At 43.6% G+C, this 529,451-nt stretch overlaps 1 protein-coding gene across 1 annotated transcript; it reads left to right on the forward strand.

The window, feature by feature from the left end:
- Window positions 1–23,149: 23,149 nt before the first annotated feature.
- KCNH8 (potassium voltage-gated channel subfamily H member 8) lies at window positions 23,150–485,778 on the forward strand. The gene is made up of 16 exons (XM_069582447.1): window positions 23,150–23,243; window positions 185,458–185,691; window positions 224,845–224,976; window positions 270,275–270,402; window positions 275,982–276,222; window positions 319,940–320,097; window positions 324,009–324,216; window positions 363,521–363,718; window positions 381,820–382,019; window positions 382,873–383,122; window positions 390,701–390,915; window positions 430,741–430,779; window positions 438,981–439,330; window positions 441,723–441,829; window positions 444,255–444,331; window positions 483,525–485,778. The coding sequence occupies exons 1-16, from the start codon at window positions 23,168–23,170 to the stop codon at window positions 484,221–484,223; spliced, it is 3,312 nt and encodes a 1,103-aa protein (XP_069438548.1). The 5' UTR covers window positions 23,150–23,167; the 3' UTR covers window positions 484,224–485,778.
- Window positions 485,779–529,451: the final 43,673 nt, after the last annotated feature.

Consider the following 529,451-nt stretch of genomic DNA (forward strand, 5'->3'; position numbering starts at 1 on the left):
ACTTTAATATGAAAATACTTCCTGAAAGATGTGCCTTGTTTATCCTATGGCTTTAGAAATAACTTTACCACACACCATGAATCATCAGAGGCACATGTACTCCAGCTTGAGAAGCTTTAAAGGTGATCTGCCAAAGAAGGACTGCCATGAATATTTTATCAGAAGGGTTAGAACTCAAAAGAGAAGGAGGACGTTAATCTTCCATCGCTACATTATCACTGGAGCATCAGGGGTGCCACCTTAACAGTTAGGGGGAAAAATATATATATATATATATATAGATCCAGGAAAGAGCAGAGGTACAAAGGAAAAGTCACAAGGCCATTCTGCTGGGACCATTTAGAGTAAGTGCCCTCTTCCGAGCCGACTATCCGACCTTGGGAAAGTCTCTGCCTTTCTGAGTGTACCGTTCCCCCTCTGCTAGAGTTACTGTGCCATCTCTACCATCTTCTCTAGTTTTCCCATCCTATGATTTTAAAAATGCCCTGAATTTCTTGTCACTTTATAGCACTCCACTTTGAATTAATGAACACAGTAGAGGGGCAAAGATCCCTAAGTGCCAAGCTCACCACCAAAAATAGCTTCAGTAATGTGATTCTAAAATGTCTGACTGTCTGCAACTTTGAGGCTGCTACAAAAGGGATAAACGAACCTTTATTGAGCTACTACATGTGCGAGCTATCGGATGCTCCGTAATAGGGAGGAAGCGGCTGAACTTTGCTCCTTGCAATCTATTTAGAACCAAAGTGGAATCACAGAAGAAACATTCCAAAACTGGGTAACAGCAATGGAAAAAAACAAATCTTGAAATTTAAAGTGACAGCAAACATAAGAAAAAATAAAGGAAGTCTTTTGGAGAAGGCCAATTTTTCACCTGAATTTTGGGGAAAATGATGACTAAGTAATAAAATGGAGAAAGGGAAAGTAGATGTTGGAAAAGTAACAAGAATGCACTTGAATTTGCAGCATAAGAATTTTTAATTAAGTAGTAGAATGAAGAACTTGGCAACCTGGAGGCCATAGTTTAGCTCCTTAAGTGAGTCCACATGGAGTAAATAACACTCTCTAGTCAGAGGACATAAAATCTGTATTGAAAATCTACATTAAAAAAACATAAGTTCAAGCCAAGGACCGCAAAAGACACAAAGCGTCCAAAGCACAACACTAGCTCCTAAGATATCTCTGACTTAGTAGAAGACTCAAAGCACCCAGACCTTGAAAGGTAATACAACTAAACTTTATAAGAAATCAAGACATCAAAAGAAGACCTGTCTTGATATTTTACGAGACATTTCCAAATAAAGAATTTGAGTAATAACAGTACAACTCAGAAAAGAGAGAGACCAGTAAGCCAGCACCCTGAGATTAAAAAAGAAGCGAACAGCGTGATGTCCGACCACCAGGGACTTATAAGTTTCAAGCGTCGACTTCACCAACACTTAGAAACGCTCCACCCCTCCCTCCCCCTCAATACCCTTTTATTCCTGTTTTCTGTCAACTGAGTGATGACGGCATTGCCATTTGCATCAGCAGCGAGCCTCTATTCTCATCTTCTGCTAAAACACTGGGTTTAAAAGCATACAAAGGAGCAGCAGGAGACTCGAAAAAGACCAGCTTTATATATATGTATAAATTTATGTTTCTTTTTTCCTCTGTGAAAGTCTAAAAACGGAAATCAGGGTAGAATCTAGGGAAGAGAAGGAGGGTGTAAGAGTCACTCTCACATCTTTAAGGCACTAGGCAAGACTGAATTGTCTTTATCTGTATATAAGCAAAGGGATACGGTTCTTCTTTCAAGTTCTCAGGGGCAGCAAGGATCGTTGCCAGGGTTGGATTTTCAAGTGGAGAAAGATGATTCCTCAGCTTATTTTGAAGCTGTCTACCTGAACAGGAACCGTGTTATTTAAGCAGGAAGGAAACTTGGAGATCCAAAGCTATTCTTTCTTCTTTTTCTCTATGTGAATCCCAAAGGTAGGAAATGTTGTGTTCAAAATCACAAACTAGATGAAGATAAGCTTCAGGTGACTCTTGAATTTTCAATGCTTAATACTTCTATTTCAATAAAATCAAGTGACAGATTTTTTCCTTGAAATTTAATTCTAGGCAAGATTTTGATCTCCCCCAAATGACGGATGTTTACGATCAATGGGCCTTGGTTTGGCCTTGACTTAAGACAGAGTATAATGCTCAGATGAATATACTGTACTTATTGCCTGCCAAACTGTCCCTTCCTTTACATGACTTCTGATTTTTTATGTTGATTTTCAGTGTAATTTGTACTTTATCATAAAATAGTGGATATAGAAAATCTGGAAAATATTTCAGACTGGAAAGAAAAAAGTTTATATCTCATCACTCCTGTTAACTTTATTTGAACAACATTTCAGTACATGTTTTTTAACTATTAGTATAAATGGCCTTGAAATAGTTTAAGAAGTAGGAACAGCTTCCTTTATGAATACATTTCAGTTCAGCTCAGTCACCTAGTCATGTCAGACTCTCTGCAGTCCCGTGGACTGCAGCATGCCATCACTAACTCCTGGAGCTTGCTCAAAGTCACTTCCATGGAGTCGGTGATGCCATCCAACCATCTCATCCTCTGTCACCCCCTCCTCCTCCCACCTTCAATCTTTCCCAGCATCAGGGGCTTTTCCAGTGAGTCAGTTCTTCCCATCAGGTGGCCAAAGTATTGGTGTTTCAGCTTCAGCATCAGTCCTTCCAATGAGTGTTCAGGACTGATTTCCTTCAGGATGGACTGGTTGGGTCTCCTTGCAGTTCAAGGGACTCTCAAGAGACTTCTCCAACACCACAGTTCAAAAGCACCTATTTGAGAGAGAGAACAAGATGGTGGAGGAGTCGGTGGACATGGAGTGCATCTCTCTCCGTGGATACATCAGGAACACACCCTCAGACACAGAAGCGCATGCAGAACACCAGCTGAGAGTGGACAGGAGGACCTGACCAGTGGAAAAGAAAATAAGGAACCATGCAAAACTCTGTGGGACGAAGGAGCTGGGGGAAAACGGGGGTATTGGTAGGACTGGACCTGCCCTCGGCAGGTGGGGGAACTAAAGCAGGGGTCTGATCCTCACATGGGGGCAATTGTCTGAGTCAGAGGAGAAACACTCAAGGCTGAGAGTGAAACAGCTGAGCTGTGGCAGCCTAAATGGAAGGAGAATCAGACAGTCCTTGCTGCAGCCATACTTACCCTGCACAAGGACACAGGTCCCCTAGAAGGGGCAGTAGCTAGGAGCTGGAGTTTAGGGGTCGTGGAGCAGTTCCAGGGTGAAGGCTATGGAGAGAGACTGGCCAAAGAGGCTATCTGATCACCAGGTACAAGAGGCTCAAAAAAAGACTCTGATAGGGACATAACTCCTGCGGCAGAGGCAGTCCATGTCCCCGCAAGCCAAGCAGCTGTGCCACCTTCACGCTCAACCCTCACAGGGACAGAGCTGCCACAGGCAAAAGAAGTCTTGCGTCTGGGCATGCAGGGTCCCTTTGGTCGTGTCCAGCTCTTTGCGACCCTGTGGCCTGTGGCCTGCCAGGCTTCTCTGTCAGGGAGGGGGCTCTCCAGGCAGGAACACTGGGGCATGCTGGCCAATACTGTTGCCATGCCCTTCTAGAGCACTGTGTCTCCTGCTGCCCTCACCACCAACTCCCCTGAGTACCTGGTGCTGCCAGAACCCCTGCGACCCAAGCAGCTGCACCACCTCCACACCTGGCTTTCACTGGGGCAGACCCAAGCCCTCCAGGGCAGACACAGGAGCAAACCCCAGTGGACAACCCAGATGCAGAGGTGGAAATGAAACCACCGTTGAAACCCAGGGGCAGTGTGACTCAAGGAAGAGGCAGAGAAATACGACACAAATGAAGGAACCAACTGGAAACACAGAGTCCAAATAAATGAAGGGGAAGCAGGCAAACCCCCTGAAAAAGAATTCAGAATAATGATAGTAAAGATGATCAAAACCCTTGAAAACAGAATGGAGGAAATGCAAGAATCAGTTCATAAAGACCTAGAAGAATGAAAGAATAAACGTATAGAGACAAACAACACAATCACTGAAATTAAAAATACTCTAGAAGTAATCAATAGCAGATTTTCTGAAGCAGAAGAACGAATCAGTGAGCTGGAAGATCAACTGGAGGAAGGAACTTCTGAAGAGCAGAATAAAGTGAAAAGAATGAAAAGAAATGAGGACAGTCTCAGAGACCCTGGGACAATATAAAACACACCAACATTCAAATTATAGAGAGTCCCAGAAGAAGAAGAGAAAAAGAAATGGTAGGAGAACATTTTTGAAGAGATTATAGTTGAAATTTTCCCTAACATAGAAAAGGAAATAGTCAATCAAGTTCAGGAGGCCCAAAGAGTCCCATACAGGATAAACCCAAGGAGACACATACTAATCAAACTAACAAAGACTAAGCACAAAGAAAGAATATTAAAAGCAGCAAGGGAGAAGCAACAAGTGACATACAAGGGAAAACCCATATGCTTAACAGCTGATCTTCCAGCAGAAACTCTACAGGCCAGAAGGGAATGGCAGAATATATTTAAAGTATTGAAAGGGAAAAACCTACAGCCAAGATTACTGTACCCAGCAAGGATCTCATTCAAATTTATGGAGAAATCAAAAGCTTTTCAGACAAGCTAAAGTTGAGAGAATTCAGTACCACAAAACCAGCTTTATAACAAATGTTAAAGGACTTATATAGTCAAGAAATACAAGAGAAGAAAAAAGATCTACAAAATCAACCCCAAATAATTAAGAAAATGGCAATAGGAACACATATGTTAATAATTACTTTAAATGTAAATGGATTAAATGCTCCAACCAAAAGACACAGCCTGGCTGAATGGATACAAAAACAAGACCCACATATATGCTGTCTACAAGAAACTAAATAAGGGCCTAAAGACACATATAGACTGAAAGTGAGAGGATGGAAAGATCTATTCCATGCAAATGGGAAGCAAAGGAAAGCTGGAGTAGCAATCCTCAAAGCAGGCAAAACAGACCTTAGATAATATTGCAAGAGAGAAGGAAGGACACTACACAATGGTCAAGGGATCAATCCCAGAGGAAGACATAACAATTGTAAGTATCTGTGCACCCAACACAGGAGCACCTCAATGCATAAGACAAACACTAACAGACATAAAAGGAGAAACTGACAGTAACACAGTAATAGCAGGAGACTTTAACGCCAACTCACGCCAACGGACAGACCATCCAAACAGAAAATTAATAAGGAAACACAGTCTTAAATGACACAGTAGCTGAGATGGGTCTCACTGATATCTTCAGGATATTCCATCCAAATGCAGAAGAATACACCTTCTTCTCAAGTGCACATGGAACATTCTCCAGGATAGGCCACATCTTGGGTCACAAATCAAACCTCAGTAAATTTAAGAAAATTGAAATCAAATCAAGCATCTTCTCCAACCACAATGCTATGAGAGTAGATATCAGTTACAAGAAAAAATCTGTAAGAAACACAAACACATGCTGATTAAACAACACGTTTCTAAATAACCAACAGGTTACTGAGGAAATCAAAAGGGAAATCAAAAAATTTCTAGAAACAAATGACAATAAAAACAGGACGACTCGAAACCTGGGGGATGCAGCGAAAGCAGTTCTAAGAGAGAAGTTTACAGCAGCACAATCCCAGCTCAGAAACAAGAAAAACGTCAAACTGACCACCTAACTTTACACCTAAAACAACTGTAAAAAGAAGAGCAACAGAAAACTAAAATTGGTGGAAGGAAAGATATCATAAAAATGTGAGCAAAAATGAATGAAAAAGAAATGAAAGAAACAATGCTGCTGCTAAGTCACTTCAATCGTGTCTGACTCTGTGCAACCCCATAGACGGCAGCCCACCAGGCTCCACCATCCCTGGGATTCTCCAGGCAAGAACACTGGAGTGGGTTGCCATTTCCTTCTCCAATGCATGAAAGTGAAATCGCTCAGTAGCGTCCGACTCCTAGCCACCCCATGGACTGCAGCCTACCAGGATCCTCCGTCCATGGGATTTGCCAGGCAAGAGTACTGGAGTGTAGTAAGGATTAATAAAACCAAAAGCTGGACCTTTGAGAAGATAAACAAAATTGACAAACGTTTAGACAGACACATCAAGAAAAAAGAGAGAAGAATCAAATCAACAAAATTAGAAACGAAAAAAGGAGAGGTTACAGCAGACAGAGCAGAAAGGCAAAGGATGATGAGAGACTGTTGTGAACAACCATGTGGCAATAAAGTGGACAGCCTGGAAGAGATGGACAGGTTCTTAGGAAAGTTCAGTCTTCCAAGACTGAGCCAGGAAGAAACAGAAATTATGAACAGCCCAATTACAAGCACTGAAATGGAAGCTGTGATCAAAAATCTCCCAAAAAACAAAAGCCCAGGACTAGTTGGCTTCACGGCAGAATTCTATCAAACATCTAGAGAAGAGCTAATGCTTATCCTTCTAAAACTCTTTCAAAAAATTGCAGAGGAAGAAACTCATTCTATGAGGCCATCGTCACCCTGATACCAAAACCAGACAAAGACAACACAAAAAAAGAAAACTACAGGCCAATATCACTGATGAACATAGATGCAAAAGTCCTCAATAAAATTTTAGCAAACAGAATTCAGCAACATATCAAAAAGCTCACATACCATGATCAAGCTCGGTTTATTCCAGGGACGCAAGGATTCTTCAATATATGCAGATCAATCATGTGCTACACCATATTAACAAACTGAAAGATTAAAAACCATTTGACAATCTAAATAGATGCAGAAAAAGCCTTTGACAAAATTAAGCACCCATTTATGATTAAAACTCTTCAAAAAATGGGCATAGAAGGAACCTACCTCAACATAGTAAAGGCCATATATGACAAGCCTACAGCAAGCATTATTCTCAATGGTGAAAAACTGAAAGCATTCCCCCTAAGACCAGGAACAAGACAAGGGTGTCCACTTTCTCCACTATTATTCAACACAGTTCTGGAAGTCCTAGCTACAGCAATCAGAGAAGACAAAAAAATAAAATGAATCCAGATTGGAAAAGAAGAAGTAAAGCATTCCCTATTTGCAGATGACATGATACTGTACAGAGAAAACCCTAAAGATAGTATCAGAAAATTAATAGAGCTAATCAGTGAATTTAAGAAAGTTGCAAGATACAAAATCAATACACAGAAATCACTTGCATTTCTAATACTAACAATGAAAAATCAGAAAGAGTAATTAAGGAATCAACCCCATTCACCATTGCAGGAAAAATATCTAGGAATAAACTTACCTAAGGAGACAAAATAACTATACACAGAAAATAAGACACTAATGAAAGAAATCAAAGATGACATAAACAGATGGAGAGATATTCCATGTTCCAGGGTAGGAAGAATCAATATTGTGAAAATGACTATACTACCAAATGCAATCTACAGATTCAGTGTGATCCCTATCAAATCACCAATGGCATTTTTCACAGAATCAAAACAAAAAGTTTCACAACTCATATGGAAACACAAAAGACTCTGAATAGCCAAAGCAGTCCTAAGAAAGAAGACTGGAGCTGGAGGAATCACCCTTCCTGATGTCAGGTTATACTACAAAGCTACGGTCATCAAGACAGTACAGTACTGCCACAAAGACAGAAACGTAGACCAATGAACAAGATAGAAAGCCCAGAGATAAACCCACTCACCTATGGGTAACTTATTTTTGACAAAGGAGGCAAGAATATACAATGGGGCAAAGATGGCCTCTTCAATAAATGGTGCTGGGAAAACTGGAGAGCTACATGTAAAAGAATGAAATTAGAACAGTTCTTAACAAAGATACAAAAAAGATAAAGCCAGAATGGATTAAACACCTAAATGTAAGACCAGAAATGATAAAACTCTTGGAAGAAAACATAGGCAGAACACTAGATAACATAAATCACAGCAAGATCCTCTATGATCCACCTCCTAGAGTAATGGAAATAAAAACAAAAGTAAATAAGTGGGACCTGAGTAAACTTAAAAGCTTTTGCACAGCAAAGGAAACCATAAGCAAGTTGAAAAGACAACCCTCTGAATGGTGGAAAATAATAGCAAATGAAACAACTGGCAAAGGATTAATTTCCAAAATATACAAGCAACTCATACAACTCAACACCAGAAAAACAAACAACCCAATCAAAAAGGGGGAAAAGACCTAAACTGACATTTCTTCAAAGAACACACAGAGATGACTAACAAAGTTATGACAAGATGCTCAACACTGTTCATTAGAGAACATTGAAATGAGAAATGAAAATCAAATGAAATGTTCATTATTAGAGAAATGAAAATCAAAATTACAATGAGATATCGCCTCACACTGGTCAGAATGTCCATCATCAAAAAGTCTACAAACAATAAATCCTGGAGAGGGTGTGGAGAAAAGGGAATGCTCTTGCACTGTTGGTGGGAATGTAAGGTGTTACAGCCCCTGTGGAAGACGGTATGGCGATTCCTTAAAAAACTAGGAATAAAACCACCATATGACCCAGCAATCCCACTCTTAGGCATATGCCCTGAGGAAATCAAAATTGAAAAAGACACATGTATCCCATTGTTCACTGTAGCACTGTTTACACTAGCTAGAGCATTGAAACAACCTAGATGTCCATCAATAGATGGTTGGATAAAGAAGGTATGGTATATATACACAATGGAATATTACTCAGTCATAAAAAGGAATGCATTTGAGTCAGTTCTAATGAGGTGGATGAACCTAGAGCCTAGTGAAGTAAATCAGAAAGAGAAAGATAAATATCATATTCTAACACATATATGTGGAATCTAGAAAAAATGGTACAGAAGAATTTACTTACAGGGCAGCAGTTGAGAAATAGACATAGAGAACAGACTTATGGACATGGGGAGAGGGGAGGGGAGGGTGAGATGTATGCAGAGAGTGACATGGAAACTCACATTACTGTTATAAAGTAGATACCCAACGGGAACTTGTTGTATGGCTCAAGAAACTCAAACAGGGGCTGTGTATCAACCTAGAGGAGTGGGATGGGGAGGGAGGTTCAAAAGGGAGGGGAATATATATACCTGTGGCTGATTCTTGTTGAGGTTTGACAGAAAACAGCAAAGTTCTGCAAAGCAGTTATCCTTCAACAAAAAATAATTTTTTAAAAAATGCATCAATACTTCGGCACTCAGCTTTCTTTATAGTCCAACTCTCACATCCATACATGACTGCTGGAAAAAACACCTACCAACCTGAGGAATTCTTCTTCCAGTGTCCTATCTTTTTGCCTTTTCATACTGTTCATGGGGTTCTCAAGGCATGAATACTGAAGTGGTTTGCCATTTTGTCAGAACTCTCCAGCATGACCCGTCTGTCTTGGGGGACCCTCCCCAGCATGGCTCATAGTTTCATTGATTTGGACAAGGCTGTGGTCCATGTGGTCAGTTTGGTTAGTTTTCTGTGATTGTGGTGTTTAGTCTGTCTGTCCTCTGATGGAGAAGGATAAGAGGCTTATGGAAGCTTCCTGATGGGAGGGACTGACTGTGGGAGAAACAGGGTCTGTTCTGACAGGCAGGGCCATGCTCAGTAAATCTTTAATCCAGTTTTTCTGTTGATGAGTGGAGCTCTGTTCCCTCCCAGTCGCTTGACCTGAGACCAAACTATGGTGGAGGTAATGAAGATAATGGCGACCTCCTTCAAAAGGGGGAGTGCCCCTGACCCTGCAGCAAGCCAGGGCTTATTTTATTAAATAAACAAGCTTATTAAACGATAGGCTTATTTGATTGAATAAGAATAGTACCGCCTTACACTTCATGAATATCCACCCATCTGTTAATATGGATAATTCCTTTAGTTTAATAGGCATCCAACAAATGGAACCCTCCTTTTTAAAAATCCACATGTCATAGAGAGATGGGGATCCTAATGCAAGACAGCAGCACCACCTTGAACTCTTAATGAATGGTTATAGATTTGAGGAATATTCTATAAGTTTAAATTTCTGTGTCTTAAGGAATATACATTTTATTAAGTACCTGTTCCATAATTTGAACAGAGAAGTTTCTATCACCTACCAAGCCCTCTCTTCATTTCTTGCACGTAAATGAACAACCCAACAAAATAATGGAAAGCACTCAGAATATTCTTTGAAGTTCAAATTTCTGTGATTTGTAGATCAATAAATCAAAAGTGAACGCCCACATCCAGATCCTGCTTTCAGGATATCAATCAACAGGGGAAAGTACAAGAGACAGTACAAAAGAAATTGTAATGAAAGTCCTGCAGGTAATGCTGACTCTTGCTTCAGGAGAGGGCCTGCTTCAGAAAAATCTCACTCATCCATTCATTTATTCCTCATTAATTAAACATTTAGAAGTACATCATCTGTGCCAAATAGCCTTAAATAAAAGATTGCATAAGCTAATCTCCTTAAGATAATGTTAAAGAGCTTAGTGTCAGGTATAAGAGACAGAGGGATACACTGACAGATATCAAACCATGTAGTAGTGAAATGATTAAGATAATAATTAGGATCACTAACTTGCATCTTTTCAACAGATATTTCTGTGTCTATGATGTGCCGGAGCCCATGTTAGCCACTGGGAATACAATGGTGGACAGCAGTGGATCCTAATCACCTTTTTAGGTTGCCTCATTTACCCCTCACAATTGCCCTGTGAAATGTACATTATTACCATTACCGTGATACTCAGAAAATATAAATAAGTCACCCAGAAATACACAGGTAATACTAGGTCAGATCATATTCAGCAACTGATGTATAGCTGTTGTGACATCTAACAGCTCTCTTTTAAGTGGCATCCAAATTCGGCTGGAGTAGAAAGTAGGTTTATATATGGTGGTCACGCCCAGGAAGTTTGGGAAGCACTTTCCGGTAACTGAGGATAACATGATCAAAGTCACAGCCTCTAGAAGGCCACTCTACATTTTGGAAGCTTCTAGGAATTTGGGACTCTCTGAACATAACATGTGAAGATGATAATAACTGTGTTTTGAGACCTGAGCTGAGCTCAGACAAAGACCTTTGACTTTATCCCATAGGTAGCAAGAGAGGCAACATGATCGCATTTACCTTTCGGTGGGTCATGTCAGCTTGGAGTGCAGAGAAAGGATTCAGGAAGAGAAAACTTCCGGTCAGGAGAGCACTGCAGGGGTTTCCACAAGGGGTGCTGTGCCGTGCTCAGCCACTCAGTCATGTCTGACGCTTGAGACCCCGTGGACTGCAGCCCGCCAGGCTCCTCTGTCCATGGGGATTCTCCAGGCAAGAGTACTGGAGTGGATTGCCATGCCCTCCTCCAGGGGAGCTTCCTGACCCAGGGATTGAACCCAGGTCTCCAGCACTGCAGGAAGATTCTTTACCATCTGAGCCACCAGGGAAGCCCCCCAGCAAGGGATGGCAGAGCCCTAAAGCAGGGCACTGATTGGATGGAAAAGTTAGAGATTCTTCAGAATGTAGTTGGGAGACCAAGTAAGGGGTTAAGGATCTGAAGGACACTGGGAATAAGGCATAGGGATGCCTTTCTAGAGCCTTACATAGATTAGCTGACAGGAAGAATAAGCGTTCACGTGGGAGGAATATTCAAGGGGTGAAATAAAGCCCGCAGTTTAACACTGTTCGTCAGAAGCTGAGAGGAGTGTCCTGAGCTTCAGATAAAGATATGGAACATATCCTCCTAGAACACATACTTAAAATATGACAAGAATTGAGATTTAGAAGTTTAGTGGTCCAGTTCATGGAATCCTGACTAACACCAGAAATAGGTGAAGGAAGAGAGCCTTTTGAAGAATACTGAGCGTATAGCAGGGAAGCATCTTTTTGTCCCAGAAAAGAATGTTTGCTGTCTTAGAAACTTATGAAGTAGGGAGTTTTAAGAAGGAATTTTTTGACAGAATCAAATGCAGCAAAAAAATTCAGGGATATAAGGATGGAAAATGGGCATTAGTTTAAACAAGCAGGTCATTGATGACTTCGAAAGAGAGCAGAATGGTTGACCATGCATCCAGATTATAGAGGGTTGATGAGGGAATAAGGAAGTGAGAGAACAGTCCTGCTGCTTATAGACTGCTTTTCAGGAAACCTGCCTAAGAAGGAAACACAAAGATTGACGAGGTCAAGGAAGGTTATTTCTTAGAATCAGAGAGTCTGCATTAGGTTATCAGAAGGAGCCAGTAGGGAGGGAAAACAAAGATATAAGAAAGTCTTGAGAAAGAGCAAGATTCTAGACTATGAAAAAAGTACAGGTGGCTGTGTTATGCTATGGACAAGAAGACATGGGAGCAAAGGAAAGATGGTAGAAAGGATGCGGGTGTCAATTCACTGGCAGACGAGAGAGCAGGAAACAGAGGGTGCTCATCGTGAAGGTCTGAGGAGGCGGGGTGGCAGCCTGGGCTGCAGGAGGCCTGCGCAGAGTGCTGGAGAGTCAGAACAGACACCGGGGCACAACGTCTCCTATGACAGAACATCCTCAAGGCAAGGGAGAGACGGGCTGTCTAATACACAAATAAAGCCAGTGTTAGCTCCAGGTCCACTTCCTGCCCTCCCAAAGAGGCTCACATTCATTGAATGGCAAAAAGATATGGGTTGTATTCTTGGCCACGTGACTCGGCAACTGTGAAGATTTACTCTAGTTGAGGATGCTATTGCTGTGCTAAGTCACTTCAGTCGTGTCCAGATCTTTGTGACAATTTGGACTGTAGTCCACCAGGCTCCTCTGTCCATGGGATTCTCCAGGCAAGAATACTGGAGTGGATGGCCATGCTCTCCTCCAGGGGATTGTCCTGACCCAGGGGTCGATCCTGTCCCTTGTATTGCAAGCAGAACTTTTTTTTTACTGTTTGAGCCACTAGGGAAGCCTCTACATAAGCATCATACAGTATTTCCTCAGCTTTGTCTGGCTTCAACTTTGTTTTGGTTATTCCACGTTTATGGCAGGCTCATGCCTATACCTGGAGAAGGAGATGGCACCCCACTCCAGTACTCTTGCCTGGAAAACCCCATGGACACAGGAGCCTGGTGGGCTGCAGTCCATGGGGTCGCGAAGAGTCAACATGACTGAGCGACTTCATTTTCACTTTTCACTTTCATGCATTGGAGAAGGAAATGGCAACCCACTCCAGTGTTCTTCCCTGGAGAATCCCAGGGACGGGGAACACTGGTGGGCTGCCGTCTATGGGGTCACAGAGTCAGACACGACTGAAGCGACTTAGCAGCATGCCTATACCTACAGGGCAAGTGTTAAAGGTTTCAGTGAAAGCGACATTGAAGGTGACTTTTGGGTTGAGTTCAGTTGGTGAGGAAATTTGTAAGGTGGTCATCTGAGATACAGGTAACACACTGTTAAAAGGGATGGAGGCTTGAAGGAGAGCAGTTCATTCTGGAAACTGAACACAGTTCAGCATGGATCAAGGGCAGGATGTGTGCTGGCAGACGAGGCTGCAGGTCTATGCAGAGGTCAGCGGCAGATAATTGCCCCCTTGATAGAACAGGGGATGAAATCTTGCTTGACTTTTAAAATATAGGGGTTTTAAGGAGGGGACCATATGATCAATTCATATTATAGAAAAACATTACGCTAGCTGCAGAACAAAGGATCACATAAAGAAGAGTAGTTTTGATGCAGGATGACCAGCTGGGAAATCATCCCAGTGAAAATCACTGACTATGTCAACCAGGAGGGCGACAGGAGAAAATGCAGAAACGATTCCGCAGACGCGGTGGCTCACAGGCACACAGATGAGCGGTGGGCGACTGGGCTGTAAGGAGAGGACGCTTGACATTTGTTTCCAGATTGCAGTGGGGCTGATGGTGAACCAGACCTCAAAAGGGGAAAGACGAAGGAAAAGTAGACGCTGCAGGAAGGCAGTGGGAAATAAATGAAGCTTTTTCCTTTTTCTGTTTAAGATTCATTGTCAGCAGCAGAATCTAGCAAATACGCTCATGGGTCTCTCTTCTCAGGAAACCTCCCACCCCGATGTGTCCAAGTCAGTTCAGATCCTTTGAGAAGCAGACACTAAGATGGGGTTAGATGCGCAAGGCAGGGAGGGTCTTCAGACTGTGATGGAAGGTGGATACCCCCGAAAGAACAGGAAGGCAGGATGATGGGTTGGAAGGAGGCTACATAATTGAGTGTCCACCAAGATATGAGGGATCCCGGAGCAAAGATTCCCTGTTAGGAGAGTCCCACACTGGGCACCGTTGGCCAAGCTATAATTCTCGAATACTGCTGGCCATCGGCAGGTAGTAGTCCAGAGTGAGCCTGGCTCAGCGTGGAGAGAGGCAGATCCTAGTGTGAGAGCTAGACGCTGTCACCAGCGACACTCCTCCCAGCAGACGCTCTAAAGACGGCACTCGACTGGCACACTTCCTGGCACCAAATATCTGCCCAGAGCTCCTTTTCTTCCAACACCATGCTTGGATTGCTTTCTCTGTTTTCTTAGAGTCTGTATTTGTCTATTTGGCAGCCACTCATCACAGGGCCAATGATATTGACCATATTTTCTTACTTTCTGTATTCTTGATGCTCTGATACTCGGGGGCCTTACAAGCTGTAGGGACTGCCCTTCCCAGGGCTCAGTTCAGTTCAGTTCAATCGCTCAGTCACGTCCGACTCTTTGCGATCCCGTAGACTGCAGCACGCCTGGCCTCCCTGTCCACCACCAACTCCTGGAGCTTGCTCAAACTCATGTCCATCGAGTGGGTGATGCCATCCAACCATCTCATCCTCTGTCGTCCCCTTCTCCTCCACCTTTGATCTTTCCCAGCATCAGGGTCTTTTCAAATGAGTCAGTTCTTCACATCAGGAGGCCAATGTATTGGAGTTTCAGCTTCAGCACCAGTCCTTCCAATGAATATTCAGGACTGATTTCCTTTAGGATGGACTGGTTGGATCTCCTTGCAGTCCAAGGGACTCTCAAGAGTCTTCTGCAACACCACAGTACAAAGCATCAATTCTTCAGCCCTCAGCTTTCTTTATGGTCCAACTCTCACATCCATACCTGACTGCTGGAAAAACCATAGCTTAGACTAGACAGACCTTTGTTGGCCAAGTAATGTCTCTGCTTTTTAATATGCTGTCTAGGTTGGTCATAGCTTTTCTTCCAAGTAGCAAGTGTCTTTTAATTTCATGGCCGCAGTCACAATCTGCAGTGGTTTTGGAGCCCGCCAAAATAAAATCAGCCACTGTTTCTACTGTTTACCCATCCATTTTCCATGAAGTAATGGGACATGGAACAACAGACTGGTTCCAAATAGGAAAAGGAGTACGTCAAGGCTGTATATTGTCACCCTGCTTATTTAACTTCTATGCAAGGTACATCATGAGAAACGCTGGACTGGAAGAAACACAAGCTGGAATCAAGATTGCTGGGAGAAATATCAATAACCTCAGATATGCAGATGACACTACCCTTATGGCAGAAAGTGAAGAGGAACTAAAGAGCCTCTTGATGAAAGTGAAAGAGGAGAGCGGAAAAGTTGGCTTAAAGCTCAACATTCAGAAAACGAAGATCATGGCATCTGGTCCTATCACTTCATGAGAAATAGATGGGGAAACAGTGGAAACAGTGTCAGACTTTATTTTTGGGCTCCAAAATCACTGCAGATGGTGATTGCAGCCATGAAATTAAAAGACACTTACTCCTTGGAAGAAAAGTTATGACCAACCTAGACAGTATATTCAAAAGCAGAGACGTTACTTTGCTGACTAAGGTCCATCTAGTCAAGGCTATGGTTTTTCCAGTGGTCATGTGTGGGTGTGAGAGTTGGACTGTGGAGAAGGCTGAGCGCCAAAGAATCTATGCTTTTGAACTGTGGCATTGGAGAAGACTCTTGAGAGTCCCTTGGACTGCAAGGAGATCCAACCAGTCCACCCTAAAGGAGATCAGTCCCGGGATTTCTTTGGAAGGAATGATGCTAAAGCTGAAACTCCAGTACTTTGGCCACCTCATGCGAAGAGTTGACTCATTGGAAAAGACTCCAATGCTGGGAGGGATTGGGGGCAGGAGGAGAAGGGGACGACCGAGGATGAGATGGCTGGATGGCGTCACGGACTCGATGGACATGAGTCTGAGTGAACTCCGGGAGTTGGTGATGGACAGGGAGGCCTGGCGTGCTGCGATTCATGGGGTCGCAAAGAGGGGATACGACTGAGCGACTGAACTGAACCGAACTGAATGGGACCAGATGCCATGAGCTTAGGTTTCTGAACAATGAGTTTTGAGCCAACTTTTTCACTCTCGTCTTTCACTTTCATCAAGAGGCTTTTTAGTTCCTCTTCACTTTCTGCCAGAAGGGTGGTGTCATCTGCATATCTGAGGTTATTGATATTTCTCCCAGCAATCTTAATTCCAGCTTGTGCTTCATCCAACCCAGCGTTTCTCATGATGTACTCTGCATATAAGATAAATAAGCATGGTGACAATATACAACCTTGATGTACTCCTTTTCCTATTTGGAACCAGTCTGTTGTTCCATGTCCAGTTCCATCTGTTGCTTCCTGATCTGCATACATTTTTCTCAGGAGGCAAGTCAGGTGGTTTGGTATTCCCATCTCTTTCAGAATTTTCCACATTTTGTTTTGATCCAGACAGTCAAAGGCTTTGGTATAGTCAGTAAAGCAGAGACAGGTGTTTTTCTGGAACTCTCTTGCTTTTTGGATGATCCAATGGATGTTGGCGATTTGATATCTGGATCCTCTGTCTTTTTTAAAACCAGGTTGAACATCAGGATGTTCACTGTTCACGTATTGCTGAAGCCTGGCTTGGAGAATTTTGAGCATTACTTTACTAGCATGTGAGATAGTGCAATTGTGTGGTAGTTAGAACATTTTTTGGCATTGCCTTCCTTGGGGATTGGAACGAAAACTGACCTTTTCCAGTCCTGTGGCCACTGCTGAGTCTTCCAAATTTGCTGGCATACTGAGTTCAGCACTTTCACAGCATCATGTTTTAGGAGGTGACGTAGCTCCACTGGAATTCCATCACCTCTGCTAGCTTTGTTCGCAGTGATGCTTTCTAAGGCCCACTTGACTTCACATTCCAGGGTGTCTGGCTCTAGGTGAGTGATCACACCATTGTGGTTATCTGGGTCATGAAGATCTTTTTTGTACAGTTCTTCTCTGTATTCTTGCCACCTCTTCTTAATATCTTCTGCTTCTGTTTCCCAAGGCTGACTAATCCCTAAAGATAATGATAACTTAACTATGAGTGTGCTTTTTATAGGAAAACCAACCAGTCTCAGGTTTATATCACCAACCACCTCCTTATCTAAGTCTCACGCTCTAAGCTAATATTTCCCCTGATCTCAATCATCTGGGGGGCAGGTACTGTGAACTTAAAGGCAAAGCAAAAGCCCCTCAGAATTTCCTGAACTAGCCAGTCCCGAATTGCTCAGCCTGTCCTGCCTTGTCTTCGTCAAAGAGACTCCAGGAGCGGCTGTGGCCTGAGTCTGCTCTCCACGTCTGACTGCGCGAGCCGCTGATCCTCCTGTGAACCGTCAGTCACCTCCCAGGTCCTGTGCCGCGGCACTGACCTCTGCCTGTTGTCTCTCAGTCTAGAGCACGGTAACTAGAGAATAGCCTCTGCTCACTGCAGCTAAAGAAAACCCTCGCAGCAAGGAAGACCCAGCACAGTCTAAAACACAATAAGTAAAAAAAAAAAAAGTGTTTTTTTGTTGTTGGTTTTTTTTTTTTTTGGTAAAAAAAAGCCACTGATTTTCCTTCTGAGCTCTGGAACCATTCATATTTAGAAGGAAAAGCTCAGAAGCCGACATGTTATTCTATATGAATGTGTTCTTAGTTATTTGCTCCTCCAGGGGATGTTCCCAACCCAGGGATCGAATGAGGTCTCCCACATTGCTGGCAGATTCTTTACCAGCTAAGCCACAAGGGAAGCCTGTTCTTAGTTAATAAGACCACACATTATAACAGTCAGTCCACAATATTTATTGTCAGAAAAGGACTGAATTAGGTGTGCTAGAATACCAAAAATGGGGCTTCCCAGGTGGTTCTGTGGTAAAGCATCCGCCTGCAACGCCAGAGACTCAGGAGGCTTGGGTTGAAGCTCTGGGTCGCGAAGATCTCCTGGAGGAGGAAATGGCAAACCACCCCCGTATTCTTGCCTGGAGAAGCCCATGGACAGAGGAGCCTGGAGGCTGACTGGGGTCACAAAGATTCGGACACGACTCAGCAACAGCACACCCACACAGAGACACAGAATACCAAGAAAGGAGAAATGCTCGATCGATGACACTAATAATCCTTTACAACATATGCCACTTGTTATGGGTTTCAAAGATTTGCACAAATAGTTTTTACTACCCAGTGAAGTAGGCAGGGAAAGCATTGTCCTCACTTTACAGGTGAGGAAACGGAAATGCATAAAGAGTAAGTGCGCTGCCCAAGGTCGCAGGAATACCACAAAGGGCAGCGGTGGAGCCGCGTGCAGCACAGGCACCTCTGGGCGATGCTCTTTCATGCCAGCCTCTCAATTCAAGCACTCACTTCTCTTGAGGGCTGAAACTCTTGTTGCCAGAAAAAGCTTTAAGAATATTTTCAAAGCCTATAGTCAAACACATGAACATACAAGAAGCATTTGTTTGTATCATGGCACTGGATGAGTGCTGTAGTCTAGAAAATGGACCTGAAGACCTAAAATCTTCAGACAGGTGCGGGGGTTTCTAAAGCCCCTTGCAGTCTCATCCAGACCGAAAAGACAGCCTGGAGCGCAGGGGAGATGCTGGGTCCAAACCTCAGGAGCTCCCAGAATGAAACCTGAAACTCGCCCCAAGGCAGGCGTAGGCAGAGACCAAAGGCAGCGCAGATCCCTCCAGCTGGGTGGACGAGAGGCGTAATAAGCGAGAGAACGTACACACGAGGCTCCTTTAGAGTGGCCGCAGGACCGCAGACCCTCAAGGTCGCCCACCAGAACCTGGAGCATTTATACAGAGACCCTAATGGGGCTCAGACTTCCCTGGTGGCTCAGACGGAAAAGCGCCTGCCTGCAGTGTGGGAGACCTGCGTTCAATCCCTGGGTCGGGGAGATCCCCTGGAGAAGGAAATGGCAACCCACTCTAGTATTCTCGCCTGGAAAATCCCAAGGACAGAGGAGCCTGGTGGGCTACAGTCCTTGGGGCTGCAAAGAGTCAGATATGACTGAGCAACTTCACTCACTCACTCACACTCAATGGGGTTCAGTCCCAGTGGTTTCAATACCAGGTCCCTCTCTCAAGCCTCTGTCTTTGTAAACAGCTCTATCCGCGTGCTGGTGGGAAGGGCGGACTGAGATTGCCCAGGTCTAGAGTGCAGGTGAAGCAGGGCTCAAGCCCTCTCCTTGACTTCTCTGCAACAGGAAAGAATTAACATTAAAGGAAACAGCGGCACTTACAATTTGGCTTTCCTTCTCAAGTGATTTTCCTGTAAGTTTTTCACTTGCGTCTTACATTTTCCCTACAAAATTCATCGACTGGAGCCCAGATCTTGTATCCGAAACTCTTATGAAAACACATAGAATAAGTGAAAACAGATTCTTAAATTTTGCAATACTACTATAAGGCAACCTCCTTTGAAAGTGGAAGTATTAACAAGTTTATGTGGAGATTCTAACACGTAGACCTGTGTTCCCTCCCATTGAATCTGGGCTCTGTGCCTGCTTTGTTCTCAGTTTCTAGACAAGCCTTAAGAAACGGGTCGCTCCTAACTCCTGTCTCTTGGGATTATGCACTTCTGAAGCCCAATCACCGTGCTCCAGGGACGCCTGGAGAGATTCATATGAAGGAGAACTCAGGCCCCCAAGCCCCAGCCCTGGTTCAGTCCCCAGCTGACAGTCAGCACTGGATTCCATCCAAGTCAGGGAGACATATCAGAAGATACTCAGAAATGCGCTGTCCCAATGAGCCTTGCCCAAATGGCAGCTCTAGGAGCAAAACAAAATATTATTATTGTGGGTTTTAGGGTGATTTGTGACATGGAAAATCAGTGAAATTTGTTTGGGTTGGTTTGACCTAGAGAGGCCTTCTATAGAATATAACGCAGAGTACCCTAGTCTGAGTTGAGGGATTTTGTGTCTTCTCTCACATATGATCTCTTCTGTGAACATGGGTCTTTTCATGTGGGCCTTGAGTTTAGTGGGTTGTGTGGTCAGCCTGTGTTCTCGTGGTGTGGACTTACTCAGGTCACAGGGAAATGTCACGGTTTCCACAGGATGGAAAGGTGTTCAATGAGACGAGCTGGGTTCCTTTCTGTCAACCAGTCTTGAAGATCCCTTGGAGGAGGGCACGGCAACCCACTCCAGTACTGCCTGGAGAATCCCACAGACAGAAGAGTCTGAGATGCTACGGTCCATAGGGTGGCAAAGGGGCGGACAGGACTGAAGTGACTCGGCACACACAGGACAGTGGGAGCATTTCCTTTAAGGAAAGGAAGGGAGATTTGTGACAGATGGTGCTGGAATTCCAAGTTTCCAATGTGTTTCCTTCATTCTTGAGCCTCTTTGATTTCAAGGTGCCAAAGTATGTCTAAGGGAGCTGGGATATGCTTCAACTCTCAACAAGGTCATGGTTTAAAGTCGCAGTTTGGCTTCATCCGCCTCACAAGCACTTAGGATTAGGTCCTTGACTAGGCCAAAGCTTAGAGATGGCCTGGACCCAATGACTTGAGTGCTGATGCCCTCCTAAGAAAGATTTCATCTTGGTAGGGAAAAACATGGGGCTTTCCATGTGGTAAAGAACAGGCCGGTCAACACAGATGACATGAGAGGAGGGTTTCGACCCTGGGCTGGGAAGATGCCCTGGAGGAGGGCATGGCAGCCCACTCCAGTGTCCTTGCCCGGAGAATCCCATGGGCAGAGAAGCCTGGTGGGCTGCAGTTCACAGTGTCTCAAAGAATCAGACAGGACTGAAGGAACTTAGCAGGCACGCAGGGGAAATATCTAAGAGGCGGTGAGATTCACTTGCTACAGACCAGCAGGACCCCGATCTTGCATAAGCATTTCGGGCATTTTGGACGGGAGTCTTGTCAGGTCTCAGAGCAGGTGCCGCAGGAAGGGCTAAAGCAGCCAGCGACACGCCGCTTCCATTCGCCATAAAACCGGCGCTTTCTCGGGGTGCGGGGGGTGGGGTGCCCTTCCGAAGTCCTTCGTGTTGCTTGTTTCTTGCAAGGGATTTCATGCATTCGGCAATACAGATAAAGCCCACGACACAACAGCTTTTACACACACACACACACACACACACACACGCACACACACACACACGGCCCAAAAGTACACATTTTCTGAAGCCGAGTCGTGGTTTACACTTCGTGTCTTTTATATTTCACTTCAGCCTCAGGGCGCCTCAGAGGAGGAGCTCCCCGGCTTGCGCCCTGACGGCAGCAGGCTGGTTTTTCTAGAATCCCCTGCACCGCCCAGGCAGCAGGGCGCCCCTCGTCTGTGCGTCTCCCGCTCTGCCCAAGAGGGGACCCCCAGCCACTGGCAGGTGGCGGGCGCGCCGCTGGAGGGCTCCGCCCGCGCAGTCGGTGTCCGCCGAGCTCAGCTGGCTCGGGCCGGGCGGGCCGGGCACGGGGGCGCGGACGCTGCGCCCCCCGCCCGCCGCTGTCGCCCCGGCCACCCACTCACCAGTCCCCGCAAGCCCACCCCGTGCCAGGCGCGCCGCCGCCGCTCCCGCAGCTCGCGGAGGCCGGATCTCCTCGAATTTCAACACAAAGGGAATCCTCGGCCGCAGGAAGTGCATCACCAGGAAGGGGGGTCGGGGCGGGGAGAGGGGGCGTGCCTCCGCCCCGACTGCCCGCCCCCCGGGGGCCTGGACGAGCCGTGACGACAGCCTCGGGGTCCCCCCGACGCCCCCGCCCCCGGAGACCCCGGAGGCCCGGGGCGCGCTCTCGCCCGGCGGCGCGGACCCGGCCGCCCCCGCCTCTGCTCGCGGGCGCCCGCTCCTGGGCTGCCCCGGTGCCCCGGCCCCGGCGCCCTCCCCGACGCGCCTCCCGCACGCGCTTCCCTTGCGGGCTTTTCCCGGATGCCGCGCTGCGGGGCGCCCCGCTCGCGGCGGCGCTGCGCCCCCGGCCGGGGCCAGGCTTCCCCGGGGCAGGACGCAGGGCGGGAGGGCGTCCCCGGGCCGGCGGGGCGGCGGGGCCCGGAGGCCCGCTTCCGTCTCCCGGACGCCGGCCGGGGGCGCGGCCGGGCCTGCCGCCCGGGGCCGCGCGCCTGCGAGCGGGAAGGCGGGCGAGGCCCCGGCGCGGCTGGCCTTCCGTGCTCTCACTAGGCAGCCTCCCGCGTGTTTACTTCCGTGGCGGTTTTCAAATCAATAGCAACAGCAAACTTTTCTGGCAAGGTTTTGTTCCCCTTTCCCCGCAGAGCGGGACCCCGTTCACCGTCCAAATAAAAAGCTATTTTATCATTTCGTTCTCCTCGCTCAGCATGGCCTGCGGGGACCGGTGGCCACCGGGGGCGAGGGGCTGAAGGCTCCGATTCGGGGCCGGGGATGGGAAGGTGCGGAGACCCGGGCGGCGCCCGAGTCCCGGGCGAGAGACCGCGGGCCTGGGGAGGCGGCCGCCCCCGGGGGCGCGGGCGCCGGGCTCGGCGGGGGCGCCGGGAGGGGCCGGCCCCGGGGCGCGGGCGGCCGGGTACCTGCCCGACCTGTCTCCTCCCCTTCGCCGACACCACACCCACGGGACTCCGGGCTCCCCGGGAGAGGGCCGGCGCGGAACAAAGGGGTCTTTGTTCCCCGGCTCCCGGGGCCGGGAGCGGCGCTCGCTCGCGTCTCCCCGCGCCCCGAGCCTCGCGCAGCCCCGAGCGCCGCCCTCGCGACCCCCGCGCCGGCGGTCAGGGCGCGGCGCCCGGCGCGGAGGGGGCGCGCGGCGGGGGCACGGGCGCTCCCGCGGCCGCGGGGCGTGGAGCGCGGGCCGGCGGCCTCGCCGGGCGGGCCGGGCGCTGCTGGCCGGGCCGGGCGGGCGCCCCGGGGCTGCCCCCGCCGGAGCCGCGCCCCCGCCCTCGCGTCCTCCCGCCGCTCGCGGCGGCCCCTCGCCGGCGCCGGCCCCTCCCGGCCGGCCCTGCGCTCCCCGCTCCGCTTCTTGGCACTTTCCTCCCGAGCCATCCTCCTGCACAAACTTTGATGGAGAATCTCACACCGCGCTGGAAAGATGCCGGTTATGAAAGGATTGCTGGCGCCCCAGAACACCTTCCTGGACACCATCGCCACCCGCTTTGACGGAACACGTAAGTCTCGCGCTTGGATGAGTTGCATATATATATATATATATATATTTTTAAACGATCTTTTCTCATGTAAATTGCTTTCGTTCCCACTGTCCATTTTGCACCAGGGGAATGTTTCCTTCGCTTCCTGCCGAGGTGTCTTTTGTGGGGAGGATTTTTTTTTTTTCAGTGTAGTGTCAACACTTCGATGTATTTGGCCCCCTTGATTCTTGGGTTTGTAAAGGCTGGAAAAGAATCTGAAGAAAGACCTACATCTGTGTTCACTGTGGGTCCCGTAATGCCTCTTTAAAGAATCGGTTTTTATTAGTTTTATGAGGTGAAGATGAAAATTGTCCATATTGGTGAATTGCCAATCTACCTAGAGTTTCAAGGCTCCGTGGACAGAGGAGCCTGGCGGGCTACAGCCCATGGGCTCGCAAAGAGTCGGATAGACTCAGCGCGACTAACACAACAAATTAGAGGGAGAGTTTGGAGTGTTCTTTTTCAGTGGAGCTTCATTCTGAAACGTCTTTTGGATAGGCATGATCCCATCTGAGTTTAAGAAATGCAACTAGAATCAAGATCGCCAAGTGTAAGCTTCCTGTAGAATTCTAAGCGTTGTGAGTTGGTCAGAATATCGAGTCCTGCTTCTCAGGTAGAATAAAATACCTTTCGATCTGGAATTACCCTAGCACTCCAGAAGAGACTGTTGTGGAAAGAGATGCTGGGCATGCTAAAGGCTGATCTATCATAAGAGAAAGTTTCAACATATACATATGTATTTTGAGGGCGAAAATCACTGGACGTTTAGCCTGTTTAAGCTTCAGTTTAAAAGCAAAGATATGCCCTGTGGATTCTAGGAGACGTGATCACATCTGCGAGTGGTTCTCTTTCAGTACCACGGTCAGGTCCCCGTTACTTCCGGGCTTCTCAAGCCCTCCTTCTCCAGGGGCTGTTGGTTTTCCTTGCAATGAGCAGTCTGTGCTTCGCCCGCAGCAAAAGCTATCACTTGGTTTCACTATGAATGCTCACACCGTCCTCCTAGCTTGTGTTGCTTCTGCGTGTTGTCTTTCCTTTTCTGCCTATACACAAAACTCGTAGAAACTCATCAGCTCCAAAGGCTTGTAGTGATTTCGATATCACTTTTTAGGATGATGGCATATTTCTCGGAGTTGCTGGGGGAGCACACATGTAACAATTTTAACTCCAGGAGTCTGGATACAAGGTCTTACTACGGTGGGAAGTAAATCCTGGACTTAGGCGCTTCAGGGATAGTTAGGAAAGTTTATGAGAGGGAGAAATGAAATATTTACTGGATTTTTTTTCAGTTTTTATTTTTGACATCCAGCCTACTCGGGGTGGTTGTTGTGAACATTCTTTCCGGTGGTTTTATCTTTATCTTTAGCTTTTCCCTCCCCTGTTATGTTCTAGATGTATGAGTGAAGAGCAATGCTATTGTCTTAGTCAAATGATAAGAAGAGAAAATACCATCATTAGGCTTTCAAACCCTTGCCAATGCCATCATGCCCACCGCCCAACCTCTACACGTCACCACTTCTGTCTTCATGCATGATTGCAGTCACTACTATTTATTACATTAGGAACTGATTAGTTTCTAGTGGATGTTATTCTCGAAGTTGAAAATTTAAACCCCAAAGACTTTTGATATTGATTACAAATACATCTATTGAAAATGAACTAATTGGTAAACGGTGGTTGCTTATTTCATTGTCATTTAAAGTTGAATGGAATGCGGTGTGTTCTCAGCATAGCGCTGGGAATTTCAGCAGGACTATATTTAGGTATCAGTCGCTAATGAGAGGAGGCTTCCGATCATCTGTAAGAACACCTTTGCCTCTTTCACTATAACATTTGATGAACAGAGGGCATGTAAGAGAAAGAATGGTGTGCTACTGAATAGCTCTGTTTCTCTGTTGACTACACAGTCAGGTGAACGAAATAGAAGGTTAGAAGTTTTAAAGCCTTGTTTGGGAAGACCATCGTCACATCACACCACCAGCGTTTAGAATAACAGCAGAACTCGAACTGTACAAGGAGAGCATGCTTGTCCTGTGCTCCAAGGGCCTGTGGAAGTCCTGGGGGGGCCACTTTGTGTCAAGTCAGTCTGAAAATCAGCGGAGCACAGCATATAATGATACCCCCCATCCCAACAAACCCCACTCGAGGAATGAGGAATCTATCTTCTCATTTGCACTTCCTTAGAATTGCAAGAAGACCTGAATAATCTGAAACTTAAAAAAATACGTTCAGCAAAATTTAGCCACACATTTTGCTGTATCTAGCATTGTGGCAGCCCATTTTGCCAGCTAAATATTTAGTTTATCTTCTTCTATTTTTTATGTATTGACACAATTTTATTAAGTATAATTACTGTCCCTGAAACTCTTTTCCTATGATCATCCTTCTCTCTCTTGACTATTTTAGAGCAGTCGTTTATTTCCTTGGGAAAGATAAAACTACTTGCAAGTTTTAAATTTGCAAAATTACCACTTGTCCAAATATAAATTATACTGGAGAAAGAGTAATGAGACTGAACTCAAAACATGGTGTGTTTACTTGGTACATTTCTGCCTTATTTGTTGGGTATATTTTATAGTCATGTTAACTTCTTACTCTGTTTTATTTTGGGCAATATCATTGAAAAAATAAGAGACCAAACAATAACCCTAGCAGCCCCCTTAGTTAACCACCATGCAGTATTATTATTATCTTTATTGACTTAATACTGTAGTGGAAAATAATAAATCTTGAAACATCATCTAAAATTTCTCCCAGGAAAAATTAAATATATGACAATAAAAGCCTATAACATAATCTATAATTTATCACTTGCTGTATTATCACAGAACAGCATCAAAGCAGCTGACAATGCTTTTTATCACCTAGTGATGCTTTCCCTGGGTTTCCCTGGCGGCTCAGTCAATAAAGAATCCACCTGCAATGCAAGGGACTGACTGCAATGCAGGAGACCTGAGTTTGATCCCTGGATCCAGAAGATCCTGGATCGAGAAGATCCCCTGGAGATAGAAATGGCAACCCACTCCAGCACTCTTGCCTGGAAAATTCCAAGGACAGTGGAGCCTTGTGGGCTACACTCCAGGGGTCACAAAGTGTCGGACAAGACTGAGCGACTACACCACCACCAGAGACACTTTATTGTTTGGCATGATAGGATATTTTTTCTTTTTAATATTTAAGAAGTGACCTCTTTGTCAGGATTGAAAGACAGTAGTGGGCCGTTAACTGAAAGTTTTTCCTCATATACAGTATAATTTTTAACAACTACTGGAAAATACAAATCATTTCATATAAAACTTCCCTAGCATATATTTACTCTTGAAATATGTTCTCCTGGTAAATTGAACGTAAATGAGACTTAGAAAAACCTAGAACTTTGCAAGTATTGAATATGTGTGCCCCATTTAGCTTAAAGCTCAACATTCAGAAAACAAAGATCATGGCATCTGGTCCCATCACTTCATGGGAAATAGATGGCGAAACAGTGGAAACAGTGTCAGACTTTATTTTGGGGGGCTCCAAAATCACTGCAGATGGTGACTGCAGCCATGAAATTAAAAGATGGTTACTCCTTGGAAGAAAAGTTATGACCAACCTAGACAGCATATTCAAAAGCAGAGACATTACTTTGCCAATGAAGGTCCGTCTAGTCAAGGCTATGGTTTTTCCAATGGTCATGCATGGATGTGAGAGTTGGACTATAAAGAAAGCTGAGTGCTGAAGAATCAATGCTTTTGAACTGTGGTGTTGGAGAAGACTCTTGAGAGTCCCTTGGACTGCAAGGAGATCCAACCAGTCCATTCTGAAGGAGATTAGTCCTGGGTGTTCTTTGGAAGGAATGATGCTAAAGCTGAAACTCCAGTACTTTGGCCACCTCATGTGAAGAGCTGACTCATTGGAAGACTCTGATGCTGGGAGGGATTGGGGGCAGGAGGAGAAGGGGATGACAGAAGATGAGCTGGCTGGATGGCATCACCAACTCGATGGACATGAGTCTGAGTGAACTCCGGGAGTTGGTGATGGACAGGGAGGCCTGGCGTGCTGCGATTCATGGGGTTGCAAAGAGTCCGACAGGACTGAGTGATTGAACTGAACTGAACCGAACCCCATTTAGGGGTAAAAGTAACTCCAATGAATTTCTTTGACTCAGCATATAGCCATACTTCTCACTTAAAACAGTTGAACACACACACACACACATACACACACACACACACACAATCTTAACATTATGACTGCATAATGTCTTATTTTTACACCATTAATGTACATAAAAAATTACTTTCAGAGTAGACAGTTGTTTTAAATACATGAATATTAACCTGGACAAAGGGAAGGTATAATAACAGAGCACATAATTGCATATTTTAAAAAGAGTTTTTCAGTGTGACGAATGTTTGCCACAGGGTACCATCTGAGGGAAACACTTTTTTTCTTTTAAGTATATAAAACTTTCAAAGAAAAGTGTCCATTTCCAAACAAAGTGGTGCATTAGCCTACATTTTCCAGTCACATCAAAATTTGGCCAGAACATTTTTTTCCCTTTGGGGTTAGTGAAACAAGGTCGAAGCTCTAAAGGAAGTTTGTAGCCCACTGGACTCTGTCGAGGAGATTCCAGTCAAAGTTTCCAGAAATCATGGTGGTGTAGACACTCATTCCTATTTGCATATACTTTATGTATTCCTGCTCAAAGTGGTCCAATGACATTTGTTAAATTGGAATGCTTCCTGTTCAAAGGCAGTTCTTAATGGCTTTTCGTCTTCACAGTTTCTTCAAAGTATGTAGATCTCATAATACCAGGACAGAGAGAAGGTAAGGTAGCGAGCGCTGCGGGAAGGGAGCACAGTGAAAAAGGGGGCACCCGGGACTTCCTGAGTCTTTTCTGGGCTATAGTGTGGGAAATATCCTAAGGCATGTAGCCGACGAAAAGAAAGAGCTCCGTCACGTGTGGGTCTGTGTAACAAGCTGTTCCGTGGAAATGTTGGCAGAAACACACAGCGCTGCATAGATGTCTCCCGCGAGCGGCTGTCTGTACAGACTCGCCTGTGTTTTTGCACGCCACGGGAAGCCGCTGGCACTCCAGTTCTTTCGGAGGGATGGTTCCCGTGCTGGCTTTCTGCCTCTGTGCAGTGAACCACGGCCCCCTCGGTGACCTGCTTTCTCACCGTCCTCTAGGTCAGACATCAGGCAGGGACTAGCTGGGCCCTGTGCTCAGGGCTTCGAAAGGCCACAAGGTGGCAACCAAGTCATCAGCTGAGGCTTGAGGCCCTCCTTCAAGCTCACACGGTTGCTGGAGGAATTTAGTTCCTTGGGGTTTTAGGACTGAGGCCTCTGCTTTTGTGCAGGTCTTCAGCTGGGGACTTTTTTCAGCAACTGGTTTCCTTTGGCCTCCTGATGCAAAATCCCTCCCCAGGCCCTCTCACCGCAGAGGGGCTAACTTCTTCACAATGGAATATAAGTCAGCCATAAAAAGAACTAAGTAACGCCATTAGCACAACGTGAGTGGGCCTGGAGACTGTCATACCGAGTGAAGTCAGGCGGAGAAGGACAACATATTTGTCTAAAATGTGGGATCTAAATGAGAATATAAATGAATTTATTTACAAAACAGCAATAGACTCACTGATATAGAAAATAAAATTATGATAACCAAGTGGGAAGGGTGAAAAATGAGAGTGAAAGTCACTCCGTCCTGTCTGACTCTTCGTGACCCTGTGGACTCTAGCCCGCCAGGCTCCCCCGTCCATGGAATTCTCCAGGCAGAATACTGGAGTGGGTTGCCGTTCTCTTCTCCAGGGGAATCATCTTCCCAGCCGGGGGATCTTCCCAGCCCAGGGACTGAACCCAGGCCTTCCACATTGCAGGCAGATTCTTGACCGTCTGAGCCACCAGGGAATATTCCCAAGGATACTGGAGTGGGTAGCCTATCCCTTCTCCCAGAGATCTTCCTGACCCGGGAATCGAACCAGGGTCTCCTGATTGCAGGTGGATTCTTCACCGGCTGAGCTACCAGGGAAGCCCAGCGGGGAAGGGGGAGAGGGATAAACTGGAGGTTGGGGCTGACGTGTACACACTACTATATAAAAAATAGTGAATGCTGCGATTCATGGGGTGGCAAAGAGTCGGACACGACTGAGCAACTAAGCTGAACTAACCTGAAGGGTTTCCTGTTCAGCGCAGGGAACTCCCTACTCTGTAATGGCCAGTAGGGAAAAGAACCTACAAAAGAGTGGACATATGCATCTATGTAACTGAGTCACTTTGCTGCAGAAGCCAACACATTGTAAGTCAACTATACTAAAACAAAAATTAAATTAAAAAAAAAGCAAGGATGCCTTTCTCTTAGGAGCTCACCTCCATCAGGTCCACCCAGAATAATCTCCCTTTTGATGTACTCAAAGTTGACTGATGAGGGATCTTAATTACATCTGTAAAATCCCTTCTAAAATCACATGACCTGTCCATATGCAAGAGAAAGGGATTAGATGAGGTGTCACACGAGGGGTTGGAAATCTTCTGAGCTGCTGCTGTCCCATCGCTGTCCCAGCACACAAAGCCTAGCATTTTCACATCTGTCTTTCTGTCAGGCAGGTTTACTGAGCACAGTCTCTGTAATTCTGTATGCACATAAACCCGCATCTGAATCCTTGGTGAATATATGGCCCAACTCACTGGGCTGAGGGTGTTTCTCTATATTTGGTGATGATGTGTGAGTCAGCCCAGCCTAGGACGCGTTTAGTCAGTGGTGTTATCAGACTCTTCATTCTCCGATCTAGGAAAAAGGTGGGAGACATAAAGATACTTTCAGAATAGTAATCCCGGTCTTTGGACAGTGCGCACTCTTTCCGGATAAGGAAGAGCCCATGAGGTCTGTTGGTCTGTGTCCTGGAGGGTGAGCCAGTCCACAGCTGTGGCATCCGTCTCGGATCCAAGACGAGTCCTTGTACCCTAAGCGGACCGAGCTGTTTCCACTGTACTTGCCTTCAGAACCACTTCTGTAACTGGGCCTGTATGTGGGCTGTTTTGAAAAAGTATGTTTTCCATCTCTTTATTATGCCTCTAACCATGTTTCAAATTTTAAGAAACTCCACATTATGCACTGTTGTGTTGAAGTTAACTATGTTAAATTAAACACTTTTCTTCATATAAGCTTTATCCCAAGTTTACTAAAACATAGAAAAGGAGAAAAAAAAGAGGGAGAGGGAAGAACAAATTGAGAAGAGGGATGAGGAAGGAGGGAACTATTTATTTTCACTCTTTTGACTTGAGAGATGAATTCTTTATCCTGCAAAAGACTTACCGTATAGGTTCTCATAACTTTCCTGCAATGAACAAAGTGTTTGATTTATAGGAATTTGGATTTAAACTGACTTCCCTGGTGGCTCAATGGTAAAGAATCAGCCTGCAAATACAGAAGATGTAGGTTCGATCCCTGGCTTAGCAAGATCCCCTGGAAGAGGGCATAGCAACCCACTCTAGTGTTCTTGCTTGGAAAATCCCATGGACAGTGAAGCCTGGTGGGCTACATCCATAGGGTTGCAAATGAGTCAGACATGACTTAGCTAACCAGAGTGCATTTCTTTGAATGAGTGAGATATAATAACAAACATTTTTCTACATGACCTTTAGAAGTACCAGATAATTTTGTTTCGACATCATCGTACAGAAGAGCATGGATAGGTAAACAGGTTAAGAATAGAAGTTATACCCCTGCGTATTTTCTTAGGCTCTGGTATTTGATGTTGCCTGTAGACCAGACACGATGCTCGTCTGGGAGGGTGCGTTCTCTCTTAGGACGTCTTTACTTTATTCAGTGAGTCAAACATTTCCTCGAGGGTGTTTAATCCATGCTGACTCTATACAAAGCCATTATGTTAGCATCTTTGGGGTAAAGCAGGCTTGCCCTTCTCTAAAAGAGGACAGGAAATGTAGGCACAGATTACCATTGTCGGGCTGGAAAGGGACACGAGTGTTCACCAAGTTTAGGCAAAGGGCTGTGCACATTTGGCTGAGGGAGGAATAGCTTCTCCAGGGGGCATCACACAGTAAATGACTTCTGGGTGGGAATGCTCAGCTCATATATGAAAAGGGCAAAAAATAATCTTCCATTTACTTTGCCAACTTGTGTAGCACTTGTCACTGAGCCTAGGAAACTGAAGGTACTCCTTTTTTTTTTCTTTTTAAAATTGAAGTATAGGTGATATACAATATTATATGTTACAGGTGCACAATATAGTGATTCACAAATTGCAAAGGTCATATTCCACTTATAGTTATTATAAAACATTGGCTGTATTTTCCATGTTGTACAACATATCCTTGCAGGTTGTTTTTTACCTGAAGATTTGTACCGTCTTAATCCCCTTGCCTATACTGCCCTTCCTCCCTTCCCTCCAAAAGTGTTTGTTCTTCCCAGCTAGAGATTACTCGCAGCTTCCATGAGAGTTCTGCAATATTTTTCAGCTTCTACCCATTAAGAGTTACAATACTTGGTGTCTGAATTTTCGCCTGGGCTCTCTGAACAAAGCTGAGAGACTCAAGCTCATGGGCTTCAGTGGGAGAGAGCTATATTGGCTTGGTCTTGCCTTTGAAAAAGCAAGATATTATTTTTGTGTGTGTGTGTGTGTGTGTGTGTGTGTGTTTATCTGGCCCTTATGTCTAGATATTGTAATTAATTCTTATAGGCTGTCCAAGTGTGTAAACCAAATCGCTAAGATCCTTCTTCTTACTGTGTCTTAATAAAGCCTTTACACTTGAGCAAGGGTCCCCTATTACACAGTGAAATTGTGTGTGATTCAATTGTTCATGAATGCCTGCTTTGCCCATGAAGCCAGCTTTCCTTAGGAAAGGGAAAGACTGATTTCTGACTGCATAGCTGAGTGCCTTTCTCCCCCAGGGCTGCTCACCACTGTGTTGCTCTGTAGGACTACGCCTGTGAAGAAGAAAAGTAATTGAGGGTGTGCTGGAAAAGTAATTGAGGGTGTGCTAGTCCCCGTGAAGCGACTGGAGAAACGCCAACCCTCAAAGGTACTTCTTCAGAGACAGTAGGCTCACCCAGGCAGTGCCTATTTGCTGATCCTGTCTAAACACTATTTTTAAATCCTTTTCGGTTTAGCAGCGCCTGCAAACAAAAACGATGAGGTTTCAACTTCATCTGTGGCATAGTTCATACTTAACAACTGCAGCTACTGAAGAGTTTTCTCAGTAATTTAAACAGTCACATGTGGTTCTTGGCTTATAAATTCCCTGGAAAATTAATTTTGCTTTCCTTTTTAGCTGTTAATACAACTAACATCTCCCTTAAGCCCTTCAAAATTCACATGGCCCCAAGTGAACTAATACTCTTTTCTAGCCCGTGAACTCTCTTTGTTCTCTGGCACTGCAATTGGCGCCCCCACCCACCCGTGTCTTCAGGAGGGAGCTCTGGGCCAGCCTGAGCGGCCCGTCCATCTCACGGGTCATCAGGCTTTGATGTTTCACGTGGAAGTGCCCTGATTGGGCGCCTCGTCTCCCTCTCCTGCTCCCGCTCCAGTTTGGACCCGTTTCTCCTGGGCACGACGGCAGCCTTACTCTCCTAGACTCTCGTAGGCAGAAGCTTCTGTCTGACCCGCTTGTGCCCCCTTTCAGCCTGCATGTCCCCAGAGTGATTTTCTGTAAAAGCAGTGTCTTCGTTTAACCCTGCAGTGGACAGGTCCCCGCCGCTTCTTCCTCAGTGTCACCTCACCCTAAGGCCACTCTGCAGAATCCTGTCCAGCCACTGCCTCCTAAGGCTGCACTGTCACCCGGAACCCTCTGGGCCTCTGCCTGGCCCCCGCCCTGAGGCTCCAGAGAGTCAGGCCACCTTCCCCCGAGCGGCCACAGTGCCTTGCTCAGGCGGGGCCTTACTCAGCTCTTCTGCGTGCTCTGATGACCTGCCTTCAGGTGTCAACACTCAGCCTTCAGCCTCTTCCAGCTCTGACTGTCCCATTCATTTGGCGCTTCCTCGCTTGGGCTTATGCTGGGAAGAAAGTCTGTGCTCAGTAAATGTTTCTTTGGGTAAAAATATTCACATTTCTTAAAGACCAGGTTTGTATATTGACTGCCTTTATTGCCTTTCAGTGATAACTGGTGCTCTATTTATGCAGTACTATGTGCTTAAATGTAGTTTTGAAACATAATTCCAGACTGACTTCTAGCCCTTCATTTCCACATGGGGAAGTACTAATTTCTTTTATGGGACTCTGATGATAACAGTGACTACCGTTTGGGGCCTGTCTGCATTCATGCTGTGTGGCTGGCTGCTGCATTATCTGTTCCTACACAGCCCGGCTCAGCAAGGAGGCAGGCACTTCAGTGCCCTTTCTGTAGCAGATGACAGGACTCAGGCTCGGAATTTTCCCAGCGTTATCACAGTAGCTTGTGATTTTTCTACTATAGCCTGTGATTTTTCTACTATATCACACTGCCTCTAAAATGTGGTTTTTTAATAGTAAGTATAAACAGGCTGGGGCAATCTGTGACAGCATTTCTAGTTTCCAACTCTCGCAAAAAGGGATTTCTGCTTTAAAGATTTTAGCCTTTTCTGGTTCATATACTGTTTTGCCTTTTGATATATTATGCTGTAAGTACTTGTCATTTAAGGACTGTTTTTCGATTGGTACTTAAGACTCGTATCTGGAACTAAGTGCACTCACTTGCAAAGCAGTTTTGCTCGTCAAAGAATATCTACTGTCCATTTTTTTTTTAAAGAAAAAGTAAACCCATCTTCTTTGAGATTTTGGTCCTTAGCATTTACTGACTTTAGAACTTTCTGCGATGTTCTTGTTGTCAGTCTAATCTTTCTGTAGAAGATGTTCTAACTCTTATGGCTGTTATAGTGGCATCTTTTTGTGTTTTTACACTGTCTTACACAGAACATTCTTCTACTTATTTTGAGTCCACTTTTACGGGAGAAATATATTCTCCAGTGTTATGCACTTTCCAGTTCAGTTCAGTTCAGTCGCTCAGTCGTGTCTGAATCTATGACCCCATGGACCACAGAACACCAGGCCTCCCTGTCCATCTCCAGCTCCCAGTTCACCCAAACTCATGTCCGTTGAATCGGTGGTGCCATCCAACCATCTCATCCTCTGTCGGCTCCTTCTCCTCCCGCCTTCAGTCTTTCCCAGCATCAGAGTCCTTTCCAGTGAGTCAACTCTTCGCATGAGGTGGCCAAAGTATGGGAATTTCAGCTTCAACATCAGTCCTTCCAGTGAACACCCAGGACTGATCTCCTTTAGAACGAACTGGTTGGATCTCCTTGCAGTTCAAAGGACTCTCAAGAGTCTTCAACAACACCACAGTTCAAAAGCATCAGTTCTTCAGTCCTCAGCTTTCTTCACAGTCCAACTCTCACATCCATACATGACCACTGGGAAAACCATAGCCTTGACTAGATGGACCTTTGTTGGCAAGGTAATGTCTCTTTTTTGAATATGCTGTCTAGGTTGGTCATAACTTTCCTTCCAAGGTGTGATCGTCTTTTAATTTCATGGCTGCAGTCACCATCTGCAGTGATTTTGGAGCCCCCAAAAATAAAGTCTGACACTGTTTCCACTGTTTCCCCATCCATTTCCCATGAAGTGATGGGACCAGATGCCATGATCTTCGTTTTCTGAATGTTGAGCTTTAAGCCAACTTTTTTACTCTCCTCTTTCACTTTCATCAAGAGGCTTTTTAGCTCCTTTTCACTTTCTGCCATAAGGGTGGTGTCATCTGCATATCTGAGGTGATTGATATTTCTCCCGGCAATCTTGATTCCAGCTTGTGCTTCTTCCAGCCCAGCGTTTCTCATGATGTACCTTGCATAGAAGTTAAATAAGCAGGGTGACAATATACAGCCTTGACGTATCCTTTTCCTATTTGGAACCAGTCTGTTGTTCCATGTCCAGTTCTAACTGTTGCTTCCTGACCTGCATGCAGATTTCTCGAGAGGCAGGTTGGCAGCAATCATTTACCTTTTCTTTATAATGAACTTACAGGAAGAGGGCTTACCTGTAGCTCAGATGGTAAAGAATCTGCCTGGCATGCAGGAGACCCAGCTTTGATCCCTGGGTCGGGAAGAGCCCATGGAGAAAGGAATGGCTGCCCACTCCAGTACTCTTGCATGGAGAACCCCGTGGACAGAGGACCTGGCTGGCTACAGTCCACGGAACCGCAAAGAGTTGGACAGGACTGTGCGACTCGCTCTCCTTTACAGGGAGAAGTAAGGGCGCCTGCTCTCTCACTCGCAGATCTAATCTAAAGCACTCTCTTTTGTTTGTTTGTTTTTTGTTCTAATAAGTCTTTTGGACAGAGTTTCTTACTGTTTTTACTGTCTTAGTTGTTAAACTAGAGGGAACTGAGGCCAGAACACTTATCCAACGTTCAGCATTTTATCTGACTGTTTAGAAGAAATGATCTTTGTGAGAAGGTCGGATGTTACTGAAATGTCAGATCCTCACTTTGACAGGAAGTAGCTTGTCCTTAAGTGTAGTGTTCTGGCCATTGCTTCAGTGGAAAGAATGATGTCGAAGATTAAGTGGAGCCTATTTGAACCTCAACCCAGAAAGCTGTTTCTACTGTGATTCCATGAACTGTTGAGAAGAGTGAATGTCTTGGGATTGCAGCCTTTGTATTGCATTGTAACTTTGGGTTTGAATAAAAGTTATACGGTTAATTAAAAGATAATAATAGTAGCTATTTGCCTAGCATTCCAGCATATCCGTTCTTTCATCCCATTGCTTGAATTGCTTTTGAACTAATCGATAAAAAGTGGCTTTCTGTTGTCATTTTTAATGTACATGTATTTACTGTAAGGGAAGCTGAGCATTATTTAATATATTTAAGTTGTATTTAAATTTACTTTCCTGAGCATATTTGGTTATTCATATTCATTACCCTTTATTAATTAAATTGTTTCATTCCTTTTTTGACGTTTGTGAGCTCTTTACATAGTAACACACTGAACACTTTATTAGTGATGTGAATTCTATGTGTTTCCTCCAGTTTTGGTGGATTTTAGCATTTTTATGTAAACGAATTAATCGATTTTCCTTTTATGATTTCTGTGTTCTGTGCAGTACTTAAAGAGATGTTTTCTACTCTGAACTTGTTAACAAGATATATATACGTGTTCTATGTGCTCGACCATAGTTTCATTTTGTGTATTCGTTTTCTTTACTCAACACATTGTATAATTCGATCTACTGAGTAGAGTGTGGGGATCAGGATCTCCCTTTCTAGATCTGTATCCATTTTTCTGACAATATTCTTCCGTAATGTGTCTTTTCCATGCTGGTTAGAAATGTCGGGACTATCATGTTCTACATCCGTCCGTGTGATTCTATTTTTGACTTAGTATATCCGCCTATCTTCTTAGTGTGCAGTTTCAGTTTTAATTGTAGAAGTTTTATGATGTGCGTTAAAAGCCTCATTCTATTCTGCCTCCCCTCCAGAATTTTACTTGGCTAATCGTACTTATTTGGAAGTCCACAGGAACTTAAGAATCAGATTATCTAGTGGGAAAAACCCCTCATGGTATTTTTAATGGAATCTCCTGTAGGAAAATGACATCTTTATAATGTTGAAAATTCATATCCAAAAATTTGCTGCTTATTTTTATCTTTCACATCTCTTTTGGGGACTCTCAATAAAGGCTTGCTTTTTTCTGGTCTGTTTGATGCCTAGTGACTTTATCTTTGTAACCACTGGATAAAGTCGACCGTTTCCTTCCAGTGCTTAATGTTTCTAATGCAGTCGTGTTTATTTATTCGAAGGCTATTGATTCTTACATTTTTTATTTTTCTAACCAGTCAGCTTGCTGAGTTTCTATTATTCTTTGTAATGATTTTGCACTTGGGTTTTTGAGGCTTTCAGATAAGAAATAATCTTGCTGTCAAATAATGGAAAGTTTGCTTTATTTCCGGTTTTCACAGCTCTTCCTTTCGTCCCTTTCGTTTTTCTCGTCTAGTTGCTTTGGCTACTATTATAAATACTAAAAAAATGGTGATAATAAAGAACATCTTTCTTGTTTTTCACTTTAATGGGAATCATTTCAGTGTTTTTCTAATCAGAATTTTTCTGGTTTTTAGTTTGAGAAATATTTTATTATTAAGAGATTTTGTTATGTGTTCTTATTTTATCAAGCAGTTTAATCAGTTCTTTTCATCACCTATTCAGGTAATTCTGTGGTTCTTCTTGAATCAATTAAGAGATTCTTTTGATAAATTTTATAATTTCAACTCTCCTGGCGTTCTTTCAATAAAAATTTCTTGGATGTGTTGCTGGTTTTCACTTGGTAATGTTTTATTTAGCACTTCACTTAGAATTTTACCTGTTACTGTTTTATTTAGAATTTCAGAGTGTGCGTGTGATATTCATTTTTTGTATGTCTATGTTATTGGTGGGGGGATCCACACATCCGTATTTGTGCCAGTTACAATGTAATCTCATTGGGCTTAATATTGGTGCCAGATTTTTCTTAATCTAATACACACTGTTACGTTAGAACAAGCCAGGACGGGCTGCCAGGCCTCCAGTTAGCTCTGCAGCTTCAGCTCGCGGCGGTTTTCTAGTGGTGTCTCAGATGTCTGTGTACTGAACGCAGTCCTTACTTTAATGTGTTCTTAAATCTGAAAGATGCCCAGCAGCAGCACATATCTTGTATCCTGGCATTTTCCAAGTGAAGAACATGCATGCATGTCCTTTCCTGGAAAAACACGCACACTGCACAGCACCCTCCTGTGACACCGTGCCTTGCAACACGTGCGACGCCTCAGGGCCACAAGCCAGTGCGCTCAGTGGGAGACGTAAGTTAATCGCACACGAACGTGCCGACGTAGGTTAAGCGCGCACGAACGTGCTGACGTTTGCATCTGCCGTGGGTGCCTATACTGGGGCAGTGTTACTGACCCCAGTAACATCAAAAGCCACAAATCTGCTGAATAAGTATCAGCATGTTTTTATTTTTTATATTAGTGTCTGACGTCAGGAAGTTATGCCTGCAAACGACGATTCATCCCACAGAAAGTACCTTGGTCATAATTGCTATGTATCATTGCTGCTGCTGCTGCTGCTGCTGCTAAGTCCCTTCAGTCGTGTCCGACTCTGTGCGACCCCATAGACGGCAGCCCACCAGGCTCCCCAGTCCCCGGGATTCTCCAGGCAAGAACACTGTAGTGGGTTGCCATTTCCTTCTCCAATGCGTGAAAGTGAAAAGTGAAAGGGAAGTCGCTCAGTCGTGTCCGACCCTCAGCGACCCCATGGACTGCAGCATTGTTACTGAGTTCAAGTTCATACTACCTGCTGCACAACAGGCCAGTAAGTCAAGAGACGAGCTGTTGCGGCAAGAAGTATTGATTTTATTTGAAAAGCCAGCAGACCAAGATGGTGGACCAGTGTCCCAAAGAACCTCTTACCTGAGTTAGAATCATTCAGGCTTCTTTCATCCTTAAAGGGCAGGAGGCTGTTGCAAACTTCTTGGTGCAAAGGTCCTTTGTTCTTGCAGCTGCCCTCGTAAGTCTGGTACAATGTTCCTTAAAAACTCCAAGACAATTGTTCTTTTCTGGTCTGCAATTTGTTAATCTCTATGTGAATGGAAAAGTGTTATACCTTTAAACTTCAGAGCCTCAACAATGGGTTATTCTGTGTATTTCAGGCTCCAGGCAATGTTCTTTTGCAAACGTCCGGAGTCAGCTTGACTAAGCTGGGGCCACAGAGATTAGAGGTAAAGGGACAGACCCAATATGGTTTGCTCTTCTCTACTGGAGCGTGATTTTCCATTTAGATCAAAGAATTGATCTTCTAAATGAATTTCATTCATTCATTCTTTTTTATTTTGGGGGAAGTTTATAATGGTATAATTTATATGCCATATATATGGAATTTAGAAAGATGGTGACGACGACCCTATATACAAGACAGCAAAACAGACGCAGATATAAATAACAGTCTTTTGGACTCTACAGGAGAAGGTGACAGGTGGGATGATTTGAGACGGTAGAGTCGAAATGTGTACATTATCATATGTGAAGTGGATCACGGGTCCAGGTTTGATGCATGAGACAGGGTGCTCAGGGCTGGTGCACTGGATGACCCTGAGGGATGGGAAGGTGGGGGGGAGGTGGGAGGGGGTTCAGGATGGGGAACACATGTACACCCGTGGCTGATTCATGTCGATGTTTGGAAAAACCACCACAATATTGTAAAATAGTTAGCCTCAATAAATTTTTAAAAATTACATGCCATAAAATCATCCCTTGTAAGTATAATTCAATGAAGTTTTCAAAAAACCTGTAGTCATAAAACTGCCACCACATTCAAGATACGCAACAGTATCTTCCCCTTCCCACCAAAGGTATTACCCTCCTCCCACTTCCAGTCTCTAGGGACAACTAAATTGTCCCCCTCCTTACAGTGCTACCTTTTCTAGGATGTATGGTTAATGTGAAACCACGTGGTGTGCCGCGTGCTGGTGTGGGCGGGGTGCTTCTGGCTTCCTCACTTAGCAGAAAGCTTTTGCAGTTAATTCTTTTCCACATGTCAGTAGTTCTATAGTATTGTTGAAAACTTTATTTGGTTTTAAATTTGAGTTTTCTGGTACGCAGAAAAAAATGAAGCAACAGAGGGTTAATGTATTGATTCAACAATAGAAGAACTTAGTATTCATACCATCAAAGTTTTATACGAAAAATCAGTTAATTTTAATAATACTTGAGTTTTTGCATCAAATTCATGGATGTAAGTAACTCTTTCCCAAGCTTATCGTATAGAAGATAAATCATATATTATTTTAAGTGTTACTGTAAATTCAGTTAAATGAATCCTTAAAAATAAAATTACTTGTTTTGTGGTGACAAGAAAAATGTAAATTCTGATGGAGTATAGCGTCATAGTGAAGATAATACATGTCCAATTAAAAAATATATGCAGGAGGAAGAAGTGTGCTTGAACTTGGTTGTACATTTTTGTGTCGAAAAGTGGTATATTCTAGCAATCATCATAGAGGCTATAATGTTCATAATTACCAAATACGTTTACATGTGAAGAATTCGTTGCAGGTAAATGCAGGAAAGCAGGTGGCGTGCAGAACTTGGCTTTCCTTTTTACTGCCATCATCAGCCAGAATTTTAAACTGTCTGAGCCTTTGAATGAATGCTTTGTAAACAGCCTCAATGCCTGACAATTATTATTCTTTTCTGAATGAGCCTTTTGTATTTTCTTTTCATTTTGTTTGAAATCACTTGAAAATATTTAGTCAAAGTATTTAATCAGCAGAGTATAGAAAAACTTCATTTTAGTGGATGGCAAGTATTGTAAACCAAGCTTAAAGACAGGAGTACTTTGAAATGTATCACTAGATAAGAAACGGGGAAAGTGAAACAGTAAGAGCTCAAACTATGTACTAGATTTAGGAGTTCTCCTTTGGAATGCTTGGAATATTTTAGCTTGGGAGACTTTGCTTCTGTCTTTAATTGGGCACATTGATCAGTACTGAAATGAACACAGTTGAAAAGGTCTGTCATTTCGCAGCACCTACATTGGACAAAACACTAAAAAGAATTGTAGAGATCCTTTTTATGACAATTTCTTGTATTACAAAATTTGTATTGTATTGTACCTTTTTTGAAGGTAATTTCTCTGAGTAATGAAAGGACCAATGAGGGATTTGGACTGAAATACTTCGATGCTCAACATAAAAAGTAGAGTTGAGATTTTCTCAATGTAGCAAAATGCTGGGGACAAATAGAATTGAAAATATTCTCTGTGTAGCAGAATTTATCCTGTGTCTTTAAGGTAGTTCAGCAAGTACAGAATATTTTTTCAGTTAAAACTTTTCATGGTCTATAGCAAAGAGTTAACTGAAGATGCCCACAGTTTCAAATTTATTAAGCATAAAATGCACCACTGAGGAAAATTACAGGAAATTTTACAAAAAACATTAAAATAATAATATAATATAGATGCAAGAGAGATATTATTTACATTAATACCAGCAACTTAGTGTAAAAGACAAATATGGCTAAGTATACAACAAATGTGTGAAAATATAATGAAAAATCATTGTGTTTAGGTTATTTTATTTCTGGTAATATATAGATGCCATCTCATAGAAATAATTTTACGTTTCAAAATAATTTTGGGAAAATGGAAGGCTATAGGTTCACTGATATTGTAACACCAGTCAATAATAAAAAATAGATACTATAATAATTATATAATTATATTCTTTGATACTTTTTTTCACTTTCAAAGATGTCCCCAAGTCATCATATGTTATGCCCACCTCATAACAAAATCTTCAGAACTTTCCGGGGTCCAGCCCCAGTGGATCCAGGGTGATTCGAAGCAGAGACGGAGTAGGCGAGGAAAAAACTTATTTATTTAGAAATATAAGATTAGGAAATAATAGTATAGTAGGAAAATTTAGTGGAGAAAAGATGCTGAATAACTTGGTTTATGTGGAAAGCCAATAAAGTTCCAGACAAGGAGCTTGCACCGTCTATGTTAGGCCACCAGCGTCCGTTTGAATATCGGAGAGTGCCCCGCCTTGGGCTCCCTCTCTCATGGACCTTAGAAGCTGGGGCAAGTAAGTAGACATGGCGAGCCGCCCCGCTCCAGATGGGAATTCAGCCAGAAAATAGAGTAAAGAGGAGGCACGGGGGAAACCAGTCCTTCCAGCGACTGGCCCGGCCTCTATTGTCTAGAGAGGCCTTTTATACCTTTTTGATTGTACATAGAAATCAATGGGTAATATAAAGTTATGCAGCGTCAGCAGCCCTGACTCTTATCAAAACCAGGCTTTTCTCTCTGCATACCTAGTTGTATACACAAGTTTTAGGTGATTTACATCATCTTCTAGCCAGAGGGCCAATGAACATTTTACAGCCTTTTTTCTGATAACAGTTTGTCAACCAGAAGACTTGTTTGTGTTGATCTTCCCAAAGTCTGGTGCCACTCTCAGCACTAAATAAAATCACATTCTTACATAGCAAGGACACAAGAGGAGTGCAGTGATATATAACAAAGAAAAGTAATTAACTCAAAAGTCTAGTGTTCCTAGCATCAAAACTACTACATTCCTATTTCTATATCCCTATTACATTGATTAATATCCTTCAGGTGCCTAAATGATAAAGAATATGGAGGTCTGGCAGCAATCATTGAGTCAACAGTGAAACCCGTCACCAATATGATTTTTAGCTCTTTAGAAAAGGCTCTGTATCTTTAAGATGCTTTAAGCTTTGTGCCTCTCGCAGTTAGGGGGCTGTAAGCAATTCACAAGCTGTAAAAAGTCCGGGAACCTGTTAGGCAAGTTAGAGAGTTATCAGAGGGGGTTTGAACTGAAACATCCCTTTCAAATACAGAAGACTAAAGCCCTGAGTTAACTTTTTCCAGAGTGTGTCAGAAGAGTGGAAAAGCACAGTACAATAAGGCAGGCAGATTCTGGTTTTTGGGGTACATGCTCAGGAAATTCCAGGGGGAAACCCTGAGACCTGGCTCGCCTTGCCCATCAGGCCTCTCTGCATGACCTTGTCATGGGTGGGATTCCTCATGCTGACTCCCGGCAAGAACTCTTTGAAATAGCCACTTTTTGCCCTGCCTTAGGTCTCCAAGTACAAATGTCTTTACATTGGACTTTTATGTACACCCATGGTGGATTCATGTCAATGTATGGCAAAACCAATACAGTATTGTAAAGTAAAATAAAGTAAAAATAAAAATTATAAGAAAATAAATAAATTACCTTCGAGATTATCTGCTGTGATAGATTGATGAAGTTGAGGAAAAATTTATCTCCCAACTTTAATTGTTAATATAAATAAAATAAAAAATAAAAATAAATATTCAAGGGTTTATATAACCCTGTCAGCTGTCTCTTTAATTTTGATGCACCAGATACCTTGAATGGAAGTGACTTGGGTTTCTCTTGGCCTGTGATTGTTCCTAAAGATTTTTATTGTCTCCATTTTAGAGAAAAGGAGGCAGAGGACCCTAGAGAGCCTCGGGATTTTGCCTCAAACTATCACATGGGAGGCTGGGCTCTCCCAGCCTTTAATTGGAAACCCATATTCTTCTTTCAACTTTACTCTGATTACATAGAAAGAAGAAAAGGGGAGGCGAATTGACAGTTAATGAAGCACAAGCTGGAATCAAGATTGCCAGGAGAAGTGTTAGTAACCTCAGAAATGCAGATGACACCACCCTAATGGCAAAAAGTGAAGAAGAACTAAAAAACCTTTTGATGAAAGTGAAAGAGGAGAGTGAAAAAGTTGGCTTAAAACTCAACATTCAGAAAACTAACATCATGGCATCCGGTCCCATCACTTCCTGGCAAATAGATAGGGAAACAGTGGAAACAGTGAGAGACTTTAATGTGGGTTCTCCAAAATCACTGCAGATGATGACTGCAGCCATGAAATAAAAAGACGCTTGCTCCTTGGAAGAAAAGTTATGACCAACCTAGATAGCATATTCAAAAGCAGAGACATTACTTTGCCAACAAAGGTCCGTCTAGTCAAGGCTATGGTTTTTCCAGTGGTCATGTACGGATGTGAGAGTTGGACTATAAAGAAAGTTGAGCACAGAATTAATGCTTTTGAACTATGGTGTTGGAGAAGACTCTCAAGAGTCCCTTGGACTGCAAGGAGATCCAACCAGTCCATCCTAAAGAAGATCAGTCCTGGGTGTTCACTGGAAGGACTGATGTTGAAGCTGAAATTCCAATGCTTTGGCCACCTGATGCGAAGAGCTGACTCATTGAAAAAGACTCTGATGCTGGGAAGGATTGGGGGCAGGAGGAGAAGGGGCTGACAGAGGATGAGATGGTTGGATGGCATCACTGACTCAATGGATGTGAGTTTGAGCAAACTCCAGGAGACAGAGATGGACAGGGAGGCCTGGTGTGCTGCGGTCCATGGGGTCGTAGAGTTGGACACGACTGAGTGACTGAACTGAACTGAACTGAGTAACCATGAATCAATGCTATTTCTGACACTTCATTTATACTAGTTTATTTAATCACTACAATTCTGCAAAGTAGATATTTTTATTCCTACTTTGTGGATAGGAAATTAAAACCCAGGAAGGCTGAATAAATTGTCAAAATCATACACTTTATAAGTAGTGAAGCTGGAATGGATACATATTGTCTTGACTATAGCACTTTGTGGTTAATAAGACGACAAAAACTTGGAGCTAAATTGTAAGACATGCCATTTATTAGGGTTAAGACCTTAGTGGTTAGGGTTGACTTCACTTGGAGACACAAACCTTTTTTGTGCTTTTTAAGAACATGTCCTTTGGGAAACTCAATTGAGAAAGTTACAAGTAGCATGTTCTCCAAGTGGCATTTAGTGGATGACTTCAACAACGGCTCTTTTTAGGAGAGGGGTCATGACTGCTGGTGTTGGTCACTTGGGCGACACACATCCAGGGCTGACTGTAGAACCATGTCACATTTTAAAAATGATTCTGGCCAGTTAGTGGTTGCTTAGGAGAAGGAGGAGAGGTGGAGAAGGGTGGAATTATAAAGAAGTGTAAGGAAGCTTTTGGGCTTCCCTGGTGACTCAAAAAGTAAAGAATCTGCCTATAATTAGGAGACACGGTTCTACTCCTGGGTCAGGAAGATCCCCTGGAGAAGGAAATGGCAAATAGATGGGGAAACAGTGGAAACAGTGTCAGACTTTATTTTTCTGGGCTCCAAATTCACTACAAATGGTGATTGCAGCCATGAAGTTAAAAGATGCTTGCTCCTTGGAAGGAAAGTTAGGACCAACCTAGACAGCATATTAAAAAGCAGAGACATTACTTTGTCAACAAAGGACCGTCTAGCCAAGGCTATGGTTTTTCCAGTAGTCACGTATGGATGTGAGTTAGACTATAAAGAAAGCTGAGCACCGAAGAACTGATGCTTTTGAACCGTGGTGTTGAAGACCCTTGAGAGTCCCTTGAACTGCAAGGAGATCCAACCAGTCCATCCTAAAGGAGATCAGTCTTGGATGTTCATTGGAAGGACTGATGTTGAACTTGAAACTCCAATACTTTGGCCACCTGATGTGAAGAGCTGACTCATTGGAAAAGACCCTGATGCTGGGAGGGATTGGGGGCAGGAGGAGAAGGGGATGACAGAGGATGAGATGGCTGGATGGCATCACTGACTCAATGGACATAGTTTTGTGTGGACTCTGGGAGTTGTTGATGGACAGGGAAGCCTGTCATGCTGCAGTCCACGGGGTCGCAAAGAGTTGGACATGACTGAGCGGCTGAAGTGAGCTGAACTGAAAGCTGCTGAAATGCTTTCTTGGGCATAAGCTGTTACAATGCTTCCCTGGGGAAGGGTGGAATTATAGCTATACTCCTGGCAATGACACCCACTTATTCGATATTCTGTGTCTCACGACTTCTTGATGAGCAGCCTTTCTGGCGTATTATTAGTTGTACTGATCCAAATTATTGAACAGAAGCGCCTTGAGAAACAAGTGAAATTGACAATGAAGCTATTGAAATTAACAATACAGAGTAATTGTTTGGCAGTAAAATCGTATCAATGTTCTTTTTATCAGTAGTACAGACTTGCCTGCTCTATTAGTGGTCTATTGTTTCACATAGCTGACAAGTTATGGGCTGGCTGGGAGGTCAGCTAATCCACAGTCCAGCCTGGGCTTAGCTGTGCTGAGCTGGGCCCTTGACCAGGCTCGCTGGCTTCTGCATCTTCAGGCTCTGCCCCATCTGGTCTGTTCACGGGAAGCTGACCCGGAGGCGTTTCTGCTCCATACGCCTCTCGGTATATGCTGATCTGAGTCGGATTCTGTGATCATGGCAAAGGCACCGCAAAGCCAGCCGAGTAATAGACTTCTTAAAGACTTTTCTTATCACGTTTGCTAACATCTCAATGGGCTTCCCTCATAGTTCAGTTGGTAAGGAATCCACCTGTAACGCAGGAGACCTGGTTCGATCCCTGGGTCGGGAAGACCCCCTGGAGGAGGGACAGGCTACCCACTCCAGTATTCTTGGGCTTTCCTGGTGTCTCAGCTGGTGAAGAATCTGCCTGCGGTGTGGGAGACCTGGGTTCGATCCCTGGGTTGGGAAGATCCCTTGGAGGAGGGACAGGCTACCCACTCCAGTATTTTTGGGCTTCCCTGGTGGCTCAGCTGGTGATGAATCTGCCTGCGGTGTGGGAGACCTGGGTTCGATCCCTGGGTTGGGAAGAACCCCCTGGAGGAGGGAGACGCAAACTGAGTCATTTGGGAAATACAGCTGTGGGGATAATGCTCCTCCCACGACGAGCAGGCACAGAGAGCAGCGCACCAGGGTCAGTGACGGTGCTCGCTGTGTTAAGATTATCTGTGTGTGTGTGTGTAGGGGTGCGTCTTTCAAAGATGAAAAGTTAGTTCTTAAAGAAAGGTTGGCCGTGTTTATTTTCTTCATAAATTTGACAGTCTGGTATCTTTAAATGGCTTTATTTTCTCACATGCTGTCAAAATTTAAACAGAATGCCATAGAGTATAACATGTGTGATGCCACTTGTTTGATTTATGAAGACGTTACAAAAAGAGAGGGTCTGAATATTGGGTTGGCCAAAAAGGTCGTTCGGATTTCTCTGTAAGCTGCTGTGGATAAACCTGAACGAACTTTTTGGCCAGCCCCGAATTTCTCGGTAATGAGAAACTGCACACTGTGGAAAATACACGTGTGTGTGGTGTTTTGCGCAGGTCACCTACGCCGACAGGAACGGAAGTCACAGGACCGTGGCACTCTTCCCTGTCTTGGTGACGGCATACTTCTTGCTCCTAAGCGGCAGGTCCTTGGACGTAGTTAGAACACCAAGTGCATCTTGAATGAGTGAACCTTCAAAATACAGAGAATTCCCTTCTCATTATTTAAAGGCTTTTTTTAAGGGATTAATTTATTTACTTGACTGCTACTTGGTTGTAGCATACAGGATCTGTTTCCCTGACCAGGGACGGAACCCGGGCCCCTGCACTGGGAACTCAGAGGCTTAGCCTCTGGACCACCAGGGAAGTCCCTTGCCCTCTCATTTAAAGATTTCATGAAGTCAAGGACTTTCCTAGGTACATGGAACCAAATTTGGTTAAATTACCCATGCTGGAATGCCATCTGGAAAAGGAAATGGCATTCCATTCCAGTATTCTTGCCTGGAAAATTCCGTGGACAGAGGAGCCTAGCAGGCTAATCAGACAGCAGACACAGTGGCACCAGCCTACCGCAGGAGGGTGGGGATAACAAGAAAACCAATAGCTTTCTTTGAAAGTCAAGTTGAAGATGGTGGTGGTATATAATTTAAAATTCTACACTGAACTGGAAGATAACAAGAGATACCTAGAATCCTCAAGCAAAGTTTAGGCCCTTAACAGTTCTCCCAGCATTTCTGTAACAAAGCCACTGGTGTGTGCTGTTTGACACAGGTGACCAGACCACTTGTGGTTAGTATGATAGGGATGAGACTCCTCTAGCAGTCCAGCTGTGCTGCTGGACGTCAGCTGGGAGTGACCAGAAAGATTATAGCCAAACGCCTCTGCTTATTAGATACCTTGGTATATCTATATAATACTTCCTAATTTTCCTTGTTACAAGTGCCTCTTATTTATTCTTCACATACAATGAAGTAGGCATGGCAGAAATTTTATCCTCACGCTACAAATGAAGAAATTGAGTATTAATTATATCACGGCAATTCATTCACCTGATTCCGATTTCCCCAATGTTACATGTACTCATTTGTGTGTGGGTGTTCAGTTCTATGCAATTTTATCGCACGTGTAGATTTGTGGAACAACCACACAGTCAAGCAGTCAAGATACAGAACCATTTTATCATAAGAATCCCTCGTACAATATTTTTATCATCACAGCTACCTCTCTCCATACCCCCAGCAACCTTTAATCTGCTCTGTATTTCTATAATTTTGTCATTTCAAGAACACAGTATCAGTATTAGAATTCAATAAGTATTTTTTGAGATTGACTTTTTTTTTCACTTAGCGTATTTCCTTGAGGATCCGTCCATGCTGATAAAGTTGATACACACGTTTATCAGTAGTTGATTACTTTTTATTACTGAGCAGTGTTCCAGCTATTGGTTTTCTAGCTCCAGCTTTTCCATCTGTAACTGGTGTCGAACGGGTTCTTAAGTTGCAACTCTAAACATGATTTATCTGAACAAATGCTTTGAAAAAAGGCTGAAACAGTCCCAAGGAGTCAACAGGCTGTAAGGTGTAAACCTGAGAACACTGGTCTGCTCTGCCTCTCCGGTGTGCAAGTGTAACCCCAGTCATCTAAGTTATTTTCAGATATGAATGATGAAGTGTAACAGCTTTCATTGACATGTTTAGAGAAGGTGCCTCATTAACAAGTTTCCTCAGAAAAACTTGTGGAGAGGCTGAATTCTCATCTCAAATAAAACTAGAAAAGAATTAAAAATATAATTATGAGATCAAAGCCTTATCTGCCTTTTAACCTGAGCTTCAGCATCTTTAGGGGACCGGTACTCACCTGTCCTCCCTTGTCCCCCTCCCCACCCCTCTCCCAACTAGAGACACTCTGTGATCATCTGTTTTGCATGCTGAGCTTTGCATCAACTTTCTTTTGAGAATGAGTTTTGTGGCGGAAATTTTGAAGACATCAGAACTGTTACCTGAACATCTGTAACTGCGACTGTTTCACTGAAATACCTCCCCACCCAGCTTCACGCCCTGTTCCAGCCCGTTGTTACCGGGTCAGTCCTCTCCTTCTGCTTGGGGAAAATCTAGGTCAAGTTCTGTGACACTTTCGGTCAGCGTCAGGTAATGGAAAGGCCTTTCCATTACTGTAGCTTAGGTTAACAAAGACGCAGTGCGATGTAATAGCCGCAGTTTCCACCTTCCTCTGAAACGACACCTGCTTCATTCCTGCAGCAGTGGTCCAGTCTGGCCTCTGTCGTGGGACAGTCTCCTCCTCACCATCCATTAGACTGGCTCTTCCAGGGCTGAACCTGGAGGAGAGAGGAGAGATACCGGGTGGAGAAGTTCTCAGCTGACAAGTATTATTGTAAGCTGTCGGCGTTTGGGAGCAAAGCTGAAGTGGGTTTGCTACGTGCTGTTCCAGCCAAGTGGTAGAAGCCTTTCTGGTTGGCCACTGCCCTCTTCTGATTGGCTGACGGCTGGGCCATCTGAGTATTAAATCTTCAGAATATGCCGTGTGCTTTGGGGTCATGGTGAAGTTTTTCTCTTTGGGGGCACTTTTTGAGTTCTCTAAGACCTCTTCCTGTGCACACACAGCACACAGCACACGTCCCAGGAGCTTAATCGCCTGTTGTTTTCTTGATCTGGGGGACCATGTTCATCTTTAGCTTGTGACTCTTTCTTCATCCCTGAGACATCTTCTGCTTCTTCTCAGGGGGTCGCTTCAGCCCTGCAGGGATCCCTCTTGCACAGGATGTGGGACTGGTTCCCGTGTGGGCCTGGATTTTGTGGAGTCCGCGGGGAACACCTCCAGACTCTTTGCTGGCTGTGGCCAACACCAAAGCCTCTGTTAACTGCACCAGCAAAGCTACTGGTCAGGCCCCGGTGCTCACTGTTGAGACTGGTTTCCCTAACTTTCCAGCGGACACTCTGTTAGTAAAGGCTGGTTTCCTGGGCTTGATGAGAAAGCCAAGACCTTTTTGTTCTCTTGAAACCACCACCCTTAACCTCCCAACCCCACCCTTTTATAACCTCAGTGTGGATGAAGGGTTCAGAGTGTGCAAAACCAGTTTTGTTGACCTCATTTAGAAATCTTGTGTATAGCCTCTCACTTCTTTTGGTAATGTGGGGACACTACCACCTAATATTTTAGGATGTCAACATAAGTGGAAAATAAAATAGATATATCTTATTATCCTGTGGTATAACAGGTACTGGGCACATGCTTGTCGTCCAGTAAATGGGTAGCTCCAGCTAAAACTGATCTTCTGGAGCCTATCAGGGATCAATAGATTTTCTCCTGATGACCGTCAGTTTATATAAACATATCTTTTGTTTTTTTATCGTAGAACTTCAATATCCATTTTTTGTTTAATATTATGTTGTTGAAAAGCATACAGAAATGCTTTATTACAAAAACACGCATATTACTTCATTTATCTTTCACAAGTACCTGGCTAGTTTGGGAAGTAGTTAGCTATCTTTCCATTTAAGAGGCACGGAGGAGATTCATATCCATGTGTTACAACATCATGGTCGATGTCCTTTCCTTGTATCGGTTTATGTTAATATTTTGTTCAGTTTTTCCGTGAGGCCCTTAAAATGGCATCACTTTAATCCTGCCTCGCAGATGCGTCTTTTGAAGGACAGGCACCCGGGTTCCGGGTAAACTGCGTCTGCTGTGCCCCTAACCTCCTATGTCTTTGCTTCCTTCCTTTAACAGGTTCCCAAACTGTCCAAACAATGTACACTCACTCACACACACCGCTATTTATAATTTAGTATTGCTTCAGCTAATTGTTAATTGCTGCAAAGGTATAATATCTTATGCTGTGTAATAGTTTCTCAAAGCTTAAAGAATTCACAACAGCTTTCAATACCAGAGAATTAGATGGGGAAGAGATTTTGGAAATATTGTGAAACGGATTGTGTTTTTTCCATAAACTGGCTTCAGAATTCTCAAAGTTGAATGTTCAGCCTCTTTTGGCAAATATATGAGTCCTTGTGGCATTTATTTTAAGGACAGATACTATTCCTAGCCCCAGAGACTCTTACTTGTTCTAATCTCATTTATTTGTTTTTATAAATTGTATGTATTTTTGTGAATCATATGAATAACCTCTGTTTCAGTTCATCTTCCAAATAAACATAAGTTTTAAGAAAACCTGGGTTGTCTTTCTTGCTGAGAGACTTTTTCACTGGCTTAGAGTTTTCTAGGTTAAATTAGGTCCTTTCGGGGATGCATCTCACGTATTTCGCTCTTGCTCATTCATTTCTGTATGGCTGCTTATGACTAGAAGGGCAAAAGTAAGACTCAGAGAAAAATTGATGATCCCTCCCTGCTATGTATTTTTCAAGTTGTCATGTTAAGGGTTGATGCAAATAGTAAAGATACATAGCTTCCCTTCATTTCTGCTTCAGTTTTCACATAGATATTTGGTAACTTGAATCTATAAATAAATAAGCCAACCAGGATTAAGTTGCTGTGAATGACAGATCGCCTCTGATCACTAAATCCACTTGAATGATTGCATGTATATTTTTAAATTAGTGCCTGTGATGCTTTTTGAAGTGAGCAGGGAAGCGTGCTGATTGCTTCCATTGCCAACTTTACAGAGACAAGTGAGAAATATCTCATTAACCCAGAGTGAGACATGCTTTGGGTAGCCTCTGTAAAGTGAGGAGCTGAGATGGGTTTTGAAATCTAGAAGAGCTCACAGGTGACTTTTGCCGTGATGGTATGTGATTAGCCTTGAAGTTTTCTCTGCTCACTCAGTTGTGAAGGATCATCGTTTTCAGTGCTCTCAGGAGCTTGACAGCGTTTCCACTGAAAGTGTGGCACTGGGGTCATCTCATCTGAGCAGGCACTCCCCTGTCTCGGTCACGCAGGCGCCGGCAGGAAAGGCTTGGGACTTCTACAGAACTGCTGCCTGTCAGTGGGGTCTCTCCCTAAAGCAGTCTTTCCTTTTGTCCTGACGTTTGTTACTAGGCAGTAGTGGGAATACTTTGACTTCCTTCCTGGACTGGGAAGGAAAAAGCAGTACTATGGTAAATCTTTCCTTCTCTTAGTACCCAGATTATCTTAACAAACATGTTATTTGGAACTATAGCTTAGAGAAAGAGATAGCCCTTAAGCTGCTATTATTTTATTAGTAGTACTTTTTACTTATATATTTATCTGCCATGCAAGAATGCATACTCCTTGGAGATGGTCTTGTCTTTTTTGATTTTCTCTTATCTTTGCAGAATGTCAAAAACATGATAGATATACAAAAAATATTTGCTGAACTTTTAAGCTGATCAGCATGAAATTAGAATTTTAGTGTTTTTCTGCTCAACCACCAAAGTATTTATTTTATTTATTTTAGGTGAAAGTGCTAGTCGTTCAGTTCAGTTCAGTTCAGTTCAGTTCAGTCACTCAGTCATGTCCAACTCTTTGTGACCCCATGAATCGCAGCATGCCAGGCCTCCCTGTCCATCACCATCTCCCGGAGCTCACTCAGACTCACGTCCATCGAGTCCGTGATGCCATCCAGCCATCTCATCCTCTGTCGTCCCCTTCTCCTCCTGCCCCCAATCCCTCCCAGCATCAGAGTCTTTTCCAATGAGTCAACTCTTCGCATGAGGTGGTCAAAGTACTGGAGTTTCAGCTTCAGCATCATTCCTTCCAAAGAAATCCCAGGGCTGACCTCCTTCAGAATGGACTGGTTGGATCTCCTTGCAGTCCAAGGGACCCTCAAGAGTCTTCAACAACACCACAGGTCAAAAGCATCAATTCTTCAGTGCTCAACCTTCTTCACAGTCCAACTCTCACATCCATACATGACCACTGGAAAAACCATAGCCTTGACTAGACAGACCTTAGTCGGCAAAGTAATGTCTCTGCTTTTTAATATGCTATCTAGGTTGGTCATAACTTTTCTTCCAAGGAGTAAGCGTCTTTTAATTTCATGGCTACAAGTCACCATCTGCAGTGATTTTGGAGCCCCCCAAAATAAAGTTTGACACTGTTTCCACTGTTTCCCCATCTATTTCCCATGAAGTGATGGGACCAGATGCCATGATCTTCATTTTCTGAATGTTGAGCTTTAAGCCAACTTTTTCACTCACCTCTTTCACTTTCATCAAGAGGCTTTTTAGTTCCTCTTCACTTTCTGCCATAAGGGTGGTGTCATCTGCATATCTGAGGTTATTGATATTTCTCCTGGCAATCTTGATTCCAGCTTGTGTTTCTTCCAGTCCAGCGTTTCTCATGATGTGCTCTGCATAGAAGTTAAATAAGCAGGGTGGTTCAGTCGTGTCCAACTCTTTGCAAACCCATGGACGGTCCATGGAATTCGCAGGCTCCTCTGTCTATGGATTCTCCAGGCAAGAATACTGGAGTGGGCTGCTATTTCCTTCTCCAGGAGTTCTTCCTGATCCAGGGAATGCACCTGAGTTTCATGCATTGTAGCAGATTCTTTACTGTGAGTCACCAGGGAAACCCACTATTTTTTAAAGACCTGATTTTACTTATTTATTTATTTACAGAACTTTTTGGCTACAGGGCTTGTGGGATCTTAGTTCCTCAACCAGGGATTGAACCTGTGCACCCTGAATTGGAAGTGCAGAGTCTTAACCCCTGGACTGCCCGGGGAGTCGCTCCAAGGGGACTTTTTTTTTTTTAATTCCTGAGTCACTTGTATTCAGGAACCATTACCGTCAGCATTGGCATTGCCATCATTACACCTCCCACTTCTTGGTCTGTTATTAAGTCCCAGTCAGTCTACTAAGCAAGCTTTATACATAAGCTCCTTTATTTCACAGCAACCTTATAATGTTAGCCACATTTCCATTTTACGAACGAAGACACCAAAGTTCAGAAGCATCAAGCAATCTGCCCAGTGTCAGAGCTCATAAAGTAGCAGAGTCCAGACTGAAACTCAGGCCTGTCTTATTTTAAGCGCGAGCCACCAGATGGTCATGGAAGAAAGTGTCCGCACCCCACCCACACAAGTCTTCCTAATTTACATATGTATTGATTATCTACTATGTACCAGACAATGTGTGAAAGCTTGTACTTGCCCAGGTGCAGAAAGCAAGACATCATCCCATCAGTCGAACCGCTTTATTTTTAATTAAAACTGTGAGGCAGATCTGTGTGTCTACGGCACACTTAACTTCTCATTTTTCAGTTCTTTGCTCAGTTTGTAAACGTCGCATAGAGATAAAGGATTTAGAGAAGAGGGGCCGGGGAGAAAGGCAGAGCTCTGTGTGGACATATACACCGCGACAGGAGCGCACACCGCGTCCCGGAGGTGCGCTGTGCGCAATGTATGATCCGTGAGAAAAGGACAGCGCGTTTAGACCCGTATCTAAATGAATTCCCCTAAGAACGAGGGAGTTATTCATGCGCCTGCGATTCTCTTGATCACTGCGTAGGCCATATCTTGCAATCCATTCTCAAAGAAAGCAGTTCTCTTCGCTTCCCCAAGACTGACCTGCGCGCGAGCCCCGGGCGCTGGCAGGCTTGGCACCCGGGACCCCAGGCAGCGCCGCGGAGCTCTGGGCTGCGCTGGTTCCCGGCACCCGAGTCAGAGCCGCGCTCCTCGTCTTCCCTGTCGCCACTCTCACGGCGCCACATCCCCTTCCTTCTCTCGTCTGTGCCTGAAACACAGAAAGGAGGTGAGGAGGGCCAGACACCCTGAGACGGACGAGCCCCTCTCCCCGGCCCTGGCGCCCCTCGAGCCGCCTCTCCACTCGGCCTCTCCGCTCAGCCCAGCGTGTCTGACAGCTTCACCCCTGACCTTGGTACTAGCCCTTACAAGGCAACTCTATTTTAAGGATTGTTTTCTGTAGATTTTCAAATATATTTGGATAGAATACATTTTTAGACAATAAACATGGTGATTTCCTCTAAAATTGTGTTAAAAATGCCTCCAAAGTATTTTATAAACATAATTAAGTTTTTACATTTCTCCTGGCAAGTTCGTAAATCTCAGTGCCCCCTGTACTTTTAGGGCTTGCTTGGGTGAAGTCAAGCAAGCCAACCAATAGTTAAGCGTTTACTTTAAAAGCTCTCATTTGTAGGTTTTGATTTGCATTTCTCTAATAATTAATGTTATTGGGTATCTTTCCATGTGCCTCTTAGCCATCTGTATGTCTTTTTGTAAAAATGTCCATTTATGTCTTCCATCCATTTTTTTGATTCGGTTGGTTTTTTTTTTTTTTTTTTAATATTGAGGTGCATGAGACGTTTGCTTATTTTAGAGGTTAAATCTTTGTTGCTTCATTCACAAATATCTTCTCCTATTCTGAGGGTTGTCTTCTTGTTTTGTTTATAGATACTTCAATTAAAAAAAACTAACTAGGACCTTCTTTACGTTTTTAAGAAATATTGATTTTTTTTAATGTTCTCAATCTTCAGAACTAAATTAACACTGAATTTTCATGTTTTCATAAGTTTATTTTCCCATTGTGTCTTAAAGCATGTTCCTTATTCTGTTTGCCTGATATCTGCTTTTGTTCTAATTTCATTAGAATATTTATAAAATATTTATAAAAATATTCACTATCCTTAAGGAGGTGATGTCCAGCCTATACAATGGATATGCTTGTTATTTCCAATAATAAAACCTGAAAACTATTATAGTGGAGAAATGTATAACATTTAAATCATTTTGACTTCTATCTAGTAAAAAATGTTATTCGTGTTTTCTTTAACAAAAGGAATTTTTGAGTCTATCTAGAGTTGTTTTTGTTTCTGTTAGTGAAAAGTGTTGCAAAAGAAAGCAATGTGCCAACTTACTGTGTTGAGTTAGACACCAGCCATTTCATGTTTTATTTTATGAAAGTCTTTGCCCAGCTCTTTGGAATATGGTTTCCTCTTCTGTTTTGTTGTAATCTTCTTTCTCTTCTTCCCCTCCTTCTCCTCTACCCACCACCACCTCCTTTTCCTTCTTTTTTTAAAAATGGTGACTCTGGCCTCCTTACCCCAGAGGAAGTACCATGAGTTTTAAAGGACATCATCACACTGGGACAAGTACTTTGAGTCCACACCTTTGATAATGAATTAGCAGGTTCTAAATATAGTAATTTAGAAATACTGTCTTCACTTTTAGATAAAAAATATAAAAACTCTAGTAATTTCATGATTGGAAACACATGCAGAGTAACTTTTTTATCAGTCACAGTTTATTCTGTACTCTTTATTTTTTATTGGTCCATAGAGTGGTGATAGATATTTCATGTGACTCTAAATAGTTGAGATCCCACTTTATGTAATATTTTCTATAAAATCCATGAGAACATAAAGACTAGTTTTGCTACACATTCTAGCATGTTTCTTCTGGAAATACTGCATTATCAGCTTTAATCACTTCTAATATTAAATTTGGGGCTTCTCTGGTGGCTTGGCAAAGAATTTGCCTGCAATGTGGGAGACTTGGGTTTAATCCCTGGGTTAGGAAGATCCCCTGAAGAAGGAAATGGAAACTCATTCCAGTATTCTTGCCTGGGAAATCCTATGGACAGAGGAGCCTTGTGGGCTATAGTCCATGGGGTCACAAAGACTCAGACATGACTTAGCTCCTAAATCACCAAACTTTGGTTTACTCTCTTGATTTTTCTGTGCATTATATATTTATCCAATTAAATGTAAAGGCTGGTTGTAAATTGGTCTCCTAATAATCTCTCTGACATTTCTTCAGAGGGAGAAAAAAATCCCTGTGAGCTATTTCTATTTACATTTGAATTCAAGCCCAAGTTCCCATACAGTACAGACTTCACCTTAGACAATTTCCTCAGCTAATACATTTTTAGCAGCTGTGTGGGAGTTTAGGCTCAATTTAGCTACATTAGCTTGTTTAGAAATAATGCTACCTAAAATGATAGAAATTCAAATCATAATGTCAGTACTTCCTCTGGGCTTGTTTCCTGTTATTAGGGTTTTCTCAGAAAATGTGTGCTGCTGAGTTAGAGGTAGAATATTTGTCCACCTCCTGCCCTTTAATATTTCTCTCCGATTTTCCTCTCTGATAATTAGATCCAGAGGTCCTCCTCTGGGAAAGCACTAAAGAAGCCTGAAAAATTGTCTTCTTTAAGCTTCTTACTTGCTGATAAGGAGGATGAGCCCTGTACATGCAACTTGACCTCCCCAGGGTCATATAGCTGGTTAGGACCCGTGATTTTTATCCGGTGTCACATTCATCCTAAAGCTGAATGAGTGGAATTGAGAGAATATTCACCTCTGAGACATGAAAGGTTCTTTTCGACGTAGACTTTTGTTCCATGAGAACTCCGTGGGAAACGTCTTTTCTACATAGACTCTTATTCCATGGAAATTGGTGCTTCCATTTAAAATAATAAATATCTGAGCCGTTATGAGATTTTTCCTGGACAACAGTGATTAAAATGATACATTTTAGGTATTTTCTTCATAACGACCTTTTTGTAGACGTTGGTATAATTGAGGTTAGGCAACCGTAGGAAAGTGAGACCACAATAAAGACAGTAAAAACAGAAGACCTAGTGAGGTTAAAACATGATTCTGAGCCTCTCAGGCTTCTCATAATACGCAGTGTCTACCTTGGTAGAAATGGCTCTCTAAGAACATGCCATGACTTCTTTTTCAGTTAGATGCTAGCGTCTTTGATTACTGGCGGCGTTCTAAGCCCTATGTTGAGTGTTATGCATGTTCCATTGAACACCGCTCTTCTCTTGGGTTAGAATCTTCTGTTTTTGCTCTATGAAGCGGAAGTGACCTTTAGTAGCCATCCTTGAAGGTGGACACAAGTCAGGAAAGGAAGAATCCTTTTTTTAATTTTCATTTTGGCAAGTTAAAAGTACCTTACCAAATCAGTGTTTTGGGATTTGGGTTAAGGCTCTAATATCCAAAGCTAGTAACTAATTGGCAGTAAGGTAAACACTTGTGTTCCACATGGCATGAATCTGCTGTTGTCTCTGTGGGTAATCATATCCCGGCCACGAGTGGCTTTTCCTCCTGGATTACAGAACTTCAATTCATCCAGCAACATTCCAGCGCCTTCCTTTTGGGGCGGGCATTGAATGTGGACAGAGGACTGTTATCGAACGCTACCTTCCCTGACTACTTTAGCCAAACAGCACCTCATTCTGCATCATTCTGTGTTACTTTAATATATATAACTTGTCTTTTCTTGGTGAGATACTAGGAGCTCTTTTTTAGAGCAGTGTTTTTATTTTTGTTATGTTCGGGTGTTTATTAGCCTGTCGTCAAGTCAGAGCAATGATTCATTCAATAATATTTATTTAGTGCTTACTATACGTCAGGCGCAGTTCTAGGTACTAGGGAAGAAGATGTGGATTGTTGAGAAAATGTCCCTTCCCTCGTGACACTTCTATTCTAATAGTGAGTGTGGGAGGAAATCCTAAAGACACAAAGTGAGTTAAGAGAGAGATACATGATGTTAAGAAAGTGGAAGGGAAACAGAAGAGAGTAGATAAGGGGAAAAGAAGTTATTTCTTTAGATGAGATAATCATAAAAAGCCTCTCTAAAAGTGACCTGATACTTAAATAATGAAAACAGTGGAATGAAACCAGCGATGGAAACATTAGAGGTAATGAGGGAACATCCAAGGCAGATCATTCCTAGAGGGAAAGTGATACGAAGCAAGTTCTGAGTAACAAGAAGAGGCTGAATCCCGTAGGGCCATATCAGGGCCACGGCGGAAAGGAGCTGTATTGGGTTTAGGTGGAAATAGGAAGCCAGGGTAAGGTGTTAGGCAACACAGTGGTGTTATCACTTTGGCTATATTGGGAGAAGACATTGCAGATAGACATGAACGGAAGCCAGCTCTTCATGTGTTGAGTTATCCTCTACAGATGGATAGAGAGGAGTCTCCTGGGTGGGGCCTTTTGGAACATGTGGTTTGTGTGTGTGTGTATGAGTGTGTCTTGGGGCAGACCAGGATTTGGTTTATTCTTCTAGATGTTAGATAGGTAGGTATATTAGCTGTTAGGTAGTAATAGATGTTAGGTGCTTAGAGAGATGGGAGGCACTGATTGAATCAAAAAGGATCTTGATGCCTGAGGGAACACTGGGACAGGAAGGGAAAGACAGATTGTGTTTGAAAAAGGAAATCAAACAGCTATGGGGCAGGCAGGAAGTCAGGAAAAGGAAGAGAAACAGGCCTGGGCCTGGGCGGGCAGGGGACTCACCACAGTATGGATGGGTTGGAGCCCAACGTGAGAGCCTCAACAAACACAATGAATTTCCATGGTTTCTTTCATCCTCTTTTTGGGTTGGAGCCCAACGTGAGAGCCTCAGCAAACACAATGAATTTCCATGGTTTCTTTCATCCTCTTTTTGGGTTGGAGCCCAACGTGAGAGCCTCAGCAAACACAATGAATTTCCATGGTTTCTTTCATCCTCTTTTCGTTGGGTCAAGGCAGTGTAGACTAGGGTGATGTGACCTGATGCGTCATCATTGCACATACAGTACACACGTGTGCTTCTCATGTGTTGCCATGTGTTCTTCCCAGCAGTTTCAAGCTGAGCACCCCTCCTCCACACCCCCTTATCCGAAGCCCTGGAGGAGAGGTGCATTTTGGAGTGAGGGATTTTTCAGATGTTAGTTAAGATAATACGATGAGTGAACCAGATGTTGCATAACACTCTACTGGAGTCTGGGGTGGCACTCTGTAATGAAGTATAGTAATGTTTTTCTAACCTGGGAAAAGATTGACCATGTTTTTGTTTCAAGTATGCAGCAAAGTGATTCAGTTATACAATTCTTTTCAGATTCTTTTCCATTTTTGGAGGTTACAAGGTTCTGAGTAGAGCTCCGTGTATTATACAGTAGGTCCTTGTCTATTTTATATGGTAGTGTGCATATATTAACCCTAACTCCTAATTTATCTCTACCAAATGTATTAATATTTCTGCATAATAACAAACATTGTTATTCTCACAAATGGGAAACATTGAGAATATAAATAGCCTCACATCAGTTTAGGTAAAGTTTATATACAATAGAATTTATGCTGAGCTTTCAAAAAGTTTCCCATTTTCAGAGCTTTAAAAAAGGTTTGAAATCAAGAGATTTTTACTAAGGAAATAAAAATTTAGAGAATTAAAATGACTTGTTAAATAGTTGGGCTGTAATTTAAACACTGCATTGGCTGACCACAAACTCTGTGATCTTAACTACATTATAACACTTGTACAGAAATGATGAACCTTGCCTATAAATACTTGTCCTGTATACAAAAGCACATACATGTATATTGAGAAATAGATGCTATAAAGGAACTATTTAGAATCTAACCATTTTCTGCAGTGAGTATATGCCTGTAAATTGTTTTAAGTATACTCTTTCTAACATGATACCAGCCATAATATTAATAATGACAATTATCTTGTAGTGCTTTGAAGATTTAATTATGATAAATCTAATTAATAGCAATTAAATGACTATTTTTGATAAATTATCTAAATTATCATAAATTTTAAGGGCCACATTTTTCCATTATCCTGCTGATTAGCAGAGAAAATTTTGCATAAATTATAGATGAAAGCAATCTTGTTTATTTTAACAGAACTTTGGAACATAAATTCAAGGAGTTGTTTATGCTTGAGGCCATTGTTTTTATTAAGTATCCACTGGAAATCTCCAACTAAACAGCATGAGGGGATGAGGACTTTCTAGGTTAACTAAGAACATCTGTTGTTCAGTAGCTCAGCTGTGTCCAGCTCTTTGCAACCTCATGGACGGCAGCATGCCAGGCTTCTCGGTCCTTCCCCATGTCACAGAGTGTGCTTAAACTCACGTTCATTGCGTCAGGGATGCCGTCCAACCATCTGTCATCCCCTTCTCCTCCCGCCTTCAATCTTTCCCAGCATCAGGGTCTTTTCCAATGAGTCAGCTCTTCCCATCAGGTGCCCAAAGTACTGGAGCTTCAGCTTCAGCATCAGTCCTTCCAATGAATATTCAGGACTGATTTCTTTTAGGATTGGCTGGTTTGATCTCCTTGCTGTCCAAGGGACTCTCAAGGGTCTTCTCCAGCACGACAGTTTGAAAGTGGCAGTTCTTCGGCACTCAGCTTTCTCTACTGTCCAACTCTCACATTTGTACATGACTACTGGAAAAACCGTAGCTTTGACTGTAGGGACCTTTGTCAGCAAAGTGACTTCTCTGCTTCTCAATATGCTGTCTAGGCTTGTCCTAGCTTTTCTTCCAGGGAGCAAGTGTCTTATTTCATGGCTGCAGTCACCGTCTACAGTGATTTTGGAGCCCAAGGGGGAAAAAAAGAAATCTGTCACTGTTTCCATTTTTTCTCCGTCTATTTGCCATGAAGTGAGGGACCAGATGCCATGATCTTAGATATCAGTTCTGGAAAGATCTGAAAATGCCAAGAATGTGGTTAGTAGAGCATTTAACTTGTATTTAATGTGGCGGCCAGATGACTGTTTCCTTTCCTAAGAGTCTTTTAAGACTGTTCTCTATCTTAAAAGTTACCAGAGAAATTAATTAAAAAATGTTCTTCCTATTACTGAAAGCTAATATGTATTTTTCATGCTGCTTATGGGGTTCTGAAGGCAAGAATACTGAAGTGGTTTGCCATTCTCTTCTCCAGTAGACCACATTTTGTCAGAACTCACCACCATGACTGTTGTCTTGGTGGCCCTACATGGCATGGCTCATAGTTTCATTGAGTTAGACAAGGCTGTTTTAACTTATTTAACTTATGTGCAGAGTACATCATGCAAAATGCTGGGCTGGATGAAGCACGAACTGGAATCAAAATTGCCGGGAGAAATATCAATAACCTCAGATATGGAGATGACAGTACCCTTTTGGCAGAAAGCGAAGAACTAAAGAGCCTCCTGATGAAAGTGAAAGAAGAGAGTGAAAAAGTTGGCTTAAAACTCAACATGCAGAAAACTAAGATCATGGCATCCGGTCCCATCACTTCATGGCAAATAAGTGGGGAAACAGTGGAAAGAGTGACTGACTATTTTTGGGCTCCCAAATCACTGCAGATGGTGACTGCAGCCATGAAATTAAAAGATGCTTGCTCCTTGGAAGAAAAGCTATGACCAACCTAGACAGCATATTAAAAAGCAGAGACTTTACTTTGCCAACAAAGGTCCATCTAGTCAAAGCTATGGTTTTTCCAGTAGTCATGTATGAATGTGAGAGTTAGACTATAAAGAAAGCTGAGCACTGAAGACCTGATGCTTTTGAACTGTGGCATTGGAGAAGACTCTTGAGAGTCCCTTGGACTGCAAGGAGATCAAACCAGGCCATCCTAAGTGAAATCAGTCCTGCATATTCATTGGAAGGACTGATGCTGAAGCCTAAACTCCAGTACTTTGGCCACCTGATGTGAAGAACTGACTCTTTGGAAAATAACCTGATGCTGAGAAATATTAAAGGCAGGAGGAGAAGAGGACAACAGAGGATGAGATGGTTGGATGGCATCACCGACTCGATAGACATGTGTTTGAGCAAGCTCCAGTAGTTGGTGATAGACAGGGAGGCCTGGAGTGCTGGAGTCCATGGGGTCACAAAGAGTCAGACATGACTGAGCGGCTGAACTGAATGTTCAGCTTGACTGAAATATACTGATTTTGAGCAGGCAGAGTTATCAAACTCAAAAAAGTAATTTAAAAACATTACCTATCTTTCGGCTATTTAACTTCATAACTTTGAGACCATGTGCGAGTCTGCGATTGTTTGCGTGTGCATGGTATATTCTCGTTATAGGTGGTAGTTATGCTCTGTGAAGTTGTCATGAGCATTGAATTTGCAGACACCAACGAGTGTTCCTAAGGGAAATTCAGGATCAGGTTTTACTGAGCCTCCAGTCACCACATTTCTGTCAGCAGGTCAATACATAATTTTGTTTTTCAAAACCTTATTTAATGTTTATTGTTGATTCATTTGCATTGAACTCATGACGCACAGCCCTTTAACTCACAGCTGAACACATGTGTGTAATGCATGCATTTTCTCCACAAGGCGCCTCCCAGCCCTCTTGGGCTTAGGGGCCCTGGGCAGTACTTCAGCAGTGCATGTGTGTGGGGGTGTCACACTGAACAGCAAAGACACCAATAGAAAGTGCACACGTGAGAAAAACATGGCAATAGACCATGAGGAGGACAGTTGTTTTATCAGACACTAAACAAGGAGGCAGAGAATTGCCCTGTCTCCTTCAGGTGGGAACGGGGCAGGTGACTCTGTGCAGGTCTGTGAATGACCGTGAAAGCACAGGCATTGACTTGGTGGAAACAGACGCATCTTGGTGAATAAGAAACTGAAAAATCAGAGACCCACAAGTCCAGAGGTTAGGAATCCACCCGCCAGTGCGGGGAGCATAGCTTCAGTCCTTGCTCTGGAAAGATCCCACGTGCCACAGAGCAATCAGCTCGCACAGCAAAACTACTGAGCCTGCACGCCTGGAGCCTCTGTTACTTGTGGCAGACTTCTCGGTGTTGGAATCCTTTCTTCTTGCAGCTGTCCGCCTAGGTCAGGTCATGCTGTCCCTGTAAACCTCTGATGAGGTGAATGTTAATGTTCTCTGTTCTGCAGCTTGCTGCCTTTTTATGAATGGAGCCTTTAAGGTCAGAGCCTTGAGATTAGGACACCCTATATGTTCCAATAGGCAGCTTCCTTTTACAAAAGGTCCAGAGCCAGCATGACTAAGCACAGGGGAAGGAACAGACCGAATATGGAGTCAGATTTTTCCTTCCCTGTTACAACACCTGGTGGGCAGCCAGGCTCAGTCTGTGCCTCCCTTTGTTGTTAGTCAAAGGCAGGTATCTCTGAGGTCAATATTCATCATCTGTATACCTGTGTGTGATATACTCGAGTGTGTAGGAACACGTATTTTATTGTATGTCCATTCCGAGCCAGAGCCGGGGAGAGAGGGAGAGAGAAAGAGGAGAGCCCTGATAAGTGGGTGATGGAAGAAAGTGATTTCTTATAAGGTGATGAATGTCCTAATTATTCACGCGTTAGTGTAGCAGCCTACTTAAAAATTCTTCGAAGTCCATAAAATTGACTTACCCTCTCTTGTTTATAGACAATTAAAATGAAAAGCTTTCATAATTAATATAATCTTAACATTATTTTAAAAGGCAGCTAATGGGAAGCCATCCGTCTTCTGACTTCGTTAATTCAGTTTTTGCCACACTTGTAGTTACTGAATTGGAACAGGTCATTATACATTAGAAGGTGGTGCTTTGTTTTGCTTTTTTCTTTCTCCTTCTTAATATGAAAGTCAGCGGAACATTTGCTTAGTGTGTTGCTAACTCGATTCTTTGTTCATTTATCAGAATTACTTTATGCCTTCTGTCACGCTGAATAGCACAGGAAAGTAAACAGTGATCGGGTGGCCTTTTCCAGGAAATTCTGCATTCGATCGTTAGTAAGACATAGAATTGAAGCCCCTTGCAAAGAAGTAAATATCCTGCTTTGAATTATATTTTGGACGTAAATATTTTTCACTGCCATATTGTGGGGTCACAGAAATACTTATTCATTTCATTTTATATTTAACTTTTGACTTTTTTTTTTAATTCTTTTTCAGATTCTTTCTCCAATAAGGTTATTACATAATATTGAGCAGAGTTCCCTGTACTATACAGTAGGTCTTTGCTGGTTATCCATTTTAAATGGATAACCATGTCAGTCCCAAACTCCCTAACTATCCCTTCCCCTCATTCTCCCCGACTGGTGACCATAAGATCATTCTCTAATGTACGTGTTCATGTTAACGTTTGTCCATTTAAAAAGCTAGCTGGGAATAGGGAATAAAAATGAGTGCTCTGTCCATCCCTTAATCTGTAGGCGCCAACTCAGTGCCTCAGACATGAGCTCAGGACACACTGCTGCAGGACACTGTGTTGTATATGATTGGGAGAGTGGCTGAAGTCTAGGGTGAATCTCCCCTGTCTCCAGACACACTGTAGGCACGGAGGTCAGACTGGCGAGACCACCACAGTTCAGAATGGAAAGGTCATCTGAGAACTGGCAACCGGGACTAGGAACTGATAAATGAGGCAGGGAGCTTGTAGACTGGGGTTTGTGTCCTGAGTGGCATCTGCTAGGTAGGAGGAGAGCGCATGGTTTGTCAGCAGATTTTGCTGGAGCAGGACATTCTTGAAGGTGAATTGTAGGGTGGCAAATTCTTGCAAGGCTTCAGTGATGTTTGGGATATAGTAGTTCAGGTCTTGGAAGCCAGGTAATGTGCTGGACTTAGATAAATAGACCAAAAAGAGATATTACAAAGTGTTGCGCTGTTAAAGTCTGTGTGCAGGTCAAGAAGCAACAGTTAGAACTGGACATGGAACAACAGACTGGTTCCAAATTGGGAAAGGAGTACGTCAAGGCTGTATATTGTCACCCTGCTTATTTAACTTATATGCAGAGTACATCATGCAAAATGCCAGACTGGATGAAGCACAAGCTGGAATCAAGATTGCAGGGAGAAGTATCAATAACCTCAGATATTCAGATGACACCAACCTATGGCAGAAAGTGAAGAGAAACTAGAGAGACTCTTGATGAAAGTGAAAGAGGAGAGTGAAAAAGCTGTGTGACTGCCGTGATGAAATTAAAAGATGTCTGCTCCTTGGAAGAAAAGCTATGACCAACCTAGACAGCTCATTAAAAAGCAGAGCCATTACTTTGCCAACAAAGGTCTTGAAAGGTTGTTGCTGAAAGAAAAGACACTGGGATTCTTGGCCTCCAGAGGAGAAGAATTCAATCTGGGGCCAGAGACAAGGCTTGATCGCTCAGAGCTTTTGTGTAATAAAGTTTTATTAAAGCATAAAGGAGATAGAGCGAGCTTCTGACATAGGCATCAGAAGGAGGCAGAAAGAGTACCCCCCTGCTAGTCTTCAGCTGGATGTTATATAGCCACTAGCAGTCTGTTAATGAAAGAAAGGAGTGTCTTAAAACTCAGAATGGCACCAGGCCCCCCATCCATAAGATGCATTTTGGGATAATCTTGGCACCAGATGATTCATCCTGGGCCATAAAACGATTGACTTGAATCTTGTAGAAGGGCAGATTACCATACAAATAGTTTCATTTACATAGATTGCTTCTAAGTCCCTTCAGTCGTGTCTGACTCTGTGTGACCCCACAGATGGCAGCCCACCAGGCTCCCCTGTCCCTGGGATTCTCCAGGCAAGAACACTAGAGTGGGCTGCCATTTCCTTCTCCAGTGCATGACAGTGAAAAGTGAAAGTGAAGTCGCTCAGTCGTGTCCAACTCCTAGTGACCCCATGGACTGCAGCCCACCAGGCCCCTCTGTCCATGGGATTTTCCAGGCGAGAGTGCTGAAGTGGGGTGCCATTGCCTGATAAGGGGAACAATATCTGAGTATAACATACTGGTTTGTCAAGTAGGTTCTGAGCCATTAGGTGGAACTGACTTGAAGACAGTTTGGGGTAAATTCATAGAACATTAGCATAGCTTAAGACAAACATTTCCATAAGAAAAATGCATTGGTTAACTCAAGGTTTGAGAATAGTTAATTTCAGGTGAAACCAGGTGTCATTATGGTGACACAGTATTTTAAGAGAAACCTCCTTTTAAATTATACAGAGAAGGAAAAAATATCCCTAGTTTGTTTCCTCCTGCCACTTAAGAGAGATAAAAATGTCTGACACTTGCAGCCTATTTCCTCCATTTGGAGACCCCTGGCCTTCGTGCCTGTTACCCTCTCAGTCTGTGTAGTCAAAGCTGTGATTTTTCCAGTAGTCACGTGTGGATGTGAGAGTTGGACTATAAAGAAAGCTGAGCACCGAAGAATTGATGCTTTTGAACTGTGGGGTTGGAGAAGACTCTTGAGAGTTCCTTGGACTGCAAGGAGATCAAGCCAGCCCATCCTCAAGGAAATCAGTCCTGAATACTCATTGGAAGGACTGATGCTGAAGCTGAAACTCCAATACTTTGGCCACCTGATGCGAAGAACTAACTCGTTGGAAAAGACCCTCATGTTGGGAAAGATTGAGAGCAGGAGGAGAAGGGGACAACAGAGGATGAAATGGTTGGATGGCATCACTGACTCAATGGACATGAGTTTGAGGAAACTCTGGGAGTTGGTGATGGACAGGGAGGCCTGGTGTGCTGTGGTCCATGGGGTCACAAAGAGTCAGACATGGCTGAATGACTGAACTGAACTGAAAGTCACAGGCTTACATCCCTCTAGCAATGGCATTTAGAAGGATTAGAAAAAAATGAGATATTCAGTTCAGTAATTAGAAATAAGAGACAAAAAAGTTAGGATTTGTGTAAGTGGTATCAAGAGATCTGAACCAGAGAAGGAAATTTGGACTAGGAAAATGGAGACGATTGTGAGTGATATTGCTGTGAAAGAATATGTTTTTTAATGTACTAAGTACTGTTCATTTGGCTGAGAAATTCTTTGCCCCAAACACTGAGCTTCTGTAGAGAATTTACTGCTAGATATTGTTGTTTAGATTTTATATTAAAGTGGGGAAAAAAAGCTATGGAAGAAAAGCTTGGACTGCAGAGAAACAATTTATATTTATATTATTTCTCTGCAGTTTTTCAAGATGTATTTATCCATGATGTTAGTCAGATATTGTATATTAATGACCTCTTTTTGAGTAACAGGTACAAAATAAACTTGTGTTTAATATATTTAGTAGAAATAGCCCTGTTAAGGGCTTCCTGATTAGCTCAAATGGTAAACAATCTGCCTGCAAGATGGGAGACCTGGATTCACTCCCTGGGTTGGGAAGATCCCCTGTAGAGGGGAATGGCAACCCACTTCACTATTCTTGCCTGGAGAATTCCATGGACAGAGGAGCCTGTGGGCTACAGTCCACGGGACTGAGAAGAGTCAGGCACAACTGAGCAGGCATGCATATACCTACAGAGTACAGAACCATGAAACAGATCTAGACATGCTTAAAACCTGACATAGGGAACTATACTCAGCATTTTGTAATAACCTAAAAGGGAAAAGAATCTGATTATAGAAAGAGAAGCATTTAAGAATACACAAAGAATGGGAACTATTATAAAGTTTGGCAGATGCAATTAAAGCAAAATTTAAAATTATTTAACAGCAACAATCACACACAGACACACACATGTGTATATATATATATAGCTTTTCTGTACACCTGAAACTAATGTAACATTGTGAATCACCTATACATCAATAAATATTGACAAATCCTAAAAAAGAAAGCAAAGAGGAACTAAAGAGCCTCTTGCTGAAAGTGAAAGAGGAGAGTGAAAAAGCTGGCTTAAGACCCAACATTCAAAAAACTAAGATCATGGCATCCGGTCCCATAACTTCATGGCAAATAGACGGCGAAACAACGGAAACAGTGAGAGACTATTTTCTTGGGCTCCAAAATTATTGTAAATTGTGACTGCAGCCATGAAATTAAAAGATGCTTGCTTCTTGGAAAAAAAAGCTATGACCAACCTAGACAGCATATTAAAAATCAGAGACATCCCTTTGTTGACAATGGTTCCTATAGTCAAAGCTGTGGTTTTTCCAGCAGTCATGTACAGATGTGAGTGTTGAATCATAAAGAAGGCTGATTGCCAAAGAATTGATGCTTTCCAACTCTGGTGCTGGAGAAGAATCTTGGGAGTCCCTTGGACAACAAGGAGATCAAGTCACTTAATCCTAAAGGAAATCAATCCTAAATTACCATTGGAAGGACTGATGCTAAAGCTGAAGCTCCAATACTTTTGCCACCTGATGTGAAGAGTCCACTGGAAAAGACTCTGGTGCAGGGAATGATGAGGACAGAAGGAGAAGGGGGCAACAGAGGATGAGATGGTTGAATGGCATCACTGACTCAACGGACATGAGTTAAACTCATGTGAAGGACAGGCAAGTCAGGCATGCTGCAGTCGATGGGGTAACAAAGAGTCAGACATGATTTAAGGACAGAACTGTTACAACAAAAAGCAAAGAAAACCTAAGATAGGGCAGAGTTAACATTAAAAATGGTCTGGCAAAGGGTGAGGTGATTATTAAATTCTCAGTGGATTAAAGACTTAGATAAATCAATAAGTCACATTCTACTGTTTACAAGATAGGTAACTACTAAAAACCTGTTTACGGTACTCAGAACTCTACTCAGTACTCTGTAATGACTTATATGGGAAAAGAATCTACGGAAAAGAGTTGATATATGTATATGTATAACTGATTCACTTTATTGTACACCTGAAACTAACGCAACGTTGTAAATCAACTACTCTCCAATAAAAAATTAAAAATAAATTAATCGCACAGCATGAAATGTAGAACAAGGGTCTCCAACCCCCAGGAAACTGGGTCACGAAACAGGAGGTGAGCAGCAGGCGGGCCAGCCAAGTTCCATCTGCTTCTCCCCATCACTTGCTTTACCGCCTGAACTGCCCCCCGAGTCCCCGTCCCATGGGAAACTTGTCTTCCAAGAGACCAGTTCCTGGTGCCAAAAGGTTGAGGACCTCTGATAAAGAATGTCTTTGTTATTATAGGAAGGGTAGCATTTGAAAATACACAAAAAAAGTGAACTATTATAAAGTTTGACAGATGCAATTAAAGCAAATTTTTAAACTATTTAACAACAATGATCACAACATTTCCCACAAACATGGCTAAAATTCAGGCCGCAGACTAGAAGCAGATATCTGCCACATATGTGACTGACCAAAGACCACATAGAGAATTGAGAAGAGCTCCTTATATCCGTCTGAAAAAGGAATGTGTCAAGGCAAATTAGAGAGGAGGAAGCGTTAATGGTAAGTCAACAGAAGAAAGAAAAAGGAAAAGATGCCCAACCTCACTACTAACCAAGAAAACGCAAATTAAGACACTTTGCATCCACTTGGTTAGTCCAGATTTTGGAAATCTGAGTTTAACATGTATTGGCAAGAATTCGGGAAAATAGGCTTTAAATATGTTTATGTTACTATGACTTGAAATAGCCTCTCTGAAAGAGCAATTTGACAAGCTGTAATAAACTTGAACGTAAGCACAGTTTTTAGCAGAGCTATGCCAATTTTCAAAATAAGTTCTAGAAAATAATCTGCTACTAGTACATAAAGAGGTATGTCTAGAATGCTTGTTGGCATCATTTTCTATCAGAGTAAAATGTACTATAGATTTGATACGGAAGTTGTGAGTGTGATCATGTAAAGAACTACTCAACACTCATGAAGACGAACATCTTCATTTCAGGAAACATCTAAAAGCACTGTCTTGAGAGAAAAAAAGGCTAGTGCGTCATTGTTCATATAAGGTTTAAAAATATGCAAAAATACCTTATATTATTAACAGGCATATATCTATATAGTAATAGTATATAATAGGCATGGGCATGATAAACACCTGCTTAGTGTAGAGAATACAACTAGATAAGGCAAGATGGAATTTGGATACAAAAATGCTTCAATGTTGATATTTTTATCCAATAACATCAAAAGCAAAAATGGAAAATTTTGAAATTTAATAAAACTGGTTCAGAGATACAAAGACATGTCATTCTCTATAATAGTATAGACAGTGATGATATTTCACTGAAAATGGTGTTAAAACTCACCTGTATTGTTGCTGGATGTGCTAAGACTCTCTACGAGGCAAATGTAGTGTCCAGCTCTCCTCAGACACATTTGAGCAGGGGATGAACATTGAAGGCATATACTGTGACCCGAGATTATTGCAGGAGGAATGGGCAGAAGGGAGGTCTAGAGAGGGACAATAGTGTGGAATTCTTTCTCAGTGCGAGTCTCTGGGAGCTGGGTGGGCATCTGCCTTGCGGTCAGAATATTTAACCAAAATGGGTGAAGCTTTGTTAAATATGGTTTAGTTTGGCGGGGTTAATAGAAAAGCTATTCTACCTTGTGCCATAAAATATCTGTAGAATTTAAAAGATTTCAATAGATAGTTTGTAGTTTTATTGAGTCTAATTTATATTCCATGAACTTTTTTATGAGTGTATGATGACATGATTTTCAATTTAATGTACAAAGTTGTGCCGCCATAACCATGACGTAGTTTTATATCATTTCTACCACCTGCAAAATTCCCAACATCCGGTTTGTAGCTAACCTTGGTTGCCACCCCTAGACAACAACTGATTTGCTTGCTGTCTCCCTAAATTTGCCTTTTCTGGATATTTCGTACAAATGAAATCGTATAGTACAGCCTTTTGAATCTGCCTTCTTTCACTTAGTCGTGTTTTTGAGGTTCATCCCTGCTGCAGTGCGTGTCAGTGATTTGTTCCTTTGTAGAACCGAATGGACTGCCGTCAACTGCCTGGATACCCTGTGCTCGATTCATCTGTTCTGCAGTTGATGGCCATTTGAATTGTCTCTAATTCTTGCCTATGAGTAATCCTGCTATGAAATTCGTGTACAAGTCTTTCGTAGACATGTTTTTATTTCTCTTGAGTAGATTCCTAAAAGTGTAGTTGTGTCATTGAATATTTATGTTTAGCTTATTAAAATACTGCTAACCTATTTTTAGTGTGTTTGCATCACTGTACATTTCTACCAGTAACAGATAAGCATTCTTACTTCTGCACATCTTTGCCAAAACTTATTACTGTCTGTGATTTGATTACAGCCATGCAGGTGGCTATGTTATGCTGCCTCAGTATAGTTCTCAATGTTCACTTTCCTAATGAAAAATGATACTGAATGTCTTATCATGTACTTATTGGCTGTTTGATGTCTTCCTTGGTGAAATGTCAAGTTTTTTGCTGTATTTTACATTGGATTATTATTATTATTTATTGAGTTGCAAGAGGTTTAGTCTAGGTACAAGTCCTTTACTAGATATAAGATCTGCAAACTTTTTTCTGTATGAAAGAATTTAAAGTGGGGCTTCATTTTCCTGTGCATCATATCTCTCCTATGATCTGAATATAGATAAAAGTACTGCTCGGAAGACAATTTAAAAGAGGATCATTATCACTGTAGCTAATACTTTAGGTAGTTAGCGTTTTTTGCTCCTATGATTTATTTGCCCTTTTTCTTTTCAAAGGCAATTTAAATCTGATGAAAAACATTGACTCTAACTTATTAGAACTCATGCGTTCCAATTACCAGTGATTCTGTCAAAGTAATTGTATTTACTCTCCACATGTATCCAAAAATATAGCCATTATTCAAAACATCCTTTGAGGTTTGCTCATGGTTTGCGTTCCAAGCAAGTGTGAACCACCTGCACACAAGGCGGACGCACACACTGGCTTTCTCTGCCTCAGGGTCCAAGCTCATCCTCGGCCAGTTGCAGGCTGTAGCTGTGCTACGGGACAGGCCTTCCCGGCCAGAGAGCGGGCTCTCCTCTAAGCTCAGAAATGAGTTACGCGAGGAGACACGTGCTGACAAAGCAGGAGACGTCGCTGGGCAGGGGCCCCGGGCGAGAGCAGCGGGGTGAGGGCCCCGGGAGGACGGCTCTGCACGCGGCTCGCGGTCCCGGGTTTATGGTGAGAGGGTGCGTTTCGGGTCCTCTGTGGCCGATCGTTCTGACCCAGGGCCCCTCCCGGGGGCGCCCTCACCGCTCAGGCAACACGGATTCCAGCAAGGAGCGTTCTGGGGCGACACGGGGACTGGCGAGTCCTCTCTTTTACCCCTTCCCGATTCTTCCGGTTGGTAGTGACTTGTGAGTGCCGTGTTCCTTACCAGGACCTCCTGTTGTAAAGTGACTCATGCAGATGGTCACGGTGGTGCCTGGCCAGGGTGGGAGGTTTCAGTCACTGTTTTCCCTAACAGTTGGGCAAACTCCAGTTGGCAAGATGAGTGTTTCATGGAAAATGGGATCTAGTGAGACAAGAATAAAAAATACTCCTAAAAACGCTTTAAGAAACAACAGTAAGTAACAATTCTAGACTTACCTGCTTCTGAAGGAACTAGGTTCATCAGCATTAAAATTTGCTGGGACAGATAGCTCTCCTCCTGCGTCACCTTTGCAGGTTGTCTGGGAGACATTGCTGCATTGACACAACCCAGTTGGGTGTATCTCTCCCGGTGTTATTTTTTGCAGACTGCTCCTCTTAAAAAAAAAAAAAATTGCAATTCACCCTTCCTGGCTTGAAATGAATGTCCTTTACACTTGAATATGCCTTTTGTTTCATTTTCAAAAGTCTTTCTAGAAGAAAACCTTGTATAAACACCTGGCATTTCACAAATTATTGTGTTGCTTAAGGGCACTTTTCCTGAGCCTTGTCTTTTATTCATCCGTTGAAAGGGCAGAGCATAAACAGATCACTTTTGTGTGCTGCCCCTCACATGATGTAAGAGGTGGGGCAGGGAGAATAATACATAATCTTTGATGTGTTCTTTTTGTTCTGTTGAAGGATCCATTTGAAAAAGGAGAATTCATAACTTTCGTGCAGATATAAAACAAAACATGTTAAAAGATTTCATTTAACCCGTTTTCAAAAAGGGCAGTATGCTAATGTTGCAGTGTTCAAAGAAGTCAAAGAATCTCAAATTGATATGGAACAAAGACATGTTGAAATGAATTTTCAAGAAGAGGTGAAACTAGCTTCTTGGAGAGGAGGCAGGGTCGATGCATGGTATTTCATTGGAGACATCCAATAAATTTTTCATAGTCTAAACTTCTGTATAGTCTTAAGCAAGGGTTGTCAAATGTTTTCTGTAATGAGCGAGATAGTAAATATCTTACGTTTGTGGATCCACGGTCTCCCTCTCCAATCTGCTGTTGTTCTGTGAAAGCTTCCACAGACAATAAGTGAACAAGTGGATGTGATGGTATTTCAGTGGAACTTCATCTGTGATCACTGAATTTCATATTATTTTCCTGCCATGAAATATGCTTTCTTTAGAATTTTGTCCCCAGTCAGATTGGGATTATGAACTGAGTTTGGCGAACCTCTAATCTACAGGAGTAACCTGAAAAGCTCGTAACATTAGCACAGCTTTTACGAAGTATGTATCTTATGGTAATAAATGGCCATACACAGTAGCCTAAATCAGTCTTCCTATCAATCTATCTTACCTAGCAATAAGAGAGCAACAATAAAACGGTATGCTAACGCAGTCAGAAAGAAAAAATAGACCGAGTAAAGACTACTAGACTTTGTTGACTCAAGTTTTATCACTCTTATCGTTCACTTTGGTTATAAGACTCAAAATTGCCTGAATCCTGAAATGATTCTCTTCCAGATAATCCGTACGAAATTGACTTGGAGTTCCAGACATACAGGGGAACTATAGATACGAGTATCTTCATTTTATTAAATAATATTTTTTAATTGTACATGTAAAACAATCGAAAATCCTTGCAAATAAACTTTACCAACTCTCATCCACTGATGATTCCATAAATCAGGAAAAGTTATAAAATTATATAAAACTATAATTATAAAATTATAGTTTTATATAATTATATAAAATTATATTTTTATGTATTTATGCTTCTGTTATCTATTAGTGTGATTTACAGCTGCTAGGACCATCCTATATATTCTTGGGGGTCCATGATTGCATAATAGGTATTTTTGTGTTTATGAATGATCTAATAAGGTTATAAGCATATTTTCTATTATCTGGATTCCCATTTTATGACCAAGTACTGCCATACAGTTTTTATTTCTATACCTGCATTTATTTTTTTAGTGTGCTTTAGTCATTGTTTTAAAATGTAACCTTTACCATAACATTGGTCCAACTATGAGCTTTGGCTCCTTGTAATGGGGTATACAAATATATTCAAGAACAAGGGTCAAGGAAGTTTCTATAAACGGCTAGAAAGTAAGTAGTTTAGGCTTAACATCTCCATCACAGCTGTGAAACTTGACAATTATAGGGTGAAAGCAGCGAGACAACATGGAAATTAATGTGTCCCAATAAAACTTTATTTACAAAAACAGGTAAACAGGCAAGAAGTAAAATTTAGCAAAGGGCCTCAGTTTGCTATCTCCTATTCTAGAAGCCCTGATGATTCTCAAAAGTCTAAGAAAGCTCTATCTATAGTTATCTATTAATACTTTAACAAAATTATTCTATAAATTAGGAATAATAAATTTAGGAAGCTATTATTTGCTTTATAAAATGATCCTTCCTTTATAGAAGTACAGTTTAAAATTAGAGCATTACTGATGCTTTATGTTAAAATAAAGAATTCTAGGGTTTTTTAAAAATTTATTTATTTTAATTGGAGGCTAATTACTTAACAATATTATAGTGGTTTTTGCCATACATTGACATGAATCAGCTATGGGTTTACATGTGTTCCCCATCCTGAGCCCTCTTCCCAGAATTCTAGGTTTTTAAAATTTGTTTTCAATTAAAAGCTCATTTTTGAAGAAAATTGACATGCATTCTACAAGTTTTTTTTTTTTAACATAGACAATGGGTAGCTTTTCTTTTTGACTCAGCCATAAGCTGTACACAGAATTGAGTAACCAAATGAATTGCTACCCATATCCTAGATATAAGACATTCCTTTTCGTGCTCGTCTTGCAAGTGAAGGAGTTTTAGATGTCAGCCAAATCAGAGCTGTTTGTAAGAAGAAATTTCAATAGTTAAAGTGCATCAGTGGGTCACACTTTGACAGACCAGAAAGAAAGTTTAAAAACTTATCAGTTCCCCAAAAATCTATTTGCTGGATAGCTGATTTGCACAATTTATCAAAATTACCATTTCTTTTTGGATATATCTAATCAGTTCTCAGTCGCTGAGTTGATGAATTTTTATGAATGCATTTATAAGTACATTGTTTTATTTACTATTTTTGATGAATCTACCAAATGTTTCATATCTCTTTTTAATTCTTTCTAAAGTCATTTTTGCTTTTATGTCTTTTAAGGGACCCTTTAAATTCTCAAGTACCATTAATTTAGCTTACTTAATAATTTATAAATTTTATAACAATTCCTACTATAGGACTATGTTAATAGTTTCTAAGTATTTCTGTGAAATGTAGCTTATTGGATTTTTGTCTTCATAGCAGCATTTTTAGGAATTATTAGGTTGAAAGATAATTTTTTAAAGGTCATAGAATGACTTAGTTTTCTTATGATTATACTTAGACTACACATATTTAAAAATAAAGTAAAGTGAAGTGACGTTGCTCAGTCATGTCCGACTCTTTGCAACCCCATAGACTATAGCCTACCAGGCTCCTCTGTTCATGGGATTTTCCAGGCAATAGTACTGGAGTGGATTGCCATTTCCTTCTCCAGGGGATCTTCCCAACCCAGGGCTCGAACCCAGGTCTCCCGCATTGTAGACAGACGTTTTACCATCTGAGCCATTAAAAATATGTAATCCATATTCAGAGGCAACCAAATTTAGATTATGATTTTAATTATAAGGGCCATAAACATGACTTTGCCAATAAATGCTCCAAAGCAAATAAATTGATTCAAAATTTTATCTATTATGCTAGTAATTAAAAATGGATCGTTATTGATACTTTATGTTAAAGAATTCTAGGTTTCTAAAACTTGTTTCCAATTAAAAGCTCATTCTTGAAGAAAACTGATGTGCCTTGCACAAGTTATATCAAAACAACCATATCAAAATTATGGTTGATACAGCATTTGATGAAATAATGGTGAAATAAACTTACTTTAAGTCTGAAAGAATAAAAAAATGAAATTGCAAAGAATGGGAAAGAACTAAAAGAATTAAGGAAAACCAATTTTCACATGTGAAATGCTGAAGTTTTATATTTTAGTTGATAGAAATAAAAAATTAAGGCTCATATATTTATAACAGCTTCAAAAAAGTATAGTTATTGACTGTAATTTTTAAATTTATTAATATTCCTTGAATATTAATAACAGTTGATACATTTGATGAATATTGGTGATAATTGGTTGACTTTTGTCAAAATTGATGTTGAGCCAGCAGAGATGGCCAAGTTAAGTGAAAAAAAAAATACCTTTCCTTGCCTTGAGAGGAAAACTTGATTGAGGACATTGGAATCAATATTTCTGTTAAGTGAAATGAACATTTTAAACCTGGTGTTCACACGTTTTCCTCTGATACAAGAAACTAGTAAATGCTTTATTTTTCACCTATATAAGTTCTAAGAAAAACTGAGTCACTTTCCTTGTTGTGTCAATAGCTGTTTGTCCTGGTGACAAATATGCTTCCAGTTGGAGGAAATCCTCGGACCCTTGTCCTGTGTGTTCCTGGCACTGGAGTGGATGCAGATGCTCTTTGTATTACAGAGTTCAAGGTCATTCTGCTCAGTGCACAAACAGACCAATAAATCAAGAGAAGAGGTGCTTGTGTTTTCCAGCTTTATTTGGAAGGTCAGAAGACTGAGAAGATGGTGAACTAGGGTCCCAAAGAACCATCGAGCCCAGGCTAGAATTCAGTCTTCTTTTATACCAAAAGAGAATGGGGTGTGGTTAGTTGTTGCAAACTTCTTGGTGTAAGAATTCTTTGTTCTTGAACCTATCCAGTTAGATCAGGTCATGATGTTTTTTGACTGTGTGGATCACAATAAACTGTGGAAAATTCTGAAAGAGATGGGAATACCAGACCACCTGACCTGCCTCTTGAGAAATCTGTATGCAGGTCAGGAAGCAACAGTTAGAACAGGACATGGAACAACAGACTGGTTCCAAATAGGAAAAGGAGTACGTCAAGGCTGTATATTGTCACTCTGCTTATTTAACTTCTATGCAGAGTACATCATGAGAAACGCTGGACTGGAAGAAGCACAAGCTGGAATCAAGATTGCCAGGAGAAATATCAATAACCTCAGATATGCAGATGACACCACCCTTATGGCAGAAAGTGAATAAGAACCAAAGAGCCTCTTGATGAAAGTGAAAGAGGAAAGTGAAAAAGTCGGCTTAAAGCTCAACATTCAGAAAACGAAGATCATGGCACCCAGTCCCATCACTTCATGGCAAATAGATAGAGAAACAGTGGAAACAGTGAGAGATTTTATTTTCTGGGCCCCAAAATCACTGCAGATGGTGATTGCAGCAGATGAAATAAAAAGATGCTTACTCCTTGGAAGAAAAGTTATGACCAACCTAGACAGCATATTAAAAACCAGAGACATTACTTTGCCAACAAAGGTCCATCTAGTCAAGGGTATGGTTTTTCCAGTGGTCATGTATGGATGTGAGAGTTGGACTATAAAGAAAGCTCAGGGCCAAAGAATTGATGCTTTTGAACTGTGGTGTTGGAGAATGCTCTTGAGAGTCCCTTGGACTGCAAGGAGATCCAACCAGTCCATCCTAAAAGAAATCAGTCCTGAATGTTCACTGGAAGGATCAATGTTGAAGGTGAAACTCTAATTATTTGGCCAACTGATGTGAAGATCTGACTTATTTGAAAAGACCCTGATGCTGGGAAATATTGAAGGTGAGAGGAGAAAGGGGCAAGAGAGGATAAGATGGTTGGATGGCATCACCAACTCAATGGACATGAGTTTGAGTAAACTCTGGGAGTTGGTGATGGACACGGAGGCCTGGTGTGCTGCAGTCCATGGGGTCACAAAGAGTTGGACATGACTGAGTGACTGAACTGATGATTTTCTTGTAAAATTCCAACAACAAAATGTTATTGTCTCTTCTGTAGTTTTTTTTATCTCTATCTGAATTGAAAAGTGTTATATTAATATCTTTAAAGATTACAGGCTTGAGAATGGTGAAAGGGAAGATATACCCATTTGAATGAAGAGTTCCAAAGAATAGCAAGGAGAGATAAGAAAGCCTTCCTGAGTGACCAATGCAAAGAAATAGAGGAAAAAAAAAATAGAATGGGAAAGACTAGAGATCTCTTCCAGAAAATTGGAGATACCATGGGAACATTTCATGCAAAGATGGGCACAATAAAGGACAAAAATGTTATGGACCTAACAGAAGCAGAAGATATTAAGAAGAGGTGGCAAAAAAACACTGAAGAACTATACAAAAAAAGATATTCACGACCAAGATAATCACAATGATGTGATCACTTACCTAGAGCCAGACATCCTGGAATGTGAAGTCAAGTGGGCCTTAAGAAGCATCACTACAAAGAAAGCTAGTGGAGGTGGTGGAATTCTAGTTGAGCTGTTTCAAATCCTAAAAGATGATGCTATGAAAATGCTGAACTCCATATGTCAGCAAATTTGGAAAACTCAGCATTGGCCACAGGACTGGAAAAGGTCAGTTTTCATTCCACTCCCAAGGAAAGACAATGCCAAAGAATATTCAAACTACCACACAACTGCACGCATCTCACACAGCAGCAAAGTAATGCTCAAAATTCTCCAAGCCAGGCTTTAATAGTATGTGAACCGAGAACTTGCAGATGTTCAAGCTGGTTTTAGAAAAGTCAGAGAAACCAGATATCAAATTGCCAACATCCACTGGATCATTGAAAAAGCAAGAGAGTTTCAGAAAAACATTTACTTCTGCTTTATTGATTACACCAAAGCCTTTGACTGTGTGGATCAGAAAAAATTGTGGAAAATTCTGAAAGAGATGGGGATACCAGACCATCTGACCTGCCTCCTGAGAAATCTGTGTGCAGGTCAGGAAGCAACAGTTAGAACTGGACATGGAACAGTGGATTGGTTCCAAATTGGGAAAGGAGTACGTCAAGGCTGAATATTGTCACTCTGCTTATTTAACTTATATGCAGAGTACATCATGTGAAATACCAGTCTGGATGAATCACAAGCTGGAATCAAGATTGCCGGGAGAAATATCAATAAGTTCAGATATGCAGATGACACCACCCATATGGCAAAAAAGAACTAAGAAGCCTCTAGATGAAGGTTAAAGAGGAGAGTGAAACAGTTGGCTTAAAACTCAACATTCAGAGAACGAAGATCATGGCATCTGGTTCCATCACTTTGTGGCAAATAGATGGGGAAACAATGGAAACAGTGTCAGAGTCTATTTTTTGTGGGCTCCAAAATCACTGCAGATGGTAACTGCCACCATGAAATTAAAAGACACTTGTTTCTTGGACGAAAAACTATGACCAACCTAGAGAGCATATTAAAAAGTAGAGACATTACTTTACCAATAAAGGTCTGTCTAGTGAAGCCTATGGTTTTTCCAGTAGTCATGTATGGATGTGAGAGTTGAACCATGAAGAAAGCTGAGCACTGAAGAATTGATGCTTTTGAACTGTGGTGTTGGAGAAGACTCTTGAGAGTCCCTTGGACTGCAAGGAGATCCAACCAGTCCATTCTAAAGGAGATCAGTCCTGAGTGTTCATTGGAAGGACTGATGCTGAAGCTGAAAATTCCACACTTTGGCCTCTTGATGGGAAGAACTGATTTATTTGAAAAGATCCTGATGCTGGGAAAGATTGAAGGCGGAAGGAGAAGGGGACAACAGAGGATGAGGTGGTTGGATGGCATCACCAACTGGATGGACATGAGTTTGAGTAAACTCCGGGAGTTGGTGATGGACAGGGAGGCCTAGCTTGCTGCAGTCCATGAGGTCGCAAAGAGTCGGACACAACTGAGCGACTGAACAGACTGACAGATCCTGTATATTTTAGGCAACAATCCTTCAGAAGTACCCAAAGTAATAGAGTAAAAATACCAAAGGAAAAGAAGCAAACCCAATATGGAGTCAAATTTGTCCCTCCGTGCTACGACTGGCTTTCCTCTCGCTGGACTCTGAGCCGGTTCAGGGTCTGGCGCTCCGGCCCACTTCGGAGTTCGTGGCTCCGCCCTGAAGTTGCGAATTTACTCTCGTTTGCATGTGCTCTCTGCTCGGCGGCTCTTTCTGGGGCTCTCTCCCTCTCATCTTGCCCAGAGCCAAAGTGGAATGGGTGCTTCGCTCGGTACCTTGGCTCCTCCAGGCTGCTTGTTTTCAGTAGATCAAAGATATTTTTTTTAATCCCAGCAGAAGTGTTTTTAAAAGTGTGAACAACCCAGGTGATATTAACTTGACCTCTGATGAGGTGAAAGGAATATAATGTATACAACTGGCTTCTCTGAAGGGATTCTTTTTTCCTGGATAACTCTGTGGGGAATAAGATGTCTCCAATCTATTTATAGCCAAAAGAATATTATCAGCATGGAGAAGCAGGCTGATGCTGTAAGGGGGAGGGAAAAAGGATGCTGTTGGAGATCAGCTATTTTCTTCAAGTAACGCGTGGAAATAACAGTGTGGCCATAGTTTGGCTTTCCCAATACGAAATGACTGTAGAGTTTAGGACAGGGCACTCAAATGCTTCCTGAAAACCTTACTTCCATGCCCCTACTTAAAATCTCTCAAACTCAGCCTTATAAACGTAGGGTGGCTTCTACAAATGTGCATTGCTTTATTTCAAATATGTTATTTGAGTCTTGTTTTTGTGAAAAAGTAAATATATACCATATATAGAGAGATATATATAATGTTTTTCTATTTATTAATAAGTGGCTATCAGTACTTTGTCCATAGTTTTATAGAATTACTTTCATTAACCCTGTGGACTCCTTTGAAGAATTTCTGTGATCATATCTTAAAACATTCAAAGAAACTGTCATAATAGTAACAAGCTGTCATGTGTTAAAGTTACAAAGTTAAAACGTGACTACACAATTCAAAAAATAGAGTCCTCCTTGACTCCTGACTGCTGCACACACGTGCACCCACACACACGCTTGTCTGGTAACCCTGTTCCCCGTCTGCAAAGTCTTTAGTGTGCAGCCTTACGTGTCTTTGCTTTGTAATTGCATTTATGCATATAATGTAAATGGGCTCATTGTTTAACATCCTCTCCAATTTTCTTGCTCAGCCTACTGTGTTCCCACTGAAACTGTGTGGGGATGTCCATTTTCCCATAAGCTTGACGTGTGTATTTTACCACCGTTCTGAACATTATGAACAAAAAGTGATACATCATTATGATTTTGATGTCTGACTAGTAATTGAATCTCTTTCACACGTATGGTTCAATAGCATAGCATTTTCTTATCATTTTATAGCTTTAATTATTGGGCAAATTCAGTCTGTTTGTTCTTCCAGTTTTATTCCGGTGTCCTTGACATCAGTTCAGTTCAGTTCAGTCGCTCAGTCGTGTCCGACTCTTTGCAACCCCAGGAATCGCAGCACGCCAGGCCTCCCCGTACAGCGCTCTATAAGTTTAAGGTGTACAGCACAATTATTTGATTTACAGATATCATGAAATGATGACCACAATAAGTTATGGAGTATTTATCATCTCATACAGATATAGATACAGAGCTTCCCTGGTGCTCAGATGGTAAAGAATCTACTTGCATTGCGGGAGACCCAGGTTCAATCCCTGGGCCGGAAAGAGCCCCTGGAAAAGGGAATGGCAACCCACTTCAGTATTCTTTCCCAGAGAATTCTATGGACTGAAGAGCCTGGTGGGCTACAGTCCATGGGAACACAAAGAGTCTAACATAACTGAGTAACCAACATTTATATATACATCAGTTCAATTCAGTCACTCATTCGTGTCCAACTCTTTGCGACCCTATGGACTGAAGCACACCAGGCCTCCCTGTCCATCACCAACTCCTGGAGTCCACCCAAACTCATGTCCATTGAGTCGGTGATGCCATCCAACCATCTCATCCTCTGTCACCCCCTTCTTCTCCCACCTTCGATCTTTCCCAGCATCAGGGTCTTTTCCAAGGAGTTAGTTGTTCACATCAGGTGGCCAAAGTATTGGAGTTTCAGCTTCAGCATCAGTCCTTCCAATGAATATTCAGGACTAATCTCCTTTAAGATGGACTGGTTGGATCTCCTTGCAGTCCAAGGTACTCTCAAGAATCTTCTCCAGCACCACAGTTCAAAAGCATCAATTCTTCGGCCCTCAGCTTTGTTTATAGTCCAACTCTCACATCCATACATGACTACTGGGAAAACCATAGCTTTGACTAGACAGACCTTTGTTGTCAAAGTAATGTCTCTGCTTTTTAATATGCTGTCTAGGTAGGTCATAACATTTCTTCCAAGGAGCAAGCATCTTTTAATTTCATGGCTGCATTCACCATCTGCAGTGATTTTGGAGATATATGTATTTATCATATATATATATGCAGATCAAAATTAAAGAAATAGAAAACATTTTTCTTTTTCGTGAGGGGAACTCAGGATTTTGTAACAACATTCATGTATAATATACAGCAATGTTAATTATATTCATCATGGAGTCTGGTACATCCCTGGTGCTTCCTTATTTGTAACTTTTTACCTCCTTCACCCAATTCCTTCTTCCACCACCCCCTGCCTCTGGTAACCACAAGGCTGCTCTCTTTTTCCTATGAATTTGTTTGTTTCTGAAGTATAATCAACGTGCAACGCTATGTTAGTTCCTGTTATACAGCATAGTGACTTGATATTTCTGTTCATGTAAAAATGATCCCCACAATGAGACTAGTTACCATATGTCACTGTACAAAGATTTACGTAATTATTTACTGTGGTCCCCACACTGCACAGAGCAACCTCTCTCCATATGTGTGGTTGTTATAAGTTACTGATCTCTTAAGTTCAAGCAGATTTTAACAATCTTGCATTTTTATTCCCCATCCCTCATTTACTGTTTTTGACATCGTATTTTACATCTTTTTGTCTTGTGTATCCCTTATCTCTTCATTGTGAATATAGACGATTGTACCACCTTTATCTTTTAACCTTCCTGCTAACTTTATACCTGGTTGGTTTACTTATTTAACTGCATATTTGCCTTTACTGATGAGATTTTTCCTTTATGTTTCTAGTTGCAGCCTTTTCTTTTTCACTTGGAGAAGTCTAAAACATTTCTTTTAAAGCTGGCTGGTGGTGCTGAGCTCTTTCAGCTTTTCTTCTCCTGTAAAGCTCTGGTCTCCCCATCAAACCTGTATGAAAGCTTTGTTGAGTAGCATGTTCTTGGTTGCAGGGTCTCCCTTTCATTGCTTTAATAGATTGTGTCACCGCTTTCTGGCCTCCAGTTTCTGTTGAAAAGCCAGGTGACAGCTTTATGGGAATTTCCTTCCCTGCGGCTTTTTCCTTGCACCTTTATTTTAAGAATTTCCCATTTTAATTACAGTCTGTCTTGGTGTAGAGATATTTGAGTTGATTGCGTTTGGGACTTTCTGTGTTTCCTCTGTTTCCTATAGGTCTTCAAATATGTTCTCTGCCCCTTTCTCTCTTTCTTTTCCATCTGGGACACCTTTCACACTTCATGTGAATGTCTGTACACTTGATGTTGTCACAAAGTGACTTAACTGTCCACTTATTTTTTTTTCTCTTCTTTTCGTTTTTCTTTTCAGCTTCCGTGATTTCCACCATTCCGTCTTCAGGTTTGTAAAGCTGCTCCTCGGCATCATTTAGCCTACTGCTGGTCCCTTCTGGTGTATTTTTCATTTTAGTTAGTATGTTCTTCTCTGTTTTTTCTTTATATTTTCTCACTGTGTTAAAAATGTCCGACTTCTCCCTCAGTGCATCTAATCATTCCCTAAATTCTTTGAGCGTGCTTGTGACCATTACCTTGGATTCTTCTCTGTTTGTTCTTTATACTTTCTCACTGTGTTAAAAATGTCCGACTTCTCCCTCGGTGCATCTAATCACTCCCTAAATTCATTGAGCGTGCTTGTGACCATTACCTTGGATTCTTTATTGGTGGATTCCTTACCTCTCCTTCACTTAGTTCTTCCTCTGGGAGTTTATCTTATGTTTTCCTTTGGAACACATTCCTCTGTCACCTCGTTTTGCCCAGCTTGCTGTTCCTATTTCTGTGTATCTCAGCCCTGGAGGAGTGGCCGTATGCAGGAGACAGCCTCTGCATTCCAGCGGTGCACACCCCTCTTTTCTTCAGAGGAGTGTGATCCAGGATTGCTCTACGTGTGGGCTGCATGGGGCCTTCTGCTGTAGCCGCTGGACGAGTGTCAGTGGTCTGGTGGGCATGACTGGTCCCGTCCAGCTGGTTGCCTGGCCCTCCTTGTGCAGAGGCTGCTGGCCACTGTTTGTGGGACTGGTCTCAAGGCTGCTGGCTGCATGACCCTGGGGTGCTTGGGGGGTGGTGCTGGCCCTTGGGGTGGAGGTGGCTTGTGGAGTGGGTGGTTGTGGGTTAGAGGTCCCAGATGTATTGCTGGCCTACTGGTGGGTGAGGCCAGCTACTGACATGGCTGGAGGCTCTGACTGGGATTCCCCAGAGTGGTGTTCGCCTGCTGGTGAGTTGGGCTTGATCCCAGGGCCGTGGATGAGGAATCCAGAATGTCTTGGAGCTGGTGCTGGATTACTGGTGGGTGGGCATGGGGACCAGGAATTGGTAGGCATGCTGGATCCTGGAATGAGAGGCTGCAGTTATGTGGTAGTCTTTGGTCTGGTGTCTGCCTACCAGTGGGCAGGGTCAGGCGCCAGAGTCTGAGGCTGCAGGGCTCTGGAGGTCCTTACGTTGGTGTGCTGGCCTGCAGGGCTAGGTCCTGGGCCCTCTGGTCAACAGGACAGGGTCCTGGGACAACTGTGAGCACAGGAGTTCTTAAGGCAGCTGACTAGTGGGTCAGGCTGTGTCCCCATCCATTTAGTTGTGTGGTCTGAGCTCGCAGCATTTGTGCCAGATGGCTGGTGGGCTGCTCTGGGTCCAGGTGTCCATAAGCTGAAGGGAGGACTCCAGAATGGCCCTTGTCAGCACCAGGGTCCGTGTGGTAGTGCAAGCCCCCCAAATGGCTTCCTGGAGAGTCTCTTCCTCAGAGTGAGCTCTAGTTACCCCCTGCCTCTCCAGGATCGACAGGTGGCTATGACCCAGGCTCCTTTCAATCTGCTGCTTCTGCCCTAGATCTCAGAGGGTGTGAGATTTTGTGTGCTTTTAATGAATGGAGCCCCTTTTCCTTAGCCCCCTGGGTTTTCTGAGAGTGTGCTGGCCTTCAACACCAAATAATCTGGGGGTTTATATTCCCGGAGCAAGACCCCCAGGCTAGGAGCCCACTCAGAGGCTCAGACCCCTCACTCCGCAGGGAGAGCCTCTGCAGCTGGAGCCTCCTCCCTGTCTGTGGGTCCCCCACCCACCCAGGTGTGCGTCCTGCCTGCACCCAGCCCTGCCCTCATGTCTGTCTGATTGAGGTCTCTCCCTCATATCTTTAGCCTTGGGAGAACCTTTCTGCTAGAATCTGGCTTTTACCATCAGTAGGTGCTCTGCAAATAGTTGTGATTTTGGTGTGCCTGTGGGAGAAGGTGAGCTCAGGGTCTTCCTACTCTGCACTCTTGGACATAAGGTAGAACCTTTTTTTTAGGATACTTACATTTGGCTGCTCTGGGCTTTAGTTATGGCACGTGGGATTTTCATTGCTCCATGCAGGGTCTTAGTTTTGGCAGCTGAACTCTTAGTTGCAACATATGGGACCTAGTTCCCTGACCAGGGACTGAACCCAGGCCCCTGTATTGGCAGTGTGGAATCTTAGCCACAGGACCACAGGGGATTCCAAAGTTGTCTCTTTGCTTTTGTTTTTATTCTTTAATTGGAGGAAATTGCTTTACAATGTTGTGTTGGTTTCCGCCATACAATGAAACCCAGCATAATTATACATATATCACCTCCCTCTTGAGGCTGCCTCCCCTCCCCCTGTCTTACCCCTCTAGGTCCATCACAGACTGCCAGGCTGGGATCCCTGTGTTATAACAACTGCTCGCCAGACATCTGTTTTACACATGGTGGCGTATATATGTTGGTGCTACTTTCTCCATTCATCCCACTTTCTCCTTTCCCCACTGTGTCTGAGTCCATTTTCTATATCTGCATCTCCATTCCTTTCCTGCAGATAGGTTTGTCAATATCATTTTTTTTAGATTCCACATATATGCATTAATATCTGGTATTTATTTTTCTCTTTCTGACTTACTTCACTGTGTATAACAGGTTCTAGGTTCATGCACCTCACTAGAACTGACTCAAATTCATTCTGTTTATGGCTGAATAATATTTCATTGTATATACGTACCACAACTTCTTTATCCTTCATCTGATGTTAGGCATCTGGATTGCTTCCATGTCCTAGCCATTGTAGATGGAGCTGCAGTGAGCAATGGGGTATATGTGTCTTTCTGAATTATGGTGTTCTTAGGATATATGCCCAGTAGTAGGAGAAGGCAATGGCACCCCACTCCAGTACTCTTGCCTGGCAAATCCCATGGACGGAGGAGCCTGGTAGGCTGCAGTCCATGGGGTCGCTAGGAGTCGGACACGACTGAGTGACTTCACTGTCACTTTTCACTTTCATTCTTTGGAGAAGGAAATGGCAACCCACTCCAGTGTTCTTGCCTGGAGAATCCAGGGACGGGGGAGCCTGGTGGGCTGGCGTCTACGGGGTCGCACAGAGTCGGACACGACTGAAGCGACTCAGCAGCAAAAGTAGCAGGATTGCTGGGTCATATGGTAGTTTTGGAGAAGGAAATGGCAATCTTTAGTTTCTTAAGGAATCTCCATACTGTTCCACATAGCGGCTATATCCCACCAACAGTGCCAGAGGATTCCCTTTTCTCCGCATTCTCTCTATCATTTATTTTTGGAGATTTTTGATGATGGCCATTCTGACTGGTATGAGGAGATACCTCACTGTAGTTTTGATGTGCAGTTATCTAATAATGAGTGATGCTGAGCATCTTTTCATGTGTTTATTGGTTGTCTGTATGTCTTCTTTGGGGAAATGTCTGTTCAGGTTGGGCTGTTTGTTTTTCTGATATTGAGCCATATGAGCTATTTATATATTTTGGAGATTAATTCATTGTCAGTTGTTCCATTTGGAATTATTTTCTCCCATTTTGAGAGTGGTCTTTTAATCTTGTTTATTGTTTCCTTTGCTGTGCAAAAGTGTCTAAATTTAATTAGGTCCCACTTGTTTATTTTTGTTTTTATTTCCATTACTCTAGGAGGTGGGTCAAAGAGTTGTGATTTATGTCAGAGAGTGTACTGCCTATGTTTTCCTCTATGAGCTTTATAGTTTCTGGTCTTACATTTAAGTCTTTAATCCATTTTGATTTTATTTTTGTGTATGGTGTTAGGAAGTGTTCTAGTTTCATTCTTTTACATGTAGCTGTCCTGTTTTCCCAACACTACTTATCGAAGAGGCTAGCTTGTTTCCATTTTCTCCTATATTCTTGCCTCCTTTGTCCAATATAACGTGGCCATAAGTGTGTGGGTTTATCTCTGAGCTTTCAATCTTGTTCCATTGGTCTATATTTCTATTTTTGTGCCAGTGCCATACTGTCTTGATGACTGTAGCTTTGTAGTATAGTCTGAAGTCAGGAAGGGTGATTCCTCCAGTTCTGCTTTTCTTTCTCAAGATTGCTTTGGCTTTCAGAGTCTTTTCTGTTTCCTTACAAATTGTGAAATTTTGGGGGGGAGGTTCTAGTTCTGTAAAAAATACCACTGGCAGTTTATAAGGATTGCACTGAATACGTAGATTGCTTTGGGTAATATAGTCATTTTCACAATATTGAGTCTTCCAATCCAAGAACATGGAATATCTCTCTATCTGTTTGTATCATTTTTTTTTTATTTCTTTCATCAGCAACATATAACTTTCTCCATAAGGATCTTTTGTCTCTTTAGGTAGGTTTACTCCTAGTATTGTGTTCTTTTTGTTGCAATGGTGACTGTGATTGTTTCCTTAATTTCTCATTCTGATTTTCATTGTTAGTGTATAGAAATGAAAAGAATTTCTGTGTTGTTACTTTTATATTCTGCAACTTTACTATATTCATTGATTATCTCTAATAATTTTCTGGTGGCCTCTTTAATGTTTCCTATGTATAGTATTATGTCATCTGCAAACAGTAAGAGTTTTACTTCTTTTTTTCCACTCTAGATTCCTTTCATTTCTTTTTCTTCTCTGGTTGCTGCGGCTATTTGGTTATTCGACATAATCAAAATTATGTTGAATAATAGTGCTGAGAGTGAGCACCCTTGTCTTGCCCTTCATCCTAGAGGAAAAGCTTTCAGTTTTTCACCATTGATAATAATTTTACTGTGGGCTTGTCATTTATGGCCTTTGTTATGTTGCATATGTGTGGCTCACACTGTAAAGAATCTGCCTCCAATGCAGGAGACATGGGTTTGATCCCTGGTTTGGGAAGAACCCCTGGAGAAGGGAATGGCTACCACTCCACTATTCTTGCTGGAGAATTCCATGGACAGAGAAGAACAACAGTCCATATGGTCATAAAGAGCCAGACACAACTGAACAACTAACACGTGCTCCTATGCCTACTTTCTGGAGAGTTTTTAATCACAAGTGGGTGTTGAATTTTGTCAGAAGCTTTCTCTGCATCCATTAAGATGATCATATTGTTTTTATCTTTCCATTTGTTTATATGGCATATCACATTGATTGATTCGTGTGTGTTGAAGAGTTCTTGCATCCCTGGGATAAAGCCTGCTTGATCACTATGTATGATCTTTTCATGTGTTGTTGGATTCTGTTTTCTAGAATTTTGTTGAAGATTTTTACATCTATGTTCATCAGTGATATTGGCCTGCAGTTTTCTTTCTTTTTTTAAATTTTTTGTGGTATCTTTGTCTAGTAACAGGGTGATGGTGGCATTGTGGAATGAGTTTGGGAGTTTTCCTCTCTCTGCATTTTCCTGGAGGAGCTTGAGCAGGATAGGTGTTGGATTTTCTCTAAACTTTTGGTAGAATTTTCTGGTGAAGCCATCTGGCCCTGGTCTGTGTTTTTTGAAAGATTTTGGATCACAGTTTTGATTTCTGATTGATCTGTTCGTATTTTCTATTTCTTCCTGGTTCAGTTTTGGACAGCTATACATTTCTAACAATTTGTCTGTTTCTTCCAGGTTGTCCATTTTATCGGTATATAGTTGCTCGGAGTAGTCACGTATGATCCTTTCTGTTTCTTTATTAATTTTCTATCAGGATGATCCGTTCATTGGTGTGAGTGGAGTGGAGTGTTAACGTCCCCCACTATTACTGTGTCACTGGCAATTTCCCCTTTAGTAGGTGTGAGCATTTGCCTAACGTGTTGAGGTACTCGTATGCTGGGTGCATATATGTTATATCTTCTTATCCCTTGACCATTACATAGTATCCTTCCTTGTCTCTTGTAATGGTCTTTATTTTAAAATCTATTTTATCTTGAGATGAGTATTGTTACTCCTGCTTTTTTATTTCAGTTTGCTTGGAATTTATTATTTCTAGCTCCTCACTTTCAATTTGTATGTGTCCCTAGGTTTGAAGTGGGAATCTTGTGGATAGCATATATAGGGGGTCTTGTTTTTGTATCCATTCAACCAATCTATGTCTTTTGATTGGAGCATTTATTCTATTTACATTTAAGGTAATTATTGATATGTATAATTCTATTACCATTTACTTTCTTTCTTGGGGTTTGTTTCTGTAAGCCTTTTCTTTCTCTTGTGTTTCCTGTCTGGTGAAGAGCTGGTATGGTAGTGCTTACTTCTCTTAACTTTTGCTTATCTGTAAAGCTTCTGATTTCTCCTTCAAACACGAATGAGATCCTTTCTGGAGAGAGTAATCTCGGTTGCAATTTTTTTTATCACTTTAAATACATCCTGTCACTGCCTTTTGGTCTGCTGCTTTGCTGTTGAAAGGTCAGCTGTTGAAAGATCAGCTTGAAAGATCATGCTTATGGGGATCCCCTTGTGTGTTGTTACTGTTTTCTTGGTGCTTTAAATTTCTTTGTATTTAATTTTTTGCTAGTTTGATGTATATGTGTCTTTGTATTTAGTTTTTGCTAGTTTGATGTATATGTGTCTTGACATGTTTCTCTTTGGGTTTATCCTGTTTGGAACTCTTTGATCTTCCTGGACTTAGGTGGCTATTTCCATTGCCACGTTAGGGAAGTTTTCGAGTATAATCTCCTCGAATATTTTCTTACACCCTTTCTTTTTCTCTTTTTCTTCTGGGATCCCTATAATTCAGATGTGGATGTGTTTAATGTTGTCCCACAGGTCTCTGAGACTGTTCTCCTTTCTTTTCATTTTTTTCTTTCTTCTTCTTTGCTTCAGTTATTTCCAGCATTCTGTCTTCCGGCTCACTTATCCATTCTTCTGCCTCAGGTATTCTGCTATTGGTCGCCTATAGTGTATTTTTAATCTCAATTATTACGTTGTGTCCATTGCTTATTTTCTATTCTGTATTTTTTCTAGCCCCTTATTAGATATTTTTTGTATCTTGATCTGCATATCTGTTCTGTATATCTGTGCCTCCATTTTATTTCCCAGATTTTGGATCGTCTTCATTATTGTTACTCTGAATTCTTTTTCAGGTACATTGCCTATTTCTTCTTCATTTGTTTGGTCTTGTGAGGTTTTGCCATATTCCTTCATCTGCTGCGTGTTTCACTGTCTTTCCATTTTGTTTGATTTACTATGTTTGAAGTCTCCTTTATGTAGGCTAGAAAGTCATAGTTCCTCTCAATTGTGGAGTCTGTCCCCAGTGGGTGACACTGGACCAGTGCCTAGTGGTTTTCTGGTTTTGGGGGGACTTGTGCCTGTATTCTGGTGGATGGATCTGGGTCTTGTCTCTCTGAAGGGCAGTGTCACGTCCAATACTGTGTTTTGGGGTACCTATAGGTTTGGTATGGCTTTGGTCAGTTTGTCTATTTTGGGGCAGTTTCGTGTTCCTATTTTGCTGAATGTTTGGCATGAGGCATCCAGCACTGGAGCTTGCTGGCCTTTGGGGGTGGGGGTGGGGCTTGGTCTCAGGGTTGAAATGGAGGCCACTGGGAGAGGTCTGGTTGATTAATGTTTCCTGGGGTCAGAACTTCTCTAGTAGCCCAAAGTCCTGGACCCGGATCTCCCACTTTGGAGGTTCAGGCCCTACCTCTTACCATAGCACCAAGTTTCCACAGGCCACACAGCACAGAAGGAAAAACCCCAAGACTAATGGTAAAAGGAAAGTCGAACAGCCAAGAACACTCAAGTGACTCCCACACAAAGAGAAGAGAAGAGAGGGAAAGAAGGGTAACAAGAGTCAATAAAGAGAACTGTCGAGCCGAAAACAAACCCGTCAGTGAGCGTGAATGCTAAATGCTAGACTAGCGAAAATGCAAACCAGAACATGGGAAAGTTGCATTATAACTAAAAGGTACAGTAAAAATAGGAAAAAATTTAAAAAATGAGTTTGTTTAAAAATCAGATGTTCTTAAATGGGGAAAAGTATGTTATAAAAATTAAAGGGACAATAAAGAAAGAACAGTAGAATAATGTGAAAACGAAAAAGAAAAAAACCTGTGACAAACCTAGACAGCATATTTAAAAGCAGAGACATTACTTTGCTAACAAAGGTCCAGATAGCCAAAGCTATGGTTTTTCCAGTAGTCTCGTATGGATGTGAGAGTTGGACCATAAAGATGGCTGAGCGCCGAAGAATTGATGCTTTTGAACTGTGCTGTTGGAGAAGACTCTTGAGAATCCCTTGGACTGCAAGGAGATCCAACCAATCAATCTCTGACACTGCCCTTCATAGAGACAAGACCCAGATCCATCCAACAGAACATAGGCACTGGTTCTGTGCCTGGAAACCAGGAAATCTTCACAAGGTTCTGGTCCAATCCCACCCACTGGGGAAAGACTCCACAATTAATCAGAACTATGACTTTCTAATAGGTCTTGTAGGTCTTCATAAAACCGTTCAACTTCAGCTTTTTCAGCACTACTGGTTGGGGCATAGACTTGGATAACTGTGATATTGAATGGTTTGCCTTGGAGACGAACAGAGATCATTCTGTCATTTTTGAGATTGCATCCAAGTACTGCATTTTGGACTCTTTTATTGACCATGATGGCTATTCCATTTCTTCTGAGGGATTCCTGCCTGCAGTACTAGATATAATGGTCATCTGAGTTAAATTCACCCATTCCAGTCCATTGTAGTTCGCTGATTCCTAGAATGTTGACATTCACCCTTGCCATCTCTTATTTGACCACTTCCAATTTGCCTTGATTCATGGACCTGACATTCCAGGTTCCTATGAAATATTGCTCTTTACAGCACCGGATCTTGCTTCTGTCACCAGTCACATCCACAACTGGGTATTGTTTTTGCTTTGGCTCCATCCCTTTATTCTTTCTGGAGTTATTTCTCCACTTATCTCCAGTAGCATATTGGACACCTAATGACCTGGGGAGTTCCTCTTTTGGTATCCCATCATATTGCCTTTTCATACTGTTTATGGGGTTCTCAAGGCAAGAATACTGGAGTGGCTTGCCATTCCCTTCTCCAGTGGACCACAGTCTTTCAGGCCTCTCCACCATGACCCGCCCGTCTTGGGTTGCCCCGAAGGCATGGCTTGGTTTCATCGAGTTAGACAAGGCTGTGGTCCTAGTGTGATTAGATTGACTAGTTTTCTGTGAGTATGGTTTCAGTGTGTCTGCCCTCTGATGCCCTCTTGCAACACCTACCATCTTACTTGGGTTTCTCTTACCTTGGAGGTGGGGGTATCTCTTCACGGCTGCTCCAGCAAAGCACAGGCGCTGCTCCTTACCTTGGATGAGGGGTATCTCCTTACCGCCACTGTTCCTGACCTTCAAAGTGGGATAGCTCCTCTAGGCCCTCCTGTGCCTGCGCAGCTCCTTGGGTTGCTCCTCCTGGCTGCGGGCCCTGGCCTCATGGGTGGGTGGCTCCTCCCAGCTGCCGTCCCTAGCCTTGGGCTCGGGGTGGCTCCTGAGGGTCACCGCCCCTGGCCTCGGGCGCTAGGTGGCTCCTCCCAGCTGCTGCCCCTGGCCTTGGTGCAAGGTGACTTCTCCCGACCGCCCCTGACCTCGGACGCGGGACGTCTCCTCCCAGCCGCCACTAGCCTCAGACATGGGGTATCTCCTCTCAGCCATCACCCCGACATTGGACGTGGGATGTCTCCTCCAGGCCGCTGCCACTGACCTCGGAGGCAGGGTAGCTCCTCTCTGCTGCTACCGCTGACCTTGGACACAGGGTAGCTCCTCTCGGCCGTTCCTGCTGCGTCGCAGCCTGTCACTCTGGCCGCTGCCCCTGACCTCAGATATGGGTAGCTCCTCTCGGCCACGCTTAGTGAGCCGGCTCTGCCAGCCGCCTGCGCTTGGAATGCAGAATGAAGCCTTGGAATGAGGCCTTGGAATGTGGAATGAAGCAGGGCAAAGACTAATAGAGTTTTGCCAAGAAAATGCACTAGTCATAGCATACACCCTCTTCCAACAACACAAGAGAAGACTCTACACATGGACATCACCTGATGGTCAACACCGAAATCAGATTGATTATATTCTTTGCAGCCAAAGATGGAGAAGCTCTATACAGTCAACAAAAAACAGACCAGGAGCTGACTGTGGCTCAGATCATGAACTTATTACCAAATTCAGGCTCAAATTGAAGAAAATAGGGAAAACCGCTAGACCATTCAGGTATGACCTAAATCAAATCCCTTATGATTATACAGTGGAAGTGAGAAATAGATTTAAGGGCATAGATCTGATAGAGTGCCTGATGAACTATGGAATGAGGTTCGTGACATTGTACAGGAGACAGGGATCAAGACCATCCCCATGGAAAAGAAATGCAAAAAAGCAAAATGGCTATCTGGGGAGGCCTTACAAATAGCTGTGAAAAGAAGAGAGGTGAAAAGCAAAGGAGAAAAGGAAAGATATAGGCATCTAAATGCAGAGTTCCAAAGAATAGCAAGAAGAGATAAGAAAGCCTTCTTCACTGATCAATGCAAAGAAATAGAGGAAAAGAACAGAATGGGAAAGACTAGAGATCTCTTCAAGAAAATTAGAGATACCAAGGGAATATTTCATGCAAAGATGGGCTCGATAAAGGACAGAAATGGTCTGGACCTAACAGAAGCAGAAGATATTAAGAAGAGGTGGCAAGAATACACAGAACTGTACAAAAAAGATCTTCATGACCCTGATAGTCATGATGATGTGATCACTAATATAGAGCCAGACATCTTGGAAAGTGAAGTCAAGTGGGCCTTAGAAAGCATCACTACGAACAAAGCTAGTGGAGGAGATGGAATTCCAGTTGAGCTGTTTCAAATCCTGAAAGACGATGCTGTGAAAGTGCTGCACTCAATATGCCAGCAAATTTGGAAAACTCAGCAGTGGCCACAGGACTGGAAAAGGTCAGTTTTCATTCCAATTCCAATGAAAGGCAATGCCAAAGAATGCTCAAACTACCACATAATTGCACTCATCTCACATGCTAGTAAAGTAATGCTCAAAATTCTCCAAGCCAGACTTCAGCAATACGTGAACCATGAACTCCCTGACGTTCAAGCTGGTTTTAGAAAAGGCAGAGGAACCAGAGATCCAATTGCCAACATTCACTGGATCATGGAAAAAGCAAGAGAGTTCCAGAAAAACATCTCTTTCTGCTTTATTGACTATGCCAAAGCCTTTGACTGTGTGGAACACAATAAACTGTGGAAAATTCTTCTAGAGATGGGAATACCAGACCACCTGACCTGCCTCTTGAGAAATCTGTATGCAGGTCAGGAAGCAACAGTTAGAACTGGACATGGAACAACAGACTGGTTCCAAATAGGAAAAGGAGTACATCAAGGCTGTGTATTGTCACCCTGCTTATTTAACATATATGCAGAGTACATCATGAGAAACACTGGACTGGAAGAAACACAAGCTGGAATCAGGATTGCTGGGAGAAATGTCAATAACCTCAGACATGCACATGACACCACCCTGATGGCAGAAAGTGAAGAGGAGCTAAAAAGCCTCTTGATGAAAGTGAAAGAGGAGAGCGAAAAAGTTGGCTTAAAGCTCAACATTCAGAAAACGAAGATCATGGGATCCAGTCCCATCACTTCATGGGAAATAGATGGGGAAACCGTGGAAACAGTGTCAGACTTTATTTTTCGGGGCTCCAGAATCACTGCAGATGGTGAATGCAGCCATGAAATTAAAAGACACTTACTCCTTGGAAGAAAAGTTATGACCAACCTAGATAGTATATTCAAATGCAGAGACATTACTTTGCCAACAAAGGTCCATCTAGTCAAGGCTATGGTTTTTCCTGTGGTCATGTATGGATATGAGATTTGGATTGTGAAGAAGGCTGAGGGCCGAAGAATTGATGCTTTTGAATTGTGGTGTTGGAGAAGACTCTTGCAAGTACCTTGGGCTGCAAGGAGATCCAACCTGTCTTGCTTTCTAAGGCCCACATGACTTCACATTCCAAGATGTCTCGCTCTATATTAGTGATCACATCATCATGACTATCTGGGTTGTGAAGATCTTTTTTGTACAGTTTTTGCATGTATTCTTGCCATCTCTTCTTAATATCTTCTGTTTCTGTTAGGTCCAGACCATTTCTGTCCTTTATCAAGCCCATCTTTGCATGAAATGTTCCCTTGGTATCTCTAATTTTCTTGAAGAGATCTCTAGTCTTTCCCATTCTGTTGTTTTCCTCTATTTCTTTGCATTGATCACTCAGGAAGGCTTTCTTGTCTCTCCTTGCTATTCTTTGGAACTCTGCATTCAGATGCTTACATCTTTCCTTTTCTCCTTTGCTTTTCACCTCTCTTCTTTTCACAGCTGTTTGTAAGGCCTCCCCAGACAGCCATTTTGCTTTTTGCATTTCTTTTCCATGGGGATGGTCTTGATCCCTGTCTCCTGTACAATGTCACGAACCTCATTCCATAGTTCATCAGGCACTCTATCAGATCTATGCCCTTAAATCTATTTCTCACTTCCACTGTATAATCATAAGGGATTTGATTTAGGTCATACCTGAATGGTCTAGCGGTTTTCCCTATTTTCTTCAATTTGAGCCTGAATTTGGTAATAAGGAGTTCATGATCTGAGCCACAGTCAGCTCCTGGTCTTGTTTTTGTTGACTGTATAGAGCTTCTCCATCTTTGGCTGCAAAGAATATAATCAATCTGATTTCGGTGTTGACCATCTGGTGATGTCCATGTGTAGAGTCTTCTCTTGTGTTGTTGGAAGAGGGTGTATGCTATGACTAGTGCATTTTCTTGGCAAAACTCTATTAGTCTTTGCCCTGCTTCATTCTGCCTTCCAAGGCCAAATTTGCCTGTTAGGCCCGGTGTTTCTTGACTTCCTACTTTTGCATTCCAGCCCCCTATAATGAAAAGGACATCTCTTTTGGGTGTGAGTTCTAAAAGATCTTGTAGGTGTTTATAAAACCATTCACCTTCAATTTCTTCAGAGTTTCTGGTTGGGGCATAGACTTGGATAACTGTGATATTGAGTGGTTTGCCTTGGAGACGAACAGAGATCATTCTGTCATTTTTGAGATTGCATCCAAGTACTGCATTTCGGACTCTTTTGCTGACCATGATGGCTACTCCATTTCTTCTGAGGGATTCCTGCCCATGGTAGTAGATGTAATGGTCATCTGAGTTAAATTCACCCATTCCAGTCCATTGTAGTTCGCTGATTCCTAGAATGTCGACGTTCACCCTTTCCATCTCTTGTTTGATCACTTCCAATTTGCCTTGATTCATGGACCTGACATTCCAGGTTCCTATGCAATATTGCTCTTTACAGCATCGGATCTTGCTTCTATCACCAGTCACATCCACAACTGGGTATTGTTTTTGCTTTGGCTCCATCCCTTCATTCTTTCTGGAGTTATTTCTCCACTGATCTCCAGTAGCTAATTGGGCACCTAATGACATGGGGAGTTCCTCTTTCAGTATCCTATCATTTTGCCTTTTTATACTGTTCATGGGGTTCTCAAGGCAAGAATACTGGAGTGTCTTGCCATTCCCTTCTCCAGTGGACCACATTCTGTCAGACCTCTCCACTATTACCTGCCAGTCTTGGGTTGCCCCGTATGCGTGGCTTGGTTTCATTGAGTTAGACAAGGTCCTAGTGTGATTAGATTGACTAGTTTTCTGTGAGTATGGTTTCAGTCTGTCTGCCCTCTGATGCCCTCTTGCAACACTTACTTGGGTTTCTCTTACCTTGCCATGGGGTATCTTTATGGCTGCTCCAGCAAAGCACAGCCACTGCTCCTTACCTTGGACCAGGGATATCTCCTTACCGCCACCGTTTCTGACCTTCAACGTGGGATAGCTCCTCTAGGCCCTCCTGCGCCTGTGCAGCCTCTGCTCCTCGGGTTGCTCCTCCCAGCTGCCCCCCCTGGCCTCGGGTTCTGGGCGGCTCCTCAAGGTCACTGCCCCTGGCCGCGGGCGCGAGGTGTCTCTCCCTGCCGCCCCTGATCTTGGTCGCGGGGTGTCTCCTCCCGGCCCCCACTGGGCTTGGACGTGGGATGTCTCCTCCCGGCCCCCACTGGGCTTGGACGCGGGATGTCTCCTCCCGGCCCCCAGTGGCCTCGGTCACGCGGTAGCTCCTCTCGCCCGTTCCTGCGCCGTCGCAGCCTGGCCCTCTAAACAATCCAGGGCAAAACCACTGTCTGCTCTCCTCAATCTCTGCAGTGACCCGTTGAAAAAGGTAACATTTCAAGTTTTCCCTTCCTTTCCAAAGCCTCAGTCCTTGACTGGGGACCCTTCTTCGCCCAGTAACAGCCGGTGGCTCCTTGTTTGTTTCGTCTGTGTCCTGTCAACATCGCGTGGGCTCGCTGCTTGCCGAGGAATGCAAGTTGTCAGTTCTTTCGTGTGCAGGCAGCTTATTGTCAGGTTCCACTCTGCTATTTAGACTTTGTTTTTTTTTGAATTTTCATCTTAGTATTTACCCTTTTTTATAACAAGTTATTTATGTATGTTTTATGATTTGAATATTTTGTTCTCACTATCCTTTGGGATAGTTTTTAATTCTGAGAACATTAGCTCTACTCATTTTTCATCTTTGTCCTGTCTTATGCTTGAGCAGTTTTTTCAGATTTGTAAAAAGTTTGAAAATGTGAAAATTTTTTAAATTTGAAAATTTTTTTCAAATTTTTTCAGAATTTTTTTTCCAGAAAATTCAAAAAATTTTTCAGTTTTTTTCAACAAATTTTTTCTTCTTTGGGAGAGTAGGTTATTGCCTGTTTTTCAAGTTACTGGATTTCCTCTACACATCTCAGATTGTACAGTCTAAGTAGCTTCAGTGTATTTCCACAGACTGGATGAGTTTTGTTTGTGTACCAGTAAATATACACCTTAAAAATGAGAGGTTTCCTCTAGCTGTTGTTCAGAGAAGAATATGGGTAGAATATTGAACTTCAGCCGGCTTGTGCTTTCCTGAATGTCTCATGATGTGCTTTACTTAGGATTTTGTCTCCTATTTCCGGTACCTGAGCCCACTGTTGGAATCGCCCGTGTCAGAGTTCCTGCTGTGATAGAGTGTGTTCGTGTTCAATTTTAGTTTCATCCAGGCAAAAAAAAAATAATAATAATTATTCACCTAAATAGTCAGCCACTGTCATAGGTCTTACAACACACTATGATTTTCTGTTAACTTCCTGTGATCCAGTTCTCCAAAGAACACCATTATCCCAGGATTTTTAAAGGTATTTTTCTGGTGAAGATAATCACAGTCTGGTTGGATTTTCACATGAGTATATTTCCATCTGCTTTATATCTTCCAGGAAGTCCATAATTGTCCCAGATTTCAGGTGCTCTTTTACTTTTATTTTTTCATTTGTCCTTTTCAAAGGCATTTGAGATATGTTTATTTCACTCTCTTCTGTCTGGATTTGTGGCAGCCACATTTCCTTTATTATTGACATTCAGTTCAGTTCAGTTGCTCAGTTGTGTCCAACTCTTTGCGACCCCATGAACTGCAGCATGCCAGGCCTCCCTATCCATCACCAACTCCCGGAGTTTACCCAAATCCATGTCCATCGAGTCGGTGATGCCATCCAACCATTTCACCCTCTGTTGTCCCCTTCTCCTCCTGCCCTCAATCTTTCCCAACATCAGGGTCTTTTCAGATGAGTCAGCACTTCACATCAGGTGGCCAAAGTACTGGAGTTTCAGCTTCAACCTCAGTCCTTCGAACGAACACCAGGAATGATCTCCTTTAGGATGGACTGGTTGGATCTCCTTGCAGTCCAAGGGACTCTCAAGAGTCTTCTCCAACACCACAGTTCCAAAAGCATCCTCTAATCACATGATGCATTCATTTTGAGTAACTGATTATGTTTTTCCAAGTTACTATTTTTCAGCTTTCTACGAAGTTGACTTGGCTGTGTGGTTGAATTTGTTACTATTATATTTATTTTCACTCAGCCTGATTCCCATAAAAGAGATAACTTCTTATTTTGTTTTCAGTTCAAAATACTTACAGTAGGCATATTTAGAAATGGTCTTCAAACTTGCTGGCATTTTCATCCAGTCAAATATTATTACAAAAGACTTATTCCTTGCCTTTTTTTTTTTTACTGTTTTAAATACAGAATTGCAACCAGTTGTCATAAAAGATTTAAGATTTCCATGTCACCTTTTAGAAAAATTCATTAATAGAGGCACTCAAACTCTGTCATTTTAAAGCATCAGTAACCAACTCAAAGGACATGAGTTTGAGCAAGATCTGGGAGATGGTAAAGGACTGGGAAGTCTGGTGTGCTGCAGTCCATGGGTCGCAAAGAGTGGGACACAACTGTGTGACTTAACAACAACAAATGAGAAAAAGAGTTTTAATTTGAAAGCTGAGGCTGATTCCCTGCAAGGATGATTTTCATACCCTATTCGACTGAAAGTTTAGATTCTCAGACATATGCCATTTTTAAAAATAGTAAAGAAGACGCCTCCTAATTCCAATATTTAATAAGTTCCTCCTTACCAAACCTGTAATTTAGTACTCAACACAAAGTATACATGTGAGAAGTGAATATTAACGTAATTTAGTGGAGTTTCTGCAACAGAGAAAAATAAGAACCTATCTTCTGTATTTCTATGGACACTAATGTTCCCTTATTTTTTATTTTGTATTTCAATTTTTTTTGCATCTTTATTTTTTTAATAGAAGGATTCCTTGCTTTTGAGTTATATCATTCTCTTCCTTTCCTCCTTGTTTTTCTTTATCCCCCACCTGCATATTTAATCTAACAAATATTTATTCAGTATCTCTTTGGACCAGGTGCTTTGCATCCCAAGAGACACAAAGGTGAATGCGTAGGCCCTGATTTTGGCCTTGCCTTTGTGTCTGCAAATTTAAGTGAGACTGCAGGGATGACAAGCGCTATCAGCTGTTAAGTGCTATAGAAGGTGCCATTCAAGTATAGGCAGATGCAGAAGTGATTCAATTTAAATTTGGGATACAGATTTAACGTTTTAAAATTAGCTCTAAAAGCTTTCTGATTGTTGCCTTCAGTACTGAGTATTAAAGCGGAGATAATTTTGCTATTGCAAAAGAGGTCTCTTCAAAGAAAGAACTGTTTTACTAATGAAATTTTGGTTTAACTTTAAAGCTTCAAACATTTCGGGGAATTTATTAAGTATTAGCACTCTTTTTTTGTAGTTTGTGTGTATGCATCTGTGTATGCAAAGATCCAATGAGATAGTATATGTGAACGTGTTTTAAACACTGTGAAGTGCTATATAAATGTAAGGTGCTGTTACTGTGAAGGGAGATGATGTCAAGAGTGGAGTTTGCATGGCGAGGGCGCAGAGCCAGGCTTCTGTGGCCATAAGGGACAGGAAAAGACAGTACAGTGTGTTTAAGAAAAAGTACGACTTCCTATACGGTATATTTGGAAGCACACTAGAATGGACCCCATTTCCAAAAATATCTTTTTGTCTATAAGCTCCTATGGCATTTGAAATTCATCTAGGGACATTGTTTTTGCTTGTTGCTAATAGTAGTTAATAGCATACATTCAAAAGTAGTCTTTTTATAATGCAGGGGTTTAACATTTGAAAGCAGTTTGCTATATTTTTATTAGTTCATGATAACACATTGAGCTAGGTCTTGGTGGTGGTATTTTTATCCTCATCATCTTTGCCCCTTTTTTATTAATGAGGGAGTAAGGATAGGCAGTTGAATAAAGCATTTATCCCATAACCAACGTGTGACAGACTTAACCCAGACCAGTTTGCAGGTTAAACCCTTGTTTGTTAAGCAACTATTTTAGACATGGAGATTCCAAAATCTGACAGTCCAGTCTCTACAGGGCTCCCACGCATTGGTTGAAGAGGCCAATCTTATGGGTTGGAAACAGTTAGGGAAGGTCATAGACAGTGTTTGATTTAAAGTATTAAATTGCCTGGTAACAGCTTTACTAATTTGGATAAGGAAGAAAGCAGTATGGGTTGGTTTAGGTCAGGGGATGCTTTGTTAAGAGGTGGGATTGTCCGGTTACTTTAAAAAGTTAGGTAAAAAAAGAATAGAAGGCCATTTCAGGGTAGTGAAGCGTTGTGAGGAAAGCCGTCCTAACTGAGAGTGATGGTAAAATTAATGACATGATGTGTTTTCAGGGACAATACCGGTGATTTCTACAGTCCAATGTTTTCCCTGAGCCTCCCCAGCTGTGGGAACACTTGAATCCTCTCTTGCCAGCTGGAGTCTCCCCGGGGAGGTACCCCCATGCCTTCTCTCTGCTTTCATCACCTACCCTGGCACCCACTTACGAGCTGCTGCCTGACCTCCTGAAGTCCCAAGGCTCAGTGTGCTCCATCCTCCTCTGGTTGTGAGGGGAAGCCTTTCCCACTGTATTCCGCCTTTTCAGAAGGAATCCTGTGGCAGAACTTCCTGGCTCTGGCCGCATAGGCTTTCCCCACCTTGACTCCCATAGGGCTCTTCTTCAAGGCACATTGGAGCTGACAAAGCAGATGCATCAGAGACGGGTTCATAGCTCATCTAGTCTCCATCCCCATCAGAGACCCTCTCTTTGAGCGTTTTCTCTGCTGTTTGACAGTGAAGCATCTGTTGCCCCCTTTGTATTAGTACAGTTCATCATATGAGTACGATGCAATGCTTTACCTTGCACTACAAAAGTGAAAGGGAGAGATATTCCATCTGCCTGATAATTCCCCAGGAGCCAGAGCATAGCATGTAACCCAGGCTCAGCCAGTCAGATACTGGAGTCTGAGACCCTGATTGTGGAGCAAGACGTCCAGGAGAGAAGAGTAAGTTAGCAACCACGATGAATATGGAAGTGTTGGTCGCTCAGTCACGTCCAATCCTCTGTGACCCTGTGGACTGTAGCCCCTTAGGTGTCTCTGTCCGTGGAATTCTCCAGGGAAAGATACCGGACTGGGCAGCCTTTCCCTTCTACAGAGGATCTTCCTGACCCAGGGATCGAACCCAAGTCTCCTGCACTGCAGGCAGATTCTCTGCCATCTGAGCCACCAGGGAAGCCCATGATTACTATAACAAGGTTTACATGATTACTATAACAGTCTTGGTGCCAGTGGCTTATACCAGTGGTGATTCCTTTGCAGAGGCACCAGGCTTATAATTGCCTCCTTGGTCCTCCAGCTCCCATATTCCCTGAGTCCTGCTCTTTTTTCAGTTTGTGTCTTTCTCTTGCTTTCTTGCAGATTCTGCCACACCTGATATTGTTCTAGCAAATGTTAGAAAGATAGAAAGAGAATGTTCATTTGCTTTAAAAAACTATTTAGCTCAAGTTAGTTTATTTATTTACTTTTTGCAACAATGCCCTCTGACTCAAAGCAAAAGACGCTCTTGCAGATTTGGCTTATCGGACCATGCTGACTTTTCTTTCCTTGTGCCAGATTCTCCCTAGGAGACCCCGCGTCGGCCCTTTGTTTGGCTTTCATCTTCCTCTGCCTGCAAAAGTGATATACTTGCAAATGCCTAAACCTCATGAATACAAGCTCTATTTCTTTTCTGAATTTTCCAGCTCACATGTATATTGAGAAAATAATTAGGTACTATTTAAGTCATGAGGAGAGGGAAAGGACTACCTAATTCCATGTGTTAGGAATTTTGGATCCCTGTGCTGGTCCAGTTATCACCGATATTCTCAGTTAATGCTCATACCAGTGCCATCAAGTGGACACAGTGGAAGACTTTGAAATAAATTTTAAAAAAATACTGAATTTCTTCAGTGGAAAACTAGGGAAACTTAAGGAATACATCCCTCTTGGTTATCTGATAATTTTCAGATAATTGTCTTTGAGCCATCTACAACTCTGTAAGCTGTAGGTCACTAATAGCAATGCAAATGATTCTTGTCTATAGATGTACAGATACATTATTTCCTGGTGAGGTAAAATTTGCTTCCTTTGCCCACTGTTGAAGAAGCCAGGTTTTTATTCTATTTCTAAGTTTATTTTAACATTTTTTGCTGCTTTTGTCTGTGGTTCTTTGAGCGAGTTTCAACATCTGACTGTTTGTCTCATCAATTAATAAATTAAATATTGTCTTGGACACCTGCATACTGTAAATTCACATGGCAGATTTTATCTTGTTCAATAGAGATCCTTTAACAATCTCGGTTTATGAACTAGGAAATATTACACTTTTAGCCCCTAGTGCTAATGAATGGCGGGGGTAAAATTTAAGACCAGATTTTCCAACTTCAAATTCAACAATCCGTTCACAAGAAAGAAGGGCGAAGCAAAACAAGCATCTCATCACCTCTGTCCCTGTGAATTTAGTGTTTTCACCCACTTCCTGCTTCCTGTGTCTTTGTCCTTTATTTTGCTTTACAAACTACTGCCGACTACTATTCTGAAATGCTGCTTTGTTCCTTTCTCTTTGGCCGTTTCTCTCAATGGCTTCTAGGGTCAGTTAGAATATTTTGAGCTATGGACTTTGGAATTTAATCCTCCCCATTCTAAGAACTGACCCATTGGAAAAAAAACCCTGATGATGGGAAACACTGAAAGCCAAAGGAGAAGGGGCCACATGGGATGATGGGATGGTTAGGTAGTATCACCGCCTCAGTGGACTTGAATTTGAGCAAACTCTGGGAGACAGTGAAGGACAGGGGAGCCTGGCCGTGCTGCCATCCACGGGATTGCAGAGTCAGACACAAGTCGCTAAGTTAGCTTAGCGACTAACAGCATCAGCTTGCCCACGCATCCTCCAATGGTATCTTACAGGCAGCACGCCTTGTATTTACTCATCTTTGTTTCCTCTTTGTGAGACCTTCCCCGAAATCCAGTAAATCCTAAAAAGTCCCTTCCAATCAAAGTTCACTTCTCCCGTGAAGTCTTCCTAGATCTGTCTGTCATGGAGTCGTTGTCCTCTCCCCCAAAGTTCTATTAAGAGCATGTGTCTGTCCAGCCATTTGACAGCCAGTCTTGTGGTTGTTTAGGGGCATGTGGACATTGATGAATCATGATTTTAGAGGCAAAATGGAGCAGTAGGTAAGAATATAGGCTTTAGAGTGCGGCGGCCTGACTCCACATTTGAGCTCCGCCGCTTCCTCCTTCTGCAGCCTTAGGGAAGCCAAATGACTTCTCAGCAGTTTGGTTTCTTCACTTCTGAGAGGATAATGAGATGTCCTAATTAGATCATTGTCACGATTACCTGTGCTAGTATATGCTGAGTGCTTATATGAATACTTTTGGTCCAAAATAAGTGTTGTATAAAACTTTAAGATTATTATTGACATTATTACTGCTTTACTCATTCTTGACCTGTTTTCTGGGTGGAATTTAAAATTATTTGAGGGAAAAAAATGCTTTTCAGAAACTTTTTAATAGTGCTTGTCACAAATTTGATGCTTGGTATAGGGGAAATTGTGGAAGGTTTGTGAATAAGGTTTTGTGTGTCAAAGGCAGCATTTAGACACCATGCAGCAAGGTACTGGAAAAGTTATTGAATCAGCGGTTAACTCAGTAATTACAAACAGGCCGTAGCTTTTTATTCATTTCTAATTAATAAATGTTTTCTCAGTATTCACAATGTGCCAGACATAGAGATCAATCATAGAGATTCAGAGTGAACAAGTAACCCTTCCAGTCTTCAAGGCACTTAGCATCCAGTATAGGAAAATTAGTAAGTGCATGGGCATGAAGTCTTATTTCCACACTGTAAAAGGGTTACTGACCAGGGTTCTTGGCCTTTCCCAATCATCAGAATGTTGTAAGAGGCCAGACGAGAAATTCAGGCAAGGCTTTATTGGGGCCCTTTCTGCCTTAAAGTTTCCCTTTCTTGCTTCCTGAGGGGGAGGTGAGCTAGTCCCTTACAAGGGATGAGCGTAGGGGTGTGTCCAGGGGTTGGGCTCAGGTGATCTGCCTGCCCGTCAGGTGGTGCTGAGTGCAGGAGGCAGGCACAGGACCCTGCTCTTGTTCCCGACACCCTGCTTTTGCTCCTGCACTTGGTGAAAATCATGAAGTGTCGGTTGAGTTTTTTCAATCTTTTTGTATCTTGTCCATGACGTGTCCCAACTGCACATGTAACAGTTATTTTTAGTCCCTTACCGTTTGTTTGCATTCTGTTGCTCTGGGAAATGTTCATCCACACACAAGCGCTGCAGCAAAGGGCTGCAGTTTGTGCTGCAGCAAAGGGCCCGGGCCCCAGCCCGTCTCAGCAGGGTATGTGTGAGCACAGGAGACAGTGGGGAACAAAGGCAGGGACAGAACTGGTTTCTTCAGGGAGGTGATTCTTGAGCCAACCTGAAGCGGAAGGCTGTGGAAGGTAAAGGTGTGGGAGTGTTCTAGCAACGAGGCAGATCTGCAGCGGCCAGACCAACATGGTGGCCTGCAGAACTGCGAGAGGATAAGTCTTGACTATGGCGCAGATAAAGCTGGATAAGTAATAGGGCTCCATCGCCTTGGGTCGGGGAGATCCCCTGGAGAAGAAAATGGCAACCCAGTACTCCTGCCTGGAAAATTCCATGGATGGAGGAGCCTGGTGGGCCACGGTCCATGGGACTGTAGAGTCAGACACAACTGAGCGACTTCGCTCACTCACTGTTGCCATAAAAATAGCTTAGACCTTTTCTTGTGGCTAGTAGAGAAAGTGTGGAGATCTGAATCTCTATAGTGAATGATCAGGAAGATTTATAAACTATTGTGGTTCTAAATATGCTTAATTTTAATATTACAGAAGTAAAGAAACATTGTATGAACACAGCCAGTGTGCTAGTGATCCCACAACACCGCATCCCGAACAATAACAACAACTAGTGTTAATCCCCACAGTTTCCACTGTATTCTTAACAGGGTAAGAATGTTTGTTTTGTAGGGTGGCTCCTGAAATGTAGAATCCCAAATACTTTGTAGAATCCCAAGTAGTTTTTAAGATAAATTAGCTGTATCATTAAGAACGAGGGGTCTGTAGAAATGAGGCTTGTTTCAGAAAATATAGAACAGGGAGAGAGAGGATGAGTGGGGTCCCCAGCAAGGCCACCACTCGGAAGAGCCCAAAGTTGTTACCAAGCCCGTAACTGCTCGCCCCACCACAGGCCGGTGAACCCAGGGATGTATTGGGGCAAGGAACAGTGACTTTATTTGGAAAGCCAGCAGACCAAGAAAGTAGCATCCTGAAGAACCATCTTGCCTGAGTTAAAATTTAGGCTTCCTTTATACTCCAAGGGCAGGAGTTGTTGCAAACAGAAGTTCTTACAGCTATCCGCGTAGGTCTGTTCGTGATGTTCCTGTAAAACTCCAACAAGACAATGGTTATTTTCTGTTACACAACTTTTTATCTCTATATGAATGGAAATGTGCTATTTATATCTTTGAGAATAGCCCTTGATAATGGGCTATTCTGTGTATTTCGGGCTATAGGCAACATTCTCTACTTGTAGCCAATGCAATAGAATACAGAGCTTAAAGTAAGGAAAACGGATCCAATATGGAATCGGATCTGTTCTTCACTATTGCAAAGTCGCCAGAACCTCAAAGCAGTGGCTGGGGGCAGATGGTCTGTAATGAAGACTCACTGGCTGATCAATGTTTGCCTGCTATTGATTTCCTATTCCTATTACTGATATTCTTATTATTGGCCTTGTGTTTATGGCAGAAAATCATAAGATAGGAAATGCTGTGGGGAGGGAAAGCTTGGCATTTTGAAAGCTGTTTCCATTCTTCTCTCAATGTCTAACTTCTACCATGCTGCGTGTCCTCCTTGCATTGTCCCACTAACATGTTAAGTCTGATACTTGTTCATCACTAATCAGGTTGAAATAAATCATGTTATGTGTTGAACTTAGCTGAATTCTGCCCTCTCTTGATTCATCTGACAGGGCAGTTCTAGAACAGTAAGTTCTACAAATGTCAGTGCACCAACAAACCCTCATCATAGAGGCGATTCACTAATGCTGCATAAATCACGAGAAGAAACAAAGGACACTGCACCCTAGGAGGCAAACTTTTCAACCATCTAACAAAAGAATATTCCCTCAAATTTGTAAATATGTATTCTCAGCTTGCAGTGTTTAAAGTTCTTGTAGCTGCTGGATAAAAATTGTTATTTATACGATTCATGCAGAAGTGTGCCTAAGTCATTAGTTTCTGGAAACAGTTCAAGTGTATATTATGTATTTATAAACGTACATACAATTTAAAAATTATGTTCATAAATATTCATATGTCTTTGAAACTCTCAATAGTGAATGCTGTAAGTTCCTAACTGTCAGGAACTGTCTCTTACCCTCATAAGAAAGGCTGTATTCAGTGAATTATGCAGGTCAGTGACAGTCTTATTGACAAACAGCAGATGTGCTGATAAGGCAAAGTACTGTGTCATGTAGTAGTACTGTTTCTATTTAAAAAGTGCGTAGTCAGGCCTCCCTGGTGGCTGCCAGTGCAGGATACTTAAGTTCGAGCCCTGATCTGGGAGGACCCACATGCTGCAGAGCAGCTGAGCCCGCGCCCCACAAGTATCAGGCCTGCACTCTAGCGCCCAGGGACCACTGCTGCTGAGTCCATGGGCCACAGCTAGGGAGCCCGCCGGCCACGCTTCACAGTGAGAGAAGTCGCTGCCGTGAGAAGCCGGAGCACAGCTAGGGAGGAGCCGCTGCTCACGGCAACCGGAGAGCCTGTGCAGCAACAAAGACCCAGCACAGCCAAAATTCAACCAGTCAATCAATCGATACATTACTAATTTTTTAAAAATTAGCAGTCCTTTCTATTCTGACGAACTTGGCTTCATTCAGCTAATTTCATGAGTGTTGCGGTTCATTTGCTCTTCATGTCCAGCTCTCTGTGACCTCATGGACTGCAGCATGCCAGGCCTCCCTGTCCCTCACCATCTCCCGGAATCTGCGCAAGTTACTGACCGTTGGATCCGTGGTGCCATCCGGCAGTCTCATCCTCGGTCACTGTCTTCTCCTCTGCCTTCACTCCTTCTCAGCATCAAGCTTTTTTCCAGTGAATTGGCTGTGCGCATCAGGTGGCCAAAGTGTTGGAGCTTCAGCTTCAGCATCAGTCAGTCCCTCCAGTGAACATTCAGGGCTGATCTCATGATCTAGAGCCACAGTTAACAATGAAGGCGTTCAGAGTCGGACCTCTTAAAAAACTATTTCACTTAAACTCTCATGTGATGTGAATACTTTAGTATTTATTTTTATTGTGGAACTGAGGAATATAATATCTTGTTCAATGCATTACTAAGGCTTCTTATTTTTTTAACAGCTAGTTAATCAAATTATTCCTTACATTTTTCCAGAAACTAATTTGAAACCTCTTTCAGAGATACAAGTAACTGATAAAAATAAAATCAGTTCCCCAGACTCATTCATGGTTGCCTAGGGGGATCGGAGGAGGGGAGGGATGGACTCAGAATTTGGGGTTACTAGATACAGACTATTACGTATAGAATGGGTAGGCAACAGAGTCATAGCATAGCACAGGGAACTATCTGATCTCCTGTGATAAATGATAGTAAAAAAGAGTGTCTATTAAAAATGTATATATATGTAAAACTGAGTCACTTTGCTCTTCAGCAGAAATTAGCACATTATAAATCAACTATACTTCAATAAAATAATATAAAATCAGTTTCCATATTAAAATAAAAACTAAACAAAAAATGGGTGAAATAAAAATAGAAAATAAGATTAAGCCCCAAGGATCAGCTTGACAAAAAAGATTATCTTGAGAATTTGGTAAATGTGGTTCAAAATTATATCCAGATCATATATTAAGCACAAATAACTTATAAGCTTTTATTTTTTAGATATTTATTTCTAAAGATGATTTAGGAATAATTACTAATAATCTATTTAATGTATAAACTTTACTAAAATCTTATATTCTGAAAAAAAATTGTGTCTGCCTTAAAATCTACTGAAAATGTAAACAATATGGCACCCAAGTAAAGTTACAAATTTTTGTTACACAGACAGTTGAGTTTCCCACTTCATTTCCTTTCTGGAAGAATGAGTAAATGGCGAGGTGTAATCAGTGTTATATTTAGCTATACTTAGCTAGTGATCCTTGTCTTGGTGGCTCAGAGGTTAAAGCATCTGCCTGCAATGTGGGAGACCTGGATTCGATCTCTGGGTTGGGAAGATCCGGTGGAGAAGGAAATGGCAACTCACTCCAGTATTCTTGCCTGGTGAATCCCATGGAGGGAGGAGCCTGGTGGGCTACAGTCCACGGGGTCGCAAAGAGTCGGACACGACTGAGCGACTTCACTTCGTTTCAGTGATCCTTTTCAGTTTTACTTAGGGTTTTTAGGCTTTTAAAGTAATATCAGTGTGGATTCTCTGCTGGAAAGCCTAGAAAAACTGAAAAGGAACAGAGCAAACAAGGAGCAGAGATGAAGGATGAAGCATCCGAAGGGGAGCAGAGCGGCAGAAGAGAGACGAGGCTCACGTGAAGATGGAGTCTGAAGATGACTGCGGAGGAGGGGGGCCACTGGGCGATGCTGATGACGGCTGAGCGGTGACCTCGGGAGGTGACCTCGGATGATGGGGAGGAGGCTGGAATGGGGGGAATGACCACAGAGAGGGGGTTAGTGGCCAGAGTCTCGGGTACGTGGTGGGGTTTGGAAACCTTGTCCCATTTTTCTTCACTGGGCGCCTGTCTAGGACCAACATTTTCACCAGATCCTCTCCCGAGCGCTTTCAGAACACGCTCACTGTTCTCCCCATCCTATCCTTCCGTGACCATCAGTGCATGCTGCCCTGCGCCTGGGCCCATTTCCATTTCCTTCGGTGTTCCTAGGAGTTACATTAAGTCTTAACTGGTGATTTTTGCTTCGGATTTTGATGCCTCTTTATGTAACAGTAAAGAGGATATATGGTTTTTATCAAAATAACCTCCTGTTATGCAGGGAGTGCAGTTCCTCCCGTTCATGCAGTAGTTGAGCAGCTGCTTCCCTGACTGCAGAGATGAGCTCCTTGGCTGATTAGCACCTCAGAGTGGCTTTGAGTTAGAGGTGTGTGTGTCAACCTCTCCTAACAGTGCTACGTGGCCTTGCTCCGCACGGACAGAACAAGGTGTTTTTTTCAGATGCAGCCTCTAGAAAAATAAGTGTGACGGACTTAAGATTTGTTTTCGAAAGTTGATACTGTGCGTTATTTTTGTGAACAGACTCATGTTTGGGACATGGTTTATATATATATATATTTTCCCCCTCAAAATACCTGAGTTCTTAATTGGGAGAAAACAAAACAAAAGACAAACAGTAGTTTGCCCTGTAAGTTAAATACAATAAACAAACAACTTTGAAAAGCTACTTTCCCAAACCATTAACTTGCACATTGAAATTTCATTGTGGAAATTCTTTCCCTTAAATTGTGCTGTTTAATCAACTTTTTTACCCTTAGGTTACACACAATAGGACTTCCCTATGCAGGAGACCAGGGTTTGATCCCTGGGTCAGGAAGATCCCCTGGAGGAGGGAATGGCAACCCACTCTAGTATTCTTACCTGGAGAGTTCCTTGAACAGAGAAGCCTGGCGGGCTACAGTCCATGGGGTTGCAAAGAGTAGGACAGGACTGAGTGAATAACACACATACAGACAATAGGTGTCTAGAATAGCTTCAAGAATGGAAGCAAAAATATAATTAGCAATTATTCTCTTAAAAATGTATATTACATACCCACATGCTGCTAACAATATTTTTATTACAATGCAGTTCTTTGTTTCCATCTAATTAGTTTTCAAATTTTTAAATTCCACAAATATTGTTTAAGGGCCAATTATGCTCCATTGTGTTACTTAATCTTAAATTCCCTCCCCTGAGGATATTAGCATGCTGGTTTTGCAGATAAGAAAATTGGCAATGTTAAAGGATTGTAGTAAGTGACCTGGAGATAAAGGTAACTGAATGTGAAGCTTTTCACACTTGGTTGGTAAAGAATCTGTCTGCAGTGCAGGAGACCAGGTTAGATCCCTGGGCCAGGAAGACCCATTGGAGAAGGAAATGGCAACCTACTCCAGTATCCTTGCCTGGAAAATCTCATGAACAGAGGAGCCTGGTGGGTTGCAGTCCGTGGGGTCGCAGAGGCAGGCAGGACAGCATCTAACACTTTACTTCACACTTCAATATAGCATCCCACCAGCTGCTACAATTAGCACAATTCCTCACAGTTTGTCCTTAGTGGATACCCTGTTCAAACCTCAGTTTTTATGTCAACACTCCTAGGCCACATACCTTAATTCAATCTGTTGGGGCCTTGAAGAGCTATGCCCCCTAATACCATCTATTTAGTTCTCCGTGCAAGACAGAATAAGTCCAGGATATCTGAACTCTCCCAAATCAAAACACAAGTTTTCTCCTCACTAGGTTCCATTCTTTTAATTTCATGGCTGCAGTCACCATCTGCAGTGATTCTGGAGCCCAAAAAAATAAAGTCTGACACTGTTTCTACTGTTTCCCCATCTATTTCCTATGAAGTGACGGGACCAGATGCCATGATCTTCGTTTTCTGAATGTTGAGCTTTAAGCCAACTTTTTCACTCTCTTCTTTCACTTCCATCAAGAGGCTTTTTAGCTCCTCTTCACTTTCTGCCAAAAGGGTGGTGTCATCTGCATATCTGAGGTTATTGATATTTCTCCCAGCAATCTTGATTCCAACTTGTGTTTCTTCCAGTCCAGCATTTCTGATGATGTACTCTGCATGTGACTGCAGCCATGAAATTAAAAGACGCTTACTCCTTGGAAGAAAAGTTATGACCAACCTAGACAGCATATTCAAAAGCAGAGACATTACTTTGCCGACTAAGGTCCGTCTAGTCAAGGCTATGGATTTTCCAGTGGTCATGTATGGATGTGAGAGTTAGACTGTGAAGAAGGCTGAGTGCCGAAGAATTGATGCTTTTGAACTGTGGTGTTGTTGAAGACTCTTGAGAGTCCCTTGGACTGCAAGGAGATCCAACCAGTCCATTCTAAAGGAGATCAGCCCTGGGATTTCTTTGGAAGGAATGATGCTAAAGCTGAAACTCCAGTACTTTGGCCACCTCATGCGAAGAGTTGACTCATTGGAAAAGACTCTGATGCTTGGAGGAATTGGGGGCAGGAGGAGAAGGGGACGACAGAGGATGAGATGGCTGGATGGCATCACTGACTCGATGGATGTGAGTCTGAGTGAACTCCGGGAGTTGGTGATGGACAGGGAGGCCTGGCCTGCTGCAATTCATGGGGTCACAAAGAGTCGGACACAACTGAGCGACTGAACGGAACTGAACTGAACTGAGGAGAGTCATACACAACTGTCAATGGGGAATTGGAAGAGATCTTCACTTCAGTTATTATAAATGAAATCAAGTTGTTTTAATGTACGTCAAAAATAATGAAATATTCATTGAAATGCTCCAAATTCTTTGCACCTGGTTTTCTTAAGGCTTGTCAAAACGGAGGACAAATATACGATATGTATACAAATAGAACAAGAAATGGGGAACTGTAAGTGTTCCCTCCTCTGTGAATAAGTAGATGGCCTAAAGAGATCAAAAGAGAGATCAAGAGAAGACAGCATTTAATCTGTCCACCCACTCTTCTCTCTGCCCATCCCCCCGCCCACCAGTCAGTTTTTCATACGTTCAGCTAATAGCTCATGAGTGCATACTTTTGACATATTTCCTTGGCAAAGAATTTAAAAAACCTGACCCTGATCTTAAGCTTTCAGTCTAATGCAGGGATTCAAATCAAGTAGATATATTTCAGTGTGGCTAGGAGATTTCTGCTTATATGCTAATACCTTGGAGCAAGATGAGTTATTTTCTGAGAACTTGCTGCTAAGTCACTTCAGTCATGTCCAACTCTGTGTGACCCCATAGACGCCAGCCCACCAGGCTCCCCTGTCCCTGGGATTCTCCAGGCAAGAACACTGGAGTGGGTTGCCATTTCCTTCTCCAATGCATGAAAGTGAAAAGTGAAAGGGAAGTCGCTCAGTCTTGTCCGACTCTTCACGACCCCATGGACCACAGCCTACCAGGCTCTGCTGTCCATGGGATTTTCCAGGCAAGAGTACTGGAGTGGGGTGCCATGAGAACTTAGATATCTATTATCTTAATAGTTATACTTTATGGTAGTAAAATGCTCATCCTTCGGTAAATATAATCTGCACTTAACTCTTCTACTTCATTTAAACAAATTTTTAAAGTATCTAGCAGTTGTTTGGAGAAGGCAATGGCACCCCACTGCAGTACTCTTGCCTGGAAAATCCCATGGACAGAGGCGCCTGGTAGGCTGCAGTCCATGGGGTCGCTAAGAGCTTTCACTTTCTCTTTTCATTTTCATGCATTGGAGAATGAGATGGGAGCCCACTCCAGTGTTCTTGCCTGGAGAATCCCAGGGATAGGGGAGCCTGGTGGGCTGCCATCTCTAGGGTCTCAAAGAGTCGGACACGACTGGAGTGACTTAGCAGCAGCAGCAATTGTTTTATGTATTTATTCATTGGCCATGTGTCAGGCAGCATTTAACGAGGATTCCTGTGTGCTGTTTTTGCTCTGTCACGCATCCTCTGTTCCTTATTAATTCCTGAATATTCAAAAGTTACAAAGAGCGGCAAACTGCTCCCGGGGCTGAGAAATGCATGCATTTCCGTCCTTAGTTTTCCATACGGTGATAAGTAACTATTTATGACCCTCTTTCTTTTTATGAACCGTCCAGTAAAAGTGATTATTTACAACCCTCTCTCTTTGATATGGATTGCCTTATGTTTCCTTGATAATTTGTAAGTCTGGACTTTTGATCTTTATCTTTGCTGAACAAAGCTACCTTGTACGACAGTATATAGACCCACACTATGTTAAATAAAACACCCTTGTTCCATCAGAGCTTGGGCCTCGGTGTCTTTCTTTTTCTCTCTCTTTCTTTCTCTCTCTCAGACTAATTCTTTGGAGCTCAGAAGCCCACTGAGCTTACTTTCTTACCCGGGCTTGCAAGACCCTCACAAGAGGGTGCCCTGTGCCTTCGTGGAACAGTGCAAGCCCCACATCAAAGACTTTATTGGTTTTCCACATGAACCAAAAAATATCAGCCTCTTTCTCTCTTTTACTTTCTTATTGTTGACTCTGGACCACCATGTTCCAATCCATTAAAAGATTTAAACAGCCATGCATATGAGATCTTAGTTAGCAAGTCAGGGATTGAACCTAAGTCCATTGTGTTGGAAGCACAGAGCCTTAACCACTGGACCTCCAGGGAAATCCTCATTTAAACAAATTTTTATTGATTACTTGTGACATGGGCACAGGAGTACAGAGAAACCTGGTAAAGCAACATCCTTGAACATGAACAAAGAAGGCGTAATAATAGTAATAGCAGTTATAATCTGGAAAGAGCCCTGCTCCTGCTCTGGGAAGACAGAGAAGGGGCATCTCGTATGGCCCTGGCCTGAGAGCGGGGGAGGGTGTGGCAGTGTCGGAAAGACTTCCGGGGAGGGTCTTTAAGAATGCACGAAAATTAACCATGTAAGAGCAGGAATCAAACAGCCAGCATCCGCTGGATCACTGAAAATGCAAGAGAGTTCCAGAAAAACATCTACTTTTCCTTTATTGACCACACCAAAGCCTTTGGCTGTGTGGATGACAAGAAACCGTGGAAAATTCTTCAAGAGACGGGAATCCCAGACCACCTGACCTGCCTCCTGAGAAACCTGTATGCAGGTCAGGAAGCAACAGTTAGAACTGGACGTGGAACAACAGCCTGGTTCCAAATCGGGAAAGGAGTGCGTCAAGGCTGTGTATTGTCACCCTGCTCACTTAGCCCATACGCAGAGTGCATCTTGGGAAAGGCGGGCGGAGGGAGCACTGAGGAGGGCGCCTGTGCTGTGCAGTCGGTTCTCGTCACTTATCTGCTCTGTGCAGAGCAGCGCATATAGATCAGTCCCAGCTCGTCCACTTCCCCTCCCCCCTTGGCGACCATACGTTTAGCGGCGCGTATGGATCAGTCCCAGCTCGTCCACTTCCCCTCCCCCTTTTGGTGACCATACGTTTAGCGGCGCGTATGGATCAGTCCCAGCTCGTCCACTTCCCCTCCCCCTTTTGGTGACCATACGTTTAGCGGCGCGTATGGATCAGTCCCAGCTCGTCCACTTCCCCTCCCCCTTTTGGTGACCATACGTTTAGCGGCGCGTATGGATCAGTCCCAGCTCGTCCACTTCCCCTTCCCCTTTTGGTGACCATACGTTTGTTCTCCGTGTCCGTTTCTCCATCTCTGCTTTGCAAATAGGTTCATCTGTTCTTTTAGATTCCACGTATTTGCACTAATACACCTTGTTTGCTCCTCTCTTTCTGGCTTACGCTTCGCTCTGTATGACCGTAGGTCCATTCATGTTGCTGCAAATGGCACGATTTGGTTCCTTTTTATGGCTGAGTAATAGTCCATTGTTATCACAGCACATCTTTATCCATTCCTCTGTGGACATTTAGATTGCTTCCCGTGTCTTCGCTGTCATAAATAGTGGTGTTATGAACACTGGGGTGCATACACCTTTGGGAATTGTTGTTGTTGTTTTTTTTCCTGCATATATGCCCAGGAGGTTGGTTTTTTGAGGTGGGAATTCAAGATGCCTGAATTACCTCCAGGCTGATTGGTCTGGCAGACAAACGAATGTGCAAACCTGAAACTCGGTGAAGAAGTTGGTCTTCAGGGGAGCATTTGAGGTTAGCTCCACCTCATGCAAAGAGACGACTCGTTGGAAAAGACTCTGATGCTGGGAGGGATTGGGGGCAGGAGGAGAAGGGGACGACCGAGGATGAGATGGCTGGATGGCTTCACCGACTCAATGGGCATGAGTCTGAGTGAACTCCGGGAGTTGGTGATGGACAGGGAGGCCTGGCGTGCTGCGATTCATGGGGTCGCAAAGAGTCAGACACGACTGAGCGACTGAACTGAACTGAACTGAACTGAACTGAACGCGAGGATGGAGTTGTACAGACCCATAGCAAGGCAGTTGACAACTGAACCTTTGAGAACGTACAGAAATGGAGGGGTAGAAATCAGGAGAGAAATGATCAAAGATGGGGAATGGTCAGGGGCGGGAGATGAGCTCGTGAAGTGTGATAGCACATCTGCCAAAGAAACTTTTCAGGAAGGAAGCTGTCTTAGTAACAGTGCTGCACAAAGGCATCCTCAAGTATGAAGTGAGAAGTTTGCCTGGGCATCGTGGTTGGTGGGAGAGAAACACATAAGACTTAGTGGAGGCACTGCTATTCTTCTCTGCAAACTTGATGGCTGGCTGCTCAAAAAATGTTTGTGAGATTAATGAAAGAATAAGCAAGTAACTTACACTGATTTATACTGAATAAAGAACCTTTATTGAGAATATGTTAATATAAGCAGCTCTCCGTGCCTAGACTTTTACAAGGATCATTGGCCTGAGTATTATATCAAATATCATGTCTAAGAAAATAGAGATTATTAGTGCTCCTCCCTTAATTACTTCAAAGTGCTATAAATTAATCTGTTGATGTCTATGAAGTATTTTTGATACTTTCAGACGTAGGCATTGCAGGGATGTATTTTTTGTTCCTTTTCATGCTAATATGCAGAAATAGCTGAATTAGGCCAGTGGCAAAACAAGTCTAATGTGTAAACCAACTCATTTAATTTATAAATGATCATTTGTATGTTCTGAAATATGCCAAGTTGTGCCTACAATACTGTGAATAGCTGTCTCCAAAAATGTAAAACGTAGATATAACGCTCATCACCACCTTAATGCATTCTGGATGCCAAAGAGGAGGGAAAGTTGTTTTGCACGATATTTAAATGTAATTGATATAGATTTCAAAATTATTTTCTTTTACAGGTAGTTCAGGATATTCAACATATTTAATATCAACTGGCAATTCTACTAAGACTTTTTTAAGAGAATAGTTAGAGATGAATTTAATAAAACTCTAGCCTATATAGCCTGTGCCTGTTTATCTTTTTTATTCCACAAGTTAAGAGTTAAATGCTAAATGCTACAGAAATTAATTTCTCTAAATTCAATCACAGTTTAAGAAAATTAGTCATTTATCCCTCTTGTTAATGTAGTGCGAAAGGAATGGTGCAAAAATTGCCCAGCTTGAAAAGCTCTACGTTACATTTTTACTCATAAGGGAATACTTTATTCTTTGAATTTACTCTCAAAAGCATTCACAGTTAGTGATTCACGTGTCATTATTTTTATTCCCATTGTGCACTTGCAGTATAAAGCAAAATATTGTTAATTATTGGGTCAAAAATTGTTGGATGCTACCAAAGAATAAATTCATTGTCTCTTTGTAGTTAAATTAACACCCTAACTCTATTTGGATGTATGTTTTCAACTTGAAAGGCTGAAAAAAGTGATGTGTGATTGTCAGTCAAGCCAGTCTGACCTGCATGCTTGTCTGCACTAATGCTGCTACAGAGTACCACAAACTACACATAAGTAGAAACTGTAATCTTTATTTTCAGAAGTTTTCAAGAACCATATGCAGATCAATAAGAGAATCACTCAGTGCTGAACCCTCCAGAGACTCATACACACAGAGAAGGTGTCTAAGGTGGGAGAGCTCCGTGGGGTACAGTGAATTCAGAGGCGTCTTCATAGGGAAGGTGGTCTTCTTCCCATTTTGCTTGTGTGGGTCATAGTCCCAGAGAGAAATCTCTTTTCCCAGTTGGTGCTAGAATCCTGTTTTTGATGACTGGGAGGTGAGAAAAGGGGAAGCACATTTGTCGCTCGGAGGAACTCATGGTTAAAGCAAGGGACCAAGAAAGAGCAGATTTTAACATGTTTGGACTGCAGGAGTACTTTTTCCATCCTTTCCTCATTCAGGAAACTCAACCATGGGTCTGCTTTGGGCAAAGTCATGTTTTCACTCAGTCTTTTGGGACTTGCAGTGGCAGAAAAATACTTCCTTCACGGACTCGTGGACACAATGGAGGCAGGAGAGTGGGCTGAACGGAGAAAGCAGCATCGATACATATACATGATGTAGACACACATATATATGCACTGTTGTGTGTGAAATAGATGGCTGCTGAGAAGTTGCTTATAACCCAGGGAGCCCAGTCTGGTGCTGTGTGATGACCTAGAGCGCTGGGACGGAAGGAGGTTCAAAAGGGAGGGGATGTTTGTGTAATTACAGCTGGTTCACATTGGTGTATAGCAGAAACCAGCATAACATTGTAAAACAATTATCCTGCAATAAAAATTAAGCATATATATATGTATATAGATACACACTAATTTTTCCAGTAGTCACGTATGGACGTGAGGGTTGGACTATAAAGAAAGCTGAGTGCCGAAGAGTTGATGCTTTTGAACTGTGGTGTTGGAGAAGACTCTTGAGAGTCCCTTGGACTGCAAGGGGATCCAACCAGTCCATCCTAAAGGAGACCAGTCCTGGGTGTTCATTGGAAGGACTGATGTTGAAGCTGAAACTCCAATACTTTGGCCACCTGATGCGAAGAGCTGACTCATTTGAAAAGACCCTGATGCTGGGAAAGATTGAGGGCAGGAGGAGAAGGGGACAACAGAGGATGAGATGGTTGGATGGCATCACCAACTCAATGGACATGGGTTTGGGTGGAGTCCGGGAGTTGGTGATGGACAGGGAGGCCTGGTGTGCTGTGATTCATGGGGTTGCAAAGAGTTGGACACGGCTGAGTGACTGAACTGATACTGATACACATTTACTTTAAAAGAAAGCGCGTTTTCCTCACATATACATCTGTATTCCTTCCTGTAGGTATCTGGGCAATAGCAACTTTCTCTTTAGTCTAGCATTTAAAGGAGCTCACTGTGATTGCAGCATAGGCAAGCTAATGATCTCTCCTGTGCTTCAAAGTTCATTTACTAATGAAAATAAATCATTAAAACGAGTTTTTGTTCCATTTAGGAGAATAATTTGTATTTCTTTGGCACAATGTCGTTGTATTTCCTGAGGTCAGGGAAGTAGATTCATTTAGAAAGCAATGCTCATATATTCAAGAAAATACATCAACCATTCGAAAACAGAGCAGGTTCCTGTAAGCAAAGCTAGTTTAACCTTTGGGAGTTTAAAAGGTCATTAACACTTACCCAGAGATTCACTATTCCACTGAAACACATTCAAACCAGTCATGTGGACTCTCTCAAATACTCCAAGAGGTTGAAATTCTCTTGGAGAAGTAAGCAAACGAATGTGTGTTCACGTCTGCTCACAATACAAAGCACGGATCTGTCTGCTGTATTCCAAGCAAAACGCACCTTTGCTTAGGGAGATGCATCGTCGATGGTTGTAGGAGACGCGAGAGAAGGGAGGGCTGCCTGTTCGTTCCAGGTGTCGAGGACAGAAGTCGCAGAGGGCAGCTATGTGCTTGCTACGGACCCGCGCAGACCGTCAGTGGGAGAGCTTTCCTGCTGCGCTGCTGCTTCTCACTATCACTGCGGCCTGGGCTGAAAGGGAGCAGAGCCCAGGCTCTGAGACCCAGGGAGAGAGCCCCGGTGAGACCCAGGGAGAGAGGCTTCGCTCGGAAGATCTGCCTGCGAGGCCTCCCTTTGCCAAAAGTAACAGGCGGGAGACACTTCACCTTCCTTTCTGGTCTCTTGTGTGTACAGTACAGAGTTTGAACTAGGCGGTTTCTCAGATCTCTCTCTGTTCTAACAAAAGTCTAGTTTAGAATTTCCCATTTCTTCTGAAAGCATTCTAAACTTGCCATCGTCTTTTAAAAACATTTGCTTTTAGTTGGAGGATACTTGATTTATTGATTTGCAGTGTTGTGCTGGTTTCTGCCATCCAGCCGTGTGAATCAGCCGTAATATGCACATATCGTTTCCCCCTTGAGCCTCCCCTCGCTGTGCCCCACCCCGCCCCACCCCCAGGTCATTACAGAGCGCCAGCTGAGCCCCTGGGTTACACGGCAGCCTCCCGCTAGCTGTCCATTTCTCACGTGGTCGTGCATACACGTCACTGCTGCCCTCTCAGTTCGCTTCACCCTCTCCTTCCCCTGCTGTATCCTCAAATCCTTTCTCTGTGTCTGCATCCCTCTTGTTGTCCTGCAAACAGGTTCAGCAGTACCATTTGCCGGACTCCGCATGTATGTGTTCGGATATGACGTCTGTTTTTCTCTTTCTGACCGACTTCGCTCTGGATGACGGCTCCGGGTTCGTCCACCTCCCCGCCTTTTACAGTGGAGGGAAGGCGGCGGGGAGTTGCTCGGGCTCTCGTTTATGACTCCTTTCCCCTTCTACTTGCTTTCTTTTCCCATGATCTTATTTTCTCTAAAGTGACACTACCCAAATGCACGAAATGAAATTATGTCTTTGCAGAACATACGCCCAGCTCTGTGATGACTCACGTCTTGGTTATTACCCAGGGCTTCGCTGACAGTAATGCAGGAAGCCTACCACTGGCTGCATAACACCTTCTATTTGTCCTCCCAGTCTTAGGTGAAGTCTAAGAGACGATTCATTTGAATCCTTTACTTTTGTGAAATCCAGTGCTTTTCACATTGCTTTCTTCAAGCTGGTTCTCCTGCTCCTGAAGCTCCCCCGGGGTGGGTTCTGCTGTGTTGAGAAATAGCGCCTCTAGTATTGCAGCAGGCTGGGTTTCATGTACCTATCAGTTAAAAAAAGTGATTTTAAAAAAACCCCACATATCCAAAGAGGAGTGATTTGGGTTTTCCAGGGAGTCAGACAAGAGCTACAAAGGCAAGACTGTGGTAGATTCCTTGGACAGCAGTGCCTGGATGGAGCCCTGTTACTGCCGGACCCTGGAAACGCTGAGACTTCTGTTTTTAGTACTGATGGCTTCCTCTCTCACAGCCACGTGCATCCAGAATCACCTCAGGAAAACATTCCCCTGCTACCCAGTAGGCAAATACTGAATTTGCCAAAGAGTTCGCTCAGGTGATGGAAAACCTCAAGTGAACTCTTTGGCCAACCCAGTATTTTTATTTCAAAAATGCCTCGTTAATGTCAGTATTCTCGGTCTTCATGAAGATTCCCTCCACCCTCCAGTATGGCCGTAGTGCTCGACGCTCTCTGACCACACTTTTAAATCACTTATTCTACGCACTTTGCCCCGTTGGGTACCAGTCTCAAGGTACACAGGAGTGAGATGCCATGGGCGGAAAGGACACTCACAGCGATGTACTGGGGAGAGGGGTGAAAAATCACGCGAAGACCTCTGGTATAGCAGCCATCGCCTGACGGCATGAGGGAAGTGCGTGATGTATTTCCAAATGGGTCTTCTAAATGCCAAGTACTTTGATGCAAAGACTGAGAGCTTAGCTCTGGCACTCAGGGGAGACTCTGGAGAGGAGCTGGGGCTCCAGGAAGCATGAAAAGTCACTAAGGAGTGTGGCAAGTAGGGCACGCTGGTGTGAATGAAGGCAGTGTTTCTCAGGGGCTCTGCACCCATGCTGAGAGGCAGAATATACAGATGTAACATCAAGTATAGTGAGTTCTATACATACGAACCTCCAAAGATGCGAGCGTGTGTCCGCGTGTCCATTGACGTTGGTTCACACGGCTGGCATACCTCCCCACAGGCATGCATCCTTGCCAGGTGGCTGTGCTTTGGGGCACTTTACTCTCCAGTACTGCATAGACTAGCCCACTCCAGGATTCTTGCCTGGAGAATCCCCGTGAACAGAAGAGCGTGGTGTGCCACAGTCCATGGGGGGTCGCAAAGAGTCGGATTCCACTGAGCAGCTAAGCGTGCAGGGTGGACTGTGTGGAGTGCTAGCGCAGTATCTGTTTCAAGGCCCGCGTGTCCAGAAGCAAGCGTGAAACAGTGCTGATGAAGCTGATACTACTGTGCTTTTCAAGGTACTGTGCTGCAGGATTGAAAGTGTTTCCTGTGCTCTGTGTTTGTTTTCTGCGTGCTGTTTGTGTGGAAAGTTCTATAAGCCTAGCACAGTGCTGTGTGGACGATTGTTTTAGTCGGGTACCTGGGCTGACTTTATCGGACTTATGAACAAATGGGACTGGTGAACGCAATCTCGGAACAGAACTCGCTGGTATGTAGGGGGCTTACTGCCCTACTGAGCCACACTGAGAAAGTTTTCAATCGTCTTTCAATACACTATTTAGGAAATGAAGGCCCGAGTCTGACGTGAACACACCTTTAACCACGGACTAAGCCTGCTGGTTAGCCAGTCCCCCTTCCCTGCCCCATCCTATAGCCTCTACCTAGCAGGGCCCCAGTCTCAAAGAGGATGCCGGAGAGGACTTCCCGGCATTGCAGTTCAGTGGCTTTCAGCTTGCATCTGTTTTCAGTTCTCCTTTTACGGAAAGCTATGTTGGATTTCCATTTCAAATTGTGGTATAAAATATCTTAATCAAAGAAATGTATCTAAGGGAGAACTTGGATAAGTTAAGGAAAAGCAGAGAAAACGTTAGGTTAGCAGAATTTGTTTGGGTGATATGTGAATGCATTTGGGAGAATGTGACTTTCAATAGGTTATTCTTGACTTAGTAAACACCTCTATGTGAGTAACAAGGACATCGTGATGGAAAGCAGCCAAAACAAAGATGAGAAGTGGAGGTTGTGAGCGGGTCAGGGTCAGAGGATATGAGACTCATGAACTTTATGGATGCTGTGTCTTCCATAAGATTCCAAACCGCTTCCTTTATCCAGATCTAAAAACTAGGGTTCATTGATTCCTTAAGATGCCAGATATGACATTATCTTCCATATAATTGTCAATTTTCTCATCATAACTATGCTAAGAGGATGTGTTGGTCTTACTAAAGGCACACAGCTAACAGGTTTGGAACCCAGATGTACAGACTTCTTTCTTTCCTGGTTCCCAGAAACCGTATTCACCTCCTATCCCCAAAGAACACTGACTTTTTCTGTCAAAGTCCACCTTTTGAGCACAGTGTGAATTTCCTCTTTATGTTTCCTGCATCCGTCACTGTACATTTCTGGGTAGTAATTTATGTGCTTTGCTAGCCATCTGTGAATGAGATTGTAAGAGACACGGCCTATTCCCATGTCCCAAGGTGCCCAGCACTGTACTTTGGTCAAGGGTCACAGTTCAGTGCAGTAGCCCAGTCGTGTCTGACACTTCACGACCCCGTGGACTGCAGCACACCAGGCCTCCCTGTCCATCACTGACTCCAGGAGCTTGCTCAAACTCGTGTCCATCATGTCGGTAATGCCATCCAGCCATCTCATCCTCTGTCTCCCCTTCTCCTCCTGCCCTCAATCTTTCCCAGCATCAGGGTCTTTCCCAGTGAGTCAGTTCTTCACATCAGGTGGCCAAAGTACTGGAGTTTCAGCTTCAGCGTCAGTCCTTCCAATGAATACTCAGGACTGGTATCCTTTAGGATGGACTGGTTGGATCTCCTAGTAGTCCAAGGGACTCCCAAAAGTCTTCTCCAACACTACATTTCAAAAGCATCGATTCTTTGGCACTCAGCTTTCTTTATGGTCCAATACTCACATCCACACATGACTACTGGAAAAACCATAGGTTTGACTATATGGACCTTTGTTGGTAAAGTAATGTCTCTACTTTTTAATATGCTTCCTAGGTTGGTTATAGCTTTACTTCCAAGGAGCCAGCATCTTTTAATTTCATGGCTGCACTCACCATCTGCAGTGATTTTGGAGCCCAAAAAATAAAGTCTGTCACTGTTTCCATTGTTTCCCCATCTATTTGCCATGAAGTGATGGGACCAGATGCCATGATCTTACTTTTTTGAACGTTGAGTTTTAAGCCAGCATTTTTACTCTCCTCTTTCACTTTCATCAGGAGGCTCTTTAGCTCCTCTTCACTTTCTGCCATAAGGGCGGTGTCATCTGCATATTTGAGATTATTGATATTTCTCCGAGCAATCTTGATTCCAGCTTGTGCTTTATCTGGCCCAGCATTTCACATGATGTACTTTGCATATAAGTAAGCATAAGCAGGGTGGCAATATACAGCATTGATGTTCTGCTTTCCCAATTTGAAACCAGTCTGTTGGTCCATGTCTGATTCTAACTGTTGTTTCCTGACCTGCATACAGATTTCTCAGGAGGCAGGTAAGGTGGTCTAGTATTCTCATCTCTTTAAGAATTTTCCACGGTTTGTTGTGATCCACAGAGTCAAAGGCTTTAACATAGTCAATGAAGCAGTTCAGTTCAGTTCAGTCGCTCAGAAGTAGAAGTTTTTCTGGAATTCTCTTGCTTTTTCTATGATCCAATGAATCTTGGCAATTTGATCTCTGGTTCCTCTGCCTTTTCTAAATTCAGCTTGAACATCTGGAAGTTCTTGGTTCACATGCTGTTAAACCCTTGATTGGAAAATTTTAAGCATTTACTTTGCTAGCATGTGAGATGAGTGCAAGTGTGAGGTAGTTTGAACATTCCCTGATAGCTCAGTTGGTAAAGAATCTGCCTGCAATGCAGAAGAGCCCAGTTTGATCCCTGGGTTGGGAAGATGCCCTGGAGAAGGGAATGGCTACCCGCTCCAGGATTCTGGACTATGTCCATGGGGTCGCAGAGTTGGACTTGTCTGAGCAACTTTCACTTTCACTTGAACCTTCCTTGGCGTTGCCTTTCTTTGGGATTGAAATGAAAACTGACCTTTTCCAGTCCTGTGGCCACTGCTGAGTTTTCCAAATTTGCTGGACATTTTCTTGCTCTGCTGTTGCTTATCACAGAAGTACAGCTGTGTCACCTCCAGAAGGAAGTGTGAACAGGAGCTCTGGCAAAGATAACTCAAGACCTACTGGAAAGGCTTTGCATTGTCCGATCCCAAGAAGCTAGTTAATTAATTTTCAGCAAATCAGCAACTCTTTTGATTTGTTAAATCATTTTGGAATTTTTTTTTATTGCTGGATTTTGTAACAAGTGAGTTCAATAGTACAAAAAAGGATACCTGGTAATTATATACTTTTAGCTCTCAGGAGAGAATTTTAAAGAGTATCTCATTCAGCTTATTCATTTTGTCAGTGGGGAAGCTCATGACTTAAGGGAGTTTCAGGAGTTTGCTAGAGGCCACGGAGAATGCTAAGGGTAGGCCTTTAACTGAAGACCTCTCTTGATTCCTGGTCGATTATCTTCTGTGTTGAGGACTTTGCGCTTGAAGGTCACGCGCTCCTCCTTCCCATCAATAGACAGTTCTCTATAGCGTCCCTCACTGCCGTCACCTGGGGCTCCTGGCGAGCGTGGAACAGGACCTGGTTATCTTTGGAAACAATCCATTCCCTTTAAAATTGAAGAGCATCTTTTCCTGCCTCACCCACTGGAGCCTTGCCTCCTCTCTGCTGCCTCCCTAGTTTTCTAAGGGTCCCTTTAAAACAGCCCTCATTTCCATCCAACACGCTCCTTCTGTGCGGCTATCAGGTTTAGAATTTTAAATCTATAAACTGAGAATTTCACTTTATAAACTGTATCTCTAGACCAGCCCTCTCCTTTGAACGCTAGGCTCATGTACAACTACTTATTGAATGCCTTCTTTTAGGTGTCTAGTCGGCGTACCAGATTCAATACCCAGAAGCAAAATCTTGATTGTACCTTCCCACCAGAAAGCTCTCCCCGTCCCCTAAACTTAATGCCATGGAATGGTACTTTTTCCCATTGCCTTGGCCAATGAGTTGAAATCATCCTTATGTTTCCTTTTTGATTTTGTTGTCTGTCTGAACCATCAACTGTCCTATTGGCTATATTTTAAAATAACACAACATTCTTATCAACTATGCTCCAGTACAAAATAAAAAGTATAAAAGAATCAGAAAAAGTATATGTATATATAGATATATATGTACAGACACCCACACAGACATATTTCTCAATCACTTTGCTATACACCAAAAACAAACCCAACATTATAAATCAACTATACTTCAATTTTTAAAAATTGTCTTTTGATGAATAGAAGTTTTTTTTTGTCCTTAGCACTGTTAAATACATCAAACTTTTTCTTTAAAATAATAAAATTACTTCCAGAATTCCACCCCAGTGCTCCCATCGTAGTTTAGGCTCCATACTTCTTGCACAGACAGCTAGCCTTGCCCCTCATGGCCCAACAGTCTCTTCTCCCAGCAGTGACTGGAACATAACCCAGATTCCTCTGGGTGGGCAGCAAGTTCCTCACCAGGATCTGAAAGCCCCTGCTTTTCTAGTGACTTTTTCTCCTACGCATCTCCTTCCCACTCAGTCTTCTCTAGATACCTTCCAACATGCCCCAGAACCATCACCCTGGGACTCACTATTGTCTCTAGTTAAAACAATCTTCCCTCAAGAAAGTATACCAATTACTAAAAGTTTCACCGTCAATATTAAATTGGTTACCTTGTTAGCCTTTGTTCTTGGCTGAGGTAGCTTTTAATTGAGGATCAAGGTTTTGATCATTAAAAAATGGTGGTGATTTTAAGGTTATAATGATGATCTGTGACTTATTTCTAAAGTTTTCTGTTTTTAAGAACATATTGGAAGTGTTTCTCCATTCAAAAGTATCTGAGCTTTGTTTTTGTTCAGTTGCTTAGTCATATATGACTCTTGGTGACCCCACAGACTGCAGCACACTAGGGTTCCCTGTTCTTCACCGTCTCCTGGAGTCTGCTCTAACTCATGTCCACTGAGTCAATGGTGCCATCCAACCGTCTCGTCCTCTGTCATCCCCTTCTCCTCCTGCCCCCAATCTTTCCCAGCATCAGGGTCTTTTCAAATGAGTCAGCTCTTTGCACTAGGTGGCTTCAGCTTCAGCATTAGTCCTTCCAATGAATGTTCAGGGTCGATTTCCCTTAGGATTGACTGGTTGATCTCCTTACAGTCCAAGGGACTCTTGAGAGTCTTCTCCAGGACCACAGTCCGAAAACATCAATTCTTTGGCACTCAGCCTTCTTTATGGTACAGCTCTCACATCCATACATGACCACTGGAAAACCATAACTTTGACTATGTGGACCTTCGTCGGCAAAGTGATGTCTCTGCCTTTTAATATGCTGTCTAGGTTGGTCATACTTTTTCTTCCAAGGAGTAAGTGTCTTTCAATTTCATGGCTGCAGTCACCATCTGCAGTGATTTTGGAGCCCAAGAAAATAAAATCTGTCACTGTTTCCACTTTTTCCCCATCTATTTGCCATGAAGTGATGGGACCGGATGCCATGATGTTAGTTTTTTGAATATTGAGTTTTAAGCCAGCTTTTTCATCTCCTCTTTCACCCTCATCAACAGGCTCTTTAGTTCCTCTTCGCTTTCTGCCATAAGGGTGGTGTCATCTGCATATCTGAGATGACTGATATTTCTCCCAGCAATCTTGATTCCAGCGTGTGATTCATCCAGTCCAGCATTTCTCATGATGTACTCTGCATATAAGTTAAATAAGCAGGGTGACAACATACAGCCTTGATGTACTCTTTTCCCAATTTTGAACCAGTCCCTGCTTCATGTCTGATTCTGTTGCTTCTTGACCTGCATACAGGTTTCTCAGGAGGCAGGTAAGGTGAGCTGGTATTCCCATCTCTTTAAGAATTTTCCACAGTTGTGATCCACACAGTCAAAGGCTTCATTTCGGTCAATGAAGCAGAATAGATGTTTTTTTTCTTGAATTCTCTTGCTTTTTCTATGATCCAGGAAATGTTGGCAATCTGATCTCTGGTTCCTCTGCCTTTTCTAAATTCAGCTTGTACATCTGGAAGTTCTCAGTTCACATACTGTTGAAGCCTAGCTTGAAGGATTTTGATCTATGCTTATGGGAGTCTAATAATGAATTGATATCTGAATTCCATAGTACATCAGAAAATTACCTCAAGGCAAAATTATATCTTTGCCAATGCTGTGAAAATGTAGAATGCAATAACTGTCCTGTCACTTTTTATTCTGGGGATACAAATGAGAATTAAATTATAAGAAGGCAGATGGCAATAAGTGTGAGGGATAATTTAGATAAGGAAAAATCAACTCAGTCATTTTAGAAACAAGATATGCATTTTCTAGATGATTGTATAAACTTTTCTGACTATTCAGTATTAAAATATAATTATTCAACTGATTATAAAATAAGCCAAACTTCTACACTCTTCCTTCTGACATGCCCACACTCACGTCTCCTCCTCTTATTAGAGAAACTTTCACTGGTCACTCCTCTCACAGATATTATCCCCATACTTTGATTAATTTGTCTTCATACCATTTACCACTATATGACAAACTATGCATTTATCTGTTATTTCATCCTCTGCATATCCCACAAAGATGTGAGCTCAACGAGAGCTTTATTTTATTTTTGTGGTCTCCTGCAGTTTCCTCAGCCTCTCTCACAGTATCTGCAAACTGAAGGTGCAATCAGTAAGCATTTGTTAAATGAGTTTCTGCTTTACTTTGCCATCAAGCCAGGTCTTACACTTGCATCACGTTGTTGCTGGAAGCCTTGTGTGAGCATTTGCCTTTGGTCCTAGAAATATCATAATGTTTGTTTGGGACCATGAGGTAAAGTTGGCAAAGTCTTTGGGAATCTGGGTTTTTGCTGTCCTGTGTTAGTTGATGATGATTATCAACATTAACTACAGTTGCTATTTACTGAATGCATATGCGGCTATCATCCTGCCAAATATCTTAGTGTAGTATTTCCCTTAACCCTTACGATGACCCTGTGGGAAATGCTACCGTTGTCCTCATTTTACACACAGGAGTTGAAGCCTGCAGAGTTAAGCAACTTGATCATACAGCCAGGGAATGGCAGAGGAGGGCCTCCGCAAAGCCACGTGCCTGGATTCAAACACAGTGTTGTGATACAGAGTGTGGCCTCCACAAGTGCATGGATCCGAACTGGCACTCACCCACACAGCTGTGTGACACTGAGTGGGTTGTTTCTCTCCCGTGACCTTCCCTATCCCATAAATGAAGACTCCATAAGGCTGTTATGATGATTAGATGACTCTGGTACCATGCTTCGTACAGTTCTGGCACAGAGTTAAAATTCAGTAAGTGTTGTCGTGATGACAATATAATAGGACTAAAAAAGATTAATGAATTTTGCTCCTACTAGGCAATGCATGTCCTCTTAATGTTTTTTCATCCCACATCTGTCTATACAGTAAGGATGTACCTATGCATGCAGATGAGTTCTATTCCAAGAGCATGCTCAGAAGTCTAATATGTTCGTTAAGTCCAACAAACTTCGCCTCGGTACCCAGCTAATATAATTGACTGTCGAGTATTGTACTGTAATATGCTTATAACACTTTCCACACAAATAATATATAAAAAACAAAAACAAAAGATAAAGCATTCTGATTTCACAATACAGGCCCTTGGGAAGCACAGTGAGTGGGGCACTGCAGCAGGTGGATACGGTGGCGAAGTTGCGTCTTCGCAAGTTCCGCCTTGAAGGTTCGTATGCACGGGACTTCCTCTGTTACTTCTCCCTCCAGTCTGTTTATCTACCAAACTTGATAATCTCATCTTACAGTAAACTATTGATAAAAAGTGTTGAGGGAGGTACGGTTCAGTTCAGTCGCTCAGTTGTGTCCGACTCTTTCCAACCCCATGAATTGCAACACTGCAGGCCTCTCTGTCCATCACCAACTCCCGGAGTTTACCCAAACTCCTGTCCATTGAGTTGGTAATGCCATCCAGCCATCTCATCCTCTGTCGTCCCCTTCTTCTCCTGCCCCAAACCTCTCCCAGCATCAGGGTCATTTCCAGTGAGTCAACTCTTCGCAAGAGGTGGCCAGAGTATTGGAGTTTCAGCTTTAGCATCAGTCCTTCCAATGAACACCCAGGACTGATCTTTAGAATGGACTGGTTGGATCTCCTTGCAGTCTAAGGGACTCTCAAGAGTCTTCTCCAACACCACAGTTCAAAAGCATTAATTCTTTCACCCTCAGCTTTCTTCACAGGCCAACTCTCACATCCATACATGACCACTGGAAACACCATAGCCTTGACTAGACGGACCTTTGTAAGGACAAAACTTCAGGCAGTCAGAGATGTCCTTTTGAAACTACCTGAGCTTTGTTTAACTGCAAGAGGGTCCTGGTTCGTATGGCACCTTCCAGGAACACGATTTCCTTTCACCAGTCTGTTCTGCCCATCTTCTAAAAGGCTAGCACCGATTTACTTTCTCTCCCAAGGGATTCTACTTGGGCTAAATGACTTGTTAGGAAATCCAAGAAGAAACTCTGACATCTACAGCCTTGGGCAGGCTGGTCTCTAATTAGCCCTCTTCTGAGCAGTGCTGGAGGTAACCCGGGTGCTTGGCACTTTTAGAAGAAATGAACAGCACCAAGGTGAGGTTCCTGAGCTTTATAGAAGCTTCCCAGTAGCTGTCGGTTTTACACACGTACAGTCTGTACGGCAACCCTAATCTCCCAATTCGCCCCTCTCTCTCTTTTCCCCCATGTCTGCATGTCCATTCTCTGCATCTGCCATGCACTGGAAAAAAAAAAATCTCCTTTTATCTGCACAATAAATATATACGGGATGCCACTCCTGTTTTCTAGAGGAGAGAATAGTGCGGAATGGGTTTCGGTCGGTGCCCCTTCCAGATCCCCTCCTTAGGTCAGCCATCATTAGTTGCGACCTCGCAGCTCCCAGTGCAATTCCGCAGGCGCTCGGTGATAACGAACTTCCGGTAGAGGGTACCAGGAGCGGGTATGCAGCGGGTGCTGCGGGAGGAGGAAGCTCTGTGTCAGCGAAGGGTGGTCCTGGAGAAGGCAAGCTGAAGCTAGGACTGCTGCTGAAGCTGCCCACCCCGCTCCGGCCCCAGACAGGCCCCTGCGCAGCCCGCAGCCTTGGCCTGGCCGTGCCGCCGCGCCGAGCCGCACCCCCTACCCCGCCCTGCCCACGTGGCCCCCACCGGCAGCCCCCAGAGCCACGGCGCTCACACAGCATCAGCTGCCAACCTGGCTCGCTTGCACCTTCACCCCCGAGAGTGGAGGCCAGCTGCTCACAGTCCAGGGCGGACCCTGTCCCAGCGGCCAGATCGGCGTCCGCCTCTGACTGCTGGGCCCCGAGTCCCGCAGAAGCGAATCTTCCTTGGATCCTCTGCCCTCGCCCCAGCGCGCTCCAGGCGCTCCTCTCTCACGGTCTGTGCTTACTTATGCTGAGCCGGACACGACTGAAGCGACTTAGCGTGCGTGCATGCTGAGCCTTCCCGTGTCACTTCCCGCAGGGTTTCCCCACGCAGGTTGGGTCCAGGCCCATCCCGTGGCTGCTCCAGCGCTGGCCGCTGAACCCATATAATTGCTCCCCGCCCGATGGGAGGTGCCTTGCCCAGGAGGTGAGCGCCCTCCCAAACCTCCCCTCTGCCTCTGGGCCGGGATCAGTGACTCACCCACAGAAGCCAGGCCCTGTGACCCCAGACGGGACACCTCTGGTTATGGCTGAACCCTCCAGAGCCCCCAGAGACGACCCAGGAGAGCCACGGGGTTGAAGCGAAGCCTCCGCAGAAACGAGGTCCTTCCTGCGCTTTCTCTCCTTTCTCAACCCTGCCCTTCCTCCTCCCCGCGTTCTCTATAGGTTTTCCCTGATGATCTGCGCTCGATAAATTGGGTGTGTCCTAATGCTTGTCTCAGGCTGTGCATCGAGCAACCTGTCTTCAGAAATGTTTCCAGGGCACAGAGCTAGGAGATAAGCTGGTGATTGTACTGGATCTGAAGTGTGACAGTGAAGTGAAGTCAAAGTCACTCAGTCGTGTCCAACTCTTTGGGACCCCATGGATTTAGTCCATGGAATTCTCCAGGCCAGATAGCCTTTCCCTTCTCCAGGGGATCTTCTCAACCCAGGGATCGAACCCAGGTCTCCCGAATTGCAGACAGATTCTTTACTAGCTGAGCCACCAGGGAAGCCCAGGAATACTGGAGTGGGCAGCCTTTCCGTTCTCCAGCAGATCTTCCCAACCCAGGGATCAAATCCGGGTCTCCTGCATTTCAGGTGAATTCTTTACCAACTGAGCTACCAGGGAATCTGACCCCAAATCCTTTTTTTTCTTTTTTTCTTTTTTATTGAAGCATAGTTGATTCATAATGTTGCATTAGTTTAAGGTATAGAATAAAATGATTCAGTTATTTCAGATTTCTTTCCGCTGTAGATTGTTACCCATATTGAATATAGTTCCCTGTGCTATACAATAGGTCCTTGTTTTTCTCTATTTTGTGTACAGCAGTGTGTGTATGTTAATCCCAGACTCCTAATTTATCCCTCACCACCTCGCTTCTTGTCCATTTGGTAACCCTAAGTTTCTTTTCTATGTCTATGAGTCCTTTTCTGTTTTATAAATAAGTTCATTTGCATCGTTTTAAAAGATTCCACCTATAAGTGGTTGCACGTGGCGTCTGCCTTTCCCTGTCTGGCTTCACTTAGCGTGAGCATCTAGGTCAGCGAGTCCTGTCCTCTTCACCACCACTGTCTTCCTGTTGAGGCAGTCTCCCACCTTCCACAAGTCCCCTCTAAGGTAGTGTGCCGTCTGTGCTGAGAACACTGGTGTTGACGAGGGTCTGGCATTGGTCCAGGGTGAAGTTTGTGATTATTGGTTTGACAGTGTCTGAGGCCTGTGCCCGCTGTTAGCAGAGGCTCATATGCCCGCTGTCTGTCCTGTGGAGGCTCACACACCCTTTGCTTTACTGCCTGGAGCTGTATCTCTTCCTCCTGTCCCCCCAGAGAGCGTGGACCAGCATCCTGGTTGCAACTCTGCCATGCCAGTGAGTCTGCTGTTCAGCTGGATCGCGCGGTTCCTCTCCAGGCATGTTTATTTAGGGGAGGTTCATTCTCCACACCCTGGGAAGTATGCACTGGTGTTCACCGAGATTCAGAAACTAAGCCGACAGCTCGACACTTGCGTGCCTGTTAGGTAAATCGCAGTTATTACTGGGGACCGTAGCGGCAGGCCTATTTGTAACTCTCAGCACTGCATGCCGGCATGAGATGGGATTCTCTGTGTCGGGGGACAGGGGTGATTGGAACGCTGAGACGACCCAGGAGGGCTGGGAGGACCTGCATTTACAGGTTGTACGTGTCAATCCTGAAAGGTAATTGGGCCAACACTGTGTGAAAGCAGCTTGTTTCAGCCCATTCTGTTTGCAGGGGCTCAACACAGAGTGAGCGATTCAGCAGATGAGTCAACGTGTCTTGCAGTTAATCGGCTCTTTTCTGTGATCTGAACATGCATGTGGTTTTGCAGTGGGTCCTCTGACCATCACACACCGATCCCGTTGGGGGGTTTCTCAGCCTAGCCAATGCTCCCTGGTTGCCCTAAGTGACTCCTGTTTTCCTATTTGATAGCAATTACCTGGCAGTTACACAACTTTTCTCTCTGCCTCAAAAAACAAACGAAAAACAAAGGGATTAGTGTTGTGGTTAGTTCCTTTTAGTGCCTTTCTTCAGAGAGGGGGCATGGGCCCTTCAGGAGGCGATTCCATGCCAGTTTCTCACCTCTCCTTTGTGGCTGATAGAATAGAGCTGTCGCTCATTCAGTCACATTCTTAGCTGTCCCACCATTAGGTGAGTTTATGAGCCATCCCTACCAAGTGTCAGCAACTGCAAAGAGCAATACGCCTTTGAAGGCAGCAGAAACCAACTGGGAATTGAGAAATTAACAGGAATTTAGAATAATGGACATGCTTGCAATTAACCATTTATGGGTTTGGAAACAGCTCCTCTGGTAATCTGAAAGAGCAGTTTTGCTGATAAAACGTGTCCATGTTGGGCGAGTCTCTTGGATCTGCCTGTCATTCATAAAACAACTTGAGTGACCACTTTCCCATCAAATCTTGCTCTTTCCTTTAGCTTGCTGGCTCTTAGAGCCAATTTTCTCCATTGAAGGCAGGGAATGGAGGAGAAAAACCAAAAAAAGATTGTAACGCCAGCAAAGGCAGGCTGGTCTCTGTCTACACTGGGGATGAAGCTTGCTTCCTTATTACGCAGGTAACTCTGGGTGAACTTCAGGTGGTGCCACGCTGAGTTGAAAGGGCAGACATTCATAACAGAAATTCCCAATGGTGGTCAATATTCACCAACAGCTCCTGATGAACTTGCAGATCTGTGATCCCCACGCCTCTGACCAAAGTGGGTTTTAGCTTCAGGAAAACGAACAATTGTCACCGAAGCCTCCAAATTTTGAATGATCATTGTAATTTCCCAGACAGTAAAGTCTGTTCAATTGCCTTCCACCTTCACGGCCGTGCTCTTGGCCCCTCTTGGAGAACCTCTTCTGCCGCGTGGAAAAGAAATGCTTGTCCTCAAGGATTCAAAGCCTCAGATACATCAGGAGCCCCTTTGTGTGCCCCCTGCACTTTCCCCAGCAGTCAGAGTGCTGTTCTCAAGGAAACTGTTATCAGCGGGATTGATCTTTCCACTGGGCCTGGGCATGGCTGCAGTGAGCGGCGGGCCAGACGGGAGCAGGAGCCTGGGAGTGAAACAGGAGGCAGAGCTGCAGGGCCGGCTGGCGGAGCCTACGGCGAGGCTCGGGCTAGCGAGGCGGTGTGACGAGGAGCTGAGACGCTGCTTCGCCACCACGCGCGGCTGTGTGAGCGGAGAAGGAAGACAGTCATCCCTGGGGTTGCTTCTTCAGGGTGGTGGTTGCTGTTGCTAAGGTGGGTGGAACTCTTTTCGACCCCGTGGACTGCAGCCACCAGGCCCCAGGTGTGGCCATCAGCCACGCCTCCTGAGTTAGCCCTGAGGACTGAGTGGGAGACTCCTGTGGCCCCGCGCCGCTGCTCGCCCGAGAAGCCTAATAGTGCTGCCTGCCGACACTTACCCTCACTGCCAGTTCTCATTGTGAAGTGAAGTGAAGTCAGTCATGTCTGACTCTGCGACCCCATGCAATATACAGCCCATGGAATTCTCCAGCCAGAATACTGGAGTGGATAGCCTACCCCTTCTCCAGCGGATCTCCCCAACCCAGGAATCTAACCAGAGTCTCCTGCATTGCAGGCAGATTCTTTACCAACTGAGCTACCAGGGAATCCCCAGTTCCCACTGAGGGGACATCACTTGCTTTTGTTGAGAAGTGGTCTGGTTTAGCTTATTTAGCTATTATGTCTTGAGAAAGTTCACCTTACATTTCTGCAGTCTTTACAAATCTGTCAAACCCAAAGTTTTAAGGTAGGTGAGGATTCTGTGAGCAAGTGCGTGCACAGGTGGAGTCGTGACTAGTACACACATTGTTTTGTAGAGGCAACTATTTTTAAAAGCCTGAAGAGTTTCTCTTTACTATGTGAAGTCTTCTTTAGCCCTTTTTATTTTTATTTGGTTTATCAAAATCTTTTTCAATAAAGATACATACTTGCTTTGTATGGATTTAACAAATTTCTATATAACTTTTACTGAGTGCTAGGCATGTTCTCGGAGAAGGCAATGGCAACCCACTCCAGTACTCTTTCCTGGAAAATCCCATGGATGGAGGAGCCTGGTAGGCTGCAGTCCATGGGGTCGCTACAAGTTGGACATGACTGAGCAACTTCGCTTTCACTTTTCACTTTCATGCACTGGAGAAGGAAATGGAACCCACTCCAGTGTTCTTGCCTGGAGAATCCCAGGGACAGAGGAGCCTGGTGGGCTGCCGTCTGTGGGGTCGCACAGAGTCGGACACGACTGAAGTGATTTAGCAGCAGCAGCAGGCATGTTCTAGGTTCATGACAAAGATTAACTCACCAGTTCTGTTATCATTCCCGTTTTGTGTCCAGATTTCTCCTTTTTTCTAAGGACCGGGGTGGGGGGCCCGGCTATTCCCGTATGATCTCATCCTAATTAGCTACTTTCCAGGCCGCATCTGAGAGGCCCTGGCAGGGCTTCCCGGTATGAGTTTAGCTGAGACAAGCTCAAGCCAGAGCGCTGCTGTGTTCTCACGCTGGGAGGCGTCTTACCCGCCTTGTTGTTGGGACTGCTCGAGGCCTTTGCGCTGTCTGTTCCCTGTGCCTGGAACGTCCCCGCACCCCAGCTGCCCATGGGGCTCACACATGCCCCCTTCTCAAGTCCATCTTCAAACATACCTTTTTCAGTAATTTCTTCTTCCCCCGATCGTCCTAGTTAAAATCACGCCTCCCGTTCCCCCCAACCCCCCGGTCTCCCTGGCTCATTGCTTTTCCTTTTTCCATAGTTCTTTCCGTCTTCTAACATACTTGGCAGTTTGCTTATTTACGGGCTTTGCTGTGTGTCCGTCCCCTGCGCTGACACTGGACTGTAAGCCCAGGGAGAGACTGTTCATTTCCCTCTCTGACTTATTCAGCTCGGAGAATGTGTACAGCTTTCTCATTTTCTTAATCTGTTGGTTTAGGGGTGGAGATGTATGCCTCTCATACATTGGTGTAAGGTGTGTGGGAGGATGGCAAAACAGATCTTAAACTGTTTTCTTGAGCACTGTGACACAGCTCTCCTCTACTTCCCTACACCTGGGACCTTTAGGCAAATGTCATGCTCGTGACGGTCGCAGATCCTGGGAGGGTACGCGATGGAACCAGAGCCCTTCTGCTGAAACACTGAGAGGCCTCGTTTGACTTGTTCCCACCGTCATTTGGCTGTTGGAGGAGTGATCCCCGAGGCCCCTGCAAGAAGGCGATGGTCAGGCTGAGAACTCAGGCGTCCTGACCTGCTGTGATTTTCCCCTTAGCATCAAACGGCATAAAGCTCTGAAAGTGACCACAGAGTGCTCTGGGAGACGTTTCCCTGGCTTCTGTAGAGTGAACGAGGTTTCAGTGGCCCACAGATATCATGTCTGATTTCGTGAATAACCACATCAAGGCCCCTCTCTCATGGGCCTCTGGTAGCGAATATCAGCAGTGATTCACAGCAGAACCACTGAACTAGGCAACTCTCCATGCATTTCTTGGTCTTAAAATCTATCAATTTTTATTAAAATTTTTACATTTGTTGTCATCCTTTGCCCTCATAAGTATTGAGTATTTTTACGAGCCTCTGTCCTCAGCTCAGCTGGTAAAGAATCTGCCTGCAGGGTAGGAGACCTGGGTTCAATCCTGGGTTGGGAAGATCCCCTAAAGAAGGGCATGGCAACCCACTCCAGCCTTCTTGCCTGGAGAACCCCATGGACGGAGGAGCCTGGCGGGCTATAGGGTCGCATAGCTGGACGTGAGTGAGCACCTAAGCAACAGCACAGCATCCTCACAGAAGGTGGAGATTCGTGAGGGGAGGGGTGTTGCACACATTCCTGGTTTCCACTGTGGTGCCAGCATGGCTGGCACTTACAGGGTGCCTGAGAGCTGTTCCTTAAGCTTCCAGCTGAAGTCCAGCCTCTGAGCTGCATCACTACCCAGCTTCCTGGCTTAGACAGCACGGTTGGCAGGGGCCATGCCTGGGCCGTTTTGCATTAGTTTATTCCTAGAACTCATGAAGGGCTTTCAGAAGTAAAGTCTGAAACCCCACATTAAGCAGTGCTTCAGCTGGGCGAAGACTATAGGTTTGTAGGAAAGTGTCGTCGGACATCAGGAGGTCTAGGAGGTGAGGTGTCTCAACATGGTGCCTGAAACAGTGAGACTTCAAAGAGAAGGCACGGCTACAGAGAGGCCATTGGTTTCTTTTCAGCCACACTCATTCCTGGCTGGCAACATGTCCATGGCCAGCCATAAAAGAGCAGGGGTGTCAGGAAGTTGATGCTGGTTGAGGCCGCTCTGCAGGCCCTTGGTCCGCAGCTAAGAAACCGTCATCCATCATGTTTCCTGCACGGTGTTGGCTCTTCCCTCGGCCCTGCTGTGTTGCCCCCGTGAATCTTCCTGAAAGAAAACACTGGGCATGTTCCACTCCATCCGTTTGCTGGGATGCGTTCTTTCTGCAGATGAGGGCTTATCAGGAACTAAGCAAGCTGAAGCTTCAGGGCCTTTCACTTGCCTTGGTGGGGGCCCCACCCTGTTCCATTAATCTTTTCTGTTGCAAAATTTTCAAAAGTCATATTCTTTAACCACAGTGGATTCATTGTGCTGTCTCTGTTTTAATTTCTCCTCTGCTACACTTCCCTTCTCATGCCTGCAGGCAGTGTTGGGATCCAGCTGAAATGGGAGTTGACTTGAAAACACATCAGTTTGGTTCAGGTTGAACGGAATGTGTTTATGTCCTTTGCAGTAATTTCCAAGTGTGATTATTGCTCGCCGGCCTGGTGCAGGGGTGGCTAGCTTGCGGGAATACTCGGGCTACCCACTCTGTGACTCACCAGGTGTCCAGACACAGAAGCGCAGGATCTGAGATCCAGATGCAGAATGACCCGCTCCTGGGATGCCCTGGAATTCTGTGAACCCCAGAAGGAAAAAGGAGGATTCCAACAGACAGAGCCAAAAATGTTTCTGTGAAAAGTGTCATTAAGAGGATGTCAGGCAGGGGATGGGCATGCCTTTGCTGCTATGCTGGGTTTTACGTTTGTGTTTGTCAGCTTTTTACAATTTGTCATTCTTGTGATGATTGTCATCCTGAATGAGTCTTCAAATTTACTCCTAATGAATTTATATTTTCTTCTTACAAAACTCCCTTTATTTTTTAACAAGCTTTCAGTTCAGTTCAGTTCAGTCACTCAGTTGTGTCTGACTCTTTGCGACCCCATGAATCGCAGCACGCCAGGCCTCCCTGTCCATCACCAACTCCCGGAGTTCACTCAGACTCATGTCCATCGAGTCTGTGATGCCATCCTGCCGTCTCATCCTCTGTCGTCCCCTCTCCTCCTGCCCACAATCCCTCCCAGCATCAGAGTCTTTTCCAATGAGTCAACTCTTCACATGAGGTGGCCAAAGTACTGGAGTTTCAGCTTTAGCATCTTTCCTTCCAAAGAAATCCCAGGGCCTATCTCCTTCAGAATGGACTGGTTGGATCTCCTTGCAGTCCAAGGGACCCTCAAGAGTCTTCTCCAACACCACAGTTCAAAAGCATCAATTCTTCAGTGCTCAGCCTTCTTCACAGTCCAACTCTCACATCCATACATGATCACAGGAAAAACCATGGCCTTGACTAGACTATGGTAAAAAGCTTTACGCTGTGAGAGTTAGACTGTGAAGAAGGCTGAGAGCTGAAGAATTGATGCTTTTGAGCTGTGGTGTTGGAGAAGACTCTTGAGAGTCCCTTGGACTGCAAGGAGATCCAACCAGTCCATTCTGAAGGAGATCAGCCCTGGGATTTCTTTGGAAGGAATGATGCTAAAGCTGAAGCTCCAGTACTTCGGCCACCTCATGTGAAGAGTTGACTCATTGGAAAAGACTCTGATGCTGGGAGGGATTGGGGGCAGAAGGAGAAGGGGACGACAGAGGATGAGATGGCTGGATGGCATCACTGACTCGATGGATGCGAGTCTGAGTGAACTGTGGGAGTTGGTGATGGACAGGGAGGCCTGGCGTGCTGTGATTCATGGGGTCGCAAAGAGTCAGTCACGACTGAGAGACTGCACTGAACTGAAACCTGAATTATCCTTGCCTCCATCTTCTCAATTCCCTTTGTTACATCTTAACAAGTCTTCTGGGGTCTAATGCATAAAAGTCTCAACATTTAATGTCATTTTTAAGTTAATATTGATAATGACTGCAGCTTCTAAAAATATGTAGATATTAAATAATTAGCACTTATCACATCTCTAAGTATAAGAAAAATAAGATTAGCTTCCATTTTTATAAGACAGGGGTAGTCAGGCAACTTGAGTAGATTTTCATAGCCTCAATGTTTCTATGAATTCCTCACAGTTCTTATCTACCAGCCTTCCAAATAGGAATATGTTCACATATGAACATATTTCTATGTTCATTTACATAGAAAATTACATTTCTACATTAGAAAATATTCTTTCTAATTATTTTCAGATATGAGAGAATTGCCAAATGCCTTTTGCCAAATGCCTTTATTCTATAAAAATAGATACTGAAATAAAAACAGCTGTTTCATTTAGCCAAAGTATCCTCTAGTTTGGTGCAACGTTTCATCACTTCCACTTGGACTGGAATTGATGAATCCAAGTAAGTGCTTGTGCGTTTGTGTACAGAGGGTAGATTGGTTTGGCATTTCCAATCCTCAACGTAACTGCAGCAAAGCCTTCAGAGAACATCAGTAATGCCTTGTAAAGGTGCCTTGGTGTGACAAATAACACCAGATAACATTTTAGATACACTGCATTCCGAGAAAAAGAAATACATAAACCCTTTCATTTGTTTTAATTTTTATTTTACACTGGAACACGGTTCATTAACAATGTCATCTTAGTCTCAACCCAGAGGGATGGGACGGGGAGGGAGCAAGGAGGGGGGTTCAGGATGGGGAACACGTGTATACCTGTGGCGGATTCATGTTGATGTATGGCAAAACCAGTACAATATTGTAAAGTAATTAACCTCCAATTAAAATAAATAAATTTATATAAAAAGCTGTGCTGTCTTAGTCCTAGGTGTGCTGTAAGTGGTCCAGTTATACATACACAGCCATTCATTCTTTTTCAAGTTCTTTTCTCAGATTATTACAGAATATTAAGCAGCATTTCCTATGCTATACAGTAGGCCCTTGTCGGTTACCTGTTTTAAATGTAGCACCGTGTACATGTCCATCCCAAACTTTCAATCTATCCCTCACCCCTACACTTCTCCAGAGGTAACCATAAGTTCTTCTCTGAGTCTGTGGGTCTGTTTCTGTTTTGTAAATAAGCTCATTTGCAATATCATTTTTAGATTCCACATATCATATGCTATTTGTCTTCCTCTGTCTGACACTTCACTCAGTATGATGCTCTCCAGGTCTATCCACATTGCTGCAAACGGCATTATTTATTCCTTCTTCTTCTTCTTCTTCTTTTTTTTGGCTGAGAAATATTCAGTGAATATAGACACCATATCTTCTTTATCCATTCGTCTGTCGATGGACACTAGCTTGCTTCCGTGTCTCGGCTATCATTAACAGAACTTCACTAAGCATCAGGGTGCGTGTGCCCTTTTGGACCATACTTTTCTCCAGACATACGCCCAGGAATGGAATTGCTGGATCATATGGTAGCTCTGTTTTTAGTTTCTTGCGTGTGTGCTAGTCACATCTGACTCTTTGCAATGCCATGAACTGTAGCCTGCCAGCCTCCTCTGTCCAAGGAATTTTCCAGGCAAGGATACTGGAGTGGGTTGTCATTTCCAGGATTCTTCTTGACCCAGGGATCGTACCCACATCTCTTGTACCTCGTACATCGGCAAGCAGATTCCTTACCACTGTGTCACCTGGGAAGCCTTTAGTTTCTTAAGTCTTACATTTAGATTTGTAATCCGTTTTGAGTTTATTTTTGTGTATGGCACAAAAGAATGGTGTCGTTTCACTTTTTACAAGTAACTGACTGTCCAGTTTCCCAGCCCATTTATTGAAGAGAGTGTCTCTCCTCCGTCGTATAGTTTGCCTTCCTTTGTTACAGGTTAACTGACCATGGGTGCGTGCGTTTTTCCTGGGCTTTCTGTCCCATTCTGCCGATCTATATTTCTGTTTTCCGCCAGCACCATATTGTTTTGGTTACTGTAGCTTTGTAGTATAGTCGGAAGCCAGGGATCCTGATTCCTCTAGCTCTGCTTTTCTTTCTCAAGATTGCTTTCACTCTTTGGGGTCTTCTGTGTCTCCATACAAATTTTAAGGTTTTTTTATTCTAATTCTGTGAAGAATGCCATTGCTAATTTGATATGGATTGCATTGATTCTGTCGATTGCCTTGAGAAGTATAGTCTTTTGACAGTGTTCATTCTTCCAAGCCAAGAACATGGTATATCTTTCCATCTGTTTGTGTCATCTTTGACTTCTTTCTTTCTTTCAAATATATATTAAGCTTTGATAACAGCAAGTGGGTCAGAAGAACTTTCCAACTCAAGTATAAGATAGTTGTAGAGACTTTGAAACCTGTAAAACTTCTGCTTTGACCATAGGTAAATCTCAGCAAGGCCACAGGCATCCAGTTTTATTCCAGCTCACTTTTTAGCATGAAGCCCATTTGGGAAATGAAAGGCTCCATCCACATTATGCTTTTCTAATGGAGAAGCACCTGCACTTTCAGGCCTAAGGTTTCCCAAGTCACTGCGCACGCAAGTGTAGGCTTGTTCCAATTCCCGGAGCTTCTCTGCATCTCAGTTTTCCCATTTTATAATACAGCGACTTGGGGCCACCTCTCCAGCTCTGTTCCTGGTTCTGGCTCAGATATCCCATGGTCTTTATGTCTACCCACATCTTCAATGGGTCAGATCCATGGGAAGAGGAAGAGTTACTGGCACTCTATGTTTCAAAGATGCTGGGGGAGATGAAGACACCTCTGGACCTTTAAGATTCCACTGAATAATTGCTTGACACTTGGCTCAGAGTTACCGAAAGGGAAATTCCAGACATAGGACACCAAATACAGTCACACATTGTTCAGCAGTTCTGTGCTAAGATTAAATTTACATGTGGTCAAAATTACCCCCTGCTGTCCCCTGCAAAGTAAATCTCATGCAGACACAGGTTTTCCCTCGCATTGAACAGGTCACTGACTCTTAACTTGTGCCTCTGATGAAATAGTTGCCTTATGTGTGCAGCCACAATACTTTTTTAAAAAGTAGCTTATCTTGAAACCATCCCAGTTGAATGGTTAAGTTACCTTTCTCCTCTATTTCAAGTTGTTCACTAATTTGTTTACTTTCTCTATGTTCATGCTGACTTTCTTTATTAAGTTTGTATAAGTTAAATGAGCTTCTTTGGGTCTGGGTGCCCCTTTATTACTTTGCATTTGAAGTCTCACAGTTGACTGCTAAGAGCGGGTGTTTGAGTCACCCATACAGTACTAACTCACATCGCTCTAGTGAACCACTTTATAACTGGTCGTCTGTGCCTCGTACCTTTACTTGACCATTTAGGACTGTGAAACCTCAAACTTCTTGCCCAGTTTTTCAAGAGTTCACAATTTACTTGTCATTTTCTTCTATTTTGGGGGGAAATTAAAAAAAAATAATGTCTTCCTTTTTAAAGGTTGTACTGCTATGTCACTCTCTAATTTGATCTCAATTATTTTAACCTTTAATGTCTTTCTGAGTTAAAAAGGTGTGCAGAGCTAGGATGGAGAAGATGTAAGGGAAGTTCCTTGAAATCATATAAGTCATGCTTGGTGATGCACAGAGCACTTCCTAAAGGCAGATTAAGACCCGCAGTGATGCATCTCCTGTTGATTGGTGCTCCTCTGTTGGAGAATGTGTACACGTCTTAAAAAGCAGAGCCAAGATTTCTGTTAAGACTGACTGGCATGGAGTGGTTATTCTCTTGGTGATCTCAAAGTAAAGCCCTTTTAAAAAATGGGAAATAAAGTCACTAAACAGGAGACCAATTTTTCTGGACCATTGAATAAAAGCAAATTCTGACATAGTTCAATGGAGAGTATATTATATGTTCCACCTTAGAAACTATTTTTTATTCCGGTCATTAGAATTTTTAAGTCACTTGACAATGTAATTCATTAAAAGCTGCTGTGCAGTCTGTGAATAATTAGTCTGGTAACATTTATTTTATTTACCTGAGACATGTTTGCTTTGAAAATGATGAATCCCGGCTAATCTATGTTTAAAGATAAACCATTAATAATGATCTGAAATGTCATTTAATTCTCATTCCTTTTCAGAGCCATTCATTTTGACAAGGGTGAGAGGAATCGAGTTTCCCCAGGCTCACTCACATTTTGATTTTTAACAAAATATATCAGTCATTAAAGTTAAACCAGACCTTTTGTTGTTTTGCCAAGATTAGGATCACGAGTCATTCTCAAGAATCTACTTTGGGGGAAAGTGGTGGCTGGCTACTGCACAGCCCCTGTGTAAGGCCCAGCCTCTGACCTCAAGGGGCTTACAGCTTATAATGAGGACAGATACACAGAATGCTAACCCAGAGGTGGCTTTGGAACATGATAGAATGGAGTAAAGCGCAGCTGAAGTTGAGGGAAGAAAACCAGAAGAGGGAGAGAAAAAGAGGATCTGAAGGGGGTATTGATGTGATTTCAGGGATAGAATATGGAGAATTTAATGCCAACCTGAGGTTGACCTTTATTCTCAGTTCCTGAAATCAAGTACTAATAAGAAGGAAGATTTGAGGAGAGAGATGAGAGATATGGAATGTAAGAGCAGAAAGGGTCCATGAAAATCTAATCCATCGCTCTATAGACAGGGAAACTGAGGCACAGAAGTTTAGGTGACCCACCAGAGGTCGCATGGCATATCAGTGTTAATAGCACACTCAGGCCAAAAGCTTGCCCGCTGACTCCTGGCCTGAAAGTCTTTTTATCCCATCACGTCAGACTATTCAAGGTCAAAGTCTTCAGCAGGTGCTGCTTCTTGAGTATGTGGCAGACTGGCCTAGTCGTCATTTTTTGATGTCTGTTTTTCTGCTTAAAGAATGATAGCTTTCTTCCTGATTCCTGAACGTGGTGTGTGTATTCACCATACGTAAGAACTTACTCCTCATGTGTAAAATTCTTCTTATAAATTCATTACCTTACTCTGTGGCTTTTGGAAGGGAGTATGTTTTACTGATGCAGACTTGGAATTCCTTGTCATCCTTACCCTCCAGAACAGGCATTGCCATCTATTCTAGAAGTCTTTTTGTTTCTTGTGCTCCCACACGCATAGACGATCAATTTGGACAATGTTTCTGTCCATGACATGAAACTAAAGTCAGTGCAAAAGTATGTGTTTAAGATACATATTATATTTTCTCCCATAAAATATTTGTGCTGTTGTGGTAGTTCGGGCAGAGGTACAGGCCAGTGATTTCAAGTGAGGCTTAGTGTTTATTTACTCACAGGTGTTTAGTATGAATTCAGTGCCTATGAAAAGTGATACTTTGAGTAAACCACATTGTCAGGAATGGCATATATGTACCTTGGAGTAACCCTTTTGATTTGAAATTCTTCTTGACCACATGACTCCCTGCAGTCTCAGATGTTCCAGTAGTATAAATATTAAAGACTTATCTTGTAAGGCGTAACTTGAAAAATGCTCACAGCCTTCATGTTGCGCATACAGATTAGACTGAGCAGGGCGTCAACATCAGCATGTTGGCCGGGTGACTCGGAGAAAGGCAGTGCCTACTGTGTTTATTTTATAAAATGCCTGTGTGTGTTTGATATTATTATATAGCTCTCTGTGTGTATAAACGTGTGTGTGTGTTGATCAGTCATAGCTGTAATACCCAGAGACCTTTCGCCTCTGCTGTTACAGTGGTGTGCTTGGTATTTTGTGGAGACAAAGTGTGGGGAGTATCACTGACCCCCTCCAGAGCCAATATGACTCTTCGGGTGCCTCGACCTGGTTTTCCCACTCATCTGAAAACCAGACGAAGCATCTTCCCTCTGTGTTTCTGCCTTAGACTCTCCTGTACTTGATTCTTCCTTCTACTCCTTTCTTCCCAACCCAGGCAAAGCTTGTGTTCCCTGTAGCATTAGCAATCTGCACCCACGCTGACGCCATGAGAGGAAGCGGTCCATTGTCCAGATGAGGACCCACATGCGCGTGTGAACGCAGGAGTCCCCAGTGTGGATGAGGAGCCACATGCGCGTGTGAACGCAGGAGTTCCCAGTGTAGATTAGGAGCCGCATGTGGGTGTGAACTCAGGAGTTCCCAGCCTAGATGAGGACCCACATGCGCGTGTGAACGCAGGAGTCCCCAGTGTGGATGAGGAGCCACATGCGCGTGTGAAGGCAGCAGTTCCCAGCAGTCCCCCGGGTTCTGTGTGGACGTGCGTGCTTTGCTGTCAGCACAGAGCTTGGCAGGAGGTGCACACAGAGGCACACGCAGGCTATAAGTGATACAGGCACAGAAAGTATATCCACTCCTATCCCCGATGGAGATTAGGAAAAAGACTTTAGCCTAAAATAGCAACAACCAAAACTTTTTAAACCTCTTGTTTATGCCAGAGACTCAGTGGAACATTCAGTGCCGAGTCCTGAAGTGCAGGTAACTTGCAGGCTCCCTGTGAGCTGAAACACAGTTAAAAGTCTGCAGCCGAGACTTGGGTGCATCTGATCGGATTCAAGGAGCCTGTGTCTCCGCAGCACCTGATGCCTATGAAAATGAAAATGCTGACGGGGAGGGAGCGGCTGTGTGGAGCAGCCCCCACGCCGATGCTGCGTGTGTCCGTGTGCTCCACGTGCAGACCCCCTGAAAGTCACACGGAGCTGGCAGAGGTCACCCTTCCAACTCAGACTCCTGAGTGGAGAGAGGAGACTCGTTTGCTCAGGTTAGCAGAAAGGAAAAGCCAGAATTTGAGTTCAAACAGTATGACTCTGGATCAGGGGTCTGGAAACTTCCCCTGCGGGCTCTGTCTGGCTCATCTTCTGTCTTTAAACAGCTGGTGACTAAGAACAGTGGTTACACTGTTGGATGGCCCAGAAGAATGAAAACAATACTGTATGACAATACTTGTCTATATATTTTCTATGACTTCTTTTGTACTGTCTTAGAGTTGAGGGTTAGTGAGACTAGATGATGCTCAAAGCCTAAAACACTTAAACTCAAGTTTTTACAGATCTCTACTCTGAAATCTGTCTTCTAACCTTTAGGCTATACTTTATTCAATTGTGTTAGGCTCGTATGGTCTACGATTAGAATTTCTAGATTATTTTCCACTATGTGAGAGTTGAAAATAAAAGTGATCGTCATCTGGAACACTTTTATGAGAAAGGCACAGATGTGAAATTTTCAGAGTGTCTTGATGAAATCACAAAATAGATTCTCTATTGTATTGTAGGAAAACAAGATAAATATTTTCCTCAAATCATTGTTAGCTCTGTGACTCATTAGAAAAAACTCATCCCCATTGACAAATAAAACTGAAGTTTAACAATGTTCCACAACACCAATATATTTAGCTAATTTGTATTCATTTATTTTCATTACATTATTTTCCAAAATAGATGAAAAGTAGAATGTTGGCTGGAAAGTTGTGAATAAAGCCCCACATGAACTGATTTGGCTAATAAGGCCTATGAGAAAGGATACAAGAATGAGCTAACCAATGAAAAAGACCGACATTCAAAACACCACCTGTGTGTTATGCACCTTTATGGGCAATGACTGATTTTATTCCTACATCATTTCATGGTTCAGGGCACCAAGGCTTAGAGGTAAAATAGCACTTCTAAGTCATGCAGTTAGTAAGCAACAAAGCCAAACCAGATCATTCGACTCTAAACTTGGTCTCTTCTTATAAAGCAAATTCCAAGGCCTTTATCACTTCAAGTTGTAAACCACTCTAGAACCACCTTATGCAGTAGGACAACGGATTATTTCTCAATGTTGCTCCCCTTGTTTGATTCTATTTCTTGTGTCTGTTATTAGCTGTTGGAAAGTAGTTGAGGCAGTAAATAATAGTGCCATCAATTTGTATCCTACATGTATAAAAAATAGTTGAAAATATTGCTTCAAAAGAATGCGTTTTAATAGTTTGAGAGCTTCAGTGAATTTTATTCCCAGTTTTCTGTAGAATTTGGAGAGTGAACTTGGTTTCTGTATATATGACTAATTTTTACTTGTGATTGGTGGTTTTCACAGTGTTATGGTTGCAAAGGGTAAAAACAGAAGATTAATGAAGTCTTTATAAGCAGTGCTCTATTTCATGTCTCTAAACCAAGTAGCAAAGATACCAGACTCGACGATGAGGGCAGACAGGTCAGCTCCGTGGTTTTAGATGATCGTGATAAAAGGTGACAGCAAGATGCATAAAATGTCGTCGGTTATATGACACCAGAAATCATACCTTCTTTTGCTTTAAAAAAAAAGTTTTAAGTTTGAGATAGCAAAACAAATAAAACCAATAATCATCTCAGGGTCTTTATGTAATATAAACATATATTCACTTTTGCCCAGGAATGAGGAGAGTGTTTGCGTGTGAAAAAACTTCAAACTTTGATGAAATCAAGGTCAGAATGAAAATCTACGAGTGTGTACTTGTGTATGTATCTTTTAAGAGGCTCACCTCTCATGGGCATGTAATTTGGCACAATGCTTCTGTTCTTTGGAAAGCAATTTTGCAAAATGTGCCAGGAGTTTTAGAAATGTCCTTAACCTTTGAACCAAAACTTTTGACTTATAGGAATTTGCCTTAGGACAAATGTGAAAGATGTCTATTACTATATTAGGTATGGAGTGAAAATTTTTAAATAACCTGAACATACAAGTATAAAAAAATGTTTAGGAAAACTGAAGTATATCCAAAGGATGAACTAGCTTGCAAGCAGCACATGATGTTTAAAACATATATCTTCTATCATGGGGATTAGTACATGATGTTTATAACATATATCTTCTATCACAGGGATGTATCTACTATCATATTGCCTAAAGATGAGGGGTCTAAATTTTTTTTTTAGTTGATTATGTCTCAATAGAAGGTATGCATATTTACTTTTATGATGATACTGATGAAAATGTATTTTCTTTTCTACTGATATATGTTCCTCATTAGATGAGGACAGGGATCATGTTTTATTGAGCATAGTTCTCTTATACATAATGCTTGGGATATTGTGCTAAGTTGCTTTAGTCGTGTCCCACTCTTTGCGATCCCATGGACTGTAGCCCACCAAGCTCCTCTGCCCATTGGATTTTCCAGGCAAGAATACTGGAGTGGGTTTCCATTTCCCTCTCCAGGAGGTCTTCCCGACCCAGGGACCAAAACCCCCTCCCCGGTGCCTCCTGCATTGGCAGGCAGATGCTTTACCACTGAGCCACCTGGGAATATAACTTCTGTGGAGTGAATGAGCGGAAGAACACCATCTTGTTGTCTTTATGCGAATCATAATTTTTACATATCATGTTTTATTTGGTTATTTTGTTGCTTGTATGGTCAGAACAGACCATTTTAAAAGTAACAGTAAATTTATATATTAGAAAGGAGAGATGGCATTTCTTTCTCCAGAACTTCTGGAAGCTAGGATATTGCGAAATGGTTCTTTGTAATTTGGCTCTAATTTAAATAACCCTCTCTTAAAGGGCCAACAGATCTACTGCTTGGCTTCCTTTCTACCCCAGGGTATTCTTTTACAGAATGGAAGTACCCAACAATACAATGCTGAATCACTGTTAGCTCTAATTTGGGAGACTGAGCCTTGAGATAATAGGTGTTTGGGGTCTGAGTCTGTGAATGCCACTTATTCTAGGCTCCTGTTTCATCAAAGGGTCTCCTCTTTATCCGCAAACATTCCTTTTCTCCTGGTATCATCTTCCACAGTGCCCTTGTCAGGCAAACACATCTCTGCCCAAGATATTAACTCAGTTCATCAAACTAACTGCGGTGAGTTGAGACTTGACCACCAAAGTAAATACCTAGCCCAAGTCCAAGGTCAAGGTCACTCTGCTGAACTGCTTTTAAAGTCTCAGAGTTCTACGTTTGAGATATTTGCTGCTATATCTCAGGTGGAATTTGTTTTTCTCAAGAGAATCATTGAGAAGAATCAGTGCTATGAAATTTTTTGTTTTTTGAAGAAAAATACAAGGATAAACGGGAGCCTCTTGCATGATCAGCAAGCAAAACACACCCCACAGGTTTATTATTCAATCAATAGATTGCAAATCTCCTAATGTAACTGGAATACGTCATTTCTGTTTGGTTGCCAAGAAGATAATCTGACTCCTGGTTTTATTTCCTCAACTGTATTCTCTATTTAGACTCTAGAGCTGAAAATCAACAATTTCAGTGAGGGATTTTTGATATGGAAAGGTTTGAGCTACGAGGAAACCAAATGTCCCATCTAAGAGAGCAGCGCCACCATCTGCTTGTGCTGCCCAGCTCGCCGTCGACCTCCAATTACGCTTCTAGGACCTCTAATTACCTCTAGGTTACGCTTCACTCTGCAGGCTTGCATGAGTGTAGAGATGACCTCCAGTAGCTTCTGTAAAGCTCTTTTGTGATAATTTGAAAAAGGCACGCCTGCTGGGCGTGTGCAGTCAGTTTGAATAAGGAGCTTCCTGGGGGCGACTCCGTAGCCTCTGGGGGCCCAGGAGGCTGGTCACCGGCCCTTTCTCCTCTCCAGTTGGTATCCCCTGTGGAGGATGTGAGCACAGCTCTGGATGGAGTCTTCATCCATGAGTGTGAGGACTGTATAAAGCATTTGAGAGATGCGGTGTGACGAAGGAACACATCCAAATCTCAGTTGCCACAGGTCACAGGTGTTTACGAATCTGTAGGTCTTTTAGAAACAGTTTCTAAAATATTTCAGAAAACATCAGTCCTACTCTTTTCAAATCCGGAAAGCATGAGAAACAGCCTATTTTGGTGTAGTGCCAGTATTTCAACTGCAAAATGGCAGTTTTCTGTGGTCCAGCCTAAATAGTTCATCGTATCAGTAGCATCTGGCTATTTTCTGATATTCTGGTTGCAAGTGCTATTTGTCTCTTTTCCATACCTTAGGGCTTGGTCTTCTTTCTCCAAATATAAACCAAGTTGCTGTCTTTAGTGGCTGCCATGCCCATCTGGCTCTGTTAACTCTTGATAGTGCCAAAAAGAGTTTTGATTTTATATTATCATTACTGTCAGCCTGAGTGGGTGCCAATCAGGACACCATAGTAAGTGAATGGTTTTCTGTAAGCAGACAGGAGAGTTCCAGCTGTATTTGCTAATTATACCTAGAAAATAAAAATTATGTAATTAATTACTGGGTAAATATTTTGCAAAATGTATATAGTGCTTTTGTAGGTCCTAATGTCCATTTATAATCTAGCTGTCATATAAAATAAATGAAATCTTGCCTCCTAATGGGAAAAATTTTCCAAAGACTTGTGGATGGCCTACTAACATTAAAAGATGCTCAGTATCGCTAATTAGTAGAGAAATGCAAAAGAAAACTACAGTGAGGTATCATCTCACATCAGTCAGAATGGCCATCATTAAAAAGTCTACAAATAATAAATGCCGGAGAGTGTGTGGAGAAAGGGAGCCATTCTACACTGTCGGTGGGATTGTAAATTGGTGCAGCCGCTGTAGAGAACAGCATGGGGGTTCCTTAAAAAACTAAAAATAGAACTACCACGTGACCCAGAAATCCCACTCTTGGGCGTATATCTGAAGGAAATTCTTATTTCAGAAGGACAGATACACCCCAGTGCTCATTGAGCGCTAATAAGCAGGGCATGGAAGCAGCAAGTGTCTATCGACAGAGACTGGAAGAAGAAGATGCCGTAACACAACGGAATTTTTTCATTCATAGAAAAGAGTGAAATAAAGCCGTCTGCAGCGACATGGGTGGAGCTGGTGGCTATCAAATCAATATTAAGTGAAGTCAGACAGAGCACAAGATGCGCTTGTATAAGGGTTCTATGAAAAAGAGATAAAAATAAACATTTTTTTGCAAAATAGACTTCAGACATAGCAAACAGACTTATGGTTACTGAAGGGGATAGTGGTGGGGGTAGGATAAATTAGGAGTTTGGGATTAACAGATACACAGTACTATATATAAAATGATAAACAACAGAACCCGCTGTCTAGCATAGGGAACTAGAGTCAATATCTTGTAATAAGCTATAATGGAAAAAAAAATCCAAAAATATATATATATATGGAGAAGGCAATGGCAACCCACTCCAGTCCTCTTGCCTAGAAAGTCCCATGGATGGAGGAGCCTGGTGAGCTGCAGTCCATGGGGTTGAGAAGAGGCTGACACGACTAAGCGACTTCCCTTTCACTTTTCGCTTTCATGCACTGGAGAAGGAAATGGCAACCCACTCCAGTGTTCTTGCCTGGAGAATCCCAGGGACGGGGGAGCCTGGTGGGCTGCCATCTATGGGGTCACACAGAGTCGGACACAACTGAAGCGACTTAGCAGCAGCAGCATATATATATATCCATATATCCGAATCAACTTGTTGTACACCTAAAACTAACACAACATTGTAAACAAACTATACTTCAATTTATAAAGATTTTTTTACGTTTAAAAGCCCAGAGATAAATCCACACACATATGGACACCTTATCTTTGACAAAGGAGGCAAGAATATACAATGGAGTAAAGACAATCTCTTTAACAAGTGGTGCTGGGAAAACTGGTCAACCACTTGTAAAAGAATGAAACTAGATCACTTTCTAACACCGTACACAAAAATAAACTCAAAATGGATTAAAGATCTAAATGTAAGATCAGAAACTATAAAACTCCTAGAGGAGAATATAGGCAAAACACTCTCAGACATAAATCACAGCAGGATCCGCTATGATCCACCTCCCAGAATTCTGGAAATAAAAGCAAAAATAAACAAATGGGATCTAATTAAAATTAAAAATGTAAAATAATAGGGGAAGACTCAAGCCGGCAGGAGAGGAAGATCCTGACACATCTCCTCCCAAGGATAAGTGTGACTCAATCATGTCCGACTCTTTGTGACCCCTTGGACTGCAGCCCACTAGGCTCCTCCATCCATGGGATTCTCCAGGCAAGAACATTGGAGTGGGCTGCCATTTCCTTCTCCAGTGCATGAAAGTGAAAAGTGAAAGGGAAGTCACTCAGTCGTGTCCGACTCTTCTCAACCCCATGGACTGCAGCCCACCAGGCTCCTCCATCCATGGGACTTTCTAGGCAAGAGGACTGGAGTGGGTGCCATTTCCTCCTCCAGGGGATCTTTTCCCAACCCAAGGACTGAGCCTGGGTCTCCTGCATTGTGGGCAGATGCTCTACTGTCTTAGCCACCAGAGAAGCCCCAAGGGTAAAAGAAATCTATAGCCACATAGGGAATAACTCCTTTGAAAAGGGACCTGAAAACAACCTCCACAATAAAAGGCAAGAGGACAGCACGGGGGCAGGTAGGAGAGGCAAAGAGAAGATCTCACCGGCGGTGGGGGGGGGGGGGGGGGGTCTCACCCCAGCTGCCAGGATCCACAGTGAGAGGGACCTCAAAGGACCTCAGACCTTTGCCCTGAGGCATGACGAATGCAGGTTCCAAACCTGGCACCGAAACTCTTGGATCCTTGCAGAGGAGAAACGAGCCCCCAAAACAACTGGCTTTGAGAACCAACGAGACCACATCCAGGAAAAGTGTAAAACTGCAAGGAACGGAACACCTATTCTTACCAAGCTTGTGCACAGACATTGTTGTTGCTGAATCACCAAGTCATATCCTACTCTTTGTGACCCCATGGATGGAGGCCCGCCTGGTGCCCAGACATGCTTGGTCCAAAAACCAGGGCAAAAACACCAGGCTGAAAAACACAAGAATAAAAGTGAAGGGAAAGGAAGTGAAGGATAAAATTTTGAAGCATTTGACGGAGAGGCAGGAACCAGATGGGAACTTCTCCGGGAACTGAGACACTGCTGGAAACCAGTTTTGCAACCTCAGGTGCCCTGCTAGTGCCAGCAGCGGTGGGCATCATTTGGAACCTCCCTCTAATCTGTTAGTGCCAATGGGTGTGCCCTGCGAAGGGCCCTGCATAGCCTGGTGCCCTTGCCAGGCCCCACAGTAGGTCTGGGGGCCAACCCTGCCCAGCCTTATGCTGTAGCCCTGGCCCCACCTCTACGGGACGACACGCAGCACACCTTAGGGGACTGCCCCAGAGGGCCTGGTTCTGGTGGCCGGGTGGGATTGCATTCTGAAGCCCTACTTATCTCCTAAATAGGCCAAATCCTTCAAGAATGGGTGGTTCTGAGTAGCTGATTTACCTAATAAGTAGAAACAAACACAGAGGATTAGGCAAAAAAAAAGGAGATTGCGGAATCTATTTTAATCAAAAGAATAAGACACAACTTCAGAAAAAGAACTAAATGAAACAGAGATAAACCATCAACCTGATACTCAAAATAATGGTGATAAAATGCTCAGTGAGCCTGGGAGAAGACTGTATGGACACAGTAGAAAGTTCAAAACGGAGAACATATGAGAAAGTAGAAGTTATAATTGTCCTGAAAAATGCACTCAAGGGGTTCAAAACTGACTGGGTGAGGAACATTGGAACTCACCTGGATGGCAGGAAAATGAAAAAAGAAATAAAGGTAAAAACACTTTATGGGAACTTTTGGACAACATCAAGGAGAATAACATTCACGTTATAGGTGTCTCATTAGACGGAGAGAGAGAAAGGACCAGAAATGATTTTTATAAAAAATGGCTGTAAAATTTCCTAATGTGGTGAGCAAAATAGACAACCAGGTCCAGGAAGCCCATATGTTCCAAATAAGATGAATCCAAAGTCACACACACCAAGACACATTATAATTAAAACAATAAAAGTTAGAGAATTCTAAAGGCAGCAAGAGAAAAATGACTTGTTACATACAAGGAAAATCTTATGAAGCTATAACAGATATTTCAGCAGAAACTTTACAAGGCAGAAGAGAGTGGCAAGCCATATTCAATGTGCTGAAGCAAAAGCTGAGTAGAACTCTCTACTTAGCAAGATTATCATTCAGAATTGAAGGAGAGATAAAGGGTTTTCCAGACAAGCAAAGCTAGAGAAATTTATTACCACTAAAATAACTTTATGAGAAATGCTAAAGGGACTTCTAAGGGTACTAATTAGTAAAAAACAAAAAAAGAAAGAAAGAAGAAAACCCCTGAAAGTAAAAATCTCATTGGTAAACGTACATGTATAGCAAAGGTAAAGATTTCTCACTCACAGAGCTGGTGTGTGAAGTTTAAAAGGCGAAAGTAGTAAGAGTAGCTACGACTACAATAGTTAAGTTACTTAAGTTCAGCAGCTCAGTTTTGTCCGACTCTGCGACCCTATGGGCTGCAGCATGCCAGGCCTCCCTGTTCATCACCAGCTCCCGGAGTTTATTCAAACTCACATTCATTGCGTCGGTGATGGCATCCAACCATCTCATCCTCTGTCAACCCCTTCTCCTCCCACCTTCAATCTTTCCCAGCATCAGGGTCTTTTCAAATGAGTCAGCTCTTCACATCAGGTGGCCAAAGTATTGTAGTTTCAGCTTCAGCATCAGTCCTTCCAATGCATATTCAGGACTGATCTCCTTTAGGATGGACTGGTTGGATCTCCTTGCAGTCCAAGGGACTCTCAAGAATCTTCTCCAACACCACAGTTCAAAAGCATCAATTCTTTGGTGCTCAGATTTCTTTATAGTCCAACTCTCATAGCCATACGTGACTACTGAGCAAACTATAGGTTTGACTAGATGGAACTTTGTTGGCAAAGTAATGTCTCTGCTTTTGAATATACTATCTAGGTTGATCATAACTTTTCTTCCAAGGAGCAAGCGTCTTTCAATTTCATGGGTGCAGTCACCATCTGCAGTGATTTTGGAGCCCCAAAAAATAAAGTCTGACACTGTTTCCACTGTTTCCCCATCTATTTGCCATGAAGTGATGGGACCGGATGCCATGATCTTCGTTTTCTGAATGTTGAGCTTTAAGCCAACTTTTTCACTCTCCTCTTTCACTTTCACCAAGAGGCTCTTTAGTTCTTCTTTTCTTTCTACCATAAGGCTGGTGTCATCTGCATGTCTGAGATTATTGATATCTCTCCCAGCAATATTGATTCATATATGGATGGGAGAGTTGGAGTATAAGGAAAGCTGAGTACCAAAGAATTGATGTTTTTGAACTATGGTGTTGGAGAAGACTCTTGAGAGTCCCTTGGACTGCAAGGAAATCCAACCAGTCCATTCTAAAGGAAATCAGTCCTGAATATTCATTGGAAGAATTGATGCTGAAGCTGAAGCTTCCATTCTTTGATCATCTAATGTGAAGAACTGGAAAAGTTCTTTATGGTGGGAAAGATTGAAGGCGGGAGGAGAAGGGGACAACAGAGGATGAGATGGTTGGATGGCATTACCAACTCTCTGAACATGAGTTTGAGTAACCTCTTGGAGTTGGTGTTGGACAGGGAGGCCTGGCGTGCTGCAGTCCATGGGGTTGCAAAGAGTCAGACATGACTGAGTGAATGGAACTGAACTGACATCTGCATGAATGTTAAATAAGCAGGGTGACAATATCCAGCCCTGACGGACTCCTTTACTGATTTGGAAACAGTCTGTTGTTCCATGTCCAGTTCTAACTGTTGCTTCCTGACCTGCATACAGATTTCTCAGGAGGCAGGTCAGGTGGTCTGGTATTCCCATCTCTTGAAGACTTTTCCACAGTTTGTTGTGATCCACACAGTCAAAGGCTTTGGCGTAGTCAGTAAAGCAGAAGTAGATGTTTTTCTAGAACTCTCTTACTTTTCAATGATCTAGTGGATGTTGGCAATTTGATCTCTGGTTCCTCTGTCTTTTCTACATCCAGCTTGAACATCTGGAAGTTCTCAGTTGAAGCCTGGCTTGGAGAATTTTGAACATTACTTTGCTAGCATGTGAGATGAATGCTATTGTGCCATAGTTTGAACATTCTTTGTCATTGCCTTTCTTTAGGATTAGAATGAAAACAGACCTTTTCCAGTCCTGTGGCCACTGCTGAATTTTCTAAATTTGTTGGGATATTGAGTGCAGCACTTCAAGCATGTCATCTTTTAGGATCTGAAATAGCTCAATAATTAGTTAACCAATTCACAAAATACAAAGATGCACACTGTGACATCAAAACATAGACCATTGTAGGCAGGAGGTAATAAAATTTTTGAGTTTTGAATGCTCTCAACTTGAAATAGACTGTTAAATATGCAGTCTGTTCTATGTGAAAATGATGGTAACCACAAAGCAAAAAAATACCCTGTACACGAAAAATAACAAGAATGGCACACAACTATAAACCTAAAGGAAACCAGCAAAACTCAAGGGAAGAGAACCAGAGAAGAAGAAAGGAGCAGAGAGGAGCTATATATAAACAGCTAAGAAGCAGTTGACACAATGGCATAGAGCACATATCTATCAATAACTGTTCAAAATGCAAGTGGGCTAAATTCACTAAAGGAAAGACATACAGAGGCTGAATGGATTTTCCTTCAAAAGGCACATACATATGCTGCGTAACAGAGATTTACTTAAAAAAAAGAAAGACTGAAAGTGAAGGGATGGAAAAACATACTCCATTAAAATAGAAACGAAAAGGAAGATAGAGTAGCCATTCTCACAGCAGACAAAATGCACTATGAAATACACAGGGCCAGCACGAAAACAGCATTTATCGTCTCAGTAATTACTGTTGCTGTCCAGTCGCTATGTCGTGCCCGACTCTCTGTGACCCCACGGACTGCAGCACGCCAGGCCTCCCTGCCCATCGCCAACTCCTGGAGTTTCCTCAAGCTCATATGCATTCAGTCGGTGATGCCATCCAGCCATCTCATCCTCTGTCGTCCCCTTCTCCTCCCGCCTTCAATCTTTCCCAGCATCAGGGTCTTTTCCAGGGAGTCAGCTCTTCGCATCAGGTGGCCAAAGTATTGGAGTTTCAGCTTCAACATCAGTCCTTCCAATGAATATTCAGGACTAGTTTCCTTTAGAATGGACTGGTTGGATCCCCTTGCAGTCCAAGGGACTCTCAAGAGTCTTCTCCAACACCACAGTTCAAAAGCATCAATTCTTCAGTGCTCAGCTTTCTTTATAGTCCAACTCTCACATCCATATGTGACTACTGGAAAAACCATAGGTTTGATTAGATGGACCTTTTCTGGCAAAGTAATGTCTCTGCTTTTTAACATGCTATCTAGGTTTGTCATAGCTTTTCTTCTAAGTAGCAGGCATATTTTAATTTCATGGCTGTAGTCACCATCTGCAGTGATTTTGGAGCCCCAAAAAATAAAGTCTGACACTGTTTCCACTGTTTTCCCATCTATTTGCCATAAATGATGGGACCGGATGCCATGATCTTCGTTTTCTGAATGTCGAGCTTTAAGCCAACTTTTTCACTCTCCTCTTTCGCTTTCATCAAGAGGCTCTTTAGTCCTCTTCGCTTTCTGCCATAAGGGTGGTGTCATCTGCATATCTGAGGTTATTGACATTTCTCCCAGCAATCTTGATTCCAGCTCGTGCTTCATCCAGCCCAACATTTTGCATGATGTACTCTGCATAGAAGTTAAATAGGCAGGATGACAGTATGCAGCCTTGTTGTTCATGATACTGAAGATAGCACGCTGTGTGAAATAAACTATGCGCAGCGAGACATACACTGCATGGTTTCATTCCTACGTGGACTTCAAAAACCAAAAGAAATGATCAAAAAATAAACTAAGCAAGCCACAGATACAGAGTTTAGATTCGTGACTACCAGAAGATAAGGGGATTGAGGAAAACAGGTGAAGGGGGTCAGCTCTGTGGTGATGAATCGTAACTAGACTTGTGGTAGAGATCAGCTTTTAGAGTGTGTAGATGTTGAATTACGGTGCTGTGTACCTGAAACATACGTAAGATAACGATGGGCTTTGAGAGACTGGCACACAGGCTTACGTGCTTTCCTTCTTTGTTTATTGTAAGAAAAGACAGGAAGGAAGGAAGGAAACTAGTTAAATATCCATCCTTAGAGCAATGGATAAATAAACTGTGATGTATGCCTACAGTAAAAATGAGGCAATTAGATACACTTTTCTCAATGTGGATAGATCTCAAAAACAAAATTTACTGGGTGTTATGGAACAGACTTCAAAATGATCCACATTAAGAATGATACAATCTTTTGTAAATTTTAGAAACGTGTAAAACTTTTCTACACACTGTGCTCTTTAAGCACACACAAAAATATGATGGAAAGCTGAGTTGGAGACATGTCCACTCCAGAATTAGGTGCGCTTCTGGGGAAGGATGAGAGGGACCAGCATCGAGGAAGGCAGACCACTTGCATCTCTAATGTTGTTAAACAAAAAATCAGTATATGGAAAGATTTAACCATTCATCAGCTGTGGAGAATATGTATTTTGGTGTTATTCAGATTACTGTCTTTAGTTTTTATGTTTGAATACTTAACAATAAAAGCCATATTACAAAGATCATCTGTGTAAGTCTGTTATGACACAGGCTCACACTTTGCACTATAACAAACATGAGAATCTCTTAATAGTGTGATAATGGCTGCACAGATTCTTTAGAGAGACTTTTACTTCCTTTGCTCTCCAGCATGGAACACCAAGGCTGCAGAGGCTTCACAGAAACTGCTGGTCTCTCTCTCTGAATCACTGGAGAAGTCTTCCTCTGTGTGAGGTTGGGTGTGTCCAGCTCTGTGGCTAACAACAAGAGAGGTGTGGATGGACAGAGCTCGGTAAACCACACGCTGCCTGTGCTTCCCTCTCAGCCTCTAGCCACTCGCCCCTGCAGCACATTTAATGCACGTGTGATGAGCTGCTCTGGTGCCTGTTTTGCTGAGGAGTCAGGAGAACAGGGAAACACTGCTGGGTGCTGCATGTTTGCATCTGTTGAAGGTGGAGTGGGGGACCTGGGTAAAGTCTGGTGTGTGAGAGATGGAAAACCTGAACCTGGAGAACGCGGTCTGATTTGTGAGTCTCCCAGTGTTTTGGAGAAACAGTCTTGCGATTTCTCCTTTCCTCTTAGACACCTCACTGTGATACCAGAGGTGTGGGATTTTCTACACATCAAGTGATTCTGCCGCTCCCGCTGGGCACCCTGTGGTCTAACATCAGATCCCAGAGGCTGAGGGCACAGTCCACAAGGCTGCGCCTGCTTCCCCGCTCCAGATGCCACCCCAAGGCTGTCGCCTGTTTCTCTGACTCGCTCGCCTCGTACAGGAAGTGCCTGTCTGAACCCGCCCTGGTGGCGGTGCTTTAGTCTCGAGTCGTGGCCGGCTCTGCCACTCCTTGGGCTGTGATCCGCCAGGCTCCTCTGCCCGTGGGCTGTCCCAAACAAGAATCCTGGAGTGGATCGCCATTTCCTTCTCCAGGGGGTCTTCCCGCCCCTGGTCTCCTGCACTGCAGGTGGACTCTTCAGCACCTGAGCCTCCAGGAAAGTTCAAGGCTTCAAGTAACTCGCTAGAGCTAGTGACAGAGCTCAGGAGAACTTTTGGCATCCTAGATTATCCATCTAGTAGATGGTACAACTCAGGAACTGCCTGATGGAAGAGGCGCGGAGGGCACGGAGCCTCCAAAGCTTGCTGGGGAGCTCTCCCAGCTCCTCCAAGGCCCACCAAACCCAAACTGCTTCCAGTCCAGTCTTTCAGGTTTTATGGAGGCATCAATATGTAGGCAGGGTTGCTACTCAATCGTTAGCAATGGGTGAGCGCCGAAGAATTGATGCGTTTGAACTGTGGTGTTGGAGAAGACTCTTGAGAGTCCCTTGGACTGCAAGGAGATCCAACCAGTCCATTCTGAAGGAGATCAGCCCTGGGATTTCTTTGGAAGGAATGATGCTGAAGCTGAAGCTCCAGGACTTTGGCCACCTCATGCAAAGAGCTGACTTATTGGAAAAGACTCTGATGCTGGGAGGGATTGGGGGCAGGAGGAGAAGGGGACGACCGAGGATGAGAGGGCTGGATGGCATCACGGACTCGATGGACGTGAGTCTGAGTGAACTCCGGGAGTTGGTGATGGACAGGGAGGCCTGGTGTGCTGCGATTCATGGGGTCGCAAAGAGTCGGACAGGACTGAGCGACTGAACTGAACTGAACTGAACGGGTGGTTGGCTCAATCTCCAGCTCCTCTTCTCTCAGTGGCGGTGGGGGTGAGGCTGAATGCGCCAGCCTCCTAACCACACGGTTGGCTCTACCAGCAGCCCGCCCGCATCCTCGGGGCTTTCTGAAAGTCACCTCATGAACAAACGCAGTGTGTTGGAAAGGGGCTTGTTGAGAATAACGAGGCACTCCTCCCACTCCATCACTCCGTTTACCCTATCACTCTGGAGCTATTTCCCTTTGGCGCTATAAGACCAAATGGGGACTTCCCTGGTGGCACTAGTGATAACTCACCAGTTGATGCAGGAGACATAAGGGGCGTGGGTTCCACCCCTGGGTCGAGACGATTCCCCTGGAGGAGGGCATCGCAACCCACCCCAGTATTCTTGCCTAGAGCATCCCATGGGCCGAGTGTCTGGCAGGCCACAATCCACAGGTTTGCAAAGAGCTGGATACAGCTGAAGCAACTAGCAGGCATGCATGGACAGCAAATAGTAGAAGAAAAGATTATCCCATTGCTTTGGAAATTACAAGAATTTTAGGAGCTCTGTGCCAGGAAGACCTAATATATATTTGTTATTATAAATCACAATATCGCATATGGAGTTAGGTTAAACTATTACACTTCAGCCATTGCATAGGCCATTTCTTAGAATCCACAAATGAAAATTATGGAACAACTTTGAGATGAGAAAATTCATAAAATTATTCACCCAAACTGCATAGTCTCCATTAACAGATTTTCACACAGAACATGACTAAGTGGAGATATGCAAGACAAGATGAGAAAAAAAGGTAAAGTGCTAAACAGAAATTATTTGCATTCTTTTGTAACGTAATAAACCTTAATGTCCTGTGTGCTATACATATATCATGCAAAAAATATTTTAGTAATATTGATTAAAAGAGTCTGTTGGACTTAAAGCTCAGTTGAAGTTTATCATTCCCCTGGTACTAACTGTAATTCCTTTGGAAGTCAGTATATTTCAGTATTTTTATCTGTCCTATAGAATGGTATGAGGCAATAGAATATAGATGTATCACGGTCAAGTTCAAATAATACATGTTGATGGAGCAAGGAGCTGTTTAGGTTTTTTCATTTGTTTCGGTAATTATTATTCGTGAATCTTCTGGAAACTCATTTGTTGGGAGGTCAGACTACAGTGCTCATAGCCCAGCACCAGGGCTCGTGGCTTGCTGAGCTGAGGGCAAGCTGGACTTTGGTCCACAGACAGCCCACAGTCAGACAAACTTATTCAGGACCTGACCTGCCCAGTGGCTTGTGTCAACCTTGGCTCTTCTCCCCAAAAGTCACGATAGCTCATAAAACCCTGACCTTGGCATTAGCACAGAGCCCACACTTGAACATTGGAGCGTGGCTACAGCAGACACGTGCATTATATAGCTGTGCAGTCCCTGATTTCGGTGATTTGCATGAATTTATGCAGAAGCAAATAACAGCAAATGATTAAGGATATATAAATGCAGGCAATGAAGATCCTGTACTTCACAGACCGAGCTTAGTGGAAATGCAAGCAGCAACACGGAGAAATCTGCACAGTGAACACGTCAGCTCTGCTAGATTGAAATGCATGGACCAGCGTGGAGTGCAGAACAGGATCAAGATATAATGTACATCCAGGGTGTGTGTTTGTGTGTGTGTGTTGTGTGTTTCTCTTTTGCTTCAAACAATTTAAACCCAAATAATATCTCTATTACTTAAGAAAAATGTGATTAGAGTCTGTTTTCAGATTACTGGTTAAGGGATAATTACGTAGTTATATTTACAATAATTTATATATATATATATGAAAATTTTATAATGAGAAGTTTAGCATATATTTAAATATTTTATTTTCATGTTTTGAAATAAAGATCTCCAGAATTTAGGCCTTGGTTGGAGAAATCCCTTCAACAAAACATGTCACGATTATTTCTTAGATTTTTGTTAATGGGTCTTATAAGTCATCTGGGCCAAGCTTTTGCTGCTCACTGTGGTACCCTTTCTGTAGCGTTTGTGTCCATCACCCATCTCAGTGTAAGTATTCCTGGTAACAGGAAACACACTGTATTTGAGGTAGCTTGTTATCTTTGAGGCAGCCTTAGCTATTAGATACAATCATATTCATGCTGAGATGAAATCTTTTGTCTTACAATGTTGATCCACGAACCTTGCTCCTGCTCCTTGGACAGACCTAGAGCAAGGCTGCTCTCCCATCTGTGTGGCAGTGCTGCGAGTGTGCGAACTGGTGTCATTTTCCTCACCGTTAGGCTGAGAAAGCAATGACTGGAAAACCAGAAAGCGAACTGAAGACGGAAAGGAATAAGCAGGAAGCAGAGATTATCCTGGTCTATGTTTCTGCAGACACGTACACCCTTCTCCGAGGATTTCTTATTTGTAAAGAACAAACCTTTTTGTGATCATATAATCACATGCTGAGCAAATGTCTTTTGTTTTCCAATTGCCAATGAATAACACAGATGAAGAAGAGCCTTTACAAGGGGAGAGGAACCAATTACCTGGCCTCCCTGCCTCTAAAATTGTAGTTAATACTAAAACAGCAAAAATAAAGAGTGTTTGGGGTGATACTTTATAGCATACTTTATAGCATACATTTATAGCATGAAATAAACATCTTAGTTTTTTCCTTCAGTGGATTTTTGTTGGAAATTATAGAATTTGGTAAAGTATTTTAGGTCATTTGGTATCAGCAAGTGTCTAAGCAGTTGATGGGAAAATGGTATCATAGTCTTTTTCATTCCAGGAGATGTATTCCAAAATACTAACTTTAGTTTTTACTCATGACAAAAGCTTGTAAGGAGCTGACCTAGAAAGTTTTTCCCCAAATAATATTATTCTCAGAATGGAGGATTAGCTAAGTAAGTTTTGATACAATGATTATTGCATCTCCATTAAGTTATGGCAATAAAAACAGGAACAAATGGGGACATATTAATGATAGTGTATGTTGGCCAAACTCCAGGAGATAATGAAGGGCAGGGAAGCCTGGCATGTTGCAGTTTATGGGGTCTCAAATAGTCAGATACGACTTAGCAACTAAACAACAACATTTCAGGAATGTTGTAAATATTTTAGGAATACTTTTAACTTCAAATACCAGAAAATCCAAATATCACGGTTTGAACACACTGGAGTTTATTTTTCTTTCTTGGTAAAAGGTCTTGATAGGCTTTTTCTGGACTAAATTTTCCAATCAAAAGACTGAGAGTGGTGGGATGAATTTTAAAAGAGAGAGACCTGTCTGCATACTGCTGACAAGAGAGTCCCTTTAGATGTAAAGACACACACAGACGGAAAGTGAAAAGGCGGAGAAGATGCTCCACACACATGGAGTCCAAAAGGAAGCCAGAGTAGCTATGCTTATATCTCAGAAAATCGACTTTAAAACAAAGACTCTAATAAAAGACAGAGACAGGCATTACATAACGATAAAGGTGTCACTCCAACCACAGCATATAACATCTGTAAATATTCATGCACCCAACGTAAAGAGCATAAAGTATAGCAAATAGGCATATATATGTGCATGTGTGATAAGTTACTTCAGTCGTGTCTGACTCTTTACAATCCAATGGACTGTAGCCCACCAGACTCCTCTGTCTGTGGGATGCTCTATGCAGGAATACTGGAGTGGGTTGGAGTTGGAAGATCCTCCTCCAGGGGATCTTCCCAGCCTAGTGATCAGACCAGTGTCTCTTAATCTCCTGCACTGGCAGGTAGGATCTTTACCACTACCGCCACCTGGGAAAGCTATATGTATATATATTGGCTGTTGTTTAGTTTCTAAGTCCTGTCTGACTCTGTGACCTCATGGACTGGAGTACAGCTGGCTCCCCTGTCCTCCACTCTCTCCTGGAGTTTGCTCAACTTCATGTCCATTGAGTCAGTGATGCCATCCAACCATCTCATCCTCTGCTGCCCTCTTCTCCTTTTGCCTTCAATCTTTCCCAGCATCGAGGTCTTTGCCAATGAGTAGGCTCTTCTCATAAAGTGACCTGAGTATTGGAGATTCAGCTTCAGCATCAGTCCTTCCAATGAATAGTAAGGACTGATTCCCTTTAAGGTTGGCTGGATTGATCTCCTCACAAGCCAACAGACTCTCAAGAGTCTTCCCAACACTACAGTTCAAAAACATCAATTCTTCAGTGCTTAGCCTTATTTATCATCCAGCTCTCACATCTGCACATGACTGCTGGAAAAACCATAGCTTTGACTGTATGGACCTTTGTCAGGAAAACAATGTCTTTGCTTTTTAATATGCTGTCTAGGTTTATCATAGCTTTCCTTCTAAAGAACATATGTCTTTTAATTTCGTATATGTGTGTGTGTATATCTATATGTGTGCTAGGCCACTTCAGTTGTGGCTGACTCTTTGCAACCTATGGACTGTAGCCCAACAACCTCCTCTGTCCATGAAAGTCCCAGGCACGAATACTGGAGTAGGTTGCCATGCTCTCCTCCAGGGGATCTTCCTGATGCAGGACTGAACCTGCATCTCTTACATTTCCTGCATCAGCAGGAAGGAATTTTTACCACTACGGCTACATGGGAAGCCTACACATATATGTGCGTGTGTACACGTCTGTATGTACATGTATATGTGTATATATATATATAATATTAACAGATCCAACGGATAAATAGATAGCAATACAACAGGGGGTTTTAATATCCTTCTTATATTTTATGCATGGATCACCCAGCATAAAATCAATAAGCAAACGGCCTTAAATGACATGTTAGATCAAGTGGATACACACACACACACGTATATCCACACACATAGAGAGAGGAACACTCTTTCCAAAAGCGGCAGAATACATACTCTTCTAAGTGCACGTAGAACATATTCTAGGGTCGATTATATGTTAGGCCACAAAATAGACCTCAAAACAAGTTTAAGAGGTTGAAATCATATCAAGCACTGTTTCTGATTGTGTACTAGGAAACTAGTAATTAACTACAGGAAGGAAACTGGAAAACTCACAAACACTTAGAGATTAATCACTATGCTTGCAAATAACTTGTGGGTCAAAGAAGAAATCAAGACAAATTTAAAAAACACTTTTAGACAAATGAAAATGGAAAAATATGAATATTTGTAGGATACAACAGGAGCCGTTCAAAGGGAAGGTCATAGCAAATAAATGCCTTAACCTGGAATGTCAGGTCCATGAATCAAGGCAAATTGGAAGTGGTCAAAGAAGAGATGGCAAGAGTGAACATCGACATTCTAGAAATCAGCAAACTAAAATGGACTAGAAAGGGTGAATTTAACTCAGACGACCATTATATCTACTACTGCGGGCAGGAATCCCTCAGAAGAAATGGAGTAGCCATCATGGTCAACAAAAGAGTCTGAAATGCAGTACTTGGATGCAATCTCAAAAACGACAGAATGATCTCTGTTCGTTTCCAAGGCAAGCCATTCAATATCACAGTAATCCAAGTCTATGCCCCGACCAGTAACGCTGAAGAAACCAAACTTGAACGGTTCTATGAAGACCTACAAAACCTTTTAGAACTAACACCCAAAAAAGATGTCCTTTTCATTATAGGGGATTGGGATGCAAAAGTAGGAAGTCAAGAATCACCCGGAGTAACAGGCAAATTTGGCCTTGGAATGCGGAATGAAGCAGGGCAAAGACTAATAGAGTTTTGCCAAGAAAATGCACTGGTCATAGCAAACACCCTCTTCCAACAACACAGGAGAAGACTCTACACATGGACATCACCAGATGGCCAACACCGAAATCAGATTGATTATATTCTTTGCAGCCAAAGATGGAGAAGCTCTATACAGTCAACAAAAACAAGACCAGGAGCTGACTGTGGCTCAGATCATGAACTCCTTATTGCCAAATTCAGACTTAAATTTAAGAAAGTAGGCAAAACAGCTAGACCATTCAGGTATGACCTAAATCAAACTCCTTATGATTATACAGTGGAAGTGAGAAATAGGTCTAAGGGCCTAGATCTGATAGATAGAGTGCCTGATGAACTATGGAATGAGGTTCGTGACATTGTATAGGAGACAGGGATCAAGACCATCCCCATGGAAAAGAAATGCAAAAAAGCAAAATGGCTGTCTGGGGAGGCCTTACAAATAGCTGTGAAAAGAAGAGGGGTGAAAAACAAAGGAGTAAAGGAAAGATATAAGCACCTGAATGCAGAATTCCAAAGAACAGCAAGAAGAGATAAGAAAGCCTTCTTCAGTGATCAACGCAGAGAAATAGAGGAAAACAACAGAATGGGAAAGACTAGAAATCTCTTCAAGAAAATTAGAGATACCAAGGGAACATTTCATGCAAAGATGGGCTCGATAAAGGACAGAAATGGTCTGGACCTAACAGAAGCGGAAGATACTAAGAAGAGGTGGCAAGAATACATGGAAGAACTGTACAAAAAATATCTTCATGACCCAGATAATCACGATGGTGTGATCACTCATCTAGAGCCAGACATCTTGGATTGTGAAGTCAAGTGGGCCTTAGAAAGCATCACTACGAACAAAGCTAGTGGAGGTGATGGAATTCCAGTTGAGCTGTTTCAGATCCTGAAAGACGATGCTGTGAAAGTGCTGCACTCAATATGCCAGCAAATTTGGAAAACTCAGCAGCGGCCACAGGATTGGAAAAGGTCAGTTTTCATTCCAGTCCCAAAGAAAGGTGATGCCAAAGAATGCTCAAACTACCACACAATTGCACTCATCTCACATGCTAGTAAAGTAATGCTCAAAATTCTCCAAGCCAGGCTTCAGCATGATGTTCAAGCTGGTTTTAGAAAAGGCAGAGGAACCAGAGATCAAATTCCCGACATCCACTGGATCATGGGAAAAGCAGGAGAATTCCAGGAAAACATCTATTTCTGCTTTATTGACTATGCCAAAGCCTTTGAATGTGTGGATCACAATAAACTGTGGAAAATTCTGAGAGAGATAGAAATACCAGACCACCTGACCTGCCTCTTGAGAAATGTGTATTCAGGTCAGGAAACAACAGTTAGAACTGGACATGGAACAATGGACTGGTTCCAAATAGGAAAAGGAGTACGTCAAGGCTGCATATTGTCACCCTGCTAATTTAACATATATGCAGAGTACATCATGAGAAACGCTGGACTGGAAGAAACACAAGCTGGAATCAAGATTGCCAGGAGAAATATCAAACACCTCAGATATGCAGATGACACTACCCTTATGGCAGAAAGTAAAGAGGAACCAAAAGGCCTCTTGATGAAAGTGAAAGAGGAGAGTGAAAAAGTTGGCCTAAAGCTCAACATTCAGAAAACTAAGACCTTGGCATCTGGTCCCATCACTTCTTGGGAAATAGATGGGGAAACAGTGTCAGACTTCATTTTTTTTTTTGGGAGGGGGGCTCCAAAATCACTGCAGATGGTGACTGCAGCCATGAAATTAAAAGATGCTTACTCCTTGGAAGGAAAGTTATGACCAACCTAGACAGCATATTCAAAAGCAGAGACGTTACTTTGCCAACAAAGGTCTGTCTAGTCAAGGCTATGGTTTTTCCTGTGGTCATGTGTGGATGTGAGAGTTGGGCTGTGAGGAAGGCTGAGCGCTGAAGAATTAATGCTTTTGAACTTGGTGTTGGAGAAGACTCTTGAGAGTCCCTTGGACTGCAAGGAGGTCCAACCAGTCCATTCTGAAGGAGATCAACCCTGGGATTTCTTTGGAAGGAATGATGCTAAAGCTGAAACTCCAGTACTTTGGCCATCTCATGCGAAGAGTTGACTCATTGGAAAAGACTGTGATGCTGGGAGGGATTGGGGGCAGGAGGTGAAGGGGATGACCGAGGATGAGATGGCTGGATGGCATCACGGACTCGATGGACATGGGTTTGGGTGGACTTTGAGAGATGCTGATGGACAGGGAGGCCTGGCGTGCTGCGGTTCATGGGGTCACAAAGAGTCAGACACGACTGAGTGACTGAACTGAACTAAAGCTGAGAAATGGGGAATGTGTTTATTTCTTCTCTGGTTTCCTAATGCTTTGTAAACAATATAGCTACATTAGTTTGATAATGAAAGCACACACTCCTAACGAAAGTTCATTTGAACGCCAAGTAATTCGACTTGCCTGAAAGACTCGTTGATTTATCTGTAGTTTCCCAAAGCAGGGAAAAGGGCAGACAAGCCCTGCTGGGGCCTTTACAGTCCTTCTTAACTCCAGGGTCTGCAGCGTCACAGCCAACATCTTGTTCAGTGTCTTCTGACTCAGAACATGATTTTATCGATTTATTTAAAGATCCATCTTACAAATCATATTTAAAACATAAAACATATCTGTTAGTGACCTGGAAACGTGTTTCATGTTGTCTGGTTTCATGATCTCATTCTTGGGGTCCCTCCTACCTTATCGGTCTGTCCCAGCCTCATTTGATGGTTTTTCTTGCTTTTCCAGCCTATAAATGTGAAAGTCTCCTGACTCAGTGTTCAGACTCCACCTTTGCTTCCATCATACTCATTCCTTAAATGATCTAAGTCCTGCAAGTCCACATTTATATCTTCATCACCGGTGTTGTATTTCAGCTTCAGAGTCACTGACCCACCCACCCCCTTGACACCTCTTCTTGAATGCTTAATAAACCTTGTGTAAATACCAAATGCTTGAAATCCCTCAGAATTGCAGGGTTCTTTGCTTTTTCATCTTATAAAATGTCCCTCTACCTGTCTGATTTCTAACATAAAAGGGTTGGCATCATTCTCTGATCCCTTTTTCCTCTCTGCTGCAGCTGAATCCATTGGCAAACCTTTTCAGCCTTTCCTTCTAAAGACGCCTCCAATCTGACCATTCGCCGCCACCTCCGTTACTGCCACCAGAGAAGGCAAGTGACGTGGATTCAGTCATCCAGCTTATTTCCAAGGGAGTCAAAGCCCCATTCTGAGATATCTCATATGCAGCTGGTGTTCATCCTAAGTATACAATGTCCACCAGATATGTTTCATTTCATCCTGATACCTCCTCATGACTTCAGTCTGGAAGAAACGTGAGAATGAAGGTCACTCTGTCGTGTCCGAGTCTTTGCGATCCCAGACTCTACAGTCCATGGGATTCTCCAGGCCTGAAAGATGTTCAACCTGAAATCTCATCTTTTCATCAAACAGAAATGAGCTTTCTCATGAAAGACAGGTTGTTTATGTTGCAGATTAGGTGACTACCACGGTGTCTGGTCAACATAACTCAGACGTACCAAGAGCTTTCACTCAGGAAAATGTGTGTTTCTGTGTGTGAGTGTGTGTGAGAGTGTGTGAGAGATACCATTTAATTAGAAAAAATACCCCCATAATGCGCTTGATGGTGGAATATCCAGGGACAGACCATTTCCTTATAGAGTTTAGCATTTATTTATAGTTTTGTGTCTTCACAAAACTATAGGCTTGGGCTTGAGTGGCTAAGAAATAATAAATGAATAAACATGTTGAAATTGCATTAAAAGTTGTAATGCTCATACTTAAGGGAAAAACAGGCTATTATGATAGAAAATAATAGGATATGATCTATTTAGAGAACACAGTCAGGAAATGACTCTCTGAAAAGTGGGCATTTGGTCTGAGACCTGAAACAGAGGGAGACGATGAAATCCAGGAGCAAAAGCCTTGTGGGTGGAGAGAGCCAGGAAGAGCCTTCTTAAATGTCAGAAACCAGTGAAGGAGCAAGTGAAACCTTAGACGAGGTTTCACAGGTCATGGCAGAGACATTTAGTTCCGTTCCAGTTTGCATGGAAAGTCTTTAAACAATTTGAAACACGAGAGTGATCTTTTTCTTTGCAAAGATTATTTTAGGTGATAAGATGAAGGGGCTAAATGTATGCGGGGAATGTTGACGCTCTTCACCTTCACAACACTGGGGTCACCGTGAAAGAAGGGGTCCCCTGTGACTACATACTTGTGTAACCACAAGATGAATATTGCCAAGGGGGCCTGTGGGATTATAGGCTGGGCATGAGGTTGTATATCGACCCTTATTATCATCCCCAAACTTTGAGCTTCTGGGTGCAGCAAGTTCCCTGCATATGAACAAGTTCTGTTCGTAGAGTGCGTTCATTAAGCTCAACTTATTCATAAGCCCAGCAAAGTTACCCTAGGTACCCAGCTAACACAATCGGCTACATAGCACTGTACTGTAATAGGTTTATAATACTTTTCACACAAATAATACATTAAAAACGAACACAGAAATAAAGCAGGCACTCTTAATCTGACAGTGCGGCACCTTGAAGGCACAGTGGGATGGTACAGCAGCTGGCACACAGGCTGGCATCGAGTGGACAGGCACGGAGAGCTGCTGGCTGCAGGGGAGGGGATCGGAGGCAGCAGAGCTGAAGGGCCCTCAGCACCAGGCGACAGAGAGCGCACAGCATGGTCTCCCGCACTGCCGGCACAGGCTCTGGGCCCTTGCTGGGACAGACGCACGTTTGCGTCTCTGAAAATCAGCAACGTGAACGGGCGACGTAGGGGACTTACCGTACTATTAACCGAGCTGGGTGTTAAAAGTCTCTTTAGGAGTGATAGAAAATCATAAAGGGGTTACTTTTAGAACAGACTTCTCCCTTCTCCAGGGGATGGCAATCAACTCCAGTGTTCTTGCTTGGAGAATTCCATGAACAGAGGGGCCTGGCGGGCTGTAGCCCATGGGGTCGCAAAGGGTTGCTCATACTGAATATATACTCAGCTACAAAGTGGGCATCCCCTGCCCAGCCTGGGGCATATAAGCTGAACCTCTTTCTGTTAGGCTGGTGGTTTAGTCTCCAAGTCGTGTCTCACTCTTGCAACCCCATGGACTATAGCCCACCAGGCTCCTGTGTCCACAGGATTCTCCAGGCAAGAATACTGGAGTGGGTTGCCATTTCCTTCTCCAGGGGATCTTTCTGACTCAGGAATCAAACTTGGGTCTCCTGCATTGCAGGCAGATTCTTTACTGACTGAGCTATGAGGGAAGCTCTCTATTAGGCTGCTGCTAAGTCACTTCAGTCGTGTCCGACTCTGTGCGACCCCATAGACGGCAGCCCACCAGGCTCCCCCATCCCTGGGATTCTCCAGGCAAGAACACTGGAGTGGTTGCCATTGCCTTCTCCAATGCATGAAAGTGAAAAGTGAAAAGTGAAAATGAAGTCGCTCAGTCGTGTCCGACTCTTAGTGACCCCATGGACTGCAGCCCACCAGGCTCCCCCATTCCTGGGATTCTCCAGGCAAGAACACTGGAGTGGTTGCCATTTCCCTCTCCAATGCATGAAAGTGAAAAGTGAAAGTGAAGTCACTCAGTCGTGTCCGACTCTTAGTGACCCTATGGACCGCAGCCCACCAGGCTCCTCCGTCCATGAGATTTTCCAGGCAAGAGTACTGGAGTGGGGTGCCATTGCCTTCTCTGTCTATTAGGCTAGACAGTTGCAACTGTTTTGGAAATACATATCTAATGACTTTGCTTAAAATGAAAATCCAGGGTTCCCACCCCTTGGAGATTCTAATCTGATAGACTTGAGTTGAGGCCTGAGAAACTGCGCCTTTAATAAGCCCCCGAGGAGATTGCAGTGGGTGCTCAGGGCAGCAGGGAGACGGCGACGCCCCCGTGCGGGTCCCAGCCCTCCTTCACCTCCTGTCGCCCACCATGATCGGGCTGCTGCAGCTCTCAGGGGATCTGAGCTTGCCCTGCCACGCTATTGGGCCTTCCTGAATCCTTCATCTACACTCACGGCGTAAGACGCTGTTGTGAGGAAGGGAAATGCGAGAAGCTGACCTGAGCGCCTGGCCTATCATAGCTGCTTAGCAAACAGCATCCACTCTTGGCCTTTTTCCTGCTTTTCTTTGACTGACTTGGCTGCCTCCTCGCTAGTCACCTTGGTTTCCTACTGCGGAGTCAGCACTGACCCCTGTTGATTTGTGTCTTTTTTACTGTCTTCTTCCTCTTGCGTCCACCTTTCCCACAGATTCCCAGAGACCTGCAGATATCACCTTCAGTAAAGTTTTGTCCTCTCTCTGCATCGTTATAAAGACACCAGAATAGAAATGCTAATACCACCTTGTGCAGCCGTGGAATACCTGTAACTCCAACATGCTTACTCCTGTTTCCTGTTCCTTGCTCACAGTTTTCTCTTGTAAAACCCCTCATCTTTCCTGTTTAATCCAAGCACTGTGAAGCAGAGAAGACTGAGCAGTGGCTAAGTGAGATTCCACAAAATGCTAAAAAAATTATGAAAAATATTTGAATTGCATTAGCTTCCAAAGAATATAAACAATGCTTGAACAGAGAGAGATAAGTCGGTCCCTTCTGGGGCCCTGGGCACACTAATTTGTATACGTTGTCTTCAAAAATTCTAATCTGGAAGGCTCTTAAGTGTACAGAGAATAATAAGGTGACTAAAGTATGGTTGAATTCATCCCTTTTTGGGATTCCCTGGTGGCTAAGATGGTAAAGAGTCTGCCCTCAATGCGGGAGACCCGGGTTCGATCCCTGGATCAGGAAGATCCCCTGAAGAAGGAAATGGCAACCCACTCCAGATTCTTGCCTGGAAAATTCCATGGACGAAGGAGCCTGGCAGGCTATAGTCCATGGGGTCTTAAAGAGTCAGACATGACTGAACAACTTCACTTTCACCTTCAATCCCTTTTTCTTGAATCTTCATGTATGTTTGAAGTAAAGAATGTTTTAATTTGAAATTAAAAGAAAATATTCTTAGAATTAAATGTGATTGCATGCAAACTCTAGTTGTACTGGAGGAGAAGCAGGGGGAAACTAAATGATGTATTTTGGAAATCTGGAGAGACAAATTTGCTAGATTACATTTAATCTACCTTTCAGCAGGTCCAATAACATGTCGAAGAAATAAGTATGTCTTTCAGACCAAAAATACTCTCATGTGGTTTTGCTCAGTCACTAATTTGTGTCCAGCTCTTTGCGACCCCATGGACTTCCGCACCGCAGGCCTCCCTGCCCTTCACCATCTCCCAGAGCTTGCTCAAACGCATGTCCATTGAGTCGGTGATGCCACCCAACCATCTCATCCTCTGTCTTCCCTCTCTCCTCCCGCCTTCAATCTTTCCCAGCATCAGGTCTTTCGTAATGAATCGGCTCTTCGCATCAGGTGGCCAAAGGATTGGAGCTTCAGCATCAGTCCTTTCAGTGAATATTCAGGGTTGATCTCCTTTAGGATGGACTGGTTAGATCTCCTTGCAGTCCAAGGGACTCTCAAGAGTGTTCTCCAGCCGCACAGTTCACAGAACCTTTTGCATAGCTCTTCGTGTTCTTCCCTCCGCTACTTAATCTCTTCTGCCTCTGTTAGGTCCTTACTCTTTCTGTCCTTTATCATGCCCATCCTTGCGTAAGATGCCCTTGATCTCGCTAATTTTCTTAAGGGGATCTCGGGTCTTTCATAGTCTATTGTTTTCCTCTTTTTCTTTCATTGTTCCCTTAAGCACAGACATGCGTATATATGCACACACACACCAGATCTTCTTCCTTCTCCTTGCTGGTCTGTGTACCTCTGCCTTCAGTTGGGTGAATCGCTCCCTTTGTCTTCTCCCGTACACTTCTCTTCTTTCCTCAGCTGTGTGTAAGGCCTCTTCAGACAGCCACCTTGCCTCCTTGCATTTCTTTTTCTCTGGGAAGATTTTGGTCACTGCCTCCTGTATGATGTTACAAACTTCCATCCGTAGTTCTTCTGGCAGTCTCTACCAGATCTAATCCCTTAAATCTACTCATCACCTCCACTGTATAAGCATAAAGGATTTGATTTAGGTCGTACCTGGATGGCCTAGCGATTTTCTCTACTGTCTTCAATTAAAGCTTGAATTTTGCAATAAAGAGCTGATGATCTGAGCCACAGTCAGCTCCAAGTCTTGTTTTTGCTGACTCTATAGAGTTTCTTCATCTTTGGCTACAAATAATATAATCAGTCTGATTTTGGTGTTGGCCATCTGGTGATGTCCATGTATAGAGTCATTCATGTGGTGTTACTTTGCCTTTAAATAAATTAAGAAAAGTTTTACAAAGGTATGAAATTTAAACCACAGTTAGCTACCTATTTGTTTATTTAAGAGAATAAAATGGCTTGCTCCTCCCCTATTGTTTGCAAAGGCAGGAAAAAAAGCTTGACCTTCCCAAGCAGCTCACTTATAGCTCATATTTAATTTGAAGGAAGATAGGTTGGGTGGGCCAGGAATCACGAATGTGAAAATGTAGGAATAATAGAGATGCAAATACAGGGATATTTGCATCGTTGCTACTCTTTTTCTGTAAGCCCTGCTGGGAGCAAGTCAGCCTCTCCTCACTAGGGTGGTGGCTGAACTAGCCTCCTGGGCTAGGAAATTACACAGTGGCCAGAGAGTCCTTAGTGATTCCCAAATGCCGGACCCATGTGCACAGGTTTCTTTACTGAGTGAAGGAGCCTAATGACTTCATTTTATATTTTGGAGAAAGGGCTTTGTTTAGCATTACTTGACTTTTTTTTTTTTTTTGGTTTAATTGGTTTCCTAGTGGAAAATAAAAACTTGTGTTTCTGCTTTACTAAACGGATCACGTCAGGATGAAAACTATGGGCATGAGATAGATTTTCAGGGCAATTCTGACTTCATTTTTTATTTTTCATTTATTTGGCTGCGTTGGGCTTCACTTGCGCCATGCGGGGTCTTCGTTCCTGCACGAAGGCTCTCGGTTCCTGCACGAAGGCTCTCAGTGATGGCCTATGAGGCTCACTTCCCCGACCAGGGACGGAGCTTGTGGCCCCCGCATTGGGAGCACAGGGTCTCAGCCACTAGACCACCAGGGAAGTCCCTGATTTTAGTTTCAAAATAAAGGTGCTGGTTGTTCAGTGATCCCCGCTGAGCAATGAAACAGTGGATCTAGCTAAAATCAGTTTCTCCCATTTGGTGTGCTTTAATAAAGAGTGATGGAGAGGGACATGGCGGCCCGCTCCGGTATTCTTGCCTGGAAAACCCCATGGACCGTGGAGCCCGGTAGGCTACCGTCCATGGGGCCGCAAAGAGGTGGATGAAGACTAATAGGTTTCAAGTTTACTTCACTTATTTAACAAATATTTGTTGAACACCTGTTTTGTACCGAATACTATTCCAGAGGTTGTGGCTACATCAATCAAAAAGACAAACCAACCTCCGTCATATCCCCGGGAGTGTACACTCCAATGTCAGAGCGAGATAATAATCCTAATTTTCAAGAAAGGAAGCAGATTGCATGAGAGACCATTTTGTCCAAAAGTCACTTCTCTTCCGCAAGAACCGCAGAGAACCGGGGCCTATTTCAGTGTTGTTTCAGATGTACTTGTAGAGAATCAGTTGTGGGTAAAATGCCACACACATTTTTACTATTGCCTTTGAGATTTTCTAATCTCTCATTCCCTCCTTCATTTTACTTTTGATGAGTTCTGTCCTCCTGTCTTAATTAAAAATCACCCTTTTCCAAAATTGAACTTACTTACTAAATTTTGAGAGACAGTACAGTTGAAAAACATTACCACTCGTCGCTGAAGTTCACACAGCTGAACGATGGAATTTGCGCTATTTAACAGTAGCTGGGAGCTGGAAGCAACGGGACGCCCATTGACAGATGGATGGATAAAGGTGTGGTATGTGTGAACACAGTGGAATATTACTCAGCCGTTAGAAGGAACACGTCTGACTCAGTTCTAATAGGTGGATGAACCCAGAGCCTACTATGCAGTGATGTGTGTCGGGCAGATCCAGAAAAATGCAGCATATCAGCACGTACATGGGGATTCTGGAAAGGGGGCACTGATGACCCTCCTGCAGGGCGGCTGTGGGCACGCAGACTCAGAGAGCAGACTGTGGATGCAGGGTGGGGTGAGGAGAGGGTGGGAGAGCTGAGGGGGTCGTGGAGAGACACACGCAGCCCCATGTGCAAAATTAGACAACCAGCAGAAACCTGCTGTATGACGCAGGGAGCTCAGACCCAGTGGAAATCTGCTGTATGACGCAGGGAGCTCAGACCTGGTGCACTGGGACAACCTAGAGGGGTGGGGTGGGGTGGGAGGTGGGAGCGAGGTTCAAGACGGAGGGGATGTATGTATTCAGGCACCCACGGCTTATTCATGTTGATATATGGCAGAAACCAACACAATATTATAAACAATTATCCTCCAATTAAAAATAAATAAAATTTTAAAAGAATTATAAAATGTTTGCAAAGCTTACTGATGATTTTTCTAATACCAGATTATGATAGTTTACCAAATTTGCTTAGAATTTATTTATCTTTATTAGCTTTTATCTTTGCTTATTAGAAAATTTAAAATTTCTTGATCTTGGTTATTTTACATCATCAGGATAACCATTTTTTATCAAGTTGTTTTTATTTAGTCATTCGCATGAATGGTTAAATATATTTTCAGATGTTTCTAAACAGGTATTCCCGCATATAGTACAAAATTCAAACAATAGAAAGGGACTATGGGACTTCTCTGACAGTCCAGTTGTTAAGACTTTGCTCACCCAATGCCGGAGGAGGCGGTGGCACCCCACTCCAGTACTCTTGCCTGGAAAATCCCATGGACGGAGGAGCCTGGTGGGGGTTCCCAAGTGCAGGCCCTGGTTGGGGAATTAACATCCTGCATGTCGTGGCCAAAAAGGAAAAGAAAAGGTGGGGAGAGCGTATGATGCACTCACCCTCCTTTCCAACGTTCAGTCCTCAGTCACTCAGCTGCCGTCCTCCAGCCATTTACTGCCGCTAGGTTCTCCTGGATCATTGAGTGATTTTCTAAAGCAGCTTCTCAAGCTCTAAAATGTGCATATGAATCTTGTTAAAATATAGATTCTTATCCGGGGGTTTGCACTGAGGCGTGAGATTCTCCATTTCTCAGAAGCTCCCAAGGGAGGCTGCTAGCTTCAGTGGCAGCAAGTTTCTCTCTGTCTGCCTCTGTGTTTATTTGTTTATTGGTCTTAAGAGAGCAAGATGTCCTCACACACAAACAGAACTCTCTGCTTCCTACCAGCACTTCAGCCCTAGGGGTCCAGCTTTGAGCTTTGCATTGTTACAGAGTTCTTTCCTAATGTTTGTCTGAAGCAATCATTTACACAGTATTTTAAAAATCCAATTGCAAATTGGAGGATGGAAGGTAGCAATATAACCATTTGAAGCACGCTACTACGTGATGTGAACATGGTAATGACTATGAGAATCCCTCTTTGCAAATCTTTCATCTGTTTTTTTTTAAAATAAGGTTAGAAGTTCTCAGTTCCAAGCAACCTTCTACATTTTGGCAGAGGACTCACTGAGAACTTTAGCTTGCAGCCAGTACCATTCATCTAATGAGGATGTCATCATGCTTGGAAATGATACAGTTAAGCTCCCTGAAAGCAATATGAAGTGCTAAGATCATTTAAATATTTTAAAGTCATAGTCGCTCATATTCTCTGTGCCTGGATTGTCTCTAGCGACATCCTGATCAATATCACAAGGGATAAAGATGTTGTTTTGGTTGGGTCTGTATGTAAATGCAATTCGGAAAGCTTGGGGGGAACTCATAAAAGAAAATTGAAATTTCATGCGATTTTCTTCCCTTCTGCAAGAAAATGAAGGCCTATAGGATTGACATTTGCCTGTCTATGTTGTCTGCAGAGTATGTTCATATGATACTTGTTAACATAACACAAGATTTGTTTTTAAGAGAGAACCGATATCAGAGGTACTTTTCAGAAATAAAGATTTGGACCGTCAAAGTCTCAATTTCTGTGTTTTCGGCAGGAACAGCCACTGGGGACGAATTTCTCTTTGATCAGACAGTATCTATCCGTGTTTCCTGTGGTGTGACTGGCTCCAGGGTCTGCGTGTGGAGTGTTCTTAGACTTGGTGCTGAGCTGCTTGTCTTGAAGGACCTAGGGCTGTGAGGGGAGACTGATTTGGATTCTCTTGAGCATGTACCATTCTACCTCCAGTTGTGATTCCAGACCTAGGCCATGTAGAGGTGTACTAAATGGTACACACAGAGTTAGAGAAAAAAAAGCAGCATCTCCTCCTGAAGTTTCCATTGAATTAAAGATTTGGCAGGTCAAATTATTAAAAGTTTTATTATGTTAAAACATAAAAACACTCAAACAAGCATAAATACACAACACAGCAGAATGCAAAATTCTGATGGATTTTAAGTTAAACATGAGATTTCAGTAGATAAAGGTCCTTCTAGGCAAGGCTGTGGTTTTCCCTGTGGTCATGTATGGATGTTAGAGTTGGACTAGAAAGAAAGCTGAGCGCCGAAGAATTGATGCTTTTGAACTGTGGTGTTGGAGAAGACTCTTGAGAGTCCCTTGGACTGCAAGGAGATCCAGTCGGTCCATCCTAAAGGAAATCAGTCCTGAGTATTCATTGGAAGGACTGATATTGAAGCTGAAGCTCCAAAACTTTGGCCACTTGATGCGAAGAGTTGACTCACTGGGAAAGACCCTGATGCTGGGAAAGATTGAAGGAGGGAGGAGAAGGGGATGACAGAGGATGAGATGGTTGCATGGCATCACCGACTCAATGGACATGAGTTTGGGAGAACTCCGGGAGTTGGTGATGGACAGGGAGGCCTGGTGTGTTGCAGTCCATGGGGTCACAAAGAGTCGGACATGACTGAGCAACTGAGCTGAACTGAGATTTCAAAACAATATCAAGATTAGGTCAGTGACTCCAGGCCCCTGGGAATACATGCTTAGTGGCTTTGGCCAGTAGAAGCCTATTTCAATGGGAAAATTTTAGAAGTACTGTGATGTACGCGAAGAGGTGAGAAACCAGATCATTTGAATGGTGACGACATTCCTTGTCTCCTAAGGGCTCTGGAGTGAGCCTGCGCAGAATGCTTGGGAGCCAAGAAAGTTGTTGCCCTGTTTTTGAAGTGCTGGCCTTCTGAAGGAGACGAGGAAGTGACATAAGGTTGCTGAGAGATCCAGACTGGTTTAGGAGATGTCACCAATGAACTTTTAATAAATGATCTCTGTAGAGAAAAATCTGTGACTCTGAGCTCTTTGCAGACTAGAGAGGCAAAAATGTTTTTCTAGAATTAATCCATCTCTACTGGGAGTAGAGAATAAGTCACTTCTTTATAGAAGGTATCCTTGGTAGTAAATATCACAGAGACTGGGCTTTAGTCCCCGCCTCAAACCTTGGAATGGACACCAAAGTTATCTAGGTCTCCGTGTTCTCATCTAGAAAATGGGCCAAGTATGAGGATGAAAGGCGTTAGCAGTGGATTAATGTTGGCCTTCTGCTCTCCCATTTCCTTCTATAGTCTTCCTTTCCAACCCCGTTCCCTGTGGACCTGGGAGTCTACAATGAATAGCATGCCTCCATTTAAATGGGAAGCTGGTGCCTTACACTAGGGACTCGGGGAATGACCTGGGTCTCCACCAGCCCTGAGAGCCCCTCTGATGATACATGAAAGCTTTTGGCTAAGGAGGCATTCAGGGAAATAGTCAGCTACCTACAACGTAAACACTTAGATCCTACTGTGTACTGGCACTCTACTGAATTTACACAGAAGGATGACCTAGAAAAAAACCCAGGAAAGCTGTGTGCCATTTAGATGCCTATCACACGTGCACAATTGATTCTTCAAAAGGTTAAACACCCTTGGCATATGTATGCTTAGTGATATGCCCGTGATAGGTTGATAATCATCCTGGCAGCGGCTTTGTTTTACGTAATTCTAAGGTAAATGTCACACTTCTTCTTTGGAGATTCCAGGACTGGTATTCAGAAGAGCATCTGTTTCTCAGCAGATCACTGGGTAGGAGCTACTCTTTCCCAAACAGGACTACTCATGCCGTGAGTACACTGGGCTGTATGAGGCGCCGACTGCCACTGAATTCTCTTAGGAGTTGAAATGCAATTACATATTGAGAACAAGCGCTAAATATAACAGAAAAGGCCAAATACTTTTTTTTTTTTTTTGCTTTGTATTTGAGGGGTATTTGCAAAGAGAATTAACTATCCTGAACACACCATAATCCTTCATTGAAATGCACAGATCAGGCAATTGGTTGAATCTTTAGTGGCTTTTTTCAGACGCTTATTGTAGCTCTGAAACATGGATTTTTTTCTTGTGTTCATAAGCAATTGTAAAGATGCTAAGGAGATTAATAAAAGAAGCAAGTCACTAAAATTATACAGAATGAAATACCGTCATACATGCCCTAAGAGTGCAGAATGAAACACCGTAATACATGCCCTAAGAACGGGAAACAACAGGCCATGTGCTGCGTGAGGCAATCATGTAGCTGGGAGTGCTGCAGTTCATGGGGTCGCAGAGAGTCAGACACAACTGACCGACTGAACTGACCTGGGAATGATTATTACCAAGTTCAAGTTGTAGTCTTCTTCAGGAAGGATGGAAATACAGCTTGATTGGTGCTCACCAGGGTTTTCACTAGAGGAATGATCCACGGGTGTTAGTGTTGTTTCAATCTTTTTTTAGATGTGTTTTATTATTTCCCAACTTTTAAAAATGGAAAAGACAAAACAACAAAAAGCAGTGAAGCGAAAGCAAAAATGAAGTCTTTTTAGACGAGCGATATAACACAGTGATCACAGTAAAAGCCGGTGGGTCTCAGGTTGGCGGACGTATCTTCTTACTGTGCCTCTACAAAATTTAAATACATGCTGTCTGCAAGACACAACTATAAAGTACAAGTCCCTACAACGATCAAAAGTAGAAAGAAGAGAAAAGGTTTACCTGATAAACACCAACAAAAGCAAGCTGTTGTGGCTGTTTAGATCACGAGAGGGGCTTCCCAGAGGGTTCAGTGCAAAGAATCCGCCTGCCACACAGGAGACGCTGGTTTGATCCAAAAAGCCTGGCGGGCTGCAGTCCATGGGGTCGCGAAGAGTCAGACACGACTTACTGAGTAAACAGCAACTGCAACAGCAACCGTGGGCGCCCGGTGCTCAGGGCAGGAGGGGACGTTGGTTATCTGCCTCCAGCTCCTTTCGCCGTTGCTCCTTTGAGCTGCTCGTCCAGGCATCTGAGCTGACCTCCCAGGACTTCTGATAATTATCCCCACCTACTTTTGTCTTATTCCTAGCTAATCATTTTTAAAGCCCAGGATCTTCGCTTTCTCAACCCTCATAGTGCTTGTCTGTGCACCACTGATGTGGTGCTTATCATAGTGTTAATGTTATTGATACTCATGCATTTCTTAAAATTAAGCCGTAACATCCTGAAGCTAGAGACTATAACTTGAAGTAAAGTCGCTCAGTCGTGTCCAGCTCTTTGAGACCCCGTGGACTGTATAGCCTACTACACTCCTCTGTCCATGGGATTTTCCAGGCAAGAGTACTGGAGTGGGTTGCCATTTCCTTCTCCAGAGGCTCTTCCTGACCCAGGGATCGAACCCAGGTCTCCCGCACTGTAGGCAGATGCTTTGCCATCTGAGCCACAGGGGAAGTCCATAAAGGCTGTAACTTATCCATCTTCTAACCTCCGTCAGCTCACCCTAGGACCTGCCATGTGGTAGAAGCTTGTCACCTGGTGTGTAGTAGAAAGTCAATACTTTCTTAGAGTAGAAAGTCAGCATGTCACTGGTCCACTGAAAAATGACTTCTGAAAAGCACATTAAAAGCTCTTTCAGGACGTTTGAGTACTTTGCCAATGCAATGAATTTGCATTTTCTAAGCAAGTTCTCAGCCAGAGTTCTAGAATGGAAGGAAAAGAGATGCCAATGCTTAGAGTTACCGAGAACTGTGCAGAGTTGCTGAGACCAAGGCCGTCGCCTCAGCAAGAGGGCACCCCCGGGACCCAACTGGGAGCTCCCGTGGGCGCATGGCTGATCTTCAAGGGCAGGGATGGCATCTGTCAGTAAAATAGCTTTTTGCCTCTGCACCTCGAACAAAGTCCAGCACGTAGGACACCATCAACAGATGCTTCTGCAAAGTGCGAGAGACTTAAATAGTAGTCTTGGATAATTTAATTCACTGCTCTGGGCTCAAAGCACGTAGCCCTGAAGGGTTCCCAGTGTGATGTAAGCTCCCGTCCTCTGCACAGAGAGGGAGGTGGAGGGGTCAGCCTGGCCCGGCGGGATGAAGGCGTCAGCCCAGATTTGCACTCTGGGCTGCGGGCTGATTGGAGGACGGCTGAGGAGCATGGGTTCGGTACTGCCGGCTATCGGGGGTCTATGTAAGCATGCAACAGGTGTTTTAACAAGATGGGAAAGCCCGTGGAGCAGATCTTCAGTGCTTGCGCCGCTGGCCACCCAGAAGTAGCTGGAATTCCTCTTTTCTCACGGCATACAACATGTGCTGTCTGCTGCAAACCTCTTTCAAACATCCTAGTATTTGAATAAGCAGTACATAAAACATACGGTATAAAATTCAAAGGAATATGACAAAAATCAGTGTTCTTATCACCTTTGCCCATGGTTACCCTCCCTAAAGACACCTACAATTACCGTTTATCCCGCTCAGTTTTAGATAAACACAAACACTTCCTATTTGGGGATACAGGTAAACATTTATGGGCTTCCCAGGTGGCTCAGTGGTAAAGAATCCAGCTGCCAGTGCAGGAGACACTGGAGACATGGGTTTAATTGCTGGGTCGGAAAGATCCCTTGGAGCAGGAAATGCAGCCTTCTCCATTATTCATGCCTGGGAAAATCCCATGGACAGAGGAGCCTGGTGGACCGCAGTCCATGGGGTTGCAAAGAGTCAGACACGACTAATCACACATGCATGCATAGATATGCATGATTCTATGGGCTTATACATTTTCTGTCAAATAACGCATTATACCAGATCATGATTTTTTCATTTAACAGCATATGCTGTAGTTCTTTCCATTTTTCTTTTTCTTATCTTTGAAATCCCAGCCTCTAATATTGTCTGAGACACCGACAATGTTCGACTATAGTTTCATGAACCAAAGAATGAGTGATTTCATAATAGTCTCTAATTCATTCTGAACCTGAAATTCACCCACCAACACATTTTCTGCATGCCTTATCTTAAACATCATCTCCAATATGCATCTTTTTGTCTGTAAACATCCCTCTGATTTAATCTCAAAAAATGTGTACCTTCCCTGCATATTGCCTTCTAGGCTCTCCTTCCGGAGTCATCTCTAAGTACTGAACGACTGTGTCCTGCATCTTATTGCTTGACTGTTCTTATTGGTTAATATAGCAGCTATAAGCCGTGAACGATACCCTTTAAATTAATTTCTGGTGGAGTATAGTTGCTTTACAGTGCTGTGTTGGTTTCTGCTGTTCAGTGAAACCGGTCAGATATACGTACCCATCCGTCCCCTCTTTTCCGGATTCCCTTCCTGATGAGGCCACCACAGCCCCTGGGGAGGGCTCCCTGCGCTGCACAGTAGGGTCTTGTCAGCCATCTATGTTATCCACAGCAGTGTGTATATGTAGAGAGTGAATGATCCTCTTAACAATGGTTTTTATTGAGTACTCTTTTGTGCCAGACATTATACTAATATTTCTCACAAATCCCTAGAACACACCTGTAAAGTAAGCAACAGTATCACTCTCACAGCCCACCAGTCAGTGTCCCCCACCCGCCCGCCCAGTCCACAGATCAGTGCCCCCCACCCTCCCGCCCAGTCCACAGATCAGTGCCCCCCACCCTCCCGCCCAATCCCCTGATCAGTGCCCAGTTGCTCATAGCTGTAAACCTCTTTCTGCCTCACCCTTTATTGCCTCCCTTATTTCTTAGTGCCCTGCCCACTTCCTTACTTCCTGTATTCACCAACAACGTAAAATACTGACACTCCTCATCCTTGTCCCAGAGTCTGCTTTTAGGGAAATCAAACCTAAGGACACTGAGGTTTAGAATGTGAATAATCTGTTTATCGATTGGCAAACTCAAGCTGTCAACCAGAATGCATGCTCAGAAACACCAGCCCTTCCTGCTCCCTGGATGGTAAATGCCTCAAAGCAGGCTAAGAAATACTCTGTTCTTAACATGGTGGGTTTCAAACGCAAGCAAAAGTTAACAGTAGCGTGTACTTCTGCAGGTCAATGCCGGTTTATGTTCTGGGGTGTCTCCTTTCTACCCCAGGACATCAGGACACGCACTTTAGGCACCGGTCGCTAAATGTCTGCGTCACCCTCCCTTGCTGTGGTGCTCTCATGCATGCCTCCCTGCTGACTGCGCTCTCCTTGGTGTCTGCAGATAGCAACTTCATCCTCGCCAACGCCCAGGTGGCCAAGGGCTTCCCTATCGTCTACTGCTCGGACGGCTTCTGTGAGCTCGCTGGATTTGCCCGAACAGAAGTCATGCAGAAGAGCTGCAGCTGCAAGTTCTTATTCGGAGTCGAGACCAATGAACAGCTGATGCTTCAGATAGAGAAGTCCTTGGAGGAGAAAACAGAATTCAAAGGAGAAATTATATTCTACAAGAAGAATGGTGAGTCGACCTCCTTTGCTGGGGTCTCCTTGGACAGTGGTGAAACGTCACCTTCTTTCAACTGCTATTGGCGTGAATGCTCCATAACTCCCATTAAGGCTTAATGATCTTAGCAGCATAAACTACTTGAAAATTTAGAAAGTTTATAGTTATACAAAATCAACATATTAACTGAGTTAATATGTATTAAAATAGGGTGTATTACTATTATGTTGTGGTCATGCTTAAGATATATATCAGATGTGATGATTGTTAATATAGTAACAGGTGATCTTCTATCGAGAGCTAGTTTGCCATCTTAAAGAACACTTGAAGAATAGAGTCACTAGGGACGGAGATTCAAATGTCTGCTGGCATAAAAATTAGTTTAAAGGACATGAGTGTAGGTATTTTCTTTTCCAGTTTCGTGACCACAAAGCCTTTCTCACCATTCTTATATTCTGGAGACAAGGTAAGAAACACACAGGGTCTCAGGGTGGGAGTAAACCTGCCTGGATTCAAAACTGCCGCTGGGGAAATGCTAAGTATTTTTCGTGAGTGTGGCTTTGTGACTGACTCCTAAATGGAAAAGTATCCAGGGATGGGTATGGCTTTTACTCCCTTCTGCGTGGGACTAGCTATCACCATCCTGTGGTAGGGGAGTGAATCCAGGAGGCGTCATATTGGAGAAAAGCCAAATCAAAACTGAGAGCAAACCATGAACCATGCCTTTCCAGTTTCTGAAATCCTCTTTCTTTAATAGTCTTCCTTTGAGTAACATAGCCCCCTGAGTTTTATTTAGCTGGGCACACGACCTTCAAGCTAAAGAATATGTTCCCCAGCTTTCTCTGCAGTTAGCTTGGCATGTGACAGGGTTCCCGCCAATGATAGGAAAGAAGAATGACCTCCGCGCTATCTGAGCAAACTCCCTGAAAAATGAAATTGTTTGCCCTCTAGTTTCTCTTCTCCTTTCCTATGGTGTTGTTGGCTGAATTATGTCTCTTTAACTTTCATATATCAAAGCCCTAATCCTGTAAAGCAATCATCAATCAATTAAAAAGAAATATAAGTTTTGAAAAAGCCCTAATCCCTAATGGGCTGTAGAGGTAGGGCCCTTAAAGGTATAATTAAGGTTAGGTGAGGTCGTAAGGATGGGGTCTTAGTCCAGCATGACTGGTGTCCTTCTTCGAGGAGGAAGAGACGTCACAAATGTGTGTATGTAGAGGAAAAGTTGTGTGGAAACCCAGCTGTAAGGCAGCTGTCTACAAGCTAAGGAGAGAGGCCTCACCTTGATCTGAGAAGTCCAGCCTCTGTCTGGAACTATGAGAAAATAAAGTTTCGTTGTTAAGTCACCCCGTTCCTTTGTGGTATTTTGTTATGACAACCCCAGTAGGCTCCTACGTAGGGGTCGGGATGCTCAGGCAAGGCTGGAAAGCCAGGTTTGCTTGTCTGTCAAGGATGGCACCGTAGACAAACGCAGAGCAGCAGCAGGTAAGGCGGCTGCGTGTGGCCACAGGCCCACATTTCCCGTCCTGGACAAAGACAGATCGTTCCATCTGGTTTGAATCACTCTCTTAGGTCGTTTTTTACAACATTTAAATTGTACTCTAATTCAAGGTTTCTCAGCCTTGGCACTGTCAACATTTGGGGCCAGTAATTCTTTGTCGTGGGGTTTGTCCTGGGCATTGTGGACAATTAGCCTCAGCTCAGGCCTCTTTATCACTTAGTGTTGGGGTCATTTTTAGGAGGAGATACTGGAACCTGAACATGGAACTTCATCCCCTTTTCAAGGTCATCCTTGGAGGACGTTCCTCGAGGGTGTGAATTTTGGATGCACAGTGGTTGTGAAGCATTGGCGAGCTCTCCTCTGGGAGGAGTGGGACAGCCGATTCTCTGGCACCAGGAGGAAGGTTGAGGCCACTGTGTGCGTCTCAGTGTCAGCATATAAGGCCTGCATTGCGAATATGATAAAGCAGAAGCCTGCTAGCTCCCTCTAACTATACCACAATCCTTGGAGAGAGGGTCTGAGATAAAAGAAAGCAGAGGCCATCCCTGAGAATGCAGACTCGTAGAAAGTGATAAAAACTGCCATCCGGTGAACGCACGGAAAAGGAAAAGCTTCTTCTGAAATATCTGCTGACTGCAGACTTGTCTTTCTTAAGATAGGTGCCTTGTACTGGTGTCTGCAAATCCATTTATGTTTCTTCCTTTTTATGCCTTCTCACAATATCCAAATGGGGCACCTCTGAGAAAGGTTTAGGCTGAGGAGGAGAAGGTGGCAAGGCCAAAAGATGGAGACCTTTGAGGCCAGATGGGTGGGAACATGGAGGTCAGGTGGGAGTGAGCCCCCAGCAGGGTTTCCTGAACCTGCTTTGTTATAAAAATGCCCACTGCTCTTGGACCTCTTTGGATGCAACAGTTTAAAAGACGAAGAAAGAATAAAGGTTTTACAAATTAAGGAATAATTAAGAAGGATAGCTAGTTTCACAGATAAACGTAATACACAAAATTTTCTTTGGCTAACATAGAGCCATATTTTACATGTTTATGTGCAGGAGTTAACGTTGCTCATTACTTGTCCTCCCTCGAAATTTCCTAGGTTCTACTTATGTACCAGAAATAGTGACACCAAGACATCTTCTCATAAAGCTGTCCCCTTTGGTTCTGCTGATATGCAAAAGGCGTCCGCCATGGCTGATCACACGTGTGGGTGTGCTAACCCGGAGAGATCATTTTGTCGATTTGATGCTTATCCTCTCCTTGTTTCTTTAATATCAGAGATACTCATACCTGTGTGGTTCCCTCCTTTTCATACACACAGCATACTTTGCGCCCTGTTCTATTACTTGCAGAAGAGTATCTTTTACAACAGTGGGTGCCTTGCAGAACAACGCATGCTGAGTGGCAGTCACCTGTCCTTCTCTACAGCATCACATCCTGTGGATCCGTCACAGGACCGTGGAGTATTTCAGAGCAGGACATCGTACACATCCGTCCTGGTCAGCTACAGCATCACATCCTATGGATCCACCATAGGACTGCGTAGTATTACATAGCAGGACATCATACGCATCCAGCCTGGTCAGTCACAGCATCACATCCTGTGGATCCGTCACAGGACTGTGGAGTATTTCAGAGCAGGACATCATACGCATCCGTCCTGGTCAGTCACAGCATCACATCATTTGGGTCCATCATCATAGTATTACGTGGCGTGACGGCATACACATCCGTCCTGGTCAGCTACAGCATTACATCCTGTGGATCCGTCACAGGACTGTGGAGTATTTCAGAGCAGGACATCGTACGCATCCGTCCTGGTCAGTCACAGCATCACATCATTTGGGTCCATCATCATAGTATTACGTGGCGTGACGGCATACACATCCGTCCTGGTCAGCTACAGCATCACATCCTGTGGATCCATCACAGAACTGTGGAGTGTTTCAGAGCAGGACATCGTATGCATCGGTCCTGGTCAGTCACAGCATCACATCCTGTGGACCCACCACAGGACTGCGCAGTATTACGTGGTGTGACGGCATACGCATCCGTCCCCCTCTCACAGTTGTCCATCACGTGGATCCATGACAGGGTCACTTGGTCAATTCAGTAAATCCCCTACCGGATATTTGTGTTCACTCTAGAATGTGATCTCTTTTCTTTCCTCTTTCTCTCTCTCTGAAGTACTGCTGTTGTCATTTGGAAAGTTTTGGGTTTTTTTCCAAGTTATTTTTATATAAGATGTTTGTATTATACAGTCCCGCTTTCTAAAGTGTTTTCCTCATTTCCTGTCATAAGAACGGTCATATCAGCATCTCCAGGAGCCGCTTCTCCCTGCCCTTCTCCCGCTGGCTAACTGAAAGGGATGCACCATCAGGTCCACTTGATGCTAAGCGTGCAGGGCACGCAGCACTCACGGCCTGCTTATCTTGCTGTCTGCGAGCCCCCCCGCCCCCGTCTCCTCTCTCCTGCACTTATGTTCACATTGTCAGAGCGCTCAGCGCACCTGCACGCGCTTCGTCACGCGCATCTTTCTTCATCCAGCCTTAGTGCTGCAGTGAAATGTGCCCACTGATCACCGTAGCTTCTGTCCCAGTTTCTCTGAGCATGTCTTGGTTATCAGAAGCTTATTCTCTGAGCCGTCTCAGGAAGAGCTCGTGGAAACTGTTTCCCTGAACTCTTGCACGTTAACAGTATGGCTGCGGTCGTCAGGACTTGTAGACCAGTTTGCTGAAAATTAAGTCGCTTCGCCATCTCAATTGCGTTTGTTCTCACGGACTTGCACAGAGTGTCATTTTACTCTAAAACGGCTGCTTATTAAGTGAGTTGGGGTTTTGTCCTGGATGTTCGAGGAAGCGTTTCATTATTTCATTTCATGTCCTGCCATTTCATTTTGTTTCTTCATTTCATTTTAATCTAATAATTGTGCTAGAATGTATCTTGGCATAGGCTAGGGCCAGCCTATGTGAAGAATCAGCGAGTAGGTATTCCGCATATTCTTGGCATAGGCTAGGGCCAGCCTATGTGAAGAATCAGCGAGTAGGTATTATGCATATTCTTGGCATAGGCTAGGGTCAGCCTACTTCTTCTGTGAAGAATCAGGGAGTAGGTATTATGCATATTATGAATTTTATGGTCCATACAGCCTGTGTTGCAAGTACCCATCTATGTCATCATAGTCTGAAAACAACCCCAGAAAATACGTAAATAAATACGTGTTACTGTCTTCCAATAAAGATTTTATTTACAAAAATATGAAGTGCGCTGGGTTTAGCCTGCATCCAGGTTACTGATACCTGGTATAGAATTTCGGGGTCAGATTCTTCCCTCTTGACGTGTGATGTGCCCTTAGTGTTTAAGTCCCTTTTACTTGGGAAACTTTTCTGGGACTTTAGTCACGACTGATCTGTCTTCTTGCTTTGATTTTCCTCTCTGTGATCTGTGCTGGGTCCTTGGCTGCCCTCTGTACATGTTATTTTCTTTCTCTTTTTAATTTATTTTTCCTCCTCCATTGTTTTCACTTGTCCAGTACATTTTCTTTCCTTTCCTTTTGTGGTATGTCTATTCTCACTGCATTTCCTCTCTTTAAGTCTTCAGTTATTTTCCTTTCATTTATATCCTCTCCTGAGCTCAGTTAGCTCATACAGTTTCTATAATTTTTTTGCCCACTATCTTAGTTAGGGCTTCCATCACAAACCACAAACTGGGTTTCTTAAACAGCAGACATTTTCTTACAATTCTAGAGGCTAGAAGCCACGAATCAAGGTTTTGGATGGGTTGGTTTCTTCTGAAGCCTCCTTCCTTGGCTTAGAGATGGCCGTTTCCCCCTCTCTCTGTCTTCCCGCGGTCTTCCCTCTGTGTGTCTTTGTTCCGATCTCCTCTTCTTATAAGGACACCAGTCAGATTGGAGCCACCGTATGACTTCAGTTCAAGTTAGCTGTGACTTTACAGACCTCATCTCCAAATACAGTCATGTTTTGCGATAATGGGGATCAGGGCTTCAGCATATGGATTTTGAAGGCATAGAATTCATCCTCTAGTAATTTTTTCCTGAGCTTTTCTAAGTCAGTGTATGCTGTTCATGCTGTTGTTTCATGCATAGCATACGCTGATTCAGTGATTTCCCTCAAACCTTTTACTTTTGAAAATCGCTCCTTCAAATTCCCTTTTACTTTTGAAATAGTTACGCTCTGTGTGCCTATGGAATATTTTGGGGTGTCTTGACTTTCTGTAGCAGTGAATGAAATGGCATCCCACTCCAGTCTTCTTGCCTGGAGAATTCCATGGACAGAGGAGCCTGGAGGGCTACGGTCCCTGAGGTCAGAAAGAGTCAGACAGGCCTGAGCGGCTCTCACTCACTCACTCTGATTTTCTGTATCTGTGTTCAAATAAGCTTCTCTTCACCTCTTCTTCCATCCTGTTCTGCTGTCATGCTTGAATAAGATGCGTTCTTCTCATCTTTAAGAATATTGGAAATAGAGGTGTGCGGGGAAAACACTCCTAAATCCACGGCTCCGTTGCCCCTCCCCCAGAGTTCCCGTGTCGACACCGTCCGCATCTGGCTGCAATTTTTGCTACTTTCTGAGCCAGCTCTGCTTTCCTGGTCAGGCCTCGTTCACAGTGTTGGCCTCGTTCACAGTGTTGTTTGAACCGTTTCCTTTCTTCACCTTGCTGTTCCTGCTCTGACCAAGTAAAGCTCAGGTTCCAACAGTTCATCCTCAGTATATTAATAGTTCCATACCTTGGTGAATTCTGTACATCCAACAAAAATTTTCTGCTGAATTTTCTGAAAGCGCTGAATGCTCAGACGACTCCAACACCATGCTATCTTTCTGTAACCCATTTTTACTCATCTTCAGACTGGGGCCTGGGAAGCTCTCTGCTAGTTTTAATTGTCTTCAGATCTGTGTGTGGAACCCTCTACTTCCAGAGGATTTCTGCTTTGGGAAGTAAATACCTGCTGACAGATTATGAGGTCCCGCGCTCTAGAGCTACTACTCGCCTTCTTTTTTCCCTTCTTTTTCCCTTTCTCATAAAGCTGCTCTTCCTGCAAGGGTCAAGCTTCTTGGCTGGTGTTGCCCATCATCCAGTATTCTCAGGTTTATGGGGACACACTGTCATACATATATTTTGAGGATTTCTCAATTTACTATCTTAGTCACTTTAATTTTGTGAAAGGATTGGGGATATTTCAAAACCAATGTTTCCACTACCACTGCTGTATTTTAAAAAGTTTCTTTAGATAATGTATAATTGCTCCGGGTATGTGAGCTCACTTTTTAAAAATCGTTTCCTTCTCCTTTCTATCTCTCTAAATTTCTGTTTCCATGGTTGGAATGTGAGGAGCTTATCTGAACTCTAGGCATACTGTAGAAAGGGACCCCCTAACTCCGTGTAAATTCCCTGTTTCACGCCTGGCCCATCTGTCTGATGCTCGCCTTTTAGTGTTTACAGCTGCAAATTATGGCTGGTGGTGAGCCCGACATGACTCCACCCTCCCTTTGCTCTTGAAACCACGGTAGATCGCTCTCCGTTTTTGCCTCCCGTTTCATCATGCCGCGAATCAAGGCCTTCATTATTGCTCTCTACACTCAATATTGCTAGGCCTGGGAGGCTTACAGATACTTCAGGTGAGCCCTCCCGTCCTCCACACGTGGGAGCGAGCGGTGCCTCCGAGTACACATCCTTGAAACTGTCTTGTTTCCTCAACAGTAGGCATCAGGCACTCTCGTGTTGGGAGGCAGATAGCCCGGCAACCAGCTTCTCTCAGGAGTCCCAAAGAGAAAGCAAATGGTCTCTCTGCCTTCAGTGTTTACAAAAACTATCAAAACACTATTGGACATAAGATTGCCTACAAGGATGTGTTATACAACAAGGGGAATATAGCCAATATTTTGTAATAACTGTAAATGGAAAGTAACCTTCAAAATGCATTTAAAAAATAAAATAGTAAGAAAACTACACAGACACCGCTTCTCCCAGGCTCAAACTGTGGAAACTCACAGAGAGGAGATCATCTCTGCCTCTTCTGCTGCTGAGTTGCTTCAGTCGTGTCCGACTCTGTGCACCCCCATAGACAGCAGCCCACCAGGCTCCCTGTCCCTGGTATTCTCCAGGCAAGAACACTGGAGTGGGCTGCCATTTCCTTCTCCAATGCATGAAAGTGGAAAGTGAAAGGGAAGTCGCTCAGTCATGTCCGACTCTGTGCGACCCCATGGACTGCCGCCCACCAGGCTCCCCGTCTCTGGGATTCTCCAGGCAAGGACACTGGAGTGGGCTGCCATTTCCTTCTCCAATGCATGAAAGTGGAAAGTGAAAGGGAAGTCGCTCAGTCATGTCCGACTCTGTGCGACCCCATGGACTGCCGCCCACCAGGCTCCCCGTCTCTGGGATTCTCCAGGCAAGGACACTGGAGTGGGCTGCCATTTCCTTCTCCAATGCATGAAAGTGGAAAGTGAAAGGGAAGTCGCTCAGTCATGTCCGACTCTGTGCGACCCCATGGACTGCCGCCCACCAGGCTCCCCGTCTCTGGGATTCTCCAGGCAAGGACACTGGAGTGGGCTGCCATTTCCTTCTCCAAAGGAAGGAAGTTCTGCCTCTTGTACTTGCTCACAATCCCTTCAGCTGAGGACGGACCAGCTGGGATGTCATGTTCTCTTCACCTTCTTCCAGACTCTACCTTCTTGGCTGAATGTTAATGGTGGGAAATCACGTCATCTCTGTGTCATGGAGGATCATCATGTTTGAATCCACAAACCCCAGCCTTAAGATGTGTATCTTAGCATATCTTCTCTGCAGAACGCTTGCCTTTCAGGCCCATTTTTATGTTAAGTAGACTCAACAGGAAGAGAAATGCTGCAAGAGAACAAAGATTTGAGACGAAAATCAAAATGATGCAGTTAGTTTTGTAAAAATTTCATCCTGATATATTAGTTTTCTAGGGCTGTCATAACAAAGCACCACAAAATGAGTGGCTTAAACAACAGAAGTTGTCCAGAATTCTGAGTCCAGGGGTCAGTTGGGGTGCTTTCTCCTGAGGACAAAGAGGAAGAACCTGTCCCACGCCTTCCCTCAGCTCCTGCTGGTTTTCTGGCGTGCTCGGTGTTCTTCACCCTGCAGAAGCATCGCCCTGGTCTCTGCTCTCATCTCCCCACCCTGCTCTCCCGGCGTGGGTGGCTGTGCCGATTTCCCCATTTAACAAGACATCAGTCTTACTGGATCAGTGCCCGTCCTAATGACTTCATCTTGTCGCCATAATAACGCTGTGTCCAAATAAGGCTGCATTTTGAGATACCGTGGGTGAGGATTCTAACTTATTCTTTTGGGAGGGCAAAAGTCAGCCTATAACACGTGGTTATATTTACATTAAGCAGATTAGAATTTAAGCCACTTGCCTAAGATTGTGAGTCAAGAAACTAGAACGTATAAAAATCCTCTAACTCAAACTTGGGGCTATTTTTGACATTTAATGGGCAGGAGTTACGGAAGCTAGGCGTATTGTAATGTGTCGGGCGGCCTTGCAGTTGAAGAATTGCCCGTGTGTGGCCTGGCTTTCTCCTTCTCTCCCTTCTTTCTCGCTTCCTGGCTGGCTTCCTTCCCTCTTTCCTTCTTTGCTGCCCGCCTCCTTTCTTCCCTCCCTCCCTCGCTTTCTTCTCTGCCTCCCTCCCTTCCTTCATTTTCTCTCTTTCCTTTCTTTCTGAGTTTTATTGAGGCATAACTGGTAGGCAAACCATTTCAGGTGTCTTCGTGTGTCTATCTTGATGAGTTTGGACATTTGCATATACTTATGACATCATCACCACAATCAAGGAACTAAACATATCCATCACCTCTAAACATTTCCTGTGTTCTTTTCTGACTTTTTTGTTATTTGTTTTGGTTTTTTGTGGCAAGAACACCTAACATGAGGTCTATCCTCTTAACATTATGCTAAATGAAGTAAGTCTATTAAGGTCCCCTTATATGATGTGTCTCAAGTAGTCAGACTTAAAGAAGCAGAGACTAGAATGGCCATCGGCAGGGGCTGAGAAGAGAGGTGATTGGAGAGTTGTTGCTCAATGGACATAAAGTTTCAGTTACGCAAGAAGAGCAAATTGTAAGGGTCTGCTGTACAGCATGCTGCCTGCAGGGTATAATACAGGGCTGTGCCCTGCGGGACCCTCTAGTGCCCCGCCTGGCTTCCAGGAAGCCAAACGACCTGAACTAGGACCTGAACACACAGTGTGTCTGTGGAAGGCTTTAATTTTCTATTGAATCTCTAAGAATAAAACCATCGTGTAACGAGAGAAGATTGAGTTTCATCTTGTTCTGAATTCACCGTTTCAGAAGACTGTCACTGACTCACAATGCTTGTCGCAGACGCAGCACACCGGGTGCGTTTTGTGCTTGGAGCCGCTGCTCCCAGTGATCCCACGTATTGGCCCGACTTCTTGACGAGATCTTCTGCTGTAGCCAGTCACACCCGTGCATTTTATGTTGAGGTGCCTACTATTTTATCAGAGACAGCTTCACTTTTATTTCTGTTATATTACTCTTAATAATACAGACTGTTGCTTTTCTGAAAATAATGCATATTGTCGGTAGGCAGGGTTTTTTTTAAATTTTAATTTTTCAGTTCTAAATAGAAAAGAGGGGAATGTAAGTGCTTGATACGGAAGGGAGTCTTGAGCCTGACAGAGCTGTGGAAAGCTCTCTTCACTCACAGACTCACGGCACCATCAAGGTTTGTCCTTCATTTCCATATACCTACTGGAGTATTGCTTGCTTAGCATTTTTCTTTAAGTTGACTCTGTTATTTTTACTCAAGTTGCAAGCAAAAGAAAATGAAATCACTGTTCTCTATGGAAAACAGTGATCTCTAGCTCAAACAGAAGGTAATCAGAAATAAATATACTTTATTTATATTTAAGTTCAATATACCATTATTAAACATTTAACATTAATAAAAATGATACACAAAATCTAAGTGATAATTAATTCATTATATTTCGCCACACAGCACACATGCTGTCTTAATTTTTCTAGTGAGACTTTGAAGTAAACATGAATTACATCACATTTACAGATGGAGAGACTGTGAGGCGGGGAAATGACGTGGACGCAGAACCGTACGCTGCATGCTCACCTTGCCGCTGCCCCAGCAGTTCCCTGTTGTTCACTGTCTTCACTCACTGGTGCACTTCGAATCTCTCTAGTTGATTTTCACAAACCGTAGTAAAATGTCTGGAAAGATTAATGCCGAGAAGAGAAGAGTCCCAGACAGCAGCATAGGAAGACGCTGCCCTCACCTCTTTCTGTGGACACACCAGATCGCTGGCCACATGGGGATCATTTCCCTCTGCAAAAGATCTGAGAGCTGCATGAAACGTTAAAAGGGCCACACTGAGCTGGGTAGGAATCTCAGCAAGTCCCTACCCTGACATAGTGACTCAGTGGGGAGGGACCTCGGGAATCCAGCGCTTCTCCCAGAGGAATGAAGGGTTAGGGCCCCACATCAGATGCCCTGGGCCCTGGGACGCCACCAGAGAGAGGAGACGCCCTGAGCCCTAGGGATGCCACCAGAGAGATGAGCCCAAAATGCCCGGCTAAGAAAGCCGACAGAGGAAATGTCCAAGGGACCAAAAGTGCTGCAGCAAACTGAGGTTCCCTTTCTAAAGAGTTCACATCCAGTCTCACACACCCCAAGACCCAGTGAAAAAACAGCAGTTTGCACAGCATCTAAGCTATGTGATGGGGACTCAACTGCTAACGTGAAAGCCTCTGCTGAAGGGCTGGGGGCAGGTGAGACTCTTCCTGGAGATGGAGGCTGACCGACGCCATCATCTCACTCTCCATCTGCCCCAGGAGCCCGTCTCTTTCCACTTCACGAAGTACAGTCCTGCTGCCTTGCTGAAGTCAGAGAGCTTGGGCAGCTGCAACACCAGTCTGCTCCCAGATGGGGTTAGCGAGCATGAACCATCAGTGCGCTCTCTCCCTCCCATCCTGAAGCCAGCAAGCCATTCTCCTGCTGCGTCGCTAAAACCCACGGGCGTGTGCAGTCCCGACATCCCTGCTGCCTTTCTGAGGCTGGTAAGTGTGCCCTACCCCCGTGCCCTCCAGCTGCCCTGCTAAAGCCACTGTGTCCACACGGGGACACCCCCTAGTCCCCTGGCCCTGGCGGCTGGGGGGTGGAGTTACTGACTTCCACGGGACTGTAACAACTGGGAAGGCCGTTTGCGGCAGCCACCACCCCAGGGAACTGCACACACATAACCCATCTTTCTGTGAAGAGAACACTTATTCACTTGTCCTGGAGCTTCAGCTTGAGAGACAGGCTTCAGGTTCCCCCACACCTACAATCTAAGGAAGTGCTCCCAGGGAATTAAGCAGTGAGAGGTCAGCGTGTCACACTCCCGCAGCATCGGTGAGACCTTACAGAGAAGCATTGCACACTCGTCTGGGGCCCTGACGTGTAATTTTCGCCCATGTGACGCCTCCAGGTGTGCTTTGGAGGCCATGAGATCACAGCTGTGGCCCCGCTAGTCCTGTGCACACGAGTGTGCTTCAAAAGCTGCTGCTTGAGGCTTCGTTTTCTAATCAGCCTAAAACTAGGTGTAAGTGGGAGTCCTCCCTTTGGGACACTGACATCTCTTGGCATAATCTCCACAAAGGAGACATATCAAGGCTAAATTAGAGGATTCAGACAATCACAGAGACTCAAGAGACAAAAGATCTAAGGCAAGTTTAAATAAAGTCATCTTCACAAGCCCACCCCTTTAAGCCTGGGATTCGCCTGATGCATAAAACTAAGAGCAGAGGGCCAGGGAGAATGAAGAAACTGAGAAGTACGTGTCAAGCAGAATTATCAGCAAAATCTCAGAAGAAGGATTTCAATTCTATGAAGAGGAGTAATCTACTTGATAAAGAATTCAAAGTGCTGATCATAAAGACGCTCCCAAGCTCAGGAGAAGAAGGGGTGAACACAGCGAGATCTTCAACAGAGAGATAGGAAATATAAGAAAGAGCCAAACAGAAGTCACAAAGCTGAAGAATCCAGTGACTGAACTGGGAAGCACACTAGAAGGGTTCAGCAGCAGACTGTGATGCGGGAGAGAGTGCCCAGCAGACCAGAAGACAAAATGCCGAAACTCACCCACACAGAGCAGCAGAAAGGGAGACCATGGGAAAGCGGAGATGAGAGGCTTAGAGACAACATCAAGTGAGCAATACCCACACTATGGGAGCCCCAGAGAAGAGACAGAGAAAAATATCCATTTGGAAAAATAACGCCTGAAAATTTCCCGAACCTAGAAAAGGAAACAAAATTCCAGGTCCTGCAAGCCACATCCCAAGAAAGATGAACCCAGAGAGACCCACACTAAAACATACTGTAACTAAAATGTCAGAAGATGCAGATAAAGAGAAAATCTTATAAGCAGCAAGAAGCAAATTAACTGTTACAGATAACGGACCCCATATGACTATCAACAGACTTCACCAGAAGTTTTTCAGGCCAAAAGGGAGGGTGTGACATATTCAAAGTGTGAAAGGAAAGAACTCCCAACTTAGAATATTCTGTCCATCACATTTATCATTCAGGACTGAAGGAGAGAGAAGGACTTTCCTCGTCAAGCAAAAGCTAAAGGAGTTCATCACGACTAAGCCAGCCTTATAAGAACTGTTAAAGAACATTTTTTAAGCTGAAAAGAAATTGGCATTAGTTAATAAGAAGAAGACACAAGAAACCAAAAATCTCACAGGAAAAGGTAACTATATAGTAAAGGTAGGGAAGTAACCCCTTACAAAACTGCTATGAAGGTTAAAAGACAAAAGGAGTAAAATCAATTAAACCCATAATAATTTGTTAAGAGAATGAATGAAAAAATTCTGAAATGCGATATTGAAAGCATAAAATGGGGACGGAGTGAAGATGAAGAATTTTGGAATGCCTTGTAAGTTGCTGTCAGCTTAAAATGGACTGTTATATACGTAAGCTATTCTGTGTAAACCTCATGGCGATCACAAAGCAAACACCTGTAGCAAATACACAAAAGGAAATCAGAAAGGAATCTAAATATAGCCCTAAGGCAAGTCACCAAATCGCACGGGAGGTGAAAACGGGAAGAAGAAGTGAACAGAGGGGAAGCACAATCAGCCAGAGGATAATTGACAAAATGGCCCTGAGTGCAAACCCTATTACTGTAAATGTGAACAAACAAAATCCTCCGGTCAAAATACATAGAGTGGCTGAATGGGTAAGAGTAAGACCAGCTACAGGCTGTCCACCGGAGACTCACTTCAGAAGCAATGAAACTCATACATTGAAAGTGAAGGTGTGGGAGAAGATATCCCGTAGAAATGGAAGCAGAACGAAAGCTTGCGTAGCTTTGTTCATAACAGACGGAAAGGTTAAACCAAGTGTCAGAAAAGATACACAGGAGCAGCACACGATGATGGAGAGGCGAATCCAGCATGAAGATGCAGCGTTTATAAAGACAAATACGCACCTGGAAGCAGAAGACATGAGGCAAGCATGGACAGACCTAGAGAGAGAGACAGAAGTAAAATATTAGCAGGAAACTTTAACACCCTCTGTCAGTTGAGTTCACTTCGGTCGCTCAGTCGTGTCCGACTCTGCGACCCCATGAATTGCAGCACGCCAGGCCTCCCTGTCCATCACCAACTCCTGGAGTCCACTCAAACCCATGTCCATCGAGTCGGTGATGCCATCCAGCCATCTCATCCTCAGTCGTCCCCTTCTCCTCCTGCCCCCAATCCCTCCCAGCATCAGAGTCTTTTCCAATGAGTCAACTCTTCACATCAGGTGGCCAAAGTATTGGAGTTTCAGCTTTAGCATCAGTCCTTCCAAAGAACACCCAGGACTGATCTCCTTTAGGATGGACTGGTTTGATCTCCTTGCAGTCCAAGGGACTCTCAAGAGTCTTCAGCAACACCACAGTTCAAAAGCATCAATTCTTCGGCGCTCAGCTTTCTTCACAGTCCAACTCTCACATCCGTACATGACCACAGGAAAAACCATAGCCTCGACCAGACAGAGTTGGCAAAGTAATATCTCTGCTTTTTAATATGCTGTCTAGGTTGATCATAAGTTTCCTTCCAAGGAGTAAGCGTCTTTTAATTTCATGGCTGCAGTCACCATCTGCAGTGATTTTGGAGCCCAGAAAAATAAAGTCTGACACTGTTTCCACTGTTTCCCCGTCTATTTCCCATGAAGTGATGGGACCGGATGCCATGGTCTTAGTTTTCTGAATGTTGAGATTTAAGCCAACTTTTTCACTCTCCACTTTCACTCTCATCAAGAGGCTTTTTATCTCATCTTCACTTTCTGCCATAAGGGTGGTGTTGTCTGTATATCTGAGGTTATTGATATTTCTCCTGGCAATCTTGATTCCAGCTTGTGCTTCTTCCAGCCCAGGGTTTCTCATGATATACTCTGCATATAAGTTAAATAAGCAGGGTGACAATATACAGCCTTGACATACTCCTTTTCCTATTTGGAACCAGTCTGTTGTTCCATGTCCAGTTCTAACTGTTGCTTCCTGACCTGCATACAGGTTTCCCAAGAGGCAGGTTAGGTGGTCTGGTATGCCCTTCTCTTTAAGAATTTTCCACCGTTTCTTGTGATCCACACAGTCAAAGGCTTTGGCATAGTCAATAAAGCAAAATCCTACTTACATCAATTTATAGATCACTCAGAAGAAAATCAATAAGGAAGCATAGCCTTAAACAACACATTAGACTAGATGCATTGAATACATATACACAGAACATTCCATCCAAAAGTAGCCGAACACATATAATTCACTTCTCAAGTGCACACGTGCCGGGAGCCAGCGTGAGGAATCCCACCCGTGACAAGGTCATGCGGCAGAGATCCGATGGGCAAGGCGAGTCAGGTCTCAGGGCTTCCCCCTGGTATTTCCTGAGCATGTTCCCAAAAAACCAAAGTCTGCTGGCCTTTGTACTCTGCTTTTCCACTCTTCTGACACACTCTGGAAAAAGTCAAACTCAGGGCTTTAGTCTTCTGCATTTGAAAGGGTGTTTCAATCCAAAAACCCCTCTGATGGCTTTCTAGCCTGCCTGTGGGACTCGTACAGCTGCGCATGTGATTGTTTGAGGCCTCCTGACCTCGCAAGGCACAGGAAGCTTAAAACATCCTAGGAATGTAGGGGCTTCCGAGGAGTCAAAATCATTAGAATAGGACTGACTAAAGGTTTCATTTGTTGAGCCAATATTTGCTGCCAGATTTTCATATCTTTTATTTGTAGATATAGTTGGTATATAGAAAAACAGGTAGTAGACCTGGTATTAGCAACATTAGATCTTTAAGTACTCTCTTTGTTATAACCCACTGCACCTTTGTTCTACAGGAATGTAACTTTATTTAGTACTTTGAGGGTGATGCAGAGTAAAGAAAAAACACTTCTAGGGAAAAGGAGTTTTCTGGACAATTATCCAGGAAGAGAGCCATAAAAATGTTAACAGGCCTCTTGGCCAGAAGATAATGTAAACCACCTGAGACCTTTTGTATACGGGAGGGCATGCAAAAAGAAAGCCTGGTCTCAATGAGGGTCAGGACTGCTGCCCCTGCATAACTCTGCATATTCCATTATTTCTTTATGTACGGCTTGGGGTATATAAGCTGATTTTGAAAATAAAGTCTTGAGTCTTGCACCGATGCTGGGCTTCCCCATGTCATTCTTTTCTCCCCTTTTTCGGCTGAATTCCCATCTGGAGCGGGGAGGCTCACCACGTCTACTTGCCCTGGCTGCTAAGATCCACGCAAAAGGGAGCCTAAGGCTGGGCACCCTTCGATATTCAAGCGGACGCCGGTGGCCTAACGTAGATGGTGCAAACCTCTTGTCTCGAGGTTTTATTGGTTTTCCCCGTAAACCAAGTTATTCAGCCTCTTTTTCTCCACCAAAATTTCGTACTATACTATTTCTTCCTAATCTAACCTTATATCTCTAAATACATAAGTTTTCCTCACCTATCCGTCTCCCCTTCGAATTACCCTGGGTCCACCGGGGCTGGACCCTGGGACACACAGAACACTCTCAGGATAGATCGTAGGTCAGTGTCACAAAGTCTCAATAAACCCAAGAAGGTTGAAATTATATTAATCATCTCTTCTGACTACAGTGGCATGTAATGAGAAATCTATTACAAGAAAAAAAAACTGGAAAAATATAACTATGTGGAGATTGAGCATCATGTTACTGAACAGCTACTGAGACACAGAAGAAATTTCAGGAGAAAGCAGAATGCCTAGGGGAAATGAAAACTGGAATATGGCGTACCAAAATCCATGGGATACAGCAAAAGTGGGAGGGAAGCTCACAGCCATACAGGCCTCCCTCCGGAAACAAGAAAAATCTCAGATAAACTTAATACACCTAAGGGAACTAGAAAGAGAAGACATAAAGCCCAAAATTAGCAGAAGAAAGGAAATGATAGAGTGGAAATAAGTGGAATAGGGACTAAAGGGCAGATGGAAAGATCAATGGAAATAAAGAAGAGCTGATTCCTTGAAAGAACAAATGTAAGTTGGCAAAGTTTCAGATAGAATCACCAGTGAAGCGGGAGAAAGAGAGAGTGGACCCAGCCGTATTCTTACTCACAGGCTGGCAGAGTCCGGAAGCTCCCTTCGTGTTTCCGTCTGCAGGTGAGCAACAGCTGCCTTGGAACCCAGTGGCTGAACATGGCAGCAACCGTAGCTTGCAGCTCTGTAGGCCAGGAGTCCAAGCTGGACTTGGCTGAGCGCCTCCTCTCCCACGGGGGCTTAGCTGAGGCTGGCTGGTAGTGTGCAGACCGGAGGGACACTGCTCTGCACGATCTTGGATGGCGTCTTGAACGTGTGGTATCAGCTGGGACAGAGGATGGAAGTGCCTGCCCGTAGCTTCCTTAACCCAGTGGCCTCTGGGTAGTCTAGGCTCCCAGGAAGCAGGCAGAAGCTGAAGACCTTTCATGATCTATTTTAGGAAATCACTTAGCACAAGGGCTTCCATCCCAAACTGGTACTCTGGGTGGAGAAGACCCAAGGACACCCAGGTTCATGAGGGGCCACCTAGACCCCAACTCAATAGGAAGTGTGCCCCAAAGATTTTTACTATTTTAATTTAAAAACTTTATTGGAATATAGTTGATTTGTGATATTATATTAGAACAGTATGGAGGTTTCTTAAAAAAAACTAAAATTACACCTACCATATGATACAGCAATCCCACTCCTGGGCACATATCCAGAGAAAAACATAATTTGAAGAGATGCATGAATCCCAGTGTTCATTGCAGCCACATTTTAAAAACGCCACGTCTAGATTTGTAGAAATGCTTGTGTGTGTGTGTGTGTGTGTGTGTGTGTGTAGCAGGAAGACATTTAATTTCATTTTTATTTATTTTTTATTTTTTAAATTAATTTATTTACTTTAATTAGAGGATAATTACTTTACAATATTGCAGTGGTTTTGCCATACATCAACATGAACCATCCATGGGTGCCCATGTGTTCCCTCCATCCTGAACACCCCCCACCACCCTCCCACCCCATCCCTCTGGGTTGTCCCAGAGCACCCGCTTTGGGTGCCCTGCCTCATGCATCAAACTTGCCCTGGTCATCTACTTTATATATGGCAATATATACACGTTTCAATCCTATGCTCTCAAATCATTCTACCCCCCCTTCTCGCCCGGAGTCCAAAAGTCTGTTCTTCACATCTGTGTCTCTTTTGCTGCCTTGCATATAGGATTGTTGTTACTGTCTTTCTAAATTCCATATATATGTGTTAATATTCTGTATTGGTCTTTCTCTTTCTGACTTACTTCACTCTGTATAATAGTCTCCAGTTTTGTCCACCTCATTAGAACTGACTCAAATGTATTCTTTTTAATGGCTGAGTAATACTCCACTGTGTATATGTACCACAGCTTCCTTATCCATTCATCTGCTGATGGACATCTAGGTTGCTTCCATGTCCTGGCTATTATAAACAGTGCTTCGATGAACACTGGGGTACACGTGTCTCTTTCAATTCTGGTTTCCTCGGTGTGTATGCCCAGCAGTGTGATTGCTGGGTCATATGGCAGCTCTATTTCCAGTTTTTTAAGGAATCTCCTCACTGTTCTCCATAGTGGCTGTTCTAGTTTGCATTCCCACCAACAGTGTAAGAGGGTTCCCTTCTCTCCACACCCTCTCCAGTGTTTATTGTTTATAGGCTTTTTGATGCTGGCCATTCAGACTGGTGTGAGGTGATACCTCATTGTGGTTTTGATTTTCATTTCTCTGATAATGAGTGACATTGAGCATCTTTTCATGTGTTCATTAAACATCTGTATGTCTTTGGAGAAATGCAAGACATTTAATTTTGGTGCTTGGAAAATTTGCAGTTTTCATATTATCTGAAGGGCTGCCAAGTAGGGACTGTGCTCTCTACAATTAAGTTATTGGAGAACCATGAAAAGTGAAGTTGCTCAGGCGTGTCCGACTCTTTGAGACCCCATGGAGTATAGCCTACCAGGCTCCTCTGTCCATGGGATTTTCCAGGCAATAGTACTGGAGTGGATTGCCATTTCCTTCCCCAGGGGATCTTCCCAAACCAGGGATTGAACCTGGATCTCCCACATTGTAGACAGATGCTTTACCCTCTGAGCCACCAGGGAGGTCCTAAGAGAACCATGGCTCCAGTTATTTTTGCTACGATCAGCCACTTTCTCCAGCCTGATTTGAGACCTCACTTCAGACTTGGCCTGCTCTGAGATAGGAAGCATTTTATGATGCTTTTATGATGTTCCAATGATTCTCCAGGAAGTCCGTTCACTCTCACAGAAGATTAACGTTTCGTGTTTTCCTTCCACGTCTTCGCACTCAAGAGTGACGCTCGGAAACACAAATGCAGTCAATGACTTCAAAGAGACACTCGCCAAAGCGAAGGGCCCGGGAAGAGCCTGGCTGAGGGCAGCACGCACCACTTGACAGAAGAGTCTGCCCTGCAGTTTATCCTTCCAATTGCCTGGGTTCACGCTTTGTCCTTGTAAATGGAGATAACCTTCCTGGTCTGCTAGTCATACGTCTGAACAAGCTGAGAAAAAGTCTGTTCTTTTCTACACCCACGGCTAAGCATGCATTGTTTAATGAATGAGCAGTTTTACGTCAGACGGTTTATTGAGGGGGCCTGTGCTCACCCCAGCTCTCCAGCCAGGATGATTAGAGCAAAGCGAGGCAGACATGTGGCTCAGGTCTCATTGCATTCATTAGGAAGCACATAGCTAGGCCTGTCCTGCCACAACTGAGCTATCACGATCCTGCCTAGCTAGCTAGATTCCTGGAGACATTCGCTTCCTGGAGGTCAGCCTTCCCAACTTAACACAGACACTGGCATAAAATAGTAACAGCCCCCACTGACTCAGTGCCCACCACCGGCCAAGCTCTGTGTTCTGCTCTTTGCCTGTGATGCCTCTCCTGTTCTTTCTCACATCCACCCTTGGAGGCAGATCCTAGTAATACCCCCACTTCACAGTTCAAGAAACCGACTCACAGAGAAGTTGAGGGGGTCGGTCAGAATGTAGGTACAAGCATGTCCACCCCAGCTCCCCATCCAGGACACCCTGGCCCTCCATCCCCTGCCCTGGCCTCTGAGCAGGGAGAGCTGGACTTGCCAGCTGCTATAGGTGCCTCCTGGGGGATAATGGCAGACTGGGAATGCAGGGATCCACTAAGTTGGGGTGGGGATAAATTAGAAGTTTGGAATTAAATTATATATACTACTGTATACAAATATGTATATATATTTATATATGTAGTAATTTATTTCAGTTCAGTTCAGATCAGTCTCTCAGGCATGTCCAACTCTTTCCAACCCCATGGTCTGCAGCACACCAGCCTCCCTGTCCATCACCAACTCCCGGAGTTCACTCAGACTCATGTACATTGAGTTGGTGATGCCATCCAGCCATCTCATCCTCTGTCATCCCCTTCTCCTCCTGCCCTCAGTCTTTCCAAGCATCAGGGTCTTAACAAATGAGTCAGTTCTTTGCATCAGGTGGCCAAAGTACTGGAGTTTCAGCTTCAGCATCAGTCCTTCCAATGAATATTCAGGACTGATTTCCTTTAGGATGGACTGGTTTGATCTCCTTACAGTCCAAAGGACTCTCAAGAGTCTTCTCCAACACCACAGTTCAAAAGCATCAATTCTTCGGCACTCAGCCTTCTTCACAGTCCAACTCTCACATCCATACATGACCACTAGAAAAACCATAGCCTTGACTAGACGGACCTTAGTCGGCAAAGTAATGTCTCTGCTTTTGAATATGCTATCTAGATTGGTCATAACTTTCCTTCCAAGTAGTAAATGTCTTTTAATTTCATGGCTGCAGTCACCATCTGCAGTGATTCTGGAGCCCAAAAAATAAAGTCTGACACTGTTTCCACTGTCTCCCCATCCATTTCCCATGAAGTGATGGGACCAGATGCCATGATCTTCGTTTTCTGAATGTTGAGCTTTAAGCTAACTTTTTCACTCTCCTCTTTCACTTTCATCAAGAGGCTTTTTAGCTCCTCTTCACTTTCTGCCATAAGGGTGGTGTCATCTGCATATCTGAGGTGTTTGATATTTCTCCCGGCAATCTTGATTCCAGCTTGTGCTTCTTCCAGCCCAGCGTTTCTCAGGATGTACTCTGCATAGAAGTTAAATAAGCAGGATGACAATATACAGCCTTGACGTACTCCTTTTCCTATTTGAAACCAGTCTGTTGCTCCATGTCCAGTTCTAACTGTTGCTTCCTGACCTGCATACAGATTTCTCAAGAGGCAGGTCAGGTGGTCTGGTATTCCCATCTCTTTAAAAATTGTCCACAGTTTGTTGTGGTCCACACAGTCAAAGGCTTTGGCATAGTCAATAAAGTGGAAGTAGATATTTTTCTGGAACTCTCTTGCTTTTTTGATGATCCAGCGGATGTTGGCAGTTTGATCTCTGGTTCCTCTGCCTTTTCTAAATCCAACTTGAACATATATATGTATTTATGTATTATGTATTTATATGTAACACATCACTTCATGGCAGATAGATGGGGAAACAACGGAAACAGTGACAGACTTTATTTTCTTGGGCTCCAAAATCATTGCAGATGGTGACTGCAGCCATGAAATTAAATGATGCGATGCTCACTCCTTGGAAGAAAAGCTATGACAAACCTAAACAGTGTATAAAAAGCAGAGGCATTACTTTCTCAGCAAAGGTCCATCTAGTCAAGGCTATAGTTTTTCCAGTGGTCATGTATGGATGTGAGAGTTGGACCATAAAGAAAGCTGAGCACTGAAGAATTGATGCTTTGGAACTGTGGTGTTGGAGAAGACTCTTGAGAGTCACTTGGACTGCAAGGAGATCAAACTAGTTCATCCTAAAGGAAATCAGTCTTCAGTATTCACTAGAAAGACTGAAGCTGAAACTCCAATACTTTGGCCACCTGATGTGAAGAACTGACTCGTTGGAAAAGACCCTGATGCTGGGAAAGATTGAAGGCAGGAGGAGAAGGGGACGACAGAGGATGAGATGGTTGGAGGGCATCACCGACTCGATGAACTTGGGGCGGAATCTTCCCTCTCTCCACTCACTGTATATTCTAGCTCAGTGACCTTGCTTGTCTGAGCACCATCTTGGATTTCCCTGAAATGGATCTAGCAGTGCCAGCCTCAGAGATGACTAATAAAGGACCAGCTGAGATAACTACTCTTCAGCAGGCCTTGTCAAGACAGGCTACGTAGAATTTGCTGTTGCAAAGTGAAAATGCAGAGCGCATTTGCTAAAAAAAGAAAAATTCAAAATCTCAAAATGGCAGCAGCAAGTCTTGAAACCAAAGCTCTAGGGCTCTTGTGGGTGTAGGGCGTTTGAACTACACAAGTTGCAGACGTGTGAGGCAAGTTTTGAAGATTATAGCCATTCAGTAAATATCCCTTTCCCCTCTGCCCCTCTGTTCCCCCAAGTAGAACCCATGTCCTAGAATGCCAGGCCCTCAGAATCTCCCAGTTCAGTGCCTGAATCCAAAACCTGGCCCTGGAAAAACTCTTGAGCCCTGCCCTGTGGGCTGGTCTCCTGTCCCCCACACCCTACCAAAAAGCCATGGGCATCACACCAGCTGAAAGGAGACCCTTGAAGGACTCTGTGATGTCTCAGCTTAGAGGCTTCATCTCTCCTGAGTGTTGTATGAATTACAGAACTAACATCAAAATTTGCAGCACTCTGGGCACGACAGGAGCCTGCTTCCAAGATGAATAGTTATGAAACGCTGACTGCCTACAGGTGGGTGAGAAGAGAGCTGCGCTCTGTGTGTTAGTGCCCCCATCAAGTTCACACAGCAGTTGTTGCCAGAAGCTCAGACCCCAGAGCCCCCACCGAGACCCTTTTGCCTTCTCTTGCTGCTGATTCTGTTCAGACTGTCCTGGTTCTAGGCCCAGGCTGCAGTAGTCCCCTTTCATCAGTACCGATCACCTAGTCTCCAGTGGACCCCCTCAAATCGCTTCTTCTCATCACTTCCAGAGATACCTTCCTATGGGGCAAACTTGATCATGCAGCCTTCCTAGGACAGAGGCTCCGGGGGCTCCGCGTGCCTCTCAGGCAAAGTGGATCCTCAGGCAGCAGATGAAGCTCCTGGTGAGCCCTCTCCGGGCTGATGTCTCTGTCTCCAAACCCAGCCTTCTTTTCCACCACCCTCCCCGGCCCCCTGCCTCCGGCAAAATCAGCATTTCCACCAAGCATCCCCTACCCCGTCTCAGCCTGATTTATTACTTTAAGCTTTTTCCTTCCCCACAACTTCCATATTCTGACTTGCGTCATGCCTTTGAGCTTAACGCTCTCCCTGCCAGGATGGTTCTGCACACCTCCCCGCTCGCGGTGCTCAGCTGCCCAGTCGTGTCCGACCCTCTGTGACCCCACGGACTGTGGCTGCCCGGCTCCTCAGGTCGCTGTGTTATCCAGACAAGAATACAGGAGTGGGTGCCCATGTGCTCCTCCAGGGGGTCTTCCTGACTCGGGGGTAGAGTCCGTGTCTCTTGCGTCTCCTGCCTCGGCAGGCACATTCTTTTCCACCGTGCCACCTGGGAAGCCCGCTCACGTGGAGCTAATGAAATGACCGAGACTCAGTTCAAGCCTGTTTCACCAGTAAGGCCTTCACCAGCTGTGACCGTCTGATCCTTCTCTTTCACATCACACTTCCATTCTTTGTGAAGGTGTGCAGTGGAAGTGAAAGCCGCTCAGTCGTGTCCAACTCTTTGTGACCCCAAGGACTATACAGTCCATGGAGTTCTCCAGGCCAGAATACTGGAGTAGGTAGCTGTTCCCTTCTCCAGCGGACCTTCCCAACCCAAGAATTGAACAGGGTCTCCTGCGTTGCAGGCGGATTCTTTACCAGCTGAACTGTGAGGGAAGCCCGTTCTTTGTAGCTGGTACCAACTGAGGGAACTGCAGTGAGCTGCATTCATCATGCAACGAACCGAATGTTTTTATTTCCCCTAGAATCCATATAGTGAAGACCTAATTCCCTTTTGGTGGCATCTGGAGAGGTCTCTGTGAATTACTGGGTCATGAAGGTGGAGCCTTCACGAGTAGGACGAGTGTCCTTGTAGAAAGGGGCCAGGAGCTCACCATTATCTGTTAACCGTCTGAGGACAGGGTGAGAAGTTGGCAGTCTACAACCTGGAGGAGGGTTCTCACCAGAGCCCAGTGGTCCTGGTACTCTGAGCTCAGATGCCCAGCCCATCCAACCTCCAGAGCTGTGAGGAAAAAAATGTATTGTTTATAAACCAACTCTGCAACCCTGTGGACTATAGCCCATCAGGTTCCTCTGTTCACGGGATTTCCCAGGCAGGAATACTGGAGTGGGTTGCCATGCCTTCCTCCAGGAGATCTCCCTGGCCCAGGGATTGAGCCCACGTCTCTCACATCTCCTGCAACGGCACAGGGGCTCTTTACCATTAGCAGCCCCTGAGAAGCCCACTGTGGGTTATCGCTTTCCCTTTATGTATCTGTCTCCCCCCATGAGACTGGGCACAGCCCTCCTTTCTGGTGCCATGTCATCGTGGTATCTGTATGTCTAGAAGAGTCCTTGATACTTCAGAAGCGCTTAACAGATAACTTGCCCAGTGAATGTGAATATTTCTCTTGCTGTTTCCAGTGAAGCCCGGTTCTACTCCCACCAGGAATGGCCCTGAGATCCCGTACGAGTCTGTCTCCGAGGAGCTCGTTATCCCTTTTGTTGCAAGCTCATGGTCATCTCTCCTGTGAAGTGTTCCTCCAGCCTCTAACCCCACCCTCCCCGCTTCTTTCTGTTTCTAGGCCGAAATTGGCTCCATTGCTTGGGTATATATATATATATATATATATATATATATATATCCAAAAATATATATATATATTTTTTTAATAAATAGCTTGCACAGAGAGAGGGCGTGCTATCTACCAGGTTACTAAATCAGCATGTTTGCACAGGAAATGACCAGGTTGTCCTTGCTTCGAGAATGCGGGGCTGGGGTCTGCAGGTTTATCCACCCGGGTCCCTCTGATGTTCGTCTTTTCTGTCATAGCCGCCTGGGGGGTGGGCAATGCAGGCAGAGAGCAGGTAAACAGAACAAGGGACCCGGGAGGGATGAGTGCCTCCCCACCCACCTGCTGGCTGGAAAAGGCAAGGGGAGTGGGTTCACTGTACCATCCGTCTAGAGTCCACATGGAAGAGATATCATAGGACACCTGTCTTTGTCTGACTCGCTTCACTCAGCATGACAATCTCTAGGTCACAGAAGTAAACACGGTAGAAAACAAATCATGGTTACTTAGGGGGAGCAGCAGTTAGAACTGGACATGGAGCAAAGGACTGGTCCCAAATAGGAAAAGGAGTGTGTCAAGGCTGGATATTGTCACCCTGCTTATTTAACTTCTATGCAGAGTACATCATGAGAAATGCTGGGCTGGAAGAAGCACAAGCTGGAATCAAGATTGCCGGGAGAAATATCAATAACCTCAGATATGCAGATGACACCATCCTTATGGCAGAAAGGGAAGAGGAGCTAAAAAGCCTCTTGATGAAAGTGAAAGAGGAGAGAGAAAAAGTTGGCCTAAAGCTCCACATTCAGAAAACAAAGATCATGGCATCTGGTCCCATCACTTCATGGCAAATAGATGGGGAAACAGTAGAAAGTGTTAGACTTTATTTTTTGGGGCTCCAGAATCACTGCAGATGGTGATTGCAGCCATGAAATTAAAAGATGCCTACTCCTTGGAAGAAAAGTTATGACCGACCTAGATATTATATTCAAAGCAGAGACATTACTTTGCCGACTAAGGTCCGTCTAGTCAAGGCTATGGTTTTTCCTGTGGTCATGTATGGATGTGAGAGTTGGACTTTGAAGAAGGCTGAGTGCCGAAGAATTGATGCTTTTGAACTGTGGTGTTGGAGAAGACTCTTGAGGGTCCCTTGGACTCCAGGGAGGTCCAACCAGTCCATTCTAAAGGAGATCAGCCCTGGGATTTCTTTGGAAGGACTGATGCTGAAGCTGAAACTCCAGTACTTTGGCCACCTCATGAGAAGAGTTGACTTATTGGAAAATACTCTGATGCTGGGAGGGATTGGGGGCAGGAGGAGAAGGGGACGACCGAGGATGAGATGGCTGGATGGCATCACGGACTCGATGGATGTGAGTTTGAGTGAGCTCCGGGAGGTGGTGATGGACAGGGAGGCTTGGCTGCTGTGATTCATGGGGTCACAAAGAGTCAGACACGACTGAGCGACTGAACTGAACTGAACTGAAGGCAGGGATAAACTGGGAGATTGGGATTGACACGTTCACATGACCACATATAAAGTAGGTGACTAATAAGGAGCTACTGTTGAGCATAGAGAACTCTAGTCCATATCCTGTAATAACCTATATGGAAAAGAATCTAACATGAGTGGATATATAGATACGTAAAACTGGGTCCCTTTGCTGTACAGCAGAAGCAAATCATAAATCGCAGCCATTCTAAACTGACCGTTACACCACTGTAAATCAACTGCACGCCAACTGTTTTTGTTTTTTGTTTTTTAATAAAGTAAAGGCAAAGGGGTGGCAGCTGGAGAGGTGGCCACTGAGCATGGAGAGAAAGTTGGCAGCCTGCAAACAGCGGCAGCATCACCGTACTTGGTGGCGGAGACAATGAGGCCCCTCTGAATGTGGAAGGAAGAAGTGTTTTTGCTCTCCCTAGAAGCCCTGGTGTGGAGATACCCCTCAAAGCTGAAAGCGCTTTCTAAGAAAGAATCCAATTGTCAGTCTTTAGTAACTTGGCAGGAGGTTCAAATGAATTAACATTTTCAGATGCATATTTGAATCAGAAATGCAGTGAAACTCATCTTATTATAGGGAGCACTTTTTGCCATTTCCAACATGCTTGACTGGAAAAATTGTAAGATTCTTGTGTGAACACTTGAGTCCTGGCTGAGTCACTGACATTCTGTACACGACCTTGGCCAAGGTGTTTCACCTTCAACATCTTATCTTGTCTGTAAGAGGTGAACAGAGAAGATATTTATATCTTATATCTTAAAGCTCTTAAGAGGGTCAGATAAAACAAATAAGTGGTAGAAAATATAGCAATGATTCTTCAACTTCCTGAGCCTCAGTTTTCTCATCTGGAATATGGCCATAATAGTGAGAGCATATCCATAATGGGCTTAAGTGAAATATTGCTTGTCCAATGCTGAACACAGTGCCCGGCACATGGATGCTTACTGAATATTAGTGATCAGTCTTGCGACCAGCTTTATTATTGAAAATTGGAGCTCATCTTCTAATGAGGAACTCTGTTCTTTTAACACAGAGTTCTGAGTGCCTCCCAAGTTTAGGCTGGGCACACTGCTTTGCACGTGGGAGAGTGCAAGATAAAAAAGATATAGTTCTTGATCTTCTGTACCTTATACCCTTTTGAGAAAGAAAGACAGCTCAAATAATCACACGACCTGTTAAATAGTTTGCAGGAAAATGACAGTCTGTTGTGGAAGGGAATATCAGCGGGATTGGACCATATCCAGTGTACAAGGAAGATTTCATCAAGGAAGTGATATTTGAATTGAATTTTGAAGGATGTGGGAATTTACTCCATGGAGGAAAGAATGAAAGCACCCCAGAGTTGCGTGTGCAGAGGTCCTGGGAGAGAGCGTCTCATGGGAGAAAAGGAGAGAACACCAGGGCCCTTGGAGCGCCACGTCCCCATGGGAGCGGGGAAGGAGGCAGGAGTTAGGTTGCTGTCACGCTGAGGCCATGACGGCTAGCTAACGGTCGCCAGGCTCCCAGTGTTCTGAGCAGGGGGTACGGGGTGAAGGTCGCATTTTTCAGAGATCACTTCTGCTGCCATGCGAGGCGGGTGGTGCACACGTGTGGCGACGATCCCTCGGACCAGTGGGTGCGCAGAGTGTGGCGTGAAGCCTAGTCGCATCGGCGTCACTGGGAGCTGTGAGAAATGCACATTGTCGGGCCTGCTCAGCCCTACCGAGTCAGATCTGGAGGTGTGTCCAAGACTGTTTTTAGGAGCCCTCCAGGGGATTAAAGTTTGAGGAACCCTGCGTAAGTATAGGATGTGCCCAATTAAGATGGGAGAGTGACTGGATTTAGAAGCACTTTCACAAGTTTAGCTCCTGGAAATGACAATGTTGAGTGATGCCTTGATTTGGGGGATAAGAGAGAAGTCAATGTCAGGAATGTCTCTAAAACGGGTATTTGCAGCAGAAGTCACCTTGCCTGTTTTTTGTGCTTTATTGGGTGCATATTTGAGATGAGACTACATGAGTTGAGGCTTTTCTGTCTTTGCTTTTTAATATTTACTAATCTACAGAGTACCGATGAAAGGATCCAAGAGACATCATATCATAACTGACATCAAGTGGAAAAAAAGGATCTTATGGCTTAGAACATCTGTGCTAATGGACAATAAAACAAGCTATAACCAGAAGGCTGATTTCCTCTATGATAAGGAGAACTATTTTTCTTGAAGTCTTGACTTCCCCAGAATTCTTCAATTTCAAGTCTACTAAATAATCTTTCGAAATGTTATGTTCCACTATTTTTTTAGAAAACACTCTGTTTTAGGAATATAGTAGGAATCATACAGCGACAGAAATCTTGTTAACAATTCTAAGGAAAGACACTATTGAACAGGGAAATGTTAACCATAGAACATGTTCTGAAGTTAAAAAGAATCCCCTCTGCTTAAGGTTGTTTTATTGTGTAGAATATAATTTAATGGTTTTAATATATTTTAATCGTTTGGAAAGCTACCTGTTCTCTTGAATAAAAGAGATTGCCAGAGTAGAAATTTCTTGCACATTTTGGCTTCTTTCTCACATGTTTTAGCTTGCTTTGTCCTGATTCATAGACTCTTTGACCACAATCTCATTTCACTCCTTCAGCCTTCTGATTTGAACGGATTTTGCTCTGTGATGCCACCTAGACATCCCCAAAGTAGCTTCTACTGACGGAACTGGAAGAAAAGCCTTGTCAGGGATCTCTCTGGGTGGTTGACAGTTAAGCCTATTTTTCAGGTGAGGTATCATTAAGTCTATTCTCATTCCTGAAAGAGAAAGGATACAGTTACCCTCTATTCTGGAGGAGGGCTGTCTGGATAATCTTTTATCATGCACCACTATGACATTCCTAATCTCAGTTCTGCCTGAACAAAGACACTGCCTGATTCTCACACTAACAAACCTTGCTTCTTAAATAGTGCGGCAGGTGAGACTTCCAAAGACTCAAGAGCTAGCCCCTATCGTGCAGTAACCTGCAGGCTTCCGCACGGGGAGCCAGCCAAGTAGCAACTGCAGGCCATATCTGGTGAGATGCCTGTTTTACAAAGGAGAGCAGTCACGTGCACTTTTTATGTGCTATTTATTACTGCTTGAGCACTACAGCTGCAGGCTTGAGTAGCTGAGACAGAGAATGGCAAAGTCAAAATATTTCCCATTGGGTTTGCCAACCTCTGAAGATGAATGTGCCATAACTGTTCGGCTGACTACCAAACTGAAACTCTTATGGTTTAGGAGAATTCCAAACTGTCCTGTTTTAATTACAGATACAGGCTCAAAATGTACTTTTTGAAAAATTTCATAAGTGCATTTTTTAAGAGACAATACATCTACATTTATGTGTATATATATATATATATATATATATATAATATACATATGCAAAAGCCACAAAATACATTAATAGAAACATATCTTCATTACCCCAACCCTTAACATGTAGGCGCTCTGGGAAATAGCTGGTACTGCACAATGCAATCAGCTTGGGCCTGCTTCATTTCTTTGATGTTTGTTTTAGTCGGAGGATCGCTGCCTTACGGCGCGTGTTGGTTTCCGCTGTGCAGCGGCGTGAATCAGCCATGCCCCCTGTCTCTTGGGCCTTCCCCCAACCCCGCCCCACCCGCAGGTCGTCACAGGGCCCCGGCTGAGCCCGCGTGTCACACGGCAGCCTCCCACTAGCTGCCCGTGTCGCACGTGGTCGGGTATGCACGTCACTGCCACCCTACCCGTTTGTGCCCCGCGTCCTTCCTGCGCTGGGCCGAGTCCAGTCTCTACACGTGCCTCTCTTTTGTGCTTTTCTTGTTGTGGAGGGAAGCGCCTGTGATCGTCTGGAAGCGCGCAGGAAACGCGGCGCGCAGACTTGTGTTTGTGGAGATGCTGTCTGTCTGTCGGGGCAGGCCCGCGGCTGCGAGCAGCTGGCTGAGCGCGCGGGTCCGGCGAGCCTCCGCGGGCGGCGGGCCCTGCAGGAGGGAAACGGGCGCCGGGCGAGCGGCGGCTGCTCCGCTCCCGCGCCCGCCCAGCTGCGGCTCGGGCAACCTGGCGCCCTGTTTCCCGTCCTCGCCGGGTCGAGTTCACACAGCGGAAGAGATGCCCAGTGGCTGTGGTCGCCGTGCCCTCGGAGAGGGTTAAACTGGCCCCTAAAACCGCCGTCATACCTTTACGCTCCGGAAAATTGTCGAGAATCTTTACCGAGCTCTTCTCAGTTCCCGTTTCCTTGTTTCCAAATTCTCATCTCAAACTTTTGGCTTTCTCCCGTAGGACTTATTTTCCATCCATTTTGCCTTACTTGCCCGGGCTTTTAAACACAGATTCTAACTCTGCACCTAATTGCTTAAAAAGGACTTCATTAATGTGGAATTTATGTGTCCTGGCCTTTTTTTAATCAACAACATATATAAGTACAATGTTTCCTTTTTTTAAATCATAAAAACCACATTCTTTTCTCATATGAGAACTATTCATGTTTTTCTTTTTTTAATGTTTGGAGAAATGCCCTGTTTTTTTTAGCACAAAGCCCACGAAAAAGAGAATCATATGACTTGAGGTCTTATTCCACCTCTTTCAACAATAGCATTAGCCATTTTGCACCGTTTACTCACCCACCCTGAGCTCAGGATCTTCATCTTTACAATAAAGTGTTCCTTGCATCATCTCTAAAGATCTTTTCTAAATCCAGCAATCTGAAAAGATTTTGTTCCAGCTTAATTCTAGATTTGATGTTCAAGGAAGTGCTGAATAATTCTCCTGTTTCCTTAACGAAAAAAAATCATGAAATGTTTCATATATACACAAAATACAGAGATTTTTACAACAAATATCCACCCTGAACCCCCCTAACAAATATTAACACTGAACTGTTAATTAACACTATTGGTTTCCTTGGTAGCTCAGACAGTAAAGGATTTGCCTGCAAAGCAAGAGACCTGGGTTCGATCCCTGGGTCGGAAAGATCCCCCAGAGAAGGGAATGATTAGCCACTCCAACATTCTTGCCTGAAGAATTTCATGGACGGAGGAGCCTGGCGGGCTACAGTCCACGGGGTTGCAAAGAGTCAGACACGACTGAGCAACTAACTCACACAGAGCCATAGTTGCGCCTGACTTTTTTTTTTTCAATGATTAAAGAATCAAAGCATTATATATTCAGGTAAACTCCTTACTTAATAGACAAAAAACACAAAATACTTTTATAGATATTGACCTCTTCAGAGCTCTTAACCATGAGAAGTAGACATACATCCAGTATGCAAATATAAATTGATTCTGGTTATTGGAGGCAAAAATACTAATTTATTGAAAGCACAGGTTGCAACATATGGAACCAAACACAGGAATGAGCAGCCAGTCTTTGGAAAAACGAGAAGCAGTGGTGATCCATGAGGTCTCAGGAGCAGGAATGATGGGCAAGATTTTCTGGTCTTCACTGTTAAATAAATCTGCTTCCTTCATTTTTGATCTTGGGTCCCACTGTTCAAGACTGCAGTTACTGGAGGAGAAAGAATGACCATTCAGCAGGAAGGATGGCCCATGCCTCCAGTGAAGGCTGCCCCACACACTGGGCGGGGCAGTCTACCAAGGCGGTACATGGGGAGGAGTCTCCATCTCCCACGGAAGATGGGGGTGCGGTGGCTGGGCAGGGATGCTGTTCTGCTGAACACGTGAGATGTCTGCCATGCCAGCATCAGCGGCCGTGAGAAAGGGCGTCCCGTGTCTCCAGTTACACGGGCGTGTGGCTGCTACCCCAGCTGCTGTCCTCTGAAGCACATCGCTGTGTTGGCACAGACCAGACTTTGCCAGGGCTGCTACCAGCCAGCAACTGAGCGAGGCAGGGCTGCTGAGACAGGGCCGTTCCGAGGAGAGGCAGTGACGCTCTGATGGTTGGCTTGGCTAGGTGACTCTGGGATGGCCTTGGAGAACTTTCCTTGGAAGTGCACTGAGATCTAAGACTCTCACCCAGGTTTCCTTCCTTCTCTCTTGCTTTTGCTTGACCTGAGATCTGCATTGTGGTCTTCCCATCATTTGCTTCAAAGAGGACCAGCAAGGACCCACAGTTTATTTATTAATATTCGAAGATTCATTAAGCAGCACTTAAGAAACTCACGCCAGAGCCTTATTCCACCTTTTCCTACATTCCATATCCCTTTACCCTGTTCTGCTTTCTCTTTTTGTTGTAGCATTTAAAGCCCCCTAATAAACCATACAGTTGTTTGCAGTTTGTTGTTTTTCTCTCCGAAGTAGAGTATAAGTTCTCTCAGGACACAGGACAGAAATCTGTTCTGTGGGCTTACTGATGTGTTTCCCAACAGTCAAAAATAGTTCCTGGCCATTGCAGGCAGTCAGCAAAACTATGCTGAATGAATGAATAACTCTATGTCCAACTGCTTGCAATGCAATCTCCAACTGTTTCCTTTTGGGTCCTAGACTGAGTAGCTCCAGAGTCCCAGACCCCCTTAATCACACTGAGTGTAGGTTGGCATTATGCTTGTTGGTGCCAACAATTGTTCCCCTCACCCTGCAAAGACCATAGATTCATCCCGCTAAAGCCTTGTGCCATTAGAGAGGGCTAGCTTGATCCTCCGATTCTCATTTAATCCAAGTTCTTTTATACCGAACAACTGCAAGTCTAAAGAAATCTTAAATTGCTTTCCTTAAAGTCAGGTATCAAGGGAGTGAGTTTGTCTCAGAACCGTGTTCTCAGAAAGAAGTGGCTTCTGGGGAGCAATCGTGGGGCCAAGCCCGTTGGATGAGACGTCTGCCTGCTCGCTGACAGTGGTCAGGCGTGGGTGGCTTTCTTTCCCCAAGGGCCCCCCTGGAGAAAAGCCCAGGCCCAGGGTTGGTTGGGCTCAGTTCTGTTTGTCGTCTGCAGAGAAGAGAAGAGCGCAGGGTACGTTGTACGTGTCCTGCCTGCAACTAGAGAGGCACGAAGATCACCATTTCTAGGGAAGAGGCAGAAACACCCTGGGGAGAGGGGTCAAGCAAAGGTTTTGTGAATGAGGTCAGGACATGATGCCGTGTACGTTAACAACTTAGGTGACTGTGCCTAAAGACTGGAATAACAAAGGTTTCATAACTGCATCCTCATTGTCTCAATGAGGGGACTGAAAACAGTACCAGAGGTGGTTTTCAGATCTCATTGTCTATTTGGTTACTGAAGAAAATGTAAAAATTAGGGCCGTATGTGCCTAAGTGATGGATGTATCCTATTCTATAACTAAAGTAGCTGAATTTTACTGCAAATAGAGTTTCTCCTGTTATTTCTGGGTGGAGAGCGAAATTTGTTGATTATCCACAGGTTTTATTTCACTTTGTCTCTTCTAATGCGACATTTTAAAGAGAATACGTATCCTTGTGTTCTAGAGCACAGGTAGAAAGAAAGATTAAACTCAACTTTTAAAGCGTTGTTCACAGATTGCGATCACTCCCAGAAGACTAGAGTAAACCCACATCAGAAATCAAACTCAGGCCTGGGTTTAAAGCCTGCTGTTTGACACTACTTAACTGTGGGACCCTGAAGAAAATGCCACACGTGGCAGTTTCCCCGGTTGTAAACTATGGATCAGTCTGTGAAAATGTCGGTCAGGGTGACGGATGAGAAGTTTACCCAGAATGCATAGAGAGCTTGCGGCTCAGTGTCCGGCACGTGGTGGTGGTTTATTCACCAAGTCGTGTCCGGCTTTTGCAATGCTGCGGAGTGTAGTCTACCAGGATCCCCCGTCCGTGGGGTTCTCCAGGCAAGAATCCTGGAGTGGGTTGCCATTTCCTTCTCCGGGGGATCTTCCCTACCCAGGAATCAAACCCAGGTCTCCTGCATTGCAGGCAGATTCTTTAGCGACCGAACTATGGAGGAAGCCCACAATAGAAGTTAATGAATGAGAGCTGTCCCTGAACATCACATTGTCAGGAATCCCTCAGCTCCGTTTCTCACTGGACTGTAATCAGCTATCTCGGCTCCTCCTCTAAACCTATCCCAGATGAATTTGTGGCTACCCGTACGAGAAAAATTCTTTCAGTTGTAGGTAAGAATTTACCTCTGTCTATCAGAAGCAGTTAGGTTTTCTTAAGGCAAGTAGTAAATAGCTCTACTGGTCAAATCTCCATTAAATGATTTGTTGAGCAAGGTTGTTGGCAATATTGACTAAAGCACATCGTGGAGATATTTTTCAGATCTCAAGCTCCCAGGCTCCTCTTGTGTTTAATTGTTAGAGATTTTTGAGGACCCTGATACATACTCCTGGGAGAGGAAACAGGTATTTGTATTTAAGGAGAGACAGTACTTGGAACAAAATGGAAAGATGAAGAAAAAAGAAAGAAAAACTTGGCACATTCTATGCAGCCAAGATCAGTTGATTTGTATCTACCCCTCTCTCCTTCTTTTTTTTTAAACTTTTCTTTCCCTCTTTCTTTTTTTAAGTTACCCTAACTCAAAACAGAACTTTCCTCACAGTCTGAAACGGGGTATCTGTTAGAAGTGAATCATGGATAATACATGCAGAGTGATCACGGCCTCAGTAGCCCAGCCCTGAACTCTTCATTTCCTACTGCAGATCTCTAGCGTTGCCAGAATTCCACTCTATATTCCTTTATGCTTATTATAGCAAAGCTGAAAATAAGGATCTGAGAAGGAAAGAAAAGGAAGAAACTATCGCCCCACACTCCACCGCTGTGCACCGCGCGCGTGTGTCCGCCTACTTTTTGTTTGTTTGCTTTTCTCTAAAGAGGCAAGTGCTGTGCTGGGCTTAGTCGCTCAGTCATGTCTGACTCTTGCAACCCCATCGACTGTAGCCCGCCAGGCTCCTCTGTCCATGGGGTTCTCCAGGCAAGAATACTGGAGTGGGTTGCATGCCCTCCTCCAGGGGATATTCCCAACCCAGGGATCAAACCCAGGTCTCCTGCATTGCAGTTGAATTCTTTACCAGCTGAGCCACCAGGGAAGCCCAAAGAAACAGGCTTTAAACATTTAAAATGCGTTGTTTCCTGAGATCTTCATTTTTCATTAAATGTTGAAATAAAAGGTGTCCTTAGACCCTGCCCAGCTCAGCGAGATCTCCAGCTGACTCGGTTCTTGTCCCACCAACCCCGCTCTGCCTTCCACTGCTGCACAAGGAATCCGGGCCCCAGTGTTCTTAAGTTCCGTGCTTTAGGATCCTGGGGCATTTGGAGGAGAGCTGTCCACTCAAGGCAGATTCACTGGGAACGGAGCACAGATCTGAAACACACACGGGGCTGCACCATAGACGGATGGTCCTCGAAAGAGGTGTTTCCTGCAGGGAAGTTGAAGGAAGGCTTCCTGCGGGTTAAAGGTGGAGGCTTTACCTGCTAATCCACCGAAGAATCCTTGCTTCCGTGACTTGGAGGCACACGGGCGCCCGGAAGCCCTGGAGACGCTGCTGTGGGGCTTGTCTTCCTGGGACTTCTTCCTCCTTCGGAATCTGACCCTTCTCTTAGATCACCTCCTCACCCCACCATCCCATTCCTGTTTTCCTTTCCCATTCCATGAAAATAGATCCTCCATGTTGATAAAGTGTCTGGGATGCTATGCTGATGTTTTTTAAGCAAGCAAGCAGTGAAAAGCCATTGGGTGTTTTTAATCACAGATTCTTTAAGCAGCCTGGGGAGAAAATCTAAGGGTAGAGAGAAGGCATTTGGAGAGTGGGCGAGAGATGATTAGGGCGAGGACGAGGCAGAAACTACGTGCTAAAGAGACTCACCCCTCGCCCCACTCTCTGCTGCAGACCCTGCGGTGCCGCCATTCAGCCTCCGGTAGCAGTGCCTTGTTGACACACCTGCCGCCCTTTGGCAACACCCTCCCCGGTATTACATTCCCTGGCTGGGTTTCTAGGTATTGTCAACCCTGTATCACACCGCTGTTTGCAGCACTGAGACCGTGGCGATAGACAGCGACGCCCGCCAGGTTTGCTGTGAAACACGAGGAGCACCTCAAAATGCTGCACCGCCCAGTACTGACACTGTTCACACAGGGTGTCGTGTTATCGTAGCCCCAATGTCAAAGACTAACGATCACGCCTATTTATCATTAAAAACCCAGTCAAAATCCTGCTTGATATAAGGCTCATGCAGAGGGTACCCGGGCTTCCCAGGTGGCTCAGCAGTAAAGACCTCGTCTGCCAACGCAGGAGACCCGGGTTCCATCTCTGGGTGGGGAAGATCCCCTGGAGAAGGAAGTGGCAACCCACTCCAGTATCCTTGCCTGGAGAATCCCATGGACAGAGGAGCCTGCAGGGCTACAGTCCAGGGGGTCGCAAAAGAGCCAGACGTGACTTAGCAACTAAACGACAAGAGCAAAGCGCCCCATTCCACTCGCTTCCGCTCTATCTCACTGGAGATGCAAGGCGCTTTCTATCACCGCAACGCAGCTGCTCAAGAGAAGGGAGCAGCTCTCAGCTCAATCTTCTTTACATTTCCGCCTCCTTGTATTGAGTTATTGAACCATGAACTCATACTAGAAACCTTACCCTTAGTCTACACTTATTGCTAAATATCATCTTTTGGGGGTATGTGGAAAGTATATACCTTCTTTCAGTTATAAATATCACCAAGTCAGATTCTCTCGCACCCTTGTTTCCCAGTGAAGTAAAAGAAAGTACCAAAAAGGGAGACGTGGGTCCTTCCACCAGGTTTCAACCCTATGTGATTATTTATGCAATTCCAAAAATACAGTTTCCCATGTAGGGTATAAGCCTTGCTTTCTCCCCATGAATTGTGTTTATCTGCGGAAATCAAAGGTGCTATTAACTTAAATCTTGGCAGAGCCTCATCTGCTTTAGTGCTCACCAACCCACATGCTAATTACTACTGCTATATACAGAGGGGGTTAACACTGACACGATGTCTGTCCTCTAACCCTGCTTTTCAGAACCCTTCCCGTCTTTGGATTGGAGGCCGAGGGGTTTTCTTCCTCGCTTCTTAGCCCTAAGGGAGATTTCTGGTACCAAGTCCGGGTGGCTGATGAGTGAAAGGCATTACGTGACCATCACTGTACCTGTGGGCAAGAAAGGAAGCAGAGCCTGGGGGACTGCCCTGAGTTATCTCAGGCGTGCAGGGTTGAAGATTTTGTCGGAGTCAGGGTGGAGACGCTGAAGACAGCAGGGAAGGGGAAGATCACCGAGCAAACTAAGCGACAAGGGTGTTGCTTTGAACCTGATTGGCAGGTTCTGGCACTGGTTCTTTTTCTGGAAGAACGAGCAAATGACTTATGCTTTGCTTTCTAACATGAGGATACCCAAAGCCACATTTGTAAGCAAGCTGGTGTGGTTAAATAGGACGGCCGCTGAAGGCAGAAAGGGGGAAGGGAGCGTGGGGGGAAGGAAGGAAAGGAGAAAACAGGCGTATGTGCCGTTTACCCTGTTCCTGATTCACTCGCCGTGTACACAGTGGGACGCAGACAGTCGCCTAGCTGACGTCGCCTCATTACACACTTTGTATTTAGAGCGACCCGTGTTAATGAAGGGGCTTCCAGCTGGCTCTCGTGCTAAAGAACCCGCCTGCCCATGCAGGAGTTGTAAGGGACCTGGGTTTGATCCCTGGGTGGGGAAGATCCCCCAGAGGAGGGCATGGCAGTCCACTCCAGTGTTCTTGCCTGGAGAAACCCAGGGACGGAGGAGCCTGGTGGGCTGCCATCTATGGGGTCACACAGGGTCTGACAAGACTGAAGCGACGCAGCAGCAGCAGCAGCAGCAGCAGTGTGTATATGTCAGTCCCAGCCTCCCAACTTATCCCTCCTGCTCCCTACCCTCGTTGGGAACCATAAACAAGAAGTTCACTAGTACCTTTTTATTTTCAGATCCCACATAGAAGCGATATCAAAGATACTTGTCTTTGTCTGGCTTACCTCACTCAGTGTGATCTGATCATCTCTAGGTCCCTCCACGTTGCTGCAAATGGCATTACGTTGTTCTTTTTTGGGGTATTAAGTATCACTTTTAAGAACATTTTCTTGAAATAAAACATACATACTGAAAAGTACATGCGTGTAGAGTCTGATGAGTTTCAAAACCTGAGTACTCCTGTGTAATCATCATAAAGGTCACGAAAGAGGGACCAGCATCCCAGAACTTCCTGACCTCTGTTCCCTCCCAGCCTCCCAAAGGTAACCACCAACTTGACCTGTAACAGCATAGATTAGTTTTGCTAGTTTTTGTACTTAGTGTAAATGAATTCTACTCCTCCATGCTGGGCTGTTTTAACCCAACAATATGTTTGTCTACTGCCAATTACTATATTATCACTCATTCACACTGCTGAATAATGTTGTGTTATGAAAATGTATCTTGATACTGCCAAACATTTTTTAAAATATATGTACTAATTTGCAACCCCTCAGCAATGTAGGAGAGCTCAGTGACAAAATATCCTCCCCAAAACTGGTATTTTCCATCGTTTTTTCTTTTAGCTCTTCTGGTGCACAAGCATTGATTTTTAAACTGACTAAATAAACCTCTAGGAAGCTCACACCAAACAAAGATCTTCATTTAGGAACCAGTGTGTGCTGGAGGTGGGAAGGGGCAAAGTTTTATCAATTTGAATGCTTCAACATCAATACATTCAAAGAAGAAATACCGCTTGAATATCGTAAGCAGAAAGGTCTCAGCACAGACCAACAGTTTTCTTGAAAATACCGCTTTATTTTCAGAGAAAACCCTTCATATGGAAATGAAGAGATATCTATATGGGCTAGACATGTATGGAATCTGAGCACTGACATTTTTGAGATTTGCAGGGAGAGTTGTGGGCTAGCAGCAAACAGTAAGGGCTTTATGAACTGCATCATGAATGTCGTGATTTTCGTACGGAAGCAGGAGGCGGTGGCTGATGTGTTTCTCTTTTACGGTTGCAGGGTCTCCATTTTGGTGCCTGTTGGATATTGTTCCCATAAAGAATGAGAAGGGAGATGTGGTCCTTTTTCTGGCCTCGTTCAAAGATATAACAGACACGAAAGTGAAGATTACTCCAGAAGATAAAAAAGAAGGTTTGTGCTGTTTTCAGAAAACATTGACAGATGGAATAACATTTTGAAATTGTTTACTCAGAAACTCCAGTAGGAAAAAGGGTGTTTTTAATAACAGCAACTGATAAATATTCATAACTCAGCAGTCAGTATCTGGCGCTTTTCCCGAAATCACAGACTCACGCGAATTTGCTTTCTCCTGTTTGTAACAAAGATTCACTTGACAGGAACCAGAAGTTTGTATTCTGATTCCAAGAGGATGAGGATGGAAAAATTTGTATTAGAGTACACAGATTCATACCACCTGGTTTTATCAGGGAAAAATACAAACTGATAGCAATAAGTGAAGTTAAATGAGGCAATTAAAAATATACCTCTCAGTTTAAACTAATGTACAGCAGCTCAGAACTCAGAACTGCAAGATTTCAGTTTAGGTACAAAACCCAGAAATCGATTTAGCGCTTTGTTAGAGTGGAACATTGCCGATGTATCTGTATCTTGCAATAACAATTTGTGTTGACATAGACAAGATTTTCAATGATTTTTAAAGGATTCTAAGACTTCATATGGCTTACCCTATAGCTTCTGCTTATAGTTTATGAGAAAATTCCCTGAATTTATGTAAGCAGACAAAAATTAACACTGGAAAAATGGCCCATATTGTTTCATTTAAACAGAAGTAGAGTTGGGTGTTTTGATGACCAGAGAAAAAGCAGTTGTCATCGTAGGCATTTCCTACAAAGCTCTTTATAAGAATCAGCTATTTGACATTTTAACAGCTATGTCTTCTTAAAAATGTATCTGTGTGTTTTATATATATTCTGTCTTTTGAATGACAACACAGACTGAGAGCTATTTGGTGTCCCCACCTCCCAGCATCTGTCATTTGGAATGTTTGCAAATGCATGACTGGTTCCTGTGTGTTTGCAGAGCTGAATATTGTGGGATATTTTACACACAGGAGAGGCAGGCGTTCATGTCAGGAAAGCTACTTGAAGGTCAGAGCAAGCGTAATACTTGCCTAAGGAGAGAAAAGTGTGTCAACAGGTGCCCACGACTTTTGTTTCTGTTTTCAAATTTTTCTTTGCTGTTATAGGAAGAAGAAGGCAAGTGTGAGGTGCATTTACTTAGAACACCTCTAACACCAACCGAAGTTTTTTTTTTTTTCCCCTCACTGATGTTGAAGCTGAAACTCCAATACTTTGGCCACCTGATGCGAAGAGCTAACTCATTGGGAAAGACCCTGATGCTGGGAAAGACTGAGGGCAGGAGGAGAAGGGGACGACAGAGGATGAGATGGTTGGATGGCATCACTGACTCAATGGGCATGAGTCTGAGTGAACTCCAGGAATTGGTGATGGACAGGGAGGCCTGACATGCTGCGATTCATGGGGTTGCAAAGAGTCAGACACGATTGAGCGACTGAACTGAGCAGAACTGAACCACCAGTTCTGCAGCTCTCTGGACACTGTGCGGTGCCCTAAAATTTAATTCAGTTCTGACACTATTTTTGCTGTTCAGTCACTCAGTCGTATCCGACTCTTTGCGACCCCATGGACACATGCCAGGCCTCACTGTCCATCACCAACTCCCAGAGTTCACTCAGACTCACTTCCATTGAGTGGGTGATGCCATCCAGCCATCTCATCCTCTGTCGTCCCCTTCTCCTCCTGCCCCCAACCCCTCCCAGCATCAGGGTCTTTTCAAATGAGTCAGTTCTTCGCATCATGTGACCAAAGTATTGGAGTTTCAGCTTCAGCATCAGTCCTTCCAATGAAGACCCAGGACTGATCTCCTTTAGGATGGACTGGTTGGACTCCTTGCAGTCCAAGGGACTCAAGAGTCTTCTCCAACATCACAGTTCAAAAGCATCTGTTCTTTGGTGCTCAGCTTTCTTTATAGTCCAACCCTCACATCCATACACAAAAACATAGCCTTGACGACCTTTGTTGTCAGGCCTTTGTTAGCAAAATAATGTCTCTGCTTTTTAATATGCTGTCTAGGTTGGTCAGAGCTTTTTTTTTCCAAGGAGCTAGCGCCTTTTAATTTCATAACCAGTCACCATCTGCAGTGATTTTGGAGCCCCCCAAAATAAAGTCTGTCACTGTTTCCATTGTTTCCCATCTATTTGCCATGAAGTGATGGGACTGGATACCATGATGTTAGTTTTTTGAATGTTGAGTTTCAAGCCAGCTTTTTCACTCTCTTCTGTTGCCTTCTTCAAGAGGCTCTTCACTTTCTTAGCTCCTCTTCACTTTCTTCCCTTAGAAAGTGTCATCTGCATATCTGAGGTTATTGCTATTTCTCCCAGCAATCTTGATTCCATCTTGTGCTTCCTCCAGCCCAGCGTTTCTCATGATGTACTCTGCATAGAAGTTAAATAAGCAGGTGACAATATACAGCCTTGACGCACTCCTTTCCCACTTTAGATCCAGTCTGTTGTTCCATGTCTCATTCTAACTGTTGCTTCCTAACCTGTGCACCGGTTTCTCAGGAGGCAGGTCAGGTGGTCTGGTACTTGGAATGAATATCAGTGTCCACAAGTATAAGGGCCCCCACCCACACACAGATGCTGGTCACAGGTACAGGGTCCCCAGGCCCCACATGCTTCTGTCCATCTTGACTGTAATGTTGGGAAATTCACAGGCCTCCCCTTTCTTGTCAGATTTGAGAATTTGCTAAAACTGCTCCCAGAACTCAGGAAAACACTTCTGTTATGGCGAAGGCTGTAACTTGGGAACAGCGGGATGGCAGAGATGCTGGGGCAGGCATCGGGACGAGCCTGGCGCTGCCACCCCTCCCCTCTCCCCACCCCCACACCCGGATGTGTCCCTTGGGTCTGCTGCTGTGTAATAGTTTTCATGGAAACGTCATCACACGAACAAGGTTGGTTACATCACTGGCCATTGGTGATCACCTTGATGCTTAGCTCCTCTGCCCTCCCAGAAGGTCAGGGGGCGGGTTCGAGGCCCAGCCTTCTCGTCTCCCATCTTCCTGGTCATGAGCTCCCTGTGGGACCGAGTATCCACTAGTACGGAAGAGACCCAGCCCTCCAGGGATTCCTAGGGTTGTAGGGTTGTATGTCTGGAGCAGGGAAAACAACAGGCATGTTTCTGACTGTGCCACCATCAGGATTACTTGAGGAACATTAAACATATGTGTATGTGTAATGTGTATTCACGTACCTGTGCAGACACACAAAACTGCCTTTAGAAATAAATATATGGCTTTGGGGGCATCCCTGGTGGCTCAGCTGGTGAAGAATCTGCCTGCAACGTGGGAGACTTGGGTTCGATCCCTGGGCTGGGAAGCTCCCTTGGAGAGAGGAAAGGCTGCCCACTCCAGTGTTCTGGCCTGGAGAGCTCCAAGGACCGTATAGACCATGGGGTGGCGAAGAATCGGACACAACTGAGCGAATTCCACTTTCACTTTCATTTTCATGTTTTGCTTTGAAGAGGGCAGTTCGATCAGCCTGACTTGCTTTGATCATGAAGATCATCACTGCTGCTTTTATATAATTGAGGTCAGCATCTCTGCCCTGGGCTCCTGGTGTCTGTGTGATCGGGCAGAAATCCCCCTTTGGAAAGATGGCAATGGATACAGGGGTAAAATGTACTTGTTAATTTGGGGTTTGAAAGAGCTCAGTACAAACATCCCTCTTCCTGAGAGAGACTTCAGTAGAAATCTGGTGATTTTAACCATCTTTTAAAACGCCTTCCATTTTTGACACAAACTTCATTTCGATTCTAAAAGTAGTGTGTCAACCAATAGCTTCTACATGTGTTCCTAGCATTTCTGAATTACTTTAATGTGAGATCCTATATACCTCTTCAGTTCAGTTCAGTCACTCAGTCATGTCTGACTCTGCGACCCCATGAACTGCAGCACGCCAGGTCTCCCTGTCCATCACCAACTCCCAAGAGGCCACACAAACTCACGTCCATCAAGTCCGTGATCCCATCCAGCCATCTCATCTTCTGTTGTCACCTTCTCCTGCTGCCCCCAATCCCTCCCAGTATCAGAGTCCTTTCCAATGAGTCAACTTTTCGCATGAGGTGGCCAAAATATTGGAGTTTCAGCCTCAGCATCAGTCCTTCTGAACAACACCCAGGACTGATCTCCTTTAGGATGGACTGGTTGGATCTCCTTGCAGTCCAAGGGACTCTCAAGAGTCTTCTCCAACACCACAGTTCAAAAGCATCAATTCTTTGGTGCTCAGCTTTCTTCACAGTCCAACTCTCGCATCCATACATGACTACCAGAAAAAACATAGCTTTGATTAGACGGACCTTTGTTGACAAAGTAATGTCTCTGCTTTTGAACATGCTATTTAGGTCCTTTCCTTCCAGGGAGTGTCCTTTAATTTCATGGCTGCAATCACCATCTGCAGTGATTTTGGAGCCCAAGAAATAAAGTCTGACACTGTTTCCACTGTCTCCCCATCCATTTCCCATGAAGTGATGGGACCAGATGCCATGATCTTCGTTTTCTGAATGTTGAGCTTTAAGCCAACTTTTTCACTCTCCTCTTTCACTTTCATCAAGAGGCTTTTTTGTTCTTCTTCACTTTCTGCCATAAGGGTGGTGTCATCTGCATATCTGAGGTTATTGGTATTTCTCCCGACAATCTTGATTCCAGCTTGTGCTTCTTCCAGCCCAGCGTTTCTCAGGATGTACTCTGCATAGAAGTTAAATAAGCAGGGTGACAATATACAGCCTTGATGTACTCCTTTTCCTATTTGGAACCAGTCTGTTGCTCCATGGCCAGTTCTAACTGTTGCTTCCTGACCTGCATACAGATTTCTCAAGAGGCAGGTCAGGTGGTCTGGTATTCCCATCTCTTTCAGAATTTTTCACAGTTTCTTGTGATCCACACAGTCAAAGGCTTTGGCATAGTCAATAAAGCAGAAATAAATGTTTTTCTGGAACTCTCTTGCTTTTTCCATGATCCAGCGGATGTTGGCAATTTGATCTCTGGTTCCTCTGCCTTTTCTAAAACCAACTTGAACATCTGGATGTTCACAGTTCACGTATGCTGAAGCCTGGCTTGGAAAATTTTGAGCATTGCTTTGCTAGCATGTGAGATGAGGGCAATTGTGCGGTAGTTTGAGCATTCTTTGGCATTGCCTTTCTTTGCCTCTTACCCTATCAGTAGGAAATATTTTAATGTAAGTTAGAAGTGGATTAATAATGAACCAAGCAATTCCACAGATATTTATTGAGCCCCCATTCTGCCCTCGGGATTGAATGATTGCAGACGTCAGAATGCTCATCTAAACCTCAGCACAAACCCTGCTTCCAGGCCTGTTGGCTCTTAGGCCTTAAATGAGCTGCTTACCCTCTCAGAGACTAAGTTTCTACACCTATAAAAGGGGCAGCCATATAGATGTCTACAGTGACTTTAGGTTTATAAGAGATAATATTTGCACCACATGGCAAATCACAGCAGACATTCAACAGAAAGGACTTGCAGTCGCTGTTGTGTTCCGCAGGTTGCATAAAAATAGCTAGCTGTCATTGAGCCTCTGCTTCATATTGCCACATTGCCTCATTTGCTTCTCATTATAACTCTATGAAATAAAAATTGTTCTTATTTCTATTACCAGTGATTGAAGTAACCTGACAAGGTATGCATAGTAAAAAGTGGAAGAACCAGGATTTATACTCATGCAAACCCCAGGGTGTACATTTTTCAAGCTGGCATGTTTTTGTTTTGTTTTGTTTTGTTTTGTTTTCCCTCCAAAGAGCACAGATCCAGTGCTGCAGCAGAGTATGTCCCCTGACGGCAGAGTGGCAGGAATGGTCAGTTCCTCCCAGATGAGCCAGAAGGGTGGGGTGGGGCCCACAAGAAGCGGAGCAGAGACAAGGAGCCCTTCACAAGGAAAGGCACACGGAAGCGCGGCTGAAGGATGAGTGGTGTTTGATGAACTTCGAGGAAGGCGTGTTGATTTTAGGAGATGCAGTAACAGGTTGCTGACCTTTGTTCAGAAGTAGATTGCAAAAGTCGGGATGGAAGTTCAGCTCTAGGCAGGCATGGCTTGAAATGTAAAGATTTTATTGTGTTTTTTAAGGAGCCTAGATGGTGTGGCGATAGAGCTCAGTTTCAACAGTAGACCTTCACAGTTGGAGATGAGTGAATAGGAGGGCTTGATGAATTCCAGGATTCTGCTTTGGGGACTGTTATAAACTTAATTACTCATTACTTTGTCAACAAAGGTCTGTCTAGTCAAGGCTATAGTTTTTCCGGTGGTCATGTATGGATGTGAGAGTTGGACTATAAAGAAAGCTGAGAGCTGATGAATTGATGCTTTTGAAATGTGGTGTTGGAGAAGACTCTTGAGAATCCCTTGGACTGCAAGGAAATCCAACCAGTCCATCTTAAAGCAGATCAGTCCTGGATGCTTATTGGAAGGAGTGATGCTGAGGCTGAAACTCCAAAACTTTGGCCACCTGATGTGAAGAGCTGACTCATTTGAAAAGACCCTGATGCTGGGAAAGATTGGGGGCAGGAGGAGAAGGGGACGACAGAGGATGAGATGGTTGAATGGCATCACTGACTCGATGAAAATGAATTTGGGTGGACTCCGGGAGTTGGTGATGGACAGGGAAGCCTGGGGTGCTGTGGTTCATGGGGTCGCAAAGAGTCGGACACGGCTGAGCGACTGAACTGAACTTTAGACTTCATTGTGTCCCCTCCAAATTCGAGTGTTGAAGCCCTTAGCCCCCAGGAGCTCAGATGCCTGGATCAGATAGAGAGCTGCTGTCCTAGCTGCCGGCCGGCTGCCCGCATGCTGGCACCTCTGGTGGAGGGGTGCCTGCTGAGCATGCCTGTGGCTCACTGTCCATCTGCTCTGGGCCAGCCCGCTTACCCCAGGGCCCTGCAGGGTGGAGCAGTGAGGCTCAGAGCAGTGAGCTGGCCAAGCCTCAGTGTGTGAAGAGCTGGAGACAAGATGGGGCCGGGCGGGTCCCCATGCCCTGGGGTGGCCCATAAGACAGAAAAGAGACAGTCAGAAACGAGGTGGGCACAGGCTAGACTTGCTCCTTCCCCCAAACTCACACACGTGCCTGCAATGGAAGCCGAGAGCTCCTGCCCCAGCTCTTTTTACCATGCTCATTTTTTTTAACTTATTAAAAAACGTTTTTAAATTGAAGTGTAGTTGATTTGCAATGCTGCGTTAGTTTTAGGCGTACAGCAGTGATTCGGTTTTATATGTATGCATATTCTTTTTCAGATTCTTTCCCATTGTAGGTTTTACTACAAGACATTGAGTGTAGCTCCCTGGGCTATACAGTAAATAGGCCCCAGTTTATTCTGCATATAGCAGTGTGTAAATATTAATTTCAAGCCCCTAAGTGATCCCTTTCCTCCCCCACCCTTGGTTTGTTCTCTGTGTCTGTGAGTCTGTTTTGTAAATAAGTTCATCTGCGTCATTCTTTAAGACTCCACATGTAAATGACACCCTGTGTCTCTGTCTGACTCCTTCAGCATGGCCATCCCTAGGTCTCCCCACGCTGCAGCAAATGGCACACTTTAATCTCTTGCACGGCTGAGTGGTATCCCATGATGTATATGCACCACATTTTCCTCCTCTGCTCAGCTGTTGAGTCACACTGAGGCCGCGTCCACGCTTTGGCTACTGCGAATAGGGGTGCTATGGACATTGGGGTGCGTGGACCTTTCCTGATTAGACTTTTTGTCTTTTCTAGACATATGCTCGGGAGTTTTACCATTCTCATTTCTTACTCAAAGTCCTTACTATCCCAAGTGTGGTCTGAGGACCTGATGTATTAGTGTCACCTTACAGCCATAAAGAGCTTACCCTGTAGCTCAGTCAGTAAAGAATCTGCCTGCAGTGCAGGAGATCTGGGTCCGATCCCTGGGTTGGGAAGATCCCCTGGAGATGGAAATGGCAACACACTCCAGCATCCTTGCCTGGAAAATCTCATGGACAGAGGAACCTGGTGGATTGCAGTCCATGGGGTCGCAAAGAGTCGGGCACGACTGAGCGACTAACACAACATAGCCATAAAAATGCAGAACCTCAGGCCTCTGAATCCGAATCCTCCAACCTCTGAGTCAGAATCTGCGTTCTGACGAGATCCCACACTACTCTCAGGCACATGGAGAAGCCGCACGCTGGGCACACCCCTTAGAAGGGTGCCTCTGCCCGTCCAGAATGAAGGGTCCACCCCCAGCCTCTGTTCACCCTTCACCTGTCCACTATCGGCATAGCCTGTACAGTGTATGCACCATCTCTTTAAAAAGTGAGTTTGCACACGCCATGATATATAAGATAAATAGCCAACAAAGACCTCCTATTGGTATATGACCGAACGAAGTCTCCTCAGCCTTCTATCATACGTACACAGGAATAGAATGTATGTTTAACTGAATTGCTTTGCTGTGCACCTGAAACTAATATGATGTTATAGATAAACTACACTTCAATAAAATTAGGGTCTTTTTTAGAAAGTTTGTATTTCAATTGTCCTCCACTCCATTAAAATGTAAGCCTAATCAGGAAACAGATTTTGCTTCTCTTGATCAAGATAGTATCCCCAACACAGAGTGTCTGACACTCAGTAAAAACTCAACAAATGATTGATGGGTGGAATGAATGCGTGAATGTGGAATGGATGTTCCGTTTAAGAAATGTGACTAGCGAAATAAAACAGCATAGAATTCTTCCTTTACAGAATAATCATCACAATTATCAAACGTCTCAGGTGAACATCTGATGAATGCATTTAGTTTAAGTCAAAGGCAGTGTGATGTGTTTGGGTCAAAGTCACCTCCAAGACTCCCAAAACGGGTTCTTACTCCTGGCATGGAGTGGCCTTTGCACTTCAAGCAGAATCTCTGCTGCTGTTAATTGTGTGTTCTTGATAACTCTTTTGTTTGTCCTCCAATTTCTGAGAATCTCAATTTGGTCACATTTTTTTAAGCTAGTGGCAGTTGCTTGTTTAAAATACATATAAAATATTCTCCATAAAAACAGATATTAAGCCACTGATCAGATAGTAAGTCAAAGATGATTTTATTTCAGTTTTTTATTTATTTTGACTGTTTTAATTTTCAATGGGAAACATGGTGATAATGTTCCTTTCCCCTGCTGAAATATCCTGCCTGATTTTTTTGTTTGTTTGCATAAGGAAGAAACACACTCCCAAATCCAAATAAAGCAGAGTGGTCTGATGAAAGAACTGTTGTGAAAATTGACGCTTTTACTGAGGAGGTAGATTTCTGCCTTTAGGAGAGCTACACCAATTTTTTGTCAAACGTGTGATGAACTTGGGAATGAAGAGCCCAGGGAGATCCTCAAAGTGATTGAAGAGTTTCAATCACATCCGTAAATTATCATCTTATCTACATTTTTTTAAGGCTGTGGATTTTGCTTACATACTCTCCAATACCATTCTCTCCTAGAATCTTCTAAAGAGCGTAAGCCAGAGTTCATAGACTAAGTTGCCTTTGGAGATGCAGGATAATGTGATGAAGGGAATGCTGTGGTCGGTCACAGTGGCACCAAGCGTGCCTCACCACCTCGCTCTACTTTAAAGGAGACTTTCAAACATTCTGCAGCCAGTCAAAATATGCCTGCGGACTGAATTGTTCTATTGGTCTGTGATCCTTGGACAAAACTATCAAAGTAATTTCTTTTTTAAAAAGATTTATATATTTCTAGCTTTATAACTTTTGGGAGGGAGACATATTTTTTTCTATTTTAGACAACTGTGACTTTTAAAAACGTTTGACAACTGAAAAACGAATTGAAGCACCAGATAAATATTTATTGGATTGGCCAACAAGGTGGTTTGATTTTTTCCACTACATTGTATGGAAAAACTGAAGCAAAATTTTTGGCCAACCCAATATTAAGAGGATAAGCAACTCCAGGCTGGCAGTTTTAAAAGCCGTGTGACTTGACTTCCTGGTTAGACAGTGAGGCCTCTGTGTCTGGCAGAACTCGCTAGACCTTGGCCCCCAATCCCAGGAGCATAGCTGTCCTGCCACTGCCATGAATGATGGCAGCGTCCCTTGGGAGCGGCTGGAAACCGCGAACTCAAACATCTGCAGGCACCTGAGTCCCGAGCTTCAGCATCTTGCGTAGAGGCATGCTGGGGATTGGCTGGACACAGGGCTTGTTTTAGTGGATGCTGCAGGGGGGATGTTTTCCCTTTTTTTTTTTAATGTGAGTTAGTGTGCCAATGGCTTTGCCAGTGTGAGGAAAACAGACTATTTGGTTCCAAGAACTTAGGTGTCAGCTACCTAGAGAAGTGCTGAGAAACACTGGGTACCCCGAAGGGGAGAGATTGGGTCCCCAGTTTCAAGGGAGTTTGAGTTTCTGCCTCATATTAGTGAAAGTGAACTTTCCATCCCACCTAGCCTGTCTTCATACAGGAAGACTAATCAGGAACCACCATCAAGCAATCCTGCTTATCTTTAAAAAATAATACTTCTCTTTCTTTACTGATTGGGCTGTGCCAGGTCTCAGCTGCAGCGTGCGAACCCATGTGCGCCATCTGGGATCTAGTTCCCTGACTGGGGCTCAAACCCAGGCCCCCTGTCCTGGGAGCACAGTCTCAGCCACTGGGCCACCAGGAAGTCCCGATCCTGCTTATCTTTGCGACCTACATTTGTGTTCAGTCACTCAGTCGTGTCTGACTCTTTGACCCCGTGGACTGTAGCCCACCAGGCCTCCTCTGTCCATGGGATTCTCCAGGCAAGAGTACTGGAGTGGGTTGCAGTTTCCTGCTCCAGGGGTTCTTCTTGACCAGTGATTAAACCCACATCGCCTGCGTCTCCTGGATTAGCAGTTGGATTTTTTGCCACTGTGCCACATAGGAAGCTCATTATTTTTACAATAGGTCTCGCCAAAATTCCATAAGGCTTTTAATGTATTTATTTGACACATTATGTGGGGAATGATTTGATTCCTAGAAAACACAGAAGTCTCACTGGATAAATGTCTCCTAAACTGTTCATATAGTTGTTTCAATCTCTTAAAATTATGCGTGCTAAGTCACTCAATCATGTCCGACTCTTTGAGACCCCGTGGACTGTAGCCCGCAAGGCTCCTTTGTCCAAGGGGTTCTCCAGGCAAGAACACTGGAGTGGGTTGCCATGCCCTCCTCCAGGGGGTCTTCCCGACACAGGGATGGAACCAACATCTCTCAAGCAGGTTCTTTATGACTAGCGCCACCTGGGAAGCCTTAAAATTGTATGGTAATTCAATTTCATTTGATCTACTTAAAAAAATACACCTTTCCATTCCTGATAAAAATGTATACACACATAATTTGGCAACTGCTCCTCAGTGTGAAGAATGTAATTTTTGCCTGTGTGTACCAGCATTTTTCAAAGCAGACATTCATATTAAGAGTGTTTACGCATGAAAAGATGAACATATATTAACTAGAAAACTGCAAAAATGGCTGAGTATACTGACGGGGAACTCTGCAAGTTATGAACGGTCTCAGGAGCGTGCTGGACTGTGCCTTTTGCCCATATGGCCCTTCTCCCTTCTCGCCTCTGAGCTCTGTGAAGGCAGAGGCCATGTCTGGTTCACTTTTGAGCCTTAGAATGTAAGCCAGGGCAGGCACACGAACGGCTGAGCTGACTCTGGCCAAGAGATGCAGAGTCTTGTGGCTGCTTGGAATTGGTCTAGAATTTGCTTTTTGGAAACTTGAGGAAAAGAACACTGAAAGGGAGTTCTTGAGCTGAGTAGCTCGTGGTAACCTGAGGTCTGGGTGTGCGTGGTGACTGTGGGAGATCATAAGCAGCGGGGCAAAATAAGGTGGCAAAAAGAGGAGAGAGGCGAGAGTATCGGAGAGGAAAATAGCGGCTGCTACTCACCGTGAACAATCTTTGCGACCCCGTGGACTGTACAGTCCATGGGATTCTCCAGGCCACAATACCGGAGTGGGTAGCCTTTCCCTTCTCCAGGGGGTCTTCCCAACCCAGGGAGCAAACCCAGGTCTCCAGCATTACAGCCGGATTCTTTACCAGCTGAGCCACAAGGAAGCACAACAATACTGGAGTGGTTACCCTATCCCTTTTCCAGGGGATCTTCCTGACCCAGGAACCAAACCAGGGTCTCCTGCATTGCAGGTGGATTATTTACCAGCTGAGCTATTAGGGAAGCCCTTAGAAAAGTTAGACATAGGATATTCCAAGTATATAGATGCAGAGTATATTCATTAATACCACCTTAGTGCAATGATGGGTAAATATGCCTATTAGAGGAAATATGAGAACAAACACATTATAGTAAAGGAGGATATAGACACTGAGTGAGTTGATCTCTCCAGAAAGTGGCCGGGAACACTGCGATCACTGGGATTCCCAGTGCTTAAGACGTCTCCTCCCCATGCTGGGGATGTGGGTTCGATCCCCGGTCAGGGAGCTAAGATCTCTCATGCCTCACGGCCAAAATCCAAAACATAAAAAAAGAAGTAATACTGTAACAAATTCAATAAAGACCTTACAAGTGGCCCACATTAAAAAAAATCTAAAAAAAAAAAAACCAAAAGAATAATATGATCATGAGAAATATAGTCAGATCCATTAAAAAGAAGCTGATACCCAGAAAAGAAGGGAAAATAGGGCAGAATTCTAAGTCAAATTGCAGCATAGCATTAAGAAGTTGCCATTAGAATAGCTAAGAGTCATAATTTTGTTTGATTTTTCACGTGTATAGTCTCTGATCTTTTTAGGGTGCCTTAGGTATGAGCTGAAAGAAATAAGTGATGGACCCAAAATGAAACACCAGTTGTATTTCATCTTGCAATAGAATTTCAGTGAAACGTAGAGGATATTTTGATGAGATTAGGAGTGAGCAAATGACATATTTATGTACTTTGCAACAGAAGTGCAGAAAATCAAGTCATACCATCAGGTGATGACTTCCTGAGCAGTCTGGCTTTGTGGCAAAAGGTCTAGCTAAATTAAAGTTACAGTGAAAGTTAATCCTCTTAAAGTTCTGCCATTACCTCCTGTGAAGGGACAGAACTTCGGATTAACTCGAAGCCTGGACCTACTGAGAGTAGGTTTCCCCGGAAAGCTGGCTGTTAATTCTCTAGTCTAACTGCAAAGACCTTAGGAATATGGTTGCTGCTGCTGCTGCTGCTGCTAAGTTGCTTCAGTCGTGTCCGACTCTGTGCGACCCCACAGACAGAAGCCCACCAGGCTCCTCCATCCCTGGGATTCTCCAGGCAAGAACACTGGAGTGAGTTGCCATTTCCTTCTCCAATGCACAAAAGTGAAAAGTGAAAGTGAAGTCGCTCAGTCGTGTCCGACCCTCAGTGACCCCATAGACGGCAGCCCTCCAGGCTCCCCCGTCCCTGGGATTCTCCAGGCAAGAACATGGGAGTGGGCTGCCATTTCCTTCTCCAGGAATATGGTGGTTCCCAGCATATAGGAAGGGACTAGAGGGTATCTAAAAATTCACTCAAAACAGGAAAACAGGTTCTCAGAGGCCTGATGACACCCTCTCCTTAGTCAGGGCAGAGGATCTCACTGGCAGCAGTGGGACAGTGTGAGAACTTGAGAGCCGAGAGCGCTTACCTGACTGTGTGAGTGCCGCTGGCTAGCCGCCTCAGTCTGTGCAGCAGGTCTAGGTGAGTAGGTGGGCGCTTTATCCATTACCTACATTAAAAGGGACGCATATCTTTTGCTGGTGTCTTTCCATGGAGACTATCACCCTTGTGCAATCACACATCATCATTAGAGTTAAAAGACACACTATTAATCTGTAAGGATAATAAATAATGATGGAAAAAGTCTAATGAGTCTGATGACCTAGAGGAGGATGGCAGATAAGAGTTACTATGTAGCCTAATGTCACGGGGTTGGTAATAGCTAGAATCTTATGCTGAAGAGCCTTTTGAGGCGGCATCTTGTCTCAGAGGGTAAAGACAACTGTAATCAATTATTGAACTTTTCCAAGGTCACAGTGATTTGAACAGAAGGGAACAGTCAGAAGCAAGCCACATATTTGCTATAGATGCTGTTGAGGAAGATGTTATCATTTTTATAACAAGTAGAAAATTGGAGACCTCAAACTTCTCCTATAGGGTTAGATCACTGATACAAAATTATCTTTCATATATTTTTGAAATGAAATTGATTCCTCCATTGTGGTTTGCTGTTGAGTTCTCAAGAATCTATTATTAGAAATAAATCAATTATATGATTAGCAAGCATATAATGAGCTAGACATGCAGAGGAGAGATCCTCATTAAGAGTATCTAAGACTGATGCAAAATATTGAAAAAAAAACATTTAAAATACGGCTGTGCTGGTGGTAAAGGGAAATAAATAGATTTGCATAGCAAAAAGAAAGTGTGAGCTTTTAAGAAGAGTGTGTTGGAGTTGATGAGGATGGAAAGACGAGGCCTAGGTCCTTAACAGAGCAGAGATCAGACTGAAGTCGTAAGCATGCATGGGACAGTGAAGGACACTGACAGTGTCACTTGCAACAGGGGCTGAGAGGTCCCAAAGAAGAAGCTGTTGCTCAGTCGCGCGGTCATGTCCGACTCTTGGAGACCCCATGGACTGCAGGACGCCAGACTGGCCTGTCCTTCACCGCCTCCCAGAGCTTGCTCAAACTCAGGCCCCTGGGGCAGTGATGCCATCCAGCCATCCTGCCCTCTGTCAGTGTTTCTCCAACTCCCTTCAGCCTTTCCCAGCCTCAGGGTCTTTTCCAAGGAGTCATAAATGTCTCAGTGTCCAGTGAGTCGGCACTTTGCATCAGGTGGACAAAGGAGTGGAGCTTCACGTTCAGCATCGGTCTTTCCAGTGGATACTCAGGGTTGATTTCCTTTAGGATTGATTGGTTTGATCTCCTTGCAGTCCAAGGGACTCTCAAGAGTATTCTCCAGCACCACAGTTTGAAGACATCAATAAAGATTTGCTTACTTAACCTGGGCTTCCCTGATACCTCAGTTGGTAAAGAATCTGCCTGCAATTCAGGAGCCCCCAGTTCGATTCCTTGGGTCAGGGAGATCCGCTGGAGAAGGGAAAGGCTACCCACTCCAGTATTCTGGCCTGGAGAGCTCCATGGACTGTATAGCCCATGGGGTCGCATAGAGTCAAGGTGGACACCACTGAGTGACTTCCACTTCACTTTCACTCACTTAATCTTGGTTCCCAGGAGAGCATGATAAAAGACTGATCTTCATAAGAATTCCTAATTAGAAAGTGAAAGTGAGAGTCACTCAGTGGTGTCCGACTCGACTCTTTGCAGCCCCAAGGACGATACAGTCCATGGAATTCTCCAAGCCAGATTACTGGAGTGGGTAGCTTATCCCTTCTCCAGGGGATCTTCCCAACCCAGGAATTGAACCAAGGTCTCCTGCATTGCAGGCAGATTCTTTACCAACTGAGCTATCAGGGAAGCCCTCCTAATTAGTACCTTACCTTTATTTAGGTTTGGGGTCTGAATTCACAGCGTCTGTCAAATATCAAGTAGTCATAGCTAAAAAATTTATTTAAAGTGATTCTGATCACTGGGGCCCCCAGACACATAAGAAAATTAAATGTGAAGGTTCTTATTGGGCATTTTTAATTGAAGTTCTAAAAGAAAGAATCGCCCAGAGTAAAGTTCCAAGGAACACAGTATATGATAAAAATCATGAATGCTGTGAGATAAACTACCACAAGCAAGAATCATCACAAAAAAAATTACAAAATTGAATCTTCAAGGACTAAAACTATTGGAATTCTTAGATAAGAAAATGTCTATTTAATTTGCTTAAAGAAAATTTTTGTGATTTTTAAAAGTAGTGGAGGGACAAAGACAGTTAAAATTAACCAGATATATTTGGAAGAAAACAAAACCTGTCTACCAAAGAGAACACCGCAGTGTGAACGTCGTGAGTCAAGTTTTCCTTGGGGCAAAATGAGGATCATGACCCGGGGACAGGGTCTCACGTGGCTCTGAGAAACTGTGCCCACAGGGGGAGCGGTCAGTGTTCCATACGGCCTTAGCTGGGAGAGGGGCTATGTGTCGTCAAGCTCACGTTTTGTCAGAGGTTTGCTGCTAGTCTGGAGGGGCAGATGTCACCATTACTGATTTTAGTGCTTTTCTAGATATGAGGAGATGGAAGAACTGGGCTCATAAAATTTTCTCTTGAATATACCTGACTGTCAGAAGGCTTGTTATGCCAGCTTTTCCCAGAGCACAGAGTGCCTCATTTATCTCTGCCCTAAACTCCTTCCTGGAGAAGGAAATGGCAATCCACTCCAGTACTCTTGCCTGGAAAATCCCATGGATAGAGGAGCGTGGTAGGCTACAGTCCATGGGGTCGCAAAGAGTCGGACAGGACTGAGCGACTTTACCCACTCACTCACTCACTCAAGCTCCTTTCAGGCTGTATTGGAGGCCAGTGGCTGTGGCAGCTTGCGACTTCATCCTTGTAGGGGCAGATGGCAAGCGCCAGTATTTTTGTTGGCAGATCCAAAGAGAACTCCTATAAATGAGAGAGCGAATAATGAAAAATACTCAATGAGCAGGATAGACAGCAACCTGGTCAAAGAATAAGAAAGAATTAGTGAATTAGAAAAGAAAAGTTAATCCATGCAGTTATTATAAACACATATGAAAATGAAGTTCAAGAGAAATAGTGGTTAGAGCCAAATAATCCAGAATAACTGGCATTTTAGAAAGGGAGAATAGAATGGTAGGGAATGAAGTGTTGGTGGTTTTTCAGAGTTCACCTGCATCTGAGTATTCTTTTTTTTTTTTTTTTTTTTTTTGCATCTGAGTATTCTAAGGTAATACTTAGAAGGCCCAACACACCTGAAAGGTTGGTATAAAGGTTAGCAAACCAAGACTCACAACTGTTATGCTGTGAAACTAAAGAGCAGGGGATGTAAAGAGAATATCTTAAAAGCAGGCTTAGGGAAGTGACTTTATCTGCAAATAAAAGCTGGTTTGACTGACAGCTGTGCTCTCAAAGGCAACAGTAAAAGCCAGAAGACAGTCGGATGCAATTTTCAAAATGTTTATGAGAGTCAGTGACAACTAGAGTGTTTCGTCCACTTGAGCTCTCGAGAAAATAATAGAGACACGATGCGGAAACTCCATTCAAAACTGTAGATCATTCACTAACCAAAACTTCCCTGTTAGAAACTTCAGTGTTAAAAATGGCTGAAATGGGCAAGAAGCCTTAAAAAGAGGGGGTATGTGTATATGACGATTCACTTTGCTGCCAGAAGATACTGACACGGCATGGCAACTACGCTCCGAAAGAGAGAGAGAGGGACGAAAAGGGATCTGATGAGAGCCACAGAAAGAGAAAAAGGAGATGATGTAACAAAGGCCTTACACCAGCGATTCTGAAAAACTACGCAAAATGGAAAGCTTGTTAATTTTTTAAAAAATGACTCAGGTTGAGAAATAAAACTTGAATTATCTATAATCATTCAATGTACTGAATCCGTTTTTAAAATTTTCCCCAATATGGTACACCCAATGATTTTATCAGCGAGTACTCCCACATACTTAATAAACCCAACCTTAAGCAAATTCTTTCAGAGGGGTAGAGGAGTAATATAATCTTGATGTTAAAACCACACAGCTTGAAAAGACTGGGGGGAAAACTGACAAACTCACCATAAATATAGAAAAAAATTCTAAACGAAACGTATTAACAAACCGAATCCAGGAATGGAAAAAACAACAGTGTATCCTGGGCAAACGGAATGTCTCACATCAAAGAAAGGTTCCACAGTCGCAAGGCTGTTAATAGGACTTCCCTGTGGTCCCCGGGTTGGAGAAGGCAATGGCACCCCACTCCAGTACTCTTGCCTGAAAAATCCCACGGATAGAGGAGCCTGGTGGGCTGCAGTCCATGGGGTCGCTAAGAGTCAAATATGACTGAGCGACTTCACTTTCACTTTTTGCTTTCATGCATTGGGGAAGGAAATGGCAACCCATTCCAGTGTTCTTGCCTGGAGAATCCCAAGGATAGGGGAGCCTGGTGGGCTGCTGTCTATGGGGTCGCACAGAGTCGGACACGACTGAAGCGACTTGGCAGCAGCAGCAGCAGTGGTCCCCGGGGTTAGGAATCCACCTACCAATGCAGGGGACACCGGTTCAACTGCAGTTCCTGGTTTGGGAGGATTCCACGTGCCCCAGAGCTACCCAGGCCAGGCGCCATGACTGCTAAGCTAAGGCGCTGCAAGCCCTGCTGAAGCCCCCCAGAGCCCACGCCCCGGACAAAGAGACCGAAGCCCCCCAGAGCCCACGCCCCAGACTAAGAGACCGAAGCCCCCCAGAGCCCACGCCCCGGACAAAGAGACTGAAGCCCCCCAGAGCCCACGCCCCAGACAAAGAGACTGAAGGCCCCCAGAACCCGCGCCCTGGATAAAGAGACTGAAGCCCCCCAGAGCCCACACCCCAGACAAAGAGACTGAAGCCCCCCAGAGCCTGCGCCCAGATAAAGAGATCAAAGACCCCCAGAGCCCATGCCCTGGATAAAGAGACTGAAGCCCCCCAGAGCCCACGCCCCAGACAAAGAGACTGAAGGCCCCCAGAACCCGCGCCCTGGACAAAGAGACTGAAGCCCCCCAGAGCCCACACCCTGGATAAAGAGACTGAAGCCCCCCAGAGCCCACGCCCCAGACAAAGAGACTGAAGGCCCCCAGAACCCACGCCCTGGATAAAGAGACTGAAGCCCCCCAGAGCCCACACCCCAGACAAAGAGACTGAAGCCCCCCAGAGCCTGCGCCCAGATAAAGAGATCAAAGACCCCCAGAGCCCATGCCCTGGATAAAGAGACTGAAGCCCCCCAGAGCCCACGCCCCAGACAAAGAGACCGAAGCCCCCCAGAACCCGCGCCCTGGACAAAGAGACTGAAGCCCCCCAGAGCCCACACCCTGGATAAAGAGACTGAAGCCCCCCAGAGCCTGTGCCCAGATAAAGAGATCAAAGACCCCCAGAGCCCATGCCCTGGATAAAGAGACTGAAGCCCCCCAGAGCGCACGCCCGGATAAAGAGACTGAAGCCCCCCAGAGCCCACACCCCAGACAAAGAGACTGAAACCCCCCAGAGCCCGTGCCCCAGACAAAGAGACTGAAGCCCCCCAGAGCCCGTGCCCCAGACAAAGAGACTGAAGCCCCCCAGAGCCCGTGCCCCAGACAAAGAGACTGAAGCCCCCCAGAGCCCGTGCCCCAGACAAAGAGACTGAAGCCCCCCAGAGCCCACGCCCTAGACAAAGAGACTGAAGGCCCCCCAGAGCCCGTGCCCCAGACAAAGAGACTGAAGCCCCCCAGAGCCCGCGCCTGGATAAAGAGACTGAAGCCCCCCAGAGCCCACACCCTAGACAAAGAGACTGAAGCCCCCCAGAGCCCGAGTCCGGATAAAGAGGAGCCGCTGCGTGAGGAGCCCGCCCTTGCTGCAGCAAAGGCCCAGCGCAGCGCAAAGAAATAAATATTGTCTTTAAAAAAGAAAGGCTACTAGTAAAATATACCATAGTCACTGGTTAAAGGAGAAAATATGACCATCTTAATAGATTTACGAGTGCCATAGTGGTATACAGTACACATCTTCTGATAGAGCTTGTGGTGAAAACACAAATAAGGCAATCTTCTACTTTTTGATTAACAGCATGTTCCACGTCCCCCCTCCTAAAAAAAAAAAAAATAGACCAATATAATAGCCAATTGAAACAGTTGGAGTATTTCCTCTAAAAATTAAGATCTAGGAAAATAAACCCGTTATTGTTGCCAATTCTGTTTAATAACACAGTAGCAGTCCTGGCCAGTGACCTAAGAAGAGGAGAAGAAAAAATAAAGATTTTAATGAAAGTAACAAAATTACCATTATTTTCAAATCATACAATTCCCCATCGATAGCCCATACAAATGCATAGAGAAATAACAGCTATTTAACGTCAACAAACTGAGAATTACAAGACAAATATCTAAGCCACCTGCATTTCTATAGAATCATAAATGCAGCACTCTAAAAAAAAAATCATCTACAATGGAATATTACTCAGCCATAAAAAGGAACGTATTTGAGTCCGTTCTAATGAGGTGGGTGAAACCAGAGTCTATTGTACAGAGTGAAGCAAGTCGGAAAGGGAGCGATGAACATCACATAATGATGCGTGTGTATGGAACCCAGAAAGAGGGTACGGACGAACTTAGTTGCAAGGCAGCAATGGGGAAACAGACGCAGAGAACAGACTTACGGACACGGGGAGAGGGGGGAGGGTGGGCTGTGTGAGAGCAGCATGGCAACTGGCATAACCATAGGTAAAGAGACAGCCAGTGGGATTTGCTGTCTGGCTCAGGAAACTCAATCAGGAGCTCTGTATCAACCTAGGGGGGTGGGGTGGGGCGGGAGATGGGAGGGGGGTTCAAGAGGGAGGGGACATACCCATACCTGTGGTTGATTCATGTTGAGGTTCAGGAAACAACATGTGAAGAAGGCTGAGCACCGAAGAACTGATGCTTTTGAACTGTGATGTTGGAGAAGACTGTTGCGAGTCCCTCGGGCTGCAAAGAGGTCCACCCAGTCCATCCTAAAGGAGATCAGTCCTGGGGTGTTCATTGGAAGGACTGATGCTAAAGCTGAAACTCCAGTACTTTGGCCACCTCATGCGAAGAGTTGACTCATTGGAAAAGACTCTGATGCTGGGAGGGATTGGGGGCAGGAGGAGAAGGGGATGACCGAGGATGAGATGGCTGAATGGCATCACCAACTCGATGGACATGAGTTTGGATGAACTCCAGGAATTGGTGATGGACGAGGAGGCCTGGTGTGCTGCAGTTCATGGGGTCGCAAAGAGTAGGACACGACTGAGCAACTGAATTGAACTGAACTGAACTGATATATGATAGAGCTTTGATTGTACACTAATGCAGTAATTGTGGACTGTTAGTCAGATGACCCTGAAAATACTGAGCCTCTATATTTAAATAAAAATGTATTTGGACCGCCACCTCACATCTGTAGTCACAAATCAATTCAAAGAGAACTCAATGCTTAAAAACAGAAATATAGGTAAATATCTTACTGATTTTGGTAAAGGTTTTCTTCAATGTGATACCAAAAATGTGATTTATATTTGACTCCATTAGACTGAGTGTAATGCTCAGTAGGGGATCTAAGCTCCTGGCTTCTGGGACATTCTTGTCATGCCATCACAGCTGCTTTTCCTAGTTTAGGAGGAGACAAATAAACGAACAAAATGCTTGCTTGCCACGAGGAAGCCTGGCCCCTTGGTTAGACATTTATGTTAAAATTTTAACAGAATTTGAGTGGAGATTGCATAACGTTTTACGTTTTCTAATTTTTAAAAAAGTTATCTATCCTAGTGACTATGAGAATCCTGGGGAAAGACATTTTTAAGTCAAGATATGGGTTTTGAAAATTTATTTATAGATACCATAGTTTTTACATCCAATCACATTTTCCTCTTTTTAATTGAGCTAGAAATCTTATAATAACATTAAATACTATTAATAAACAATATTTAGCTTTTAGCTTTTGAGTTTCATTTCATTATTGTGAATACTTTGCTTAAATTCTTTTTCTTATTTTTAAAAACCTCCCATACCTCTATTTTTGTAATCACCTTAAATGTTTTTTGGAATAAAAATGATATCTAACTCTTATTGTTTACCGTAAATCAGATATGTTTCTAAATGCTTTCCTTATTTTCATTTATTTAATCCTTTCAACAACCTTATGGTAAAAGCAATATCATCATCAGTGTTTTCAAAAGTTAAGTGAAATGTGCAAGTTCACAAAATAACTTCGTGGCAAGGCCAGGCCAGAAACCCAAGCTCTGTTTCACTTGAGCTTGCCTCATAATCTTTACACTTTCTCTGTGTTACAGCAGAAAGGAACATATCCACAGTATCAGTTTAATTAAAAGGCAAATAGTGTCCATTTGTAAGCCACTGGAGAAAACATCGCCTGGTCATTGACGAAAAATTAGATCAAAAAGTAGGGAAATGTGGAAGAAAACCGGAGAAACAAGGATGTGTCTTTCCCAGGCTCGTCACTGAACGAAAACCACCTTCACACAGTTGCTGCCCTAGTTCCATCATCTCTTGCTCTCTGTAAATATCAGTTTTTAAATAAGTAAATTTGTCCTGTAGTAATCCTCACCTGTAGAGAATTCTTATGCTAGCTTAACCCCTTCTGTTGATGTTAAAGACCATTTTATCACGCTTGGATCCTTGAAGATGGAAGGAAGCTAACTCTGATAGGCCTGCCATGAATAAAGCACTGTGCTCACCAATCACCCCATTAAGTTTTCTCAGGAAGAGCTCTTAAAATGTGAAAATGAATTAGTATTGCTTTATGTGCTTCAGGGCCATTAGAAACCATCTCACTCTTCTCTTCTGAATAAACTGTGTGTTCTTCGGCTTCCCGCTTAGATTCTCCCTACTCCCAGCCCTTTAATCATATTTGCCATTTTCCTCTAAGCCCTCTTGAAGTTCATCCTACTCTTTCCCGTCTAGGACAGTACATACTACTGTGTATTATATCTCATTATACGGAGTTTAATGAAAAGATAGCTTTTAAGTGCCTGCCTTTTATGTATCCTACCCCATCAGTACGGCTGTTAAAAATAATTATGACTGTCATTCAAGTCATAAAACCACCATGATCCTTGATATAACGTCCGTGTTTCAATCTATATTCAGTCATTTATATCATCTTGTAATTGCAAAACCTGTAATAACTCCTTCCAGACTGAACCTCTGTCCTATAGCTTCCCATCACTTACTTCCCCAAGAATATATCAAATTTCAAGACACACAATCCCGTTTTTACTCACTCTCCTTTCCTGGCTTAGTGCAACCCGAAAGCTTTAACGATGAGTATTTCTGTTTACTTTACAACACGGCTTGCAAATAAAAATGTCAGAAGTTCTAGATGCCGAGTGACGTCTACATCAGGAAACCAGCAGATTAAAGGCACGCATTTCCAAAACTTGACTAAAACAACTGGGAAGAGATTTTTTTTAAGATATAAGCCCACAGGTCAAAGATAATAAGAAAGATAACAACAAGAAAATTGATATTGGAACTGATTTAATGGATCTGAGAAGCCTAAATCCTAACCAACAGTGGGAAAAGCTAAGAAGCAGTGCAAATGCCACTGGAGGACCTTCCAGTGGTCCTTAAGAATAGAAAGCTTAAGAACAGATACCCCTGAAAGTGGCAATGATGAACACTGAGCTGTGGGGGCTCACAGAAAGATCATTAGATAATGTGAAAGCATTTTCAAGAAGCGGCTGGACCCAGATTCCCCCCTTCTTATTCGCAACCAGATGACTGCTCTCTTGGAAGCAAGTCTCAGTGGGATCAACATATGCGTGGGAAAGGAAGCAAGCAGGATGGAGCAGAAGACGTTAGGTCCTTGATCATCACAAAAAGACCTTCCGGCTGGGATGGCCTTTCGGAATCGCCCTGAGTCGGGTGAAGGGCATGGACACTGACCAATCACTGTAGCAAGCTGAGCTCCACAAATAGCGCATGCTCATTGCAAGGTGACCCTTCTCAACCAAGGGCACACCCAGCAGCGGGGCAATCTCTTTTTTTTTTTTTTTTTTTGAGAAGGGGAGTTTGGAGGGCACAGCACAGTCTGCACACCGACTATGAGCCCCCACACTCTGACCTTGCACACCACTGCTAGAGAGAAGTCCACGCACCCGGAGAAAGACCCTGCGCGCCGAAACTAGACTCAACACGGCCAAATAAACATACAGCGTTTTTAACAAAGATCTAGTAAAATAGAAAACAGTATGATCAGTGCGTTAAAGGAGCATCTAGGACTGACTGTCCTGGAACTTTCTGCGATTATGGAAACACTGTACACTTTCACTGTCTAGTGTGGCACCCGCTAACTGTAGGTGGCTACTGAATACTTGAACTGTGGCTAGTGGGACTGAGGAACTGAATTTTTAAAATCTATTTAATTTCAATTAATTTAAATGCAGGTGTGAGAAATCACGTCTCTAATTGCTGTCTTATTGAACAACACAGATTCAGGAGATTAAACCACTAGATTCAAAAGAGTACCCCAGCAAAAAAAAAAAAAATAGAGAGAGGGGAAAAAAATGAAACTAATTAGAAGGGGAAGAATAAATCAATAAACTAACATATTCCTAAGACATGAATTTCCAGACTGTGAAGTCTTTTTTTCGTTTGTTTGTTTCCAAAAAAGGAAAAAACAGCAATATACAAGGGATCAGAAATCAGAATTTTAGACTTCTCCAGAGGAAGGCTGGGAGCTAGAAAGCAGCAGAGCAGTGGCTTGTACACGGGAGCCCTTCACTGTTGCTGGGATGCGAGGCGGTGGGAGCCCATGGAAGCAGCCCAGAGGCTCCTCCAGGAGTGAAGCTGCAACTGCCGTCTGATCCAGCTTTCCCCACGTCTGGACATTTATCCCAAAGAAAGAAGCACCTCCAGGAGATGCTAGCACAACTGCGCTCACTACCGTGCTGTTCATAATGGTCAAGATGTAGAAATAGATTAAATCTCAACTAATGGATTAAAAAGTGAGGAATATACAGAGGGTCTCCGGCATTGCAGGCAGACCCTTTACCACCTGAGTCACCAGGGGAGCCTGATGGGATATTATTAAGCCTTAAAAAGATGGGAATCCTGCAGTGTGTGCCAACACGGTGAAGCTTGCATTATCGTGCTAAGTGAAGTCAGACAGGAGGACAAACTCTGCATGACTCCACTGATGTGAGGCCTCTAACATAGTCAAGCTCCTGGAAGCAACAGATAGAACTGCGGTCGTCCAGGGTAAGGGGAAGGGGAAGTGAGGAGTTGCTAATCAGCACATATAAAATTTCATTTATGCAGGATGAGTAAGAGATCTGCTATGCAGCGTTTCACCTGGGGGTAACAATACTGGATTGGATGTTCTAAATTCTGTGAAGAAAGAAAATCTCATGTTTAGTGCTCTTACCGCACTAAAAAGTTTGTTTTTTTTTTTTAATCTGGATGAGTATGACTTCAAATTATACCCAGCCAATTGCCAATAAAGTGAAGGGTAAATACATATATATATGTATATGTGCATATATATATACGTTTTTTTTCAGACATGGAAGGTCTCTAAAGGTTTACTTCTCTCCAATGTACCTTTTCTCAAGAATCTACTTGAGACTCTGGTGTGAAAAATTAAGGCAGGAAGCCAAGAAAAAAGAAGACATGAGTTTGGGAAAATTAAGATGTAATTCGAGAGAGTATATGGTATTTTCAGGATGACAGTCAAGTTCAGGAAGCCGTCCCGCCCAGATGAGAGGAGGCAGAGGGCTCTGGGAAAGGTTCTCAAAGATGAGCCGGGATTCCAGTTGAGGCAATGAAAACTGCTGAGGAAAAATTTGCATAATTGTTGTGTGAAACTAGGAAAAAACCTCAGGTAATTATTAACTCCAAAGAAAACAAAAACTTGTCTACTATATTTAAAGCTATTTATTGCACACCAGATGGCCCAGCTTTCACCATATTTTGAACCCTGATTTAACCAAAGGAACAATATAACTATGGATGTGGGTGCCTTGGGGATGTGATATAATGGTGAGTGAAATTCTCATCTATTAACAGTGAGAAAGGCAATGCAAAAGAATGCTCAAACTACCACACAATTATGCTCATCTCACATGCTAGTAAAGTGATGCTCAAAATTCTCCAAGCCAGGCTTCAGCAATACGTGAACCGTGAACTTCCAGATGTTCAAGCTGGTTTTAGAAAAGGCAGAGGAACCGGAGATCAAATTGCCAACATCCACTGGATCATCGAAAAAGCAAGAGAGTTCCAGAAAAACATCTACTTCTGCTTTATTGACTGTGCCAAAGCCTTTGTCTGTGTGGATCACAAGAAACTGTGGAAAATTCTGAAAGAGATGGGAATACCAGACCACCTGACCTGCCTCTTGAGAAATATGTATGCATGTCAGGAAGCAACAGTTAGAACTGGACATGGAACAACAGACTGGTCCCAAATTGGGAAAGGAGTGCATCAAGGCTGTATATTGTCACCCTGCTTATTTAACTTATATGCTAAGTACGTCATGAGAAACGTTGGCTGGAGGGAGCACAAGCTGAAATCAAGATTGCTGGGAGAAATATCTATAACCTCAGATATGCAGATGACACCACCCTTATGGCAGAAAGTGAAGAACTGAAGAGCCTCTTGAAAGTGAAAGAGGAGAGTGAAAAAGTTGGCTTAAATCTCAACATTCAGAAAACAAAGATCATGGCATACAGTCCTGTCACTTCATGGCAAATAGATGGGGAAACAGTGGAAACAGTGTCAGACTTTATTTTGGGGGGCTCCAAAATCACTGCAGATGGTGATTGCAGCCATGAAATTAAAAGACACTTCCTCCTTGGAAGGAAAGTTATGACCAACATAGACAGCATATTAGAAAGCAGAGACATTACTTTGCCAACATAGGTCCGTCTAGTCAAGGCTATGGTTTTTCCAGTGGTCATGTATGGATGTGAGAGTTGGACTGTAAAGAAAGCTGAGCGCTGAAGAATTGATGCTTTTGAGCTGTGTTGTTGGAGAAGACTCTTGAGAATCCCTTGGACTGCAGGAGATCCAACCAGTCCATCCTAAAGGAGATCAGCTGTGAGTGTTCTTTGGAAAAACTGATGCTGAAGCTGAAGCTCCAATACTTTGGCCACATGATGGGAAGAGCTGACTCGTTGGAAAAAACCCTGATGCTGGGAAAGATTGAGGGCATGAAGAGAAGGGGGCAACAGAGGATGAGATGTTTGGATGGCATCACTGACTCGATGGACACGAGCTTGAGTAAGCTCATGGCCAATCAGAGCTGTATACTCCTCTGATGCAGAATAGGTCCCAAGTCAGAGGCATGACCTCACCAGAGCCGAGGAGACATCCGGAAATTTGAAACTGAGATGATACAAATTCTTAGAATCTTTTTGAGAATTGAGTTAACTCAGAGACTGGACCAAAATTCATTTCTCTCCTCTTTGGCCAGTTTGGGTGGGATTTTCTGTCAACTTCTGCAAAAAAATCCTAATTGTGTAGGGTTGACATAGTTCTAAATTAAATGGTGAATTTTTAGAAGTAAAGACAGCTTTTCAAGCTCTTCTGCAGCATTTTGCACTTAGATACCATACAACTGAGTGACTGAACTGAACTGAACTATATAATGTTAATGAACCCAGTTTGGAAATCACCTGAATCTATGCTAAACAAAAATTCTTGCTAAATGTACTGCAAAGTACATACAAGCTTAGGTTAATTTTACTGTGAATTAAACTTCTTATTTCTTTAGGAAATCATACATTCCAAAAATCCAAGTGCCTGTAGATAAATCTAGGGCTTAAAAATAGGTAAAGTACTTCTGTCTCTATTCCCTGCACTTTTCCTTAATACTCCTTTCCTCTTTTCAGAGCATGAGGGCTATGTGACTGTTTTGCTATAGCAGATTCCATACTATGAAATAACATGTTTTAGTGGAAGGAGCACTGACTTGAAAATGGAAAGCTTGGCAAGTTCCAGAAGCTCAGGTAGAAACTTTCAATGCTCTCTCAAGCTTGGGCTTGCATTTCCTCACCCGTACTCTGAATATACAAGATTTTTATCACTTCAAATTCACCTTATTAAAACCGATGGGAACTGTGATGATCTGACGTGTTTCTGCCCCATTAGCCACTTCATAGAAATCCTTCTGATTTCATCAACAGCTAATCAGAGCTTCCAGTTATGTGAGTCTAGTAAATACTATTCTTGGTAAGGTTAGGGGACCATGACAGAAATGTGGCTTTTGTGAATATTATTAATATGATGGGTAACCGTGATTTCTCCTTGGTTTCATGCACTATTAGAATTAGCTCCGGGGTTTATCCTTCACTGTGCTTAGATCTGAAATCACGCAGAAACTGGCTAAGATGTTCCGCAAGCCCTTCCAGCCCCAGCTTCCTGGGAAGAGGCACCAGGCCCTCACCTGGAACAAGCCCTGGGCACTTGGTCAAGATGGGCATCTCCTCTGATCCTAGATGCTTGCCCTTTGGGGCCTGGGTGAGTTCTCAGCCCCAAGTTTTCCTGAAGACCATTTTTCTTCAGAGTGGTCACTGGATGCTTGGGCCTCCTGAGGACGGCCTGGCCTGTGAGCTGTTCTGAAGCCTCTCTGGTCTGGGAATGTGAGTGTCCGCCTTCCGCAGGGAATGCAGAAGCGCTTCACACCTTCGGCTGTAGGTCATGCTGAGGAGTTTGGCTTTGATGCTTCATTCAGTGGTGGGTACGCCCTCTCAAGGCGTGCAGTCAGAAGGGAGTTTGGGACTACGTGTGGTTGTGTGAGGCTAGTGTCTCTTTATTTCACAATTTTATCTGTGCCAGGCCAACCTGCTAACTCTGTGAGACAGTCAAAAGGCCCAGGAGTTACAGGTTAGAGCCCCATCTGTGCCTCTAATGAGCAGCGTCACCGTAGGCCAGGCACTTTCCCCACCTAACTGCTGTTTCTTTAGCTACAGTATAGCATAATTAGTCTAGGCGGTTCTTTGCAGCTTCTTTTATTACAAGGATATGTAATTCCACACAGGAAGGCTTGTAGCGTGCTGGATCACAGAGCATCTTTACAGACTCCAACCTGAGGGTCCTGTTTTCTGCATCCCCAATCTGAACTCATCAGAGAAGGGAACACTCAGTGTGTTTCCACCAGCAGTTTCACCAGCAAAATTAAAAAGAAGAAAAAGAAAAAAAAAAAAGCTACTGTTCTGGCCTAAGTCCTTGAAGTTGAGCTGGACACTTTCTGATGCTTCCACAGATTCAGTTGGAAAAATCTAAATAGCTCTGTGCCTAAGTAATGAAGCGCTTAATGACGATGGTCCTCTGAAGCTTGCTAGGGTCCCTAGTTAACTTATGGTCCTATTTACAGAGGAGAAAGACAAAAATAGAAATATATATATATATCCATGCTAAGTTTAGTGGGAATTTGCATTTCAATGCCAATTCTTAAATGGTTTGATTCTCATAAACACTACATTTATAGAGTGTTTGATATTATATAATGGTGAAATGAATAGAATTGGGAAATATTTGAACTTTAGTTGTACTTGGTGGTATGCCTTTTTCCCCCTTCAGTTCAGTTCAGTTCAGTCACTTAGTTGTGTCCAACTCTTTTCGACCCCATGAATCGCAGCACGCCAGGCCTCCCTGTCCATCACCAACTCTCGGAGTTGACTTAAACTCATATCCATGGAGTCGGTGATGCCATCCAACCATCTCATCCTCCATCATCCCCTTCTCCTACTGCCCTCAATGTTTCCCAGCATCAGAGTCTTTTCCAATGAGTCAACTCTTTGCATGAGGTGGCCAAAGTATTGGAGTTTCAGCTTCAGCATCAGTCCTTCCAATGAATACCCAGGACGGATCTCCTTTAGGATGGACTGGTTGGATATCCTTGCAGTCCAAGGGACTCTCAAGAGTCTTCTCCAACAACACAGTTCAAAAGCATCAATTCTTCAGCACTCAGCTTTCTTCACAGTCCAACTCTCACATCCATACATGACCACTGGAAAAACCATAGCCTTGACTAGACGGACCTTTGTTGGCACAGTAATGTCTCTGCTTTTTAATATGCTGTCTAGGTTGGTCATAACTTTCCTTCCAAGGAAGAAGCGTCTTTTAATTTCATGGCTGCAGTCACCATCTGCAGTGATTTTGGAGCCCAAAAAATAAAGTCTGACACTGTTTCCACTGTTTCCCCATCTAATTCCCATGAAGTGATGGGACCAGATGCCATGATCTTAGTTTTCTGAATGTTGAGCTTTTTTCTCCTTACAATCCCCTAAATCTAGGATCAATTATATAAAGTTTAATTTTTAAAAGTTTTGTTAAAACAAATAATATATAACAAACAAACACAAAAAATAAAGAAAACATTTTTAAATCTTATGGTACAGTACTCTGAAGGCTTCCCTAGATAAGGAAATGGCAACTCACTCCAGTATTCTTGCCTGGGAAATCCTATGGACAGAGGAGCCTGGTGCACTACGGTCCATGGGGTCGCAAAAGATCCGGAGACGACTTAGTGACTCAACAGCAAAAATCGGGGCCTTGAAAAGTACAGTAATGCAGTAGGACGGTGGCACAGAGGGGCTGGCATCCAGCGGACAGGCGAGAAGCATCATAAATCTATTACAGTGAAGCACCATCCAATCGATTGTGTTAGCTGGGTACCCAGGCTTAGTCTGACTTACAAATTGGTAACATGATCTCAGAATAGAACTTGTTTGTACCTAGGGGCCTTGTAAAGACGGAGACTAAGGTAACACTGCCCTTTGGCTTCTCTTTCATCTTTTCCTGATGACTTGCTTTCTCCACTCCAGGACCCCAAATCTAGGCGCATCAGTTAGCCTTCACTGCGTAACAAATGTCTCCTAAACTCGAAACCAGCAGCAGTATCACTCCTCCTGATTCTTTGGGCAGGCTTCCTTCCCTGGTGGCTCAGACGGTAAAGCCTGTGCCTGCATTGCGGGAGGCCTGGGTTCAATCCCTGGGTCTGGAAGATCCCCTGGAGAAGGAAATGGCACCCCACTTCAGTGCTCTTGCCTGGAAAATCCCATGGAGGGAGGAGCCTGGTGGGCTACAGTCCATGGGGTCGCAAGGAGTCAGACAGGACTGAGCAACTTCACTTTCTTTCTTTCTTGTGGTTCTTCTGTTCCAAATCGTATTGGCTGGAGTCACTCATGTAGCTATTAACTTGCACCTCAGATGGGGCTGGAAAGTTCTAAAGGGCTTCACACCTTTGGTGCCCTAATGAAGGAGGACAGATGACTGGAAGCTGTCTAGCTTTCCCTCTCTGTCTCTCTCTCTGCTCCCTCGAGCTCCCTCTTTATCTATCTCTCTCTGTTATTCAGAAGTTGAGCCCTTGCTTATTTGCACAGAGGCTGCATCCAAAGAGGGAAAGTAGAAAAGCTTCATAAGTCACAGGACAAATTTAAAGGAGAGGAAACTGACCTTGTGTTTTGATAGGAAGAGGGGCATGTGTGGGTGAGAATGTGACCCAGCACTCTCTGGGGAACTGTTCCATCTCACCCCATCTCCCACCTCTCCTCCCGACTCCCGTGTCATATTTCCCTGTCAGGATCAGTACAATCGGGGGATTTTCAGTTTATAAATTGTAAGTAGTTGCCATCATTCTCTTTAACGCCGTGTGTTCAGTGGCAAACACGTGGGCTTTAGACACATGCAGAGCTGCACGTGATGCTGTGGCAGGTGCTGCTGGTGGTGTGATGTAGAGCCAGGTATATCAGCGACCCTACCTGGTCCAGGAGTAAAGGGGACAAAGCTTAGCCAATCGGGTTAACGCAAGGTTTATATTAATGTAGTTTATCCACAGTGAATAGCTGAAATCCAATAGATGTGAGTTCCTGTATTTTTTCCCTGTTTATACCACTCTCTCCCAGTTTTTCTATTTGTTACTTTTATCTGGAAGAGAAAATTTCTTTGAAACTTTCTAGACACTGCTTATAATAATCTAAGGCATCTGTCCTAAGCCCTCTGACAATTTCCCCCCAAATGCTCCAAGCTTTGTAGAGCATTTTGAAGATCACGGTTTTCTTATGCTGATGACCTTTTCTTTCCTGAATTTATCATGCCACTGCTGCCTGTAAGCCCCAACTCGTGTTTTCCTCTTGCCTTGTAATTCATCCTCATTGCCCGATTCTAGATCTACATGAAATCCTTTGTCTTCCAAAAGGTTGTGTTTCTGGTGCCTAATATTTTACAGCCTGGTGTTTTAATCAAGGTTTATCAACTCTTTTCCCATTGATTTTACTCTCCATAATGATTTTGGGGGTCTTTTAAGCCACCTTGCTCCCAACTGCTCACTCCAAATTACACGCACTAAAATTACAGCTAAACCATTGGCACTCTTCAAAACGAACATGTTGACTCCAGTTCTTCTGCAGAACACACTAAACTTTAAAAACATGTTTTAAGGGCCACATCCTCCGTGAGAGATTCCAGTTATTGCACTATTCAATGGCTTGATACATCCTCCGCAGGGGCGGTGCAGTGCAGGGGAAGAGCAGATAGAAACTAATAGCGCTGATTATGGACAGTTGACTGACTGCAATTTTTGAGAGGACAGAGTTGAAGACAGCACATTATCTTGCATGATTCATGCATTATTTTGTACAATTAGAATTTTCAGCAAAGAAAATCCTAACCACTGTGTGACTAGGCATTAAAAATAAATAAATGTGAATGAGAGAATTCTGTTTCTATCATAATACTTGATATATTTAGAATAGTTAGGGACATTTTCCTTAGTGTGGTTGATAGATTTATTTATGTCCTGGATAAATATTGTCAGAACTGTGCCCTAAAAGAGTAAATAATTAGAGATCAGTTCTTACCAATCCAGAAACTCTCACCATTAGAGTTTTTATGGCTGAACACCATTTGTCTGACTTCTCTGCTTTTAAAATCCTCTAACTCCAAAAGCAAAAGTCAGTTTATATATTCTGCTTCTAGATCACTCCAATATTTTTCAAGAGTTAAAACTAAGTTTTTCAACATGATGCCAGTAAACTGAGACTAAAGTTTTCCTCCAGTCTGTTTTCTTTTAACTGATAATACTCAACGGAAAGAGAGGAAGCGATGCGTGCTCCTCTGGCAGATTGGTGTGTTATTTCTGATTTGTATACACGCAGCTCTCTCATTAAAAGATAATTACCCCAGCCTTGGTCCAGTTATTTGAAATAATTTCTGAAAGACAATTTCATGAATTCAAAGAATCACTCATCAAAGCATTTTGTTTCTATAATATTTTCTGAAAATGTTTCTACCAGTATTGTTAAGAAACATAGACTAAAAAAAATACAAATATTTCTCTTCATTTGCCTCTTCTCCTCCTCTATTATCTTCTTGGTGAATATTTTTTTCTAATTTTAAAATTTACATATTTTAATTTTCAAATATAGGCAGTGGTCACTTTTAAGATTCAAAATGGCTAGTGGCTTGGTACTGACTTAGATTATAACCACAAACATTTATGTCTTTTTAATATGCTTTAAAAATGTTTTGTTATGAAAAATTTTAATGCAGAAAAAAGTAGGAAACACATTACAATAAAATCCCATGCATTTGTAATCCAGCTGCAGCAATTTTCAACATTTAAAATAGATAAATATAAATTTGCTGTAACAAATGTTAAAGTGAATAACTCAAGTCACTTTGTAATTTGATTTATCTTCCAAGTTTTGAAAGAAATTTAATCGCTTTCCATGACAATTTCGGATAACCTTGGTCTTCACACCTAGACTCCATTGTAATTATTAATACTTTAAAAGTTCTCAGTTTATCTCAGTGTCCTACTTTATTTCCTGCTGTTTCACTGCTTGGACTTCTCAGACTTTTATTTTAGATATTTCTGCTTCTCAGGCCCAGGCGAAAACTACCTGATCTTGTAACAATCCTCCGGCATTATTCTAGTGTCCTCTGACTCAACAAGGAGTCTATTCAAAGAAAATTGAGGTCCTGCCATTGAATTCTGAAACAATTCTCCTTTTGTCTCTTTACCAGTGCTTGGGTAAAGACTCCTCCCAGACGTTCCTCAGTTACTTAAATTCCTTCAACAGAATAACTGAAGTGAATATATGGGCTACGTGGGTAAAGAAATCCAGCTACAGTTGGGAGCTGACCTACCCCTTTCTCGGGACTAGATTTAAGTAACAGGGTTTTTAAACACTTAATAGTGTGTATTTTAAAACAAAAGATTATCCAGTATACTTCTCTACTCGTACAATTTTTTTCCTAGTTTGAAAAAAAGTAGAATCAATTCTACTTTTTAAAAAGTTAACCTTTTCTTTTAAGTTGAAGTACAACTGATTTGCTACGTTGCGTTAGTTTCACGTATATAGCAAAGGAAGGCAGTTTTCTGTGTATGTGTGTATATATGTATCTTTCCCAGATCCTTTTCCGTTACAGGCAGGTACTGAATGTGGTTCCCATACTGTACGGCAGGTCCTTGCTGTTTATTTTATGTAGATGCTGACCCCAGACTCCTAATTTAGCTCTCCCCTCTTGCCTCCTGCTGTCCCCTTTCGTATACTACTTTTTTATTTTGACTCAAGTTTCAGTTCAGTTCAGTCATTTAGTTGTGTCCGACTTTGCGACCCCATGAATCACAGCACGCCAGGCCTCCCTGTCCATCACCATCTCCCGGAGCTCACTCAGACTCACATCCATCAAGTCGGTGAAGCCATCCAGCCATCTCATCCTCGGTCGTCCCCTTCTCCTCCTGCCCCCAATCCCTCCCAGCATCAGAGTCTTTTCCAATGAGTCAACTCTTCGCATGAGGTGGCCAAAGTACTGGAGCTTCAGCTTTAGCATCATTCCTTCCAAAGAAATCCTGGGGCTGATCTCCTTTAGAATGGACTGGTTGGATCTCCTTGCAGTCCAAGGGACTCTCAAGAGTCTTCTCCAACAACACAGTTCAAAAGCATCAATTCTTCAGCACTCAGCTTTCTTCACAGTCCAACTCTCACATCCATACATGACCACTGGAAAAACCATAGCCTTGACTAGACGGACCTTAGTCAGTAAAGTAATGTCTCTGCTTTTGAATATACTATCTAGGTTGGTCATAACTTTTCTTCCAAGGAGTAAAGTGAACACACTCAGTCATGTCTGACTCTTTGTGATCCCATGGACTACTAGTCTATCAGGCTCCTCCCTCCATGGGATTCTCCAGGCAAGAGTACTGGAGTGGGTTGCCATTTCCTTCTCCAGGGGATCTTCCCGACCCAGGGATCGAATCCGGGTCTCCTGCATTCCAGGCAGATGTAAACATCTTTTAATTTCATGGCTGCAGTCACCATCTGCAGTGATTTTGGAGCCCAGAAAAATAAAGTCTGACACTGTTTCTACTGTTTCCCCATCCATTTCCCCTGAAGTGATGGGACCGGATGCCATGATCCTCGTTTTCTGAATGTTGAGCTTTAAGCCAACTTTTTCACTCTCTTCTTTCACTTTCATCAAGAGGCTTTTTAGCTCCTCTTCACTTTCTGCCATAAGGGTGGCGTCATCTGCATATCTGAGGTGTTTGATATTTCTCCCGGCAATCTTGATTCCAGCTTGTGCTTCTTCCAGTCCAGCGTTTCTCATGATGTACTCTGCATAGAAGTTAAATAAGCAGGGTGACAATATACAGCCTTGACGTACTCCTTTTCCTATTTGGAACCAGTCTGTTGTTCCATGTCCAGTTCTAACTGTTGCTTCCTGACCTGCATACAGATTTCTCAAGAGGCAGGTCAGGTGGTCTGGTAGTCCCATCTCTTTCAGAATTTTCCACAGTTTATTGTGATCCACATAGTCAAAGGCTTTGGCATAGTCAATAAAGCAGAAATTGATGTTTTTCTGGAACTCTCTTGCTTTTTCCATGATCCAGTGGGTATTGGCAATTTGATCTCTGGTTCCTCTGCCTTTTCTAAATCCAGCTTGTGCATCTGGAATTCATGGTTCACATATTGCTTAAGCCTGGCTTGGAGAATTTTGAGCATTACTTTACTAGCATGTGAGATGAGTGCAATTGTGCAGTAGTTTGAGCATTATTTGACATTACCTTTCTTTGGGATAGGAATGAAAACTGACCTTTTCCAGTCCTGTGGCCACTGCTGAGTTTTCCAAATTTGCTGGCATATTGAGTGCAGCACTTTCACAGCATCATCTTTCAGGATTTGAAACAGCTCCACTGGAATTCCATCACCTTCACTAGCTTTGTTTGTAGTGATGCTTTCTAAGGCCCACTTGACTTCACATTCCAGGATGTCTGGCTCTAGATGAGTGATCACAGCATCATGATTATCCGGGTCATGAAGATCTTTTTTGTACAGTTCTTCTGTGTATTCTTGCCATCTCTTCTTAATATCTTCTGCTTCTGTTAGGTCCATATCATTTCTGTCCTTTATCGAGCCCATCTTTGCATGAAATGCTCCCTTGGTAGCTCTAATTTTCTTGAAGAGATCTCTATTCTTTCCCATTCTGTTGTTTTCCTCTATTTCTTTGCATTGATTGCTGAAGAAGGCTTTCTTATCTCTTCTTGCTATTCTTTGGAACTCTGCATTCAGTTGCTTTTATCTTTCCTTTTCTCCTTGGCTTTTCGCTTCTCTTCTTTTCATAGCTATTTGTAATGCCTCCCCAGACAGCCATTTTGCTTTTTTGCATTTCTTTTCCATGGGGATGGTCTTGATCTCTGTCTCCTGTACAATGTCACGAACCTCATTCCATAGTTCATCAGGCACTCTATCTATCAGATCTAGGCCCTTAAATCTATTTCTCATTTCCACTGTATAATCATAAGGGATTTGATTTAGGCCATACTTGAATGGTCTAGCAGTTTTCCCTGCTTTCTTCAATTTAAGTCTGAACTTGGTAATAAGGAGTTCATGATCTGAGCCACAGTCAGCTCCTGGTCTTGTTTTTGTTGACTGTGTAGAGCTTCTCCATCTTTGGCTGCATGTATATAAGTTTCCATTTCTCTGGGATAATATCCCGGGAATATAACTGCTGGTTTTATGGATAAGTCTATAGTTAGTTGTTGTTGTTGTTCTTCAAGAAACTGCCAAACTATTTTCCAGGGTGAGTGCATCACTTTACATTTCCGCATGAGCACTATGTGAAACACTCAGGTGCTCCATTTCCTCACCTAAATTTGGTGCTGCCACTGTTTCCCACTTCAGCTCTCCTGACTGGTGTGCAGTGACATCTAGCCACACTCACAGTTTACACTCACTGTTTACACGTCCTCCATCAGTAGTGATGCTGAAGATCTCTCCATGTGAGTATTTGCCATTCTGTATCAGCTTAAGTGAAATACCTTTTCATGTGTTTTGTTCATTTTTTAACTGGATTGCCAAGTTTTCTTATTGTTGAGTTTGGGGAGTTCCTTTTGTATTCTGGAGATGAATTTCTCGTTAGATAAGTGATTTGGAAATGTTTTCTCTCAGCCTGTAATTGTGATATAAATGTGCTAATTTTGAAACTTACATGTATTATTAAAATTGAGCAATAGCCACAGCAACTGTTTTGAATCCAGATTATTAAAAGATTTGAGGTTGAGGAGGACTGTTTTGCCAGTGGAATTAGTTTAAATTACCAGCACATAGCAGTAATAAACAGCTGACCAAATGCAGTTGCATCGCATGTTTTTAAACATTTTCTATAGACAGCACTTCTCCCTGTCGCCTGTGTCTGGTTTGGATGCTCTCACTGCCCTGTCCTGGCACACCAACCCTCTGATGGATCCAGAGACTGGCAGCTTGTGTGACATTCTTAGAGGATCAAAGTCACAATAGACCTTTGCAGAGCTCAGTATACGAAAAACCATAAAATACATATCCCCGGAGTCTGCTAACAGACTACCTAAACATGTCTTCCAGCCAGTAGATTCAAAATTGTAAGTCTAAGAATCTCGAAGTTATACATTTGTGTCTTTTGGCAGATATGTTGCCCTTTGACCTTCTTCATACCTATAAATTAGTGATTATTCTGTGTTAATTATTAAGATTAGTTACATGAAATGAGGTCAGTGATGTGAAGAAACAACAAGAAAGCCTAGAACAAAATCAAAAAAGAAAGTCACCAAAAATGTTAAGTTATTGCTGGGAGGTGGTGTTATGAAAGAGAATCATTGCCTGCTTTATATTGTTACATTTCTAAATTTTGTAAAATAAGAATGTACCATTTTTTAATATTCAAGGAATAATTGTGTATATGTTATGTGATTACAATTTAGTAAAAAAATGCAGAAAAAATTTGGAAGGAAATGCATGAAATCACTGATACTGAAAACAACCAGGCATACTTATTATTTTTTAAATTTTTCTGTATTTTCAACACTTTTCATAACGGGTTTACATTGACTTCATTTTCCATTTTGGAGGGGAAATTCTGTCTTCCCCCCTCTCCAATATAAGAATAAATTGCAAAAACTGTGAAGTTTCTAATGTCATCTCATTAAATGAGTTTTCCCTTGATTACTGATTGATATTTTCTATCAAGCTAAAGATTCCTTTCTTCTATTGCTTGCTTATTACAATTTATTTTTAAAAAGGAAGCATATTCACATCTCTACAAAAGACCCAGTTTCGCTCCTTTTCATGACCTAGTGATGCTCCACTATAAATATGCACCGTGTCTTCTTTCCGTTCATCTGCTGATGGACAGCCGTGTGGGCCCCATGCCCTGGCTGTTGTGGACAGCGCCGCAGTGAACACCGGGCTGAATGTGTCCTGTTGAATTACGGCTTTCTCAGGGTATACGCCCAGGAGTGGGGTGGCTGGGTCATTTGGTAGTTCTAGCTTTAATTTTTTTTTTACGTAAATTGGGTTATTTTAATTTGTTTTAATTGGAGGAAAATTACTTTACAGTGTCATGTTGGTCTCTGCTGTGCGTGTGAGCTAAGTCGCTCCAGTCGTGTCTGACTCTCTGCAGCCCCATGCAGCCCGCCGGGTGCCTCTGTCCATGGGGCTCTCCAGGCAAGAGCACTGGAGTGAGTTGCCATGTCCTCCTGCCGGGGATCCTCCCGACCCAGGGATCGAACCCACGCCTCTTAGGTCTCCTTCATTGGCAGGAAGGTTCTTTACCACTAGCGCCTCCTGGGAAGCCCAATTTCTGCTGTACAACCATGCAAATCAGCCATAATTTCACACATATCACCTCCTGGTTTTAGTTTTTAAAGAAACCTCTACATTGCTCTCCATAGTAGCTGTTTCAACTTACATTCCCACCAACAGGGCAAGAGGGCTCCTTTGCTCCACACGCTCTCCAGCATTTATTGTTGGCAGATTTTATATATATATATATATATATATATATATATATAGAGAGAGAGAGAGAGAGAGAGATTATATATATATATAAATATATATATATATATGGAGAGAGAGAGAGAGAGAGAGAGTTATGTTTAAAAAACATTTACTGAGATATTAACATGGATTTTCTTCTTTATAAATCTACTAAATTATATAATGATTTCCTAAAGTGAAGCCATCTTTGGCGTGAGTCCCAAATAAGCATGGTGTGTTTTCTCTTAATACACTTCCACACTCAGTTTACTAATGTGCTGTTCAGGATTTTGCGTGCATATTCAATGTGGTATATGGTCATCTTTTTGTATTATACTCACCTAGTTTTGGTATCACTGTTTTCTGGGCTTGTAGATTGAATTCAGAAATTTTCAGACTTCTTTGTTCTCTGAAGCTTTAAAAGAATTTTTTATTCCTTTTGGGCTTGATGACATTGACCTTTAAAACCGCCTGGTGAGCAGGGGTGACAAGCAGTATGGAAGAGAAGGCCGCTTTATCTACTTGTCCCACAGTTGTTGATCTAGTCAAGGCTTTTACCACTTTGGGGACATATTTTGGTAATTACCCACCCCAAAGTTTTCATTTAATCTAGAAAACTATTTGATAGATTTTTGCACAAAGGAATCTCATCACTTTAAAAGTCTTCTAAATTTATGGTCCTCTTAAAACTCTAACACTGTTGGTGTTGTCTCTATCTTGCCCTGGAACACAACTGCCAAAAGGGTTTAATTATTTTATCTTCTTTTGCATTTATTGATCATACATTTTCTGAACTTGTGTGTGTGTGTGTGATCTTAATTCCCCACCTGGAGATTGAACCTGGACCCACAACAGTGGAAACGCCGAGTCCTCACCACTGGACTCTCAGGGGTTTCCCTAGCTTTGCTTTCTGCTTCTGTAGCTCTTTCCTGTGTGTGTCCTTCTAGCTTACCCCGACTTGGTTTTCCCTTGCAGAGTCATAGCTGTGGAAGTGACCGTGCAGGCTTACTCTGTGTCTGGGAGGCTCTTGCACGTCCAGCTGTGAACCGCAGGGCACAGGGCTCTTGCGTGTGAACCGCGGGGCACGTGGCTGCCTGGCTGGAGACTGTGTCCCCAGTCTTGTCTGCAGCTCAGTGCGGCCGACACGCTGCGAGGAAAAGCGCTGCCTCCAGGTTCTGCTTCTCCTTTTCTTCCCGATCTCTGTGTCTCAGCCCTCCAGGAATAAGTTTTTCCCCGTCAGCAAGCTCCTTTCTGGCCAAGACTCTCATCTGCTTTACTTGCTCTCAGAGATGTTCTGCCCTCTGCTCCATCTTATCAGCAACTCTTCCACCTTCGGATTTTAACCCTGAGTCATTCAGCAACTGATGGGTCACCCCCAGTCCCACCCCTAATGGAAGAATCTGTCCAGATCTCACTGTTAAAGCGTCCATCACTACTTTAGTCTTTTGTTGTGAGATAGTTTTACATTCAAAATATATACATTATATAACTTTAAAATATTATTTTTTAAAAACCCATACTCTCCAAATCCAGTTTACAAAATGGAATTTCACTGCTTCCGTTTCGTGAGCCGCACGGGGACCCAGCTGAAGACCCTGCTTTCCAGCCTCTTGGCAGTCTGCCCTGTGCGTGGGGCCACGGGTGGCTTTGCGATGTACACGGTTCCCCGGGTGACATGCTCCTCCCTTTCACATGTGTCTGCTCAGCCGCTCAGTCATGTCTGGCTTCGGGGCCCCATGGACTGTAGCCCTCCAGGCTCCTCTGCCTGTGGAATTTCCCAGGATTTCCAGAATTTTCCAGAGAAAGTTTGACTATGCAGGACATAAAGTCTGGGTTAAACCCCAAAATTAATATATTGATAAGCCGGACCACATAAAATTGTAAATTTTTATGCTACATGAATATAAAATCCAAGGTCAAGCAGCAAAATGGAAACAATGTCAGCAGCATATGCGACAAGAAAATGGTGACTAAGACACAAAAGCTCCTAAAAATAGACAGAAAAGAGCCAAGCTAACTTCAAACTGGCAGAGATAACTTGAAGAGATTTCATAGAAATAAATGCAAATGGACAATAAACATACACCTGCAGCTTACTCACCTTCATCATTTTAAAAATGCCGCTCCAAACAGCTTCACACATTTCTTGACTGTTCCCGAGAATACTCCAGCGCTGCGCCACCTCCTCTCCAGGGGTCTCCCCGACCCTGCGCCTGAACCTGGGTCTCGTGCGTCTCCTAATTGGCAGGCAGACTCTATACCTCTAGCTCCGCCAGGGAAGCGATCGTGCACGTTTGTGAATACTATAAAAACGTTGCCATGCCCTCAGTCCTCGTCTGCTTTTGTACCTGACATTACGATTGTGAGATACTCCTGTGCTAACAGGCAGGCACTATTTCCTTCATGTTCCGTTTATCCAAAGCCTAGTTTAATGGAATCTTAGCATCCTATGTGGTGACTGTATCAGCATGCATGCATTTTTCTGTTTATGGACATTCGGCTTATTTCTAGTTATGTACATGAACACACGTGTGTATTTCACATGCATATCTCATGTGTTTGTATGTTCATGAAAGTTATGGACATGGCTGACAGGACTGTTTTGTGTGTATCGAGTGGAACTGAAAGTGTTAGTCATTCAGTCACGGCCCCCTCTTTGCCATCCCATGGACGGTAGCCCGCTGGGTTCCTCTGTCCATGGAATTCTCCAGGTAAGAGCACCGGAGTGGGTAGCTATTCCCGCTATATATGGATGCAGGGCTTCCCAGACGGTGCTAGTGGTGGAGAACAGGCCTGCCGGTGCAGGAGACGTAAGAGACGCAGGCTCAGTCCCTGGGTCAGGAAGACCCCCTGGAGAAGGTCACGGCAGCCCACTCCAGTGTTCTTGCCTGGAGAATCCCATGAACAGGCTACAGTCCATACGGCTGCAAAGAGTTGGACACAACGGAAGGGATTTCACACACACACACCCACACACACACACACATATTTTTTAATGAGTTGTTTCCTACTCTGTTTATGATGTTTTCTCATTCAGGAGCTACCAATCCGGAAATTCAGTCCTTTGCTTGGGAGATTTTAGATCACCTATGTGGAATGATCTTTCAATCCCACTCTTGAAGACACTTAAATTGTGAACAAAACTTTTCAAGGAAACCTTTTTTCTTTCTTCTGCTTAGAGCCAACACCAAGACATATTTCTCTGACATTTCCCTTTGAGGGGTTCTCTTTTAGGACTATAAAATCGCTTTTGTTTGATTTGGAAAATCTCACCAATAATTAAACGTCTCCATGGAGATGGGATTTGGCTTGCTGGCTGTCACAGATCTCTAATCTGGCCCACTTGTAGTCAGCGCTGTAACCGCACTGGCGGCGCGATGCCGACTGAGGGTGCACGAGGAGCCCACTGCGTTTCCAAGTGCATTCCTATAGATGTTACTGTGAAACTCGGGCCGGCATCCAATTTAAGTATACTTAAAGTTGCACCCTGATGAATTAATAATCACATTTTCAGATGCAGTTTATGAGAGTTCTATGCAGATCAAAAAAAAAATGAACACGTGAAGACGCAATCTTAACTTTTAGTAGTACAATGAAATGGGCTTTGTTCACTGGCACTTTGAAAAGAAGGGAACCCCTTTTGATCTTCTGCGTCGTGTTTTGTTAATCTGTTTTTATTGATTCATGTCTATAGTGATACATCATTGCATTTTAATATACCCTCAAAGTTTGAAGCAAAAAATGAGCAATGAAAAAACATGTAACATCAGATTAGACTTTTGCAATGAATAAAACATCTTATTTTCCAGTCATTGAAAGCATCCCAGTGTGGCCTGAGAATGGAGGTCATTAAAGGCCTTGAAACTCCTAGAGATCAGAGTCAGAGGGCTGTGACTATGGCACGCGTTCACTGTGGGCCACTTCATACCGACCAGCACTTGAATAAGGACTTAATTCACTGGCGGACCCGGGCGGCATGTGAAGTAGAGACTTTAGACCAATCTGGCTTCACAGACTGGCCCTTCCCTGAGTAGCCATGTGGTCACCATCAGCCTTCCAGTACTCTCCTCTGTGAATGGAGGGTAATAATGCTTATCTCACTGAGGATGAGAATTAATTGAAATTTATTTATACTGAGGCTCTAGAATAAGCCCTGGCACGCAGGCCATCAATAATAGTTAGATGACTTCCTCAGTGTAGCAATGAAACCAAGTCATTTTTTTTTCCCAAATAAGTTTTATGAAGAGAAATCAGACAGCCTTCCAAGCACTACAGAGATTTGATGATTTATAATTATCCTCAGTTCAGTTCAGTCACTCAGTCGTGTCTGACTCTTTGCAACCCCATGGACTGCAGCACACCAGGCCTCCCTGTCCATCACAAACTCCTGTAGTTTACTTAAACTCATGTCCATCGAGTCGGTGATGCCATCCAACCATCTCATCCTCTGTCGTCCCCTTCTCCTGCCCTCAATCTTTCCCAGCATCTGGGTCTTTTCCAGTGAGTCAGTTCTTCACATCAGGTGGCCAAAGTATTGGAGCTTCAGCTTCAACATCAGTCCTTCCAATGAATATTCAGGACTGATTTCCTTTTATGGACTGATTGGATCTCCTTGCAGTCCAAGGGACTCTCAAGGGTCTTCTCCAACAACACAGTTCAAAAGCATCAATTCTTCGGCGTTCAGATTTTTTTATGGTTCAACTCTCACATCCATACCTGACTACTGGAAAAACCATAGCTATGACAATTATTGTCATATATATACAATTTATATAGCATGAAATTGTATCTTCACCAACTGACCAAATAAAGACTAAATGTTTCTTTAAGTCATACAATCAACTTTTTATTTCTCTTGAGCAGTAGACCTTTGGAAAGAAAATAAAATAGCTGGATACTTACCTAATTTTACTAAAATATAATCCAATTGAATTCAAGATTTAAATGTTAAAATTTTTAAAAAGACAAACATGTTGGAAGAAATTATTTAATTTTTTTTAAATAATTTTTGCTTCCTTTTTTAATTTTTGAGTGAAGACAGTTTGACTATGCAGGACATAAAGCCTAGACACCACAAATTCATGTACTGATAAGCCTGGCAACATAAGATTGTGAAATTTTTATACTACATAATAAAATCCAAGGTCAAGTAACAAAATGGGAGCATTGTCAGCAGCATATGTGACAAGAAAATGATGACTAAGATACAAAAGCTCTTAAAAATAGATAGAAAAGAGCCAGGTTAATTTCAAAACTGGCGAAAATAATGTGAAGAGACTTCATAAAAATAAATGCAAATGGACAATAAATATATACCTGAAACTTATTCACGTTCATCATTTTAAAAATGCAAGTCCAAACAATTTTATGGCATTTTCAGCTATCAAAATATCAGGCTGCTGCTGCCGCTGCAGCTAAGTCACTTCAGTCGTGTCTGACTCTGTGACCCCATAGACGGCAGCCCACCAGGCTCCCCCGTCCCTGGGATTCTCCAGGCAAGAATGCTGGAGTGGGTTGACATTTCCTTCTCCAATGCCTGAAAGCGAAAAGTGAAAGGGAAGTCGTTCAGTCATGTCCGACTCTTCGCGACCCCATGAACAGCAGCCTACCAGGCTCCTCTGTCCATGGGGTTTTCCAGGCAAGAGTACTGGAGTGGGGTGCCATCGCCTTCTCCGCAAAATATCAGGCAAAACTCATTTTATATATTTCATAATTTTGATGTGTGTGGTGAAGCAGACACATCTACTCAGCATTGCTGGGAGTATAAGTTGCTGGAATTAAATTTGGAATATGCATACCAAAATTTAAAATCTGCAGAGCCACTGTTAGCAATTTATTTACTGAATACCTTAGCACATCAATGCACAGTGCTATGCATGTAAGAATTTTCTTTGCAGATTATCTACACAGATTTTTTTTTAATGCTGGATAAATCTACATGTTCATGATAGGGAAATAGTAAAGAAAATAACACTAATTATACCTTTATCATGGCCCACTTTTAGCTCTAGAAAAGGACAAACTCTAATGTGCACATTAGAAATGATTTGCATTATTTTGACGGGGAAAAGTAATATGCAAATAGTTTTATTGTAAATTTCCATTTATGCAAGAATAAATATGAATGTGGTGATATAGCACACAATCGGATATTTTTCTGGGAAAAAAAATGAGAAAAAAATGTTGAAAGTCAAATTAGGGATAGCAATGTGAAACAGCAGGCAGGAAGGGGCAGGGCTTTTTATTTAGTGCTTTCCTGAACTATTTGACAGTTTCTCTGTGCTCTCATATGTTTTGCTTTCGTTGAAACAATGATGTTAGCATGGAGATAAAAATATATAAATTGTAAAGAACTAAAATTAAACGTCGTTAGAAGGTGGCAGATAATTTGGGGTGTTGAAAACCATGTACTGTGTGCTCTTGAGAAGGGACTGCCAAAATGACATTCTTGGGGTCAAATGATACATTCATTGGTGCTTAATGAGTTTTATTTCCCCCAGACAAAGCCAAAGGACGATCCAAAGCTGGAGCCCACTTCGATTCAGCCAGGAGACGAAGCAGAGCGGTCCTTTATCACATCTCTGGCCACCTGCAAAGAAGAGAAAAGAACAAGCTGAAAATAAGCAATGTAGGTGGTATGTGTGTACACTGTGAACGCGAGCTCTCCCCTTGGTGGCAACGTTTGATTCACTAAAGAAAGGTTCCAATTACTCATTTATTGACTTTCCCAGATTTTTTCCACTTTGACTTGCACTTTCCTATAAAGAACAAACTGGGAAAGGTCAGCAGTCACAAGGCATCTCCATAATAAACATGATTAATCATAGTGTTATCACAGCCTAGAATATTACTCCAGTCAGTACAATATGGTGCTGGAGGGACTGCAAATGAGGCTGGTCGCATTTTATGAAGAAGTTATATTACACATTCATCGTTTGTTGGTTAAAATTTCTCAAATTTAATTTTCACTCCATCTGTTTTGCACTTTATCTAATTTCACTGAATGCTTTCATCCAAGGGAGCCATGAACAGATCAGTCATTACTCCATTTAGAAATTTACATTTTATGCAACACAGAATTGGGAATTTCACACCTAAGAGCATTGGATTGGAAATGACATGCCATATACCTTATAGTTGTTTATTTTTTTTTGTAAGTTAACTTTTAGTAAATCATAGTAGGGCAACTTTCTGAAACCTGGTGGTCATCTGGCGAAAGCCACAGCAAATAACTGTGCTTATAAAAGGTTACTCCGCAGAGTTGTAAGTGGCCCATGTCCCGCAGGATTTGCCAGTTAATTTCATCATAGGTTCCTAGGACAAAGAGAATTCACTAGAAATCCAGAACTATACCTGCTTGATTGTAGATACTCAAAGGTGATTTTTCAAATCATGGTAATATCATTAATCTACATGGTAAAATCTCCAGAACATACAACTTTGGGGATATGCCTGACTATGGGGGTCAGACATCAAGACTCAGCGTCTGACTTGCCAGTGACTTTAGAAAAATCATGTGAACAACCAGAGCTAGTTTGGAATTGACCTCAGATGCTTAGGTTCTGGGAGTGAGGGACACAGGAGCTTCTTTGGCATCTCAGTTTACATGGAGAACTCAAAACTATCTAATCTGATGTGCACACAGTTTGCTAAAACAGTCTTGCATCAGAGGCACAAAGTATCCTCTTGTCTGAGTTTCATGAACAGAGATTCCGGGGTGGCGTGCCATCCAACATGAAGGGCTGCAGAGCCGGCTCTGCCTCAGAGCAGTTCTCTCTGGAAGCCAAACCGTTTCCACCCATTTGTGCTCCAGGACCATCACCCATGCTGGTGTTGATCTGGAGGTACTGCTGTTAAGAGTCACGCTCCGTTTAGTTTGTCTTGGCTGAATGTAAAGATTCTCTAGGGAGACCTGTATGTCACATGGATTTCCTGAGAATCCAGGGATACACCTGAGACAGGGCTCACCACTAGATCATGAATCCTTCTCCTGGTTCCTTGTTACACCCGCTTCCATTCACCAAGTCCGCCTTAGTGACAGCATAGGAAGAAACAAATGTAACCACACCTGGCCTTTATTCTATGCAAACCAGCCAGCAAAGCACCTGAACAAATATTAGCCTGAGACTCTGAGATGCTGAAAGAAGACACTCTACTAGCCTTTAGTCCAGAGTCACTTAAATGTACCAAGTCTTAGTGAGCTTAAAAATGCATTCACAGAACGTGCTGTTCTTCCCCTTCTGATTCAACAAAGTACCGAACAGCACTTAAAAATCTTATTTAAAAAATCATAACTCCCACTAATTGGCTAATTTGCTAAATTGCATTTATTTAAGAATTACACACATCAGGATGGAGCATTAAAATACTACATGGTAATGAAGGGTGTCTAGTCAACATGGAGACTCTGGCAGTGCAAGTGGTACAGAATTTCTGAAAAGGAAATGTGAGGCAGGACGAGCCCTGTTCACCATCGTATTTCAAGGAGAGCAGAGCCAGAAGGCTGAAAGACGGCAGAGAGACTAGAGACGGGAAACAATGGCCCAGTTTATTGGCTAAACATCAGTCTTCTGGAAATTCTGAATATATTAACATTCAAGTGACCAAAAGAAAGATTTCTTAATATTTTTGTAGGTCTTTGCTATTTACAAATCCCCTTTGCTATTATCATATTATTTGATTCTTACAGCAAGCCGGTACTAGATATGATTTTTATTAGTTCCATTTTAATGATGGAAAAGAACAACTTAGTTGAAATATCAGAAGCGGAACCAGCAGAGGTGGGACGCAACCAGGAGTCCCCTGACCCTAACCCTTCCCCACATCTTCTCTGATACAGTTCTGGGCAATAACAATATGTGATTCAGCTTGGAACAAATTAGCTCATCCGGCCATTAGCAAGCTCTGAGAATCGCATTATTACTAATGCCCTTCAGTCCTGGCTCTAACTTTGGAAACAGCTTTTAATTTCTGGTTTCCTTGACTGGTTATTCTATTCAGTGACATTGGGATGATGCAAGTGCCTTCAACTCAAAAGATGCCATGGCAGGCTTGAGAGCTTGAAAGGACAGTGCTGTCGATGCCCAAATATGACCGACGGGGCTCTGGGCTGGTCGTCATGGAAGGCATATGCTACCCTGCAATCACCCAGCGTGATCACTGTAGAGACATTTTCCCATCCCTTTGTTTATTCAGAAGTTGATTTCAAAGACATGTTGCAGAAATACTTTATGGAATAGTTAGCCTTGATGAGGTTTCGGCCTGAAGCACTGTAATTTAATAATACATCCTCGAAGAGTCGGGGGCGGTCGAGCATGCCGGCACTCCCTGCGGCGTGTGGGATCTTAGTTCCCCGAGCAGGGATCAAACCCTGGGCCCGCTCTAGTGGAAGCACGGAGTCTTAACCGCTGGGTCTGCAGAGAAGTCCTGCTGGCCCAGTTTTTGCCTGTGGCAGCATAGACGATTGAGACGGACCTGCTCCCGTCCTTTCTGCAGCGACCCCAGTTATGCCACTTCCGCAGCAACACAGCAGGTAGCGCCTTCTCTTAGTCAACATGTCGTCAGTCATAAGAAAGATGGTGGTGCCCTACAACCGATTTTTGTTAGTGGAAGGTAGAGCACCCTGGCCCCTGGTAAAGACTTGGCCTGCAGTGCAGGAGACCCTGGTTCAATTTCTGGGTCAGGAAGATCCACTGGAGAAGGGGTAGGCTACCCACACCGGTGTTCTCGAGCTTCCCTGGTGGCTCAGCTGGTAAAGAATCTGCCTGCAATGCAGGATCCCTGGGTCGGGAAGATCCCCTGGAGGAGGGCATTGCAACTCACTCCAGAATTCTTGCCTGGAGAATCTTATGGACAGAGGAGCGTGGTGGGCTGTTGTCCATGGGGTCATGGAGAGTCAGGCATGACTAAGCAACTAAGCATAGCAGAGGGTAAACAACTCAAACACCATTTCTACTAAAGAATATGATCCAAATTCATAAGTGATAACTGCAATTGAGCATAGTTGGTTGCATTATTCTGTAGGCAAACTTCATATATTTCAGGGTTATAAATATGCCTTTTTCTCCGTACTTGCTAAACGCACACTTTCCAATTGTAAGAAATTTCTTCCATTCCAAAGGTTTTTGATAAAGCTTTATAAATAGAGTAGTGAGAGGAGAAGGATGTCTCTTTTTTGCACTCCTTTTTTCAATCTTGAGTGTGTCAAGATGTATGTAGAATTTGAATGAGAAACCTTTTAAACTTTAAGTCTAAGCTGAGATGCATTAGATTCTCAGTATCTTTTAAAATACTTTAATGTATTTTGAGTAGCCTATAAAAATGAAGTGGTGTGATTTATTCTCTGATTTTTGGAGATAACCATCACATTGCTGACCTTTGCAACAGCACCACTAATGCTTCATATAGTGCACATACTTCAAACGAAAAAATATTTTCCTTCTTGAGTTTTCACAGCCTTCACTCCCGGAGCTGGCTTCTCTCTGAAACAAAGTCAGAATTTCATTTCTATAACACGATAGAAGAAGACTTATTTGGATGAAGACTGAGATATTCTTCCATGGCTTTTGGTGATGTGTTATTATGGCAAATATTTGGGGAAAAAATCATATTGGACTCTGTCCCGTTCTATCGTAAATACAAGTGCTTATCAGCTTTGAGACTCTAAGTCTGCAACGGCCCCTAAGTCTCTCTTTTCCTCACCTGCATCAGCTCTGATGAGAAGCCCGGCAGGTGCTACTTCCTTCTTCCTCTCTGAATTCTATGGCTTAATCTGCCTTTGGAACTAGTTCCCAAAGCCAAAGAATGAAGCGAAGGAGGCAGGCCCAGTCAGGGGGCTGAGTGGAGCAGAGACACAGTGGCAGAGGGGCAGGAAAGAACCGTCAGGAAGGAGGGACGCAAATCCCCCCTCAGACCCCGGGTTTCTGAAGTGCCCAGGTGGGTGGAGTGGGACCATTACCCGGAAGTAGAAGCTTGTGTTGTAAGCGCCTGCCAAGGAGAGACGCAAGACAGAGGCAGCTTTCGTATTAAGGGAGCAGGAGTGTTTGGCCTCCAGAGAGTCACCGTGAAAGAGCCCATGCTCCTGACTGCTCTGAATCTTTCTTGAATCACCAGGTACTTTAGGGACCCCTGAACATGTCGTCTTAATTTGCTCTTCCCTCAATGCCTGAGAGAAAAACACACTGCACCCTGCAAGCGACATACACGTCAGAGCTTCTAACTGTTCGTTCAATGTAACTTTCAATTTTAAGTTTCCATTACCTGGCTTGTAATTCTCATTAACTGAGGTCAAAGCAAGGTGCGCAAGTATCTGGTCATGGACTGTCAAATTTCCCCACGCCCTATTGTTCGGCCTCCTTTTGTCTCGTCGCAATAAAGGGAAGTGTTCATCAATTTGGACTGCTTTCAAAGTGGAGTGCTTTTGCAGTTATAAAAACTCCAGCTATTCTTCTGCGTTTAATCAGCTGCACAGTGAACATTGCTTTTCTCCTCCCATGACTTGAATAATACCTGTTAAGTAACTGTTTTTCACTTTGCCATCTTAACAAGGGCGAGCCAGTGTCAGAATAAACCCATGTCCATTGAGGTTTCGAGATTTGGGTTCCCAACTGGAAGCTTCACCAACAACCATAATGCGAGTAGTCAGTACAATCTAGTCGTATTTTGAAAGACAGCTGTGTTAACAGCTATTTGCAACCAAATTTGATCATATAGCTTTATCCTTTCTAGAAAAAAAAAATGGCACCTTTGCTGTTATTAGAAGAATTTCAGGTATTCTTTACATAATGACTGTCTTCTCAAAACTATAAGTATATGGAATGTCCCCACCACTAGCTGTATCTGGTGTTTATAATGTATGTAGGATTCTACTTGCAACTTTGGATGTTTCTAGGTGACATTTTGGGTAATGATCTTTTTACTCTTCATGAACAAAAGTCCAGATTACTCACATATTAACACAGATGACTACGCTCTGCATTTTTCTGCTGCTTATGACAAAGATCCTCACCCAGTTTCAATTTCTACATCTCTATTTTTTGCATCACCAGCTTCTAAGTGCCTCTCGTAAGGCCTAGTACCATGCATCACCAGCTTCTAAGTGCCTCTCGTAAGGCCTAGTACCATGGTATGTGTTTCCCACCAGTTCTCCCTGCTCCTTATCTCTAATGCTGTGCTTCTCCCTCCTCTCCTCTCTGTCTTTATCCACAGAATGTTTTCGTGGACAAACCAGCATTTCCGGAGTACAAAGTTTCTGACGCAAAGAAGTCCAAATTCATACTTTTGCATTTTAGCACTTTCAAAGCCGGCTGGGACTGGCTTATTCTATTGGCGACGTTTTATGTTGCCGTGACGGTACCTTACAACGTCTGCTTCATTGGCAACGATGACCTGTCGACGACGCGGAGCACGACAGTCAGTGACATTGCAGTGGAGATTCTGTTTATTATAGGTAAGAGCCGATGGCTGTTTTCCTAGATTTGCATGGGGAGGCAGATGTGTTCCAGATTTTTGTAACATGAATTTGAGCTAAGATCCATTTGCATGGGCATAACTCAGCCTCTGATGCAAATTTTGGAGAAGCACATATTTGGATTTCTGAAGATTACCTTTTCCAGCTTTCTCTTGGTTCCTTTCTGCAGAGACCTACACTGATGTTTTCTGTTTCCATCCTTATTTCATCAAAAGCAAGCTGAACAAGACGCAATGGCTGTTCTGTTCTGTGCTCTCAGCATCTGTGATGGTCTCACCCGCACAGGGTCAGAGATGAGGCTTAGCAAGCACACATTAGGGGCGTCCTGGTAATGGTCCATCCTGGGCATGTTCCTTCAAGCCTGTCTGTGCCTTCCGGGAAGCTGATGGTGGTTGCCACAGGTGGCCTAGTTGCAGAAGCAACGGATTACATAACCTTCCTAGTCAATCATCAGAAGCACCGAGTATCTGACTTTACCTAAAGGAGAGGCCCTGAGGGATGTTTGCTAAGAATATTTATCTCTAGAACACTGGGGATCTCAGCTGAAGCGGCATCTGCTCCATGCTTCTCGGCCTTCTCCTAGATTTCTGTCCCTTAAAGTTCCATCTTCTGTAGACCACAGCCAAGCTCTTGCTTGATTATTCTAGATCACTGTGAAGGCTCAGGCTGATCCCCTGTGGAGCTTCTGAGCACCGTTAGCAACCCAACTCCTGCATTTCTACCTGGTCATGGTGATGTAGGCTAACATCACTTCTGTAAAGACGAGAGAACTGAAAATGTTTTCAAGCATTAGGTGAACAAGGAACTGAAAAAAATGGACCCTAAAAGTTCAAAGAAAAGGAAATGAATAAGTGAAGCAAGTCAAAAGCTTGTTTCAATGGTTACGGTACATTTTTCTCTGTGGAACTGGTGCAGTTTGGGGTTCTCCAATGGAATGTCAGCATGAGTTTGCTCTGCAAGAGTGTTATGCCCTGGGTGTGATTTTGGCATCACAATTAACATGCACTTCCCAGGCATGCCCCTCAGACCCCAGCTCCCACCCCAAAGGTGATGACCACAGTACGTTTGGACCACTAGGTGGCAATGTTGTCTAGTTAGGTATCTTGGTAAGGCTAATAGTTTAAATAAATTTATCTTTTTTTAACCTAAACTATTGTATATTGGAGAAGTAAAACCGTAGAGGAATATTAAACCACTGTTAAATGGCAAATAACATTCTAGTTTGAAGTAGAATTGTGTGAGATGTGTTTCAAGACGGCCGTGTGGGAACAGTCTGAATTCTGCTCCCGCGGAAACAGCAAGTCCACAGCTGCACAGGGCGCAATTTCCTCGAAAACAGAGCAGAAAACTAGCTGAACAGCTCCTTCATTAAAAAAAAAAAGGATAAAAGGCCCACGTCAAGAAGGTAGATGAGGCAGAGATATGGTCTCTCCCAAACCACAGTGCTGGTGTGGCCGCCTGCAGCTGGAAGCCCAGCAAGCACACGGAGCCTCTTCCTGAAGAGTGAAGGGCTCGTGCTCACCCCCAACAAGCACATGGAGCTTCTCCCAGCAGAGTGAAGGGCTCGTGCTCACCCACAAGCACACGGAGCCTCTTCCTGAAGAGTGAAGGGCTCGTGCTCACCCCCAACAAGCACGTGGAGCTTCTCCCAGCAGAGTGAAGGGCTCGTGCTCACCCACAAGCACACGGAGCCTCTTCCTGAAGAGTGAAGGGCTCGTGCTCACCCCCAACAAGCACGTGGAGCTTCTCCCAGCAGAGTGAAGGGCTCGTGCTCACCCACAAGCACACGGAGCTTCTTCTTGAAGAGTGAAGGGCTCGTGTTCACCCACAACAAGAACATGCAGCTTATTCCTGAAGAGTGAAGGGCTCATGTTCAGCACCAGGACCCCAGTTCATGAGACCTCACCTGAGAGATAAGCCCCTCAAACATCGGACTTTGAAAGTCAAAGGGGCTTGCATCTGGAAGACTCAAATGGCTGTAGGGAACAGAAATGCCACTCTTAAGGGCTCAACTGCAGACCTAGACAGCCTGGGACTGAGTGTCAAGCAGTAGTTTGAAAAGTGCCTAGAACACGTGTGCAGAAGATTTGTTAGCCAACCTAACGTGTCTGATGAAGGCACAGAGGACGGGGGCCTCCAGGGTCTGAGTGGCCGGAGGGCCCCACTTTTGTGCTCCTGCTAGCTAGTGCTTATGGGTGTACCCCACTCCTGCAGTTGGCCACGGCCCTATTAAAGTCACTAGAGCATGCTCCACGATTGTCTGGTGGCCAGGGGAACTGGTGTCTCTGGGCCCCATGGGACCAAAACAACCTGAGAGGCAGTTCTTGGCAGGCCGCGACCCCTAAGGCACGGCACAGCACAGACTGAAACGCACTCCAGATCTTCCTGTGAAAAACATCCATCTGCTTGTCTAGCGCTTCGACCTGAAGGGCACGCTTCAGGTTTACTACACATCTATGGATTAAGAGGGAGTCCTTCTTTGTGTTCTTCCTTGGCTGTGCTAGAGCTCATTAGTGCTTCCCAGTGAGGAGCTTAAAGATCATCTAAAGCCCTGGTTTTTGCAACTGTCACCAGAGTAATATCGCCAAATTGCCTGTTCTAGAGGTCAGCAGGGTTTACAGCTGAAGTCTCAGAGGATGATGTATATTTTCATACTTTTAAAGCTTCTGCCTGAGGATCTGACTCCCAATCAGCCTGAAACTAGGTGTTGAGATCCTCCCTTAGGAACATTGACACTTGGCACATGTAACAAATGAGATCTGTCAAGATAAAATCAAGATGCAGGGCAAGGCTGAGCAATGCCCTACTCAAGGTATTCATCCCCTACACAAGGTCTCTCCGTCAGGACTGGAAGAGGTAGCTGTTCTGACTAATGCATAGAAACAAATAGAATCAGGCAGAATGAAGAAACAGAGGAATATGTTCCAAATAAAAGAATAAGAAAAACACCCGGGGCGGGGGGGGGAGGTGGGGAAAAAACCCTTAATGAAGTAAAAATGACAATTGATTAGGTGAAGAGCTCAAAGGAGTGTCATACAGATGCTCACCAAACTCAGACAGGAACGGATGAACACAGTGAGGATTTCAGCAAAGAGATGAAAATAGAAGGCATCACATAGCTGAAGAATACGATAACTGAACTGGGAAATATACTAGAGGAATTCAACGGTGGGCTAATTGAAGCAGGTGAAAGAATCAGTGATCTGGAGACAGGGCAGTGGAACTCACTCAAAGAGAGCAGCAAAAGAAAAAAGAATGCCAAAAAGTGGAGACAGCTTCCTATGGGACGACTTCAAGCAAAATAACATTTGCATTACAGAGTCCAGAAGGAAAAGGAAGAGAAAAAGGGGTAGAAAACTTATTTGAAGAAACAATGGCTCAAAGCTTCACTAAGCTGGGGAAGGAAATAGACATCCAAAAAGAGAACCCAGAAGAGCCACACCAAGACACACTATAATCAGAATGTCACAACTTAGAGAGAATCTTAAAAGCAGCAAGCGTAAAACAACTTCTTGTGGACAGGGACAGCCCCATGAGACGATCAGACTTTTCAGATCGGAAGAGAGTAGCATGATATAGTCAAAGTGCTGAAAGAGAAAAACTTCCAAACAAGAATAATCGATCCATCAATCAAAAGAAAGATAGTTTCCAGACATGCAAAAGCTAAAGTTCATACCACTAAAATGGTCTTACAAGAAGTGTAAAGGGACTTCTTAAGAGTATTAATTAGTAATAAAAATATGTGAAAGTAAAAATTCTATCAAGTAAAGGTTTTTCTTAGTGATTTATAAAGCTTATATGAAGGTTAAAAGATAAAAGTGGTTTAAAAATAGCTATAACTATAATAATTAAGGGATACACAAAATAAAAAGATATAAATTGTGACATCAAAAACAGAATACATAGGGGGGTAGTAAAAATAGAGTTTCAGAATGTGCTCAAACTGGACTTGTTATCAACTTAAATAGACTGTGTTTTATTTAGGCCGTCCTATGTGAGCCTCATGCTAACCACGAAGCAAAAGCCTAGAGTAGATACACAAACGGTGATGAATGAGAAAGGAGTTTAATCGTAGGGAAACCACTAAAATGCAAGGAGAGAGAACGGGGAAGAAAGAGCAACTACGAAACAGTTACAAAACAATTAACAAAATAGCGTTAAGTACATAACTATTGATAATCACTTTGTACACGGACTAAGTCTTCCAACCAAAAGACATAGGATGGCTGAACGGATAAATAAATAAGGCCTGATCTTCATACTGCCTACAAGAAAAACTCACGTTAGATGTAGCGACACACACAGACTGAGAGCCAAGGAATGGAGATGACGCTTCACACGAATGGAAGCAGAAAGAAAGCTGGGATAACCGTGCTTATGTCAGACAAAACAGACTTTAAAGCAAAGATGATGAGAAGAGACAAAGACAGGCGTTACGTAATGAGGAAGGGATGAATCCACCAAGAGAATGTAACACTTGTGTTAGTAAATATTTGTGCTCTCAACATAGCAGCACCTACATACATAAAGCAAATGTTAACAGACCTAAAGGGAGCAGTAGGAAGCAACACAATAATACTAAGGGGCTTTGTTACTCCCCTCACGTCAGTGGATAGACCATTCAGAAGGAAAGTCGAGAAGGGAGCACTGGCCTTAACACATTGGGCCAGATGCAACGAGCATGTTGCACAGAGCATCCTTTTCAAAAGCAGCAGAAGACACGCTCTTCTCAAGGGCACGTGGAATATTCCCCAGGATAGGTCACATGTTAAGCTGCATAGCAAGTCTCACTAAGGAGACTGAAGTCACAGGAAGCATTTTTTCCTGAACCCATGGTATGAAACTAGAAATCAGACACAATAAGAAGAAGAAGAAAACTGGAAAAGCCTTAAATGCGTGGAGATTAAACAACATGCTACTGAACAGTGAGGGAGCCAATGAGACGATCGAAGGAGAAATCAAAACATGCCGTGAAACAAATGAGAATACGACACGCCAGAATCTGTCGAATGCAACAAAAATAGTTCTAAAAGGGAAGGGAAGTCACAGTGATACAAGACTCCCTCTAGAAACAGAAACATCGCAAATAAACAACCTAACTTTTCACCCTCAAAATACTAGAAAAAGGATAAACAAAACCTCATTTTAGAAAAAGGCAGAAAAGCATTAGAGAAGAAATAAATGAAATAGAGGCTAAAAAGAAAGTGGAAAAGGTCAGTGAAACTAAGATCCAGTTCTTTGAAAAGATAAAATTGTCAGACCATTAGCTAGATTCACTAAGGAAATAAAAAAGGAAAGTGAAGCTCACAGGGAATCAGAAATGAAACAGAAGACACAACTGATGCCAAAGAAACACAAAGGATCAGAAGAAAGTGCTGTGAACAATTATATGCCAACAAACTGGCCAACCTAGAAAAGTGGAAAAGTTTCTAGAAACATGTAATCTTCCCAGACTGAATTGTGAAAAAATAGAAAGCCTGAATAGACAAGTTAGTAACAAGGAGATTGAATCAGAAATCAAAAACTGTCCAACGAACAGAAGTCCAGGACCAAGTGACTTCACTGGTGAACTCTACCAGGCACTCAATGAAGATTAAATATGTATTTTTCTGAAACTCTTCTAAAAAATCAAACTCATTTTATGAGACTATCATTACCCTGATACCAAAACAAACAAGGGTACCACACACATACACAGGAAAATTATAGACTAATATTCCTCATAAACGTATACTTAAAAATCCTCAACAAAGTATCAGCAAGACAAACTCAACAAAACATTACAAGAATACACATGACCGAGTGGAATTTATTTCAGGAATGTAAGAAGGATTCAGCATCTAAAAAACAACCGCTGTGATACACCACACTAACGAAGAGAAATGTAAATCACATAGTCATCATAATAGATGCAGAAAAAGCATCTGAAAGAAGCTGACATTCGTTATGATAAAGATATACCTCTTAACAGAGTGGGTATAGAGGAAATGTTCCTCAGCCTAATAAAGGCCATATGATAATCCCGCTGCTAACATCGTAGTATATTCACTGAAAGATTTCCTCTGAGATCAGGAACAAGACCAAAAAAAAACCCATTTTAACCACTATTTTTTTTGACATAATGTTAGAAGTCCTGGCCACAGCAATTAGGCAAGACATGGTAGTAAAAGTCATCCAGATTGGAAATGAAGAACTAAAGTTACTTGCACTTGATACAATTTTATGTCTAGAAAAATCTTAACGATCCCACCAAAAGAGTATCAGAGCTAGTAGCTATGCTGGGAAATTTGTGGGGGCACAAAATCAATTTACAAAAATCTGATGTATTTTTATATACTAACAATGAACTTTCAAAAAGAGAAATAAAGAAAACAATTCCCCTTACAATTGCCAAGAAAAATATATATACAGAATAAAGTATCAAAGGAATAAACTTAATGACGAAATAAAAGTCCTGGTGAATGAAATCCTGGGGCACTGATGGAAGAGCTGAAGAAGACACAACGGCCAAAACTTTCTGCACTCGAGAATCAGAAGATTCAATGCTGTTTAAACGTTTATATTATCTAATCTGTCTACAGATTCAGTGCAACCTCTACCAAAATCTCAAGGGCTCTTTTCACAGAAATGGGTCAGTTCAGTTCAGTTCAGTTCAGTCGCTCAGCCGTGTCCGACTCTTTGTGACCCCGTGAATCGCAGCACGCCAGGCCTCCCTGCCCATCACCAACTCCCGGAGTTCACGCAGACTCACGTCCGTCGAGTCCGTGATGCCATCCAGCCATCTCATCCTGGGTCGTCCCCTTCTCCTCCTGCCCCCAATCCCTCCCAGCATCAGAGTCTTTTCCAATGAGTCAGCTCTTCGCATGAGGTGGCCAAAGTACTGGAGCTTCAGCTTTAGCATCATTCCTTCCAGTGAATACCTAGGACTGATCTCCTGCAGAATGGACTCGTTGGATCTCCTTGCGGTCCAAGGGACCTCAAGAGTCTTCTCCAACACCACAGTTCAAAAGCATCAATTCTTCGGTGCTCAGCCTTCTTCACAGTCCAACTCTCACATCCATACATGACCACAGGAAAAACCATAGCCTTGACTAGACGGACCTTAGTCGGCAAAGTAATGTCTCTGCTTTTGAATATGCTATATAAGTTGGTCATAACTTTCCTTCCGAGGAGTAAGCGTCTTTTAATTTCATGGCTGCAGTCACCATCTGCAGTGATTTTGGAGCCCAAAAAATAAAATCTGACACTGTTTCCACTGTTTCCCCATCTATTTCCCATGAAGTGATGGGACCGGATGCCATGATCTTCATTTTCTGAATGGTGAGCTTTCAGCCAACTTTTTCACTCTCCTCTTTCACTTTCATCAAGAGGCTTTTTAGTTCCTCTTCACTTGCTGACATAAGGGTGGTAAATGAACATATATTAATCATATGAGCATAAAAACAGACACATAGATTAATGGAACAAAACTGAGAGCCCAGAAATAAACTCACACATATATGATTAATCAATTTTAAATAAAGAAAGCTAGAATATTCAGTGGAGAAATGACACTATCTTCGATAAATGGTATTAGGAAAATGGTATTCTTCAGCTACATGCAAAAGAATAAAAATAGGCTGCTATCTGACACCATGCACAAAAGTAAACTCAAGTTGATTAAAGACTTGAATGTGAGACTTGAAACCACACAGCTCCGAGGGAAACCATGGACAATAAGCTCCTTGACTTCAGTCTTGGTGAGGATTTTTTGGATCAGGCACCAAAGGCAAGGGCGACAAGAGCAAGAGTCGGTGAGTAGGACTCCATCAAACCAGAAAATTTCTTCTGCACAGTGAACGGAACCATCAAAAAATAAAAATAAAAAGGCAATCTAATGAATGGAAGAAGATGTTTGCAAACCATATTTTTGATAGGAGGCTGATATTCCAAAATATACAGAGAATTCATTACAACTCAATAATAGGAAAACAATCTAATTAAAAATAGAGTACAGGATATGAAGAGACATTTTTTTCAAAGACATACAGATGACTAACATCACTAATCATTCAGTTCAGTTCAGTCGCTCAGTCGTGTCTGATTCTTTGCAACCCCATGAATCGCAGCATGCCAGGCCTCCCTGTCCATCACCATCTCCCGGAGTTCATTCAGACTCACGTCCATCAAGTCCGTGATGCCATCCAGCCATCTCAGCCTCGGTCGTCCCCTTCACCTCCTGCCCCCAATCCCTCCCAGCATCAGAGTCTTTTCCATTGAGTCAACTCTTCGCATGAGATGGCAAAAGTCCTGGAGTTTCAGCTTTAGCATCAGTCCTTCCAAAGAAATCCCAGGACTGATCTCCTTGGGGAAATGCAAATCAAAACCACACTTGTTAAAATGACTGTTGTCAAAAAGGCAAGAACAGCAAGTGTTGGTGAGGATGTGGATAAAAGGGAACCTCACACACTGTTGGTGGGAATGTAAATTAGTGCAGCCACTGTGGGAAACAGTACGGAGATGCTTCAAAAAATTTAATTAAAATACTACTGTGAAGTGAAGTGAAGTGAAAGTCGCTCAGTCGTGTCCGACTCCGTGACCCCATGGACTATGGCCTGTCAGGCTCCTCTGTCTTTGGAATTGTCCAAGCAAGAATACTGGAGTGGGTTGCCACGCCCTCCTCCAGGGGATCTTCCCAACCCAGGGATTGAAACCACATCTCCTGAGTCTCCTACGTTGGCAGGCAGATTCTTTACCACTGAGCCACTGGGAGAGCACCCTGATATGAATCTGAAGAGACAGAGGAGACTAATTCAGAAGCATCTGTGCCTCTGTCTTCACTGCAGCGTTATCTATAATATCCGAGACGCAAAAGTAACCCAAGTCTCCATGGATGGACCACTGGGCGTAAAAAGGTGCTGCCCCTATATCTACGGGTCCCACATCTGCAATCTCAACCAACTGTGGATCAAAAACATTCGAGAAAAAAAATTTTCTTAGAAATTTCCATAAAGCAGAATTTGAATTTGTCATACACCAGCAACCATTTACATCACATTTGCATTGTATTTACAGTGATTAGTCTTTACATGACATTTACATTATATTAGGTATAGCACTTAATCTAGAGATGATTTAAAGTCTATGGGAGCATATGTGTAGGTTATACACAAATACTGTGCCATTTTTATGAAATATGAGAATCCACAGATTTTAGTATCCTGGAGGTCCTGAAACCAATCAATTCCTTACAGATACCAAGTGAAGTCAAAGTCACTCAGTCGTGTCCAACCCTTTGTGACCCCATGGACTGTATAGTCCATGGAATTCTCTAGGCCAGAATACTGTAGTGGGTAGCCTTTCCTTCTCCAGGGATGCCCCCAACCCAGGAATCGAACCCAGGTCTCCCGCATTGCAAGCAGATTCATTACCAGCTGAGCCACCAGGGAAGCCCAAGAATACTGGAGTGGGTAGCCTATCCCTTCTCCAGGGATACCAAGGGGAAACCATTTACACAGTAGAATACTATTCACCCATTTAAAAATGATGAAATACTGCCATTTGCAAAAACATGGATGGACCTTGAGGGTATTGTGCTATGGAAAACCAAACCAATAGAGAACAGATTGGTGGTTGCCATAGACCAGTGGTCCCAACTTTTTTGGTACCTGGGACTAGTTTCCTGGAAGAAAACTTTCCATGGATGGGCAGGGGGATGGTGCGGGGGGTAATGTGAGCCATGTGGAGCGGCAGATGGGGCTTTGCCCAGTCAGCTGGTGCTCACCTCCTGCTGTGTGGTCTGGCTCCTAACATGCTGCAGGCAGGGAGTAGTCCCTGGGCTTGGGGCTGCGGACCCCTGCTTGAGAACGGGGGTGTTGGGAGGTGGGCAAAATATGTGAACAGGGCCAAAAGGTGCACACTTTGTTATAAAATTTAAAAGTCACGGGAATATAATGCATAGCATGGTGACTACAGTCAATGATACTCTATTGTCTGTTTGAAAGGTGCTGAGAGAGTGAATCTTAAATGTCTCATTACAAGGAAAAAAATTACTGGACTCTGTACCAAGGACTAATGGTGACTAGACCTATTGTGATCATTTCACAGTATATACAAATATCCAATCATTATATTGTAGTCCTGAAACTAATACAATATTATACGTCAAGTTTACCGCAATTAAAAAACAAAAGAAAAAATGAAGATTGAAGACAAACGGGGTGTGTCCATATGCCAGCCCATTAGTTTTATGTCCTTTTACTTTGCTAAACTTTGATGCTTTCTGCCACCCACCCAAGAAAAATGTAAATCAGGGCTCTAAAAAGTCTCCTCACCATCACGTCAAAGTGCTCATGGACTTGGGCAATCATTCAACATATCTAAGCCTGAGTATTTGCTTAATGAATATTTATTGCAGCTATTTTTCAACTCTGTTATAGAGACAAGGCTGTACCTTGAACTTTTTTCCCTCTCTTCCTGGTTCTTAGATATTGGGCATCTCTAGGCTTGGAAGCCATTTCTGCTCCTCCATGCTCACTGATAGACGGTGTCTTGTTTCTGCTCAGGAAAACCGACACTTGTGAGAAAGATGTTGTTTTCTTCTTTTTTCCCAAGCCTGCTTTCCTCTACTAAACTCATGGGGTGCGGCTTACCCTCTGATAGCTGCCCTTAAACCTTCTGCTGTTCTCTCTTACCACCAATCCTACTGTGTTGCAGACAGCGAGAGTTTTTTCTAGGAAAACAATACCTGTCTCTTTCTAGTTGCGTGAGGAAAGAGTGGACACCCACTCCTGGTTTTATGCGGTTTGGCTTCCACAAAGATGACGTTATAGTTTGGTATATGTCCTGCTGAAGCGAGCACAGACTTTATAATTTGGGACTCGCCAACAGCTTTAGTGTGACTTCTGCCTGGAATCCCCAGTTGACTGACTTATTTTTATAAGCACTAAAAACATCTCTGCTCTTTCCCTACTGTGACACCCCTGCTCTTTCTTCTTTTAAATGAGCTTAAACTCATCTATAGTTTATAATAAAATATCTGGAAAAATAGTTTAACCTTTCTTAAAGCACATTCCTCCAGGACCTGTATTCTAAATGTTTCACACAGGGGCCTAAAAATGAACATTGAGAACTCGGTCAAATACAAGGAATAAAAAGTGTTTTGCCTCTAATAATATATTTTTATAATATGAAGGCAGGGTTTATATTGTTTAATACTAAATACAGTGGTATGTGAGCTTCCCTGGTGGCTCAGCAGTAATCTGCCTGCAATACAGGAGACCTGGATTCCATCCCTGGGTCGGGAAGATCCCCTGGAGGAGGGCATGGCAACCCATTCCAGTATTCTGGCCTGGAAAAGTTCATGGACAGAGGTGCCTGGTGGGCTACAGTCCGCGGGGTCACAGTCAGACACGAGGTCACAGTCCACGGGGTCACAGTCAGACACGGATGAAGCGACCAAGCATGCGTGCACACAAAGTGGTGTGTGCGATGAATCTCATGAGTGTGTCTCACATATTGTTCACAGTCTGTTTATGCTGCTGCTGCTGCTGCTGCTGAGTCGCTTCAGTCGTGTCTGACTCTGTGCGGCCCCATAGACGGCAGCCCTCCAGGCTCCCCCGTCCCTGGGATTCTCCAGGCAAGAACACTGGAATGGGTTGCCATTTCCTTCTCCAGTGCATGAAAGTGAAAAGTGAAAGTGAAGTAGCTCAGTTGCGTCAGCCTCTTCCCAACCCCATGGACTGTAGCCTCCCAGGCTCCTCCGTCCATGGCATTTTCCAGGCAAGAGTACTGGAGTGGGGTGCCATTGCCTGCTCTGCATCTATTTATAGATCAGTGTATTAAATTGGCATCTTATAATCAATGGGTCAGAACTGTTAAAAACTAGTTCAGCAAGAGATTTGGGAAGGAAAGATTTTCATATAGCCAAAAAAAAAATGATGTTTTTCAAAATATTCTTTTATTTATACCACTATATATACATGAGATTATTTGCTAAATGGGGAAAAATTAAATGTTCCATGAAAAATAAATATCAATGTATAACCAAATTTAAAGTTGGAAGGTAATATATCCCTTTTGGAGATTCACAGTATACTTTAGCATTATAAATTCTCTGAGAAATTCAGTGTAAAGAAATCTGTTTAACTGTTATTAATCCATCATCTCCTAAAATTATTTTTATTTCTCAGCTAAGTCTTCTCTGACCACTCAGTAACCCCGTTTTGGGAAATCTGACTCAAAACTATTGTTCCCTGATAGAGTCACCATAAACAAAGTATCTGAGTGTGATTCTGCTTGTCAGAATATAAATGTGAATTATGAGCTTGAATCTCTCCTATTTATCTCCTATCTATTCTCTTCCTCCTCAAATAAATTGTTTGTAAGACACCTTTATGGCAGGAAGTGAAGAAGAACTACAGAGTGTTCCGCAGTTGACCTTAATTATCAGGAGAGACATAGGAAAGAAGGAGTTGTTAGCAGAACAGGAAGCTGAAGTTTTTCACCTCTAGGCTCTTTGCTAGGTCATCTAATACAGTGAAGGCCCGTACGTATAAATGATTTTCCTTCTGAGAGCACTTTCGTTAAGTCTAATTTTTTCATAAGTTCAACAAAGTTAGCCTAGATACTCAACTACCACAATTGGGTACACAGTACTGCACTGTGATAGGTTTATAATACTTTTCACACAAATATTGCATTTTAAAAAATGCAAAAAAAAAAAAACAAACAGAAAACCTTTTTAATCTGACAGTATGGTAGGAAGTACAGCAGGTGGCACACAGGGGCTGGCATCGATTGAACGGGCAGGAGGAGGAAGAGGGGCTGGGAGACGGCAGAGCTGACGGACCCTCAGCAGCAGGAGACCGCGGCTCGTCCCTGCTGCTTTCACACCGCTTCCAGACGTCCGGGCCTGAAGTGAAGACACTGAACGACCGCACACTATGCAGTACCACACAGTGGATTGCACAGAAGCACTTGTAGAGGGTGCCTGCACGCGGCAGTGTATGCCAGACGTGTGCCCTAACTTACGTGATTTGACGTGTGAACGCACGCTTGCATCTTTGAAAGTGAGCAACTTGTAGGTTTGAATGTAGGGTATTTACGGTAATACTCCTATTATTGGAAACACTGTTAATTAGATATTCCATTACTGATAGATCTATCACTCTAAAAATAAAATAATAGATTACTCTGCTATTCACCACGACTCCATGTACTGGGCAATATCTGTTTCAAAAAAATAGAGTGCTCTTTCTTCTGACCCGTCATTTTACCGTGAGCCTATCTAGGAAGTGACTTGCGTGTTCTTCTTACCTGCAGTTATAACCACAAAGGCTTAGAAGCATAGGCTTCACCATAAATCTGTAACTCTGACCAAGCTGATCTCTCTAAGAAGTCCTCAGAAAGCTACAGGTCAAAGGAAACAGGCTATGCAACTGTACTTTCTGTTTACCCTGCACTTAACTTTGTCATGAAAGGAGGCTGAGAGTCCTGAGAGCTAACAAGCAGTCCTGCACTGTGTAGTCTCCTCGAGGTCTGAACATCCAGCCTTCTTACCCCCTGCCCACCAGCAAGCCTCCCCAGTCATTACAATGCCAAACACCCCGTGCATATTGGAATGGCATTTTTTTCTCAATGTTCTATTTTTAAGATTACACTCTGTGCTGATTTAGGTAGCTCTAGTTCACTGGTTCTCAGAGGGGACAGTATAATACATAGATACTATTTTAGAAATATACAGGTTTGACTTTAATACATTAGTCATCGCTACCATCATTTGGTATTTGTTTGGTGCTTTTAGATCACAGTTTATATATCTCCAAATGAGTTCACCCCAAAAGACCAGAATTCCTGTTAATGCAGTATTTCCTATGAGTGCACGTCTGTATTTTCCTAATTTCTGATTAGTTCATTTCTCTCTCCTTTTGTCTGCAGTACTTGTTAGCCACAAGTTCTGTTCACCTCATGTCATCAAATTGTGCTGTCTCAGACTCTATTTCTTCATGTCATTTAATTTTAATTATTACCTTGTGACATAATTTAGATCTGTTTATAGATAAGAAGGAAAGAGGAGAAAGAGTAAGAAATGTTCCAAGACCTAGCTAATTACTGGCCAAGCTAGGACTGAAACTCACTGGTAAGTTGGGAAAAAACAGTAGCGTCCTTATGAGGATTGAGTTAATTATATCAAGAAACAAAATCACTCACACTTGTGTCAGTAGTGATGAGACTGCCTTGGTTTATTTTACTACCCATTATTTTCGGAAAATTAGCACTCTTTAATACATACTGAAAATCCAGTTGATCATAAGAATAAAATAGACCAGAATATTCCACATCCTTAGCTTTCAGGAACACAGGTGCCTGGGGATCATTTACCACTGAAGGGTGTCAGCTCCTCCTAGAGACTTGGCTCAGCACCCTTTAGAAGAGCTAAGAGCAGATCTCAAATACTGTCACTCTGCTGCTGCTGCTGCTGCTGCTAAGCCACTTCAGTCGTGTCCGACTCTGTGAGACCCCACAGATGGCAGCCCACCGGGCTCCCCCATCCCTGAGATTCTCCAGGCAAGAACACTGGAGTGGGTTGCCATTTCCTTCTCCAATGCATGAAAGTGAAACGTGAAAGTGAAGTCCCTCAGTTGTGTCTGACTCTGTGCAACCCCATGGACTGTAGCCCACCAGGCTCCTCCGTCCACGGCATTTTCCAGGCAAGAGTACTGGAGTGGGGTGCCATTGCCTTCTCCCTATGACTACCTAAATCAAGTATCTTTAATCTGCAGTGTCGTGGCCTGGCATGAATTGAATGATTCCCCGACAACATTAGAGGTGATGACTCCCCTGTCTTTTCCCGATCTTTCATCAGCCCTTCTAGGAACAAGGAATTGAGATGCTCTGCATTTCAGCTCCTCTTCCTTTCTTTCGCCCGGGTCTTACGAGGCTTGAGAACGGAAGCTGGGCTTCCAGTACTACAAGCAGGAAGGAAGACCTTAGCTAAAGCCTTAATCACCAGCTTTAGAGGAACAAACTTGTCTATTCAACAACTTCAGGATTTTGTTAGATCTGTGTTCAACTTCTGATAGTATTTCTAAATACATGTTTGCTTTGTGAAACTTCTCCCCAATCGCCTCTCTTCACGTGCACGATCTGTATGAAGTGAAGTCGCTCAGCCGTGTCCGACTCTTTGCGACCCCATGGACCACAGCCTATCAGGCTCCTCCGTCCATGGGATTTTCCAGGCAAGACTGCTGGAGTGGATTGCCGTTTCCTTCTCCAGGGGATCTTCCTGACCCAGGAATCGAACCCGGGTCTCCCGCATTGCAGGCAGACGCTTTACCGTCTGAGCCACCAGGAAGCCTTTTTCTGTTTAATGTGGACCAAGGAATACTGTTCTTATGCCATTCAACTCCAGTTCGCTCCTCTCCAGTAGAAACTCAAGCCTCAACAGCTTTAATTGTTTCAGGATTCTTGAGTGCCTTTTTCAGTTCAGTTCAGTTGCTCAGTCGTGTCCGACTCTTTGTGACCCTGTGGACCGCACCACGCCAGGCCTCCCTGTCCATCACCAAGTCCCGGAGCTTGCCCAGACTCATATCCTTCAAGTCAGTGATGCCATCCAACCATCTCATCCTCTGCCGTCCCTTCTCCTCCCGCCTTCAATCTTTCCCAGCATCAGGGTCTTTTCCAATGAGTCAGTTCTTTGCATCAGGTGACCAAAGTATTAGTCTTTTCTGTTAGGGCAAAATAAATAAATCTCAGTGCAGTTTGAAAGTATATAGACATTTTATTGTCATTTCATTGTACAACTAACCCCAACTTACATTAGCTTTCCTGAAAAGTGCAAAGATGTTATTTCCCCCCTTAGTTAAATGACTGAAAATTGAAAATATAGACTTTGATAGTGGAGGGAAAGACTTTGAAGAGTAAATGAAGTTGGAATTTCATGGAGATGATGGAATTGCAGTAAATTCTGCTGCTGAATGATTTGGGCATCCTGGTGTCCCCAGACTGCGCTTTCAGAAGCGTTGGTTAGTTAGCATCTTTCTATCTCTTAGTGTCTGAGTCCTTCCCTCCTATCTCCCTCCCTCTGTTGGACCCATTCTTCCTGTTAATTTCTTTCTGCCTTTTAAATATAGGGTGGCCACGGAAGTCCATCCACACAGCCCTACATCCCCACGTCTGCACAGCTACAGCCCCACAACCCAAAGCCAGAAGCAGGCTGAATTACTCCATTTGGCCATTCACACTGATCTTGAATGGAGTCACAGGGTCTCTTACTAAGAGCAACTCAAGATGACATTCATAGCAGGGCTCAGATTTCACCCTTGTCTCTCGAAGACATTTTAACCCAACTACCAGAGTGTTCCCAGTGTCTACATTCACAGGTAACATATTTGGAATATTAGATAAATGAAATGTATTGCACTGAAAATTAGCTGGAAATGAATCAGTACCCGTTTGGCTACTTACCAGCCATTTCCTGCTGAATAAGTCTAAGCCTGAGAACATGGCAATAATTAAACCAAAAAAAGAAAATTACCCTGCCCCTTCATATTCCCAGAGAAATGTACCATACCCTGCACCTTATCTTAAAAGTGGAGAGATTTTATATGTCAGAATGCCTTGGGCAGGAGGGGGAAGACAGTGTCCTGAAAAGTAAGGTACTACTGTTTCAATTTCATCATTGTTATTAGGAGTCCCAAAATAAGTTGGCTTGAAGGTATGTAATTAAGCACTGAAAAACTAACCTTGCATGTGTTTTGCAAATGGACTATATTTTCATTATTGCTGCTTTAGATGTTCCATGGCCCATGGGAGGAGGAAGTGCTGAGATAAATCAGCTGCTAATAGGTGACCACCGTGTTTTTCTTAATCACGTGAAACTACAAGACAAAATGTTTCCTCATTTGATTCATTCAAAAATAGCAATTCTTGCTTTCCTTAGGCTAGAATAATAGGCTTATGTTTGATTATTAAAAGTACTTTATTCACCCCCATTTCCTATTAACCAGGTTTTTTGGGAAATATTTTCACCGTTCTTTGCTATGAACAAAATCACCCTCAATGACAGTGTTCTAACAAACCAAAACGCTGCACTTTCAAGACCTTTTCTTTTGATTAGTTTACTTTCTCCTCTTCAGATATATTGTGCTAATTATATAAACTTTAAATAGGAATAGTGGAGAAAGGCAAGTGGCCTTCAGACACACCCATTCCAATATGGCCATTCCAACAGTAAATATTTCTGGTTGCTGCTTTCTCTCCTTTTCACGTGGTTATAATCATAGTCTACACAAATTTTGGTGCCTCCTTTTAAAGTCACATTTTAATATACATGTTTCTCTGTGTTTTTATGAGTATTTCTAAACATTGAATAGTTGCATGATATTCTGCCATGTAAACGAGCTAGTCTGTATTCATAATCACGTCTGATTTGTTACCCATTTAGGAAAATTTTTATTTTCTTGCCCCTCAAATAAAATACTGCATTGAACATCTCTGTGAAAAATATGCTTAGTCACTAACTATGAGTCTCAGTGAACTCCGGGAGATGGTGATGGACAGGGAGGCCTGGCGTGCTGCGATTCATGGGGTCGCAAAGAGTTGGACACGACTGAGTGACTGAACTGAGCTGAACTGAACATAAATCTGTACTGAACGCTTATTGCTTGCCATGTGCTGTTTTAGAAGGTGATGGAGCAGCGAAACAAACGGAGATCCTGCATGTTCTAATAGGAGGCCAGAGAGAAAACAAGCACAGTAATAGCATATCAGAAGCGGCGAACTGATGAAGGCAGAGAGAGCACAGAGTGGGGCAGGGGTAGCTGCAGTCCTAAGTGAGGGGGCCAGGAAAGCGACCCGAGAAATGACTTCAGGGAAAGACAGAAGAGGAGCAAGGAACGAATGTGTGTACTGGTGACCCTTCCAAGGAAAGGAGAGTCTGGCGCAAAAGACCCTACTCCTGTGGCCGGAAGTATTTCGAGGAACAGAATTGTTGGGCCAAAAAGTATTAATATATTAACATTAATTTAACACTTTTAAAGTTTCATTTTTAAATTACATTATCCTTATAGCAAATATTGGTAGTAAAACTCCACTTGCAATGTGATTTTTCATGCTCCTATTTTTTAGAATAATAACCATTGTGAGAAGGCTCTAAGTGCATATGGCTTTCTGAATTTTTTTAAATACTATGCAGTCATTTAATAGAGTAATTCAGACATAATAATGTTACTAATATTGTATTATTGTTCCTTATTCCTTTCTTTAAAGACGTTAGATATGTGGGAAAAATAGAGTTGTATTTGCCAGACACACACAAAACTTATTTTACAATGTACCTGAATTATTTTAAAATCTGAAACATTTGTGAGATGGCACACTTTTAGGAAGCTTATCTTGGCACACATCCGAGAAGGATGCTGCCTGAGCCTCCCAGATTACTGTAAATAGACATGAGAAGGAACACAAGCTCATGAAATATGAAACAACAGTGCTTGTTTCGAGCGAGGCAAGAAAATCAAGAATGGAACATTACTAAAGTTAGAAACCCAGAAGAAAATGGTGCGTTCTTGATTTAGAAACTTATTGCAAAATAATGAGGTTTTTTTTTTTTCCATTTGTCTCTTACCCAAATGAGAACTCTACTGTGTCATTCTCAGCCCACTTTCCAAGTATATTTTCTTGCAATATAAAAAAAAATTATGTTCTCTAGGTAAAAATGGCATTGTTTATGTGGCTCATGGTCTGCATTTCAGTTCATGCATTTAGCATATGCCGTGGGCATGATCTTTATTCCCATTACCCCCACTGGTTTTCTTAAATTTATTTTTAATTGGAGGATAATTGCTTTCCAATGTTGTGTTGGTTTCTGCCATACAACAGCATGAATCATCCATAAATATGCATACATCCCCTCTCTTGAACCTCTCTCCCACGCCCCACACCCCACCCCCTGCCGTCACACAGCCCCCATGTTGTGCAGCAGCTTCCCACCAGCTGTCTGTCTCACGCGTGGTGATGGACATATTACGCAGCAGCTTCCCACCAGCTGTCTGTCTCACGCGTGGTGATGGACATATTATGCAGCAGCTTCCCACCAGCTGTCTGTCTCACGCGTGGTGATGGACATGCTCGGCGCTACTGTCTCAGTGTGCCCCATCCTCTCCTTCCCCAGCTGTGTCCAGTCTCTTTCCATAACTGCATCTGTATTCCTGCCTTGCAAATAGGTTCTTCAGCACCATTTTTCTAGATTCCACGTGTGTTAATATGTGATGTTTGTTTTTCTCTGTATAACTTAGTTTACTCTGTATAACAGCCTCTAGGACCATCCATCTCAGTTCAGCTGACTCAAATCTGTTCCTTTTTATGGCTGCATAATATTCCATTGTATTTATGCACCGCAGCCTCTCTGTCCATTCATCTGTTGATGGACATTTAAGTTGCTTCCACGTCTTGGCTATTGTAAATAGTGCTGCAGTGAAATTGGGGTATGCGCATCTTTCTGAGTTGTGGTTTTCTCATGGAATATGCCCAGAAATGCGACTGCTGGGTCAGAGAGCACTTTTCTTTCTCTCTTGTTGATGAGCCTCCGTACTGTTCTCCATGACAACTGCACCAGTTCACAGCTGCACCAACAGTAGAGGAGGGTCCCGTTTTCTCAACATCCTTCCAGCTTTTACTGTTTGCAGATTTTTTGATGATGGCCATTCTGACTGGTGTGAGGTGGTGCCTCACTGTAGTTTTGATCTCCATTTCTCGAATAATAAGCGGTGTTAAGCAGCTTTTCACTGGCCATCTGTACGTCTTTGGAGAAACGTCTGCTGAGGCCTCTGCCTGTCTTTTGACTGAGTTGCCTGTCTCTCTTATATGAGCCATGTGTGCTGCTTGCATCTTTTTGAGATTAATGGAGATTAACCCTTTGTCAGTTGCTTTGTTTGCAGTTTTTTTTCCCACTCTGAGGGCCGTCTTTTCATCCTGTTTCTGGTTTCCTTTGTTGTACAAAAGCTTTTAAGTTTAATTGGGTCCCATTTGCTTATTTTTTTATTTTCATTACTTTAGGAGGACCCCTATCATTTTAATATAAATATATAAATAATTTAGAAAACCAAATACGTATTGAATATTTTGTGAAATTGTTTAAAGATTTTAAATCGCTGAAAACATTATGGTCGCTCATCTAACTCACTGAAGATCGGTGTGATGCCACCCACGCGATTACACTTGGCAGCTCCTCAGCAGAGCACAGAAAGCCCTTCATGGTTTGGACTTCGTATCTCTAACCTTTGACCTATCACCACACGCTCCTCCCTTCTGTGACCCCAGCCACACCAGACCACCGGGGTCCAGACCCAGTTGATTCTAGGGTATCCGAAGCGTGGACAGTGAGGCAAGACAGGTATATAGATATAGATTTATAGACTTAGAGATATATATAGAGATAAGAAAACAGTTAAGAAAATAGAGGAGAGAAAGAGGCTGATATTCCTTGGTTTACACAAAAAGCCAGTAAAGTCTCAAGACAAGAACTTGCTGCATTCACGTAGGCCACAGGCGCCTGCTTGAATAGCAGAGTGTGCCCCGCCTTGGGCTCCCTCTCACGTGGGTCTTAGAAGCCCGGGCAGAAAAGTGAGTGCAGAGAGCCTCTGTGTTCCAAGGGATCAGCCTGAAAAAGAGAGGGAGGGAGAGGGAGAAAGAGAGACAGAGAGAATTGACATGAGGGAGGCCAAGCTTGTGCAAAAACCCCATAACTTTATTTTCAAAAGGCGCTTATATACCCGAAGTTTTACATAATGGAAGACGCAGAGTCACGCAGGGGCAGCAGTCCTGACCTTTGTCGATACCAGGCTTTCTTTCTGCATACCTTTTTGTATACAAAAGGTCTCAGGTGAGTTACATTATCTTCTGGCCAGGAGGCCTGTTAACATTTTATGGCTTTTTTCCTTGATAAATGTTAATCGACCAGAAAACTCATTTTCCCTTGAAGTGTTTTTCTTTAATCTGCATCACCCTCAAAGTACTAAATAAAGTTACATCCTTACAGAACAAAGGTGCATGGGTTACAACAAAGAAAGTGCTTAACTCGAAGATCTAATGTTGCTACTTGTTTTTTCTCTATACCAACTATATTAATTAATGCACTCCTGGGGACACAACAAATAAAAGATATGAAAACTTGGCAGCAAGTATCGGCTCAACAACGAAAACTCTAACCAGTTCTATTCTAATGATTTTTAACTCCTCAAAAGGCTCTACATTCCTAGAATATTTTAAGCTTCCTGTGCCTCTAGTGGTTGGGAGGCTGTAAATAATCATATGCATAGTTGTAAAAGGTCTGGATAAACCTGTCCGGCAAGTTAGAAAGCTGTCAGAGGGGTTTGAATTGAAACACTCCAATTATGCCCAGGAGACGTATTAACTAGAGCTCTAAGTTAATTTTCTTTAGAGAAAGGTGGTCGGGGACAGCCCCCCGCTAATGTCAGAAGAGTACAGGATCGAAAACAGTAAACAGACGGATTTGGGTTTCGGGGCAGATGCTCGGGCAGACCTAGGGGATCCCTTTGAGTCCTGATCCCGCCTTTGCCTGTCAGGCGCTTCCTCGTGACCTTTGTCAGGGTGGGATCTCCCTTGCTGGCTCCCGGCACCGGACCACTCGCAGCCCCTCAGCTGTCTCACTCTCCACATCCTCTGTATTCTCACATCCTCCGTACTTTCTACTCTTGGAGGAAAAACGGCAGAAGATCCACGTGGCTCCTCTTTACCCAAGCGAATCGTCCTTATTCTTGGAGTGTCGTCCACGCTCGGCTCCTCTTTACCCAAGCGAATCGTCCTTATTCTTGGAGTGTCGTCTACGGCCTCGTCTATGAACCCTTCAACTCTTCTCCCGCCTGTGATCGTGAGTCAGGGTTGGCTTTCCCTCCTGCTCTACTGCCCGTTCTTCAACCCCGTATCATACTTGTCTGTCTCTCTCCCCCTGTGTCCATGTCGGAAATAGACTATGAACTCCTGGAGGACGTGGACCAGCCGGTATCTTTATTTCTCTAGTTCCTCCAACTATTACCTGACCCTTAGTACGAGTGAAACTAGTTCACATACTTCCATAGTTCAGAAAACAAAGTATGAAATGTAGCTGACTGAGTTGAGCAGCCTTATTTCCAAAGGCAGGCCTGTATGGCTTTCTCTGAATGGCTGCACAGGGGACTGCTTTTATTTTTACACAGTATGGACCACTTTGGATTTACTGATCCTTAGCAAGTTGGCACCATTAACAAAGAACACTTAAGCTTTGGTGCTGTGTCCAACTCCTTGAAAATACACCAAGAGCTTGTCAAGACCTTTCAAATGTTGCACTTGACTAAGCATGAGATGAGGCCAGTAATTCTAAAAGTTAGGTGTTGGGATTTTAGCTTCAGTATTAAAGTTTCTGAGGCTGAAGCTCCAATACTTTGGCCACCTGATAGAAGAGCCAACTCATTGGAAAAGACCCTGATGCTGGGAACGATCGAAGGCAAAAGGAGAAGAGGGCAGCAGAGGATGAGATGGTTGGATGGCATCACTGACTCAATGGTCATGAAGTTGAGCAAACTCCAGGAGACAGTGGAGGACAGGGGAGCCTGGCGTGCTCTGTGGGGTCGCAAAGAGTCGGACATGACTGAGGAACTAAACATCAAGGACAGCAAGGTGTTAGGATGCCGTCTATCTATGAATGGCATCCTAGGAGGGAAATCTACGGACAAGCAGAGATGCAAGGAGATTCGCTAACCCTGACTCAGCTGGACACACTGCCCACCAGAAAATGTAAGGTCGTTCCTGTCACCCAGCTAATAAGAACTGTCTAGAGGCAGGCCTGGTGAAGCCTGCTGCCGTGGCTTGGCTGATGGGGAGGGCACTGAGGGAGCTGGAGCCCTTCTCCCTGTGTTTGGGAAGCTCATATGGAAGCAGGGGACCTGTTGAGGTGTGAGAACCGACCAGACAGTAGAGCGGTGGGAGCCGCGGGGTGTGGCTCCAGGACTGCGGGAGAGCCGTCTGTGGCGTGTTCTGAAATCGGAGAAACGGTTCGTATTAGCTATGGGTCACAAGGCTGTGATCGGAGAAGACAAGTCGGTAGGAAAGCGGGAGAGACCATGAAGACCAAACGCCTGGAATGACGAGGAACTTGGCAAGAGGGCAAGGCCGCATAAGCTCTGCTGCGGCCACGCGCCAGAGGCAAGCAAAGCCGGCCACCCTGAATGTGTGCACTCGCACGTGGGAGGGACAGAAGACTCAGGAAGTTATTTTTGTCACCTCTCCCTGAGCTGCCTAAAAGGATTTAGATAGGGGGCCTATTCCAGGAAAAAGAAATATCACCAGAGAGACAGACAGTACCGTGCAAACTAGGCAAGTGAGATCGGGAGGAAGCCGGCAAAACCTGCTTGTTTTGCTTTCTCGGTGCCCCACCTTCCATTTCTACCTGGCCCAGGAAACCTGTTTCCCAACATTTGCTCTTTTTTCATCTTCCTGTGAATTGCATCCCTTCTTTTTGAGGTCCCGGACCCCTGACCTCTTTTCTTTAGTCCACAATGAAACATATATCTTATTCTGCCTGTCTTTGGACTTTTCCATGTTTATACAGATTCCCTGTGTATACATATGTAATTAAATTTTATTTTCTCCCACCAATCTCTTGTCTCATTTTAACTACTCAGCCGGTTAAAAGAACCAAGGAGGTGAAAGAAAAATTTTAGCCTTCCTGCTGTCACCGATTCATAATTCTAAGTCTACATTTCCAAGCAAAATGAAATTTACTGATAGAGTGCAATGATTAAAGAAAACCTAACATGAAGAGGGTGAAGATCATACTTGTAGAAGCAGAATTCAGCATAAAGACACTTGATTCCTGGTATCTGGTTTGTTCTATAAATTTATGTTGAATATTGGAAAGTGAGTATGACTTCAAATTGACTACAGTAGGATAGAAATAAAGTAAGGAAAGATTATGATCTGCTTGTGTTGAATTAGATATTGGCCTGGATAAAACAGGTGGTCTCACAAAGACAATGAAAGATGTTAAATCTGGTTTTTAAAATGATTGGTACTTTGTTACTATACAAAATATTTGACTATTTAAAGCTTATCTATTGGCATTAGCTCATTTAAAACTTAGATACACCGTTTAAGTAGATGGAAGTTGCAAAAGGCTACCGATGTTTGTCTTGTCTCACAGTATTTTAAGGTTGACTCTATGTGAGTGCATGCTTGCATGCTAAGTCGCTTCAGTCGTTTCCAACTCTTTATGACTCTGTGGACCATTGCCCATCAAATTCCTCTTTCCCTGGGATTCTCCTGCAAGAACACTGGAGCAATCCCCACGTCCTCCTCCAGGGGATCTTCCTGACCCAGGGATCGAACCCGAGTCTCCTGCATTGGTGGGCGGGTTCTTTACTGCTAGCACCGCCTGGGAAGATTTATATACCATAGTATAATAAAGAATGAAATTTTAATAATATTTATTCCAGTTTATAGATAAGGAAATGGAAGCTTAACAAGGTTAAGTCACTTTAAAGGAAAAGAAACATAAAGGGAGACGAGAAGGAAACATTTTGAACAGTAGGTTTAAGAAAAGCATTCTTATGTTTGTAAAAAGCCCTCAGAAGAGTTTTCCAGTCGCTTCTGGCCTCTTGTTTGTCAGATGGTGCTGGTTGGTCTGTTTCTGACTCTTTCTAGACTCTCTGAGTGTCTCCTGAGAGCTTGATCGTCTGAGCATGGTTGTGGTACTAAAAGAAGTCTCCATGTTTATGGGGCACATTTATGCTAAAGAAGTATTTGTTTTTTTATCTGAAGTTCAAAGTTAACTGGCTGTCCCACATTTAATTTGCTGAACTTGTTAAGTGGCCACAAAGGTGACCTCAATGAACCATATTAATGCCCTGGGCTTGGCAAGCCCCCCAGGAGGTTGAATGCTCAGGCACAGCTGCAGGAAGGGTTTGTGTGGAAATGATGCTGACTGGTTTTTGATTAGCCGTTGAGAAAGAAATACTGATGCTGCTGCCATCCTTAGGAGAGGCTAGAGAGCTGGATGAGTCTTCACCTATAATTATAAAGTCACATTTTGATTTGATTGTTAAGAACAGCCACCGGGCCGCTGCTTCTTGAGGCTGGGAAATCTTAAATTGCTAAGTTAATGGAAGGAGAGAACTGTGGGCTTTGCTTTGTGCATTAGTTAGATTTAACAGGATATTATGGTGAGAGCTGCAACATTACTGCAGTGGCTTGTGAGCTGCAGAAATTTATTCTCTCTCACCTAATGTTCTGCTGAGTATATTGAAGACAGGGGTTGGGACTAGCGGTTCTCTCACGTAGTCATTTATGGGCAAAGACTAACAGTGTCTCTACCATCTTTAGTAGATGGTGAAAGCTTGTTGTTGAATCACGCAAAGAAGCCAGGATTCTTGGCCCCCAGAAGAGAAGAATTCAATCTGGGGCCAGAGATGAGGCTTGATCAGAGCTTTTGTGTAATAAAGTTTTATTAAAGTATAAAGGAGATAGAGAAAGCTTCTGGAAAAGGCATCAGAAGGGGGCAGAAAGAGTACCCCCCTGCTAGTCTTCAGCGGGATGTTATATAGTCACTGTTGCTGCTAAGTCACTTCAGTCGTGTCCGACTCTGTGCAACCCCATAGACGGCAGCCCACCAGGCTCCCCCGTCCCTGGGATTCTCCAGGCAGGAACACTGGAGTGGGTTGCCATTTCCTTCTCCAATGCAGGAAAGTGAAAAGTGAAAGTGAAGTCGCTCAGTCATGTCCGACTCTTCGCGACCCCATGGACTGCAGCCTTCCAGGCTCCTCCGTCCATGGGATTTCCCAGGCGAGAGCACTGGAGTGGGGTGCCATCGCCTTGTTAATGAATGAAAGGAATGTCTTAAAACTCAGAATGGCACCAGGCCCCTCACCCATAAGATGCATTTTGGGATAATCTTGGCACCCAATGGTTCATCCTGGGCCATAAAATGATTAACTTGAATCTTGAAGAAGGGCAGATCACCATACAAATAGTTTCATTTACATAGATTAGGGGAACAATATCTGAGTATAACATACTGGTTTGTCAAGTAGGTTCTGAGCCAAGAGGCAGAACCAACATGAAGACAGAGTTTGGGGTAAAGGCATAGTTCGTTAGCTTAGTTTAAGATAAACATTTCCTTAAGAAAAAGGCATTGGTTAACTTCGAGTGAAACCAGGTGACATTATGGCAACACAGAATTTTTAAATTTGTACAGAGAAGGAAAACATATCGCTAGTGTGTTTCCTCCTGCCGCCTAAGAAAGATAAAAATGTTTGACACTTGCAGGCAATTTCCTCCTCTGGAGACCCCCGGCCTTTCTGCCTGCTACCCTCTGAGTGGCCTCTAGGATCACTTCATTCCTTATTCCAGCCGGAAGAGCAGAAATGCAGGAGCGTGAACAAGTCAGCGTGCACAGTTTTATGGACAAAGCGTAAAACCGACACACGACACTCCTGTTTGCAAAAGGTTAGCTCTGTGACCACAGTAGTTGCACAGGAGGCTGGGAATGTAATCCTGCTGTTCATCATTCTATTAATTAATGGAATAGGTTCTATTACTATTACTGTGGAAAAGGGGGCATATGAATTTAGGTGAAACGATGTAATCTACATTATATCCTCGAGTTGCTTTACAGGGCTTTTAGGTTGAGGGAAAGAGACAGAAAAAGAGCAAGGTAATGTTTTAAATATTAAAGGGAATAACATACTTTAAGGGCGTGTCATGTTCCTTTGTTTATAATTCTGACCCTGTGAGTGATCTTTACTCACTGAGTTCAGATCCTAATATGAACATGATATACAAATTTTCTACTTGAAAAATTAATAAATATGCTATTTCTCCAGTCATTTATGAAAAACTTTGCTCTCACATTTTTTAATGCATTTCAAATCTTGTGGTATTACAAGACAGCAGGCCAGTTCTTCCCGAGTGGTGAAGTCTGTTGATAAGCAAAGATACTACTTATTAGATAATAATTGCGCATTAAAAGTGCCACATGAAAGAAAAGTAGGAGGAGGGATTTTGAACTCTGATGGAGGGTGACGTTTGACCAGATCAACCCCTATCTTACACGTCTTTATTAAGATAATACAAATGAATTTTTATCATCAAGAGATGTATTTTCACGACAGATTGAAAATCTGAACTTGCCAAAAGCATGAAAAATCTGGTAACAATTGAAATATACAGAATGCTTAACCAATACCAATCCGGAGCCAAGTTAAAGGTCAGTTCTGTTTGAATCTCCCAATAGCAAAAATACATGCCTGTTTCCATTTAAATTTATGTTCAGAATAGCGTGATACTGATGGACATTCAAAGGCTAAATAAGCACAAAGCATTAGCGTGGGTGATGGAAATCGTCAAAACCACTCAAAGCCTAGTAACACGCTGTGGACTGCCAGATACTGCATCAGCATTACTCAGTTGACGGATGCCTCAAAAAACAATATTTTTTTTACAGTTTGTGGCAGTGTTCAGTCCTGAGTAACCTGAATTTTGTAGCACCTTCTTACTCTAGCCCCAGTAAAGACACGGTTTTGTTGATATTGCTAGAAAAATGGCAATAAACCTATCTCAGTATAATAAAAGAATAATTTGAGGACAAGACCTTTCCTGAGTATATGAATAGATTATTTTAAAAAATAGATGTGTTTTGTAAAACTGTATTTATTTTTGTACCAACAAACACTGCCCTATAAGTAGAAAACAAGTAGTAATAAGTAATTTAACTAGAAAATATTGTAAGCAGAAAAACCTAGAGTTCATGAGTTTTTAGAGTTGTTTCATTCTCTGTGGACTATCACTGAAAAACTTTACAGACTATGTTTTCATTATATAAACAGATATGGGAGCAATTTCTTCCCTTCCCTCCAGAAATACCGTATAATGTTTAAAGGACAGAATTTATAAGAACGTAAAAAAAAAGCCTTCAGTGTGAAATACAAACACACAAAATAACTGGGGAATTCATTTGTCTTGGGGCTGCAGCTCTAATGGGTGGCCCCTTTGACACTGGGTATTTCCGAATCGTAGTGAAGCCCCTGGAGAACATCCTCTGCCCTGACTCTAAAGCCGTGCGCATCGGACTGAGCTGCCGCTGGAAGCCCTCCTGCCGCACTCCGGCACTGCTCCCTCGAGCTGAGCGCCAGTGTGGTCATTCAGAGTTTTAGCTCTGCTCGCCTTGTGGTTTCCTGTCTTGGCTTTGGGGAGCCCGCTGCCGTGATGAATTCTTGGCCCCTAAAGGCCTGGTGGTCTGATGCGAAGAACTGACTCGTTAGAAAAGACCCTGATGCTGGGAAAGACTGAAAGCAGGAGGAGAAGGGGACAACAAAGGATGAGATGGTTGGATGGCATCACTGACTCAATGGCCATGGGTTTGGGTAAACTCTGGGAGTTACTGATGGGCAGGGAGGTCTGGCATGCTGCAGTCCATGGGGTCACAAAGAGTTGGACATGACTGAGCAACTGAACTGAACTGAACTGAACTGAAAAGCCTGGTGATAGTGACTTGATTTATTAGGTCAACAAATATTTATTATCTATTTATTTATAATAAATATTAGGTCAATAAGTATTGATTAGGTCAATTTATTAAAAGCCAAGAATTAGAGAGGCAAGAGTCAGTAGAAAGGAAACATGCTTTAATCAGAGTAGCCACTGACGACCACAGTGTTCCAGTGGCTGAGTCAGCCTTGCAATGCAGGGGACACCCGTTCGGTCCCTGGTCCAGGAAGGCCCCGCTCGCCTGGAGCATCTCCGCCCAGGTGCCAGAGCTGCTGAGCCTGTGCCTGCAGCTGCTGAGGCTTGTGTGCTGCAGTGCCTGTGCTCTGAGACAAGAGGCCTCTGCACTGCAGCTAAATAGGCCCCCGGTCGCGGCAACTAGAGAGCCTTGCACAGCAGCAAAGACCCGGTGCAACCAAAAATAGCCAAATAAATACAATTATTTTTTAAAAATGAAAAAGAATAGCAATCCGAGGAGAAGGTGGACTTCTGTCTTGAGACTAACTCTGAAGATTCTGCTCTGCCAAGACAGGTTTTTAAATGGAAAAGGGGGAAGGATCTCAGTGAATCGTGGAGGCAGGACGTTGGGCTCCACATCCTTCTCCGTTGCATGTCGAGCGGACATCTCTCCCTTCACATGTCGATTTCCCTTCATGATATGCCTGCAGGATCGCTCAGGGGGCTGTTGCGGGTAGAGAGCTAACTATTCTGTAACTACATTCTTCACTCTTCTTTTTGTCTAGGAAAAGAATCAGCAGGCTAGGCAAGGCATGGTGAACACTCAGAAGGGCGTAAGTCAGGAGCTAGGTTAAGTTGCCTAGTGATCTCATTCCTTTTAAAGTTAGAGGGGAAGAGAAAAGGGCAAACGGGAAAGGGAAAAGGCACGGCTTTCAGCTGGGCTACATTCTCAAGTAGCCCTGAGGGAGATTTAGTAAAACAGACACCATTCTGCTTTGCAACTTTCCCTTTGATTTCAGTGACCTGGAATATAATACTCTGCTCCTCAGCTTTGGCAAACGCTTTACTCAAACGTTACTCAAATCAGATGGATGTGGCTTTAGAATATTGATCTTTTTGTGATTTTACTCTTCACAGTGACTAAAAATAGACTGAATTACGGAAACCACAAGTGGAAAAGCAATTCTAGCATAGCGCAAATGTAACTTCTACTGATGGCATTCCTAAAAATAATTACGGAATTATAATGCGCTTAAGTGAGGGTCTGCGGTTTCTCATCGTCATTCATGGTTCCATTATTTCAAACACTTCAAATTTAGGATCTGAAATTCAAATATTTCAAATAAAAATCCATCTAGCTTTTTTCAAATGTAAGTTCAGATTAGTTAGTGACTAATCAACTTGTGCTTTAAAAGTCAAATATATTACTCATATTTTGAATGCTATTGAGAGTCCTAAAATATAGCTTGGACATATCTATTTCTGACTGCTGATTCTAACAGATAGGCGGTTCACTGGAACAAAATATAGAGGCCAGAAACAGATTTATACATATATGATCTCCTGATTTATGACAAAAATGTCACTGAAATGCTTTGGAGAAATAATAACATTTTCTAAAACGGTGCTGGGCCAGTTGGTTATCCACTGGGAAAATGCAACTCTTGACCCCTGCATTCACATCATACGCAGAGTCAGTTGTGAATGGATCGCTGATGAAATACACAAGTTAAAAAGCAAAGGTCTAGAAGACATTGTAGACTCTCTTAATTGCCTTGGCATAGGCGTAAATTACTTAAACAGACCCAATGCACAATCAGAATAGATGCTAACAATTCCTACAAATCAGTGAAAAGAATGAAGCCAACTTCAATATACAAAAGTCCTATACCGACATTTCAGGAAGGAGAAAACTCAGATGTGTAATAAATTGTGCTCAATATCATTAGGAAAATGAAAATAATGTCCTTACCACTAGAGTCCTTTAAATAAAAGACAAATCACCAAGGTCGCAGGAAGACGTGAGCAACTTGAAATGTCATGCACTGTTTGTAGAAATGTAAGTTAGTACAGTCTCTTTGCCAGCATAAATGAAACTATTTAATTACTTTATGACTCAGCAATTTGATTCATAGTATCAACAGACACACCTATTCCTCTACAAGGAAAAGTATAAATACTTTATGTGTACATATATACATATATGACATACATCCATGTTTATTTATGTGTTTATAAAAGTATTAACTATAATCGTCCAAATTAGAAGCAATCCAAATCAAATTTTCAGCACCAGCAAACCTAAGAAGCAAATTTCTGTATAGTTATACAATGAAAGTCTATTTAGCAAAGAAGTGAACGGGGTACCATGGTACCAAATTGATGAAAATCGCGTAAGCAATGTCTAGTGAGAGAATTTATACACAAGAGTACGTACCACCTGATTCCTATTATACAGAGTTTCCAACTAATTAAGCAAAACTAATCTATGATGATTGGGGCAATAGTGACTTTGGGTGCTTAATGACTGGATGGATCATGAACGCTTCTGGGTTTCTGTCCTAGTTATATCTCTATCCACGATAATGACAAGGATGGTCAGCTTTAGGGAAATTCATAAAGTCATCCATTTAAGACCAGTGTACTTTACAGTATATATATAATACTCAAAATAAGACACTTTTAAAATATGTTGAATAATTTTACATATGGCAACCTAGTCAAAATGCTTTTTACATCTCTAAAACTTACCTAAATTTCAAAAATTAGTTTTTGAATATCACCAGAAGACTCCCCTCGCTAGACTGGAAAGAGAGGGAGGATTCTCATAAAAGCATTCTGAGGGTAGCACACAGGTGGGCTCTAAGCATGAATCCCGGTTCCATCACGCTCTGGTTGAGCAACCTTGGGCGAGTTAGTTCCAAGACTGTGACGTGTCACTGGACTTCCCAGGTGGTGCTGGTGGCCCAGAGCCCGCCTGCCAGCGCAGAAGACGGAAGGCATGTGGGTCCATCCCTGGGTCAGGAAGACCCCCTGGAGAAGGGCACAGCAACCCACTCCAGTATTCTTGCCTGCAGAATCCCAGCCAGGAGACAGTGAAGGACAGGGAAGCCCGGTGTGCTGCAGGTCACGGGGTCTGAGTCAGACACAACTTGACTGAACAACAGCAATGAACAACCCATCATCACACACAGAACCCACTTCACAGTGGCCATCTGAGGATCGAAACAGTCAGTGCATGTATAGCGCTTAAGCCTTATCACAGAGCAAAAATTCAACACATTACCTGTGACCTATTGTTATTTTGCTGTTACTTTATTGTCCTTTTAATATCGTTGTATGATGTGTATCAGCTCTATAAAGTAACAATAAAAATAACAGTATGAATACGCCAGGCAACCTCAGATAAGCCACTCATGGTCCTTATTACCCAGATTTGAAGCTTATGGAGTGTCAGTCTCACTACAGGCAGCAGTAGCAGCAAACACAACTCATACCTGCCCAGTGGTCTACCTCGTGGGACCCTGGTTTCAAATTCTGACTGTGAGCCACTCTGCTCTCTTATAGCCTTTCAAGAAGGTCTGTCAGGACGGGCCAGGGTTTGCTGTGGTAACAGGCAGCGTCCAACTCTCAGGGGGATGTGCACAGAGACGTGTGAGCCCGGCAGTCGCTCTGAATCCCAGGCTTATAGGCGCTCCATCTTGTCACGTGACTGTCAGGGCATGGAGAAGAAAACATGAGGAGTTGCCTACTGGCTCTCAAAGCTTTGCCTGGAAGTGTTTCAGGATAGTCCTGCCCTCACAGTTTTAGCCGTAGTGCGTCATAGAGACATGCTTAATCCCTTCAGGTGGTGGGAACTGTAATCATTCCAGGAGGTGGAGAGCCAGGAAGATTTGGTGAAGAGCACTAAAGACTATCATGAACCACTAAGGAAAAGGGTATTCTTTTCCTCAAATATGGAAATGAACATGAAAGTCCTAAGTAAAATGTAAAATGTTGCATACCTGTGGAAACTCTTACTATTGAATCCAACATTTTCTCTCGAATGAGGAGATACATGTTGGATTTCACACTGGGGCAAACATTAATTGTATCAACACATGGTTTGTCGTCTATGTTAGTCTTCATTAACTCTAAGTTTTGTTACTTGGGTAACCAATATTTACTTCTTATGAAATTAGTATATTTTAACTATTATTTTAATTTAATGACTGGATATTATAGACGTTATAGTCCTTATGTTTTCTATTAGAGTTAAATTTGGAAATTTTGCCAGTTGAAAGCTATAACTATAAACAGGGTAAATATGCCAAAAGACTTTCTATAATTAAGTAGTTTATATGTGAATCATGGTTTTCCAGCAGGTTTATGTTTAAATCATTAAGCTATTTTTACTAAAAATGATCCAGTAATTCCAAAGTTCGATATCTAATTTAGAGTTACGTGGCATATGAAAAAGCAAATAACTTACAGGGAGCCAAAATCGGTGGTTTTTACAGACTTAACGTGCATGCCGTGTGGGAGTGTTTTGAGATAGTAACCTTATACAGCGAAATGAAAGTGATGCACAGACTCAGGACACTAAGATAATCAGTTGCAGGTAATAAGCGGCAGCTTTCACAGAGGTCTGCAGAGAGCGCGTGCTGCATCCTTTGACCTGCCAGCATACTCACAGACGGGGCTTCCTCGTGGACTGACGTCACATAATAACAACAGGAGTCCAAGGTCCTCCTCGAAGGCAGGCCTCTCTGCGATGCCTTTTCCGCCTTCAAGTGCCACGAACGCTGCATGGGGCAAAGAACACAAGTCTTCAGTCTCAGCACTTTCCTAGTACTTAAGGGTGTTGCCAGACTGAACGGCATAGCTACGCTCTGGATCTTCTAACGAAGAATGTTGTTGCTGCTGTTGTTGTTTAGACTCTAAGTCATGTCCAACTCTTCCCGACCCCCTGGACTGTAGCCAGCCAGGATCCTCTGTCCATGGGCTTTCCCAGGCATGAATCCTGGAGTGGTTTACCATTTCTTTCTCAAGGGGGTCTTTCTGACTCAGGGATCAAACCTGCCTCTCTTGCATTGGCAGGCAGATTCTTTACCACTGAGCCACTCCAGAAGCCCCCCAGTAAAGAACAGAAACAACCAATTGGGAGCAATCTATTCAAAACCCCCAACATTTGGGGTTTTAAGTGGGCAAAATGCCCCAGCCAATAGTAATGTAAGAGGTTTTTTGTTTTCTAAAGATTCCCCAACCATTTACTAAGGCTGTATTACTAAAAGAAAAAAATTCTAAATGCATTACCACCCAATAGACAAGATCTTTTAAATGTGAAGGCCATGAAGTGTCGATGAGACTGTGAAGTAATGAGAACTCTGCAAACACTGGGTTGGGAGTGTTTGCTGCTGTCTTCCCACAGGACAGGCTACATCTGGGGATTAGCTTCTGCCTTTTCAGGTTGGGAAGGGAGCAGGAATGCTACTGAAAGAGTATGTCTTACTTTTAAACAAATAGGAGGAGGGTAGGGAGCTTTTTGGCTTCTGCTTCTTCTCAATCGCCTTCATCTCAAAATAATTCTTATGTGAAAGCGGCATATTTGAGGATGGCATATTCTGCTCTGCTTTCAAGACCTCACTTCAAAAATGACAGTAGTCAGCTTACATGAGTGTTTGTTTTTCTTTTCTTCATTGTGTTAAAGACTTGAAATTTCTTTTTGAAATAAAAAACAGTAGTGCAGCTCACTGCGTAAAATGAATAAAAATTCAGTCTGGAAAGAGGAAAGAGAAAGAAAGAAAGGAAGGGAGGCAACAGCCCTAGCTGGGTCTCCATGAGACTTTGCTGTGAAAACCAAAAACGAGAGGAGAAATATAGGACTGGGAAGAGGAAATTGCATCAAGAAGAGACAATTGACACAGAAACCAAACCTGGAAAAGAGACATGTATCCCGTTGTTCGTTGCAGCACTGTTTACAATTGCTAGAACATGGGAGCAACCTAGATGCCCGTCGACAGATGAGTGGATAAGGAAGTTGTGGTGCGCATACGCAATGGAGAATTACTCAGCCACAGGAAGGAATGCGTTTGAGTCAGTCCTAATGAGGTGGATGAACCTAGAGCCTATTATACAGAGTGAAGTAAGTCAGAAAGAGAAAGATAAATAGTGCATTCTAACACATATAATATGGAATCTAGAAAAATGGTACTAAAGAATTTATTTACAGGGCAGCAATGGAGAAACAGACATGGAGAACAGACTTATGGACACGGGGAGAGGGGAGGAGAGGGTGAGATGTGTGCAGAGAGTAACATGGAAACTCACATTACCACATGTAAAACAGATACCCAACAGGAATTTGCTGTAGGTCTCCAGAAACTCAAACAGGGGCTCTGTGTCAACCTAGAGGGCTGGGGTGGGGCGGGAGATGGGAGGGGGGTTCAAGAGGGAGGGGATATGTGTATATCTGTGGCTGATTCATGTTGAGGTTTGACAGGAAACAACAAAATTCTATAAAGCAGTTATCCTTCAATTTAAAAAAATTAACAAATTTTTAAAAAAGAGAGACAATTGAAAGAAAAGGAGCTGCCTGGGGCACAGAAAGAACTTGATGACGGATACTGAATATTTGTAAGAAGGGCTTGGAGAGGACAGCATATTCTGTGCCTCGTGAAGGGTGGATCAAGCTAAGACAGCGCTCTCAAAAGGCAGAAGGCTAAACGTTGCTGGAAGCGAGAGTTCCTGGTTGATTGCATCTTTATGAAGCATGTTGTAGATAGGGTTATTCCATTCAGTGATTAGGTTAGAAGGTCTTCCCTTCTGGGTGAGTCCATCTGATACGGATGTTGAGGGCCAAAAGCGATGTAAATGTCCACCACGGCCCTGGGACAAAACGGAAGCCAGTGACAGCATCAACCACTCCCGGCCCACCTGGCTGCCTTCTTTCAGCCCTGCCTTTCCTCAGCAGTAACTGTTCTTAAATGTTGCTTCTCACTGTGCCTGCTGCCCTTTCTTTCCCCAGCACTTCTCATTAAGACAAGCAAGAGGGACGAAGGCTAACAAGCTGAGCAAGGATCCAGTCATATGAGAATCTCATCCACTAATCCTGGTGATCAGTTAAAACAGCTATTTCTAGAATTACAAGTCCCTGTGGTTTTACCGGTAGTCATGTATGGATGTGAGACCTGGACTGTGAAGAAGGCTGAGCGCCGAAGAATTGATGCTTTTGAACTGTGGTGTTGGAGAAGACTCTTGAGAGTCCCTTGGACTGCAAGGAGATCCAACCAGTCCATTCTGAAGGAGATCAGCCCTGGGATTTCTTTGGAGGGAATGATGCTGAAGCTGAAGCTCCAGGACTTTGGCCACCTCATGCGAAGAGCTGACTCATTGGAAAAGACTCTGATACTGGGAGGGACTGGGGGCAGGAGAAGGGGACGACCGAGGATGAGATGGCTGGATGGCATCATGGACTCGATGGACGTGAGTCTGAGTGAACTCCGGGAGTTGGTGATGGACAGGGAGGCCTGGCGTGCCACGATTCATGGTGTCGCAAAGAGTCGGACACGACTGAGTGACTGAACTGAACTGAGCTGAGCAAGCCTCTTCATTAATCCACTTGCAGTTATTCATTTTTCCCACAACTTCTAGCCCAAATTTGCTGTGACACCCTACCATGTTCAAAGGAGTGTCTCACAAGCAATGAAAAAAAGACAGGGTATCTTTAGAGTATTGGTCGGAAGCTGGTTCAGTTAAATCTCTCCCCACCCACGCTGTACTACACTGATTAACTTGTGAAGAAATGGCTAAATGAAGATATTAATTGTTTGTATTTGGTACATATGCCCTCATGAACACCATTATATTTTAATTCACTTTTCAACGAGTAAGCCGATATTGTTTTTTAATGATTTCCCATCTGGCATGCATGCTAATAAAGAAAAGAAATCTACTAATTTATGCCATATCAACTTTAACCTCTTTTGGAGTACTTTCTAATTACATAGTTCTGGAGGAAATCAAACTGGAAAAGCTAGGTTTAATCTTCTTGCCTTTTAGTTCTCATACATAATCATTTAGTGAGAGAGAGAAATAAAACACTCGTTTTTGGAGTTTAACAATATGAGGACAGTTATCTCTCTATTATTTCTCTTTATTTTCAATCAGGCTTATGTAAAATCTGAATACTGCAAGGTAAACTGGTTATCCTGCAAAATAATTCAGGGCCATCCAAATCCTCAGAGAATTCAAATTATGTTCTGTCTCATTTTGATGGGGTGGATTATGATCCATTCTTTTTGAAATTCTGTAAATCACATGTATGTACGGTAATTCCCTGTTTACTTATTTATTTCACATGATACAAGCAGGTGTGTCCCAAGAGATTATACATATACACATACAAGAGGCATTAACACTTCTAGGTGCTAGATCTGTATGAGTCAATTTGTTTCAATTTTGGGAATAATTTTCTTGATTCAAATTGTGCATATTATGTGTATCTATGCACAGTTGTGCATGTTGTTAATAATGAAATTAGCAAGAAAAATTAAAGATCTGGATATTACAGAATTTTCACATATTTTTCAACATACAGTTGAAAGTTTTCATCAAAAATTATATTGCAATTTAATGAAAAACCTTATACATAGGCTTTCTTAGATGTCTCAGAATGAAAGCCTTACTGCCATTTAGGTAGGTTGTGGATTGTCTGGAGGAGACCACGTTCTTAGCGCAGCATCTGAATGAGTCGCTGATTTAATTCACTGAAGATGTGAAACTTTCTGGGAGGTGAGACACTTCAGGGGGAAGCACGGTTGGTCAGTCTCCGCTTTGCACCCACGGTTCTTGGTCCTTGTATGAGGGGCACCGGTTCTGGAAGGCTTTTTTCTCCCTCATCATTACTTAACCTTATTCTGTGTTTCCCTCTTACTCCCCATCTGGCTCTTCCATTTAAGGGAATATTTACATTGCCACCACATCCTTATCAGTAGGGAGAATACAGAGTGTTTTCTCCATTCTCCCTGGACAGGTGCTTAATCCTTGTATTTCTAGAATCAAAGACAGTTCATTCCCCTGCATTCAATTCTGTGACCTGGTTTAATATCCTTTTACCTGGGTGCTTCCAATGCTGAATTGAATCTAAGGGCTACAATCGGAAACACATTTCCTTGCACTGAACTATTGTTATTGCCTCTAAAATTTATTTGAAAGTGGGGTGGTGTTCAGTTGCTCAGATGTGTCTGACTCTTTGTGACCCCATGGACTGCAGCGTACCAGGCTTCCCTGTCCTTCACCATCTTCGGGAGCTTGCTCAAACTCATGTCCATTGAGTCAGTGATGCCATCCAACCATCTCATCCTCTGCCGTCCCCTTCTCCTTCCGCCTTCTGTCTTTCCCAGCATCAGGGTCTCTTCCGATGAGTTGGCTCTTTACATCAGGTGGCCAAGTATTGGAGCTTCAGCCTCAGCATTTGAAAGTGTAGTGAATCTTTAAGATAATGGAATTGCCTGTCAAATGATGTCCTGGTTCTCTCTTGCTTACTACCCTCATGACTTTAAACAATTTTCTTAAGTTTTCCAAGTCATTGGTAAAATGTCAGTGATAGTACACCAGAGAGAGTTGGCATGGGAACCACACAGACTAATATACATGAAAATATGTCTTGCAAATCACAGTACAACAGAACTATGTTCTTAACGTGCATGACAGAAGTAGGTTTAAAAAATAATCAGCTAGCTAGAAATAATTCTGTAATAGCCTAAGTGGGAAAATACTTTAAAAAGAATAGACACTGTATATGTATAATTGATCCACTTTTCTATATACCTGAAGCTAACACAACATTGTAAATCAACTATACTCCAATCTAAAATAAACTTTTTAAAATAAAAATAATATGTTGTGAATCAACTATACTTCAATAAAATTTTTAAAAAGAGTTTAAAAATAAAGAATAAATAAAAATAATACTCATCACTCACTCAAGAAACCTGCAATCTTTGTATAATACCATTGTCCCAGAAAGAATGTAATATATATCTAGGCTTTTCCCTGAAAATAAACCTAGTAGTATTCAAGTACTTCAGATATATATTTGCATCCTTTTCCTACTAACGCTCTTTGTGTACAAAAGTCTTATCATGATTTCTTTTTAAGTTTAAAATGATAGTATCTTCTTTTCATCCAATTAAATTGGACTGAGTAGCAGATTATTTTTAAGAAGATTTCTAAATGGATATTCTGTAACTGACTCATCCAAGAAAACACGTTTTCTTTTCAGAAGTCTGCACTCCTATTTTATTCTTGAGTCAACCACATAATTAACCATAGAGCTTTAAAAAATGTTTGTTGTATCAATCAACCAAAGGGATCAGTCATTTCTTCATTCCTCCACTTAGGGGAGTGCCCCACGTATGTGGATGGTGGCAGTGGGCTTTCTATAAAATTTGTGATAGAATCCTGTGTTTGGTTAGTAAATACACACGACATTTTTTCCTTCAGTTTGATAATGAACTTATTGACTCAGCTTAGCCTGTGTTTTGGAAACCGAAGCTGACTGAAGGGCTTGGTAAACAACTCTTTGGGTTTCTCCCTCATAAGACGGCAATCTAAATGCCTACCTGAGCTTTCTTTTGAAAACCATGAAGCTGAAATCTCTGCTTTATTTCAACAGCTGATGGTCTAAGCTGTTAAATTGCTCTGCTAACACACAAATCCGGGAGTTTAGAAAGTTAGACAGGAAGAATGACACGTTCACGTGCGGCTCTGACAGCTCCCAGCCCTGCCCTGAACTCCCGGCCCCGCCCAGAACTCCCAGCCCCGCCCTGGACTCCCAGCCCCGCCCTGGACTCCCGGCCCCGCCCAGAACTCCTGGCCCCGCCCAGAACTCCCAGCCCCGCCCTGGACTCCCAGCCCCGCCCAGAACTCCTGGCCCCGCCCAGAACTCCCAGCCCCGCCCTGGACTCCCGGCCCCGCCCAGAACTCCCGGCCCATCCTGGTGGCCGTGTCTTGGGGCGTTGTCTGTCGGTGCTTCGTGTGAAGACATTTTCACTCTGGTGAAAACCACCTTGGGACTGTGCTCAACCTTCGTGAGAGGCTCAACAACTAGCTTCAGCCTTCATTCTCTATCGTAATTCTCAGTGTTAACAGGGGGAGTATTTTTTAATAGTTTTATTCCTTGACAAAAGTTATAACTTCATCATAAGCTAGATCATTCACAATAGTCTAGAACATTAATGCTTTCTTTTTGAGTCACCTAGAACCTCCTTCCAGAGCTGAGATATGACTGGTCTCTGTTAAGACATCAAAACCCAAAGCACACAATTAGAACTCAAGAGACTTGAACTGGGACTTGCTCTTTCCCTAACTAGCTGTGTGGCTTAATTTTTGCTTTAGTTTCCTTGTCTGTGTGATCCTGGAGAGATCACTTGACTTCTTTTCTGCCTCAGGTTTCTCATCTGTGAAAGGGGTTAACAGAAGTGCTTACCTGTTAGCATTGTAATAAGAAGTCAATCTTCTTCATCGCAAGAAGATGCAATAGTTCTGAAGGTCCTGGAGCGGCACTGGGCTCATATTAAGAACCTGTGTGTTATCTTGTAATAATGTAATACTGATCTACTTTGTCATAATTCCTGTATTATCTCATCTCACAGGCTACAATGAAAACCAGATGACTCAGTAAATTTTGTACTAGTTTGTATTGCTACGTAGTCAATTACCACAAACGTATCATCTGAAAACGATGCCCATTCTTTGTCTCATGGCTCCTATAGGTCAGAGGTCCAGCTCTAGCTTAGCTGAAGTCTCTGCTCAGGGCCTCACCAGGTTGAAATCGAGGTGTCACCTTTTGCTCTTTCCTGGATCTCAGGATTCTCTTCCAGTCCCATGTGGCTGTTGAACGCATGTCATTTCTTTATGGTTGTGGAACAATATCTACCGTTCCTTGGTAGATATCTAGGAGGGGTCTCTCCCAGCCATTAGACGCTGCCCGCCATTCCCAGCCATGCAGTCCATCCCAGAATGTGACAGTTGCTTTCTTCCAGGCCAGGAAGAGCGTGCCTCCCTGCTTTCCAATTCCTTAACACCAGAGGAAGAAAACTCTTCTTTAAAGGGCTCACCTCATTAGGGTAGGCCACGCAGATCACCTCCCTTTAGCCCTATAATATAATGTGATCATGCCTTGATATCTCGTCATACTCACAGGGTACACCCTGACTCAGGGAAGAGATGGGAGGTAGTGGTAGCTGAGGGGAGAGGAGATAGGGGAGGGAAACAGACTTCTGCCTTCAAATGTGACAAGAAGTGAAAAGTAAAAGTGATATACAAATATGAAATGCACGTTATTGTAATTTCATTATTGTTATCATTATGATCATGATGGCAACAAGTTTTTAACCTCATACAACACTATTCCACTTATTTTCAATGGCTTAAATTAGCTATAAAGAGCACTCTAATTCATTTTGAAATTATGTAGTTCGTAACTCCTTAAATTCCTATTCCTTTTAGGGTGTTTGCATCCCACATTCTGCCCTTTGAGCTTTGTCCCTAAATCATGATGCTCCCCGTGAAGCCACTCCTCAGAGAAATGCACCTCTGTTGGAGCCACCAGTTCATAAAGAGCTCAGCCCTCATCGCGTTTACAGGGACACACCAATCCTGAAATTCCCCATAGGTTAGTTGTACTTAATTAGCAACCTAAATGTCCATCGGCAGATGAATGGGTAAAGAAAATGTGTTACATAGGTGCAGTGGAATCCCACTCAGTCATAAAAAAGGAACGGAATAACGCCCTTTGCAGCAACAAGGATGGACCGAGAGAGTGTCACACTGAGCGAACTAAGTCAGACAGAGAACAGAAATCATATGTTATCACTTAAATGTGAACCTAAAATCTGATACAAATGAACTTACTTACAAAACACTCAGGCTCACAGACTTGAAAAAACAAAGCTATGGTTACCAGAGGCGAAAGTGGTGGGAGATGAAGCAGGAGTTGGGGACTGAACACACACACTATCGTATGTAAGACGGGCTTCTTAGGTGGCGCTAGCGGTGGATGGCCCACATGCCGTGCAGGAGACGTAAGGGACGCGGGTTCCATCCCTGGGTCGGGAAGATCCCCTGCAGGAGGCCATGGCAACCCACTCCAGTACTCTTGCCTGGAGAATCCCATGGACAGAGGAGCCTGATGGGCTACAGTCCATAGGGTCACAGGGAGCCAGACGTGACTGGAGCAGCTTAGCACGAGTGATGTATATAAAGCAGATGGCCGGTGAGCCTATCCTCTATGTCCCCATCTCCACTGCTGCTCTGCAGACAGGCTCATCAGCACCATCTTTCCAGATTCCATACATGCGTTAACATACAATATTTGTTTTTCTCTGACTTACTTCACTCGTATAATACGCTCTAGGCTCAGCCACCTTCTTAAAACTGACCTACTTGTGGACGCATTGCAGGGAGGAAGGAAAGGATGAATTGAAAGTGGAACGTGGGAACACGTACATCACCATACGTGAAATAGATAGCCGGGGGCATCGCCATACGTGAAATAGATAGCCGGGGCATCGCCATACGTAGAATAGATAGCCGGGGGCATCACCATACGTGAAATAGATAGCCGGGGCATCGCCATACGTGAAATAGATAGCCGGGGCATCGCCATACGTGAAATAGATAGCCGGGGCATCGCCATACGTGAAATAGATAGCCGGGGCATCGCCATACGTAGAATAGATAGCCGGGGGCATCACCATATGTGAAATAGATAGCCAGGGGCATCGCCATAGATAGCCGGGGGAAGTTTGCCGAAAGACACAGGGAGCTCAGCCCAGTGCTCTGAGACAGCCAGAATGGGTGGGAGGGGAGGGCATGGGTGGGAACGAGGCTCCGAGGGGAGGGGACGCACGCGTGCCTGTGGCTGATTCATGCTGACGCATGGCAGAAACTAACACACTATTGTAAAGCAATTATCTTCCATTTAAAAATAAGTAAATTTAAATTTTAAAAAAATAGATAATTAACAAGGACTTACTGGATAGCACAGGAAACTACTCATTTTTTTGTAATAACCTGTATGGGAAAATAATCTGAAAAAGAATACAAATGGATATATGTATAACTGATTCAGTTTGCTGTACACCTGAAATTAACACATTTTAAATTAACTATACTCCAATGTAAAGTAAAAATTAAACTGAGAAATGAAGCAAATTAAGGAAACAATGAACCTTCCCAGTGCTTTAGTGATATTTAATCCAGGAGCTATGGGAGAGACTCAGAGAAGTCTACTCACAGGCAGCCTGACTGAGCTATAGACGACTCACAGGGCTGTGGGCTTGTCCTTTGACCAGCGCTCGCAAGGATATCATAGATTATAAAAAGTTTGATAAGTAGTAAAGTACAAGTGTAAAATAAATACAAATATAAAATAAACATAAAAATTCAATATATTAAAAGGGTGATACAAGGAAAGATTGATAAACGATTGCATCTTCCCTTTAAATGAAATAGGGAATTTAACCTGGAAATCCAAACAAGAAATTTCTGGTATTTTGTGAATACAAACCCCTTCAGGGAAGGGATGAATTGCATACCCATACAGAGATTACTAAAGCTTTTGTATGAACAAGAGTATACTATTGGGAAAATAAATTAGGAAGAATACAGACTGCGGAGTATGCCCGTGTCCAGCACTGCCTCTGCCGCTGTTGCCAAGATGATCACGGAGGAGCTACTTTTCCCACTGAGACGTGGTCTCTGCCTCTTTAATACTGTCTACTATGAGCTGTCTACTGTGATAATACTGCCTACTGGAAGGTGTTCTAGGGAGGAGGGGAAAGAACCTACACCAAGGTCTTAGGACAATGTCAATACGCACGGAGATTCATTTAGTATGCATTGTCTGTTGTTCTTCTTCTTATTTATTTATTTTGAATTTTAACATGTGGCCCAAAGTCTAGAATGCATGAAGTGCTCAGAAAATACTTTCTTCACCCTTCTCCAATACTTGTTTCTTGAGTTGAACTGGATCTGTCAAAAACAGTGCTTCGGATGTTGTCAACCTGAAATAAGCTAAGAGGCGGCTGCTCGTCTCACCTAACACAATTGCCTTCCTCCCTTCCTCCTTCCCGCCCTCCTGGCTCTCTTCCTCCCGTCTTCTCTTCTTTCCTGCCTTTCCTCCTCCTCCCTCTCTTTCTCCTAACTCCTCTTTCTCTCCTCTTTTGTTCTCGCTCAGATATTATTTTGAATTTTCGAACGACCTATGTCAGCAAGTCTGGCCAAGTCATCTTTGAAGCGAGATCAATCTGCATTCACTACGTCACCACGTGGTTCATCATCGATCTAATCGCTGCCCTGCCCTTTGACCTCCTGTATGCTTTCAACGTCACAGTGGTGAGTCCTTGTAAAAATGCTGGATTGAGCAAAGCTCTAAATAATAAGACGACCAGCAGAAATCAAGCATCCTCTTGAATTTTTATTGATATCTGTTAACTTCTCTTTATTCATCTAAAGCATTTATTTTTATGATTTCTTACAGGAAAGAAAGGATGCCCACTTGTAATCATAGCTATTTTTACTATTTAATAATTGACACTCTTAAAAGCATTAAGTGCTCCCTTCTAAATAGACTTTCAAGAAGGTATAATAGCATTTTTGGACCAGTCATGCAATTTGCTGCTAGAATAACCAAATTTAGCAGGCAAAAATTTACCAAGCATTTGTTCAAATTAAACATTGACAAGCCTTCCCAAAAGAAATTATATTCTCTATCAAGAATTAAAAACATAGTTTTCAATATTAAACAAAGTGATCAATATTTCAAGTACGATCATTACTTACTTCATAATGAAGACTGAACTGTACTCCTGACTATTTAGTACAAATCTGTGCACTTGTTAACTGCTTGCATAATAGTATTTTTTCTTTTCTTTTTCTTTCCATATATATATATATATATATTTTTTTTTTTTAAGTTGGGAAGTTGAGAGTGTCAACATCGCTAAAAGGTTTATAACTCAACTGAAAAGAAAGCTCTGGGGGAAATCTAGTATATAATATCAATCAGTGTTAAACTGAATTGCTATCTGAACTTTTTAAAGTGCTTTTCAAGACTGAATTTGACTAGATAAGTATATTGTAATGAAAGTATAATGACTTAAAACAAGGCTTCTGCAAGACTGCCAAAAAATATCCCAAAGAAATATATAATGCATAAAATATAAGAAAAATTTTCCAAATTATCCTGGAGAATTGTTAAATAAGTGGTGTCTCATAGACTTTGCTGTAAATCAACTTGCTACTCTGCTTCTACTAATAATAATTTTTATATTCCATTTTTTTTGGGCACTGAACAAATAGCATAAACTTAAAAATTTATATTATATAATATAAAGTATTGAATCTATATAGTATAAAATACATAAGATGCTTAGATATGATTAAAAGTTTTCATTGCCTAAAATTAACATGGGTAAAGAATTTTTTGAGATGTCTAATTTTCATAATTTGATGGATTTTAAATGCTTGCACATTTTTGCTGTGCTTTTGCTATCTTTTTTCATTTTCACTTGTGAAATAAAGAGCATGAATTCTTTATAAAGGTGAAGTTAGTAAGAAAAAGAGGGAAGGAAGGAATCTCTCTTATCAGTGATATTTTTTCTGCTTTTCATAGGGGTGAGCATGTAATCATTTAACAAAATGGCTTATAAGTTTGTTATTCCTCCCAATAAATTAGTCAATATCAAATATTCTATTTGAACAGAAAAGCTTGTTTAAAATGGTATATTTATTTCCCAGGAGAGCATAAGTTATGAGGAAAAGTCTGTAAGTTATGCTTTTGTTACACTGCACAGACTTAACAAAAAGAAAAGCAGGAGCAAACAAACACATACACAGAAGTGCTGATTTTCCAGACCTAAGATGGAGCCAGCTAGTGACTCTCCATAGGTGACATTCAAAAACGCATGACAGATTTTAGTGTGGGCTGTGTCCACAATTGTGACGGCAAGTGTTTTATGCACAGCTTACACTTTTTTTATTAAAACTCACTAGGTATAAATCCCTGTGAGAGGCATGGCAGATAAAATTATGGATGAGTCATAGAAAGTACGATGGAGTGAAGAAGGCAGATGTATGAATCCAAGTTTTGTCGCTTACCATCTAAGTGACTTCCTGGGGGAGTTAGTGTCAAAATAGGCCCCAAACCATAAAAATTCCTGCAGGGTTTCTGAGCAGCCTAAAAAGAGGCAATCTTTCTGTAAAATGCCTTGCCAAGAGTCTCATACCTAGAAAGACCTCAGCACATGTTAACTGGCTTTTTGCTTTCTCTTTTTTTTTATTCCCTAGTTGATAGTCAGGCGATGGCTGTGGCCACTTGGTAATGGGAAACTGCTAATTCATAGGAGTTTTTAATGAAGGCGTTCCCTTATCGTCTTGTAGCTATCTACAAGATGCTTGTAATTCTCATCAGTGACAAATTTACAGCAGCGTCCCAAGAATGAGAAGACTCCTTTCTCTTTTTCAGATTATATATTCCATCTAAATCAAATATGCCTCTTTCTTGAACCGTTCATCAAGAGCCCAAATTCATGTTTTACAGCAGGAAGTTGTTGACTCCAATAGGAAAACATATAACTCTCTTAAACTGCCAGCAAAACCCCTGGGGCTGCCTCTTCCGGGACTCCAAGGCTCATATCTCTTATCACGTCATTTTGCAAATGGCTGTTGTTCTTGTGGAAGGGCAGCCCCACATTTGTCCCTCAAACATCCCTTTCCAGAGAAAACAGGGAGCTTGCCTGCATCCACACTCTGTGTTCAAGACGGTGTGTTCGTCTGCTCAGGCAGCTGTAGAAAACGTCATGAACTGCCCGGCTTCAACAACAGGAATTTATTTCTTGCAGCCCTGAGAGCTGGGAGGTCTCAGATCAGGGTGCTCGCCAGTTTGGTTCTTGGTGCGAGCTCCTTCAGGCTTGCAGATGGCTGCCTTCTTTCTGTATCCTCACGAGGCCCCCAGACAGGAAGCGGGGGGAAGGATGGAGGGGCTGGTCCCTTCCTACAGAGACGTTAATCCCATCTTGAGGACCCCACCTTCACGACCTCGTGTAAGCCTAACGAACCTCATGTAAACCTCCCAAAGACCCCATCTCTAAATATTGTCACAGAGGGTTAGGGTTTCAAGATATGACATTTTCAGGGACACAATTCAGTCCACAGTAGATGGTTATCCCCCATCTGAGACTTCTGCTACAGGTTTCACTTTACGTACAAAACTGTCATCTATCTGTCAGATTCACCTGCCTATAAAATAACTTCCTGCCTAGTAATTCCTGTAAGCTGGCTTATAATCGGCTGGAGAAGAGATAGATGAGAACTAGGTGGAACAAGAAGAAAGTAAACTCAACCTAGAAACTGACAAAATGGAATAAAAGGCCACAGGTACCTGGCAAGTTCCTCAATTACATGACCTTAGGATCTTTTTTTTAAGCCGTACCTCATTGCTTGTGGGATCTTAAATTTCCTGCCCAGTGATAGAACCCGGACTCCATGGTGGGCATTTTTCAGTTGAGCCCTAAAGTCGGGAAAATAACCCCTTAACTATAAGTCTAATTTAAAAAAAAAATTTTAGACCATACAAAGGCAGAATCTAGGAGATTTTTCCAAAATGTTGTTCCAATTGCTTTTGGTTCCCTAAGCATGTAAGTTTATCAGAGAGCTCAGAATGTCTGTGCTCCGGGCAGGTGTTTTCTCTGTCTGTTAGCAATGTTATAAAGAAGAGAGCAAACACGTGAGTCAGGCAGGGCAGGCGGTGCTGCTGCTCTTGTGAGAGGACCTTAGGCAGGTCTCTAGGTCTCCTTATTTAAAATCGAGAAACCCAAGTGATGGCGTTACCGCTCCAGTGATTGCCCTCGGTCTGGCGTTTTCTGGTGAAGGGCTCCCTTCCGTGGAAGAGGGGCAGTGGAAGGAGAGGGCCTGAGAGAGGGGGTCACGTCTCCCTCCCGTGCTCGTCCCATCCTGTGCTTCAGCTCGGGATCAGAATCCTAGAAAGTTATGTCCAGGCCCATCATAGGGGAAAAGGTAAGCCTTAAGGAAGATAAGCGCTCGCTCAGAGAAATCAAATGGCCCTCCCAGTCTTTATGTTACCAGCTTCCGGTAACCTGTCAAGAAGACATAGGAACGGCCCCAAGGTGCGCTAAGCGCGGGCTGCCGGCTGTAGCAGCGCTGGTGCCGGGCGCCTCCCGCGGCTGCGGCGGGCGGCCCACGGAGGCCGCGGGGCCGAGCCCGGCTGAGCGCTGTCGCCCCTGCAGGTGTCCCTGGTGCACCTCCTGAAGACCGTGCGGCTGCTGCGCCTCCTGCGCCTCCTGCAGAAGCTGGACCGCTACTCCCAGCACAGCACGATCGTCCTGACTCTGCTCATGTCCATGTTCGCCCTGCTGGCCCACTGGATGGCGTGCATCTGGTACGTCATCGGAAAAATGGAGAGGGAAGACAACAGCCTTCTGAAGTGGGAAGTTGGTAAGGGCTTGCTTTTGCCGCATTTTCCATTGTTAAGTGAGAAGGAAGCCTGTGTAGAGTTTGGAGAAGGTGAAAGATAAGCCTGTAAATACTGATTTTTTATCTGTATTCTGACTGTTAGTCTCCTTTTGGGGAGATGTGTGGAGAGGGACCATGATACAAGTGATGGCTTTTGAGTGAGTTCTCTGAACAACCTTGCATTTTTTTTCAAAGAACAATGGGTTAAGGTCTCAATGGTGAACTTTTAAATATGACCAGCATGTGCATAGAAATGTTTAGATCTAAAGTCATGTGTGATATTATCTTGAAAAATCTGATGGAGGGTTAGTAACAGTAAACTTGGCCAGTCACTACAATATTTTTAAATCATAAGAAAATGATCATTTGTATCTGAGATGGCAAGTTAATAATAGAAAAATTTTACTATTTTCTCCTTTTTTAAAAAAAGAGAAAGAACACTATCATACTATCTTTCCGTATTTAGTATGCTTTGAGAACCTGCAATGATAAAGAAGACGGGATATTTACAAATATAATTTGTAAAATTTTATGTCCCCATAATCCATGGGCATTTAAGGGAGTTGTTCCAAGTGTTACATAATTCTGCATAAATGAATCTGAAATGTTCTGCACATGTGCGTATTTTTAAACTTATATCAACCACAAGGACTTTATAGAAAATGAAAATTCTGAAGGCTATAACCCTCTATTTTAAAATATCTGTGTCCTTCTCACAGTCTTTCTTTTTAGAGAATTGTCACAGTACCTTATGTAGGGTATTTTTTCTTCCTAATCTGACATTTAATCAGAGAATCTGTTCCTTGGCTAGCTAGAAAATCCTTCATTTATCTTCTCCAAAAATCAATCTTGGACTTTTGAAAGAAGCTCAGATCTTTGCACAGAGATAAAGCTGCAAGAGATTCCCAAGAAGAAAGGGAAAAAAAATGCTCCAAGTTCTTGTCTGAGCACTTAGTGGCAGAGAGCGTTTAGAACAGCCCTGCGTGGACTCTAATAAATGCCAGTCTTCACCATAGGCCATATGCAAAGCCTTCACAGGGCATCTTTGGAGAATGAGCTGGAGAACTTGAGACAGCACGTTCAAGGGAGTGAATCTCCTGTCTGCTGCTGCTGCTGCTAAGTCGCTTCAGTCGTGTCCAACTCTGTGCGACCCCAAAGACAGCAGCCCACCAGGCTCTGACCAGGGGACTCTCTAGGCAAGAACACTGGAGTGGGTTGCCATTTCCTTCTCCACTGAAGCTCCTGTCTAGGTTCTCAAAACTGACATCTCAGTTTTGTCCTGGAGCTACACAGAGAAACTGATGCATCTGATAATTTTCATCTCAGAATCATTTTCTTATGTTCTTATCACAACATTTTTCTATACTTTGCTGTAGACATCCATTCTCAGAAATGAAGTAAAAAAGAGCAATAAAGTCATGCAATGGAAGCAAAAAATCCTACATAAAGAGACTATGAGCTGGAAGAGAGAGAGGGAGAAAAAGAGAGGGACAGAGAGATGGGGAAAGGAGATTTGACTAAAAGGAGAATCAAAGTCTGGACTGTACTTGGATTAAAACATCTTCTGTCCTTCAATATTGGTTCCTTCTTTATGAGTTTGTCCAGAATGCTTCTTCATCAGTCTCTAGCATGCTCCTAATGTTGTCCAGTGAGTTACGGCACTAAATCTCTACCTTTGTTGTGAATCCATATTAATTCTGATTCGTGATCAGTTACCTGACTGCCTTTTGGACCTGACCTAATTTCCCTCACCTATACACTCGTATTAATTCGTAAGGTTAGTCTAGTCTGAGAGTCTCCAGACAAGGAAATTCAGCTTATGCACACTCTCAAATTCAACTGTAGAAGAAAACCTTTCTGTTTTTCATTTCCAACATACTAGTCCTGCTGCAGACTGACTAATCAGCTTAGTGTTTTTCATCCAACAAATATGCAGAAATATTTATTTTCCAAGAAAAAAGGAGCCACCCCCTTGAACTGCTTCTGCATTGCTCCTACCACACCTACTCTCTGTCTGGGTATTACGGCTCAGCGTCATGAATGGGGCCTTGTAAGCTGGAAGTCAGTTCATAAAGAGAGTGTTGGCAAAACGCAGTGATGGGAAAACCCTGGGCTGAGGGCAATGGGTCTGTCCTTTCATCACGACTCCAGCATCCATCAACCGTGAGCTTTCTCGTGATTTTGTTCACCTGCCTGGGCCTGTTTCCTCATCTATAACCTGAGAAAACACGCTAATAACTTGAAAGGCTATTTCAGCTTCCACGATTTATGACTTTAATGGAAGAACAAATTCAGTTTTGTGTACTTAATACATCTATTTCCTATTATAGTTCAGTGCCCATATTAACCAGCAGAAGCAACCATCCAATGTCAACAACTTTGAGGGATGTGTCAGGGAGGGCGTCTTATGGTGGCAGCATGTCAAGGAGATGATCTGTTTCACTGAGTTACGATTCAAAACAATAACAGAGAGCTCATCTTTAGAGAATTAGAATTCCTGCCCGAACACCTCTTGAGGTACGGTCAGGAAGGCAGTATGCTAATTAGGTCTCTCAATATTGGGTTTTATAATCTTGGCTGCGAGGACTTTCCCTTCTCCTAAAATTACTTGGATCGTTTGTTCCTTTGGAACGTTTTCCAGCTGAGATTTGGACACAAATTAAATAATTATGACCTCTCCCACCTAATTTTATAATGAAGCAGCTGAGAGTCTAGGCTAATTCAGTTTTTCTCTGTAATTTGTCCACTAATAATACGCTTCACCTTTTCTGGTCCAATTACCATGAATCAGAAAATTCAACACACACAGAAAACCTGATTAGAGAACACATTGTTCTTTATGTTTTGACTAATATCAGATGTACAGAACAGATTCATCTTCCCAAGGAATAAAATGAAACTTCCTTTCTCATCACTGTTAATTTCCTTGAAATAATTTTTTCCCTTTTGTCCTTGACAGGCATGCTTCCTGAAAGAGTTCCAATATTTTGCATCAGACCAAACTGAAGCTAACCTTTAAAAAACATTTTATAATGTCCCTTCTTTATAGTATGACTTCCCTGATAACTCAGACGGTAAAGCGTCTGTCTACAGTGCGAGAGACCCAGGTTCGATCCCTGGATTGGGAAGATCCCCTGGAGAAGGAAATGGCAATCCACTCCAGTACTATTGCCTGGAAAATCCCATGGACAGAGGAGCCTGCTAGGCTACAGTCCATGGGTTTGCAAAGAGTCAGACATGACTGAATGACTTCACTTTTCTTTATCGTATATTTTTGTAAGGAAAAATTAATACTCCTAAGGTCAACTCTATCAGAGGTGAGTTATAAGCTGACTTTCCTCGTGTTCTGTTTTACTTCATATTTTTTTTTTTAATTTTTAGTTTTTTATTTTTTAAATTTTAAAATCTTTAATTCTTACATGCATTCCCAAACATGAACCCCCCTCCCACCTCCCTGTTTTACTTCATATTTTTATGTGTTCCTATATCGTATTTTAAGGAATTTGAGATTTGGCTTATCGTTTAGTGAAATTTTAGGCTGGGAAGGGCCTTAGTCCAGCTCTTCGACTTTATGGTGAGAAATCCAGCTCCAGGTTCACAAACTCTTTCGTGGAAGGGGCTTTTGTCCACTGTGTCCACCCCTGCTTCCTTACTGTGGTGTACGACTCCTGGTGTATGGACATGTGGAAAAGAGTTTTTGAACAAATCAATATTCAAGGTCATTTCATTACTAAGTGGCAGTCAAGAGGCGAGAGCCTGGGCCCCTCACCCCTCGCGCTGCTGTCCCGTCACCAGGTCGTGTCCGACTCTTCGCAACCCTAGGCACTGTAGCCAGCCAGGCTCCCCTGTCCTTGGGATTCTGGAGTACTGAATACTCCAAGAATCCTGGAGTGTGTGGCCATGCCCTCCTCTAGGGTGTCTGCCTGACCCAGGGATGGAACCCGTGTCTCTCCCATCTCCTGCATTGACAGGCGGGTTCTATACCACGAGTGCCACCTGGGAGCCCATATACCTGATTCACTTAGAAACTAATACAACATTAGAAATCAACAATACTCCAATGAAAAATTAATTTAAAAAACTGAATCCAGTGAAGAGGTGACATCTCTGTATTAGTGATGATTCTTGATTGCAAGCAGAGATAGAAAAGGAATTCGTTAGTAGGACGTGCAGACTCAGGAATAGAAAGATGGAAAATAAGACTTAGGAGAAGAATGTGAGCCAAGGCGGCCCCAGACGCCCCAGTGCAGAGGCTCAGGTGCTGACGTTTCGCGAAGATGACCTGGATGTGTGTCTGCCTTTGTAGATGCCATGAGCAAGAGTCTTGACCTTCTGTTCATCTGGGATTCACAGTCCCTGAAAGGAGAATCTGATTGGCCGAGCTTCTATCAGATGCTCAGACACGCACTGCCAGGCAGATGGGGGCGGGGGGGAGGCCCACCAGTGACCTTACACTTTCATGGTTAGAAGTGGGGCCCTCTGTCTCTCTATTACTATACACAATGAAGAGGACTGCCCTCTCATAGGATTTCAGACAGCCCCCACTCAAAAAAAAAATGTCTCATACAATAACATCTTTCAGTTCAGTTCAGTTCAGTCACTCAGTCGTGTCCGACTCTTTGCAACCCCATGAATCGCAGCACGCCAGACCTCCCTGTCCATCACCATCTCCCAGAGTTCACTCAGACTCACGTCCATTGAGTCCTGATGCCATCCAGCCATCTCATCCTCGGTCGTCCCCTTCTCCTGCCCCCAATCCCTCCCAGCATCAGAGTCTTTTCCAATGAGTCAAGTCTTCGAGTGAGGTGGCCAAAGTACTGGACTTTCAGCTTCAGCATCATTCCTTGCAAAGAAATCCCAAGGCTGATCTCCTTCAGAATGGACTGGTTGGATCTCCTTGCAGTCCAAGGGACTCTCAAGAGTCTTCTCCAACACCACAGTTCAAACGCATCAATTCTTCGGTGCTCAGCCTTCTTCACAGTCCAACTCTCACATCCATAAATGACCACAGGAAAAACCATAGCCTTGACTAGATGGACCTTTGTTGGCAAAGTAATGCCTCTGCTTTTGAATATGCTATCTAGGTTGGTCATAACTTTTCTTCCAAGGAATAAGTGTCTTTTAATTTCATGGCTGCAGTCACCATCTGCAGTGATTTTGGAGCCCCCAAAAATAAAGTCTGACACCGTTTCCACTGTTTCCCCATCTATTTCCCATGAAGTGATGGGACCAAATGCCATGATCTTCGTTTTCTGAATGTTGAACTTGAAGCCAACTTTTTCACTCTCCTCTTTCACTTTCATCAAGAGGCTTTTTAGTTCCTCTTCACCTTCTGCCATAAGGGTAGTGTCATCTGCATATCTGAGGTTACTGATATTTCTCCCGGAAATCTTGATTCCAGTCTGTGTTTCTTCCAGCCCAGCGTTTCTCATGATGTACTCTGCATAGAAGTTAAATAAGCAGGGTGACAATATACAGCCTTGACATACTCCTCTTCCTATTTGGAACCAGTCCGTTGTTCCATGGCCAGTTCCAACTGTTGATTCCTGACCTACATATAGGTTTCTCAAGAGGCAGGTCAGGTGGTCTGGTATTCCCATCTGTTTCAGAATTTTCCACAGTTTATTGTGATTCACACAGTCAAAGGCTTTGGCATAGTCAATAAAGCAGAAATAGATGTTTTTCTGGAACTCTCTTGCTTTTTCCATGCTCCAGCGGATGTTGGCAATTTGATCTCTGGTTCCTCTGCCTTTTCTAAAACCAGCTTGAACATCTGGAAGTTCACGGTTCCCGTATTGCTGAAGCCTGGCTTGGAGAATTTTGAGCATTACTTTACTAGCGTGTGAAGAAGTGAAGTCGCTCAGTCGTGTCCGACTCTTTGCAACCCCATGGGCTGTAGCTTACCAGGCTTCTCTGTCCATGGGATTTTCCAGGCAATAGTCCTGGAGTGGGTTGCCATTTCCTTCTCCAGTGGATCTTCCCAACCCAGTGATTGAACCCGGGTCTCCCGCATTGTAGACAGACTCTTTATCGTCTGAGCCACCAGGGAAGTGTGAGATTTATGTAATTGTGCGTCTTTACCTAATGCTTAAAAACACACAGTAACATTTATAAAAGCATTCATTAGAATGCGTCTGTAAATGATCACACCCCTCTCGGACATCATAGGTCAGATGGAATCAGCTGGAAGGTGGCCTGTGGCAGTCCTCAATGCTTCCTCCGCCCCGTATCAGTCTGTGCTGCTGTGCCCTCCTAACAGTGGTACTTACCAGGCTTTGCTTCCTCAGCGAGGCCACACCGTGGTCTGTAGCTCTCTTTTGTAGCCAAAACGCTACCTTGCGTTGTTTCGAAGTTATCTCTGTTTCTAAGGCTGTGACACACTGAACTCTAAATGATCTGCTTCAGCATTAGAGATGAGAGTACACTGTAATAGAGGGAAGCATTTTTTTTTTAATCTTGTTAATCTTTTAATCCTTTGGCAGGAGTACTCTCATCCATTGGAGATGTCTAAACCTGTATCTGTATCACTGGAAAAAAAAAAAAAAAAGCCCAAAATCTAGAATGGGAAGAAAAGGATTAAGTAAGATACCATTTTCAAATTTTCATTGACAATTTAATCCTAAATCTCCTGATCCTCATTGGATAAAACATCATAAAAAGCTGATTGATTTGAAAGACTCTCTAGTTATTAACGGCTTAGCCTTTACAAGCCTCATATAATGGGGGGGACATGACCAGGCTCATGATATTGTGAGCTGATTATTTCAATCACTGTATCAAATTTCCCTCAAGAAAGCGGAGTTGACTAGCACTCTACATTTTCAGGTTCTGTGTAAAGGATTACAAAAACATTTTTAGATATCCGTGACCTGTAGATTCTCAGTCTTAGGAATATACGAAATTAAGAAAGGGGAGAAAAAGCTAAAATGAAGTTTTCTAACCATTAAAATGGACCCTAGTGACAGATCCCTGGACTATTTTTTTTTAAGTACTGTCTCGAGCTTTATGCTGAAATCATGTGAGGATTGTATTAAAAAACATATTCTAATTCTAGAAATTTTGAAGTGGAGCCCAAGATCCAGCATTTTTAACCACCTCCCCAGTGAGTGGGACCCCACATCATACTTTGAGTAGCAATGTTTTAAAAAGCCTTCTGACATTTTGTGAATTTCATACTCCCAGTTATAAAGTCCTAAACCAAGACCAACTGAATTCTTCTGATTTTTAATTTCTCTATGCTTTTCCAATCCCCATCACATCTGCAAGCTAGTTCATATATGAACAAGAAATAAATTTAATGAGTAGAAAAATAAGTTGGAAATTTGTTCTTTCTTTACAGTTTTTGGAAACAATAGATTTATATTAGATCAATATTTAACTTACATTTATTAAGTACCACCTACTGCGTACACAGTGCAGTGCCTAACTGTGTGCATTATCTCATCTGATCTTTACTGAAATCCGCTGCGGCAGATATTTTCCACGCATTTTACAAAAACACAGAAACAAAGCCCTAAAGCTTGAAAATTTTGAAATTTCCTGAAAATTTATGTTTTAAAGTATGAAATATTTTTAACACAAAAAGTTCAGAATAAATATAATGGTCCCCTTATAAAACTTACATCTTTTTTAACATTTTGCCTTAACATGTTTATTTTTAAAGTCCGTGCAAGATTACAGATAAAGCCAGAAGCCCGGGGCTTCTCCGGTGGTTCGGCGGCTAAGACTCTGCGCTCCCAACTCAGGGGGCCCAGGGTGGAGCCTCAGTCAGGGCATTAGACCCCGCTTAATGCAACTAAGGATCCTGTGCGCTGCCACGAAGACTGAGCAGAGCCAAACAGAATCGATATGAAAAAAGAAAGCCAGAGCCCCACAGTCCTTCAGCTCTGCCTTGCTCCTTCTGTCTTTCCTCCTCACTATTCAAGTGGGTGCATAAGATTTTCTTAGACGCTGTTGTTACAATGCACATGTGTTAGTAAAGTAATAGGATATTATTTTCCCTCGTTATTGTTTAGTCGCTAAGTCGTGTCCAACTCTTGTGACCCCATGTAGCCCCCCAGGCTCGTCTGTTGGAATTTCCCAGGCAAGAGTACTGGAGTGGGTTGCCATTTTCTTCTCCAGCTTTCCCTCATTATCTTCCATATAAATCATCACACATATAAGAAGTAGTAGTAATAATAATTATAATGATAGTAGCAATAACAACCATTCACAAGGCTTTCTCAGTGCTAGGCATTAAGGCATCTTGTAGGAATTATCCATTTAATCTTGCCATAATTTTATGATACCAATACTGTTATCATCTTTATTTACAGATGAGAAAACCAAGGCACATAGATTGTATGGGTTGCCCTAGATACACAGATAATACACACAGGAGCTGGGGTTTCTCTCTTCTTTGTGTCTTTTTACATTCTCATTGAACTCATTTTTTCTTAGGATCAGCCCCTCACAGTTGTCCATTTACATGTTTATTTTTGACTGTTTACTAGAAATCTACTGTGCAATAAGCTGGTTTTCTCATCCTTTCGCTTGGCAGTTTCTCACCCTTTCCTACCCATTCCCTTTCTGAGTTGATTTGCATCTCTTACTGTGACAATAGTGGGCAATGAGCCGTCAAAGGCAAGTTTCTCTCGGTCCACATGTGAGAATTTCTCTGGGTCACAGGCATGCACATCTATAGAATCAGCACAAATTGTCAGATTCTTTTGAAGCAGTTGTACTAATTAATTATGCAGTTGGTCATATTGTATGTGTTTTTTCCAGAGCTTCATCAGCAGTTGTTACCAATGTTTTGAAACTTGAGAAAATCTTGGAGGGTGTTGGGGAGTAGAAGGTATAAAAAAATGTCTAATTCTTATTTAAATTTTCATTCCCTGAGTAAGTAAAGTAGAACAAGGCAGAACATACATACATATATATATATATATATATATTTTTTTTTTTTTGCTGGAGAGGGTCATTCTAATTTCCTCTTTGGTAACTTAGACCCTCAATTTAATTAATCTGAAACTTCTCTTCTTTCCTAAATAATGTATTTAATGCTGTACACTTCTAAGTGTTGAAGTCTCAAAAGTTATTACTGAAACTATATGAGATTTCTGAAGTTAAATCTTTGTTGCAGCTTCTAACTGCATTTGTCGGCCATCACAGAATCCGGCCTCTGTGACACCGACTCTCCAGTGCCTGTTGAAGCCTAATTGAATATGTTCTTTATGTGTCAGGATACTATTATGTACATAAAAATTTTTATATATAATTTTAGTTCAAGATTTTATATATGTCCTTTATATCAAGCTTCTGAATTTAATTATACAGAGGGTACAGATCCTTATTAACTATTTTCTGACCAGCTATATATAGAAATTTTATTTGGTGCTTTTTCAGATATCTGTTGATTTTCCATAATTTTTGGTTCCTTTTTTATAATTCCAGTTTCTTATTTTTGTCCATGAGGTCAAGCTTCTGAATTGAATCTGAGTATTATAAAGGCATACTGTCTTATTGTATTGCCTCACGTTTACTTCATTAATTGACGTTCATCATGGGCTAATTTTCTATTCATCTAACTCTTGCAAAAGATGAGCTATTTCCTCACGGATTTTGTAATTTTTTAAAAAATGTTTATTGTGAATTCATCTTTAATAGAGCTTCTTTCTTGTAGGATCCTGTACAGATTGAATGTCAGTCACTCAGCCGTGTCCAACTCTCTGTGACCCCATGCAGCTTGAGTGTTACTCACTTGCTCGTGTCTGACTCTGTGTGACCCCATAGGTTGTAGCCCACCAGGCTCCTCTGCCCATGGCATTCTCCAGGCAAGAATGCTAGAGTGGTTTGCCATTTCCTTCTCCAGGGAATCTTCCCGACCAGAGGCTTGAACCCGGGTCTCCCTCGTTGTGGGCAGACCCTTTATCGCCTGAGCCACCAGGGAAACCCTGTGCAGACCGAGCTATGAGAATATTCAGAGTTCTGGCTGCTCTTTGTGTGCTTGCTTCTGCCAAGAGCAGTAGGATTTACCCTTACCCGAGGATCAAATGTTTAAAAATTTCTTAACTTCAAGGTTTCAATGCTTCATGGAGCGTATACATTTAGATACTAATGCAATGCAAGGCAGAAGTCTAAATTTTTTAAATTCAAGACGCTACTTTTTTTCAAACTCTGGTTTTGCTCATCATCTCTGTAAGCTGTTGGGTGAATTACTTCTACCCTTCACCTTGTGTGTGTCACATTCGAATATCCCAGTTGTACACAGGCATCGGTTCCAGTGTCTTCAGGACGTCAGTGTGCTTTCCTGAGCACTGTGAAAGAACCATCTTGCAGCCGTGAGATCCGAGACCAGACACTGTTAATTCTTTCAAGCTGTGATCCCTGTCTCCCCAATGCCATCCCCACCGCAGCGTCAGCCAGCAGACTTGCTAGTCCTCATTTTTGCATATGTACACTTCACTTCCTCTTCTGAAAGAATATGTACATTTCCAGGTGTTTCTATCAGAAAGGCTTGCACATAAGGTAAGTTCATAATCTTGCCAGAACCACAGTCTTCATTTCTGCCCAAAATAATATAACCTAAATTCCAATGTGATATTTTTGTATATTACCTTTGAAATATACAAATGGCTGTAATCTAACCCATAAAAGGCCAATTGAATAAGGGTTAATTACTTAAGACCTTATTCCCACTTGGAATGCCTTTATGGGGGGAAATCGTTTAAACTTAAGACCTCAAATCTGAAATTCTTCAGGCAGAATTGTTCAGTTACCAGGAAAACAAATTATGCTGCTGTCTTAAGAAGACATCATCAAATGTGTTTAAGATACAATTATTTCTTTCCAGCGAGTGTATTAATCATAGCAATTCTTTTGGAATAAGTGACAGTTTAATGTTCTGCATATTATTTTCCTGAAAGACTAAAGATATAGAAAAAATAAAACAGAAAAAGACCTCTTTGAGATTGTTGCATTTAAACCCTACAAAGTTCTCAGTATTTACTGTAAAAGAAATATTCAGACCATAAAGAACCTGCCCGCAATGCAGGAGACCTGGGTTCGATCCCTGGGTCAGAGAGATCCTCTGGAGAAGGGCATGGCAACCCACTCCAGTGATCTTGCCTGGAGAATTCCATGGACAGAGGAGTCTGGTGGGCCACAGTTCATGGGGTTGCAAAAAGTTAGACATGACTGAGCGACTGACACAAGTATTTGTTGAGGCCTTAAGAAGGATAGTATTATGAGCTGTGAGCAAAACAAGGAATCTTAGAGCCTGCCTTTAAGAAGTGGACTTTGTTGTTAGAAATTCAAGAGGTGGACATAAAGATACGCAGATTTTTTCTTTTCTTTTTTGTTTCATATTGGTTTGGCGTAAGTTTGTACCGGCAAAAGCTTCCTTGGTAATTCAGAAGGAAGTTGAAGTGCTTCTAACTGACTCTCCCTGAAGATGGCATTTGAGCTGGGCTGCAGAAAATGAGTCCTGCTTTGGAGAGGCTGCGTTAGAGGACATTTAGGTGGCGAGGCGGAGCTGAGTACAGTGTGAAGAAAGGCACAAAGGCAGGAAATCTCACGGTGTGTTTCAGAATTGGCGAGTAGATGAGATGACTCTGTTCAGTCTAGAAAACTCTTCCCCAGATGGGGGTCACAAAATAAAAAGCCTAGAGGAGAGGGGGGCCTACATTCATGGAGCAAATGGAGAAGCCGAGCACCATCTGAGGGGCCAGCCACGACCGACCCTGAGACAAGTATAGATGAGGGGTGACCCACGCCTCATCTTTCTAGAGAATTACAGAACTGGGACTTTGGGGGTAAATCTCTCATATTTAAGCATTTCAGAACTTTTAATTATTTTTTATTTTTTTTGTCATGCCAGACACACAGTAAGTAAAAACAAGGATGCAACAAAAATAATGGACTGGAGTCTTTACTGATGATGTGCAGATACAATCCCCAAGACAACAGAGGCCAGGGAAGGTGTGACCTGATTAATACAGATTTTTCAGGAATTTTTCATTCCAATCCCAAAGAGAGGCAATGCCAAAGAATGCCCAAACTACAGCACAATTGCACTCATCTCACATGCTAGTAAAGTAATGATCAAAATTCTCCAAGCCAGGCTTCAGCAGTACAGGTACCGTGAACTTCCAGATGTTCAAGCTGGTTTTAGAAAAGGCAGAGGAACCAGAGATCAAATTGCCAACATCCGCTGGAGCATGGAAAAAGCAAGAGAGTTCCAGAAAAACATCTATTTCTGCTTTATTGACTATGCCAAAGCCTTTGACAGCATGGATCACAATAAACTGTGGAAAATTCTGAAACAGATGGGAATACCAGACCACCTGACCTGCCTCTTGAGAAACCTGTATTCAGGTCAGGAAGCAACAGTTAGAACTGGACATGGAACAACAGACTGGTTCCAAACAGGAAAAGGAGTACATCAAGGCTGTATATTGTCACCCTGCTTATTTAACTTCTATGCAGAGTACTTCATGAAAAATGCTGGGCTGGAGGAAGCACAAGCTGGAATCAAGATTGCCGGGAGAAATATCAATAACCTCAGATATGCAGATGGCACCACCCTTATGGCAGAAAGTGAAGAAGAACTAAAGAGCCTCTTGATGAAAGTGAAAGAGGAGAGTGAAAAAGTTGGCTTAAAGCTCAACATTCAGAAAACGAAGATCATGGCATCCAGTCTCATCACTTCATGGGAAATAGATAGGAAACAGTGGAAACAGTGTCAGACTTTATTTTTCTGGGCCCAAAAGTCACTGCAGACGGTGATTGCAGCCATGAAATTAAAAGACGCTTACTCCTTGGCAGGAAAGTTATGACCAACCTAGACAGCATATTCAAAAGCAGAGACATTATTTTGCCAACAAACGTCCGTCTAGTCAAGGCTATGGTTTTTCCTGTGGTCATGTATGGATGTGTAATTGGACTGTGAAGAAAGCTGAGCACCGAAGAATTGATGCTTTTGAACTGTGGTGTTGGAGAAGACTCTTGAGAGTCCCTTGGACTGCAAGGAGATCCAACCAGTCTATCCTAAAAGAAATCAACCCTGAATATTCATTGGAAGGACTGTTGCTAAAGCTGAAACTCCAATACTTTGGCCATTTGATGTGAAGAGCTGACTCATTGGAAAAGACTCTGATGCTTGGAGGGATTGAGGGCAGGAGGAGAAGGGGACGACAGAGGATGAGATGGCTGGATGGCATCACCAACTCAGTGGACATGGGTTTGGTGGACTCCGGGAGTTGGTGATGGACAGAAAGGCCTGGCGTGCTGCAGCTCATGGGGTTGCAAAGAGTCAGACACGACTGAGCAACTGAACTGAACTGATTACAAACTCAGGACAGAGAAACGCAGAAAATACTTTTATTCATGGTATTTGCCAAATTTGGTCCAGCTGCACATTCTCATGAAAAGGAACACACACCCTATTTTAAAATACTTTTTAATTCAAGAAAATTTTATTGACATATATTTGATTTACAATGTAGTGTTAGTTTCAGGCATACAGCAAAGTGATGCAGTAATACACACACATATACGTTGAAATATTTATATTCTTTTTAGATTCTTTCTCATTATAGCTTATTATAAGATATTGAGTATATACAGTAGGTCATTGTTTTCCTGTCTTGGATATAGTAGTGTATATATGTTAAAACTGATCTCACAAAAGCTGGACTGATGAAAAGCTTTCCTGTTTATTACCTTAATTATGTGGATTTTCTTCTTCAGTGATTCTCTGTTTTATTGCACACACAGTTGAGGAATAAAGTTTTTTAATTTTTATTTTATTTTGCCGTATGATTGATCAAGGGCTTCCCACGTGGCTCAGTGGTAGAGAATCCACCTACCAATGCAGGGGACGAGGGTTTGATCCCTGGGTCAGGAAGATCCTCTGAAGAAGGAAATGGCAACCCACTCCAGTATTCTTGCCTGGGAAATCCCATGCACACACAGCACATAGTTGACTAACAATGTTGTTTTAGTCTCAGATGTACGGCAGAATGAGTCAGTTATGCATACACAGGTATGTATTCTTTTTCGAATTCTTTGCCCTTTTAGGTTCTTACAGAATATTGAGCAGAGCTCTCTGTGCTATATAGTAGGTCCTTGTTGGTTATCTGTTTTAAATATAGCAATTTGAAATGTCCGTCTGAAACTCCAAATCTACCCCTCCCCACTTGGTTTGTATTAATATGAATATTTTTATAAAGGCAATTGAATTTATAAAGAATTTCCACTGGGACAATCTCCCCATTTTAGATTTTATGTTTATCTATGAACGTAACTCCTGGATACATGATAAGAACTAGAAGATAATGAAACATTTTATCTAAACTAATTAAACATCTGGCATAGAAATTTAAATTCCTCTTTTCTCCCCTTCCTTGTGTGTGTATATGCAACCATTTGCTTTGGATTTAAAGTTTCCCCAACTAGCTACAAACATAAGAAATAATTAAGATGTTTCATAGTCTACAATCCTATGGAGACTACTGCCAAAATTTCCTTGTAACATGTCCTTTAGGCTTCCCTAGTGGCTCAGTGGTAAAGAAGCCTCCTGCCAACGCAGGAGACCGGGTTTGATCCCTGGGCCCAGAAGATCTCCTGGAGAAGGAGATGGCAATCCCCTACAGTCTTCTTCCTTGGGACATCCCATGGACAGAGGAGCCTGGCGGGCTACAGTCCATGGGGTTGCAAAGAGTCAGACACGACTTACCAACCAAACAACAACATGTTCTTTAAGCCATGTTCTTTAAGAAATGAAAACCCCCTCCAGTGTTCTTGCTTGAAAAGTCTTGATTTTTGTTTTTTTTTAATTTTTATTTCTTCCATTCTGATTTGTCAGGAAAGACAGAGACAAAACCCAACTATAGTTTCTCAGAAACTAAAATCCAAAAACCCCATTGTAGATAGAAGTGATTTAGGAAGACCTTTTTAAAAATGATGGCTTTGCTTCCTGGTGTATTTTTCCACACCTCCAATCTCTACAAAAAAATTATTACACAGACTGACAGACACTGGATATTGGCAGAGTCAGTCGATTGAAACATTAAAAGACGGAAATAAAAGCTAATGTCCACGTAAGAGTTTGTAGCTTTCGAAATCTGCATCCATTGTTTCTTCTGAAGATGTTGGAAACTGACCTTTGGCTTCACAGGCCCCTGTGGACTTCTGTTGACATCACACGGTCAGACGCTGTGTGAAGGTGAGTTCTAGATTCATTTCAAGGCCTGGCTCTCCCATTTATTCCCTGTGCCGGTTTTGCTTGGGTTACTTACCTGTCGAAGGCACGATCTCCTGTTCTATAACATAGAGAGAGGATTAGCTGCTCTCAAATGGTAAAGAGTCTGCCTGCCATGCAGGAGACCAGGGTTCGATTCCTGGGTTGGGAAGTTCCTCTGGAGAAGGGCATGGCAATCCACTCCAGTATTCTTGCCTGGAGAATTCTATGGACAGAGAAGCCCGGTGGGCTACAGTCCACGGGGTCGTGGGCTACAGTCCATGGTGTCGTGGGCTACAGTCCATGGGGTCGCAAAGAGTTGGACATGACTGAGCAACTAACACACACAAGTGCTTAATGCTTAGTTGCTCAGTCATGTCCAACTCTTTGCGACCTTTTGGACTATAACCCACCAGGCTTCTCTGTCCGTGGGATTTTTCAAGCAAGAACACTGGAGTGGGTTTTCATTTCTTCCTCCAGGAGATCTTCCCGACCCAGGGGTGGAACCCACCTCTCCTGTGTGTCTTGCATTGCAGATGGATTCTTTACCCGCTGAGCCATCAGGGAAGCTTCACTACATTTTCAGTACATGCTAAGTTTACTGCTGCCGCTGACCAGTTGCTGTTGGTGTGGCTGGCATCGTTGCTATTACCAACATGTGGTACTTCATTAAAGTCGTAACCACAGTAGCTGACTCTGTTCCCAAGAAATTACATTTACAGTAAATTTACTGCAATTTTATTTACAGTATCAAAGTCAGTGTCCAGATTGCCCGCAGTCTTTACTGAAAATCTGCTGCTGATGGTCAGCAGTGATGGGCTTATTTTTAGCAATCTTTCTAGCCTGAAATGGAATTTTGTCAAGGTTGAGTTTTTTTAATGTGACCCACAGAAGAAGGGCAGTATTTCAAATTTTATCATCTGCCCATAAAACCATGTGTTAGTGCTAGCTAATTCCATTAATTTTTTAAATATCCTGGTTTGGGTTTACAGGTTGCAAAGCTATTCTGTAGCTAAATGGTATATTTTGGGATATGTAGGGACTCTCTCTCTCTCTGACCCCCTTGGGAATTACCAAAAAAACCCAATTCCAAAAGTCAGTTAGCACCCAGTTGTATTAAGAGCCTGTCATAAGTGAATATACATGATTCTGGTCTTCAAATACAGTATTTTATAAGTTTCATGCAAAAACATTTATTCATGGCAATGCAAATGTATCTATAGAAATCCAAAAAATAATACTGTGGTACAATAGGACTCTGAAGAGCTGCGTATTCTTTCATGAATAATCCAGTGTTTTTTGTTGACAGCTGAGGGTATGTGACTCTCTGTGACTCCTCTGTCGAGCGCATGCTTGGTGAATACTGTAAGCAAGTCAGTTCTGCTGGGCATTCTTTACCGATATTGTGGGCATGTGGATTGTGATGAGAGATTGGTAAGGAAAAGGGGAGAGAGAGAGTGAGAGAACAGCAATTTGTTACCACTGCCAAGTTTAAAAATAAATTTGACATCGTTTAGTGAATCAAACACTTTTCATCCTTTAGAAGGGAAGGATTCCATCTTTGTGTGGCAAGCTTAACAGAACTAATTTAATAAAATTCTCCATTTTCTATGAGTCAATAGGTACATTCAAAGATATCAATCAAACAATTTAAAATTTCTTTACTCAACCAAACATGGAATTGACTTTGATTAATGCAAGATGCTTTGACCCTACCATTTTGAACATCACATATCAATCCTGTGACTGTTTCATGCTGACTTTCTTGACCCCTAAGGATGTTTCTGCTGTCTAATGAATACAGACATCCTCATTAGAACGAGAGCAATTTTTCTGATTTCTCATCTAGAGGGCTGCACAAACTTGCTAAAACTTCTTCATACAAATTTAATTTTTTAATCAAACACCTTTGCAGCAGGGTTAAATAATTTTCTTCCATTTCCTTTTTCTATTGTATTGGAATTATTTTTATTACATTCTTTTTTTTACATCCAAGATTTCATTCATCAATGAAGTTTTTAAAATAACATATCAGATATGATGAACTTTCTTTCGTGACAACATCCAATTAAAATAAATAAATTTATATCTAAAAAATAATAAAAATAATATATTCTAAAATAAGTTCAATCTTCTCAATTTAAGTTAAATTGAGAACTACTTTTTAAAGAATATTTTCTTCTTCAATCATTTTTTGACAAATAACAAATTTTACTGTATATAATTTTAGTTCTTGCAAATTTTATTTCTTATTTATTATTATTATTTATTATTTTGTATTTATTATTTCTACTATGTCTAGTTTTCCCCCAGTCTGTTTGCTGTATTCAGCATTCCTAGGGGATTTTTTTTTCAATCAGGTTATTTTGTTTTGTTTTGGAAACTAACAAATTTTAACTTGCTCTGTTGTAAACATTGTCAACTGTATCTCACTTCTACTAACCATGCTTATTAATTGGATAAAATAATTAAAATTTGCCTCTGTTTCTTTGAACATGGAGCAAAGAGCTTGAGATAAATCAAATGATGGTATCTAGATGGAGATGAGGGTCCGAGGTCATTGCAAACAAAACATTAGGTCAAAATGTCCTTCAAACTTGTAGGCACGTCAGTGGAATCGATCAGAAAACAAATGGTTATGCTAAGTGATAATGAAGTCTCTGAGATATTCAGTGTATCTCATTCTCTGTCTACATTTATGGATCATTTTTTTGGGGCACCCCGATTTCCCCACGGGCATATATCCATGATATATGGTGAAAATTGTCAACTCATCTTCCAGTCTAGAAAGTTAACTTATTTTTGAGTCTTACATTTGTGAAAAAGCTGATAGACTGCAGAGGAAGTGAAAAAGAACCCACATTTTAATCAGGTAACCACCCTCCAGGCGCCATACCCAGATGCTTTCAGAGTTATCCTCTTTGATTCGCACAACAGGCAGGAAGGCAGTTTCATTCCCGTTTTAACTGAAGGAGCTGGAACGTAGAGGGCTAGATTGTCACTGTTGTTGTTCCGTTGGCTAAGTCACGTCCAATTCTGCAGCCTCACGGACTGCAGCACGCCAGGCTCCTCTGTCCTCCACCAACTCCCAGAGCTTGCTCAAATTCACGTCCATTGAGTCAGTGATGGATGCCATCCAACCGTCTCATCCTCTGTCGTCCTCTTCTCATCCTGCCTTCAATCTTTCCCAGCATCAGGGTCTTTTCCAATGAGTCGGCTCTGCACATCAGGTGGCCAAAGTATTGGAGTTTCAGCTTTAGCAACAGTCCTTCCAATGAATATTCAGGGTTGATTTCCTTTAGGATGGACTGATTTGATCCCCTTGCAGTCCAAGGGACTCTCAAGAGTCTTCTCCAACACCACAGTTCAAAAGCATTAATTCTTTGGCGCTCAGCTTTCTTCACAGTCCAACTCTCACATCCATACATGACCACTAGAAAAACCATAGCCTTGACTAGATGGGACCTTTGTTGGCAAAGTAATGTCTCTGTTTTTGAATATGCTGTCTAGGTTGGTCATAACTTTCCTTCCAAGGAGTAAGTGTCTTTTAATTTCATGGCTGCAGTCACCATCTGCAGTGATTTTGGAGCCCCCAAAAAATAAAGTCTGACATTGTTTCCACAGTTTCCCCGTCTATTTCCCATGAAGTGATGGGACCAGATGCCATGATCTTCGTTTTCTGAATGTTGAGCTTTAAGCCAACTTTTTCACTCTCCTCTTTCACTTTCATCAAGAGGCTTTTGAGTTCCTCTTCACTTTCTGCCATAAGGGTGGTGTCTTCTGCATATCTGATGTTATTGATATTTCTCCCGGCAATCTTGATTCCAGCTTGTGCTTCATCCAGCCCAGCATCTCTCATGATGTACTCTGCATAGAAGTTAAATAAGCAGGGTGACAGTATACAGCCTTGACGTACTCTTTTTCCTATTTGGAACCAGTCTGTTGTTCCATGTCCAGTTCTAACTGTTGCTTCCTGACCTGAATACAGGTTTCTCAAGAGGCAGGTAAGGTGGTCTGGTATTCCCATCTCTTTCATAATTTTCCACAATTTATTGTGATCCACATGGTCAAAGGCTTTGGCACAGGGTTAGGTTACCTGAAGTAAAATAATCAAGTAGTGATGGGCTGCAGCCTCAGCCATTCTGAAAACCCAAAAGCTTGTTTTAAATACACGGCAAGAATATCGACTCTGCGGTCTCTGGGATATAGAAGGCTGTGCTTTGTTCTGTAAAAAATATGTACTGAGCTCATATTAGGTGCCACACCTTGAATCACAAGTCAGGCTTAGGAATCGGGTGTGTAAGAGCCCTAATCTCTGCTCTCACAAAGAGGCCAGTCTAGTAGGAGCTACGGGAGATAACCAGCGTGACGGGAGTGCAGCAAGCCCCCAGCGGATGGTAAAGGAGCAGACGCCCAAGGGATCGATCCCTTCCGGCAATGGAAAGGAAAAGCTGATTCCTTAGATTACTGAAAAGTGAGAGGGGATAAAAATACTCCTGAGTGGAAGCACTGCAGGTGAGGCGATTTGTAGGATCCTGCAAGATCGTTTAGGATATTTATAAGTGCATCGCTGTCATGATGATTCATGACGATTGCGAATATTCATCTAGACCCCAGCATGGGAGATGACTTCGATCAACCAGAAATCGCCAGGATGAGCCTCTCTGAAGACTGGAAAATGTCTTTCATGCTTCTGCACTAATTGGACTTTGTAGCCAGAATAAATGGCCCTCAGATGAATCTCAAGAGGTTTCTTCAGCAATTTCCTAAAGCCTCAGTACTTTTTGCTTTATTGTTTCTTTAAAAATTATTTCTAGAGTTAAAAATGGGCATTGTCTTTGTGCAGGCTTCCCAGGCGGCACTAGTGGTAAAAAAATAAAATAAATAACCCATCCGCCAGTGCATGAAACATGAGAGACTCGGGTTCCATCCCCGGCCTGGGCAGCTCCCCCAAGGAGGGCATGGCAACCCACTCCAGTATCTTTTCCTGGAGAATCCCATGGACGGAGGAGCCTGGTGGGCTACAGTCCATGGGATCGCAAGGAGTCAGATACAACTGAAGTGATTTAACATGATCACACGCACACAGTATCTTTCGGCATTATGATATTCTCAAAACAAAGTTGAGCAAACTCCCCCTGAGTCTATGAAGAACTAAGTTAAATCTCCTCCCCATATTATTTGTGATTTCTCTGTTACACACACACACACACACATCGAGGGAGAATGATTTGACAAGTATTCCTGTTAATTTATTCAAAGTCTTAACATTCTTGCTAGGAATTACACATTTTATCAGATATGAGTCTGGAATATAGCAGCTTAAGCTATATTTAAATCCAGCTTTTCTTGTTGTTGACTTTTGACTCTTTGAAAGAAAAGGAAAATATTTAAGTTTGAAAATGTGTAGGTAAGACATACCTTACATGACTTTCCACCCCACGTTTGCATGCCTACACGGTAAGTCGCATCAGTTTTGTCCGACTCTTTGCAACCCTATGAACTGCAGCCCTCCAGGCTCCTCTGCCCATCAGATTCTCCCGGCAAGAACAGTGGAGTGGATTGTCGTGCCCTCCTCCAGGGGATCTTCCCAACCCAGGGATTGAACACGCATCTCATATGTCTTCCATGTTGACAGGCAGGTTCTTTACCACAGCACCTCCTAGGAAGCCCTGACTTCACACCCCACGCCCTTATTCCATCCAGATTGCATGATTCCCTTCTCCCCACTGCATGCACTGCGTCATCCTGCCCTAGTGCCTGTACCGACGGGCATTCAGGGCTCCTTCATCCATGTGACCCGAAGCCCTGCTCATTCCTCCAGCGCAGCTTGGACACTCCTCCCTTCCTTCACACCCTGATTGCTCCAGCAAGGAGCACTTAGTTTATCAACCTCGTCCTTGGATTATTTCCCCAACAGACTGCCAGGTAGTGAAGACCTAGCTCCCCTGTCTTTACATATCACACAGCATCTCAAGAATTACACGCGGTCACTAACTGTCTGCTAATTGAGTGCATTTGTTAATTAACTCATTAGAAGCTATTTAGAGACTGTTGCGTGAGTAGAAGCCATGAAGGTAATATTTTAGTCTCCTGGTTCAAGCAAAACCTCTCTTCAGGAGGGGTGGAAGTTAAAGCAAAGGAAACTGATCTGAAGACTCACCTGGTAGTTGGTGACTGGATATGAGAACAGCACTCAGAGGCCAGGAAGTGTTGTCATGATGACCCCCAAAAACTGACTCTGTTTAAAACTCTGCAAATATTCAGAAAGTGGGAATCAGGCACAGCGCATGGTGTCATATGACCTTGAAAACAGTGACCTCAGAGAGTGGGTGGAGCTGGATCTGAGCTATTGACAACTATATTTCTGATCACTTCTTGCATATTATGGGAGAAGAGTAGACAGAGGGCTGAAGGGCAGGGAACCAGGGGAGCCAGGTTAGTCTCAACACCAGACTTGGAGCCAGGCTGCAGGTTGGTTTCAACACCAGACTTAGAGCCAGGCTGCAGGTTGGTCTCAACACCAGACTTAGAAACAGGCTGTGGCTTCAGGGCAAATCATGCGTTCCTTGGGATCCCCAGCTCTTGCTGGAACTTGGAGCCAATCCTGGGGTGCACCAAAGCCTGGGCTCACTGGGGTGCTGAGTACCCAGTTCCTCCTAAAATGCCCCACAACCCCTCCCTCTGCCCTGCCAGGTTAAGCTGATGCTGCTTCCAGCCACCTTCCCCACGATATTCTTGGACTTCACTGTGCCCATCAAGGCTGTGCTTCTTGTCACCTCTGCTGTAGACCCAAAGTTGGAAAGCTTTCTCCCTGCATGACACCTACAAAACCTGCCCCATGGAATTTGAAATGTGTTTCCCAGAAATTAGACTGAAGGGTTTTCAGAGGGTACCATCCAATGAGTTTGTTCTTCCAAATTGTTAGGGCAAGACAGGCAAGTGGATAAATAAACCGCATCCAGTATTTTGAGTGCAATGTGAGTTACGTGCTGGGCCAGAGACCAAGCCGTCTTTCTCCCTTGTTTCCATTGTTTCCAAGTTCTTAAAAAGTCCCCATGGTTGTCAGATGATGGACTTGTAAGCAGAGAGTTGATGTAAGTAAAAGTGTTGTAGGTGAAAGTAAGCGTCAAGCTCCAGTGAGTAGAATGGTTAAAATATGATTCAAGACACTTGGTTTATCCAATATTTTCAATCAAGTCCAAGAAATTACATAAGAAAGTGGGTTCTCATAAGAAAACAAAAGCTATGTGGTCTTTCATTTCTCCACAGTGTGGGTCTGACCTATATAAAGTCTCTTGCAAAGTCCACAAGAAGGTAACCAGAGTTCTATTCTTGGAAAAGGAAGCATTGGGAAGTGGTTCAGAGTTCAGTCTGTGGTTCCAAAAAGCTCTTTTATTACCCTAGCCTTTGTATACACAGACCATTAACTCATCAATTCCTGCCAACAACATTTGGAATAATAGCTAGGGCTTCTGGGGGTGGGAGGTTGTGAAGAACATTACAAAAGTTTCCACTCTCCAAGTAAAAATAATGCCAGTTCTCCAAGACTGTGTGTCCTAGATGAAGGTGACCTTAAGCCGAAGACAATATGGAAAATTTCCATTTGCAGGTGGAGGGGAAGAGCAATACAGAAAAAATCTACCAGGGCAGCCATTTCTATGAAAGAGATAAAGTCAGTCAGGAGTGCATGAATACCAAAACCTTGACTGATAACAAGGATCAGGAGGGAGGGAGTGTGGCAGGTTAAAATGGGTAAAGACTTTCAACTCAGGCAGACTCCAAGCCAATCCTTCTTCTGAACAGATGTCTGCTTGTGGTTGTGTTCTGCTTCAACCTTTTTTAGTACCAATATTTTAATATTAACTTTCATATAATAATATTTAGCTGTTAGAGTTGTAAGAAGTTAAATCACGCAATGTAGGATTAAATTGAAGAATATATAAAGGACTTCTCTGGTGGCCCAGCGGCTAAGACTTTGCCTTCCAGTGCAAGGCATGCAGGTGTGATCCTGGCTGAGGAGCTGAGATCCCGAGCCTCGAGGCCAATAAAAGCAAATCGTAACACAGAGGCAATATTGTAACAAATTCAATAAAGACGGATCCAGGTCTCTAGCATTGCAGACAGATTCTTCACCATCTGAGCCACAGGGAAGCCCTTAAAATAACTGTCCACATAAAAGAAAATCTTAAAAAAGAATATATAAATACTTACGTATTCTTAATATTGATATATTCTTTAATATATATTCAGCACATTGAATATATTCAGGACATTGGGTGATCAATATGTAGTCTCCAACCACAAGGGCGTAAATAAAAATGTTATCAGTCAGGTAACAACAAACCAAATGAAAACCGGGAAATATTCTGAAATACGAGTCCTACCCATTTCATGCCTTCAGTGTGATAGCTCGTCATGGAAAGTAGCATTTGTAATTATGAATGATGCAAGATCCTTGATTTCCAAGAATGATGTGATCGTGTCCTTTATTTCTGCTATTGGGTTGATTATTTTCTACTTATGGAAACAGGATTCTGGACATATATTTTGTACATGTTTTGAATAATGAAGGATTTCAAAAGTCCATTATTTTCCACAAGACAAAAAAACCTTCGTTCGTTTAAACAATAGCAGCAATAATCATCGGAGAAGGCGATGGCACCCCACTCCAGTACTCTTGCCTGGAAAACCCCATGGACGGAGAAACCTGGTAGGCTGTAGTCCATGGGGTCCCGAAGAGTCGGACACGACTGAGCGACTTCACCTTCCCTTTTCCTTTCATGCACTGGAGAAGGAAATGGCAACCCACTCCAGTTCTTGCCTGGAGAATCCCAGGGACGGGGGAGCCTGGTGGGCTGCCGTCTACGGGGTCGCACAGAGTCAGACACGACTGACGCGACTTAGCAGCAGCAGCAATAATCATAACAGCTTTTTGCTTTAATTTTTAAAACTTGATTTATTGTGCGTTTATCATTTGCTCTGCTGAGCAGTCTTAGTCGCGGCTTTCTCTAGCCGCGGCGGGTGGGGCTCCCCTCCAGCTGCACGCGCGGTCCCGCATGACGCCTTCTCCCGGGCAGCGCAGCTGCAGGGCGTGCAGGCTCAGTACTTGTGGCAAGGGGGCTCGGCTGCTCCGCGGCACGGGGGCTCTTCCCACACCCGGGATCAAACCCACGTCCCCTGCACTGGTAGGCAGATTCCTAACCACCACACCGCCAGGGAAGTCCGTAATAGCTTGTTATCCATGCTTGCTCTGTGTTACGCCGCTGTCTACCGGCACCTGGAGGTGAAGGCTGTTGGTCAACCTCACGGCAGCCTGTGAGGTGAGTTACTGCCGCGTTCTGCACTTTAGAGAGGAAGACGCTAAGACGCTATCCAGTGACTAAGTGTCAGAGCTAAGGTGCCCCAGGTCAGGCAACGCAGTCCCAAGACAAGCTGTCCCGCGCGCTTCCAGGTGCCGCATCGCTTGCCGGGGGTTCCAGCGCTCCTGCTCTGCCCAGCCTGGCCTCTTCACTGCAGCCGCGTTTCTCTTCTGCGTCCTTCCTGTGCCCCTGATTCCGGCACGCGTTGCCCTCCGCACTCTGTCTACTTCTCATTTTTAACATGTGCGTGACCCGCTTTCCATCTCTGACACGACCCCATGGCCCTGCGTCCGTTTCAACCACTCAGTCGCCCGCTGGCTAAACCTTACTTTGTAACGGTCACACAAACACCCGCAGCTTACTGTGTTTCTCGCCACATCAAGCCATCAAGCAGTTAGCTGCATGTGTTTAAATGCATTATTAGACACGTGACTCAGAGTCAGCCTTTCAAAACAGAACATAGGCTGACACCTCACAGCCGACGTGTCATTTTGAGACCAGGGCACTGCCTAGAAACTGGTAGAACATGCCTCTAATAAACCGTTTCAATACCAAGTAAAGATAAATAAAATCCAAAAGACTCTTTAATGGGGCATTTGAATAAAACATTCCAGCATGTTATGTGGTCTAATTTATTTCAGCATTACTGTTATAATTGAGATGTTAGAAAATGTATCTCCCTCTAATATATTTGGAAGAAATGTAATTAGAACTTTAATCTGAAGTACACAAGCCAGAGAAATTTGAGATTACTCCCCAGTAGACGCCAAAGTCCTGTCTTCTGACTTACATGACTGTCAGGCAGCTGCCAAAAACAGCTGAGAAATGGGCTGTGGACATGGTATGCAGCGATTCATTTTTCTGTCCTAGGTTTGCTCCAACTCTGAACCTTTGAGACAAAAGATAGGACAAGAAAGAGATTCAGTTCAGTTCAGTCACTCAGTCGTGTCCAACTCTTTGCAACCCCATGAACTGCAGCACACCAGGCCTCCCTGTCCATTACCAACTCCCGGAGCCAGTGATGCCATCCAACCATCTCATCCTCTGTCGTCCCCTTCTTCTCCTGCCCTCAATCTTTCCCAGCATCAGGGTCTTTTCAAATGAGTCAGCTCTTCACATCAGGTGGCCAAAGCATTGGAGTTTCAGCTTCAGCATCAGTCCTGCCAATAAATACCTAGGACTGATTTCCTTTAGGATAGACTGGTTGGATCTCCTTGCAGTCCAAGAGACTTTCAAGAGTCTTCTCCAACACCACAGTTCAAAAGCAGCAATTCTTCGGTTCTCAGCCTTCTTCACAGTCCAACTCTCACATCCATACACGACCACAGGAAAAACCATAGCCTTGACTACATGGACCTTAGTCGGCAAAGTAATGTCTCTGCTTTTTAATCTGTTGTCTAGGTTGGTCATAACTGTCCTTCCAAGGAGTAAGCACCTTTTAATTTCATGGCTGCAATAAACATCTGCAGTGACTTTGGAGCCCAGAAAAATAAAGTCAGCCACTGTTTCCCCATCCATTTGAAAGAGATTGGGGGCAGATAATAACATTAATCCCTGATGGCTTAGATGAGAAAGAATCTGCCTGCAATGCAGGAGGCCCAGGTTTGATCCCTGGATCCAGAAGATCCCCTGGAAAAGTGAGTGGCTACCCCATCCAATATTCTTGCCTGAAGAATCCTGTGGACAGAGGAGCTGGAGGTCTAAGTCCATGGGGTCAAAAAGACTGAGCACGTAATGATAAGAATGAGCTAGCATACTGAAAGGTCGTCTGGCCGGATTCGGTTACTTTTCACCTGCATTATCTTCCGGAAACAGGCTGTTGCCCTGATGCAGATGCAGGTGAGCATCTTCGGGCTGCAGGTTTCTTGCTGAGTGACATGTTGTGCTTGCTAACACTGAGCTCAGGCGTGGACGTATGTCCCACAGACTCAATAATCCATGAGAAACACCAAGGAAATTACTCAGAGAAACAGGTCATAGTTCTGAAAGCCCTGTGAGTTGTGTGAGAATTTTATGTAGGAAAGTTACGTGTGAATAGTTCATTGTTCATGTTCTGCTAATTTAGCCATGAGCCCAAAATCTACATTAGAATTTCCTCTATTTTTAGCTCCAATTTGAGAGGTGTTTAGAAGTGCCCCAGTTGGCTGGAAACAGACAGCCTATGTTGCCGCTTCTTAGGGTTGATCACAAAACTCTACAGTAGCTGCTCAGCTGTGGTTTCAGATTATCTCACACGTTTCATTCTTGCTAAGGTGTTTTTGTTTGACTGGTTTTGGTTTTTCTGATGCACCTGATGACAGCCTATTTTGGAAGTTTGCAATACTGTTTAATATTTTCATTAATAATTGCTTAAACGAAATGCTGTATCTCAGTCATCAATATTCAGGAAGTTTCTATAATACAAATTTCAACTGTAGATAGACTTCAGAGAATTGGCCAACTCTGGGCTGGTTTTAGCACAAATGGTAGATTTTTTTCTTGACATTACTAACAGCATATAACATTGCCTGCTCTGAAAAATTGTTCAGCAGGGGAAATAGAGCAGAAATGATAAATGGATCAAAACATGAAAAGCTTCCATCCTTATCCTATCAATGTTTGCTGATGGGTCATCATTCAAATAATTAAAAACAAATAAAAGAGAAATTCACAAAATCATGGATTATTACACAAGCATTTGCTTTAAAAAACTCATCCATTTTTGAAGAAGCATTATGGACCTTATTTCATAAAATCTTGGACCTGTAAAAGAGCTTAGCGATTACTCAGTCCAGTCACTTGGTGTGTGTGCTCATGGGCTCAGTCGTGTCCAACTCTTTGTGACCCCATGGACTGCAGCCCACCAAGCTCCTCTATCCATGGGATTTTCCAGGCAAGAGTACTGGAGTGGGTTGCCATTTCCTTCTCCAGGAGATCTTCCCGACCCAGGGATTGAACACAGGTCTCCCCCATTGTAGGTAGATGCTTTACCATCGGCACCACTGGGGAAGTTGTACACGTACTTAATTAGAGTCAAGAACAAGATTAGTGCTCCTATTTCCTGACACAAAGTTCAGTCCCTACTATTTTATGATTAATTCTTTCTTTCAGACTTTTGCCCCAAGGTAGGTTGTACAGTTTCAGAAATGTAAGTTTCCTTTTAGTTTGTGAGAATCAAAGTGTGAGATTCATGGGACCTCCAAGAAATGAAGTTCTTAGTTATTCAGTTCAGTTCAGTTCAGTCGCTCAGTCGTGTCCGACTCTTTGCGACCCCATGAATCGCAGCACACCAGGCCTCCCTGTCCATCACCAACTCCCAGAGTTCACTCAGACTCACATCCATCGAGTCGGTAATGCCATCCAGCCATCTCATCCTCGGTTGTCCCCTTCTCCTCCTGCCCCCAATCCCTCCCAGCATCAGAGTCTTTTCCAATGAGTCAACTCTTCACATGAGGTGGCCAAAGTACTGGAGTTTCAGCTTTAGCATCATTCCTTCCAAAGAAATCCCAGGGCTGATCTCCTTTAGGATGGACTGGTTGGATCTCCTTGCAGTCCAAGGGACTTTCAAGAGTCTTCTCCAACACCACAGTTCAAAAGCAGCAATTCTTCAGTGCTCAGCCTTCTTTACAGTCCAACTCTCACATCCGTACATGACCACTGGAAAAACCATAGCCTTCACTAGACAGACCTTAGTCGGCAAAGTAATGTCTCTGCTTTTGAATATGCTATCTAGGTTGGTCATAACTTTTCCTCCAAGGAGTAAGTCTTTTAATTTCATGGCTGCAGTCACCATCTGCAGTGATTTTCGAGCCCCCAAAATAAAGTCTGACACTGTTCCACTGTTTCCCCATCTATTTCCCATGAAGTGATGGGATCAGATGCCGTGATCTTCGTTTTCTGAATGTTGAACTTGAAGCCAACTTTTTCACTCTCCTCTTTCACTTTCATCAAGAGGCTTTTTAGTTCCTCTTCACTTTCTGCCATATGGGTGGTGTCATCTGCATATCTGAGGTTATTGATATTTCTCCCGGCAATCTTGATTTCAGTCTGTGCTTCTTCCAGCCCAGCGTTTCTCATGATGTGCTCTGCATATAAGTTAAATAAGCAGGGTGACAATATACAGCCTTGACGTACTCTTTTTCCTATTTGGAACCAGTCTGTTGTTCCATGTCCAGTTCTAATTGTTGCTTCCTGACCTGCATACAGATTTCTCAAGAGGCAGGTCAGGTGGTCTGGTATTCCCATCTCTCTCATGTTACTGCAGTGTTTCTAACACCAAAGAGACTCACCATAGGCTTTTATTTTTCCCTTCAGTTTTATTGAGATGTAATTGACATATAGCACTGTCATGCATGGATGTGAGAGCTGGACTGTGAAGAAGGCTGAGCGCCAAAGAATTGATGCTTTTGAACTGTGGTGTTGGAGAAGACTCTTGAGAGTCCCTTGGACTGCAAGGAGATCCAACCAGTCCATCCTGAAGGAGATCAGTCCTGGGATTTCTCTGGAAGGAATGATACTAAAGCTAAAGCTCCAGTACTTTGGCCACCTCATGTGAAGAGCTGACTCACTGGAAAAGACTCTGATGCTGGGAGGGATTGGGGGCAGGAGGAGAAGGGGACGACAGAGGATGAGATGGCTGGATGGCATCACGGACTCGATGGACGTGAATCTGAGCGAACTTTGAGAGTTGGTGATGGACAGGGAGGCCTGCGTGCTGTGATTCATGGGGTCGCAAAGAGTCAGACACGACTGGGCGACTGCACTGAACTGAACTGTATATGTTTACGGTATATAGCATAATGATTTGACTTACATCATGAAATGATTATCACAGTAACTTTAGTGGATGAGCATTCATCATCTCAAATGGATATGAGATTAAAGTATAAAACCATTTCCTTGTGATGAGAACACTAGAATTTATTATCTTAGCGAGTTTCATACATAACACACAGCAGTGCCAATTATACTGATCACGCTGCGCATTGTACCGTTGGTGTTATCATTTATCTTACGTATCTTATAACTGGAAGTTTGCACCTTTTGACTGCCTTTATCCAATTTCACCCCCACCGCCAGTAGCCACTAAACTCTTTGTTTTTGAGGTTGAATTTATTTATACACTCTGTGAGCTCCTGTTATGCAGCTTTGTTATTCAATATTTCTACACAACAATTACGTCTGCAGTAAGCCTAGTTGCGGTATGTCATCATACAAAGGCACTGCACAGTTACTGACCATGCTCCCCACACTGTGCAGTTTATGCCTGTGGCTCAGTTATTTTGCAATGAGAGATTTGCAGCTCTTAATCTCCCTCACACATTTCTTCCTTCTATCCATCCCCCTTCCCTCTAGCAACCATCTGTTCCCTCCATATATTGCTCTGTTTCTGTTTTGTTATGTTTGATAATTTGTTTTGATTTTTAGATTTCAGATAGAAGTGAAATCACGTGGTATTTGTCTCTGTCTGACTTATTTCATCTAGCATCAGTTCAGTTCAGTTCATTTCAGTTCAGTCGCTCAGTCGTGTCCAACTCTTTGCGACCCCATGAACTGCAGCACGCCAGGCCTCCCTGCCCATCACCAACTCCCGGAGTTCACTCAGACTCATGTCTATCTAGTCAGTGATGCCATCCAGCCATCTCATCCTCGGTCGTCCCCTTCTCCTCCTGCCTCTAATCCCTCCCAGCATCAGAGTCTTTACCAGTGAGTCAACTCTTTGCATGTCATCTAGCATAATATACGCTAAATCCATCCATGTTGTCACATATGGCAAGATTTCAATTTTATTGCTGAGTAATATGAGAAACACTGGGCTGGAAGAAGCACAAGCTGGAATCAAGATTGCCGGGAGAAATATCAATAACCTCAGATATGCAGATGACACCACCCTTAGGGCAGAAAGTGAAGAGGAACTAAAAAGCCTCTTGATGAAAGTGAAAGAGGAGAGTTAAAAATTTGGCTTAAAAGTCGACATTCAGAAAACGAAGATCATGGCATCTGGTCCCATCACTTCATGGGAAATAGATGGGGAAACAGTAGAAACAATGTCAGACTTTATTTTGGGGGGATCCAAAATCACTGCAGATGGTGACTGCAGCCATGAAATTAAAAGACGCTTACTCCTTGGAAGGAAAGTTATGACCAACCTAGATAGCATATTCAAAAGCAGAGACATTACTCTGCCAACAAAGGTCCATCTAGTCAAGGCTATGGTTTTTCCAGTGGTCATGTATGGATATGAGAGTTGGACTGTGAAGAAAGCAGAGTGGCGAAGAATTGATGCTTTTGAACTGTGGTGTTGGAGAAGACTCTTGAGAGTCCCTTGGACTGCAAGGAGATCCAACAAGTCCATCCTAAAGGACATCAGTCCTGGGTGTTCTTTGGAAGGACTGATGCTGAAGCTGAAACTGCAATACTTTGGCCACCTCATGTGAAGAGCTGACTCATTGGAAAAGACCTTGATGCTGGGAGGGATTAGGGGCAGGAGGAGAAGGGGACGACAGAGGATGAGATGGCTGGATGGCATCACCAACTTGATGGACAAGAGTCTGAATGAACTCTGGGAGTTGCTGTTGGACAGGGAGGCCTGGAGTGCTGCGATTCATGGGGTCGCAGAGTCGGACACGACTGAGCGACTGAACTGAACTGAACTCTGGGTTTCTCTTCATTTCCATTTGTGCAGAATGCCTTTTCCACCCTCTCACTCTCACTTTGCATCTTCAGATCTGAAACGAGTCTCTTGCAGACTCAGCAGGCACGTGAGTCTTGTTTCTTCTTCCATTTGGTTAGTCTGTCTTTTGATTGGAAACTATAGTCCACTGACGTTTAAAGTAATTATTGACATTTGTGTTCTTATGTCCTTTTGTTGATTGTTTAGGATTGTTTTTTATCTCTTTTTTGCTCTTTTCTTCTTTTTCTCTCTTTCCTTGTGATTTGATGACTGTATTTTGCACTATGTTTGAATTCCTTTCTCTTTTCCGTGAATATATCTGTTGTAGTTTGTCTTTTGATTTGTGGTTACATAAGGTTTTTTGGGGAATGTTTCTTTGCTTTTGGCTGCATCAGGTCCCTGCTGTGGCACGAAGGCTCCTCCCCAGCTCTGGCGCTTGGGCTCTGGAGCACACAAGCTCTGCAGCCTGCAGCGTGCAGCCTCTGAGGGTGAGGTGCAAGGGCTCAGTGGTGGTGGCCTCAAAGCTCCGTTGCCCTGTGCATGTGGGATCTTATTTCCTCAACCAGGGATCAAACCCATGTCCCCTATATTGGAAGGCAGATTCTTGACCCCTGAACCACCAAGGAACTCCCTACATGAGGTTTATACATAGCAATCTGTATATACACATGATTATTTTAATAATAATCTCAAGTCTAAAAGCATTTTAACAGTCCTGCATATTTACTCCCTACCTCCACATTTGTAGTTTTTGACATCTTATGTTGTATCTTTTTGCTTTGTTCATCCTTTGCTGTTTATTTTGGTTAGAGATAATTTTAGTACCTTTGTGTTTTAAACTTCCTAGTAACTTCACGCATGGTTGATTGTTTGTCTTTATATTTGCCTTTACTAATAAGATTTTTTCGCATGATATTCATACTTCTAGTTGTGACCTTTTCTTTTTAGCTTAGAGAAGTCCCTTTAACATTTCCTGTAAAGTGGGTTTAGTAATGCTGATCTTTTAGCTTTTGTTCGTAAAACTTATTTCTCCATTACATCTGAATGAAAGTGTTCCTTGGTAGAGTATTTTTGGTTATAGATTTTTCCCTTTCATCACTTTGAATGTTTCACCCCACATCTTTCTAACCGGCAGTTTTGGCCAAAAATTTGCTAATTGCCTTATAGGAGTTCCCTTGTGTGTAAATGTCACGCTTTTATTTGCTGCTTTTAACCTGCTCGTAATTCTGTCATTGCAGTCTTCAGTTGCAGTGTGTCTTGGTGTGGTCTTCTTTGGATTGGTCTCATTTAAGACCCTCTCTTCTTCCTGGAACTGAATTTCTGTTTTCATCCCTTGTTTGGGGAGTTTTCAGCTACTACAATTTCAAGTATGCTTTCTGCCTTTTTATCTTTCTCGTCTCCTTCTGTGACACTTAAAATGCGACTATTAGTGCTCTTAATATTGTCTAGATGTTTTAAAGTGTCCTCGTTTCTTTTCACTCTCTTTTTCTTTTTCTCTGTTCTGACTGAACGATTTCCATTTCTCTGTCTTCCAGCTTGCTGATCCACTCCTCTGTATCATTTAATCCACTATTAATCCCTTCTAGTGTTTTTCATCCCAGTTGTGATATTCTTCGCCTGCATGGTTCCTCTACGTATGTCTAATTGTTTATTATAGCCTTCTAACTTCTTTCTCTGTCCATCTGTCATTCTCCTGAGTTCTTTAAATTACTTCCTTGAACTCCTCATGTGGTAAGTTGCTTATCTCCACTAAACTCTTCTGGTGTTTTATTTTTTTCTTTCCTGTGGGCATATTCCTCTTTTGCTGCATTTTGCCTACTTTGCTATTTTTATTTCTGTATATTTTGTAGGGTGATTGCTTCTCCTGGCCTTGGAGAGATGGCCTTTGGTGGGAAACGTCCTCTGCATCCCAGCAGCGTGTTCCCCTCGCCACCAGCCATATGTGCCCTTGGGGTGCCCTGTGTGGGCTGTGTGAGCCCTTCTCTTCCGGAAGGCAGTACTGTAGGTAGTCTGCTAGGCGTGGCTGGCCGTCAGTCTGGCTAACTGCTTTGAGTGGAAGCTGCTAGCTACTGGTGGGTACGACCAGGTCCGAGAGCAGCTGTGAACTCAGGATGCCTTGAGACAGTCAACCTGCTGGTGGGTGGAACTGTCCCCACCTGGCTAGTTGCTCTGCCTGAGGTGTCCAGTACTGGTGCTGACAGGCTGGCAGCTGGGCTGGGTCCCAACATTAACGAGCTGGAGGCAGGACTCCAAGCTAGCACCTGCTGCACCAGTGTCCCTGCGGCAGGGCAAGTTCCCCAGAACGGCTGCTGCCTGTGCCTATGTCTCCAGGATGAGCTCTGGTTAGCACCTGCCTCTCTGCTGCTGCTGCTAAGTCACATCAGTTGTGTCCAACTCTGTGCAACCCCACAGATGGCAGCCCACCAGGCTCCTCTGTCCCTGGGATTCTTCTGGCAAGAATACTGGAGTGGGTTGCCATTGCCTCTCTGAGAGACCTCCAAAATCATACGATGGGTCTGATCTAGGCTCCTCTCAATTTCCTCCTTCTGCCCTGGGTCCTTCAGAGTGTGAGATTTCGTGTGTCCTGTAAGAGTGGAGTCTCTATTTCCCATAGCCTCTCCTGGAAGTAAGTCCTGTTGGTTTTCAAAGTCGAATGCTTTGGGTGCTCATCATCTCACTGTAGGACCCTGGACTGTGGAGCCTGGAGTGGGGCTCTGCCCTGCCACTTCTTGAGTAGAACTGCTCAAGTTGGCATTACCCCCACCTGTGGGTGTAGGTCTTGACTATACACCATTTCCAGCCTTCCTACCCATCTCAGTATGGTTCCTTCTCTATAGTTTTAGTTGTAGAATATCTTTTTCTGCTATCTTCTGGTCTTCCTCACCAAAGTTTCTCTGTAAGTATTTATAATTTTTTTGTGCTCATGTAAGGAAGTGACCTTACGGACTTTCTACTTTTCCATCTCGGCCCCACCCTCTCATAGGCTTTGCTTAAATAACATGCTTCCGTTCCTTTCATTAAAGCTAAACTATCTGTTAATTTACCAAATACAAATATAAACTAACCTTTTCAGGAGCACATCTATTCTGTAAAGCAGGTCATACCTGTGTAAACTGTGAATGCACATATATGCATGATAAAACTAAGTATATGATTGTAGGAAACCTATAGTAAAATCATAAGAAACTGCCTTTTAGGGTTAAAAGTATATAATTAAGCAAAATACTGGGCCCATGGTAAGAATGCAATGAAAAATACATGGATGAAATTATCAGGCTTAATTATAGGCTCTTCTGAGCATGCTCATTAAGAGGCAGTCTGTCTTTGAAATTGATACTTATGTCATAAATCCATCTTATTCCTCTAAACTGTTTTGGTAATGACAGACTTATTTTATGACATCTTTTGTTTTTATCAGATGGCCGTGTGTTCAGTATATTTAGATTCTACTTTATTTTCTGTATGCTTTTTCCTTCAAAATGTTCTTTAAGGGAAAAAACTGAGCAGAAGCAGACAGACTGTTCTAGGACATCCCTTCCTTTAGAGATGAATTTCTCCAGATTAAAAAAAGATTGGCCTCCAAATTGGTGACACTGCCTCTTTGGTACAGTACAATGACATGCTGTCTTGTTACAGTGGAGCATGTGCTCTCATTTTGGACAAGCTGTTCTGTGAAGAAGTTTTATTTAGCCCACAGAGCCCATCCCCGGATTTGTGGGTGTTACCTCCTTTCCCCGTGTTACCAGAGTTTTTCATCGCTATTATTGCTTCTGTGTCATCAGCTGTAACACAATTTAGTAGCAATCCTTCTTGAAGAAAAAACAAGATGCCTCTGAAAATAGAACAGCTGGCTGGACAGAAAGAGCCAACAAACGCAGGTCTGTTGTCTGTGTTCTGCTCACTGAACTGCTCTGAGATGGTTTCACACATACGTAAATGAATAGGAGTAGAGTGAGCATATAATCTAATATCATCTGCGTGGCCTATCACAAAGTTTTATCCTATTTTATTAAGGAAATGATATTCTAGGAAAACTGATTTGGTTTGGAGAATTCTTAAATGTTTTAGTTTTGTTCCAGTTAAGGAATTAAATCACATGTGTTGGCTGGTTTGTTCGGCTTTATTTTTAATGAGGAAACTTGGGGTTCTGTAAACAAAGGAACACGTTAATTCAAGATGAGTAGATGGTGGTGTGGAGAAGGAAATGGAAACCCACTCCAGTGTTCTTGCCTGGAGAATCGCAGGGACAGAGGAGCCCAGTGGGCTGCCGTCTACGGGGTCTCACAGAGTCAGACACGACCAAAGCGACTCAGCAGCAGCAGATGGTGTTGCTGGTGTTTGATTCTTCTTCTCATCAATTAAAACAAAAATCAGTCATGTAATGTTTGCTCTCTAGGGAAGATGACAATTTTTAGCCGCTCAGACTTCCCAATATTAGTGGTAACGACCAGTGTGAAACAAAGGGACAATCGCTTGGTTGACTGTCCCCTCCAATCACTTTTTTGAGCATGACATCCCTTTCAGAGCACTATTTTAAAGGCACATGAGAAGTAGCTAAGCCACCAGCCCCTCGGAGTCTTGTGGTTGGCTGTATTTGACAGACCCCATGGACGGTATACTCCATGGGATTCTCCAGGCCAGAATACTGGAGTGCGTACCTGTTCCCTTCTCCAGGGGCTCTTCCCAACCCAGGGATCGAACCCAGGTCTCCTGCATTGCAGGCTGATTCTTTACCAGCTAAGCCACAGGGAAGCCCAAGAATAGTAGAGTGGGTAGCCCATCCCTTCAGTGGATCTTCCCAACCCAGGAGTCAAACCAGGGTCTCCTGCATTGCAGGTGGATTCTTTACCAGCTGAGCTACCAGGGAATCCCGTACTTGACAGCGCTTGGGTCAAATGCCTGTAAGAGCCCTGCTCTGCAGAAATCAGCATCCTGAGCACAATATATATCCACGCGTCATCTCTGCTCCCTGATCTTACTTGTCTTGACTCTCCCCCTACAGTGCAGACAAATGGACATGTGTTTTGATTTGTAATATCTCCATAATTAATCTTGGATAAGTTCTCTTTATATCTAAGTCTTTTTCTATACAAGATAAAGCCAGATTTTACCAAATCATGCTTTACCACTTCCTACTTTCCTTCATTTTTAATTCTTTTTTTTTTCACTTATTTTTTTAATTGAAGGATAAGAATACTGGAGTGTGTTGCCCTTCCCTCCAGGGAATCTTCCCAACCCAGGGATCAAACTCAGGTCTCCCGAATTGCAGGCGGATTCTTTATCCTCTGAGCCGCAGGGAAGCCCCACTTGAAACTCTGGAGCAGAATTTTTAATCTGGGCCCTTGGACCAGACCTGTACAAAGCAGCCCTGAACCGCCTGAAAATGTACACGAAGTTGTTTTTGTGACTCCGCATGTGCTTTGTCCTGGGAAAAGGAGCCTGTCTTTTTTCAGATTCACAAATGGATATATAAGTCCCACAGTTTTAAGAATTGCTGTCACCTAGATTTTCTCCTCTCATTTCTATTAGTTAACAGATGCTCAGTTCTATCAGATGCCACACATGGATTCTCCGAATACACTTAGTCTCCGCCTTCCTTTTCCTTTAGAATTCACTCCTGATCTCACATTTCCTTTACTTTCTGTTCCAGTTTAAGTAACATGAGAAAGAGAGAGAAACAAGATATGAAACACTAAACCTCTGCCACTAAAGGAGTTGACGTTTCTTCACGGCGCATCTCATTTATCCCACTGCAGCTGTACAAGCTGCAAACGAGAAATGTGAAACAGGAAGGAGCTGGTCATTCCCACAGCCTATAATGGAAGAGCCCAAACTTAAATCTGTTTAGATGTCAAGTTTATTCCTCTTTTCCAGATGGAATAAAATGATCATAGCTTATGAATGGCATCAGCTTTCATAATGTGTAACTTTCCTTTTATTATTCTCTGTCATCAAAAAAAAAACCCTTCATGACACTTTGTTATGAATCTAGTACAAGTTTACAAACGTTTATTGCATCAATGATGTACAATCTTATCCCAGAGGGCAGGAATCATTTACGTGTGTGTGTTGTGTGTGTTTTAGTCACTCATTCGTATCCGACCCTCTGTGACCCCGTGGACTGCAGCCCACTAGGCTCCTCTGTCCAGGGAATTCTCCAGGCAAGGCTACTGGAGTGGGTTGCCATTTCTTTCTCCAGGAGATCTTACCGACCCAGGAATCAAACCCGGGTTTCCCGCATTGCAGGCAGACTCTACTGGCCGAGCCACAGGCAAAGCCCACAGAATCATCTATATGTTCACTAATTCATTCACTTTTAAAAATCACACTTATTAAACTCTGCTATTGCTAGAGGCTTTGCTCAGTTCTGGATCAGTAGTTCTAAATTCGATCTTCACACCAGAATCTACTGGGGAGCTTTTACAAATACCAGTACCTGATCTCAGAACCAGAAGTTTCGATTCCGTGTATGGAGGTGACCCTTGGGAATGTGTTTTTGTTTTAGGCTTTCCCAGCTGCAGCCAGCACTGAGGATGACCTTGCAAACATGCTTCCCTAGGTCTGCCGCTTCAGCATCACACGCGAACCCAGTGCAAAGGCGAATCCTCAGCCCTTCTCCACAGCCTCCACGCACTGTCCCAGAAACTCCAGGGACATGGCCTGCTTGTCTCTATTTGACAAGCCTCGAGATATTTCTGAGGCAAGCCAACAGCTGATAAGCACGTCTCTAGAGACAGGATAAATAAAACAGCGCTTGCCACTGAGCATTTCTCCTTGACCTCAAGGAGCCCTGTTGTCTTCAAGTTTGCATTCTAATTACCTAGTGCAGGCCCACACTCTGTAACCTTAGTTGGTAATGACAGCATTTTTACTACTTAGTAATGTAATGACTTTTCATCTCTTCTTGGGCAGCCATTAAATGAAGTGTTAATAAAAAAATAGTGGTCAGTGAATAAGATCCCTTAACGAAAGTCTTAGGGACATTATGGGTTGAAGGGAATTGTCATAATGCTTTGTAGCACGCATACACACACACACACACATACACACAGAATTTTTAAACATAAGATTTTAAAGGACAACTATTTCTAATAAAGGATTTTATTTTAATGTGGTCTCTGGGTTGTGTTTCTAATGCACTATTATTAATATTATACTTGCTATTTCCCTTCTTTATTAACATAGCTTTATTATAGCTTGATGATAGTATAATTGATATACAATGAAGTGCACTTATTTGAAGCATTTAATTAGATGAGTTTTGATGCATATATACCCCAGTATTGTGGAACAGTTGTGTGGTAGCTGCCAGTTCTATTATAGGGACCTCTTGGTTATAGTTCTCTCCCAGCAACCCCAGACAGCAGAATGAGGTTGCAAAGAAGGCTTCTTGAGAAAAACATGGGACTGAGACCTGTAAGGTAGGAAATGTCAACCCACTCTAGTATTTTGTCTGGAGAATCCCCATGGACAGAGGAGTCTGGCAGGCTGCAGTCCATGGGGTCACAAGTAGTCAGACAGGATGAAGCGATTTAGCATGCCACACGTCAAGGGGACAAAGTAGGAAAAGTTAGTGCACGATGGAAATAAATCACATCTTGCCTGTCTGAAGTCTAGATTTTTGTGTTGGTTGCTATTTACTATCACGTAGGGTTGAAAAACACATACTCAGCTCCTTTATTGCTTAAAGTTCCAATTGAGAAACAAGCCTAATGACTAGTGAAATATACAACATTATTACTGAGCTTAGAAATATCTGCTTCTGTCACTGAAGGTAGCTCTTGCATTAGGAGCTGTTCAGCTTTGATCACCAATCCACTCTTGAATACATGTTTCTCTACTGTGTGTGTTATAGAAAACAGTAGTATGAGAGTGATGCTTTGCTTCTAGAGCCATGGAATCTAACTCCTTGCTTTTAACTTCCTTTTAACATTCTTTCTCCCAAGCAACTTGGTGCAGCCTTATATGTTCATTCATCACTACGCCCAGGTGCTAATACTGGGACTTTATTTGGGGGGCTTAAGTGCTCGGTTTTGTCTTCCTTTGCAGGCTGGCTCCACGAGCTGGGGAAGAGACTGGAATCGCCCTACTATGGGAACAACACCCTGGGCGGGCCGTCGATCCGAAGTGCCTATATCGCGGCTCTGTACTTCACGCTCAGCAGCCTCACCAGCGTTGGGTTTGGGAACGTCTCTGCTAACACGGATGCAGAAAAGATCTTCTCCATCTGCACCATGCTGATCGGCGGTAAGGAACCTTCTTCCTCAGGCCAGAAGGAACGAGAGCTGCCACAGCGCTGCCGCTCCGTCCCCTCCATCCTGAGACCCCGCACGTGTAGGTTGGTTTCCACTGAAAGAGTCTGGCGGCACTAGTGAAGTCACTGACCAGCGTTTTAGCCCACACGTAGGCTAGCAGTGAACGTCTGTGATCCCAAGAGTTCTGTGCTCTGACGGACGGAGAAATATCCATTTCCCCGGTGGTTGATTTTTAAATGTGTACATATACATATGTTTAATTGAAGTATGTTGCTGCTGCTGCTAAGTCGCTTCAGTAGTGTCCGACCCTGTGCGACCCCATAGACGGCAGCCCACCAGGCTCCCCCGTCCCTGGGATTCTCCAGGCAAGAACACTGGAGTGGGTTGCCATTTCTTTCTCCAATGCATGAAAGTGAAAAGTGAAAGTGAAGTCGCTCAGTCATGTCCGACTTGTAGCGACCCCATGGACTGCAGCCCACCAGGCTCCTCCATCCATGGGATTTTCCAGGCAAGAGTACTGGAGTGGGGTGCCATTGCCTTCTCCGAATTGAAGTATGGTTGATTTACAATTTTGTATTAGGTTCAGGTATACAGCACAGCACTTCAGTTATACATGCAAATATAAATATATATATATATATATTCTTTTTATATTTTTTCTTGTACACTTTATTGTCAAATATTGAGTATAGTTCCCTCAAAAGTGTGTTATATCATGTTTTCTTTTTAATTTAATTTAATTTTACATTGGAGTATAGTTGACTTGACTTCCCAGTTGGTGCTAATGGTAAAGAACCTGCCCGCCAATGCAGGAGACATAAGAGGTGTGGGTTCAATCCCTGGGTTGGGAAGATACCCTGGCGAAGGGCAGAGCTACCCACCCCAGTATTCTTGCCTGGAGAATCCCGTGGACAGAGGAGTGCTGTTCAGTGACAGTCCATAGGGTCGCAAAGAGTCCTACGTGGCTGGAGCAACTCCGAACTGGCACACATGGCCGGCTTCCAGGGCTGGTTAGCTTCAGGTGCACAGCCACGCGACTCAGCTATGCAGCTGCGTGTTCTTTTCCAGACTCTCTTCCCACACAGGGTGTCACAGGGTGTGGAGAAGAGCTCCCTGTGCGATGAGGTAGGTCTTTGCTGATTATCCATTCTATATGCAGCAGCAGGTGTACACTGGTGCGGACTGTCATGTCCTCCGATATGAGGTTGGGCCTTCCTATAGAGCACGGTTTCCACCAGCTCCCTTGCACAGATGTGGAATGAATACTAAGACTTCACACAGTGAGTCATCCAGCCTACCGCGAAACCAGGGCAGCATAAAGGCGAACCTTCCCTCAAGGAGTTTAGGATCAGTTTGAAAGGGATCAGCTGAAATGTGTGGAAAGAGTTTAAACAATGCCAGGCAGAATACGCTGAGTGCCAGATCAGTTAGGAAGTTCAGAAGCATTGAGAAACGGGGCCAAGGGTCAGAGAATTTCTTGGAAAGGCAGAGGAGCTGAAGCAGCAGGCTGGGACTGCAGTGCTTGGAACAGGCTTTTGGCCAGTGTGGAGCAGTAACAGCCTCGGGAGCAGAAAACAGGAATTCTCATTTTCTGAAGAGCTGTAATGCGCCAGATCCCATGGTGACAATTTTATACCCGGTATTATGGCTTATACAATTGCCGCTTTCTTTGAGGGCCCATCTCTCAGCCCAGCAGAATGACAAGCATTTTGCAAACAAACACAGTCTATACTTATTTAATATTTGCCCAAGTTTTTTCTACTCCTAATGGAAACTTTTTGGAAATGCTCAAGGGTTAACCTACTAATTTGAGATTGGAAGAATATGTTAGATAATGACGCTTATTTCCTATTGATTCACAGACCCTAGTGTAAGCGATCCTGAATTAGATATTGCTAAGGATATTATTGTTCCCTGCCATTCCCTGTAAGTAGAAGCTAAGCCAGTCACAAAGCCAAAAGATATGGGAAATACTCAGATAATGCCACTTTGTCACTTGGTAAATGTTTATTGACCAAACGACCCAGGTGCAAAACCAGTACTCATTTGTAAATGGCATTAAAGCATTTAGGTAACTTAGCAGAACTTAGGAAGCCATTGGTTTTGAATGGCAAATGACATCTAGGTAACTTGAATTTACTAAATAAAGCTTTGCAAATATTTGTCTGTGGGAAATAGCTGTATTATTGTGATAATTACCCGAGGCTAAGAGAAATGATGCCTTCATTTTAGTATTTCCTAGTTAACCAGTTGCTGGCATAATTTTGAGAACTAATCCTAGGAGCTCACAATATTGAATACTTTGTTCATTTAATTCTTGTAACACTATGAAATAGGGGTTATTAGCACCCTAGTTTAGATATAAAGCAACAGAGGTTTATTTAATTTAGATGCCAGGATTCACTAAAACCTAGCAAACTTTCTGTAAGATATCCCTTTTATTATATGCTGCAAATTTATTTTATTAATTGAATTTCTATAATTATGTACAAATAATTTATTTTTTAAAGTATGCATTACCGTGGACTCAATGCTAAGATTTCTTATTAGGGATCCCCACACGGGCCTTTGGAATTGCTAATGACAGGGACACAATATTTACCACAAAAGCAGCCAGGAGTGGTATTAAATGCTGCAGGTGGGTGTCAAAAGCCCAGATAATTATCTGGGGCAGAGGCTCTCAGAAGCTCAGTGAGAAGAGAGACAGGAAAGATTCTACATGGCATCTGTAATCAAAGAGTGTACATATCACTGGTTTATGGGAAGAATATTTTAAGCTATTGAAGGGAAGCAAAAATAATAAAAAAGAAATCCATACCTAGACAAGTCTATGTAAATTTTGAGAAGACGCAAAACAAAGGAGGAACCCTAAAAGCTTCAACAACTCTTAGAATTAATAAGTAAATTCTGGAAGGCTGAAGAATATAAAGTCAATATGCAAAAGAATCAATTATATTCTCTATTAGTAATAAACAATAGGACAATGAAATACGGGAAAGAATTATGAACCATCAAATACAGAGGAACATATATTTAAAATATGCAATATTATTACACAGAAAACTACGAAATATTGAAAAATCTACCGGTAGTTTAGAAGAGTGGAAGGATATGCCTGCATTGGGGCTTTCCCGTAGCTCAGCTGGTAAAGAGTCTGCCTGCAACGCAGGAGACCCCGATTTGATTCCTGGGTGGGGAAGATCCCCTAAAGAAGGGATAGGCTACCCACGCCAGTATTCTTGGGCTTCCCTGCTGGCTCAGCTGGTAAAGAATCCGCCTGCAATGCCAGAGACATGGGTTCGATCTCTGGGGTGGGAAGAGCCCCTGGAGAAGGGAAAGGCTACCCACTCCAGTGTTCTGGCCTGGAGAATCCCATGGGCTGTATAGTCCGTGGGGTGCCGAAGAGTCGGACACGACTGAGCATTAACACTTTCAGTTTCAATTTTAAAAACCCAGTAAACGTGTGCTTGTCTGTATGTATGAGCCTGTTTGAAAACTGACAAGCTGTTTCTAAAAATCAAGGGAGATACAAATTTAAAAGAATGTAAGAAGTAAAGAAGAACATTGCATTGTAAAGCTCCATAAAGAAGAACAAAATTGGAAGATTTATGCTGCAAATATCATGCTGTGCAACAAAGTCACAAAAGTTAAAGTGTGGTATTGCCTCAGGGATAGATAACTGAGCTAATGGAAAAGAAATGTGCACAAAAACCTGCCCGTAAACATACGGCCACTTGATTTATGACGCTGGTGGCACTGTAATACGAGGGAGAAATGAGGGTACTTTTAAAAATTAATCTGTGTTGGTGCATAGCGGCACTGAAATGTTGTGTTGGTCTCTGCTGCACAGCAAAGCGAGTCAGCTCTCTATATACACACATCCCCGCGTTTCTGAATTTCCCTCCCATTTAGATCACCAAAGAACACTGGGTAGAGTTCCCTGAGTAGGGTTCTCCTTGGTTATCTATTTTATACATGGTACCAACAGTGTGTATATATATCAACCCCATCTCCCAATTCCTCCCGCCTTCTTCCCCTTCCCTAGTGCTCACATGTTTGCTGTCCACGTGTGTGTCTCTATTTCTGCTTTGCAAGTAAGTCCATCCGTACCATTTTTCTGTATTCTACATGTATGCGTCGACATGCAACATTTGTTTTCTCTTTCTGACTCACTTCACTCTGTGTGACAGTCTCTAGGTTTACCCACATCTCTGCAAACGGCGCGATTCCGTTCCTTTTTATGGTTGAGCAGTATCCACCGTATTTATGCACCACCTCTTCTTTACCCACTCCTCTGCTGATGGACGTTTACGTTGCTTCCTTGTCCTGGCTGTTGTAAATATTTCCACAAAGAACATTAGAGTACCTGTATCTTTTGAAGTTACAGTTTCCTCCAGCCATATGCCCAGGAGGGCAGGGATTGCTGAGTCAATGGTAGCTCTAGTTTCACTTTTTTAAAAAAACTTCCATACTGTTCTTCTGAGTGACTGCATCAATTTACATTCCCACCAATGATGCAAAAAGCTTCCATTTTCTCCATACCCTTTCCAGCATTCATCGTCTGTAGATTTTTTGATGACGGCCATTCTGACCAGTGCAAGGTGATACCTCATTGTGGTTTTAATATGCATTTCTCTAATAATCGGTGATGTTGAGCATCCTTTCACATATTTGTTGGCCTTCTGTAGGTCTTATTTCTACAGTTTGAAAAGCAAACTTGACCATTCTAAACACTAAGTTGAAATTAATTCCAGATGGATTTTCATCCAGTGGTAAAAAGGGAAACAACAAAACTTCTAAAAGATAACCTCAGTTCAGTTTAGCCACTCAGTCATGTCCAACTCTTTGTGACCCCATGAATCACAGCACACCAGGCCTCCCTGTCCATCACCAACTCCCAGAGTTCACCCAAACTCATGTGCATAGAGATGGTGATGCCATCCAGCCATCTCATCCTCGGTCGTCCCCTTCTCCTCCTGCCCCCAGTCCCTCCCAGCATCAGGGTCTTTTCCAATGAGTCAACTCTTCACATGAGGTGGCCAAAGAACTGGAGCTTCAGCTTTAACATCAGTCCTTCCAATGAACACCCAGGACTGATCACCTTCAGAATGGACTGGTTGGATCTCCTTGCAGTCCAAGGGACTCTCAAGAGTCTTCTCCAACACCACAGTTCAAAAGCAGCAATTCTTCAGCGCTCAGCTTTCTTCACAGTCCAACTCTCACATCCATACATGATCACAGGAAAAACCATAGCCTTGACTAGATGGACCTTTGTTGGCAAAGTAATGTCTCTGCTTTTTAAGAGGCTGTCTAGATTGGTCATAACTTTCCTCCTAAGGAGTAAGCATCTTTTAATTTCATGGCTGTAGTCACCATCTGCAGTGATTTTCGAGCCCCTAAAAATAAAGCCTGACCTGTTTCCACTATTTCCCCATCTATTTACCATGAAGTGATAGGACCAGATGCCATTATCTTTGTTTTCTGTATGTTGAGCTTTAAGCCAACTTTTTCACTCTCCTCTTTCACTTTCATCAAGAGGCTTTTTAGCTCCTCTTCAACTTTCTGCCATAAGGGTGGTGTCATCTGCACATCTGAGGTTATTGATATTTCTCCCAGCTTGATTCCAGCTTGTGCTTCTTCCAGCCCAGCGTTTCTCATGATGTACTCTGCTTATAAGTTAAATAAGCAGGGTGACAATATCCAGCCTTGATGTACTCCTTTTCCTATTTGGAACCAGTCTGTTGTTCCATGTCCAGTTCTAACTGTTGCTTCCTGACCTGCATATAGGTTTCTCAAGAGGCAGGTCAGGTGGTCTGGTATTCCCATCTCTTTCAGAATTTTCCACAGTTTATTGTGATATATACAGTAAAAGTCAATAAAGTAGAAATAGATGCTTTTCTGGAACTCTCTCGCTTTTTCAGTGATCCGGTGGATGTTGGCAATTTGATCTCTGGTTCTTCTGTCTTTTCTAAAACCAGCTTGAACATCGGGAAGTTCACGGTTCCCTTACTGCTGAAGCCTGGCTTGGAGAATTTTGAGCATTACTGTACTAGCGTGTGAGATGAGTGCAATTGTGTGGTAGTTTGATCATTCTTTGGCATTGCCATTCTTTGGGATTGGAATAAAACTGACCTTTTCCAGTCCTGTGGCCACTGCTGAGTTTTCCAAATTTGCTGGCATATTGAGTGCAGCACTTTCACAGCATCATCTTTCAGGATTTGAAACAGCTCAACTGGAATTCCATCACCTCCCTTAGCTTTGTTCATAGTGATGCTTTCTAAGGCCCACTTGACTTCACATTCCAGGATATCTGGCCCTAGGTGAGTGATCGCACCATCGTGATTATCTTGGTCATGAAGATCTTTTTTGTGCAGTTCTTCCATGTATTCTTGCCACCTCTTCTTAATATCTTCTGCTTCTATTAGGTCCATATCATTTCTGTCCTTTATTGAGCCCATCTTTGCATGAAATGTTCCCTTGGTATCTCTAATTTTCTTGAAGAGATCTCTAGTCTTTCCCATTCTGTTGTTTTTCTCTGTTTCTTTGCATTGATTGCTGAAGAAGGCTTTCTCTTCTCTCCTTGCTATTCTTTGGAACCCTGCATTCAGATGCTTATATCTTTCCTTTTCTCTTTTGCTTTTCGCCTCTCTTCTTTTCACAGCTACTTGTAAGACCTCCCCAGACAGCCATTTTGCTTTTTTGCATTTCTTTTCCATGGGGATGGTCTTGATCCCTGTCTCCTGTACAATGTCATGAACCTCATTCCATAGTTCATCAGGCACTCTATCTATCAGATCTAGGCCCTTAAATCTATTTCTCACTTCCACTGTATAATCATAAGGGATTTGATTTAGGTCATACCTGAATGGTCTAGCTGGTTTCCCTACTTTCTTCAATTTCAGTCTGAATTTGGTAATAAGGTGTTCATGATCTGAGCCACAGTCAGCTCCTGGTCTTGTTTTTGTTGACTGTATAGAGCCTCTCCATCTTTGGGCTGCAAAGAATATAATCAATCTGATTTTGCTGTTGACCATCTGGTGATGTCCATGTGTAGAGTCTTCTCTTGTGTTGTTGGAAGAGGGTGTTTGCTATGACCAGTGCATTCTCTTGGCAAAACTCTATTAGCCTTTGCCCTGCTTCATTCCACATTCCAAGGCCAAATTTGCCTGTTACTCCAGGTTTTTCTTGACTTCCTACTTTAGCATTCCAGTCCCCTATAATGGAGAGGACATCTTTTTTGGGTGTTAGTTCTAAAAGGTCTTGTAGGTCTTCATAGAACTGTTCAACTTCAGCTTCTTCAGCATTACTGGTTGGGGCATAGGCTTGGATCACCATGATATTGAATGGTTTGCCTTGGAGAGGAACAGAGATCATTCTGTCATTTTTGAGATTGCATCCACGTACTGCATTTCGGACTCTTTTGTTAACCATGATGGCTACTCCATTTCTTCTGAGGGATTCCTGCCCGCAGTAGTAGATATAATGGTCATCTGAGTTAAATTCACCCATTCCAGTCCATTTTAGTTTGCTGATTCCTAGAATGTCGACGTTCACCCTTGCCATCTCCTGTTTGACCACTTCCAATTTACCTTGATTCATGGACCTGACATTCCAGGTTCCTATGCAATATTGCTCTTTACAGCATAGGATCTTGCTTCTATCACCAGTCACATCCACAGCTTGGTATTGGTTTTGCTTTGGCTCCATCCCTTGATTCTTTCTGGAGTTATTTCTCCACTGATCTCCAGTAGCATATTGGGCACCTACTGACCTGGGGAGATCATCTTTCAGTATCCTGTCATTTGCCTCTTCATACTGTTCATGGGGTTCTCAAGGCAAGAATACTGAAGTGGCTTTCTATTCCCTTTTCCAGTGGACCACGTTCTGTCAGACCTCTCCACCATGACCCGCCCGTCTTGGGTGGCCCGCAGGGCGTGGCTTAGTTTCATTGAATTAGACGAGGCTGTGGCCCATGTGATCAGATTGGGTAGTTTTCTGTGATTGTGGTTTCAGTGTGTCTGCCCTCCGATGCCCTCTCACCACACCTACCGTCTTAATTGGGTTTCTCTTACCTTGGACGTAGGGTATCTCTTCACGGCTGCTCCAGCAAAGTGCAGCCACTGCTCCTTACCTTGGACGAGGTCGCCCCTCCTGACCTTGAAGTTGGAGTAGCTCCTTTCGGCCCTCCTGTGCCTTCAGCTGCCGCTCCTTGGACCTGGGGTTGGTCCTCTCGGCTGCCGCCCCTGACCTCAGACGTTGGATTAAAGACCCTGCTGCTCTCCAGATGGGCACCCCTTCTCAATAAAGGGGCTTCCCTTGTGCTGTTGCTTTGTCATGTGTCTCCCTGGATGATTCATTTCCAAAAGACAGCATAGGAGAGTATTCTCATGACCTTGGGTTTGGCAAAGATTTCTTAAGCATGACACAAAAAGCCTTATCCACGAAAGTAAGTGTGAGAATTGAAATTCAGAGCTTCTGTTTATCCAGTGAAAGTCGCTCAGTCGTGTCCCACTCTTTGCGACACTGTGGACTATACAGTCCACGAGATTCTCCAGGCCAGAATTCTGGAGTGGGTAGCCTTTCCCTTCTCCAGGGGATTTCCCACTCCAGGGATCAAGCCCAGGTCTCCCACATTGCAAGCAGATTCCTTACCAGCTGAACCACACAGGAAGCCTTTTCTAATTATCAAACGATATTATTCAGAATGTGAAGAGGCAAAAAGCCACAGGATAGAAGTTATTGGCAAAAACAAACGTGTGCCTGACAGGAGACTCATCTATTATATGAAGAACTCTTACAAATCAGTAAGGTCAGACAACTAAAAAATGTGTTAAAGGTTTTTAAGCAATTGAAACATAGATTTCCATACCAGAATAAACAATGGACATGTTAAAAACGTTGCCCAGCTTCATTCATCTCGGATATACAAATTAAGATCAAAATTAGATGGCATCCACATCCATCAGAACGGTATACTTAAAAACACTGACCGCCCTAAGAGTTTGCGAGGATATGGGGCAGCTTGACTTCTTCTCTAAAGTGTGTCAGTTGGTACGAGTCATCAGCATTTACCAACTCTGAACATGCCTATTTTCTGTGACTCAGCAATTCCATTTGTGCAGGTATATCCAGGAAAAAATCATATATAGACACATCATCAACATATATGTAGAAGCGTTACTGAGAAAATTGCAAAGTGGAGGTGCCCATTCATAGGAGAATAAGTATGTAAACTGTGAGGTGATTGTTCAGTAGAGAACCATGCAGTAATGAGGATGAATGGACTGCTATGTCATGTGACCACAAGGGTAAATCTTATGAACACAATGCTGAGCAGAGCAAACAGACACAAATAAGTAGTTATTGTAGGATTTTGCTTAAGGGAAGTTAAAGAGTAGGCAAAACTTATTGATTGCAATATGATTTATAACTGTGGTTACCTTGGTGAGGGTGCTGGTTAGTGACTATGAGCTGAATCCAGGGAGTCTGGAATGCTGATAAGATGCCAGCTGTTCATCTGAGGGGATCCCATAGGTCTGTTCACTCCGAGAAATCTCTATGAGCTCTACACTTAGTACATGTGTAATTTCCTCAGTGTGGGTCTTTGGTATTAATTTTATCTTCCAAAAGTATAACAGGTGACCTAGAAATGATAATGCAACTATATAGTATGGGGTGAGAAAGGGGATAGCAGTGAGCTGAGAGCAGTGACCATTCGTGTCAAGTTGCTTTCTAGGTTTCGTCTTAATATGACAAGTTAATCAATGGAGGCGAAATGGCACAGTCTACGACATTCATAATTACAAGACCTAAAGGAAACAATTTGCAGAGACTGCCTTTGGGGATTGGGATCAGGATGCTGGGACAGGCTTGGGACCAAACTGCTCACAAATTTTCTAAGCTACTTTGGTGTGATTATAAAACTTTTTAAAGAAACTATCAAAGTGCAGAGGTTCATTTCAGTTCCATAAATATTTATGACATACTAAAATTATTCTGGGCAGTGTGCTAGATGCTAGGGAAACAAAGATGACTAAGATAGGATGCTTTCCTTTGAGGAGTTCACAGTGGAGTAATGGAAATAGGTACTTAGGCAGATGATGGTCTTTATTTTTCCATTTTCGCTTCATAATGCACATTTTGAAAGAACCGGAAAAATCCACATAAAAAGTAAAAGCACATATAATCCCATCTCCAAAAAGATATTCTTTATAGTCTTTTTATACATTTGCATCCTTATTTTCTGAAAGATTTATATCAATTTCACATATCATTTTTGTCACCAAACAGAATATCTTGAGAACATTTTGCCATGTCTTTTAAAATTCTTCTGTTTATTAGTGGCTACTTAATAGTACCCTAGTGAGTGAACCACAAGCATTGGGACCATTAGCTCAGCCTTGTAGGTTAGACAAAGCTTCCAAATGAAGAGGACTCCTCACTGAGAACATGTCTAGTTCAAATATGGCATCGTTGTCATGGAAAATGTGGAGTTAAACTCCACAGCTAAGGCGTCCTTGGGTCCTCTTATCCTATATTTACTACCCTGAAGTGGTTTTATTAGACCCAGAAGTTTGCTGTTTTTAAGGTACCTTTACACTGCCATTTCAGTTCATCATTTAGGAAGTTGATCTCACTTTCTGATTTCTCTGCCAACTGCAGCCCACAAGCCGTGTACTTATAGCAAGGACTGGAAAATTCCAGGGCAATAAGTAGGCAAGAGTGAGGAGCAGGGCAGCTGAAGTACCCCAGAGCCTGAACTCTAGGCTGCTTTTATACCAGGAGCGCCTAGACCCACTGTGGACTCACTGCAAAGTAGCTGACTAAAGGAACCAGAATTGACGTTGCATCTCAGGATAGCAAGGTTGCTCCAAATCCAGACAGAGAGCTGGCGGAGAGGAAGGGAGAGAGGAGGGGGAGAGGAGCGGGGGAAGAGAGGGGGACAGGAAAGGAAAGATGAAAAAGGAAAGAGAAAGCCAGGCAGCCTGTAAGAACTCACTTTCACTCAAGGCCTGTTTATTTTCTTCTCGGATCCCGATTGTTGAATGTCCTCCAAAGACCTGATATTATGATGATATTTTACAAAATATGTTCTATACAAAACTCCTACACAATGCAAAAGAGCCTCCCACATACTCAGCAGCAGGCCTAGCATGCTACTTTAAGAATTATACACATCAAATTTGCTGGGAATAAAAGGAAAAGCAAAGGATCGTTTCCAGACTGACCTGGATATGGAAGTTCTTCTGTCGAAGTTTGACAGCAGATGGAATGATTTAGCCTGACGGTTACACACAAACTTCACCAGGGTGAAAATGATCACCCATGGCAGAGAAGCAATAGCTTTGGAAACTGAGAGACTATGAGAGCTAGGTTTTACTTTTTAACTACTTAAATTAGAAGTATTTTCCTATGCTAAATGAGGCTTTGAAATTATGATGATTCAGACATACACTGGGCTTCCCCTGTGCCTCAGCTGGTCAGCTGGTGAAGAATCTGCCTGCAATGTGGGAGACCTGGGTTCGATCCCTGGGTTGGGAAGATCCCCTGGAGAAGGGAAAGGCTACCTACCGGGGCCCAGCCCCGGCAGGATCCAGAGATATCCAAAGCATGACGGTGTCGGCAACTGAGAGATTGATAGAGAGATAAGAAAAGGATGTTATAGTTAAGAAAATAGAGGAGAGTAAGAGGCTGATATTCCGTGGTTTACGCAGAAAACCAATAAAGCCCCAGCATGGGGCTTGCACTGTTCACGTAGGCCACAGGCGCCCTCTCGAATCGCGGAAGGTGCCCCTCCTTGGGCACCTTCTCAAGTGAGTCTTAGAAGCCTGGGCAGAGAAGAGAACTCAGAGGGCCCCTGCTCTCCAGGGAGTCAGCCTGAAAAGAAAGAAAGAATGACACAGGGAGACCAAGCTGCGGTGAGCAAGGCCCCGCAACTTTATTCTCCAGAGGAGCTTATATACCTTAAGCCGCACATAGAGAATAATGGAAGATGCAGAGTCACACAGGGTCAGCAGCCCTGACCCCTATCGAGACCAGGCTTTCTTTCTGCATGCCCATCTGTACACACAGGTCTTAGGGGATTTACATCATCTTCTGGCCAGGAGGCCTGCTAACATTTTACAACTCTTTCTTCTGATAAAGGTTAGTTAACCAGAAAGCTTATTTTCTCTAAAAGTGTTTTTTCTAAAGTCAGGTGCCATTCTCCGAAAGCACTTAATAAAGTTGCATTCCTATAGGGCAAAGGTGCAGTGGGCTATAACAGGGAAAGAACTTATTAACTCAAGGCTTAGTGTTGTTAATATCAAGGCCACTACTTATATTTCTATATATCAACTATGTTAATTAATGCACACAATATGAAAACTTGGCAGCAAACTTTGGCTCAACAATGAGACCCTTCACCAGTACCATTCTAATAATTTTGACTCCGCGAAAGGCTTTATTTAAGCTTCCCGTGCCTCTCGCAGTTGGGAGGCTATAAACAATCACAAGCATATTTGTAAAAGTCCAGATAAACCTGTCAGGCAAGTTAGAGAGCCATCAGAGGGGTCTCAATTGAAACACTCCTATTATGCCCAGGAGATTTATTAACTAGAGCTCTAAGCTGATTTTCTTCAGAGAAAGGTGGGCGGGGATAGCCCCCCGTTGGTGTCAGAGGGGTTGGTGAAAGGCATAATATAGTAAACAGTAGACAGGCAGATTCTAGTTTGGGGTAGATGTTCGAGCAGGTCCAGGAGGTCCCTCGAGTCCTGATCTGCCTTGCTCATCAGGTCTCTTCCACATGACCTTGTCACGGGTGGGATCGGCCCAGGGAGTCCCTTGAGTCCTGAAGCCTTGCTTGTCAGGTTTCCTTCGCGTGACCTTGTCATGGGTGGGATCTCCCGTGCTGGCTCCTGGCAGCTACTCATTTCAGTATTCTGGCCTGAAGAACTCTATGGACTGTATAATCCTTGGGGTCACAAAGAGCGACTTTTACTCATTCACTTCCTATGCTAACATGAGACTTTGAAATTATGATGACTCTGACATGCAGTACTTACTTTCCAACAACACATGTGAATACTACAATTATTTTATTGATAATGTACAGTTAGGATGCTACATGATCTGAACATATTACTTCTCTTACTTTAAGTGCTTTACACCCATTATAATTAAGCAAAGCAAAGTTAAAATCACACACATAATAAGGAAAGTAGTATTAATAAATGAAATAAAATTGTCCTCCATACTCAGTTTAATTGCCACAAAAGACCATTACTACATACTTTTACAGATGGTGGGGCTTCCAAACACTGCACCCATTAATGTATTAACACAGCCTGAAATTGATGTTTAGCTCCTTGGACTTGGAGCAGAATCAGTTCTTTCCTTTGCTGAGTGTTTATCATAAATAGAGATCTCCTCATGCAAATAAAATATTTAAGGATCAGAATAAGTGAAGTCACTCAGTCGTGTCTGACTCTTTCTGACCCCATGGACTATAGCCTACCAGGCTCCTCTGTGCATGGGATTTTCCAGGCAATAGTACTGGAGTGGATTGCCATTTCCTTCTCCAGGGGATCTCCCAGACCCAGGGATGGAACTGGGTCTCCCGCTTTGCAGACAGACGCTTCACCATCTGAGCCGCCAGGGAAATAACCATTCAACATTTAGTTGTTAAGCAATATGTGTTTTTCTTGGGATAGTTTTAATCCTTTGAGCGACATTTCATCTTTGAACTTTTAGAAAGAATATACACCTATGTATGCTGGCATGTGGCAGGCGTTTCTTAACTATTTCTTGAATTTCTTCCATCAAGAAGTTATTTACACAAACAACCATTCTTAATTATTTGACAGGTTGCTGGAAAACCTTAAATCTGGGTTTCTTCCCACAATTGTATACCACTACTGTTGCCTGGAAAACCCCATGGACAGAGGAGCCTGGTAGGCTGCAGTCCATGGGGTCGCTAGGAGTCGGACATGACTGAGCGACTTCACTTTCACTTTTCACTTTCATGCATTGGAGAAAGAAATGGCAACCCACTCCAGTGTTCCTGCCTGGAGAATCCCAGGGATGGGGGAGCCTGGTAGGCTGCAGTCCATGGGGTCGCTAGGAGTCGGACATGACTGAGCGACTTCACTTTGACTTTTCACTTTCATGCATTGGAGAAGGAAATGGCAACCCACTCCAGTGTTCCTGCCTGGAGAATCCCAGGGGCAGTGGAGCCTGAGGGCCTGCCGTCTGTGGGGTCGCACAGAGTCGGACACGACTGAAATGACTTAGCAGCAGCAGCAGAGCAAGCTGAAAATGCATAGCACTTTTCACTTTGATGGAAAATCCAACGTAAATTGAGCACCCACTGTTTTTCACATACATCAAGCACTTTTTAAAAACATATATTAACACTTTAAATCCTTATTGATAGGAAAATCCTGTCAATAAGGTACAATATGCCCATTTTAAATATAAAGACACCATGCAAGGGAATTGTATATCTTGTCTGATTTACAAAATTAGGAGGTGGTATAACCAGGATTCAAATCCAGTGTGGTCTGATTCCAACATCCATATTTCCTCTGCAATATTATATTGCCTCCTGTATATAGACCTTAAGTTTAACTCTATTCTAGTCACTTCTCCAAAATATTGAGACCTTTCTTGTTAATATGGGCTGACTTTAGTAGCTTGGTGGCCACATTTTCCATAGAGAAATGGTAATGTTTAACCTGATCAAGAGTTTTAAGTCCAGTGTTAGATTAGCTGGAAGTTAGTATGACAGAGGTTGATTTCTGATAAATGTAGGGACAAGAAAGAATTCGAGTTGGGGCTATCTTGAAATATTCAGAAGGATGGATATAATAACAGGTTGACACATTTACACTGATTTATTGATTTGATGCTAAGAAATTTTTAACATAATTCCTTAGACATTGGGATTTTGGCACAGAAATGTTTTGACAGGTCTTAACAGACAAAACAGACATTTTTAGTCTTTTTTTTTTTTAACTAAAACTTGCTGAAGTTAGTGATTTCACCCAACCCCTGAGTTTCTTGCATGCTTAACTGCTCAGTCATGTCTGACTCTTTGTGACCCCATGGACCATAGCCCGCCAGGCTCCTCTGTTCTCGGGATTATCCAGGCAAGAATACTGGAATAGGAAGCTGCTCCCTTCCCTGAGTGTCTTACCTCCTGGCCAGTTCCACAGGGATTGATGCTGAAATCTGAACAGACAGTTGATTTGCCCACAAATACGGGAGCACCTCATTCTTTCTCCCAGTTCCACAAACCCAGGTGGGTCCGAGGCCTTCTTGGGCTCCCTACTGGTGGTGCCACCAGGCCATTCCCACTGTTAGACCAGCAGCTACTGTTTAGGGCCGAAACCTCACATCTGTTCTGACTTTGAGATTCCTGATCCCGCCCCAGAGCGTGCAGCTCCTGGGAAGTGGAGTCTGTCTGCACACTCTACTTCTGTAAGACAAATCCCATCCCCAGGCCCCACCCACTCTGGAATTCTGGTCACAAAGCCTGATCTCTCATTACACTCTGGTGGTGCTTTAGGGAGCGAAAGTCTCAATGAGGAGGCAGGGATGAAGTGAGTCAGAAAGAGGAAAACAAATGCCATATATTAATGCATACGTGTGGCCTCTAGAAACATTAGGTCCTAATGAACCTATATTTGCAAAGCAGAAATAGAGACACAGAGAACGAATGTATGGACTCCAAGGAGGGGGAGGGGGATGAACTGAGAGGCTGAAATTGACATATATACACTGCTATGCTTTGGCCACCTCATGAGAGGAGTTGACTCCTTGGAAAAGACTCTGATGCTGGAAGGGATTGGGGACAGGAGAAGGGGACGACCAAGGATGAGATGGCTGGATGGCATCACGGACTCAATGGACGTGAGTCAGTGAACTCCGGGAGATGGTGATGGACAGGGAGGCCTGGTGTGCTGCAATTCATGGGGTCACAAAGAGTCAGACATGACTGAGCGACTGAACTGAACTGAACTGAACTGAACTAATGCATAAAACAGATAACTCCTGAGAAACTGTAGCTCAGAGGACTCTGCTCAGTGCTTGGTGGTGACCTAAATGGGAAGGAAATCCCAAAAAGAGGAGAGATATGTGCATACACAGCCGATTTGCTTTGCTGTACAGTAGCTAAAGCAACCTTGTAAAGCAAGTATACTCCAGTTTAAAAAAAATACTATCTGACCAAGAAATCTCATTAAAATAGGAGTCACATATTCATGGACCATCTGGCTCTTCTCAGAAAGGCAGCAAGGGCTCGACGCACAGCTCCTGATTTTCTCTGTTGATTCTTTGTTCCTTGAATGGTCTCAAATTTTCTAATATCTATTGCTCTTAAAATTAAAGCAACTAGAGAGCTGGGGTTCAGATTGTCCAAGAAATCCTCAATTATATTTCTAACATCTTTTTTGGAGTCTTTATTAATATAAATGTGTCACATTTAATATCTTAAAACTAATGTCAAATGATGGCTTTGGGGAAGAGACTAATATTCTCATAAAGGTTAACCCAGTGTTTTATTATAGACTTACTTTTGAAATGTAATTGTTATTGTAATAAAACTATAAGGCCCTAACTTGATAGCTTATTCTATGAAATTATTAAAATAGTTTCATCATACCTACACAACTATGGGCTTCCCAGGTGCTGCTAGCGGTACAGAACTGGCCTGTTAGTGCAGGAGACATGAGAGACGTGGGTTCAGTCCCTGGGTCTGGAAGATCCCCTGGAGGAGGGCATGGCAACCCACTCCAGTGTTCTTGCCTGGAGAATCCCATGGACAGAGGAGCCTGGTGGGCTACAGTCCATAGGGTCACACAGAGTCAGACATGACTAAAGCAACTTAGCACACACGCAACTCTACACGACTATACCCAACTGTTAGAGTAATACAGATGTTGAATAGAGTGCAAAATAAAAGTTTTTGCCGTAACCAGAATGGTGGCCAACAGATTAAGTGTGGGTCAAAGGGGGTCTATTTTTCATATTATTGAGTGTTTTTCAAAAGATATTTTTATTCTGATCAAGCCACATGGAATTGAAATGACTAAATCGGGATGCATCCCATGGCAAAGTGGCTGCAGCAAAATGCCTGTATCAGAATAGCAGTGCCATAGTCTAAGTGAACGTGTGTACACTCTCGGCGTGTGTTACTCTCAGAGTTGGGTAGATAGGGTCAGACTCGTTTATGGCTGAGTGAAGGCTTGTCAATAGTCTTCTAATACAGGTAGAAACATGATCATTAGCACGGGTTTATTAATTCACCTCGCTGATACTTGCTGAGGAACTACCATAGTCCAGGCTTCTTTCAATAATAACTTCTCCTGGGACTTCCCTGGAGGCCAGTGGTTAAGTCTGTGCTTCCCCTGCAGGGGGCGCAAGTTCAGCCCCTGGTAGGGGGAACTCAGATCCCACATGCTGTGTGGTAAGGCCAAAAAGAAAAAATATATATATATTTTAAATTAATTCTATTATTATCAGCATCTAAGATCACTGACATCCTTTTAAAATAATTTGTTCAATGTGAATCATCATTCATGAAGTTAATTAAGCAAATTACAAGATATTTAAGGAGGAGAAATCCCATATGTGCCAAGGTAAGTGGTATTCCATTCAGGTACTAAGTGTCACCAGTAAATGGGTTAACTATCTCAGTTAACTTACTGTATCAGGGAGTCATGATACCTGCATGCTGTGCTAGAATCCATTTTATAAACAACTCTCTCCTCTTCACCATGTATGAGCAGACAAAGCTTAAGTGCCCTTTGCTCACAGATTAAAATGTTTTAAACCATAGTTTCTTGTCTCTTTGAAAATTGTCTAGTCAAGGAATATGATATCAAGCATACAAAGACTCAATGTGCTGAAAAGCAAGCTCACTATAAAATATCTGGCTAAATCAGCTTCAACTTACAGCCTTTATCTTAATAAAATTCCATGATTTTCACTTAAAGTGGCTGTGACACAGCGGCCACGCAGCCGCGCTCCTCTGATCCCGATCTATAGCCTGCACGTTTGTAGGGGAGGAGGCAGCCCCCCCAGCCCCCGTGACGTGTGGCGTTGTCTCCTCAGCCTTGATGCACGCCCTGGTGTTCGGAAACGTGACGGCGATCATCCAGAGAATGTACTCCAGGTGGTCCCTCTATCACACCAGAACCAAGGATCTGAAGGACTTCATCCGCGTCCATCACCTGCCCCAGCAGCTCAAGCAGAGGATGCTGGAGTATTTCCAGACAACCTGGTCAGTCAACAATGGAATAGATTCCAATGAGGTAATGTGAATTTCTCCTGTTGACGTTTTCAGGCAGAAAGCACATATCCAGGTGAAAACAAGGGCTTCAGTGCAGGTCTAAGGACTGAAGCACACACTGCCAACGTCTTCATCTCTCTACGTTCAGCCTCTCGTGCCCCCACAGGGGTTCTTTTGCCTGGTCTTGCTTACGCTTCCATGATGTCGCTGTGGGTTGGCCAGTGTTTCACAGTAGCTTGCTACTTCGGTCAGTCATGTAGGCATATTTTCATGTGAGATGACCCTCTTTGAAGGAACCAATTCTTATGACAGTTGAATGGTATAATCATGGACTATTAGATTAATCAAGCTAATGTTTACCTTCAAAACCAACAAAGTAAAAAAATGCATTTTCTGCAAACATGTTATGTTTGGACTTCCAGAAACACCCTCGACCACCACTGTTGGTATCCTATAGGTCAAGCAGCCATCCCATCAACCTGTCAACAAAGCCAGTCATCAATATTTTTAAGTGCTTATTTGGTTTTTCCTCTCTTCAGATGATCAGGACAGCCAGGGAGACTCTAAAGGGCCTAAACTCCGTATCTTCCTTCCCGAGTCAAGTGTCTTTGTGAGAAGCAGGCCACAAGTAACAATGTGTTTCATTCTAGAGTCTTACAGTAACTTATCGTCTTTCTCCAGACTTATGAATAGCTGACTATTCAGGAGCACACAGCCAGGGTCAGTCACAGAAACCCAGGGTTATTTGTACATGTAGCTTCCTCTTCTGTCCTCTGACTGGTCAAACAGTGGGGAAAGGTCCCTGTGGTCTTACAGCCTGCCGGCTACACAGCACTGCTCCCCAGCTCGACTCCTTCTTTCACCTTCTCTGGCAGCTTTTGAAGGACTTTCCGGACGAGCTCCGCTCCGACATCACCATGCACCTGAACAAGGAGATCTTGCAGCTGTCCCTGTTCGAGTGCGCCAGCCGGGGCTGCCTGCGGTCGCTGTCTCTGCACATCAAAACCTCCTTCTGCGCCCCCGGGGAGTACCTGCTGCGCCAGGGGGACGCTTTGCAGGCCATCTACTTCGTGTGCTCGGGCTCCATGGAGGTTCTTAAAGACAGCACGGTGCTGGCCATTCTCGGTAGGTCTTGTTGAAAAGCCCCATGAAATTCTACTCTGAAGCATGAATTAAGGAGATTAAAAGAGGGGAGAACTTGTGACTGAGAGGAGGAAAGTGAGGGAAGAGTATGTCGATTCAGGACAGGGGTTTAATCTGCCAAGTTATTATTACTGCTGTTATACTGAGTTTGCACTGTGCGGTTGTATGCAACACCTGTTTTGACTCTTACAAAAAGCCATTTTTAATAAATATTGCCCCTATTTTACTAGTAAATAAATAATAGTTGACTTAATTTCTCCCCAAAACATGGCAAGAGAATGAACACAGTCCTGATTGATTCCTAAAGCCAGGTTATGAACGGTGACGTGCATTGCCTCTTGGTGAAATAGCTCCTGTTTTAAGAGTGTTCCTGCATTTTTGTGGAGAATCCATTCAGAGAAGAACATTGGAAATTGTTTTATCTGTGCTAGAAATAGCACAAAAATGAATGCATATTGAGAATAAGCTCTCGCAGCAATCAATAATGCAATACTGTCACGGTGATGACAGGCTAATTTTCCTCCCTCAAAGAAAACCCACAGGACACTTTGGGAAGATTTTGTATCACAAAGTTGACTCCAACTATTAAGATGCAGTGTTTATTGAAATGTAAAGGTCAGCTAACAACAGATGATATGCAGGGTTAATGTAGAAAAGCTCCTATCTATTGATACAATTTTAAGTGTACCTCTTTTAAAAATCATTTTCATTTGTTTATTTTTTCAACTCATATTTCTTGAGGGCCTATGAATGAATCAGGTAAACAGGTAAACAATATATTTTGAACGCCAGTTGCTGCTGCTGCTGCTGCTAAGTCGCTTCAGTTGTGTCCGACTCTGTGTGACCCCACAGATGGCAGTCCACCAGGTTCCTCTGTCCCTGGCATTCTCCAGACAAGAACAGAACACCAATGTTTAGAATTTGTTAATGAAAAGTGGCTAATGCAGCATTTTTTTTTTAATTTCCATGTTCAAGAACCTAATTTTACGTCTTAATCCTTTATAAAATATTTTCACATATGGGACCTTCATTAAGTTTTCCTAACACAAAGAGACAGATGTAAGTATTTTTTTTTCCCAAGGTCAAAGCTAACCTAGGTCTTCAGATGCTCTATCCAGTACACTTTCCCCCTCTAAACAATGCTTTTTAAAAATTAATTTATTTAATAGAGGAAAACAACAGAATGGGAAAGACTAGAGATCTAAGCTCATGGCATCTGGTCCCATCACTTCATGGGAAATAGACAGGGAAACAGTGAAAACAGTGTCAGACTTTATTTCTTTGGGTTCCAAAGTCACTGCAGATGGTGACTGCAGCCATGAAATTAAAAGACGCTTACTCCTTGGAAGGAAAGTTATGAGCAACCTAGATAGTATATTCAAAAGCAGAGACATTACCTTGCCGACTAAGGTCCGTCTAGTCAAGGCTACGGTTTTTCCTGTGGTCATGTATGGATGTGAGAGTTGGACTGTGAGGAAGGCTGAGTGCCGAAGAATTGATGCTTTTGAACTGTGGTGTTGGAGAAGACTCTTGAGGTCCCTTGGACTGCAAGGAGATCCAACCAGTCCATTCTGAAGGAGATCAGCCCTGGGATTTCTTTGGAAGGAAGGATGCTAAAGCTGAAACTCCAGTACTGTGGCCACCTCATGCGAAGAGTTGACTCATTGGAGAAGACTCTGATGCTGGGAGGGCTTGGGGGCAGGAGGAGAAGGGAACAACAAAGGATGAGGTGGCTGGATGGCAGCACGGACTCGATGAACGCGAGTCTGAGTGAACTCTGGGAGATGGTGATGGACAGGGAGGCCTGGCGTGCCTCCCTCATGGGGTCGCAAAGATTTGGACACGACTGAGCAACTGAACTGAACTGAACTGAACTGAAAGTTAATTGCTTTTCAGAATTTGGTTGTTTTCTGTCAAACCTCAACATGAATCAGCCACAGGTATACAAGGGCAGTATATACCCTCCCTGTTGAACCCCCCTCCCACCTCCCTCCCCATCCCACCCCTCTAGGTTGACACAGGGCCCCTGTTTGAGTTTCCTGAGACCTACAGCAAATTCCCACTGGCTGTCTATTTACACATGGTATTATAAGTTTCCATGTTACTCTCTCCATACATCTCACCCTCTCCCCTCTCCCCGTGTCCAGAAGTCTGTTCTCTATGTTTTAAACAATCCCTTTTAGTCTATTTGACCATTGTGAGTATGCTGTCAGTTGATTTTCACTATAAGCTTCAGGATGGGTTCTGTTTCGGAACAGAATAATACTGATTGCTTCCCTGACATGAGCAGAGTGTAATGTGTCCACTATGCAATTCCAGTCTTGCAGCCCTATTAGGTTGCTGTGATGACCCCAGTTGGAGGTGCAGAGATGAGGGCAGCTAGGGGTGAAACACCAGTGTGCTTTCCACTGCTTCCTGATGACTTCCTCCGTTGACCTCTTAATCAGAGGAGAGGTGGGGCTTGCCTTCCAAAGTTTGGACTCAACTCTTGATTCACCCCTATACTTTTCTCTTTTTTTCCTTTGATTTGGACCATTAAAAAAATCTTTCTTGAATTTGTTACAATATTGCTTCTCTTTCATGTTTTGGCTTTTTGGCCACTAGGCATGTGGGATCTTCACTCCCTGACCGGGGATGGAACTGGCACCTGCTGCCCTGCAGGGTGGAGCCTCAGCCACCGGGCTGCTGGGGAGTCCATGGTTTTCTCCTTAATAGAAAGGCATGGAAAGGTGACTAAATGAAATAACAACCAGCTGGCCTCGGTGTGGCCAGCTTGTTATCTGTGTGAGGGTGAGAGTCTATATATGTCTGTTTTTCAAGAGGAGAATTGAACACTCTTTCCTGCCCATTTATCAACTTGGTGAAGTTAAAAACCAGTCATTCTATCATTTTCTATTCAAAATTAAAAGTGAGAATCCTTTGAAAATTTGTTTCACAAACCTTGCTCCAATCATAAAATATTTTTCTGCGGGTTTCCTTAGTACCGCTGTGAGTTCTGTAGCCTGCCTGCTGACCATCTTCTTTTAAAAGGGCGTTTAGTGCCATTTGCATCAACACGGATGGACTCAGAGTTTGTCACACTGAGTGAAATAAGTCAGGCAGAGAAATAAATATCACAGGACATCATTCATATGTGGAATCTTAAAAAAAAAAAACTGGTAGAGTTGAGCCTATTTACAAAACAGAGACACCCGTGTAGAAAACAAACTTACAGTTACCAGGTAAAAAGGGAAGGAGGGATGAGTCGGGAGCTGGGCGGGACATGAACACACTGCCATGTATAAAATAGATACTGATGGGGATCTGCTGTGCAGCCCAGGAAACTCTACTCGGTGCTCTGTAGTGATGTACATGGGAAGGAAATCCAAAAAAGAGTGGGTATACGAACACGTATAACTGATTCATTCTACTGTCCCTGAAACCAGCACAGCAGTGTAAAACAACTATAATTAATCAAAATAAAAATAACAGGGATTTAGTTATTTTTCTAGCGACTTATGGTTTTGTATACATATAAGTAAATGGATCCAGCATTTTCAGATGTATATATTATGGGTTTTTCCATAACTGTGGTGAATGTTTAAATTTGGTAACTAGCAACAACTCCAGGAATGGAATATGAGGGCATTATCCCTGACATTACATCACAGCAGGCGCAAATCTGACAGCCTCTATGTAAATACTGTTGCTTGTAATACACGATTCCGTCAGATTTTCTTCTTTCAAAAAAGCTTCTGAAAGAAAGTGAAAATGAAGTCGCTCAGTTGTGTCCGACTCTTTGTGACCCCATGGACTGTAACCTGCCAGGCTCCTCCATCCATGGGATTTTCCAGGCAAGAATACTGGAGTACATCACATTTCCTTCTCCAGGGGATCTTCCCAACCCAGGGATCAAACCCGGGTCTCCTGCATTGCAGGGGGACTCTTTACTGTCTGAGCCTCCAGGGAATCCTGGTGGCCAATACCTACAGCTAGAAGTCTAAGCCATTGGCTTGTGCCTCTGGCCCTGGTTTCCTCCATAACTTGAGCTTCCCATAGTTAACATTTCACAACTTCGCTGGTACCCTGTACCTCTCAAAAGTGATTTAAATCCATGTGGCCCATCTAAAACATGTCTGTGTGGTATTGGGACCAAGCCCAAACAAATATAATAAATTATTAATATTTTCTCTCTGTGGTTAACATTATCTCAATGGGGATCAACTATTTTACTTTCCCTATGGTAATATTGTCTAATTGGCCAATATAAATCAATATTGACTCTGATAAACTTTAGCACATTGTTTAAATATAGCTATTTAATACATGTTCACTCTGCCAACAAAATGAATTAATACATAATATCATAAGGGAAGCCTATCACCAAGCACCTGTCAAGCCAAAATTTATTCAAGCAATTCCATTGTCCAATCAATTCTTGAAAGCATCTCTTAATCCAATGCAGTTGACAGAGAGGCAGGGATTTGTTACAGGGATAGAATCTGTTTGCCTGTGCACCTTCATTTCATGTCCCAGTAACTGTGTTTTCCGCCAAGGGCTTCACTGTGATTTAAAAGAAGACAACAAAGCCCCAGTAAGTGCAGTACTCACAGATGGCATTAGTCTGCCTAATTAGAGTTAAATGCAAGTTACGGCTCCAACTAGGAAGGTTTGCAGATGCCTCCCATCAACTTCCCCCCCCCCCACACACACACCCAGTGGAAAGATAACTGATTAGTAAATATCAGAAACAGAATTCTGAGTAATAGAGACTACGCTGCTGTGCTGTGCTTAGTCACTCAGGCGTGTCCAGCTCTTCGCGACCCCATGGACGGCAGCCCACCAGGCTCCACTGTCCATGAGGATCCTCCAGGCAAGAACACTGGAGTGGGTTGCCATTCCCCCCTCAGGGGATCTTCCCAACCCAGGGATCAAACCCAGGTCTCCTGCATTGCAGGCGGATTCTTTACCAGCTGCGCCACCAGGCAAGCCCAAGAATACTGGAGTGGGTAGCCTATCTCTTCTCCAGGGGAACTTCCCAACCCAGGAGTCAAACTAGGGTTTCCTGCATTGCAGGTGGATTCTTTACTAACTGAGCTACCTGGGAAGCCCCAACAGAGACTGTAAGGGACCACAAAAACCTTCCCTTCTTTTAGAAATAAGGATACTGAAACCCAGAGTGATTAAGAAACTTAGGTCTAGGCTCTAAATCTAGATAGTAATTACTCACTAGTAATCCACAAAGTTGTAAAATTAGTGAGGGTGAAAATTAGGCCCCACACAAGGCCTGGCACACATGTCAGTGATCTGTAAATATTCACTCAATAAATAAAAAACCAGAATTCTAGGATGCCAAGTCGGCAAGGCGCTGGGGCCTTTGTGGCTGAAATCACCATTCTGTGGGCACTCAAAGTACGAGAGTAGGATAACCCTAAAGTTTTTCCAAACACAAGTAGAAAATGTGAATTCTCACCATGGCAGCATGGTGCGTCAAGGTAAGTTCTCCTCAGGTGTGCAAAAGTTGGGGCTTCCCCAGAGGCTCAGCAGTAAAGAATCTGCCTGCAATGCCGGACACCCAGGTTTGATCCCTGGGTGGGGAAGACCCCCTGGAGGAGGGCATGGCAACCCACTCCAGCCTTGTTGCCTGGAGAATCCCGTGCACAGAGGAGCCTGGGGGGCTGCAGCCCACGGGGCCACGCAGAGCTGGTCATGAACAGGGGTGACTCAGCAGCAGCATACAAAGCCTGGACATTTGCCGTTTTCAGTCCAGCCTGGCGGTGTTTGCATTTTACGTCAGTACCCAGCCTTGAATTTTTGAGCAGCAATTTAGATTTCTAACAAAACATGCAAGAGAAAAGAAATCGCCAAGTTAGTCATGGTAACAATAAATTCTTCAGTTTATTCTCTTAGTGTCTATAAATGTAGAGTTTAGTCTTTTTTTCTTCTTCCAAATAGGTTCAATTTCAAGGTTTTAAAAAGATAATACCAGAAATAATTCAATAATTTGAGTTTTTGGTCTGCCACAAATACTTATGAATGTCTCAGATATTTATGGATAAGGTGGCACATCTCTTTTTAACGTCAAGTTCAATAAAAACAGACTTTTACTGAAGCCTGCTGCATGCCAGAAACTGCTTCCAGAAATTCTGAGCAAAATAAAAAGATAAACATTTAGAAGTTTAAAAATTAATTGAATGAAGAATGGTTGGGACAGTTTGTTCTACAACATTCCAAAGATAATATTTGCTTGGTGAGTTTTGGCTGGCAAATTGTTGGTTGTTGGTTCCCTACAAAATGGATCAAAGTGACCATTTGGAAAAAAAAATAAAGCTCGGGCATGATGATGTTTGAGGACAAAGATAAAGCAGAAACTCCCGAGCTGTAGTCTTGAGTCCAAGGCCAGCGTTCTTTGTGAACTTGGTCATATGACCTCGGCTTTTAAACTAAGTTTGTCTGAGAACTGAATGGGTTTTCTTTCTGATTTCTAACATGGACGCTGAGTGCATTAATGGCTCTAAAATAAAACTGACGCTGTAATCAGCTCTTTGCCAGCACTTGCAATTATGCTCACCTTCCTGCTAGGTTAGACTGATTCAAATCAAGCTCAAGATTTTAAAGATTCAGAGAAATTGTCCAGTGTTATCTAATCAGCAAACTCAAGGAGGTAAGCTGGTTCCCAGTTTAAGACCAATGGGCAGAGGTGTTACAGACAAATATCAGAGGTGCTGGGGTGAGAGAGAGTGTGTAGAAGGTAGAATCAGACCCTTCTCCCCTCAGGGGAAGGGCTCATAGTTTTTATTTATTCGCTTTCTTTTTTTGCTGGAGAAAATGGGATTTTCACACTGTCACGGAGCTTTGAAATGATGACCTATGTCCTGCATTTCCATGTAGTAGATCTCATTGTCCACAATGCCCAGGAGTTGCCTTTGCCTCTTGACTCTCCTCCTTCACACCCGCCCCCTGTCTTGCAGACATGTTCAGAGATAAATAAAACAACTTGAGTGTGTTAGAAAGCAGCTGGTGATGCGTATATTATTGTCCAAAGTACTAGAATCAACATGATTAATATACCTCTTGATGGTCTTACTTCAAGATCCTGAAGCATTTTCACTCAGAAAAACTGAGCCGTTATTATTTCCTTTGAATGGTTAAAGCAGCTGTGACCAAAAATGTCAACTGCTTTGTCTAAAGTCATTTACCAAATCCTTCGGGGGACTGACGTGAGCCCATGTGTGACCTACAATTTCTAACTCCGGGTCTCCTAGGCTTTATTCTCGAGATGAGTGTTCTCGACTGGGTGTGGTTCAGATTGCCAAGGGACGTCTGGCAATGCCTGCAGATACTTTGGGCTGTTATCTCTGGGGGTGGGTGATGTGAGACGCCCCTGGACATTCTACCCTGTACCCGAGCTCCCCCCACCAGCACAGAACGACGGGGCCCCAAATCTCAACCCTGCCCAGGCTGAGAAACCCTGCCCCAGAAAAAGGTTGCTCTTCTCTTTGAACGTAATTTTAGAGAAATGAAGCCTGTAAATCAAATGACGTCTTTCAAGCAACGTGTCTCTTTTCTCACTGTTTCAAGGGAAAGGGGATTTAATTGGAGCCAATCTGTCAATCAAGGACCAAGTGATCAAGACCAACGCGGATGTGAAGGCGCTGACCTACTGTGACCTCCAGTGTATCATCCTCAAAGGACTCTTTGAAGTGCTGGACCTGTACCCAGAATATGCTCACAAGTTTGTGGAAGACATTCAGCATGACCTCACATACAACCTTCGAGAAGGTCATGAGAGTGATGTAAGTCTCCCTTCTAATTACTGCTGAGATCCAAACACACGGGGCCTGGAGATCATTTATAACAGCAAAGAACATGTTCTGACCTCACTTCAAAAAGTCTCTGAGCAGATAAGTTGGGACTGTTCAGTCACTAATTGAGCAATTAGGTAATTAGCCAGGAGTCAAACCAGGAGCATGTTATCAATATTTTAGAAAAGTAGGATTTATGGAGGAGTTCCCTTAATTTTTTTCTTGTTTGCTTTCATTTGCTTATAACCAGGAGGAATGTCAGGGGCATACAATATTTAGCCAGTGATTTAGTTCGTGATTTCTCCTGAACTTAAAGATTTCTGGATAGGGTGTATGGTTCAGAGTTTGCTATGTGAGTGTGTATTCCCTACCCCACTGGCTTGGCGTGCATTTTGCTTAAGAATATCTTTTTATTTGTTAACCATGACTCACAACAGTCTACCTTAAAATGAGTAAATAGGTATGAAAGGATTCAAACCAAAGATTGTCACTCTGGAAGCATAATGAACATTTTATGAAAGTATATATTTGCTACACGTTTCAGTTTATACAAACAGCTTTCCTGTCAAAATATGTACCAAACTGTGTCCTGTGATTAAGCTGCTCGTGAACATGACTTCATTAAATGTGTCAGAGAGACAAATGACTTAATAGGAATGACTGTCGGAAGGCAGGCCAGAGTGTGCCTGCACACTGCTCTCTATCAGCAGACGCCTTCATCTGCTGCCTCGAGCTCTGCCCCAGATACTTGCTATTCTCGATTTTTTCCCTAAGGGTTTGAGAAGCAAGGCTCTTGTTTTGACTAACCCGTATTGTGGGGACATCGTCATCAGCGTTCTCCAAATTGTCGGTAAAGAAGGAATCCAAGTTGTGTGACTTCCTCTTGGTTGAGGACATCGAATGGCAGAACACAGACGGTGCCCCTTCTGGAGTTCAGGGCTACCAGTTTCGAACGCGTGCATCTCCGCATGGACGGTGGCAAACAGCAAAGGAGGTGCAAATGTTTATTCAAAACTTTTTGTGTTAAGGACTCTGTCAGTGTAAAGCGTTTTATTTAGTGCCGAAAGCCACTGTCGAAGCTAAGTGTCAGCCAGGTTTTACAGGACAGAAAACAGATGCAGAATGGTTAAGTAACATGTGTGTGATCACACACACAGGCGCCTCTGTCCATGGAAATTTCCAGGCAAGAATACTGGAGTGGGTTGCCATGGGCTATATAGCAACCCAGATATATATATCCTCTTCCAGGGGATCTTCCTAACCCAGGGATTGAACCCCACGTCTCCCGCGTTGGCAGTCAGGTTCTTTACCACTAGCAAAGAAATAGCCAACATGTCCTCAACATGGACAAATGGAAAATATTGGCTCTCAACCCCAAGTTTTGTTTCATTCAATTACTTTTAAAGAGTCTTACCTTTAATCCATTTTTTAATCCTCTTGTTGTCTTTGCTGAAACATTCATCACAGTGATTTTAAGCCTCCAGTGTCTGAATAGCCAATGAGACTGTTTTCTTTATCTGTTTTTTCTTTTGGGGTTTTGTTTTTTTCTTTTGAGGTCACTTTCCTTCCCCTACTATTTTTCAAACAGATATCATGACTTTGCGTCAGTGTAGATATTGTTTATGAAGAAAGTAAAGTCGCTCAGTCATGTCCGATTCTCTGCAACCTCATGGACTGTAGCCCACCAGGCTCCTTCCTCCATCCATGGGATTTTCCAGGCAAGAATACTGGAGTAGGTTGCCATTTTCTTCTCCAGGGGATCTTCCTGACCCAGGAATCAAAGCCAGGTCTCCCACGCTGCAGGCAGACTCTTTACCATCTGAGCCACCCTTGAAAAAAGCACTTGTATTATTTTCCTTCTAACAGGGTTATGTCTTCCTGGGACAGGCAGAGAGACCACCCAACAAACCACCTTCACCCTGTCTACAGCTCCTTCTAGGCTTTGTTAGGTTGATCTGCTTCAGTTTTGCCCCAACCCTGGTAGTACAGATCTCACCCCTAAGACATGTTTTGGAATCTCTGCTAAAATCCCTGGGTGTTGCCCAGAGCTCCTTCTATTTGACACGCCCTTCCTGAAGCCTGCGCCTCCCCAAGCATCACGAGGGAACCCAGTCCCCGGGCTCCTTGGAGACTGCCCCATGCCCCTAGGTGAGCAGCTGGCTGACCCCTGGGGGCCAGCCCGGGAGGGGGCCTCCTCCCCGGGAGTCACTCCTCAGATCCCGGGAGTGTGGGGACACAAGGATTGCTCTCCTCCAGGAAGACCACTCCTCTCTCTCCTACTCTCCGCTGCCCCACAGTGAGGCAATAGATTCCCTCAGAAAAACCCCTAGATAAACGTGACCCTTGGGCTTCCCTGGTGCTTCGGCTGGCAGATAATCCGCCTGCAGTGTGGGAGACCTGGGTTCGATCCCTGGGGTGGGAAGTTCCCCTGGAGAAGGGAAAGGCTTCCCAGAGTGGATTGTGGCCTACTTATGGACTTCCATTTTCTCAGGGGTCATAGCCCTTCAAGTCTGACCTGAGTTGGTTGTTCTCCGTTGCTTTTAAACAGTTATTTTGTGTGTTTTGTCAAGCTTTATAATTATTTTTAGTTCGATATTAGGTATTTCACTATGGCTGAAACAAAAACTTATGCTTCTATACAGAGGACCCCCTCCGAGCTACATTTTTAAGGGCAAATGGGAACAGGAGCTCTGAAATCTTTATTTTTTTTTATAGTTCCTCATCTTGTATCACTCAAAGTTTACATTTACACTAAGATTCTGGTAGCTCAGTTGGTAAAGAATCCACCTGCAATGCAGGAGCCCACCTGCAATGCAGGACACATGGGTTCCATCCCTGGGTTGGGAAGATCCCCTGGAGGAGGGCATGGCAGCCCGCTCCAGTGTTCCTGCCTGGGGGATCTCATGGAAGAGGTGCCTGGTGGTCTACTGTCCATGGAGTCGCAAAGAGTGCCACATGACTGAGTGAGAAAACCTCCAAGATCCCGGGTTGCTATGCCTTTTAAAGGCTAGATAAATTTGGACCACACTTACCAATAATTTTATAATCCTGGGGAGATTAAAAATAGTCTAAAAATAGCCTAATAGACTAAAAATAGCCTTGTGCTATTTTTTAAATTGGGATATAGTTGCTTTACAGCGTCGTATTAGTTTCTGCTGCAAGTACACGTTCATCCCTCCCTCTGTCTCTTTCCCGTTGATGCATATATGTAGAATCTTGTGCCATTTCTAAGGATACTGTGACTTTGGGGGGCTGTGGGGCTTCTATTCTGACAATTACCTGTGATGATGGCTGCAGCTGCTCTGGTGTGAGACCAAGGTGGACCCAGCCCCTCTCCTTAATCTCCACACCCACACAAGCAAAAATACCCAGTCACACAGAGTTTCCGGTGGGTTGAATCCTTTGTGAAAATTTGGTCTGGGGATTCTAGAAGGAGGAGCATTTGCATCATGGAAATGCCAACAGTGTAGATATCACTTCACTCCAGCCTTGCTCTTAAAGCTCCTGTGGCCCCTCTGCTGTCAGCCCTTTACTGCTGCTCTCCCCTCCTCTCCTACCTTCAGCCTCTGCCTCCATCCCCAGACTCCCCACTGTGTCTGATACGACTTAACTCTCTCTTTGATTGGTTTGTCTCTCTCTGATCTTGCCTTCTGGATGTACCCTCTCTCACAAGTGCTTTTAACTATCTGGTGACAGCATTACCAGAATATCTAGATAAAGAGTGGACTGATCATCAACCTGTTTTGAAATAAAAACAAAGAAAGCGTTTTAAGAGATGGTCAAAAGGTATGCAGGTCACAGTGAGCTATGAATCTGGATAACTTTAGAGTGGCAGCTCATCCAACTAGTTTAAACGTATACAATATGTTCTGAGTTTGTGAAAAGGCAAGCTAGTCCTTTCTGACCTCATGCTAATTACTCATTTTATGCACTCGGTGTATTTTATGTTTGCCCTTATTTATATCTCCTGATGACCCCAGTCATGACATAGATTAATTCAGCTATTTCTGTCTATGGAGATTATGAGAAACTTGCTTCACAGCTTCTCATGGTAAACCCTATAAACCTTATTTTAGCACAGACTCATCTGTTGTTGGTTGCGAAATTTAGTTTGCCTTAACATTAGAATTTGGGGATAAATAATGACTGAAGAGTACCTAAAATAAGTTTTCCAAAATTAGTAGAGCTGACACACAGAAGCTCAGACATTGACGTGGTTGCATGTAGATACGGTCTGGGTGTGAGCACGATGGCCTCTGACCTGCTGTGTGGCTATGGAGCAACCAACAGCAATGCCTGTTTTACCTTACCAGGGCCTACTCGATGAAACTCATTTTTATTTTAGATTTTTTGGCTGTGCCGCAGGAAACACAGGTATCTTAGCTCTCCAACCAGGGGTCATACCCATGCCCCTGCAGTGGGAGCGTGGATTCCTAACCACTGGATTGCCAGGGAGGTCCTGAAATTTTTTTGCCATTTTTTTAATTGAAGTATTGGAGAAGGCACTGGCGACCCACTCCAGTACTCTTGCCTGGAAAATCCCGTGGATGGAGGAACCTGGTGGGCTGCAGTCCATCGGGTCGCGAAGAGTCAGACTCCACTGAGCAGCTTCACTTTCAGTTTTCACTTTCATGCATGGGAGAAGGACATGGCAACCCACTCCAGTGTTCTTGCCTGGAGAATCCCAGGGACGGGGGAGCCTGGTGGGCTGCCGTCTATGGGGTCGCACAGGGTCGGACACGACTGAAGCGACTTAGCAGCAACAGAAAGTGAAGTACGGCTGACTTCCATGTTTCAGATGTAGGACAATCCCAGTATGGCTGTGACTCGGTCCTACATGCGCGCGTGTTCTTTTCCTGGTTCTTCTCCAGCGTAGGGCGCATGTGACACTGAGTGTGGGCGCCTGGTTCTGCAGCAGGCACTTGCTGCTGGTTGACTTTATGTCTGGGACAGGGCATGTGTTGGTCCCAGGCGCCTAGCTTCCCCCTCCCCGCCTTCCCCTTGGCTGCCCAAGTGTGCCTTCTGTCTCTGTGTGTGTCTCTGTTTTGTTAACACGCTCATTTTTTCAGCTTGCACACGTAAGCGATGTCGTAGGATAACCTCCAGGCTCATCCACGCTGCTGCGAAAGGCGTTACTTTATTCATTTTTATGGCTGAGTAGCATTCTGGTGTTTATATGGACCGCATCTGTTTCATTCATTCATCTGTTGATGGACATTTAGGTTGCTCCCAAATCTTGGCTACTGTAAATAGCGTTGCTGTGAACACTGAGGTGGATGTGTCTTTGTGAGTTAGAGTTTTCATCTTTTCCAGACACATGCCGAGGAGTGGGGTTGCTGGATCTTATGGTGGCTCTATGTTTAGTTTTTAAGGAGCCTTCTTTCTCTTCTCCACAGTGGCTGCACCGAGTCTCAGCCACACCAGCAGTGCAGGAGGGCTCCCTTTTCTCCACACCCTCTTTACCACTTATTGATTGCAGTTTTTTCGTGATGGTAGTTTTGATTGTTGTGAGATGCTACCTCATTGTAGTTTTGATTTGCATTTCTCTAATAATCAGTGATATTGAGCCTCCTTTTGTGTGCCCATTGGCCATTAGTGTGTCTTCTTTGGAGACATGTTTGTTTAGGTCTTCTGACCATTTCTTTGATGGGAAGCTTATTACATTTTAAGTGTGTTGGTTACTCCATTTTTCCCCTCAGTTTTCCATTATTTCATATAATCTGATCAGCATAAAAAATAAAGTCTCCTCCTCCAGTCTTCCCCTTTCTCTAGTAACAGAAGAGAGGGTTCCCTGGGACCCTGAGGGTCAGTGGCCTCTGCACGAAGGTTCTGGGAGTGCCACCTCCACGCCAACACAAGGGGTTACCCCAAAGTTTCCTGAACAGAGACAAGGAAGCCTTGAGGCTCACCCACCTTCAGCAGTTCTCCCTTTTGGTGTCTTCGATGCTACGTGGGTAGTGTATGGTGGGCTGATTCATCACAATACTCCAGCCCCCTGAAAAATACACTCTGCACACCAAGCACCAGGCACCAACGGTGTAGCTACAAAACCGCACACTCATAACCTTGACTCCTGAGTGAAACAGGCACGTGTACAGACACAATTAATGGGAAGCTTCCCAGCGTGACCACGTGCATTAGGTGGCGCCTGTATGTTAAACATGATCGAATATAAACGTTTCACACTAACGAACAGTCCGCTTGCTCTCACCCGCCTGTGGGCGGTGTACAGGAGGGGAGTTACAGGCTGAAATGCTTCTCCCTGACCGTGACCAACGAAAGGTGATGTAATGGTGCTCCCTGCATCTACTCTTTTTCTTTAAATTGAGTTATAATTAACAGACAATATTAAATTAAGATGTTCAGCATAGTGATTCCATATTTTTAGGTCCTGCAAAATGATCACCACAGTAAACCATCCACCACCATACAAAGTCATTACATTATTGGCTGTATGTCCGTAAGTGGGATGATATATCCCTGCGACCCATTTATTTTGTGGCCAGAAGTTTGGTTCTGTCTTTTCTTTCCACGTAGCCAGAAGTGTTTACCTCTCAACCCTCTCACCTGCTTTATTCCCCACCCAAACCCAAACCCTCTCCCCTCTGGCAACCACCGGTGCGTTTCTGTTTGACTCCGATTTGTTTTTCGATTTGTCTTTTAGATCCTACCTGTAAGTGAACTCAACGGAGCGTGTGTTCCTGCCTGACTTACTTCACATAGCGAAATACGCCCCAGGTTCACCCACGCTGCAGCAGTGCTAGGGTTTTACCGGTTTTCTGGCTGAGTCATGCAGCACCTTCTCCGTCCGCTCACGCATCGGCGGGCGCCTAGGCGGCTTCCGCGTCTCGGTTGTAGTAAGCAGCGCGGCAGCGATTACAGGGGTGCGTGCATTTTTCTGTCAGTGTCTCATTTTCTTCAGATGAATACTCAGACTCGTTGGGTCATGCACAGCTGAGCACACACGTGTACTTCTATCCTACGTGTTTTGAGGAGCTTCCATACTGTTTTCTTTAGCGGCTATTTTTACATTTAATTTCCGCCAACAGCACCTGAGGGCTCCCTCTCTCCGCAGCCTCGCCAACCCCTGTCCCTTATTGTCTTCTTCTATGATCGGCATTCTTACAGGTGTGAGCTGGTCGCTCCTCTCCGCAGCGGAAGTTATTTGAGCGTCTCCGGGTGCCTGTCGGCCTTTTGCATGTCTTCTCTGGAAAACTGTGTTAGGTCTTCCGCCCATTTTTGATTGGGATGTTTGGGGGTTTGATATTGAGTTATATGAATTTCTTCTATGTTTTTGTATCAACCCTTTCTTGGATATACAATTTGCAAACGCCTTCTCCCGTTCAGTGGTTGCCTTTCGGTTTTGTTGATGGTCTCCTCCCCGCGTGAGCACTTCTTAGTACGGCGCGGTCCCATCCGTTTCCTTTCGCTTTTGTTTCCTTTGCCTGAGGAGACACATCCAAAAAGAACACTGCTCAGATCAGTGTCAAAGAAGCTCCCGCCTGTTTCCTTCCAAGAGTTTCAGGTCCTACATGTAAATCTTTCTTCCATTCTCGTATAAGGTACAAAAAAGTGATCCGATTTCATTCTTCTGCTTGTAGCTGTCCACTTACCCAATACGCTTTTTGAGGAGACCTTTTCCCTGCTGAATGACCCTTCCTCCTTTGTCATAGAGTAATTGACCATGTAAGTGTGGGCTGACCTCTGGCTCTCCGCTCCGTTCCATTGAGCCTTATGTCCGCTTCCATGCCAGTACCTGCTCTTTGATTTCTAGGTCTGTATCGTAATTTCAGGTCTGGGAGCGTGATTATCTTCAGCTTTGTTCCTCTTTCTCAAAATTGCTTTGGTTATTTGAGACTTTTTGTGGTTCCAAAAAAATTTGAGGATGTTTTCATTCTAGTTTTGTGGAAAATGCCATTGATATTCTGATAGGGATTGCATTGAATCTGCAGATTGCTTTATGTAGTGTGACCATTTTAGTGATATTGATTCTCCCAGTCCATGTTGTTGGTGTTGTTTAGTTGCTAAGTCGTGTCTGACTGTTTTGCAACCCCATGGACTGTAGCCCACCAGGCTCCTCTGTCAGAGATCTTCCAGGCAAGAGTACTGGAGTGGGTTGCCATTTCCTTCTCCAGGGGATCTTCCCAACCCAGGGATCAAGCCTATGTCTCCTGCACTGCTGGGTGGATTCTTAACTGCTGAGCTGCCAGGGAAGCCCCCATCAATGCTTGAGAACAATATAATTTTCCGCTTGTTCATGTCATCTTTCTTGCCTCAATGTCTTGCAGTTTTCAGAACACAAGTCTTTTACCTCCTTGGTTAAATTTATCCCTAAGTATTTTGCTCTCTTTGTTGCAGGTATAAATGGGATTGTTTCCTTTATTTCTCTTTCTGATAGTTTGTTATTAGTGTATAGAAATGCAATAATTTCTGCATATTAACTTTGTATCTTGCTACTTTACTTATTTATTAGTTCTAACAGCTTGGGGGGGGGACAGTTCTATATATAGTACATGCTACCTAGAAATGGTGACAGTTATACTTCTTCTTTTCCTACTGTTCATGGGGTACTGAAGTGGCTTGCCATTCCCTTCTCCAGTGGACCACATTCTGTCAGGCCTCTCCACCATGACCCGCCCAACTTGGGTTACCCCACAGGCATGGCTTGGTTTCATTGAGTTAGACAAGGTCCTAGTGTGATTAGATTGACTAGTTTTCTGTGAGTATGGTTTCAGTGTGTCTGCCCTCTGAGGCCCTCTTGCAACACCTACCATCTTACTTGGCTTTCTCTTACCTTGGCGTGGGGTATCTCTTCATGGCTGCTCCAGCAAAGCACAGCCGCTGCTCCTTACCTTCGACAAGGGGTATCTCTTTACCGCCACGATTCCTGACCTTCAGCGTGGGATAGCTCCTGTAGGCCCTCCTGCGCCTGTGCAGCAGCAATACGTGAATCATGAACTCCCTGATGATCAAGCTGGTTTTAGAAAAGGCAGAGGAACCAGAGATCAAATTGCCAACATCTGCTGGATCATGGAAAAAGCAAGAGAGTTCCAGAAAAACATCTATTTCTGCTTTATTGACTATACCAAAGCCTTTGACTGTGTGGATCACAATAAACTGTGGAAAATTCTTAAAGAGATGGGAATACCAGACCACCTCACCTGCCTCTTGAGGAATCTGTATGCAGGTCAGGAAGCAACAGTTAGAACTGGACATGGAATAACAGACTGGTTCCAAATAGGAAAAGGAGTACGTCAAGGCTGTATATTGTCACCCTGCTTATTTAACTTCTATGCAGAGTACATCATGAGAAACGCTGGGCTTGAAGAAACACAAGCTGGAATCAAGATTGCCGGGAGAAATATCAATAACCTCAGATATACAGATGGCACCACCCTTATGGCAGAAAGTGAAGAGGAACTCAAAAGCCGCTTGATGAAAGTGAAAGAGGAGAGTGACAAAGTTGGCTTCAAGCTCAACATTCTGAAAATGAAGATCATGGCCTCCGGTCCCATCACTTCATGGGAAATAGATGGGGAAACAGTGGAAACAGTGTCCGACTTTATTTTGGAGGGCTCCAAAATCACTGCAGATGGTGATTGCAGCCATGAAATTAAAAGACGCTTACTCCTTGGAAGAAAAGTTATGAGCAACCTAGATAGTATGTTCAAAAGCAGAGACATTACTTTGCCAACTAAGGTCCGTCTAGTCAAGGCTATGGTTTTTCCTGTGGCCATTTATGGATGTGAGAGTTGGACTGTGAAGAAGGCTGAGCGCTGAAGAATTGATGCGTTTGAACTGTGGTGTTGGGGAAGACTCTTGAGAGTCCCTTGGACTGCAAGGAGATCAAACCAGTCCATTCTGAAGGAGATCAGCCCTGGGATTTCTTTGCAAGGAATGATGCTAAAGCTGAAAGTCCAGTACTTTGGACACCTCATGTGAAGAGTTGACTCATTGGAAAAGACTCTGATGCTGGGAGGGATTGGGGGCAGGAGGAGAAGGGGACGGCCGAGGATGAGATGGCTGGATGGCATCACGGACTCGATGGATGTTAGTCTGAGTGAACTCCGGGAGCTGGTGATGGACAGGGAGGCCCGGCGTGCTGCAATTCCTGGGGTTGCAAAGAGTCGGGCATGACTGAGCGACTGAACTGAACTGAACTGATACTTCTTTAATTTGGATGACTTTTTTTCTTATCTGATTGCCATAACTAGGACTTTGAATACTATGTGAAATAAACGGGATGAGAGTAGGCATTCTTGTCTTGCCCTTCAGTTTAGAAGGAAGCCTGTCAGCTTTTCACCAGAGTGTGGTACAGGCTGTGGATCCGTCCTGCATGGACTTCACGACGCTGAGAGTCGTGCATGCTAAGTCGCTTCAGTTGTGTGACTCTTTGCAACCCCATGGGCTGTAGCCCACCAGGCTCCTTTGTCTATGCAATCCTCCAGGCAAGGATAGTGGAATGGGGTGCCCTGCCCTCCTCCAGGGCTTCTTCCCAACCCAGGGATGGAACTCACATTTCTTACGTCTCCTACATTGACAGGTGGGTTCTTTACCACTACCGCCACCTGGGAAGCTCACATTCCCCAATGTGTTTATTATTTGTAGAGTTTTTATCCTAAATGCATGTAGAATTTTTTTCTGTATCTTGAAGAAGTGGCGTTGTGGAATGTGGGAGCGTCCCCATGTAGACTACTTGCCCTTGTCCTTATCTCTACTCTTAAACCCTTACCAGCCTCTTCCCTCAAGTCTGTGGGAGAAACCCTTTCAAAATATAAATTGGATCATGTCATGCGGTTGCTTAAAGTATTTCAGTGGGCCTTCACAAACTGTTAGTAAAATCCAGACTTCTCACCATGACTTTCAAGATTCTCTGCCTTCCGACTCCCGCCTGGCTTTCAGGCTCGTCTCCTGCACCTGATGCCCTCTTGTGTCCAGCACTCCATCCGTACCTTTTCCAAGTTTTATGTGTTTCATTTCTGGCGGTGCTGGGTCTCTGACGCTGTGCAGGCTTTTCTGCAGCTGCGGGGAGCGGGGCTATACTCCAGTTGTGGACACGTTCTGGTGGCCGCTTCTCTTGTTGCAAAGCACAGACTAGGGCGCGCGGGCACTGAGCCCTGCGGCACAGACTCAGTAGTTGCCGTGATACAGGCTTCGTGGCTCCACAGCACGTGGGGTCTTCCCGGATCAGGGATCAAACCCGTGCCTCCTGCCTGGCAGGTGGGCTCCTTGCCACTGAGCCGCCAGGGAATCCCCACGTCCGATGTCATCGCATGTCCAGCTCGCACTGCAACAGACTGGCTGGCTCTCTTTCCTGGTGTGCACCAGGTTTCCAGTGCCTCTCATGTCTCAAGGCCTTTGCACGACTGTTTTTCCTTTATGGACAGTCACTCCTCTGGCCTTACCTGACCGTCTGCCCTGGAGCTGGCCTCTCCCAGTTATCCCGTCACTTCACTTTATCTTTTCCAAAGCCTTTAACAAGATCTGTTAATTGATATGTATATTTTCTTGTTCATTGTCAGTTTCTCCTGCCAGAATGTCTATGAAGGCTTTGTCTTGTTCCAATGATATCTTCAGTGCCTAAATCAGAGCATAATGCAAAATCAACATTTAGTATATATTTAATACCTGAATGGATAATTGTCAGATATTTAGTTTCAAACCTGGAACCTATGTGAAATGAACTGATAAAATGAATATATTTTTGAAGACAGCAGCCTATTATAGCCAATAAATGAAGATACGGAAATTTAGAATTATGTATCTTAGAAGTAAAAAAACCAAAGACAGTACCAGTAGTAGGATTTGAAAGAACTGCTAAATTGCAAAACAGATTTTTTTTCACTTCCCCATAGTTCAAGACAAGACGTTTTCAAAAGACATAGGAGAATAACAGGAAAAAGAAAATGATAGGGGAAAAAAACAACCCTCTTGCTGCATCAGTTCAGTTCAGTCGCTCAGTCATGTCCAACTCTGTTGACCCCATGAAGCGCAGCACGCCAGGCCTCCCTGTCTATCACCGTCTCCCGGAGTTCACTCAGACTCGCGTCCATCGAGTCCGTGATGCCATCCTGCTATCTCATCCTTGGCCGTCCCCTTCTCCTCCTGCCCCCAATCCCTCCCAGCATCAGAGTCTTTTCCAATGAGTCAACTCTTCGCGTGAGGTGTCCAAAGTACTGGAGCTCCAGCTTTAGCATCATTCCTTCCAAAGAAATCCCAGGGCTGATCTCCTTCAGAACGGACTGGTTGGATCTCCTTGCAGTCCAAGGGACTCTCAAGAGTCTTCTCCAACACCACAGTTCAAAAGCATCAATTCTTCAGCACTCAGCTTTCTTCACAGTCCAACTCTCACATCCATACATGACCACTGGAAAAACCATAGCCTTGGCTAAACGGACCTTAGTTGGCCAAGTAATGTCTCTGCTTTTGAATATACTATCTAGGTTGGTCATAACTTTCCTTCCAAGGAGTAAGCGTCTTTTAATTTCATGGCTGCAATCACCATCTGCAGCGATTTCGGAGCCCAAAAAAATAAAGTCGGACACTGTTTCTACTGTTTCCCCATCTATTTCCCATGAAGTGATGGGACTGGAGGCCATGATATTCGTTTTCTGGATGTTGAGCTTTAAGCCAACTTTCTCACTCTCCTCTTTCACTTTCATCAAGAGGCTTTTTAGCTCCTCTTCACTTTCTGTCATAAGGGTGGTGCCATCTGCATATCTGAGGTTATTGATATTTCTCCTGGCAATCTTGATTCCAGCTTGTGTTTCTTCCAGTTCAGTATTTCTCATGATGTACTCTGTATATAAGTTAAATAAGCAAGGTGACAATATACAGCCTTGATGTATTCCTTTTACTATTTGGAACCAGTCTGTTATTCCATGTCCAGTTCTAACTGTTGCTTCCTGACCTGCATACAGATTCCTCAAGAGGCAGGTGAGGTGGTCTGGTATTCCCATCTGTTTCAGAATTTTCCACAGTTTCTTGTGATCCACACAGTCAAAGGCTTTGGCATAGTCAATAAAGCAGAAATAGATGTTTTTCTGGAATTCTCTTGCTTTTTCCATGATCCATTGGATGTTGGCAATTTGATCTCTGGTTCCTCTGCCTTTTCTAAAACCAGCTTGAACATCAGGAAGTTCACGGTTCCCTTACTGCTGAAGCCTGGCTTGGAGAATTTTGAGCATTACTTTACTAGCATGTGAGATGAGTACAATTGTGCGGTAGTTTGAGCATTCTTTGGCATTGCCTTTCTTTGGAATTGGAATGAGAACTGACCTTTTCCAGTCCTGTGGCCACTGCTGAGTTTTCCAAATTTGCTGGCATACTGAGTGCAGCACTTTCACAGCATCATCTTTCAGGATTTGAAAGAGTTCAGCTGGAATTCCATCACCTCTACTAGCTTTGTTCATAGTGATGCTTTCTAAGGCCCACTTGACTTCACATTCCAAGATATCTGGCTCTAGATGAGTGACCACACCATCATAATTATCTGGGTCATGAAGATCTTTTTTGTACAGTTCTTCTATGTATTCTTGCCACCTCTTCTTAATATCTTCTGCTTCTGTTAGGTCCAGACCATTTCTGTCCTTGATTGAGCCCATCTTTGCATGAAATGTTCCCTTGGTATCTCTAATTTTCTTGAAGAGATCTCTAGTCTTTCCCATTCTGTTCTTTTCCTCTATTTCTTTGCATTGATCGCTGAAGAAGGCTTTCTTATCTCTTCTTGCTGTCCTTTGGAACTCTGCATTCAGATGCTTATATCTTTCCTTTCCTCCTTTGCTTTTCGCCTCCCTTCTCTTCACAGCTATTTGTAAGGCCTCCCTGGACAGCCATTTTGCTTTTTTGCATTTCTTTTCCATGGGGATGGTCTTGATCCCTGTCTCCTGTACAATGCCACAAACCTCATTCCATAGTTCATCAGGCACTCTATCTATCAGATCTAGGCCCTTAAATCTATTTCTCACTTCCACTCTATAATCATAAGGGATTTGATTTAGTCTAGTGGTCTTCCCTACTTTCTTCAATTTCAGTCTGAGTTTGGCAATAAGGAGTTCATGATCTGAGCCACAGTCAGCTCCTGGTCTTATTTTTGTTGACTATATAGAGCTTCTCCATCTTTGGCTGCAAAGAATATAATCAGTCTGATTTCGGTGTTGACCATCTGGTGATGTCCATGTGTAGAGTCTTCTCTTGTGTTGTTGGAAGAGGGTGTTTGCTATGACCAGTGCGTTCTCTTGGCAAAACTCTATTAGTCTTTGCCCTGCTTCATTCCGCATTCCAAGGCCAAATTTGCCTGTTACTCCCAGTGTTTCTTGACTTCCTACTTTTGCATTCCAGTCCCCTATAATGAAAAGGACATCTTTTTTGGGTGTTAGTTCTGCATAGGTAATGTAATTCCTCCAGGTTGTTTGGTATGCTAGGTTGTATTAAGATGAAAAAAAAAAATCTGTCTTCAAATCTAAGCTAACATGCATATTTTCTGTAGAAACAGATTAACTATGATAACACTAATACCTTCAGTAGAGAATCAATGCTGTTAAACATAAAATCATTCTTAACTGTTATTCACCTCACTTTTATTGCCCAGAGCATGAGGCCACTAATTTTTCAGATGAGACAAACATGTGGGGAACTCCAGAGGCTAGTAGAGCATCTTATCTGTGGTTTTAAAATATTTGATCAGAATGTAATGCACCTCTGTTGCCCTTAGTGGTAAACTGAGGCATAATGTCTGTAATATATATGATGGTCAAGCATTCCTCATATTTCTTAATCAGAATTAGCCTCAATGACACCAAAATATGACTTTATATCTCTATTTGGGTATGGACCTGTGTCTTTAATATGCAAAGGTGAATCTTTATTTTGAGTTTTATGTTTTCAGAAGGCAGCCCTATCTCAGATGCAAATATCCTTGGGAAAAGCGTCTAATTCCTGGGCACTGAGTTGTGCCCACTTGGATCTCCTGGCACTAGACAGTGTCTTCTGTAATTAAGCTGTACTCTATCCATGAGGTTCAACCCCTTACTTTTTCCCTGAGATAAAAGACAAGCCTGAATGGGTCTCAAGTGAAGTCTGTGATTTGCCAATATCTCTGGCTTCCTATATTACAATTTATTTTAAGATTAAACTGAAAAGAGAGTTATTTCCAAAGGAGGGACTTGGTTTAAATTTAGTCCCCATTTCAGTCTGAAATAAGATGGGGCTGCTTGGAAGCAATTTTCCTGAAAAAGATGTACTGGATAGTAATAATTTTAAAAATCATATCTGACAGCCCACATGCTTAGCTCTCCAAGGGTAGCCTGGGTGTAGGTAGACTGCTAGCACAGTCTCACGAAATAAGAGAGCGTAAATAATTCTGCACCTTTCTGAGATCATTGTTCTTAGAAAACCGCACACTGAGGGACTCACATGGCATTTTACCGTGTCAGCGCTTCTTGTCATCCCAGCCTGAACAAGAATCTTGCCGGCTGTGTATTGCCTCCCTTAGGGAGCAATACCCTTCCTGGAAGTGTCTTGCGGTGAACTGGTACCTGCCCTACATTTTTAAGATGCTTGTGACAGCGTCAGATATGCTGGGGAAAGCTCAGCACATAACGGTCTGGAAATTTTGCGTGCGTCCTGTGTGTATTTTGTTTTCTAAAACACACAAGTGTTTTCCAGGGGATTCAGAAGGGGTGGCAAACTCTTTGCATTTAGTTGCATTGAGCAACATGAGCTGTATGCAGCAAATTCTGATCAATTCTCTTTTCACTTTTATTCTGTTAAAAGCATTTTCTAATTTTCCTTATTATGGCTTCTCAGATATACAATCGTCATTTAAAAGTGGAAATTTAATTTCCAAATACGTGGAGTTTGGGGCTTTTTAAGTGTCTTTGATATTAATTTCTCATTTAAATGCTTTCTTCTTTGCAATCACCCTCCATGTTTCCTCAGTATTTTAACTTGACTGAGACTGTCAATGGCTAAGTCTAAGATCTCTTTTGGTAGAGAGACTGCACTTCAAAATATGTGGGTCATTTTAAATTATCTTTTGATGTTGATTTCTAACGTGATTCCACAGTGATAAGAGAACAGACTCTGCATGATTTCAATACCTTTGGACCATGAAATTTTTGCACCTTGTTTTATGTCCCTGGGTATGTTCCAGTATCTCCTGGTTTATAGTCTATGGGAATGTGAATAGAATTTGTACCCTGCTGTTGTGTGAAAATGGTATAAGTCTTACTTATGTTGAATTGGTTCATGGTGCCTTTCAGGCCTACTGCAGCCGTTTGCTTTTCTGTTTATTCATTCTATTAGTTTTTGACACTTTGATATTGACACTCCAACTAAAAATCTTAATTTGTCTACTTAAAAAATAACTATAATATATAGTGGAACTATATGTAACTTTATTCTTATTTTCCAAGTCTCCTATAAATGTGTTATCTTACTTTCATAATGTCCAAAAGGAAAAAAGAAGGTGTGGCAAGCACAGTGCCTGGAAGGAAGGGACGGTGTCTCAGTCTGAGTCCTCAGGGCCTGGCACTGCCGTCTGGCTCGTGGCACTGAGTGAACGCAGCTGCTGCTGAATTTCTTACGTGTGGCGGCCCACCCTGCTGGCTCAGGCTGCAGCAAGGCCACCCTAGCGTCCTCTTCGCTTCTTAGCGGTTGCTGTGCTAGCGGCTTCACGCCCTCCACGATGGTCAGTCTTGTATCTGTCGCACCCAACAGTTTTTGACCAAATCATTCACAATATTTTCTTTTATATGGAAAATGCTGGACTGCCCGGAACTCTAGGTTCACACTCCCCTCTAGCCCTGAAGCTCTGTCTCTTCTGCTTGGGCTCTAGCCTCAGAGAGATAACCTCCAAAATCTGTAAAGCAAAAGAAAGAGGTTAGCATCAGTTCAGTCAGTTCAGTAGCTAGTTGTATCCAACTCTTTGCAACCCCATGGACTGCAGCATGCCAGGCTTCCCTGTCCATCACCAACTCCTGGGGCTCACTCAAATTCTTGTACATCGAGTCGGTGATACTATCCCACCATCTCATCCTCTGTCGTCCCCTTCTCCTCCTGCCTTCAACCTTTCCCAGCATCAGGGTCTTTTCCAATGAGTTGGCTCTTCACATCAGGTGGCCAAAATATTGGAGTTTCAGCCTCAGCATCAGTCCTTCCAATGAATATTTAGGACTGATTTCCTTTAGTATTGACTGGTTGGATCTGCTTGCAGTCCAAGGGACTCTCAAGAGTCTTCTCCAATACCACAGTTCAAAAGTATCAATTCTTCGGTGCTCAGCTTTCTTTACAGTCCAGCTCTCACATCCATACATGACTATTGGAAAAACCATAGCTTTGACTGGACGGATCTTTGTCAGCAAAGTAATATCTCTGCTTTTTAGTATGCTTTCAAGGTTGGTCATAACTTTTCTTCCAAGCAGTAAGCATCTTTTAATTTCATGGCTGCAGTCACCATCTGCAGGGATTTTGGAGCCCCCCAAAATAAAGTCTGTCACTGTTTCCATTGTTTCCCCATCTATTTCCCATGAAGTGATGGGATCGAATGCCATGATCTTTGTTTTCTGAATGTTGAGCTTTAAGCCAACTTTTTCATTCTCCTCTTTCACTTTCATCAAGAGGCTCTTTAGTTCCTCTTCACTTTCTGCCATAAGGGTGGTGTCATCTGCATATCTGAGGTTATTGATATTTCTCCCAGCAATCTTGATTCCAGCTTGTGCTTCATCCATCCCAGCATTTCTCGTGATATACTCTGCATAGAAGTTAAATAAGCAGGGTGACAATGTACAGCCTTGAAGTACTCCTTTCCCAAGTTGGAACCAGTCTGTTGTTCCATCAGAGAAGACAATGGCAGCCCACTCCAGTATTCTTGCCTCGAAAGTCCCATGGATGGAGGAGCCTGGTGGGCTGCAGTCCATGGGGTCGTGAAGAGTCAGACACAACTGAGCGACTTCCCTTTCACTTTTGACTTTAATCCATTGGGAAGAAAATGGCAACCCACTCCAGTGTTCTTGCCTGGAAAATCCCAGGGACGGGGGAGCCTGGTGGGCTGCCGTCTATGGGGTCGCACAGAGTCAGACACGACTGAAGCAACTTAGCAGCTGTTGTTCCATGTTCAGTTCTAACTGTTGCCTCTTGACTTGCATACAGATTTCTCAGGAGGCAGGTCAGGTTGTCTGGTATTCTTATCTCTTGAAGAATTTTCCACAGTCTTGTGATGCACACAGTCAAAGGCTTTGGCATAGTCAATAAAGCAGAAATAGATGTTTTTCTGGAACTCTCTCACTTTTTCAATGATCCAGCAGATGTTGGCAATTTGACCTCTGGTTCCTCTGCCTTTTCTAAAACCAACTTGAACATCAGGAAGTTCACGGTTCAAGTACTGTTGAAGCCTGGCTTGGAGAATTTTGAGCATTATGTTGCTAGAGTGTGAGATGAGTGCAACTGTGTGGTAGTTTGAGAATTCTTTGGCATTGCCTTTCTTTGGGATTGGAATGAAAACTGACCTTTTCCAGTCCTATGGCCACTGCTGAGTTTCCAAATTTTCTGACATATTGAGTGTAACACTTTCACAGCATCATCTTTCAGGATTTGAAATAGCTCAACTGAAATTCCATCACCTCCACTAACTTTGTTTGTAGTGTTGCTTCCTAAGGCCCACTTGACTTCACATTCCAGGATGTCTGGCTCTAGGTGAGTGATCACACCATCATGGTTGTCTGGGTCATGAAGATCTTTTTTGTTCAGTTCTTCTGTGTATTCTTACCACCTCTTCTTAATATCTTCTGCTTCTGTTAGGTCCATACCATTTCTGTCCTTTATTGTACCCATCTTTGCATGAAATGTTCCCTTGGTATCTCTAATTTTCTTGATGAGATCTCTAGTCTTTCCCATTCTGTTCTTTTTCTCTATTTCTTTGCACTGACCACTAAAGAAGGCTTTCTTATCTGTCCTTGCTATTCTTTTGAACTCTACATTCAAATGGGAATATGTTTCCTTTTCTCCTTTGCCTTTAGCTGCTCTTTTTTTCACAGCTAATTGTAAGGCCTCCACAGACAACCATTTTGCCTTTTTGCATTTCTTTTTCTTGAGGATGGTCTTGATCACTGCCTCTTGTACGATGTCACGAACCTCATTCCATAGTTCTTCAGGTACTCTGTCTATTTAAGAAAGTTAACATCATACCTTCTTAAACTACAGACTGGTTATTTTTTATTTTAATTGTAGGACAGAGTTAGTGTGGCGCATTGGCAAACGGGCTGTCCTGAGAAACTTGGTAAATTAGGGGGCAACTGAGAATGAGGACATCTACCATAGGCAATAGAAATCCAACTCAGTCATAAACAGCCATGCAACTTAGCCCCAGAACTAAGAAACAGAATATGTCCATTCCCCTGGAAATTTCCATCAGCCTCCCCACCACTGCTATCTGATCTCCATCAACATAGATTAGTTCTGCAGGATTCTGGTATCATGAAGATGAAACCATTCAGTATGCACCCTTTTGAATGTGGCTTCTGTCGCTTAACCTAACGTTTCTGAGGCACGTCTATGTTGTTGAGTGTGCCAGTTCTTTTTCGTTGCTAAATATTCCATTATATCAGCATATGATTTGAATATCTATTCTCTTGTTGATGGATTTAGGATTGGTCCCAGTTTGGGATTGTTACAAATAAGGCTGCTTTAAACATTCTTATCTATGACCTTTTGTGGACATATCCTTTCCTTTTTTCTTGAGTTAATGTCGAGGAGTGAAACTGCTGGATCCTAGAGAAGTAATTCATCAAGCTGTTCACTTAAGATGTGTGCGTTTCAGTGCATGTTAATTGTTTCTTTATAACCTACTGCAAACGCAAGACTCAGAAATGCAGTTTTAAAAGCAAACTAAACTGCTATTGGTTTAGTTAACTTGCTTAAACAAGGCACTAAATGAGCAGCAATTTGATTTTTCATTTCAATAAAGTGTGTAAATCCGTGGCAAAAAAGAATAATAAAGTGATCTGAGTTTCTGAAAAGTGAAACCAGTGTGAAAAACAGCCTAAGCTATAGAAAGCAAACAAGCCAGTGAGACAGCAGAAGTCAAGTGCTAGCGACTGCATGTGAGGTCCCCCCAAGTTCAAACGCTGAACCCTAACCCTCAGTGTGATGATACTCGGGGGAGGCGGCCTTGGGGTGATTGAATCGTGAGGATGGAGCCCTCCTGAGTGGGATTCGTGCCCTTATGGAACAGAACTGAGAACTGAGAACTGTCAGTTCTCAGTTCTCAGAACAGACAGCTGAGAACTGTCCCTCTGCTCTGGCACGTGAGGGCCTGGTGACGGACACCCATATGTGAATCAGGAAGTGGGCACTGCCAGACACAGAGTCTTCTAGCGCAGCCTCCACAACTGTGAGAAATGAATTTCCACTGATTTTGACTGAAAAAATAAAACCCCCAAAATTCCAACTCAAGTAAAGCACTAAAGTCAGATCTATTGTAAGGATTATAGTTTTCCGACAGAATCAAATAAAATACACCAGACTTACCTGTCGCTCTGTCTCCTCTGTAAAAGGGGAAGTTTCTGGAGAAGGAAATGGCAGCCCTCTCCAGTATTCTTGCCCAGAAAATCTTGCCTGGTAGGCTCCTCTGTCCGTGGGGTCACAAAGAGTCGGACACGACTAAGCGACCTCACTTTCACTGTAACATGCACACCTGGACGTCAGGATTCTTGTAACCAGGCCCTCAAACTCCATTGCTCATTCTATTTCCTCTCCGTTTCTTCCTTTTCTCTTTCTCTCCGTCTTTCTTTCCTTCAGGGCACTTGCCATCTTTCCTTCCTCCTCCAAATGGCAGTAAGTGTTGAGAGTTGCAGCTTCTCAATTCGAGGGGGCAATAGATTAAGCTAGACTCTTAGCTGATGCTAGATTCCTGAGGAAAGATAGTGGCTCAGCTTACATCAAGTGCCCACTCAGGCTTAATCAGTGTGTGTGTGTGCATGTATGTATGTGCGTGGTAAGGGGAGGGGGTGGTCAAGCATACAGAGAGATTGCACTGTGGTAGAACCACAGTGGTTTCCATGACAACCCTGTGGGCTGAAGAGTTGAAATAAGAGACAAGATCCAGAAAAGGGGAAGGGGGTGGTCAGAGGCAGTTAGACAAATGAAGCCAACTGTGGGTCATTATGTCACTGTGGGTTGTACAGTCATATCTCAGCAACATTTTCTTAGAAACCGAATTCCATTTAGATATATATTAAAGAGAAAAGCTCATAACAAAGAACACAGGAGAAGCTTTAAACCTCTCTGGGTGGGCTCCTGCTTCATCTCCTCTGGATCCTTTTCTGTGTAGCCTTTTGTCAATCGGATAGCATGAGACACGCCCTGGAAAGAGCTCAGCCACACTTCAGTGGCATCGGGGGATTGCAGCTTGTGTTTGCAAGTTGCACAGTGAGCAGTTAGATTTTTAAGCTCCTTGTGGGGAGATGGGGGTTAGCTGAGTTGGGAAGCCAGAGGACGAAAAGGCCACCTGCCATCCCGTAAACAAGACCAAGAGAAACCGGGTCTTCCACTCTCTACCTCCCTGGTTACTTCCGCCCCGCAGGGAACAGCAGGTGTTCAGCCTGACATAAAAGGAATCAGGTCTGCAAGTGTACGCACACGCACACCAACACCCGCAGGATGCAACTTGCGTGCAGTCCTTTGAGAAAGAAAAACTGTCGAGGCTCCCTCCACCAGGAGTTCTCAACCCTGCCCTACGAGGAGGGACTCAGGTCTCCACTCCCCACTGCATTCTCAGTGCCTGTTTTGGTCGAGTCCGGAGCTTGCATCCTTCAATCTGCATGTCCCCGATCTCTAGACTGGGGACAGCAGAGGCCTGCCCTCCCGACAAAGGCTCTGTGAGCTGAAGGTTATGCCGAGCCTGCTGATGGATGGTGTCTTGGCTCTGATGAACCAAATCGTATGCGAAGCACTTTACGGACATTAGTATTTTTGTCCCCACAGCAATCATGGAGATAGGTTGTTAAGTTCGTATACTAGACACGAACACTAGTCAAGGATAAGATCATAGCTCAGATGGTAAAGAATCTGCCTGCAAAGCAGGAGACCCCAGTTCAATTCCTGGATCTGGAAGATCCCCTGGAGAAGAGAGAGGCTACCCACTCTAGTATTCTTGGGCTTCTCTTGCAGCTCTGCTGGTAAAGAATCCGCCTTCAATGCAGGAGAGTTGGGTTCAATCCCTGGGTTGGGAAGATCCCCTGGAGAAGGGAAAGGCTACTCACTCCAGTATTCTGGCCTGGAGAATTCCATGGACTGTATAGTCCATGAGCTCCTCAGCAAGTACGCAAGGGAAATCAAGAACTACATTTTCAGTCCCAAACCACCTGACTCCAAAATCCAATTGAAACTTAGCGTCAGTTTATCCAGCAAAGCAAAGTTAGAAATTCCTGCCCTGTCCTCAGTTCTCTGAGCCCTGAACGCCAGCTGTACTGTAGGCTAATGGAACACTGACAGGAAAGAGGTTTCCATGGGAAATGAGCCTCGCATACCAAAAATATAAGTGAAGACTGAATCACAGAACTTTCTGATCATTCATCAAGCGGTAATGCTTTATATTTGTGCACTTTTTTCTGTAGGTTATACTTTAATGAGGGTTTTTGAAAAATGAATCATAAGAATTCAACCAAGTTGTAAGTAGAGAGCTCAATGGTATACATATAACTTCCTTGAGAGCAATAACTTCATTTTACTCATCTTTGAATCCTTCTCCTTGTGAAATTGCTGGCACAAAGTACGTGCTTGACGAATACTTATTGGAATATGATTCATTCCTCTGTATATAGACGTGTTTCCATATCCACAAAATAATAGAATGTTAGAACTGGAAAGCACCTGGTATACCGGCTGATGAAACTCAGTTTTCCTTTAGATTACAAGTGGCTTAAAGAGGAAGGGGTCAGAAAATTGACTCACAGAACTAAAATTCCTCTCTTATAGACCAAAGTATGTTAGAATATGCTCTTTGCACAAATAAGTTCACTCTGGGGTAAATCTCCCATCAACCACATGAAAGCATGTGTTTCAAATATGCTTCAATAGATTCCATCCAATGATCAAACTGTATCTGATCCAGTTTTAATTTCTCTTGTCAACTGAAATTTATTTAGCAGCACACCTACTGACCTCAGGGCTTCCCGGGTGGTGCTAGTGGTAAAGACCTTGCCTGCCAATGCAGGGGGTAAGATACAGGAGCTCAGTCCCTGGGTCGGGAAGGTCCCCTGGAGCAAGCAACGGCACCCCACTCCAGTGCTCTTGCCTGGAGAATCCCATGGACAGAGGAGCCTGGAGGGCTACAATCCATGGGGCTGCAAAGAGTCAGACACGACTGACACGGCTTAGCACACACACAATCTACTGACAAGAAAAGGATACTAATGTTTATTAAATATGTGTTTATGAGCAGGGCAACTTGTTCACAATGTCTCATTTAGTTTGCCATCTTTGTGTCACCCCTGAGAGTCTGGGTTTTGCTTCTGCTTTGCAGGTGGAGGAGCTGGGTGTCCAGGTAGCACGCTGCCTGAGATTACAAACTCAGTGAAAGGATCAAGCAGGGAAAAATTGAGTCAGACTCTGGTATTCAGAATCCCAGACTAGGGCATTTGTCCACTAAAGCACTCTGCCACAAATCAGAACATAATTCTCCTAAAAGGAGCCGTTCTACGTCAGGCATTCTGAAGCTATCCTGAAGTTCCAGTATGTTACAGCAGAAGCTATCCTCAAGTTTCAGAATAACTTTCACTTTAATCTTCTTAACCCTGATGCTATTACTTGTCATGTCTCATCAAAAACTCAATGTACCTTAATATTTCGGGAAAGACATGTCATTAGCAAGAACACAAGACAAGAAAGACAACAGCGCTACTGTAGTCTGGCCGTTTGACTTGGGCTGTCCCCTGATGTTTGTGCTTTGAATCGCTCATGAATCCACCCATTTATTAAATAGCCCTGTGGTCACAGCCCAGCTCTGGGAGAATTTCTTCCCACTCAAGTATACGCGTTTCAGTCTGCTATACACGCCATTGCTCTTTATTCTTCACTTGCTCCATGTTTGAGAGTAAACTTGTAAAATCCTTATTCCATCATCAATTCAAATGTACAAAACAGTACTCCATTTTCTTTGCAGACTCAGTTTCATCCTTGTAAGTTGGAAGCCTTTTTATTAACTGAAATAAAATCTCTTTGGTATGCAAATATATCGCATTTGTCAACAGATAGCGCATGCGCAGTGTCTCCTGCGTGTGCCCACAGGCTCGCCCGCAGTCATCGCGTTTGGCAGAGGGGCTGAGTGGAGGTTAAAGAAGCAGTATCTTAAATTTCTGAATTTGTTTATGATTATTTTTACCAATTTTTGTTGGAGTATAATTCCGTTACAATATTGTGTTGGTTTCTGCTGTACAGCAAAGTGGATCAGTTATATGTTTACACAAATCCCCTGAAATTTGCCTGCATTCTCATCAGTCTGCAAATACTTCTCCTGTGGATACGTTAGGACTTCTTGAAAACATGACTTTACTCTGGTTTTGTTGTTGTTCAAGAATTCGGTCTCATAGGACTTATTGGAATAACCCTGGATGTTTTGTTTTGTTTTTTTTAATTTTTATTTTTACTTTATTTTACTTTACAATACTGTATTGGTTTTGCCATACATTGACATGAATCCAGCATGGGTGTATATGCGTTCCCAAACATGAACCCCCCACCTCCCACTTCCCTCCCCATAACATCTCTCTGGGTCATCCCCGTGCACCAGCCCCAAGCATGCTGTATCCTGCGTCGGACATAGACTGGCGATTCGATTCTTACATGACAGTATATATGTTACAATGCCATTCTCCCAAATCATCCCACCCTCTCCCTCTCCCTCTGAGTCCAAAAGTCCGTTATACACATCTGTGTCTTTTTTGCTGTCTTGCATACAAGGTTGTCATTGCCATCTTTCTAAATTCCATATATATGTGTTAGTATACTGTATTGGTGTTTTTCTTTCTGGCTTACTTCACTCTGTATAATCGGCTCCAGTTTCATCCATCTCATCAGAACTGATTCAAAAATGTTTACCTTGGGATTCTGTAATTTGTTTTTAATCTTAATTTAACTTCCACTAACTCAGCTCATTTATAACAGCTTTAACCAGACCACCCACTGACTCCAGGCCCCGACAGCTGACTCTAGGTTTGGGATGAGAGGGATGCATTCATGGGATTAGTGTGAAGACATGCCACACCCACTTAAGGATGAGCTTTGAAACATGAACAGACCAGCTAGCCCAAACAGTGTCTGTTCATGTTTCAAAGCTCATCCCTGAGTGGGCGTGGCATGTCTTCACACTAATCCCATGAATGCATCCCTCTCATCCCAAACCTAGAGTCAGCTGTCAGGGCCTGGAGTCAGTGGGTGGTCTGGTTAAAGCTGTTGTAAATGAGCTGAGTTAGTGGAAGTTAAATTAAGATTAAAAACAAATTACAGAATCCCAAGGTAAACATCTTTACAGTGTTTTCCCCCTGAAGTCCCCTAAAAGGATGAAGACAGCAGAGGGGAAGGCATATGGCAGACACAGTCAGCTCCCACCGCGGCACAGAATGCGCTCAGCAGGAAGGGCTGGTGGACTCCAGTTTCACGAGATTCGAGGCTTCCACAGGCTCCCTGTTCAAACCCAGAAATCTGCAACACCAGAAGAGCAGCAGCTTTGACTAGTTAACCGTAGCCAAAGAGTCAGGAGTATGAAGCAAGCAAGATGCTAAGTTAGGGGGGAAATGGAAAGGTCTTGAAATTATGAATTGAACAGCCAGCGGGCACTAATGATGACAGCTAGAGGGGGTGGCAGGGCCTGAGGAGAGGCATTGCTGCCAAATGAATTGGGACTTAAAGGATTTGGTTTTCGTGTCATTGAGGAAAATGATTAAGGAAAATTCCGAGATGAACATCTGCAAGATGCTAAGCTTTTAGTGTTGTGGTAATCCCACTTATATTCTCCACCCTGAAGATTAAGCAGAGCATATGGTGACCTATCTGTGTCCCTGCATTCTGCCAGCTTTCAGAAATAGTCCCAAATCTGACTACTGCTAACGAAGCATATTTATATTCTAGGTTATACAGTTTACATTTTTCCTTTGAGGTTATTAGTCACCCATTTTTTTCTTTATGGTACAAAACATTAGCCTCATGTATGGGAAAATACCCCAAATGCCAAACAGGCTTCTGTGAGAAAGAGCAGTGGATGGTAGGTCAGAGTCAGCACGCCTCCGAGTTGCACACCGAGGAGTGAGTCGCTTTCCTCCAGTGCACCTCTGGCTCTTCACCTGGACAATCTCAAGAAATGGCATCAGCTCAGTCGGGCTAAAGGCTGTAACAAAAACCTGCACATCTCCGTGATCTGATACGGTCTATAAAATAGGATGGATGAGGCGCGTTGCATTCATATCTCAAGCACAGGTGGTGGGCGGATGGTGGCTTCGCACAGGCTGACTCAGGGACGCAGGCTCCCTCTTCCTCGCCGTCCGTGAGGCCTCACCATCCTCTGGAGCTCACAGTCCCTGCTGGAGGCTTCGCACCTCACCCTCCGATCTGTTGAGACCAAAAGAATGTAGAGGCTTTCTCTGCACCACTCAGGGGCCAGATCTAGAAACAGCCGAGATCTCTGCTCCCCTGCCCCTGGCACAGCCAGTCAGACAAGGGGGCCCAAGTGCCAGCAGTCTAGGACCCTGGTCAAGCTGTGCACCCGAGAGGACGCAGCTGGTGAGCGACCCACGCATCCGAGCCTCAGGGCCTTCTACCGCTATTTCTCTGTTCTTTTTAAATTCCAGTTTAAGAGAGCTTTCAAACACCGAGAAAGGGTTGCAGCCAAACCAGAATTTTGCTTCGGTTCTCTGTTTGCTTTATTTCACTACAGTGCTTTTACTGTGCCTTTAAGTCAGAACTTGTTCTTAGGAAAGACCGAAGTGCCACGCATGACATTGCTTGGCATTTGAGGAAGATATGAGGAGTGGAAAGGGAAGGCAGCTTCTGGTATGTGAGCGTCCAACATTCTAAGGAAGCCTGGCCTGTAAGAAAATGAATCTTCCAAACCCATTGATAAATTGGAGGGTATTCGTAACTGTTGACTGAAAAAATAATGCACAGTGTGAGAGCTGTGAGTTAACTGTCATTTGGGGGAAAATGAGGACTATAGCCTGGGAGGAAGCATCTCAGATAGCCCTGAAAAACTGCTGCAAAGAGGCAGGGCGGGAAGGTCAGTGTGCCTGTGATTTGGGAAAGGGGGAGTACGTGCAATCAAGCATGCATTTTTCCAGAAGGTTTCTGCCGGTCTCATGAGGCTTCACTAGTCGTGAGGAACAGTCGTCACCGTGAAGGATTTCAGTGCTTTTCTAGATGCAAGGAGGTGCAAGAACTGAGCTCATGAATCTCCTGAAACTGTCTCGGCATCTTCAGTCTGTTCTGCCCGTTCTTCCAGAGCCCAGAGTGCCTCATTCCCAGTCTCCGTCAGGAACACCTTTCGGAGGCTGTTGAAGGTCAGCGGCTGTGGCAGCGCGTGATTGAATTCTTGTAGCCGTGCATGTGTGTGTGTGTGCTTAGTCACGCGGTCGTGTCCGACTCTTGTGACCCTGTGAACCGTAGCCCACCAAGCTCTTCTGTCCTTGGGATTCCCCAGGCAAGGATACTGACGTGAGTTGCCATTTCCTCCTCTAGGCATCGTCCTGACCCAGGGATTGGACTCGCGTCTCCTGCACGGCAGGCAGACTCTTTACCCATCAGGGAAGCCCTGCAGCGGTAGATGGCAAGTGCCAGTTTGTAGGTGACATACCTGGAGGTATTTTCTCAGTTTTTCTAAATAATTTACCACCGAGTCGCTTTAATGGAACCTCCCCAAGTAAAAGCAAATAGTCCTTTAGGAACTGTGAGTGAATTAGCAGAAAGCGAGGAGTAAGAGTAGCCTCAACAGCAATCATTCACAGCCAGTGCTGCGGAGAGGCGACACCTCCTGACAGCTGAGTGGCTTCCTCCGTGAGGCTCCAGATGAATTATTTTGGAAGCGTCTTTCTTCCCTAAATGTGGTGTGCCCTCACGGTCCAACTAAGGCCAGAATTTTCCTTCAATTACCCAGCATTTCTCATTTCTTCCAACCCCCAGAAAAGCAACCTGACAAGCACAGTTTGACAGAGCAGATGGGAAAGAGGAAGGCCAGGACTGGTGTGCACAGATTTGTGTAAATAGTTGTGAAAGCTTCATCCTTCCCGTTGGCTCACTTATGCATATTATGCAGTCATCGAAATAATTGCCTTAAAACCTGGGAAAAAACTGTGTTCTGAACAGCAGTCTAGGCATTTCCTCTCCATAACTAAAAGAATGGTCTGTATGGATCTGTAAGTGATGGAGTTAGATAGTTCTGTAAATTCAGAAAGATTCAGTGTAAGAAGTTCTGCCCATTCTGAATGGGTCTGCCTTACTCACTGTTCACGTTTTTATGAAGAGGTTTCCTCAGTGGGTATCTCTGTGGTTTCCCCCAAAATGGAAATGGCCATTTTGTGACTAGGTTGCCATGTGATTATGCTAAAACCATGTTCGGCTCCCCTGGTAGCTCAGCTGGTAAAGAATCCACCTGCAATGCAAGAGACTCTGGTTCGATTTCTGGGTCAGGTAGATCCGCTGGAGAAGGGATACGCTACCTACTCCAGTACTCTTGGGCTTCTCTTGCGGCTCAGCTGGTAAAGAATCCACCTGCAATGCAGGAGACCTGGGTTCAGTCCCTGGGTTGGGAAGATCCCTGGAAAAGGGAACAGTTACCCACTCCAGTATTCTGGCCTGGAGAGTTCCAGGGACTGTATAGTTCCAGGAACTGTATGGTGTCACAAAGAGTCAGACATGGCTGAGTGACTTTCACTAAAGGAAGCATGCTTTGGGTGAGAACATTGTTAGAAAAGAGACAAAGAGAAGGAAATAGCATGTTTTTAAAATATGATCAAGTATATTTTATCAACGACAATTTTTGACCTCGGAACTTCTGGAGCACCACTGGGGAATCAAAACTGCGAAACAAGATACATTTCTTTTTAAATTTCAGTGACTTGAAATTCCATTGTGAACTCTCACGGGGAGTTGCTTTCAGTCTATACGCAGTTAGTCAATATACCTTCCTTATTTTGCCTCACACATCACCTTTGTAAAACAAAGCCCTAACTTTTAAATTATTTTTATTAGAGTGACTTGATTTACAATTCGTGTTAGTTTCTGCTGCAAAGCAAAATGAATCAGTTATACATAGACATGCGTCCACTGTTTCTAGATTCTTTTCCCATAAAGGTCATTACAGAGTACTGAGTAGACGTCCCTATGTTAGTCACCAGGTTCTGTTAGTTATCTATGTTGTATAGAGCAGTCTGTATATGCAGAGAAGGTGATGGCACCCCACTCCAGTACTCTCGCCTGGAAAATCCCATGACAGAGGAGCCTGGTGGGCTGCAGTCCATGGGGTTGCTATGAGTCAGACATGACTAAGCAACTTCACTTTCACTTTCCACTTTCATGCATTGGAGAAGGAAATGGCAACCCACTCCAGTGTTCTTGCCTGGAGAATCCCAGGGACGGGGGAGCCTGGTGGGCTGCCGTCTATGGGATCGCACAGAGTCGGACACAACTGAAGTGACTTGGCAGCAGCAGCAGTATGTGTATGTCGATCCCAACCTTCCAGTTTGTGTCTCCTGCCTCAGTCTTCTGGTTACCATAAGTGTGCTTCCTGCGACTCCACTTCTGGTTTGTAAATGAGTTCATTTGTCCCGTTCTCAGATTCCATGTATAAACTATGGCATGTGAGGCTCGTCTTCGACTTCCTTCACTCAGGACTGCAACCTCCAGGAGCATCCGTGCTGTGCAGATGGCATTATCCCGTTCATTTTAATGGCTGAGTGATATTCCACTGAATGCAGGCACCACACTGCGTCCACTCTTTGTCCGTCTGTTGATGGACATTTGTGGTGCCTCCGTGTCTCAGCTCTTGTGAACAGTGCTGCAGTGGGCACTGGCGTGCATGTATCTTCTAGAATCATGGTTCTCTCTGGATGTATGCCTAGGAGTGGGATTATTGGATTATATGGTAACTCTATTGTTGGATTTCTAAGGACCCTCCATACTATTCTCCATAATGGCTGCACCAGTTTACATCCCTTTCAACAGTATAGGAGGAAACCCCTGGCTTTAGAAGCTTGGCCTCATATCTCTTAACTGTGAGACTTTTTCCCTCACCTATTGAAAGTGAATTGAAAGTTATTGAAAGTGAAAGCAAAATCTCTCAGTCGTGTCCGACTCTTTGCTACCCCATGGACTATACAGTCTATGGAATTCTCTAGGCCAGAACACTGGGGTGGGTAACCTTTCTCTTCTGCAGGAGATCTTCCCAACCCAGGGATCGAACCCAGGTCTCCTGCATTGAAGGCGGTTTCTTTACCAGCTGAGCCACAAGAGAAGCCCAAGAATACTGGAGGGGGTAGCCTCTCCCCTCTCCAGGGGATCTTCCCGACCCAAGAGTCTAACCGGAGCCTCCTGCATTGCAAGCAGATTCTTTACCGACTGACCTATGAGGGAAGCCCTGTTACTGAGTATTGGCTAAAAGTATGAATGCTGTGATGAATGATATTCATCTTGCTTGAGTTTCAAAGATTTATTTCATTAAAAATATGAACTCCAAACAAATGTGTGCATTTAGTCATGTAGAAGCTGCCTATGACCCCAGAATCATGATCCTTCCTATATGGTGGTGGTTTAATCACTAAGTTGTATCAGACCCACGCAACCCCATGGACTGTAGCCTGCCTGGCTCCTCTGTCCCTGGGATTTTCCAGCCAAGACTACTGGAGTGGGTTGCCATTTCCTTCTCCAGGGGATCTTCCTGACCCGGGGACTGAACCCCGTTCTCCTGCATTGCAGGCAGATGTTTTGTTGACTGAGCTTCCATGACTTGCTAGATAGACCTCTTCTTATTTTCTGTAGCTGAATGAGACTATCTGAGGTGCCATAGTTTAAATTTACAAAGTGCCTCATTTCCATTTGCTGATTCAAACACTGTCTTCAGCTTTTCAGTGTGTAATTGGCAGTGGGCTTCCTAGGTAGCAAACCAGGTATTTCCTATTAACTTTAAAAGTGCCACCGGGAGTTGTGATGCAAAAATTCCTCACTCCAAATTGAGCATCTTTGTTCACCGACCTGGTTTGGAACCGGAGTACCCAGCATGTATCCTGAAAATCTTCTGAAACCAGCTATTGTGTTTCCTTACAATTGCATAGTAGCTGGTTTTACAGGCTAACCAGGAGCCATTGTACCCTCATCAGGAGCCGGTCACTGGGGGGCCTGGAATCTCAGCTCCACAGAATGAGTTTAAACTGTGTAAATTCTTCTAGCATTGATTAGCCTGCTGAACTCCCAAATCATTGATTTGGTGCATACCTCCTTAAACCTGAAATCTTTAAAGACGTGTGTCATTGCTGAGAGTTTTCTAGTTAGTTTTCTTCACACAATTGAGTATTTCCTTTCTTTTTCATTCTAGGATAATATGAAATACATATCAAAAGAATCCTTTTTACATAAGTGTTAAAGGATATCTTTTTTTTTTAATTCCAAAGGTAATTCACATATTTGAATTCAAAGAAGTTAAAATTGTGCTCGACTTAATTTGTACATATTTCAGTGTCTTACTGACTATATTCATACTTGTGGGCAATTTGAAAGTGCCTCATTTTACTTAAGTGAAGCAGATAAAGAGGTTGAGAGAGAAAAGAATAGAAAGTCATGCTCTTACTTCTTATAAAGTGTTCCATCCAGTACTGTACAAAGAGAAGTGTGTTTTTGCACATGGGATGACAGCTCTTCTATTAATATAGGACAGCAATTTGGAGACACTTGTGTCTAAGTCTAGCAGCCTCCTTGAGAAGTCTTTGTATGTGTACGTTAGTTTTTGAGTTGGACAGACCCATCTGTTCAGTGTTTAACTCTGCAGCTAGATAATGATGCCCTATTTCTTATTACCTCAACTGAAAGAAAATTTTCTTCATAACCAATGTATCAATAATAATATACTACCACTTATTAACAGGAATTAGCTTTATGCCAGACACCACACCAAATACTTACCAAATGCACCAGTGTAAGGACTGTTTCACCATAAATTCTAGGTGAGGATTCTTTGTGGATCATTAAATTGCAGTGATAAGAAATGTACACATCCCATGCATAGTCACTCAGTCATGTTTGATTCTTTGTGACCCCATGGACTATAGCCCGCCAGGCTCCTCTGTTCATGGGATAACCCAGACAAGAATACTGGAGTGAGTTGCCATTCCCTTCTCTTAGGGGATCTTCCCAACCCGGGGGTCGGACCCTCGTATCTGGCATCTCCTGCGTTGCAGGTGGATTCTTTACGCTGCGCCACTGGGAAGCCCAGCAGGTTTCCTGGAGATAGAAGAAGAGGGTCCCCTCTGGCGGGAACGCTGGACGTGACGGCCGGAAGGAAGCAGAAGTGAACAGGAGGAGAGACGCAGGGAGCGTCTCAGTGAGGGAACTGGGAGAGCCCCACTGTGATCATGGAGGGAACAGACGAGGAGGGCCTCTCTGCAGAGGCCTCCCTGCAGCTCATCCCTGTATCACCTCTAAGCATCTTGAACGATTCGGACAAAAAGATCAGAATTATCTTCAAGTTACTTTTGGTTGCTGTGCTGTGTCTCTCTTCAAGGTGGCGCTGCTTCAGGTGCGGCCAGCCGGGCCTCCAAGGTGTGTTCACTTGACACAAACGCTTCAGTTTTCATCATCCTTTTGGAGAGGAAGAATGAGGGACAAAACGCATTTCTGCTAAGCCGCTGAAACCTGGCGCATTATCTGTTATCTCAGCATTGCCTGCCCTATCGCCTGCTTCCCAGGGATGAGTAGCTAGTAAGCAACAGGACTGAGGTGATCCCAGCTCTTGACTGCTTTGCTGTAGTACCGCCTAAACGGGTCCCGTTCCCCACACACAGACCTTTCACCATAATTTGTATCAGCGAAGAGTTTTTGTGGTGCTTCCTACACTGCAGGTTCAGGGAACAATTCCCTAGCTCTAGCCACCAGTAAGTGGCTGGATTCAAGGCTAAGTTCAAGGCTGGATTACTTGACTTGCGCATCCTACACCAGGAGCGATAGTGGTTTCCTAGGGAAAGAGACTACGCCTCCAAGTTTTAACAGTCTGTCTTGACCTCAAGGCTCCCGGTGAAATTAGGAAATGTCAAAATTACTAGTCTTTTCATTAAAATCTCATTGCTATTCCTAAGTTAGATAAAAAGCAAAGAAAACAATAGAAACTGTATTATCCACTTTGAGTTTCAGACTAGCCTCAAATATCTCTTTAGATTAGATGTTGGGGAGCACTCAGATGAGTTGAGCTGAAAATGAGTGCTCCCACATTCAAAGCCTCCTCCTTCTCTGGAGGTGTCTAATCCCTCATATCTGCCGCCCACCTGCCGGTGTTGCTCACTGCTGATGGGCACCTCCACTCAGCCTGCAAGAGAAAGCAGCAGATTGAAAGAGAGACCTGTTGGTTTGACCATTACTTATGGCTTTGTTAGAGTGGACTTTTTAACTGTGTGAACTACGGGGCTGTTTGTGAGTATCCTTCATTCGTCTTTTATTTACCCCAAATAATCTCCAGTGATGGCTAACATTTCTCTTCAGTAAGGGAGACAAATGCTGTGGTAACCCCCTTTTCTGAATGGGGGCATGTGCGCCTTCCATCTACCCTGTGACTTGATCACTGTGGCGTTAGTAACAAATAATATCACGAGTCATTTGGAGAGAGAGCCTTGTAATTCGCATCTCATTTCCCCATTAAGCAGTTAGCTGCTTTGGGCTTATGAGAGTCCGGAGTAGAGACAACATTTGCAGACCACACAGGGGCCTATCCGTCCCACCTGCAGGGCAGGCAGACAGTGGGGATGGATTTCCTGCCTCCCTTGGGCCGCCGTTCGGAGCGCTGGGTCCGGGTGGTGCGTTCCCCAGAAGGTGCTTCCTTCTTGCCCATTGAGGTCAGCTTCTCCCTGGCGTGCCCCCTTGAGAAGCGCTGGAGGGAAGGGAGAAGTCACCGATAACGCCTCATCACGCCCTGTAGCTCCTGTGAAAGGCAGGGCCCCACACCTTACCATCACATTGTCAGAACAAAACAGGATTTTAGTGGATGCGGGGGGAGAGAGATGAAAGAAATCAAAAAGCTCCCTTCCCGACCATGAGAATTCACAAAAATCCTAACATGAGGAAGATTTGCTATTAGAAAATTTTAGAACTTAAGAAAAAACATGAGTTGAAAGACCAAGATCAGGTGTGAACCTATGAAAGCCCTCGTTAAAGTGTCTTCATCCAATAAAAGAGACAGCCTTAAGGGGTGCAATGGCGCGGGCCACATCCACAGTTACTATTACTCGTAGTATATTCCGTTTGCAATTCAATCTCAATAGTAGAACTTGGGGCCTTTTTAACACAGTTTAAAAAATTGTGAATTTGTTTTGCCTTTTTCTGTAGCGAATCTTCTGAGGACTAAGAGGCCATTTTTCCCCTTCTGGTCCTCCATGACAGTGAGCAGTATTTTTGCAGTGTAACAGTGAGGTTCCCAGCTCCCCCTGGACTCACAGATGACGCTGTGACTTACTCTGTGTGCTTCCAGATTACTCACAGAGTAATTTAGGTGGTTAGGACTGGGGAAAAAGAGGAGCAGCTTTGAAAACCTACATACCAAAGCTGAGAAAGTTTCTTACACAGTCTTCAAGGTGATGAAGCCTTACTTCTTTTTTAAATTTACTTTTATTGGAGCATAGTTGTTTTAGCTTCAGTGTACAGAAAAGTGAATCAGTTATGCAGAAACATGTATTGACGCTTCTCTTAGTTCCTTTTCGCATATAGGTCATTACAAAGTATTGAGTCAAGTTCCGTGTGCTGTACAATAGGTATTTATTAGTTATCCGTTATATATATATCAGTTCAGTTCAGTCGCTCAGTCGTGTCCGACTCTTTGCGACCCCATGAATCACAGCACACCAGGCCTCCCTGTCCATCACCAGCTCCCAGAGTTCACACAAGCTCACGTCCGTCGAGTCCATGATGCCATCCAGCCGTCTCCTCCGCAGTCCTGATCTCACTTACATGCGGCATTGAGAAAGGGGGCCCGCACCAGCCTTCCTCCCATCTACAGCCTCATATGAGGCCAGGCTCAGTCCTTCCGCCCTTACTGCACTTTCTCCATCCTCATGGACCGAAGGGCAAAGCCCAAGGATGGGAGCCTTCTTGAGCCTGCTCACAACTTTATTGCAACAGCTTTGTTCCCTTCTCTTGAATCTGACTTACTTCCCTTTTGCCACCCTGGTCTTTTTTCCCCCTAATTACCCCGACTAGAGAGCACCAACAATTCTCATTGTCTAAAAGGGGATGACCCAGAGAGATGTTATGGGGTGGGAGGTGGGAGGGGGGTTCATGTTTGCGAACACATGTAAGAATTAAAGATTTTTAAAATTAAAAAAATAATAAAAATTTTAAAAATTAATAAATAAAATAAAAGGTGTAAAAACTCCATGTGGGAATGACTCAAAATTGGATAGCTGCCTTCCTCAAAACTTTCAAAAACTGTTGAGTCTTTTAGTTCAGAACAAGAAAATGGGATCAATAAACATTTTTCATCCAAAGGTCATAGCTGTGTTTCTCTCCTCCACCCCCACTGGGGAGAGAATGCCTAGAATTCAACCAGTTTCCTAACAGATCTGTGACTTCAAGGGTTAACAAGATGCTTGGATAATTCAGCATCATGAGTTTTGGGGGATCTACTTTGCGACAACCATCAAACCAGATTAAATTCTAAGGCTCATCAGACACTCTGTCTTTCAGCCCGAGAAACAGCATTAACTGCTGGAGTGGGTACCTGAGAAAACTCCTGGTTCCGTGGAAGGTCACTAAGAATCCGGAGGCGTGGCTTCTGGTGGAAAAGCTCTCCCACTAACTTGTTGCACGAATTGGGCGAGTGTTCTCGTTTCTGGACCACTATTTCCTCACCTCTAATTAAGGAGTTGGACTAACTCATTGGTTTCAAACCTGACCTGGAGATCTGGGCCCCACACCCACTCACCACCAACCGAAAGAGACTGGTTGGAGTCTCTATAACCTGATTTTTTTTAAGGAACCTTCCTCAAAGCATCCTATCATCTGACACGTTTACAAACCATTGTAGCTGAGACTCTGTAGGGTCACTTCTAGCTTTAAAACGCTGCACAGTAGTCATTCAGCTGTGTCTAACTCCTTGCAACCCCATGGACTATAGCCTGCTGGGCTCCTTTGTCCATGGAATTCACCAGGCAAGAATACTGGAGTGGGTTGTCATTTCCTTCTCCAAGTTAAAACACTGAGTTTCCATTAAGCTGGTATTCTCTACACTAGTGGTAATCTGGAGTAGCATGAAGCATTGATATTAGTCAGGGCTTCCCTTGTGGCTCAGCTGGTAAAGAAGCCAGCTGCAGTGCAGGAGACCCTGGTTTGATTCCTGAGTTGGGAAGATCCGCTGGAGAAGGGAGAGGCTACCCACTCCAATATTCTTGGGCTTCCCTTGTGGCTCAGCTGGTAAAGAAGCCAGCTGCAATGCAGGAGACCTGGGTTTGATCCCTGGGTTGGGAAGATCTGCTGGAGAAGGGAGAGGCTGCCCGCTCCAATATTCTTGGGCTTCCCTTGTGGCTCAGCTGGTAAAGAAGCCAGCTGCAGTGCAGGAGACCCTGGTTTGATCCCTGGGTTGGGAAGATCCCATGGAGAAGGGAAAGGCTGCCCGCTCCAGTATTCTTGGGCTCCCTTGTGGCTCAGCTGGTAAAGAAGCCAGCTGCAGTGCAGGAGACCCTGGTTTGATCCCTGGGTTGGGAAGATCCCATGGAGAAGGGAAAGGCTGCCCACGCCAGTACTCTGGCCCGGAGAATCCCATGGGCTGTATAGTCCACGGGGTCCCAAAGGATCAAACGTGACTGAGCGACTTTCACTTTCATTGATATTAGTCAACAGAATAAATATATCAGAGCATTCTTTTTAAAATACACGTGATTGATAACATATGTGAATGAAACGATTTATTCAGAGAGCCTAGCACAGTAGTGCGGGCTATATAATGAACACTGACCTCATAGGATTTGCAGTGAAAATAAGTGTGATATCGTGGCTGAGCAGCATCGGCTGGAGCGCTGATGACAGTGAATACTCGATGGATTGACAGCTGACAGGATGGTGACAGGGCTTCCCCAGTGGCGCTAGTGGTAAAGAACCTGCCTGCCAATGCAGGAGACGTAAGAGACGTGTGTTTGATCCCTGGGTTAGGAAGATCCCTTGGAGAACGCAGTGGAAACCCACTCCAGTATTCTTCCCTGGAGAATCCTATGGACACAGGAGCCTGGCAGGCTACAGAGTCTATAAGTCTATAGGATCGCAAAGAGTCAGACACGACTGAAGCAACTTAGCATGCACGCACACACAGGATGATAATAACAGTGACATTGGTTATAAGATCTCACTACTCAAAGTGTGTCCCAGGGGCAAGCAACATCAGTATTATCTGGGCACCGACCGGAATGCAAAGCCTCAGGCTCCACCCCAGACCTCCTGAGGCAGAACCTGCATTTTAACGAGATCTCTAGGTGATTTGTGTGCACACAGAAGTTCGAGAAGCACTGATATAGAAAAAGTCTTGGGGTTCAGCAACTCCAGGGAACTCATACTAGTAGTAAACCATGGGGGTTGGGAGTCACACTCAAATCAGAAGATGCTAAGGCCGGTGCCTTTCTCTTATTCCTTAGAGAGGGTCTCTGACCTGGAGATGTCGGACTTCCTGAATCCCCCTAGCATGTCTTTCTCTCATCCAAACTATAACTGAAAAGCGTTTTTAAAAGCACAGGATTACGCTTACCACGGTACCAATAGCACTGTGATTCTGCTCTATTTTTCACATTTTTAATTATTCAGCTGTTTTATTTGTCACCACTTAGGGAATTATTGCAAAACTTATGTCTACAATGCTACTGATTAATGCATATTTAGGCAACTAAACAGATGTAGAATGGTTGACTGCTTTGATAAAATTAAACATTGATGAAACATATATTTGCAAAGCAATAATGATGCTGGCATTTGTGTAAATAATAACAGATCTAGCTCCCTAATCATCTGCAAAACACAGGGAGGGAGGTGACAGAGTCACCACATACGTCTCACTTTCCAGGCAGATCATTTTCGAGTGTGTGGTTTTTTCCATGTGAATAGAGTTATGTTAATTCGTAGCATCTATTACCATTTTAAAATGAGAGAAGTGAATAAAACAATGCGACCCGAAGCATATTTCCAAAATATGTTATAATTTCCAGAGCTTCTTTGTACTTCATGGAAGGTACCTGTTTTCTAATGTATTCCTCCACAGTAAGGTAGTCTGATTTTATGCACAATGCGTTTTGAGCTTAACTGAATCTATGTTACACATTTGTGTTTCACATTTTAACATCTCTGAAATCGGGATCTGTCACAGTTGATGGCGTGCCACAATTCAATTGACAGCATTTTTAAAATTTTTTTACAACCAGTTGGATCTTAAAGTCAATTAAATTGAAAACTAGGATCTGTAGTGAACTTAATCCTAGTCCACATGCTAAGTCACTGCAGTCGTGTTTGCGACCCTAGGGACTGTAGCCCGCCAGGCTTCTCTGTCCGTGGGATTCTCCAGGCAGGGATGCTGGAGTGGGCTGCCATTTCCTTCTCCAATCCTAGTCCACAGAGCACAACAGACGGAACACAAAGGGATCATTGCAGCCACCTGCATTTAAGGAAGAAGGGCTAGAGAAGAAAGAGATAGAAATGACATTAAATGAGAAATGGTCCCACGGATTTCTAGTTTCACAAGAACCAGAGAGGAGAATCATAGAAGACAAGATAATTTAGCAAAGGGGCAAGAAAGGGCAATAAGGGAGATGGAAAACCAAAGGAGGGCGAAGAAGCACCCAGCTGCCAAATGCAGCCAATGGGTGCATCGCTGTGGCCGCCGTTGAGCGTTGCGTCCCCGACACCAGCCAGGCAATTGGCTGCTCCCTTTTCCAGACTCAGGAGGTGCTCCCAGCATCTCTCAGGGGGTGTTTTCTCTCTGCTGGCCCACACAGGTGGGCCAATCACCCCATCACCTCTGAACTTCCATCTCTTTCCGGTGTTTTATCCAGGCCCACACCACCCATGTTACCATCCAGGTTTCTTGGCTTCCTTAATCAATAGAAATTGGCAAAAGGCCAGACAAGAAATTCAGGCAAGTCTTTCTCGGGGCCCCTACTGCACAGAGACAACCAAGAACAGACAACAGGTCCGCTTGCTTGCTCACTCCCCAAGGTGGGGGCAAGCTGGTCCTTATGTGGGGTGAGGGCAGGCTGTGTCCAGGGCTTGAGCCCGAGGCAGCTTAGATGATCTGCCCAGCCCGCAGGTGGTGCCGAGTGCAGGGGGCAGGCAGAGGACCCTGCTTTCTCTCCTGACCCCGGCTTTTGCTCCTGGCTCTTCAGAAGTGGCAGTTGCTTTTTTGCTTTGTTTTGTTTTTTGGTCTTTTTTTATCTTCTTGTCCACAATTAGCCCCAGCTGCACATTTATTTCTGGTCCTTTGTACATTTGTTGTGCTTTCTTGCCTGAGGAAAGTGTGTCCTGATGCGAGCACAGCCGCAGAGGACCCCGGGGCGCAGGCTCGTCTCCCCGGGTGTGAACGATTTTACAACTTCTGTTTGTTTGTTCTTTCAGGTGATATCAAGATTATCAAACAAATCGACAGTCTCACAGGTATGGCTTTTTGCCAAAGAGCAAAATATTTATCTAAAATTTCTGGGATTTCCAACAAATCTGTTTCCCCCTTGAAGATTTCATGTATTCACCTTTGACTTCCGCTAAAACACTTCCCAATAAGAGATGTGGTAATTGACTTTCCTGCATTTGGGAACAGAAAGACGGAAACTCATAAATCTTTTTAAGGGCCTTATTGGTATTGTTAAAAAGTAGTTTGTCACCAAAACCTGCCCAAAATATCAAAGTCCTGAAGTGTTCATCCTAGTAGAATTGAGCTTGTAGGTCAGTCTCAACTTTTCAGAACCGTCCAATTTCATGGAAAACTTCCCCCAAAACAGTGGCTTGTCACATTTATAACCTAGTCATCCTGTGCTAGGAGCCCTGTGCTGCTGCTGCTGCTGCTGCTGAGTCGCTCCAGTCGTGTCCGACTCTGTGCGACCCCATGGACTACAGCCCACCAGGCTCCCCCGTCCCTGGGATTCTCCAGGCAGGAGCACTGGAGTGGGTTGCCATTTCCTTCTCCAATGCCTGAAAGTGAAAAGTGAAAGTGAAGTCGCTCAGTCCTGTCCGACTCTGTGCGACCCCATGGACTGCAGCCCGCCAGGCTCCCCCGTCCCTGGGAGTCTCCAGGCAGGAGCACTGGAGTGGGTGCCATCGCCCTCTCCCTGTAAACGGCTCCCTTCCTTGCCTTGTTCTCTTCATGAAACAGAGCCCCCCACCCCCCAACTTTCACACACAGTCAGAGGCACACAAATAAATCCAGCTGAGTAACACATTATAGAGATGCCGACCCAGACTGAAGACGGTTGGAGGTGGGGAACAAACTGAGCTACTACCGAGGAACATCTTTAAAACTCCTACAGCGTCTCGGGCCGTCAGCTGCGTTTCCCTCTGGCACTGACTGTCTTTCGTCTCCCTTCTCTACAAAATCCCTCCTCAGGAACTAGGAACCTGTCCCACCTGTAAGCGCTCCTCAACAGGCATCCTTCCCTCATTGCTGTACCTCTTTTCTGCCAGCCCTTTCCTATATTTGCTTTCTTGTCAAGAGAAATTTAGCCTTCTTTTGGATTTTCCAATTTGAATTCTTCACCCTCCACAGCACTCTAAAAATGAACATCCCTTCCAAGAATACACCACCCTTAACTTTCAAAAAAAATTTCCGTATTTTTTGTTCATTTGCAGAATCAAAGCCACTAGAATAACGGGGGTTTTAATAAAACACATATTTATTTGTCTCTCATGGATTAGGCCAGAGGTGGGCAATATGACAGTGTCAATCGGGTCTAGAGATTTCCTTCTTGCTCATGGTCCTTAACACATGCCCTCCTTCTTTAAGATCTACTCATTCTCTCAGATGTCTGCTCCAGACTAGAAGCTAAGTAAATGTGAAGAGCAAGACAGGTGCTCCCCTTCTTCTAGGAGCCTTCCTAAAAAGTCCTTACACTGGCCCACTTATACACTACCTTCCCAGAATTTGGCCTCAAGGCCTAAACCACCTGGCAAGGGAATGTGGAAAAAGTGATCTTTGGGCAAGGGGCATCAGTTCAGTTGCTCAGTCGTGTCCGACTCTTTGCGACCCCATGAATCCCAGCACGCCAGGCCTCCCTGTCCATCACCATCTCCCGGAGTTCACTCAGACTCACATCCATCGAGTCTGTGGTGCCATCCAGCCATCTCATCCTCGGTCGTCCCCTTCTCCTCCTGCCCCCAATCCCTCCCAGCATCAGAGTCTTTTCCAATGAGTCAACTCTTCGCATGAGGTGGCCAAAGTACTGGAGCTTCACCTTTAGCATCATTCCTTCCAAAGAAATCCCAGGGTTGATCTCCTTTGGAATGGACGGGTTGGATCTCCCTGCAGTCCAAGGGACTCTCAAGAGTCTTCTCCAACACCACAGTTCAAAAGCATCAATTCTTCGGTGCTCAGCCTTCTTCACAGTCCAACTCTCATGTCCATACATGACCACAGGAAAAACCATAGCCTTGACTAGATGGACCTTAGTAGGCAAAGTAATGTCCCTGCTTTTGAATATACCATCTAGGTTGGTCATAACTTTTCTTCCAAGGAGTAAGCGTCTTTTAATTTCATGGCTGCAGTCACCATCTGCAGTGATTTTGGAGCCCCCCAAAAAATGAAGTCTGACACTGTTTCCACTGTTTCCCCATCTATTTCCCATGAAGTGATGGGACCGGATGCCATGATCTTCGTTTTCTGAATGTTGAGCTTGAAGCCAACTTTTTCACTCTCCTCTTTCACTTTCATCAAGAGGCTATTTAGCTTCTCTTCACTTTCTGCCATAAGGGTGGTGTCATCTGCATATCTGAGGTTATTGACATTTCTCCCGGCAATCTTGATTCCAGCTTGTGCTTCTTCCAGTCCAGCATTTCTCATGATGTACTCTGCATAGAAGTTAAATAAGCAGGGTGACAATATACAGCCTTGACGTACTCCTTTTCCTATTTGGAACCAGTCTGTTGTTCCATGTCCAGTTCTAACTGTTGCTTCTTGACCTGCATACAGATTTCTCAACAGGCAGGTGAGGTGGTCTGGTATTCCCATCTCTTTCAGAATTTTCTACAGTTTATTGTGATCCACACAGTCAAAGGCTTTGGCATAGTCAATAAAGCAGAAATAGATGATTTCTGGAACTCTCTTGCTTTTTCGATGATCCAGCTGATGTTGGCAATTTGATCTCTGGTTCCTCTGCCTTTTCTAAAACCAGCTTGAACATCAGGGAGTTCACAGTTCACGTATTGCTGAAGCCTGGCTTGGAGAATTTTGAGCATTACTTTACTAGCATGTGAGATGAGTACAATTGTGTGTAGTTTGAGCATTCTTTGGCATTGCCTTTCTTTGGAATTGGAATGAAAACTGACCTTTTCCAGTCCTGTGGCCACTGTTGAGTTTTCCAAATTTGCTGGCATATTGAGTGCAGCACTTTCACAGCATCATTTTTCAGGATTTGAAGTAGCTCAACTGGAATTCTGTCACCTCCACTAGCTTTATTAGTAGTGATGCTTTCTAAGGCCCACGTGACTTCACTTTCCAAGATGTCTGGCTCTAGATTAGTGATCACATCATCGTGATTATCTGGGTCATGAAGATCTTTTTGTACAGTCTTCCGTGTATTCTTGCCACTTCTTCTTAATATCTTCTGCTTCTGTTAGGTCCCTACCATTTCTGTCCTTTATTGTGCCCATCTTTGCATGAAATGTTCCCTTGGCATCTCTAATTTTCTTGAAGAGATTGCTAGTCTTTCCCATTCTGTTGTTTTCCTCTATTTCTTTGCATTGATCGCTGAAAAAGGGTTTCTTATATCTTCTTGCTATTCTCTGAAACTCTGCATTCAGATGCTTATATCTTTCCTTTCCTCCTTTGCTTTTTGCCTCTCTTCTTTTCATAGCTATTTCAAGGCCTCCCTGGACAGCCATTTTGCTTTTTTGCATTTCTTTTCCATGGGGATGGTCTTGATCCCTGTCTCCTGTACAATATCATGAACCTCATTCCATAGTTCATTAGGCACTCTATCTATCAGATCTAGGCCCTTAAATCTATTTCTCACTTCCACTCTATAATCATAAGGGATTTAATTTAGGTCATACCTGAATGGGCTAGTGGTTTTCCCTACTTTCTTCAATTTAAGTCTGAATTTGGCAATAAGGAGTTCATGATCTGAGCCACAGTCAGCTCCTGGTCTTGGTTTTGTTGACTCTATAGAGCTTCTCCATCTTTGACTGCATAGAATATAATCAATCTGATTTCGGTGTTGACCATCTGGTGATGTCCATGTGTAGAGTCTTCTCTTGTGTTGTGGGAAGAGGGTGTTTGCTATGACCAGTGCATTCTCTTGGCAAAACTCTATTAGTCTTTGCCCTGCTTCATTCCACATTCCAAGGCCAAATTTGCCTGTTACTCCAGGTGTTTCTTGACTTCCTACTTTTGCATTCCAGTCCCCTATAATAAAAAGGACATCTTTTTTGGGTGTTACTTCTAAAAGGTCTTATAGGTCTTCATAAAACCATTCAACTTCAGCTTCTTCAGCATTACTGGTTGGGGAAGAGACTTGGATAATTGTGATATTGAATGGTTTGCCTTGGAGACGAACAGAGATCACTCTGTCATTTTTGAGATTGCATCCAAGTACTGCATTTCGGACTCTTTTGCTGACCATGATGGCTACTCCATTTCTTCTAAGGGATTCCTGCCTGCAATAGTAGATGTAATGGTCATCTGAGTTAAATTCACCCATTCCAGTCCATTTTAGTTCGCTGATTCCTAGAATGTCGACGTTCACCCTTGCCATTTCTTGTTTAACCACTTCCAATTTGCCTTGATTCATGGACCTGACATTCTAGGTTCCTATGCAATATTGCTCTTTACAGCATCGGATCTTAATTCTATCACCAGTCACATCCACAACTGGTTATTGTTTTTGCTTTGGCTCCATCCCTTCCTTCTTTCTGGAGTTATTTCTCCACTGATCTCCAGTAGCATATTGGGCACCTACTGACCTGGGGAGTTCCTCTTTCAGTATCCTATCATTTTGCCTTTTCCTACTGTTCATGGGTTCTCAAGGCAAGAATACTGAAGTGGCTTGCCATTCCCTTCTCCAGTGGACCAGGTTCTGTCAGGCCTCTCCACCATGACCCGCCTGTCTTGGGTTGCCCCACGGGCATGGCTTGGTTTCATTGAGTCAGACAAGGCTGTGGTCCTAGTGTGATTAGATCGACTAGTTTTCTGGGATTATGGTTTCAGTGTGTCTGCCCTCTGATGCCCTCTCGCAACACCCACCATCTTACTTGGGTTTCTCTTACCTTGCCATGGGGTATCTTCACAGCTGCTCCAGCAAAGCACAGCCACTGCTCCTTACCTTGGACGAGGGGTATCTCCTTACTGCCGCCCTTCCTGACCTTCAACATGGGATAGCTCCTCTAGGCCCTCCTGCGGTTGCACAGCCACCGCTCCTTGGGATGCTCCTCCAGGGAGGAGCAAGGTGCCTCGCTAAGAGTAATTTAAGAAATAAGGCGAGATTATGTAAAATATCCCAATACTATCTGTAGAACCTGCCCAAATGTAAATACTTTTTCCATTTTCTTCATGATCATCCTCATCATCACACAGACAAGCATCTAATTAAGCACATTCACTGGAGAAGGTAGTGGCAATCCACTCCCGTACTCTCGCCTGGAGAGCCCCATGGACAGAGGAGCCTGGTGGGCTACAGCCCATGGGGTCGCGGAGTCAGACACGACTCAGTGACAGAGCACAGCACAGCAAAATGCATATCACTAAGGGTTTAACATGCTTTACCTCATATCTAACTTTCCCTCACACTATTGCCAGTTTACAGATGAGGAAACCAAGGCTTTAAACAGTCACATTACCTGGTCAAAGTTGCAGCTGGTAAGTAGGACTTTTAGGACCATGTGACCAAAAATGCATTTATCCAACCACGAGGCTTTATTCTGCTTTCCTTTGAGTCAAGACAGGTTTGACTGACTCATTCCTGAGTTTGAAGTGACTATCCCAGCAAAATGTCATGAGCTCACTTAGAGATTCCTTTGACTGTGGGAATTGCCCCAAGGGAGCTTTTGTGAGAAAGATGAGAGGGAAATGAAGAAATGGGTCAAAGAGAAGGGCAAGAAAGGTCTGCGGTTAAATTTTGTGGCCGTGTGTACACAGGTGAGCCCCGCAGCACGAGAGAGAGGGTGTTTCTACACGGATGGCCCAAGGAAGTAGCTGGTGCTCCTCCTGCACAGAAGCTGCCTGTGGGGCTGGTGCTTAATAATTTAATAAATTTGGGTACTGTCTGCAGTGACGGTCCAGAAATAACTTCTTGCTATAAATTGCATTGGCCGCCCCGATCGCAGCAGGTAGTATCTAAACAACAGGTCCAACGTGCCAAAGCTCCATGACGAAATGGAAGTATGAAAATTGAATGAACTTGCACGCATCTTATAGGTTACTGGTCAGAAGACTCTCTTAGAGCCAAGGGAGCCTCCCTGAAACAAAAGCAAGGTTAATTGCCAGTGCAGATGGGAACAGAAGCCCAACTAGAGAATATGCTCATTGATGTTGATAGGTTTGCTCCGTCCTGTCTTTAGCTGGATGACCTCACTGTTCTTTTCCACAATACTAGTGTGTGAATGTTCCTCTCAATTCCACATGGGTCCACCTTTTGTTAAAAGCACAGAACTTTAACATGCTGTGGGGGAAAACCAAAATAAAGGCAGAACCATGACTATTGAATAAAGGGGCTTCCCTCATGGCTCAGATGCTAAAGAGTCTGCCTGCAATGTGGTGACTTGGGTTTGATCCCTGGGTCAGGAAGATCCCCTGGAGAAGAAAATTGCAACCCACTCCAGTATTCTTCTTGCGTGGAGAATTCCATGGACTGTAGCCCGCCAGGGTCACAAAGAGTCGGACACGACTGAGCGACTAAGCACGTTGAATAAAGACCGAATGGCATTGCATTAATTAAAATGTTTGCAAATAGCTGGAAAGACGAGTCTTTCCCTTTCTTCAGGAAATTTTAACCCATGAAATTAAAATACACAAAAAATCTTTCTAAGTGAACTGATCATTTTGCTTATGAAAGCTTTGGTGTGCATTGGATGGGCCTGTCAGTCACTATAGATTCAAATTCACTTGGGATTCTCCACTGCAAGAATATTGGAGTAGTTTGCCATTTCCTTCCCCAGGGAATCTCCCCAATCCAGGGATCGAAACTGGGTCATCTTCTGCATTGCAGGCAGACTCTTTACCAGCTGAGCCACCAGAGAAGCCCGTATACACACACACACACACACACACACACACACACACATATATATGTATGACTATTACAGTAAAGTTCACACACCAGTGAACCAAGTGTTTATTAAGGTGACGTAATAACCGTAACACCTCGTGACATTTGATTAGTGCTCTTAGATGTTTACTGTTCATTTTAGTTTTATTAGAAATTGTGGATAAGAAAGTATAAAAGATACTGAGGCACAGGACAGTGAACGGACCTTCTGGGGTAGGGAAGCCACGTCTGGGGCAGAACAAGAAACACAGACTCTTCCAGGAACTCTGCTGAGGGCCACCAGTCTGCCTGCCCCTTCAGCATCACCTCTTCTGTCCTTGCCCATGCTCTCCCTGGCTTCTTCTAAGCCTGTGAGACTGAATGGCCCCAGGCAAGGACTCTACGTAGGATTTGGCAAGACCAGCTCCTTCCTTTCCCAAGGCCCTTCACAGGGAGCAGATCACAGCATTTGCTGTATTTCCCACCACCTGACATGTGGGAACCAGGAGAACCGAGGAAACTTCTCATCTTCTTCCATCTATGATACGAAATAGGAAGAAGCTTTCTTCTCCATGGTAATATAATTCTGCTGGCTGGTCTCCACAGGAAGTTCCACTGAAGACCCTGTAGCTTTAAAATATCAAGGCCCAATCATGCTAAGTGGAATCAGTCAGACAGAAAAAAGACCAAAACTATATGAGAGAATTTACACCTGGAAGCATCTAAAAAATACGAGACTAATGACTATACCCCCACAAGAAGCAGACTGGCAGACACGGAGAGCAACTGTTGGTCACCAGTGTGCAGGGGGAGGGCGAGCTTCGGGGTGGGGGAGCTGGGCTGCAGACTGTCGGGTATAGAATAAGCTGCAGGTGTATTGCGCATGAGGAATACAGCCAACACGTTACGGTGACTGTAAGCGGAGTGTAGCCTATAAAAACTGTGGCTCGTATTATATATCTGTGAATTACATGACGGAATTTTATATAATATCAACCATCATTCAATAAAGTAAAGTGATAAGGATACATGAAATTAATTAGTTAGTTAATTAAACTATCAAGGCCCAAGACTTCTCAGTAAAATTGAAAATGTCTTTTTCCTAAAAGTGTGCCATCATATACTATTATAAATGACAGGCTGCTGAAAAGCCCGATGCAAACCTGGTAAAATGCACCTTTCGCCTAGCTCCCATAAGCAGGTTTAAAAGACCAAACAAACAAAAGCACCTAGCAGAGATCAGAAACTGGGAGATTTGAACACCTGAATAAGTAAAAGCCAAGTCTGTGAAGCCTTCCCTTTTAAAGTCTCCCGGGGAGCTGACTGTTCAGATGGGAATTACTGGTGAATGATGCATGCCTCTGAAAAGCTCTTCACGTCTGTGCTCCTCTCTGTCATCCTCTGCTTCAGTCGGAGCCCAAGGGAAACGGCAGTATCAAGAAGAGACTGCCGTCCATCGTGGAAGACGAGGAGGAGGAGGACGAGGGGGAGGAGACAGCCTCCCTGTCCCCCGTCTACACCAGGGCACCCGCCTCTTCTCGCAGCAAGCGGCCTGGAGGCGGTAAGAGCTACCTGGGCTTAAGCCTGAAGCAGCTGGCCTCGGGAACGGTGCCCTTTCACTCACCTATCAGAGTCTCCAGTTCAAACTCCCCCAAAACCAAGCAGGAGATGGATGCCCCAAACTATGGCAGAAGAAAAGAGAACCTGAAATTGCAGCTTTCAACTTGGAACAGTGCTGGACCCCCAGACCTCAGCCCCAGGTAAGAGCTTAGTTCACAGACTCCTTTCCCGGTGGAGGCGGCTGCTTTTGCTCCCCACTGGCACCTGGCTAGAAAACTACTTAGCCTTCTGGACCTTTCTACCATGCAAGTTCCTAGCCTGGAGGCTTCAGCTTTCCTAAATTTTTCTGTGCACTTTTTGACTCTATAGCAAAGTGTGGGCAGAATGAGAATAAATCATATTAGTCATATTCTCAAAAGGGTCCATTAAATGTTCCCAATTCCTTCTCTTCTCCGTTTATTCATTTAGCTCTACCTATTTTTATATACTTGAGCGGGTTGCCGTACCCTCCTCCATGGGATCTTCCCAACGCAGGGACTGAACCCGCGTCTCCTCTGACGTCTGCATTGGCGGGTGGGTTGAGCCAGTCCACCAGTGAGCCACCTGGGAAGCCCCAACCGTGCACACGCTTTTATAGATATATATTTCTACACTGTGATTTTATAATTTATAAATTTCTGATAAAAGTGAAAGAGAGGAAATGAAGCTTATATCATTATCCCCCAATATCTGAAACTTCACCAAAAGTTTCACAGGGCAGTCAGTGGAAATGATAAAGAAAATGAAGTGCTGGTCTTCATTTCCCATAGTATTTGCTTCATTATTGTGGGTAACTGAAGCTTGGTTTTACTTCCAGCCTCTTCATTAGGTAATGTGGGGTGGTTCTATTTTTAACTTAAAACATTCACTTTAGGATCCACTAAAGATGATTGAGACAGCAAAAATTCCTGACTCAGAAAATGTGAAAGGGGTAGTATGGAGCATAGCAGCTAATTTAAAAAGAGACATAAGAAAAAACATATTAAATGACTTCTATTCCCAGATACTCAGCTGGGTGATTTCTCATTTGCTGTTATGGTTTGTCTTTTCAGGAATCTTATAAAGTAGTTCATATTACCTCAGCTATAAACTTATGAGAAGTGTGTTTTGAAAGTTAAATAGTCTGTCTAAAATTTCGAAAATCTGAGTTCTGAAATATAGATTCAACGTCTGTTTTTCTGTTTATAAGGCAAGAGCTCTTTCTGATATACTATATATTGGTTACTCTCTTGAAGAATATAATCTATCCATTTAGAGAAAATAGTAAGGAAAAAATAAGCAAAGCAGGTTTAGTGAAAAGTAGATGGATATTAAATGTTCAGGAATTTAGCTGGAGATGGTAATTTGAAAACTCAGCTTAACTGTTCTTTGTAAAGTTTCTCTAACATGAAAAAATAATAAATTTTAAATAGGGGGAAAATGTAGCAGAGCTGGAAAATAAAGGTTCATGTACACCTGATTCTACACTTATGAAAAAAAAAGTTTTATTTTATATACAGAGAAAGGTTTTGAGAACATGGCACAATGTGAATGGTAGTGCATGACAGGTGCTTTTTTTGATATTTTGATTATATGTTTACATTTTCTACAATAAGTTCATGTTTTTGAAAAAATTATGACTGGATTAGATATTCACCAAGGAAAGAAGATTAGCTACAGTCCTAGTAGTCATTGGCACCCCACTCCAGTGCTCTTGCCTGGAGAATCCCAGGGACAGGGGAGCCTGGTGGGCTGCAGTCCATGGGGTCGCTAAGAGTCGGGCACGACTGAGCATCTTCACTTTCACTTTTCACTTTCATGCATTGGAGAAGGAAATGGCAACCCACTCCAGTGTTCTTGCCTGGAGAATCCCAGGGACGGGGGAGCCTGGTGGGCTGCCGTCCATAGGGTCGCACAGAGTCAGACACGACTGAGGCTACTCAGCAGCAGACGTAGTCATTTAAATACAATTCTTCAGCTGTCACTTTGGAGTTTCATCTAAGTCTAGAGAAAAGTTACCATTAGGTGAAAACTCTCTAATTCTGGATAGAACAGTAAATTAATATGAATTTAGATAAGAGGACTTCTGTAGCTAAGCTTTTGAATCTGAGAATAAATAAGAATCTAAAATCTATAGAAATATGACATGAAATAAAATTGTGAGACACACAAGTACTTCTGAAACTCCCAGTAGCCACGTCTTTGAAAAGTAAGCACACACACGCACACGTGAAATTCTTTACTAATAATTTAACGATATGGTTTATTTGATTTGAGATGCCTCAAATATTAGCATTTCAAATGTAAACAGGATAAAAAATTACTAGTTAAATAACATAATGTTTTTACTAAAATCTTCAAAATCTGGCATGTGTTTTAGACTTACAGCACGGCTCATTTCCACATTTCAGGCACTCAGTGGCTGGATAAGGCTAATGGCTACCACGCTGGTTAGCACAGCTCTGGAGTGTCTAGAATTTAGAAATTTAACACAAGATTTTTTAACTCTTCTAGAAGTAACTGTGACCCATGAACATAAATGCACAACTAGCCAACCCTCATTATCTTACACAGGATTGTTGATGGAATTGAAGATGGAAACAGCAGTGAAGAAAGCCAGACTTTCGACTTTGGCTCTGAACGAATCAGACCAGAGCCCAGAATTTCTCCTCCTCTTGGAGGTAAGCTCTATATTTAGTCTTCTCACAAGGGGTGACATTTCTTTGTTACTTGTAATATTTGGCTCTTCACATCAGGTGGCCAAAATATTGGAGCTTCAGCTTCAGCATCAGTCCTTCCAGTGAATATTCAGGGCTGATTTCCCTTAGGATGGACTGGTTGGATCTCCTTGCAGTCCAAGGCTTTCCAGAGTCTTTTCCAGCACCACAGCTTGAAAGCATCAGTCCTTTGGCGCTCAGCCTTCTTTGGGGTCCGACTCTCCTGAACGCAGGCAACCCCAAATAGTCACGAGGTGTGAGGCCGGCAGCCTTTTGCCAGCTCCCTCCGCCCTTTCCCACCTGGCTCCGATGTCCTTGTGTGAGGCTCTCCTGCTAATGAGTGAGTCCTTCCACGGGCAAAGCCCAGCACAAGAAAGACTTCGGAATGTGCAGTTCTGGGGGTGTGTTGCCCCTTGGTAGAATGCCAGTCTTCTGTCCCAGTCTGCACCTCTTCCGGGCACCGGTCATCTCCGGGGGAGACGGGCGGATGAGACCCCTGGTGCGAAGACGGTGGGTAGGGATGGAGGAGAGGAATGCGGAGGGCAGTCCGCAGTTCTCATGCATTCAGGGAATGGACTTTAACGTGCTGATACCACTCTGCTTGGAGCCAGAGGCACAGACGTTATAGGTCTGGTCAAACAGGTGTGAGCCTTTGCTATGGCAGCTGGTGGCGGTCCCCCCGGGAGTTCTTGCTGGGTCACAGGACGTCACCGTGACCGCCTGCCTGACAGTCCTGGCCCCGCCCCCTTCCACCCTCCTCCGCTCGCTTCCCCAGCGCTCACCCTGACGCTCATCCGTTCAAGCCTCGGGCACTCCTGGCTGTGGCCTGCGTGCCTCTCCTTTCTGTCTGAGACTCTCCTTTCTGCCCCCGCCCTTTCCTGGCCTCATTCCTCTCTTGCCTGCTTTGCTAGCAAAGGCGCTTTCACTCTGTTCTCCACACGAAAAGCGGACTATTCAAAAAAAGTACAAATCTATTCTTACTATTTTATTCCTGTGCTTAAAATCCTGAGATGGACTCCCATTGCCTTTAGTGTGAAATTCAAACTTGTTGCATAATTGCTTTTTGAATGGCTCTTTTCTCTGCTTGGAGAAGGAAATGGCAACCCACTCCAGTATTCTTGCCTGGAGAATCGCCCTAGACCCAAAGCTCCATGAGAGTCAATATGTTTCCTTTATTTCTGTCTCCTCTAGAGGGGGGCTTCCCTGGTAGCTCAGTTGGTAAAGTATCCACCTGCTGTGAAGGGACCCCAGTTTGATTCCTGGGTCGGGAAGATCCCCTGGAGAAGGGACAGGCTACCCACTCCAGTATTCCTGGGTTTCCCTGGTGGCTCGGCTGGTAAAGAATCTGCCTGCAATACAGGTGGCGTGGGTTTGATCCCTGGGTTGGGGAGATCCCTTGGAGAAGGAAAAGGCTGCCTACTCCAGTGTTCTGGTCTGGAGAATTCCATAGACTGTATAGTCCACGGGTTGCAAAGAGTCAGACAGGACTGACTGACTTTCACTTTACTTCACCTCTAAAGGAGGTCTAGCCTGCTGTAAGTGATCTCATATTATTCACTGAATGAAGAGATTAACTTTGCAAATATCTCTGTAAAAGGAACTTTCACCACTCGGCCACTTCAGATTGTTTTGAACAACTTTTTTCCCCCCTCCCACAAACAAATTCTCTATGCTTAGTTGACCAGAATTAGGGTATTAAGATAGCCATATCATGATATTTATACTGACAGATAGTACAGGCATATATGTCTCTATATATCAAATCCTTTCCACTCTAGCAGTGACTCATCTGTGCTTCTGCTCCTAACAAATGTGAATAGATTTGTAAAAGTACGGTAGAGAAAAGGTGGAGATGAGAGAACCAGGGAATGGGGGAAACTACCTTTTCGTGCACAGAGCAGACAGAAATCTGCAGTGGAGAGGAGCACCTTTAATAGAGGCGGGAAGAAAATGCTCTTGTGGACCCAGGAATCAAAATTTGCAAAGGAAAGAGAGGAGGAAAAGAACACTCCTTTTCCGTGGCTTGGAGGACGCTGGCTGTGATATATTTTTTGGCAAACAGTCAAAGAAGGGAACAAGTGCCGCTGGGCCACACGGCAGTGATAGTGTTGAGGAGACGGGGCAGTTGGCCACGGACACACCCAGTTCGTGTGGTCACAGTCCCCGCCATGCTGCATGCCCGGTTCCAAAGAGTCCTTCCGGTGCCGTCCAGAGGCATGCTAGGGAGACAGAACTGACGGTGTGCGCGTCTCAGGAAAGGCTTAGCTACCTTCCTAATGGTTAGCTTCCTACCCTCCTAAAGGTTAGCTCCTTCCCTGTTCCAGTTGCCCCAATCCTCAAATATGAGGCATCTTCCTAAAGGATTCATTCTGTGTGTGTCACTTTCCAGACCCAGAGATTGGAGCTGCTGTCCTCTTTATCAAAGCGGAGGAGACCAGGCAGCAGATAAGCAAACTCAACAGTGAGGTACGGAGCTTTGTCTTTCTCTGGCCAGGCTGGAGTGGTGAGGGGCTAGGAATCCCAGTCACCGGCAGAAGCAGGGTGATAGAATCATGACAAATATGCGCTGTGGCTGCTAGTGGCAAGTGTGGATGGACTCCCACTCAACCTGATGTAAGTATCAGTTACTCAGCTTCTCTCAAGCTCTGCCTTGCCGTGTGTGACGAGGAGACAGCAGTTACACCTACCTTGTGGCCCATTTGTGAAGTTGAATGAGACCATCTAGCTAGATCATTTAACATACAGGAAACATTAAGTGCTAATTTCTCTAATTAATGTCATAAATGTATTGATAGTTGGTTTCATTGGTGCTTTTTCACTTTTTTATATACTTCAATTTTTAACGAGTTAAAGCAAGATCATTCGTCCAGAGATGAATCAAAGTAATGAATCGGAGTAATCCAGTGGCCTGACACTGTCCTCTTCCCTAGTCGGCACCCGCTTTATAACTTTGAGCTCTTTAGCTCTCTAGATCTTACCATCTCTTTGTATAAAGTAAGGTAATTTAAAAGATAATTTTATTGAGGTATATTGTACACCTTATAAAAGGCACTCATTTGAAATGAGTACAATTTAATAATTTTTAGTAGCTTTATTGAGTGATTCAGCCATGCCCATGTGAGTTTTAGAATATTTTTTATCATCCTAACAAGGTCTCCCACACCCATTCATGGTTAATTCCTGTTCCCGTATCCAGTCCTGGGCAACCACTTGTCTGCTTCCTGTTTCTATTAGTTTGTCTTTTCTGGATATTTCATACAAAGGAGAAGGTAATTTCTGAATCACTCTCTCCATTTGGGTGCCCCCCAATATAATTAATTTTTTAAGAAGATTTTGAGACAATGATTTGCATGCAAATACCTTCTCTGGGAAGTGATCTGGGAAGCAAGAGGAAGGAGAAGAGGAATAAGACTGGAAAGAAAGGAAGGCAAGTGAATCGGGGATGTTAATGAGATGAATAACTCTGTAGGCAGTTGGGCTCCAATCTGCTTTGGTGGGGGCACTGAGAGCTTATGTAGGGCAACTCGGAATTGTTCTTCCATGAGACAAGAGAAAAGATGGCTTCTGAGGGATTACCTGCAGGCTTAGCTGCAGGAGAGACTAGAAAGATCCTTCAAATAGGAAAATGCAGGAAGACCCAACTGTTTGTGATGACCTTCAGGGTAGACCTAGGTCAAGTACCCTGAGCAGGCACAAACAGGGTAATAGGACTGAAGTGGTAGATTCTCTGATGAGATCTTGGCAGAAAATGTAGCCAACTGATGATAAGATCTGAGAAAAGTGAAATTCATATAAATGTAACTGGTTTCCAATTTTCTGTAACAATGGAAAACTGGGCATCTTGTCATAACGTGCAGAGGTTTCTGCTCCCCTGTGTTCCATCAGCTCACTGCCCTCTCTCCTGAGTCTGTGCTCTCTGGAGGTGAGATTGTTGCCAACAAGAAGTAAGAGGCCAAAGTGCAGACTGACCAGTTAGGAACAGAAACACTGACTGGATTGGAGCCCCTTTAACTGTAACGGCTTGTCCGTACGCAGGCCACCCAAAAACCTCTTATTGAAAGTACACCGAAAGACCAAAACAAAACCAACTAAACCCTCTGTTGGAGACCTGGACATCAACTTATGTGTGTGCATGTGTGTGCGTGTGTGCCTGTGTGTGCGTGCGTGAGTGTGTATGTGTGTGTGCATGTGTGTGTGTGCGTGCTCGAGTGTGTGTGCACGTGTGTGTTGTGCACATGTGTGTGCATGTGTGTGCGTGTGAGTGTGTGCGTGTGAGTGTGTGCGTGTGTGCGTGCGTGTGTGTGCGTGTGTGTACATGTGTGTGCACGTGTGTGTGCATGTGCGTGCGTGCGTGAGTGTGTGCGTGTGTGCGTGTGTGCATGCACGAGTGTGTGCATGTGTGTACATGTGTGTGCACGTGTGTGCGTGTGTGTGCATGTGCCTGTGTGCGTGCGTGAGTGTTGCGTGTGTGTGCATGTGTGTGCGTGCATGAGTGTGTGTGCACATGTGTGTTGTGCACATGTGTGTGCATGAGTGTGCACGTGCGTGTGTGCGTGTGCATGTGTGTGTGCACGAGTGTGTGCATGTGTACGTGTGTGTGCACACATGTGTGTGCGTGCACGTGTGTGTGTGTGTGTGTTCGGTTTAAGAGCACTTTATTGTTGAGGAGTTTCTTTGATTGGTGGGGTTTTTTTGTTTGTTTGTTTGGACATCAGCTTCTTATGAAACAGTTTCATTTAAGATACTGTCATCAGATAAAATCACCCACCTGAATTATTTTCTCTCACATTTCAGGGGATTATCTAGGGGCTGTAAGAATGGATTGGCCAATATCCTAGCTCAGAGACAGAAGTTAGTGATTAGTTTGGGGAAAAAAATGTGTATCTTCACCTTTTGGAATGTTGATTTTTCCAAGTTACAGATGGAAATCCATACACTATATGCCTTTCCTTGCAGAATCTGAGTCCGTGATAGATGCTTAGAACAGCTAACCGTTTGGAAATAAAACTATTTCCCCTGTGTGATTCTGCGTTCATGACTGCTTTCCTGGTGAGATGACATGAACCATGTTATCCTGTCACACACTGAAGTAAAAAGGGCAAGATAAGTGTCAGCGGTGTGATTAGTCCTTCCCTAAAGAATTAGTTTTTCCTTAGTTGAAAATATCTGATTTCTTCATAGCTGAAGCGTAAGTCAAAAAGACCTCATTTTTCACACATAATTTAATTTGTACATAGTCTTGACCCTTTAGGTATAACATTAAACTCACCAAGACAGACAGGATTAAAATACCAACTGACTTCAAACTGTAAAATTACCCCCTCTAACCACCTGCTTGTCTTTTCCCCATAGTTTCTACAAAGTAATGTTTATATAGCCAAAAAAAAAAAAATTTCGTCTTTCAAAGGCCAAGGCTAATTTTTCCATTTCACCTGCTTCTTGCTATTCACATATGTGATCATTTGATTGCTCTATTCTTTCTTTCTTCTATTCTCTTGGTTAGAAGTAAGCAGGAGAAGAATTAATAATAAATGGTAAGAGGCACTGCATGACAATAACTCTGCAACCCAGAGGGGACCCTCTTAATCTAGGTGAGGCATATTTGACACTGTGTAACCCAGAGGGCTTCGTGCGATGCCCATTCTGATATTTGCTCAGACATTTCAGATATAAAGAAATTGTTCATTGATGTGTAGAGTTCATAATCAACTGACTAAACACAGCACTAAAATAAGGAAAGGAAAACTGTTGCTAATTAACTGACATTCACAGAACTGTTTAGAGAGCTCAGGAGATACAGGACAGCTGCTGGTGTTAGAAGGCTTTTGAAAACATTGCCATTGCTTTGCAGCAGTGAAATGGTGACATGCTAAGAAAATTGTTTAAAAATAACAACAAAATACCGATGGGTGGCAGGGGCCATGTCAGTCGAACGTTCTGCTTCTGAAAAGGTTTGTAGGTCAGGCTCAGAGGGTTTCCTCGTCTCCGAAATCTGGGTGACCCACAAAGACTCCACGGCCAGGCCTCCCAAGAGAAGCTGCGTGCCCACCCAGCAGGAGTGACGCATCAGACACAACAGAGAGAAAGGGGGAAGTCTGGAGCGAGAACGGCTTCCAGATCCCTATCCATGGACTAGCTCTGTGACTTCAGCAAAGTGGTCACCTCCCCTACGTTCAGCTCTGTCGTCTACTAAATATTAATAATACAATCTGTCAGAGAGGAGTGTTGTAAGGACTTCAGACTCTGTGTAAAGCCCCAGACACGGCGTCTTCCTTTAATAAATGGTCAAATGATCTTCCTTCCGCATGCAAGGTCATGCTTCTAGTCAACAAATGTGATTCACGTTAGACCCCCCGCTACCCAACAGTGCCCCATGCAGACTGATAGAATTCGTCAATGCTGATGGAATAAAATGGAATGAATTGAGAAACATACTTGATTATGAAAATTACTGCTTTCACCTGGGATTTCCTTTTTTTATAAAGATGCTCACTATCAAGTTAGTATCAAAAATGATAGGGGAAAAAATACATTTCAATGCATCTTACTTTAGCTAAACAGTTTGAGGTAATGGTGTCACTGACTTACTGTAAAGAACAGTTCCTCCGTAACACTTATAGATTGAAGGGCAAAGAGAGCCAGTATGCCAGTTAATAAAGCTTGACCATTACTTGACATTACATTAAACATATAAACAGCAAAATGATGATAAAACGAGGCAGAAGACAAGCTGCCAGACTTAACAGAAAGACAACTGCAGTCAAACCTTCATTTGCAAAGCGAGAAAATGTGGTGACTTGTTAAATCATCCTTAGCAGAGTGCAGCTTGGCTAGAATGCTCTACTCGCCACTTTTAGTATTTTCCTTATAGGTACATAAGGGAGTCCGTTAATACTGGGCTATTTTAAGGCAACTTGAGCTCTAACTTAATTCAGAAGAATGAAATATATATATGCCTAAATAAAAGAAACTTTATTTTGGGGGGCTCCAAAATCACTGCAGATGGTGACTGCAGCCATGAAATTAAGACACTTGCTCCTTGGAAGAAAAGCTATGACCAACATAGACTGCGTATTAAAAAGCAGAGACATTACTTTGCCAACAAAGGTACATCTAGTCAAAGCTGTGGTTTTTCCAGTGGTCATGTATGGATGTGAGAGTTGGACCATAAAGAAAGCTGAGCATCAAAGAATTGATGCTTCTGAACTGTGGTGTTGGAGAAGACTCTTGAGAGTCCCTTGGACTGCAAGGAGATCCAACCAGTCCATTCTAAAGGAGATCAGTCCTGGGTGTTCATTGGAAGGACTGATGCTGAAGCTGAAACTCCAATACTTTGGCCACCTGATGCGAAGAACTGATTCATTTGAGAAGACCCTGATGCTGGGAAAGATTGAGGGCAGGAGGAGAAGGGGAGGACAGAGGATGAGATGGCTGGATGGCATCACCGACTCAATGGACATGGGTTTGGGTGGACTCCGGGAGTTGGTGATGGACAGCGAGGCCTGGCGTGCTGCAGTCCATGGGGTCCAAAGAGTTGGACACAACTGAGTGACTGAACTGAAACAAAAAAAGTGAGCTTTGTCGAAACAACAATTTATATTGACTTAATTGAGACAGAACTTACTTTTTATTAACTCATAACATCATACTTTTTATTAACTCCAGGTTTGAAACAACTTGATTGAGATATGATTGACATGTCATAGAATTCATCTACTTAAAGTTACAACCTAAGACGTCCCTGGCGGTCTGGGCTTCCCCTGCAGGGAGCACAGGTTGAGTCCCTGGTTGGGGAACTGAGATCCTGCATGCTGTGCAGTGGGGCCTAAATTAATTAAGTGAAGTGTAAAACGCAAGGCCTTTTAGTGTATTCCCAGACTCAGGCATCCATCACCATAATAAATTTCCGAACTTTTCGTTACCCCACAAAGGAAGTTTGCCCACACAGCCAACACCAGCGGCTCCCGGCCCCTCAGCCCCGTGCAGCCGCTGATCCACGCTCCCCGCCTATACACTCACCGACTCTGGACCTCTCGTGTGAATGGAATCGTACAGCATGGCCCCTTGTGACTGGCTCTTTCCGTTGAGCATGTTTTTGCTGTTTTCATCTCACATTGTGGCATACCAGTGCTTCATCCCTTTTTATTGCCAAATAATAGGTTTCATCATGTAGACATTCCACGTTTTATTTATTCATCCATCACTAGACGGGCTTTCGCAGCGTACCCACTCTTTGGCAGGGAGAATAACGCTGCTGTGAGCATCCAGGAAACACTCAGAAAAAGTTTTGTGTGGACTTTAAAAGAAAAGCATTTGCGAAAGGATCTCATTTCTCTCTGTCCGCCCTGGGTGATTTCAACCAGGTACAGATGGTCATCACGGTGTGATGGGTAGTCCACTGAATGTGCTGTTCTATTTTTTTTTTTATTTTTAATTGGAGGATAGTTGCTTTACAACGCTGCGTTGGTTTCTGCCGTACAACGTGATTCAGCCGTAAGTCGTCACACACCCCCTCCTCCGGGGCTGCCTCCCACGCCCCATCTCGCGGCTCAGGCTGAGCTCCTTCCCATCTCCCGGGCTCAGGCTGAGCTCCTTCCCGCCGCCGTCTCTCGCTCGTGCTCCTGTGGGTCCCGGCTGCTCTCGGGTTGCCCCCCCCCACCCCCGCTGTGTCCGTGAGTCCTTTCTCTGCATGCGTCTCAGAGCCTGTCCTGCAAACAGGTTCCTCAGGACCATTTTTCTAGATCCTGTATGTACGCGTTAACATAGGACGGTTTTCTCCCCCGACTTTGTGTGCACGTTTTAATTTCTCTTGAGTAAGGAAGAATTGCTGGTAACTCTGTCTAACGTTTGAGCAGCCGCCAGGCTTCCCCAGAGCAGCAGGCGCCGGTACACTTAGCAGCATATAAAGATTCCAAGTCTCTGGTTGCTCACAACTCTCATTTATCTGATTTTCCTTTATTATGACCATTCTTGTGCGTGTGAGGTGGTACCTCATGTGGTTTTCAGTTGCGTTGCCCTGAGAGCAGATAATGTCGAGCATATTTTCCTGTGCTTACTGGGCATCTGCATGTATGTGGACAACTGCCAGCTTACGACTTCCCTTTCACTCTTCACTTTCGTGCACTGGCGGAGGAAATGGCAGCCCACTCCAGCGTTCTTGCCTGGAGAATCCCAGGGACGGGGGAGCCTGGCGGGCTGCCGTCTACGGGGTCGCACAGAGTCGGACACGCCTGCAGCGACTCAGCAGCAGCAGCAGGTTACGTCCTCTGCCCGTTTTGAAACTGGTTTCTCTGTTCATTACTGAGTTGGGGTGTGCTCTATATATTCTAGATAACAGGTTATGATGCACAGTTTTCTCCCATTCTCCAAGTTGTCCTCTCATTTTCTTAATGTGTCTCTACAAAGCACAAAGTATTAATTTTGGTGATATCCATTTTACCTGGTTTTTTTTCTGTGATTTTGAGGTAACATCTAAGAAACCATTGCCTATTCCAGGGTCATGAAGATTCATTCCTCTCTTTCCTTCCAGGAGTTTTATAGTGTGAGCTCTTGCATTTAGGTCTTTGATCTGTTTTGAACTAATTTGTGTGTGTGTGTCTGTCTGTCTGACTCTTTCTGACCCTGTGGACTGTAGCCCTCCAGGCTCCTCTGTCCATGGGATTCTCCAGGCAAGAATACTGGAGTGGGTTGCCATTTCTTTCTCCATATGGTTGATGAATGGGCTGAATTTTATTTAATTTTTTGTGTGTGGATGTTCAGTTATCACATCACCATTTGTAAACAAAAAAACACTGTTTTCCCCCATTGAATCATCTTAGCATACCTATGAGACACTTGCCATTGATATTAGGGTTTATTTCTGGAGTCTCAATTCTATTCTATTGATCTATATGTCTATCCATATCTTTTTACATTTCTTTCAACAGTATTTTAATTTTTCCACAGTAGTTCTTAGTGTACAAATATCCTTGGTTAATGTATTCCTGAATTCTATTATTTTTGATGCTGTTGTTAACAAAATTGCTTTCTTAACTTACTTTTGGGTTGTTCACTCACACTGCACAGAAACGCACCTGATTTTTCCATGCCCATCTTGCATCATCCAACTTTACCAAGCTTTTTAAATAGTTCTAATAATTTAAGGGTGGATTTTATGGAAAATTTTTATTTAAGATCATGCCTTCTAGAAATAGAGATGCTTTTATTTCTTCCTTCCCAATTTAAATACCTTATATTAACTTTTCTTCCCTAATTGCCTTGCCTAGAACTTCCAGTACAGCACTGAATAGAAATGGAAAGAAATATCCCTATCTCCTGCCTTCGCTTGGGAAGCAACTCTTTCGGTTTGTCACCATTGAATATGACGTTCAGTTCAGTTCAGTTCAGTCGCTCAGTCGTGTCCGACTCTTTGCAACCCCATGAATCGCAGCACGCCAGGCCTCCCTGTCCATCACCATCTCCCGGAGTTCACTCAGACTCACGTCCATCGAGTCCGTGATGCCATCCAGCCATCTCACCCTCTGTCATCCCCTTCTCCTCCTGCCCCCAATCCCTCCCAGCATCAGAGTCTTTTCCAATGAGTCAACGCTTCGCATGGGGTGGCCGAAGTACTAGAGTTTCAGCTTCAGCATCAGTCCTTCCAATGAACACCCAGGACTGATCTCCATTAGGATGGACTGGTTGGATCTCCTTGCAGTCCAAGGGACTCTCAAGAGTCTTCTCCAACACCACAGTTCAAAAGCATCAATTCTTCGGTGCTCAGCCTTCTTCACAGTCCAACTCTCACATCCATACATGACCACAGGGAAAACCATAGCCTTGACTAGACGGACCTTAGTCAGCAAAGTAATGTCTCTGCTTTTGAATATGCTATCTAGGTTGGTCATAACTTTTCTTCCAGGGAGTAAGCGTCTTTTAATTTCATGGCTGAAATCACCATCTGCAGTGATTTTGGAGCCCCCCAAAATAAAGTCTGATACTGTTTCCCCATCTATTTCCCATGAAGTGATGGGACCGGATGCCATGATCTTCGTTTTCTAAATGTTGAGCTTGAAGCCAACTTTTTCACTCTCCTCTTTCACTTTCATCAAGAGGCTTTTTAGTTCCTCTTCACTTTCTGCCATAAGGGTGGTGTCATCCACATATCTGAGGTTATTGACATTTCTCCCGGCAATCTTGATTCCATCTTGTGCTTCTTCCAGTCCAGTGTTTCTCATGATGTACTCTGCATAGAAGTTAAATAAGCAAGGTGACAATATACAGCCTTGACGTACTCCTTTTCCTATTTGGAACCAGTTTGTTGTTCCATGTCCAGTTCTAACTGTTGCTTCTTGACCTTCATACAGATTCCTCAAGAGGCAGGTTAGGTGGTCTGGTATTCCCTTCTCTTTCAGAATTTTCCACAGTTTATTGTGATCCACACAGTCAAAGGCTTTGGCATAGTCAATAAAGAAGAAATAGATGTAACTGCTGGTTTTTTATTAGCTCCCTTTTTCATGTTGAAGAAACACCTTTGTGTTCCTGATACCTTTATCACATTGCTAAATTTTGTCAAATGCCTTTTCTTGCATCTATTGGATAGTAATGTGTTTGTTTGGTTTTGTTCCTTATTCTACTGAGATGGGGGAGAAGGAAATGGCAGCCCACTCCAGTGTTCTTGCCCGGAGAATCCCAGGGACAGAGGAGCCTGGAGGGCTGCTGTCTATGGGATCTCACAGAGTCAGACATGACTGAAGTGACTTAGCATGCATGCATGCATTGAAGAAGTAAATGGCAACCCACTCCAATATTCTTGCCCGGAGAATCCCAGGGACAGAGGAGCCTCGTGGGCTGCCATCTGTGGGGTCGCAGAGAGTCAGACACAACTGAAGCGACTTAGCAGCAGCAGCCACTGAGATGGTGTATTACATTAATTAATGGTTTGGGGATGCTGAACTAACCTTGCATTCCTAAAGTAAATCCCTCTAGCCACCGTGTAGAATCCCTTTTGCATATTTCTGGATTCAATTTGCCAGTATTTCGCTGAGAATGTTTGCCATCTACACTCGTAAAATATTTGTCTGCAGTTTTCTGTTTTCTGTGATATCTTTGTCTGGTTTTTGTGTCAGGGTAATGTTGGTCTCACAGAACAGGTTGGGAAATATTCCCACCTCTTCTATGTTTACGGAGTTCGTGAAGAATTTCTATTAATCTTGAAGATTTGGTGTAATTCACCAGTGACGCCATCTGACCCTGCGCTCTTCTTTGTGGAGAGTGTTTTGATTCCTAGTTTAACCACTTTACTTCTATCTCCATTTAGATACTCTATTCCTTCTTGAGTTAGTTTTGGTACTCTGTGTCCTAAAATTTGTCTAATTCACCTGAATTGTCTACTTTGTTGGCCTGTGATGGTCGAAGCTGTCCCTTATGACTCTTTTCATCTCCGTAGTGTTGGTGGTAGTGTCTCCTCTTTCATCCCTGAGTTCGGTCATTTCAGTCATCTCCGTTTTTATCTAGATGAAGCTCTGTCAATTTTGTTGATATTTTTTTAAATAACAGCTTTTGCTTTTGATCATTTTTCTTCATTTCTGTTCTCTATTTTTATTGTTTTCTGCTCTCATCCTTGTTATTTCCTTCTTTCTGCTTTCTTTGAATTTAGTTTGTTCTTTTTCCAGGGCCTTTAGGTGGAAGTTGGTGTTAGATCTTTCTTATTTTTTGATAGGCATTACTATAAATTTATCCCTAAGCACTGCCTAACTATATCCCATAAACTTTAGTATATTCTCGTTTTCATTTGTATCATTATTTTTAAATTTCTCCTGTGATTTATTATTTTTTTTGAACTACTTGTTATTTAGTAATGTGTGATTTAATGTCCATGTACTTGAGAATTCTCTACTTTTCTTTATTAGTAATTTCTTATTTCATTCTAACTGGAGAAGACACTTTCTATGATTTTAATCCTATTAAATATATTTAGGTTTCTTTAATAACATAGCATATGGTCTTACCTGGAGAATATTCTGTTTCTGCTTGAGAAGACTGTGTATTATACTATTACTGGGTGAATATTCTACAGATATCTGTTAGGCCTATGACTATAGGTCTAGTATGTTCAAGTTTTCCATTTCTTTATTGATCTAATTGTTCTATTTATTATTAAAAGTTAGGTACTGTAATCTGCAGCTGTTATTACTATTTCTTCCTTCAATTCTGATTTTTTTGCTTCATGTGTTTAATACTCTGCTGTTAGAAATATATATATTTATAATTTTTATAATTTTCTGTAAAGCTGACCACCTGTCTTACAAAACATTTCTTCTTTATCTCTAATAAAAAATTTTAATCTGTTTTATCTGACATTAATATAGCTTTTCCAGCTTTCTTGTGGTTGTTGTTTGTATGATATTTTTTTCATCCATCTACTTTCAACCTACTTATATCTTTGAATCTAATGTGTGTCTTCTGTTGACAGCTTATACATGAATCTTGATTTTTATTCAGTCTATAAATATTTACATTTCGATTAGATGGCTTAATTCACTCATATTTAATATTCTATATATAGTTTGATTTGGCCTTCCGAGGTGGCTCAGTGGTGAAGAATCCACCTGCCAATGCAGGTAGACCCAAGAGATGTGGGTTAGATCCCTGGGTCAGGAAAGATCCCCTGGCGTAGGAAATGGCAACCCACTTCAGTATTCCTGCCTGCAAAATTCCAGAGAGAGAGCCTCCTGGAGCGCTGCAGTGTGTGGGGTCACAAAGAGCTGGACATGACAAAGACTGAATGCAAATATAGTCTTATTTACCTCTTTTTTTTCACTTATTGTTTTCTATTTATCTCCTGTGTGCTTGTCTTCACCTACTAACTGTGGCCTTCTTATGTTATGAAATCTTTTTTTAAAATATGTTCAAAACACTTATCATGGTTGCCTAATAAAACAGAATTACATAGACCAAGGAGTGGAGGTTCCTCTCTTACTTTATATAATTCCAAAAGCATATATAATACTTGAACATTTTCAGATGATTTAAAATAAAACTTAGAGGACAATTCCTCCTTGGTTAAGTACATCTGGTATATTTTACTTAAAATTAACTCATATTCTTCGAGATGCACGCTAGTCATTAGCATACTAAGACTCTGAATTCTTGCAGTGAAGAAACTACATTATCAATAACTTATCTTTAGCCTATACAGATGAAGTGCGTTTGCTTATGGATCACTCTAACAACAGAATAACTGTTAACATTTTGTCTGCCATTAGTATAGCTTGGAATAAAATGGAAAGCGCTGGACTAAAGAAGAAGCCTCTTTCAGATGTTATCCAAAACTCCTATCTACCATTTTTAGCTTATGCTATTCTGAGCTTGGTTTTGCCCCATTTTATATACCAAAATTTATTCCTTTTCTTATTTCAGGTCTCTTTGTGATGCTCCCAAAACATTCTTGATTTTTGCTTTTGTACCTGCTTAAAGTTCAAGTAAAGTCTTTACCAGTTGATTTCTGTGATGGTTTGTACCTTCCGTTTGTCGTTATTGTCCAGTTATTAAGTCGTGTCTCACCCTGCATCACCATGGACCGTGGCACATCAGGTACCTCTGTTCTCCACGATGTTGCGGACTTTGCTCGAGTGCATGTCCTTTGAGTCAGGGATGCTATCTAACCATCTCATCTTCTGTTGCCCCTTCTTATTTTGCCTTCAGTCTTTCCCAGCATCAGAGTCTTTTCCAATGAGTTGGCTCTTAGCGTCAGCTGCCTGAAGTATTGGAGTTTCAGCATCTGTACTTCCAGTGAATATTCAGGGTTGATTTTCTTTAAGGTTGCCTGGTTTGATCTCCTTGCGGCCCAAGGAACTCTCAGGAGTCTTTTCCAACACCACAGTTTGAAAGCATCAGTTACTTGCTTCTCAGTCTTCTTTATGGTCCGACTCTCACACCCACACGTGACTACTAGAAAAGCCAGAGCTTTGACTATGTGCACCTTTTTCTACAAAATGATGTCTCTGCTTTTTAATAAGCTGTCTAGGTTTGTCATAACTTTTCTTCCAAGAAGTAAGTGTCTTTTAATTTCATGGCTACAGTGATTTTGGAGCCCAAGAAAGTAAAACCTGCCACTGTTTCCATTTTTCCCCGTCTATTTGCCATGAAGAGATTGATGGGATCAAATGCCATAAACTTAGTTTTTTAAATGTTGAATTTTAACCAACTTTCTCACTCTCCTCTTTCACCCTCATCAAGAGGGTCTTTAGTTCCACTTTGCTTTCTGCCATTATAGTGATGTCATCTGCCTGTCTGAGGTTATTGATAATTCTCCCAGCAATCTCAATTCCAGCTTGTGATTCATCCACTCTGACATTTCACATGATGTACTCTGCATAGAAGTTAAATAAGCAGGGTGACAATAAACAGCCTTTTCGTACTCCCCTCCCAATTTTGAACCAATCAGTTATTCCATGTCCAGTTCTAACTGTTGCTTCTTGACCTGCATACAGGTTTCTCAGGAGATAGACAAGGTGGTCTGGTACTTCCATTTCTTTAACAATTTTCCACAATTTGTTGTGATCCACACAGTGAAAGACTTTAGCATAGTCGATGAAGCAGAAGTAGATGTTTTTATGGAACTCCCTTTCTTTCTCCCTGATCCAACATATGTTGAGAATTTTGATATCTGGTTCCTCTGCCTCTTCAAAACCCAGGCTTGTACATCTGGACGTTCTTGTGTTCACATTCTGCTGAAGCACAGTTTGAAGGATTTTGAGCATCACCTTGCTAGCATTTGAAATGAGCACAAATACACAGTAATTGAAACTCTGTTTGCCATTTTCCTTTTTGGGGATTGAAGTGAAAACTGACCTTGTATAGTCCTTGTTTGGGACTGGAACGAAAACTGACATTTTCCAGCCCTATGGCCACTGCTGAGTTTTCAAAATTTGTTGACATACTGCACGCAGTATTTCACAGCATCATCTTTTGGGGTATGAAACAGCTCAGCTGGAGTTCTGTCACCTCCACTAGCTTTGTTCGTAGTGATACTTCCTAAGACCCACTTCACACTCCATGATGTCCGGCTATAGGTGAGTGATCACACCATCGTGGTTAACCCAGTCATTAAGACCTTTTTGTACAGTTCTTTGTATTCTTGCCCCCTCTTCCTAAATTTCTTCTGCTTCTGTTAGGTCCCTGCTGTTTCTGTCCTCTATTGTGCTCATCTTTGCATGAAATATTCCCTTGATACCCCCAGTTTTCTTGTAGAGATCTCTAATATCTCCTGTTCTGTTTTCCCCTATTTCTTGGCATTGTTCATTGAAGATGGCCTTCTTACTCTCCTTTCTCTTCTCTGGAACTCTGCATTCAGTTGGGCATATTCTTCCCTTTCTCCCATATCTTTCACTTCTCTTCTTTCCTCAACTATTTGTAAAGCCTCCTCAGACAACCACTTTGCCTTCTTGCATTTCTCTCTCTTTGGGATGGTTTTGATCACTGCCTACTGTACAATGTTATGAACCTCTGTCCATAGTTCCTCAGGCAATCTATCAGATCTAATCCTTTGAATCTATTCATCACCTCCACCATATAACCATAAAGGATTTGATTTAGATCACACCTGAATGGCTTAGTGCCTTTCCCTGCTTTTTCAATTTAAGGCTAAATTTTGCAATAAGGAGCTCATGACCTAACACACAGTTGGCTCCGTGCGTGTGTGCTAAGTCACTTCAGTCAAGTCCGATTCTGTGCGACCCTGTGGACTGTAGCCCACCAAGCTCCTCTGTGCGTAGGATTCTCCAAGCAAGAAGAGTGGAGTGAGTTGCCCTGCCCACCTCCAGGGGATCTTCCTGGCCCAGCAATCGGACCTGAGTGTCCCGCGTCTCCTGCACTAGCAGGCGGGTCCTTCACCACTAGTGCCACCTGAGACTAGTGCCACCTGGGAAGGTCGGTCAGCTCCAGGTCTTGCTTTTGCTGAGTGTATAGAGCGTCTCCATCTTCGGGTGCAAAGAGCATAATCAGTCTGATTTTTATATTGACCATCTGGTGCTGTTCATGTATGGAGCTGTCTCTCCGCTTATTTAAAAAGAAAAAGCATGTGCTATGACCAGTTGTCTTGTCTAAGCTCATTTAGCCCTTGCCCTGCTTCATTTTGTACTCCAAGACCAAACTTGCCTGTTGTTCTGGGTATCTCTTGACTCCCTACTTTTGCATTCCAATCCTCTATGATGAAAAGAACGTCTATTTTTGGTGTTAGTTCTAGAAGGTGGTGTAGGTCTTCATAGAACCAGTCAACTTCAGCTTCTTCAGCATTAATGGTTGGGGCACAGACTTGGATTACTGTGATGTTGAATGGTTTGCATTGTAAATAAACCAAGATCATTCTGGCATTTTTGAGATTGGGTGCAATTTCAGACCCTTTTGTTGACTATAAAGGCTACTCCATTTCTTCTAAGGAATTCTTGCCCACAGTAGTACATACAGTGGTCATCTAAATTAAATTGGTCCATTCCCATCCATTTTATTAATACCTCACTGATTCCTAAGATGTTGATGTTCACTCTTGCCATTTCCTGTTTGACCGCGTCCAATTTACCTCGATTTGTAGACCTAACATTCCAGGTTCCTACGCAACATTGTTCTTTACAGTGTCAGCTTCGCTTTCACTGCCAGATAACATCCACAGCTGAGCGTCATCTCCAGCTTGGCCCAGCCGTCGTATTTTTTCTGGAGCTGTTAGTAGTTGCCACCGGCTCTTTCCCAGTAGCATCTTCCAACCTGGGAGACTCATCTGTTAGTGTCTTGTCTTTTTGTCTTTTCACACTGTCCATGGGGTTTTCAGATAAGGCGACTGGGGTGGTTTGCCATTTCCTTCTCCAGTGGACCACGTTTTGTCAGAACTCTCTGCTCTGATCCATTCACCTTTGGTGGCCCTGCACTGCATGGATTATAACTTCACTGAGTTACACGCCCTTTTCCATTTCAAGGCTATGATCCATGAAGGGATGTACATTTCGTATGTTGCCCAAAGCAAGTATATGGATATAAACATGTATTAACAAAGAGTGACAGAGAGAGAGAGAGAGATTTTATTATAACGAATTGGCTTGTGGCATTAGGAGAGCTTTGAGAAGTTTATTCATAGTAACTTGGCCTCTGGCCTGTTAGCGTCCAAGCTCTTGTTGCTATGGAGACCAACCGAAGAGCATCTTCTTTTGAGACAAAGCTGTGTTTGCAACATATTTCATAATTGGGTCATAGATTATGTGCTTCTAAAATAGCTGTTCCAGTAATCTCCAGAGGTCCAGTATAGTCCCAAGGCTTTAAGGATGACTTTGTAATAGTCACAAAACTATACATCCAGTTTCAAATCGTGTTTTTGTAACATCAGTTCAGTTCCGTTCAGTTCAGTCACTCAGTCATGTCCGACTCTGCGACCCCATGAACCGCAGCATGCCAGGCCTCCCTGTCCATCATCAACTCCCAGAGTTCACTCAGACTCACGTCCATCAAGTCAGTGATGCCATCCAGCCATCTCATCCTGGGTCATCCCCTTCTCCCCCTGCCCCCAGTCCCTCGCAGCATCAGAGTCTTTTCCAATGAGTCAGCTCTCTGCATCAGGTGGCCAAAGTACTGGAGTTTCAGCTTTAGCCTCATTTCTTCCAAAGAAATCCCAAGGCTGATCTCTTTAGAATGGACTGGTTCTTTCTTCATTTCCAACTTACTCAAAATAGTCTAGTAACTTTTTCTGAAATATCAGAGTTGCACCATTCTCAGATAGGCAATGTCACAGAGTGAAGTACACTGAGGTAACAGACGAACTCCAAATCTCATTGGCTCAGACTTCTCCCTTGTTCGAGCAAGATGCCTCATCCCAGTTATCAGGGGTGGGCTCCGCTACCTGGGTTGTCACTGATGAGCCAAGTTCCGTTTGAAGAGGGGAGCAGAGATGATCATCTTGGCTCAGAAGATATACACATCATTTTTGTTTACATTTCATTAACCAGAATTAATTCCGTGGATGAAATTAATTTCAAGAGATAAAAAGTATAATCTTCTGCGTTCTCTAGGAGTAACAGGAAACTGGATACTGGCCAGCACTAGTAGCATCTCCCACAGCATCCAGACAGGGGACTTCCGTTTCCTCTTTCCTTTGGCTTAAGGTCAGATGCCAGTACACCCCCAATTAAACGTGTCATACAGCATCCAAGTAAACAGATACAGATATGAAATATTTTCTGCTGAAAACACAGAGAGAATCTCAGTTGTTTTCTAGGTTGTATCTGAGAAAGTCACTAAATCAGTGAAGTCTCTCTCAGTGAAATAAATAGAATTGTAATAACAGGTCATTCTTTAATTAAGAGTTGCTTTACTTAGATAAGCAACAAGGACCTACTGTATTCAATATCTTTTAATAACCTGTAATGGAAAAGAATCTGAAAAAAACTTCATATGTATAATTTGAATATACATATTCAAATGTATATGTATGTATATCCAATTATATATTTATAATGTGTTTATTTCAGGTGTACAGCAATAATTTCAGGTATATGCATTTATGTATATATATATAACTGAATCACTTTGCTGTACCTCTGAAATAAACACATTATAAACCAATAATACTTCAGTTTAAAAGCGTTGTTTTACTGCGTTTCTAGATGGCTGCGGCCACCCAGGGTTCTGTCAGTAATTCACACTAGAAAGCCCGCATGCGTCTACCCTGTGGCAACATCGCCCTCCTGCCTTCTGGATTAGTGCGTCATCATTATGCCTTTTCATTGCCCGTTGGTTCAACTGAAACACAGATAGCACTGCCAGACCATCCCAAGATCTGGCCGTACAGTCTCTTATCGTCCTCATCATGATCATAAATAAATAGTCCTTGACCGTAAAATAAAACGGATGACCCGTGCAAGCTTGATGCGTGAAGCGGGGCACCCAAAGCCAGTGCTCTGGACGACCCAGAGGGGTGGGGTGTGTGGGAGGCGGCAGGGCTCAGGGTGGGCAACACAGGGGCACCCGTGGCTGGTTCATGTTGATGTCTGGGGAAACTACCGCAGTGTTGTGAAGCAATTGTCCTCCAATTAAACTAGATAAACAATGTTTAAAAAAAAGCGAGACATAAAGAAAGGCTGCACACTCACATTTTAACATAGAAAAACAAAGTCCATTTAAAACTGCTGGCAAAACCATTCTGCTTTTTCATTTTCATACATATGTAATGCTGATACTAAAGCTATATTTTGTGGACACAGATTTCTAAATTGAAATATATACAACTAATTAATGATTTAACTTTTTTTTGGTTATTTTCCAGTCCTCAGGCATAAGCCTAATGGGCATAAGCAGATTCATAGCTCTCATGAGAGTTTTACTGATAGTAAATAAGTAAATTAATTACACACTAAAGGAGGCTCTCTCAAAAGGAAAAAAAAAATGCCACTCAAAAGTTTGTCTTTTAAAGTCTAGATTTTAAATGCATCTATTTTTTGGAGATTATTTTTGTCCTCTTTGTTGGGATTACTTATATATGGATCTCTTCTCATCTCTGATTGGAGGGAGTAAATGGATATGACATTTGTGTCCAAGTGAGACCAACGCCACATTCCAAAGGAGCAATTTGAGACGAGTTGGGCAAAGGAGTCTTTACAGAGGACATAGTACGCAGGGAACCTACAAAGGACGGACCCACCGCCTCCACCCTGGGGCAGCGTCCGCAGAAGTTCGCTGCCTCTCCTAGGCCCAAGGAGCCAGAGTGGGGGATGGCTACAGGCTGTTGAGTCAGAGGAAGCTGAATCGAGGAGGCCGCCTCCCAGGAGCCAGGGTCTAGTTGGTGCCTTCCGCACCAGCTCAGCCGCCGAGGAGGCACCAGAGAGTCACAGGCCCTGCCTCCCCGTCTCGCATCCCTCTGAGGTGACGGTGTTCTTCAGTGGCCAAGCCCAGCCAGAAGCCAAAGAGCCGATGGCTCTGTTGGACATCATACACCGTCCCCGGAAAGCGGATCTATTTTAGAGATACGGATGGAAATGTTAGTAAAATGAGCTACTGCGTAGGCAAACAAGCATAGAAATGTTCTATGGAAATTAAACAAGTGATTGACATTCGTTGCCAGAAAGAAGCCTGTCGGTGGTGGCTAGTTACTAACTGACCGCTAACTGAGAATTTCGGAGCTATTGGTTGTTTTTAAAAAATGGGTATAAGTATTTGACCCCCGTATCTCCTGAAGTTTCTAAGTTGATGTAATCTTTCAAAAGTGTTTAGCTCTGCCATTTTTCATCAATAGGAGAACTAAGTTCAATAATTAATCCAATTCAACAGCTATGACTAAGGTTGGAGTGCTTTTTTTTTTTTTTAGGATCTCAAAGTTGGAAGGGATTGCAGAAGCCCTTTTCTCTCTTATTTGCTCCCTGCTATCGTGAATTTTCCCTTTTTAAAAATGAGAAGACCTCAGATCTTTCAGCAGGCTCCAATTCCTTCGGTATGCATTCTACCTTCAATCTCCTGTGAATTTCCTTGAATCCCACTTCCTAAGTCCCTCTTCTCAATTTCAGCACCTGTTTCTAACCTTGCCGTTCCTATTCCTTTTATGTAGTTCTATATTATTTTCATGCACACGTCTTTCTTCCCCAAAGAGAGCACAGTACTCTTGAGAACTTGAATTATGCACCCCCAAAATTCTGTGAATTGCCTCAGAATTATTATTGTAAAGTATTCTGGGATTTCCCCGGTGGTCCCGTGGTTAGGAATCCGTTTTCCCAGTGCAGAGGGCCCAGGTTCAACCCCTGGTCAAGGAACCACATCCTACATGCCGCAAACCAGGATCCAGTGCAGCCAAGTAAACGAATAATTTTTTTAAGTATTCTGATTTTATGTGCTACGTCAGTTCAGTTGTGTCCGACTCTTTGCAACCCACTGCAGCCCACCAGGCTCCTCTGTGCCTGGCATTCTCCAGGCAGGAATCCTGGAGTGGGCTGCCGTGCCCTCCCTCCTCCGGGGAAGTGCCTCACCCAGGGACCGAACCCACGTCTCCTGTGTCTCCTGCACTGGCAGGTGAGCTCTTTACCGCTAGCTCCACCTGGGAAGCCCACACGAAAGTATTCTGACGTTACTGACATAAAATAGAGAATGCCCATTGTCTCAAGTAACTCAGTGTTCAGGACTAGAAAATAAATATACATGAATTTGGGGAGACTCTGATTTTTTTTTTGATCATTTTATTAGAAAACAATCAGGCATCTAGGGAAAGAGGAGCAGTACTTCCCACTCGTGCACAATTAGAAATAAACACAAGATACACAAATCGGTGCAAATTAGTCAGATTTCCTTTTTGTGTTTATACGACCACAGGATGAGCTTCCCCGGTGGTTCAGCTGTAAAGACCCCACCAGCAATCCAGGAGTCTCAGGAGATGCTGGTTCAGTCCTTGGGTTGGGAAGATCCCCTGGAGAAAGGCATGACACCCCACTCCAGTATCCCTGCCTGGGGAATCCCACGGACAGAGCATCCTGGCGGGCTACAGTCCATGGGGTCGCAAAGAGTCAGACCTAACTGAAGCAACTTAGCATGCAGGATCACAGGATAGGATAGAATTTGAAATAATTGATTATTAAAAATAACAGATAAAAGAATTATCTTGAAACAAATAATTAGGCAACTTCACTTCAATACAAATGTAGTTTCAAAATGTGGCGGTTTCATGAAATCTGAAAATTGAGAGCTATGTTAGAGGACACCTACTCTGACTCCTCACCCAATGTGGGAATTTTTTTCCCAGGGTTACTGGCAAGAAGTTATCTTGTCTGAATGTTTCCTGTAGTAAGAATCTCACCACGTCCCAGGGGAATCTACAGCAATGATTCCCAAACCTGGCTGCACTTTCAAATTCTCTGAAAGTATGTTTTTATATAATTATAAATATGTTTAATAAATTAATATATACAATAATGAATAAATACTTTTAAACAAACTTTCATGTAGCTGATCATAGACAGACTCTTGAACCTATAGAGCATCTCTATTTTAAAAAATTCTTCAAATATTCCTAATGACAGCAAACCACGCAAACAATGGCCTGCTTCATTTCTCAACTGCCTTAGCTATTAGAAACCTCTCCTCTATATTTAGCGGATATGACTCTGTAAAACCTGTTACTCATTTCCTATTCCGTTTGCTCCTGATTAACAAGAATCAGCCACTCAGTCGTGTCCCACTCTTTGTGATCTCATGCACTGTAGCCCTCCAGGCTCCTCTGTCCACAGGATTCTCCAGGCAAGAATCCAGGAAGCGGTTGCCATTCCCTTCTCCAGGGGAAACTTCCCTACCCAGGATTGCTCTTGATTAGAATAGGAAAAGCTACTCACCTGTTCTTTTTAAATGAAAGTACTTTACCTTTTGAAGGAGCTAATGCTTCTCTTCCTCCTCACTCTGCGGCATGTAATCCTCTGCTATGAATGTTCTGCCGTCCTTGAAACCTTCCTCATGTGATGTGAGATCCAGATGCTTCATCATCATGGTTCTCCCTTTCCTCTGCCCCTCCTAACCCAGCTTCCCAAAGACAGTGACAGACCACCCCAGGGTCCTACAGACGATTCTGCCCGAACAGCTTATGGTCTATTACATGTCATAGAGCTTCAGCTCACAAAAGCTCCTCAAGGTCTTGCATTCTTTCTCTCCATCCAGAGAGCTCTTTCCCAAGACATCTGCGTGGACAGGCTCCCTTCCCTCTACACTCAGATGTCAGTCTCTCCATGAGCTTCTCCTTGGCCTGGCTTTTAAAATTAGCAGCCTCCTCTCCCCAAATTTACCTCCAGATTCATCTTCCCTATCAAGCCTCTATCAGGGCTCATTTACCCACATTTTCATTGTTTGTGTGTGTGCTCAGTCGTGTCCGACTTCTTGCGACCCCGTGGACTGTAGCCAACCAGGTTCCTCTGTCCTTGGGATTTCCCAGGCAAGACTACTGGAGTGGGTGCCATTCCCTTCTCTAGGAGACCTTTCCCACACGGAGACCAAACCCACGTCTCCTGCATCTCCTGCGTGTATCTCTTGCACTGTAGGCGGATTCTTTACCACTGAGCCAACGGGGAAGCCCCTTTCATTGTACTTATCCATTTACCCATTAGAAAGTCAGTTTTAGGAGGACAAGAATCTTTATCTGCTTTTTCCTTTGTTATCGATTGGCACATGGTAGACACATATTTACGGTGGATGAATGAATAAAAGACGTTTGGCTTATGTATTATGTCCATTTTACCTTTTAGGCATTAGGACATGGAACAGAGGAGGAAAATGGAATTTCAGTTCTGAGTTTGAAGAGACCTTAGAAATCCTGACACTGGAGATGCTGCCATTGTAGATGAGTGAACTGAGGTCCAGAGACAACCACACACGCACCAAACGGCCAAGAAAGGCCTGGAGACAAGACCTCAGCCCCAGCCCATTAGGGTTAGCATTCCAAGCAGATGGTCCCTGGGCTGCACTGAAAAGATTCCTTCTCTGAAATGTCAGAAGCCCACGTCAAGACCTGAGTCTTTGATTCCTTAAACTGACTGGATATATGCTTAAATCTGACTCAATTAAATTGTGGACAGCTAATTTTAGGATAGTATAACTTCAGAAAGAGCTTTTCAAAAAAGCCTGATAAAATATACCATATGCTTATTCAAGGAAAATCACATATTTTCTGTATATGTTTTCCCATACATGTTTCCCATGCATGACTATTCCACATGTTAGCATTTTCAACTCTTAGGACAGCAACAACAAGGGAAAATAGGAGTGCACTGTAAGGCAAATAAAGTGATAAAGAGTATTAAAGAGAGACAGAGATGTGGGGAAGTCACTGGTAGTTTACTGACCTTTTCAATGTATTTTTAAAGTCAAATCGGATTGTTAGTATTTATTGCTGTTCAGTTGCTAAGCCGTGTCTGACTCCTTATGACCCCATGGACAGCAAGCAGAACGCCAGGCCTTTCTGTCTTTCACTATCTCCTGGAGTTTGCTCAGATTCACCTGCTTTGAGTCGGTGATGCTATCTAACCATCTCATCCTCTGTCGTCCTCTTCTCCTGCCTTCAATCCTTCCCAGCATCAGGGTCTTTTCCAATGAGTCAGGTCTTCGCGTCAGGTGGCGAAAGTATTACTACAGACCTGTGCTGGTCTCAGCTGGCGATCTGCAAGTTTGCTTTCTAAACCGAGTCTCCTCAGCCTTGGAGAGGAAGAATTGTGTTCAAATTAGCATTTATTAAGGAGTTTGTTCAGAGACTCTGTTTTTTATTTAAAGCCCTGTTATCAAAAACTATCACTGGGGAAGATGTCTGCCAGTGATTAGAAGAAGACTTGGAGCCCTGACACAGAGTCCCGGTCCCATGGTCTGTGACAGTGTTGTTCCAGGCCTCTCTGGGTCAGCCTCTCATTGTGATGCTCACTTCTTGGCTTTTCTTTGAGTGAAGGAAGAGTCTCTGCATTAACTCAGTAAGAACCTGACCTCTTGGTGGGTTTCTGTGGACATTAATTGGCAGTAGTTAAAAATGGGTCATTGAAATGTACAGTAATCAAAGATAAAAAAGAAACAATTGATGAAAGCTCGTTCTTCATGTAAAAATTTGGGTTTTTCATTAAAGGTATACAGACACTGTTACAAAATAAGGCTATTGTGCATACCGAATATTTTGGTTTTCCTCTTTAGCTATGAGCTAATTAAAATATATAGAAATTTATGTGGTAACTATCAGACAAATAATATGTGCACACACTTCAGATATTATGCTTTAAAGAAATTAAAATTTTGGACCCTTTAAAATTCTTCTTTCTTATTTCATAGAATGATAGAACTCAACGGTTAGAAAAAAATTCAAAAAGAAATTAGAAGTGAGAAGAAGATCATTGTAGAAACTAGCAATGCAGGAACAAATAAACACGTCTGTTGAAGCCGATGAGGAAAAAGAAGGAAAGCGTAATCTGTCTAATCTGGTTGAAGAAGATTTTTTTTTAAATATTTTAGGGAAGGTGACAGATATTTAAAATGAACACAAAAAAGACCTAACATGAAAAATACAGGTCTCTGAAGAAGAAAGCCAAGTGTAGCCTTTCTCGTATAGGCTTTCTATATAAACAAGCAGTAAAACTGATTCTCCAATAAAACTGTCTTAAATATTTTTAATGAAACTACATACAGATTTTAAGAAAAAAGATCCTTTGGGCGTCTAACCAAAGAAGATCTTATAAAAGACTTGCAAGGGGAAAGTCTAGACTATCCTTAGACTTTCAGACAGCACAGTCCATGCGAGAAGGTGGATGGAGTGCAGAATGCGCCTCCTGACCTGCCTCAGATAGCCACAGTCCATGCGCGAAGACGGAGTAAAGTGCAAACTACATAAGGTTCTTAAGAAAGTAAAGTGTAAACTAAGGATTTTTCTATTCTGCAAAAATGACCACAAGTATCAAGCTGTTATCAATACAAAAGAATTCAGGGAATATTCTTCCCATGTACATTTCCTGAAAAATGTACTAGAGAACAAGATTCAGAAAACCAAGATGACTTGAAAAAAAAAAAAAAAAACAAAAAAAAAACCAAAAAGCTGTCATAGGACAAGTTGCTCGACATTAAATATGTACTTGTTTATGTTTATAGCACCAAATCTAAGTGAAAGTCAAATGGAGGCGAGTACAAGTTGTCAAGAGCCAGATACCCTGACAGTGTAACTATAGCAGGCCTAAAAAAAGGGGGAGTGAGGAGAGAATGCTCACTGAATATGCCAAAACTTTTAACTGTTTTCAGTAATCGTAATTCGCAGTGGTGTTTGCTTGGTATTGGCATGCATGAGTAATCAGAGGAAAGGGAAGCTGAATGTAGACACACCCCAGGAATGGCAGGTCCAGCTCGACAGTGCAGTGACGCAGACCCCACAAGACAGAGAGTCACAATTTTTTTTATTTCCCAATCCATATAAAAGTTACATTTACCCTATACTGTAGTCTATAAAGTGTATAATAGCATTATGCCTTAAAAAACCCAATGTACATGCTTTAATTTTTAAACAATGCTTTATTGCTAAAAAATGCTAGCCATCACCTGATGATGCAGGGCTGCCACAAATCCTCAATTTGTAAAAAGTCCTGCACCCATGAAGCATGATAAAGCAGAGCACGACAGAACGACATAGGCCTGTAATTAATGCATATCCTGATTCTGTCATCCTCTGTACCTCAATAGCCAGAATCCGCCGTGCAGAATAAAGGAGATACAAACATAATACAGAAAAGTGTTAAGTAAGAACCCACAGTCCTGAAAGGGAACTAGAAATACTAAAATGGACTGACATACGATCATCAGCGTGCGTACATCTCCAAGTTCTTTTAACAGAAATGGAATAAAAACGATGCCAGCCCAGTCACAGTGAGTGTTTCTGTGCCTCAATCATGGTCTTGAAGTACAATGTCCCACCAAAGGGAGCAGGGTCTCTTGTATGAATGGCTGCTTCCAATTGTGGGGCACGAAGTACACACAGCACGTCTGGAAGACCTGTGTTCAGCGCACAAGAGCACTGCCAAACCCTGTTAGCGTGAGGCTGAAAGAACTCAGCTCCATGGCCAAAGACAGGACAATCTGAGCTTCAGTAAAGACAGAAAAGGGTTTCCCTGAGCTCAGATGGTCAAGAATCTGCCTGCAATGCAGGAGACCTGGGTTCAGTCCTTGGCTCGGGAAGATCCTCTGGAGAAGGGAATGGCAATCCATTCCAGCACTCTTGCCTGGATAGGATAAGAAATACAGTGAATTAAAGCACATAAAACGATAACGAATGCTCCAAAATGGTGCCGCTGCTGCTGCTGCTGCTCAGTCACTTCAGTCACGTCCAACTCTGTGCAACAGGAAGCACCTAAATCTTTCTCCTGCAACAGTGCAGCCACACAGAATAATTCAGAAAAATGCAGAGACTAGGGGGCGACTGCTGCACATGGGTAATGAAGCAACACCCGCAGGAGGACGGGCGGGGAACACTGAGGCGCATCTCTGTCATCCCTGGCTGAGCACCACGCCGTCGGGGGTGGGGGGGGCTCCAACTTGCAGCTTCTTCCTGAGACTGAAGGGTACAAGTGGCATACCCAGTACCCCTGACTTCTAAGGCTCCCACGTGACAGACAGGTCTCCAGAGCACCTGGCTCTATAAGCCAGTAGCATCTGTAGCTCAGATGGTAAAGCGTCTGCCTATAATGCGGGAGACCTGGGTTTGATCCCTGGCTTGGGAAGATCCTCTGGAGAAGGCAATGGCAACCCACTCCAGTATTCTTGCCTGGAAAATCCCATGGATGGAGGAGCCTGGTAGGTTACAGTCCATGTGGTCGCAAAGAGTCGGACATGACTGAGCAACCTCATTTTCACTTTCTATGAGCTGGTGGGGCTTGTGCTTAGAAGCCCCCACAGACCTATAGCAAAGAAGCAGTTTGAAAGGGCGCCCCCATGGCGCTATACCTGGGCCCAGCAGAAATGCCCATCTCTCAGTTTCTCCCCAAAAGTGGTTGGACTGTGTACTCTCCAGCTGCTTCCCGAGGGTCCAGCTCCTTACCAGCCTGCATCTCGGTGCTCACTGACATCCCCTGCTCTGACACACCGACGGGTTGGCACATCCCCAACTTCAGGGATCCACTAAGAACAAAGGCCCTAAACCCCAAAATGCCACCAAAAAGCTGTTTAGAACTAAGAAATGAATTCAGTAAAGTTGCAGGGTACAAAATCAATTGACAAAAACCCTTTGCATTTTGATACACTAACAATGAACAACCAAAAAGCAAAATTAAGAACACAGTCCCACTTATAATAGTATAAATACAATAAAGTACCTAAGAATAAAATTAACCAAGGAGATACAAGCTTTGTATACAGAAAACAACAAAACAGTGTTGGAAGAAAGATCTAAACAAATGAACAGCTCCAACCATAAACTCACTGTGTGCGTGAAAGTCGTTCAGTCACGTCTGATTCTTTGCAACCGCACAGAATATGCAGTCCATGGAATTCTCGAGGCCAATATACTGTAGTGGGTAGCCTTTCCCTTCTCCAGGGGATCTTCCCAACCCAGGGATCGAACCTAGGTCCCCCGCATTTCAGGCAGATTCTTTACCAGCTGAGCCGCCAGGGAAGCCCATAAACTCACTAGAGGAACGGAAAAGGTTAGACTAAATTTTAAGCTCTTACTGAAAGATTGGCCTCTGAAGAGTTAACCATAATGACCGCATGCATAAGAATAGGTTTCCTGCAAAGCCACTGTCATCAAGACAGCATGGTACTGGCACAAAGACAGAAATATAGATCAATGGAACAAAACAGAAAGCCCAGAGATAAATCCATGCACCTATGGACACCTTATCTCTGACAAAGGAGGCAAGAATATACAATGGAGAAAACACAATCTCTTTAACAAGTAATCCTAGGAAAACGGGTCAACCACGTGTAAAAGGATGCAACTAGAACACTTTCTAACACCATACACAAAAATAAACTCAAAATGGATTAAAGATCTAAACGTAAGACCAGAAACTATAAAACTCCTAGAGGAGAACATAGGCAAAACACTCTCCAACATAAACCACAGCAGGGTCCTCTATGACCCAGCTCCCAGAATATTGGAAATAAAAGGAAAAATAAACAAATGGGATCTAGTTAAAATTAAAAGCTTCTGCACAACAAAGGAAACTATAAGCAAGGTGAAAAGACAGCCTTCAGAATGGGAGAAAATAATAGCAAATGAAGCAACTGACAAAGAACTAATCTCAAAAATATACAAGCAACTCCTGGAGCTCAATCCCAGAAAAATAAACAACCCAATCAAAAAAATGGGCCAAAGAACTAAACAGACATTTCTCCAAAGAAGACATCAGTTCAGTTCAGTTCAGTCGCTCAGTCGTGTCCAGCTCTTTGCGACCCCATGAATCGCAGCACGCCAGGCCTCCCTGTCCATCACCAGCTCCCGGAGTTCACTCAGACTCACGTCCATCGAGTCAGTGATGCCATCCAGCCATCTCATCCTCGGTCGTCCCCTTCTCCTCCTGCCCCCAATCCCTCCCAGCATCAGAGTCTTTTCCAATGAGTCAGCTCTTCACATGAGGTGGCCAAAGTACTAGAGTTTCAGCTTTAGCATCATTCCTTCCAAAGAAATCCCAGGGCTGATCTCTTTCAGAATGGACTGGTTGGATCTCCTTGCAGTCCAAGGGACTCTCAATAGTCTTCTCCAACACCACAGCTCAAATGCATCAATGCTTCGGCACTCAGCCTTCTTCACAGTCCAACTCTCACATCCGTACATGACCACAGGAAAAACCATAGCCTTGACTAGACAGACTTTAGTCGGCAAAGTAATGTCTCTGCTTGTGAATATGCTGTCTAGGTTCGTCATAACTTTCCTTCCAAGGAGTAAGCGTCTTTTAATTTCATAGCTGCATACAGATGGCTAACAAACACATGAAAAGATGCTCAACATCACTCATTATCAGAGAAATGCAAATCAAGACCACAATGAGGTACCATCTCACAGCAGTCAGAATGGCTGTGATCCAAAGTCTACAAGCAATAAATGCTGGAGAGGGTGTGGAGAAAAGGGAACCCTCTTACACTGTTGGTGGGAATGCAAACTAGTACAGCCACTATGGAGAACAGTGTGGAGATTCCTTAAAAAACTGCAAATAGAACTGCCTTATGACCCAGCAATCCCACTTCTGGGCATACACACCGAGGAAACCAGAATTGAAAGAGACACATGTACCCCAATGTTCATCGCAGCACTGTTTATAATAGCCAGGACATGGAAGCAACCTAGATGTCCATCAGCAGATGAATGGATAAGAAAGCTGTGGTACATATACACAATGGAGTGTTACTCAGCCATTAAAAAGAATACATTTGAATCAGTTCTAATGAGGTGGATGAAACTGGAGCCGATTATACAGAGTGAAGTAAGCCAGAAAGAAAAACACCAATACAGTATACTAATGCATATATATGGAATTTAGAAAGATGGTAATGATAACCCTGTATGTGAGACAGCAAAAGAGACACAGATGTGTAGAATGGACTTTTGGACTCTGTGAGACAGGGCGAGGGTGGGATGATGGGGTTGAAACATGTATAATATCATATGTGAAATGAATCGCCAGTCTATGTTCAATGCATGATACTGGATGCTTGGGGCTGGTGCACTGGGATGACCCAGAGGGATGGTGTGGGGAGGGAGGTGGGAGGGGGGTTCAGGATGGGGAACACGTGTACACCCGTGGCAGATTCATGTTGATATATGGCAAAACCAATACAGTATTGTAAAGTAATTAGCCTCCAATTAAAATAAATAAATCTATTAAAAAAATAAAAACTAAGCAAACCAAAATGGAAAAAAAAAAAGAACAGGATTACTAATCTGACTCAGCTGGAACCAGTGGGCTCTGGCTCTGTACCTGTGGGATTGCTGGAAATGCAGACTCCCAGGCCCCGCCCCACACCTACTGATCCCCAGGTGGTTCCTATCTGGGTTAACTCTTGAGGCACTTGGTATTCTGAAAGGAGACAGACTGGTTTCTTGGTCCTGATAGTGGTGAGGATCCCGAGCCAGACAGCAGTCCAGACACTAGTCAACTATCACAGGAGGCAGGGCGGTAGATGAGGAAAGCAACCAAAGGGGGACAACCAACGGATTCGCACAGCACAGCTGAAGCTGCCAAAGGGGGATAACCAACGGATTCGCACAGCACAGCTGAAGCTGCCAAAGGGGGATAACCAACGGATTCGCACAGCACAGCTGAAGCTGCCAAAGGGGGATAACCAACGGATTCGCACAGCACAGCTGAAGCTGCCAAAGGGGGATAACCAACGGATTCGCATAGCACAGCTGAAGCTGCCAAAGGGGGACAACCAACGGATTCGCATAGCACAGCTGAAGCTGCCAAAGGGGGATAACCAACGGATTCGCACAGCACAGCTGAAGCTGCCAAAGGGGGATAACCAACGGATTCGCATAGCACAGCTGAAGCTGCCCGGTTGGCCCAAAGGCCTGAGCTTGCAGAAATTCATTTAAACCGTTAGAGTCACCGCTTTCAAGACTACAACTGGTCATTTTCTGTGCTGGTCGCGCTAGACTTGCATCCTTCCCTTGTGACTTGAGAAGCGTCAGTTGCACCTGCGAAAGGAAAGCCCTTGGTACTGTTCCTGTGTGACCGTGGGTGAGCCGCTTCACCCCCAGCGTCCTAGTCCCTCCAGCTGTAGACGAAACTTGCAGCTTTCGTCAGTAATGGCACAGAGATCTTCATTTGGCTGGAATTTATGCAAGTGCCAAGTATGATTATTATTTTAGCTGACAGATAAAAAGACTGTCACTTGTTTTTGAATGCTTTGTGAAGCAAAAAAAAAACACAAGGATGAAATTATGCCGATCGTCTTTTTTGTTTTGCCTGCTTATGGAGTTTGATTGAACTTGTCTGAATCCCGTGATAAATATGCAACATAACAAAGGATTAAATGAAAGACCATTTAATTACCTGAATCAGAGCTTGTAAAAATGTATATGTGTTCATGGCAGGGGGAGACGATTGGTGTAATTAGCACCCCTGAATTTAGGAAAATTGTGTCTGGCAGGAAAATGTGTACATGTTTGGCAAAAATTGAGTGACAGGTCGAGAACTCTTCAAGCTAAGAAGATTTTATCAACAGATGCATTCCCCATCTGCTCACTGAATGCACAGAAATGGAAATCACATTTTTCCTCTATCAACTGAAGTTGCAGTTATACCCAGAGTCCATAAATCATACCATACTGGTAACTGAGATGAAGAAATGTAAAACAGGCATAATATAAGATGAAGCTATTTTCTATGTGAAACAAAAGATATTGTCAAAGACACATTCTGGGCTTCATTACGAAACTCACACTTGTGTTTGCAAAAGGCACAATTCAAAGACACACTACAAAAGCAAATCTGTGCTTGTACCAAAACTCATGAAATCTCAGTGTAAAAGCTGGCCATTCAGGTGTTATTGGACCATAGGGCACCAACACCACAGAAGGATTATTTAAGCCATGTTTAATAACACAGTGTTTTCAAAATCTGCTGTTTTGACATGATGGGGGCTTCCATGAGACGAGATCGTATGGAACATCTTTACCTGCCAGAATTATAGTGACACGTCCGTGTTTTGCAGTGCTATTTAGAGGAAATTGGAGAAAGCTATTTAAGTTCAAGTGAAAAATAACAAACTCATAGTAAGAAATTAACCATGCAATTTATCGTTTATCAAGTTACTCACGTATCAACAAAGATTTGCACTGTGTTGGCCGAAAAGTGCATTTGGGTTTTTCCATACGCTGTAACAGGAAAAGCCAAACAAGCTTTTTGAACAACTTGATCAATGGCAAGGTTTGTGCAAGGCCTTGGACTACTATGAAAAGCTAACAACCATCGTACCTGCCCCCACCCCTGCCTCACACTGGTCCTTGCTCGACTCTTACCAACACCAAGCTGCGGATCATTCTATTTTAGCTCACGCATCATCTTTAGAGAATTCTTAGTCCATCCGACTGCAATTTCTCAAAACTCAGACTTAAGGGTGCGTGTGTGCCAAGCCACTTCAGTCGTGTCCGACTCTTTGTGACCCCATGGCCCGCCAGACTCCTCTGTCCATGGGATTCTCCAGGCAAGAGCACTGGAGTGGGTTGCCCTGCCCTCCTCCAGGGGATCTTCCCGACCCAGGGGTCAAACCCAGGTCTCCCGCAGCTCCTGCACTGCAGGTGGTTTCTTTACCACTAAGCCACTGGGAAAGCCCCAGACTTAAGGATACAGGATCTTAATCAAAGAATTTCAAAAGCTCTGATTACTGCTATTACCATTTGCCCCTGGAAAGGCTAAAACATGGAGACTCAGTTTCTTCCAATATTAATTATGTCAAAGTGTTAACAGGAATGGTTTACCTCTCCATGCTGAGGCTGAGGAGCAGTTACAGAGATAGCTGGCTTTTACTTCCTTTGGGCTCAGTGTTTCCTGGGTTAATATTCGCCACCATAGGGTTTGAACTAAGTTTAGTGACGATGTTGCATTGTTAAGTACAGACGCCTGAAATTCTGGCATAACACCAGTCTTCTGGGGGATAAACTTTAACATCCATCATATGATTTAATCGTCACAACAAAGCCCTGGTTGAGATATGACTCAGGAGGATGAGACGTACTATCACATCAATGAAACGAATTAAACATGAAAGGGGAAACCCAGGCACTCTGGAAATGTAGGCGATGATGATTTCTAGGCCAACAGAAGCTCAGAGGAAACGTGGATATGGCAGAGATAGAAAAACTGTGGTCTTCATGATTCCCTTCTTAGCGGTGGGGCAAGGCCAGTGTGCGGATTATCACGGGCGGCTGAGAGGTCTCTTGGCACACAGGTGTTTCTACTCATGACGGAGATGCGGCTCAAAAGAGGGAACGCACTGCCAGGAAGCCTTCTAAACCTCGCGATTTGTCGGCTAACTGTGTGGTGTGGGGAGAAGAGAGAAGGGAAGAACCTTTAGATACTCCAAAGTTTTGGCTAGAAACTGAGCTGCTTGGTAGCACAGATGGTGTTTTCATCAATTCTTCTTCCTAACAGTTGGGATTTTGGAAGGCCTAGAGAAATCTTGGATGTGAATAATTGCCCACATAGACGGTAATGATGAACTGGTTTGGCCAACAGTTTTGAAGACTGATGGACTCTTATCCACTGAGACACGAGAAGGCAGAGGAGAAAGAAGGGGAGAAAGTGAGTAAAGAAGGTGTAACAATTCAGAAGTGAAAGAATAATGTATAGTATTGATAAGCGGTGGTTTCTTTACTGTATTTGGAAGTAGCAATAATCAGAAGGCCACTCTAAAACAGCCGTGAAGGATGGCAACCAGGGATGAAAACCTTTGCCAAGTTTCAGCTGATAAAACAACTCTGAATAACTTGATTGGATCCCTCACTTGGCACTCTGCATGTAATCATGAGATATGAGAGTCAGTAAACAGAGCAATCTCCCCAGGGAATCAAAACCACCCGTGGAAATCAAGCTTATATCGGGGTGAGTGACAAAGCTGAAGTATAAACGAAGTCTAGCGAAGTCTCTGCCTAAAGAGACCTCTTTCTGCAACTGTGAAGGAAACACGATAAAATGAGAAGGATTCTTAGGGAATGCCACCTGCTCACAGAAACTGGGAGATGTCCAAGGATTTGACTCAGGACATTTATCTACAAAAACTTCAACAGTCTTAATACTTACTTTTAGCACATTTATGTGGGTAAAGAGCCCCAGTTACAGATTTTCCAAAGTAATTTTGTAGTAGGAATCTTTCCCGCATGATATTTATGGCAAAATCACGAGATAACATAACATAAACATTGAAGGTGATGTGAGAACCAAAGTCCTTCAAAACGGCAGGAACTGAATTCATTTACACATTCAAGATTTACTGGGAACATGTTGTGTTCTAGGCATTGCCCTGAGTCCAGGAGATACTGGACTACTCTCAGGGAACTCAGAGCCTTGTGGGGCAGACAGCCCTGTCTAAGGTTTAAACTGCTCTGTGAGTATCAGTGAGCTGTCAGGAAAAAGCTCTGCAGAGGAAACGTGGAATTAGATGTGCGAAGGCAGAGAAAGTCACCTGACGGAAAGGGGCTGAGGAGAAGAGCCCTTCTCAGAGGAACTGCCTTCAGGAGGGCAGTGAGCTGTGACTCGCTCTGTATTCAGATGGGTGGTGTGCGAGGGGGAAATGCAGGAAACGGGCAGTCATGGGGCCAAGCGGAAACACTGTTCACAGCAGCCAAGACGTGAAGCAGCTTAAACGTCCATCGGCAGAGGAGAGGACAAAGAAGATGTGGTGTACATACACACACTACGGAACATTACTCACCAAAAAAAGGAGTGAAATAGTACCATCTGCAGCAACACGGACGGACGTAGAGATTATCGCGCCAAGTCAGGAACCACAAATGTCTAATGATACATGTAAACGTGGAAGCTTAAAAAATGATGCAAATGAACTTATTTACAAACCAAAAGCAGACCCACAGACGTAGAAAACAAACTCACAGTTACCCAAGGGGAAAGGTCAGGGGTGATTGGTTAGGAGTTTGGTATTAACGTGTACAAACTACTATAAAATAAACAAACACAGGGAGCTCTACTCAATATTTTGTGATAGCCTAGAGGGGAAAGGAACCTGAAAATATATGTGTGTGTATATAAATCAGCTTACGTACACCTGAAAGCAATACAGCGTTGTAAATCAGCTACGCGTGTATGCTAACTCGCTTCAGTCGCGTCCAACTCTGTAGGACCCTGTGGACCGTAGCCGGCCAGGCTGCTCTGTGCATGGGATTCTCCAGGCAGGAACACTGGAGTGGGTTGCCATGCCCTCCTCCAGGGGATCTTCCCGACCCTGGGATTGAACCCGTGTTTCTTGTGTCTCCTGCATTGACGGGTGGATTCTTTACCGCTAGTGCCCCCTGCGAGGCCTGTAATTCAGTTATACTTCTATTTTTTAAATAATGATTTAAAAAAAAAAACAGACTTGTGAGGTGCTTTGTAATACCAGCTCTGCTTTCTAATATGAGTGACAGAGACATCCAAGCAGTTGAAGGCAAATGGGAAAAAAGTGGGTTCATTGGATCTGAGCGATTCATTTACTTCTATCCACCAATCTGCGGCATCCCGGTTTCATGCTGCGTTTTGAAGACATCTCCTTAAGCGGACTTAGCCTTGATCACGAAGTAGTCCCAACAACCTTTTTTTTTTTTTTTTAATGATCATCTTCTTATCTGTACTGTCAAAAACGCCATCCTTGAAAAGTAGAGAAGTTGGCATTTTTGCTTTCTGCGTTTGATTAAGAGTAAAGCCTTTCCTGTTTAAGAATGAATTTTGTTAGTGAGCCCAGCAGGACGCAGAAGATAAAAGTGCTATGAAGCTCTACCGTATTCTGTGTGGCAGGAGGCGGTCACCTTCAGTGACACCAGTCTCCACCTGCAGGGGATGCCATCTCTCCAGCGGCTTTGTCCTTACAAAGGGAAAGGTCCCTTACCTAACAGGGATTGACTCCCTATGAAGCTTTAACAAGGGGCAGCGGTATTCCCAGTGACACAGTGACAGAACCTTCCCTGGCGTAAATTGAACATTGCGCTCTAGAGCTAAAGAAAGCTCTATTTCCTTGGGTTCTTTGCTTCTTTTTAGTTCAAGCTAATGTAGTAAAATTTTTATGAAAATGCTAATGCTGTTTACATTCCTGGAGCCATTCAAGATTCTGGAGTTCCAATTCAGGGCCTCAAAGTTGTGGCATAGAAAAAGTTCAGTGTCAAAAATGTGGCCATGGAGAAGTATCCCAACCATAGGAAAATACTGGTTTCTTTTGAATGCTTAAAAAAAAAAAAAAAAGTTCGTCAGCAATATGTCTATTAACCTATTGCCCAGTTCCAGATTTTCCCTTTTTACAAACCTTTTTTGTTTGTGGTCCATTCATATAGTTTGCTGTGAAAAGACCTGACTGTGCTTGATTGGTCTCTTGTTTTTGGAGATGATGCTATTTGCATCAGTTACCATTTCAGACAATGTCGCGTTACTCCCAGGTGCACAGCAAAGTGATTCTGTTATACATACAAGTTGTTCAGTTGCTCAGTCATATCTGAGTCTTTTGTGACCCCATGGACTGTCTCCGCCAGGCCCCACTGTCCATGGGGTTTCCCAGGCCAGAACACTGCAGTGGCCCGCCACTTCCTTCTCCAGGGGACCTTCCTGACCAAGGATAGAACCCATGTCTCCCGCACTGGCAGGCAGATTCTTTACCACTGACTCACCAGGGAAGCCCATACATACGTGTGTGTGTGTGTGTGTGTGTAAGAGAGAGCGAGCGCATCTTTTCTCAGACTCGTTTCCTTTGTAGGTGATTACAGCTACTGAGTAGAGCGCCTTGTGCTGCCCAGTCAGCCGTCCTCTCTGCTTCTCTGTTTCATAGTGTGCGGACGTTAGTCCCCAAGCCCTAATTCATGCCCTCTGCTCCCCCTTTTGGGACCGTACGCTCATGTCCTAGGCCAGCGGTTCTATATCCCTTCTGCATGTGAGTTGGACCTGGAGTTATCATACTAAGTGACGTAAGCGAAAGACACACATGATACCGTGTATACGTGGAATCTAAAAGCAGCGGCCTAATTTCAGACCGCTCTTAAACGTGAGGCTCCCGTTTGCATCATGCGTGCTCCTCACAAATTCTGACCACATTAGCAAAAATCTCTCAACTCTTAACCAATATTTTCTCTTCTGTTAGGTAAGATACCATAACAGAAAAAGCACCAAACCTGGAAAGCTGGAATTCCCTGCCGAAAACTGTCAGTCACGAAATAAGAGAACTTTAAATGTCGTTCAGGGACTTCCTTGGAGACCCAGTGGCTAAGTGTGCCTTGCAATGCAGGAGATGTGTGTTCAATCCCAGGTCAGGGGACTAAGATCCCACATGGCGCAGAGCAGCTAAGCCCTGCGCTCAGAGCCAGCCAAGACCCGACACAGCCAATGCTTTAAAATGTCAGTTAGCCTCCGAGCTTTAGTGTCCGCAGTTCACAGATGGGAAAGTAAGAGTGTGCTCCTGATGGTCTTAGTGTTATTTGTCGGTCCAATAAGGAAAGTGTGCCTGAAAGCGTGTTGTATTATTTACTTATTTGTTCAGTATAACTGTTGGCATGTCTAAAATGCAAAGCCATGCTTCAAAGATTATGTCTTTATTCAATGCTAAGGCCAATTGAAAGCATTTTTACTGGGAGCTGAGCCCCGGTGAATTTGATACAGGCATTAACTTAGACAACCTACAAGAATGAATAGTTAACATATCCTTCAAACATCTCATTTAGTATCAAATTTCTCTTTGGAAAGTTTGATAGGAGAGCTGATCAACCGAAGACAGAAGCCCTGGGTGAATGCCTGCTGTGCTGAGATGCAGAGATGACTTGTGTCGAGCTGGGTGCTTTAGAATTGAGGCCTGGCAGGGTATGAAATTGACAACCTGCAGTGAAAATCTTAAAACACATAGACTCTTTCTCAGATTCACTGCTTCACTTATTAAATGTGAGTCTCAGTGGTATCTTTTTTGTCACCAAAAGTTTTAGATCTCTGCAAAGCCTGGGCAAGTATTAGATTGAGTCCCTTGAGTTCCACCCTAACTGCAAGGCAGAAATATTTTTGGTCTGGCAATTTCAACGCAGGTGTTACCAGTTGGTTGCCTGAAACATGGAAAAACCTCCTTCTGGCCTTTTAGAAATGCCCGATTTGACTGGTGCTGCCTCCTGACGGGCCTGCCAGGGAGAATTAGTTTCTTACTGCAGTTACAGGAAGTGGACTGAATGAAGTTACTGGGTGAATTAGGAATATATATGCATATATTGAAAAAAAAGAGTCTGACCAAAACAGCAGCATTGGTTTTGGCTTCACTGAAACTGAACTGCCCTTTGGTCTTTTTTGTTTGTGATGGTATTTGGCCAATGGGTTTAGCTGCTTGTGTTGGAATTTGTGGTTCACAACAGTAGGATCAAGGCACAGGAAGTCCTTTATAAAACAGCCTTACAGCAGTGAAGCCAAGATGTTATCATGGGCATGAGTGTTATGAATATCACCAAAGGCTAGAAAATAGGTGTGTCCTGCTTTCTGAAATATAGGTTTTCTTCACTTTGAAAAATCCAGAAAAGCTGGATTTAAGTCAGATTGAATTTTCTGGCAGTCTTCCATGGTTAAAAAAGCAGTGCGGTTATTAGGGAAATACACCCTCCAGTGAAATATAGTGTTAGTTCAAGTGTGAAACAGATGATGAGGAGAGAACTTGAGGGTCATGTTTCCTCTGAAAATTTTACACAGACTAAGTGTCTCACCCAGAAAAGTGAACAAAGCTCATACTGCGCAAGTGGGGTCATATCAGTAATTCTGCAGGTTTTTGACACAGTGATTCTGGGATCACTGATGGATCCCAGCCCTCCTGGGTCCCCATGGTGTTTATCTTTAGATTCACACCACTTTGAGATGTCTGGGGTCAGGGGTGTCTACCCCGGGGCATCCACTAACTCAGAGGAAGCAAAAGACGCTATATTTAAGAGGCACCAGAGTTGATGGACCTACCTTCTAATTTTGTCCAAGAACTCTCAAATCACTTATTAAGAATGTCAAAGACAAATATCATATGATATCATTAATCTGTGTAATCTTAAAAAAATGATACAAATGAACTTATTTACAAAACAGAAAGAGATTCACAGACATAGAAAACAAGTTTATGGTTACCAAGACAGAAAGGGGGGGAGAGGGCTAAATTAGGAGTTTACTAATTTACACTACTGTATACACGCTAGAAAAACAGCAAGGACCTGCTGGGTAGCACAGGGTGCTCTGCTTAATGGTTTGTGATCATCTTTAAGGAAAATAACCTGAAAAGGAATACGTGTGTGTGTGTGTCTGTTTGTGTGGGTGTGTAAGTGTGTGTGTGTTGGGGTGGGTGTGTAAGTGTGTGTGGGGTGTGTGTGTATGTGTCTGTCTGTGTGTGGGGGTGTGGGGGTGTGGGTGTGTGGATGTGTGTGTGTGGGTGTGTGTGGGTAAGTGTGTGTTTGTTGGGGTGGGTGTGTAAGAGTGTGTGGGGTGTGTGTCTGTCTGTCTGTCTGTCTGTGTGATGGGGGTGTGTGTAGGTGTGTGTGTGTGTGTGTGTGTGTGTATGAGTGCTCAGTTGCTTCAGTCTTGTCCAGCTCTTTGCAGCCCTATGGACTATAGCCCACTAGGCTCCTCTGTCCACTGGATTCTCCAGGCAAGGGCTGCCATGCCCTCCTCCATGGGATCCTCCCACCCACGGATCAAACCCATATCTCCTGTGGCTTTTGCATGGCCGGGAGATTCTTCACCACTGGCCACTGGGGAAGCCCCAAATGTGTGTGTGTGAGTGTGTGTGAGTGTGTGTGGGTGTGTGTGAGTGTGGGTGTGTGGGTGTGTGGGTGTGTGTGTGAGAGTGTGTGTGTGGGTGTGTGAGTGTGTGTGTGTGAATGTGTGGGTGTGGGTGTGTGTGTGTGAGTGTGTGTGGGGGTGTGTGTGAGTGTGTGTGGGGAGTGTGTGAATGTGTTTGGGGGGGTGTGTGTGGGTGAGGGTGTGTGTAGGTGTGGGTGTGAGTGTGTGTGTGTGTGTGCGTGTGGCTGTGTGAGTGTGTGTGTGTGGGTGTGTGAGAGTGTGTGTGGGGGGGTGTGAGTGTGGGGGGGTATGAGTGTGTGTGGGTGTGTGAGATTGTGTGTGTGTGTGTGTCTGTGTGTGTGAGTGTCTGTGTGTGTGTGTGTGTGTGTGTGTATTGCGTTTGCCTAAAAGTTCCACGATGAACTTTTAGGCTGACCCAATGTGTGTAGCTGAATCACTTTGTTATCCATCTCAAACATTATACATCAACAGTATTTCAATTAAAAAATAATAAAGGTATAAAATTTTTTTAAAAAACAGACTACATCTTTCCAGGTCTCCTCAGAATGAGGATGGCTTTAGATCAGGTGCTCAGCTTCCTCAGTCACCTTAGGGTTTGGCTTGAGTTGGAGGCGAAGCCGTTTTTCGGACCTTCTTACTGAGAAACCGCCCCTCCCTTCCTCGCGCTCTGAGATCGCAGCCCTGGCGGTCTGACCGCTGCCTTCCGCTCTGCTTTGTCCACGCAGGTAACCACGCTGACTCAGGAGGTCTCCCAGCTCGGCAGGGACATGAAGACGGTGATGCAGCTTCTCGAGCACGTCCTGTCTCCGCAGCAGCAGTCCCGGCTTTGCTCTCTGCACACCGCCTCTCTGCGTCCCTCCAGTTTCCAGGGCGGGATGACCTGGAGCACACACCAGCCCTGTCTGCACTTGCAAGCCGCTGGCGCCGCCTACACCCCAGCCCAGCTCTGCCAGGGGAGTGTCACCCCCGAGAGATGGAGTGTGGGGCCCTCCTCGGTGGGGGGCAGCCCCCTGCAGACGGGAGCCCAGGAGCAGAGTCCTGCGGGCGTGGAGCTCCGCGCCTCCCCGAGCCTGGATCACGCGCCTGCCCACTGCCAGGTGGTCCAGGAAGGTCGCCTGCAGCTTCTCAGGTGCATCTCCCCGCAGTCGGACACGACGCTGACGCCGCTGCAGTCCATCTCGGCCACCCTCTCCTCCTCCACTTGCTCCTCCTCAGAGACCTCTTTGCACCTGGTTCTCCCCAGCAGATCAGAGGAGGGCAGCTTGGGCCAGGGAGCCGTGAGTTCCTTCAGTCTGGAAAACCTGCCGGGATCTTGGGAGCGGGAAAGACGGGCATCCATCTCCACTGATCCCCTGGAGAGCTTTCCGCTGGAAATGGTCTCAAGCACAGCAGAAGGGAAAGATGGCAGAGCCGGGCACGTATGATGTCAGTGCAGCTCACCGGTGCCCGCCTCCCCGTCACTGCGGGATGCCAGCCTGGGGTGGCCTTGCTAGCCCGTGGCAGCGTGACAACTGGGCAGACCCGTGGAAAATGGGACCAGGCCAGGGCAGAACCACCTCCATCCTGCAGCAGACACTTCCTACATCCTAGAGACAAAATAGGACCCTTTTCCTGTGCAGGTATTAACTTACTGGTCTGTTTGACAGACTTTGGTGAAAGTCCAAAGACCCTGAGGGTCTGAGCAGCTATAGGTCCCAGACGAAGAATGTGTGGACTCGTGTCCTGGGTGGCTTTTCAGAAGAGCAGCAAAGGTTTTTTCCTGAGTGCCTGCGTGTCACTCCTGAACAATATCCATATTGTGGGCCCTGGGAGTACACAGTTCCTGCTGACCTACTTTTCAAAAATAGAAGGCAAGTGGACAATTATCACGGCATGTCATCTCCTAGACAATCAGTCACACAGAGCTGGTGGCCAGCGGTCAGCTATTGCACGTTATTTGCCATGTAAATGAATATGTCTTTATTTATCAGAAAAGAGAGGCTATTTTTATATCCTTGGTATGAAATATGTATTTAAACTATTTAAACTATTTATAAAGAAATGAATGTTTTCTTTTCATTTTGGTAAAAAAAAAAAGCTTGCTGTTTTAACAAGAAATGCACTACTGTTACGTCTAGTAGATCAAAAATTATTATTAAGAGGACGTAGTTTTGAAAGGAAGCCCACCCCCTTTTATCTGCATGCAGTTTGCAACAAATGTATCCTCAAGCTTCTGGGTTACAAAAAAAAGTGAGATCTTATTTTATTAAGGAGATAAAAACCCAGTCAGAGCATCTGGTATGGTGGGGGGTGGGGGCAGAATCCACCCGACCTCTGGGGACTCGTGGAAAGTCCTGACTTGAGGCTACCCCTGCCATGCCCATATACGTGTTTTTCCTCCAGCCACCTTATGTGTGGTTCTGGAACCCAAAACTGGTCTGGGGAATATGAGACCGCAACCACACTGGACTATTTTGGCCTCAAAATGAGGAAGGAAACCTTGAGTGTGTTCTTCCTCTGTGCTTATCTTTCAGGAGAGCTTGTATAGACCGGTGAACATTCCAAAATGAAGCCAGAACTTCTGAACTCTAACTTGTAAAAGGGCTGCCAGCTTGCTTTGGATCAGCACTTTAATTTTTTTTCTTGAAAGCTCTCAACAGTGCTGTGAGTTATGAAGAGCAGGTGTTTTCTTTCTCATTTTGCAGAGAGAAAAAAAGAAATAAAGCCCCAGCAATTATACAGCTAGGATGCTGGAGATAGTCTAGAACCCATAATGCTTTCTACACCTCAACCAACATCCAAATTCAGATGCTGGCATGGTAATAGTTTAAATGCTTTTGCTTCAGGTTTATTATGGTTAAGAATGTGTAAGGCCTCATCAATTAAGATGTTCTTAGAGAATATACTGAATTCACCTTCTGGAGTCCCCTGTTCCCATTTCCCACTGCAAAGAATAAGTAATGTGAAAGTTGTATTATTAAAGACATCTACACAAAGCAAGACTTCTGGTGTGTGACTCTTATACCCTAAAATTGGCTAGAGCAGCAGAAAGAAAATAAAGCTTCTCTTAAAAAAAGTGAAAGCTGTACATGTGTCTGAGGCAGGTCTTTTAAGAATCTATCTTCTGTTCCCCCAGTTCCAAAATTCAGTCTCTCCTCACCCAAGTGAATGGGAAAACTGAGGACAAAGCAACATGCAGGGTTTAACATGTATTTGTAGCCACACTTTTTGCTCATCGTGACCTACAACATCATTTTAAGTACAATTCCAATAGATCTCACTGGTGTGGGTTCTGCCATCTTTCTGGAAAAGCAGCACGGCCATCACTGAGGCTTAATAACAAAGCCTGACATTCTGATCTGGGAGTAGACTACGTACCAACACCTGTTTAAGGAGTAAGACCTTACGTTTCCTTACATAATAGTCAGACAATGTTAAAGTTATTATTTTATTCCCATTTTGTAAATGAATAATTGGGACACAGATGTTTTTAGCCTGCCTAGTCACACTGCTTTGAGTAACAGCCTCAATACCCCCACGGCCACTCTGGGCACTCCTCCTTTCACGGTCAGACCTAGTCCTGCTGCCTTTTGAAGTTGTACTCGTCATTAATGTCCCTGGAAATCCATGAATAAAATAAAAATTTTTTGGTGTTTTTTAAGCACACCTATGGGGTAAATTGGGCTTCCCAGGTGGCGCTAGTAGTAAAGAACCCGCCTGCCAATGCAGGTTGGATCCTTGGGCTGGGAAGATCCGCTGGAGGAGGACACAGGCAACCCACTCCAGTACTCTTTCCTGGGGAAATCCCATGGACAGAGGAGCCTGGTGGGCTACAGTCCATGGGGTCACAGAGAGTCAGACAAGACTGCAGGGGCTGAGCATGCATTCATGGGATAAATCAGCCACACTTTGGGGATTTTGGAAAGTCCTAGTGACACGCCTGGAAATATGCCCATGATTTTCTGCCGGGGTCCAGCCCCGGTGGATCCAGGGAATTTGAAGGGGGAATGGAGTCGGCATCTGGGAAAGGACTATTTAATTAGAAATATAAAGAGATTAGGAGAGAATAGTGCAGTAGGAAAATTAGTGGAGAAAAGAGGCTGAATAACTTGGTTTACGTGGAAAACCAATGAAGTTCCAAGACAAGGAACTTGCACCATCTACGTTAGGCCGCCGGCGCCCACTTGAATAGCAGACGGTTCCCCGCCTTGGGCTCCCTCTCGTGTGGGTCTTAGAAGCCAGGGCAAATAAGTAGACTAGGTGAGCCTCCGCATTCCAAGGGATCAGCTTGAAAAGGAGAGGGAGGGAGAGGGAGAAAGAGAGAGAGAGAGAGTCGACATGGGAGGAGCCAGATTTCTAAGAAACCAGCTCAAGAAGCTGGTGTGAGAAGCTGGTCCCTCCTTTATTGTTCAGGAAAGCTTTTTATACTTTTGGTTGTACATAGAGATCAATGGATAAAGCAAAATTATTCAGCATCAGCAGCCCTGACTCTTATCGAGACCAGGCTTTCTCTCTGCATACCTAGCTGTATACACAAGTCTTAGGTGATTTACATCATCTTCCGGCCAAAAGGCCTATTAGCATTTTATGGCCCTTTTCTGATAAGGATCTGCCAACCAGAAAACTTATTTGCCTTAATAGTGTTGTTCTTTTCCAAAATCTGGTGCCACTCTCAAAAAGCACTAATTAAGGTTACATTCTTACATAGCAAGGACACAACAATTTATAACAAAGAAAGAGGAGTACAGTGATTTATAACAAAGAGAAAGTTTACTAACTCAAAAGTCTAGTGTTCCTAACATCAAAACTACCATATTCCTTTTTCTATATCCCAATTACATTGATGAATATCCTTCAGGTGCCTAAAAGACAAAGAATATGGAGGCCTGGCAGCAGTCATTGACTCAACAGTGAAACCCATCACCAATATAATTTTTGGCTTTTTAGAAAAAGCTCTATATCTTTAAGATGCTTTAAGCTTCGTGCCTCTCGTGGTTGGGGGCCGTAAAAAATTCACATGCATAGTTGTAAAAATCCGGACAGACCGGTCAGGTAATTTAGAAAGCTATCAGAGGGGTTTAAGCGAGACATTCTTTTTATATGCAGGAGACTGTTAACTGGAGCTCTAAGTTAACTCTTTCCAGAGAAAGGTGGCCGGGGATAGCCCCCTGTTATGTCAGAAGAGTGGAGAGCACAGTACAATAAAGCAGGCAGACTCTGGTTTTGGGGGTAGATGCTCAGGAAAATCCAGGGGGACCCCTGAGGCCTGATCTCAGCCTTTGCCTTTTGCCAGGCCCCCTTCCTCATGACCTTTGCCACGGGCGGGATTCCCCATGCTGGCTCCCAGCAATTCTCCAGCCAGTCACCTTCCCTGTGCCTACTCCTGACAGCTGACTTAGTGGGTGTAAGACCCAACTGCCCACCGTGAGCAGGTCTGCAGCTGGACAGGAATGAGCAAGCACCAGGGAGTATTGCAAAAGGGCCCCTGCCGCCTGTGAATCAGCCCCACTGTATCCCGTATTAACCTGTCCCCTCGCCAGCATCGGGCTTCCCTCGTAGCTCAGTTGGTAAAGAATCTGCCTGCAATGCAGGAGACCCGGGTTCGATCCCTAGTCGGGAAGAGCCCATGGAGAAGGGAATGGCAGCCACTCAGTGCTCTTGCCTGGAGAACCTGGTGGACAGAGGGCCTGGTGGGCTACAGGCCACAGGATCACAAGCATCCGACATGACTGAGTGACTAAGCCACCATCATCACCGTTATGCTGACAAACAGCACTCTCCCATATCCAGGGCAGCTCAGAATGGTGCGTTTGGGGTTTTCTCTGTGTGGTTGTGTGTGTGGTGATGTTATTCTAGGAAATGCGGGTTCCACGTTCCCCCAGATGTTTGCCTCTCTGAGCACTGTGGCTGTACCAGCGGCAGAGCCCGTGCGCCCCACGAGACACGTGTTCGTATCCCCACCCTTGCCTCTCCTCCCCGCTCTCTGCCGAAGACGCGAAGCAGGGATCTAGCAAGAAGGGAAGCACAGGTGTTCTTGGTCAAGCGTATTTTCTTTAAGATAATATTGGGGACTGAAGTCTTCTGTGTAGTTCCATTTAAGAGAACCAGACAGATTATATTAGACTTTATTTTGAGACAATGTAAGAAGACATTTCTGGCAACTTAAGTTACTTACAAATGGAGTTTATTGTGTAAGAGGCGATAAAAATCGAAAACAAAGTGTTCTTTCAGAGGCTGCTTAACTATCTGACAGGAATATTGTTTTCCAGATGGTTCTGTATGAGCTGGGAATCTAGCAGGATACCTAGAGCAGGACCACATGAGGTAGTTGTTTGAAATGCCAGGAAAATCTGGCTTCAACCCAGTCCCTTTGAATGGGGTCTGGGAATCAGCCGTTTGGTAAACTCCCTGGTGACTTACATGCATTAACGATTGGGAAATATTTGTCTAGAGTCTATAGTAGTACAAGGTTGAGTCCTAGGTAATTTATACACAAGTGGGCCAGCACCTAGATTTCATTAAGGACAGCCTCGGGTCTATAACTGTACAGTAGAGAGGCTTGGTTAACACCTGTATCAGGAGTTCTCAAATTTCCGTTTGAAGAATGGATTTCTGGGTGTTGCACAGTGAGGCCAAACAGTACTGAAACACTGGAGTCTGGGACAGGGAGAGGTTGATTACAAGGTCATGCTCACGCCTAAAGAACCCCAAAGTTACTGAAAGCTTTCCGCAAAGCCCGTTTAAAGCAAACAGGAGGGGCTCGGTTAGTTGTTGCAAACATCTTGGTGTCAGAGCCTTTCTTCTCGAAGTCAGGTCGTGGTGAGGTAACGATGTCCCTGTAAGTCTTTACCAAATGAATGTGCTGCTCTGTCCTGACAAGGAAGGGTGAGGTCTCAAGGCACAGAGTTTCCCCTCTAGAGTCCCGGTCCTGGCTGAGAGCAGGCAGATCTCAGACGCCAGCTCCCCAGGGCCGGGTTCCCACAGGCTGCCCATATGGGGTGGGGGGACCAGGTCCCACAGACTGACCCGGGAAGACGGCCGCTGCCGTTAGGTTGCAGAAACAGGGGCAGGGAAGAGGTTCGTCGCTGCCTCAAGGCCTGGGCCCGCCAGGGGGGCCTTGGTGAGGCTCCGGAGCCCCAAAGTGCATGGCCCCAGCCTGTTACCTGGGCCCCCAGTGCTGCTGGCCCAAGTTGAGGTGAGCTGGAGGGCTTCCAGGAGGAGGCCTGAAGATGCCTCTCACTCTCTGTCCACCTGATGACCAGCTATTGGCCGCATCCCCTCACTCACAGCCCCTCCTCGGCAGCTTGTTACGTGCAGGCAGGACCGCTGCGGCCCCACCCAGAGCTGAGCAGGACTGGACCTGCTCCTGGACCGCTGCTTGCTTGTGAGTGAGGCCCAGTGAAGCGCTGGCCAATGGCTGTGCAGGGTGTGTTGCCTGGTAACAGTGGGAAGTGATGAGGCCCGACGGCTGAGTGCCGAAGGCTGTGCTCACCACTGTCTGCTACGTGGGGGCCATTGTCAAAACAGGGATTTCAGTCCTGACACCTCAGGTAAGGGCTGGGTCCTGAGGGAGCAAATTCAAGAAACACCAAGCAGTGTCAGCGTCTTGACAGTGAGGAGTTAGACCAGTTAGAATCAAACCAGCTACAACTGGCAACTGCGTGCAATACTGTTTCCATTGGTTGCTGCCACATCAGTGATTTTTCCATGAAAGGATGCATCATCTGCTCCCAGAGGCCTTCGAATGCTCGCTCGCTACTTAAATTCGAATGTTTGAGAGCCTACTATGTGCCATCCACTAGCACCACTTACTTCGGTGTTCATCTTTTTGTTTTGAAACTAAGAGCTCTTTCATTTAATGGAGATATAATTTACATATAATATTACATGAGTTACAACATAATGATTCGAAATTTGGGCACACTGCAAAATAAGCACAATAATATCCAACACAGAGTCTCAGTTTTCTTCTTGTGCTAAGAGCTTCTACCATCCACTGTCTTAGCAGCTCCCGCATGTACGACTCAGCGTGATTAAATACAGTCACCCTGTCATACTTACATCCCCAGGACTTAATAATTTTGTAACTAGAAGTTTGTGCCTTTGGACCATCATCACATAGTTTACCCATCCCCACTCCCTTCTCTGTTTCAAGTTTCATTTGGATTTTCTAGAAAGGAAAGAAAAAGTGAAGATGCCCTCTGAACTCTCGTAGATGGGTCAGTCCCACTGGATATGGAGAAGCATTCTTGGATGTGAGTCAAGCCAGCTGTCTGGTTCGAGAAGGACGGCTGCCACCGGTGGCCCCGGGTGGACCGGAACTGCTCCGTCAGGATTACGATTTTACCCAGAACAGTGAAGGAGCTTGTCCCCAGTGGAGCTTGTGAAGGCTGCTGCTTCCCGTGAGGTGCGGCTCCTTCCCCAAGGTCGTCCTCAGCAGACACTGCCTTCACCCAAGCATCTGCCACTCCCCCAGCGTCATCTTCCACAACCACCGGCACAGGGAGCCTCAGCACACGCAAACTCAATTAAAGGCTGTTCCAAAGGCTGCCTTTGCCCACTTCTTTCATCTCATCCTGTGATGAACGCTCCAAATAAACAGGATGCTGAGAAAGAGTAGGATCTTTGGTGGAACACAAGCGAGGGTTTGTGTCCAACGATTTTTCCCTTGATCCCGGACTGCAGATGAGTTATTTCACACGACTAATCTTCATTTCTCCATTCGATTAGACCACATCTAGCTCGCAGAGTCTTTGTGAGGGTTCAATTAAGTGATTTATGTGAACACACACTGCCTGACCTCTGATGACTGCTGCGAAAATGTCAGTTCTCCCCCTGGGTCCCTCCCACCCGCCTCCCGGAGCCTCTGTCTCCCTCTCCTTCCCCCGATTCCTCCATCCTTGCCCCCAGAACTCTCCCCCACCTCCTCCCTGGGCCTCCTGTCTTTCCGCCTTCCCCTCTGTCTCTCCCTCACCCTCCCACGCGTCCCAGGCTCACTTCTGGAACCTGAGCCCCTTTCGACAATTCTCTCCACAAAGGTCACGATGCAGCTTTCACACTATGTCCGCCAACAGCCCACTTCTCTCGGTATCAACCATCATGTCAACATCTACCTTAAAAAAAAAAAATCACTGAGGAGACGCCAGGGGAAAAACATGCTCTCTGCTCCTGTCTTAGCCCCAACCCGTGTGGCTTCTGATTTATCTAAATTTTAGCAAGTAAAGCCTTAAAAAAAAAAAAAAAACCTTAATACAATTACAGGAAGATGCAAGACTTGTATTCACTGATGTGAGCACGCTACGTAAGCATAGACTTTTCTTGCCCTCAGGTTTCTCTGTGGAAGTTTGTGGTTGCTTCCAAAGCTGCACACACACGCACACACACACGCACATGTGCACACACGAGTCGGGCCCACCACCCTGGGTCACGGAAGACCTGGGCTGTGTCAGCCACAAGGCCAAGAGCTTTCTGGCAAGCAGTCGAGCCCCTTGGCTGCCTGCAGAGAAAGCGCACTGTTGGCCACTGGACGCGGATGCCTCCAGAGCCCCTCCTGGACTCCCTCGAGGAGCGTGGCTCCCGCCAGCGGCGAGGCCTGAGAGGAGCCGCCTGGGGTGGCCTCGTTCAGCAGAGCCCCGAACAGAGAGCTCCCGGAAGGCCTGCCACGGCTGAGAGGGGCAGGGGCCGCACCTCTGCACCTGGGATTTCGGGGGACCAAAGAGCCGGACCTTCTAGAAAAAGCAGCGAGGCGAGCAGGGCAGGGCCTGTGGGCAAAGCCAGGCCTCCGCAGGCCCTGCCGCCTCAGGCTTCTCTCCCTTCTGTGGAGACGAGGGTCTGTGTGTGAGACGATGTCAGTGCTGACTCTAGGGCTTGGACTTTTAGGGGGTTTCCCCCTTTTTTCTTTACAGTTGATAAAAATTGTACATCCATATGTGATATATTTGAGTATGACAGAAAAATAAATGGAAGGAAATAAAGACTTGAAAGAGTGTCTGTCCACGTTTCTCATTTTTGTGAGAAACCAGTATGCTCCCTTGATCCAGTCGCTAAGTCATATCCGACTCTTGCAACCCCGTGGACTGTAGCCCACAGGCTCCTCTGTCCGTGGGATTCTCCAGGCAGGAATGCTGGAGTGGGGCCACGCCTCCTCCAATATGCTCCCTTGAGGGGACCCTTTTCGGCTAAGGCCTCCCTCCGGGGCAGAGAGCGCACTATGCCTTTGCTTTTGGTGGTGGATTTCCCACCGAGGCAGAGGCCCCTGCACTCAGCAGCAGTCTCTTCTTCAGGAGGGTTCACCTGTCCTGAGGAGGAATCAGTCCTGAACTGGGCGTGGGGGTCACGCTAACCGCTGCTGAAGAAGAGGCTGAGCTTGGCCCCGGTGCTCAGGGGCTGCTGAGTCCTCCGGGCACTGCAGCCACGTGGCTAGCCCGTGTCTTTGGGACCCCATGCTGTGACAGGCTGAGATGTCCAGGAGCCCTCAGTGGGAATGCGGCTCTCTGAAAGTCGCCATGGTAACTGACCCATTGCCCACAATGTGTCCTGACTGTTCCTCCTGTTCCATTCAGGCAGAAGAAAATCAGACTGTCATCTCTGGTTTCCAACTGAAAAGACATTTGAGCCCTGTGCCGGGGTCACTTCGTATATCTCTTGTTAGCTTGCTCAGAACCTGCATCCACAGAACAAGGATAAAAGACATTTCTGATTCTTGGTTCTCAAAGTGCGGTCTGTGAAGCAGCCACAACAACTTCATCTGGACGCTGGTTAAAAATGCAGATTCTGGACTCCAGCCCAGAGCTGTTGAATCAATGTCTGCATTTTAACAAGATCCTCAGGTGTACATGTTGCACTGTTTTTTTAGGAACACTGGATACACATTGGTTCTTGACTCTGACTGCCCGTGAGGATTACTTATACAGCTTTTAAAAGCCAGATTCCTGGCTCTAACCTCAAAGACTTAGATTTAGTTTGCCTGAGAGGACCCCAAGCACTGGTAATATTTAACACGTCTCAGGTGACTGCAGTACGCAAACAGTATGGATACGCACTGCTCTGGAACAGTTTTTCTCAAAATGTGGTCCCTGACCAGAAGTATCAGTGTCGCTGAGGACTAGTGAGAAGTGCAAATTCTCAGGCTCCAACCAGAGGTTACAGAGTCGGAAACCGGGGGGCAGGGATGGGGTGGACCCCAGGGGTTCAAGATGATTCTGATGCCGCTAAAATCTGAGACCAGCCCAGGCTGAAGTAGGTCTCAAGCAGGTGAAACATGGACGGCAATAATACAGTGTTATACGGCACGTGTTTACTAACATATATATCAGTGTCAACCTTCTTCTAGGAGACTCACCATTTTCTATTTCAAATGTTCCTCTGTGTTTTAAAAGCATACTGATAGACACAGAAAACAAACTTAAGCTTACCAAAAGGGGAAGGGTGGGGAAGGGAACATTAGGAGTTTGGGATACTATTAACACTAAGTATAAAATAAATGACCAACAAGAACCTACTATACAGCAAAGGGAACTGTATTTAGCACCTTATAATAACCTATAATGGAAACGAATGTAAAAATAATATATATGTGTATGAATCACTTTCTGTACACCTGAAACGAATCCAACATTGTAAATCAACTAATTTCAATAACGAATTTTTAAAGATAGAGAATTGAAAAGAAAAACAAAACCGATAGATGAACATATCGCTTTCTGATTAGAATAGGCTCTCTCCGTCCCCGAAGTTCCGATTTCTGCCTTTTAGCCTAATGACGTCCTTGTGGGAGGTTGCGTTCCTGGGAGAGCATCAGTGCACCTGTTCCGTAAGGCCCACTTTGGGGAAAGATGCTGGTTCACTAGAAACGTGGCCTGAAAGAGAAGCTTCCCCACAAGACAATAGACAGCACGTACCAGGGAAAACCAACCCCATGTCTTTCTCAGTGTTAGTTACAGAGGTTGTGATATAAGTCAAGCCTTCATCTGTCGACACAGAACCAGCCTCACGGGTGAGGCACAAGAGCAACTTCATGCTGTTCCGATCACATCCACAGAAAATAACTAACAACCTATAATCTGACGTGGAGAGGCAGTACCTGCTGACTGGGAACTGTCACACACAGAAGAATGAGAAGGCAAAGCTTTCTGTTGTCAGAAATAAAGTGAAGGTGAAAGTCGCTCAGTCGTGTCCGACTCTTTGTTGCCACAGACTATACAGTCCACGGGGTTCTCCCGGCCAGAACACTGGAGTGGGCAGCCTTTCCCTTCTCCAGGGGATCTTCCCGACCCAGGGATCAAACCCAGGTCTCCCACATTGCAGGCGGATTCTCTACCAGCTGAGCCGCCAGGGAAGCCCAAGAACACTGGGGTGGGTAGCCTGTCCCATTTCCACGGGATCTTCCCGACCCAGGAAATGAACCACGGTCTCCCGCGTTGCAGGAGGATTCTCTACCAGCTGAGCCGCCAGGGAAGCGTATTTATCCTCACGATGCCTATTGCGGCAGCTGCAGGAAGCCTCTGCAGAGCTTCACTGTTGACATTAAACACCCAGCACAGAGTAACATATCATTACAGTAAATTCCCACCTGCTCCTGACCTACTTCAGCCTGGGTTGGTTCCTGTGCCGTCCAGACTAGAGCAACCACCAGCCATCGCTGGGGTCCGCCCCCGGGACTTCTGACTCTGGATGCCTGGGGTGGGGCCTGGGATTCGGGTTTCTAACGAGTTCTCAGTGATGCTGATCCTCCTGGTCAGGGGACCGCATTTCCAGAACTGCTGTTTCTGAGCAGTGTGTTCTCACTTTTAAATGAGTCAATTTTATCTTTATATATGGGACACCTGTATTCTAGACTAAGAAGTCTGAATTTATCCAATACCTTTACAGAGATATACACTGAAGGACGTGTAAATAACGAGACTGGGGCTGCGATGAGTGGAGGTTTTAGCTCCTCTACGTGCGTCTTTGACCTTAGACATGATCACTAAACCCTCAGACTTCTCCTTCCTTCATCTCTGAGATGCACTGTGTTCATCTGAGAACGAGGAGCCTGTCCTACAGTTTACTTGGGTGTGACTTCAGGAGACACTGGTAGGGGAAATAAGTCAGGGAGGGAAAGGAAGTCCATAAAAGGTGCATTTCTAATTACTTCGGATTGGATCATAGTGGATTAACAGTGTTCATTTCTGCTGTACAGCAAAGTGAACCAGTTATACTTACATGTCTTCTCTTCTTTAGGTGGTTTTTGTGTTTGGCCACTACAGAGTATTCAGAAGCACTCCCTGCGCTCTATAGCAGGTCCTTATTAGTTCTCTATTTTTATATAGTAGTGCATATACGTCAATCTAATCACCCTAACTGGCACCCCAGCCTTCTTCTCTGGCACCGTAAGTTTCTTCCCTATGTCTGGGAGTCTGTCTCTACTTTGTAAATAATTTCATTTGCGTCATTTTTTTTAGGTTCCACATGTAAGTGATACATTTGTCTTTCTCTGTCAGGCTTACTTCTCTTGGCAGGATACTCTCCAGGTCCATTCACGTTGCCGCAAAAGGCATGATCTCGTTCTTTTCATGGCTGAGCAGTGTATTCCACGGTATGTGTCTGCCACGTCTTGTTTATCCATGCCTCTGTTGATGGGCACTGAGGTTGCTCCCATGTTCTGGCTGTTATGATACTGCAATGAGCACTGGGGTGTATCCTTGTGAACCATGTTTTGCTGAAGATGTAAAAGATGTACTGCTGGGCAGATGATCTCTCTGAGCAGCTGAGGACCGATGGCCTAGAGGAGCTCTGGGAGACTCTGTAAGCATGACCGTGAGTTGAACCATCTGAGGAGGAAGAAGCTGGTGACTCCATCCTCCAGCTCTCACCGGCCAATGGCTGCCGAAGGCTCGCAGACATGCTGCCCCACAGCAAGCCCCGCATGCAAAGAAAAAGCCTTAGTGTCAGATGCCTGTAGTAGGCCTCCTGGGGCCAGGAGTGGAATGGTGTGCAAGGGCAGAGACGGGCAGGACAACACGAGCGTCTGCTACCAGGGGTGTGCATCGAGTCAGGCAAGGGAGTCAGGCAAGGAAGCACTCAAAAGATAGAACTAGCAATTCCTTATTGAGCATTAGCTCCTATGAAGAGACGAAAGAGAATGCTAAGGAATACCCTACGGTGGAGGAAGGCGCACCAAGGAAGGAAAAAATTCGGAAGAAGCATTCCTCAAGGTAGGATCCAGACTTGGTTGAAGAAGGTAGAGATGGAGCCCACTGAATAGCAGAGAGGTTTGCTTGGTTGCCTGGACCAGAAATGGCGAGTCTCTGGACTGAGGCTGGAGGGCAACGAAATGCATGCGAGGGCTACAGAAAGCCCCCGCCTGGGGTGAGCCAGTGGGCTCAAGGCTGGTGCCGTAAGTGGCAAGCCTGAATGCGAGTGTCCTGGGAGTCCCACGTACTGCAGGGCACTTTGTACCACAGGAGCCACCCAAGAGGCAACCCACAGAGCCAGAAGGAGAAGCCCCCCTCCTTCCTGCAGCATCTGCAGTGAGGGGTGGATTTCCAGGTGAAAGATGACCACACAAGGCCACACTATTCACCTAAGATCTTTCTGCATGAAGTGAATGAAACGGCAAGTGTTAAGAGTCCTGTTTAAACTGTGAAGTTCTCCTTTATAGTATTTTCCTAGTGTGTGTTCTTTCAAAAACATCATCCAAACCACTGCTTGGAATAAAGGATTTTTTTCATTGAGACCACTGATTTATTGTTTTATGTAAAGAAACCGTTATCGTATGGGGTTCTTCACAGGATTTGCAGTCTATGTAAGAATGTTGTGAAGGACTCCTGGGTCCATACACATCTTCTCGGGTGGCTTAAAATTCCTATAACGGGAGCAAGTCTTTTCTGTACAATTAACACGTGTGACAGATTCATTTTAATCCATAGAAGAGAGGGCTTGACCATGTCTTTGTTTCTTTAACTGCAAATGTTCTCAGGCAGCAGCCGCAGCAAGTCATGTGGCTGGGGTTCAGGGTGAGGAAGCCGTCACTGAACAGCCAGAAGGTCATTGCTTCCTCCCCCCAAAGACCCTCTGCAAACTGCTCGTCTGCTTACCCCGGTTAGTGTCGAGTCAGTCAGGGCTCAGCAGGGCGCCGAGTTGGAATCCTCTGGTGGAGCACACTCTCTTACCCTCCTCGCCAGTGTGAGGATGTGACCGTCAACTGAAATGTCACCTTGAGATGTCTTTATCACACACACACATCCAATTAATTAACCTTTCCACTAAATGAATTAGTCCCTTGCCCTATTAATATGCTTCTGGCTATTAATTCATTGTTTTCTTTCAATTACCATCCATCTTCACAGTCACTCATAATTCTTAAAAGTAGAAAATAACCTGTCTTAGGGAATGCTGGCAGGTCAGAGCATCCTTCTTTATTCCTCCTTCTGGCTTCGTGAAACTTCAAAGACAACCAAAGGGATACATTCCCGGGGCGTCATAACTCACAGAAGCCAAAGGACCGCACAGGGGGCTCAGGAGAGTTGAGAGACGGGTCCACGGCAGAGCAACTGGGACTCTGAGGGAAATCATAAGCCAGGTGAGCAGAAGTGCTCTATGCACATTGCCCAAGGCCAGTGTTGAACTAAACTGGACCAGGTCGCAGCGGAAACTTTTTCGCGTTTAAGATCCTCCGATCACGAAGAAAGAAAAGCAAGGCTAAGGGGAAAATTCCAAGGCCTCTTGGGCTCTAGTCTATGTGGCCCACACTGACGTTGATCGTCCACAGAGGCATGGAAGTAGGGAGCCCGGACAGGAGTGAGAAACGACTCAGTAAGTATTCGAGCAGCTCATCCCGTAAATCAGAAACCTTAGGGAAAGCGACTTTTAGAGCCACCAGGGAGAACTTCAGCCCTCCTCCTTCTGGTGCCGGGCCTGATTCCGGGCCGGTCAGTTCACGTCACGCTGGTGTTCAGCGGAGCGGCTGGGGCAGGAGACAGCAGAGAGGGAAAGTGGAGAGAAAAGACGAGGGGCGGGCACGGGGCCTCTCCCCAGCCCAGGCTCAGGTGCCGCGGATCTGGGGCTCGCGTCGGCGGACCTCCTTCTGGGGCTTCACTGCCCTTCTCCCAAAGCCCTCCTTTCGTTCCCCCTTTTTCTTTTCTTTTCGTATCAGCCCGCACGCATGCGCGCTCAGCTGCTTTAGCTGCGCCCGACTCTGCGATCCCGTGGGCTGTGGCTCCTCTGTCCATGGGATTCTCCAGGCAAGAACACCGGAGTGGGTTGCCATGCCCTCCTCCGGGGGACCTTCCCGTCACAGGCATGAGACTCACATCTCTTGCTTTTCCTACGTCGGCAGGTGGGCTCTTTAGCACTGGAGCCGCCTGGGAAGTCCCTTCGTATCAGCCTAAGATGACTCAATCAACCATCTGTTCCATGCCAGGTACTTTAAACGTGTGCTCCTTTAACACTCCCCAAAACTGCACAAACATGCTCTCTCTCCCTTTATCACAAATAAGGAAGCAGAGGCTGAGAAAGCAACAAATGGGAAATACAGTCCTTTCTCTTACAGTCCTCTCACACCCCACCCTGGACGTTCATAAGCACAGACTTAACCCTCTCATGAACCTGAAGTTGGAAAACAAATCTCATTAATAAGCACATATAATTGTATCATCCCTTAAACATGTGGGTGCTTTTATTCGAGTCTCTTGATAAACCTGTTATATTGTCAGGGCAAATGATATTTGTTGTTATCCGGGTGCTAAGTCGTGTCTGACTGTTTGCAACCCCATGGACTGCAGCACACCAGGCCCCCCTGTCCTTCACTATCTCATGGAGTTTGCTCACCCTCATGTCCATTGAGTCGGTGATGCTATGATATGAAGCTTATTTTATAGATGAGGATATTGAGGCAAGAGTCTAAATCTGAAAGAAATGAAAACAGTTTATATTTAACAAACGCTTACAAGGTCACAGGCACTCTACTCAGAGTTTTAAATATCAATTCACTTTGTACTAATAAGACAGTAAGTCCCCTACATATGAACCTTCACGTCACAAGCTTTCAGAGATGCAAATGTGAACGCTAGCCTCTGTCTAGCAGCTGTTGCACTACTGTGCTTTTCAGGGTTCTGTGCTGTAAGATTAAAAAGTCTTCTTTGACTTTGTATTTGCTTGCTTCTTATGTGTCATCTGTGTGAAGTTTTATAAACCTATTGCAGTACAGTGCTATCTAACAGACTGTGTTAGTCAGGTCCCTAGGGGGACGTTGCTGCCTTTCAGATGGACTGGACATAGGCATGCGCTCTCAGAACAGAACTCATTCGTGTGTGGGGACTTCTGCAGTCCTTATAGAGGGTGAGTGCTGTTCTCTATATCTCATAGCTAGGAAAATGAGGATAAAAGAAGATAAATAATCTACCCAAAGTCACACTTTTAGTGAAAGACCAAACCAGGATTTAAACCCAGTTACACGGGTTCCAGAATCTTGCTGCTCCTCTTAGCTGTATTATAGTCCACTTTTGTGCTTTTTTTTTTTGGGGGGGGGGTGCTTCCCTGGTGGCTCAGATGGTAAAGAATCTACCTGCAATGCAAGAGACCTGGGTTTGATCCCTGGGTTGGGAAGGTCCCCTGGAGCTATCCCAGGGGTAGCTATCCATTCCAGTATCCTTGTCTGGGAAACCCCGTGGACAGAGGAGCCTGGTGGACTGAAGTCCTTGGGGTCACAACGAGCTGGACACGACTGAGTGACGCTTTCACTTTTCCTTACCTCTGTGCCTCTTGAGTTGTAAGGCATTCCAGGGCAGCCAGTCTTTCAGCAGACGTATATTCCCAACACAGCAACCAGGTCAGGGCCTGGCATGAAAGGATTGCTGTGAAAATGTGGCTGAAAGACCATGCACCCTATAAAACAACCACCATCTGCACGGGAAGGATTGCTCATTTCAAGGCCTCATCTGACACAGCATCCAAAGCAAATAACTGAAGTGGCGTTTAAATCAGCCACTGCTTCCAGGTCCCCCATCAACTGTGCAGCAAAGGCAGGACGTAAAAGGATTTTTTTTTTCCTTTTTGCCATGGTTTGTGGGATCTTAATTCCCTGATCAAGAATTGAAGCTGAGACTTTGGCAGTGAAAGCGCTGAGTCCTAACCACTGGACCACCAGGGAATTCCTGTAACTAAGATATGATATTGTGCATTGTCTATGCTCCAAACTGGAACCCAGAGATGGGCAGGATCTCCACACATTCCACACAATTTTCTTAACCATAAACAACCTCTTTCCTTAGGAAAAAATCTGAAGTCCCCCTTACTCTGTCAAATTTCCTCTCTAGAAATAAAAAAAATTCAGCTGTTTGTCTTTCAGTAAATGAATCTCAGCAAGTGAATTATCCCTTCTGATTTTATTTAAGGTAATAACAGAGTCGCTGCACTGTGGCCTCTCTCTTTAAGGGAGCTTGGCTACGTGAGGGTACTGATTACCCTGCAAATCAATAACCAGCATACTTAGCATTACCATGCTTCACAGGTGGTGCTAGTGGTAAAAAACCCGCCTGCCAGTGCAGAGACTCCGGCTCCACCCCCGGGTTGGGAAGATCCCTCGGAGGAGGGCAGGGCAACCCACTCCAGCGCTCTTGCCTGGAGACTCCCATGGGCAGACGAGCCTGGCAGGCTGCAGTCTGCACAGTTGCACAAAGTCAGACACAGCTGAAGCCACTGAGCAGGCCCGGAGGTGTTCAGCATTACCAGCCTTATTTAAAAAAAAAAAAAAATGAGTCAAAGGAAATGGCACCTTTTCTTAAGGTTTAAGATCTTTGAATAGCCCAAGTCAATAGCTCAGACACTGCTAGTGATAAACAAAAGAACTGAAATACACCCAGTGTTACTCCTCTGTCAAAAGCAAAATGGCAGGCAAGACATTCACACATGAACATTCAAGACAGGTACACAGCTTTCTCTCCAGTCTCACTAGAACGGACAAGTCAGCTGTGACCCTTGCCCCAGCGGCACTATTCTGGGTAATCATGCACTTTTTTTTTCGAGGACTCAGAGTCTTTTTTTTTTTTTTTTAATTTGGCTGTGCCAGGTCTTAGTCGCGGCATGCGGGATCTTTCAGCTGCGGCGCGCAGGACCTAGCTCCTTGACGAGGAATCGAACCCGGGCCCCGGCACTGGGAGCGCAGAGTCTGAACCCCTGGGAATCTTAACCCCGGGCAAAGTCCGGAGGACACGGAATTCTCATGATTAACGCTAGAGCGTTCTGCTGGAACCCAGCCCTTCCACCTCGAGACTTCAGCAACAGCGCCTCTGCCCTCCCTTCCCTCCCCTCCCCCACGCCCCTCCTCCCCCCGACTCCGCCCCACCCTCTATGCTGAAATATCAACACAAGGGAGTTGGCTTAAATGCGAGAGAAAATATTTCCGTCATCTGTTCGGAGACCTCTGCCAAATATCAAGGTTGTTGACCCACGCGAAGTGTAAATATACTTTGAAAACCACGTGTCAAGGGACCTCAGCTCACCTTACCCCCCTGGGCCGCTCAGAGAGGGGGCTGCCCAGGGCTGCCGAGCGGCTGCTGCTTTACGGCCCCGGAACAGGGATGATTCGCTTGCTGTGATTCATTCACTGGAAAACAAACTGCTAAACCTTTATTCATAGGGAGGAAATTTGACAGAGCAAGTGGGACTTCAGGCTTTTCCTAAGATAACACCCAGGTTAGTTTCCGGGCACCATGTCGACCCCCATCTTTGCTACCAGTCTGTGGGCAGAGGAATGTAAAAGGCAGCTTCGCGTGGGTCCAGTGGCCGCTGTCTCCTGGTGCTCACACCCTCGTGTGATCGCCTCCCCTTGAGTGTGCGCTGGACCTGACAACATACAGCCAAAGGGATGCGATATTCCTGCCTCTGCCGCTGTGCCTCGGTCGCGAAGCCGCGTTTGACTCTTTTCCAGCCCCCTAGACTGCAGCCCCCCAGACGCCTCTGGGGCCACCGGAGACCGTGACTCTTTGCTGACACCTTCTGTTTCCGGTCTCCTTTACTTACTGTGATGAAAGCTCCTCCAGGCAAGGACTGAGGGCACTCTGGCCAACATCCCCTAGGAACTGATGCCTTCAGCCCAGCGGCCCATGGAGAACTGAATCTTGCCAACAACCGCTGAGTGAGCCTGGAAGCCAGTTTTACCCCAGTTGAACTTGGAGTTGAACCTTGCAGCCTCTGCCTACACCCTGATGGAAGCCTTGCAAAAGACCCTGCTGAGCAAGAGACCCAGCTGCCACACAATCTGTGAGATAATATACATGTATTATCTCATGCCAATAATTTTGGGAAAATTTGTTATACAGCAACAGAGAAGTAATATGATAAGAATTAGGGCATATGTCCTTAAATTTAACAGAAGCCCTAATGTCCTTTCTCAATATAAAAGTAGCTGCCCCGAAACCCCAAGTGTCTCATGGTCATGGGATTGCTTGGTGAGCATGAGGAAAGGTGAAAAGTTCATTCGCCTTAAAAGCTCTTTCATCCAGAGTTGAATAGCAGTTAATCTAACGATTTAAAAGGACTGTTCTCTCCTTAGACAGGACGGGAAGGCACTCATGAGCTTTGACCTTTCCGTCTACACAGGTCTCCCCTCGACCATCCAGTTACAATACAGTTGATTAGATTCCTGCCCCCTATAGTCATCTCCCAACTCACGAACCCCTGACCGCGCTGATTGGCTTGTGTTGTTTCCAAGTCTCAAGCAGATGGTTCAGCTGTCCACCTAATGCGGACAGCTCAGTCTTGTCCCAGTGACTACAGTGCTGTTAGCTCCAGCTTGTGCGCGAGTGAATCTGGAAAAGGTCTCACGACACGTAAGTGGAAGAGCCAAGAGTGGAGTCTGGCCTCAAGGGCTCATCTCTGGGGCCACCCAGATGCTCACCCATTGCTTCTTGAATCTTGTGGAAGTGTCCATTTCAAGACTTGCACGCTGACTAATGCTCGCAGCTCCCACTCTGCCTGCTGCTGCGCTGAGGTCCTGCCCCGCTTGACGCCAGCTTTTTGCCTACTGGGCTTATGTAGTCCCTCTCCCCAGCCCTGTGCCTTCCAGAGTTCATTATGCTCTCTTCCTCAGACTCTCAGAATGTGGGACCTTTCCCCAAATAGTCTCTCTTGCCTCCTTGAAAGGCTTAGGAGAGGCATGGGTTTTGAAATCGTGCCTTCTTGGGTTCTGGTTCTACCATTTACTAGATGTGTGACCTTTGAGAAAATTACACTAATCTCTAGTTTTCCATTTCCTAATAGTTTCTGAAAAAATGAAATAGTCCTGTGTGTTTTGATAATTAAATGAGCTGCTGGATACAGGACATCGGCACAGAGGCCGCCACACTGAGGTGCTCAGCAACTGTCCGCTCTCTCCTACCTGTCTCTTCTGTTACCTCCCCGGTCATCTTTCCTGTATAAATGGAGAGGACTGGACCATTTTCCCTGGCTAGCAGACCCAGCATCATCTGAGTATTAATAAGATGCCTAAAACGCGTGCGTTCTCGCAGATGTTGATTCGGCCTGCGGCGTTGTTGCTGGCTTATTGTTACAGCTCCTTCCAGCATCCCCATACAGTAAGTATCACACGTTACATTAGGTACCAGGCACCACTCAAAGATGCTGGGGTAGGGGGATGTTGGTGATGGTGATATTAAATCCCAAGTCATTGTGAGTGTTGGTCCCCAGGTAAGTCTGCCGATAATCCCATGAGTTCATCTGCTTCTAAGAAGTGTCGTAACCCCTGACAAAAATCCCCAAAGCCCAAAGATGGTCAATATCAGATCGCGAATCTGATGGTGTGTGACAGACTCTTTCTTGGTGTGTGCCCTCTTCTGAGTCTGTTCCTCCCAACTGAAATTTCACATTATACGGAATCAGAAAGGCCCTTCATAGACCTTCCCTGAGCTCGTCTTCGCACTTCAAGCCATATGATAACTGGCCTATGTTTGCTTCCAAAAAGCAGTTTATCCGTGATTGTATTTTCAGATTTTTCTGATTAGTTTCTGCTTTTTCTCTGTGCTAGGGGAACATAGCCTCCAGTTTTTGCATGAAACTGTATTCTGAGCCTTAAAGTATGGGTGCCTTTCCATTTTACTGATGCCTTTAGCCTCGGATGCATAACAGATGCTGGGCTCACAGGAGAATCAGAAAGGAGTCGGCAGGTAGTCTGGCGGGGACTGACCGCAGCCAGGTTGCAGCCCCACCCAGGGCAAACTTTCCTTCTGCATCTTCAAGACCTCCTGCTCTCCTCTCAACGATTTCTTACCCAAATGAAACAAGTGTATTTCTTATATTCAGGACAAGGTTTCAAGCTTTAAGTTAAGGAATGGACGAGCTGCTGGAATTCCCTCTTAATAATTATGTGTGAAAAGGAAGCCACCATCATCTTTCCTTATTCTCTTCCCACTTAAATCGTTATTTCTTGCAGCCTGCGAGCAGAAGCCGGACTAGATTCTACAATTTTAATATGAAACTGGTACTTCATACGGGAATTCAACCTTCAGTTCCCAGATCAAATGCCACTTTTTTTAGATTTATACTCTGAGAGTGCTTTGAGATTTTATTTTTTAAAAGTTATTCTATTTTAATAATTACATTCATAAAATGTTTAATATCTTAATGCCAAAGTCTTAACCTATGAATGATTGTAAACCATTCTTAAAATGTGCTTAATACTCATGGCTGCCTTATTTCCATGAATAAAGATAGTAATAAACTTAAAGTCAACACCATTTTCTAATTTTTAAGTCCACCATAATGTGTTTTAGGCGTGAAAAACTAGCTTGATGTAGTGAAGAAAGGAAAAAAAAGAATTAAAGATAATTGAGGCTTTTTTCCCCTCTTCTAAATTGCTATGAGATTTCCTTTTACAGATTTTAAAGTTAAAATGTATGCTATTTATTTGATTAATGTCTTCTACTTAGACTATAAACTTTTTGAGAGTAAGCACTTTATTTTTCTCATCAGTATATCTGCAAAGAACACAGAAATTAGTGCACGTTTGTTCAGTGAGTGAGCAAGTGAAGGACTGGATGCATGGGAAGGAGCTGGGGTCAGATTTTCTGTGTGATCAGCTGTGTCCATAGGAAGTCTAGCTGACACCCGGCCAGCCTCTAACTGGCATCCCCCACGTGTGGCGTGTTTATTGCTTCATAAGGTGGTGGATCTTCCTGTAGACGAACCCTGAATTCTTTAAGCATCCTTGAAATCCCTAACAGTGTAACTACTCTGCTAGGTCCAAGCACATCCAGTCTCTAGCTTCCTCAGATTCTTCGGGTACTGGCTAACAGACCACTATCAACATCCAGAACTTCCAGGCTTCTTATCTAAAGACCATGAGGTTATATGCGTTGGGTCAGACTGTCCCCAAAACCTGAAAGAAATCTTGGACCTAGCACTCAGCCATACTTGAATACAGAGGAAAGCAGTGAAGGTGGGTGGGGGGAAGGTGGGGCGAGGAAAGAGAAAGGGAAAGAGAAAGAAAGCAGAAAAGAGCTTTTTTTTTTAATACAACCTTTGGAAGTAGCAAAAATAATAATTCTTATGTAACTATATCATTCCACAATTAACAAAAACTTATAGCACATTTCTCAAAGCTCATGTTTTTACATCCCATGGACAGAGGAGCCTGGTAGGCTGCAGTCCATGGTGTTGCTAACAGTAGGACACAACTGAGTGACTTCACTTTCACTTTTCACTTTCATGCATCAGAGAAGGAAAGCAACCCATTCCAGTGTTCTTGCCTGGAGAATCCCAGGGACGGGGGAGCCTGGTGGGCTGCCGTCTATGGGGTCGCACAGAGTCGGACACGACTGAAGCGACTTAACAGCATGTTTTTACAGCTGATAAATAGATTGCTGAGACAGTGATATTTCCTCTTATGGTTCAATATGTTCCTATTGGGAGCAGAGTATAACTTGTGTGTATGTTTAATCTAAGTTTCTACCTTTTGTCTGTCAGGGGAAATTTGAATAAGGATACAGTGGTTTAGAATACCTCTGTTTCTCAGCTGTAGCTCGGCATGCAGGTATAATTAGTGGTGGGAATGGAAACTCCCTACTCTGGGGATTCTGGCTTTATTGCTATTAAGTCTTATGCACTGAGGTTGGGCCGGAAGGTCTTGGAAGCACATGTTCCACGGCCCCCTCCGATTCTATCCCTGTTTCTGCTTCTGAGTAGCTTTCCTCCAAGAACAAAGCCATGCGGTGTAGGTGGCTGCTGTCGCCATAGCAGCTGAAGCGCTCAGCTGTTCTCTCCTCCCCTCAGAGACCGCAATGCACTCAGTACCTGCCTTGGTTAGAACACAGCAGCTAGGCTAGGATTAGCCGTAGATACTCTGTTAACAACTGAGAGAAAGCTTCTGTGAGAATTCACTGGCTGTTGATATTGCAAATCATCCTCAAGCCACTTGCAGCATGAAAAAGAATCAACCAAATGATTGACTGATGGTTCTGGGGTAATACCATCTGTCAGGGGCTCTCCTGAGAGAGAACAAAGAAGGCTAATTGAGCCTGAACTTTCTGTGGCTTAAAAAGTTGGTTACATCTCAAATTAGATTTACATGTTTGATTCCCTGCAGCTTACTTTAGCAAGCAGCACCCCATTAAGGTTGGTTCTTCCTCTGACTGAGTCAGATAATTACTTGCTTATACTTCCAAGCTCTCACACTCATGCCAATTTCTTTCGTTTCCTCAATGGAACTACTGTCTTGTTGGTTAATTAGAAAGATTAAACCCTAACTGAAAATGAAGTCGAATTCTTTTTTGGAAGCGACTACTCTCTGGGTCTCCGTCATAGAGACAGGAAAGGCAGGGAGATTTACAAACACTATCATATTTATTGCTATGTTTATACGTGTCTGTCCATTTCAAGGCATGGCTCTCCGAAGCAGCAGAAAATCAAATCAAATAGGGAGACCGAGTACACAAAAGGAAAACGAAACCAGAAAAACACATGGCTACACAAACACATTCACAAAAACCCATAGCAGCTTAATTCATAGCAGTTTGAACTGGAAACCACACAAACGTCCACCGACAGGGGAGGAACAAACTGCCATGAGCAATGAAAAGCAATGACCTACTAGATGTGGGCTACAGATAAATGGAACATTACTCGGCCATGAAAAATAATGAAATACTAATGCCATTTGGCAACATGAATGGACCTAGAGACTGTCATATTAAGTGAAGGAAGTCAGACAGAGAATGACAAATATGATATCATGTATATGTGGAGTCGATAAAGACAATACAAACGAACTTACAAAACAGAAACATATGAGAAGGGAAAGAGGAGCAGCATGAGTGCGGGGTTTGGGATCAATATAGACGCTCGGTTCAGTCCAGGCGCTCAGTCGTGTCTGACTCTGTTGACCCCATGAATCGCAGCACGCCAGGCCTCCCTGTCCATCACAACTCCCGGAGTTCACTCAGACTCACGTCCATCGAGTCCGTGATGCCATCCAGCCATCTCATCCTCAGTCGTCCCCTTCTCCTCCTGCCCCCAATCCCTCCCAGCATCAGAGTCTTTTCCAATGAGTCAGCTCTTCACATGAAGTGGCCAAAGTACTGGAGTTTCAGCTTTAGCATCAGTCCTTCCAAAGAAATCCCAGGGCTGATCTCCTTCAGAATGGACTGGTTGGATCTCCTTGCAGTCCAAGGGATCCTCAAGAGTCTTCTCCAACACCACAGTTCAAAAGCATCAATTCTTCGGTACTCAGCCTTCTTCACAATCCAACTCTCACATGACCACAGGAAAAACCATAGCCTTAACTAGACAGACTTTAGTCGGCAAAGTAATGTCTCTGCTTTTGAATATGCTACCTAGGTTGAACATAACTTTTCTTCCAAGGAGTAAGCGTCTTTTAATTTCATGGCTGCAGTCACCATCTGCAGTGATTTTGGAGCCCCCCAAAATAAAGTCTGACACTGTTTCCATTGTTTCCCCATCTACTTCCCATGAAGTGATGGGACCAGATGCCATGATCTTCGTTTTCTGAATGTTGAGCTTTAAGCCAACTTTTTCACTCTCCTCTTTCACTTTCATCAAGAGGTTCTTTAGTTCCTCTTCATTTTCTGCCATAAGGATGGTGTCATCTGTATATCTGAGGTTATTGATATTTCTCCCGGCAATCTTGATTCCAGCTTGTGTTTCTTCCAGCCCAGCATTTCTCATGGTATATTCTGCATATAAGTTAAATAAGCAGGGTGACAGTATACAGCCTTGATGTACTCCTTTTCCTATTTGGAACGAGTCTGTTGTTCCATGTCCAGTTCTAACTGTTGCTTCCTGACCTGCATACAGATTTCTCAGGAAGCAGGTAAGGTGGTCTGGTATGCCCATCTCTCTCAGAATTTTCCACAGTTTCTTGTGATCCACACAGTCAAAGGCTTTGGCATGGTCAATAAAGAAGAAATAGATGTTTTTCTGGAACTCTCTTGCTTTTTCCATGATCCATTGGATGTTGGCAATTTGATCTCTGGTTCCTCTGCCTATTCCTAAAACCAGCTTGAACATCAGGAAGTTCACGGTTCACGTATTGCTGAAGCCTGGCTTGGAGAATTTTGAGCATGACTTTACTAGTATGTGAGATGAGTGCAATTGTGCGGTAGTTTGAGCAGTCTTTGGCATTGCCTTTTGTATATAAAATAAACAATCAGTACCTACTGTAGGGGCTTCCCTGCGGGCTCAGAGGTTAAAACGTCTGCCTGCAGTGCAGGAGACCTGGGTTCCATCCCTGGGTCGGGAAGATCCCCTGGAGAAGGAAATGGCACCCCACTCCAGTATTCTTGCCTGGAGAATCCCATGGATGGAGGAGCCTGGTGGGCTACAGTCCACGGGGTCGCCAATAGTTGGACACGACTGAGCGACTTCAATTTCTTTCACTTTCACCTACTGTATATCACAGGAAACTCTACCTAATATCTTGTAATATTCTATAATGAAAAAGAATATATATGTTTGTGTATAACTGAATCACTTTGCTGTGTACCAGAAACTAACACATTGTAATTCAACTACTCTTCAATAAAAAATAAATTTTAGAAAAGGAATGACCTACTACTACACACAACATGGATATATCTCAAAAGCATTATGCTGAATGGAAGAGGCATACTGAGTAAGCGAATTTAAAATGACAAAAAGCATACCCCAATTAAACACACACACACACACAAGAAATATTTGTGGGGTGATAAAAGTGTTATGTATGTTGATTGTAGGTGTGCTTATGTGAGTGTATAAATTATCAAAACTTATTAGAAAACTTAACATGGTAGCATTTTTCAGTTCAGTTCAGTTCAGTCTCTCAGTCATGTCCAACTCTTTGCGACCCCATGAGTCGCAGCACTCCAGGCCTCCCTGTCCATCACCATCTCCCAGAGTTCACTCAGAGTCACGTCCATTGAGTCAGTGATGCCATCCAGCCATCTCATCCTCGGTCGTCCCCGTCTCCTCCTGCCCCCAATCCCTCCCAGCATCAGAGTCTTTTCCAATGAGTCAACTCTTCCCATGAGGTGGCCAAAGTACTGGAGCTTCAGCTTTAGCATCATTCCTTCCAAAGAAAACCCAGGGTTGATCTCCTTCAGAATGGACTGGTTGGATCTCCTTGCAGTCCAAGGGACTCTCAAGAGTCCTCTCCAACACCACAGTTCTAAAGCATCAATTCTTCAGCGCTCAGCCTTCTTCACAATCCAACTCTCACATCCATACATGACCACAGGAAAAACCATAGCCTTGACTAGATGGACTTTAGTCGGCAAAGTAACATCTCTGCTTTTGAATATGCTATCTAAGTTGATCATAACTCTTCTTCCAAGGAGTAAGCGTCTTTTAAGCTCATGGCTGCAGCCACCATCTGCAGTGATTTTGGAGCCCGTGTGTGAAACAGACAGCTAGCGGGACACTGCTGCATAGCACAGGGATTCAGCTGGGTGCTCTGGGATGACCTAGGCGGCTGGGATGTGGGCAGGGAGGAAGGTTTGAGAAAGAGGGCATATAAGTAAACACATAGCTGATTCACTTTATGTACAGCAGAAACCAACACAACATTGTAAAGCGACTATACTCCAATAAAATAATAAAAATAGATAAAACTCCATTCAATGAGAAAAGGATTTAATGAGTGAATGTTATAAATAAGACCTCAGGGAGAACCAAGCTCAAGTCAGTTATAATCAAAAGGAGGAAACAGAGGCTAGAATCCAGGGCAGACGAGAGAAGAACTGTAACAGAAGCTACGTGGGCCATGGGAAACGGAGGTGGGCAAGATGACATCTGACCCAAGGACCAGGGATGCTTTGGGGGGAAAAGCCATCTTAAAATTTCGCCTTGAGAGTTGGTAAGACTTCAGCAAACGTTAACAGGAAACCTGGATGTATTTGAGGGCCACTCACGTGAGTTCATTCATAACTAAGGTTTCTTGGGACTCATGGTGTCAGCCAGTTTGTAGTTCACGTAATGTCCTGTGAAGTCATAGCACCACTTTCACCTGAAATGGAAAGTGTGTTAAACTGATATTATTCTTACATCTGACACCAGCCGTAACCAGTGTGACTCCTCTGTAGGAAACGTTCTAAGCTCAGATGAATGTTAAAAATACAGCTTCTCTTGGCACTAACCTTTAAAATCTGTGTCTAGAGGCAGGAGTTTCAGGTTTTGTCCTTGGTTGAAAGCAGTCCCAACATCTCATTTGCCCAGAATGTGTAATCCAAGAGCAAACGAAGAGCACAATGCCCGGGTGTGCTCTAAAAAAGCTACCTAGGGACTCGTGACCAACAGCCACATTTTTCAAGGATACAAACCAGGTTCCAGGATGTATGGCTTAGGAAACTGCAAAATCCTCCTCACCTCTCACCAGTCTCCACATTCTCCCTCCATATACACGCGTGTTGTTGACAGATAGGAATGAGCCCTGCCAGGTCTGAAAGCACATTAAGTGATGAAATCAGCTCACTGCTGGAGATAGATTATTGAACTCAATAATGGAGAAAGCAGAATTACACAAATGTGGCAGAAGCCTGGTATATGACAAAGTTAATATTGACATGAATACGATACGACATGAGTCATAAATTATATGAAAAAACTAGCATGAAAAAGTTAGCTGGATCATAATTCACCTCTTGCACCAAAACATAAATTCCAGAAGATCAACGCTTTAGGTTTTTTAAAAAATGAGATAGTAAAAGTGCCAGAAGGACAAATGCATACACAGACGTGGAAATCTCCGAGTATAGAATTCCTTTCCAATCAGGACACAAAACCTAGTGCCATAAAGGCAAAAATACTGAAAATATAAGTAAAGAAGACTGATAAATCTGATCACATAAAGACGAAAACTTTTGAACCAAAGAAAATAGTGTGAACAATGCCAACATCATGGACAAAATATATGCAGCCAATGACAAAATGGTTTTCTTAGTACATGGAAAACTTATCAACGTGAAATAAAGTGTATAAGAGATCAGTCATTCCACGGGAAGATTGATAAAGGGCAAAGACTGATGGTTTTCATTATTAATAAAACATCTACGGATGGTAGGTTACACTGGTGCGGCATCTAATGGGCACGTTGAGTGCCATCTGTCAACCTTTTTAGCTAATTAGCTTGTTTATTTGTTTGGCTATGCCAGGGCTTAGTTGCAGCGCATCTTCATTGCAGCGACTGTTAGTTTTTAAAGTACATACACAATTTGATGGAGGTTCTAGAAAATTATTCTACAAATAAACTCAACCAAGTGTCCACAAATATTTATGTATAAAAAAATATTTTATATGTGGTAGCATTGTGATATAGGAGAAGGCGATGGCACCCACTCCAGTGCTCTTGCCTGGAAAATCCCACGGACAGAGGAGCCTGGTGGGCTGCAGTCCATGGGGTCGCGAAGAGTCAGACACGACTGAGCGACTTCACTTTCCCTTTCACTTTCATGCATTGGAGAAGGAAATGGCAACCCACTCCAGTGTTCTTGCCTGGAGAATCCCAGGGACGGCAGAGCCTGGTGGGCTGCCATCTATGGGGTCGCACAGAGTCGGACACGACTGAAGCGACTTAGCAGCAGCAGTAGCATTATGATATCCTCATGGCATATAAAATTGTTTAATCTAATTTGTCCATTAAGAAGACAGTCTCAGTTGTTTTATAATGGATGAGTATCATCAGTACTCTATAGAAAGAGGTATCAGTTTATGAAAAGTTTTTGCTATTATTATTATATGTTGAAAAGATTTTTATTGGAGAAAGGTCACCAACGGTGTGTGTTATGGAGAGGGAGAAGCAACCTATATTTATAGATTCATCTTGTATTATTTTATTTCAAAGAGCAATAGAATTTCAAAAACTATATGAAAAATAAACTTGGAATATAGATATCTTCTATGCTGAAACTCATTAAGATTGATCATCCTCACTTCCTAAGGTTTTCAGCTAAGCGTTTAAAAAATATCTCTACCACCACCAAATAAGTCACAAAAAGTCATGTAGCAGAAATTCTGGGTGTGGGTTCCTTCTCAAATGATGTTTTAGCCTGCTGAACAGAACACTCATCAATGACAAGGAGATCACGAGAACAGGCTAACTTGAAATGAAGGCAAATAATACAGGGAACATTTCATAACTTGCCGAAAATAAATGTCACTCCCAAATGTCAGGAAAAAAAAAAAAAAGCTTTTATAGATTTTCAGGGTTGAAACTATAGAATACACTCCAGACAAGACCTGGGGTAGATGGCTGAAGTTTCTCTAAGTATAGGAAGTTTCTCTAAGTTTACAAAGTTGCCTCTGGAAAGCTACTTGAGAAAAGAAAAATCTTTGGTTAGCTTTCACTTGTGGTCTAAACCTTCAGTAACAGGGATGAAAGCTTTTGTTCTACCAACTCTGTAGCTGGAAATTTTGTTAAAATGACCACCAGCGACTTTAAAATTTAGCAGCAAGCACATGAGCCCCTTGCCAGTAAATGGAAAGATTTATACCCTAGGAATTCTAATCTAGGGCAGTTGAAGAATCGAGACAGGGTTATTTCCACATCACCATGTGCTCTTACGCTGAGAGCACACCTAAGCGTTAGTCCCAGGTGACCGCGGGCGACGACTCCAGTCCTAAACGAGAGATGCCAGGCTCTGGGTCTGCAGCCCAGGCTCTCTCACCACGCCCCTGGCTCCTGTGAAAACAGAGCCGGTGCTCCTTCCAGTTTTCAGAAAAGTCAGTTTGCCCAAACATACAGTTTCAAAGATGCAAAAATGCTCAGTGTAAGCCACCGACTTCCTGTGCCGCTGCGGCCACTTCCGCTTAGTCACGCTCTGCTCTGCGGCAGCTTTATACACGCCAATTTAGATTTCAGACGAAGCTGCTGCCTGCTCTCTCGATGGGACCAAAACAGTTTATACACTTATTGGCCACTTACAAATACATTTTTAAGTAGACTGTCAGAGAAGTTATATTTTTGAGATGTAGTAAATACCTATTGTCAACCCAATTATTTTTATTTTAAATCAAGCTATAGCAACTTAAATATACATACATTCTACCTCAACTTTATCAATACAAAGTGTTACAAACTTCTAAAAAATTTTCTATTCAGTGTTGCTATAGTCTACATTCTTAATAATTTCTCATTTTGTTTTCCAATTGTACTTCTATTTTAATTTTATAGTTGATATAAGTTTTAATTTTATAGCTTATAGTTTAATTTAATAGTTGATATTTATAGTTGATAGAAAATATCATAATGTTTGTTTCAGGTGTACTACTTAGAGATTTGGCATTTGCATACATTATGAAAAGTTTACCATGATACGTTTAGTAAACAACTGTCCCCATTCAGTTATCATGTATTATTGACCATACTCCTTAAGCTGTGTAACAAATCCTATGATGTGACATTACTGGAGGTTCACACCTTTTAATTTCCTATACTTATTCACTTCCTCCTCTCACTCCCCAGCCTCTGGCAACCATCCGTTTCTTCTCTGTATCTGTATGCCTGTTTTCATTTTGCTTTATTTTGTTTTTTAGATTCTGCATAGAAGTGAATATATATGTATATATATACACCACGTTTTCCTTACCCATTCATCTATGGATCAACACTTAAGTTGCTCCTATATCTTGGCTATTTTAAATAATGCTGTTGTGAACATTAAGTGTTCATATATCCTTTCAAACTAGTGGGGTTTTTTTTCCTTCAAGTAAATATCCAGAAGTGAAATTGCTGGATCACTGGTAGTTCTATCTTTGATTTTCTGAGGCACCTCCACATTGCTTTCCATAGAGGCTACACTAATTTACCTTCTCACCACCTGCACAAGCATCTCACCTACTCTACATCCTCACCAGCACTTGCTATTTGGCGTCTTTTTGATAACAGCCTTTCTGAGCTGTGAGGCGGTATCCCATTGCAGTTTGATTTGCATTTCCCTGATGGTTAGTGATTTAGATCATCTTTTCATATTCTGTTAACCATAATCTTCTTTGGAAAAATGTCTGTTCAGGTCCTCTGTGCATTTTCAGCTGCGGCTGTCTGTGTTTTTTGTGTTGATTTCTTTTAGTTCTTTGTTTATTTTGCATATCAACCCTTTGCTGAATATATCGTTAGCAAACATCTTTTCCTATCCAGTGGGCTGCCTTTTCGCATTGGTGATAGTTTTCTTCCGCGTATAAAAGCTTTACAGGGTTTGACGCAGGCTCAGTTTTTGCTACTGCTTCTCTTGCCTGAGGAGACGTACCCTCCAAATATTGTCAAGACCAGAGTCGAAGACTGTAGACCCTGTGCTGCTTCCAGGAGCTTTTTGGTTTCAGGCCTTACAGGTGAGTATTTAATCCGTTTTGAGCTAATTTTTGTGTATAACATGAAGACAGTCCAGTTTGATCCTTTTGCATGTGGCTCTCCAATTTTTCTAAAACTATTTATTAAAGAGACAGTATTTCCCCATTGCATGCTCTTGCCTCCTTTGTCACGCTAACTGAGTACATACGTGGTGTGTCTAGTTTTTTATTTTTAACCAGTACCACACTATTTTCATTACTGTAGCTTTGTGGTATAGTTTGAATCAGGGAGTGTAATACCTCCAATCCAGTTTTGTTACTCTTCCTCAAGATTATTTTCAGTCTTTGGGGTCTTTTCTGTTTCCATGCAAATTTTAGAATCATTTGTTCTAGCAGTGTGAAAAATGATATTGGGGTATTTATAAGAATTGCACTAAATATATAGATTGCCATGAAGAGTAGAATTATATTGACAGTATTTAAATCATTCAATAAATGATACTAGTATATCTTTCCATCTGTGTCATTTTCAATTTCTTTCATCAGCTTCATATAGTTTTCAGAGTACGGTGTTTCCCGCCTTCAGTGCAGCCATGCAGTCATGTCTGACTCTTTGCGACCCCACTGACTGCAGCACACCAGGCCTCCCTGCCTGGGGAGCTCCCCAAGCTCACTCAGACTCTTCTCCATTGAGTTGGTGACGCCATCCAACCAACTCATCCTCTGTTGTCCCCTTCTCCTCCTGCCCTCAACCTTTCCCAGCATCACGGTCTTTTCAAACGATTCAGTGCTTTGCATAAGGTGGCCAAATTGTTGGAGTTTTAGCCAAAACGTCGGTCCTTCCAATGAGTATTCAGGAATGATTTCCTTTAAGATGCACTGGTTGGATCTCCTTGCTGTCCAAGGGATCCTCAAGAGTCTTCTCCAACACCACAGTTCAAAAACATAAATTCTTTAGTGCTCAGCTTTCTTTATAGTCCAACTCACATCCGTACATGACTACTGGAAAAACCATAGCTTAGACTAGACAGACCTTTGTTGACAAAGTAATGTCTCTGCTTTTTAACATGCTGTCTAGGTTGGTCATAACTTTTCTTCCAAGGAGCAAGCATGTTTTAATTTCATGGCTGCAGTCACCATCTGCAGTGATTTTGGAGCCCCAAAAAATAAAGTCAGCCACTTTCTACTGTTTTCCCATCTATTTGCCATGAAATGATGGGACCGGATGCCATGATTTTAGTTTTCTGAATGTTGAGCTTTAAGGCAACTTTTTCACTCTCCTCTTTCACTTTCATCGAGAGGCTCTTTAGTTCTTCACTTTCTGCCATAAGGATGATCTCATCTGGATATCTGAGGCTATTGATATTTCTCCCAGCAACCTTGATTCCAGCTCATGCTTCATCCAGCCCTGCATTTCTCATGATGTACTCTGCATATAGGTTAAATCAGCAGGGTGACAATATACAGCCTTGACATACTGCTTTCCCTATTTGGAAGCAACCTGTTGTTCCATGTCCAGTTCTAACTGTTGCTTTCTGACCTGCATACAGACTTCTCAAGAAGCAGGTCAGGTGGTCTGGTATTCCCATCTCTTTCAGAATTTTCCACAGTTTCTTTTTGTGATCCACACAGTCAAAGGCTTTGGCATAGTCAATAAAGCAGAAATAGATGATTTTCTGGAACTCTCTTGCTTTTTCCATGATCCAGTGGATGTTGGCAATTTGATCTCTGCTTCCTCTGCCTTTTCTAAAACCAGCTTGAACATCTGGAAGTTCACGGTTCATGCATTGCTGAAGCCTGGCTTGGAGAATTTTGAGCATTACTTTACTAGCATGTGAGATGAGTGCAATTGTGCAGTAGTTTGAGCATTCTTTGGCATTGCCTTTCTTTGGGATTGGAATGAAAACTGACCTTTTCCAGTCCTGTGACCACTGCTGAGTTTTCCAAATTTGCTGGCATATTGTGTGCAGCACTTTCACAGCATCATCTTTCAGGATTTGAAATAGCTTAATTGGAATTCCATCACCTCCAGCTTTGTTTGTAGTGATGCTTTCTAAGGCCCACTTGACTTCACATTCCAGGATGTCTGGCTGTAGCTGAGTGATCACACCATCATGATTATCTGGGTCATGAAGATCTTTTTTGTACAGTTCTTCCGTGTATTCTTGCCACCTCTTCTTAATAACTTCTGCTTCTGTTAGGTCCATACCATTTCTGTCCTTTATCGAGCCCATCTTTGCATGAAATTTTCCCTTGGTATCTCTAATTTTCTTGAAGTAATCTCTAGTCTTTCCCATTCTATTGTTTTCCTCTATTTCCTTGCACTGATCACTGAGAAAGCGTCTTATCTCTCCTTGCAATTCTTTGGAACTCTGCATTCAGATGGGCACATCTTTCTTTTCCTCCTTTGCTATTCTTCTTTCCATACCTATTTGTAAGACCTCCTCAGGCAGCCATTTTGCTTTTTTGCATTTCTTTTCCTTGAGAATGGTGTTGATCCCTGTCTCCTGTACAATGTCATGAACCTCATTCCATAGTTCATCAGGCACTCTGTCTATCAGATCTAGGCCCTTAAATCTATTTGTCACTTCCACTGTATAATCGTTAGGGATTTGCTTTAGGTCATACCTGAACAGTCTAGTGGTTTTCCCTACTTTCTTCAATTTAAGTCTGCATTTGGCAATGAGGAGTTCATGATCTGAGCCACAGTCAGCTCCCAGTCTTGTTTTTGCTGACTGTGCAGAGCTTCTCCATCTTTGGCTGCAAAGAATATAATCAATCTGATTCCAATATTGACCATCTGGTGATGTCCATGTGGAGAGTCTTCTCTTGCATAGTTGGAAGAAGGTGCGTTCTCTTTGCAAAACTCTATTAGTCTTTGCCCTGCTTCATTCTGCATTCCAAGGTCAAATTTGCCTGTTACTCCACGTGTTTCTTGACTTCCTGCTTTTGCATTCCAGTCTCCTATAATGAAAAGGACATCTCTTTTGGGTGTTAGTTCTAGAAGGTCTTGTAGGTCTCCAGAGAACCATTCGACTTCAGCTTCTTCAGTGTTACTGGTTGGGGCATAGACTTGGATTACGGTGATATTGAATGGTTTGCCTTGGAAATGAACAGAGATCATTCTGCCATTTTTAAGATTGCATCCTTACATAAGTTTATTCCTAGGTATTTTATTCTTTGATGAAATTATAAATGGGATTGTTTCCTTAATTCCCCTTTCCGATATTTCATTGTTAACATATAAAATGAAGCAAATTTATACATATTAATTTTGTATCCTTCAAATTTATTGAATTCACTTATTCTGGTAGTTTTGGGGTGGCATCTTTAGAATTTTCTACAAATAATATCATGTTATCTGCAAACAGTGACAGCTTTACTTCTTCCCTTTCAACTGAGATGCTTTTTATTTCTTTTTATTATTTGATTTCTGTGGCTAGGGTTTCCAGTACTAAAAGTGATGAGAGTAGGCATAGTCACCTTGTTCCTGACCTTAGAGAAAAGGTCTCAGCTTTTCACCACTGAGTGTGTTAGCTGTGAGCTTGCATAGATGGTCTTTTTAATATTTAAGTGTGTTCTTTCTATACCCAATTTATTGAAAGAGGTTTTTTTAATCATAAATTGATATTGATGTCTGTCAAAAGCTTTTTCTGGCTCTATTGTGATGGTTGTTGCTGTTGTTTATCACCAAGTTGCGTCCAAATGTTATGTGACCCTACGGACTCTAAGCCAGCAGGCTGCTCTGTCTGCAGGATTTTGCAGGCAAGATTACTGGAGAGGGCTACTATTTCCTTCTCCAGGAGATCATCCTGACCCAGGCATCAAACCTGCATCTCCTGCATTTCAAGGAGGTTCTTTATCATTGAGCCACCAGGGAAGCCCCTCACTGAGATGATTATATGATTATTATTCTTCAATTTGCTAATGTGGCAATGTGATGTTGGTTAATTTGTGAATATCGAACCACCTTGCATCCTTACGCTAAATCCAACTTGATCAGAGTGTACAACTCTTCTAACATATAGCTGAATTTGGTTTAGTAATAGTTTGTTGAGCATTTTTGCATCTTATTCCCCAGTGATGTTTGCCTGTAACTTTCTTGTGTGTGTGTGTGTGTGTGTGTGTGTGTGTGTGTGTGTGCGTGGTGGTGGTGGTGGTGGTATTCTCTGATTTTGGTATCAGGGTAATTGTGGCAAATACAATGCTTTTGAAAGTGTTTTCTCCTGTTTAACTTTTCAGACCCGTTTGAGAAGTATAGGTGTTAACTTCCCTAAATGTTTGGTAGAGTACAACTGTAAAGCTATCATGTCTGATCCTGGACTTTTTTCATTAGGAGTTTTGTAATTACTGATTCAATTTCATTAGCTGTAATTGGTCTGTTCATATTTTCTATTTCCTTCTGGTTCAGCCTTGAGAGCTAGTACATTTCTAGGAATGTCCTTTTCTTCTAGGTTTTCTACCTTATTGGCATATAATTATCTACAATAATCTCTTATCATCATCTGTATTTTTGTGGTGTTGGTTGCAACTTCTCCTCTTTAATTTTTAAAATTTATTTAGGCTTTCTCTCTTTTTTCTTGATTAGTCTGGCTAAATGTTTATCACTTTTCTTTACCTTTTCGAAGAACCAGGAGTTAGTTTCACTGCTCTTTTCTGTTTCTGTAAGAATCTATTTCTTACATTCCCACTTAGGTATTTACTGTTCTTTCTTTCTGATGACTTTGGATTTTGCTTGTTCATGTTTTTCCAGTCCCTTTTGGTATAAAGTTAGGTGGCTTATTTGAGGTTTTTTTGTCTCCTGAAGCAAGAACTTCCATCTTAAAACTGCTTTGGTTGTGCAGCATAGATTTTGGATCATTATATTTCCATTTTAATTTGTCTCTAGATATTTTTTATTTCCTATTCGATTTCTTCAGTGACCCACTGGCTTTTTAGTAGCATACTGCTTAGCCTCCATGTTTGTGGGTTTTGCAAGTTTTTTATAGCTGATTTCTATTCTCTCTTCATTGTGGTCAAAAAGATGATTGATACGGTTTCAATTTTCTTAAGTTTATTGAGACTTGTTTTGTGGCCTAGCCTGTGATCTATCCTGAAGAATGTTTGAAGTGCACTTGAAAAGAATATGTTATCTGCTCCTTTGGGGTGGAATGTTCCATACATAACTATTAAGTCCACCTGGTATAATGTGTCATTCAAAGCCAGTATTTTCTTATTGATTTTTCTGTCTGAATGATCTGTCCATTGATGTAAGTGGGGTGTTTATAGTTCTCTACTACTTACTGTCAGTTTCTCCTTTTATATTAATATCTGTGTATTTAGACACTCCTATATTGGGTGCACTTTGCCAACAAAGGTGTGTGTAGTCAAAGCTATGATTTTCCAGTAGTCATGTTTGAATGTGAGAGTTGGGCCATAAAGAAGGCTGAGCACCAAATAATTGATGCTTTCAAAGTCTGGTCCTGGAAAAGACTGAGAGTTCCTGGACTGCAAGGAGATCAAACCAATCAATCCTAAAGGAAATCAACCTTGAATATTCATTGGAAGTACAGTTGCTGAAGCTGAAGCTCCATACTTTGGCCCCCTGATGCAAAAAGCCTACTCATTGGAAAAAGACTCTGATGCTAGGAGAGATTGAAGGCAAAAGGAGGAAGAGGCGGCAGAGGGTGAGTTGCTTAGACAGCATCCCTGACTCAATGCACATGAATTTGAGCAAACTCCAGGAGACAGTGAATAACAGAGGAGTCTGGCATGCTGCAGTCCCTGGGGCCACAGAGTCAGACATGACTGAGTGGCTGAAGAACAACAGCAAATGCCGTGAAGCCGTTCTGTCCACTCATTCATGGTAAGCGAACACTAAAGTAGACATTCTTGTTTCTTGTAAAGTCAAAATTTAAATATTGTTTCCCTTAAAATAGTAAAATACATAAAATAATAAAAGATATGGTTACATTTTGCAATACGTATGAATATCGAATCACGGTGCTGTGTACCTGAGACTAACCCAATGTTACATTTCAGTTGCACGTCAATGAAAAGCTTAACAGTTGGGAAAACTACAGCACCATATAGAGAAACATAAAAATAAATTGAGAAATGCTTCTTTGCAAATAATTACTTTTTAATTATTCTCTTCTATATTTATTATTTCTCTTGTGTTTTGTTATAATTCGTAGATTTTATTTTAGAGCAGTTTTAAGTTCACAGGAAAGTTGAGCAAAAAGTACAGGGAGTTTTCTTATACTCCCCTGCTCCCCCTTCCCCACTATTAACATCTTGAATTAATGTGGCACACCTGGTATGGTTAATAAACCAATAATGATACAGTATTATTAACTAAAGTCCATCGTTTACTGTACGGCTTACTCTTTGTGTTATTCAGTTCTACAGGTTTAGACAAACACTGTGCACACACCTTTGGTTTCAAATATTTAAAACCAAACGAATAGTTTCACTACCCTAAAAATCCCCTATGTTTCTGTTCATACAACCCTCATCCCCTCTCCCAGAACCCCTAACAACCGTTGACTATTTTGTTATCTCTACTTCTTTTGTCTTTTCCAGAATGTGATATACTTGGAATTATACGTTTTATGTAGTTCATATCAATTTCTTTTAATTTGCTTTATGCTTTTAAGATGCCTTTCAATGGCTTGATAGCTCATTTCTTTTTATTGCTAAATAATATTTCACTGTACAGATATGCCATAGTGTTTATCCGTTTACCTATTAAAGACAATTACTTAATTGCTTCCAATATGTGGAAGACTTCTCATTCCTTTTCTCCGTCTTTCAATGTGCACCGCATTAGGAAATAGGAAAGATAAAATTGGGCATCATTATTATATTGTCCTTGAGTTTAAAGGAATGTCTATACTTCACTCAAATACAATGGTGGCTTTGTGCTTACAAGTTAAGCACAAAGATTCTTAAAACTGAATATAATTTTTTAAATATACAAAAGGCCAAGGAAGGGAGATTCTTCTAAGAATCAGTGATATCTTTATTCAAGTCTTATTTTAAATATGTCAATAAAGATTTACACTTTATAAATTCTACATAGTTAAATTTTTTGAACAATATATATTTTTAATGATTTGAAATTTATGTTTTCTTCCATCATTTTACATATTTGTTTTAAAACACTTTAAATGTTTTGAAGAACTGATATTCTTATAATGGTCATAATACCCAAAGCAATCTCAGATTTAATGCAATATCTCTCAAAATATCCATGATATTTTTCACAGAACTATGACAAACAATTCTAAAATCTTCATGGAAACATAAAAGACCCAGAATTGCCGAAATAATCCTGAGGATAAAGAACAAAGCAGGAGGTATTATCTGCTCTGACTTCAGACAATACTACTGGGATACAGTAATTAACACGGCTGTGGCTGCGGCTGCGGCTGCGGCTGCTGAGTCACCTCAGTCGTGTCCAACTCTGTGTGACCCCATAGATGGCAGCCCACCAGGCTCCTCTGCCCCTGGGATTCTCCAGCATGGCACCAGCACAAAAGCAGACATATGGATCAATGGAACCGAATAGACAGCCCAGAAATAAACCCACACCCCTATGGACAATTAATCTTCAACAAAGGAGGCAATAATATGCTATGAGGAAAAGACAGTCTCTTCAGCGAGTGGTACTGGGAAAGCTGAACAGCTGCATGCAAATCCATGAAGCTAGAACACACCCTCACACAATGCACAAAAAGTAATCTTGAAATGGCTGAAAGATTTAAATATAAGATAAGACACCATAAAACTCATAGAGGAGAACATAGGCAAAGCATTCTCTGACATAAATGCTACCAGTATTTTCTTGGGTTAGCCTCCCAAGGCAATAGAAATAAAAACAAGAATAAACGAATGAGAAGTATTCAAACTTATAAACTTTTTCATAGCAAAGGAAACCATCAACAAAACAAATAGACAACCTATGGACTGGGCTGCAAATGATGTGACTGACAGGGGCTTAATTTCCAAAATATATAACTCCTACAATTCCAGAACAAAAAACCAAACAATCCAATAAAAAAAAAAATGGGCAGAAGACCTCAAAAGACATTTATCCAAAGAAGAGATACAAATGACCAGCAGGCACATGGAAAGATGCCCATTATTGTTAATTGTTAGATAAATGAAAATCAAAATAACAATAAGGTGCTAACACCAGTCAGAATGGCCATCATTAAAATGTCTACAAGTAGTAAATGTTAGAGAGGGTGTAGAGGAAAGGAAACCACATTACAGGATGGAAAAAATGTAAATTGGTACAGTCACTATGGAAAACAGTACAGAGGTTCCTCAAAAAACTAAAAACAGAGTTGCCAGATGATACAGCAATCCCACTGCTGGGCATATACCCAGTAAAAACTATAGTTCAAAAAGATACAAGCACCCCTATGTTCGTAACAGCACAATTTACCATAGCCAAGACATGGAGACAACCTAAATGGCTATTGACAGATGAATGGATAAAGAAGAACTGAACACTACTCAGTCATAATAAGCGCCTCCCTTGTGGCTCAGCTGGTAAAGAAACCTCCTGCGATGTGGGAGACCTGGGTTCGAACCCTGGGCTGAGAAGGTCCCCTGGAGAAGGGAAAGGCTACCTACTGCAGTTTTCGGGCCTGGAGAACTCCATGGACTGTATAGGCCACACGGTTGCAAAGAGCTGGACATGACTGAGTGCCTTTCACTTCACAGCCACAGGGAAGAAAGAAGCAGCGCCATGTGCAGCAACACAGATGGGCCCAGAGATTACGGCCCTGAGGGACGCGAGTCAGACGGAGAAAGACAGGCACATGTGCTATCACTTACGGACGGCGTCTAAAATACGATGCAAATGAACGAAGCCAGACTCACAGAAAGGGAGACCAACTTGTGGTTGCCAGGGGGGAGGGGTGGCGGAAGAGGGGGGAGGGGTGGCGGAAGGGGGGAGGGGTGGCGGAAGAGGGGGGAGGGGTGGCGGAAGAGGGAAGGACTGTGAGTCTGAGATTAGCATATTCAGACTATTTCACACAGGATGAGTAAACACGGTTCTACTGTAGTCAACATCCTTTGATAAGCCATAACGGAAAAGAATATGAAAAGTAATATTCAGTAAATGAGTCACTTCACTGTACAATAAAGGTTAAACACAAGATTTTAAATCAACTATACTTCAACAGAATTTAAAAAAAAAAACTTTAAATACTTATCAGAGCAACGTGGTAATTCATTTTTTCCACCATGACTTGGAAAGTTTTTGAGCTTTTAATCACTGAAAGTGAAGTGAAAGTGAAAATCACTCAGTCATGTCCGATTCGTTGTGACCCCATGGATTATACAGTCCATGGAATTCTCCAGGCCAGAATACTGGAGTGGGTAGCCTTTCCCTTCTCCAGGGGATCTTCCAAACCCAGGGATCGAACCCAGGTCTCCCATATTGCAGGCAGATTCTTTACCTTCTGAGCCACCAGGGAAGCCCAAGAATACTGGAGTGGGTAGCTTACCCCTTCTCCAGGGGATCTTCCAAACCCAGGAATCAAACCCGGGTCTTCTGAATTGCAGGTGGATTCTTTACCAGCTAAGCCATCAGAAAGTGAAAGTGAAGTCGTTCAGTCGTGTCCAACTCTTTGCGACCCGTGGACTATAGCCCACCAAGCTCCTCCGTCCATGGGATTCTCCAGGCAAGAATACTGGAGTGGGTTGCCATTTCCTTCTCCAGGGGATCTTCCCGACCCAGGGATCAAACCCAGGTCTCCCACATTGCAGGCAGACGCTTTAACCTCTACACCACCAGGAAAGCCCTTAAATCACCAGGGAAGCCCCTTTTAATCATTAGTAATATTCAATCTGTTCAGTTCAGTTCAGTCAATCTGTCATGTCCAACTCTTTGTGACCCCATGGACTGCAGCATGCCAGGCCTCCCTGTCCATCACCAACTCCCGGAGCTTGTTCAAATTCATGTCCATTGAGTCAGTGATGCCATCCAACCATCTCACCTTCTCCTCCCACCTTCAATCTTTCCCAGCATCACGGTCTTTTCAAATGTGTCAATTCTTCGCATCAGCTGGCCAAAGTATTGGAGTTTCAGCTTCAGCATCACTCCTTCCAATGAATATTCAGGACTCATTTCCTTTAGAATTGACTGGTTGGATCTCCTTGCAGTCCAAGGGACTCTCAGTCTTCTCCAACAACACAGTTCAAAAGCATCAATTCTTTGGCACTCAGCTTTCTTCACAGTCCAACTCTCACATCCATACCTGACCACAGGAAAAACCATAGCTTAGACTAGACAGACCTTTGTTGACAAAGTAATGTCTCTGCTTTTTAATATGCTGTCTAGGTTGGTCATAACTTTCCTTCCAAGGAGCAAGCATATTTTAATTTCATGGCTGCAATCACCATCTGCAGTGATTTTGGAGCCTAAGAAAATAAAGTGTGACACTGTTTCCCCATCTATTTGCCATGAAGTGATGGGACCAGATGCCATGATCTTCGTTTTCTGAATGTTGAGCTTTAAGCCAACTTTTTCATTCTCCTCTTTCACTTTCGTCAAGAGGTTCTTTAGTTCTTCTTCACTTTCTGCCATAAGGGTGGTGTCATCTGCATATCTGAGGTTATTGATATTTCTCCCTGCAATCTTGATTCCAGCTTGTGCTTCATCCAGTCCAGCATTTCTCATGATGTACTCTGCATATAGGTTAAATAAGCAGGGTGACAATGTACAGCCTTTCCCGATTTGGAACCATTCTGTTGTTCCATGTCCAGTTCTAACTGTTGCTTCCTGACCTGCATACAGATTTCTCAGGAGGCAGGTCAGGTGGTCTGGTATGCCAATCTCTTTCAGAATTTTCCACAGTTTATTGTGATCCACACAGTCAAAGGCTTTGGCATGGTCAATAAAGCAGAAATAGATGTTTTTCTGGAACTCTCTTGCTTTTTCCATGATCCAACAGATGTTGGCAATTTGATCTCTGGTTCCTCTGCCTTTTCCAAATCCAGATGGAACATCTGGAAGTTCACGATTCATGTACTGTTGAAGCCTGGCTTGGAGAATTTTGAGCATCACTTTGCTAGCATGCAAGATGAGTGTAGCTGTAAAATTCGTTTTGTCTCTGTCTATATTGCGTCTACACAGACATCTACCTATATGTGCGCATTCATATATGTATTCATACAAGATTTTCCTCGTCACTTTTCCAAGGATTTCCACTATTCCAGGGTTTTTTTCTTTTTATTCCTTACACCGTGATGTTTTGTGAGGCCACACAACTCAGATCACATTTGCTCTTTAGAAAATGCTTGTGGAAACTTCTAGCTTCCAAAAGAAGCTCTGCAGCATGCCTTTCACTGCCGCAAGTGCTTCGTTTCACCATGATCTGACTTTCCCTCGTTAGATCTGTAGCAGATTAAATACAATGGATTCCAGTCCTCTCCTTCTCCTTTTATGTTGCACAATTTCCTGCTGTTGTTTTGTGCGTGAAAGTCTCACTTGTGCATGTGTTAGTGCATTGGTGACATAAACTCACTATAATTAACACCATACATTGCGATTAATTAATACCATACATTGCGATTAATTAATACCATACATTGCGATGATTATACTTCACTTATGATAGCTTTTCCCTTGACTCTGTCATTTTTGATACCCCTTTATGCCTTTGGTCCGTTTGTTTCAGCACAGATCTAAGAGCAACACATCCCTGGGACATTTGACACAGTAGCCGCATCTTCGCTGGGCATGACACTCCTGCATTCCATTGTTTTCCCTCACAATATTTAAATATTGTTCTGTTATCTTTTGATTTTGATAGTATGATATAGAAGTAAAAGCTAGACAAATTTTAATTCCTTTGGTCTTTAACTTTAAGATGGGAAGGGAATAAAAAAATCTTCTACTCTGAAAGAAACATATGAAATAGCCAGCATATGTCTTATATTTTTCTTTTTTTTTTACTCATCTGAGAGAGTAAGGACTTCCCTGGTGCCTTAGATGGTAAAGAATCTGACTGCAATGCAGGAGACCCGAGTTTGATCTCTGGGTTGGGAACAGCCATGGAGAAGGAAATGGCAATCCACTCCAGTATTCTTGCCTGGAAAATCCCAAGGACAGAGGAGCCTGGCGTGTTGCAGTTCATGGGGTTGCAAAGGGTTGGACATGACTGAGCAACTAATACTTCTCTGAGAGAGTAAGACTTTATTGTCTCATTTTTTTAACGTCTGTATTTCTCATGTATACTATTGATTATCAATATGTTCTTTTATTCTGACTTTTTACTAAGTGACTCCTATTTTCTCTCAAATTCATCTTTTAGTTAATTTCTTATGTTTCACCATGGTGGTAGTGATGGTGGTTCAGTCACTAAGTCGTGTCTGACTCTTGCGACCCCATGGACTGTAGCCTGTCGGGCTCCTCTCTCCATGGAATTTTCCAGACAAGAATACGAGAGTGAGCGGCCATTTCCTTCTCCAGGGGATCTTCCCAACCCAGGGACTGACACGGGGGTTGAACCTGAGTCACCCGCATTGCAGGCAGATTCTTTGCCATCTGGGCCATTAGGCAAGCCCTAGCTACCAGCGCGAAGCTGGCACTCCTGGGTTCAGATTGTATCTGTATGCTAGCGCTCCCACGAGAAAGTGCTGTCCGCTAGGTGGCCTACTCAGCAGAAACATTCTTTTCCCATCTGAAGGCTAGAAATCCAGGATTAAGGCGATGGCAGGGTTGGTTCCTTCTGAGAGCTGTGAGGGGGAATCTGTTCCATGCCTCTCCCCGACCTTCTTGTGGTTGCTAGAAGCCTTTGGCATTCCCTCATCTCTGTCTTCATGTTCCCTTCATGTACTCCCTGTGTGTGTCCATCTCTGTGTCCAAATTTCTCCTTTTTGTGAGGATACCAGTCATACCGGATTGCGGTCCACCCTACTCATCTCAGCTTAACTTGATCATCTGCAAAGATCCTGTTTCCAAATAAGCTCACAAGTACTGGGGGCTGAGATTTCAACACCCTTGAGTGAGTGAGTGAGTGAAAGTCGCTCAGTCATGTCCGACTCTTTGCGACCCCATGGGCTATACAGTCCACGGAATTCTCCAGGCCAGAATACTGGAGTGGGTAGCCTTTCCCTTCTTCAGGGGATCTTCCCAACCCAGGGAGCGAACCCAGGTCTCCCGTATCACAGGCGATTCTTTACCAGCTGAGCCACAGGGGAAGCCTTCAACATCCTTTTGTAGGATATAATTCAACCCACAACAGATGAGGACATCAGACTAGCAAAGTTAAGTAAGGGTTTCAGCTTTGATCAGTAGCAGCCTTTGTATACTTGTGTTTTAATCAGATGATATCAAGTTAGGGACTAGATCAAATTAGCTATAGCAGATGTTTTCAATCCTGCTTCTTCAGGATAAAATATATAAAAATCTCTTCTGGTGATTTTATTTTTTTTTAATTTTTTATTTTTACTTTATTTTGCTTTGCAATACTGTATTGGTTTTGCCATACATTGACATGAATCAGCCACGGGTGTACATGAGTTCCTAATCCTGAACCCCCCTCCCACCTCCCTCCCCATATCATCTCTCTGGATCATCCACATGCACCAGCCCCAAGCCTCCTGTATCCTGTATTGAACATAGACTAGTGATTCGATTCTTACATGATAGTATACGTGTTTCAATGCCATTCTCCCAAATCATCCCACTCTCACCCTCTCCCTCAGAGTCCAAAAGTCTGTTCTATACATCTGTGTCTCTTTTGCTGTCTTGCATACAGAGTTATCATTACCATCTTTCTAAATTCCATATATATGCGTTAGTATACTGTACTGGTGTTTTTCTTTCTGGCTTACTTCACTCTGTATAATAGGCTCCAGTTTCATCCACCACATTAGAACTGATTCAAATGTATTCTTTTTAATGGCTGAGTAATACTCCA

The sequence above is a fragment of the Ovis canadensis genome, chromosome 1 (assembly GCF_042477335.2).
Source record: "Ovis canadensis isolate MfBH-ARS-UI-01 breed Bighorn chromosome 1, ARS-UI_OviCan_v2, whole genome shotgun sequence".
Classification (NCBI taxonomy): Eukaryota; Metazoa; Chordata; class Mammalia; order Artiodactyla; family Bovidae; genus Ovis; species Ovis canadensis.

Coding starts and splice junctions, on each gene's coding strand:
- KCNH8 (XM_069582447.1), top strand. CDS start 23,168: ATGCCGGTTATGAAAGGATTGCTGGCGCCCCAGAACACCTTCCTGGAC. Junction 390,916..430,740: donor GAGAAGGTCATGAGAGTGAT/GTAAGTCTCCCT, acceptor TTGTTCTTTCAG/GTGATATCAAGATTATCAAA. Junction 444,332..483,524: donor TAAGCAAACTCAACAGTGAG/GTACGGAGCTTT, acceptor TTGTCCACGCAG/GTAACCACGCTGACTCAGGA.